The sequence below is a fragment of the Chlorocebus sabaeus genome, chromosome 12, assembly GCF_047675955.1.
Source record: "Chlorocebus sabaeus isolate Y175 chromosome 12, mChlSab1.0.hap1, whole genome shotgun sequence".
In the NCBI taxonomy this organism is placed as follows: Eukaryota; Metazoa; Chordata; class Mammalia; order Primates; family Cercopithecidae; genus Chlorocebus; species Chlorocebus sabaeus.
In genome coordinates this window covers 55889256-56414824 of record NC_132915.1, presented here as the reverse complement: position 1 = coordinate 56414824, position 525569 = coordinate 55889256, and the positions used below count along the sequence as shown (strand labels likewise).

The following is a 525569-nucleotide window of genomic DNA, read 5'->3' as shown; positions in this document are numbered from 1 at the left end:
GTGTGTGTTAACAACATATGTAAGCAATCTAAAATAAATTCAGAATTTTAAAAAACAGTATAATTGGGACCACATCTCATATCTGAAATCTCTTGTTTGGGAGAAGGGAGAAAGGTTATCCTGCAATTGATGCAGGAAAGTGTATCTTGGGAAGAGGTCGAATTTCTCCTAGTAAAAATTAGAGAAGGAGCTGCCAGGGTGTTGTGGACAGCTGTTACTTCAAGCCTGTGTCTTGTCACTCTCCTGGGTTTCCTCAGTAGTGTGGCTCTAGCTACTCTGGAGTTTTGTCTATCAATTCTTAGATTTTCATGGTTGTTAAGGGCTCAGGGTTATTTTGTGTTTGAAGCATTCTATAGTTATCAGGGACCTTAGAATGTTGAGGCTTACTAAAGGAAGGAAAGACTAATGCTTTAAATACATTTTTCTTGTGGACAGTGGAGAAGTATCAGTAGATAAGACTACATATGGTTCTGTGTAAGTGATATTCAGTTATTCTAACTTTCCAAATTGTCATTGCTTGGTAATGTGAATATTTTCTATAGAAAGCATGTCACGTTTGACACAAACAATTATGCACAAACAAGACCCTGTCCTACTGATGTATAGTCACATTAGTAATAAGGTGTAAATGTATTTTAATCAGTCGTGGGAATGAGCTAGACATTTGAAAAACTTAAACAGTGATAACCATTGGCTTCTCATTCTCCTTCTAGAACTGATCACTTGGTAAACTACCTCCTGTATTTAAAACTGGATTTGGAAAGGTTAATGTCTTTCTGATAGAAAGCTACTTCTCCAGCGTATTCTAGAATCTGAATTTCATCATGATTGTAATGATAAAACAAAACTTATTTTCTACTGACAGTCCTAGAAATAACTATGGAAACATTGGAAAGAATTAACAGAAAAATGAGTCAGTCAAGGCTGAGGTTGAAGAAGAGCGATCTCCAAATGAACTTCAGCACTTGAAGAACTGACTCAAAGCCCTGTGGCCTCCTTGAATGACACAGATGTGAGGCAAGATTTTCCTGAAAATAGCCTGCTCCCAGAGGAAAAGGGAATTGCACCATCAAAGAGCAAAGACAGCCTGGAAAGTATGTGATGGACCTCAAATGTCCAGAGACTGATCTTGAATATGATCCTTTCCTCAATTATTCTGCAGAGCTACTTGGGGCATCTAAGCAAAGCAGGATGAGGCTGATCAACAGCACTTCTGCCACTTGAAAACATCTGTGAGTGAAGATTGCCACATGTCCCAGGAGAGCCAAAGGCCTTCTGTTTCACCAATAAGAATGAAAACATCATCAAGAGTCTGAAGATGATCTTATAATAGATGTACCTCCAGTCATACCTACTTCTAAGAAATCTAAACTATTTAGAGGCTTCAAACATCATTATAAGGATAAATGGATACATATCACACCTCTGAAGGAGAAAAATCTTAAAATTAGTGGCACAAAAGAAGAAAAAAGATAAAAGCCAACTAACCACACAAATAGATGACAGTAACAAATTACAACTACTTACATTGCTCATGAACACATCACCAGGTATTAAAACTAATGTAAATTGATATCGTGTTAAGAGTGCCTAAGAAGGGAAAATTTGGGGATGAAAAAAATCATGACTGTATTTTAGAAGGAGGTTCATCTTCTGCACCTCTCAGTGGCAATGAAATAAAGTTGTAATCACAGTTACCCAAAGAGCAAAAAACATGTAAAAACAAATTATGATACTCAAAAAGAAGAAACTAGATGTTGGTATTCACCATGCCAGTTCCACATATCTTATTCAGATGACCTTGCAAAAGACAATGTGCCAAGAATGTAAGGTAATAATCAAGATCTCATTACTTTTGAAGACAGCAAATTAGCCAAATTTGATTCTGATCCAATCAAGTCTGATAAGGGGTATACTGAAGATGACACCCCCTGTCATTCTGATGACACTATGAAAGAATGTCTTTAAGTTTTTAATGAGTGAAAGTGAATCTCATAAGGAAAAGACTGCTAAACAGGTTAGCATTTTTTTTTATTCTTTTTTCCTTAAATCTAAGAGTTTTGCTTAAATACATATTTTATATATGTTCTAAATTCTATACAATATACATGTACATAACACACATATTCTAATAGTTTTGATCAATAATATATTGAAATGACAAGGCAATCTCACTGCAACCTCCACCTCCCAGGTTCAAGCAATTCTCCTTTTATAGGAATTCTTTTATAGGATTCTTTTATAGGAATCTACACGTGTAAAACTATTCAAATTCAATTTTTTGTGAATTTTTATTAAAATTTTTATTAAAAAATGTGTCCACTACTTTGTTGCTTAGATTCATATGGCTTTTTGAGAAACGTGCTAAATTTGCCTTTACTATGCTGAAAATGGATAATTCTTTTTTCCACTAGGCTTCAGAAAATGATGATATGTTATATTACAAAAACACTTCTGGACCAAAAAAGAGAATTGCACACTCTGGCAAATTTGATGTGAGTTATTTAGTTCCTCATCTCCACCCAGCTCAAAACTCTATTTAAAGTGCATACTTTTGTTATTTCCAGTTTTGTTATTCTAGGACTACTTATCCTTTTGTCCGCTAGGGGGCACTGTTTACTGGCAGTCAGTACATTGATTCCTGCTTGTCAGCATTTTCTTGTCCATTTCCCCACCCCACCCACAGATCTGATATTTTCATTAAAAGCAGGTATATTATCATTGTATAGCCTCTTAACCACAAATTTTAAAAGTTGATCCTCATTATTCACAGATTCCAAATTTGCGAATTCACCTACTCAATAAAATTGATTTATAACCTTAAAATCAAGACTTGCTGTGCTTATGAGATCATTCACAGACAATGGAAGTGGCAAAAAAATTTGAATTGCCTGACATGCACATTCCCAGTTAAGGCTGAAGAAGGTGACACAGCCTTCTTGTTTCAGCTCACACACTGTAAACAAATGTCCTTTTGCAGTCTGTTTAGTACCAGGTTTTTTGCATCTGTATGCTTTTTCTTGGTGATTTTGTGCTGAAAATTGCCCCTCATTGTAGTGCTGTCTAGTGCTCCTAAGCATAAAAAGAATGTGATGTGCCTTATAGAGAAAATATGTGCTAGATAAGCTTTGTTCAGGCATGAGTTTTAGTGCTGTTGGCCACAAGGGTATTAAATGAGATGTCTGTAAACATAACACATACATAAAGCAAGGTGATACATTGACCAAAAAAATAATTTATATATATATGTGTGTGTGTATATATATGTGTGTGTGTGTGTATATATATATATATGACCAGAGACTTACCTGAACCTAACCCCATATTTGTTTGTTTTAGGAGCAATGGATTCAATGTTCACTAATTCTGAGTTTGTGGTGACTTACAGAGTATAACTACCTGAAATAACAAGAATCGACTTTAGTTTTTCAAAATAATTTGAAACTTCTGTAATTTATAAGTGCTGAAGTTCTTTTATGACATATAAAAGATAAATTGAAAAAGCAGTTCAGTGAGTAGTATTCCTTTAACACTTTTGTGTTTAAAAAGTTATATTTAGGCCGGGCGTGATGGCTCATGCCTGTAATCCCAACACTTTGGGAGGCCGAAGTGGGTGGATCACGAGGTCAGGAGATCGAGATCCTCCTGGCCAACGTAGTGAAACCCCGTCTCTACCAAAAACACAAAAATTAGCTAGGCGAGGTGGTGCGTGCCTATAATCCCAGCTACTCGGGAGGCTGAGGCAGGAGAAGCGCTTGAACCAGGGAGGCGGAGCTTGCAGTGAGCCAGGATCGCACCACTGTACTCCAGCCTGGCAACAGAGTGAGATTCTGTCTCAAAAAAAAAAAAAAAAAAAAAAAAAAGATACTTAACAAACTTTCTGCATGGCAGAAAGAGTTTATACTTCCAAATCACAAATGAAAACCTGAATTTCAGTTCTTCATAGAATAGTTGGATGTCCTTGGGCAAGTTATTTAATTTTTCTGAGCTTCAGTTTCCTTATCCATGAAAGGAAAATTGAGTGCCTATCCCAAAGTCAAATATATAAGTACTTAATAAATGCTAGTTATCTTCCTCTTATTGCTTATAAAGTTTTTTGGTGGCTAACATTATTTCCCTTTAACTGCAAATGTTGTGGTGTTTAATTTATAAATTATAATTTATAAATTAAAATTTATAGTTTTAATTTTATTGTGCTATGTAAAAAAAAAAACCAGGTGTGATGGCGCATGCCTGTAGTCCCACCTACTTCCTACTCCCTGTTACCCCCTTGTATATAATTAGTTGTATATAAATAGTTGTATATAATTCTTGTATATAAATAGTTTTTGGCTTTGTAAATAACTGTTTCCTTAGAATTCTCACAAGTTGAAATAATTGGACTAAAGATAAAGAATTTTAAGATTTTTAAAACATGTTGCTGTATTGCCTTCCAGAAGGATTTTGACAATTCATAGTCCTCAGTGTTTTGGAGTTCTCTTCCCTTACCTATGATGCACATTATAATTTTTTGAAGCCTGCAAATCTGGTTAAAATTTTATTGCCTTATCATATATTACATTTCTTTAATTACTAGTGAAGCTAAACATTCTTTCACATGTTCCATTCTCTTATAAAAAATGTTGCTGTGGAGAAGTCTGATGCTTGCCTGCTATTTCACCCTCTGAGTCGCTTGATACTTTTGTCTGGTTATCCAAAGGATTCTTCCTTTAATTCTGAAGTCCAATAACTTTAGTAGATATGTCTTATTAGCTATTCTATTATTTCTGTCTACATACAAAGTATCACTTGTATGAAGTTTAATTTTTTAGTTCAAGAAAACTTTCTTAAATTATGTTTCAATAGTTGTTCAATTTTATTATTTGCTCATTTCTGAGGATACTCCAACTATGCACGCATTGGATCACATGTGGCATTACAAATGTAGTCCATTTACTGTGTGGCTGGCTGTAAGGCCCCCAACGAGCTTCTATGACAGAAGAAAGGCAAAATTATCAATCTTACCAATTTTTCATCATTTTCCTTTGTTTTATGTTGATGCCCTATAGGCTCCAACCAATAAAGAAATCATTAGACCACTCAGGGTACCAGTCCCACTGCTAACAAGCCCCACTGGAATCATTCGGGCCCAGCACAAGCAGTACAGATAAAGGCTGCCATAACGAGTGGGAAGGCTTTTATTGATGCCACTTCAGAACAGAAGAAAAATGCATCTACATGTCCAGTCTCTCAGACCCAAAGGAAAGGTTTGGAAAAAAGCTTTTTTTAAAAAAACTCACTTATTTAAGAAATGGGATTTTACTTCATTTTAAAAAATATTTCTTATAAAACCACATGTTACCAATTATAGTTGAGTCAGTGACACAGTTTTACATGAAATAGTATGATTGATATTTAAATATTTCGTCTACATCTGTTTTTTGAGACACAGTTTCACTCTGTGGTCCAGGCTGGAGTGCAGTGGTGCGATCTTGGCTCACTGCAACCTCTGCCTCCCAGGTTCAGGCCATTCTCCTGCCTCAGCCTCCTGAGTAGCTGGGCACAGGCACGTGCCATCACACCTGGCTAATTTTTTTTCTTTTTTTTTATTAGTAGAGACGGGGTTTTGCCACGTTAGCCAGGCTGGTCTCAACTCCTGACCTTAAAGTGATCCACCCGCCTCGGCCTCCCAAGTGCTGAGATTACAGGCATGAGCCACCACTGCCGGTCAGTACTTTGTTTATCTCTAAATGCTACACAATAGTAGTACTATTTTACAAGTTTTTTATCATTGCTTAATTATCTAAATTCATTCTTCTGAATTATACTGGAGTTGGTTATTGGGATTTTTTTGCATTTGAATGTTGTCTTCTTCCAGGTTGCATGTTTAAAACCTGTAAAGGAAGTGTTGTGAAATTTTGAATTAATGACTAAACTCTAATCATCTGAGGTTAATGTCATTAAAACTTATCTTTTTTTTTCTTGTTCATGAAAACTTATTAGAATATTCACTCAACGGACCTGCATCTGGATGTAGTTCTTTCAAGAGAAAACCCAACTGCAAAACCAACCAGATCGTTCATTCCTGTCAAAAGTATTGCTTCTCTTTCTGTATAGGCGTTATAAACTAAGTATGAACATGAGAATTGTATTTCATCATATCCTGCTTACATATAGAGTCCCTGGAAGAGTGGCTATATTTTTTTCTGAAGCTTTCAAATTCAGATAAATGCCAGACCCAATAGAGACAAATGTCCACATTTTTTTAGGTTACCGATGAATACAGTTATTTTCATTATGATGTAATTTGTGACTGTGTCACTCTTAGATGTTTTGTTGATCCTATCCTTGGAAGTAGTAGACATTGTTTTAGACTTAAAACATCTGTAGCTATGGTTAATTAAAACCTATTCAACATTTTTTAAAAGGAGAGTTTCAAGCTGTGTCCAGTGAGGGTGTGTATTTGTATATGTATATGAGACAGCGACAACTCTTTACTAAATAATGCCATCAGTGAGATGATGTTGTAGCCTTCTTTAAGTAATTCTCATTCTACTTGTGGTGCTGATTTTCCTCCCGTGTTTTCCAATTATTCTGTAGCAGAAAACCACCTGGCAGTTTTAAGGTTTTCTCCATCCCTAAAATGTCTTCGTACTACATGAAAACATTTACTGAGAAGTATAATGTTGGCTTGGTTTTATTTTTCCTCAAAAGTGAAGCAGATTAACTGATTTTAAAGTTCTCTGGCTCTTTTTATAAGTCCTTCAGAAGAAATGCTAAGAGTTTATAGCTGGGATCACTTTAATGTTAAGTATACTCAAGTCCTTCACAAATTTTAAGTCCAAGCATTTTTCTTAATGACGTGCTATCATTAAGACATTGGGATATATATTTGAAGGATGGCAACCTACACACTTTGCTATATTTGAATCAGGAGCAAATCCCAGTTTTAGGAATGTGGCTGTGGAACAGCAGTACAATTAGATGAGTGATCAGCTACCACTGTGTACATGCAGGTAGCAGCACAGACGTGGCAGTCTCACTTCTCCCTTTTGTGGGTGTAGGTAATTTTATACTTTGTGTTTATTCTACCTCTTCAACTTCATACTTGAAATTACTTTTCAATTTAATTTTGATATAACCGACCTAAGGTAGTTTTACTTCTTCCATATACTCAGTAGGAATATTAAACAGAAACATTTCTTCTTTTCTCTAATAACACTTATATATTTAACAAGAGGCCAAAATATAAGATGGCTTATCAGAAAAGACCTTCAGTAGCATCAGAATTCTCATCCAAAGTACCTGATGAAGTAAGACAACACTATGTCAACCTCTTTGTTGAGAAGTGTTTGGAAGTTTGTAAAACAGAGGGTGAGGCTGTTTACAAGGTTAGTATTATATAATTTATCTGAAGACACACACATTGAATAAAAAACTCATGGAGCACAACTAGCAAATAACTTTATTCATACTCTCTTCATGACATTTTCAAAACCAGGCCATGGGACTGGTTCAGTTCCTCTTGGGTGACTTTTATGGTCTTTTTCAGTTCCCAGAAGTCCCCTGGTTACTTCTAGGGGGTCTGGGCAGGGTGAGGACTGTCTGCTAGCCCCATCCTCTGCACAGGGGAGCCCCATGGCTCAGAAAACCTAACAAAGGAAGTGCGAGTACAGCAGTGGTAATAAGGGGTATGCTTGTCTTATTTCCTGATCCTAGGGGGAAAGCTTTAAGTCTTTCTTCATTAAGTATAATGATAACTGTGGTGTTTTTATATATAACCTTCATCAAGCTGAGACAATTCCTTTCCGTTCCTAGTTTGTTGAGTGCCTCATTGTGTTAGATTTTGTTAAATGCTTTTTTCTTCATCTATTGAGCTGTCATACAAGTATTATCCTTTATTCTATTAATGTAATACATTGCGTTGACTTTATGTTAAACTAACCTTACATTTATTTGATAGGTGGTCTTGGTCGTGGCATGTAATCCTTTTTTTATATGTTGCTAGGTTACATTTCCTAGTATTCCATTGAGGATTTTTGTGTCTATATCACAGATATTGTTTTGTAGCGTTTTTTGTTAGTGTCAATGACTTTTTAAAATTGCTATAAAATATACATAACATAAAATTACCATTCTAACCGTTTAAGTGTACCATTGAGTGGTATGATGTATATTCACAATGTTATGCAACTATCACCACTATCCATTTCCAGAGCTTTCTCATCATTTCAAACAGAAATTCTGTACCCATTAAATAACTCCCCAATCCTCTCTCCTTCCAGTCACTGGTAATCTCTATTCTACTTTATGTTTCTCTGAATTTTCTTTTCTTTTTTAGACAGAGTCTCACTTTGTCACCAGGCTGGAGTGCAGTGGCACAATCTCCACTCACTGTAACCTCCGCCTTCCAGGTTCAAGCAGTTCTCCTGCCTCAGCCTCCCAAGTAGCTGGGATTACAGGTGTGTGCCACCATGCCCAACCATGTTTCTATGAATTTTCTTATTCTATTTACCTCATGTAATTGAAATGATATACTATTTGTCCTTCTATGTCTGACTTCTTTCATTTAGCATAATGTTTTAAAGATTTATTCATGTTGTAGCATGTATTTGAATTTTATTTTTACGACTGAATAACATTTTACTGTATGTATAACCATACTTTTGTTATCCATTTTGTTCACTCATTAATGGATGGAGATTGTAGTTTTCTTTGCAGTAATAACTCTGTCTCTTTTTTGGTCTCAGGGTTATACTGACCTCACAGAATAAATTGGAAAGCATTCCCTCCTCTTTTATTTTTTGGTTTATAAGACAGCCTTCGCTTTCACTTCCTGCTTGTGCGGGGCCTCAAGGTCAGCCACTGGTGAATGAATAGGACTTTCTCTATTCCTAGGACTTAAATAGGATGCTTGTTAAACCCAGGATTATGTCAGAGCCTTTAAAAATCTCTAGGGTCATCTAGTTCTCCAAGACTTACTTTTAAATTCCAAGCCAAACTATTTTTTTTTAATTTATTTATTATTATTATACTTTAAGTTGTAGGGTACATGTGCACAACGTGCAGGTTTGCTACATATGTATACTTGTGCCATGTTGGTGTGCTGCACCCATCAACTCGTCATTTACATCAGGTATAACTCCCAATGCAATCCCTCCCCCCTCCCCCCTCCCCATGATAGGCCCCGGTGTGTGATGTTCCCCTTCCCGAGTCCAAGTGATCCCATTGTTCAGTTCCCACCTATGAGTGAGAACATGCGGTGTTTGGTTTTCTGTTCTTGTGATAGTTTGCTAAGAATGATGGTTTCCAGCTGCATCCATGTCCCTACAAAGGACACAAACTCATCCTTTTTTATGGCTGCATAGTATTCCATGGTGTATATGTGCCACATTTTCTTAATCCAATCTGTCACTGATGGACATTTGGGTTGATTCCAAGTCTTTGCTATTGTGAATAGTGCCACAATAAACATACGTGTGCATGTGTCTTTATAGCAGCATAATTTATAATCCTTTGGGTATATACCCAGTAATGGGATGGCTGGGTCATATGGTACATCTAGTTCTAGATCCTTGAGGAATCGCCATACTGTTTTCCATAATGGTTGAACTAGTTTACAATCCCACCAACAGTGTAAAAGTGTTCCTATTTCTCCACATCCTCTCCAGCACCTGTTGTTTCCTGACTTTTGAATGATTGCCATTCTAACTGGTGTGAGATGGTATCTCATTGTGGTTTTGATTTGCATTTCTCTGATGGCCAGTGATGATGAGCATTTTTTCATGTGTCTGTTGGCTGTATGAATGTCTTCTTTTGAGAAATGTCTGTTCATATCCTTTGCCCACTTTTTGATGGGGTTGTTTGTTTTTTTCTTGTAAATTTGTTTGAGTTCTTTGTAGGTTCTGGATATTAGCCCTTTTTCAGATGAGTAGATTGCAAAAATGTTCTCCCATTCTGTAGGTTGCCTGTTCACTCTGATGGTAGTTTCTTTTGCTGTGCAGAAGCTCTTTAGTTTAATGAGATCCCATTTGTCAATTTTGGCTTTTGTTGCCGTTGCTTTTGGTATTTTAGACATTAAGTTCTTGCCCATGCCTATGTCCTGAATGGTACTACCTAGGTTTTCCTCTAGGATTTTTATGGTATTAGGTCTAACATTTAAGTCTCTAATCCATCTTGAATTAATTTTCGTATAAGGAGTAAGGAAAGGATCCAGTTTCAGCTTTCTACTTATGGCTAGCCAATTTTCCCAGCACCATTTATTAAATAGGGAATCCTTTCCCCATTTCTTGTTTCTCTCAGGTTTGTCAAAGATCAGATGGCTGTAGATGTGTGGTATTATTTCTGAGGACTCTGTTCTGTTCCATTGGTCTATATCTCTGTTTTGGTACCAGTACCATGCTGTTTTGGTTACTATAGCCTTGTAGTATAGTTTGAAGTCAGGTAGCGTGATGCCTCCAGCTTTGTTCTTTTGACTTAGGATTGTCTTGGAGATGTGGGCTCTTTTTTGGTTCCATATGAACTTTAAAGCAGTTTTTTCCAATTCTGTGAAGAAGCTCATTGGTAGCTTGATGGGGATGGCATTGAATCTATAAATAACCTTGGGCAGTATGGCCATTTTCACGATATTGATTCTTCCTATCCATGAGCATGGTATGTTCTTCCATTTGTTTGTGTCCTCTTTTATTTCACTGAGCAGTGGTTTGTAGTTCTCCTTGAAGAGGTCCTTTACATCCCTTGTAAGTTGGATTCCTAGGTATTTTATTCTCTTTGAAGCAATTGTGAATAGAAGTTCATTCCTGATTTGCAAGCCAAACTATTGTTTGCCAAACTAAAACCATAGCCCTAGCTAGCTGTGATATTGCCAGGATATTGCTATTGTTTCAGTAGCACCCTGGCGATAGGGCTTTTTTCCCTCCGTACTCTGAACTCTGAGTCAAATCAAATATCCACAATACCCAAGGAACAGAGATTTTTCAGGGAACTGGTTTTTTGTTTAAATATTGATAGTGCTCTGGCAATAATGCTTTTAGTATGGTTCTAAAAAAGATATGTCTACTCTGTTGGCTGCCAGGCCGCCAGCCTTTCACAACCATGGTGCCACTAAGCTGGGAAGGGAAGGGAAGTAGGAATTACCTCACACTCAAATGTCACAGACCCCACTGTCTTACCAAGGTTCAGTAGTTTCTCTTAGACAATTTTCAGTTTGTTCTGTGGCTTTAGTTATTAGAATTCTGGAATGGTTGATTTTTAGTTTTGCCAATATTTTTATTGCTTTTGTGGGACAGTAAGTTCATGAAGGTTCTCACTCTACCATTCCAGAAGTCTGTGTCCTCTAGAATTCTGTACAGGTTAAAGAATAATGGCAAAACAAATAAAAAGGGAGGACATATGAGCCTCTGATGTGTTATTCATTTTCTTCCAGCTTTGTCTTTTTTTATCACTTGTCTTTTCTTCACTACTCTCTCTAACCTCCCATGGCCTTATCTCTGTGATGATTTAGCGTAATGAGAAGTCTTGGTGGCATTTGGGTACATGTAGGTTCAATTACCAGCTCTGTGACAATAAGCAAGATGTTTCCTTTGTTCAAGCCTAGTTTCCTCTTATAAATCAGTGATGACACCCATTCTCATACGGTCATAATGAAGATTAAATGAGAAAATATTTAATATGCTTAAAACAAACCTGCATAAACTAGGTATATAAATTAATATGATATTTAATATTTATTATACTCCCTTATTTCTTTCATATTTCATTCCTTTTTCCTTTTACTGACTCAATGACCCTTGGTATAAAAATAATAATTATGTAATGGTTTTAGGAAGGTAAATTTTATAGAAAAGGAAATGAATATCATGTCCTTCATTTGCTGTTTAATCCTAAGCAAATTAACCACTTTGAGCCTTAGTTTCTTTTAAATGGAAATAATAATATATGCCTCTGGTATATTTGGGGCTGGCTGTGAGAATCAAATGAATTGATGTATATTCTCGGCTTTGTATAGGCATTGCACTATATACCCTATACCAATAGACAGTAGCCTTTTGTCTATGAAGCAAGAGTGTCTGGTTCTTGGGTTGGATTCACAGAACTGTTTTTTTTCCTCTTCTTTTTTTGAGACGGAATCTCTCTCTGTTGTCCAGGCTGGCGTGCAGTGGCATGATCTCGGCTCACTGCAACCTCCACTTCCCAGGTTCAGGCGATTCTCCTGCCTCAGCCTACCGAGTAGCTGGGATTACAGGCACCCGCCACCACACTGGGCTAATTTTTGTATTTTTAGTAGAGAGGGGCTTCCACCATATTGGCCAGGCTAGTCTCGAACTCCTGGCCTCAAGTGATCCCACCTCGGCCTCCCAAAGTGCTAGGATTTCAGACGTGAGCCAACGCGCCCGGCCTATTTTTTTCTTCTTCTTCTTAAAAAACAAATACAAAATGTAAAATAAGTTGCTTTTCATTGGTGGTACCACTTTCCCCCACCCATTAAGTTGCATAAATATTTTGCCATATTCGTTATATTGCAAATGACATTTCTTGCTCATAGGCTTTTGACTTAATATTTCTTTTAATTATTCAATTTTTGACCTAGGCTAAAATAGAAAAAAAGGCCATATATGAAAGGTGTAGCAGTAGAAATATGTATGTGAACATAGCAGTAAATTCTCTTAAGAAGCTAAGAGATCAAAGTAGTTTATTTTTTTCAATTAATCAAGTGATAAGATAAAACCTATAATTAGTACCTGACCCTGAGTACTTTTTCTCATTAGTAGGGCTGAGAGGTGACAACGTGCTAGCAGCCCTTGCTCCCTCTCGGCGACTCCTCGGCCTTGGTGTCCGCTCTGGCCACTGCGCTGTGGGGGCCCCTCTCTGGGGTTGGCCAAGACCGGAGCTGGCTCCCTCTGCTCGCAGGGAGGTGTGGAGGGAGAGGCGCCGGCGGGAGCCGGGACTGTGTGCGGCGCTCGCTGACTGACCGGCGTGGGTTCCGGGTGGGGATGGCCTCGGTGGTCTCCACACTGGGTGCGGCCGGTACCTGCTGGGCTTGATTGGAGGCTGGGTCCTGTGCGTGGACTGACATTCCCTCTTCGCTGGGTCGTTGGCCACGATGGCGGGTCTCTGTTTCTTTCTCGTTTCCCCTCTTTTCCTCTTGGTTGTCTGGGACGAGCTGCCTCTGGGCTGGGTGCCACAGGGTCCCGCTGCGCGTGCCAGTGAGAGGTTAAGCTGGCTGGGCTTCTGGGACAGTGAGGATTTGAAGAACTTTTCTGTCTAGCTAAAGAATTGTAAATGCACCAATCAGCACTCTGTGTCTAACTGAAGGTTTGTAAATGCACCAATCAACACTCTGTGTCTAGCTAATCTGGTGGGGACTTGGATAACTTTTGTGTCTAGCTAAAGGATTTTAAACACACCAATCAGCACTCTGTGTCTAGCTAAAGGATTGTAAATGGACCAATCAGTACTCTGTCAAAATGGACCAATCAGCCCTCTGGAAAATGGACCTATCAGCAGGATGTGGGTGGGGCCAGATAAGGGAGTAAAAACAGGCCGCAGGCGCCAGCAGCAGCAACTCACTTGGGTCACGTTCCACACTGTGGAAGCTTTGTTGTTTTGCTTAAGTCTTGCTGCTGCTCACCCTGTGGGTGCATTTATGAGCTGTAGCACTCACCAGGAAGGTCTGCAGCTTTCCTCCTGAAGCCAGCGAGACCACAAACCCACCAGGAGGAACGAACAACTCTGGACTTGTCACTTTTATGAGCTGTAACACTCACGGTGAAGGTCTGCAGCTTCACTCCTGAAGTCAGTGACACCAGGGACCCACCGAAAGGAACGAACAACTCCAGACGTGCCTCCTTTATGAGCTGTAACACTCACTGTGAAGGTCTGCAGCTTCACTCCCAAAGTCAGTGAGACCATGAACCTACCAGAAGGAAGAAACTCCACGCACGACCGAACATCGGAAGGAACAAACTCCAGACACACCATCTTTCAGAACTGTAACACTGACCACGAGGGTCCGTGGCTTCATTCTTGAAGTCAGCGAGACCAAGAACCCACCAATTCCAGACACAGGGCCATCTTTAGCTTTTACCAAGGAATTTATGTTTAAAATAGTCTCTTTACTGGAATGTGTAGGTGGTACTTTGGGTTGAAAGTCAGCTAGATTTGAAGTTGGATGTATAAATATAACCTTACTGACAGAGGTTATCACTGAAATATTTAAACTTGTTTTCTGGTTATAAAAGTAACTCACTTGTATGTGGAATAGTATTTCTCAGCCTTGTTTTCATTATCATCCCTCTAAGAAATCTTTGCAGACATTATTTTTTCGATCACCTCCCTCTTCCCACTTTATAAAATTAAGTATGGGATAAGATTTTATTAGGTAAGGTTGAGTTTTGAAGAACCACACACCATCATAGTATTTAAGATTTTTTTCATCGTTCAAGAGTCAATTTTGCTCCCTTGTGGGCAGTATCAGTTCCATCAAGAAAGCATGGCATGAATTCAAATGATATAGAAAAACATAGAGGAAAAAGCAGCCAAGACAACTCTTTCACATTTCTTATTTAGACCCTTCTATGTATTATTACAGAGATGTATATAGTTTAAAAATTTTTAATGAATATGATAATTTTATATATACAGTGTGCCTAGCTATTTTCACTGAGTAAGGTATCATAGAGGCCTTGTCAGTTAATCTAGAATCTGTTAACATCTAGATCTATATCATGCTTTTTAATGGCTATGATATTCTATTATGTAGAATCTATACTACAGATATTCTTTTCTATAGAACTTATACTAAAGATACATAAGTTAGCCAGGCATAGTGGTGACCCAAACACATGTGGGTATTTAGAGTGCTTACATTTTTTCCTACATGACTTTTTCATATATGATTTTTTTACTCTGACTTTTGTAGGTGATTATTTCATATAGAAAAAAATGTTTTTCTGTCTATTCTGTGATAAATTTAAGTGTATCCTTTAACATTTTCCCCTACCTGATGATATGTATCTTAGCACAGATTCCTGTGCACAGAAGCAAGGGTCTGCATGTTTGAAATTGGTAAATGTTGCTAACTGCATCCAAAGAGTTCGCCCATTTATATTCCCCTTCGATAAAGCAGAAGTATATGTGGTTTTTCTCACACCTTGCCAAAGTTTATCATTTATCCTCTCTCAGAGTGCGATGGTGTAGAGCAAAAATGAAAATGAAGTTAGTCTTTTTTTATTTTCTTTTCTCTCTTTCCTTTTTTTTTTTTTTTTTTTTTTTTTGGAGAGACAGGGTCAGGCTCTGTTACCCAGGCTGGAGTGCAGGGGTTCAATCCTTCGCCTCCCAAAGTCAGGGGATCCTCCCACTCGGCCTGTTGAGCAGCTGGGACTACGAGCATATTCCATCACACTCAGCTACTTTTTGTATTTTTTGTAGAGATGGGGTTATACCACATTGTCCAGGCTGGTCTTGAGTGCCTGAGCTCAAGCAGTCCTCCCACGTAGACCTCCCAAGTGTTGGGATTACAGGCATAAACCATCAACAACTGGCCTGAAGTTAGTCTTTTTTAAAAAGTTTACTACTGGCAGAGTTAAAGTGGTTCTTTTTTTTTTCTTTCTCTCTTCTGCATCCCTCCTCCATCTCCCCCATTTTTTTATTGGTCTGTTCATCTGAAACAATCTTTGCCTATCACCTTTCTAATGTGCTGCAGATCCATTCCTGAGTTTATCACTTGTGTTTCAGCCTTATTTATGAAATATTATATAGATGTGATTTCGAAGTGTAATCAGTCTCTGATTTCTGGGTTTTGTCTGACTATTCCAGTCTCAAGAATATAAAAACAGTCTATGATTTTTGTGGCATTTCTTATGTATAGCACTTTAAATAGGGTTTTTTTTTGTTTGCTTGCTTGCTTGCTGGCTTGCTTGTTTTGAGACAGAGCCTGACTCTGTCACCCAGGCTGGAGTGCAGTGGTGTGATCTCAGCTCACTGCAGCTTACGCCTCCTGGATTCCTGCCTCAGGCTGTCAAGTAGCTGGGATTACAGGCGCGCACCACTATGCCCAACTAATTTTTTGTATCTTTAGTAGAGACGGGGTTTCACCATGTTGGCCAGGCTGGTCTCGGAACTCCTGACCTCAGGTGATCCGCCCGCCTTGGCCTCCCAAAGTGCTAGGATTATAGGCATGAGCCACCATGTGTGACCTCTTTGAATAGATTTAAATACATATGTTAATATATTCAGGGTCTGTTAGGTTAGTCTTTTCAGGTTAATCTAACTTTTCCCCCTTCTATTCATATTAAATATAGCACATAGAAATGGAATGTAGAGGTCTTGGTACCTATTTTAAATATTTCCCATGAAAATAGAAATGGTTTGCAAGTTGTTACAGTTGTGTAAATTACAATAAAACATATTGACTCAAATTTAGACATAGTCTATTATACAAAATGTGTTAATTTGAGCAAATATCAAGTCTTGACCTTTTTAATCATTCAGTAGATTTAACTTTTTTCCCAGCTTGGAATTTATTATGAAGATATTTGGACTCACATGTTGGATACTTGTTTTAAGATAAAAATAAATATTTTACCATGTTTATATCTTTTTAAATGTGCTATGTGTTTTTATGGAACAGACAAGAATAATTATTTTCAGAGAATTTCTTGTATCTTGTAATTGTGCCTAGAAGCGGTAATGACAAGACAACTGAATTTAGAAAGCAGGAACAGAAAAATAGGCCAGGCACCATGGCTCACGTCTGTAATCCCATCCCTCTGGGAGGCGAAATCAGGTGGATCACAAGGTCAAGAGATAGAGACCATCCTGGCCAGCATGGTAAAACCCCATCTCTACTGAAAATACAAAAATCAGCTGGGCATGGTGGCACGCACCTGTAGTCCCAGCCACTTGTGAGGCTGAGGCAGGAGAATTACTTGAACCTGGGATGCAGGTTGCAGTGAGCTGAGATCATGCCACTGCACTCCAGCCTGGCAACAGAGCGAGACCCTGTCTCAAAAAAAAGTAGGAAGAGAAAAATGGTAAGCTTACTGTAATAATAGTAATAAGCCCTGTAATTGTTACCTTAAGGGGAAAGTAAGCTTGGTATAGTACAAATATTAAATTATTGTGTTTGCAAAGGGTCAACTGCATACTATGCATTTTTTGTATCCTTTTAAAAAATTAGTATAAATACACCATGAAATACTGTGCAGCCATAAAAAGGAGTGAGTTCATGTCCTTTACAGGGACATGGATGAAGCTGGAAGCCGTCATTGTCAGCAAACTAACACAGGAACAGAAAACCAAGCACTGTGTATTCTGACTCATAAGTGGAAGTTGAACAATGAGAACACATGGACACAAGGGGAACATCACACGAGGGGGGCCTGTTGGGCTGGGGGGCAAGGGGACGGAGAGCATTAGGATAAATACCTAATGCATGAAGGGCTTGAAACCTAGATGACGGGTTGATAGGTGCAGCAACCCACCATGGCACATGTATACCTGTGTAACCAACATGCACGTTATGCACATACATCCCAGAAATTCAAGTAAAATTTTAAAAAATAGTATAAATAAGGGAAAAGAAATTTAAGCCCTATTTGGATTGAATTCTCAACTATTTTTGTTTTTTGATTAACATGTGTTAATTTATCTTTTTTTTTGGTTAACATATGTCCCGTCAGCAAGACCAGTGCTTCTCAAATGTCAAACTTTACATGTGTTGGAATTACCCGGGACTCTTGTTAAAATGCAGAATCTAGTTCGGTAGGTCTGGGAAGGACCTCAAACCCTTAATTTATAACAAGCTCCAAGGAGCAAGAAGCTACAGAAAAGGAGTTATTTGACTTTGTCTATATTTTGAATAAAACCAAATGGTAGTGCTTCTCCTCCAATAAAACCTTATTATATAAGAATGAAAACAAAATAGATGCCTTTTGAATCTCTTAATACTTCTCACAAAATAATTTTTCCTTTTGCCAAAGCATTTACCAAAGAGTATCTAGCAAATTCTGTTAGTTTTAAATAAGAAATTAGATAAAATTCTAAAAGAATCCATAAAAATGAGGGGCTCTTGGTCTGGGTTAATGATGTTGGAAATGGAACCTGGACTTTAACTCTTTTGCCATGAGAGACTTACCATGTTTTCCTTTATGGTCCTTGCTTATAAGCATTTGCAATATCCTTATCTGAATATTAAGAATAACAGCATGATTTGGAACCAGAAGGCCTGGGTTTGTGTGTCAGTTGTGCTGTGTAACCTTAGGCGTGTGTCTATTTTTCTGAGCCTCATTTTCCTCATCTGCAAAAATGAAATCAATACGGTTGCCTTTCTAAGTTGATGTAAAGTTTAAACGGCGGTGCTATGCTTAATATACGCTCTTACTGATATGATTCTTCCCTTCTCTCACCCAAAGCATATGATGTCACATGGTATACAGAATAATGTTGGTTTTGTTGGTGGTGTTGGATGATGGATAAGAAGACCTAGAATTATTTTAGGCCACTACCTTACTTAATATTAATCAGAACCCTAGCATTTCAGATCCAAAACGGTTAGTAAATTCTAACCTTACCACAACATAAAGAAAGATAATGCTATCTAAATTTTATGGAATAGCTTTTCTTTTTTCCTTAGTGCTCACGGGAATTATTCTCTGTAGACATCTTAAAGACTACTTGCTAACTGAGGAACAGCTACACAAAAATAACTACCCTAGGCCACACCCCAACAAACCAGGAAGTATTCTTTTAAACCCAGGCATGAAAAAAACTTGCAAATGATGGTAAGTAGATGGGGCCCACAATTACCCTTTGTGCATGCTAAGACTGAAATCTAGGGGGCCCAGTGTTCTGATATAGATATATATATATTTTTTATTTTAGTGGAAATGAGATTTTTTGGTCAGCATAGTTATACCACTGATGAAAACATTCTTGCATTGTATTTCATTTCCCTTTTCATTTCAATTATCTAAGTGCTTAATTTTATCTAAGTGATCTACTTTATTAAGTCCTCAAAACAACCATTTCAGGTCAATATTGTTATTCCCCTAATTACATGAATGAGGAAACTGATGTTCAGAGAAGTCAAATAACTTGTCAGAGGTCACAGAAAATGAGTGGGAGCGCCAGGATTCGAAGGCAAGCTGCCCAGCTCCTGAGTTCCTACTCTTGGTCGCTATTCATTTACATATACAATGCCATGTTTTGAAAACTATATAAATTCTCACTGTGAATTATACAAAGATTTATAATTCGTCTTATTTTGCATGTTCTCCAAATACTAGGCATAATTAGTTAATATGTTCATCCCCACTGAGAGAGAATGCTAAACATCACAGCTGTCAAACTTTAGGTTGATGATCAGAGTATGAAATGCAGTTATACAAATATTCTACAGTGACTAGAAAATATTTGTCATCTTCTGCATCTTTAGGACTTCTCCCTTGGGATTATCTTCACTATTAACTTTTCTCTTTTTATTTTTTTTCACAGCCCCTCAATGGAAGGCAATACACTTAGCAGGTAAGAATATGAGCTCTGAAGGGGGAGATCAGGCTTCCTAAAGGCTGTTTTCTCAGTGAAGTGTTATTCAAGGTCTAGATGCTGGATAAGTCATTTAACCCCTCCTACCGTCTGTTTTCTCATTCTGAATAATGAGGATAATGGTAACTACCCCATCAAGTTGTTGTAAGAATCTGTTAAAATAACGCATATAGACTGCTTGACACAGAGCCTGCCTCATAATCTAATCTCATCATGGATACTCAAATAAGAGTTGCTGTTATCACTATTATTATCACTATCAGAACCAGTCTGAGGTTTATTAATAAAACAAATATTCCTGAATGGGTCTAGTGAAAAACGCAGATATACTCTTAATAACTTAGCAAATGTACAGATTATTGTGGGAGACTCTTGAAGGGATAAAATCATAAGGAAGATGTGGCTTCTATTTCAGGGAGCTATTTTGTACCAGCGTAGGTGACTGATCAAGTTGGTTACAGTCAAGTTGCAACACTAAAACTATAATTGTCTGGCATTGGGCTGACTCTGGAGGTAGGTGGGGGTGGGGGTGAGGGGTGGGGCGCCTGTTTAAGCAGCAGCAGCCCCGGTGCAATAGGCAGGCCACTTGCAAATTCTCCCTTGAGTGATCCTGTAACTCCTCCTGTTACTCTGTAATCACACTGGGTATGTGCTTCCCACAGGATCAAGCACGCAAAGGCAAGTCTCCACATTGGCTCATCTACCTTGTCTCTCCCATCTCGTCTGGAAGAATCCCACTTCATGTTTTGCTTCAGCATCTAAGAAGATCTGTTGTCGATGTGGAAAAATATATAGTGTGACTCCCTCAGGTTGACACAGCAGGGTAGAAGAATGTCACTACCACGTTGGCCAAGTGTTGAATCATAAAGGTAAGTATTTGGTAGTTCTGTTTGGTTTGACAAGCCACTGCCACAGTTGTTCAGAAAAAAGTGGGATGAAGTATTAAGTTCAATATGTTTGTTCAGTACAGTTCAATAAAGAAAAAACTGCTTCAACTCTAAAACCTTTATTACAGATACCTACTTCTGACCCCACTTGTCTTACTCTTGCAGCTTCTTGGCTCAAGAAGCCTCAGGCTATGACAATTTTTCTGCTTTTTTTTTTTTTTTTTTTTTTTTTTTAAAGACCTCAAGTCAATCAGCTGCCTCCTGATGTTGCCCTTTCCACATGCCAGCATTGCGGTAGTTTTTGTTTGTTTGCTAATTGCTTCAGTTCCTTGCAGTTGACCTTGCCTAATACTTTACTGAAAAAAGAAAGCCTTTGGGAAATAATGCCCTGATCTTCCCTCTCAGTAGATTCACCAACATCTGCTCCTCTCTGGAGTCACGATGGAGGAAGCATCCCTGTTCCCATCACAGTTCCTCTCCATGTGCTCTGCATCCTGTCCTCCTGCACCTACTCAGGCACTCACCAGACTCCCCTTCTCTATAAGATCAGCATGTTCTCAACATACCATTCTGGTATCTCCCATTCGTTTTAGCAAACTAAACCTCCATGGTCCCAGGTCTCTTGCTGCATAGCTACTCTCATTTCTCCACCTGGTGCATTCACTTCATGCACAACGAAGAGTTGTCTATGCCAGCTGGCTTTACTCCCTCCACTTACCACTGAAGCTCACATCAGTGACCTCGAGGCTGCTGGATCTGAGTCACTTTACTCATCTTTTCAGTACTGTCCTACCTTATAGTATTCTCCTCTCTCTGCTTCTGTAACAACACCCACTTCTGCCTTTCTTCCTCCCTCTCTAGCTACTTCCTTTCAACCTCCTCTGCTGAATATTCTTCCTCACCAGCCTCTAGTGGCAGAAATTCTCAGAGATTGCTTCTGGGAGCCTTGTCTCCTCATCTACCCCTTCTCCCTAGATGAACGCATTCTTTCCCATGGCTTTCAACAGCCTCTAACTGCTGTTATCCCCTAAATGTGTATCTCTAAAGAAACATTTCCCCTGGACTCCCAGCTTTGCTGAATATCCATCTGCCTGCTTATGTGGGTTTCCCTCGGGCACTGCAGCATCACCTGCATGAAGATGAGCTCGTGATCCTCTCCCCACCCTGGGGTCATCTCCAGCATCCCAAATTCCCTATAGTCCACTTAGGTGTATTTGTTCCCCTGCTTAACCAAAAAACCTGGTGTCATCCTCACTGCCTCCTTTTTGCACACCCTTTCATCTGGACAGTGTGCGAGTCCCACTGTTCTATGTCAAAAGCATATCCCAAAACTGCTGTTTCACTGATCTGGCCCCTGCCGCCTCTCCACCCTTTCCCTTACTGTCTTTACACCACACTTTCTCCCACCTTTCTGGAGCCTTCTTGCCTGCCGCATCCTCAACTTTTCACATGGCTAGTTCCTTCTTAACCTGGAGGTCTCTGCTTAATTGTCACATCCTCAAGGACTTTTCCTGACTGTCCTTTCTAAATAGGGTGTCCCTCTTCTGCAGCACCCTGTCTCTTTCTTCCATAGCACTTAACTGTATTTTGTAATGAGTTAGTAATCTGTCCACCATCTTCAAAAAATGATAAGCTTCTGGAGGGACTGTCCAACATTTTTTCTCCCCATTTCCCCCCAGCACTTAGCATAGTTTCTGACACACCGGCCATCAATAAACATTTGGATGGGTGAACAGATAAATTATTTATGTAGATGTGGATGTAACTATGGATAATATTGTAATAAATCCTGTGAAAAAGCAAAGGAAAGGAAATAGAGGGGAAACACAGGAGGAAAGATACATGAATAAATAATGTCGTAAAGTAAATCAGACAAGTTAAATCCATCTTTAAAGCATGGAGGGCTTAGTTTGGGAAAGTGAAAGACTGTGAATTCCAAGAAGAATAAGGAGGAAAGATGCTAAGGAAGAATAATTGTAGCAAATAAACCAGTTGGGTTGGTGGGACCATACAGGATAATGAGCAGAACAGGGACTTTGGAGTCAGCAGAGCTGAGAGTTGAGACTGTTTTGCTGCTTACTTTCCTGGGCAAGTTACTTTTACACCCTGAGCTTTTCTTACCATGTTTGTAGAAAGGGCTTTGTATGGCAGTTTTTACTAGAAAAACTAGTGCAAAAACCCCTGGAGGCAGAGGGACTTGTTAGAGAGCAATTAAGAGAATATTACCTAGGGCCAGACGGAAGGGCTAAGGGTGGGTAAAGGTATGGATGAGTTGGATGATGGGAGTGGGGTAAGAAAAGAGATACAAAGGCTTGAGATTATTGCTGGGAAAAATGAACAAGGTGTCTGGCCAAGGATGCAAAAGCCAAAGGCATCAGTACTTGGAAGGTCCAACCAAGGTTGGAGCCAACATCTGTATTGTGGTCTCAGTCTGCATAACTGGGTGATTTTTCTTGAGTCAGATAAAAAAAACTTGGATACAGGAATGGAGAAGGTGGTAGTTGGAGCTAGTCATTCAGAAGGTTCTAGCAGAAAGAAAAGGTCAGAGAGTAAGAGTAGATGTTAAGAGGATGATTGAAGGATTGAAGTGGTTTGACTGTCAAACCAGTCAATGCAGGATAAAGTAAGGAAGCTAGCGGGGAGCTGATGGACCAGGGCAAATGACAAAAGGAGGGGAAGAAAGGTGTTCACAACATTAGCAATTATAATTCACTTTCAAGCATGGCCCCTGAGAACTCTGCTTATCGGAATAGATTTTTTTTCTATTACGTAATATCTTAAAAAGTAACTGAAGAAAGGTAACTTAATACTTGCACAGTAGAGTCCTTAAAGATCTTTGAGGGTCAAAGAGAATGCATGTTCATGAGAGTTAGTCACTCTGCCTTATAAAGCTTGTTTTGATTTTAATTTTTTTTTTGTTGGTTTACAGACCTCAGTGGCTTTGAATCTCGATACAGCTGTTGTGGAGGTTTCCTTGGATCTCCCCAGTGTCGGGTCGCCAAGGTAGGACTTGTCACCCTAAGTGCTGCCTGTTTCAGAAGCCAAGTTGTAGCCTCCAACACAGGCCTTGGTGATCGATAAGCATTTGAAAAAATTAACTAATTTTCAGTTGATGACATTTTATGAGCCTAGTTGTACTTAGAAAAAACAGTAATTGATTTGCCAATATTTGTTTCTGCTTCATGTTCATGACCAAAAAGAAAACCTAAAGGGCTTTGTGAAGACTTTTGTCAAGGTCCCACCTGCTGATGGTAATCAGTGTGTTTGCAGTAAGTTGTGAGGTGGTTTGTTGGTTTTATATTTTACTTTATTGTGGTTATTATGACTGAATGATTGTGTAGCAGTCTACCTGGCATAAGGGTTTCCAGGGCCTTATTCCTTGACACAGTGCTGCATTGGTTGTTCACAGATTTTCAGATGAAGCCATTAAAGCTGAGAAGAGTTAGTGAATTGGTTAAGTTCATGCACCTAGAGTGATGGAGCCCGGAACTGTCCTATGAGTGTCTTTTTATCAGTCAGATTTCTAAAATACATAAATAGTGGTAATTCTACTCATCAAATTGCTGAAATTATGCGAGTGAAAAACAATCAGCATAAAAGCTTTAATACTTTTGGCAAAATCATTTATAGAGACAGTAAAATCTTTGAAGGGACTTATGTTCCTTTACATAAGAATCAATGCTAAAAGTGGGGAAGACAGAATTTGGAATTACAAGACCTGGAAAGTTCTACAAGCTGTGACCTTCTGAGCAAGTCTCTTAGATGCTGTAAGCTGTAAATTATGGAGTCAGTAACAACTCCATAGTGACTATGAAAATCAGATATGCTAAAATATAGTAAAGTGCTTCGTACATGTCAAATGTATGAATAGTCATCTTTAACAACATTAAGTTTTTATTCCCCATTGTATATTTGGAAAGAAGATTTGTGGCATTTCCTTATACTAAAGGTAGAAGACAGTATTCCATTTTCCAGCTTAAGATCTTTTTATTATTGTTATACTTTAAATTCTGGGGTACATGTGCAGAACGTGCAGTTTTGTTACATAGGTATCCACGTGCCATGGTGGTTTGCTGCCCCCATCAACCTGTCACCTCCATGAAGTATTTCTCCTAATGTTATCCCTTCCCTAGCCCCCCACTGACCAAGCAGCCCCAATGTGTGTTTTTCCCCTCCCTATGTCCATGTGTTCTCATTGTTCAATTCCCACTTATGAGTGAGAACATGCGGTGTTTGGTTTTCTGTTCTTGTGATAGTTTGCTGAGAATGATGGTTTCCAGCTTCATCCATGTCCCTGCAAAGGATATGAACTCATCGTTTATTATGTCTGCATAGTATTCCATGGTATACATGTGCCACATTTTCTTTATCTAGTCTATCATTGATGGATATTTGGGTTGGTTCCAAGTCTTTGCTATTGTGAATAGTGCCACAACAAACATAAGTGTGCATGTGTTTTTATAGTAGAATGATTTATAATCCTTTGGGTATATAGCCAGTAATGGCTGGGGCAAATGGTATTTCTGGTTCTAGATCCTTGAGGAATTGCCACACTGTATTCCATAATGGTTGAACTAGTTTACACTCCCACCAACAGTGTAAAAGCATCCCTATTTCTCCACACCTTCTCTGGCATCTGTTGTTTCCTGACTTTTTTAATGATCACCATTCTAACTGGCGTGAGATGGTATGTCATTGTGGTTTTGATTTGCATTTCTTTAATGACCAGTGATGATGAGTGTTTTTTCATATGTCTGTTGACTGCATAAATGTCCTCTTTTGAGAAGTGTCTGTCCAGATCCTTTGCCCACTTTTTGATGGGGTTGTTGGTTTTTTTTCTTGTAAATTTGTTGAAGTTATTTGTAGATTCTGGATATTAGCCCTTTGTCAGATGGATAGATTGCAAAAATTTTCTCCATTCTGTAGGTTGCCTTTTCATGCTGATGATAGTTTCTTTGGCTGTGCAGAAGCTCTTTAATCAGATCCCATTTGTCAATTTTGGCTTTTGTTGCCATTGCTTTTGGTGCTTTTGTAGCCATTGCTTTTGGTGTTTTTGCAATGAAGTCTTTGCCCATGCCTATGTCCTCAATGGTACTGCCCAAGTTTTCTTCTAGGATTTTTATGGTCCTAGGTCTTACGTTTAAGTCTTTGATCCATCTGGAGCTGATTTTTGTATAAGGTGTAAGGAAGGGATCCAGTTTCAGTTTTCTGCATATGGCTAGTCAGTTTTCCCAATACCATTTATTTAATAGGGAATCTTTTCCCCATTGTTTGTTTGTGTCAGGTTTGTCAAAGAACAGATGGTTGTAGATGTGTGGTGTTATTCCTGAGGCCTCTGTCCTGTTCCATTGGTCTATATATCTGTTTTGGTACCAGTACCATGCTATTTTTGTTACTGTAGCCTTGTAGTATAGTTTGAAGTCAGGTAGCATGATGCCTCCAGCTTTGTTCTTCTTGCCCAGGATTGTCTTGGCTATACAGGCTCTTTTTTGGTTCCATATGAACTTTAAAGTAGTTTTTTCCAATTCTGTGAAGAAAGTCAGTGGTAGCTTGATGGGGATAGCATTGAATCTATGAATTACTTTGGGCAGATGGCCATTTTCATGATATTGAGTCTTCCTATTCATGAGCATGGAATGTTTTTCCATTTGTTTGTATCCTCTCTTATTTCCTTAGGCAGTGGTTTGTAGTTCTCCTTGAAGAGGTCCTTCACATCTCTTGTAAGTTGCATTCCTAGGTATTTTATTCTCTTTGTAGCAGTTGTGAATGGGAGTTCACTCATGATTTGGCTCTCTGTCTGTTCTTGGTGTATAGAAATGCTTGTGATTTTTGCACATTGATTTTCTATCCTGAGACTTTGCTGAAGTTGCGTATCAGCTTAAGGAGATTTTGGGCTGAGTCGATGGGGTTTTCTAAATACACAATCATGTCATCTGCAAACAGAGACAATTTGACTTCCTCTCTTCCTATTTGAATACACTTTATATATTTCTCTTGCCTGATTTCCCTGTCCAGAACTTTCAATACTGTGTTGAATAGGAGTGGTGAGAAAGGGCATCCTTGTCTTGTGCTGGTTTTTAAAGGGAATGCTTCCAGTTTTTGTTCTTTCAGTATGATATTGGCTGTGGGTTTGTCATAAATAGCTCTTATTATTTTGAAATATGTCCCATCAATACCTAGTTTATTAAGAGCTTTTTGCATGAAGGAGTCTTGAATTTTGTCGAAGGCCTTTTCTGCATCTATTGAGATAATCATGTGGTTATTGTCGTTGGTTCTGTTTATATGATGGATTACATTTTTTAATTTGCATATGTTGAACCAGTCTTCCATCCCAGGGATGAAGCCAACTTGATCATGGTGGATAAGCTTTTTAGTGTGCTGTTGGATTTGGTTTGCCAGCATTTTATTGATGTTCGTCAGGGATATTGGCCTGAAATTTTCTTTTTTTGTTGTGTCTCTGCCAGGTTTGGGTATCAGATGATGCTAGCCTCATAAAATGAGTTAGGGAGGATTCCTTCTTTTTCTGTTGTTTGGAATAGTTTCAGAAGGAATGGTACCAGCTCCTCTTTGTGCCTCTGGTAGAATCTGTCTGTGAATCCATCTGATCCTGGACATTTTTTGGTTTGTGGGCTGTAAATTACTTCCTCAATTTCAAAACTTGTTATTGGTCTATTCAGGGATTCGACTTCTTCCTGGTTTAGACTTGGGAGGGAGTATGTGTCCAGGAATGTATCCATTTCTTCTGTTTTTTTTCAGTTTATTTGCGTAGAGGTGTTTATAGTATTCTCTGATGGTAGTTTGTATTTCTGTAGGATCGGTGGTGATATCCCCTATGTCAACTTTTTTTTGTCTATTTGATTCTTCTCTCTTTTTTATTAGTCTGGCTAACGGTCTATTTTTTTATCTTTTCAAAAAACCATCTCTTGGATTCATTGAATTTTTTTGAAGGTTTTTTTGTGTCTCTGTCTCCTTCAGTTCTGCTCTGATCTTAGTTATTTCTTGTCTTCTGCTAGCTTCTGAATTTGTTTGCTGTTGCTTCTCTAGTTCTTTTAATTGTGATGTTAGGTTGTTGTTTTTAGATCTTTCCTGCTTGCTTTTGTGGGCATTTACTGCTATAAATTTCCCACTACACACTGCTTTAAATATGTCCCAGAGATTCTGGTATGTTGTATCTTTGTTCTCATTGGTTTCAAAGAACATCCTTATTTCTGCTTTCATTTCTTCATTTACCCAGTAGTCACTCAGGAGCAGGTTGTTCAGTTTCCATATAGTTGTGGGGTTTTGAGTGAGTTTCTTAATCCTGAATTCTAATTTGATTACTCTGTGGTCTGAGAGACTGTTTGTTATGATTTCCGTTCTTTTGCATTTGCTGAGGAATGTTTTACTTTCAATTATGTGGTAGATTTTAGAATAAGTGCAATGAGGTGCTGAGAAGAATTTATATTCTGTTGATTTGGCGTGGAGAGTTCTGTAGATGTCTATTAGGTACACTTGTTCCAGAGCTGAGTTCAAGTTCTCAATATGCTTGTTAATTTTCTGTCTTGTTGATATAATGTTGATAATGGGGAGTTAAAGTCTCGCACTATTATTACGTGGGAGTCTAAGTCTCTTTATAGATCTCTAAAAACTTGCTTTATGAATCTGGATGCTCCTGTATTGGGTGCATGTATATTTAGGATAGTTAACTCTTCTTGTTGCATTTATCCCTTTACTATTATGCAATGCCCTTCTTTGTTTCTTTTGATCTTTGTTGGTTTAAAGTCTGTTTTATCAGAGACTAGGATTGCAGTCCCTTTTTTCTGCTTTCCATTTGCTTGATAACTATTCCTCCATCCCTTTATTTTGAGCCTATGTGTGTCTTTGCATGTGAGATGGGTCTTCTGAATACAGCACACTGATGGGTCTTCACTCTTTATCTGATTTGCCAGTCTGTGTCTTTTAATTGTGGCATTTGGCCCATTTACATTTAAGGTTAATATTGTTATGTATTAATTTGATCCTGTTATTTTGATGCTAGCTGGTTATTTTTCCCGTTAGTTGATGTAGTTTCTTTATAACATCGGTGGTCTTTAGAATTTGGTATGCTTTTTCAGTGGCCGGTACCAGTTGTTTCTTTCCACGTTTAGTGCTTCCTTCAGGAGCTCTTGTAAGGCAGGCCTGGTGGTGGCAAAGTCTCTCAGCATTTGCTTGTCTGTAAAGGATTTTATTTCTCCTTCACTTATGAAGCTTAGTTTAGCTGGATATGAAATTCTGGGTTGAAAATTCTTCCCTTTAAGTATGTTGAATATTGGCCTCCACTCTCTTCTGGCTTGTAGGGTTTCTACAGAGAGATCCACTGTTAGTCTGATTGGCCTCCCTTTGTGGGTAACCCAACCTTTCTCCCTGGCTTCCCTTAACATTCTTTCTTTCATTTCAACCTTGCTGAATCTAACAATTATGTGTATTAGGGTTGTTCTTCCCAAGGAGTATCTTTGTTGTGTTGTCTCTGTATTTCCTCAGTTTGAATGTTGACTTGTCTTGCTAGGTTGAGGAAGTTCTCCTGGATAATATCCCCATGAGTGTTTTCCAACTTGTTTCCATTCCTCTCATCACTTTCAGGTATACCAATCAAACATACATTTGGTCTTTTCACGTAGTCCTATATTTCTTGGAGGCTTTGTTCGTTTCTATTCACTCTTTTTTCTCTAATCTTGTCTTCTTTATTTAATTGAGTTGATCTTCGAGCTTTGATATCCTTTCTTCTGTGTGGTCAATTCGGCTATTGATACTTGTGTATGCTTCACAAAGTTCTCATGCTGTGTTTTTTCAGCTCCATCAGGTCATTTATGTTCTTCTCTAAACTGGTTATTCTAGTTAGCAATACGTCTAACCTTTTTTCAAGGTTCTTAGCTTCTTTACATTGGGTTAGAACATGCTCCTTTAGCTCAGAGGAGTTTGTTATTACCCACAGTTTTGTTCCCTTGTTGGTGAGGAGTTGTGATTCTTTGGAAGAGAAGAGGCATTCTGGTTTTTGGAATTTTCAGCCTTTTGGCACTGGTTTCTCCCCATCTTTGTGGATTTATCTACCTTTGGCCTTTGATGTTGGTGACCTTTCAGATGGTGTCTCTGAGTGGACATCCTTTTTGTTGATGTTGATACTATTCCTTTCTGTTTGTTAGTTTTCCATCTAAAAATCTGGCCCCTCTGCTGGAGTTTGCTGGAGGTCCGCTCCAGACCCTGTTTGCCTGGGTATCACCAGACAAAACAGGGAAACCTCCTGAGTAGGGGGAAACTGCCTACTCAAGCCTCAGTAATGGTGGATGCCCCTCTCTCCACCAAGCTTGAGTATCCCAGGTCGACCTTAGACTGCTGTGCTGGCAGTGAGAATTTCAAGCCAGTGGATCTTAGCTTGCTGGACTCCATGGGGGTGGGACCCACCGAGCCAGACCACTTGGCTCCCTGGCTCCAGCCCCCTTTCCAGGTTAGTGAAAGGTTCTGTCTTGATGGCATTCCAGGTGCCACTGGGATTTAAAAAAAAAAACTCCAGCTAGCTCGGTGTCTGCCCAAATGGCCACCCAGTTTTTTGCTTGAAACCCAGGGCCCTGGTGGCGTAGGCACTGGAGGGAATCTCTGGGTCTGCCAGTTGCAAAGACTATGAGAAAAGCACAGTATCTCAGCTGGAGTGCACCATTCCTCCAGGTACAGTCTCTCATGGATTTCCTTGGCTAGGGGAAGGAAATCCCCCAACCCTTTGTACTTCCCAGGCGAGGCGATGCCCCACCCTGCTTCAGCTCACCCTCCGTGGGCTACACCCACTCTCCAACCAGTCGCATTGAGATGAACCGGATACCTCAGTTGGAAATGCAGAAATCACCCGCCTTCTGTGTCGATCTCGCTGGGAGCTGCAGACTGGAGCTGTTCCTGTTCAGCCATCTTGCCAGCCCTCCCATCTATTATACTCTTATTGGTTCATATTCTTCCATGAGTTTAATAGAATCTTTCCTGATTCCTTTTTTGGAACAAGTCAGGAAATAGGTAACTATTGATATTCATAATGGCAAAATGAGAGCTGAAGGGCTGACATTCGTTAAAAAACAAACAAACAAAAAAAAACCTTTGAATCTTAAAAACCTTCAAATGCATGTAATGCATTACGTTCTTTAGAAAATATCTTTTAAAAACCCATACACTCCATCTATGCTAACTTCTTCTTGATCTAAATGTCTTATTAACCATGTGTCATATTCCCTAACTAAGCCAAATAATGGAGCCAGGTATCTTTTGTTCCTTACAAAAGACAATATCACCATATAGTTTCAGTTTAAAATAGTTGTGCAGTATTTTTCTCCCTTAGCAGTAGCTGGGTTCTAAATATTTATTTAGTATGTGCTTTATGAAAGCCACTGGAGTGGTCACTTTCCTGCATGCATTTTCACTGGGTCCCTACTTTACAGAAGAACAGACTGAGACCAGAAGATTAAATAACTACCTGAAAATAACATATAGTAAGTAAATGGCATACCATAGCATAGTTCAAACCCAGGTTTTCTAGAATCTGCTTGAGGGCTCCATCTGTTCGACCATGCTACCCATATTTTGCCTTTAGGCTTTTCTTACTAGGAGACAGGATACTTAACAAATGGTATTGAATAAAATTCAGATTATGTAAAGATCAGAATTCAACAGGAGCTCTGAACTTGTAATAATATATTCTCCCCTCAGCCCTGCATTATGGAACCAAATTATAAATTTTCGTAGTTTACCAATGTAACCTAGTAGAGAGGTAGTTCATAGTCGTGCAAGTAAGATCTTTGTTTCATTCAGTTGTTTGTCACATTGGGTCAATAATGTATTCTAACTATAAGTGATAAAATTCATGGAGTTAAATTTTTATATGCTACTATATGTCATCTGGGGTAGGTTCTCTGGTGTGGTAGAAGATGACTTGAAGAACATTAAAATATCAACCTGGGATGTCCAAGCTATCTTGTTGAACCTGTTTAGTGCTGACACTGTACTAATCAGCCATCGCTTTGAACATAGTCTGTACTGTTAGGTAAAGAATTACAAGCCAACATATTTGTTTACAAAAATAAATTTATAAAACCACATGTGTTAAAAGAGTCATTATCATTATGTTATAAGTGATACTTGATTTGCACTGTTAACCAAGAATCGCTGTCTGTGCTGGTGATACAGCCTAACTACCACGAACCAGAAGCAGTGTCACACAGGCCACAGCATCTGGCTCATCAAGATCAGAAAGAATAGTCCCTCGTCAATTATGGTAAAACCCAAACCATTGTTTCGACAAACTTTCCTTAATAATCAAATAAACAAGACTAAGTTCATTAGCTGATTATTTTATTCACATACTTAGGGGTCCTTTTCCACATTAAATCAGGCAGGCTCAAAATTAAATGTTAGATTCATTTTCTTGGCATAATAGACTTGAAAACTTTTCCTTAATATACTCCAGGTTAAAATGTATGTATTTTGCTCTGTTCTAGACCTGGGCCAGTAAACTATGGCCCATGGGCTGGCCACCTGTTTTTCTAAGTATTGTTCTTGGAATAGAGCCATAATACCCACTCACTCACATATCTTGTATGGCTGCTTTCACACTTCAGTGATATTGTTGAGTAGTTGTGAAAGATCATGTGACTTGCAAGCTGAAAATATTAAATCTGGCACTTTTAGAAAAAGCTTGCCCACCCCATTGTGGAACAGTGCTATCCAAAATAACTTTCTATTCTACATTTGCACTATCCAATGTGGTAGACACTAGGCACATGTGGCTGTTGAGCACCTGAAAGATGTCTTATGTGACTGAGGAAATGCATTTCTAATTTTGTTTAATTTGAATTTGAATTTGAATTTCAACAGTCCCATAAAGCTTGTGGTTACTACATTGCACAATACAACTCTAGAACTTTGGGAGTCTTTAGCTGAATATTTGTCTCAGCTGCCCCTAGGACTAGCCTTCATGCAGGGAAGGGATAGCTCTTCTTCAGTGCAAAAATATGAGTAAAGGCCATTTAATTTTCATAGATGAATATCAGCCTTTTTCTTGATGAAGCTGGTATCCAAAGTATAGCATATTTATTTCAAAGAGTAGTGTTGTCTCTGCATGTGACAAATGAGACTGGAATGTGCTTGCATCTGGACCTTACCAAACTGAGAAAAGAGAGTTGGGGACATGAGTTTTCCGTAAGAAAAGAGGGGTATCCTCTTGTCCCCTCCAAAACATCATCTCCCAAACTGCACCTCTCACTGTGACTTTCCTATCCCTGATTTCTCAGGAACTGTTCTATCTCGCATGTCCCCCAGACCAGAACATTTCAAAACATCGTGTTTCCTCATTCCTTGGAATCTTTCTGTTTCTTCCACCCAGATGACTCATGGATTTTCATATTTTTCTCTATTTCCACCATCAACTTCTTTTAGAGTCATCTTCTTAGAGAAACTTCCCTTGTCCCCCAAGCTGAATTTTGTCTGTTCCAACCCCTATTTCACCTTCCCCCACTATTCAGAAAATCCCTGAGAGGTGGGACACTGTGCTAGGATGCCCCAAAGTGGCATCTGCTTCGGGAGTTCCCCACTCCCTCCTTCTCCCATGCAGCTTCCTCATCATTTCTCTTCTTGTGCTTTGTGCTCCCTACACACTACTCTGCAGGTGGGAACCAGTGCTGAGCATGATGGCTGGCACATTGAATAATCATTTAAAGTGTTATGTCAGGTAAGGCATAGTAGGTACTAAATTGTAAATTTCTGACTCCTCATTTCTTAGTCTTGAAATTACTCTTGTTCTCAGGCTAATCTTTAAATACTTCTTTCAAAGTAAAGTTCTCCTAATAAGGAATCCAAACTGGTACCTGACTTTCTGGGCTCTTAGATTATCTGACTCCTCTCCGTTCATATCTATTCTATCATATTTTCCACGTCACCAAACTTCAGTAAAAACATATTCAGCTTCTTCCATGTGTAATCCTGGGGGATTTGGAACTAGATGGGCCTGAGCTCTTGTGTGTGTGTGCCTTCTCCCCAGAGGCAGACAAGCAACCACAGAAATGCGATATGGCATGCACTGAATTGGGGTGTGCCCCTCTCAGCCAAGTCACAACGTGGGCAGAGTGCTTGTGAGAACCTCTCTGTCCTGATATTGCCCTCTGGTGGTTCCTCATGGTGGGAAAGTTTGGACTCTGAAGTCAGACTGCTTAGATTTGATTTCCTTCAGCTCTACTAAGTAAGTTTAGGCAAGTTTTTTAACCTCTCAAAATTTCAATTTCCTTGTCTATGAAGAGGGACAATAAAAATACCTATCTTATTAGGTTGCTCTGCAAAGTACAGCAGGATGATCTATACAGTATACTTAGTCCAGTAACTGACACATCACGACTGTTGCCTGGTCTTGTATCATAGTCCTTGTTCCTACATAGTTATCGCTGCTATCAGCATCCTTATTTTGGGGTTTTTACTTTTATTAGACAGTTAAAGGTTTTAAAAATTTTTATTTGATAGTTAATTGATACTTCTGTTGTGGATGTATCAGTTATGTTTCCTCATCAGCTAGGCTTGCCTCACGAAAGATCCCTTAGGAGTCTAATGGTTGATTACCTGCAGAGACTCATTCAGGACGATGGTAAGAGCCCATTTGCTCGTGACTAATGTCAAGACCCTCAGTCCGACTTGACTGAACAACAGTGAGGTTCATTGTAAAGGTTTACTGTCTAAGATGCCTAGGGTAGGAGACCAGGTTCTTTTCTGGGGGTTCTCTCCTCTGGTGGAGAATCCTAAAGCATCTGCCTGTTCTTATGTAAAAACCATTATATGCCATTGTCTGGTATAGTCCTGGATGTTCCTCATGAATCAGAACAGCAACCTCAATGAGAACAGTGGTCAGATCATTGTGCCTGGCCTTTGAATTCATGCACAGAACTTTTGTTGGTGTGGAGATCTAATTCCATTCTAAATTTTGCTGTATAGCTCTTTTCATATGTGCTTTTCATTAAAACAAATGAGGTTCTTTCTACAATTGATTGGGTCCAGGTTATCTCACCAAAAGAAAATTCGTGTGTGTGTGTGTGTGTGTGTGTGTGTGTGTGTGTGTGTGTATGTTGTATAGCTCAAATTCAGTCATGTGTGAACTTGATTTATACCAGGTTTGTATATCTTGCTGTCAATTTTTCTATTTCTGCTTTTTCTGACAAAATGTACCCAATGTTAAACAAGTTAATCAAGTACAACAAATCTAGCCACCACTTACCTGTTTGTGGCATTGCTATATGCACAGTTTCACCAGTGTCTGGCTTGGAATGGAGGATGCCTGTATATCCATGCATGCCCATATAGGCCCTTCCTGTGCGCAAACATTAGAGCAAGTTAATTTTAAGTATGTTAAAATTATATTGTACTGTTACGTTTCTAAAGATGCTTGAGATATGGATGTTCCTCTGATCATGTCATTCATTATACGAAATTATTTCATTCTATGATGAACTTACACTCCGCGCCAGAGAATCTTTTACATCCTTTGCTTTGTTAAGAATACTCATTTCAGAAAGAATTTCCACAACATTCTATTATAGAATCTGTAGGGCCTTCTGTTGAAAATAATCTTGAACCGTGGACATAATCTTTCAGTTAACAAATCTATTTAAAACAAAATCTTCTAAAAGTTAACAAAATATCATAGCTTTCTTAGGGTAAAACACAAATAAGGAAATGAAAACGATTCCACCATTTTAGAAGCATTAACTATATGACTTTTCTCACCCAATCTCAGATATCATTTATTATTCTCACTAGAACTATACAGCTTTATGTTTTGGGTAAATTTTATTTACTTTTTAAAACCATATAAACTTGTGCCTAAAGTTGTTCTTTTATTTAGAGAGATTCCTTTTTTTTTTTTTTTTTTTAAAGCATTCAACATTTCTGGCTTCTAGCCAGATGTCTTCCTTTAGTGATCCCTCCACTTTCTTCTCATACCTCCCTGGGAAGGAGATACACAGCTGAGGGTACCAATGTGCTAGCCAGTCACTGCAAGGTAGTGATAATGTGACAGAGGAAATGCTACCTAGAAAAAGAACAATGTTAATCTAGTACATTCATGTAAATCATTTATAAAGCAACCATCATTGGAGGTCATATTAAGTATTAATGATATTTCAATAGGTGACCAGTGTCAACTTTGTTATAAACATAAATTGAAGGCTTAATTTTGAGAAATATGTAGGTAACATCAGAGATTATGGTTATCTTATGTCTAACACTTTAAAAAATATTCTGTGCTATTTGGAGGTCACAATTCTAGTGAAAATGCAAAACCCTGCATCGAACTGGCCATTTGGAAGGTAAAAGAAGACGTGAAAGGAAAGAAGTAGTCACTTTGCCCAATAACATCTTTACTCTCTGCGTTGCTGTTTCGGTGACTCCTCTGGCCCCTACTACTGGTGGTAGTTTGGTCGATGATAGTATGGGGTTTCTGGACACACTCAAAGAGAAGAGGAGGAGGAAAAGTGCTGTTGAGGTTGACTTCTTACATTTTTAAAGGTTACATTTCCACAGTAATTTCTAAAATTGGGACTGGAGCCAGGGGAAGGGGATGAAGAGAAACAAAGTTGGTTTGAATTTTCAGCTCATCTTCAAAGTAGTGGAAGATGGTTTAGATTTGAAGCAATGAGTCTGACTTGCATGAGGATCATTTCTCAGGTTACCTACATTTCTTTCTCCTCTGAGATACCTGAAAGAATCATACTTCTTGAACTTAAAAACATCTTTACCTTTACCAACAACATTGTAACAGATTTCTTTAGCTCTCCTATCCATAAATAGAAGTTGAGATTTTTCCCCCCTCACAAAATATACGAAAGTAAATGTAAACTTTCCAGTGCACTCTATTGACATAAAGGTTTCGGTCATTTGACTATTGTGTAATGTGTTTTTATTGTAACTTGTGCAGTTACTTAATTTTTATTCATAACAACTCACTGATTATTTAAGGCAGTCTAATATGGATCTTCTAAACATAGTAAGTTCTAGTCTATATCCCCAATACCTGAATTGTCTAATCTCTTTAGGGGGTACTTCTTTCTTTATAGAGATAGAAATATATATATACACACACACATATATATATGTGTGTATATATATAGAAATATTTAGAGATACATATGTATATATAGAGAGAAATATATAAATATGGCAACAGGATCTGACTCTGTCACTCAGGCTGGAGTGCAGTGGCATGATCATAGCTCACTGCAGCCTCAAACTCCTGGACTCAAGTAATTCTCCCACCTCAGCTTCCCAAGTAGCTGGGACCACAGGTACACTTCACCATGCCCAGCTAGTTTTATTTTTTGTAGAGAAAGTCTTGCTATGTTGCCCAGGCTGTTCTCAAACTCCAGGACTCAGGTGATTCTCCTGCCTTGGTTTCCCAAAGTGCTGGGATTATAAGAATGAGCCACTGGGCCCAGCTTGGACCTATATTTTTAAACTGAAAAGTAAAAAATTGTATTTTTATGGTAAACAACATGATATTTTGATATACACATGTACACTGTAGAATAACTAAATTTATTTAACATGCACTACCTCACATATTTTTTTGTGGTGAGAACACTTAAAATATACTCTCCTAGCAATTTTCAAGTATACAATATATTGTTATTAACTGTAGTCACCATGATATATAATAGCTGTCCTAATGTTATTCTTTCAGTCTAACTGAAATTTTGTGTTCTTTGACCAACATCTCCAATGGCCCTCACCTCCAGTCTCTGGTAACCACCACTTTGTTTCTATGGTTTGACTGTGTTACACTTCTCATGTGCATGAGATCCTGCAGTATGCATCTTTTTTCTCCTGACTTACCTTACTTAATATAATGTCCTCCAACTTCATTCATGTCACAAATGACAGGATTTCCAGTTTTTTTTAAGACTGAATAGTATTCCATTGTGTATACTTTTAATTTATTGTGTATATTCCATTTTCTTTATCCATTCATTCACTGATGGACACCTAGGTTGATTCTATATCTTGGCTCTTGTGAATCATGCAGCGAACATGAGCGTATAGATACTTCTTTGATATACTGATGTAATATCCTTTGAATATATATCAAGTAATGTAATTGCTGGATCATATAGTAGTTCTATTTTTAACTTATTGAGAAACTGCCATTCTGTTTTCCATAATGGCTGTACTAATTTACATTCCCACCAACAGTGTGCAAGGATTCCCTTTTCTACACATCCTCATTAACACTTGTTACTTCTAGTAGTTTTAGAGTTTCCAGTCTTATGTTTAAGTCTTCCATCCATTTTGAGTTGATTTTTGTATGTGATGTGAGATGGGGGGTTAATTTCATTCTTCTGCATATGAATATCCAGTTTTCCTAGCACAATTTATTGAAGAAACTATTGTTTCCCCATTGTGTGTTCTTGGCATTTTGTTAAAAATTGACCACAAATGTGTAGATTTATTTCTGGACTCCCTGTGTTGCTCCATTGGTCCATATGTCTGTTTTTATGTCAGTACTATACTGTTTTGATGACTATAGCTTTGTAGTAGATATTGAAATCAAGTAGATGCCTCCAGATTTGTTCTCTTGGAATCAAGTCTGCTGAGAATGATGGTTTCCAGCTGCAACCATGTCCCTACAAAGGACACAAACTCATCCTTTTTTTGGCTGTATAGTATGCCATGGTGTATATGTGCCACATTTTCTTAATCCAGTGTGTCACTGATGGACATTTGGGTTGGTTCCAAGTCTTTGCTATTGTGAATAGTACTGCAATAAACATACGTGTGCATATGTCTTTATAGCAGCATGACTTATAATCCTTTGGGTATATACCCAGTAATGGGATGGCTGGGTCAAATGGTATTTCTAGTTCTAGATCCTTGAGGAATTGCCACACTGTTTTCCACAATGGTTGAACTAGTTTACAGTCCCACCAACAGTGTAAAAGTATTCCTATTTCTCCACATCCTCTCCAGAACCTGTTGTTTCCTGATTTTTTAATGATCACCATTCTAACTGGTGTGAGATGGTATCTCATTGTGGTTTTGATTTGCATTTCTCTGATGGCGAGTGATGATGAGCATTTTTTCATGTGTCTGTTGGCTGTATGAATGTCTTCTTTTGAGAAGTGTCTGTTTATATCCTTTGCCAACTTTTTGATGGGGTTGTTTGTTTTTTTCTTGTAAATTTGTTTGAGTTCTTTGTAGGTTCTGGATATTAGCCCTTTGTCAGATGAGTAGATTGCAAAAATTTTCTCCCATTCTGTAGGTTGCCTGTTCACTCTGATGGTAGTTTCTTTTGCTGTGCAGAAGCTCTTTAGTTTAATTAGATCCCATTTGTCAATTTTGGCTTTTGTTGCCGTTGCTTTTGGTATTTTAGACATTAAGTTCTTGCCCATGCCTATGTCCTGAATGGTATTACCTAGGTTTTCTTCTAGGGTTTTTATGGTATTAGGTCTAACATTTAAGTCTCTAATCCATCTTGAATTAATTTTCGTATAAGGAGTAAGGAAAGGATCCAGTTTCAGCTTTCCACTTATGGCTAGCCAATTTTCCCAGCACCATTTATTAAATAGGGAATCCTTTCCCCATTTCTTGTTTTTCTCAGGTTTGTCAAAGATCAGATGGCTGTAGATGTGTGGTATTATTTCTGAGGACTTTTTTCTGTTCCATTGGTCTATATCTCTGTTTTGGTACCAGTACCATGCTGTTTTGGTTACTGTAGCCTTGTAGTATAGTTTGAAGTCAGGTAGCGTGATGCCTCCAGCTTTGTTCTTTTGACATAGGATTGTCTTGGCAATGCGGGCTCTTTTTTGGTTCCATATGAACTTTAAAGCAGTTTTTTTCCAATTCTGTGAAGAAAGCCACTGGTAGCTTAATAGGGATGGCATTGAATCTGTAAATTACCTTGGGCAGTATGGCCATTTTCACAATATTGATTCTTCCTATCCATGAGCATGGTATGTTCTTCCATTTGTTTGTGTCCTCTTTTATTTCACTGAGCAGTGGTTTGTAGTTCTCCTTGAAGAGGTCCTTTACATCCCTTGTAAGTTGGATTCCTAGGTATTTTATTCTCTTTGAAGCTATTGTGAATGGACGTTCATTCATGATTTGGCTCTCTATTTGTCTGTTACTAGTGTATAAGAATGCTTGTGATTTTTGTACATTGATTTTGTATCCTGAGACTTTGCTGAAGTTGCTTATCAGCTTAAGGAGATTTTGGGCTGAGACAATGGGGTTTTCTAAATATACAATCATGTCATCCTCAAACAGACAATTTGACTTCTTCTTTTCCTAACTGAATACCCTTGATTTCTTTCTCTTGCCTGATTGCCCTAGCCAGAACTTCCAACACTATGTTGAATAGGAGTGGTGAGAGAGGGCATCCCTGTCTTGTGCCAGTTTTCAAAGGGAATGTTTCCAGTTTTTGCCCATTCAGTATGATATTGGCTGTAGGTTTGTCATAAATAGCTCTTATTATTTTGAGATACGTTCCATCAATACCAAATTTATTGATAGTTTTTAGCATGAAGGGCTGTTGAATTTTGTCAAAGGCGTTTTCTGCATCTATTGAGATAATCATGTGGTTACCTCATGAGATAATCATGTGGTTTTTGTCCTTGGTTCTGTTTATATGCTGGATTATGTTTATTGATTTGCATATGTTGAACCAGCCTCGCATGCCAGGGATGAAACCCACTTGATCATGGTGGATAAGCTTTTAGATGTGCTGCTGGATTCAGTTTGCCAGTATTTTATTGAGGATTTTTGCATTGATGTTCATCAGGGATATTGGTCTAAAATTCTCTTTTTTTGTTGTGTCTCTGCCAGGCTTTGGTATCAGGATGATGCTGGCCTCATAAAATGAGTTAGGGAGGATTCCCTCTTTTTCTATTGATTGGAATAGTTTCAGAAGGAATGGTACCAGCTCTTCCTTGTACCTCTGGTAGAATCCGGCTGTGAATCCATCTGGTCCTGGACTTTTTTTGCTTGGTAGGCTATTAATTATTGCCTCAATTTCAGAGCCTGCTATTGGTCTATTCAGGGATTCAATTTCTTCTTGGTTTACTCTTGGGAGAGTGTATGTGTCCAGGAATTTATCCATTTATCCTAGGTTTTCTAGTTTATTTACGTAGAGGTGTTTATAGTATTGTCTGATAGTAGTTTGTATTTCTGTGGGGTTGGTGGTGATATCCCCTTTATCATTTTTTATTGCGTCTATTTGATTCTTCTCTCTTTTCTTCTTTATTAGTCTTGTTAGTGGTCTATCAATTTTGTTGATCTTTTCAAAAAACCAGCTCCTGGATTCACTGATTTTTAGAGGATTTTTTGGTGTCTCTATCTCCTTCAGTTCTGCTCTGATCTTAGTTATTTCTTGCCTTCCGCTAGCTTTTGATTGTGTTTGCTCTTGCTTCTCTAGTTCTTTTAATTGTGATGTTAGGGTGTCAATTTTAGATCTTTCCTGCTTTCTCTTGTGGGCATTTGGTGCTATAAATTTCCCTTTACACACTGCTTTAAATGTGTCCCAGAGATTCTGGTATGTTGTATCTTTGTTCTCATTGGTTTCAAAGAACATCTTTATTGCTGCCTTCATTTCATTATGTACCCAGTAGATTCAGGAGCAGGTTGTTCAGTTTCCATGTAGTTGAGCGGTTTTGATTGAGTTTCTTAGTCCTGAATTCTAGTTTGATTGCACTGTGGTCTGAGAGACAGTTTGTTATAATTTCTGTTCTTTTACATTTGCTGAGAAGTGTTTTACTTCCAACTATGTGGTCGATTTTGGAATAAGTGCGATGTGGTGCTGAGAAGAATGTATATTCTGTTGATTTGGGGTGGAGAGTTTTGTAGATGTCTATTAGGTCCACTTGGTGCAGAGTTGGGTTCAATTCCTGGATATCCTTGTTAACTTTCTGTCTCGTTGATCTGTCTAATGTTGACAGTGGGGTGTTAAAGTCTCCCATTATTATTGTATGGGAGTCTAAGTCTCTTTGTAAGTCTCTAAAGACTTGCTTTATGAATCTGGGTACTCCTATATTGGGTGCATATATATTTAGGATAGTTAGCTCTTCCTGATGAATTGATCCCTTTACCATTATGTAATGGCCTTCTTTGTCTCTTTTGATCTTTGATGGTTTAAAGTCTGTTTTATCAGAGACTAGGATTGCAACCCCTGGTTTTTTTTTGTTTTCCATTTGCTTGGTAGATCTTCCTCCATCCCTTTATTTTGAGCCTATGTGTGTCTCTGCATGTGAGATGGGTCTCCTGAATATAGCAAACTGATGGGTCTTGACTCTTGATCCAATTTGCCAGTCTGTGTCTTTTAATTGGACCATTTAGTCCATTTACCTTTAAGGTTAATATTGTTATGTGTGAACTTGATCCTGTCATTATGATATTAACTGGTTAGTTTGCTCACTAGTTGATGCAGTTTCTTCCTAGCATCGATGGACTTTACATTTTGATATGTTTTGCAATGACTGGTACCTCTTGTTCCTTTCTATGTTTAGTGCTTCCTTCAGGATCTCTTGTAGGACAGGCCTGGTGGTGACAAAATCTCTAAGCATCTGCTTGTCTGTAAAGGATTTTATTTCTCCTTCACTTATGAAACTTAGTTTGGCTGGATATGAAATTCTAGGTTGAAAATTCTTTTCTTTAAGAACGTTGACTATCAGCCCCCACTGTCTTCTGGCTTGTAGAGTTTCTACCTTTCTATCTGGCTGCCCTTAACATTTTTTCCTTCATTTCAACTTTGGTGAATCTGACAATTATGTGTCTTAGAGTTGCTCTTCTCGAGGAGTATCTTTGTGGCATTCTCTGTATTTCCTGAATTTGAATGTTGGCCTGCTTTACTAGGTTGGGGAAGTTCTCCTGGTTGATATCCTGCAGAGTGTTTTCCAACTTGGTTCCATTTTCCCCGTCATGTTCAGGCACACCAATCAGACGTAGATTTGATCTTTTCACATAATCCCATATTTCTTGGAGGCTTTGTTAATTTCATTTTACTCTTTTTTCTTTACACTTCTCTTCTTGCTTCATTTCATTCATTTGATCTTCAATCGCTGATATTCTTTCTTCCAGTTGATGGAGTCGGTTACTGAAGTTTATGCATTTGTCTCATAGTTCTCGTGTTACGGTTTTTATCTCTATCAGTTCTTTTAAGGACATCTCTACAGTGTTTATTCTAGTTAGCCATTCATCAAATCTTTTTTCAAGGTTTTTAGTTTCTTTGCACTGGTTACGTAGTTCCTCCTTTAGCTCTGAGAAGTTTGATCAACTGAAGCCGCCTTCTCTCGACTTGTCAAAGTCATTCTCTGTCCAGCTTTGTTCCCTTGCTGGCAATGAGCTGCATTCCTTTGGAGGGGGAGATGTGCTCTGATTGTTTGAATTTCCAGTTTTTCTGCACTGCTTTTTCCCCATCTTTGTGGTTTTTTCTGCCTTTGACCCTTGGTAAAGCACAGTATTAGGGTGGGAGTTACCCAATTTTCCAGGTGTTGTGTGTCTCAATTTCCTTTGGCTAGGAAAAGGAATTCCCTTCCCCCTTGCGCTTCCCCAGTGAGGCGATACCTCACCCTGCTTCAGCTCTCGCTGCTTGGGCTGCACCCGTGGACCTGCGCCAACTGTCCGACATGCCCCAGTGAGATGAACCTGGTACCTCAGTTGAAAATGCAGAAATCATCCGTCTTCTGTGTCACTCATGCTGGGAGCTGGAGGCTGGAGCTGTTCCTATTCGGCCATCTTGGGCGCACCCCCCGAAAATTCTTTCATTTATTTGTGTCTTCTTTGATTTCTTTCATCGATGTTTTATAGTTTTCATTGTGCAGATCTTTTACCTTTTGGGTTAAACTTATTCCTACTTAGTTTTTAGTAACTATTATAAATGGAGTCTTCCTTATTTCTTTTTCAGATAGCTTGTTGTTAATAAATAGATATACTACTGGTTTTTGTAGGTTGATTTTTGTATCCTGCAGCTTTACTGAGTTTATACTAACAGGGTTTTTTGGTAGAGTTTTTTTCATTATATAAGATCATGTTGTCTGCAAACAGAGACAATTTAACTTCTTCCTTTCAGAACTGGATGCTTTTTCTTTCATTCTCTTGGCTTAATTGCTTTGGCTAGGACTCCCAGTATTAGGTTCAACAGAACTAGCAAGAGGTGGGTATCCTTTCCTTGTTCCTGATCTTAGAGGAAAAATTTTCAACTTTTCACCACTGAGTATAATGTTAGCTAGGGAATTGTCCTATATGGTGTTCACTGGGTTAAGATACATTCCTTTTTATACCAATTTTGTTGAGAATTTGTATCATGAAGAGATTTTGTTACATGGCTTTTCTACCTGTATTGAGATGATCATATGGTTTATGCACTTCTTTCTGTTAATGCCATGTGTCACATTTATTGATTTGCATATACTGACCCATCCTTGCAACCTAGGGATAAATCACACTTAATTATGGTGAATCATCCTTTTAATGTGCTGTTGAATTTGGTTTGCTAGTTTTTTGTTGAAGATTTTTGCATCTGTGTTCACCAGGGATATTAGCCTATAATTTTCTTTTCTTGTAGTGTCCTTATCTGGCTTTGGCATCATAAAATGAACTTGGAAGTTTTCCTTCCTTTTCAGTATTTTTTGAAAGAGTTTGGTAGGAATTGGTATTATTTCTTCCCTAAATGTTTGATAGAATTCACCAGTGAAGCCATCAGGTGCTAGGCTTTTCTTTCATGGGAGGTTTATTACTGACTCATAATCTCCTTACTGGTTATTTGTTTGCTCAGGTTTTCTATTTATTAATTATTCAGTCTTGGTAGGTGGTATGTATCTAGAAATCTGTTAGTTTCTTCTAAATTATTTGTTGGCATATAGTTGTTCATATTAGTCACTTATGATTTTTCTTATTTCTGTAATATTTCTATCTAGATCTATTAACATTTGCTTTATGTATTTAAGATGCTCTGACATTGGGTGCATACATATTTACAGTTACTTTATCTACTTGATAAATTGCTCTTTTTATTATTATATAATGACCTTGTTTGTCTTGTTACAGTTTTTGGCATAAAATCTATTTTATATAATATAAATATAGACACTCCTGTTCTCTTTTTGTTTCTATTTGCATGGAATACCTTTTTCTATCCTTACACTCTTATTCTATGTGTATCTTTAAAAGTGAAGTGAGTCTCTGTAGGCAGCAAATAATTGGGTCTTATTTTTTTATTCAGCCAATCTTTGTCTTTTGATTGGAGAATTTAACATTTACATTCAAGGTAATTATTGAAATGTAAGGGCTTACTATTGCCATTTTGTTAATTGTTTTCTGTTTGTTCTGTAGATCTTTTTCCTTAAGATGATTTTCTCTAGTGGTATGTGCTTTGATTTCTTACTTTTCTATCTTTTGTGTATCTTGTGTAGATTTCTGCTAGTGGTTACCAGGAGGCTTATATAAAATATCTTACAGTTATAATAGACTAAGCTGATAACAACTTAATTTTGATTGAATAAAGAAACTACACTTTTCTTCCACCCCCCCAACATTTTTTGATGTCACAATTTATTTTTATATTGCATATCCCTTAACAAATGATTGTAGCTATTATTTGTGATAGCTTTCCATTTTAACATTCATACTAAAGATAGTGATTTATACACCACAATTACAGTAGTATTCTGAATTTGTGTGATAGCTTTTACCAATGACTTTCATATTTTCATGCTATTAAATTAGCATCCTTTTCACTCAACTTGAACTCTCGTTAGCATTTCCTATAAGTCAGATGTAGTGGTAACGAAATCCCTCAACTTTTGTCTGGGAAAGCCTTTATTTCTTCATTTCTGAAGGACAGCCTTACCAGATACAGGATTCTTGGTTGACATTATTTTCTCTTCAGAACTTTGACTATATCATTCCACTCTCTCCTGGCCTATAACATTTCTGCTACGAAACTGGCTGCTAGCCTTATTGGAACTCTGTTATATATGTTAATCTTATTTTTCTTTGCTGCTTTCATGATCCTGTTTGCTTTTTGACAGTTTGATTATATCTTGCTGTAATATTATTTGGATTAAATCTGTTTGGAGACTTTTGACCTTCCTGTACCTAAATATTTATCTTTCCCCAGATTTGGAAAGTGTTATGCTATGTATTTCTTTAAATAAGCTTGCTTACCCCTTTCTGTCTCTTCTCCTTCTTGAACTCTTATAACTCAAACATGTGCTCTTCTGATGCTGTCTGAAATTCCATAGGCGTTCTTCATTATTTTTCATCCTTCCCCCCAACCCCATGACTACATATTTTCAAATCACATATTCAAATTCACAGATTCTTCTGCCGGATCAATTCTGTTGTTGATGTTGTCTATTGCTTTTTTCATTTCACTTATTTTTCAGCTCCAGAATGTTGGGGATTTTAAATATAATTTCAATGTTAAACTACTCATTTTGATTGTTTACTTTTTCCATGATTTTATTGAATCATTTCTCTGAATACTCTTGAAGTTTGCTGAGCTTTCTTAAAACAATTCTTTTGAATTCTTTATCAGACAGTTTGTATATTTCTTTGGGGTTAGCTACTAGATTATTGTGCTGTCTTGGTGGTGTTGTCTTTTTCTTTTTGTTTCTTGTTGCTTATGTTGATACCTGTGCATTTGGTGGAGTCACCTTTTGCAAAACTCATGGGCTAGTTTTGCTGTGGAAAGACCTTCCTCTCCATGGAATATAAGACCATTTGCTGACTGAGCTGCAGTAGTTCTGGCACCAGCTATGTCTGCAGAGGTTGGTGTTGACAAAGGTGGCAGGGCTCCTCAGTGGTCAACACTGTAGACGTCCACAGTGCCAGCAAGGGTTGTTGGGGTCTTCAGAGACAATGGCTGAGGAGATCCTCCTGATCTCTTTTCTCCCACTAGGAAAGTTATAGCTGAGAGGGTATGTCTTGGCACTGGGTCTGGTTAGTGGGCTGTCTTGCTGTAGTGACAATACCAGTATTTGAGTGGTACCTTTGGAACAGCCATGGAGCTGAGGCCTGAAGCATGAGAACATGTGGAGGGCCTGTTGCTATGAGATCTGGAGGTTAATGGCATTGGTGCCTGGGGCACAAGCAACCCTCCTACAGTAACAGTATGAAAGCCACAGATGCTTCTGGATCAGCTGGTAGAGCCAAGAATGGGAGCACAGACACACACAGTGTTAGAGAAGCTCCAGAGTCAGAGCAAGGCCTGGTTCTCTATGGTGGCTGAGCTGGTGGCTTGAGGCACAGGTACCCTGTCTGTCATGTTGGTAGTAGTTTTGAGCTACAAATGCTTGTGAAGTAGCCAGGGAACCAAGAATGGAAACACATGTGTACACAGAGTTAGCATGGCTCCAGGGTTAGGATGGAGCCTAGTTATCCATGCGGCTGAACTGGTATGCAGAGTATGGACTCTAGGGCCCAGAGTACAAACTAGCTCACTATGGCAGTCGCTCCAGTGTCCGAGACATGGGTGGGCCCAATGTAGCCACAGAGCCTGAGACTGGAGCTTGAGGGCTCTTATGAAGTGGCTGCAGCTCAAAGATTGAGGTATGTACAGGATTAGAAGAAATCGTGGTTCCTTTCTTAAAGTGGCTCAACAGCAGCCACTTCTAGGGGTAGGGGTTGTTAGGGATGTACATTTCATTTTCTAGGGTTCTCCAGTGGGAATGGCTATCTGATACCTCAGTGGCAGGAGATGCTGGTATCATCTGCAAAGCAGGTCACTGGTGACCACAGTAGTTCTGCTGTGTGGCTCATACCAAGGCCTCCACCTTTTTTGTTCCTAGACATCTCCTGGTGTATTAGGTATGCTGATCACAATCCTTTCTGTGTGGTTATTCTCCATTATTGTGCTCCACTGTATTGCTGCAGATCCTATAATGAGTCTTTGCAGTCCCTCTGGGTTGTTATGGTATGTGAATAGTTGTCTGTATTTATTTATTTATTTTGTGTGTGTAGGAAGATAAAGGCTGGCATCTCTTAGTCTGCCCTCTTGGCGATGACATGCTGGACCAATATTTCAGTGGCTTTTCCTTCGTGTTTCCATTTAGTTAAGTTCCATTTAGGTACTGTTATAAAGAGCAGCCTTTATTTTGCTCTGTGGCTTTGCTTGAATATGCTGTTGGGAATAAAGAGTGTTCTGGATGAATTCAGTTACCTAGTTGTAATTTCTACATACAAATATGTAAAGTTTGTGCAGCATGTAGAACTACAATATGTTTTAGATTTTACATTTAAGTCTTTAATCCATCTTGAGTTAATTTTTGTATAAGGTGTAAGGAAGGGATCCAGTTTCATTTTTCTGCATATGGCTAGCCAGTTTTGCTAACACCATTCATTAAATAGGGAATCCTATCCCCATTGCTTGTTTTTGTCAGGTTTGTCAAAGATCAGATGGTTGTAGATGTGTGGTGTTATTCCTGAGGCCTCTGTTCTGTTCCATTGGTCTATGTATCTGTTTTGGTACCAGTACCATGCTGTTTTGGTTACTGTAGCCTTGTAGTATAGTTTGAAGTCAGGTAGGGTGATACCTCCAATTTTGTTCTTTTTGCTTAGGATTGTCTTGGCTATGCAGGCTCTTTTTTGGTTCCATATAAAATTTAAAGTAGTTTTTTCCAATTCTGTGAAGAAAGTCAATGGTGGTTTGATGGGGATAGCATTTGTTTCTATCAGTTACCCTATAGTAAAATTGGTTTCATTACATAGCACTGCAGTTTCCATGAACCTATCGATGGCATTAAGTGAGGACTCTATTTAACATTGTAACACAATTAAAAAGAATTCCAATTCTAAGCCCTTGGTTCACACTGGAACACTCCCAAAGGTGTACTTCCTGTTGCAAGAAAAAGAACTAGGCAGTAGAACACTTCTAGGAGAATTTTCAATCTGGTGAGTTTCAGATTCCGTATCTAGTGGAGTATACTTGCCAACTACTCTATGTGCTAGGGATGGATAATTTAAAGCATTTTTCTTTAAAGTATAATAAGGACATGTGGCAATAGCTATGAGACACACTCCTGGATGAGACGTGAGTAGGCAAGACATTTATTCACTCATGATATATCAGTGCAAAGTGTGCCTACAGTATACAAGGTAAACTCACAACTCATCAAAACTAAAACTTTTTACAATGTGCAATACATATAGGGATATTAATTCAATATATAAATGTCACATGTCTCCCAAATGTCACCCAGGCTTTCTGTTATTTCTTAAAATATACAAGTCAATATTACCAGAGAAAAGGAAAAGAAAAAAAAATCCCATTATCTTAAACTTATGTAAGATTCTTAGGCATGTAAGGAATGAGATTTAAGTCTATTTTTAGATGTTAGCATTCTGGACTGACTTGCAGGCTGTGGAAACACAAGACAGTTGTCACATGACTAAATGAAATGGGACTGGCTGCTACAGGCGAGGGATAAAATTGAGAGAGAGGAATCTGAGATTTTTCAGTCTCTTAAATATTAACCTATGTCTTGTTAGAATTCATATATTTCTCTCACTTAACCTGTGCTATCAGGGTCATTGTTAGGTTTATTAACAATATTTTACTTTGACACAGCAAAACATTGAATAGCATTCAATATAAAGGTAAATATCAAAATATCTAGGACAATAATGAGTTATGCATTATACTAATTGTACTCACGCCTTCCTGTGAAGTCCACATTTTAAAAAAATATATTATTGCATATGAAACCACAAACAGGCATTCTGATTTCAGCACATTCTTACTCAAAACAGTATATACAGTCGTATTAGAGTCAGAGCATACTATACAGATCCATGCATGGGATCTATAGTGGTGAAGGTCCCAGGTGTACAGCACATATGTACACTTCTATATCACATCTCGTGGCAGAGGCATGCTTTCTCAGCAGGTGTCAAGGGTCTCCCATGCCAGTGAAAGGGAAACAGAGGGCATACAGATGTTCTGTCCTAGGCCGCTTCTTCAGCAGAACAGTCAATTCCTGCATAAGTAAACTTCTCATAAAGCGTGGTATTCACATAGGTCTGGAAGAATGAGAATGGTTCAGAGACATAGGCTGCTTTGATTCCACCTCTGCCAGCGGCAGTTACAGCAATACCTTGGTTTTCTTAGTTTGTTTCAACTCAAAATACTAAGCACTTGGGGGATACTTTCTGGCCTCAGTCCCTCTGTTGTATTTGATGACTTTCTTCCTAAAATGCATCCCCTTGCCTTCTGCAAGTAAGATTTCATACTGTATCCTCAGTTTCTGAGCTTGCCTTTCTCACAGTGTCTTATTGGTACCTCCTAATGTGTTTAGCTTCTCTCGGGTTCCTTCCCCTGTCTGAATCTCATCTTCACATCTCTCTGTGTGATCTCACCTGCATCTCTAGTTGAATTACCACTTGGGTTTTGACTATTTCTTTAAATTACATTTACTTTTCTTTTGACTCCCAGATCAATATAGCCAACTAACTTCTAGAAATTTTTATGGAATTCCTGACCCTCCTCATAGTAACCTGCCGGTCAAGCCCTGTTGTCTGCTTGCTGTGTCCTCAGTCAAGTCACCCACTTCTGAGTCTATTTCTTCATCTGTAAAATTAAAAGGTCAGGCTATATGACTAAAGTTCCTTCTAGCTCTAATAGGCTAATTCTGTATGTTATTCCAGTGTGTACATGACTATATCCTGTATAGAAATCTTATTTCCCCCCAAAATTGTAACTTCTTCCAAGTTGCGGGGGTAAGGGGATATCCTTTGTTTCTATAATACTTAGGGCCATGTCAAGAAGAACTTCTTCAATTGTTTCAGTGTTTTTTATGAACCACCCTGGGCACATCAGGAATTCCAATTAAAGATCTCCTGCCTGACTTTAATACTCACCTTTCGTTCCTCCAACATTCTGTTTAAGGACACCAATATCTGGGCAAATGACGGCCTCTCGTAAGGCTTCTCCCGCCAGCATTGTCTCATTAGATCAAACCTTCGAAAGCAAAGAATTAAAGGGTTAATTCTATAACTGTGCTTCAGTCCTGGGCATGGCAGGAAGAGAGAAAAGAGAATGAAGCCAACCAATGCATGGTTATAAAGCTTAACCAGCAGAAGACAAAAGTACAGCACCTGGGAAGTTTCTACTAGGCCTCCCACCTCCCTAAGCAAGTCCCATTTCATCTCCCCATAGATTTAGTTCCTACCCTGGGTACTGTTTCTGTAGGATCTTGGTCTCAGCTATTACAGTCATCTAGAAAGAACTGGGTATGTGTCTATAGAAGCATTTCCCTTAGAATGCTGCATCTTTCAAAATGTTAGTGTCTCTTAAAAGGCCCATGCTCAAACTTGTAAAATGCCACCCATTGTATCCCCCTTTAAGAGGGAGGACTTTTAGAAGCACTGTCATTAAAAACAAAGCCTGTTTAACCAGGTGCTATGGACTCAATGTTCATGCCACCCAAAAATCATGTGTTGAAACCATGTGATGGTGTTTGAAGGTAGGTTCTTTGGAAGGTGATTAGGTCATGAGGGTAGAACCCTCATGAATGGATTCGTGCCCTTACAGAAAAGGCCTCAAAGAGCCCTTTTGCTCCTTGTACCACATGAGGACACAGCAGAAAGGTGGCCATCTATGAACCAGGAAATGGCTCACGGCCACCAAATCTGCCAATGCTTTGATCTTGGATTTCCCAGCTTTCAGAACTGTGAGAAATACATCTCTGTTGTTTATAAGCCACCAAGTTTATGGTATTTTGTTACAGCAGTCAGAAATAACTAAGACAACAGGTTTAACACAAAGTTTCCAACTTAATTGACCACAGAACTCCTTTCCCCTTGTATCATGTATTTATATCTTGCACAACACGTGAACATAGTTTAGGAAACACTGACTTAAGACAGTGCTTTCTCAATTGTGCTCAGAACTCCTCGTGTGATTAAAATGCAGATCTCTGGAACCTGCCCTAGACTTATAGAATCAATGACTGACAGTGGGGATCAAGAGCCCACATGCTGAACAAATGACTCCGGGAAATCCTATGTGCATAGAAGGCTATCAACCATTGGTTTAGGGTGTCACAGATCCCAGAACAGCTTATACTTTAACATAAGTTTCTTAAAGACTAAAACATCTTCTCACCCCTTATGAAGTGAATCTCAAAAGGTAGAATTTTAGGGACTGTCTAGTGATGGTCCAACTATGTCCAGGTTTTTCCAGGATGGTATGTATGCTTCTTATTCCAGTGATATTATTAACACCCTCCTTCACTCTTAGAAGTAGCCCCATTTAGACAATAAATTATTTGTTCAACCTAGGGCCTTGTAGTCTTCAAACATGTCAGTTAGCTTCTACCACGGATAGTTCTGGGAATGGTGGTATCACTACAGGTCATTATATTTCCCCTTGGAATATATCTTACTTTTGAAAGTAATCTTAGCAGAAGCAAGGTTCTAGGCAAGAAAATGTGTCTTCACCTTTTAAAAATTTTTTTATTATAAGTTCTGTGATACATGTGGAGAATGTGCAGGTTTGTTACATCCGTATACAAGTGCCATGGTGGTTTGCTGCACCCATCAACCCGTCATCTACATTAGGTATTTCTCCTAAGCTGTCCTATCCCCCAACCTGCCGACAGGCCCCAGTGTGTGATGTTTCTTTCCCTGTGTCCATGTGTTCTCGCTGTTCAATTCCCACTTATGAGTGAGAACATGTAGAGTTTGGTTTTCTTTTCTTATGTTAGTTTCTAGCTTCATCCATGAAAAGGACATGAACTCATCCTTTCTTATGGCTGCATAATATTCCATGGTATATATGTACCACATTTTCTTTATCCAGTCTATCATTGAACAGTGCCACAATAAACCTACATGTGCATGTGTCTTTATAATAGAATGATTTATAATCCTTTGGGTATATACCCAGTAATGGGATTGCTGGGGCAAATGGTATTTCTGGTTTTAGATCCCTAAGGAATCGCCACACTGTCTTCCACAATGGTTGAACTAATTTACACTCCCACCAACAGTATAAAAGCGTTCCTATTTCTCCACATCCTCTCCAGCATCTGTTGTTTCCTGACTTTTTAATGATCGCCACTCTAACTGGTGTGAGATGGTATCTCATTGTGGTTTTGATTTGCATTTCTCTAATGACCAGTGATGATGAGCTTTTTTTCATATGTTGGCTGCATAAATGTCTTCTTTTGAGAAGTGTCTGTCCATATCCTTTGCCCACTTTTTGATGGGGTTGTTTTTTTCTTGTAAATTTGTTGAAGTTCTTTGTGGGTTCTGGATATTAGCCCTTTGTCAGAAGGATAGATTGCAAACATGTTCTCCCATTCTGTAGGTTGCCTGTTCATGCTGATGATAGTTTCTTTTGCTGTGCAGAAGCTTTTTAGTTTAATTAGATCCAATTTGTCAATTTTGGCTTTTGTTGCCATTGCTTTTGGTGTTTTAGTCATGAAGTCTTTTGCCTGTGCCTATGTCCTGAATGGTATTGCCTAGGTTTTCTTCTAGGGTTTTTATGAAGTCTTTTGCCTGTGCCTGTGTCCTGAATGGTATTGCCTAGCTTTTCCTCTAGGGTTTTTATGGTTTCAGATCTTACATTTAAGTCTTTAATCCATCTTGAGTTAATTTTTGTATAAGATGTAAGGAAGAGGTCCAGTTTCAGTTTTCTGCATATGGCTAGCCAGTTTTCCCAACATCATTTATTAAATAGGGAATCCTTTTCCCATTGTTTGTGTCAGGTTTGTCAAAGATCAGATGGTTGTAGATGTGTGGTGTTATTCCTGAGGCCTCTGTCCTGTTCCTTTGGTATCTCTGTTTTGGTACTAGTACCATGCTGTTTTGGTTATTGTAGCCTTCTAGTATAGTTTGAAGTCAGGTAGCATGATGCCTTCAGTTTTGTTCTTTTTGCTTAGGATCATCTTGGCTATGCAGGCTCTTTTTTGGTTCCACATGAAATTTAAAGTAGTTTTATCTAGTTTTATCTAATTCTGTGAAGAAAGTCAATGGTAGCTTGATGAGGATAGCACTGAATCTATAAATGACTTTGGGCAGTATGGCCATTTTCACAATATTGATTCTTTCTATCCATGAGCATGGTATGTTCTTCCATTTGTTTGTGTCTTCTTATTTCCTTGAGCAGTGGTTTGTAGTTCTCCTTGAAGAGGTCCTTCACATCCCTTTTAAGTTGTATTCCTGGGTATTTTATTCTCTTTGTAGCAGTTGTGAATGGGAGTTCACTCATGATTTGGCTGTTTGTTATTGGTATATAGGAATGCTTGTGATTTTTGCACATTGATTTTGTATCCTGAGACTTTGCTGAAGTTGCTTATCAGCTTAAAGAGATTTGGGGCTGAGACGATGGGGTTTTCTAAATCACCAGTCATGTCATCTGCAAACAGAGACAATTTGACTTCCTCTCTTTCTATTTGAATAACCTTATATCCTTCTCTTGCCTGACTGCCCTGTCCAGAACTTCCAATACTATGTTGATGAATAGGAGTGGTAAGGAAAGGCATCCTTGTCTTAGGCCAGTTTTCAAAGGGAATGCTCCAGCTTTTTCCCATTCAGTATGATATTGGCATAAATAGCTCTTATTTTGAGATACATTCCATCAATACCTAGTTTACTGAGAGTTTTTAGCCTGAGGGGGTGTTGAATTTCCTTGAAGGCTTTTTTGCATCTATTGAGATAATCGTGTAGTTTTTGTCATTGGTTCTGTTTAGATGATGGATTATGTTTATTGATTCACGTCTGTTGAACCAGCCTCGCACCCCAGGGATGAAGCCAACTTGATCATGGTGGACAAGCTTTTTGATGTGCTGCTGGATTTGGTTTGCCAATATTTTATTGAGGATTTTCACATCAATGTTCATCAGGGATATTGGCCTGAAATTTTCTTTTTTGTTGTGTGTCTGCCAGGTCTTTTGGGATCAGGATGATGCTGACCTCATAAAATGAGTTAGGAAAGATCCCTCTTTTTCTGTTGTTTGGAATAGTTTCAGAAGGGATGGTACCAGCTCCTCTTTGTACCTCTGGTAGAATTCAGCTGTGAATCCATCTGGTCCTGGACACTTTTTGGTTGGTAAGCTATTAATTACTGCCTCAATTTCAGAATTTTTATTGGTCTATTCAGGGATTCGACTTCTTCCTGGTTTAGACAAAGGAGGGGGTATGTGTCCAGGAATGTATCCATTTTTTCTAGTTTATTTGCATAGAGGTATTTATAGTATTCTCCTGGATTCATTGATGTTTTTGAAGGATATTTTGTGTCTCTGTCTCCTTCACTGCTGCTCTGATCTTAGTTATTTCCTGTCTTCTGCTAGCTTTTGAATTTGTTTGCTGTTGCTTCTCTAGTTCTTTTAATTGTGATGTTAGGGTGTCGATTTTAGGTTTTTCCTGCTTTCTCTTGTGGGCATTTAGTGCTATAAATGTCCCTCTACACACTGCTTTAAATGTGTCCCAGAGATTCTGGTATGTTTTTTCTTTGTTCTCACTGGTTTCAGAGACCATCTTTATTTCTGCCCTCATGTCGTTATTTACCCAGTAGTCATTCAGGAGCAGGTTGTTCAGTTTCCATGTAATTGTGCGGTTTTGAGTGAGTTTGTTAATCCTCAGTTCTAATTTGATTGCTCTGTGGTCAGAGAGACTGTTATGATTTCCGTTCTTTTGGATTTGCTGAGGAATGTTTTACTTCCAATTATGTGGTCAATTTTAGAGTAACTGCAATGAGTTGCTGAGAAGAAGGTATATTCTGTTGATTTGGGGTGGAGAGTTCTGTAGATGTCTATTAGGTCCACTTATTCCAGAGCTGAGTTCAAGTCCTGAATATCCTTGTTAATTTTCTGTCTTGTTGATCTGTCTAATATTGACAATGGGGAGTTAAAGTCTCCCAGTATTATGTGGCAGTCTAAGTCTCTTTGTAAGTCTCAAAGAACTTGCTTTATTAATCTGGGTGCTCCTGTATTGGGTACATATATATTTAGAATAGTTAGCTCTTCTTGTTGCATTGATCCCTTTACCATTATGTAATGGCCTTCTTTGTCTCTTTTGATCTTTGTTGGTTTAAAATCTGTTTTATCAGATGGCAACCCCTGTTTTTTTTGCTGGGTAAATATTCCTCCATCCCTTTATTCTGAGCCTATGTGTGTGTGTGCACATGAGATGGGTCTCCTGAATACAGCACACTGATGGGTCTTGACTCTTTATCCTATTTCCCAGTGTGTGTCTTTTAGTTGAGGGCATTCAGCCCATTTACATTTAAGGTTAATATTATTATGTGTGAATCTGATCCTGTCATTATGATGCTAGCTGGTTATTTTGCCTGTTAGTTGATGCAGTTTCTTTGTAGCATCAATGGTCTTTAGATTTTGGTATGTTTTTGCAGTGGCTGGTACCAGGTTTTCCTTTCCATGTTAGTGCTTCCTTCAGGAGCTCTTGTAAGGCAGGCCTGGTGGTGACAAAATCCCTTAGCATTTGCTTGTCTGTAAAGGATTTATTTCTCCTTCACTTATGAAGCTTAGTTTGGCTGGATATGAAATTCTGGGTTGAAAATTCTGCCCTTTAAGTATGTTGAATATGGCCTCCACTCTCCTCTGGCTTGTAGGGTTTCTACAGAGAGATCCACTGTTAGTCTGACGGGCTTCCCTTTGTGGGTAACCTGACCTTTCTCTGGCTGCACTTAACATGTTTTCTTTCATTTCAACCTTGATTAATCTGACGATTATGTGTCTTGGGGTTGTTCTTCTCCAGGAATATCTTTGTGGTGTTCTCTGTATTTCCTCAGTTTGAATGCTGACCAGTCTTACTAGGTTGGGGAAGTTCTCCTGGATAATATCCCGATGAGTGTTCTCCAACTTGGTTTTGTTCTCCCTGTCACTTTCAGGTGCACCAATCAAACGTAGGTTTGTTCTTTTCACATAGTCCCATATTTCTTGGAGGCTTTGGTCATTCCTTTTCATTTTTTTCTCTAATCTTGTCTTCATGCTTTATTTAAGTTTATCTTTAATATCTGATATCCTTTCTTCCACTGGATCCATTCAGCTACTGATACTGTGTATGCTTCACGAAGTATTCATGCTGTGTTTTTTAGCTCCATCAGGTCATTTATGTTCTTCTCTAAACTGGTTATTCCAGTTGCAATTTGTCTAACCTTGTATCAACGTTCTTAGCTTCCTTGCATTGGGTTAGAATATGCTCCTTTAGCTTGAAGGAGGTTGTTATTACCCACCTTCTGAAGCCTACTTCTGTCAATTTGTCAAACTCATTCTCCATTCAGTTTTGTTCCCTTGCTGGCGAGGAGTTGTGATCCTTTGGAGGAGAAGAGGCATTCTGGTTTTTGGAATTTTCAGCCTTTTTGCACTGGTTTCCCCCCATTTTTGTGGATTTATCTACCTATGATCTTCGGATGGGATTTTGGTGTGGAGGTCCTTTTTGTTCATGTTGATACTATTCTTTTCTGTTTGTTTTCCTTCTGACAGTCAGGCCCCTCTGCTGAAGGTCTGCTGGACTTGGCTAGAGGTCCACTCCAGACCCTGTCTGCCTGGGTATCACTAGCAGAGGCTGCAGAACAACAAAGATTGCTGCCTGTTCCTTCCTATGGAAGGTTTGTCCCAGAGGGGCACTTGCCAGCCAGTGCTCTCCTATATGAGGTGTCTTGTCAACCCCTGCTGGGCTGGGAGGTGTCTCCCAGTCAGGAGGCACAGGGGTCAGGGATCTACTTGAGGAGGCAGTTTGTCCCTTAGCAGAGCTCGAGTGCTGTGCTGGGAGATCTGGTGCTCTCTTCAGAGGTGGCAGGCAGGAACGTTTAAGTCTGCTGAAGCTATGCTAATAGCGGCCCCTACCACTAGTTACTTTGTCCCAGGGAGATGGGAGTTTTATCTATAAGCCCTTGACGGGTGCTGCTGCCTTTCTTTCAGAGATGCCCTGCCCGGGGAGCAGGAATCTAGAGAGGCAGTCTGGCTCCAGTGGCTTTGCAGAGCTTGGTGGGCTCTGTCCAGTTTGAACTTCCCTGGGGTTTTGTTTACACTGTGAGGGGAAAACAGCCTACTCAAGCTTCAGTAATGGGGATACCCCTCCCCCAACCAAGCTGGAGCATCCCAGGTTGACTTCATACTGCTGTGCTGGCAGCAAAGAATTTCAAGCCAGTGGATCTTAGCTGGGTGGGATCCACTGAGCTAGACCACTTGGCTCCCTGGCTTCAGCTCCCTTTCCAGGGGACAGAATGGTTCTGTCTCACTGGTGTTCCAGGTGCCACTGGGGCAAGGAAAAAAAGCTAAAAAAAAAAAAAAAACTCCTGCAGCTAGCTCAGTGTCTCCCTAAACGGTCACCCAGTTTTGTGCTTGTAACCCATGGCCCTGTTGGCATAGGCACCAGAGGGAATCTCCTTCTTCTGCAGGTTGCAAAGACTGTGGGAAAAGCTTAGTATCTGGGCTGGAATGTACCATTCCTCCTGGCACAGTCCCTCACATCTTCCCAGCCCAAAAATGTATCTTTCTTAATGAAAAACTTCACGAATTTATTTCAGGTTTTTCTGCATTTGTTGCCCTTCCTCATTTCAACCTTCCTGAGAGTCATTAAATGCCTCCTAAATTTCTATGCCTGTAAAGCTAATACTCCTTGTGTATTACATAACAGTATTAGTATTGGCAACCCCCCCCCCCACTTTTATTCACCTATTTGGGATCTCTGTGTATCGGTGTTTGTGTATACCAGTTGACTTTGTTAAAGTCAGCTGGCCCCAGAAACACACAAGGGGAAGGAAGGTAAGACAAAATAGCCCCAGGATGAGGCCTGACTTACACCTCATCATCACAGTTCAGGGGTTTCTCCAGTCTGTAGCCCTGGGGCAGCTTCTCATAGAGTTCTGCACAAGTCATCCCGCAGTAGGGTGTGCCTCCTGGAAGACAAACAGTGCCACTCTAAGTCCTCTCTGGCACGAAAAGCAATGCTTCCTGTCCAGGGATTCTAAAGCTAAGGGGCCAGGAGGAAGACATGGTATGTCACAGGAGAGTGAACATGCTGCATGCCTCCCTTGGCAAACCCACCACTCATCAAAAGTGGACTTACACTACAGAGTATGCCAAAGCATCATCATTGCTTCAGGGGAAGGAACCACCCCCGGCTTCCTCAATTCAGTGCCCGTTCTCTCCCTAAGTATCCCCACACAGAACACATCTATTATACCAATAATATTAACCTTTTTTTCTGATTGGAAGCCTATAGTTTTATAATTCATATTTTATCAATTATTGTCCAGTTTTAATTATAAAAGCAATGCATATTTATTGTAGAATTTTTTTTTTTAAGTTCTGAGATACATGTGCCATGGTGGTCTGCTGCACCTATTGACCCATCATCTAGGTTTTAAGCCCCACATGCATTAGGTATTTGTCCTTATTCTCTCCTTCCCCCCAACAGACCTTGGTGTGTGATGTTCCCCTCCCTGTGTCCATGTGTTCTCATTGTTCAGCTCCCACTTATGAGTGAGAACATGTGGTGTTTGGTTTTCTGTTCCTGTGTTAGTTTGCTGAGGAGGATGGTTTCCAGCTGCATCCATGTCCCTGCAAAGGACATGAACTAATTCTTTTTTATGTCTGTGTAGTATTCCATGGTGTATATGTGCCACATTAAAAACATGAAGAATAAAATTATTACCTTTCTGTGTAGGGCCTTCTAGTTTTTTTAAATATGCAATATTGATAAAACTAGGATCAGTATACATGAAATTGTTATATATTTTCTGGCATGTATATTTTAACATAGATACTCACCTAAGCTGACAATCTCCCATAGTAACACACCGTAGGACCATCTGCAGGAGGGACAAGTGTGAAACCAACAATCAGCAAACAGAGTCACCACTCATTTTCCTGCCCCCAAAGCCAGGGAGACCCACCCTTTCTGACAAAAAGAAATGTTACTTGTCTACATCCTAGGATAGGCCCTTGCACACAGTGTGGGTTTCTCTCCTCTCAGCTCAACGGAAGGGTTACAACAAAGAAATAGTGTTCACTTTGCCAGAGCCCCCAAATCACTTTAACTAGAGACTCCAAGGTGGTACTGTCCAAAACAGATGAAATTTGTTTTGGAGCTTGACAGATCTGAGTTAAATCCAATCTCTGCCATCCAATTATGTGACCTGGAAAAAGTGGCTGAACCTCTCGGGACCTCTTAGTATATTCTTACAAAAGTGGAGACAATAATCCCTGCCTCAAAGTTATGCAGAGAAACATAAAAAGCACCTTGCACACAGTGAGGACACAGCAATTGCCCACTCCCTCTTCATCCCCAGGCATCAGCAAAACCCCTTGGACAAGTCACCACCACCCTCGCAGCCTTGGTTTTTCATCCTGGAAATGGGGTGCAAGGCAAGATGACCTAAATCTCAAGCCAATCCTTCCTTCCACCGCCAGCCTCTGATGCATCACTGCAGGCTGCAAGCAGAGACGCCCCCGACTGTCTGGCCTTATTTTGTCCCCAGCAGCTATTCTGGATTGCTTCCTCTGATCTAGGTCTGGGAGAGGAGCCACAGGAAGGCCAGTATGTCCCTTCTTCCTGTTGAGTCCGAGAATTCACAACTTGAAGCACAATGCCGAATACACAACTTCAGTATGCAGAGTGAAATCCAAAACCTGCCACCAGTGATTCTGCACTCTGGAAACTGTCTACTCTGTGGCTTTATTCTGTTATTTTATTTCCTGGGTTTTTTGGTTACCTTTGTTCTCGAGAGGTACAGGACATTCCTGCTTCTTTTTAAAACCTCTGTCAACTATATATGTTTCTGGGAGGGAAAAAAAATCCCTTGGCAATAAGCAGCTTACTTACACATCACTGTTGGTTGTGTATACACTGTAATTCAGTGACTCGATGGCCATCCAGCGCACTGGGAGCCTTCCCTGGAGAGAACAAAGTGAGATGTCACTTAAGTGGGACAGGATCTTTATGAGGCTCTCAGCCTGCCTGAGCTGTGGCTCCACAAAGCCCATCGGGAACCTCATAGGCAGGGCAGACTCAGACATCATTGCTTTGTGTATGTCCCAGCTACATGTGTGTTCTCAAATTTCAAAACATGCAAATAGCGCAAGTCCTATTTATCTTCAGGGTTCAGCAGTTTTATATGAATTGAAGTGTGAGTGTGCACGCATGGTAGTCAGTCATTCCTTATTCACCTTATAGCCCTCAGAGGCACTCTAAGGTTTGAAAGACAGGCATAGACACTGAGTGAGAATTTAACTGTATTAATAATGTGGAAAAGGGAAATGGAGGCACTGGGGTACAGTGAAGAGAACAACTGTGCCTGGAGATGATGGAGGGAGATTCTCCAGAGGACGGAACATCCCAGCATGGTTCTGTAAGACGTTTAGGTGTCATTAGGTGGATGGGTGGATGGGAGAGGAAAGAGCATCTCTAGACAAGGGGAACAGTGTGCATATATAACAGTAGAGATTGAGATGATTTGTAGCTTACATAGCGTAGTTTCCGTTGGGTTTGGAGACACATACCAATACTCTGGATGCTGGTCCTGACTGCCTCCAGGCTGTCCCCATATCTTGGCTTACTGATCCCAGGCTAGGCAAAATGAAATGTGCCCGGATGTTGTAAAGCTTGACTTTAAAGTTTTATTCCTGGTTTCCTCAAAGTCTCTATGATCTGGGGCTCTCTTCCTATCTACTCATTCAAGAATCATAATGTTGGTCATCAAGAGGTTGATCCCTCCCTCCCAGAGATTTGTTCGAACTTGCTACACTGCATCCTTCTTGCAGGGAACTTGCTCCTCTCCAATCCTTCTTTCTTCCCCCTTCCCTCAACCTGGCCCTTTCCTCCCCAGCCCCAAGGTGCTAAAGAACACCTTTACCCTGTTTAGTCTATTGTAAGATCGAGTTGAGCCCTGATAGGTGCTCTCCCCTTGTAAATAACCCCAATATTGCAGAAATCACTGCACTTTATGAAATGCCAAGCAAACCCATGCTAGCCTTGGGGAGCTGAGGAGAGCATCCAAATAGAATGGGTAAGTTGTGGGGTTAACCTGTGTTATCCCTCCACTTTCTCACCCCGGGCACCCACATCCCCTAAGCGCTGGAGTAAAGCAGGGAAAAGGATTTCAGGAAGGAGATTTGAGGACACCAGGTGGTCAGGGAGGAGTTGGGAAAGCCGGAGTAGGTAGGTGACTGATGGATTCTGCTTCTTTAAGAAAACAAGTCCACCCCTGCTCCAGAGAAGCATCTGCCTTGAGTGGGTCTGAAAAGGTTAGGGAGAAAAGCATCACCTGGAAGCCAGGCCTCAGGGAGGCACACGTGGCTTCTGAAAGCGCTATGTTGATAAGCATGCGGGGCCCTCGAAGAGCCAAAGGGGCCCCACGTCACACCCTCATCAGAAAAGAGAGTGGAAAGATCCAAAATGATTATGTTCACTATGGTTGTAGCTATGTGAAAGGATGTATGCTGTGGAAGGCGATAAGCTAAAAATGAAAAAAAATATATATGCCAAGGTGGTGAATTATGGGTGATTTCCTTTCAAAATGTTCTTGAGTATTGTTTTATCTTCTCAGTAACTAAATAAGTGTGATGAAAAAAAAGGAAGCCTGGAATTGAGAATAAATGCAGGAACCTGAGCCTTGCTAAGAGACAATTTGGTGTGCCCACAAAAACAAAAAGACTGCCTATACCTCATGACAACTGGAGCCATCCCAGGAAAGCTGGGCCAAAGTAATGTTCATCAGACCTAAAAAAGGGAGAGCCATCCACCAGAGTAGATCTGCCAGACACATGGAAAGGCTGCAGGGCATGTCATCCCTGAGGCCCTGCGTTCTGCCCACCCAAGGAAAACAGAGGATGGTGACATTTCCTCCACACAGCTCTAACATGCAGGGATGTGGTACTTCTAGGACTACGTGATTCTAGACTGGGCACCAAAAGTAGAATGAGTATCTCTCTCCCTCTAAGACTGTGGTTAGGTTCTCCCGCAATCTTGTACTTAAAGATAAAATATTACTGTTTGGGAGAGTAGATTTTGGGCTTGAACAGTGACCACTGAAGTTTCAGTGAAGAGAGAAATCTTAGATGAGCCTGTAGAAGTTATGTTAATCTTTTTCCTTGCTACATTGGCTGTGCATGAAAGGGGATTGTGCAAGCTCCTCAGAGGTTTCTGAGTGAGATGCCTTGGGGTCTGAACTGGATAGAACCAAGACCCCAAACCACTAGGCTTTGAATATTCAATCACTTGGTCACACATGACAGTGCCTTCTTCATTAGTAATACAGACGCTGCAACCATGTTAGGAACGAACATTTAGAAAGAATGTTTCCCAGGGCACACAGTATCTACTGGGACACCCAGTCAGATGCTTTAGTCACCACAGAGCACCGACAGTCTCAGAAGCGACATCAGGAGAGCGGGGAGTACCTCGGAAAGGATGCGATCAGTGTCCATGTCCTGTACTTACCATTGTCTTTTTCACATACACCTCTTGACCTCGGGACAATCCAAAATCTGCTATTTTTGCCACATAGTTTTCACCAACTAAAATGTTTCTGGCAGCCAGATCCCTGTGGATAAACTGAGAGTTTTGAAAACATTATGTATTTTCAGCCTAATGAAAGCCCCAGGGCTGAAAACTTTGGGAAATAGGAAAGAAAACAATAGCATAAAAAAGGATTTTAAAAAGGCACAATCCAGTTCCCCTCCAAAATTCCCTGGCAATGGAATGGATTCTGCCAAATGACACACCACATCTTGGCAGAAGAATTTCAGAAAATGAACAAATAAAAAACACAGGTTGTTAAATCCTCCAGCTGTAATGTAGTGTGTGTCTGTTGCTGCACATGATTTAGAGGCAAACCAGGCTAAGAGAGCTTAAGGTACCTCACTACATCTTATGAAAATTGCGAAATTTTCATAATTATGAAAATTGCTAGATAAACATATTGTCAGTATTAATTTTTATTTAAATAGACGGACTATTCACAAAGAGATTAAAATGAGGGTGATTTTAAGGAGTTAAAGAACAGAGGTTGACAGACCCTACAAACGTTGAAACTGACTTTAGAGGGCACTCCAGAGGAAAGATATCCAAAGCGAGTTCCTCCAAACAAACCTGTTTTTGGCTCAGGTAGTCCATGCCCCGGGCCACGTCGGCAGCGAAGTGGAGGAGCTGCTGGGAGGACAGTGTGGACGCAGTGCTATTGGCAATAGCGAATGCTGGGTCTGTCTCCAGCACACGGCTCTTGCGCAGGAAGTCCAGAAGGTTTCCATGGGGCGCATACTCAATGGCTAGGTACAAGTAGCCTGTCGGGAAGGAAGAGAGCATTGACTCATCAGTGGCCCTGAACAGCTGTGACATTTAAGAGATGTGCTGTGGGAATTGCCTATAAACTCCATTTTGTCTAAACAAAACACATCTAGTAACACCACCGAGGGAGCACTGGGGGACAGGTGGAAGATAGGTGACATCCTCCTGCAATACTCAAAGGGGGCCAGGCTGGAACGCTTGGTTTTGCTCCTTCCCACTCCCTCTCCATTCCTTCCAAACGTGCACTCACACAGAGGGCTTCCTGAAATGCTTTTACCCAGGCAGTAATAACAGTAGATGAGTCAAAGCACTGTCTTCCAGATCTCAGACACGTTCTTCACATCACCTTTTCATCTGCATTCCATTTTGATCAAGGAGCTAATATGAGCCAGGCATGTTATTCCAGTCTGCCTCTAGCTATTCCTGAGCCTGTTATTATTTTTAAACAATTAAATATCCGTGTGGAAGGAGCCACAACAGGTAACTTTCTCTCCTGCCTTCTACTCCCCCTTAAAACCCATACTAAGTCACCATATTGCTGATTGGGTCTCTGGTCACCAGAAGTTAGTTTCAAAGATTGCATTTTGCTTCAAGAAACCAGAAAACTCAAGCTTTTAGGAAACAATAAAACAATAGTGCCTAGAAAAACCTATGGTTCATTGTCACTTTTTTGTTCCAAATCATTTTTCTTTTTTTTTTTTTTTTTAATAAAATGTTATTTGCCCAGTTTTGTTACTTTTGTTTTCTTGGAATTTTTAAAAAATAAATTATCCCCTTACAAAAATTTTTTTAAAGGGAATTTACTTTGCTAAAAACATTGACATTTATACCTAGTAAAATGTGAAGTTTTTTTTACTGTTTTTTTAAAGAATTTTTTGGGTAAACCATGGATTTAAAATGTTGTATGAATTAGAACTTGAAGCCCAGTGCAGTGGCTCACACTTGTAATCCTGGCACTCTGGGAGGCCACGGTAGACCGACTGCTTGAGGCCAGGAATTTGAGACCAGCCTGGGCAGTATACTGAGACCTAATCTCTACAAAAAATAAAAATAAAATAAAAATTAGACAAGCATGGTGGTGCATCCCTGTAGTCCTAGCTACTTGGGAGTACTCAGGCTGAAGTGGGAGGATTGCTTGAGCCCAGGGAAGAGGAGGTTGCAGTGGGCTGACATTGTGCTACTACACTGCAGACTGAGCAACAGAGTGAGACCCTGTCTCAAAAAAAGAAAGCTTGAAAGATATTCTAAGAAATTGAAATTCTAACAAAAAAAGAAATCTTCTAGTATTGAATCCTGTTGCACTATAATGAAAGTTAGACCTAAATTATGGTATACATGTGCTTTCTCACATTTTTACTGAATTATTCTAAAATAATTTTAATATCTATTAATAAAGATAAATTAAGGTAAATAATTTAGCATATATATATATATATATTTTTTTTTTTTTTTTTTTTTGAGACTGAGTCTCACTCTGTTGCCCAGGCTGAAGTGCAGTGGCGCTACCTAAGCTCTCTGCAACCTCTACCTCCCAGGTTTAAGCGATTCTCCTGCCTCAGCCTCCTGCGTAGCTGGGACTACAGGCATGCGCCACTATGCCCAGCTAATTTTTGTATTTTTAGTAGAGATGGAGTTTCACCATGTTGGTTGGCCAGGATGGTCTCAATATCTTGATGTCGTGATCTGCCCACCTCGGCCTTCCAAAGTGCTGAGATTACAGGCGTGAGCCACCCCGCCTGGCCTATATTAAAATTTTAAGAGCCAGCTAACTATGTGCTAATGTGACGACAAGGCAAAATTTTAAGGGATATAGTTTTGTTGTTGCGTTTTTTTTCCCCATTAAGGAAACTGCATTAATACTGTGGTTGGTTCTCTCCCAAAAGACCAGTTGCAACCAGATGGAGTAAACATAACCTCAAGATTTTACTATCCTCAGAATAAAACAAAAGATGAAACTTAGAACTGGATCACTTGGCCATTTCTCTTCTTATCTCCTCCTAGTGCAAAGTGCCTGGATCCCTTAATAGCCAGCATTCTCCTAGATCTGCAGTGAGGTCAACACACTAAAACTTCAGCACAGTCTTCTTTGTAGTTTTAGCCTTTTTCCGGAAAACTGGTTTAGTCTGTCCACCACAGCCACTTGGCTTCCTGTCATAACCCCACTTTCCCTGGGCATCCAGAGAATCCTTGCCCTTTTGTACTGTGTCATTTGTGGGGTTTGCACAGAAAGTCAGGCGGGTTTTAAGAACACTCACCATGTTTGTGGGAGTGGTGTCAGCAAGGACAGCAGGGTGTGTGGGGGGGTGTGTGTGTGTGTGTGTGTGTAACTTTCATTTATACTTCTGTGCCATGCTGATTACTGTTTTCAGGAAGTAGCTCAAAAAATAAATGTCATTACTTCATTATTTAACCTAAGGGACATGATCTGGCTTTCAGAATTACACCCTTATTGGATCATAGAATGATAAATTATTTGAAGCACCAGTATTTTTAGTTTAATAAATTGAGGAAATGGAAGTAGTCTCTTTTCTATTGTTGGTGTTTGTGCTGCAAAGTCAACAAGAGGCTGTCAAGTTTGTAAATAATTACTGCATGGAGCTTTTTATGGGAGCAAACTTTTCCATGAGAAATGAAGTTTAAGCAGAGATTCAGAACTACAAGGCCATGCAGCACGCAGAGGTAAACCCACAGATGATTTTTGTTGTTACCTACTCACTCACCACTAATTACACGCATTACAATAGAAAGTACTCAATAAACATTTGAATAACATAAATTTAACTTTAAATGCATGTGCAACACAGGATAGTTGTAAAGCTCCATTGTAATTGTACATGAAAGCATTCTGAATAAAAACAAAGCACTATCTCATGAAAGCTTCTTATAATTATTTTTAAAATCCAACTATCCTTAGTTTTCATATTATAGTAGATTGCTGGCATTCATGGCTTTTTAACATTCAGAATACCAATTCCCTCGGTTTCCAGGAAAAATGAAAAGGTAGGCAATTAAGAAGAAGTTGATGGTGAGGGTTCCCCTACTATACTTGAGTAGTAGTAGTAGTAGTGAAAACCTCTGGATGGCCAAGGATGGGGCAGGTAGGAGCCATGAATACCTTTGGGCAGTAATGGCTGAACCACACCAGAAGCTAAATAGTCCAGGCTCGGCACTTCCCTCCAAAAATAAGGCAAACCACAGCACAATCTATAAATGGGACTAGACAGACATTCAGATAGAAGATGCAACTTTAAAAAAAATAGGCAACATTCTTAAGATCATTATCTTTCCTTATATAAATATGGAATTTGTCTGTTTTCTAAAAACTCTGGCAGGAAAGACAGGAAAAGAGCATCTTACCTCGATGTTCACATGCTCCTAAGAGATTGATGATGTTTGGATGGTGTCCAAGTTTACAAAGAACTTCCAGTTCTCCTGCAAAGTCCCTGTGATCATCTTTGGAGGCATATTCTGGGAAGAAAGTCAAGGGTTGTGATTCTTATTTGTTACACCTTTTCAGAATCAGCTGTCCTGTCCTGCCCCCCCAAGAACCTTCAGGTGCCCTCAGTCACCATCAACTATATACAACCAAAGAGATTAGGCTAAAGTAGAGATTCTCAGCTTGGCACTATTGACACTGGGCTGATAATTCCTTTGCAGGGGCCTGTCCTGTGCATGGTAGGATGTTTTGCAGCCATCCTGGCCTCTACCAACTAGATGTCAATAGCCAATCAAAAATGTTTCCGGATATTGCCAAATGCCTATGGATGAGAACCACTACTCTAAAGTTTTCTTAAGCTCCCAGATCCTCAGGTAAATGACTTGGTAGAGGTGGAGCTGTACCATCTTTTAGATTTTAGTTCTTCCAACTAAATCTACCATCCAGAGACAATTGAGGAATACAACCAAAGTTTCCATGAAACATCACCAATAATGCATGCATCTTTATTCATTAATTGTAACTTATTTTTTACAAACCAGTCTCAATCTGGTTGATTGAGCTAAATAAATCAAATCCAAATGCTATCTTATGGAAGTTGCATGGGAATCAGGAAACTGAGTTCCATCTGCCTTTATTCTTTTTGCCTTGTCTCTCCACTAGCACTTTAACCAGAGGGAGAACCCACCAAGCACCAGAATGAAAAGAAGGCTATTGGTTGGTGCATAAACTGATCAGTCTTGAGTCGGGGACAATGAACTATTATTGTTTTTTAAAAAACCACATTGGGTGGCAAGGGTAGGAGTGGGGTGCTGGTGGCCATAAACATGGCTGCTCATGCTTAGAAACTGTGACAATCATCTCATGAGGGGCCAATGGTATTCATAAGTCAAGTGCTCTGTTCATACTACAGAAGCCTCACTGAGGGTCAATATCTTGGGAATTTTTTTTAAAGAAGTTCCTTATAGTGAGGTTGGCCACTTATTTCAGTAACTGCCCTTCTTTGGATGCACTGCTTTGCCTGCAGGATTTATCGGCCCTGAGGCCTTATTAAGCTATTTTCCCTCTTCACATGGGCACAAGACAGAAAATCAGGCTCACAATAAATCCCAATAAAAACTGCCTTCATAAGATTCTACACCCCTCTCCTCTCACTATCCTCACTGCTCCCCCAAACTCCCTGTGACTAAAGTAGCAAAACAGAAAAGGGATTTCTGGCTGTTTTGCAAGTAGTTTGTATTGTTTTTAAAGAAACATATTGCTGTTTCTAATCATAGATAACATTTTGTTTTGTTAGTCTTCTTAACAATGCAGAAAGCAGAGATGATTTAATAATATTTAGAGTTAATTCACAGACTCAATATTGTGGTCCAAAAGAAAACTCTGTCAGCATCCTTAAAGAGCTCTTAAGATGGAGCTGCACAATGATAATAGTTCATCACATTCTCTGCTTTAATGCACCACATTCCAAGCCTATGTTTTGCAAAATCAATAGTGTAGCCTCACAGTCAAGTCTTACACAAACTGCTCTTTCACACAGAAGAGAAGACAGCTAGCTAATTTGCCAGCTAACTAGTCATTCTGCTTTCTCTGAAGATATTTACTATCAAATATTATTAGATGGGTAGGTACCAAACAGTCTTGAGATGAACAAAGCTGGCAAAGATTTAGTTCTTATGACCTTAAATCAGTGGTTTTCTCTGCAAACTTGAGTGTACAGAGGAACCACAGAGAAAGCCACTTAAGAACACAGATTTTCATATGCTACCCAAGAAATTCAGGTGTGGTCAAACAAGGAGTAGAAGAAACCCAAGTGAATGCATTTCTAACAGTGTCCCCAGGAACTTATATACAGTTAACCTATGAAGACTGTGGTGTGCAAAATGTGGTCCCCAAACCCACAAGATAGCATCACTGGAAAACTAATGAAAAATGCAGATTCTGTGGCCCTGTGCTAGACTTACTGAGTCAGAAATTGTGGCGTAGGACCCAAGAGTTTGTTTTTTAAAACAAGCCTTCCAGGTGATTCTGATGCACACTCCATTTTGAGAAGCACTGCATTAAGAGAAACAACAATGCTCCCCAAAAGTTAGCTGTATATGACCAATAATCTATAGTATCACATCCCAGTGAATCAAGCAGTGATGTTTAAATGGCTCCTGCCTTTGTATTCATATCCTGACTATCACGGGCTCAAATTCAAAGGAAGCATAGTCTTCAGTTGCAAATAACAACTATGTCTGACACCATGCAAATTTTTTGTAAGACCATAGAGAAAAGAATCAGCAGGAAATCAAGTTTTCTCCACACCCTCATGCAATGCTGACTCTATCTGGTCAACCACTGACCTTTCATTCTCTTGATGGCAGCATCCATCCGTAACCCATCCTTCTTGATGCGCGCCTTAAGAACTTGGCCAAAATTGCCCTCCCCGATCACATCTTGAAATTTGATGTCATTCCAGTCAAGCACTGGGTAAATTGTAGGATCTGGGTTGTTTTTGACCTTCCTGTTTAGGGCCAGAGTTCCTGAGTTGAACTGCACAGCTGGTTCTTCCCTCTGGAAAAATAATTATTTCATCATTTTGTGTCAGGATTTTTCATAATTCTAAGGGGCATAATGTCTTCTGGTTGGCATCCATACCAGATGAAAAAAGAAAGGGTATATTTAATTCTAGACTGGAAAGGGAAATAGGTTTTCATCACACAGGCCTGCCCTGACAAACCAGCTGCCCACAGGGCTGCATGGGCACAATTCTGGGCCTCCCCAGAAAAGCTTGTTGATTAGCAATGTCTGTAAAGGGTAACAGAGGAAGGAGTAACAGTACATATGCCATGTGTTTGCCATTCTTGCATTAGTTGTACGTGAGTTCCGTACAGTGCTATGAAATGAGCAAGTGCTCAGTTCTGGTTTGGAAGCTAACTTGGAGAGCCTATATGGGGCAACCACAGGATGTGCCTCAGTGAGAGATTTCTTAGCATTATCTTGATCCTACTCTATTTTTAGTGCACACTCTTTCTCTCTTTTAGTAAAGCTTAGAATCTCTAAGTCCATTCTGGCCACAAGATGACTGAAGCTTAGAGCCAAACCCAACACAGTATCTCTTTCTCCTGAATTCAAATAGCTGCTGGTGCTACCATGAAAAAGGTATTTTGACAGGCTCCAGCACTCCCAACCCCCTTGCTGGCCCTTCCTCTCCAGTGACAGCCTGATTTGAGCCAGCTCTGGCATGGAGTCATATAGTGAAGTTCCTCTTGTCCTCCATGGAAGGGAACCTTGGGGACTCATGCACATGGGGTACACCTCATTTGAATCATTGCATTCAATGCATTATATACAGAATTGATAAAGTCTGGTTCAAATTAATTTTACAGGGCCTGAACCCATGAACTAGATAAATTTTCAGGCTTTAGTATACTGAAAGTACTCAAATAAGATGACTCTTGATAAAGTGTCATTTTATAGGCCTTTGCTATTGGTTAGAATTCCTAGATGGAAAAAAAAAAAAATGAGGCAGTAGCAAGTGCCAGGAACTCTGACTTCAGACTGAGGGTACACAGGAATGGAAGGCACACACAGGTATATATAATTCTTATACATATGAGGGGTCATAAGATTGCGGGACTTATTAGAAAGAAATGGGAACTAGAAATAGGCAAATGTGGGGAAAACTTGTCTAATATATCATCACCTATCTCACTGAGGTCTGGTTACCCTCTGTCCTTCCCTACCAAAAATGTTCAGTTCATTCTATTGCAACGTATCATCTCTGGGGACTTATTACTAGGATGACCATACGTCTCATTTCGCAGGCAGGGGCAGACCTAGTTTCCTGCATAATTTACTAAGAGCACCCTTTTCACTCTTAAAATTGTTCTGGTTTGGATAAGAAATTATAGAGTCATACTTTTTATCTCCCATTTCATAATGGAAGCCAAAGAGAAGACGAGACTTGCCTAAGGGAAATATTTACTTTATAAGTAAAGTTCCTGGTCCATATCTTTAAAGTGAAGGTTCTGCCTGCACTTGGACTTGCCCTTATTAAGTAGTAGGAAGATGAGACACTACCACGTTTTGGAAGGCTTGGGCCATTCTCCTTTGTACATTTGCCCTCTTCAATTGCAATATGATCAGAAAGGCCAACAGCACAGTCAGGCAGGTCATTCCAGCAGAGCCAAGGATGGCTATAAGCAGCATCTTCCCCCCTCCGAGGTCCGCTGGTGCTGTGCAGGAAGACAGAGGTGAAGCAGGTAGTTTAGTTTACGTAGAGAAACAGACCCACACCATAGGTGGGAGAAGACACAGTGTAATGGGAACTTAATAGCAGCCCTCACCCTGCCACCTAATTACTACATGACCTTGGGCTACTCATTTACATTCCAAAACTCAGTGGAGATGAGTCTGACTCACAGGGTTGTTACAAGATTAAAAAAAAATATATATGCAAAAGTGCTGTTACAATTAGCAATATGCTGATCATTAGTTGTCATTTGTTCAACTTTTATTTCCAAGTAGAATCCCAAACAGATGAACAATGTTGAATAATAGGGGGAAATACTAGAGGTATAACTTTGAGAGAGTGACTAAACCTGCCTAAACCTCAATTTCTGCACCTAGAAATGCTTTAAAGTTCAGTGATGCTAAGAGCTTAGAGTCTATCAGATATTTTGTTTTGTGTTTCTTGTTTCAAAGAGTTAATGAAGAAAACCTAATGATACCCAATAGAAGAAGAGAGGGAGGGAGGGAGGAAGACAGGAAAAGACAGAGGAAAAAACATTAAATTTAGGGCTCAGGCCAAAATAAACTATTAAAGACTATAGTCTAATCTCTCTACTTATTTCCCTTATTTAAATTTAAATAAAATTAAACTTGATATATTTTTATTAGTAATAGCACATAGAACATGATCCCATCTTCTTAAAAGTATCCCTCTCTTCTCATTTATCTTTTCCTCTATCTCTATATATGTACAGATACAGAGGTGTCTAGAATGGTGAGATACTTTTAGTTTTGTCTTGTTTTAAAATTTTTCTCTTGGTATTTTATGGATAGCTTGAATTTAGGAAGTTACATTTCACCAAAACACAGGTAATTACAAAAATGGGGCATTCACTAAGAGTGTGACCTGAAAACCATGATTTTCTCTATTTGGCAGACTTCATTCCTTGAACATTTCAAAAATGTTCCAAAGAATCAGCACTGTTAAAGTGACTTGTTTGATTTTGTTTCTTAAGGTCTAGGTAATCCTCCAAGAGAACCGAGAAGTTTTCAGATTTAGTTTCAGTATTTTCTGTAAAAATAGACTCTAATCCAAGTCATAAATTTTCAAAATTTGCCTCTAACGTGCCTCCATCCACATTCTCTGGCACACATTGTACACAACACAGACAGCCAGGAGGTGCCTCTGCACAGACTTGAAGTCAATCCTCCTGCTGCAGCTCCACCCACATGGGGCCCTTGTTCACTTAATTACACTCAGCAGACTTTATCAATCACAAACCATGGGCACAGTATGGCATCCTGAGAGGATCTCTATCTAGTTCAAAGCACATACTCTTTCTGGGGTTGGGCTTAGTGGTGGACATGGAGACCTAATAACCTGCATCAGTAAAGTAGAAGAAGACTCAGAATTGCACAGTGTCATCCAAGCTAAAAGAGGAGTGTTTGAGGAAGAATGAAACATGGTTCTTGGAGCCTCCTACGGGAGCTCTTGCACAGCCTGCCTTCTATAAGCAGTTCCCACATTCTTCTCCTCGGAATTAAAATTCATATTCCTTAGAGCTTTCTTCTTAGATTGCTGGATGGGGTATGCTGATAGACTGATATATTCTAAGGTTTAACAATAGAAAATGGACCAACAGGGATCCTTCTCAGAGGCATTTTGATATTAAGGACCTCTCTGTAAATGCCTGTCCATTCAACCACCGACCTTTCATAGGCTTTCATCTCACAGGCCTGTCCTGATAAACCAGCTGCCTATAGGGCTGCACAGTAATCCTACGTAAATACCTGTCCATTCAACCAACCTTCAGATTCTGGGAGGGTCACCAGTTCATGAGAAAAGGCTGGGTTGCTTGACCCTATGTTGTTCTCTGCAAAAACATCCACCTGGTAAGCTGTTTCAGGCTCTAGGCCCTTGAGCTGATACTGAGTGATGGTGGCATTCTTTATCTTCACATCAATGTGCTGGTCTTCATTCTTGCCTTGAACCTTGTAACGGATAGTAATAGAAGAAATAGAATAGCCATCCAATATTGTCCAAGAAATCACAGCCGAGGAGTGTGTGATGTTGGAAATCTTGATGTTTTCTGGTTGAGGAGGAAGAACTAGAAATTAAAAAGAAAAAAGATTCATTTAAGATATACTGCCATGTCTTAGATCATTATGCTTTTGAGATAGGGTTCACGCCCCCTCATCAACCATGAAAGGCAAACAAATGTTTCCTCAGATCGTATCCCAATCAATTGGTAGTGGCTACTGGACTCCATGCAGACTTGAAAGAGTGGCACAGTCAGGGAAATGGCAACACACATATCATCTATTTGTCATCTTGACACTAAATGAAGGCCTTAGAAATTGTTATTCCACAAACCTGTACTTACTATTCTTGATGCTGGGAAGAATGGAAAGCTTATGAGGGCTGGCATTTATATAGTGCTTACAATATGGCAGGCATTGATCTAGGCTCTTGTATATATTAACTCACTTCCTCTTCATAGCAGTCTTTCTGTAAGTGCTGAGGTCTGGACAGATTAAGTGACTTAGCCATGGTGACACTACTGTTAAGTAGAAGAAACAAGATTCAACTCCTGGCAGTCTGGCTCTGTAGTCCATAGTCTTAGTGTCATGTGGTCTGTCCTTGCTCTAAATTTATGGAGCAGCCGGCAGGTCAGTGTATACATGAGAAAATGTGCTAATAACTTTTAGTAGACCAAGTATTATAGGGATTTGGGGAAAAGTAGAATCACATTCCATTCAGGGACATGGGCAGGATGAGAAAGAGATGCCTTGAGGTTTTCCGCATGTGAAGATGACAGGCACCGCATCATCACTACATTCTCACTCAAACTCTAAAGGGCACAGGCTAGAAGGGAAGTTCATGACCCGATAAAGGCTAAGCCTATTTGATATGGGAAAAGAATGGATTTGAGCTCTTGTCCTTAATAGTAACTGAACTTACATTTATGAGGCTATTTACAATGTGCTTCCATATGCAGACACTCTCTTGACTTGTATAACCACACAGTACTGAGATTTTTATGATCCACATTTTAGAGATGAGAAAACTGAGACTTCAAAAATTTAAGGGTTTTGTACTCGTCCCAAAAGGTGAATAGTAGACGTAGGCTATTTCATTCCATACACCATTGTCTTTCCACATGAAAGTTACTGCTTATAAGCAAATTAGAACCTTTGAGAAGTATCTCAAGGTACATCCTTTCTATTTTAAATTTCTTCTTTTCATTATGTTGATTCCCGCTTGTTACTCTTTAGGGCACTATGGCAATTTATGAGAATTAGGTATTAGATTTAGAACCTGCCAAATCTAATTGTTATGTTCTATGTCTAGCAGGTGGTACAGTATCCAAAAATCACAATTAATCATCAGTATGTCTTAACTTTCTTTACATCCAGTACCAAGTATTTTGTATAGTTTTATAAAAATGTACAATAGTCTTTCTTCCCACAGGAGATTGAAGGGGTGATAGAAATACCAACATTTTCAGATTACTATCATCACATATTTATATTTGTATAGTTGTGGCTCAAAAAAATTTAACTTCATAAACCAGTGGTCTTCTAAGCCTGTCACAAAAAGTAGCAGTGTCTTTTAGATGATTGTTAGAAAAATAATGAATATAATTTTTGTGCCAACTAAAAATCATAAATTTGCATCTACCAACTTATCCATTTTATGCTTGAAAGGAGTCACTCTTAGGGATAGCTCAATAAACCTTTGATTTAAATTCAGTGGGTCTGGACCCAGCAATCTACATTTTAGTAGGTTCTCGGGGTGACTCTAAAATAGCTTCTAAAATGCTTTAGGAAACACTAATCAGACCTTAAACAATTTAGAAATGGGATATCACTACTAAAGAACCTCTAGAACCATAGTTGCTTTGAAGCAGTGGGTTGCCCATCCAAAGAGACAAGTGGAAGACATTTGTAGCATGGTTGGAGAAAAAACAAAAAAAATAGAAATAAAATGTGGATTAGAATCCTAATCCATCCCCATGCCGTACTAGTTCCATAACTTTGGGCAAGTCACTTACCCTCCTCTGTGCCTCAGGTTCCTCATCTGTTAAATGTGATAATCATTCTTACTCTACCTTCCTCAAAAAGTCACTGTAAGGGTCAAATCCTCCCCATGTAAATGTTTTCCAACAGGAAAATATAACACACATATATTATTTTTAACATATAATTGGGGTGATATGCCAAATCTAATTCACTCCACTTCTTACCCCTGGACAAGATGGAATTGCTAGGCTGGAAACCAACACAAACTTTGTAACTGGAAGTATTAATTTTACTTGTGAATATACATGATCAGCCAATGACAACACAGCATATTAACAAATATTTTCAGGTAAAAATGAGATGTTCTCATTCACATCCTCCTTCCTCAGATTTCCTGACCCCACAGGGATCAAATCCTACCCTGCCAATCTCACATCCCTACTACCACCACCAGCATTGACCCTCCATCAAACTTCATACAACCATCCAAGGCAAGTTGACTCCCAGTAACTATTAACTAGTTTTTGTTTAATCCTATAAATATGATACTGGTAGTGTGATTTTGAGAGTGTATCATTCTAATGAGGATGAAACTTGTATAGAATAGTGAGTGAGCACCTAAGACAATTTTGAAATAGGAAACAGTGATTTATCCCACAGTTACTGACATTTCACAAGTCTCTAGTTAATTTAGATATGGTAGAAATTGTACCGGAACAAACAGATCAATGGAAGAGAATAGAACACCCAGAGATAGATGCAAAATGAATATGAGAACCTGGCATATGATACAGAAAGCATCACAATTCACCATGAGGACTACTCAATACGTGGCATTGGGACTACTGACATGCCATATGTGAATAAATAAGGTTAAAATAAAAGTATTAAAATATACTGTACCCCAAAATAACAATCCTATATCTTAAAGACCTAAATACACAAAACAACACTAGAACTACTAGGAAAAACACACAGAATATATTTATGACCTTGGGATAGGGAATAATTCCAAAATGCAAAAAGTATAAATCATACAGGCAAATACTGACAGGTCCAATTGCATCAAAATGTCAAGTGTCTGCGGGTTAAAAGCCACCACAAACAAGGTTACAATAAAGGGAGTAGGAGAATATATTTGCAATACACGTAACAAAGTATTTAGATTACACAAATAATTTTTACCAGTCAGTAAGACGACCTATTCCAAATGAGCAAAGGATATCAATAAGTATATCAAAAAAGAGGACATCCAGATGAACAATTAACATAAAAAGATGCTCACCTTTGCTATCTATCAAGGAAATCAAAATTGAAATTAACAATGAGGTATCATATTTTGCTTTTGAGATATGCGAAAATAAAAAGGTGTGACACTATCGAGTGATGGAGGGAAAGAATATAGACACAGAGATGGGTATACGGAAAACGGCACTGCCATTCGCTCCTGAACATAGTACACACTGACTAACCACTTTAGAGGGAAATAGCCCATGAGTTCCACCACTGGACCTGTTCCCTAGAAAAACTCCCACACCTATCTATGTGCATGGAGACATGCATAAGAATGGGCATTGCATTTTGTTCATGATAGTAAAAAATGAAAAAACCTACATCTCCATCTAAAAGAGAGTGGATGAATGACAAGATACATTCATAAGATAGACTAGTATACAGAAGTTACAATGGCATGCATCAAAGCTAAATAAGTTAACATGGATAGATAAAATTCATAATGTTCATTCAAAAAATGAAGAATGATATGTATGCATGTGTATACTTTCAGAGGTATTAAAATTATAGAACACTGCACTTGGCACAGTGGCTCATGCCTGTAATTCCAGCACTTTGGGAGGCAAAGGCGGGAGGATTGCTTGAGCCCAGGAGTTCCAGACCAGCCTAAGCAACATAGGGAGATCCCTTCTCTACAAAAAAGATTTTGAAAATGAGTCAGGTGTGGTGGCGTGTGCCTGTGGTCCCAGCTACTCAGGAGGCTGAGGTGGGAGGATTGCTTGGGCCCAGGAAGCCAAGGCTGCAGAAGCCATAATGGCGCCACTGCTCCCCAGCCTGGGCAACAGAGCAAAAACTTTGTCTCAAAATATATATATATACGCAACATTAAATGGAAATAGACTTAACAAACCCATAATTTTGGTTGTCTCTTGGGAGAGGGGAATAGAAATGGAATAGAGGTGACAGTTGCAGGAGATATTGATACACCTGCAGTGGGTTATTACCCCTGTTAAGTCAACAACAAAATGCTGAAAGCAAATATGACAAAATGTTAACAGTTGTTAATTCTGGATGGTAGGAAGGTGATTGTTTGTCGTGTTACTGTTAGCATGATTCTGCACCTTGGAAATTTCACAGAATTAAAAAATTCATATGAAGAATCCCTAAACACTGGCAAAACAGTTCAGACTTTCATATGTCACTGATGCAATAAAAGAGTGGCTGGAGAAACACTGAGCCAGCTTCCACACCTGTTCCTGAGGAAGTGGAGAACCAGCTGCAAAGAGAGCCTCAGACTCTGGGAGCTGGCAAGGGACCACATAATCTCCCATGCAGGCCTGACCCTGCTTAGCTTCCAGGATCAATGAGATTCAGTGTGTTCAGAGTGGTAAGGCCACAGACCACATGATCCTGACTTAAGTGGTAGTTGTGTGGGGCCAAGAAATAGTTTATCTTTCCAAGGGTTCCAAATGCACACAGTTCTAATTTCAGTGAATCAAAATGAAACTCTCTGCTTAGTGATGAATAGACTTTCAAATACTACAAAGAAACCCAAGGAATTCCCATTAATTTTAAATGACCAATCTGAAATAGAAAAAAGCCTGAAATGCAAAATACTTTGAAAAAAAGTCATTTTTTTACTCTTAGATAAATCTTTTAACTTTTAAAATTACCTGTTTTCAAGGGGTTTCAAGCAAAGTTATTTGGTTTTTAAGATGAGGAAAGACCCATCTGGAATTAACTGACATCTGTGTACATGTAGATATATGATGATTCTTCAAAACTACCCCATAAATGGTTCAACAGGCCCTAGAAAACCTTCTTGTTACTAATTTACTAAATAAACAACTGCACACCAAGGGAAGGTAAATTTTAGCACAGCCCCGCCTGAATTATTGCAAATCCAAACATATGTTATATATTGCAAGTTATTAAAATGATTAGGTGGGGGGTGCTAATTAGCCTTCTCTCACAACCAACTTTCTTTCACAATTTCCAATAGACTTGAAGTGATGTTAGCTAAGTCTGAATGGCGGTAGCCCCTTATTGCTCAGATGAGGCTGGAGCAGCATGAATTACTTACTGTCGCTAAGGGTCCAAGCAGTGAGATCTTCACTCCATTCCCCCTGGGCCTTGGTGTTAACTCTAGCTCGGACCACGTACTGCTCCCTGGGATGTAAGTTGTTAAGTAGCACTGAAGTCAAGTTGCCTGGAACTTTAATATTCTGCTGATCACTTTTTTGCACAGACCTTCTCTCCACTTCAACATAAAAGTCATCTTCTGAGTTTGGAAATATTGGTTGCCAGGTCAAATTTAGAGTGGTCTGACTTTTAGGCAGGAGATTTAGACCTCTTGGAGGAGGGAGTCCTAGGAGAATCCAGAAAAATCATTATTTTTATAATACAGTTGATATAGTTTGGATGAATGTCCCCACCCAAATCTCATGTTGAAATGTAATCCCCAATGTTGGAGGTGGGGCCTGGTGGGAGGTGATTGGCTGATGAGGGTGACTTCCCATGAATGGTTTAGCACCATCCCCCTTGGTGCTGTCCTCCTGATACCGAGTGAGTTCTGATGAAAGCTGGTCATTTAAAAGTGTATAGCATGGCCCCCCTCACTCTTTTGCTCCTGCTTTCACCATGCAAAGTGCCTGCTCCCACCTTGCCTTCTGCCACGAGTAAAAGCTCCCTCAGGCCTCCCCAAAAGCAGATGCTTCCTATATAGCACGCAGAACCATGAGCCAATGGTTACTGTTTTTACTGTTTGGTTTGGTAAAAAGCCAAACCTCTTTTCTTCTAAATCACCCAGTCTCAATTATTTCTTTATAGCAATGCAAGTACAGACTAATACAAGGGTGGAGGCAATGACAGTGCTAAAGGGCACCTTTTAAGAGTAACCTTGGCTTCTAGAATAATATACAACTTCATAAGCTATCAAAGAAACACAAGCAAGTGGCCATATGATACTTTTTTTCCTACCAAAATGATTCATTACATTATTTATATTAGCAAACAATTGGAAGAAACCTAAACACTCAAAATAGGAAACTGCTTTAATAAATTATGATATAGCCATGCAGTGGAAAAATAGATAATTAGGAAAAGTATGAAAGCCCAATAAAGTCTTCAAGTGCATGTAGACATGATAAAAGTTATGTCTACAATGGTGAAGGATAGGAAGGAAACTGATAAAAATCAAAACAGTAGATTTGCCAAGGTTATGGGATTATGGGCGAGTATTTACCGTTTCTGTTACCATTTTGAGCAATACATTGTAAAGCAATTTGGGGGTTCCTTCCCCTTAGCAAGAATTTCAGAAATCATACAGCTGTGGTGGTAGGGCCAGGCCTATTCCTGCTCTGATCACATCAAGGTATCCGCCATGACTACGTGATGCCTGGCCATAATCACCCACAGGAGCCTGGGCTACCAAGACATCATTGAATAGAAATAATATGGGTTTTAAAATCAGAGAGACAGGAATACGCCACTTTACTTTTGCAACCTTGGACAAATCCATAATCTCTCCAAGTTCACCTGTAAAATAAAATTAAAATATCCATCTTCCAGACTCAGGAGTAATAAGTGAGACAATGGATGTGAAAATGCTTGGAAGATGTTAGAGGCTCTATTAACATTGGTTTCCTCCCTCCCTTCCTTCTTTCAAGATGTCCTACGTCACTGGACAAAGGAGGAAATAGTGTGTTTTCAGTTAGTAATAGTAAATTGATTTTTAAGTTCCGGATATAAAGTCCTTCCAAAACGTAGGATAGAGATCCTCTAATTCATGCATTCTCAGTAGGGACACAATCACCCCTATGGGGCAAAAAAGTCATTCTTGGTGTATGAGAAAATTTCAGATTACTACAATTGTTTACAAAGGACCATAATACAGAAACAGAAACAGAGTATATTTGTGGTATTAAAATTTCACAGGAGGCAGGATCTACTCGGATAAACGTACGTGAAACAGCTCACTGGGGATGAGCAATACTTTTTTTTTTTAAAGGTTGAGAAACACTGCTCTTACACTTGGTTCGAGGTGAGAAGGGTCTGTCTCCATCTACTGGGAATTAAGTCCCACCAGTCCGGTTCTGACTACCCTCAGACTAGTGAGAACCAGCAGCCAGGCATGCATTTGCTTGGCATTATGCAAAAGGTCTGATGGCCCTTTCTCTGTAACCTTTGCAAATGGAAAGAGGTGATGTCGTCTCCTCTTGTTAACCTCTGAAGTTTAACCTCCAAAATAGCCACCCAGAGTGGTTTAGGCAGGTTTGCAATGACAAGGGAGAATGGGGAGTTGATATTTTGGAGAATACATGTATACCTCCCAAGCCTGGTACAGAAGAGTAACCCAATAGTCATTTCCCCTTTTCCTTCCCTTTGGGAACATGATTACCCCATACTCCTCCCTGTCTGCCCCTTTCTGCAGTATGTTCAGAAAGTGTTCTCTTCCTTCCCCTCCCGGACTCCCTGGCCTTCACCACCTCAATCAATACACATCAACAGTGCAACTGCCAGATGAAATGAAAAACAAACATCAGCAAAATTCAAATGATGGGAAAAGAAGAACCTTCAATAATTCCCTTCCCGCCTATCCCTGAGAACTGCTTTGAAATATTCTGAGAGACCTCCTGGCTGGAACATATTCTGACGGCAGAAGACAGTACAGTGTGGGGCTGTGTTTTATGTTCTGTTCCATAAATACTTTCCATCTGAGTCAGTCTATGACCTTCCCCTTTTGACTCACCAACAGTGACTTGAGAGAGAATTAACTACCATTTGCCTTTTAGCGGTATCTTGATGACGTGTCAGGGATCCCTTGGGTCATGGTTGTAGAGGTCCCTTTTTCTGCTCTATATAGTTTCTGGGTTTATTTTCTATATTCACAACCTTGTGGGCCCCCAAGAAGCCATTTCTTACTTGTGTGTAACGCTTCTATAAGCCTCAGAGTAGCTTTTGAGTCCCATTTGGTTCTTTAAGGATGCTGCTAGTAAAATAAAAACTAGGTGGGTGGTGTGAAGAAAAGATGTTTCTGTTAAGGGTACACACACAATCTCTGCAGAAGAAAAGTGGATGTTCTTCCTAGTTTTTTCACTTGATCATAACACATCCTTCTACCTTTAGTAAATGGAGTAAAACACAGGCAAATCTGTGAACTGGGATAAGAAGCTGGTGCCTTTGGGATTCTAGGTAGAAATAATAACTGGAGAAACAAAAGGATATGGAGCCTGGACTGGGAGTGGTGGCCCATCCCTGTAATCCTAACACGTTGAGAGGCCGAGGCTGGGGGACTGCTTGAGGCAGGAGTTTAAGACCAGCCTGGGCAACACAGCAAGACCCCGTCTCTACAAAAAATTTTTTAAAGTAGCCAGATGTGGTGGTGTGCCTGTAGTCCCAGCTACTCAGGAGGCTGATGTGGGAGCATGACTTGAGCCCAGGAGATAGAGACTATAATGAGTGATGATCAAACCACTGTACTCCAGCCTGAGTGACAGAGCAAGATCCTGGCTCTAAAACACAAAGATATGAAGCCTGAAGATTTAGTATGGTGATGCATCTTACTGTTATTAAGTACTCTGAGTCTCTACTTTTCAATCTATAAAATAGGGAAGATAATTCTTACTTTCCTAGGTGATATAAATTAAATATATATGAAGTTGAAAGTATAAAGCACTGACCAAGAGATGGTAACAGAATGGTTATACACAGTGAACAATTCAAAGAACCAGAATGGAACCTTACAAAAGATCACTCCAGTATTTCAATGGAGGGTACCTGGGTAACAGAAAGCCGGAAGTCAGGTTAGCATCAAGGAGGCTTCACAAAGTTAACGCAATAGAAGGCCAATCAATACAAAACACCACTGATAAATCAAGAAATAATTTTACACATGTTATCTAGAACATGTGGACCCAGGACCAGCAGCATCAAGCATCACTTGGGAACCTACTAGAAATGCAAAATTATTGAACCTACTAGAAATGCAAAATTATTGAGGCCAGGGTTCATCCTCACCTTGAAACCATTGAATCAGAAACTCTGGGGATGAGGCCCAGAAAAACCCTTTTTTTTTTTTTTTTTTTTTTGAGACGGAGTCTTGCTCTGTCCCCCTGGCTGGAGTGCAGTGGTGCGATCTTGGCTCACTGCAAGCTCCGCCTCCCGGGTTCCTGCCATTCTCCTGCCTCAGCCTCCCAAGTAGCTGGGACTACAGGCGCCCACCACCGCGCCAGGCTAATTTTTTGTATTTTTAGTAGAGACGGGGTTTTACTGTGGTCTCGATCTCCTGACCTTGTGATCTGCCCACCTCGGCCTCCCAAAGTGCTGGGATTACAGGTGTGAGCCACCGTGCCCAGCCCAGAAATATCTTTTAACAAACTCTCTGAATGATTTTGATGGACACTTATGTTTGAGAACCACTGATTTAGAAAAGGGAGGTAAATATGATAAGAAACAGCTTAAGGAGATGAAAGTGGCTACCTATAGGAAGCAGGACTGGGAGGTGGAGGGTGGAGCAGGGGAATGTTCTTCAGATAAAAGCTTCTTATTCTATTTGATGTCGTGACTCTGCACATGAATTACTTTGAAAAATTAGAAATTATTTTTGAAAATAAATAAACTGGGACTTCTGAAATATGCCTGTGGCAAGAGCCTGGCCTGGGCCCTTAAGATGGAAACAGGAAGCCAGTGATAAAATGCAGGAGCTGAAGCTCAGCACAGTTGCTGCTGTGTAAATCCCAACTCCTAGGGGAGGCCCTGCCTTCCTGAAGGCTCATCTGCTTCCTTCTCTGTCCCTACAGAGTGCGGCAGACCTCCTCCCCCAGGGAGACAGACCAGGAGTCCAACCCAAATAAAGGAACAGTTTGGCTTGAAGTTGCTAGCCTTCCTGTCACTTTCCCACCCATTCAAAAGCAAACTCCTGCCACCTCCATCCCCACCCACCCACTCACCCACCACCACCCTTCCTGGTCTTCCTTCCTCTTTCCCCTTCCTCTCCCTCCCACCCAGCTCATGAATAAATGCGTGCTGGCTTCCACTGACCGATAGAAGCTGTTGTGAAGCGTCTCACAGGTCCAGGATGCCCTTCCCCACCCTCTCCACGACGGACCAGTTGCACGCAGAGTTCATATTCTGTTCGAGGTTCCAAATAGTTGAGTGTAACAATCTCATTTGTCACTGAGAAGAGAAAAAAGTCTAGTAAACTTAAGTTGGCATTCTCTTACATTCCTTAAGCCGGGGTTGTTGTTATTGTGATGTGAGCTAATTTTAGGTTTTCAAAACTATGTCTTAGTGAAGCAGAGAGGCAATTCCATCTTCAAGGCCTCATCCTTCCTAATATGAGGAAAATTAGGCTTTTGAAATGTTTCCAGGTTACAATGTACACATTCAAGTGTGTATTTCTGTGCCACTTACACATTTCTGCCCTGGTGCTTTTGTCTTTTCATTTGTAGAATAAAACCTCACAAATCTTCTACTATATGGAATACCAGATTTGGAGAATACTCAATTAGAATAAAATAATTTAATTGCTACTGTTTTCAAGTATGTTCACTGATTGCAATCAAGCTATCGAGAAAAAGATGCTTAGGAGGTTTGCTCAAAATGACCAGATAACTGATTTGTAATGGTCATACTATCGCAATGGAGCATTCTGAAGTCCTTGACAATAGTACCCATAAACAAATGGTATCTGCCTCTTTTCTCCTTACCTGTTTGCTTTAGTCAGCCTCTGTTTCTCAATGGATATTGTAAAGATAAATTTCTGCCTTACCATATGATAAATTCCTACTTGGTAAGAAAAAAACTGGGATGTGTTTAACAGTTCTTAGAAGACCACTTTGTCAATGTCCACTTGTAGAAAAAGGTGATGCATTATTACCACCATATGACAGCAAAAGACCTAGCCACTGATGTTGGAAACAGCAATTCAGCAAATCAGCCTGACATCCCTGGAATTCTGAATTTTGATAGAATCTACAATAGTACATGAAAGACTCAGTAATAATACCATTTTATCCGGTCTACCTGGGTCAGCTAGTGTTATTCAGCCCAAAACCCTCCTCCTCTTCTCTTTTTTTTTTTTTTCTGGAGTTTCCTTAATTACCTCCATATAGTGAATAGAGGGTCATTTTAAGGAAATCATAGGCATAGTAAGACAAAGGTATGGGTGGAGGAGGACATGCTGCCTACAAGCATGATAGTGGCAGGTCTTTTCATAGGATGGTCCAATGGAAGCAGCATGGTCACTGATAATGCTGCCTTTGCTTTTTAAAATTGTGATTTTACATTATCAAGCAACAAATATAATTGTAATTTGTGTTTCAAAATAAATTCAACTGTTTTCATGAACTTTTGGCATTTTGTCACATTTTGTTCAATTATTTTTTTCTTTCAGGAAGTTAGGGGAGGGGCCTGTAGCTCTCTTTGCCTGTCCTTGTCCTCCCCGCCGCCCGTTCCAGTCTGCCACAGCCCAAACTTTGCAGGTTCAAATTCCTTTAAAAATTTCTCTGTGTTGAGTCTGCAGGACAGGGCAAGACATGAAATGAGAAAAGGAATAAGCAACTCAATACAGCAGCAACAATCACCCCCAGGATTTAGGCAGATTAAGCCTCTCTGCCCTTCATAGCAGGCTCTGGACTTTCCTGCTACCCTATTCATGGTGTAAACAAGTGTCTTTCACAATGACCAGGCAAGACAGAATAACTAAAAACAGGACTGGAGATCCAGAAAGAAATATTGACATAGATATAACTCATGGTGTGAGCTGGTTCTGTGTTCCAGGGCACACAGTGACTTCCAGAAAGTTAGCCCCAGAGCTCAGAGGCCCCCTGCACTCTCTCTTGAATACTCTGAAATGGAATCCTCTACAACAGCCACCACCTTGGGGTAGAGGATTGAGGCAGGGAGAAGGGAATATCTAGATTTGGAGAGAAATATTTCTCCTAGTGCCACATCCCCAGCTGGCATCTATCCTGTCCAAAGCTTACCTTGAATATGTCGCCAAGCCTCATAGTGATTAACTGGTTTGTATAGAAGCTTCTTGGATTTGATTGGTCCATCCCCAAAGTAAGGCTCAGAGCTGATGTTGATGACAGCAAAGTTATGTCCAGTGTCAATCACGTTTGGGGCATTCAGGGGCTTTGGAAGAACTAAATACAATTTCAGAAGACAGATTAGTCCTTCGGCTTTGAGGTTTGATTGTTCTTAGGTGGAGGTAAAAGATGTGTTTTACATGTCCAACAAAGTCCTCTTAAAGTTTTCTGCCCAGACTCAGGGAGATCACCTGCTCTCTAAGCTCTCTGCTTTGCTTTTGCTTCCCCAACCCATTATCCTCAAAGTGCTTCCTTAAAATAAATGTGCCCCTTTACTCAAGACCCTTAATGGATTCTTATCACATGTAGGATAAAACCAAAAATTCATACCATGACCAGCCAGGCCTTGAGCGATTGAGACCCTGCCCACTCTCCAGCCTCCTCTTCCCCTCACCTAGTAACCTCCAATCCCACTGACCTTTCCCTTCATCCAACTAACAAAGCATGAACCTCCTGTCCTTAGATTCTTTGTGGATGCCACTCTCCTGCAAGGAATGCTTTACCTCCCATTATTCTCCCAGTTAATTCTTAGCTCTGATGTGCATATTTCAGAGGCGGCTATCGTAGAACCTGAATTAAGGTATTGTATGCTTTCACAGAACCTCTACTTTTCCTTCATGGCAATTTTTAGAGTTTATTACTCTTTGTAGTATGATTATTTGATTATTTGATATTGGTCTTCTAGATCATCATTCATATTCTCTCTCTCTCTCTCTCTCTCTCTCTCTCTCTCTCTCTCTCTCTCTCTCTCTATATATATATATATATATATATATGTATATCTCTTTCAGCCAAACAACACAAATTTATTATAGTTCTAGAAGTCAGAAGTCAGACATGGGTCTCGCTGTGCTAAAATTAAGGTGTTAGCAAGGTTGTGTTCCTTTCTGGAGGCTTAGGAGATAATCTGTTTCCTTGTTCTTTCTAGCTTCTAGAGACTGCCTGCATTCCTTGGCTCAAGGCTCCTTCCTACGCCTTCAAAGTCAACAACATCAGGCCTCTCTGATCCTTCTTTGACCACCACGTCTCTGACTATTGTCAGGAAAGTTTCTCTACTTTTAATGACTCAAGGGGTTGGAGTGGGTCCACTCAGATAATCTAAAACAATCTCCCCGTCTCAAAGACCACGTATTCTCAATGGGGATGACAGCGCCCCCAAAACAATGAAAATTGGTTCTTGGAGGATGCAAACATTTTAGATATTACAATGGGTTGAAGCCTGCCAAAGAGCCATACATAGTACATAAAGAGATATAAAGTACATATGTGATAATAAAATTTTATGGTGATGAGGGAGAGTTCTGGAATAAAATTTCTAAAAGAGCTCCTTAGTGGGATGATAATAAAAAGGTTATGAAATATCACACTACACTCTAAATTCCATTAGGGCAAAGACCATGTAGTTTGTTCACCAGCACCAACTAAGTGCTGAATTATTGTTTGTCAACTGAATTTCCAGTGAGCTCTGTAGTTCCCTTGGCCCAGCCTTCTTAGAAATGCATAACTGGTTTTGTTTTGCCTCCCCAAGAGTGTAATTATACAATGCAGAACCTTTCGGATTTCAGAGGACATTGCAACGTTCAGTAATTTTTCTTTTTCTTTCTGTCTCAATGCTTTGACTCACCTTCCTTAGAAATGACCTTCAAGTCTTTGCTCAAATATCTTCCGAGGAAGCCTTGACTACCCTATTTAAAATTACAGTCACCACTCCAACCCTGCCCCAGCATTCTCTACCCCCATTTCTGCTTTGTCTCCAAGACACTCAGCATTTTAGTGAACTGTACATTTTACTTATTTATTTGCTCACTGTTTATCTCCCTGTGGGAATGTAAGCTCCACGATGAGTTTTTTTTCCCCTTGTATTATTCACTGCTCTATTCCCAGTGCCTAGAACAGGGGCTGAAACATAATAGGCCTAAAGTAAATTCTGTTGACTAAGTGACGACTTAGGAAGTTGTCCAAGGTCAGGATAATAAAGCCAGTAAGAAGCAGTATCCCCTAACTGTGCCAGCATTAAGTTAGATAAGTCTGAGTACGCATTTCACTTAGGCTGGAAAGGAGGGCAGTGCTGTGAGTACATTGGTTCAAGTAATGCGTTCCTTGTATGACAACATAAGGCCACCCCTTTCTTTAAACCAGCAGATGCACATTTTATTACAGCCATTAATGCCAGTCTGTAATACTTTTACAAGGGCTTAAAAATCGCTACAAAGGCTTCCTCTTAGTAATATATCACTTTATTTTTTTGCCTTTTAATCATTTTTACTGAGATGGAACATACATATTGTAAAGTGCAAATATCTTAAGTGTATTTATCTCAAGGGACTTTACCTATGTGTACACCCATGTAACCACCACTCAGATTAAGATAGAGAATATTCCCAGCCCTCCAGAAGGCACCTGTGTGCCGATTTCCAGTCAATATCCTCTACCCAGAGGTAGCTACTATTCTGACTTCTGTGACTGAAGATTAGTATTGCCTGTTCTTTAGCTTTATATAAAATGGAATCATAAAGCATGTACTTTCTTTCACTGGTAATCAGGTTGGAAAGATTCATCCATACTGTTGCGGAAATTAATTCTTTTTTATTACTCTTTAATATTCTTCTGCATGATTTTATGGGCTAAATTGTTTCCGCCCCAAATCACACGTTAAAGTTTTAACCCCTGGTACCTCAGGATGTAACCGTATCTGGAGATAAGGCCTTTAAAGAAGTAATTAGTTTAAAATAAGTTTATTAGGGTGTGCCATAAACCAATATGACTGGTGTCCTTAGAAGAAGATTAAATTAGGACACAGGTAGAAAGGGAAGACCCTGTCCCTGAGTCCTAATTTAATCTCCTTGTGAAGATATAGGGAGACAATGGCCATCTACAAGCCAAGGAGAGAAGCCGCAGAAGAAATAAACTCTGTTGATGCCTTGATCTTGGACTTTTAGCCTCCAGAATTATAAGAAAATAAATTCCTGTTGCTTAAGCCACCCAGCCTGTAGTACTTTGTTACAGCAGCCCTAGCAAACTAATACATACGAATATACTACAATTTGTGATTAGTGTATCCTTTCTAATGTTGATGGACATTTGAGTTAATTTCAGTTTGGGGCTACTATGAATACAACTGCTCTGAACATTCTTGAAGATGTCTTTTTTAAACATAATACAGCCATTCTTTTGAGCATATACCTAGGAGTGGAATTGCTGGTTCACAGGGTAAGTAAATGTTTAGGTTTAGTACATGTTGCCAGTTTTCCAAAGTAATTGTACCAATCTGTACACTGGTGTTAAAGCCTAGTATCTGTTTTTTTAAATACTGTAATAAAAGATGCTGATTAAATTGATTAAATTCCCTAATGGCTATTTACATTTTATGGCTGCCAGTCAGTGTGACAGCAAAGAGACAGCAGTGACTTAGGACTGGAGACGCTTCTACACATTGATGTTGTGTGCTGTGTCTTTCACTACTAACTAAAAACTAGACCCAGTGACTCTTCTGTGTATTCACCACATGGTTTGTTTTGGATGTATGTCCATGGGTAGCAAACATTCCCAGAAGTTTAAAAGTAGGGTAATTTTTCTTGTCTGCATATCATTTCCTTTCTTCCAAGAACATGCAAGATGCAAGAAATGATTTTGATCATGTGAATGTTCTACCAAATAAAACAGATTTGGGCTTTTTCCTATAACCAAAAGTACTAATAAGAAGGATTCTGAGATGGTTCATATGGATTCTCAGGGCACAGAATCCAAATCTATGAGGGTTGCATTTATGCTACTGTTGTTACTGGCCTTTAAAACATAGATTATGTTCTGAGTATTTACAGCATTTCATTTATGGAAGTTACCTCTGGGATCTCCCAAGTGATTACTAGTGAAGTAATGAAAGGGGGCCAAATATAAATCAACTTTGGTCACCTCACAGTCTCCCCCCCTCTGTTACACAAGAGACTCAGAAAGCAAAATGGGCCAGAAGAGACAGTGCTGGGTTTGGAGTCAGGAGATCCAGGTTTAATACTAAGATGTGTGCTTACAATCTCTGCTACTGTATAAATTGACCCTTTGTATCTGTGGGTTCACATCTGTGGATCAGCCAACCGTGGATCAAAAATATTCAGAAAAAAAATTGTGTCTGAACATGTAGACTTTTTCTTGTCATTATTCTCTAAACAATACAGGATAGCAACTATTTACAGAGCATTTACAATGTATAAGAAATTACAAGTAATCTTAGCCTAGTGCCTTTCCTAGAATATATGCCAGAGAGCTGTTAGGTATTCTTGTCTCAACAGGTGCATAAGTAACTTGCGGATTTAAAATTCCTTGCTGTAGCTATGTACACCAGCCAAGTTAACGTGGACTTACCTCCATTTTAGTTCTTCCACTCAAGCCACAAATCTACATACAAACACTCAGATTAATTTGAATTTTGAAATACTAATTTATAGCAGGAAAAACGCTCATAGCCCTGAATGTGAAAAAGTATTCATGTTAATTATATAGCATAGGCTGGGCTTCTTATTAAGTGAGTAATCCTCAAAATAGGGATTCTCCAAATAATTCTCTACAATAATGAAAAGGAAGTCACACGACAATGCTAACCTTCTTGTGAAATATAATCACTACCAGATAATGTTGTGCCAGACACAATTCCAAGTATTTTATGTGTTTAACAAGGCTTCACAATAACCCTAAGAGGTACCTAAATTATGCTTCATTTACAAATAGAGAGAGACTCAAAAAGGTAAATTTATTTGGTCAAGGCCACCTACAAGATTATGAGCCGTTTGAGACAACGTCAAACCCGGGGCTGTGGGACTCCACAGTGCATACTCTTAATCTCTTCACTCTGGTTTCATGCATATAATGTTTTAAAGGCTTAGTATCCTGGAAATTACCTCCAAGGTATTTTAGTGGTCGCATACATTTCCGTCTAGAAGCAGCATCTTTTCCCAGCAATACAAAAACATAGTGCCTCAAGGATACAATCCCTTTTTCTGGAAAATGAACTTACCTTTAACAGAAATGTTGAAGGGCTTTTCCACCATCCCAGCCACTGTGTTCGCACTGCAGACCCAAACTCCTGAGTCAGGGGGGAGGATCCGGTGGATGGTGAATATGGCTACTGAGAAATGATCCGTATGGTTAAAGTCTTTTGGCTGGAAAGGTCAAATACAAAAAAATAAAAACTTCTAGGGAGGCATAAACACAAAGGTCCATAACACTGACCCCATCTCATTGTTTAATAAGAAGTTTCCTAGGAGAGATCAAGAAGCTAAATGTAATACTAATATAATCATTGGCTTATTTCCAAAGCTATTGTAGTAGCCCTGAAAGTTTATTTTGGATTGATGCCCTGTCAGATCCTGCTGTTGTATTTGTGTGTTTGGGAGTGTGGGGTAAACACTTACAAGCAAGACGCCTGAAGCATGATTTCTTTTAAACTACTCCTTGTAAGATTTGTTCCTTTCCTATCTAATGCAGAGATGGCTGTGTGGGAGGACAAAGTGACTTCCTAAGTGTTTGAGAGGCTATTAAGTGTGGAGTACTGGAAAAATCCAGGGTTCTGAAGACAGATGGACCTCTGCCATTTTTTTTTTTTTTTTTTTTACGAGATAACACAGTCTTGTTCTGTGGCTCACGCTGGAGTGCAGTTGAGTGATTATAGCTCACTGCAGCCTCAAACTCCTGGCCTTAAGTGATCCCCCCACCTCACCCAAGTAGCTGGGACTATAGGTAAATGCCATGTCCAGCTAATTTTTTTATTTTTTATTTTTTAAGAGATGGGGTCTTGCTATGTTGCCCACGTTGGTCTCAAATTCCTGGCCTAAAGTGCTCCTCCCACCTCAGACTCCCAAAACTCTGGGATTACAGGCATGAGTCACCATATCTGGCTTCTTTGCCATTTTTGACCAACTCCTTAGTTACTTAACTTCACCCAGCCAGTTCCCATTTCTGAGAAAAAAAAAAGAGAGAGAGAGACTAGGCAATGTTAAGTAAGAGGTTACATATAGTTATGGTCAACCTTACTACATAGTAGCCATTACTTTCATTAACTCATGAAAAAGCCAACAAGATTTTGGAAGCCATCAATTGGCTTCTTCTACCTGATGGGTTGTTTGAGTGGAATCAGGGACATTTGAAACGTGGACCCTGGTAATGGTACATTCTACATATTCTTCCCTCAGAAGGTCACTCATACCTGCCTCTGGTCAAGCTGATTTGGGTCATCTTTGATAGAAAAATAGGATAATAAGTATTTCTAAATTTTTAAATAAAAAAAAAATACATCAATATCCTAAGGATCACTTTCAACGTACGAGAAATTTGGGGGGGGGGCTCCCGTCTCTGCTGCATTTGGTATAGTTGGGAGAGAGATGGAAAGCATGTTCGAAAAGTAACGTGATCCTTTTAAACAAAAAAGAACTGCTGTGGTATTACCTAACCATTGGTGAGCATCCAGCAATGAGGGCAAAGGGAAGAGGTGGGGAGAAACCCAAGGAATGCATTCAGACCTAAGGGATCCTGTGGATTGTAGTTTCAGAACTGGGGAACTCTCCTCTTCTATGTTCCCCTAATTGCTGCTCCAAAGAGCATAATAGGAGTACATCGGTCATCAAAACTCCATGTCCTGGTTGCACCTGGTAGCAAGTAAATCTGCTGATTCATGGGCTGCAACACCACCTTACTCTTCTGGATATGAGTAGTTAGAGATATGGGGACACTGTGAGAGCAAAGCTTTCCACAGACTGACACGTACTTCTCCCCATACCAGCTGGACAATTCTGCAGAATGTGTGCCATCCTTGGCACTCAGCTCTGTCAGTTCCATGGGGGGCATATTCCCAAACTTGCACTGCAGTACTGGCCAACAGAGGAAATCAGTGAGGCTGCAGATGAGGCTGCAGTGAGTCAGTTCTGCCTCTCCAGGAATAGGGCATGTTATCAAAGCCAACAACATACTAGCCTAGGAGGATAAAAGCACTGAATGGTATCTATCGTTTAGCGGGGTAATGACTACACTGAAAGCATCTCATGGTTTAAGGAGGGCAGATTAAGAATGGCTCTTACATGGAGCACTGTCCCATCCGGCTTCACCAGGGTCATTTCTTCATTAGTAGGTAGCGGCCAGCCAGAAGCTTTGCAAATGGGATTAAATTTACCACTGTTTACTTCTATATGATCTGGCAAATCCACTATCTTTGGGGTCATCCTTGGTATGCCTGAAGGAAGAAAACAGCACTGTGAAATCTAATATTTAACAGAGCCAGCAGCAGTAGTAATAAAAATAGCTACTTTAGTAAGTCCTGCACTGGGCAAGAATTTTGCAAATATTTTATTGTTTTATCATCACATAAGACGCCTGTGATGTGGATGCTATTGTGATCTCCCATTTTATGGATGAGGAGACAGAGGCTCACAGCCCAGATTCAGACTCTCTTTATAAATCCAGAGTCCACACTCTTCACCACAAGGCTATGCTCCTTTCATGAACCAGGGAGGAAGAGTCTCAATATTAAAAAGATTATCATGGCCATATCTCCCCTAGACTTTGCTGTTCAGTCCCCCTCTTTCATTTTACTGAATGATTACAAAAATACAACAAAAAAACTAGTTCTTCTTCCACTCATCAAATAACCCCATGGTATTGCTGATCAACAGCATTGTCCTCAGTTTAGGTATGTGAGAGAGGTCTCATTCATTGGGAAGTCTGCAAATAGCAGATAAATAAGAGGAAAAGGTAAATAAAGTTGCTCACCAAAGAAGTACATCAAAGAAGTGGAATCTAACTTCCCCAAATCAGTATCTCCTCAACAGCCAAATCGAAAATGTTGCTGCCAATATTGAAAGAAGGAAAAATGTCTGTGGTGTCAATAAAGGTAATGGTGTCAGGATTTCTTGCCTAATATCTACATAGTAAAGAATGAATAACCCTGAAATACACCAATTTTATTCTGAACCATAGGGTCTTAGGGAACTGTGGACTATTTGTAATTGACTGTGAGACATGTTGGAAAATTGTCCAACACTATGTAGGCGATAGAGGTGCCCTCAGAGCAGCAGTAACTACAGACTGTTCCTTATCGGTGCTGGGAAGAGGTGGGGTCAATAATGATATTTTATACTGATATCCTGCTTCTCAGGCCTAAAATGAAATGGGTAAAGGTATGGAGGAGAAGGGAAAGAGGTCTAATACATACAAGGTTATTCCTTGATATATCTGTAAACTTGGAAAGATTATGGAAAATGTGCCAAATTTTTCAGCCTAAGTAGCTATTTGAATAGGAAATGAAAAACATGTTTTGACACTTTTAAAGCATTTCTTTCCTTCATCGTCCCCTTGTATTTTCCGAAGTTGGGTGGAGGTGAAGGTGGATGTGCTGGGCTAAAGTGGAATCTGGGAAGGGAGCTACTCTCTGAAAGCCCTAGTGACACCCTGGTTAACCTGTCTTAGATTCTCTCATCAGAATGCACTCCTTTTGCAGCATCAGCAGAAGGGAACAGACAGGAAGGAACAAAGTACAAAATTCAAATCCTTAAACTTGTTAGTTGCCCACGTTCCGTACAATCCCCTAGTAGCCCCATGGCATTTCCTTCCCTTTCTAACCACTCCCTGATTCCTGCCCTGTAGTAAAGTCCAGGCTTGGCAAAAGAAGAAAAAATATAAAGTTTAAGGACTTTGAGAAAACACTTGCTGGCATCCCACCCCCACTCCCAATAAATTTGGAAATTTGTTCTGATTTCCAAAAGTAACAGAAAAAAAGACTGTAGCCGTATTATTATGAGTGTAGATTTCACTGAGTATATGTTTATTTCAAAAGCATTTATATTTATATGATTAAAAAAGCAATATATATTTATGATTTAAGTTTGAAGATACATATGTCTGCTTCTTTTAATTTTAAAAAGTATATTCTAGGGCAGTGGATAGCAAACATTTTCTGTAAAGAGAGCAAATATAGTCAGCTTTGCAAGCTATGTTTTCTGCCCTTGTAGTACAAAAGCAGCCACAGACAACATACTATAAATGAACAGATGTGGCTGTGATCCAAAATTTTTTTCTTTATAATAACAGATGGTGAGAAATAAAAAGGAATGAAGTACTGATATATGCTACAATATAGATAAACCTCAAAAAAGGTGTGGCAAATGGAGCTAGTCACAAATGACGACATGCTATACGATCTTGTTTATGGCATATAAAATGTCAAGAACAGGCCATCTACAGAGATGGAAGATACAGCTGACCCTTGAATAATACAGGCTTGAACTGCACGGATCCACTGACATATGGATTTTTTTCAATAAATATATTGGAAAATTTTTGGAGATTTAGGATAATTTGAAAAAACAAACTGTGTAGCCTAGAAATATCAAAAAATTAAGAAAAAGGTATGTCATAAAGGCATAAAATATATAGAGATACTAGTCTGTGTGCTAATTGACTATGTTATCGGTAAGGCTTCTCGTCAACAGTAGGCTATCAGTAGTTAAGTCTTTGGGGAGTCAAAAGTTCTATGTAGATTTGCTACTGTGAGGAGGGTCAGTACCCCTAGCCCCCATGTTGTTTAAGGTCAACTGCAAATTAACGGTTGTCAGAAACTAGGAGGACTGGAGAATGGAAGTTTCTGCTAATGGGTACAAGGTTTCTTTTGGTATGATGAAGGTGTTGTAAAATTAGATTATTGCAATGATTGCACAGCTCTGTAAATATGCTAAAAACCATTGAATTGTACATTTTTAAAATGTGAACATTATAATATAAAAATTGTATCTCTATAAAGTTGTTTAAAAAAAGACAGTGGGCTGGATTTAGTCTGTGGGTTAAAGTTTGCTGACTCCTGCTGGAAAGTAATTTCTGAACTCGAATTACATAAAATTTCATTTTGAGCATAATCTTTTCTATTTGTTTTATTCTTTTTATTGCTTTAAAAATATCCCCTGTCTAAATCCATCCGAAATTGCTCTTTCTCTGTTACGCATGTCCAGGGAAATTGCTGGTCCTAAAGAAGGAAGCAGAAGAGGTAGAGCTCTCAGCTGGCCAGTCATCACTTAAGCTGCTACAAAGAGCACATGGTTTATGCCTAGTGCAAAGAGAAACAAAGCCTACTATTAGGGTCAGTAGAGAAGAATTAAAATGCTGTGCTTTAGAATTTAGGATAAATTATTCCCAACTTCTGGATGCAAACAAGAGAGGCTTGAGGATCTTAGGGTGCCGGCACAAGAATTATACCAGCAAAGCTCAGTTCAGACATGCTGAATATGGCCCTGACTACAGTGTTACCTTGCTTTACCTTCTCTCTCACACTGGAGTCCCTGCCGTCCTGGAGAGCAGAGACATCCTTGGAAGCGATCACACGTCTCCCCATTGCTGCAGCTGCACCTAAGCTTACAATCTGGCCCATAAAAACCATGGTGGCATGCTGTAAACAAAGACATCAAAAAACCGGTATTAATCCAGGGGAAGAGAGGAAACTAAGGCTGGAGGTGCTCAGTTTTACTTTTCTCTCTAAGTCATCAACTTTGTTGATTTGTGGAAGGTAGGGTATAATTTATCTGAATTACCAGGAACTTAAAAAGCTGGGGAGTTCTGCCTCCAAAAAAGTTGAATGAGCTCCTATCAGGCCAACTGTCCTGTAGATACAACTACATTTAGAAAATAACTTCCTGAAAGCACTTAAGAGTAGGATAGGAAGAAAAAAGATCTAGAAGATTCTGGAGGGGAACTGAAATTTGGAAGATGGGAATGATGTGTTTCCCAATTTTCAGCTTTTAGCCTAATTGTTAGGTACAGTTGACACCACGTATGGGAGCTAAAATTCCAAAGAAAACCTGCAGTCTACTGGTCTGATGAATCAGAGGACAGAGTCAGGAAAACCACAGCCACTGGAAAGAGAGGGAAAACCCAGAAAGAGAGTAAGAGAAAAGTCCCAGGTCTTTGGCTGATCCCTGATCCATGCATGCTCAATACAGACTTAAGCAGCCCAGCTAAAGATAAAAGAACTAAACTGAGTTTGACCTGATTCCTAACAGTGAGAGTTTGAGGTTTGAGTCCTACCAAGTTAATTGCCTGCTAAAACAAAACAAAATCAACATTCCTGAAAGGAATATATCATATTCCAGAGTCTCCACAATGTAACATTTTCAATGTTCAAGATACAATCGCAAGAAGAAATGGAGAATTAAGGCCCATTTTTTAAGGGAAAAGAAAATCAACAGAGACCAACTGTGATGACTCAGATGCTGGAACAGACAAGAATTTTAAAACAATTATAATAACTATGCTCAGTGAGGTAAAAGAAGATATGTTCATAACAAATGAAGCAATGAGAAACTTCAGCAGGGAAATAGAAAGTATTTTTAAAAAGCAAAAAAGAATTCTAAAACTGAAAAACAAATATTTGAAATCAAATAATCACTGTATGGACTTAGCAACAGAATGGAGATGACAAAAGAAAGAGTCAATAAACTTGAAGCAACATCAATAGATAGCCAATCTGAAGAAGAAAAGTAGGGAAAAGCTTGGAAAAAAATGATTATTAATCCTTAGGGACCCATGACACAAAATATCTAACACACATGTAATTGGAGGTCCAAGAAAGATCAGAGAGAAGGGGTTAGAAAAAATATTTGAAGAAATAATGGTTTAAATTATCCCAATTCGTTGAAATTTACACATTCAAAAATTTGTTAAGCCCTCAGCAGAATAAATATAAAGTAAACTATGCATAGGTACATCATAGTTAAACTGCTAAAAACTAAAAACCAAGATAATTTAAAATGTTAGTTTTTTAAGACTGTTTCTTTATAGTAGAATATTTAAGTCATTCAAATTATGTTTTGGTACTTGTAATAAGCTCCTGGGAGGACAGGGTAGAAGGATTATTTTCCCTTGGAGCTCACTAAACCTTCCAGGACAATTCTTAGAATTTGGTACATGGCAAATGGATTCTGTTAACTGAGTGTCCTTATTTTGGTCAACTGTAACATTACTAGAAGGCTTGTAACCAAAAATTAATGCAAAAGCTTGTCTTTTGGGGCACTGATGATTTGTTTTGATTTCGTATTTTATTCACCCAGCTAAAATGCAGTCTTTTTTCTTTTAGTATCAATCACAACAAAGTTTTCTACAAATTCAATACAATCACTATCAAAATTGCAATGGAATTTTTCAGAGATAGAAAAAACAATTCTAAAATGTATATTGAACCACAGAAGGCCTAGAATAGCCAAAGCAATATTGAGCAAGAAGAAAAATGCTAGAGACATCACATTACCTGATTTCAAAATATATTACAAAGCTATAGCAATAAAAACAGTATGGTACTGGCATAAAAACAGACATAGACCAACGGAACAGAGTTGACAGCCCAGAAATAAATTTACACATTTACAGTTAACAGATTCAACAAAAGTATGAAGAACACACAACAGGGAAAGGATAATCTCTTCAATAAATGATCCTGAGAAAACTAGATAACCACAAGCAGAAGAATAAAATTAGAACCTCATCCCATTATATTCAAAACTCAATACAAAATGGACTAAAGACACAACATAAGACCTGAAATTGTAAAACTACTAGAAGAAAACAGAGGGGAAAAGCTTCTTGATATTAATCTGGGCAATGATGTTTTTGGATATGACCACAAAAGCACAGACAACAAAAGCACAAATAGACAAATGTGATTGCATCAAACTAACAAGCTTCTGCACAGCAAAGGGATCAACAGAGTGAAGAAACAATGTATGGAACAAGACACTGTATTTCCAAAGTATACACCTGATAAGAGGTTAATATCCAGAATATACAAGGAACTCAAACAACTTAATAGCAAGAAAACAACCTGATTAAAAAATGGACAAAGGACCTGAATAGACATCACCTTTTTTTGTTTGTTTTGTTTTTTGAGATGGAGTTTCACTCTTGTTGCCCAGGCTGGAGCGCAATGGCATGACCTCGGCTCACTGCAACCTCCACTCCCAGGTTCAAGCAATTCTCCTGCCTCAGCCTCCCAAATAGCTGGGATTAAAGTCATGCACCACCATGCCTGGCTAATTTTGTATTTTTAGTAGAGACGGGGTTTCTCATTGTTGGTCAGGCTGGTCTCGAACTCCTGACCTCAGGTGATCCACCTGCCTTGGCCTCCCAAAGTGCTGGAATTACAGGTGTGAGCCACCGTGCCCAGTTGACATCTCTTAAAAGAAGACATACAAATGGCCAACAGGTATATGAAAAATACCCAACCTCACTGATCATCAGAGAAATGAAAATCAAAACCACAATGAGATATCACATCACGCCTGCTAGCATGGCAAGGATGTAGATAGTAGGGAACCCTTGTATGCTGTTGGTGGGAATGTAAATTGGCATAATCATTATGGAAAACAATATGGAAGTTCTTCAAAACACTCAAAATAGAACTACCGAGTGATCCAGCAATCCCATATCTGGTATATATCCAAGAGAAATGAAATCACTATCTCAAAGAGACATCTGTATTCTCATGTTCACTGCAGCATTACTTACAGTAACCAAAATATGGACTTGACCAAGTGTCCATCCATGGATGAATGGATAAAGAAAATGTGGTGTGTACACATATATAAAGGCATATTATTCAGCCTTCGAAAAGAAGGAAATCCTGTCATTTGCAACAACATGGATGAACCTGGAGTGCACTGTGCTAAGTGAAATAAGCCAGGCATAGAAAGGTCACTACTGCAAGATCTCTGCTATACATGGAATCTAAAAATGTCAAACTTATAGAAGCAGAGTAGCATAGTGGTTCCCAGGGACTGCAGGGTAGAGGAAATGGGGAGATGCTGGTCAAAGGGCAAAAACTTTTAATTACACAGGATAAGTAAGTTCTGGAGTTCTAATATATAGTGTGGTGGCTAAACTTAATATTACTGTATTGTATACTTGAAATTTGCTGAGCAATCTTATATGACAGATGATAACTGTGTGAGGTGATGGATATGTTAATTAGCTTAATAGTGATAATCATTTCACAATGTATACATATATCAAAATATCACATTTTGCACCCTAACTACATACAATTTTTATTTAGCAATTAGACCTTGATAAAGCTGGAAAAAAACTTAATCATAACTTCTTACTCAAAGCAGATGGTAGAAAGGTTGAGAACTATTAATAAGCATAAAGGAAATCTGACTACTGAAATCAAGTTTCTTTTGGGATGGCAGAAGATCTTAAAATATCATGAAGCCTTGATTTTTTTAGTTTCTAGAATACATTGTAACTTTCTTCCTGGAAAAGGGTTCTGAATGACTTTGAATGATCATGTATTTGCACAGTGGAATTCCCGTTCTCCTTATTGTCCCCACTATTTGCTTCAAAAATTTTTATTATTGCTTATTTTCTCAGATAGAAACCAGCCCTGATACATAAAACGTGCCAATGTACAATCTATTGTTGACTATTCTAAATCTTGGACTATTAAAGGAGACCATGTCCTTAAGTAGTTACTGTTAGAAATGTCTCCTTGCTTTCCTACTGCTTTTTGGATGGATTGAACAGGATAGTAACTGTTGAAAGGAGTCTGGAAGCATATTAGAACAGTTCTACTCATAAAATCTTGTTGATTTCTTGATCCAGGAATGGGCTAGAATGAGCTCATGAAATGTACTCTTATAAACCTGGGCCCAGAGACACATTCACTATGAAGCAGATGAAGTTTATGTTCTAGAGACTGCCTGCATGCACCCTTTCCTGGGTCCTAGCAAAGTGTTCGTAGTTTTGCATAAATTTTATTTTATTTTTTTAAAAAGAGGGATCCCCCTGCCTGGAGTCACCTTTTACCTTAAGATGCACACTTCGGAGGCCAGATGGGATTCCTGCACTGCTGTGGCTCATTCCATGTTCCAGGGAGGCAGACAGAGCATTAAGAGGGAACCGAATGAGGTCTTGCAGGTGGCTGAAGCTAACTTTTGTGTAACTCTCCTCTTTGTCCTCCTCCTCCAAGCCCCTGGAGCTGTGCTGTCCAGTACAGTTAGCCACATGTGGCTATGGAACCCTTAAAATATGGCTAGTCCAAATTGAAATTTCAAAGACTTACTATGAAAAAGGGAGTGTTAAATATCTCATTAATACTTTTTTCTATTGATTACATGTTGAACTGATAATATTTTTAACATATTGGGTTAAATAATAATCAAAATTATTTCACCTATTTCTCCTCATTTTTTTAATGTGGACACTAGAAAATTTTAAATTCTATATGTGGATGGCTTATATTTCTACTGAATTGCTCTACCCTGGAGCATTGTTATCAAGTTGCTGGGACCCCAGCGTAGCTACCATGAGTGCTGGATATGGGAAAAGCTGACTGTGAGATAAACACTGAAAAGCCTTTGAGCTCTGGCTAATTCACAATATTAATATACATTAAGGAGGTTCTGTCACATTTGTCTGCACGTTCATGTTGAGCTACCGTGTGACAGTAGATGTGAAACGCATACTGAAAAGTAGATGTCAGATGCACTCCACCGAGCCTGGTCAAACAGGAAAGCTTATTTTAGAAAGGGACTCTGAGTAGGTGAAGTTAGTACTGCTTGCATAAGGTCCACAGCAGGTAAGATTTTAACTTCTTCAATTTTTGAGCCCCAAATCCTGTCTGGATCTGACCGAAATGCTCTGATTTTGATTTTTTTTTTTTTTTTTTTTAAAGACGAGGTCTCACTCTGTTGCCCAGGCTGGAGTGCAGTGTGCAATCACAGCTCACTGCAGCTTCAAACTCCTGGGCTCAAGGGATCCTCCTGCCTCATCCTCCTGAATAACTGGGACAATAGGCACATGCTGCCATGCCTGGCTAAAGCTGTGATGTTATGATTCCCTGAAAAAAAAAAACAAGTCTTCTATAGTCTTCCTACTCAAAGCGTGGTCTGAAAACCAATAGCATCGGAACTACTTGGGAGCCTGTTCGAAGTGCAGAACCTCGGGCCGCAGTCCCTGCCTACCAAATCAGAATCCATGCTTTAGTAAGATCCCCAGATGATAGTTATGAGAAGTACTTTCTTTCTATGTGGTCCAGATTTTTATTGTGAAAATATAATTAACATTGGATGTAAACATCCATGATTCAAAATCCTGTCATCCAATAGTGGGTAACTAAGCAGTCCAGGTATATCCTATATTGTGATTTCCAGCAAACTAGATCTCCTTTGTATACCTGCTAGAACATTTTCTGTCCAAGGGTGTGATTGGTCCATACCTTCATTGCACTGCAGACCCTTCCAGCCTGTGGCACAGGAACACCCATAGGGGTCAGGGAGACAGAACACGTAAGACTTGCATCCATCTTGTCCACTGCACCTTTCTTTACAAGTTCTGCCAAATGTGTGCCGTTCACAAGCTTTGGGAGGAAAAGAAAAGATGATTCAGAGTCAAATATGCAACCCTTTGAAATACATAATTCTTTGGATTCATTTCTCCTGGTCTAGTGAATATGGGAAACAGTCAAATCTCAGCTGTGGCACAGTAGGATGAACACACTCTTATGGCCCATTTTACTGATAGTGAAACTGTCCCACAGAGAGGACATCAGGGACATCACTCACAATCATGCAGGTTTGTGCACTGCACAAACCTAGGGGGCAGCATTCGCATTGTAAACATCATAGATCTGTATATTTATTATAACTTTCCAGTGGTTGGCAATAAAGAGCCTTTAGGAAAAGGCACCTTTTTCTAATTCACGCACAGGTACCATCTGACCTAACAGAGGCCATTTAGCTTCCATTCCCATCTGTGTCCAGATCTAAAATTCTAGATCCAGCAACAATGGCTTTTTAAATCCACAGCTTACTTATCAAGTCTCTTGACTTACCCTTCTCACAAGTCCTTCCCATAAACCCAGGAGGGCAAATGCATTCCCCCGTATCTTCATGGCAGACACCATTGTTCACACAAACAGTACAGAGACGGTTACATTCAGGTCCCCACTTCTGAGCTTCACACCCTTTTGTTAAGGAAAACAAGGCTGTGGTGAGTACAGCACATCCACTCAACAAATCCTTACTGAGCACTTACTGTGTGTCAGTCATTTCAGTGGACAATGGTGAATGAAGATAAAATACAGGCTCTGCTCTCTAAAAGCTAATTGTCTAATATGGGAGACAGACATGTAAACAAGAAATTGTGATAGAAACAAAGACAAGGAGTACCTAACTCTGTCTGGTGGATGGAAGAGGGCATAAAGGAAGGCTTCCCAGAGGATATGGTGTGCAAGCTGAATCTGCAGGACCAACTAAGTAGCAAAGAAGATAAGGCTGGAGAGTGTGTTCCAGGCAAAGGCAAGGCATGGGAAGAGAACGTGGCCATGTCCACGGAGCTGCAGGTATGGTTATAGGCTGGCGCTGTGGTTTTCAAAGTGTGGTTTCTGACCAGTAGCATCCCCATCATCTGGGAATCTGTTAGAAATGCAAACCCCAGACCCCACCCAACCACGACCTACTGAATGAGAAATTCTAGAAGTGACCTAGTAATCTGTGTTTAACAATCCCTGCAGGTGATTCTGATGTACGCTAGAGTTTGAGAACCTCTGGCTTAGAGTATGTGGAGGAGGGATAAGGCTACAAAGAGAACGAGTAGCAGGAACTAGTAGCTTCCACCTATTTTTCAGCTGGAAAACCATATAAGAAGTGAAACAAGATAGGCAAAACCTAAAGTCCAAGGATGGTAAAATCCTTCTAGATTCAGATTTCCTGGCCACTTCTAACACTTGGTGATTTTTGATTGTTAATTAGGTCCTAGGATAGCTTCTAATATAAGGAAAACCCAGGGGGTTGGAATGACCCTTTGTGGTCAGGAATTTAGTTTCATTTCTCATCTGAAGGGAACTAGTGTCTTTGTCCTGTTGTTAGTCTCATGGTGGTAAGCTTGGGCCTGTGCCTACAGCTGATGGAACCTTATAATTTCTTTAGCAAGAACTCCTGGTTATCAGTATTTTCTCTACAGTAATCAAGAAGATTGCCAACACACATAATTTCTTACAGTCTTCCACTTAATAGATAAAGGTACAAAATGTCTAAAAACTAATATTTATATTCCTCAATACATAAAGGGAAAGAGGTTTTGTACAATTCGTGATTTCTTGAGAGCCAGACTGCAGGTTATTTACACATGTTGAAAACTAATGGTGGCAGGCAATGTAGATGGCAATGAGCTTCCTGTGACATTAAACTGTACCTAGCCCTGTACCTACCTACAGACCTATCCCAGCGTCACTTCCTCATCCCAGGAAGGAAGGAAGAATAAAGCTTTAGGGAATAATAGAGGTGATTTCCTGGGGATGGAGAGGTCAAGAAAAGAGTTTTTTGATAAGCAACAAGTATACAATTAGGCATCTATTTTCTTCAAAGGCCTTGTGATCTTGTATTTTAAGAAACGCTCCTTTCGAAAATCTTGCCAGAGAGCAAATCTACAGAAAAGAAAATCCTATGGTGATTTTTTAATAAAAAATCTTTAAGCACTGACTGTTTCTAAGTTTCAATTCATCCTGTAGAGATATTGATATGGTTTGCCTCTGTGTCCCCACCCAAATCTCATCTCCAATTGTAATCCCCACATGTTGAGGGAGGGACCTATTGGGAGGTGATTGGATCATGGGGGTGATTTCCCCCATGCTGTTCTCCTGTGAGAGAGTTCTCATGAGAGCTAATGGTTTTATTTTATTTTATTTTATTTTATTTGAAAAAGAGTCTGGCTCTGTTGCCCAGGCTGGAGTGCAGTGGCAAGATCTCGGCTCACTGCAACCTCTACCTCCCAGGTTCAAGCTATTCTCCTGTCTCAGCCTCCCAAGTAGCTGGGATTACAGATGTCCACCACCACGCCCAGCTAATTTTTTTTGTATTTTTAGTAGAGACCAGGTTTCACCATGTTGGCCAGGTTGGTTTTGAACTCCTAAGTGATCCACCCACCTCGGCCTCCAAAAGTGCTAGGATTACAGGCATGAACTACCATGCCCTGCCGAGCTACTGGTTTTAAAGTGTGGCATTTCCCCACTTTGCATGCACATGCTCGCTCTCTCTCCTGCCATCTTGTGAAGAAGGTGCTTGCTTCCCCTTTGTCTTCTGCCATGACTGTAAATTTTCTGAGGCCTCCCCAGCCGTGCAGAACTGAGTCAATTAAACCTCTTTTCTTCATAAATTACCCAGTCTCAGGTAGTTCTTTATAACGGTGTGAAAACTGACTAATACAGATACCCTACAGTTAAGAGAAGTGGACACATGCCTTCAACTTTATCTCATTTCTTCATAAACATCAAAGAACTCATACAGGGGAGAAATATTCTTAAATGGGATGATTGTGATCCAACTTAAACTTTCTTAGAATGATTTTAGATATTAGCTGTGCTTGTCAAATGGTTTCATTAAAATACTCCTAACCACAAAGGAGAATGAACACATACTCCTAGCAAACTCAAAAGAGACAGCTTGGATATCAAAATGTGTTAGAAATCTTTTGCTTTATCTTTAAAGCTCAGGTGAATTTCATACTCTAGTTTATAGGTTTGTTTTAGTATTAAAGTTTTTTTAAAGCTTTAAGCCTTTTACCACTGTGTTATTGTGATATGATAATATATATGTTACATATATAGTCTCTTACATTTTATATATACACACACACATATATACACATATATATGTATGTGTGTGTGTATATATACATATACACACACACACACATACACAAACACGTATAATATATATGTAGTCTCTTCCCTGGTTCCTGGCACAGAGTTCCTAAAACCCCTGGAATCTCTGGAGTGCTAAGAGTGCCTTTTGTATGCTAATGAGAGGACTGATGGCTGGTGGTCCCTAGATAGCTTCGGATGAGGGCTAGTCACCAGAAATACCAAGGCATGATTAGAGAGTTGTGATATTCAGCCTCACCCCCGAATCTCTAGGGAGGTACTAAAGGCTGCATATTGAATTGATCAATGGCCAATGATTTAATCAATTATGCCTACCTAATGAATCCGCCATAACAACCCAAAAGGACAGGGTTCAGAGAGCTTCCAGATCACTGAACACATGGAGGTTCCTGGAGGGTGAGGTACCTAGAGAGCACACGGACGCTCTGCACCCCTCCCCATACCCTGCCCTGTGCATCTCTTCCACTTGGCTGTTCGTCTTATCCTTTGTAATATTCTCTATAATAAGATGGTAAATGTGTTTCCTTGAGTTCTGTGAGCCCTCCTAGCAAATTAACGCAACCCAAGGGGGAGTCTCGCCTCCAGTTTATGATATAGGGTCAGTCAGAGACATAGGTCACAACCTGGGGCCTGCAACTGGCATCTAAAGTAGGGGCAGTTTTATAGGACTGAACACTTAACTAGTAGGGCCTGATGCTATTTCTAGGTAGAGTCAGAATTAAGTCAAACTGCAGGATACCCAGTTGATGTCTGCTAGAGAATTGGATAGGATGTAAGGAAAAATCCCTACGCATTGGTGTCAGAAGTGTTGTGTTCAGCGAGAGCAGAGATTAGGAAAAACGCTTTGATTTTCCTATCTCAAACAACTATATATCAACATGTATAGACAGTTTGACCTTCCTAGAAGATGTACCCCATTTACTCTCTGAGTACACCGGGTACATGGTGTTGTATCAGACTCCAGAGAAACTATCGAAATGAAATAAAGGCAAACTGCTTCCTTGCCACTCGGTCTCTCCTGAGTAGTGGAATAAAAGGGGATGTCACTTGCTTCTCCCAAGGCCACAGAAACTTCATGTAAAGGTAGCTGTGAGGCAAGCTATTAGAAGCTGAATATTGCAGTTTTGCTATCATCATAAATTATACGTTTTAAAGATTCATCTTACAAAAAGGCTGCTCTGACATTTAATAGAAGTCAAGCACAGTAGTCATCTAGGAGGAAACAGGTCCTGGGTACATGGAAAGATGCCTCTCGACTCAAGCCCAAATAGTCCTGCCTATAAAACACCTTGCTATATTTTATGTCCACAGAGGTGGCTAAGCATGGGGCATAAACTAGATGAACCACACTTCTCATACTTCTACCATTTTTCAATATGTATTTAGGTAATTATACATGTGCCTACTCCGATTGGGAATGACCCAAAGGACAGGGATTTATCTTAGATCCTGTATTCTCAACACAATTCTTGGCACAGATTTAAGATCAACACATTTTGGTAAACAAATAGGGGAACATAATGCAAAGCAAATGAATTGGAAATGCCAATCATTAGAGGAATGACAGAGAAGCCCAGGCATTTAGACCTGAAGACTTCAATATTTAATATTATGAAAATCTGATATAGCTGGGGAGAATTCAGGGCAAATCATTTTCTTTCTATTCATCAAGTTCCTGTAAAAATTACAGGAAAATGTAATGATGATACTTATGCCCCACTTCAATAGTTATAATGGAGAAAAAAAGTGTTTACTAGTTCTAACTCTTACATTTTTCAAAACTGAAAATAAAAATCACACTTAAGAGTTAAATGACCTGGGAAGTGTGGGATTTACAGGAGGCAATGTTTAAGTAGACTTTAGTCTAATCCAAGAGGTCCAACTCATCCCCCTAGAGCAGACACCTTTCAGTGAGACTGCTTTCCTCATTGTGATCCCCCTTTTTATATGGATGATTATGCTGTACAAATGTGAGCTTCTAGTGCCTGTCACTTGTAGTACGTGGATCCACCCTTGTCTGTAGCTCACTGGTCTAGGCTGATAGACATCTTATATATGTTAGGCCAATCTCATTATTTATCCTGGAAATTCAAAAATTGGAAGTGAAAGAAACATTGCTGAAGCTGAGTCATGGTAAAAGCAGCATCTTTGAGAGAAAGTCCTCTCCCCTACCTCCCCACACCCACCACAACTGAGCCTCAGCTCTTCCTTGAAGCTTATCTTTACTGGAACTTGCTTTATAGTGGGTTTTTTTTTTTTTTTTTTTTTTTTTTTTTTTTTTTTTGAGACAGGGTCTTGCTCTTTCATCCAGCCTGGCCCACTGCAGCCTTGACCTCCCGAGTTTGAACTATCCTCCTACCTCAACCTGCCAAATAGCTGGAACTACAGGCATGCATCACCATGCCTGGCTAATTTTTGTATTTTTTGTAGAGATGGGGTTTTGCCATGTTGCCCCAGGCTGGTCTCAAACTCTTGAGCTCAAAGGGCCTTTCAAAGTGCTGAGATTACAGGCATGAGCCACGATACCCGGCCACTTTTCAGCTTTCCCATCAATTTATTAAGAGCCCTTAGTGTCCTCCTCTTGTATGGTTTGGCTGTGTCCCTACCCAAATCTCATCTTGAATTGTAGTTCCCATAATCCCCATGTGTTGTGGGAGGAACCCAGTAGGAGGTAATTTAATCATGGGGGCAGTTGCCCTCATGCTGTTCCCATGATAGTGAGTGAGTTCTCATGAGATATGATGGTTTTATATGGTGCTTCCCCCTCTCCTTCACTCTCATTCTTCTCTCTCCTGCCACCATGCGACGAAGGATGTATTTGCTTCCTCTTTTGCCATGATTGTAAGTTTCCTGATGCCTCCCCAGCCATATTGAACTGTGAGTCAATTAAACCTCTTCCCTTAATAAATTACCCAGTCTCAGGTATGTCTTAATAAAGAGCATGTGAAAATTAGAAATGATTTGCCCTGAGAAAAGAAAATGATTTGCCCTGAATTTTCCCCAGCTATGTCAAGTATTTGTAATATTAAATATTTAATTCTTCAGGTCCAAATACCTGGGTTCCTCTGTCATTCCTCTGATGATTGCTACCTCTTATTCATTTGCTTTGCAGCATAAGAACAGACTAATACCACCTCCAACCAATCCCTGGTTTTTGCTTAAGAAGCCATAGTTCGTTTCTATTACCTGCAACTAAAAATCCTAACAACCTAACAACTACACCATCACAAATGGTGGCCTCTCCATCACTTACTCCGGACTATCAGCCTGGTGAAGGCCGAGGTGAAGAGGTTTCCTCCTATATACCTGGCCGAGTACACTCCAGCATCCTGGGGCTGAGCATGAGGCAGGTGTACTTCTAGAATATCAGGTACTTCATGCCGAGGCACTGAATGGATGAAGGAACCTAGTAAGAGGGAAGAGTGAAGAACAATAGGTCACACTGAAACATTCCTGTTTCCTTGTCTGGTTTCTCCACTTAATCAGCTTTCCCTGACGTGGTAAAGAAAATGTGCTCTCACATATTGGATGTGGGAGAAGAACGAAAAGGCTGAACTATTCAGTACTCTCCTAATAGTCAAGAAAGTCATAGTGATAAAACAGATAGGTTAGTCTGTGGGATCTACCACCAAACACATAAAGGTGGGAGTAGTCTAAGTTCTTACATTCTACAGGGAGAGGTGAACATAGTTGGCAGGCAAAGTTAGGTGAAAAATGAGAGGTAACCCTGTCAACTAACCAATTAACCAGGAGATATCTATAATCGCTACTCCAGTCTGGAAGTCCTATCCACTCACTCACTTCAGAATGATCCCCATCAATATTCCAGCTGGATCAGGCAACTGACACCGGGTGGTACCAAACCATAGCTAGGTTCTAGACACATTTGGATTACACAGTTGGACTGCCAGAACTGCTAACAATTGGCTTCCCATGTTTACTGTGGTAATTTTCTAAACCTTGCAATTAACAATGTCAGAATCAAAGAAACACATTTTATATGGCTGAAGCTGGGATCTCACATTATGATGGGGTTTTATTGTATGTACATCTACCATGTACATTCATATATATGAATTCCACTTTAATATTCTTAAGTAACCAAATATGTCACCTAAGAGGGCTTCTATCATACACAGAATTTGAAAGCTTGCATCATAGCTGCTTTGCTTCAAACATCTGCCCACAAGACCACAATAGGAAAATGATCCAATATGTTGTATGTTATCTGATATCTCACATCATAATGGGGAAAGCAATGAAACACATACTCACCATTTTTGTAAATCACTGCATCTTCTTCTTTAATCAATACCTTTTTGAAAGATATGTTCACATTATCTCCCTTGTCCACAGTCATAGTTAAAGTAGCTGGTAGGAAGGAAGCTTTTAAAAGAGAGAAAACAAATACCAAAAATGGGGTCACACATTTTCTCCAGGAGCAATTGAACTTTGAGACTCAGAAAATGAGGGCTGGCACTTGCTAGGTGTCAGATGGTTTTTGTAAAGTGAAAAACAGTGGTGGCTAATTTACACTCTGTAAGAGTGTAAATATATACAAACAATATGCCTATACACAATTTTTCTATTCAGCGGTTGGGGAGGTGAGGATTTTGTGTTGATTAGTTCAGAGTGAATATCCCTTATCTGAAATACTTAGGGCCAGAAGTGTTTCAGATTTTATTTTTCCATTTTGAAATATTTGCATTATGCCAGCTAAGGATCCCAAATCAGAAAATCTGAAATCCAGAATGCTCCATTGAACATTTCCTTTAAGCATCAAATTGGCACTCAAATATTTTTGGATCTTGAGGCATTTCAGATTTCAGATTTTTGGATTTGGAATACTCAACCTGTACCTATTATCAAACTAAGTCCTGATACTAACAACAAACTACATTAACTGTGAATCTGCCATCCTTTTCCAATCCCAACCAAGTTTTCTCAAAGTGGAAAAAAATATGAATGAAATCTGAGTTTCCCCAAAGTGAAAGAGAAAAAAACATTTGCCAAATGGCTTTTCCCCTGGCCCTTTTGTGTTGTTGTTGTTCCAAATAATTCTAATTCTAATTCTAATTTCCATGCATTTCTCAAATAAAATGAGCAAAATGCTGGACTTACCACTCATGGTGTAAATATTGGAAGATTGAAGAATAAAGACAAGGATAGAATCTAATATCTTGCCTTCTACCTTTTAATTATATATGTACGAACTGACATAGTTATGGAACTGGACAGTACTGAGATATAACTGGGAAAATTATTTTATATTTGACTTATAAAATCATAAGCCAAAGCTGGGCATGGTTGCTCATGCCTGTAATCCCAACCCTTTGGGACGCCAACATAGATCCCCTGAGGTCAGGAGTTCGAGACCAGCCTGGCCAACATGGCGAAATCCCGTCTCTACTAAAAATACAAAAATGAGCCAGGCGGGAGGTTGAGGCAGGAGAATTGCTTGAATCCGGGAGGTGGATGTTGCAGTGAGCCAAGATCATGCCACTGTATTCCAGCATGGGCAACAGAGCAAGACTCAGTCTCAAAAAAAAAAAAATCACAAGCCAATTGATTGCAAATTTCTGTCACTGTGTCAAGCTTGCCATGCAACATTGAATCCCTTGGCTTATTGGACAAGATATGTGAATAAAATCTTCTAACTTTCTTCCAGCAACAAAAGTTTCTGAATTCCTTTAACTTATATCATAATCTGCAGAAAGCCAAACTCTGTGAGATAAGGAGGTATTAGCTTTAGGCTTTAAGTTAAGCCAATGTTAACAATATAAGGCTCATCACTAAAAGAAGAGAAACAGTCTATCTAACTTTCCTCAACAGGAGGGCAAGAGAGAAGAGAAGGAAAAAAAGACATAAAATGAGAACCAAAGGACCAGAGAAAATCATGGTATGGAAAAGATAGAATAAAGTGGCAGAAGTTATGCCAAATATATATTAAAAGGCAGAAGCTCATATCAAATTCAGATCAGAAAATCTTAGATTCTAGAATCTTAATTCTAAAACACACACACACACATAAAACTGTGCGCTCTTTTCATGAAGTATACATTCAACATAATGGCACATAACATTGCAAATAAAGGGATGTAAAAATATATAGCACACTAACACTAACTAAATAAAACTAGTATTGCAACATTTATACAGAAAAAAATTATTATAAAGCTAAAAAACTGTTAGGGATAAAGATGGTCATTATGTAATGATAAAACAGAACCATCTACTGATAAAACCCTGTTAGATTTTATTCACATGTCATGTTCAGGAAAATATTGTAATCCTGAAATTATATATGCATCTAACAACAGAATTTCAAAGTTCATGAAACAAAAAGTGTCAGAATTAAAGAAACTGACAAATCCATAAGCACAGTGGAAACTTTCAGAAATTAATCAAAAAGACTGAAAATTACTAAGAAAATATTTAGAAGATTTTAATAATGCTATTAGAGATCTGTTGAATATTCATTAACCCCTTGCTCAGTTATTGAAATATACATTATTTACCAGAACATTACCTATTTATCCACAATGCACATCTCTGTTAATAACAAATTCTCTGACCAGAATGCACCTAAATTAGAAATTAATAGCAAAACATCCTGCCCCCCAAAGTAAGAATTCCTATAAAGATTCAGACCAGGACCAAGCCTTGGGATTGTACGGATCCTGCTGAGGACCTTGTGATGAACCAGCTGGTCGCTGTGCCCTCATTCTCACCTCATCTGTAGCTTTCAGATGGTGGTTTGAGAAAGACTAATCAAGTGTTTTGTGCACCACTGGCTAAGACAGCTACCCTGTGAGGGCAAAAGATGCCTCCAAACCATGCTCAGAAGGACCTGGGCTTTAGGTTTGTCTGCTTGCTTTCACTGGCTGTGGGCTGTGCCTGCTGACCCTAGTATGGGTGCCTTGCACAGACTCCCCTGGTGGTCAGGTATGTGAATGCCTTTGGTACAGATGATGACCTGGGGCAAACCCAGAGAGGGCCACGGGGTACATCATTCCAGCAGTGTGAGCGCTGGAATCAGACACATTCCTGGGCTTGGATCCACCCTCTGCCACCCTTTTTGAAAGAGTTGCTTCACCTCTGCAAATCTCAGTTTTCTCATGTGTAATTGAAAAGTAATAATACCTACCTTCAAAGGTTGTTAGTAATATTAAGTGATGTAGGCTAAGCCCTGAGGTGCTTAGAGGAGGTCAGTATCCTTCTAATATAAACAGCAACACTGCTGTGCTGACATTTCTGATATGAACCTGAGGGACACTTTTCTCCAGAGCACTAAAATGAACCAGCCATAAAGGAGGAGCAGACAGGGAACTGGACGGTGAGCGGGGCTGGCTTTGCGGGGCTTCTGCTCACATTGCCAAGTGCTTCATTTAGCCCTCCAAATGCATGCAGCTCTTGCTCTCCGTGGCATGCTCCTGGACTCCTATGAGAATTTTTTTCTGACCATTTCATGCTGCTGTTCCTGTCTATGTGGTTTGTTTATATTTTCTGCTCCTTTGTGTGAGAATTATTTAGCTGACCGTGGGACTTCTCACTCAGTATTGTGTTCTGAAAGGAACCAAGGTTCCCCAGTAGGCTCAACTCCAAGTAGCTTTCCCCCCACTACTCTGCGGCTCTTTATTATTTAGGACTGTGCTTTTTAAGCTCCTGTTTTCTTAGGGGCATTATCACACCAGAGTTTCACTGCTGTCCACAGTTTCCCTCTGCATGAATGTCTCCAGGCTGGCTGTTCTCTGCTGAGTACTAATGAAGGAAACCCAACATTCATGTTCTACTTTGGGCTTTCTGATGACACAGGAGCCTGGCTTGTATTCAGTACACATATATTGATGTCATGTGACTTGACTAGATCATAAAAACAATAAGCACATTTTAATAGCACCTACTATGGATCAAGCACTGTTATAAGCACTTTACACAAATTTAATTGTCAGCCTGGGGGCGGAGGCTCACGCTTCTAATCCCAAAACTTTGGGAGGCCAAGGTGGGATATCTTAAGGCCAGGAGTTTGAGACCAGCCTAGGCAACACAGTGAGACCTCCTCTCTACAAAAAAATGTTTAAAAATTAGCCAGGTATGGTGGCACCTGCCTGTAGTCCCAGCTGTTCAGGAGGATCACTTGAGCTTAAGAAATCAAGACTGTAGGCCAGGCATGGTGGATCAAGCCTGTAATTCCAGCACTTTGTGAGGCCAAGGTGGGCAGGTCACGAGGTCAGGAGATCAAGACCATCCTGGCTGGCTAACACAGTGAAACACCATCTCTACTAAAAATACAAAAAATTAGTCAGGCATGGTGGCGGGTGCCTGTAAGTCCCAGCTACTCGGGAGGCTGAGGCAGAAGAATGTCGTGAACCCAGGAGGCAGAGCTTGCAGTGAGCCGAGATTGCGCCACTGCACTCCAGCCTGGGTGACAGAGTGAGACTCTGTCAAAAAAAAAAAAAAAAAGAGAGAGAGAAATTAAGACTATAATGAGCTACTGCACCCCAGCCTGGGCAACAGAGTGAGACTCCAACTAAAAAAAATTACTTTTTACAATATCCCTATGAGATAGGTGCTACAATTATCCTAATTTTACAGATGAGGAAATTAAGGTACAGAGAATCTAGGTAACCTGTCCAAGATCACATAGCATATACATGGGAGAGCCAGGATTTGAACCAAGGAATCTGGCTCCGCATGCTTTCATAGATTATGTAATGTTAGCACTCAAAAGGCTTTAAGGTCCAACCACCTCATTCTATAAATGATATTGCCAAGGCCTAGGTTAGAAGATAACTTGCTTAAGATCATTTGGATGGGCTAATTCATGGGCAGAACTTAACTAAAAATATAATTCCTTATTCCATAAGGGCTGGAGAAGAAAGTAGGTGGTAGTAAAAGTTATACACAAGTGAAAACACAGATGAAAAACAAGTGAGCTCAATTTCAGTCATCTCCTTTCAGTTTACTTGTTGTATAAGTACCACAGGAAATAATGTAGTTTTATATCTGTGATTATTTTGTGCGATTTTACCACAATCCTGTGAAGACAGTATAGCTACAGTTTATCCATATGGGAGATGCAGTTGAGAAAGACTAAGTCCCTTACCTAAGGCCTGTCAACAGTGAATAAACGTGGAAGTTGAGACACAAACTCAAGACCTCCACCCCTAGTTCTCCAGACTTATCTTCTCCAGGTCCACATCCTTAGCTCTCAATTCCAGCCACTTTGAACTGTATTCATTTCCTTAGCCAGACCTCCTCACTCACATCCAAGTCATGAGTTTTCTTTCTTCTTTTCTCATCCTTTTCTCCTAAGCCTCGTCAGTTCCTACTCATTCATCAGTTTCCATTTAGGTATCTCCAGAGACCTCACACAACACCTGGAACACAGGTTAGACGCTCTCATAGCTACTCCCTAAATACCCCTGCATTTTTTCATTATAGCCCCACTCATGGTATATAACCCCTACTAGATTGAGTGTTCCAGGAGGGCAAGATCACATCTGGTTTGAAAGGTAGCACAGGGTGATGGTTAGAGCCAGGCTTCTAGAATCGGGCCTGACTTCACCTTCCCAGATCCAACACTCCATAACTAGTGAATGCACGTAAGTTACAATAGCTAAGCCTCATCTATTAGTGGGGTCTTAAAAGTCCTCATCTGATATATATTTGATAAAGACTAAGTTAGTAATACATATAAAGTTGCTAGGGGAATGTCAGGCATACAAAGGAAAATGTGTGGCACAAATAGAGGCTCAAGAATAATTGTAGTGGCCAGTCACAGTGGCTTACGCCTGTAATCCCAGCACTTTAGGAGGCCGAGGCAGGTGGATCACGAGGTCAGGAGATGGAGACCACCCTGGACAACATGGTGAAATCCCGTCTCTACTAAAAATACAAAAACAAGCTGGGCATGGTGGTGCACGCCTGTAGTCCCAGCTACTCGGGAGGCTGAGGCAGGAGAATTGCTTAAACCCAGGGGGCAGAGGTTGCAGTGAACCGACACCGCGCCACTGCACTCCAGCCTGGGTGACAGAGCAAGACTCCATCTAAAAAAAAAAAAAAAAAAAGAATTATGGAATGAAAGTATAAATGAACTAAACGGTTTCAGATTTTCTCATTTTCTTGATGCTTTTAACATATTCTTTTGTGTTATTTAGCTGCAAATGGCTCTCCTCGATCAACTTTATAAATCATGTTTGGGAAGTTTGATATTCTTAATATAAAGCTATTTCTCACATGAAGGTAGGAATAAAATAACCCTCTGTTTCTTCTAATGGATCAGTTTGCAACAGGTCTTTGGATCTAAAAATGTTTCAAACTTTATATATAATTTCCTACCCCCAAATGAAATCACCAGTGAGGTTTGAGTCAAACTGCTGTTGACTATTTTGGATGATGCCATTGATAAAAACCAGTTTGGCTGTTTGGGGTGTGTGAGCCAATTTAAGCTGTGTTTTGGCACATCTCAAATGGATTTTCCACTTCCTCCACAGATGTACGAGTCAGCAGCAAGCAGGAATATATTGATGTTTATTTTATCCTGCTGTGTCCCTAGGCAGGCATTTCTGAGTTTCCATGATGTTTTAATAACGAATTAATAGTGACATGAAAACATAGTTTTGGAGGTTTCTCCTGATTCACCATAAAGGATTTCACTTTCCTCAAACCAGATTTCCCCCATTGATGGTCAGCAAGAAAAACAGAACCCGTTCACCAGCCTGAGATGCTGTTATTGTTAAAATACAGGAGAGAACATACGTATTTTTCCATTTTGTGTAAAACTCCATAATATGTTAATGCATAGTAAAAATGTCTACAATTGAGTAGGAAAATTGTCTCACCAATTTATTACTCAAAGAAATGACAATAATCACAGTTGTTAAACATTTACTGTGAAGCAGATAATGTAACTGGTAAAAGTTAAGTGCCTTATTTAATTTTCAAATATGTGTGATAAAATCTCTATCCCTATTTTTTTTCACATGAGGAAAAATTATGACTTCAATTAAGTAACTTGTCCTGAGCCACACCACTCAGCTGCAGAGGTAGACTTGAACCCATATCTGTCTGGCTTCCACTCTCATGCCTCTACTCTGTGCCCTGCGTTGCTTTTTAGGGCTTCAGGTGGAATCGTTGTACTTTATAAAACAAGAGCTCAGAATCAAGGAGAGTTGTTAACATTAAGTGAGAATGTTATCGAAAGGTGGTGTAGTGGTAATAAATACTGGCTCTGAAGTCAGATCACTTGGCATCAAATGCTATTCCCACCATTTATAAGCTGCTATTATTCTTATTACTATGTACCTTATTCTGCAGCAATGTATTGCTTTACCTAAGCTTTTAAGGACACATTCGCTGTGCAAATCAATGCTTCTTGTCTATTCCAACTTATTTAAAACAAAACAGTTTTGTAGGTATTATTATACCCATTTCACAGATGATGAATAATTGAGACCAATAGAAGTTAAATAACATGCCAAAGGCCACACGGCTGGTGAGTGATGGAGAAAGAATTAAAACTCAGGTGAGTATAACTCTAAAAGCCATCTTCTCATTAGTGTTTCTCACTATCCAGGTCTGCCTTTGCCTCATTTAACTGAAATTAAGCCATTCTTTGCCTGTGGTTACCTAGACTCTCAGTTTGGGGGGATCATTACAGTGGGTTTTTAACTCGCAAGGTTCTGGTCCAGTTTGCTTTACATGTTCTTATTTATACATTGTCAAGGATGACCTCTGGACAGTGCAGCAAGGACACAGTGGCACTTCACATTTTGTTCCCACGAAAATGACTGGGGCATAATCTCAGATCATCTTCCTTTAGAATGTGGAAACATCAGCAGAAGAACATTAGTCTTTATTCAAGTCAAATCCAAAATGACACATGTGAAGAATAATAGAGCTGACTTTCAGCCATGATAGCTTTGGCACACCTCACATCCCTTTGTTCAACCTCTCTTCCCTCAGCGGAGAGCTGCATTCCTGGGAATTTCTGTTGTGCACTTTTCCCACTTGCCCTGCTGTCATTTAAAGGTGAACATTCTAGTTTTGCTAAGAAAACCCTTTCCTTCATTTGTAATGAATAGCAATTTTATTACTTTTGACCTTAAAATGAGTTTCCTGCCTTCAAATCTTTTCATTACTACCATTAGCAAATTCAAAGAAATATTTTCAGGTGGACCCTAATGAAAGGCTAACTCTAAACCCCTGCTACTCAAAGTGTGGTCCACGGTAGAGCAGATTCTCATCACCTGGGACATGTAGAAATGCAGAATCCCAGGACTCTCCCAAACAACCTATTAAATCAGAGTCTGCCTGTTTACAAGACCCACAGGTGATCTGTAAGCATGTTCAACTTTAAAAAGCATTGATCCAAAAAAAATACAGACTACAGGTGGTTACATTATAAAAGAAACAGTCAATCAGCAATGTGCAGAGGTGTGTTACTTAACTGGATCAGCTTTCTAAAAGTAAGGGCTGGTGCAGTGGCTCACACCTGTAATCCCAGCACTTTGAGAGGCCAAGGTGGGAGGATAGCTTGAAGCTGGTAGTTCAAGACCAGCCTGGGCAGCAAAGAGGACCCTATAGCTACAAAATTTTTTTTTAATTAGCCAGGCATGGTGGTGCATGACTGTAGTCCCGGCTACTTAGGAAGCTGAGGTGGGAGGATAGCATGAGCCCAGGAGGTCAAGGCTGCAGTAAAGTATGACTGTGCCACTGCACTCCAGCCCGGACAACGGCAAGACCCTGTCTTAAAACAAACAAACAAAATAAACCCTAAACAGCTCATAATGTGATTATTTCATGTAATGACAAGTCCTCGGTCCACAGCTCCTGTGGTTGTGATGATATTAATTTGGAAAAGACTCCTTCATTTTAGGAATCAGCAGTCCAGACAAAGTGGCTGATAGGGGAGAGGCTAGATCATTCCAGGCAGAACAAAGGGAGGTCACCTCAGCTGGCATTCTGTACCTTCCTCCCAGCAGACAGCATCAAGAGCACCAGAAGTCTACCTGCTTGTCCAGGCCTGGAACCTTAGAATACAATTAATTGTATTAAATAATGTTTGCAACACCCTCTCCTTCAACTGCCATCACATAGGTGGACTGGTCTAAAGATTTAGCTTAAGGCCCAGTTTTATTTTGAGAGAAAGACTTCATCACATCATTGCCTTGTGGGGTAGTAGAAAGCCTTAATAATCCTCCCTTAGAGGAGGCTTTCAAAATCCTCCTGCAAAATTCTGGTGTTTTCTGAGCTAGACCTGGGTACTCGACTGCTAAAATTAAATCATGGTCCTTTTCCAAGAATGGCAGCCTGCAAAGAGGACCCTAATTCTTCATTCCTCCCCGCATCCCTGACTCTTTTTCATTTCAACTTGTAGTGCCCTCTCACTCTGACACTAGGCTCAGCTACTTAACTGGCTTAGGTCGATACAATGAAGCAGAAGTGATAGTGTACAATTCTCAGCCTAGGTTGCAAGGAGCCTCATGTCTACATCTCATGTGCATGAGATGAGGCTCCTTGCAACCTAGGCTGAGAATTGTACACTATGACCTTATACTACCTTAGCCTGCTATAGTTTAAGGAACTAAGCAAAGTTGCCCCAGCCAAGGCCAGCCTACTAAACCTATAGCCAGGCAACACTATATATGTAAGGAATCCCAGCCAAGGTCAATACATCCATCTAATCAACACAGCTGACTTAGACTCACAAGTTATAAATGCTCATTATTGTATGCCACTGTGGTTTGTGGTTATGTTACACAGCATTATTGTGGCAATAGAAAATTGGTACACTGGCCGGGCACAGTGGCTCATGCCTGTAATCCCAGCACTTTGGGAGGCCACAGCAGGCAGATCACAAGGTCAACAGATCGAGATCATCCTGACCAACATGGTGAAACCCCGTCTCTACTAAAAATACAAAAAATTAGCTGGGCGTGGTGGTGCACACCTGTAGTCCCAGCTACCTGGGAGGCTGAGGCAGGAGAATCACTTGAACCCGGGAGGCGGAGGTTGCAGTGAGCTGAAATCATGCCACTACACTCTAGCCCAGTGACAGAGTGAGACTCTGTCTCAAAAAAAAAAAAAAAAGGAAAAAAGAAAATTGATATACCAAGTAACCAATTAAATTAAGTTACTGATGGATATTCCCCTTCTAAAATTCTTATTTATATTTAATCTTCTCCTGAAAATATTAACTTCCATTAAGGGTATTTAAGGACAAGCAAAGCAATGTATCACATGAAAAATCAAATAAGAAAGCTCAAAATAGTCAGTAGTTTGGCAATGAACACTTGTTTTCATTGCTATGATTTTCATATTACATACACGTAACAGAGTCATATATCCATAAGTACCATGATGCCCTTAGTAGAACATATGAAATATTTCATTTGATCTCACAGTATAGGCACAATATCTAGTTAAGGGGTTGGATTGCGTAGTTTCCTTTATCTCTAACATTCCACGTACCAGACACAGCAATGCATGGAAAGAGGCAGGCAAGATCATCAAGTTCTACACTCAGGTAGCACATGCCCTGCCCCTGAGGGAGCAGCTACCAAACAAAAGGTGTGTGTGTGCCTCAGTGGGCCTCACCTGCCCAAAACTTAGGGGCATGTTACCTTGTTGACGCATCTTCATGGTTCGTATCCTTATTGCCTCTCCTCGAACTCGCCCTTCACAGAAGTAAGCACCATTGATCTTACTAGCCTTTTCTCTCTTCCAAACAACTTTTTTAGCCCATTCTCTGGTCACATCTTGAGTAACTTCCAGTGGATCCTGGTGCTGGTTCATTAAGGCTTCAAAGTCCCTTCCTATGGTGATGGGCTCATGGGGGTGCCACCCAGAGGCAATGCAGGTGAGAGATGTTTCAGCATCAGATACAAGAGGTAGGGAATTGATCAAGATCAAGTCCATGGCACCTTCCACAGTTCCTAAAAGAGAGAGAATAATGTATGACTAAGGTTATTAACATGACCCCATAGGGTAAACTGGTGCTCACAAAGCCTTGTCTTAAAAAAGTTGTGTGAGTATTCTTTCTACAATGCTACTCTGACCATGTGCCTATCTTCCACTGGACAAAATCCAAAACTCTTTGCCAAGGCATCAAGACCCTTCATCAGTTAGATCCTGCTAACGTCCCCTGCCCCACTGCATACCCTAGTTGCAATGGACTACCCATTATTCCCCCAACAAGCCATGCACTAGACATAGTTGGGTATTCAGGAAATGTATGTTGTATTAAGATGAATTAATAATAATGATATTATAATCATTATTCATTATATTTAATTATTGTTATTAATTGATGCTAATGTGATACTGTCACAATAATAAAGTATTCTAAAGAAATATATCAACTACATAAACTTATGCCTTATAGATTCTCATTTTGAAAGAATTGCTCAATTCCACATTAAATACCTCAAGATAAATGACAAACGGTGACTAAGTGAAATCTGCATTTCCCTCAGGACCTCATTTACTCCATCAGGACTCTTGTAAAGATTAAATAAGATAAAATACATAACTTGCCAACCACTCTGTCTGTTATATATTGCATACTCGGTGATTATTATTTCATTTCTCTTTATTCTGTTCCCTGAACACTTCGTCCCAAACCTTACCCTCTCCCCAAATGTAGAAATAAAACCTTGCCCAAACTTTAAATTTTATGAATTTGTTCTGTAAATGAGGAAGTACACTTTTAAAAAGAAAATCCTCTCACGTTATTTTCTCACTATTTCTCTTTCTCTCTCCCCTCCCCGCTACTCCCACCACTGTTTTGATTTCTAAAGGTTCTAACATGAGCAGATAGAGTCTGTGCCTATTGTCTCCTCTTCAAATGTGGAAATATCAGGGATGGAAAATGTTCTCTAGCTCCAGTGATGGTTGGGTCTCAAGTCTGCATAAAACAATCAGGAGACTAGAAAGAGCAACTGAGTGATGAGGGCCCAACTAGAGTCTCAGAGACCTTTGTGTAGAAGTGATTCAAATAAGCGACATGTTATCTTATTGAATACCCATTAAATTCAACTCTGTGAGGTATGCACCATTATCTCAATTTTAAATATGAAGAGATGAAGGCTCAAAAGATTGAGCAGCTAGTTTGATTTTTCACAGCTATTGAAGGCAGAGCTGGGATTCAAATGCTCACTGGTCTTTCAGTCCTTGAATACAAGATGCTGTTTCCTACCTCAAAGCCTTTGCTGTTCCTTCTGCCTGGAATGCTTTTCTCCACTCTTGGCATAGCCACCTTCTGCTTGTCCTTTGGGTCTCAGCTTAAGTGCCACTTTGTCATAGAAGACTTCTCTACCTGCCTTATCTATAATACCTATACACTCTCATCCCATTGTCCTCTAATTTGGCCTCCTAGTTTATTCATAATGATTACCATAATTTGTGAATATTTTATTTATTGTCTCTCTAAATGGTAAACTCCAAATGTTCTGTATATGAACAGGAATTTAGGAATTGGTTTACATGGAATATTCTCCCTAATCTCAACATATAGAGGACTTAAGTGTTTGTTGGATGAGTGGATGGATGGATGGATGGATGGATGGATGGATGGATGGATGGATGGACAAATTTTATTTCAGATCTGCTTGATTCAAGTCCATCCATTTACTTGGCTGCCAATTCTAGAATAAGGTTAAAAATGAAAGTGTGGGCTGGGTGCAGTGGCTCACGCCTGTAATCCCAGCACTTTGGGAGGCTGAGACAGGCGGATCACCTGAGGTCAGGAGTTTGAGACCAGCCTGGTCAACATGGTGAAATCTTGTCTCTACCAAAAATACAAAAATTAGCTGGGTGTGGTGCTGGGTGCCTGTAATCCCAGCTACTCAGGAGGCTGAGACGGGAGAATCGCTTGAACCCATAGGCAGAGGTTCCAGTGCTGCACTCCAGCCGGGGCAACAAAGAGCAAAATTCTGTCTCAAAAAAACAAAAAAAACAAAGTACTCCCCCAAGTCTGAACTGACCTCTCCTTGCCCATATTTAACTGTTTTGACAGCTACTGAGTTTATAGGGGAAAAAAACATTACAATTTTTGCAAAATGCCAAAGAAAAGTGTTCAATGACTGCTGAGCGTTTCAGGCTATTATTCATTTACCAGAATTTCTGAGCACCTACTTATGTCAAGCATTGTACCTGATATAAAGTCCTCATACAATTTGTTTTTAATGGCAATTGCCAGTGTTTACTGTATTCAGTGATGTTTTGAGGATAATCTTGGTACAAATTAAACCTTTATGTGAATGATTAGGAAGAAAAATTTCAAAGTCAAGTCTTCATGTAAGCAGGAGTTACAGCTGCATTTTATTGTAATATTAACTCATTACATGGGATTGAGGGAGAAAATCTCCACTAGAATGAGTTCCCAAGCCTGGCCTTGAAGCATCCATTTTATTTCTAGCCTCACTGGTAACTTTTAAGATCTCAGGACAGAGAATACAGGTTAGGATAATAAAAATATTGAAAGAGAGGATGAGCTACAAAACCTAGCAGTGGAATTACAGCCTCCAAAAATAACACCAGCACGCACCTCCTCTTCCACGTACGTACCCAGGCCTGACTGAGTGAACACCACCTCATCTCTTACACTCACACATTCCAGGCATGTTCCAGAAAGGGTCATCAAGAGGAAGGAAACACTGTAATTCTTTCAACTCCAGTTCAATCCAGCCCCATTTCGGGGGCCAGTCGAGAGTCTTGCCAAAACCACAGGATCTGCTCAGAACTCACAGCACTGGCAGTGGCTGGGGTTTATTTAATAGCTTTAGGAAATAATAGAAAATGCAGTTGATTGGAAAAGACAACCATACTATGTGTAAACTGTTTCTAGGTATGGTTCTAGTTTCTTTTTCCTCTTGCTCCTTTCAGAGATCTCCCTTTACTTTCCGTGACAGAAAAGGAAATTGTGGCCTCTGGGAGTCTGGACTTGACTATACTTTGCTTCCCTTGTTCAGCGTGCCCGTTAACAAAGCCCTCTTCCACCAGCCAGCACTCTGTCCTTTGTAACACCATTTACAGTATCAGAAGGCTCTTCTATGTGAGCTTTGGGTATAAGAAGACATACCTACCAGCTTCCTAGGATGGATCTTGAAAATCACCTGCTTAGTTTTCTTAAAATGAGAATCTATAGCTGTATTTGCTAGTATCTGCCTAAAGAATTTCTAGAAGGTGACACAAAAAAATAAGAACAATGATGACCTACTGGGGGGAACTGGGTAGTTGGGGCACAATGGTAAAAGGAAGACTTTTCACTATACGTTTGTGTGTACTGGCTTTTGAACAATGTGGCTATTATTCGCACATAAAAATTAAATGTAAACAAAATGTTATGGCCCATTCCTTAAAAAGGGGCAGCTGGAGGCTGGGCACAGTGGCTCATGCCTGTAATCCCAGCACTTTGGGAGGCCGAGACAGGAGGATCACCTGAGGTCAGGGAGGGATAGCATTAGGAGAAATACCCACTGTAGATGACGGGTTGCTGGGTGCAGCAAACCACCATGGCACATGTATACCTATGTAACAAACCTGCACGTTCTGCACATGTATCCCAGAACTTAAAGTATAATAAAAATAAATAAATAAATAAATAAATAAATAAATGAGAGAGAGAGAGAAAAAGGGGCAGCTGGAAAAGAATCAAGAGCCATGAACATACATGTCCCTTTATGTCTCATCCTTCATCCCTATACCCACTCCAAATCTCAAATTACATCCAAATAATGCATTTTTCTCTTTCTCTCTTTTTTAAACTAATAATAGGAAATGTGATGTTATCTCACAATGCTGAAAAATAAAGGAGTTAAAACTTAATGCTGAAAAAAAATAAGTAGCCAAACTTAGCCTTTTAGAAAGAATAGAGCAGAGGCTCGACGACAATGAGTACAACTGTGGTCAGTGGCTTCTTGAAAGAGTTCTGCTGCGGACGCCATGAAAGGCATGGCTGCAACTGCATATCTGGTGCCACTCAAGAAATTTTCCATTAGGGACATTTCTTGAGAATCATTGTCAGAAGACAGATCCTATCTGGGCTCATGCCAATATCAATCTCTCTGCTTAATACCCTTTCTTACATTATAGCACTGTCCTCTCCGAATCATGCTGGGGACGGATAGTGAGTTGTTTCATCACAACCATATCTAAAGGGCTCTGATCAAATTCATTCATATTTTAATTCTTACTTCTATCATGAAGGCTAATAACTTGCTAAAACAAGATGAATATTTAATATCACACATCTAATATGTTTTAGAGATTAATGCTATTTTTCCTTAACAAAGATCTCTCAAACACTTTTTCTTTTTTTGAGATGGAGTCTCGCCCTGTCGCCCAGGTTGGCATACAATGGTGCGATCTCGGCTCACTGCAACCTCCACCTCCTGGGTTCAAACGAATCTCCTGCCTCAGCCTCTCGAGTAGCTGGGATTACAAGTGCCCACCACCATGCCCAGCTAATTTTTTTTTATTTTTAGTAGAGGTGGGGTTTCACCATGTTGGCCAGGCTGATCTCGAACTCCTGACCTCATGATCCGCCTGCCTCGGCCTCCCAAAGTGCTGGGATTACAGGTGTGAGCCACCACACCCAGCCTCAAACACTTTTTTTTTTCTTTTTTTTTTTTTTTGAGACGTAGTTTTGCTCTGTCGCCTGGGCTGGAGTGCAGTGGCCAGATCTCAGCTCACTGCAAGCTCTGCCTCCCGGGTTTACGCCATTCTCCTGCCTCAGCCTCCTGAGTAGCTGGGTACAGGTGCCCGCCACCTCGCCCGGCTAGTTTTTTGTATTTTTTAGTACAGACGGGGTTTCACTGTGTTAGCCAGGATGGTCTCGATCTCCTGACCTCGTGATCCGCCCGTCTCAGCCTCCCAAAGTGCTGGGATTACAGGCTTGAGCCACCGCGCCCGGCCAACACTTTTTCAATGTTTGCATAAAAGTGTATCCTTGTTTATAAGGAAATACTTAGCATTGTGGCATGACGTCTGCCAAGTTAATAACCAGGCATCACAATTGAAGCATAACAATATTCTAAAATATTTTGCTCACTGTATTTTCTGTGTGCTACATTGAACAGTATCTAATCTTTCTTAGTAGCGTCTTCTCACTAAATCTTATTATGGTGAACTCAATGTTGTTTAACTCTAGTTTTTATATTTACATTTTCTTGTATTCAATATTGCTATGAATAATGGGCCATTAACTAAGACATGGGAATATTTTTATTTAAAAATAGTTACAGAAATGATTGTGGGCCTGAATCAACACCCATATAATAGAATTTAATTATATTAGAAATTAGAGACAGAGCCATGTTAAATTGTGTTTAAAGGAACTATAATTTCTCATTTTCTAAAAAGGTGCTCCAGAAGTTTCTGAGAGTGGGAGAGGTGAAATCAACAGAATGGACTCCAGACCCACACCCTCACCCACTCCCAGTGAGCTGTTCAACTTTTTATTTTATTGTTTGGGGGGCTTCATATAAGATTTTATTTGAAAGAAAAAAATTTTCTTAATTAAAAACATAAAACCTCAAAGGTCATGAATTTTCATTTTTTCACAGAGGAAGGGGACGAAAGGTTAAACATATCAATGAAAATACACTCCACTGCAGCACAACAGGTAGATTTTTTTTTTCCACGTTCCAGTTCAGATACAGCTGCAGATAATGAAGTTCTGATTTACCCAGCTCCCTGATCTTTGAAGTGTTCACAAGCTAGGAGAAAATTTTAGGCAGGTTAAATTATTGCACCGCAGGCTTATTCCCTGTTGCTTCTTATTACCTCAGAATTGTAGTATTGGGTGGAATTCTGCTAATGTGTGTTTGGAATAATGCATCACATCTTCAGAATAACTAACTGCATGGTTTCTTGGAAATTTGGTATTAGCTATGTTTAAAATTTTTCAAAGGTGTTTCATGGTCATTTCATCTTTGTAACAGAAGTAGATATCTTAAAGTTCTAAATAGTTGAAATACCAATTACCACTTCCTTGGCCAAAGGCATTTCAGGAATCAGAGAATTGGCAATGAACTGAAAAGGTCTGAGTCAAAAGCATTTCTGGAATTAAGGCCGTGGCAATAAGCCGAAGAAGCAAAGACAACTCCCAAACTATCCAGGATATTTGGCGAAATTGTTTGGATTTTAGTTTAGGTTTATTTGTTTTTTGTTTTTGCTGTCCTGAAAAAGAAAAATTCTCTTCAGTTCAAAAAACACTCATTAAATTGTTTATATGTCCATTCATTCATTTACCAAGCAGGCTGATTGCATGCTCCCCCTGTGCCAAGTACTACACTTGGCGCTGGAGACACAGCAATGAATAAACAACCCTCTCGTAGCTTATAGGCAAATGTGGGAGACAGACATGGAAAATGAATCACATAAACACACAAATACAGATAGGTACTGAGAGAGAGAATTACAAGATGCTTATGAGACACCATAATGGTAAACTTTATCAGATTTAACTGTTTTGGAGGAGGGTTTGTGGACTTTTGGCCTAAAGAAAAGTTGGGGTTAGCCAGGCAAAGCAACAGAGAGCCAGGCAAAGCAAGATCAGAAAAATCTTCCCCAAAATGGTAATTACTGAGCAGTAGTTACTCATTTTTCAAAGATGAGGTTTTAGTAGGACTCACTTCTAGAATGTTCTTTCAGTATCTTAAAGTTGCTATTAATTTCTTTTTGTTGGGCCCTAAGAACTACCAGCACTATTCCTCTGTGTCAACCCTACATTAAAGTATTTTCAGTATCTTTTCAGCCTTCTCGTCTCCCCGAAGAAATCCAGTTCCCAGGCATGTTTCCAACACTTTAATCCTTTTTTATTCTCCGTCATCCTTTTGTGTATGTAGTAAGTCTCTGAGCAATAATTTCTTCCTCAAGATTCCTTCCAAGAAGATATTGGGCAGCTAACAAGAAAATACCAAAATGCACAAGACTGGAAATAACTAAAGGAAGTTGCTAACTTTTTATTGTATAGCTGGGAGTTCAGAGTTATCCAGGGGCATCCTGGATGTGACTGGGCTGTGACTGTCTAACAACAAACTCCTGTTCTCACCCAGGAGTTGTACCACACCAGTTTCCCCAAAGGCCATGCCCGTTTTCCAACCCTGCTTTCCAGCCAAATGGGACCCCTTGTCTGTCTGCTGGAGGGAATGGCATCCTCTCCCCACCTTCAAATGCCGGAAAGTTTCCATCTAGGCCAAATAACACATGTGTTAGTTAGAAGGAGGATCAGTCAGCTGGCAGGAAACTTTTTACTTCCAGGGAATAGACGGAGCATCCACACAATGAGACTTTATTGAACATTCATTTATATGTATACTCCATTCTGTGAGGCAGTGGGGGTGCAGGAAGTATGGTTCCATCAAATCAAGAATTGTTGACACCAGAAGAGGTTTTACAGATTGCTTGGTGCAAGCCTCACACTTTATTTTTTTGAGACAGTGTCTTGCTCTGTCACCCAGGCTGCAGTGCAGTGGCGCAGTCACGGCTCACTATAGCCTCGAACTCATGGGCTCAAGTTATCCTCCCACCTCAGCCTCCTGAATAGCCAGGACTACAGGCATGCAACACCCCTGCCCTCAGCTAATGTTTAAATTTTTTGTAGAGATGGGGTCTCACTGTGTTGCCTAGACTGGTCTCGAACCTCTGAGCTCAAGTGAAGCTCCTGCCTTGGCCTCCCAAAATTCTGGGATTACAGGCATAAGCCAACATGCCTGGCCAAGCCTTACACTTTATAACGGGCAATCTGAGGCCTATAGAAAAGAGACCTGTTGGTGATTGCACAAAGGGTAGTGGTAGAGCCAGTCCTCAAGTGCTGATTTCTCTCCAGCGCCCTTTCTGTCACCCCAGAGTAGCAGTGTTAACAACCAAGTCCTTAGTGTAAGGGAATTTGGAATGTATACACATCTGGCAGAAGGGCACCTGGAGAATCCTGGAGTTTGGTAGAAATGGGAAGAAGAGAAAAAAAGACTTTGAGGAGAGGTAGCTAAAAAGCTAGAACAGGTACAGGACAGAGAAATTGAGAATATCTAGAGAGGAGTTTTGGCCACCTTACAGATTCCCCTAAGGCTGGCAGTGTTGCTTCATAATCTTCCCTATTCACTTTGTCTCAAGAGTGGGATGCTCTCTAAATGCACCGTGTTTATCAGCACCAGGATACCTGGTATGGGAGAAATGCATCTTTGGAACCAGGTCACATTTTTCTGGGCTCTTCTCCTGATTCAATTACCTGCCAAGTTCCCATCTACCCTTATGCTGCTCAAAGGCGTGCATACCCACACCCACCACCAAGCGTATCTATCTTCTAAGACAGCACTGCACAAAACTCTTTGTGTCCTCAGTGCCCTGTTCTTCTGCTCCCAACAGAGAGGGCAATTTGACTGACTTGCCTGCACAAAGAGGAGAATAAGCAAGAATCGCTCAAAGTGACAATTCACTGAGAACTACTGGAGGAGCAAACCAAAGAAATGAGTGTATAATGGAAGAAATTCAGGATTATATTTGCTAAGAGGAGACTGACAAAAGAAGTCACCTAGCCTTCCTAGTAGGCCTGAGATTATACCATATAGAAAAGGAAGCTGACAATTGTTATTATATAATACATAATAAAAACAATTCTAAGTGCTTTACAAACATTGTCCACTTGAATTCTCTCACTATGGAATTCTCACACTATTGACGGAAAGCATTTACACTCAATTTCGTAGGTTAAAAACCCTGAAATTCAGGAATGTTTAAGGATATGCCCAAGGTCACATAAGTAGAAAGATAGGATTTGAACCTATGTCTCACTGATAACAAGTTCCATTACTACCTACCATGCTTTAGTCTACACACCATCTAAAAGTCAATTTTGCCCATCGCTGTTTCTCTAACAATGAGTGCAATGCCTGGTTCATAGTAGGTATTCCATAAATATTAATGAATGAATAAATAAATGAGTGAGTTATATTGGCCTTCAGTGAATGAATTCAGTCAATAAAAATTTACTTAATTATTACTATGGGCTGGGCTCTGTGTTGCTTTCTGTGGGTCAAGAAAATAATAAAAAAATAAAATACGGTTTCTGCCTTCAAAAAGCTTACATTCTGGCCATCCAATGTCATGAAGAAAAAACACTGACAGATTTGATCACAGAAAAGTCAAAACCTTCTATACAGCAAAGGATTACATAAATGAAGTTAAATGACCAAGTAGAAAAATCCTGTTACATGTAAAACTTAAGGAGTTAATATGTATAACATATAAAGAAATTTCATAAGTCAATGAACCAATAGCAATTCACAGAGAAGGAAACACAAATAGCCAATTGCAGTAGATTCAAGAAAAAAGTGGTCACAATATTTTGCATCTCACTCCATCAAGAAGTGATGTCTCTTTTTCCGTCTCTTGGATCTAGGCTTGGTCATGGGACTTCTTTTGATCAATGGAGCATTAGCCAATGTGGCATAAGCAGAGGCTTGAAAAGTGCTTGCCCACTAGGCTCTCCCACTGGGCTTGCACTCTCTTGCTGCTCTATGGAACCTTGAGGCCATTATGAGGAGAAGCCCAGACTAACTTGCTTGAGGATGAGAGACCAATCCAGCTTAAGCCAAAGAGTTTCCCAGATGACCTACAAAAGCATAAGTCATAATAAATGTTTGCTGTTTTATCATGTTTTGGATGCCTTGTTACTCATCAAAAGCCAATACACTCGTAATATGTGAAAAGTTGAAAAGATGTTTAACCTGACCACAACAGATCTCAAAATACAAACTAAAAAGACATCTCATTATTTGCCTATCAAATTGTCAAAGAATGGAGAGGGTCATAATATCTGGTGCTGGCTGTTAAACAGAAACATCTATATTGTTGATGGGCAGTGTAATTAGTAAAACATGCTTACAGGATGTGCTTGCAATATCTACAATAATTGAAAAGTTACATAAAAGCTAACCCTAATTCATCACTCATATATCAGGCACTACTCTAAGTTTGTTTCACATAATAACTCAATCCTCATAGCAATCTAGGGAGTAGGTACTATGACTGTTTCCATTTAACAGAAAAGGAGACTAAGACAAAAAGAGATTAAATACTTGGTGATTGTTACACAGCTAATTTGTAGCAGAGCCGAGACTGAAATTTAGGCAGACTGGTTCCACTCCATTCTTTCAACAATTAAACTATATTATAACATCTCACATCAAAAATGTCTAACAATCCAATAAGGCTGTTCTTTTCAACAAATAATATTGGAACAGTTGGATATCAATATGCCAAAAAAATGCCCTAACCTAAAACCACCCATGTATACAAAAATTCACTAAAAGTAAATCATGTAAAATGTTAAAATACAAAACTCTTGGTATATTGAAGAAAATCTTCATGACACTGGAGTTAGAAAGTGATTGTTAGCCATGACACCAAAAATTAGCTGTCACAGACACCATGAATAAAAAAGAAATTGATACACTGAATTTTATTAAAATTTAAAACTTTAGTCTGTGGAAGACATTGTTAAGAAAATAAAAAGACAAACTACAAACTGGGAGAAAATATTTGCAAATCACATATCTGGCAAATAACTTGCATCAAGAATGCATAAAAAACTCTCAAAACTCAACAGTAAGAAAACAACTCAATTTTCTTAAATGAGAAAAAGATTTGAGACACTTCACCAGAGAAAATGTATCAAATAAGCACACAAGAAGATGTTTAATATCATTAACCATTTTGGAAATGCTAAGTGAAACCACAGTGAGGCGCTGCCACAAACCTATTAGAACAGATCAAAAAACAAAAAAAAAAGAAAAGAAAAAAGAAAACCTGATAATACCCAGTGCTAGATAGAATGTGTAGCAATGGTAATTCTCATTTATTGATGGAAGTAATGTAAAATGGGTGGTATAGCCACTGTGGAAATTGGTTGAACAATTTCTTATAAAGTTAAACATACACTTACATATCACACAAAAATCCCACTTGTAGGCATTTACCCTTCAGAAATGAAAATGTATATTCATACAAAGAATGTTGGCCAGGTGCGGTGTCTTATGCCTATAATCCCAGCATTTTGGGAGGCCGAGGTGGGTGGATCACGAGATCAGGAGATCCAGACCTTCTGGCTAACACGGTGAAACCTGGTCTCTACTAAAAATACAAAAAATTAGCCAGATGTGGTGGCGGGCACCTGTAGTCCCAGCTACTCGGGAGGCTGAGGCAGGAAAATGGCATGAATCCAGGAGGTGGAGCTTGCAGTGAGCTGGAGCTTGCAGTGAGCCAAGATCGCGCCACTGTACTCTAGCCTCGGTGACAAACCGAGACTCCGTCCCCCACCACCCCCCCCCGCAAAAAAAAAAAAAAAAAGAAAGAATGTTTATAGCAGCTCTATTTATTCATAATCACCCCAAACTGGAAGCACCCAAATATCCTTCAGTGGATAAATGCATAAACAAGCTATAGTATATCCATGCTACTCAACAATGAAAAGAAAAAAACTATTGCTACTTGCAACAACATGGCATTATGCTGAGTGAAGAAGCTAAAATCATCTTCTACCTACGGTCTGACTACATTTATATGACATTCTAAGAAAGGCAGGCCTGTAGGGATGAGACCAGATGAGTGGCTGCCAAGGATTAGGGCTGGGAGAAATTTGACTATGAAGGGGCAGCACAAAAGATTTTTGGGGTGATGGTACTATTCTGTATTCTGATCGCTGTTCTTAGTGGCAGATACATGAGTGTATGTGTTAAAACTCATAGAGTTGTATACACACAAAAGCCAATTATACTGTAGATTAATTTTAACAATTATAATAAAAATGTATCTTTCATATTTACCAGGAAAAATATGCAAAGATATGGCAAGGATATTCGTTGCAGCATATAGCCACAAATTGTAAACAATATAAAGTTCATCAATAGAAGCATGTCTAAATAAATAATGGTACATACATATTATAGAGTATTATAAGTTTGTATGAGCCGTGAAATATAAAGCAAAGAAAACAAGATGTAGAACAGTATGATGACATCTAAGCCTAGAAGTCATACACCAACCTGGTAACAGTGATACCTGTTGCTGACCAAATTGCCAGGCACATGAGGGTTGAGGGAAGAAGCAGCATAGAAGATACTCACTTATTGTTTTGCATGCTTAGTTTTGTGTTTCATTTCTTCTGTAATTTTAAAATAAAGATTTTTATTTATAGGAAGGCACACACAACTAATCTAATGACACTGTTCTAATTAAATATTGACATGTTTGTCTCCTTCCTTAAACAGTGAGCTTTCCGTCTTCAATGCCCCAGCACCAAGCGCTGTGTTTGACAGACTACGTATTTTAAATATGTGTGAGTTGAATTGGAACAATCCTAGTAGTAACTGTAAGTAATGTATCTTAAACCCAGGCAACTATTTCGTGAATTACTAATTGCCTGGCATGGTTAACAGGACAGTGGAGTCATGAAGAACTTTGGTCTTGAAGTTCTTAGTTTCCTCATGTGTAAAACAGGGCAGTAGCTTCTTAATCACTGATTTCTGTGTAAAAGACTATTTGTATTATCATGGCACACAGCCAGTTTGATCAAGTAAATCTGTGTGAAATTATGGTCTGTGTCAGCCTCAGAGGAAGACTGTTTTTAAAGTCGTCTTGGAGCTAAGACACCCTTAGAAGGAAGGACAGCTCATGGCTTTGTGTCCTGCTGTGTCCCTACCCTCCCTCACACTTCAAACCCACATGGGCAGGAAACAGGCCAATCGAGAGCTAAGGAAGAGTTCCTGTGTTTCCTTCAAGAGTGCTTTGATTCTTGCCCCCTTTTTAACAGGGCTGACCTTACCAGGAGACCAGTTCTCCGCACGTGCAAGCAATTCTGGAAAAGCAGTTTCACAACCAGCCTGGCAGTGTGGTGGCAGCCATGGGGAGATCAGGGGGCTGTTTGGAGATGAGCATACGAAGTTGCTCCTTGGGCCTTTGCCAACTGAGTCTCAGGGAGACCACTCACTTAACCTAACCCAAAGAGCCCCATAGGTGTCTCTAAGCCCAAAAACCCCCACTCACATTTTCTTCATCTTTAAAAGTATGTGCACAGTTGATACTCTCTTCCTGGCAACACTGTCTTGTGGAATTCTCTTTGTTCAACCTGACAATGAAATATACTCTCCCAATATTTTGCTCAAAGAATTCTCTTTTCCCTTCCCTATATGTTGCTTCTCTTCCCTCTTGAACAGGACAGGAGCTCTATGTTCTGAAGCTTAATTCTCCAGCTCACTAAAGGGGACATATTCTTAGCTCAGTGCTGGAAGAGGGCTCAGGGGCCCTCCAGCCTTGTACCACTTAGTTTAGGAATTGCTTTAGTATAATTTTGGAATCGATTGTCTTCCAGGCCATATGTGAATTATTTCTGTGATTGTGTGCCACCTATTTGGGAAGTAGCTTGTCTGATCACATTCCCTCACTTCAATTTAAAAAAAATCCTGTGGGCTTCCAAACAACAGATACATTTGCCAGGTGGAATTATGTCTGTTTTTCCTCTATCAAACTGCAGGCCTAAATGTCTCAAGAGTCAGAGGCTTATGTGCATTCCTTAAGAGAGAGTTCTTGAGAAACTTTAGGTGTAAATGTATTAAGTGTAATCCCCATGGGCCCCTACCAGTCCCCATATTCATTCCAATGGCAGTAACATCATTCCAAACACATTCGGAGCTCTTCTTTACGAATCATCCGTAGCATCTTCACATGAGCTACACTCTTTATATATTATCCTTTTCCTTTTTTTTTTTTTTTTTTTTTTTTTTTGAGACAGAGTCTTGCTCTCTCTCTAGGCTGGAGTGCAGTGGCATGATCTCGGCTCACTGCAAGCTCTGCCTCCTGGGCTCAAGCAATTCTCCTGCCTCAGCCTCCCAAGTAGCTGGGACTACAGGCACGCACCACCATGCCCAGCTAATTTTTGTATTTTTAGTAGAGACAGGTTTTCACCATGTTGGCCAGGATGGTCTCGATCTCTTGACCTTGTGATCTGCCCACCTCAGCCTCCCAAAGTGCTGGGATTGCAGGCATGAGGCTCAGCGCCCAACCTCTTTTCCATTTTTTCATGAACTATACTCCCTGTCTGCATTGCCTTCCTACAACACTTCTCTTCTCTCCACATTCAACTGGCTAACTCCTGCTCAGCCTTCAAGACTTGGCTCATGCTTTTCTCTACCCTGGGAAACCTGCCAGATGCCACATGGAAGGGGTTATGTTTTACCGACTATATAAACTTGGTAGCCAGTAGGTATGGCAATATGATAGGCCATGATCCTATATACAGCGGCTGCCATGCATTTCGTCACACTAATGGCTTAGGAAAACAACTCCTCCTTTATCTTCCTATGTAAATAATGTAGATATATATATGTTGTTCTGGAAGCAAGGAGACAGAGCCTATCTGTGCAGTCACTTGAGGAAAAGCCGTGCAAAACATGAAAGCCAGAGAGGCAACTTCATTAAATGTTCAAATCAGATATTCTGGTCACGGGCTGGGTCTATTCTTAAGTCACATTTAGTACACAAATTTAAACATCATAGTGTATGAGTCTCACTTGCTAAAACCAGGCTGTTTCTCGGTTCTTCTCTTCATTCTGACAAGGTGTGCCCCTCTCTGACTGCTCTCCTCCCTTCTCCACTCAACCCTGGATCCATGATGGCTACCTATGTCCCACTGGGTTCAGGCAATGGAAAGTGCCAGCAGGACGCACAAGGGTGGAAGGACGGTGTGGTCAGGCTATTTATTTTCCCAGCTCCATCTCTGTTGAGCCATCTACAGAAGCCACAGTTCCGACCGACAACCCTCTCCTGCCAAAGCTCTCTCTAGGTTCAATCACTGCTCCCTTCCCTGGTGCTTTTAGGTATCCCTATGCTCATTTCAAGCAACACTCACAAACAGATAATGCCATGCTTCCTGTGGGTTGATAAAGAAATAGAAGCCCAGCTTTGTACAAGTTCCCTCAATCTTGAAGCACTCTCTTTGGGTACCTCCCTAGAGTGGCTATTTCTTTAAAGAGCAGTGTGTAAATCACTATTATCAAGTTTGCTAGTTATGTTTACAATAGCAGTGTTTCAATGACACATGAACAGTTACAAAAATCATTAACAATAGCTATCACTTACTAAGTAGCTACCACAGTTTAGTTACTTTACATGCATTGTTTTTAATGAGTTCTCATAACCACCATATGAAATAGACATTATACCTCCATACCACGGATGAGGAAACTGGCTTAGACAAAATAAGCAACAGCAATGACTAAAGGAGATCTCAAATGTAAAACATCCGGAACAGTGTTAGAATTCATCACTCTTCCTTTTTCCTAACAAAGCTGGGCACAGTAGCTTCTCCATATGCATTGTTTGACTGGGAACCCCTTTGCCTTAGTACTTTGATCATCTCAGTAGAAACACGAGTACTCTCTGGACCACATTAAGACTATGAATCTAAAATAGCAGATTTCTCTTGGATCTCATTTCCCATTCACCCTCCTTGCCAAAACTCAGCAAGTGGCTATGGCCTTAGCCCAGAAATTATGGCCTGACCAGTGCTACGGAAGTCCCCATTTCCGTTTTCACAGTGATCTCACCAACTTTCAGGACTTTGCTTAGCACCTGTTCCAAATCTAGGTCTCTAATTCCGTCTTCCCAACAATAAATGCATGTTATGAAAGTGCCTGCTGGACACCTAGATAGGTATCTCAAATGCAGCATGTCCAGTAACAACTTAGCATCTTCTCTCCTCTCAACCTTCACTCTTTCTCTCACTGGATCTTAAAGATTCACCTTCACAAGTACAGATGCTTAAAAACTCCAAGTTATTGTCAACAACTCTGTCACTGCTAATATCCAGTCCATTGTCTGTCCATTCTAGCTCTGCATTATCCCTCACATTCCTTTTCATAGCCTCATCATCTCACTTAAACTACTGCAAATTTTTACCTTTGGTCTTTTTAGCCCCAACTCCCTGCAAGCTTTCCTTTCCTGGACATTGCTGACATTATTTTTCCTGCCAAGGATGCCCTTCTGTGCATATATTTATCTGCTGAAGTCCAATCTCTTCCAAGATGCAGCTGAAATCTCAATGGTAATAGGGATTTATGCTCTGTTACTTTGCACAATTCAAAAAACAAAGTTTAAATGTGCAGACTGTTATAACTAAAAATCCAAACCCGTTACACCTGTTTCTTTTTTAATTAAAGAAAACAAAGGATTTTAAAACACACCAATGTTAGGTCATACTTAATTAACAGCATCATTTAATGGAAGTATATCCATTTAATTCTAAAGTCTGGACCTCAGATTTAAAATGTCATTTGACTAGTACCCTTGTCAGTCTCTTCCAACTTCCCAATAAAAACAAGAAAATATTTTTTAAAAATTGTAACTACAGTGCTAACCAAGTAGTCAATAGACTTATTGTCACATCTAGCAACCATAAAGGCCAATGGAATTAGACTGAAAACTGTATTTCATCAGTAAAGTATATTTTAAGTCAAAGTTCCTCTTGAAAATATCTACAGCAAAAAGTAACATAGATCTCAAATTTCATAGTAAATTAGCAAAGACTTGGAACGGAAAAGGATGAAAGTTACAGTATGCAGAGTTCCTCATTGACACATGAGTGTTCAAAATATGCTTTCACTATTTAATATTAGAAATACGGAAGTATAGGTTAAATAGTACTTTTGAAAAACTTGAAGGTGGTCATTAATAAAATAAAAAACAGGATGTATACATCAAAATGACTAGGGAAGATAAATGTAAAGAAAATATAAGCCAAATAAGCAAAAGAAAGAAAACAAAAACCAAAAAGGAAAAACAGGAAAGTGTAAAAAAAAAAAAAGTATAAAACAATATGTCAGAAGTTAAGATTGACTATCATTTATCATTTAAAGGTAAATGTTTAAAATGACCTATAGAAAGACAAATACTCTCAGACTGCAGAAGAAAATTAAATATTCCAAGATGATGCTTGTGGAACATTCACTTAGAACAAAAACCATAAAATCTTAAAAACAAAGAGATAGGCAAATAATTTAATGAATAAATTAAAAGAAAAAAGGACCAATAAAAGAATGAAGAAAGAAAAGAAAGCAAAAATAATACTAGTTTCAGACAAGGTAGAACTCAAGATTGAAGGCATAAAGTGGAACATAGTCTAATAGACATAATATAATAGTCTATTATATTATGTTGCTATAAAGTAAAATCCACAATGGAGGCATAATAGCTATGTATCTTTGTGCTCCAAATCATATAGGATCAAATATATAAAGGAAAAACTGTTAAAAGCAAAACAATGTAAGGAAAGCATAATAGTTTTGGAAGATAGCATCACACCACTCCAATTTTGACAGATAAAGTAGACTAAAAATCAAACATAGCATTTAAATAATTACAAAGACACGTATATCTTTATATAACACATATAAAAGACCTATATGTCTTTATAATTACATATATAGCCAGTGGAGCAACACATTCTATGGCAGTCAAGGTTACAAAGATCAGTGCAATTGTATATAGACAAAAGGACTCTTGGCAATCCTTTAAATAACCCATAAAGGAAAATGTGGATATATATCATTTATCCACCAATGAAATAGCTAGGTTTTCCTCCAGCACTAGAAGAGACCAATGGTTTTTTTTTTTTTTTTTTTTTTTTTTTTTTTTCTTTTCTGCTAATGTAAGTTTCACAGACAGATCCCTGTTTCTTAGGGTGAGAACCAGATAAAGTGGTGTTCAGGAACCGGACAGCATAAAAAGTATATATGCCTTCAGACATGGTGAGCCTATGAGAGACCACAAGAATTGGGACTGAGCTCAGTGTGGGGCATATGAAGTGAAGGGGCAAGTGAAATCACCTGCATTGTTTATATTATGTTTATTTTCTACATGTTTTAGATCAAGAATTATATAGTAGAATTTGCCTAACTTAAATAAGTTTGGTGTTGCTCAAAGGTGAAATTCAACCTGGACCAACCAATTACAATGGACACTGATCTGAGCACCAGGAAATGGATCTGAAAAACTCTGATGGGCTAGCGTTAACCCTTTCACTGCTGAATTATTGGGAAGTCTAGAGAGTCTAAGGTAGGGGGACTGGGGAAGCCAAGGTGGCAGGACGGGGGAACACAGGAGGCCCAAGCAGCAGTTATTTACCAAATCATACACAATTATTTCACTCTTTTAACAACTAATACAGACAAACTAGTAAACAACAGTGGAATATCAACCCTGTTGTTACTCCTGCTATGCTATACGTACACACATTCTCTCTCCCTCTCCCTGGCAACTCACTGAAGCCCAACAAAGGAAATTTTCCCTACAATATTCTCAAACCACAACAAAACAATCCCACACCACAACATAGTAAATCAAGCTTTACAATATATTGTTGAACAAAAAAAAAAAAAAAAGAAAGAAAACCAACTCTTTAAAAATCATAAAGCTGTCAGCCAGGTGTGGTGGCTCACGCCTGTAATCCCAGCACTTTGGGAGGCCAAGGTGGGCAGATCACCTAAGATTAGAAGTTCAAGACCAGCCTGGCCAACATGGTGAAACCCCGTCTCAACTAAAAATACAAAAATTAGCCCGGCATGGTGATGCACGCCTGTAATCCCAGCTACTAAGGGGGCTGAGGCAGGATCGCTTGAACCCAGGAGGCGGAGGTTGCAGTGAGCTGAGATTGCACCACTGCACTCCAGCCTGGGTGACAGAGTGAGACTCAGTCTCCAAAAAAAAAAAAAAAATTGTAAAGCTGTCTTCCAAATAATTATTAATTATCAGAAAAAAAAATCAAATGTAAAATGACATGATTTCAAGAAAATAAAAAATAAGAATCCTTTTTTTCTTTTTTGAGATGGAGTCTCACTCTGTTGCCCAGGCTGGAGTGCAGTGGCGTGATATTGGCTTACTGCAACCTCCATTTCCCGGGTTCACGCCATTCTCCTGCCTCAGCCTCCAGAGCAGCTGGGAGTACAGGCGCCTGCCACCATGCCCCAGTAATTTTTTTGTATTTTTAGTAGACACGGGGTTTCACTGTGTTAGCCAAGATGGTCTTGATCTGCTGACCTCGTGATCTGCCCGCCTCGGCCTCCCAAAGTGTTGGGATTACAGGCTTGAGTCACTGTGCCAGTCCAAGAATCCTACTTTTAAAACTGCTACAATTAATCTAAAACATTATATAGCCGTCCCTTGGTATACACAGGGGATTGGTTCCGGGGCCACTTGTGTACAACCATATTCACACATACTCAATTCCTGTAGTCCACTCTAGTAACCCGCATATACAAAAAGTGGGACCCATCTGTATATATGGGTTTCAGATCCTGTGAATACTGTATTTTCCATCTGTGGTTGAAAAAAGGCTGGGTGTAAGTGGGCCCATGAAACTCAAACTTGTCAAGTGTCAGCTGTAGTTTTAAATACTTTACTTATTACTGAATATAAATACATCAAGAACTCTGCTCAAGAAACAGTTTTAAAAGTGAGACGTGAAGCCAGCTGGACTTCCTGGGTGGAGTGGGGACTTGGAAAACTTTGCTGTCTAGCTAGAGGATTGTAAATGCATCAATCAGCACTCTGTAAAAACACACCAATCAGTGCTTTGTGTCTAGCTAAAGGATTCTAAATACACCAATCAGTACTCTGTAAAATGGCCCGATCAGCTCTCTGTAAAATGGACCAATCAGTAGCATGTAGGCGGGGCCAAATAAGGGAATAAAAGCTGGCTACCTGAGCCAGCAGCGGCAAGCCGCAGGGGTCCCCTTCCATGCTGTGGAAGGTTTATTCTTTGGCTCTTCACAATAAATCTCGCTGCTGCTCACTCTTTGGGTCCACACTACCTTTATGAGCTGTAACACTCACCACGAGGGTCTGTGGCTTCATTCCTAAAGCCAGCCAGATCATGAACCCACCGGGAGAAACAAACAACTCTGGACGTGCCACCTTTAAGAGCTGTACACTCACTGAGAAGGCCTGCGGCTTCACTCCTGAAGTCAGCGAGACCACGAACCCACCGCAAGGAAGAAACTCCAAACACATCTGAACATCTGAAGGAACAAACTCTGGACACACCATCTTTAAGAACTGTAACACTCACTGCGAGGGTCTGCTGCTTCATTGTTGAAGTCAGCGAGACCAAGAACCCACCGGAAGGAATAAATTCCATACACAAAAGAACTAATACAACCAGGAAAGGCAGAGAGAAAAAAATAAAGCTAACTAAAGAGAAAAATGAGAATTCTAAAAGATGGTCCTTGGTGTGGGTAGAATTCACGATAGTGAGCCTTTGAGATCTCTTTGTAACTAAAATTGAGAGTAAAACAAGAAGTAAAATAGCTCTTAAGAAGATGCTTTAATCATAGGAAGATTCTCAGCTAAGTTTAAAAATATACATAAAATGATTTTTATTAGGAAATATAAATTCCTAAAGTTGAACTCAAAAAGTAAAAAACCTAACTTATCTCACCAAAAAACCATAAGGCCAGCTGGTTTTGCTAGTGAGTTTATGTAATTTAAGAACTTTTAAAAATGTAGATATCTGTTCTTTTAAGCTAGTATAATTCTGTTACTTAACCTAAAATAGCTGAAAAAAGAAAACTACTCCTTATATTACATGTGAAAAATCAAAAATCCCAAATGAAATATTAGCAAATTATTTCATCAATCTATTAAATGATTTATCTTCTATAGATACTAGGGTTTATCCCCAGAAAGCAAGAATACTTTAGTAAATCACAGTTGTAATAGCACAATGTGAAGTGCATAGGGTCCATATGAAAATATCCATGAAGTTTTATCAAAGGATAAAGATTTAGGCTGGGCGCAGTGGCTCACACCCGTAACCCCAGCACTTTGGGAGGCTGAGGCGGACGGATCACAAGGTCAAGAGATCGAGACCATCCTGGCGAACATGGTGAAACCCCATCTCTACTAAAAATACAAAAAATTAGCTGGGCATGGCGGCGGGCACCTGTAGCCCCAGTTACTCAGGAGGCTGAGGCAGAAGAATCGCTTGAACCCAGGAGGCAGAGGTTGCAGTGAGGCAAGATCGCACCACTGCACTCCAGCCTGGGTGACAGAGCAAGACTCCATCTCAAAAAAAAAAAAAAGAAAAAGATTTAAAAACATGGAGAGATGTTTTATGCTCTTTAGTAGAAAGATAGAACATTGGAAAGATAATTCTTCCTCAATTCATTCATAAATTTAACATAATCCCAATCAAAATTCTAATGGATGGCACAAAAGGAAAGAGAAGAAAGGAGAATGGGCAAGCAATACCATGTGCAGCTGAAGGACTTGAACAGACAGGAGTGACTGAAGTTGTTTGCATTGCTTCTGTAGAAACTGCTTCTTTGTCTCCAATCGTCAGTTCAGTGTGTTGTACTCACAATACTCACAAATGTATGTCAGTCCCTATGTCTCTGTATTAATTATTGTGTCTGTATGTCCATCTATACCTGTGTGTCTGTCTGGGGGTGAAGAAATTGTTCCTATTCTTAGTTTTAATTGAGGTAGAAGGCTGAGCTGCACATCTGGGTTGACACAAATTTGAACGGAGAGGCACAAGAGTGAATGAATTAAAGTAAATTAAATTGAAGCCACAGCTCAATGTCAGAGGTAACTACAAGAGCGTAAGTAGGGACCAGCACAGTAGCTCACACCTGTAATCCTAGCACTTTGGGAGGCCAAGGCGGGTGGATCGCGAGGTCAGGAGTTCGAGACCTGGCTGGCCAACATGGTGAACCCCTGTCTCTATTAAAAATACAAAATTAGCCGGGCGCGGTGGCTCAAGCCTGTAATCCCAGCACTTTGGGAGGCCGAGATGGGCGGATCACGAGGTCAGGAGATCGAGACCATCCTGGCTAACACGGTGAAACCCCGTCTCTACTAAAAAATACAAAAAACTAGCCGGGCGAGGTGGCGGGCGCCTGTAGTCCCAGCTACTCGGGAGGCTGAGGCAGGAGAATGGCGTGAACCCGGGAGGCGGAGCTTGCAGTGAGCTGATATTCGGCCACTGCACTCCAGCCTGGGCGACAGAGCAAGACTCCGTCTCAAAAAAAAAAGAAAAAAAAATACAAAATTAGCTGGGTATGGTGGCATGTGCCTATGGTCCCAGCTACTTGGGAGGCTGAGGCAGAAGAATTGCTTGAACCCGGGATGGGAAGGTTGCAGTGAGCCAAGATTGTGCCCCTGCACTCCAACCTGGGTGACAGAGCAAGATTCCATCTCAAAACAAACAAACAAAAAAAGAACGTAACTGCCCTGTGAATTCACAGAGGAAAACCTTGTAGAGGGCATTTGATTTCCGCAGGGAAGGATATAAATTCAATCTTATCTAGAAAATATTAACAGTGGCTATCTCAGAATGATGGTATTGCACACACAGAACAAAAAGATAAACACTTTTAAAATTGAATCTTTTGGCAGGAATGCAAGTGACTTGGGCGCTGCACATTTTATCTTGGAATTTATATTAGCACCTTCACCATGGTGATGTTTTAAAGGCGTCCTCTCTGCTTCTAAGTGCCTGCGCAGTGCTATGCCTATCTCAGATCAGATTAAGGTGGAAGGCCAGGAAGCTTCACGGTCAGAGTCCAGGGATTTAAGCCATCCTGAGTTTGAATTCTAGATCTGCCACTTACAATTTAAGTTACTTAGCCTCTGTGCCTCAGATTGGTCATTTGTAAAATGAAGCTGGTGGTACTTACTTCTAAGCATTTCCCTGAGGATGCATCAATGTATACATACATATGAAAAAAAATTGTAAATTTTATGGAAGCTGTATTAAGAGTATGTGGCAATGGTAGAATACTCAATAAATGATTACAAAGACATGATAAAGGTGATGATGATTTGTGATTCCCTAAAATTGTGAGACTAATGAAGAGAAATAGGAATTTTTCCCCTGCAAAATAGTCACAACTAGACCCTCCTAAGGTGGCAACCTACTCTACAGAGCCCATCACAAGGAAAAGCGAATGTTTGTGGTGGCCTTTTTTATCTTATATATAGAGAAAATGAGGTCTAAGGGTGGGCTAATGAATATCAACCCGCTCAAAAGTAATACACTAAGACAAGAATCTTTTTTTTTTCTTTTGAGACAAAGTCTCACTCTGTCACTTGGGCTGGAGTACAGTGGCACAATCTCGGCTCACTACAACCTCCACCTCCTGGGTTCAAACGATTCTCCAGCCTCAGCCTCCCAAGTAGCTGGGATTACAGGCATGCACCACCACGCCCGGCTAATTTTTGTATTTTTAGTAGAGAGAGGGTTTCTCCATGTTGGGCAGGCTGGTCTTGAACACTTGACCTCAGATGATCCACCTACCTCAGCCTCCCAAAGTGCTGGTATTATAAAAGTTTATTACACACCCTTTTTCTTTCTTTTAAATCTAGTAACAGCCCAGAGAAGCAATACAAACATGGGCAAGAAATGAGCCAGAGCGGCATACATATTTCTGAAAACTCAGACCTATATTCCTCCTATGTCCTGGTATTCTGAGCACATTGCTAAGGTTTCTCTTCTCTTGATTAGATCTTTAAATGGACTTGACTTGTAGGAGGGGATCGTGAAAACAAGTTTTAGTTTATGGATAACTTAATGATGATATCTGACTCTTTCTAAGGATGATACATATATCATCTAGGGTTACACTGGAAAATGAAGTTTGCCATGTACTCTAGGAACTGAAGTCTAAGATCTCTAGATTCAGAATTTTAAAATATGACTTTTAATACTCCTAATGTTGGCTCATAAAAGAGAGAGAAACTAGGTTAAATTAATTTTAGTTCTTAGATTGTGTAATGTAGAATGTGTTCAAAGAAAACCAAAATTTTGCTGTGTTGTGTGACTGAAACTAAAACTTGGTTGCTGAGATTTGAGTGGTGAATTTCAAATTTTTAATGTCAACTTAGAAGGAAATAACTGTGCACACTCAATAGAGTCCCTAAACTCCTATAAATCCTTGAGTTTGTGGGCAGTACATCTCACAGAGTAAATGAGCTGATGTTAACTCTGTAATCCAAGTACATATAGTGTTAATATGAATACAATAACAGTTCATCTACCTAAAACTTTGCTTTCTAGCAAACATGCTTAACCATACCACTGACAAAAATCAACATCATAAAGTTTATGACTTAAAATGCATCCCCTCTACTAGAAGAGCCTGTCACTCAAACCTTCAATCTAAGCATTACCAGCCTCTACATATGAGCATGATTATCTGGTTTCCAGTCTACAGCCAATGGAAAATAGAAATCAACTTTCCATGTCTCATAGTTCAGTTTCAAACCTGTACTTCTAACTACTATTGGCTTGGCCAGTAACTCCTCATACAGGATGCCTATCCATCACTTTCAGCTCTGGGCTGTCTTTGTCAGAGTAAATCCTGCAACTTATGTTAGGGGTTCCCCAATGTGTTTTTATTTAAGCAGAGGCATCATTTTACCAAATTAATTATTATGTAGAAGACAATATGTTACCTAAAGAAAAGTATAATTACTCTGGTTGAAGTTGGGGTAAAATAGGGGTGAAGATCCCAGAGACGTCCAGGCATGGGCCTCGCCCTCACCATCCATGACAGCCCCACAGATATCTCCTTTGGAACTCCTCGAGCTCCATAAAGCAAGTATGAAAGCCACTAGCCTGCAATCTAATAGGAGATTTACAGAAAGATGAGGCATGCGCTAGCAATTGATCTGGATACAGATACTAAAAAGTAGCAATAAGTGGAGGACACTGGCTTTCAGGTTGGATGTATCATATGGTCACTGACATGACAAACGAGGCTATGTTGGAAGATTGTGGAGGGCATCAAAAGGCTGTAGTCTTCACCTAACTCAAATTCAGCCGACCGTGGCTCTTAAAGCTTATAAGGAAAATAGTAAAGCGAAAAGCAAAAGACAGACTCAGAAGCACATGATATTTTGAAAAATGCCTTTTTGATGCCAGAAATCCTTAGACCTTTCCAACTATTTCATGATCCTAAAAAATAAGCCATGACTTGTCCAGACTCTTTTCACTAACAAATATTGTATATATGACATTCTAATCCCATTTCTGATATTTACCCTCACACTTCTGCCCATTCCTTACTCCATCCTTCAGGGTTAAGTCTAAGTGATGAGAGGAGGTCCGGAGATAAGAAGGAAGTATTTGTTTCAGGCATTACTCAGTAACAATATGGCAGCTTCAGAAGACCTGGATTAGCTCTGGGACTCTACTATCCACGGGGTCTCTCTGGTTTATAGAGAATGATTCCATGGTTGAAACTGTTTTCCTCTTTTTTAGCTACCCCTACCATCATACAACAGAACATGTACAATTGTGTTTATGTTTAAAGATAATAATTACCAGATGTTTAAACCAAACAGCCAAACCTGTCTATCTCTCTGTCATCTCTCTATTTCTCTGTCTCTGTCTCCCTCCCTCTTGATAGCTACAGATATAGATTTCTTGTATCATTAAAGAAGCACTGTTGTTAACTCTGGTAACCTTACTTTTAAAAACATTTTTCTGTATGTCTACATTTTCCCACCTGAACTTAAACTATTTTTGTAATCAGAAAAACGTATATATTTTAAGGAAGCTAAAGCACACAAATGCCACAGTTTAAAATAATTCAGAGTTCTCATTTTACAGTTTTTATTCCAAAACTTTAAAAATTAACTGAATACTATGAAAGGAACGTTTCTCATGGTCTCTCCTTGTCTCATTTCAATAGGCCATCTGAATGCCTCAGTATCCCAATAAAAATATCCAGGGAAGACACTGTCTCTGGAATCTTTTTCCATAATAACACTGCATTAATTAATATATGATAGTCTTAGATATTTTACGTACTCAAAATAGCAGTCCTGATAAATATAGGTTCTTCTATAATTATTTTTATCCTGTTAAGTGGTACTGATTTAAGAATAAAAATCACACTTTGGGAAGCCAAGGCAGGCGAATCACCAGGTCAGGAGTTCGAGACCAGCCTGGCCAACATGGTGAAACCCCATCTCTACTAAAAATACAAACATTAGCCGGGAGTGGTGGCGCATGCCTGTGATCCCAGCTACTTGGGAGGCTGGGGCAGGAGAATCACCTGAACCCAGGAGGTGGAGGTTGCAGTAAGCTGAGATCACGTCACTGCACTCCAGCCTGGGTGACAGAGCGGGACTCCATCTCAAAAAAAAAAGAAAAAGAATAAAAGTCATCAAAGGGTGTCTCCAAAAACACAAAAATAATACAGAGGTCTTAGAACATTCCAAATATAAATTATTTAGAAATATATATCCTTATTGTGAAATGCTTTAAACACTAGATCCATTCTATCTAAATACAGTACAAAATGGTTAGAAAGGAACATTTTAACCCTTGCTAACATTTTGATGTATAACTTTCATTTCTTTCCCAGCCTATTTAGAGGGAGAAACTACAGAATCAAACATATATAGCTTTATCAAATTTCTTTTTTTTTTTTCTAAAGACAAAATCTCACTCTGTCACCCAGTCTGGACCTCCAGGGCTCAAGAGATCTCCTGCCTTAGCCTCCTGAGCAGCTGGGACTACAGGTATACACCACCACGCCTGGCCTTTTTTTTTTTTTTTTTTTTTTTTTAGACAGGGTCTCCTTATGTTACCAGGCTAGTCTCAAACTCCTAGGCTCAAACGATCCTCCCAGCGTGCAGGGATTACAGGCATGAGCCACCACGCCTGGCCAAATACTATTTCGTATTCGGAATTTTTACTTAATTTTATCATAACTTTTTTTTTTTTTTTTTTTTTTTGAGACAGGGTCTTGTCCTGTTGCACAGGCTGGAGTCCAGTGGCATGATCTTAGCTCACTGCAACCTCCACCTCCTGAGCTCAGGTGATCCAACCTCCTCAGCCTCCCAAGTAGCTGGAACTATAGGTATGCATCACCACGCCCACCTAATTTTTGTATTTTTAGTAGAAACAGGGTTTTACCATGTTGGCCAGGCCAGGCTGATCTCAAACTCCCGACCTCAAGTGATCTGCCGGCCTCAGCCTCCCAAAGTGTTGGCATTACAGGTGTGAGCCACCATGCCTGGCCTATCATAGTTTTTTAAAAGCTCTTGGTCTACGTTGCCAACTTTATTTCTAAAAAGGTGCAGTGTGTAAGAGAGTGAACATTTCACCAACCTCAGCCATGTATTACTGAGTCTTTTCACTTGTTTTTAATCTTTGCTAGTTCGACATGGAAAATTGGTATCTTGTTTTGATTTGATTTAAATTTGCTTTAAAGGGTAAACTTTTCACATGCTGATAAGCCATTTGTATTTCCTCCTTTTGTGAATTATTTGTTCCTCTCTTTTTCTTTTTCTTTTGATGTTTTTATTTTTTCTATCAATTTCAATGAGGTTTTTTGTTGTTGTTGTTGTTTTAAAGTACTTTGGCCGGGCGCAGTGACTCACACCTGTAATCCCTACACTTTGGGAGGCCAAGGCAGGCGAATCATGAGATCAAGAGTTCAAGACCAGCCTGACCAACATGGTGAAATTCCATCTCTACTAAAAATACAAAAATTAACCAGGTGTGGTGGTGCACACCTGTAATCCCAGCTACTCAGGAGGCTGAGGCAGGAGAATCGCTTAAACCCAGGAGGCGGAGGTTGCAATGAGAAAAAAAAAAAAAAAAAAGTACTTTAATCTTTTATTTACCATATTTCTTGCAAGTATTTTTCTCATTTTGTTCTTTGCCTTTTAATTTTGCTTATTCTTGAACTGACACTTTAAATGTTTACATAGCCAAGTGTATGGATTTTTAGTTTTGTGGTTTCTTCTATTGTTTTTTAAACTTAAAAAGTCCTCCTCCATATGAAAATTCAATACATATTCACTTCCATCTTCTCCCTTTGATGGCTTGAGTTTTTTACGTTTATGTTTTAATCCATTTTGAATTTATTTTGGTGTATGGTAAGAGATGGGTTTTTTAAACAACTCTTTCTTCCAAACAGAAACTTAATTTTCCTGTTATTTCTTTCTCCACTGATTTGTATGCTTTATAAGACATTTAAATATTACATAAACTCAGGTCTGGTTCTGGCCATTCATCTGTTGATCTGTGCATCCAAATTCTTGGAACTGTAACGCTGTTATTACAGTAGCATATTCTACCCTAAGATCCAGCAAAGCTATTCTCAAGACATTACTCTTCTTTTTCATAATTTTTTCAGCTATTCTTCCTGCTTATTCTGCAAGATAAAGTGTAAAATTATTTTGTTAAATTTCAAAACCAGTATCTTTAGGGGATTGGATAAGAGTCATTAGAAGGCAATGCTAAGAACTTATGTGAAACGAATTATGAAACTTTTTTGTGAAATATATAAGAAAACAATAATTAAAATTACCTATGAGTTTTATGGAAGAAAATATTATACTATGTCTCTTTCCCCAGGTCATACATTTAGTGGAAATCTATTCATTTATTGAATATCCAGTGTGGCCAGAGCCTGGGTTAGGGTCTTTAGAAACTGCAGAAACCATGGATCATGCGTTTAAGATGAGAAAATGCTTATTCTGTCAGGAATAACAGGCAGAGGCACTGATAGGGAGGGGCAACTCATCTGGGACCTTGTACTTCTTTATTGCTTGTGCCAAAATATGAAGGAAATATTTTATTGGGTGAATATTTGCATAAGCCACTTGGAAGGGGCTCAATGAAGGATGGAGTAAAAACTGAACGCCATGCTTGAGTAACAATACAGAGCTCCTGCTAAGATTTCCAGAGGAGACGGGCTTAGATAACTACCTGGTTTTTGTTTTGCCAAGTAGTACATGGAAGGGGGAAGTGGCATGGGAATGTGTGTGCAAAACTGGAATTTCCAGGAATGGTAGGGGCTGTGGAAGAGAAGCGAAAGAGTAGGCTGGGAACTGGAAAGGAAATTAGTCATAAGAACAGACAGATATCTACTTGTGCATGTATTAAGTTTTATTTTACACACTGTACAGCATAAATCATCTTTTCCTTTGACCTGCTAAAAATTTTATGTTACAAACGTAATCCATCACATAAACAGAATAAATGACAAAAACCACATGATTATCTCAATACATGCAGAAAAGGCCTTCGACAAAATTCAACACCCTTTCAGGCTAAAAACTCTCAATAAATTAGGTATTGATGGGACGTATCTCAAAATATTAAAAGCTATTTATGAGAAACCCACAGCCAATGTCATAATGAAGGGGCAAAAACTGCAAGTATTCCTTTTGAAAACCAGCAAAAGACAAGGATGCCCTCTCTCACCCCTCCTATTCAACACAGTGTTGGAAGTTCTGGCCAGGGCAATCAGACAAAAGAAAGAAATAAAGGGTATTCAATTAGGAAAGGAGGAAGTCAAATTGTCTCTGTCTGCAGATGAAATGACTGTATATTTAGAAAACCCCATCGTCTCAGCCCAAAATCTTCTTAAGCTGATAAGCAACTTCAGCAAAGTCTCAGGATACAAAATCAATGTGCAAAAATCACAAGCATTCTATATACCAATAACAGACAAACAGCCAAATCATGAGCAAACTCCCATTCACAATTGCTACAAAGAGAATAAAATACCTAGGAATTCAATTTACAAGGGATGTGAAGGACCTCTTCAAGGAGAACTACAAACCACTGCTCAATGAAACAAAAGAGGACACGAACAAAAAGAATTCCATGCTCATGGATAGGAAGAATCAATATTGTGAAAATGGCCATACTGCCCAAAGTAATTTATAGATTCAAAGCTATCCCCATCAAACTACCACTGACTTTCTTCATAGAATTGGAAAAAACTACTTTAAATTTCATATGGAACCAAAAAAGAGCCTGCATAGCCAAGACAATCCTAAGCAAAAAGAACAAAACTGGAGGCATCACACTACCTGACTTAAAACTATACTACAAGGCTACAGTAACCAAAACAGCATGGTATTACTACCAAAACAGATATATAGACCAATGGAACAGAACATAGGCCTCAGAAATAACACCACATATTTACAACCATCTGATCTTTGACAAACCTGACAAAAACAAGAAATGGAGAAAGGATTCCCTATTTAATAAATGGTGTTGGGAAAACTTGCTAGCCATATGCAGAAAGATGAAACTGGACCCCTTCCTTACACCTTATACAAAAATTAACTCAAGATGGATTAAAGATTTAAAGGTAAGACCTAAAACTATAAAAGCCCTAGAAGAAAACCTAGGCAATACCATTCAGGACATAGGCATGGGCAAAGACTTCATGACTAAAACACCAAAAGCAGTGGCAACAAAAGTCAAAATCAACAAATGGGATTTAATTAAACTAAAGAGCTTCTGCACAGCAAAAGAAACTATCAGAGTGAACAGGCAGCCTACAGAATGGGAGAAAAAATTTGCAATCTATCCATCTAACAAAGGGTTAATATCCAGAAACTACAAAGAACTTAAACAAATTTACAAGAAAAAAATCAAACAACCCCATCAGAAAGTGGGCAAAGGATATAAACAGACATTTCTCAAAAGAAGACATTTATGCAGCCAACAAACATATGAAAAAAAGCTCATCACCACTGGTCATTAGAGAAATGCAAATCAAAACCACAATGAGATACCATCTCACACCAGTTAGAATGGTGATCATTAAAAAGTCAGGAAACAACAGATGCTGGAGAAGATGTGGAGAAACAGGAACATTTTTACACTGTTGGTGGGAGTGTAAATTAGTTCAACAATTGTGGAAGTTCAACCAGTGTGGCGATTCCTCAAGGATCTAGAACTAGAAATACCATTTGACCCAGCAATCCCATTACTGGGTATACACCCTAAGGATTATAAATCATTCTATTATAAAGACACATGCACACACGTTTATTGCAGCACTATCAACAATAGCAAAGACTTGGAACCAACCCAAATGTCTATCAATGAGAGACTGGATAAAGAATATGTGGCACATATATACCATGGAATACTATGCAGCCACAAAAAAAGGATGAGTTTATGTCCTTTGCAGGGACGTGGATGAAGCTGGAAACCATCATTCTCAGCAAACTAACACAAGAACAGAAAACCAAACACTGCATGTTCTCACTCATAAATGGGAGTTGAACAATGATAACACAGGGACACGGGTGCGGGGGGCATCACACACTGGGGCCTGTCGGGGGTTTGGGGCTTGAGGGAGGCATAGCATTAGAAAAATACCTAATGTAGATGATGGGTTGATGGGTGCAGCAAATCACCATGGCACATGTATACTATGTATCAAAACTGCACATTCTGTTCATGTACCCCAGATCTTAAAGTATAATAATAAAAAAAGTTATGTTACTAGCTAACATCACAGAGTTGCATCTGTTTTATGTTGTTTTGGCATCTCTAAGTGTTGGCTCTTGCTTGTAATGGGTGTGGTTGAGGAGAGGCCTGCTTCGGGGAATCCAGTCAAATCTGGGTTACACTACACAGTGATAGAAGCCAAAATCCTCTGGCCCCAATCTGGGTAATCTGGCTGTGTTTAGCCACATATTTTAATTCCTCCGTGCTTCTATCACTACTGTCTCCTCTGTGTCAGAAATGTCCTTAAAAGTCTAATTTCAGGCCGGACGCGGTGGCTCAAGCCTATAATCCCAGCACTTTGGGAGGCCGAGATGGGCAGATCATGAGGTCAGGAGATCGAGACCATCCTGGCTAAAATGGTGAAACCCCGTCTTTACTAAAAAATACAAAAAAACTAGCAGGGCGAGGTGGCAGGCGCCTGTAGTCCCAGCTATTTGGGAGGTTGAGGCAGGAGAATGGCATAAACCCGGGAGGTGGAACTTTCAGTGAGCCGAGATCCGGCCACTGCACTCCAGCCTGGGCAACAGACTGAGACTCCATCTCAAAAAAAAAAAAGTCTAATTTCAGTTAGTGGAGCCTGATTGATTACCCTAGACTAGAGCAATTTCTCTCTGGTCTATGCTGTATTGCCCTGTATTTCTATGGAAACTTAATTGCAGTCTGAGTTGCACAGTCATTTTTATATACAGTCTATCCTCATCATTTACAGATTCTGTATCTGTGAATTTGTCTACTGGCTAGAATTTGTAACCTCAAAAGCACTTCCCCAGTCATTTGAACACATGCGCAGAGTCCCTGGATAAACACATTCCCAGCTGAAGCAGAACTTCTGCTCAGCCCTCATACTATAAACAAGTGTCCTTTTTGTGATATATTTAGTGCATTAGTTTTTACATTTTTGTGCTCTTTATTGCGACTTTCACCATTTACAATGGTCCCCAAGTCTAGTGCTGAAGTGCCGTCTACTTGTCTACTTCTTAAACATTGCAAAGCTGTGATGTGCCTTAGGAGAAAACATATGTGTTAGATAAGCTTTGTTCAGGCAGGAGTGCCTCTGGCTATGAATTCAATGTTAATGATTATCAGCCATGGAGATCAAATGGTTTGTCTTTACACCAAGACACACATAAAGCAGGGTTATGTATTAATGTGTTGACGAAAATGTCGTGACCAGAAGCTTGCAGTGACCCTAACCTTGTGTTCGTGGTTTATAGAACATAAGTACCATGAATAACAAGAATCTACTGCATGTCTAGCTGTGACCCCAACAAAAGCCTCCTTAGCTGCAAGTTTCTGTGTTTTTTTCTGTTTATATCTGGTGAATATCTGACCCAGTGTTGCGCACAGAGTAGAAGCTCAAAAAATATGTATAGAATAGAAATAGTTGGGAAGAAATGAGATGTGTTGAGAGAGGTGGAATGGAATGGAATAATATTTATACAGATTCTTGGAGGCAGGGTACTCTTAGGAGCAATTACCCTAGTAGCACAGGGAGATACAAAAAAAAAAAAAAAAAAAGATAGTTAATATTATATTGAATATTTGTTATAAACCTATATTTTGCTAAGCATTTGATGTGCTTCATGTCATGTAACCCTCATTGAAGGGTAATATTGTTATCCTCATGCTACAGAAAGGTGAAACAACCTGCCCAAAGTCACACAGCTGTCACATCGTTGGATGGAGCTCCAACCCAGATTTATCTGGCACCAGAGTCTGTGTTCTCAACTGCCTGGGCCTAAGGTAAAAAGATGGGCTTGGTAGGGTTATAAGCCATGAGTTTCATCAGAAAGATCTCTAGGAGAGAAAAAGGGGGCCTCTAATAGAAGCTAGTCTGAGTCACTGGCTCTCCTAGCCTGAAAAAGAAGACAGTGATGCAGTTAAAGGTGACTTTTTCCTGGCTGGCAACAGCACTGTCTTTTGTTTGATTCCAGAAGCAGCTGGCAGAACTCATGTATTACTCATGCTGCAATTATACTTACTGATGGGCTTCCATACTCTAGAGTTACTCAGTAGTCAGAGCTGTATCCAAGCCTGTTAGGTGATTACTACAGGCTTCTGAATGTGGCTGAGCTTCTGCAGCTGTTGTGTGTTTCTGGCTCTAGCTCCACATCTCTTGGCAGATGGTTTGTGTGAAAAGCACTGCTGACTCTGAGTGTGAGATGCACAGGGCTGAAGGGGTTGGGGAGACCAGGCAACACAATGCAAGCCCATTCTGGTTGGGTCTTGAGTTTGTGGCTATGATGTGCTTATGAGAGAGGAAAAAAGGGATTTATAAATGAGTGACTGCGGACTGTTCCGAAGGTCACTCCTTCAAGCCCTTCTGCTGGAAGAGAATCAGCTGACACTAGGCCAATTTCTGAAGTCAACCTTAACCCTCCTATAGCCACTCTGGTGGTAGAGACCCCATATGCACAGGTGTTGATGGTCAGATGGATAAAATTAGTGACAGTACTAATATTTACTTTGTGTTTTCTAAATTTAAGCATTGTTCTAAATGGTTTATAAGAACTACCTGAATTACTTGTTTCCCCCCTCCAAAAAAAACCCTCCAAAAAAAACCCTATCAGGCTGCATATTTTACAGATGAAGCCGAGTGAGCTGCACCACAGTACGAAGCTAGTAGTTGTTATAATAGGTTGAATTATTGGCCCCAACTCTTCGACCTTCCTCGCTTCCACATTCCTGCTTTGGCCTCGTTGTGGGCAGAGTGTATTTCCTGTCCCTTGACTTCGGGCACGTCACTTTGGGAGTGACAACATGCTAGTTCTGAGCCAAGGCCTTAAGAATCCCCACTTGTTTACTTGTTTCTACTTAGCCCTCTCGTGTTTTCCACATCACCAGTAAAACATGCCCTGAGTGATCCGCTGATCCAAGAAAGATGATATGTGTGCAGAGTCATCCAGGCAACCCACATACCTGCAGCAAGAAGCAGAGCTACCCCAGCTGCTGCAACCTGAAGCAGAGTTACTCAGCTGTGTTAAGCATAGATCAGCTGAACTTTGAATGAGCCAAAAACACGGGAGTAATCATAAATGTTGGTTTAGCCACTGAGTTTTGGGAGTAGTTTGTTACATGGCAACAACTAACCAATACAGTAGTAAGGCTGGGATGCAAACTCAGATTGTCTGACTACACTACGTGCATTAAGCTGTAATTTACATTGCCTTCCATGCTTTTTTAAAGTGAGGAAATTCACCAGGTGCGGTGGCTCACGCCACCCACCCAGCACTTTGGGAGGCCAAAGAGGGTGGATCAACTGAAGTCAGGAGTTCGAGACCAGCCTGACCAACATGGCGAAACCCCGTCTCTACTAAAAATATGAAAATTAGCTGGGCATGGTGGTGGGCACCTGTAATCCCAATTACTCAGGAGGGTGAGGCAGGAGAATCACTTGAACCTGAGAGGCAGAGGTTGCAGTGAGCCAAAATCATGCCATTGCACTTTTGCCTGGGCAACAGAGAGAGACTGTCTAAAAAAAAAAAAAAGAATAAATAAAGTAAAGAAATTTAACCTCTAGTGAGTTGACTGAATCTGAACAAAATGTTGACCTTTCTGGGCCTCCGTGTTGTCATCTGTAAAATGAGCAGGTTGAACTGATCCAGAATTTTTCAAAATGTAGAACATTAGCTCCACGTGATACTCAAAAACAACAAAGATTATGCAAGTGTCCTGGAACTGGTATTATGAGATTTCAGAAACACTGGGCTAGATAATCTTTTATGTCTCTGACAGTTCCAGTATTCTGTTACTCTAGGTAACAGTGTGTGGCATCTCCATGAAAACACCTACCCTCATTACACTGTATTTATGAAACTAAAATATTCCCTAATTCAGGTGATTTAGGGACCACATGCAGGGGAAGGAGAGTACCTGTGATGGAAGAGCTCTTTCCGTATTCCCTTTACATCCCTGCATATCCTTTTAGTACCTTGAGCCTATGATGGCAGAGAGAAGGACCTAACCCATTTTAGCAGCTCACCCTATAATTAAGCTTACAGAAAAGCACATGGAAATAGGAACCTACCAGGATGTGAGATATCTCTCAGAAAGGAATCTATGCTTACCCACCCCATCTCCCTTCTCACTTCCCACTTTCTCCTAAGCCCAAGTCCTGTCCATTCACTAAAAAAATGCTTTGCAATAGCACCTAGCTGCCAATGCTCTAGTCTCTCTTCCTAGCCTGCTCTTTCCTCCAATTTATTATTATTATTTTTTGAGACGGAGTCTCTGTCACCCAGGCTGGAGTGCAGTGGTACCATTCCAGCTCACTGCAACCGCTGCCTCCCAGGTTCAAGCAATTCTCCCGCCTCAGCCTCCCAGGTAGCTGGGACTACAGGGATGTGCCACCACGCCTGGCTAATTTTTTGTATTTTTAGTAGAGACAGGGTTTCACTGTATTAGCCAGGATGGTCTCGATCTCCTGACCTCATGATCCACCTGCCTTGGTCTCCCAAAGTGCTGGGATTACAGGCATGAGCCACTGCTCCCGGCCTCTTTCCTCCAATTTTTGATATAGTTGCAGCTCCTCCTTCCTTGGCTCATCCTTTCAGGATCGTCAGTCTCCTCTTCCTCTACCGGTATCACCCCTAGATGTAGGTTCCCAGACCTACCCTGTTGTCCTCCTCTTACCTCCAGACACGTCTCACTACCTCACACAGCTTCATCCTATACCCTAAAGGCTCCTATAAGTGTCTTCGTCCCTGACCATTTGGCTAATCTGAAACCAAATTACCTTTTCTCCAACCCATCTTCCCACCTTTAATCCTTGCCACCTTCTTCAATGTACCCATAATGTAGCCGCAAAGAACCACTGCATAAAAGTCTCTTAAACTTTTTATCCCAAATTTTCAGCTTTCCCCTCTGCCTAAAGTGCACCCCCTCCTCACTTCCACTACTGATCTTTTATAATCCTGTTCTCCCTTCTCAAATGTCACCCTCCTGGTGAGATCCCTGTTCTCTCTCAGAATTGCTCACTCCAGTTTCCATGCTTCCATCTGCCTTTATTAAGGCACAGTTTCTCACCCACCAGACTGCAACTGCTTGAGTTCAAGTCCCTCTCTTAACTATCTTTGGAACTCCAAAGCCTAGCAGATTCCTAGTATATAGAAAGGGTCCAGTAGATGCTAGCTTGAATGAATGAATAGAACTGATCAACCATTTCTCCACCGATGGGCATTGCCTACTGCTTAGCTGACTGACTGCTGGGCCTTTTGTGAGGGAAGCCCACTGTGCCCAAGGTCTTGTCTATAATTTTACTAACAAATATCTACTTTCCAGGTTTCCCGGGAGAAACAAAATTAGAATCCAAGACGGTCCTTTGAGACAAGTGGATCACCGTGAAACTCTGTTTCACTTTGTTTATGTCACTAGGATAGTATTAATTCCATGCCCAAATTGCTTTTATGTTATTTATTTGGACACACATGCACATACGCAGTTCTAAAAAGGACAGGATTCGAGCGGCTAACTCATCTGGTTATAGCAGTGTCTCCCAAACTGCATTCACTCATGGATCACTTTTGTGAATCTTACTGAGTCCACAAACCACCTGTGCAATTTTTCTATCAATCATTATCCTTAACTCACTTTTTTCTTATCCTCATAACGAAGACTAATCATGAAATCACATGACTGATATGATACATATGCACACATATATACATATATCTATAAACATATACAAATGTTTGTATATGCAAATAATTTGCATATTATATACAATATAAAAAATATGTTTATGGATATAAAAATAGATACATATATATTTATAAATACATTTATAAATAAAATTTTTTTTAATACTTTGTAGTCCCAAGTAGCTGGGACTACAAGCATGTACCACCATGCCTGGCTGATTTTTTTGTATTTTTGGTAGAGATGGGGTTTCGCGATGTTGGTCAGGCTGGTCTTGAACTCCTGACCTCTGTTGATCTGCTCGCCTCAGCCTCCCAAAGTATATTTTAAATTACAAATTTATATTTATGAATAAAATATATTTATATATTTATAAAATAAAATATATGTACATTTATATATAAAATATATTTATAAAATAAAATATATTTATAAAATAAAATAAATTTTTATTTATGAAATATATATACAAACTATCTTGCAGGCCAGCAGTAGTATATACCAATACACTTAGGGTAACCCAACTCAGAACATTTAATACAAAGCAAAGCTATTTTATTTATTTATTTATATTGAGACGGAGTTTCACTCTTGCCCAGGCTGGAGTGCAATGCCACAATCTTGGCTCACTGCAACCTCTGCCTCCTGCGTTCAAGTGATTCTCCTGCTTCAGCCTCCCAAGTAGCTGGGACTACAGTGTGCACCACCATGCCCAGCTAATTTTTTTGTATTTTTAGTAGAGATGGGGTTTCGTCATTTTGGTCAGGCTGGTCTTGAACTCCTGACCTCAGGTGATCTACTTGCCTCAGCCTCCCAAAGTGCTGGGATTACAGGCTTGAGCCACAGCACCTGGCCAGCAAAGCTATTTATTAAAGCATTTCTTTGTCAGCTAGTGTATCATGTCAGGTACTGGAAATATTGAAATGCCAAACAGTTCATAGCCCAGTGGGCAAAACCAACCAGTAAACTGTAAATTGTAATTAAGTTTTCTAAGTGGACAAAGGCAAGTACCAAGGTGCCTGTATCCGAAACCTCTTAGGCACCAATGCAAACCCTCCTCATCCCAGCTTTTGCTCTGGCTGCAAGGACCACTTCTGATCTTTGAGCAGGTGCAATCTCAAAGTAGCTCACGTAGAGCCCAGTCAAGTATATTTTACTTCCTCACCTGTGGTAACCTGCTAGGTTCTTAGATCTACATAACCCTTGAACAAATAAAGGGAATAGTGATAGATGAATGCCTCCCCTTTTCATTCTCAGATGCAGTTCTTTTTTTTTTTTTTTTTTTTTTTTTTTTTTGACAGAGTCTTGCTCTGTCGCCCAGGCTGGAGTGCAGTGGCACAATCTCGGCTCACTGCAAGCTCTGCCTCCCAGGTTCATGCCATTCTCCTGCCTCAGCCTCCCGAGTAGCTGGGACTACAGGCACCCGCCACCATGCCCGGCTAATTTTTTTGTATTTTTAGTAGAGACGGGGTTTCACTGTGTTAGCCAGGATAGTCTCGATCTCCTGACCTCATGATCTGCCCGCCTTGGCCTCCCAAAGTGCTGGGATTACAGGAGTGAGCCACCGCGCCCAGCCCCATTCGCAGATGAAGCTCTAAGTGTCATTTCATAAGGTTCCTCAGAAAGTCTGGAGCACCAGGCGTCTGTAGCTGCAGACAGCTTGATAATGCATCCTTGTAGAGTTTCATTCCCCTAGTCCCTCACTCTTGCTTGCTGGGATCATTATCCCACATAATCCACCTGCACATATGCCATGGCCTTCAGGCCATGTTTTTACCTCAGGCTAAGGCAGGGCCCTAATCCATGCAAGGAGGTTAAATAAGACTTCTTAGAAGATATAACACCTGAGCTAAACCTCTAATCATGAATAAGTAAAGCAGGTGAAGAAGAGGTGACAAGGGCATGCTGGAAAGAGGAAACAGCATACACAAAGGCACAAATGCTTGAATATGAATGTCTGGAAACTGCAAAGAGCCTGGTATGACTTGAGTACACTTCCATCATAGTATGCGGGACTGAGAACCACGAGAGGCTGGTGAGGTAGGCAAAGACTCTCTCCTGAAAAGCTACTGACCACAAGCAATGACGACCACCACCACCACCTTCTTTGATTCTGAAGTGGGAGCAATGATGAATAGGTGATGTTTAAATCAACCCCAGAAGATTATAACATACTTTCCAGATGCAAGGGGTATTGGACACAAAGTAGAATTGAGACTAAAAGCAGGTGGAATTAGAGGAAAGATGTGCTGAAATGGGGGCAGAGCTATTTCTCCCTCTCACACATGTGCATGCACACACACATGCACGTGCACACAGACACCAGGATGGGTCCAAAAATCCAACAAGCTTAGTCACAAGTGAGGCAGATTCCACTTGAAGTAAAAAAAAAGTCAAGAAATAGGAATCAATAGGTTTGGGATAAATGAGGTGGGAACCTTCAAATGGCAAATCATCCTAGAGCCTGTGATCAGTCAAGACCCAGAAATGAGAGGAAACTGGGGGCTGGCAAGAAAAAAGTTGGGAGCCCAATCTGGTTGAAAAACAGAATGGAATCTCCCCACCCAACTCTCTACATTTTTACAGAAGCCCAAGAACCCACAGGTCTAAGCCTCTCTAGCCTTGTCCCCACTATAAGGCCAGGCTTAGGGCACCAAGGGAAGCCAGGAGCCTTATCTGCATGGAATATGAGTTGCCTGCCCTCGTGGATGAAAATGTGCTTTGAAAGGACTAGCATAAGGTAACATACAAGATATCAGTTTCATTTATAAGCAAACCTTAATAACACCTGATTTTTATCGAGTGCTAACTATGCGCCGGCGCTGTTCTAAGTATTTTTAAGTTATTTTTTTTTAAAGTCTTCCCCAAAACCACATGAAGAAATGCTGTTAGCTTCATTTTCTAGGAACTAGCCTGAAGTGACGATGAAACACTAGTTGGAAGGCAGCACAGTGAAGTGTTTTAAAGAGCCCAGGATTCGCTTCAGGTCATTTTTCACTGTAACTCTTGTCTCCATCATTTCCTACTGAGACATGCGGTCAGTCAGGATGATTCACTTCCAAGGGACAGAAGCTAACTCAAAATAGCTCGAACAAATAAAAGAAACTGGCTCACAGCACTGGAAGAGGCAGGGCTGAGGTTTTGAAAATCCTCGGACCCAGGGCTCAAATGCTATCAGAGTGCCTGTCTTGGTTCCATGTTTTGTTATTGGCCTCATTCTCTCGTACTAAAGACGAGCTTATTTCAAGTGGTCGGCGAAGTTGGTAGCCCCAGGGATACAGTGAAGAAAGAGAGCCTTTTGTTTTCAAAGTGTTCGTAAATTCCCAGGGAAAGAGTCTAACTGGCCCTGCTGGGTTGTGCATCTTCTGTTTGAACCAACTGCTGCTGTTAGTTGGCTGGCACATTCTGTGACCAGTGATTGGCAGACCCATCAGAATCACCTAGAGGGAAAGCATGGCAGTTCTTGAACGTTTGGAATGTTAGACATCCAAAATAACGGATGGCCGCCGTTGTTGCTTTCCGTTGTTTTGCTGTTATTTTTTAAGATGGGGTCTCACTATGTCGCCCAGGCTGGAATGCTGTGGCATGATCACGACATTCATGCAGCCTCAAACCCCCCGGCTAAAGCGATCCATCTATCTCAGACTCCCGGGTTGCTGGGACCACAGGTGTGTGCCACCATAACCAGCCAATATTTTTATTATTTGTAGAGATGGGTCTCCCTATATTGCCCAGGCTGGTCTTGAACTCCTGGGCTCAAGCCATCTGCTTGCTCGGCTTGCCTCGGCCTCCGAAAGTGCTGGGATTACAAGCATGAGCCACCACACCTGGCCAGTCACTACATTTTAACCTTAAACCATCACTTAACCTTTGTGAACTTTGGTCTCCCTATTAAACAAACAATAATACCTATTGTGCAAAGTTGTTGTGAAATATTAAAAATCATATTTAACACTTGGCAATAGTCATTTTTGTTATTACTGGTACTCTTATTGTTTTGTGGTTGTTTCTGACACAGGGATCAGAATTTGAAGCCCATCCCAGATTCCCAGATGTCTAAAGCACTCCTGTCCCCAGGGTGGAGTCCCTTTTGGCTCTGCAGCCAGACGCCTTGCACAGCCCAGGCCCTGTGTGCCAAGGTTAAGCTGGTTCACCATCTGATGGCCACAGAGCAGTGAGTGCCTCCCCAGCCCCAGCAATGTCAATACTGCCTTCCTGACTCCGCCTATTGTATCTGGAGGAAAGTGGCTGAGCATTGTCTTCCAGTGCTCCCCCCAGGAAGCATGATATCACCCTTTAACAAAAGCGGGAAAGCTGACAGATCTGCTGAGATGGGTGTGACCAGCACATACACCTCACTGGTCAAGCCCTGGGCAAGGGACTGTGACAAGCAGAGAGCAAATGGCAGCCACCCACGATGCCCCTCAACCCCATGCCTGACTGGCTCCTTTGGCTAGTCCAAATGTTCTCCCTCTCTTTGCCACACCCATACCACGTGAGACATGAAACTACCAAGCAACGGGTATGCACTCCCTCTCATCAGCAGATGTGTTGAAAAGTGTCAGGACTCTGCCCGTCTGGCACATCCACGTCTTCACACCTGCTCCTGCAGCCTTTGGGAAGGATGATCAGATTCCTGAAGGAACAACAGGGGGCAATGGGGGTGGGGCTGGGGGAAGCGGTCATAGCTAGATCTAAAACTCATTCTGCACGTGTAATGCGAGTTAAGGAATTGTCTGGCCAGATGGGTAAGAATAGGGTTATCAGTTCAAAATTCCAAAAATAAGGGAGGCAACTTTAGACATTCCTTTCCTGAAAGCCAGGAGTAAAGCCAGCTGCTAACTTCCAGCTCTGGTTTGGTGATGCTGCTGGTGCAGCTGGCTCTCTGTAAAATAACACACCTGCAGGCTGGTGCTCCCCTGCCAGGCCTGGAGGCTATCACTCGGCTGCCCCTATCTTACTGTCGTCTTCTTCTTAAAATTCTCTTTCCAGCTAGGCGCAGTGGCTCACACCTGTAATCCCAGCACTTTGGGAGGCCGAGGCGGGCAGATCACAAGGTCAGGAGATCGAGACCATCCTGGCTAACACAGTGAAACCCTGTCTCTACAAAAATACAAAAAAATTAGCCAGGCATGGTGGTGGGCGCCTGTAGTCCCAGCTACGTGGTAGGCTTAGGCTGAGGCAGGAGAATGGTGTGAACCCAGGAGGCAGAGCTTGCAGTGAGCCGAGATCACGCCACTGCACTCCAGCCTGAGCAACAGAGCGAAATTCCATCTAAAAAAAAAAAAATTCTTTCCGTGGCTGCTACAGTAGCAATTCTCTAAAGTCTCAGGATAGGAAGGTCATTGGTTTTGCTTCTCCTGTCAGATCCTTACCTGTTCCTTCTTCATCAAATTTTTGGGTATATGCTCTTTCTCGTCCCTTCATTTCGATATTGAAATATATCCATGCCCGTGGCTTCACTTACCATATACCAAAGATTTCTACATCTCAATCTCCTGCCCAATCCCCTTCCTCTGAGCTTGAGATCTGGAGAGCCAAATTTTGATAAATATATTCCTTTACTGCCGGGCGTGGTGGCTCACGCCTGTAATCCCAGCACTTTGGGAGGCCAAGGCAGGTGGATCATGAGGTCAGGAGTTCGAGACAAGCCTGACTAAGATGGTGAAACCCCGTCTCTACTAAAAATACAAAAATTAGCCGGGTGCAGTGGCAGGTGCCTGTAATCCCAGCTACTCAGGAGGCTTCACTTGAACCTGGGAGGCAGAACTTGCAGTGAGCTGAGATTGTGCCACTGCACTCCAGCCTGGGCAACAGAACAAGACTCCATCTCAAAAAAAAAAAAAAAAAAAAAAAAAACCTTCCTTTACATGTACCCTCAAAATCAACATGAACAAATAATAATTTGCCTAGCCCAGCCCATCTCCAGCCAATTCCTTCTGCCATGTTTCCCAGCACACGGAATGGTGCCACCATTATCCCAATCAGAATGCTGGAGCAATGACTTATTCTCCTCCCTCCCTCTCAACCTTCCATATGCAACCAATCACTAATTCCTGCAGTTTCACCTCCTAACCCTCTCTCAGGCCCCCTGTTATCCTCACAGTCCTCTTGCCTGGAATGTTAGGAGGCCAAGTTGGTCTCAGCCTACGGTCTCTACCACGTTAATCCATCCTGAAAACTATTATTAGAGTGAATTTTTCAAGACTTAAATCTGATATATGACATGATGGAACAAACACGATGCTAAATTTCAACACGTACAGAATGAGTTACGAGCTACTTAAATGGCCTGTGAGGCCCTTCTTGATCTGACCCCAACTTTAATTCTCTACCTTCATCCTACATTACAGCTTCACTCAGCTTCCTCAAGCCTGCCCTACTATTTTATACGCACCCCCTTCGTATAGGTTGTTCCCTCTAATGGGAAGTCTTTTCTTCCCTTTTCCTTTTTATCTTGGTTTTAAAATCATTTGGCTATGAGCAACTGATAACTATAACTGGACATAACTTTTGGCAATATTCACGACTATTTAGGAGTTCTTGCAAAGAGAGAAAAATCAACCTACAAGTTGTTTTCAAAATACCACTCATTTTCTTTAGTTGACATTCCATGTTTTTATACATTTAATTAAATATTTATATTCAATTTGGTTTCGTTTGTTGTTTTTTTGAGACAGGGTCTCGCTCTGTTGCCTAGGCTGGAGGGCAGTGGTATGATCATGGCTCACTGCAGCCTTGACCTCCCAGGCTCCAGCAATCCTCCCACCTCAGCCTCCTGAGTAGCTGGGACTACATGCACGTGCCACCACGCCAGGCTAATTTTTGTATTTTTTGTAGAGACATGGGGTTTTGCCATGTTTCCCAGGCAGATCTGAAACTCCTAGGCTCAAGCGATTCGTCTGCCTCAGTCTCCCAAAATGCTAGGATTACAGGTGTGAGTCACTGCACCAGACCTTTACGCTCAATTCAGATGTTGCAATTTCATTTTGTATGATTGGACCCAATAAAAACTTTTATAGCCCTTGAAAAGCTCAGATTTTGTAAATACCTTTATTTGTTGTAATATCTCTATTAAATCATTTATCACAACATTTTACAATTCATCTGCCTGTATTCATTTTTCCCACTAAAATGTGACCTTAGCAAGGGGAAAAAATGATTCATCCTTATTTATATTCCTAGTTTTCAGGATAGTACATGGCTCAAAGGAAACCCTCAGTAAGTCTTTGTTTGTTGAAAGGATAGATGAGCGAATGAATGAATGAATGACTGGTACGCAATAACTCAATAAAGATCTTTTGAATAGAAAATACGCATATGTTATAGGTAATATTCAACAATTGTACAATACCTCATCTTAAGTAAGGCCCTGGTTAGACCCACTTTTATGAGTGTATCTTTTATGTTTCACGCCTAACAGAAGAAACTTTCTTTCAACTTTATTTACATCAAACGTTTAATATAAGCTAAACTTTTGAGAGTATCATTTACAAGAAATATAAAATGGATTAAGTTGGTACAAAAGTAATTGCAGTTTTTGTCACTACTTTTCACCAACCTAATATTTATTTATTTATTTATTTATTTATTTATTTATTTATTTTTGAGATGGAATCTTGCTCTGTCACTCAGGCTGGAGTGCAGTGGCACAATCTTGGCTCACTGCAACCTCCGCCTCCTGGGTTCAAGTTATTTTCCTGTCTCAGCCTTCTGAGTAGCTGGGATTACAGGCACGCGCCAGCACGCCCAGCTAACTCTTGTATATTTAGTAGAGAAGGGGTTTCACCATATTGGTCAGGGTGGTCTCAAACTCCTGACCTCGTGATCCGCCCATCTTGGCCTCCCAAAGTGCTAGGATTACAGGTGTGAGCCAACGTGCCTGGCCCAATGTAATATTATTTCGATATTACTGAGATCCTTTCTACAATGCTCTCTTTTCCTTTCAGGTCTGCTGTGAAGTACCAACATTTTCTTACTGTGACCATAAAACTCCATTCAACAAAAATTACTAAATATTAAATACATGTACTAATGAGAAAAGAAATAATATCTGTTGTGAGAGATTTAGAGGCTAATTGGGCTAAATCTGGCCGCCTAAAGCTCAAAGACACAATCTGCATGGTAAAGGAGCCTAAACTTAGGAGAAGAATATCAGGAGGAAGAGTTGGCCCAGGCAAATTGAGTTGAATTGTGTTTGCAGAGTAGATATGAAAGATGTCATTTCTAAATGGATGGAACAGCATGAACAAGAGCCAAGAGGAAAGAATGTGTAGATTGTGGAGATGGGCCTGGTTGAAGCAGACAAGATACAAACAGGGATAAATGGATAAGTGAGGGGATGGTAGATGGGTAGTTGGCAAAGTGTTTGGGTTTATTAAGTTGGAATTGGCCTGCACAAAATTTGAGAGATTGGATTATGCTGCGGTTTTGTAGGAGACAGCACCTATGAATGTTAATAATTCTCCTACATCCTGGGGCAGATCAGTCCAGTCTTGACTAGCACAGTAGTTCTCATGGTAACACTTCTCTTTTGATTACACTAGCTTCATTTATTATTTTATTTTATTGAGATGGAGTCTCGCTCTGTCACCAGCCTGGAGTGCAGTGGCGTGATCTCAGCTCACTGCAACCTCCACCTTCTGGGTTCAAGCTATTCTCCTGCCTCAGCCTCCCGAGTAGCTGGGACTACAGGCACACACCACCACACCTAGCTAATTTTTGTATTTTAGTAGAGATGGGGTTTCACCATGTTGGCCAGGATGGTCTTGATCTCTTGACCTCATGATCCACCTGCCTCGGCCTCCCAAAGTGCTGAATTACAGGCATGAGCCACTGCGTCTGGTTCCAAGCTTCATTTATTAAGAGCATTCTTACTGGCTAAGCATTTCACAGGCATTATCACATTTGATTCTCATCACAACCCTGGAAATGGGTATTTCATCCGTAAAAGATGAGAAAAATGTGGCTTAGAGAAATTAAATAACTTGCTTATGGCTATCCAATTTGGGCTTTGACTTCGTAATCCATGTTTCCTCCTTCAGTTTGCCTGCTATGTTTGCTGTTAAATTTCTCAGGTCTTCAGTGTTTCATGGATGTGCTCTAAGCAGTAGATTTAAGTGAAGTGATTACCATTTCTGATTTGGACTTTATATTTCTGCTAATGCAACACATTACAGTTTATACATTACCTTTTTAGCAAGCAGAGCATATGTTGGCTTCCATGAGTTTTGCATATCCCCAAAACCTAGGTGTCATTCACAAGAACTTTCAACAAACCGGGTCTCTCCCACATTAAATATACATAATTTATTTCTTAAACCCAAACACAGAACTTGACATTTGTCTATTTTGAAACAGTATCTTTTTGTTTTGGTTTTCCACCCTTCCAGCCTAGAACACTCTAAATCCTGATTCTGTGAGCTCACCAGTAAGCCATCTACAGAGAATAAGCAGGTGATACAATCACACAGATACCTTTTGGAGAGATAGAGGCTCAGGAGGCAAACTGATAATTTCAGAAGAATTTAGAGCCCACCCACCTAAATCCCCAGAGAACATCACGTAGTCCTTTGAGATGAACTTGGAAGACTCCTTCCCTCCTGGAGAGACGCCTTGGAAGAACTAGACTCTTCCAGGAAGCTCTCCCAGGGCAGGGCTGAAAGGGAAATGCTGAGACCTAACAATGAAGACAATGCTTGGAAGGGAGCATCTGTGAAAAAAGCAAGCTCCTCCTTCTGAGAATAATTCCAAAGGGTGTCTCTGATCCCAGCTTCCAGACCTCCACCCTTGATTACTCAGACCTGACACTAGCCTTCCGAGACCAGCCCTAACAAGGAGGTTTCATCTGGGAGCACTTCCCTGACCTTACAACTGTTTCCTCTGCCACTCCAGACAAGATGTCTGCTATCTCTGAATCCAGTTGTTATTTAAAATGTCAAGTGACAAGGCCGGGCGTGGTGGCTCACGCCTGTAATCCCAGCACTTTGGGAGGCCGAGGCGGGTGGATCACTTAGGGTCAGGAGTTCAAGACCAGCCTGGCCAACATGGTGAAACCCCGTCTCTATTAAAAATACAACAAATTAGTTGGGCATGGTGGTGGCAGGTGCCTGTAATCCCAGCTACTTGAGAGGCTGAGGCACAGAATCGCTTGAACCTGGGAGGCAGAGGTTGCAGTGAGCCGAGATCACTCCACTATACTCTAGCCTGAGCGACAGAGCGAGACTCTATCTCAAAAAAAAAAAAAAAAAAAAGTCAAGTGACACAGTAAAAGGGGTATGAAGGCATAAGACTAGAGACTTCCTATTAGATCTGTGTTGATCATGTAGAAGATACTATGATAAATCAGTGATTTTTTTGTTAGTTTTCTACGTATACAACTCTTTAAAGAGAGCAGCCTGGTTTGATGAGGATAGGAGAGTAGGGAAAAGCTAATATAATAGAAACTGTTTGAAACCTGAAGTTAGCAATGATTTTCAAGTCAGAAAGGAAAGCAACAGAATCTAGGAATATTTGTGAGGAGCTTCTGAGACCTACACACCTCCTGCAGCCATTTTATGGGCCAGCAACTCTGCCATCCAGAGCCACCTTCACTGAAAAAAAGTGGCATTTCTTTCTTCAGTCTGTTGGTTCAGAAAAGAGAAATGAGAAACAACCCACTGGACTAGAGAGATAAACCTATAAGCCATAAGCGCCTTGCCCCACTGCTGTAGTCTACCAGGAATTTGACTAGAGAAATGGGCTCCTATGGCTGTGGACATAATCTAGCTGGATTCTTCTCGTTGCAATTACTAAGCCTCGAGCAGTCAGGCTCATGGAGGCTTAGACTAGGAATGCAAGTTACAATCAAGACAACAGACCTACCTCAGAAACTAACCTTGCTAGTGTCACCCTTCCCAACAAGAATATGACCTACTTCCTCTCCTTGGTCCTCTCCCTTTTAAAGGCAGTGCTGTTTTTTTCAAGGATCTAAGGTCTAGACATGGAGCAACTATTTTGGCCACATGACCTTTTTGTTTGATGACAATTCTTCTAAGCCTGTATTGCACAGTGCTATAACATAGTTGCTTTAGGGGTAAAAACGTGAATGAAAACCGCTGTGTGTGTATTACTTAACCTACAAAGTACCTCAGAGAAACTCTAGACACCTGGGCTTCACATCACTATAATCCCTGGTATAGAATCAGTTTCAGATTTCATGTCACTGGTAATTAATGGCACTCAGAAAAAAAGAAAATCAAAAATGGAATCATGGTAATTATTTAAAAGTACATATTATTGGAGAAGTCAACATTATTTAAATAATTTCCATATAAATACTGAAGCCACCTAAAATCTTTAATTTTTAGCAACTTGTGTTACACATTCTTACTTTTAAAAATATTATTAAATTCTCAATATGTTGGTTGAGAGCTACAAAACAAATTGTATTCAACTCTGTTATTTAATTGGATTTTTTTTGAATATTTAAAATATTTCAAACATCTAGAAAATATAGCAGATACTTACGTACACTTGAATCAAATTCTATTAATATAGCCTATATCCATGAAGTTTAGTGAATTTTCCCAAATTTATCTCCAACATCAATTCAATTTTCATTATAATTAGAATGTTTTCAAACTGAAGGAAAGAGACTGATGGCAATGATAATGTATTTGGGATCTGTAGTTCGGGTTTGGATACTGCCTTCTGCCTATGTCACAGAGGCTGAGTGAGTACAGAGGCACACCACTATCTGGAGTATCTGAGCAATAAACACACTAAATCCAAACATACTGGCCAACCATTCCTCCACTCTACAACAGGCTTCTATACTCTCCTGTGTTAACGATCTTGGTAACTGCCTAAATTTTTGCTTCATTGAGCCAGTAAACCCTTTATGAATTACTAGATGGCAAACATTTTTAAAACTAAAACAAAAATTCTAATAGCCCCAATCTCCCTGACCCTAACTACAAGGGGAAAAAAAAGCCTACAATTTCATTAATTTGCTTAAAATAGGATGTAGATATAAAATCTTTTCACAGAAAAGCATTTTTGTTCTCTTTAAAACAGTGACAATCTATACACTGCCTTAATAGGGCCCCTGTATTTCTCAACATGAATTTCATTTTTTACTGAAGATTCTCTTTAAAGCAGGTAAAACCGGTTTGTTCTGTAAAAATTCAGTAAGAGAAACACTCCAGAATGAGGAGCAGGAAAATAATGCATGATAGTAAGGAGATCTCTTCAAATAAGATGATTTAATCGGTTCTCAACGAGTTTATAACACAGGGGCCAATCACCCAGAAGACAAACTCTAAGAAAATCAGTTCATGCCACAGAGACTTTGCATTTCAATCCTTCCACACATATTGACTGGAGACTCACAGAGAAATGGTGCCTTTGCTACAGCCACCCCTTGTTAATCAGCACTGATGAGATTTGGGGAGAGCACCAGAAGTCACTAACTCTGTTTTCAAAAATACTAATTTTTAAAAAATAAAGCCAAACCTTACCAGAAAGGAGCAAGCTGACTCCACAGAGAACTAAGCTGGCTAAAGAGTCCATGCTTCCCCAAATCTCTCCATCCAGTTTCCACAGATGTGCATGAGGTCCCAAGGATCCTTTCAAACACCCAGCGGTTTGTGACTTTCCATTCGCATCGTCCTACTACGTCTTGTTTACAAGTTAGAGACAAGAAGGAACAGCACAGAAGCAGGCTGTAACAGTCTCATTTCTGTCTGAGCACAGGGAGTTTTAAGTTCCTTTTTCCTGTTTCCTTTGTAGATTAGGATGGGAAAGGCTGTATCTTAAAGGCATTTGGTATCAGCAGGGCTGGGGGCACTCAAGCCCTATCCATCTCGCAATTCATCAAAACACTTATCTGTTGCTGTTGCTTCTGCTGCTGCTTTTGCTGCTGCTGTAGGGGTAGAGGAATTTTTGTTGGAAGTGTGGGTCCCGGTCAGCATTTTCAGAAACAATAGGGGTATCCTCTCATAGGCGGGAAACTTTGAGAATAACAAGCCCTCCACCTATGTATGGTATGCGATGATGACCAATCCTTCTCAGACTTCTAACAGCTCTCCCGGGGCTACTGGGATCTCTGACAGAAGAAGCTTTTGGGTGTGGGGAGCCGTTTTGGCTTTTGTTTTCTCATTTTAACCCACATGGTTTGAATTGGGAAAAGAAGGTTTCCGTGATGAGAAAATACAACCTGAAAGGCAATTAATTTCAGTGAGCACCGGTGAGGTCAATGCTCAACGTAGCCCCAAGAGACCAGAGTCCAAAATTGTTAGCCTGTTTTCTTTCACACAGATGGCCTGTTGGTTGGCCATTAGCCCAAAGATACCCATGTTGCTGGCTATAGCTTTAATTTTCATTAACAATTCATCTAAAGGTGATCAAATTTCTTGAAGAAGTTGGCATAGAAGGATTTTGGTAATGAGAAGGATTTCATAGTCATTGAGCAATAGTGTTTCAGAAGCAAATTATATATAACATTTAGAAACTAATCTGTGTAAAAACACAAACATACAGGATTAGATTGGGATAAAAATAGTGCTCATAAGAGCAAAGAGAGTACATGGGCCAAAATGAAAATAGCCATTGAATGTACAATATCTAAAATGAGATCAGAGACCCTACACTTATCCAGATGATAATTTCTCCACAATATGAATGGTGACATTAGATTAGAGAGTATACACTTTGCTCATCATCAACCTTCATGCCTGAGGAAATCATTCTCCTCCTCTTCCTACCCACCACAGGAAAAGGCAGATGCAGCTAGTCTTGACTAATTTCTGTCCCAGGTTTTATCACATCTATGATGATCTTAAGAACCAATTAATGTTTCCAGTTTGCAGGTGTGAAAAAGCCGAGGTTCTGTCTGCAAACAGACCTGGGTTCAAATACTGGCTTAGCCACATGTGTGGCTGAGACAAGTTACTTAGTCTTTTTGAGGCTCAGTTTCAACAGCTGTAAAATGGCAAAATACTTCCTTCCCAGATGTTTTGAGACGAATAAATGAAGCTTAAAAATATAAAACCATTTGGTACTACGCCTAGTTCATGGAAGGTTCTCATTAAATGTTAATAAATTTACTTTATTTCATCTTTCCATTCAGTCGCAATTTAAATTCCAAGAGCTTCTACTAAAAAGCTATTTTCTATTCCTATGAGATGACTTTAAGTTTGTCATCATGGAAAAAAAAAAAAAAAAAAAAACGAAAAACAGTGGGCCGGGCACGGTGGCTCACTCCTGTAATCCCAGCACTTTGGGAGGCTAAGGCAGGTGGATCACCTGAGGTCAGGAGTTTGAGACCATGAGACCAGCCTGGCCAACATGGCAAAACCCCATCTCTACTAAAAATACAAAAAATTAGCTGTGCGTGTTGGCGCGCACCTGTAGCCCCAGCTACTCTGCAGGCTGAGGCAGGAGAATTGTTTGAACCCAGGAGGCGGAGGTTGCAGTGAGTCAAGATTGTGCCGCTGCACTCCAGCCTGGGTGACAGAGCAAGACTCGGTCTTAAAAAAAGAAAGAAAGAAAGAAAGAAAGAAAAATGAAGTTCCACCAGGCTAAGTTACTTGCTCTGCTGTGAGTAGTAGAGGTAATATCTGAATCCTGAGCTCTGGACCTCCAATTTTTCCTTTGTTTCATAGTTCAAAAGTAGATCAAGAGTAATGTAGGACATCACAAACACCATCAGGGTATACCTAGACCTTACAGAAGTATGTGAAATGAAACTTTGACAGATAAGAATAGTTTGGTGACACTGAGAAGTGTGGTCAGTTCTTGGTGTGCTTCTGAAATAATAACTAATGGGTGCTCCATTAATTCATTTCAGGAAAATGAAAGGGGCCTCCTCATGAGTCAAGCTCATTCCATTTAATTTGATTTTTCCAGACATACTTACAGTAAAACCATAAAGAAAACCAAATCAAACAAGCAAACAAACAAGGCTCTTGGCTGATTCTTCATTTTCTATTTCCTGCTTTTTGCACTCAATACATGAAAAACACTATAGAAAACATTAAAAGTCTTTGAGACTAATTAACAAAGATACCAATAGATAACAAAATGGTTTTTCTGAAAGAGGTGGAAAATAACTTACATAATACTACTATATACTGGTATCACATGTCCAGAGGTCAACATCACAAACACGAAGCAAAAGCCTTGTATGCATATCCTTTGGCCCAGAAAACCAATTTTTTTTTTAAACGGAATCTCACTCTGTCACCTAGGCTGCAGTGCAGTGGCACGATCTCGGCTTACTGTAACCTCCGCCTCCCCAGTTCAAGCGATTCTCCTGCCTCAGCCTCCTGAGTAGCTGGAATTACAGGCATGCGCCACTGCACCTGGCAAATTTTTGTATTTTTTAGTAGAGATGGGGTTTCACCATATTGGTCAGGTTGGTCTTGAACTCCTGACCTCATGATCTGCCCTCTCTTGGCCTCCCAAAGTGCTGGGATTATAGCCGTAAACCACCGCGCCCCACCAGAAAATCCATTTTTATGATATACACCAAGCCAAAATCATATATGTGCCCCCAAATATGTGTATAAGGACATTATAGAAGCATAGTTGATAATAATCAAAGCCTAGAAACAATCAAAATAGTCAACAAAAGTGGAGTATTTATTAAAAATCATGGTATACAATGAAGTTCCAGACAAGTGTTTAAATACTGTGGTGAAATCAGATTGACACAAAAAGATGTAAAAATATTTATGGTATACTGTTGACTGGGAAAAAAAATAATTTAAACAGAATGAAATTTATATGCACTCAAATACACACCACAGATATACGACAAATATATATCAAAGTGTTAAAAGTGACTATTTCTGAGTTGTTGGAAAACATAATTTTTATTTTCTTTTTTATACTTTTCTATAATTTTAACATTTTTAGAAATAATGAACATATATGTAAAAATGAAGAAGACTGAGGGGATGTCCTTGAGACAGTTGACGCAGGGCAATAGGATGTATACTTTAAAACATCCACTGGCAAATAAGAAACAGAATCCAGGCTACCATATGACCCAGCAATCCCACTGCTGGGTATATACACCAAAGAAAGGAAATAAGTACATCAAAAATATATTTACACTCCCATATTTGCTGCTCCACTGTTTATAATAGCTAAGATATGGAAGCAACCTAAGTGTCCATCAATAGATGAATGCATAAAGAAAATGTGGAACATCTACACAGCAGAGTACTATTCAGCCATAAAAAAGAATGACATCCTGTCATTTGCAACAACATGGATAGAACTGGAGGTCATTATGTTAAGTGAAATAAGCCAGACACAGAAAGACAAACATCACATGTTCTCACTTATTTGCAGGATCTAAAAATCAAAACAACTGAACTCAGAGAGATAGAGAGTAGAAGGATGGTTACCAGAGACTGAGAAGTGTTGTGGGAGGGTAGGGGAGGTGGTGAGGATGGTTAATGGGGACAAAAAAAAGCTAGTTAGAAATAATGAATAACCCCTACTATTTGATAGCACAACGGGGTGACTATAGGCAATAATGACTTCATTGTACATTTTAAAATAATGTAATTGGATTGTTCATAACACAAAGGATAAATGCTCGAAGGGATGGATACCCCATTCTCCATGATGTGCTTATTTCACATTGCATGTCTGTATCAAAACATCTCATGTACCCCATAAATATATATATATCTACTATGTACCTAGAAACATTTTAAATTCATAAATTAGGAATATAGGATAATTTTAAAAAGAAACAGAATCCAGATACACAAAGTGTGGCCTCCAAGAAGTGACCAAGAAGATGGGGTGCCAGCCACCTACAGTACAGCCTGGACATTCTGTCTTTTGCTGGTCTGTGGGCACTGAGCCACCAGAGCCATCCCATCTGACTTCTTAAGGACATTAATGAACTTTTTTGTGAACCCGCTGTACATAACAGTGGCTAGCAGAAAAGGAAGGGTCAGGCCAGGTGCAGTGGCTCACGCCTATAATCCCAACACTTTGGGAGGTCGAGGTGGGTGGCTCACGAGGTCAGGAGTTCGAGACCAGCCTGACCAACAAGGCAAAACCCCATCTCTACTAAAAATACAAAAATTAGTCAGGCGTGGTGGTATGTGCCTGTAGTCCCAGCTACTCAGGAGGCTCAGGCAGGAGAATTGCTTGAACCTGGCAGGCAGAGGTTTCAGTGAGCTGAGATCACACCACTGCACTCCAGCCTGGGGGACGAAGTGAAACTCTGTCTCAAAAAAAAAAAAAAAAGGAAGGGTCACCAACAACTAAGTTTTGGCCTTCAGCCAGGACACCACAGTTAAAGTGACAACACCCACTCTGGTCTGGCTGTGGAAAATACCTGACCCTCTCCAAACCCCATTTACTCTAAACCCTCTCAGCTATTGCAGCATTTTTCTTTTACTTTTTCTTTTTTTAACATTGAAATGGCAAGGAATGTATTATTCACTGTAGGAAGAGACACAGAAATAGAAGATGTTGTCTCAGCTTTTGAAGCTCATAATTACAAAATCCCAGTGTGGTGGCACTGCATCAAAACAGGAAAAGTTAAATCACAAAATCAGGCATTGTGCTGTTGAATACCAAAGGGTGGTACAAGCAATAAAGTTCTAGTAGTTGTTTGCTTTTGTATCCTTTAGGCTAGAGAGCACCAATTCTCACACTTCTTTTTTTTTCTTTTCCTGGTATTTCCTAGACACAGGTGGCACCTTTCCAGATAGACTGTAAGCCCTTAGGGCAGGAGCTTTGTACTGTATTTCGAATGATCCTATGCCTTCTCTCAATGGTCTAAAAGAAGGAGTAACCTGGGTGTCTTTGCAACCATTGTGAGATCATGTGGCCACAGATAACATAGACTAGGTATAGATAGAATAGATAGAACACAGATAGAATAGGTATTTCCCTGTCTTGAAAAAAAAAAAAAAAAGCTTCAAAAATGATACAATAACATGAAAAGAAAAAGTAAACTCCTATTCCTCCTTCAAAATACAATTCAGGCCGGGCGCTGTGGTTCATGCCTGTAATCCCAGGACTTTGGGAGGCCAAGGTGGGCAGATCACTTGAGGTCAGGAGTTTGAAACCAGCCTGGCCAACATGGTGAAACCCCCGTCTCTACAAAAATACAAAAATTAGCTGGGTGTGGTGGTGCACGCCTATAATCCCAGCTGTTCAGGAGGCTGAGACCGGAGAATCGCTTGAACCCGGGAGGTGGAGGTTGCAGTGAGCCGAGATCGCGCCCCTGCACTCCAGCTTGAGGACAGAGTGAGACTCTGTCTCAAAAAAAAAAAAAAAAATTCAAATATCACCTAATTTATGAAACCTTCCTCTAGGTAGCTATCGATAGACACCTAACAAACCACCTCATAATGTAGCAGCTTAATATGACAATCATTTATGTTGCTCATGATTCTGTGGGTGAGAAGTTTGGGCTGCCCTGGACAGTTCCTCTGATCTCAGAGGACCTCCCTCATGTGTTCACAGTCAATTGTCAGCCATTAAGGTAGTGCAGCTTCAGGTATGGGCTGACTGCTTGTGTGGCAACCAGGCTGGCAAAGCTTTAACTCTCTCACCTTCCAGCAAACTAGCCTGACTTCTTAATGTGGCAGGCTCAGAAATCCAATAGAGTGGAAATAGACAAGTTCTCTTGAGGCCTCGACTTAGGATTAGCATATCATTACTACTGTATATTCTGTTGGCCAAATCAATTCATATCACTAAGACTGCATCTAGGGGCAGAAACATAAACTCCACCTTTTGATTTGAAGAATTATAAAGTCATAATGCAAACTGTGAAAATAAAATAAAATCAAGAATTTTGGTCATTTTCTTCAAAAAGGTTTGTTGGGATATAATTTATATATGGTAAAATTCACCACCTTTTCAGAAAATTGTGGTGAAAACATACATACCATAAAATTTACTATCTTAACTGGTTTTAATTGTACAGGTCAGTAGTGTTAACTATACTTATATTCTTGTACAACAGATCTCTAGAACGTTTTTGTCTCGAAAAACTGAAATGCTATATCCATTGAACAACTCCCCATTTCCCCTCCCTTCAACCACCACTCTACTTACCTCATACAAATGGAATCCTGCAGTATTTGTCTTTTTGTGACTAGCTTATTTCACTTTGCATAATGTCCTCAAGGTTCATCTAAGTTGTAGCATGTGACAAGACTTCTTTGTTTTTTAAGGCTGAATAATAGTCCATCATATGTATATACCACATTTTCTGCATCCATTCATCAGTCCATGGACATTCAGTTGCTTCTACCTCTTATGCTGCAAAGAACATGAGTATGCAAATATGTCTTCAAGATCCTGCTTTTAATTCTTTTGGATATCTACCCAGAACTGGGATTATGAGATTATATGGTAATTATATTTTTAATTTTTAAAGGAATTGCTATACTGTTTTCCATAGCAGCTACTCCATTCTGTGTCCCCACCAATAGTGCACCAGGGATCCAATTTCTCCGTATCCTCTTCAACACTGGCTGTTTTCGGGGTTTTTTGTTGTTGTTGTTGATGATAATGATGATGATGTTGTTTTTGGATAGTGGGAATCCTAATAGGTAGGAGGTGGAAATTCACTCCCTTTAAGTACACAATTCCGTAACTTTTGATAAATGCATACCTTGGTATAATAAGTGCTCCAATCACCCCAATATCTGTCACCCCAAAAGTTTTCTTAAATCTCATTGTAGTAAATCTCCTCTCCCAACGAACAGCCACAGGAAATCACTAATCTGCCTTCTATCCCTATAGTTCTGATTTTTTTCAGAATGTCATATAAAGGAATCATATACAATATAGCTTTTTAAATCTGGTTTCTTTCATTTGGCATAATTCATTTGATAAATTCATGTATTTGCATGTATGAGTAGCTTGTTCCTTTTTTGTTCCTGAAAAGTATGCCATTTTATGGACATACCACAGTTTGCTGATCTATTCACCAGTTTATTTATCTATTCACTATTTGGAATATTTTCAGTTTTGAGTGATTATGAATAAAGTCCCTTTAACTTTATTCATCTTTATAATTTAATGTTCAGAAATGCGCATACATATTTTTGTGTGAGCATGTTTTTCATTTCTCTTGGGTAAATACCTGGGGCTGAAATTAAGGAACTCCTAAACTTTTCTGTTGTGGTTGTGCCATTTTTTAATTCCCATCATGAACATATAAAAGTTCTGTAAGTCACCATAGTGTTTGCAGGAAAAAAACCTGACAAAAGAAAAACAGTTTTAGTTATCCTTCATCCTTGCTAGCTCTTGTTGTGGTCACTTTTTGTGTGTTTGTTTTTTAGTCATCCTAATAGGTGTGCAGAGAAATAAATCAGTGTGATTTTTAAATTTATATTTCCCTAATGACTAACAACATTGAGTATTTTCTCATGTTCTTTTTGTCATCCATTTATCTTCTTTGCCCATTGTTCAATTCAGTTGTTTCTTATTGTTGAGTCTTAAGAGTCTTTTATGTACTTTTGTCAAAATATGTGATTTGCAACCATTTTCTCTCAATCTGTGGCTTGTCCATTTTTTAACCCTGTCTTTTGCAGAGCAAACATTTTTAATTCGAAAGAAGTACAATTTATCCATTTGTTTCTTTAATAAATAGTGCTTCTATGTTATATGTAAGGAATCTTTGCCTAACACAAGGTCATAAAGATTATTTCTTATGCTTTGTTCTAAAGGTTTCATAATGTTAATACTTGGATAACATCCTTTTTGAGTTAATTTTTTGTGTAAGGTGTCAGGTATCAGTTGAGGTTTATTTTCCTGCATGTGTATGCCCAATCATTTCAGCACCATTTTTTGAAAAGACTATCCTTTCTCCATTGAATTTTCTTTTCACCTTTGTCAAAAATTACTTGGCCACAAAAGTGAGTACATTTCCAGACTCTCTGTTGTGTTCCATTTATCTATGTGTCTTTTTTTTTTTTTCTAAGAGACAAGGTCTTACTGTCACCCAGGCTGGAGTACAGTGGTGTTATCGAGGCTCACTGCAGAGTGATCCTCCCACCTCAGCCTCCCAAGTAACTGGGCTGCAGGCATGCACCACTATGCCCAGCTAATTTTTGTAAAGACAGGATCTCTTATATTGTCCACACTGGTCTCAAACTCCTGGCCTCAAGGTGATTCTGCTGCCTCGGCCTCCCAAAGTGCTTGGATTAAAGGCATGAGCCACTGCACCAGGCCTATGTGTCTATTCTTTTGTGAATACTATACTGTCTTGGATACTATAACGTTTTTGTGCTTTTGTTTTTGTTTTTTTTTTTTTGAGATGGAGTCTTGCTCTGTCACCCAGGCTAGAGTACAGTGGTGTGATCTTGGCTCACTGCAACCGCCAGCCCCAAGCTTAAGCGATTCTCCTGCCTCAGCCTCCCAAGTAGCTGGGATTACAGGCGTGTGCCACTATGCCTGGCTAATTTTTCTATTTTTAGCAGACACGAGGTTTCACCATGTTGGCCAGGCTGGTTTCGAACTCCTGACCTCAAATGATCCACCCACGTCGGCCTCCCAAAGTGCTGGGATTACAGGCATGAGCCACCGTGACCAGCCAGTTACTATAACTTTTATAGTAGGTATTGAAATCAGGTAATAAGAAGTCCTTTAACTTTGTTCAATTTCAAACTGTTTTTGGTTGTTATCGTTCTCTTGCATTCCTTTGCTTGCTTTGGACTTACTTTGCTCTTTATTTTCTAATTTTTTAAGATAGAAACTTATATCACTAATTTGAGACCTTTATTTTCTGTAAAATATATTTATGTAATGATACAAATTTTCCTCTAAGCACTGCTTTAGTTTCACCCTACAAATTTTGATATGTTGAACTTTCGTTTTTGTTTAATTCAAAATGTAATCTAGTTTCCCTTTAACCCATGAATTATTTAGAAATCTGTGTTACTTAGTTTCCAAAATCTGGGTGGATTTTTCAGATATCTTTTGGTAAATAATTTCTTTTTTTTTTTTTTTTTTTGAGACGGAGTCTGGCTCTGTCGCCAAGGCTGGAGTGCAGTGGTACAACCTTGGCTCACTGCAACCTCCACCTCCCAGGTTCAAGCAATGCTCTGACTCAGCCTCCCGAGTAGCTGGGATTACAAGTGTGCAACACCACGCCCGCCTAATTTTTTGTATTTTTAGTAGAGACAGCTTTTCACCATCTTGGCCAGGCTGGTCTTGAACTCCTGACCTCGTGATCCACCCGCCTCGGCCTCCCAAAGTGCTGGGATTACAGGCGTGAGTCACTGTGCCTGGCCAATAATTTCTAGTCTAATTTTTTTTTGTGATCAGAAAACATACTTTGCATGACTTCAGTTCTTTTAAATTTGTTAAAGTTTCTTTTATGACCCAGAATGTGGTCTATCTTGGTATGTGTTCCATATGCACTTGAAAATAATGTGTACTCTGCTGTTGTTGATGGACTGTTTTAAAAATTTCAATCAGGGCTGATGAGGCAGCTTGTACCTGTAACCCCAGCAGTTTGAGAGGTCAAGGAAGGAGGACTGCTTAAAGCCAAGAGTTCAAGACCAAATCTTGGCAACAAAGCAAGACCTTATCTCTACAGTTTTTAAAAATTAGCCTATCATGGTGGCACACACCTGTAGTCTCAGCTACTTGGGAGGCTGAGGCAGGAGGATTCCTTGAGCCCAAGAGTTTGAAGTTATAGTGAGCTATGTTCACACCACTGCATTCCAGCCTGGGCAACAGGTTGAGATCCTATCTCTAAAAAAGTAAAAAGTTTCAATTAGGTACAGTTGGTTCAGAGTGGTTTTGTTTTTTATTTGTTTGTTTCTCTTTTTTTATTTTACTTTAGGTTCTGGGATAAATGTGCAGAACTGCAGGTTTGTTACATAGGTATACATGTCAAGTCTTCTACATATCTCTACTGACTGCCTTTCTACTGTTTTTTTTTTAATCAGTTCTGAAAGCAGAGTAGTAAAGGTTCTGCCTATAATTATGAATTTATAGTTATTCTTTCAATTCTATCATTCTTCATGTATTTTGAAGTCATTTGTTAGGTTTATTCATATCTAGGATTTCACATTTGTTATGTACCTTGGTCAATTGAACTATTTATCTTTATTTAATATCCATATTTATCTCTGGTAATATTCCTTATTCTGAAGTCTACTTTGATATTAATTGTGGTAATTTTTGAAATTTTTCATAGCAGACATTATTTCTTCACAGTTACATTTTTATTCACCTTAGAAAAGGCCACATACAAGAAGGGGCTCTTGAGCTAGATATTGAAAGCTGAGGTGCTTCCCAGGTGAATCATGGCAGTGGGCAAGAAAGAGGTGGGACGGGCATTTTCTGAAAAATGCACCAGTAATCTGAACCAAACATTAAAGTATGAAATAATAAGTTATAGTAACTGGCTGGGCATGGTGGCTCACACCTGTAATCCCAGCACTTTGGGAGGCTGAGGCAGGGGGATCACAAGGTCAGGAGATCAACACCATCCTGGCCAACATGGTGAAACCCAATCTCTATTAAAAATACAAAAATTAGCTGGGCATGGTGGCACATGCCTGTAATCCTAGCTACTTGGGAGGCTGAGGCATGAGAACAGCTTGAACCACGGAGTCAGGGGTTGCAGTGAGTCGAGATCGCGCCACTGCACTCCAGCCTGGGGACAGAGAGAGACTCTGTCTCAAAAAAAAAAAAAGTATGAAATAATATACCATGTGTGTTTGTGTTGCTAAAAGGAGTATCTGAGACTGGGCAATCTATGAAGAAAAGAGGTTTAAATTTGGGCTCATGGTTCTGTAGGCTGTACGGGAAGCATGCTGGCATTTGCTTCTGGTGAGGGTCTCAGGAAGCTTGCAATCATGGCAGAAGGCAAGGGCAAGCCAACGTGTCACACAGTGAACTAGAGAGCAAAGAGAGAGAGGTGGATGTGCCAGTCTCCTTTAAACAACCAGATCTTGCATGAACTCATTATTGCACGGAGGGCACCAAGCCATTCATGAAGGATCTGTCCCACGACCAAAACATCTTGCAGCAGGGGATTACATTTCAACATGAGATTTGGAGAGGACAAATATCTAAACTCTATCATTCCACTGCTGGTCTCTCAAATCTCATGTCCTTCTCACATTGCAAAATACAATCATCCTTTCCCAATAGTCCTCAAAAGTCTTAACTCATTTCAGCATTAACTCTAAAGTCCAAATCTCATCTGAGACTCAAGGCACTTTCCTTCCACCTATGAGTCTGTAAAATCAAAACCAAGTTATTTTCTTCCAAGATGGTGGTATAGGCATAGTGCAAATGTTTCCATTCCAAAAGGTAAACATAGGCCAACAGAAAGAGCAACAGGCCCCACACGTCTGAAACCCGGCAGGGCAAACACTAAACCTTAAAGCTCCAACATAATTTCCTGTGATTCCAAGTCCTGCATCCAGGGCACACTGGTGCAAGGAATGGGCTCCCAAGGCCTTGGGCATCTCTACCCCTGTGGCTTTGTAGGCTGTGGCTGCTCTCACAGGTTGGAGTTGAAGGCCTGCAGCATTTCCAGGCTCAGGGTGCAAGCTACTGATGGCTCTACTATTCTGGGGTCTGGAGGGTGGTGGTCCTGTGCCACAGCTCCACTGGGCAGTGTCCCAGTGGGGAGTCTGTGTGGGGGATTTAACCCTACATTTCCCCTTGGTGCTTCCCTAGTAAAGGCTCTCTGTGGGGGCGCTGCCCCTGCAGCAGGCTTCTTCCTGGACATCCAGGCATTCCTACACATTCTTTGAAATCTAGGTGGGAGCTGCCAAGCTTCCTTCACTCTTGCGTTTCACACATCTGCAGGTTTAACACCACATGGAAGTCACCAAGGCTTACAGCTTGCACCCTCTGAAGCCACAGTTTGAGCTGTACCTGAAACCCTTTGAGTTCTGGCTGGAGTCAGAGCATCCAGGATACAGGGAACAGAGTCCCAAGGCCGTACGGGGCAGTAGCTTCCTGGGATTGACCTTTGAAACCATTCTTCCATTCTAGGCCTCTGGGTCTGTGATGGGAGGGACTTCCCTGAAGCTTTCTGAAATGTCTTTGAGGTCTTTTTCCCAATGTCTTAACTATTAGCACTTGACTCTCTTTTAGTCATGCAAATATCTCTGGCAAGAGGTTGCTCCAAAGCCCTCTTGAATTCCTCACCTGAAAATCCTCTTTCCTTTTCTACTACATGGCCAGGCTGCAAATTTTCCAAACTTTTATGCTCTGCTTCCTGTTTAAATATAAATTCCAACTTTAAGTCATTTCTTTGCTCCCATATCTGATCACAAGCTGTTAGAAGTAGCCATACCACTTCTTGAACACTTAGTTGCTTAGAAATACTTTCTGTCAGATATCCTAGGTCATCACTCTTAAGTTCAACCTTCCACTCACCCCTAGGGCATGGACACAGTGCAGCCAAGTTCTTTTCTAGGGCATAACATGGGTGATCTTCACTCTAATTCCCAATAACTTCCTCATTTCTATCTGAGACTTCATTAACCTGGTCTTCATATTTCTATTGGCATTTTAGTCACAACTTAAGTCTCTAAGAAGGTCCAAACTTCCTTCATTTTCCTGTCTTCTTCTGAGTTCTCTGGCTTCTAACATCTGCATATTACCCATTTCCAAAGCTGCTTCCACATTTTCAGTTATCTTTATAACAACACCTCATTCCTTAGTATCAATTTCCTGTGTTAGTCCATTTGCATTGCTATAAGGCAATATCTGAGACTTCGTAATATGTAAAGAAAAGAGGTTTAAATTTTGGCTCATGGTTCTTTGAGCTGTGCAGGCAGTGTGGTGCCAGCATCCACTTCTGGTGAGGGCCTCAGGAAACTTACAATCATGGCAGAAGGCAAAGCGGGAGTTAGTTGTGTCACATGGTGAGAGAGGGAGAAAGAGAGAGAGGTGGAGATGCTAGTCTCTTTTAAACAATAAGATCTCGTACTCATAACCGCAGGGAGGGCACCAAGCCGTTCATGAGGGAGCTGCCCCCATTACCCAAACACCTCCCACTAGGCCCACCCTCCAACATTGAGGATACATTTCTACACAGGCTTTGGAGGTGACAAACATTCAAACTATATCACGTAAGGGGAAACGTAAGCAATTGAGCAAGGATGAAATAAGAGTGAAAAAGGGTGTGGGCCAGAGACAAGGTGCTTTATACAAACTAGGTCTAGACTTGGTATTCCCTACCAAGGTCTGTAACAATTAGAAATAAAAGGTTTTTCTGTTTTTTTTGTTTTTTGAGACGGAGTCTCGCTCTGTCACCCAGGCTGGAGTGCAGTGGCACGATCTCGGTTCACTGCAAGCTCTGCCTCCCTGGTTCACACCATTCTCCTGCCTCAGCCTCCCGAGTAGCTGGGACTACAGGCACCCGCCACCATGCCCGGCTATTTTTTAGTATTTTTAGTAGAGACGGGGTTTCACTGTGTTAGCCAGGATGGTCTTGATCTCCTGACCTTGTGATCCGCCTGCCTCAGCCTCCCAAAGTGCTGGGATTACAGGTGTGAGCCACTGTGCCCAGCCGAAATAAAAGGTTTTAAATTAAGGAGTGTCATGATCAAATTTCTACTTTAGGAAGATTAGTCTGAGAGCAATAATATGTTAAATTGGTGGAGATTAAAGCCAGGAAAACATATGAGAGATGATTATTGCAATGTGGCATTTAAAGATCATGAAAGTCTGAAATAAGGCTACAGCAGCATCAGAGATGGAGAGAGTTACAAATGTTAAAGTGATGAAAATATTAACTTTAATGACTGTTAGAGGTTGCACAGAGGGAGGAGACTAGGACAAGTTCAAGGTTGCTGTTTTGTATAATTTGAGAAAACATCTAGCATAATTCCTGATAATGATAGCTGTTAATGTTATCATCATCGACTACAACTCACACATTTCACAGGTTAGAAAGCATCAACAACCTGTGGCCCCCATAGAAAAAGTGGAATCATACTCCTACTGGAGAAGCTACCATGCTTTATTGTAGAATAACTGTTTGCCCATCTCTCTCTCTCATTGTTAAACTGTGGACTCACCAAGGGCAGGAATCATGTCATATTTATCTCTGCATCTCCAGCAGCTACTTTTATAAATGTTTGTTGATTTGAAACATAAAATACGGAGCCTTTAAATGCTATTTAGTAGCCATTCCTGTTTGAAGAACTTTATTTTGGTATCTTGGAAAACCAAATAAAGGCAGCTCAGTTAGTTCCTACTTAAGCAGGACTTGTTCAATTCAGTGTTGCTAGCACTGATGGCTTAGAACTGAAAAGCTCTCTGAATAGAGGCTTTGTTTTGCACATAAGATTTACAATATCCCTGTGCATGTGTTCATAAATAACATTCAAGATATCCTGCCAGACCAGTCAGGAATACAGGCATGTTACTGTATAATAACAAAACACTCCTCTGACTTCTAAACACCACTCACAAAACTGCTAGAAACTCAGGTCCAAATCATTCCCTTTTGATTCCCTGGGGATAAAGTAATAGCTACTGAATTCCAGACCACATGGAAGTCCCCCACCCTTTGTGACTCAAGGCCTCCTCATCAGCTCTGTATTGTGACTCCTGGCATGGCTGCAGTCCCATACAGAAGCCATCCTGCCAGACTCTCCAGCTTTGCTGAAGCTGCCCTCCCTGTGCCCTCTGCACTCTATGCACCATAGCCTCCTCACTGTTCCTGGAACATTCCAAGCCCACAGCCCATGAACTCTTCCCCCTAAACCTCCAAGGGACTTTGTAATAGGTTCTCCTTTGACTTGAAAGCTCTTTCGGTTAATCACTTCAGTGAAGTGGGACACGGAGAACAAAATTAACCTGGAAAGAATGTTAGATTGTGTGTACCATCTTTTCACCCACAGCCTCCCTCTGAGATAGCAATCAGCCCTTCTCAGATATAGAAACAAACAAACAAACAAAAACAATTGTAATGAGGAATTTCACAAAGACAACTTAAAATAGAAACTTTCTTTTAAAGTAAGGAGCTATTTTTTTCTCTTGCATTTGGCAAAATACTCTAAGTTAGAGGCATGGAATCCATGCTGTACTTTTTTTTTTACACTGGAAAGTCCATATTGGAGTTGACCTCTAAAACTGGCATCCCAGTTCTCATTAAGTTAATGGTGTTAATTATTGATAATCTTCTGTCCTTCAACCTGGATTAATCTAGCTTAAATAAGGACAATCTGCAAGCAGGAAAAACTTATTTAATTACATGTATGTGTTTGGTTTAAAATACAGATACATATTAATACCACCTACACACCCATGCACAATATATAAACACATAGACAAACAATTCATGCTATGGCAGAATTAGCCAACCTGGCCTGTCTATAAGTCAATCAAAATGGAGTCTCTCCAAGTATAGTACAGAATATTGTTAGGAGATGAGGCCTTGGAATCAGAAAAGCAAATACAAATGCCTAAGTTCACCATTTCATTCCTAGCATGTTACACCAGAGATTTAAGCCTCAGCTTCCTCACCTCTAATGGTATTTTGAAAGTACTTACCTCACATTTGAGATAGTATGTGTACAATGTTTAGCACGGTGCCCGGGATACAGTATGTAAAAAATAAATATTACTATGTATTATTATTGTTAAAGCTTTAAAAATGAAGTTAATAGCCATCACTTGTATAAAGCTTATAATAATGTCCCAGTGATTAATTTAAAAGATGAAAACAATACAAGATATGTTCATATAACTTTAAGTGATCACAAGAGAGACAAACCATTATAAATAATACAAGTATGCTTCTGTGTTCATTTCTCTCCAAAAGTAACATTTCACTCAAGTATGACTTACGCTTTGATTACCCCTTTCAGAAAAATATGTGTTAAACCTTATTCTCCTTAAAAAAAATTCAAATAAAAAAACTCAACTTCACAGTGCAGATAGAAATGAAAATAAACTTCTAGTTTAGAGAGAATGAATTAATCATATGCACTAGCTACTTCTCTTTCTCAAAATTCATTAAAATGAAGTCCATGAAATTTTTAAGGATATAAGACCAACAAGACAAAGAAAATGAAACAGAAGACAGAAACCACAATATTTTGGAAGCTAGAAATTGCTAGACCAGAGTTAACTAATATAGCAGACACAGAAATGGTACTAAGTGATTGGTGGGGGAAAAGCAATCTACACTGCAGAACCTCTAAAAGAGCAATGAATTAGTGTCTACTTGTACATTTGGAATTGGGGATAAGGTGAAATTAAAATTAAGAGGAGTAGTTGAAAGTATGTTTAAGGCCAGGTGTGGTGGCTCACGCCTGTAATCCCAGCACTTTGGGAGGCCAAGGTGGGCGGATCATGAGGTTAAGAGATCGAGACCATCCTGGCCAACATGGTGAAACTCCGTCTCTACTAAAAACAGAAAAATTAGCTGGACGTGGTGGCATGCACCTGTAGTCCCAGCTATTTGGGAGGCTGAGGCAGGAGAATCGTTTGAACCTGGGAGGTGGAGGTTGCAGTGGGCGGAGATTGCACCACTGCACTCTAGCCTGGCAACAGAAGGAGACTCCATCTCAAAATAAATAAATAAATAAAAATAAAGTATGTTTTTAAAAAAACAGGCAAAATGTGATACCAGTTCATTTATACTAGAGTGGCTATAATGAAAAAGACAGTAACAAATCTTATATAGGATGTGGAGCAATGGAGACCTCATATGCTGCTGGTGGGAATGGAAATGGTGCAGCCACTTTGGAGACCAATAGTTCCTCAAATGATTAAGCACAGTGTTAGCATATGATTGAGCAATTCTACTCCTAGGTATATACCCAAGAGAAATGAAAACATGTCTACACAAAAATTTATTCAGTACATGATTTTTCAAAGCAGCATTATTCGTAATAGACAAAAAGAAGCTATACCCTCAAGCCATCAAATAATGAATGAATACATAAAATATGGTATATCCATACAATGGAGTATTTTTCGGCAATAAAAAAAAGAAGGACTGATTCATTCTATAACACACATGGAAACAGAGGCTAAGAGAAAGAATCCAGTCAGAAAAGACTGCCTAGTGTACGATTCCATTTCTATGAACTGTCCAGACTAGGAAAATCCATAGAACCAGAGAAGAGAGTAGTGGTTGCCTAGTCTGGGGTGGGGTGGAGGTGGGGAGTCAGTGAAGGATGGGGGCACTGGTTGCGAAGGATGACTTCTAAACGGCATGTGGTTTCTTCTTGGGATGATGAAAATGTTCCAAAATTGATGTGATGGTTGCACAACTCTGACTAAATATACAAAAACCATTAAATTATATACACTTTTTTAGATGGGGTCTTGTATTGCTGACCAGGCTGTTTTTGAACTCCTGGGCTCAAGTGATCCTCTTGCCTCAGACTCCCAAGTAGCTGGGATTTCAGGTGTGCACCACCATGCCCAGCTGAATTTTATACTTTAAATGGGTAAATTGTGTGCTATGTGAATGATATTTCAATCAAGCTATTCAAGAAGAGTGGGGGTCTTTTCTTTGGAGGGGGTAAAAGAGAGGTTCACTGGTCCACAGAGCATGGGCAGTAAGATTGGGCTGATTTAAACCTTGGGTCTTTGTCGCTCTGTTGGCTCCCAGAAAGCTGTCAAAAGTGTATCCTCTAGAGAGATCAGTGAATCTCTGGGGAACCTGACCAGCCCAAGTGAATAAATCTGAAGATGTTAAATGACTTCAACAAAGTCATTCCTCTAGTTTTGCTATTGTGGTGCTCACAGTCAACAAACTGAACTCATGCTCAGTCAGCTTTTTGGTGCCCCACATTTAAAGGGACAGCCAAGACAACCAGATTTTTAAAGTGAAGCCTCTAAAGCAGAGGTTCACAAAAATAGCCAGAAGAAAAGCAACCTGGAGGAAGCAGAGACTACTAAGAAGACGGAAATAACAAAAATTTTTAAAGGACTAATATTAACATCAGAAATATATGACCTGTTGCATGCATGAAATAAGAACAGGATGCTATTCTTAAAATATTCAAGTACATTCATACAATAGGATACTATTACGTGATAAAAAGGATGAGCTATCAAGTTATGCATAGATATGCATTAATTTTAACTGCATATTGCTAAATGCAAAAAGTCAGACTGAAAAGGTCACATCCTGAATCCTCCAATTATATGACATTCTGGAAAAGGCAAAACCATAGCAATAGTAAAAAAGACCAGTGGTTGCCCGGGATCTGAGGAGAGTGCTAAATAAGTAGACCACAGCAGATTTTCACGACAGTGATACTATTCTATATGATACTGTAATGACAGAGACACGACATTAAGACATTATGCATTTGTCGACTTAAAAAAAGTAAATCTTAATGCAAAATTTAAAAATTATTTAAAAGGCTAGAGGATCTCAGGACGGAATACAGAATGTGACAAAACAATCTAACTGTATTACAAATGCATGAAACAACCTCACTGAAGCGGGTGGGGAGAAAAAAAGGAAATGCCTTACTGGTTTTAAATCCCAGCATTCCAAACATTTAACCATGAAATTCTATTAATATTAGTGAAGTTAGCAAACTCTTTCATGTGACATCTCCAAGTAGATACTGAAATACTCAAAAAATGACAGTGTTAGTTACAAAATAGCACAAGAAAAACTTGCTTTCTAGATAGAGTATCCCTAATCTTGAGAACAAGTTAAGCAGTCCATTTTTAAAAATAATTTTCAGAAACTACCTGTTTATAAACAAGAAAGAAAAAGAGACATTTATGCCACAACACAGGTCAGGCACTTGCACATATGTTATCTCATTCAATCTTCCTCAACTTTGAAAGATAGCAATTTCTATTCCCATTTTACAAAATAAAATTTACATAAATAACGTCCAAGATCACAGAATATGTGGAAGATTTTCAGTGAGTGTTTACTGGAAATGAATAAAACAATAAATAATTTAAATACACGTCATGCATGTGAAACAAAGAGTATAAGGCTGGGCGCGGTGGCTCATGCCTGTAATCCCAGCACTTTGGGAGACCAAAGCGGGCAGATCATGAGGTCAGGAGATCGAGATCCTGGCTAATGTGGTGAAACCCCATCTCTACTAAAAATACAAAAAATTAGCCAGGCGTGGTGGCGGGCGGCTGTAGTTCCAGCACTTTGGGAGGCCGAGACGGGTGGATCACGAGGTCAGGAGATCGAGACCATCCTGGCTAACACGGTGAAACCCCGTCTCTACTAAAAAATACAAAAAACTAGCTGGGCGAGGTGGCGGGCGTCTGTAGTCCCAGCTACTCGGGAGGCTGAAGCAGGAGAATGGCGTGAACCTGGGAGGTTGAGCTTGCAGTGAGCCGAGATCGCGCCACGGCACTCCAGCCTGGGCAACTCAGTCTCAAAAAAAAAAAAAAAGTATCTTGTACATCGCTGAGCATGGAAATACATAATGAATTTAAATATTACCTATTTAGAAAGTTCAGTTATTGTTCAATGTTCACTGAAATTTTCATAAGAGGTTTCAGTGAGGGGGAAATATTTGAGTTGGCCTTTGAAGTATGGATAGAATATAAATAAATGGATGGTAGGGAGAAAGCTGAGGTGGAGGCAGCTACAGGCAAAGTCATGGGTGGGCAAGAACATGGCTGTGTAGAGTTAAGTGTATTAAAACACTTTCCTAGGAGTCTTTCAACTCTCTTTGTTTCCCCACATTATGTAGATGTTCTGCAGTGTCTGCTAATGTTATGGCTCTTGTTAATATTTAACTTTCTTTGATATAGTAACAAATATGGAAACATCATCAGATAAATCATTAAGACAAAGAATATAAGAACTAGGAGACCCTTAACATTTCCCAGGGCAACACACATGGTAAATGGCAGACTTGGGTGTGAACAGGTATTTCTGGTTTCCATGTTCTTTATTCTTTCTACCTACAAGGTTTGATTCCTCATTTACAAATGAGGAATGAAGTGTGGAGAACTTATATTACATAGGTTTGTTGCTGTTGTTGTTGTTTTGGTTTTGAGACAAGGTCTAGCTCTGTTGCCCAGGCTGGAGTGCAGTGGCTCAATCTCGGCTCACTGCAAACTCCGCCTCCTGGGCTCAAGCAATCCTCCTACCTCAGCCTCCTGAGGAGCTGGGACTAGAGGTGCATGCCACCACGCTCTGGCTAATTTTTGTAATTTTTGTGGAGATGGGGTTTCATCACATTACCCTTACTGGTCTCTTACCCCTGGGCTCAAGCGATCCACCCACCTCTGCCTCCCAAAGTGCTGGGATTACAGGCATGAGTCACTGCGCCTGGCCCGTAGTTTTTATTAAAGAGCAAATTCAGTAAGGATTTTGCATTCCAGTTTTTCTGGGAACACAGAATAACTGAATATATAATACAAATAGAACACAGATACCAGGCTCTGTCACACAGAAACAGAAGTCAAAAGCAGAGGAGTAGGTTAGGGAGGAAGATGAATCTATTTGGTTTGTGTAGAATTTGAGTTTCTGCTAGATAAGCTTTGGATTTCCAGAGCACCCTTCTCAGAAGATTCTTCAAATTATTGGGAAACCACTTGGAGTTCTGGCAGAAATAATAAACTATTTGTAGATGTGTCTGTTTATTCTAATTCCAAAGATTCCTTTTCTCCTCCAGTTAAGTGACCAAGTTGTGAATCGGCCCTTTGACAGTTAGGTATTATGTGTGTGTGCATTTTCTTAGCTTGATAGTTTAAATTACCCTGTAATCATTTGCCTCTTTGAAGGTTTGGGCTGAAAAGAAGGGATATGGCACTTCTTAGTCACTCCCATGCTGGAAGATATGCCTGGTCTCTACCTTCACCCACTTCTCTTCATTTCAGTGGAAACCTGATAAAGACCAGGCCCGCTGCTTGTCTAAACCTAGAGCTGATGAGAAAAGACAATCCCAATGTTACTGTAAAAGAATATTCTGTGTCCTGCCCCTGACTTTCCCTCGGAATTGAGGGAGAATCTCTCTTCCTTTTCATGAACACATTGCCCGCTTAATTTCAGTTAGGTTTTTTTAAAAAATAAAATAAAATAGAGTTTCTGCAGTCCTTTAAAAAGATGACAAATTTCTTAGAACAATAAATATTTGCCAGAATGCTCTTGTCTTAAGCATAATTGTGATTCAAGAAATAAGAAAATACAACTGATAAGAAACTCAGACAATATTCTCATTGCCTAAGTTTCTCGATGTGTTGAGAAAGAAAGCTAATAATACTTAGACAGATTTATGTTTTAAAAATGTATTTTCATGTTTTATGAAACATACGGGAGAGTTTTGTTCTTAAAATAATTTAAAATTTCATAGGTATTTTGTTTCATATTTCATTTTCATGGTGTCTTTTAAATTAGTTCATTTGGTCATGGATTAATCAGACTTTTTTCCTGCTGATCTGCAGGCTGGAGGTTTCACAGTTTTAAGCCTTTTGCATTTTGAATAGTTTCCTTTTAGCCAATTTGTTTTGCTTTTTTGCTTGTTTTTTTTGTTTGTTTTTTGAGACGTAGTCTCGCGGTGTCACCCAAGCTGGAGTGCAGTGGTGCAATCTCGGTTCACTGCAACCTCTGCCTCCCAGGTTCAAGCGATTTTCCTGCCTCAGCCTCCTGAGTAGCTGGGATTACAGGTGCCGCCACCAGGCCTGGCAAATTTTTGCATTTTTAGTAGAGACGGGGTTTCACCCTGTTGGTCAGGCTGGTCTCAAACTCCTGACCTCATGATCCGCCTGCCTTGGCCTCCCAAAGTGTTGGGATTACAGGCGTGAGCCACTGCACCCGGCCCAATTTTTACTTTTCTACCACATTTTAAAAGTAAATATGCAGATTAAGTATGTTAATATTTTTACTTATTTTATATCTACCATGTACAGGACTAATATTTCTTAATGGAAATTACTAATGAAGAAATTTTTAAAAACTAGCCTCTATTAGTGTTCTTGTCAACAGGAATGGCCTGATAAATATGTTTTAAGAAGTGCTTTTTTCATTCCAACTTGTAAATCATGGTATTTTATTCTGCTCCCTATAAAGATGTACTGTAAAAGTAGTGAACTGAGCAATTAACTCTGCTAAGACTTCTTACGTACTTGTTTAAGGACTTGATAGCATCATCGGTATATCACAAAAAGCCCTTGTTCTTGGAACTCTCTCCCCTTCCTCCACTCCCTACCACAGAAAAGTAGTGAAAAATGTTTAAGTGGTATTTATCAGCATGCTGCACACCACAAAGCATTTAGCCAAAAAGAAAAAGCAGCCAATGAGCTTGGAAGGAAAAGTGTGTAAGAGCCAAACAATTGTGTATTACTAAGATGATCAGACATCCTGTGTTAGGACAGCACTATTATGGAAAGGAAAGTCACTATTGATGAAAGTGAACTTGGAAAGATTTCTATTTCCGTATTCTTTCTTCTTCAAGCCTCCTGCCCCTGCTCCAATCCCCTACCGAATTCCACTTTCTAATAACAGTAATTTTAAAGGAGGGCATATCCCAATGGATTGCTTCTTTCTTTAGAACTTCCTTACCAGAAATTTATTGTTTTCTCTTTTTTAAAAGATGTTACATTTATTGCTACATAACCGTTGTACACAAGTGACATTTCCTATAAAAGTGACCTAAAGTGTTTTTATATTTCCTGCTGTTAATGGAAAAGATTCAACATCTATTAAAATGTAAAATGCACATGTCCTCCTCCAATCTAGTAATCCTACTCCTGTGAATCTATTCCAAAGAAGTAAACACATCAGTATATAAAGACATGTAAGGATATTTATTGTAGCAGTGTCTACATTGCCAAAAAATGGAAACAAAATCAACAATTGAGGGATTGCTGAATAGATAATGCTACCTCTAATCATGGAATATTGTGCTGCTGTCAAAAACAGGAATTCAAGTTATACCCAAATGATTTGGATGTATTTCCCCCAGGTAATGTTGGGTGAGAAAAGCAACCTGCTTTATAATATGACCCCATCTTTAAAATTATTTATTTTTAAAACCCTGTATTTGCAATATATGTAAATATATGTATGAATAGTTCTGCATCGAATTACATAAATCAAGAGAAAAAATGTAAGGATACATACTAGGCTGTAACAGGAATTATCATGGGAATGGGATGTAAGGAGGTTGAAGAAGGGAGATAGGAGATGAGATTTTTAAAAATTCACTATGAAAGCAGGTATATAATCACATTTATGTATTATCTAAAATTATATACAAAGTCTTAATAAAGATATGAACATTTTTAAAAACAAAAGGCTTAGGCAACAACACCTGAAATTTGTCCAAGTCTATAATAATTATCAATGGAAGCTAGAAATCAAAATAGGAAGTACATCATCTGAGGCTATTTGTTCTTATAGTGAAAAGGCATTCCTTAATACATTATAGCCATAATGCAATGTTTAAATGCCATTAAAATTTAAAATTGATGCATTGCCATTACATAATTTCTGAGAATATAAAATAACTTCCATTTAATAACACTAACTGCTACCATTTTTGAACACTTTGGTGTTGGGTACTGTGGAGATGCTTTAATACATTAGGTCATTTAATCTCTATGGCATGCTATGAGAGAGACATTATTTTTCTTACTTTGCTGAAAATTGTTGTTGAAATTGAGAATTAGAGAAGGTAGGTGATCTAAGGTTATCCAGCTAACAAGTAGAAGACCCAGGGTTAAAGCCCGATTGGTCTGACTGCAGAATCCATGCAATTAGCCACTATTCTACATGCACTCTCCCATTGTTCTGAAACCCAGATTTCCTCTGTTTTGTAACCTTTTCTTCTCTTGCAAAGGTTGTTGTGTGACATCTCAATCCTTGTAGCTGAGGTAAGCCTGACTGTGGGACTTATATGATGTGCAGTATATCTACAAAGAAGGAAACCCCATTAAAAAACCTCTATGACATGTGCTACTTAACTGTTTTGATCACTCTCAGAATCAGAATCTTGACTATCTAACACTGGGTATAAGTTTTTTAAGTTAGAATTTTATCACAGTAACAAAAATAATCATTTATTTACTCAACAAATATTTGTTGAATACCCGCCATGTGCAAAGCATTATTCTAGGGACTGTTGGGAATGATAGGTTCATCTTCCATTATATTCCAAAATATACTACAAACTATACAGGATTTATAGTAAGGTTATTGTTTAATTTTAACAAAACCTTAGTACTACTATCTAATTTGTGTTTAAATATCACCTTGATTAAAAATTTCAAATAACAAATAATACCTTGTATTAGGTTGGTACAAAAGTAACTGTTGTTTTTGCCATTAAAAGTAATTGCAAGAATCCCTTTAAATTTCTACAAAATGAAAAGATGAGGCTTAGACTAAGAGAAGATATCTGCAAAATAAAACTTCCAAAAGACAAATAATACAATAGAAAATGGGCAATAGATATGAAGAAGGTAATTCATAAAAGAAAGTCCAATTGTCATATGATCTCATTAGTCATCAGAGAAATCCCATTAAAGCAATAATTAGGAAAAATTTAAAGTTTGAAAATACTGAATCCAGGATTCATAGCTGGTGAGAGTGTAAGTCAGCACAACCTCTTTGGGAAGATCTAATTGAAAAAGTGCATTCCTTATGATCTTGCAATTCTATATCTAGGTAATGAAAGTTGTATAAAGTTGCACAAAAAGTCACCAGTGAGCTCAATGGGGCACTGTAGTAGAGAAAAACATAAAGCAACTAACTATCAATCTGTATGAAAATTGAAATAATAATGAGGTATTCACACAGTGGAACACAATACACAGTAATTAAAATGAAAAAAACAGGATCTATAAGAATCAACAGGGATAGCCTTCAATTAAGTAATGTTCAATGGAATAAAGAAGGTAGAGAATGATACCGTTTATGTAATTTTTTAAGGAGATAAAACGATTCCATATTCCACTTATAAACACATATATAGAATAAAAGTATAAAAATAGCCTGGAAGGATAAACACCAAATTTAAGGTGGTGATTAATTCTAGACTATGGGAATGAGGAGGAGAATAAAAAGGACATCACTGTATTTGTAATGTCCATTTCTGGTATCATATTTGTAATACCACTCACATGTAAACACAAATTATTAACAATTTGTAAACTCTAGGTAGTGAAAACACTGATGTTTGCTGTAAAATTATTTGTATTTACTGAATTTTCAATATTATTTAATAAAATCAAAGGTATTACTGTGATTGCTCTTGAAGAATGGATTGCAGAGAGGTGAGAGGTCAATTCAGGTCCAAGTATAACATGATGGTGGCTTGAACTAGCATTATAATAATGGAAATGGAAAAAAATGGACTGATCAAGTGATTTTCTGTAGGTAAAATTTTAGAAGATGCTGATGCACGGAATGTAAGGGGTAAAGGAGAGAAAGGAATGCAGGATATCTCTCAATTCTAAATCATTTTTCGTATACAGATTTATTTTCTACTTGGAGTCTGATCTTATAAATAGTTCCGCAGTTGAGTAAAAACATGGGGGATAGTATGAAACTACCTGTATAGTTCCATTAAAGGTCATTCAAAAAAAGTCACTTGGAGCAATTACTGGTTAATAACTTCAGGCATAAATACAAGAAAATTATACTTCCACATCTTGTTGAAAAGTGCTTTATCCACAAGTAATGCAAAGGGAACATACTAACAGGGCTTGGGTATAACTGGCCATATTTCTAGTTAACCATGCTTTTCTATTCCCTGGAGTTCAACCTTCTTTTCTGTTTGGCCAGAACATGGCATGTAGCCTAGAGGTGGATCACAGGGACAGAGGCTGGAGAATGGCAGTAATATTCATTTATGCCTTCTTTAGAAAGTGATTGTGAGAAACACCCATCCAAAACTCAAAGAATGGACTTGGAGACACAAAGAACAATGGAAGCAAGGCTTTGCATAGAGGTCTTGCAAGACTGGGTGTCTGGTAGGCAGGCACACCCAGGGCAGTTACAGCAGGTAATTTATCTCCTAGCATGCAAGTCCCTCCCCCAGTTCCTCACTGGTTGAGTACTATCAGGTTACAATCTTTCCGGACAAAGCCTAAGTTTTATTATTCCCCTTATAAGGTTATACCCCCCCACCCCCTTCCCCGCTTAAGTTTTGATTTCCCAATAACGGAACTTTCTTCCCTTTTATGGGCTGACCCCTCCTTTACAGTCTCTTCGCTTATCATGACTTTCCAGGTGCATGAGCTGTGTGGTTTTTTACATCCTTAGGCTGGCTGCCAGTACTTAGATTTATCATGCCTTGAAAATGGACCATTTAAAATGTTTTTTTTCACAGTGATTATCCCATAAAATTTGAGAAAACTGATGTGAAATGAAATGGCAGGCCTTGAAGAACCCCTGGAGGTTTTACCTGAATACCCGAGGAAAAAACATTTTACAGTAGTAAAGGGTTCATGAACCTGGAAGTTGGATTTATGAAGGGACACTTGATTTAGTTTTCCAGAATCAGCTAGTATTTGCATTTCCCACAGAAAACATATATTTATATAAAATTGTGTAATGTATTTATTTCCCATGTCTCCCATTAGAATGTAAATTCCAACTGGGTGGGAATTTTATTGGAATTAGAATGTAAATTCCAACCGGGTGGTCTTGGTCACTTCTTTTTTTTTTTTCTTTTTTGAGACGGAGTTTCACTCAGTCGCCCAAGCTGGAATGCAATGGCACGATCTCGGCTCACTGCCACCTCCACCTCCCGGATTCAAGTGATTCTCCTGCCTCAGCCTTCCAGGTAGCTGGAATTACAGGCATCCACCATCATGCCCAGCTAATTTTTGTATTTTTAGTAGACATGGGGTTTCACCATGTTGGCCAGGCTGGTCTTGAACTCCTGACCTCAGGTGACACACCATCTCGGCCTTCCAAAGTGCTGGGATTACAGGCGTGAGCCACAGCACCTGGCTGTGGTCACTTCTTTATTCAATAAGTTTTAGTTAAATGAATTTGATAAATGGAAAGTTTTACTTGCTGATAGGTTGTCTTTATAGTACAAATATATTTTGTTTTACCCATATGATGAACTTTGCATCGTTAGTGCTTCCTGTTATTGGCAATGGGATTATGATAAGTATGCGGATGAAAACTATAGCTGGTGGAAAACAATAACTGCAGAGGGTTGAGGCATATGTTGCGTTCATGCTCTGCAATGCTTGCTGTATTAGTTTTGTATCGCTGCTGTGATAAAATGCCACACATTCTGTGACTTAAAGCAGCACAAATTTATTATTTTACAGTTCTGGAAGTCAGAAGTCTGAAATGTGTCTTAGGGCAAAATCCATCTAGAGGCTCTAGGGAAAAATCTGTTTTAGAGACTGCTGCAATTCTTGGCTCACGCCCCCTTTCTCCGTCTTCAAAGAGCATCATTCCAACCTCTGCTTCTGTTGGCATAGTTCCTCTCTCTGACTCTGGCCCCTCTTATAAGGATATCTGTAATTATATTTTGCCAATCTGGATAATCCAGAATAATCTCTCCGTCTCAAGATCCTTACGTTAATCACATTTGTAGTCTGTCTTGCTGTGGAAGGTAACATATTTACAGGTTTTAGGGATTTGGATATGAACATTTTTTGAAGGAGGAAATGTTCACATCCAAATCCCTAGAACCTGCAAATATGTTATCTTCCATGGCTATCCTGGTCTACCATCGCCATTTAGAAATCTCACTTGCATTGAAATTTTCACTCTTTGCTCATCCACTACTGTTGCTTCAATGGCAAAAATACTGAAAAATTCTGAAAATTTAGAGGCACACAGCAGGGTTTCGCCCTGAATCAAAAAAATTCATTCCTATCTCGGCTGAGAAGTTCCTCATTATCTTGATAATAAATGTGAGGAAGGGAGAACATTATGTCTTTTATCGACTATTTTAAAAGATTGAAATATAAGTTATAAACAATAATTGTCAAGTTGTAAGGCAGTTTTGCACCTCACCTGGCGTTTCTTACCTTCTAAATATGCTGAAATTTTCTTTTCAGTTACATTCAAATGTGTGTTGTGCTTCAAAGCAGCAAACTCGGTAGGGCAGGCTTTTAATCACAAGGATGTTGCTTTTATTCTCAACATTTTTATAGCTTCTTTTTTTGAATTGTCTTTAGAGACAGTTCACTAGACACACAGGAAAACATGGCTCATTATTTTAAGGTCACAAGGTACTTTGCTTGCTCTGTCTTCTTCCCTTCCCCATTGTTTTAGTCCACTTAGCCTCATCTCCACTCCTTCCTCTGCTGATATTAGTGCCAGAGATCTGTGAGGTTGAGAGGAAGGCCTGGGGAGCCCAGAGTGTGGCTGGGAAGAGAGCAGGAAGAGCCTCACAAAGGGTTTACAAGGTAGCAAACTCTAATGTACATTTGTGTGATCCAGTTCATTTTACATACTAGTAATAAGTTGCTTGAGTATCAAAGTCATGTCATTAAAATAAATATGTACTGAGAACTGTATGTAATTTAACCTAAACTTTTATAAATTCCCAGTGTAAATATTATCTTGAATAAAAAGGTATACTCAAACAGACTTTTTGATGTATTGCTTTTTAACATGCGAGGTGGGATCAGTAAAGGAGAGACTGGAAAAATGTTGGAAATTTTCTGTACTGATTCTTCTCAAAGTATGTCTCAGTTCAGAGATTTTCTTAGAACAGCTCTATGATTTAAAGCTTTTCAACTTCAGTAATGAAAGTGTACTAGTTAGGTAGGTACATGGACAAATTTAAAACATTTTGATAACGGCATCATATGAAATATTTATACCATATAATATAGGCTACAAATGTTTTTGAATACTGGAGTTATTCAATGTAAACACAATTTACAAACCTTCTGATATTTTCAGTTTTTGAATTTACAGAATATTTGGCCAGACTCTTTCAGAGGCCCCATTCAGAAGAAAGTTTCTGAAATATTTGATATCTCTCTCTCTATATATATACATATACAGACATATAATATTTTCCTCACAAACCAATTAAGATTACTAGTCAATAAAATATATTTGTTTTATATATATAAGACATAGAATATTTTCTTCATAAACCAATTAAGATTACTATTTAATAAAATATGTCCATAACTGAAGAGTAAACAAATGAAGTGCAATGATAAATCCTATTTTAGGCTGTAATTTCACATAAGAAAATTGTTTTTTTCTTTTTCCTTACAGGACAGATTTCCTCTATTTAACAAAACTGCCTACATCCTAGTTAGTTGCTGCTCTCACTGTGTCTTTCAGAATAACCTATTTTGGTCTGAAAGTCATCAGAAAACTTGAAATAAGTGAACCATATAACAAGAGCTTATAGAAAAATAAAGAAACTGTATCAGGCCATTTTTCATTGCTATAAAGAAATACCTGGCCAGGCATGGTGGCTCACGCCTGTAATCCCAGCATTTTGGGAGGCCGAGGCAGGCGGATCATGAAGTCAGGAGATGTAGACCATCCTGGCTAACATGGTGAAACCCCATTTCTACTAAAAAAATATAAAAAGTTAGCCAGGTGTGGTGGCAGGCACCTGTAGTCCCAGCTACTCGGGAGGCTGAGGCAGCAGAATGGCGTGAACCCAGGAGTCGGAGCTCGCAGTGAGTCGAGATCACGCCACTGCACTCCAGCCTGGGCCACAGAGGAAGACTCCATCTCAAAAAAAAAAAAAAAAAAAAAAAAAAAAAAATCTGAGGGCCAAGTGCGGACGCTTATGCCTGTAATCCCAGCACTTTGGGACAAGGTCAAGAGTTTGAGACCAGTCTGGCCAACATGGTGAAACCTCGTCTCAATATATTAAGAATACAAAAATTAGAAGGGCATGCTGGCACATGCCTGTAATCCCAGCTACTTGGGAGGCTGAGGCAGGAGAATTGCTTGAACCCGGGAGGCGGTTGCAGTGAGCCGAGATCATGCCACTGCACTCTAGCCTGGGTGACAGAGCAAGACTGCATCTCAAAAAAAAAAAAAAAAAAAAAAAAAAAAAAATCTGAGTATCTGAGATGGGGTAATTTACAAAGAAAAAAGGTATAATTGGCTCACAGTTCTGCTGGTTTTACTGGAAGCATGGTGCTGCTCAGCATCTGGGAAAACCTCAGGAAACTTACAATCACAGTGGAAGGCAAAGGTGGAACAGGTACTTCACAAGGCAAAAGCTGGAGCAAGCAAGCGGGTAGGGGAGGGAGGTGCCAGATACTTTTAAATGACCAGGTCGTGTGAGATTTCAGAGGGAGAGCTCACTTATCACCAAGGGGATGGCCCAAGACATTTGCAAGGAATCTACCACTATGACCCAACTCTCTCTCACCACGCTCCACCTCCAACATTGGGGATTACAATTCAACATGAGATTTGGGCAGGGACACAAAGCCAAACCATGTCAAAAACAAACAAAAAATCTTGCTCTCTGGCTTCCTTTGATGGCTCATCCGCTTGCTATAATAAGAATAAAAAGCTCTAAATTCTAAATCCACACTATCCCACATGCGGCCAATCTCTGTATGTGAATATTAAGCACTTAAGTGTGCCTAGTGTGAACTGAAATGTGCTGCAGGTGTGAAATACACATTAGATCTCAAAGACTCAAAATGAAAGAAGAATGTAGGGGCAGTCAGCAAGATGGCTGACTAGAAGCAGCTAGTATGCATGGCTCTCATGGAGAGGAACAGAAAGGGCAAGTAAATACAACACCTTGAACTGAAACCTCCAGGTAATCGTACTGGCATTAATCAAGGAAACAACCCACAGAGAATGAAGAAAAGCAAGACAGGATAATGGTCACCTGGGGGCAACATGAAGACAGGGTATCCTCCTCTCCCCAGGGAAGTGGTAAGTGAATGAGTAACCCTGGGAAACCATGCTTCTCCCACAGATCTTTGCAACCCTTGCATCAGATCTCCTTGTGAACCCACTCCACCAGGGCCTTCTGTCTTCAGTCTGACAGACAGAGTTACATGGAATCTTGGCAAAGCAGCCACTCAGGCACGTGTTGAGACCCTGGAGGCTTAGATACTTGAGCTTTCTGGCAAAAGTAGCTGCAGCTCTGGCAAAGAGGGAGGTTAGACTCTTGTACGTACCCCTAAGAAAGAGGCTGAACACTGGGGGCTGAGCAGCAGTAGGCTGCAGGCCCCATTTTCATGGCACCTCACAAGATAAGACCTACTGGCTTGGAATTCCAGCCAGCTACCACTAGCAGCATTACACCTCCCTAAGAAGGAGTTTCCAGGGGGAGGGGTGGGCCACCATCTTTGCTATTCAGGTACCTTAGCTGTTTTAGCCTTCAGGCTTTGGAGAGTCTGAGCCAACCCGGGGCAGAAGGGGATCCCCCAGCACAGCACAGCTGCTCTACCAAAACGTGGACAGACTGCTGCTTTAACCGGGTGGCCAATTCCATTCCTCCCTACTGGGCAGGACCTCCTAACAGGGGCCTCCAGATACCCCCACCCAAGCTCTCTAGTGGACAGAGATCTGAATCCCCCCAGCACAGCACTCCCACAGGGTGGGGTGGGTGTATTAATCCATTTTCACACTGCTGATAAAGACATACCCAAGACTGAGCAATTCACAAAAGAAAGATGTTAAATTGGACACAGTTCCATGTGGCTGGGGAAGCCTCACAGTCATGGTGGAAGGCAAGGAAGAGCAAGTCACATCTTACATGGATGGCAGCAGGCAAAAAATGAGAGAGCTTGTGCAGGGGAAAGCCTCTTTTTAAAACCATCAGATCTCGTGAGACTTATTCACTGTCACAAGAAAAGCACAGGAAAGACCTGCCCCATGATTCAATTACCTCCCACCAGGTCCTTCCCACAACTTGTGGAAATTCAAGATGAGATGTGGGTGGGGACACAACCAAACCATATCAGCAAGCCACCATCTTTGCTGTTTGGGCAACTTAGCCATTCCAGCCTTTGGGCTTTGGAGTGTCTGAGGTGACTGGGGGCTGAAATGAACCCCCAGGATGGCATAACCACTCTACCAAAATGTGGCCAGATTGCTTTTTAAAGCAGGTGCTGATCCCGTTCCTCCTCACTGGGCAAGACCTCCCAATCAGGGTCTCCAGCCACTTCCTACAGGTGCCTTTGGGCTGATGAAAGGTCTGTACCTATCTGGGACAAAGCTCCCAGAGAGGACAGGCTGCCATCTCTGCTGTTTTACAGCCTTTGCTGGTGAGACCCCCAGGTTCTGGAAAATCTGAGGTGACTAGGGACTGGAGTAGGCCCCAAGCATACTGCAGCAGTCCTACAGAAAGTGGCCAGTCTGTTATGTAGGTGCCCATTCCCATATGTCCTCATCAGGCAGGTCCTCCAGGTCTGGGCCTCCAGCTCTCCCCTGCCACAGCTATCGAACCAGTACCAACTCAGCAACTCCCTGGCAGAGCCTCCAGGGCAACTGAAAGCCTCTCTGCCACTGCCTCTGCAGTGGAACTGCCCTTGCCACCGTTGGACTAATGAAGGAGCAAAGACCCTAAGTGCCTTATCCATACCTCCAAAAAGCTGCAGTTGACCCAAGGAGAGGAGACTAGTCTGTCTCCCATTGGTCCCACACACATCCCACAGCTCATCACCAGACAGGGAACACCTGGTTTGGGCCCTGTACAAACCCTCCATGTTGGGCTGACGGCATTGAATGATTGCTGACCTATATCACTCTAGGGTGGAGGCCTCAGGAGTCAAGCAAATTACCCTTGGCCACAACCACTACTAAGATCTCTTCCTCTTCTGCTTCTAAGCTGGGGAAGGAACATAAACACTGAGATCACCCCCAGACTGGCAGTGGGCAGCCCAGGAGTGCCAAGTCATGAACTATAACCAGCATTCAAGGGGGAGTGGAACCCACACTTTCAGAGCACTGAGAGGGAGCACAGCTGCAACTGTGAGGAAACATAGGGAAACCACACAACTGAGCAAGAGTCAACCAACTGACCAATAAGCCTAAGTGTCACCTACTGGATCACACCCCAAAGTTTCAATACCAAAAATACCTTATTAACATATTTTCCTCTGAAACCAAAGATAAGTGAGCTTCAAATAAAAAGCACAGCTACACAAAGCCTCAGCCCTCTGAAAACATCCAGAAAAGAAGTCTATTGGCTGTACTCTACACTGCAGTTAAAGGAACACCCACACACAGAGATGACAAAAAACCAATACAAGAACTCTGGTGACTCAGATGGCCAGGTTGTCACATATTATCCAAATGACCGAACCAGTTCTCCAAGAGTTCTTAACCAGGCCAAACTGGCTGAAATGACAGAAATAGAACTCAGAATATGGATAGGAACAAAGATCATTGAGATTCAGGAGGATGGCAAAACCCAATCCAAGGAAAACAAGAATCACAATAAAGTGATACAGGAGCTGAAGGACAAAATAGTTGGTATAAAAAAGAACATAATGGGTCTGACAGAGCTTAATAATACAACACAAGAATTTCCCAATGCAATCACAAGTACAAACAGCAGAATAAACCAAGCTAAGGAAAGAATCTCAGAACTTGAAGACCGGTTCTCTGAAATAAGACAGTCAGACAAAAATAAGGAAAATAGGATTAAAAAAGAAAGAACAAAACCTCTGAGAGGTATGGGATTATGTAAATAGGCAAAATCTATGAATCACGGGCGTCCCTGAAAGGGAGGGGGAGAAAGCAAACAACCTGGAGAATATATTTCAGGATATCATCCACGAAAACTTCCTCAACATTGCTAGAGAGGCCAATATTCAAATTCAGGAAATACAGAGAACTCCTGCAAGATTCTACACAAGAAGATCATCCCCCAGGAAAATCTGACATAATCATCAGATTTTCCAAGGTCAAAATGAAAGAAAAAATATTAAAGGCAACTGGAGAGAAAGGGCAGGTCACCTACAAACTGATTCCCATCAGGCTAACAGCAGACCTCTCAGCTGAAACCCTATAAGCCAGAAGAGACTTGGGACTATTTTCAACATTCTTAAAGAAAAAAAATTTCAACCAAGCATTTCATATCCAGCTGTATTAGTCCATTTTCATGCTGCTAGTAAAGACATACCCGAGACTAGGCAATTTCCAAAAAAAGAGGTTTAATGGACTCACAGTTCCACATGGCTGGGGAGGCCTCAGAATCATGGTGGAAGGTGGAAGGCATCTCACATGGTGGCAGACAAGAGAAGAGAGAGGAAAAAGTGAAAGCAAAAACCCCTTATAAAACCATCAGATCTGGTGAGACTTATTTACTACCACGAGAACAGTATGCAGGAAACTACCCCCATGATTCAATTATCTCCCACTGGGTCCCTCCCATAACTCATGAGAATTATGGGAGTATAATTCAAGATGAGATTTGGGTGGGGACACAGAGCCAAACCATATCATTCCACCCGGCTCCTCCCAAATCTCATGTCCTCACATTTCAAAACTAATCATACCTTCCCAACAGTCCCCCAAAGTCTTAACTCACTTCAGCATTAACTCAAAAGTCCACAGGCCAAAGTTTAAAGTTTAAAATTTACATATTTTGGCTGGACATAGTGGTTCATTCCTGTAATCCCAGCACTTTGGGAGGTCAAGGTGGGCAGATCACTTGAGGTCAGGAGCTCAAGACCAGTCTAGTCAACATGACAAAACTCCATCTCTACTAAAAATACAAAAAATTAGCTGAGTGTAGTGGCACTCACCTGTAATCTCAGCTACACGGGAGGCTGAGGCAGGAGAATCACTTGAACCTGGGAGGCAGAGGTTGCAGTGAGCCAAGATCGTGCCATTGCATTCCAGCCTGGGTGATAGAGACTCCATCTCAAAAAAAAAAAAAAAAAAAAAAATATATATATATATATATATATATATATATATATTTGGCTCACATTTGTAGCTCATATGGGACAGCACTATTCTAAATCATAAGGGCAATATTTTTTCCTGTACAATCAGATAGCTTCACTACCAAGTAGATTTGTTTAAATGAGTTGCAGTATATTTATGCATTAAAATATCTTTAATTCAAAATATTTTAAAAGCATTATCTATTTAATCAGCATCTCCTTCTGTAAGAGTAGTTATATCCCCTATGTTCCAAAGGCAGCACACAGAGATTTAAATGACTGACAATTGTAGAAGTTGTACAGGTGCTCTAAGTCTAGCTAGATTAAATTACAATGCCTTCAATTTTACATTTTTTCTTTTCTTTTCTTTTTTTTGAAACGCAGTCTCACTCTGTCACCAGGCTGGAGTGCAGGGGCATGATCTCAGCTCAATGCAACCTCCGCCTACTGGGTTCAAGTGATTGTCCTGCCTCAGCCTCCTGAGTAGCTGGCACTACAGGTGTGCGCCACCACGCCCAACTAATTTTTTAAATTTTTAGTAGAGACAGCATTTCACCATGTTGAGCAGGATGGTTTTGATCTCTTGACCTCGTGATCCACCCGCCTCAGCCTCCCAAAGTGTTGGGATCACAGGCGTGAGCCACCACGCCCAGCCTAATTTAACTTTTCTTTGTATACTTCCTTTAGAGAAGCAATGGTCATTTTATCTAAAAAACAAAACAGAAGGTTTGTCTAGAAAAAAGCAAATCATAGATCCTAGAAAAAAGGCTAACAAATGGGAGCTTAAATGATTAATCTCAACAGATTTTCCCTCAACCACAGTAAAAGACGAGAAAAACCTGAATCACTTGCTGCAGTTGGCAAAAGCGTTGTAACAGAAAAGCTATCGAAATTCTCACCAAATCCGGTAGTCCACCAAGAACTCTTTCTGAATTATGTTTACAGAAGGGCAAGTTGGTTGGTTTTCACCAATAAATGTCATCATCTCCCTCTTTTTCTCTCTCCATATATAGATATAGATATAGCCATCCATATATTCATATGTATGTGTCTATATTTCATATATATCCATTCATCCATCCATCACCAGAGAACTCAAACCTGGACTGTTTTTTAATAAGCTTCAAAACGTTCCCTTTTCCCACAGCTAAATTATACTCAAAGGTGAAAAGCTTTTCCTCTAAGAGATCAGGAACAAAATAAGGATGCTCACTCTCATCACGTATGTTCAACATAGTACTGGAAGTCCTAGCCAGAGTAATTAGGCAAAATAAAAATAAAAGGCATCCATATAGAAAAGGCAGAAATTCAAGAAGTGTCTCTGTTTACTGATGACATGACTTATATATAGAAGACCCTAATTATCTACAGTTAGTGACAAAATAGAAGCCTATGGAAAATAGTCACGATCAAATTTTCATTACATAGTTATCCCAATCACAAAGTCACTATCACAGTTTGCAATTAGCCTGAGAAATAGGGATCTTTGAGATGATTCCAATAGCCATGGGGTCCCATAATAACCCTGGAAATAGACCCAGGGAAACTGAATGACTTGCTCAAAATCCTCCAGCTAGCAGGTAACAGAGGTGCTTCAGATTCAAACTCCTGTGCCCTTTCATATGCTACATTCCCTTGATACAGTAGTCCCCGCTTAGCTTTGGTTTTGCTTTCCATGGTTTCAGTTACCCAAGATCAACTGCAGTGCAAAAACATTACATGGAAAATTTCAGAAATAAACAATTCACAGGTTTTACTTTGTGTACTGTTCTGAGTAGCATAATGAAATCTTACACCATCCCACTCCTTCCCACCCGGGACATGAATCATCCCTTTATCTAGTGTACCCATGCTGTAGACCTGGCTCTCTTGTTAGACACTTAAGTAGCCTCCTCAATTATCCAATTCACTGTCTTAATGACAGTGCTTGTGTTCAAACTGCCTTTGTTCTACTTAATAATGGCCCCCGGGGGCGGAGCAAGATGGCCGAATAGGAACAGCTCTAGTCTCCAACTCCCAGCGCGAGCGACACAGAAGACCGGTGATTTCTGCATTTTCAACTGAGGTACTGGGTTCATCTCACTGGGGAGTGCCAGACAATCCGTGCTGGTCAGCTGCTGCAGCCCGACCAGCGAGAGCTGAAGCAGGGCGAGGCATTGCCTCACCTGGAAAGCGCAAGGGGGAAGGGAATCCCTTTTCCTAGCCAGGGGAACTGAGACACACAACACCTGGAAAATCGGGTAACTCCCACCCCAATACTGTGCTTTAAGCAAACAGGCACACCAGGAGATCATATCCCACACCTGGCCGGGAGGGTCCCACACCCACGGAGCCTCCCTCATTGCTAGCACAGCAGTCTGTGATCTAACGGCAAGGCAGCAGCGAGGCTGGGGGAGGGGCGCCCGCCATTGCTGAGGCTTAAGTAGGTAAACAAAGCTGCTGGGAAGCTCAAACTGGGTGGAGCTCACAGCAGCTCAAGGAAACCTGCCTGTCTCTGTAGACTCCACCTCTGGGGACAGGGCACAGTAAACAATAACAAACGCAGCAGAAAGCTCTGCAGACGCAAACGACTCTGTCTGACAGCTTTGAAGAGAGCAGTGGATCTCCCAACACGGAGGTTGAGATCTGAGAAGGGACAGACTCCCTGCTCAAGTGGGTCCCTGACCCCCGAGTAGCCTAACTGGGAGACATCCCCCACTAGGGGCAGTCTGACACCCCACACCTCACAGGGTGGAGTACACCCCTGAGAGGAAGCTTCCAAAGCAAGAATCAGACAGGTACACTCGCTGTTCAGAAATATTCTATCTTCTGCAGCCTCTGCTGCTGATACCCAGGCAAACAGGGTCTGGAGTGGACCTCAAGCAATCTCCAACAGACCTACAGCTGAGGGTCCTGACTGTTAGAAGGAAAACTATCAAACAGGAAGGACACCTACACCAAAACCCCATCAGTACATCACCATCATCAAAGACCAGAGGCAGATAAACCACAAAGATGGGGAAAAAGCAGGGCAGAAAAGCTGGAAATTCAAAAAATAAGAGCACATCTCCCCCGGCAAAGGAGCGCAGCTCATCGCCAGCAACGGATCAAAGCTGGACGGAGAATGACTTCGACGAGATGAGAGAAGAAGGCTTCAGTCCATCAAATTTCTCAGAGCTAAAGGAGGAATTACGTACCCAGTGCAAAGAAACTAAAAATCTTGAAAAAAAAAGTGGAAGAATTGATGGCTAGAGTAATTAATGCAGAGAAGGTCATAAACAAAATGAAAGAGACGAAAACCATGACACGAGAAATACGTGACAAATGCACAAGCTTCAGTAACCAACTCGATCAACTGGAAGAAAGAATGTCAGCGATTGAGGATCAAATGAATGAAATGAAGCGAGAAGAGAAACCAAAAGAAAAAAGAAGAAAAAGAAATGAACAAAGCCTGCAAGAAGTATGGGATTATGTAAAAAGACCAAATCTACGTCTGATTGGGGTGCCTGAAAGTGAGGGGGAAAATGGAACCAAGTTGGAAAACACTCTTCAGGATATCATCCAGGAGAACTTCCCCAACCTAGTAGGGCAGGCCAACATTCAAATCCAGGAAATACAGAGAACGCCACAAAGATACTCCTCGAGAAGAGCAACTCCAAGACACATAATTGCCAGATTCACCAAAGTTGAAATGAAGGAAAAAATCTTAAGGGCAGCCAGAGAGAAAGGTCGGGTTACCCACAAAGGGAAGCCCATCAGACTAACAGCAGATCTCTCGGCAGGAACTCTCCAAGCCAGAAGAGAGTGGGGGCCAATATTCAACATTCTTAAAGAAAAGAATTTTAAACCCAGAATTTTATATCCAGCCAGACTAAGTTTCATAAGTGAAGGAGAAATAAAATCCTTTACAGATAAGCAAATGCTTAGAGATTTTGTCACCACTAGGCCTGCCTTACAAGAGACCCTGAAGGAAGCACTAAACATGGAAAGGAACAACTGGTACCAGCCATTGCAAAAACATGCCAAAATGTAAAGACCATCAAGGCTAGGAAGAAACTGCATCAACTAACGAGCAAAATAACCAGTTAATATCATAATGGCAGGATCAAGTTCACACATAACAATCTTAACCTTAAATGTAAATGGACTAAATGCTCCAATTAAAAGACACAGACTGGCAAACTGGATAAAGAGTCAAGACCCATCAGTCCGCTGTATTCAGGAGACCCATCTCACACGCAGAGACATACATAGGCTCAAAATAAAGGGATGGAGGAAGATTTACCAAGCAAATGGAGAACAAAAAAAAGCGGGGGTTGCAATACTAGTCTCTGATAAAACAGACTTTAAACCATCAAAGATCAAAAGAGACAAAGAAGGCCATTACATAATGGTAAAGGGATCAATTCAACAGGAAGAGCTAACTATCCTAAATATATATGCACCCAATACAGGAGCACCCAGATTCATAAAGCAAGTCCTTAGAGACTTACAAAGAGACTTAGACTCCCATACAATAATAATGGGAGACTTCAACACTCCACTGTCAACATTAGACAGATCAACGAGACAGAAAGTTAACAAGGATATCCAGGAATTGAACTCATCTCTGCAGCAAGCAGACCTAATAGACATCTATAGAACTCTCCACCCCAAATCAACAGAATATACATTCTTCTCAGCACCACATCGTACTTACTCCAAAATTGACCACGTAATTGGAAGTAAAGCACTCCTCAGCAAAAGTACAAGAACAGAAATTATAACAAACTGTCTCTCAGACCACAGTGCAATCAAACTAGAACTCAGGACTAAGAAACTCAATCAAAACCGCTCAACTACATGGAAACTGAACAACCTGCTCCTGAATGACTACTGGGTACATAACGAAATGAAGGCAGAAATAAAGATGTTCTTTGAAACCAATGAGAACAAAGATACAACATACCAGAATCTCTGGGACACATTTAAAGCAGTGTGTAGAGGGAAATTTATAGCACTAAATGCCCACAAGAGAAAGCAGGAAAGATCTAAAATTGACACTCTAACATCACAATTAAAAGAACTAGAGAAGCAAGAGCAAACACATTCGAAAGCTAGCAGAAGGCAAGAAATAACTAAGATCAGAGCAGAACTGAAGGAGATAGAGACACAAAAAACCCTCCAAAAAATCAATCAATCCAGGAGTTGGTTTTTTGAAAAGATCAACAAAATTGACAGACCACTAGCAAGACTAATAAAGAAGAAAAGAGAGAAGAATCAAATTGATGCAATTAAAAATGATAAAGGGGATATCACCACCGACCCCACAGAAATACAAACTACCATCAGAGAATACTATAAACACCTCTATGCAAATAAACTGGAAAATCTAGAAGAAATGAATAATTTCCTGGACACTTACACTCTTCCAAGACTAAACCAGGAAGAAGTTGAATCCCTGAATAGACCAATAGTAGGCTCTGAAATTGAGGCAATAATTAATAGCCTACCAACCAAAAAAAGTCCAGGACCAGATGGATTCACAGCTGAATTCTACCAGAGGTACAAGGAGGAGTTGGTACCATTCCTTCTGAAACTATTCCAATCAATAGAAAAAGAGGGAATCCTCCCTAACTCATTTTATGAGGCCAACATCATCCTGATACCAAAGCCTGGCAGAGACACAACAAAAAAAGAGAATTTCAGGCCAATATCCCTGATGAACATCGATGCAAAAATCCTCAATAAAATACTGGCAAACCGGATTCAGCAACACATCAAAAAGCTTATCCACCATGATCAAGTGGGCTTCATCCCTGGGATGCAAGGCTGGTTTAACATTCGCAAATCAATAAACATAATCCAGCATATAAACAGAACCAAAGACAAGAACCACATCATTATCTCAATAGATGCAGAAAAGGCTTTTGACAAAATTCAACAGCCCTTCATGCTAAAAACGCTCAATAAATTTGGTATTGATGGAACGTACCTCAAAATAATAAGAGCTATTTATGACAAACCCACAGCCAATATCATACTGAATGGGCAAAAACTGGAAAAATTCCCTTTGAAAACTGGCACAAGACAGGGATGCCCTCTCTCACCACTCCTATTCAACATAGTGTTGGAAGTTCTGGCTAGGGCAATCAGGCAAGAGAAAGAAATCAAGGGGATTCAGTTAGGAAAAGAAGAAGTCAAATTGTCCCTGTTTGCAGATGACATGATTGTATACTTAGAAAACCCCATTGTCTCAGCCCAAAATCTCCTTAAGCTGATAAGCAACTTCAGCAAAGTCTCAGGATACAAAATTAATGTGCAAAAATCACAAGCATTCTTATACACCAGTAACAGACAAACAGAGAGCCAAATCAGGAATGAACTTCCATTCACAATTGCTTCAAAGAGAATAAAATACCTAGGAATCCAACTTACAAGGGATGTAAAGGACCTCTTCAAGGAGAACTACAAACCACTGCTCAGTGAAATAAAAGAGGACACAAACAAATGGAAGAACATACCATGCTCATGGATAGGAAGAATCAATATTGTGAAAATGGCCATACTGCCCAAGGTAATTTATAGATTCAATGCCATCCCCATGAAGCTACCAATGAGCTTCTTCACAGAATTGGAAAAAACTGCTTTAAAGTTCATATGGAACCAAAAAAGAGCCCGCATCTCCAAGACAATCCTAAGTCAAAAGAACAAAGCTGGAGGCATCACGCTACCTGACTTCAAACTATACTACAAGGCTACAGTAACCAAAACAGCATGGTACTCGTACCAAAACAGAGATATAGACCAATGGAACAGAACAGAGTCCTCAGAAATAATACCACACATCTACAGCCATCTGATCTTTGACAAACCTGAGAGAAACAAGAAATGGGGAAAGGATTCCCTATTTAATAAATGGTGCTGGGAAAATTGGCTAGCCATAAGTAGAAAGCTGAAACTGGATCCTTTCCTTACTCCTTATATGAAAATTAATTCAAGATGGATTAGAGACTTAAATGTTAGACCTAATACCATAAAAATCCTAGAGGAAAACCTAGGTAGTACCATTCAGGACATAGGCATGGGCAAAGACTTCATGTCTAAAACACCAAAAGCAACGGCAGCAAAAGCCAAAATTGACAAATGGGATCTCATTAAACTAAAGAGCTTCTGCACAGCAAAAGAAACTACCATCAGAGTGAACAGGCAACCTACAGAATGGGAGAAAATTTTTGCAATCTACTCATCTGACAAAGGGCTAATATCCAGAACCTACAAAGAACTCAAACAAATTTACAAGAAAAAAACAAACAACCCCATCAAAAAGTGGGCAAAGGATATGAACAGACATTTCTCAAAAGAAGACATTCATACAGCCAACAGACACATGAAAAAATGCTCATCATCACTGGCCATCAGAGAAATGCAAATCAAAACCACAATGAGATACCATCTCACACCAGTTAGAATGGCGATCATTCAAAAGTCAGGAAACAACAGGTGCTGGAGAGGATGTGGAGAAATAGGAACACTTTTACACTGTTGGTGGGATTGTAAACTAGTTCAATCATTATGGAAAACAGTATGGCGATTCCTCAAGGATCTAGAACTAGATGTACCATATGACCCAGCCATCCCATTACTGGGTATATACCCAAAGGATTATAAATTATGCTGCTATAAAGACACATGCACACGTATGTTTATTGCAGCACTATTCACAATAGCAAAGACTTGGAATCAACCCAAATGTCCATCAGTGACAGATTGGATTAAGAAAATGTGGCACATATACACCATGGAATACTATGCAGCCATAAAAAAGGATGAGTTTGTGTCCTTTGTAGGGACATGGATGCAGCTGGAAACCATCATTCTTAGCAAACTATCACAAGAACAGAAAACCAAACACCGCATGTTCTCACTCATAGGTGGGAACTGAACAATGAGATCACTTGGACTCGGGAAGGGGAACATCACACACCGGGGCCTATCATGGGGAGAGGGGAGGGGGGAGGGATTGCATTGGGAGTTATACCTGATGTAAATGACGAGTTGATGGGTGCAGCACACCAACATGGCACAAGTATACATATGTAACAAACCTGCACGTTGTGCACATGTACCCTACAACTTAAAGTATAATAATAATAAATTAAAAAAAAAAAAATAATGGCCCCTAAACACAAGAGTATTGATGCTGGCAATTCAGATATGCCAAAGAAAAGCCATAAAGTGTTTCCTTTAAGTGAAACGGTGAAAGTTCTTGATTTAAAGAAAAAAAAATTGTATGCTTATATCTACTGTTATGAATCTTCTATGCATGAAATTGTGAAAAAGAAAAGAAATTCATGGTAGTTTTGCTGTCACACCTCATACTGCAAAAGTTATGGCCACAGTGTGTAATAAGTGCTTAGTTAAGATGAAAGACGCTGAAAATCTCTAATAATCTGATTTTAAAATGGGCAAAAGATCTAAATAGACATTTCTCAAAAGAAGGCATAAAAAGAGCCAACGAGTATATGAAAAAATGCTCAACATCAGAGAAATGCAAATCAAAGCTACAATGAGATATCATCTCACCCCAGTTAAAATTTATCCAAAATACAGGCAATAACAAATGCTGGAGAGGATGTGAAGAAATGTGAACCCTCATGCACTGTTGGTGGGAATGTAAATTAGTAGAGCCACTATGGAGAACAGTATGGAAGTCCCACAAAAAAAACTAAAAATAGAAGTACCATATGATACAGCAACCCCATTGCTAGGTAATACCCCCCAAAAATGAAATCAGTGTATCAAAGAGGGATCTGCATGCCCATGTTTACTGCAGCACTATTAACAATAGCCAAGATTTGGAAGCAACCTAAGTGTCCATTAACAGATGAATGGATAAAAAAAAAATGTGGTACTTATACACAATGGAATACTATTCAGCCATAAAATAGAATGAAATCCTGTCATTTGCAACAACATGGATGGAACCAGAGGTCATTATATTAAGTGAAATAAGCAAGGCACAGAAAGATAAACTTTGCATGTTCTCACTCATTTGTGGTAGCTAAAAATTAAAACAACTGAACTCATGGAAATAAAAGTAGGATGATGATTACCATAGGTTGGGAAGGGCAGTGAGGGGAGCAGGGTGGTAAATGGGGAAGGTTGATGGATACAAAATATGGTCAAAAAGAATGAATAAGATCTACTATTTGTTAGAACAACAGAGTGACTATAGTCAATAATAACTTAATTGTACATTTATTTTTACATTTTTTATTTTTTATTTTTATTTTTGAGATGGCATCTTGCTCTGTCACCCAGGCTGAAGTGTAGTGGTGTGATCTTGGCTCGCTGCAACCTCCGCCTCCCAGTTTCAAGTGATTCTCCTGCTTCAGCCTCCCAAGTAGCTGGGATTACAATGGCCTGCCACCACACCTTGTTAATTTTTTTGTATTTTTAGTAGAGACGGGGTTTCACCATGCTGGCCAGGCTGGTCTATATCTCCTGATCTCGTAATCTGCCCATCTTGGCCTCCCAAAGTGCTGGGATTACAGGCGTGAGCCACCACGCCCGGCCCTGATAAACTCTTTTTAACAATTCTTTTCATCAACAAGCTTAGCAGGTATTGATGCCACATCTCTTAATTCCTGAGACAATTAAGAGCTATGGCATCAATATCTGCTATGCTTGTGATTACTGGAGATGTGGACGGCAGTGAACTGTGAGGTCATGAAGTATTGTTGGAATTAAATATTTGACAAATCAAAGTGTGTGGTTAGGCAAACCCACATTAGATATTCAACCTATGTTCAATGAAAAGGTTCTGGACAGAATTTTAAGGTAAATTTTTTAGAGCCTTTTTTGGTTTGGTTTCTGCTGAAGTGGGGCACTTTAGACATAATAACAGTGGCAAGTGATTTTGTAAGAGGCTTGCTTACCTTATTACCTGACACTCTTCAACTAACTGTTTCTTGAGGTCTTTATGAACACCTCTTAGCTAATTGGCTACCTCAACTGTGACTTAGGAAAAGGAAACAATGCAGCTGGACTTTTACAGCTTTTATCCCCTTCTCTGACTTCGGTATTTCTGGCAGGAGAAGGAAGTGAACCAAGGAATGACTTGAAGGGGAGAGGCTCCCACAAAGATAGGACCAGTTTATAGTAAATGTGCATTTGGCCTTCCGATAAAGGCCATTATAATGGTAAGAGCTCCAGTACACTGCAGGGATGCAGGCTTCATACATCTATCTACTGTTGGCACTTTTGTTATTTCCTCCCAAAAGGATTCTTGCTTTTCTCTATAGGTTACATAGGAAGTTGAAAAAGCTGGAAAAGCAATTTTCTTTTCCTCTCCTTCTTAACCATTTCCCCTGATCCTCAGACACAAGGTCCCAGCTTTGTCCTTGGCAGGGAGGGACAGGGTTGGGGCTGGCCAAACTCTGAGGCAGCACTCTCCTCCCCTCCAGTAAACTAAAGTGATTTCATTTTAACAAGAAGCTAATTAAAGACCCAGAAATGCTTTTAACAATGAACTATATTTTCCTTTAGTAAAAAAAAAATCAGATTGAGCTTATGGACTTGAACAAATATTTTCACCTTCATGTCAGTCTGGACTTCCTCTATTAGAGTGAGCTTATCTACTGAAAATGATAACAAAGAGAATGAGATAATATTTCAGTTTGGTTAGTTAGCTCAGCTATTGTCTTCTAATCTTAAATGGCCCATTTAACAATAGTTCTCTCTTCACCCTCTGCCAAAAGTAATTTTAATTGATTAAGTCTGCCTTTCTTACATGGTATTACCATACTGCTATCAGGTTAAGAATACTGTTTTACAAAATATTTTGAAATAAAACAATTTTGAAAACCTCATTTTAGTTTTTTTCTCTTGTAGAAAGCTTTCTGTAGTGTGCCTGAGCCTTTTTTTAGGTACTAGACAACTCAACTTCTGACTCATGCTTTCTCCAAACCCTCTTGTATATTGGACTCCCCAATACATAAATGAGTATGTCTTTTCTATCCTGTGACATACTTTTTTTTTTCTGAGATGGAGTCTCGCTCTGTCACCCAGGCTGGAGGGCAGTGGTGCGATCTCGGCTCATTGCAAGCTCCGCCTCCTGGGTTCATGCCATTCTCCTGCCTCAGACTCCTGAGTAGCTGGGACTACAGGCCTGGCTAATTTTTTGTATTTTTAGTAGAGATGGGGTTTCACTGTGTTAGCCAGGATGGTCTCGATCTCCTGACCTCGTGATCCGCCTGCCTCGGCCTCCCAAAGTGCTGGGATTAGAAGGGTGAGCCACTGCGCCCAGCCGACATGCTTGTTCTTTATGTGCAACCACTTGACTTGCAGGAGGATACAATGAACAAACAATACAGCCTTCGTTACTGAGTAGATTATTCCTACACAGGTTATTCCTATTTCTCTTAAAGTTATGCAGTCAGGTTTTCAGAGCAGCAATTCATTATGATACATTATGAGGAAAAATATTGAGGCAGCAAAGTATGATCTAATATATTCTAAAAATTTGCTTTCGATGTATATTACAAAGCTATAATGAATATTTTTAAAGGGATTTTTAAGAATCAGACTTTTTTGTAATTTTTGATACAAAAACATATCCTGCAAATTAAAATATAGCTTCTAATTGCAGTAATGTGGCAGTTTTTTTTAAGTAAAACAAATGAGGTAGTGCACTGTCAGCCTGGATAACACCAGTGTTGGTGACAATGCAGGGAAACAATCACTTGTGCACACTACTAATAATGACACCTTTCCCAGGATGATTTGTGTCAGACGTCTTGGGTTCTGCATACTCTTTGAACCAATCTTATGAGTTAAGCATTATTATTCCATTTGTAGATGAAAAAACTGGAATTCTGAGACTAACTTTCCAAGGTCTTATAACAAATTAGTGGTGAAGCTGGGATTCACATTTCCAGCTATCTGATCTAAAACTTACACGTAACCTCTATATCATAAATCTCATTCGATAATGTAGGATTTGTTTTTGAAAGTTTTGCACAATGAAATAATATGCAACAATTTAACATGTTGTACAAGAGTATATAATGACATGGAAAAATGTGTGCTAAATTATAAATAGCAAATGTAAAATTAAAAACAATATAATTTTAAAGGTGCATAAATACACAAATAAAACAGATATGTGTGACATAAATATGGACGCATATCTAAAAAGACTAGTGAGATCACAGGTAACTTATTTTCTTCATTTTATTTATCTGTCTTCCTAAATTATCTACCTTTGTATTAAAAATTGTCTTTTTAAAAATGTTTTTCAATTATCAAACAGTAAACCTGCAATTTTAAGACATAATCTACTTTTATTTTAAAACGTATATAAAAATGAGACACAATATCAATTTAAAAATAGATTACTACAATTCTCTAGTGGTCCATCTTTATTTCTTCTTACTTTAAGTCTAAACATTATAATTTCTCTAAGGTTGTTTACACTGCAATTGTATAGCAAAAGGAAAGAAATCTAGAGAAACTGAGCAAGGGGACAGCAAAAACCCCTGGAGCTACTACTAACCGGCCTTTCATCTCTGGTGTGAGTATCATGACTCCATGCTGTAATCCTCCAAGCATGCACTGAATTTTGTACCTTAAAATGAGACTACAGTATTGTCCAAATGAGGGACTCCACAGGAAAAAGAATATCAAGAACTCATGTTTATTTACTGATAAAGGATAAGGATGGGAAAAACAAAGACTTGCTAACTTTCCCATGTTGATCTTCACTAGTAGAACTGCTCAGCATGTTTGTTCAGTCTGCAGCTTCTTTCCACGTGACTTACAAGGTGTTATTTTAGCATGAATGGAACCCCCTGAGTAATGTGACTGACTCAGGAAGAGCCAGTTCATGCAGCTATTAGCCTCCAGTTCTATCCCAGTAAAGAGAATATTCTTGTTGGACTTGTGGAAAGGCTCTGAGAGGAAGGAAGAGACATTAGTGAGAATTTCCCTCAGATAAAACATGTTTTAATTTAAAGAAATCCTGCTCAATTATTCCCCCTTCCACCAATATTATATATGAATAATTTAGGATGGAAATTGAAAGCCTTGCTTTTTGTCAAGAAATTTTCTTCCTCCCAAATTTCCCATTGTTATAATGCAAACACATATATTTAATGGACAGGCCAATTCTCCTCCTACTTTCTTTCTGCATAAAGATTGGTTCAGTTCTCCTTAGCGTCAAGGACTGAAGAGTTTTTACTACATCCTTTTCACGAGTTAAAGTAGTAACTGTATATAGTACTTTATTTGAATTTTATTGCATTTCTAAGTATTATATGTACATCATAGACAATTTTGAAAATACCAAAAAGACCAAGGAAGATTACAATCACCCATAATCCCACTACTCAGATAAAAACCCTTATTACTAATAGTAAAAATTACTAAGTAGGTTATTAGTTTAAAAGGGTACAGTAAAATGTCAAGAACACTTAAGTAGAAATTAAAAAAAAAAAAACTAAGGAAAAAGTAAAGGCATTTAAATTTGCTTTCAAATGAGGAAAACAAAGATTACCCATCCACAAACACGTATTCCAGATTCCCTTCCTACTTGGAAGTATCCATTAAGTACAGTCAATGTGATTAAGAGACCGTAGTAGTCAGTTCTCTTGCCTAAATTCTATGCTCAATCATACCTCTGGTTGTTACTGTATAAAAGACAAACATTTTTCAGCAGTCACGTATATTCATAAAGGCTCCTAATCACCAAATTACAGTAATATTTTATGAGTGAACGAAGGCCTGGGCAAACTGTCACCAAACTCTATTACTTGTTTCATCTACTGAATTTAAGATTTCACTCTCTTTAACTGCTAAGAGAGTTTTTTTCCCTTGTGAAATTTAATAAGCACTTTCTGCTACCAATTTCCAATAGAAAACTCCACAGAATCACAGCATAAAACATCTGAGGGTGGCTAAAAAGAGACATACCCAGGGGTTATCCGAAAAAGGCCAAAGAGCCACCCAAAGGACTTGAGTAGATGAAATTATTTTAGTGTATGAAGTCTATTTGGTGTACAAAGTCTATTTCTTGGAATGACACATCTCATGTGACCTAGGCTCTGTGAAAGTAAGGGTTTTGTGGACAACTATCTCTGGGAAATGCTTTACAGTATATATTCTTCTTGAGCTTATTATACATTAGCATATTAAGGGTTATAAGCAGTTAAGAAAAAATAAAATAATTCACCTTTGTTTCAGACAATGTTTCCCAAACTTCTTTGCCCATGAATCCTTTGGAGGCATAACACTATTAATAACGAGATGCTCATGATTTGTGGAACACATTTTATGAATGCCACCTTAATGAATAGATTGTCCAGGATCTTCAGCCATATTAGTAATCCAGAGTTAAGTGAGCTCAACAATGCTCACTCCTTTATTTAAATGTGTATAAACTGAATTTGAATAAGTTACCATTATAAACATTTATTTTTAAAAATCAACATATATGAGTAAATTTTAAGGTATGTAAATAATATCTCAAGCTTTTTTTTTTTTTAAGAAATCAATGTGTTGTTTCAGAAATACTGAAAAGTAGAGTTACTTAGTGAACATGATATCAGAGCAAAAATAGGATAGTTTTAAGTAATATTTTATGCTGGCCAACGTGACTCATTCCTGCACAGTAAGAGAAGATGTCTTCCAGACTCTATGCCTCTCTCCCAATCCTACCTCTTCTAGCTTTTTTTCCCAAATATTCTGGCTAATGCTTATAAATTAATCTACTTAAGTCCTCCTAATAGTATAAGAGAGTAAACTCATACTGCAGGGTGGCAATGAACAGCAGTAGCCATAGTCCCAAACAGCCCACTGTAAATGTAGTTTTTAAACTAATGTTCTTCCAAGAATATATATGAAAAAATATTTCAAGAATTGCAAAGATTAAAAGTTTCTAATTCCAAATCTTTAGGTATAACTGGAATATAAAGAATATGTGTTATATATTTATCTGTGACGTTATATGGTCTAAAACACATCAAGTATAACCTATTTGAGAAGTAAAGTTCAAAGCTAAAAATCTCCCTTCTGATCTTACAATTTTTTTCCAGAAGTAAAAATTGACAATGTTGATATAGGTGCTAAATCAGAATCATACTCCATGCATCCGTCCTAGAGTTGACACAAGAAAAGCTTATCTCATTTGTTGCCATAGATGGATTATACCAGCTAAATAAATTTCAATGGTCACTTTTAGTTTCTTTATCTCTTGGTTCAAATACAAGTATCATAAAAAGAAAAGAAGATGATATTTTTTAACATGCAAACCATTTACTGAACTATTGACTATTTTAAAATATCATTTTTAAAAGAGGCCACAAAAATTATAACATTCAGGAATTTTAGGTAAACTCCAAAGGTAAGCTTTTTTTTTTTTTTTGTAGTCAACTTGTACCAAGTTTAGCAGCAAGAGGATACTTCCTTAGAGACTTTCAGTTGACTTAAACTCAGTTTCCGCTAGTGCTATGTAAAGCATCCACGATGGTTTTATTGTATTCTGCAATCTGCTTCGTCACATTTTTCATAATTGGCCGGTAATCACTCTCTTGACTCTTGGTTGCTATGACTAATTACATGAATTAAGGGGGAAAACAATGTCAATAAAAATCGAATTGTGGCTGAGAAAAGAACTAAATACTGATATTTTTCATATTCAAGATGCTACAAAAAAGCACAATAAGAATACTTTAAAATACAGTACATTATTTTAACAGATTAAGTATCAATTAAAACCTAAAATGCCAAGTTAAACTTATTGCAAAAAATTCATATACAATATAAACACTTTTTAATACTTAATATGTTACGCATTTTTAATCTAACTCTGGTCTTAGAACAACCTAACATTCAATGAACTAGTTCCCATATTCAAACATACATACACACATACACATACCATGTTCTCTAGGGTACCACAAATAATATAAGGCAAATTTCTAGACTTCACTCTGCTCCAAAATCACCTACTTTATGTTGCACAAAACTCCACTGCTAGACTTAGAGCATACTGTGAACAAGTCTTCTATTTTTAAACTAAGTTGCACTAACACTGACAACAGAGCACCGAAAACACTTTATCTGGAGGTAAGTTGGGGTCCAGGCTGCTTCTGAGCTGAAGTTCAGCACCACCCTAGGGGAGAAGCTATGCTGCCACTGAGTCAGGATCTAGTTCTCCAGGCAGACACCCTTGAATGGGTCAAAGAAGGGAATAGGAAACAACTTTTAAGGAAATATTTGTTACAACTCCACAATACATGTTCTCAACAGCTGCTTACTGCCTCCTATAATCAAACTAAAAGTAAACAGTAAGATGAGACATAAGTATCATCTTTGTAGACATAAAATGGAGTTGAATTAACTGAAACAAGGATGAGCTTGGAAGTCAAACTTCTCAGGATCTTACTTAGTCTACCTCCCTTTGCTGCCCAGATATTCAAGGTAGAACATTATAAACAAGCAACTATATATTGTATACATATATATGTTTTACTATATGGTTATATATAATTCTCCCAACAACACTGAGAAGGAAATATTAACTATATTTTAGAGATTTCAGAGATGATACAATTCTGGGGCCAAGAGCAGTGGCTCATGACTCGAATCCCAGCACTTGAGCAGGCCGAGGAGGCATTGAGCCTAGGAGTTTGAGACCAGCCTGGCTAAGTTGGTGAGACTCCCGTCTCTAAACAAAAAAGAAATTCTTGCCATGTTTATCAGAAGATTTACTGATAATGTTTACCTTTACCCAAGCCCTGTGATCCTGGAAAACTGAATCTTAAGAGATGATACAGTTCTGGCTTGAACAGATTAAATTGTACAAAGTTTGTAACTTATAAGCAGTAGAGTTAACATTTAAAATTGGATCTCCTGACTCCAAAATCTGGGCAGTTAATCACTATGCTACATTAAGTCTTTGTACTCCTTTTTTGGCAATTCCTAAAATCTGCTATTACTTTAGAATGCACGCACGCGCGCGCGCACACACACACACACCCCTCTTAACTACTGTAGAATTGAAACAGTCATATTCATTTAATTTAGCTCAGTGTTTTGTACATACTTGGTATTTAATAAGTATGTGTTGAACTAAATTTGAATCTTTAAAAAAATTCCTAGAAAAAAATAACTAACTCAGTCAACTTCATTTTTAGCTTTTTTTTTTTTTTTTTTTTTTTTTGAAATGGAGTCTTGCTCTGTTGCTCAGGCTGGATGGCATGATCTTGGCTCACTGCAAGCTCCGCCTCCCAGGTTCATGCCATTCTCCTGCCTCAGGCTCCCGAGCAGCAGGGATTACAGGCACCTGCCACTACCCCCGGCTAATTTTTTTGTATTTTTAGTAGAGATGGGGTTTCACCGTGTTAGCTAGGGTGGTCTCGATCTCCTGACCTTGTGGTCCACCCCCTTCAGCCTCCCAAAGTGCTGGGATTATAAGCATGAGCCACCGTGCCCGGCCCCATTTTCAGCTTTTTAAAGGATACATTCTTTCATCACAAAATTATTTTGCTCATGGTGTTGCCACTTTCTTTCCAAATTTGTAAGCTAAAAACATAAAAGAAAAATATTAACTAGTATCCATATTTAAAACAATTATATGTCTTTCTAAGAGGATAAGACAAAAAAAAATCACTCCAACTTTAAATCTTATCAACTTGCATTTTATTGAGATAAAGCCATGGTGGAAAAAAAGATTAAATAATAGTAAATACATTAATACAGTGATGAATTCTATAACATGTTTTACCCTATATATTTATTTTAATTATAAAATATTTTAAATGTTTATTATACCAAGAAGCACGCCAACTAAAAGACAATTTATGATTTTCCTTTCCCTAAAAAAACTTTTAAAAGAAAAATGGGACACGATGGGAATCTCTTCTTGAAATCTGGAAGTCTAATGCCACAAATATAATATATATTCAAACACTGTCAAAGGTTCAGCCATATAGGAGAAACTTCCTTATTTCCAGGGCTAAATTTCCTGTCTAATTCCACAAGCTGTGATAAGAGCAGAGCTGCAGTGTGAAGATTATAAGAGAGCTGGTAAAAAGCTGGCACTGTTACAATAATTTCTGCATCAACAGGAAGCTAATGTGGATATTATATTGATGGTTGCTTCCTCAGAAGACAATTTTACTGTTATAGAATTAAATTGTTTTTCTGATTTAATTAACCTCGTAACTCTGGGTTATGGTCTTTCTTTTTTAAGATGCACATAGTTTTTTCCAAAGCAAAGGACCATTTGAAAATTGAAATGCTAAAATAATGTTCCGTCTGGACATTTCAAAGAAGTAATGATTAGTTTAAAAATACAATAATTGAAGCAGCAGTGGAAATGTTTCCTTCTACCCTCATGTTAAAATAATTTTCAGGGCGCAAATTAAGCCTTGATGTAGCATCCATCTCATTGTTTCCTCCAAAGAGATAAATCTAGATATTAGAATGAATCATAGCTCATTAATTATGTGAACTGTATGTGCTGTGAGCTGGTATTACTAAATCACATCAATCTCTCCCAGACAGGACCTTGAAGTTAAGATGGACTTAAGGAAGCAGTCAGCAGTTTCTGGCAGTAAATCTCTAATAACCTTCAGCAAAGTCAAGTACCAGACTTTTTGTCATTGTTTAATACAAACAGGTGGCCTTCTTATAATGCATCAGACCTGTTAAGTGCTACAGGAATGGTATAAAAGCAACGCTATGTCAGATGGTCAAATTCCTTTTACATTATACCTCTATATTATTGACTTTCCTTTAAACCTCCAAGGATATCATGAAACAAAAATTCATTTTGAAAATCTGTTTTTCCCTAACTTATTTAAATAATCTGTTACATAAAATTCTTCATAGATGCCAAAAGCCAGTTTTCAAGAAAATAGTTGTGAAAGACAGGAAGATCAGGATTTGATTTAATCAGTTGGGATTCACAAAAGATGACAAATAACACAGAGAAGGATTCAAAATTGTGGCTTATGTTGTGATTTCCAGTTATCACTACATGGAGTTAAGAATACAATTAGCACTTAATATAGGGATAAACAAGGTAACCACTGACTGGCTCTAAGAAATGGTGTTTGTCAAATGTTTTCCATCTTAAATCATCTATTCAGTGAATGAGGAGGGCTAATATTCCATAAGAAGTATCAGTATTTTTTTCTAAGAACCACTGAAGACAATGGCCTCACAAACTTTATCTTGTTTCTTCCCCAGCACTCATCCTCACTCTAAACAACCTGAGAAAATTTTGTCACTTATAAGTCTATATCTAGGTTTGTATATGAAGTAGAACAGAATAACTGGTAAATTTGAATTATGTAAACTAGTGATTTCTAACCTTTTAGTAGTTGTAGTAAGCTTTCATGAGATTCTACCCTTTTCAAAAAGAATGTAAGGTATATTTTGTTTTCAAATAGTACATCCATACAATGAAATAGCCTAACGCTATAGAAATGTCACCAAAGGCTGGGTGTGGTGGCTCACACCTGTAATCCTAGCACTTTGGGAGGCCGAAGCAGGCAGATCACCTGAGGTCAGGAGTTCGAGACCAGCCTGGCCAACACAGTGAAACCCTGTCTCTACTAAAAATACAAAAAAAATTGTCAGGCGTGGTGGCAGGCACCTGTAATCCCAGCTACTTGGGAGGCTGAGGCAGGAAAAATCGCTTGAACCCAGGAGGCGGAGGTTGCAGTGAGCCAAGATTGCACCATTGCACTCCAGCCTGGGTGACAAGAGCAAAATTCCATCTCAAAAAGAAAAAAAAAGCTGAGCACAGTGGCTCAGGCCTGCAATCCCAGCACTTTGGGAGGCTGAGGCAGGAGGACTGCTTGAGGCCACAAGTTCAAGACTAGCCAGGACAATACAGCAAGACCCTGTCTCTATAAAAAATAACAAAAATTAGCTGGGCATGGTGGTCTGTGCCTGTAGTCCTAGCTACTTGGGTGGCTGAGGCAGGAGGATTGGTTGAGTCCAGCAGCTCAAGGTTGCAGTGAGTTACAATTATGTCACTACATTCCACCCTGGGCAACAGAGTGAGACTCTGTTTAAAAAAAAAAAAAAAAAAAAAAAAAAAAAGGCTGAAAAAAGTTAAGAAAATGTTGAAAGACTGTATGAATAGCATGATTTCACTTTTTGTAAAAACAATATGGATGTATGTAAGGACAAAAAGACTACAAGGACAGAGCACTAAAATGTTAACAAAATGGTTGTACCTAGGTAGTGGAAAATCAAATGACATCGTTTTTATTTTTCTCTATCATGATCACATAACTATACAAAGAAAAGGGGGGAATTTTTTTTTTTTTTTTTTTGGAGACAGAGTCTCGTTGTCCCCCAGGCTGGAGTGCGGTGGCGCCATCTCAGCTCACTGCAACCTCTGCCTCTCAGGTTCAAGTCACTCCTCTGCCTCAGCCTCCAGAGTAGCTGGTACTATAGGTGCCCGCCACCACTCTCGGCTAATTTTTTGTATTTTTAGTAGAGATGGGGTTTCATCGTGTTAGCCAGGATGGTCTCTATCTCCTGACCTCGTGATCCACCCATCTCGGCCTCCTAAAGTGCTAAGATTACAGGCGTGAGCCACTGCGCCTGGCCAAAGAGCGAATTTTTAATGCATTTAGCATTTTAAACCATGTGTGCAAATTTCTAGCATAGACTAATTAGATATGAGAATGATCAATCTTTTTCAGACCATAGTTGTTGACTTTGTATATGACACATAATGCTTCATTCAATCATTCAACAAATAATTGCTGAGCACCTACTATGTGCCAACCAACAGCACAGTGCAAGGAATAAACGAGATAGACGTTGTCTCTGTCCAGTCTCAGCTCTCAATCTAGACCTCACACACTGTTCAAGTAGTTATCAGCAAGATGAGTGGTATGAAAAGGGGGCTGTAGGTTTATATATCTATGCATCCTATGTAAATAATTGGAGACATGAATTAAGAAGTTCAAGGATACCTGGATTGCTCTTTATAGCATTATTTCAATGGTTTTAAAACTAGAAATTACCTAAATATCCAATGAAAGGGAATTGGTTCAATATATTATGCTACATCCATGTACTGGAATATCATTAAGCTATTAATATTTTTTAAAAGTCAATATATATATTGACAAGGGAAAGTACTTATGATGTACAGTTAATCGTGAAAAACAAACTCCTAAATGATATGTACAATATGGTACAATTTCTATAAATGCTTAGAAATAAATGTGTACCTAAGTGTATGCATAAATATGTGTATACACATATCTATCTATCTATCTATCTATCTCTCTATCTACCTATCTATCCATTGACTAAAAGAACCCACACTACAGCAACAATAAGCATTCTCTCTTCTGGGTGATGGGGTACTAGTCATTAGAATTTATTTTATTTGTGATTTTTATGGATTTTTAGCTTCTGCATTAGTAATGTTTCACTTTCAAGATTTTTAAAAGATACTATCCCATATATCTTAATAGCTGTGCCAAAGACAGTATCTAACAGAGTTAGCTTTCAATATAGGTTTATAGAAGGTAAGAAAGCAGGAATCCATTCATTCTGAATGAAGACTATGCAGAATCAGGCTGTCTTAAAAGTCAGAAAATATAGAAGGTGTATAAAGCAAATTTTAAAATAAAAAAAGATTGTTTTGGGGTGAAAATATAGACTAAGAGAATTTCAAAGTCATTTAAAACATTTTTTACCTGAGAATGTGTCTCATTTTCTTGCAATTGTGTTTTTAATGCCTCATGTTCTATGTTTAGCTTCTCCATTATTTTCTTAAAGGCATTTCTGCGGGTTGATAAGATCATTCTCTCCTGATGTAATTTCTAGAAAGATCCAAATAGAAGTGACAGGTTATAGAAAATATGTGGTGAGCCAGCATAAAGCATATTTAACTTAATTTCAATAACTATATTCTGGTAAAATTATATCAAGGCTATAACTACTCTAAAACCTCTTTGTAAAAATATCCTTTGAACTATAAGCTATGTTAACATTATCTGTATTAATAACTCTATTAATGCTGTCATTATCTCTCCTGACCCTACCAAATTAAGTCTAAATTAATGTAAATACCAATGGAAAGCCACTGACAAGTTTCAGGTAGGATAGAGTCATAATCTAATCTGCATTTAACAAAGCTCATATTCGCTGAAATGCTCTGTATTAAGTAGCAGCTTATACCTTGCTTTTCAATTTTTGCTTTTCTTTAAAACTTTAAGTCACTCTAAATTCCAACTACATATGTAAACATTTTTATTTTTTCTCAGCTTATACATATAAAATAATCAACTTAAAATAACAAATCCTATTATACCACAAATCCTAATATACCACAAATATATTACATTTGATCAAGAAAAAAACAATCTGAATTGTAATTCTGTAAGACTTAGTTAACGTTTACCTTTTTCTTTTCTTCACCTGATGATTTTAAAGCTGGCAAATCATTATATGTCTCCAGATCAGTTGTCATTTGCTTAATTTTGCTTTTTAGAGAATGCTGTTCTTCAGTCATCTTACTTTCTAGAAGCTCCATTTTCTGCAGATCCAACTGCAGACGTTGACTGTCTGAAACATAAGAATTTAAGGTGATAATTAATCAAAATTTTATTCCTTTCAACAGAAGGAAATGTAATGCAACTATTAAAAATCATGTTTTACAAGAATATCTGTAAAAGAAATATATGTTCACTGTAATAAGTGAGATAATATAAATTAAGAAAAAAAAATACTCATCCCCTCAGTAACCAATTTCAGGTAACCAATATATTAGGGAATCAAGTTAACCTGATGCATATTAGCCACAACTGTCTCCATGCTAACAAACATGTAAGTTTTTTTCTTGCTTAGTAATACAATCTATATTATGAGATAAAGACACATTACTTTTAATAGGAGCATGACATAGACAGTTATGTAGGGAAAAAACCAAGTTAAATAACATTATATATATATTTGAGCACAATTTTATAATTGCACATATAATCAACTCTTACTATCTGGCAGTTATGTCTACGAAGTTATTATGAACAATGAGTTAGCAAATATTGAACTATTGATCCTAAGGGAAATACAGGGTTAAGTTCCTGTGAGCCTTTAGTCACATTTTAGTCAATTAGCCAATATATGATCTTGCCTTATGTGTGTTTCTGTTTAAAGACATCTTACTATAGGTTGTAGATTCACTAACACTGACCTCACAGCCAACAGCACTGTAACTTATGCCTGAATTAAGTTTACCTATCACACGTTTTCTCCATAAGCCACATCACAGCCTTTGTGCTTAGGAACACTTAGCACATCAGCACTTTGTTTGGGGCCATTTTAAATGGCATGATCACCAACAGAAAGCACAAAAATGCAAAAAACATGACACTAAATATATTGCAAAAAGGAAACCTGTTTATAGTATGAGAGCTGATATAAGAAGGCAGAGTGTTGCCTTTTTCAACTTCTGTTGGCAATGTGCATGTCAGACTGTTGAAATTTTTCACAAGTCTGCCCATGTCCACAAATGATCACGAAAATGCTCCAAGTATTTATTTGGGAGATACAAAGTATAGAAGGCAAATTCACATGTTTGTTAGTATGGAGACAGTTGTGGCTAATATACATCAGGTTAACTTGATTCCCTAATGAAATCTATGAATAATGAGGATAGCTGTGTGTGTCTCATTCTTCCATTGAAAAACACCAAGCATCTACTATGTGCCAGGTGCTGAGGATATAACAGAAATCAACAGAGACATGGTTTTCACTCAGGGAGCTGTATTTTAGAGGTAGAAGCTGACAATTAAATAAATATTTACAATAAACTGGATAAATAAGAAAATAGTAGTACAGGGTGCCATAAAAGCATGTAGCAGGGATCAAGAGAGCTCTCTAAAGATATGTCTTTCAATTAAAGGCTTAAGGTTTATAAATATCACACAAAGAGGAAGGTAAAAGTGTTCCAGCAAAAACAATCAGCATGTGCAAAGTCTAGAGGTAAGAAAGTCTAGTACCTTTGGGCCGGTAACAGAAGTTCAGCATACTGAATAGTAAATGAATATGAATGAATTTGAAGAGTAAAAAACAATGCTTCAAAAGTCACTGATTAAAGAGACTGTTACCCAACCAAAAATTTTAAAGTTTGTGTAATTAAGCCAGGATTTCTTGAATGTTTCCTTTCACCCCTTTAAGAGTTTTAAAAGTCAACCATAGTGACATACACTATTTAAAAATATATATGTATATGTACACATAAATATAAATATCTATATAGCAAGACTTAAATGTTGTTGCAAAGAGTTTTGTTTTGTTGGATTCTTACCTCTACCAGGGTTAGAAATAGTTATGAGAACCAAAGAGCTGAACAAGTGACTAAGGCTTATGCTATTTTAATGCTCTAAATAGGAACTGTTTTTAGCCTGTAGATACTTTGACTATTTGGAGTAAACACTGATATAAATCTAATTGCAAGTTTAATTTGAATATATACCAGGGAAATACACTTAAGAATCATACAAATTGATTTTTCTTGATAAAAGGAGAAAATGGTTGGTATAGGGTAAAGTTTATCTTCCTTTAACAACAGGTCCCCAGTGAAAAGCTAAATGCTACTCCAAGGGAAGAGACAGGAAGAGGATGCAGTCTAGTTCCTTCTGATATGCTGTGAAGTTGCAAAGTTTACCAAGCAGTGTGTACACAGTAGCAAAATCTCAGAAGGAACCACTTTGACCTGGGGAAGTGTTTCTAAGATAGTCTGTCATCAGCACATTTGTTTACTCTCTGGAGTTTCCTTTCAAAAAATATAAATAAAAACTATTGCTGATAAATCCCTTGCCTCTTTGCCCATGCAGTACATCAGCGTTTCTCAACCTTTTTCTTACATTATTGACTCCCTAAGAAGCCGTTTACAGACTTATTTCCCCCAATCACCTCCCTCCCCTATATATATATATATTTTTTTTTTTTGGAGACGGAGTCTCGCTCTGTCGCCCAGGCTGGAGTGCAGTGGCGCGATCTCGGCTCACTGCAACCTCCGTCTCCCGGGTTCACACCATTCTCCTGCCTCAGCCTCCCGAGTAGCTGGGACTACAGGCACCCGCCACCACGCCCGGCTAATTTTTTTTGTATTTTAGTAGAGACAGGGTTTCACCCTGTTAGCCAGGATGGTCTAGATCTCCTGACCTCGTGATCCGCCCGTCTCAGCCTCCCAAAGTGCTGGGAATACAGGCGTGAGCCACTGCGCCTGGCTTCCCCTGAAATTTTTACATCACCGATGTAGTGTGTAGCCCTTTAGGCACAGTGACCTGTGAAGGGCCATTATAATATCTAAGTTTTCTTCACCCTTCCCCCAAGAAGCGATTGCTCCATTAAAAAAAAATAAAAATAATAAAACACAGAGTACACTAAATCCATTATATCTGAAAGGCAAACAAGAATATTACAAACCTCTCGTGGTGCTTTCAAGATACAAAAAATTTATTGAGTTGGAGGATGGTTTTAGGGAAAGAAAGAAAGAAAAAATTACATGGTTGGTTGAAGTTAAAATGAAAACAATGTAGTAAATGACACTATAGTCATTATCAATGACTTTAACCTTTACTAAGAAAAATCTCCAGCAAAATCTTCATCATAGTATTAAACTGGATTTTTATCTCCATTGAAGCCAGTTTTCTTTTTTTTTTTTTCACTGTACATCTCTGGAGAACACATATGACTCCTTTTTTTTTTCTTTTTTGAGATAGAGTTTCGCTCTGCCGCCCAGGCTGGAGTGCAATGGCATGATCTTGGCTCACTGCAACCTCCACCTCCTGGCTCCAAGTGATTCTTCTGCCTCAGCCTCCTGAGTAGCTGGGATTACAGGCATGTGCCACCACACCCAGCTAATTTTGTATTTTTAGTAGTGATGGGGTTTCACCATGTTGGTCAACCAGGTCTTGAACTTGTGACCTCTGATGATTTGCCCACCTCGGCCTCCCAAAGTGCTGGGATTACAGGCATGAGCCACCTCGCCCGGCCTATAATGACTAGCTGTTAAAAGGAACTATAAACACAAAGTATAAAATGTGGAATGAATACAAAGTCTTGATTATTGAATTTGTTTCCTGGTATTGATTTTTGCCTTTTAAAAAATGTACATTTCTTGACAGCTGTTACAGAAGATAGCTTAAAGGGGGAAAAACTTGTTGAATTTACATTGACCTTAGATAAATGAAAAACTTGGGCATGAAGATCTAAAATACAAAACAGGTTTTCTAGATGAAATAATAAAACTATAAAATTATTTAGTTTATAGGAAAGAGAAAATATTTTAAAATATTCATATATGTCCAAGAGAAATGAAAATAGGATCATGAAGAAATATTTACACACCCATGTTCACTGCAGCATTATTCACAATAGCCAAAAGGTGGAAGCAATCTAAATGTCTATAGATAGACTTTAAAAGAGGATATATACATGCAATAGAATTGTTATTGAACCTTAAAAAAGAAAATCCTTCTTTGCTACAACATGGATGAACCTTGAGGACATTATGCCAAGTGAACTAAGCCAGTCCCCAAAGGACAAATACTGTATGACTTCATTTATACGAGGTAATTTAAAGTAGTCAGACTCATAGAAACCGAAGTAGAATGGTGGTCTCCAGGGGTCAGGGGATAAGGAAATATGGAGTTGTTGTTCAGGAGGTATAGTGTTTTAGTTCTGCAAGATGAAAAAGTTCTAGGGATTTGTTGCACAACAATGTGCATATAGTTAACATTACTGTATTGTACACTTCAAAATGGTTAAGATGATAAATTTCGTTGTGTTTTTTTACAATAAAAATAAACTCACAGTCAAACCAATAGTAGTTATATATCAAGAATGTAATTCCTCCAGTTACTTGGCATATAGACATACAAATAAAACTATGGTAAACTCAACAAATCTGGATGTAAAATAGGCTTAAATATAGCAATTATATACCTATATAACCACTATTAATGCAATTAATAGCATTCAGTATGCATTTATAGGTCCATAATCCCTTATCTAAAACTCTTGTATTTCAGAATGCAGAATTCTTTGTATTTTAGAAAAGTAATATAGCACATATACTAATAATTACATAACAGCAGGGTCTGAGATAATACCTTGTTATCAAGCACACGAATATTTCTACAGCAAAAAGCATAGTCACACTAGGTAGGACAATTAAAAACTATAAATAGCCTCATGTCAGTTCAGGTCAGGTCAGGTTTTGCTGCCAATATCTTTTTAGATTTTGGGAATCCAGATAAAGGTATTATGGATTGGGAATCCAGATAAAGGTATTATGGATCATTATTTCATTTCAAAAATCCTTCAACATTCTTAAGTTAGCAAATATTAATTAGGTTTTCATTTCTCGTTATCTCACTAACTGTAGTAATTCCAGGTAGACAAAAACATAGCTAATTCAAAGCTGCCACACACCAGCATGAAGAATACCCATAGAAGCCATTAGTTCATAAACCAAAGATCCCATCAAATTTTTACATGGCTTTATCCTAGTCTCTTTAACCTCAACTTTATTTGTATCTAATCTCCACCTGCACCATCCCAATGGCAGCCAGTAGCCACATGTGATTTTTGAGCACTTTTAAGTATGTCTAGTCCAAGCCAGGTGTAGTGGCTTATGCCTGTAATCCCAACACTTTGGGAAGCCGAGGTGGGCAGATGGCTTGAGCCCAGGAGTTGAGACCAGCCTGGAAAACATGGTGAAACCCCATCTCTATTAAAAATACAAAATATTAGCTAGGCATGCTGGTGTGTGCCTGTTGTCCCAGGTAGTTGGGAGGCTGAGGTGAGAGAGGCACCTGAGCCCAGGAAGTAAAGGCTGCAGTGAGCTATGATCACACCACTTCACTCCAGCCTGGGCAATGAGAGTGAGACCCTGTCTTATAAATAAATACATACATAAATAAATAAGGCTAGTCCTAATTGAAATGTCATGAAAATAAAATATCTTTTTGATCATTTTTATATAGTTTACATGTTGAAATAATATCTTGGCTATACCAGTTTAAATAAAATATATTATTAAAATTAATCTGTCTCTTTTTACTTTTTCAACATGGCTACTAGAAAACTTTAATTATATAAATATAATATATATTGGCATTACATTTATCTTGGACAATGCTGCTCTAGTCCTATGCTAGTAAGCATGACTTAAACTAATTAAAATTAAACATCATCTCTTCTTAACTATCCAAGATTGGGCTGGATATGTCCCCTATGTACTTCCATTGCTCCTTATATTTACTTCTATCAGAGCATTATTTCACTGTATCATAACTGTCACTCCACGAGGTTGAAAGTTTCTTGAGGAAACAGATTAGATTTTTGTAAGCCTCTTATACTGACAAAGATTCAATCTTTGACCAAACTAACTAGGCTCCTCTGAGCTCTCTTCTCAACTAGGCCTCAACCTCTGCCTATAAAAATTCCACTCTCAGCACAAATGATTTCATGCACCACCTTCCACCCACATTAGAAGATTTAAACAAACAGTTTCTAACAGCTCAAGTCTGCATCCCTAGGATGACCCTATCCCCACTTTAAAGTGCCTGCCAGACAAAGCTTAAGGCTGCCAAAAGAATGTACTATTTATTCTAGCCCATATTGGTCAACAGGCCCGACTACCCTTTCTTAGAGCATCCAGTTGTGAATCTTTCCTCTGTACCTTTAAGATGTATATGTGTGTTAGTCTATTTGCACTGCTATAAAGGAATACCTGAGACTGGGTAATTTATTTAAAAAAAATAAGTTTATTTGGCTCATGGTTCTACAGGCTGTACATGAAACATGGTGCCAGCAACTGCTTCTGGTGAGGGCCTCAGGAAGCTTATAATCATGACAGAAGGGCACCAGATATCAGGGGAAACCTACCCCCGATACTCAACGTAGGTTCCTTTCTATTTCCTTAAGTGTCGGCCGGTCTGAGAAATAAAGGGAAAGAGTACAAAAGAGGGAAATTTTAAAGCTGGGTGTCCATGGGAGATATCACAGAAGGGGAGCCTGCATGTTACAAGGCAAGAGAGAGAGGGAGGAGGTGCCAGGCTCTTTTAAACAACCAGATCTCGCCTGAACTCACAAAAAACATACCCATTACCGCAAGGATGACACTGAGCCATTCATGAGAGATCCGCCCCCATGACCCAAACATCTCCCAGTAGGCCCACCTCCAACACTGGAGGTCACATTTCAACATAAAATTTGGAGGGGACAAAAAGTCCAAACCATATCTATATGTACCTCCCACAACTCAGGAGTATTTTTCTCTAAAAGCCATTCCATTAAAATGTAATTATCAGGAAAGTTAGGGCCTCTATCTGCTAGTCTGTGTATCAGCATAGAATCCTAACTTGATACTTGCTAGCTAACAGACACAGCTGGCCTAATCAGCATGTATACTGATGAATTCTGTAATTTTTCTTTTCCCTTACCACTCCCTCATTCTCCCTTTAAAACACTCAATCACCTCTGTACTAATCAAAGTTGATTTCAATTCATGCTGGACCCTCCTTGCTTACTGCCACACTGTATTACTGACTAAAATCTGTCCTTAGCACTTTAACTTGCATCCAGCTTTGTTTATCTTTAACGATACCCAGAATTATATAGCACAGGCTTGAAATAAGTATTCAATAAACGTTGTTAAATCAGTGACAATATACAATATAATACTAGCCAGCTGATGAAAAAAGCCACACATAATTCTGGGGCAATAGGCAATCATAAATTATAGCCTCAGTCAATGAGGCTTTAAAAAAATCAAGGAGAATAACACTGATATATTTTTAAGAAAAAAAGAATATTAAAATCTAGGTTGTTTTCTCACCTGAAGTCAAATTCCGAGCTGTACTTTGTGATTTCTGCACTTCAGTAGATTTAAAATTGAGGTCATCCTGCATCATCTTTAGCTCTTGATTGGTGATAGAGGATATCTGTTTCATACGATTTATATTCTGCATTTGCAGAGAAATAAAAATACAAAAAAATCCACTGATTTAACTCTCAATAAAACCCTTGGAAAACACTGTCAAAGGATGAGATGTTTGGATCAGGTATTTGTTTTTGAAATACACCATTCAAGTTATATGTTGTATAGAAAATGAGATTCAAAATTGGATTTTCTCAATAAAGACAGACTATAAATTCAAAATTGTGGGTTTTTTTTTTCATTTCCTTTATTTCACTGTAGAAAAAAATTCAACTACACTATTTTAGAAACTGGTTGTAGTCTTAAAACACTAAGAATATTGAAAAGAGACCACGCATTTCATAATAGATGCCCAATAAACATTTTCTGATAATTTGAGATACTCATTACGTATACATGCAAGAAAAGAATCCTTTTTATTTACAATAAAATTTACAGTATAAAAACATAAACACTTTCTAACATGTCTAGGTTTTGAAATTATCTGTGCAAATGTTACTTTCAAAAGTTCAGATTAACAATGGAAGAAGATCATAATAATTATTCTCAATTAGGGCTTCATTTACTGCTGAATATTGATATTATACATATCATCCTTTTTCTCTATCGCCCTAATTACGTGACATTTTGCTAGAGTGATAAAAAAGTTAATAGCTGAAATAAATAGTAACAAGTAAGGGAATTTTAAGGAAGCAGTTAAATGAGAAGACATAATAGTGAGTCATTTTATTTTTTGAGTTGTGTTTAGAAAGTTAATCACAGCAAAAATAAAGGGGACACCAAGACAGGCACAGGGTACTCACTCGACTACAGTGCTCCAAGAGTGAAACAATGTTGGCTTCTATCTGTGCCTTTCGTTCCAGTTCCTGATTCTTTGTTTCCTCAAAAGTCTCAATAAAAGCTGACAATTGGAAACCATAAGAGAGGTTACTGTTGATAGAGTTAACACTATATAAACTCTGATTTGTAGGTCTTAAGAGTGCTTTTTAGAAAGTTGTTTTTTTTTTTTTTTTTTTTTTTTTTTTGAGACGGAGTCTCATTCTGTCATGAGGCTGGAGTGCAGTGGTGCGATCTCAGCTCACTGCAACCTCTGCCTCCCGGTTCAAGGGATTCTCCTGCCTCAGTCTCCCGAGTAGCTGGGACTACAGGCCTGTGCCACCACACCCAGCTAATTTTTGTATTTTTACTAGAGACAGGGTTTCACCATGTTGGCCAGGATGATCTGGATCTCTTGACCACGTGATCCACCTGCCTGGCCCAATTTTTAGAAATTTTAAGCTACCACTGTTTAATTTGTTATTAACCCAAAGGTAATCATTCAATAAGAACTTTACATACTTACAAACTGCCTAAATCCTGTGACCTTGATATAAATCGGAAAGTTATAAATATGGGCTCAAAAGAAATAGCTGATAAAATGACAATCAGAAGAAATTTGCTTTTATAAAGATCTCCTTTGATATATCAATAATTATTAACACCCTGGCTACTAACTTTATTTCTATAATTTTCATTGCTGAATACCTATTTTATCTGAAAATGAGTATTTTATTTATAATGCTGGATTCATTTCAACTAAATGAATTTAATAATTTATTCAGATTGTAAATAAATATTCTAGGAAATGATCTTTTTATTTGTTTAACATAGAACCAGTTCTTATTTACATTTTCGAGTATTTCTATGGGGCATCTAAAAAATAGAAACTTTCAGTCAAAAATAATTTTATTGTTAGCATGAAATAAACATCAACAGCTTGCCTTCTGTAATGGATTTCCATTCTACTTTTTTCTTATATTTAGTATATTTTTAAAGTGAAACAGTCTTCAACAAAACATTTTTTATTGGAGTATGGTGGTAGAGGACCACAATCAATATTTTTTATAAAACTGAATTTTCTTTAATGTTCTGCTTCAGCATTCATACAGGTCTTATGTGTGAATATCCTGCTTTTATAATCTGTTGATTTTTGTAATCTGTCGATTAGTGGCCATATGAGATTTTTATATATACACAAAAGCATAAATGAACATTGTCTTTCAGGGGTTATTTTTTAAGGAAAACAAACCATAATTAATATGTGGAAAGAAATCTGAACTAGGTGACCTTCTATTTTAAGATTCTGTAGTATAGGAATTCTTTCCATTAATTCAGTAAACATTCATTAAATGAACATTTATTGACACTTAAGTGCCAGATACCATACTAGGTAGTATCTAGTAATTTCTAATATTGTGGTGTCATGACACATTGTTCCTTGATTTTACACCTTTCTCCCTTACCAAAAGACTCAAAAAAATTTTTTTGAGATAATTTTTGGTATTTACTGATATTTTAAAGAAAACTTGGTACACTGTAAAATAAGAGCTGACAATTACTCTTTTATAGCATGCCTCCATGAAGGTAACTATTGACATCAGACCTAGATGAAACTCTAGTATTTTGTTAGAATTCAGATTCTAGCAAAATGATAACTTAAAACGAAACCAGTAATAGATAATACATGCCAATTTAAAAAAAAATTGTAAGTGTATAACAAGTTTAAGTGAAAACCAATTTATAAAATCAGGCTGAGATTATTTTTAAGTGAATTAGAACTGTAACAAAAAGTGACTAAAATTACAGCTGGTGATAGAACAGAGTGACAATATCTGATGTGAGGGCTAATAAACAAGTATTATGGAAAGCTAAATATAAAAGTGAAAGATACTAAAGGTGAATATAGTGAAGCATGTAAAAGAGAACATTCAATCAATAAATGGTCTATAGCAGCAGTCCCCAACCATTTTGGCACCAGGGACCGTGGAAGACAATTTTTCTATGGACCAGGGCTGGGGGGCAGATGCGGGTGATGGTTTGGGGATGAAACTGTTTTACTTCAGATCATCAGGAGTTAGTTAGATTCTCAAAAGGAGAGTGCAACCTAGATCCCTCACATGCGATAGGGTTCACACTCATATGAGAATCTAATGCTGCTGCTGATCTAACAGGAGGCAGAGCTCAGACGGTAATGCTCGCTTGCCAGTGGCTCACTTCCTAGTGTGTGGCCTGGTTCCTACAGGTCTGCAGCCTGGGGGTTGGGGACCCCAGTCTATAAGCTTTCTCTATACAGACTACGAATGTAAGTACTAGCTTTAGAATCTAGCCCCAATGTATAGACATTCATCACATATCTTTTTAGAATTTTCTACCCATCTCTAAATTATGCTAGAAACTATTCTTCAAGGCAAAATGCTTTGAATGTCCACACTTCTGCATTTATTAGCCATTGTATCTGCCCAAAATGAGGTCTCTGATTTGGTATAAATGAACAGCAATCTGAAAATATTATATTTTTATATCTACAAGAATATCACTTACTGTCCATATTTTCCTCCCTTTTTTTTAGCTCCTTGTATTTCTGGTTCATTTCACCTATGAGAGATATAAAATACAACATTAATTTCAAAAATTCCACATACAGTGCTCTAAATTAAAAACATCTTTTTAGTTCTCTCTATGCCGTTACTCATTGACTATTCAATGTGTTCCATTAGGTGAAATTCTTTTACAATGACTTATGTATAGAGACTTTTAAAGTAGATATATGCATGTACCTTGAATATGTGGAACAAACAATATGATTGGAAATAACTTAAAGGCTTTCCATTCCCAACCTGGGGCTATTCACCCTATACATGAACACTATGGGTGCTGAGAAACGTAAGTTCCCAAGAAAGTCCATTCCATCTTTGAAAGATCACCAGCAAGATAGCAGAGTAACTTCACTCACAGAGTTTATACTCTAAAGATTTAACAATTAATTAAAATTATAAGGTACTAAGTGCTATCATAGGAAAAATAAAAGATGCTATAGGAGCACACAGCAAAGGCAACTAACCTAGGTCAGGGTTACAGAGAAAGTTTCCCTAAACAAGTAATATTTAAGTTGCATTATAAAGAATAGTAGGAGTTACCTGGTCAAAATACAGAAACTGCAAATGTCAAAGCATTACCAGTAAAAAGTTTCAAAGTGAGGATGAATATGGTAGCATAAAGAACTGAGGGAGTGGTATGGCGGAGGCAGAGAATGAAGTGAAAAAGTGGCACAAAGATGAGGTAGATTACAAAGCACCTTATAAGATCCACATTAAAGAGTTTGGACTTTCTCCTAAGGACAATTACTAAAGAATTTTAACCAGGGAGAAGAAATAATCCGTTTGCAATTTTGAAAAATATTTCCAGTCTAGAGAATAAAAGAGAAGTAAGATTGGAGGCAATAAAACCAGTTAGAAAGTTGTCACAATAATCTGGGTGAAAGATGAAAGCTGCCTGGAGTAGAGTGGTGGTAATTAGGATGGAAGGTAGTGAATTATTTTTTGTGACATTTAAGAGCCACAGTGAATGGATTTTGATGAGGGTTAAACAGGGAGGAATCAAGGATGCTTCCCAGGCTTCTGGCTTGGGCATCTGAGAAGATGGTAGTATGATTAACCTAAATGGGGAAAAAGTTGAGAAAGAGTTGCTTACAGCAGTTTTGCACATGTAGAGTTTAACAAACATGAAAAGCAGGTCTAAAGGTACAAAAATCCAAGGCCTAGAAAAATGAATGAATTCTGCCATTTTAGCCTCACAGAGGGACCCATTAGTAGGAGTGGATCATGATTATTTTATGACAATAGGATTTCACTGTAACAAAAACTGAGCCTTGAAGGAACATGGCAGCTGCCATCTGTAGAGAAAGCAGACAGCGACACGAACCTCCATCTGTGCATATACTTGCTTGGTGTTAAGTGAATTATGAGAACACAAGGGTGATGGCAAAGTCAGAGACATGGATTAGCAAACAGCTTTTCTGCCTTCTGGTCTGAAAAGTTTTCTGAAATTCATTGACGACAATCCTGATACTGAGAAAATCTTATGTCAAGGCCTCCAAAATATTACTGGTAGTAAAAAGCTGCAAGTGAAAGCTAATGTTTAAGGACAGTAAATACCTAATGTCACAAATTCCTAGCCAGGCTACACCTAGCACCAACGGGAAACCCTGGATCCACTCAGATAAAGCTCTAGATGGATTAGCAACTTTACTGAACTACTACTCAGGTCAAATGATCAACCATGGTCTCAAAATACACTAATGCACCCTGATTAACTGTGAAGAAGAGGCCAGAGGTAATCTGTTATTAACTAAACAAACTTTGTCTGTATATGTGTGTGTGTGTGTGTGTGTGTATGTATACACATTCGCAAAATATACTACAGACAGGGTTTTGAGTGGGAAACCGAAAGAGTTGGAGTTTGTAGCATACATGATCTGGGATACCCTTATAGGAGGAAGATGTGCATATAAATATCATTGCACATGTGAAGTGGCAGAAAAGCTACTATCTACTGAATGTGCCATGGCCCATGTTTCTAAGAAAGTCCTAGTTTCTTGTTCTGGCTATTTAAGTTCCACTCTTGGCAGACTGGTCAGGCATTAAGGGATTAGGAGGGAGGCCTGGATCCTAGACTTTACAAGGATTTAACCATCATCTTATCTTTCTTCTTTTAATCTTGAGAGAATTCCTACACATGATAGTTCCAGTTTCTCATCTTGCTTTTAGACCCCAACACACTGCAATGAGGCTTTTCCTCCTCCTATTCCAATGAAATTGTTCTCAGTGAGATTATACGACTGCTTAATGATCAAATCCAAAGGGCAGTCAGTTATCTTACTCTGCAATATTTGACACTATTGATACAACCTTTCGACTTTATTTGCTTTCCTTTATGTTTTGTTTTTGCTTTTGGGGGGGACGGGGGGCTTCTCTGGCTTTTCTTACTCTCAGATCATTATTTTTCTGTCTTCTCTTCATGGGTCTGCTTCCTTCTTCATTTACATTCTAGAGTTCTGTTCTTAATGAACTTCTAACGCTATATCCATGGCAATTTCATACATTCTTGTGGTTTAAGAACTCTCAAATTTAATATATTGTCTGATTTTTAGATTCTTTAATCTAAATGCTTACTATATATATTTATTTGGAAGCCCTTTCAGGAAATCCTAACTCAGTATATTCATAATTAAACTCATAGTCTTCCCCCTCTTTATTCCCTATTACATTTGGCTGTCCTCACCATCCATTTATCATTCAAGTCAGAAACCTGAGAGGAGACTCCTCCCTCCTTCTCTCCTCAAAGTCATCCTCCTAGTTGCCAACAGATTGAGCTGGAAGACATAACTGGTTAACGTTTACAGCTGCACAGCTGGCCAGCTGGATTAGATGGGACAGAGCTCCCACACATCTCAGCAGATTCCCAAGCTTCACAAAACTTTCTCCAATATCACTATTGCTAAGAAAGAGAGTGGTCAGAGCATTAGTGAACTTCTCTATTTTGTGATTTCTCAGTGGAGGATTAGTATTTGAGTTGCCCATAAAGGCAATGTAAATGTAGGCAGTCCTAAGGTAGGGTAAAACATAATGGTCATTAGCAAATCTATCCTTAGATTCAGTATCACAGGACAGGACAAGACTGTAGATAGACGGAAGCAAGTCAGTGTATCACAATGAAGGTACAAGCAGTTAAGCAGAAGGCTCTAATGTAGTAGAATCAACAATGAGGAGACCAAGGGAGAGGGAAAGGGACACAATGGTAAAAGGAAGGTAATTTTGGAGATATCCTTTAATTCTAAGCATTTGATGTCAGCATAGTTCTATACTCGTTTATTTATTTCAGATAAATTTACTGATTATCTACTGTGTGCCACATACTGTAATAGGTGTTGGGATATCAAACTGAGTAAGATAGTTTCCATCCTATTCTCAAAGGGCTTACACTCATTAGGTGTATAAAAACAAAAATGCATAATGCAACATAAGTGCTCTAACAGGTATGTATGAAGTGCTGTGGTAACCAGATGCGTGAAAAGAGTTCAGGAGGATTTTTCACAGGAATTATACTGGCAAGGTACTTTATCAGGTAACATGGGGATTAAAGAAAAAAGTAAAATATTTTCCTTTGAAGAATTTATACTCTAATAAGACAAGTATACAAAAATGTATACTATAAATTCAGGCTTTTTCATCCCCCAAGTAGGAAAGAAGAAATGACTATGGGCTGTTAAAAAAAGACTAGGGCTACTGTAGAACCGACACCATTGCTTTTTGATAGTCTCTGCTATAGCCAGCAGTGGAGAAAGGGAGTTGTGCTCTTCTTGCACTGCCAAAAGTCTCAGCACCACCAAAACTATCTCTGTCCTCACTGCAAGGAAGTTCACCCCACACTTTTACTTCTCTGGCATCAAATGACATTCTCCTGACTCAGCTTTATAGGTTTTTATACTCGGAGAAGTAGTTCTGCCCCTAAGGTCTGGTTACCATTTTCCAAATAGGTGGCTATCCCAATCTTCTCTCCTGATCAATACACAACAAAGCATGTACTAGTAACTCTCCAGATCTCAAGGCCCCCAACTCAGCAAAGCCTACTGATTTTAGAGTTGAAAGGTCAACAGAAAACAAAATCAGGGAGATGGGGCAAGAAAAAAAAACTCCACAGGACTTCTGCACATCCAGATTGTTTCTTAGCACTTGAAATACTTCTGAAGCAGGCAAAGTCTCCCAGTACCCTTCCTTCTTCTTTTTTTTTTCTTTTGAGACAGGGTCTCACTCTGTCACCCAGGCTGTAGTGCAATGGTGCAATCTTGGCTCACTGCAACCTCTGCCTCCCAGGTTCAAGTGATTCTCCCACCTCAGCCTCCCAGGCAGCTGGGGCTTCAGGCACGTGACAGCACACCCAGCTAATTTTTGTTTTTAGTAGAGACACGGTTTCACCATGTTGGCCAGGATGGTCTCGAACTTCTGACCTCAAGTGATCCACCCACCTCAGCCTCCCAGAGTGTTGGGATTACAGGCGTGAGCGACCCCACCTGGCCTCAATATCTTCTATGTGGCATAGTTTCTATCCCTATTACCATTCTGGTCACTCTACTATGAATGAGCTCTAGTTTTTCTCTAACCCTTTTAACATACTATGCCAATAAACTTAAAATTCCAAGAAGACCGTCACTTTCCATAGTCTATATAACCACTTTTTGTTATGCAATCTAGGATTTCAGCTGTTTTCAAGGCTGTATCACATTAATTCATACTATCTAAACCCCTTCTAACATTTTCACGTATTTTAGTGAGCCAGAACACTTTCTCCTCCCTGACTCCTGTTTCAATTTGAATTAGTTGTGGTGGCCTATAAAATTCCATCCTTTTGCATTCAGTCTCTCTCTCCCATCTACTTTTCACATACCATTATTACAGTAAGCAGCAAAATAGTATACAAAACACAGTCATTCCGTGGTATCTGACGGGGAATGGTTTCAGTACCCCAATCCCCTCTGTAGATACCAAAACCTAAGGATGTTCAAGTCTGTTACATAAAATGGCATAGTATTTGCATATAACCTATATATACCCTCCTGCTATATACTTTAAGTCATCCCCAGATTACTTATGATAACTAATATATTGTAAATGGTTGTTACACTATGTTGTTTAGGAAATAATAACAAGGAAAAAAAGTCTGTACATGTTCAGTAAAGATGCAACCATTGTCACAAACTACACGGTACACATCAGCAACAATGTAACATTTTTTGTTTTATTTTCATTTTAAAAATAGAAATGGGGTCTTACTATGTTGCCCAGGCTGATTTCGAACTCCTGATCTCAAGCAATCCTCCTGCCTCAGCCTCCTACAGTGTTGGAATTACAGGCATGAGCCACCATGCCCAGTCACATTTTCTATCAACACTTGCAGATGACTTTCATTTAATGGCCTGAAAGAGTACATTAACATGCATCAAAACTCTGGCTTTTCTGGCTGAGCACTGTGGCTCACAACTATGATCCCAATACTTTGGGAGGCCAAGAGGACTGCTTGAGGCTGGGAGTTTTAGATGAGCCTGGGCAAAATAGTGAGGCCTGTCTTTACAAAAAATTTTTAAATTAAAAAACACACACACACACACACAAACCCTAGCTTTTCTCTCTTGATAACCCTCATTTGATGATTATGACCATTATAATTTCTATTTGGTGCTCATGGTGCCCATATGGTGAGGTGATGAGATGCACAGCACTGTAGGTAAGTGGTGAGACATGAGGCTAACTTGAACCTTCTAATAGGACGTCGGAAAGATCACTTATGCTGGAAGAATCTTCAAGCGTTTAAGGTCAAGGCTTCATAATACAGATGGCTTTAGTTAGGAACGCTGTTCTAGGAAGCTGTTTCTCCTTTTTCCTTGAATCATCAAACAACTCTTGCAGTGGTTGTAGGCATGTTTGCTATCCCTCAGGTGACATGGAGGCTTTGTTCCATTGAAGGATCATATCCTTTAACACTTGCACCTGTTGAAAAACTGATGCAAAGTTTTCAAGTATCCAAATTGATGACTGTGTTTCCTCTAAATCTGTATCACTGTCATCATCTCCTGTAGAGAATTTCAGCAGAACCTTGAGTTCCTTGCTGGTAAGGGTTTCTCTATGCTCTTCTATGTGTTCCTTGAAGTCACCCTTGATCATGTCAGAGAAGCATTCCCCATCAACTTCCTTTGCAACATTCAAGATATTCCTGGGCCAGGTGCGGTGGCTCATGCCTGTAATCCCAGCACTTTGGGAGGTCAAGACAGGCAGATCACGAGGTCAGGAGTTCGAGACCAGCCTGGGCAATATGGTGAAACCCCGTCTCTACTAAAAATACAAAAATTAGCTGGGCGTGGTGGCATGTGCCTGTAATCCCAGCTACTCAGGAGGCTGAGGCAAGAGAATTGCTTGAACTCGGGAGACGGAAGTTGCAGTGAGCCAAGACCGTGCCACTGCACTGCAGCCTGGGTGACAGAGTGAGACTCCAACTCAAAAAAACAAAAACAAAAAGAACCATATTACTGACTTCTGCATCAATAATGGGGAAGCTCCTGAAATCACTGACTATGTCATTCCATAATGACTTCCAACATGCATTGACTGTCTTGGGCTTTGGGGCATCTACAGCCTCTGTAAAAAGCACAACTACATTTGCAATTGTGAAGCTCTTCCATAAATCCATGACACTGTAGTCAAGGTTAGCATCAAGGACAGCACAAATCCTCCCGAAGATGAGGTGGATGTACGTCACTTAATGCACTTGCTGATGCCTTGATCAAATGGCTAAAACAGTGAAGTTGCATTTGCTTTAGGAGGCAAGAACATCACTGCAACATTGTTATTAGTGAAGTAGAGGGATCAGGGATGGCCACTAGTAATGTCAATTATGAGGATGACCTTGAATGGCACCCTGTTCTCTTCCAGGTATTTCTTCATTTTAGGAATAAAAACGAATTCCAGGAACAAGATGGCCATCACCCAAGCCTTCCTATTGTGTTGCCGGAACGCAGGCAGGCAATTTTTGATTTTGTTTTTAAGGGCCCAGAGACTGTTTGGTACACAAGACCTGGCTTGACCATGTGACCTGTTGTGTTGCCACATAGCACCAGAGTAAGATGATCTTTCCAGGCTTTGAACCCCAGAGCCTGCTTGACACTCTTAAGGATTTAGGTATTAGGCCTCTTCTTCCAGAACAAGTCTGTTTCAACACAACTGAAGACTTGCTATGAAAGGTATCCTTTGTCTTCTGAGTTTCTTGAGCTCTTGTGGGAATGCTAATACTGCCTGGCCATCAGCTAATGCTGATTCTCCTGTGATCTTTAAGTTCTTGAGGCTGTAGTACTTTCCACAGCTAACTAGTCATCCCTTACTATCCTTCAATTCCTTCCTCTCACTCTCTTCAATTTCCTCACAGGAATGCTCACAAAGGTTAAATGCTTTTTCATACATAATTTTGCCATCAACAGGGACATGCTTTTGTGATACTTTGTCTTCTCATATATTTGATGTTTTCTTCATCTCTGTAAGCAATTTTTTTTTTTTTTTTTTTTGAGATGGCTTTCACTTTTGTCGCCCAGGCTGGAGTGCAATGGCACAATCTTGGCTCACTACAACCTCTGCCTCCCGGGTTCAATCAATTGTCCTGTCTCAGCCTCTCTACTAGCTGGGATTACAGGCGCCCACCACCACGCTCGACTAATTTTTGTACTTTTTAGTAATGACAGGGTTTCACCATTTTGGTCAGGCTGGTCCTGAATCCTGACATCAGGTAATCCACCCACCTCGGCCTCCCAAAGTGCTGGGATTACAGGCGTGAGCCACCGTGCCTGGCCAGTCTCTCCAAGCATTTTATCATGAATCACAGCAACAATTTTTTTGCCATTGTAGGGGCAGCACTAACACTTCCACAAATGTCAGCTTCCTTCTGTTTTATTGTGCCACTTTGGTAAATCACACGCCACTTTTCAAAAGATCTAAGATTTTTAGTTTCTTGTTGAGAGACGGCACTTTACAGTCTCTCTTAGTCTGTAAGGGATTTCTTTCACCATATAACTGATTTTTAGGAGTCTTTTTTTTCAAAGAAGCAAAGAGTGAACACAAGTAGCCAATGAACAAATTGCCAGATGAACAGTACTCAAACAATGGGTGCTAGAGAGAGACTGGGGATCTGTGAAACAATGGGAGGCTATAGCAGGGTATTCTTCAGTTCATTCATATGGATTCCGCATAGTGCTTATTAGCACATGGCAGGTTCAAACTTGCTTTTTGAAACTTTCTGTATTTTTTTTCAATTATTTTCCATCCATAGTTGGTTGAATCTGCAGATGAAGAACTCGTGGATACAGAGAATTGACTGTATTACTAAATTGCTATGGTAAAATGAGTATATATAAGCTTAATGTTTTAAACTAACCTTGGCATTAGGTTTCACCCAATTTTCTAAATACACATTCTCTGGGAAATACAGTTGACCCTCGAACAACACAAGTTTGAACTGGGTGGGTCTACTTATATGCAGATTTTCTTCTGCCTCTGCTATCCCTGAGATAGCAAGACCACTCTTCCTCCTCTTTCTCAGTCTACTCAATGTGAAGACAATGAGAATGAAGACCTTTATAATGATCTACTTCCATTTCATAACTGGGAAATAATAAAAATCTTTATAATTCTCTTAATAACATTTTCTTTTCTCTAGCTTACTTTATTGTAATACAGTATATAATACATACAAAATATGTGTTAACTGTTCATGTTATTGGTAAGGCTTTCAGCCAACAGTAGACTATTAATAATTTTTTATGGATCAAAAGCTATACATGGATTTTTGACTGCATGGTACACTCAGCACTCCTAATCCCAACGCTGTCTTGAAGGGTCAACTCTCTCTCTATATATATATAAAATATATAATAAAAATATATTATATATCTTATTTTAATATATATTTAATAAATATTTATGTTATTTAAAATATATTTACATATAATATATAATAAATATATTAATATATAAATATAATATATAATATATATTTTATGTATATATTTATATATTAGTATATTCATAATGTATAAAATATATTTCTATATAATATAAATATATAATATATATTTATAAATCTATATATTACATATTTATTTATTAATATATAATTATACATTAATTACATATTAATAAATAAATATATAATATATGGTATTTATGTATTATTATCTATATATTAATATATATTTATATATTATATGATAATATATAATATATAAATATATTTATAATATATTTATATAACATATTTTATATATTTTTTATATAAACATAAATTATAATATATTATATAAAATGTAAATATAAAATTAATATAAATATATTATATTAAAATATGTTTATATTAATATATCAAATATTAAATATTAATATATGTATTTAATATATAAATTATATATAATTATATAAATTTAATATATAAATATATACTTAATATATATTTAATGTATATTATGCAATTTTTTTGGGTTTTTTTGAGACACAGTCTGGCTCTGTTGCCCAGGCTGGAGTGCAGTGGCATGATCTCGGCTCACTGCAAGCTCTGCCTCCCAGGTTCACACCATTCTCCTGCCTCAGGCTCCCGAGCAGTTGGGACTCTAGGCGCCCACCAACACACCCAGCTAATTTTTTGTACTTTTAGTAGAGACGGGGTTTCACCATGTTAGCCAGGATGGTCTTGATCTCCTGACCTCTGATCTGCCAGCCTCGGCCTCCCGAAGTGCTGGGATTATAGGCACGAACCACCGTGCCCGGCCAGGGTCATCTGTATTTTAAATTTGGGCAGAAAAGTTTCCTTACAGCTATGAAAACAAGGTCAGATAATTATTTCTAAAGACAGGAGGCACTTTAAAAACTGTAATTGTGATTTTTATATATTGTATAAATTGTATAATTTTTATTAATTATCTAATTATGTAAAACAAAAGGACTATGTGAAGTTTGTTCCAACAGAGTACTGTATATAAAATCATATAGTATAATTGGCAGTAGTTGGCATATACTAAACATAAGGTCCTTAATCATTTTCAAAAGTAGTGGTTATCAAACTTTAACATGAATCAGAATCACAAGGAGGACTTACTGAAACACAAATTGCTGGGCTCTCTCCTTAGGGTTTCAAATTCAATAAGTCTGGGGTACTGAATTTGCATTTCTAACAAGTTTCAGATGGTGACGATGATCCTGGTGTAGTCATAATACCACCATTTTAATGAAAGATTCAAAGTATAGTTTAAACAATTTCTAGATTGAACAAAAATAATTCATTCTTCTTCAGCAGATATATGTTGGAAAACCACAGAATAGCAATGGATAGATGCCATTTGAAATACCAGATACCAGAAGATAAACCACTTCGAAATTCAATAAATTTTGTACATCCTGAAGGAAATACTGATGGGAAAATACTTTCTAAAGTATGCTTTGGGAAAATAACTGCGGTAATGTTATTCAATTTTCCTTTTATAAATTAACAGCATTGATAAGTCACTAATTAATATTTATGAGTATATTTTAAATTGATTGCTATTATGAATGTGTTTTGTGTTTATATATTTACTATTTATGTTATTGGTAAGGCTTCTAGCCAACAGTAGACTATTAATAATTAAGTTTTTTTAATTATCTAATCTAATTTTCACAATAACCCTAAGAGGTAGGTACTGTAATTACCTCCATTTTAAAGAAAAAAACTAAGATAAAATAAGATTAAATAGCATAAATAGCATGTCCAAGATCAAACAGCACAGCCTGAATTTGAATCCAGGCATTCCAGTAACAGGACACGTGCTTTTAAATAAAATGATTCTGACGGGGCATAGTGGCTCACAACTGTAATCCCAACACTTTGGGAGGTCAAGGCGGGCAGATCACCTGAGGTCAGGAGTTCAAGACCAGCCTGACCAACATGGAGAAACCCGTCTCTACCAAAAACACAAAAAATTATCCGGGCATGGTGGTGCATGCCTGTAATCCCAGCTACTTGGGAGGCTGAGGTAGGAGAATTGTTTGAACCTGGGAGGTGGAGATTGTGGTGAGACAAGATCACGCCATTGCACTCTAGCCTGGGCAACAAGACAGAAACTCCGTCTCAAAAAATAAATAAACAATAAATACATAAATAAATAGAATTATTGTCTTTAACATTTTTTATTTTACCTTCCATAACTAAAGAAAAAATGGTCCTAACCTAAGCTTTAAAACTCTGGGTATGAAAAAGTATACTACAGACAAACCAAAGTATTGTATTTTGTTATTTTACTACTTTTGAATGACACATATAAATTATGCAGAAAGTTACCATGAATTCATTCAGAATTTAGGACAGTAATTCAATATTCTTATAGCACTTTGTGTATATTTCTATTATGATGTATTTACCACATTGTAGCAACTAGTTATTTGTATGTACTATGGTATATTAATAATCACATATTTGGTTTTACAATCAACTCCACATTTAGGAAAATACTTGAATCTGGAAATTAATCATTTTTGGTGAGTAATAATGCCCAATAATCCCTCCTGGAGAGACATATGACAGTGACTGTACTTTGTTAACTCTATTTATTAATCCTACTGTGTATATATTAATAGATGCTCAGAAAATTAGCCCCATCTTGTGGATCACAGTAGTACTACAAATTCAGGCCTAACAGTCAAAACTTTGGAACTGTCAGTGATGTGTACATTATCTTGACTGACAAAAACTAAAAATCGTATAGCTAGCATTGGTGAGGAACCACTTTCACATACTGCTTTTAGTTGTATAACATAATATAAGCTTTTTTGGGAAGAAATTTTTGGGAAGAAACCAGTTGTAAATATAAATAATATTCTATTCAAAATTTCACTTCTAGAAATTTATTCTGTAGAAATAAATAGACGAGTTAATAAACATGAATGTACTACAGTAGCACTGTTCTTGGGAGTAAAAAGTTATAAACAGCCTAAATATCAATGTGGATACAATGAATCCTATGTAACAACAATCATGGGGGTAGTTAATGGTTGTCAGAAGTGCTTAATATGTGTACCAGGCACCTTTTTTTCTTCTCTCTCTCTTTTTTTTTTTTTTTTTTTTTTGGAGACACGGTCTCACTTTGTTATCCAGGCTGGAGTGCAGTGGTGTGATTTCGGTTGGAGTGATTTCGGCTCACTGTGGCCTCGACCTCCCAGGTTCAAGTAATCCTCCTGCCTTAGCTAATAGCTGGGACTACAAGTAGTTGGGACTATAAGCCAAGCAAACATCACCACGCCTAGCTAATTTTTGTATTTTTTTGTAGAGACAGGTTTTCACCCTGTTGCCTAGGCTGATCTCTAACTTCTGAGCTCAAGCAATCCACCCCCTCCCAAAGTGCTAGGATTAAAGGCATGAGCCACCACACCTGGACCAAGAACCATTCTTAAGTCTGACTTTAGAGCCCTAACATTGACCACTATGCTATACCATTTCCCAGAATGAAGTATATATCCTCACAGGGAAGAATGTGTATTATACAGTTAAATGAAAAGACTCAGGCTCAGAAGAATTGTATATTAGTATTAGTCCATTTAAAAATATGTTTGTAAATGTATTTAAAAAGTCTAAAAGCCTAAACATCAAACCATAAACCATGATTTCTCTGAAGACTTGGATGAGGAGAAAGGAGATGACGTTTTACTTTATATACTTTTCCACTGCTTGCATTTTTCATGTTAAATACATGTCAGATTCATATTTAAAATTACAATTTTAAAAAATTAGCTAATCTGAATCTTCAAAATAATTTTAGTAGTTTAAGGACTTTTTTTTCCCTTTTTTTTTTTTTTTTTTTTTTTGAGATGGAGTCTTGCTCTGTCGCCCAGGCTAGAGTGCAGTGGTGTGATCTTGGCTCACTGCAACCTCTGCCTCCCAGGTTCAAGCGATTCTCCTACCTCAGGCTCCTGAGTAGCTCGGATTACAGGTGCATGCCACCACGCTCAGCTAATTTTTGTATTTTTAGTAGAGATGGGGTTTCACCATGTTGGTCAGGCTGGTCTTGAACTCCTGACCTCGTGATCCACCCGCCTCGGCCTCCCAAAGTGCTGGGATTACAGGTGTGAGCCACTGTTCCTGGCCAGGACATTTTTTTTAAAGCTGGAAAGGATGACCTCATATAAGCTGAGGCTAATTGCCCAGTTAATGAAAGCATGAGGATGGTCATTTAAGGCAAACACACACAAAATTTTTTTTAAAAAATCAGTAAAATGATGTACCTTCAAGGTGCTTAAACTCTCAGAAATTCTAGGTAAGTAAGGTTTACAATTGTCATTTCTTGGTATGAATGGCAGGTTGAACATGCACATCTAATTTTGATCCTTCCCCAAACCCCACTAAAACTATAGTAAAAAGAATTTTTAAAGGTATAAACCCCCAGCATATAGAAATAGGAGAAAATAGCAATAACATTTTGGAAGCTGAAAGCAGATGGACAACTGGTAACTGACCTAGCAGAGCTGAGAAAGTCTAAATCTAAGCCAGTATTGGGTAAAGCTGAGAACTATCCTGATTTCAAAAGGCTCAGTATTTTTGCATAGAAAACTGATCACCTTTTTGTGATTTGTGAAAGACTTTGACATGTCTTATAATAGTAATGCTGTTCTTTATAGAATTTATTTAATGTAAGGGAATACACTAGTAAAGAGTAAAACCAACCAGGCACAGTGGCTCACATCTGTAATCCCAACACTTTGGGAGGCCAAGGCAGAAGGACTGCTAGAGCCAAGCACATTGAGATCAGCCTGGGCAACAGAGCAAAGCCCTGTCTCTACAAAAAAAGGTTTTTAACAATTAGCTGGGCATGGTGGCATGCACCTGTACTCCTAGCTACTCAGGAGTTTATTTTACTTTATTTTATTTTATTTTATTTATTTTATTTAGCTAAGGTGAGGGGATCACTTGAGCCCAGGAGTTTGAGGCTGCAGTGAGCTATGATGTCACACCACTGTACTCCAGCTGGGGTGACAGAAAGACCCCATCTCATTAAAAAAAAGAAAAAAGAAAAAAGAGTAAAGTAAGGGCCTGATTTCAGCTAAGTAGATGAAGACACCATTTACTCTGAAGGACTTCAATGTAAGATATAAACTCTCAAGTATTAATTTGTAGTAAGAATAAAAGAATTTCTTAACAGATTCCTTAACAAAAACAAGCTGAGCACAGTAACATGAGCCTGTAATCCCGGCTACTTGGAAGGCTGAGGCAGGAGGACTGCTTGGGCCCAGGAGTTCGAGGCCACAGTGAGCTATGATCATGCCTGTAAATAGTCACTGCACTCTAGCCTGGCCAACACAGCAAGATTCATCTCTATTAAAAAAAAAATTACTTGGCTATATGTTAGAAGTAAGCCTTGAGGATAAAAACATCCTTATTTAAAATAGTATCCAATGTTGAGTGAAAATATAAGCTGCTATTGTCCACTTGGTATGTTCTGCTTTACTCAGAAGAACAATACTTTTTCTATTACTTTCCCTTGCTTGTACAGAACCCATATTTTAGAAAGCAAAAATTAAGCAAACATGAAATTGTTGGCACTTCAACTGAGAAAGGAGAAATCAGGATGGGTTCAGGTTTTTTGGAAAGTAGCATGACACCTGCCAATAACACTCCACCTTACTAATGATGTAGAGCTTGTAGCCAAATTCTGACCATATGACTTTCATTAGAGCTTTTTCTCATTGCTTCTAGTTAGCACACACAGACACAAATTCCTTCCCTGCTAAAATATAGAACAGTGTACCCCCTTTTTTTTCCTTCGAGACGGAGTCTTGCTCTATCACCCAGGCTGGAGTACAGTGGCATGACCTTGGCTCAATGCAATCTCCACCTCTCGCGTTCAAGCAATTCTCCTTCCTCAGCCTCCCAAGTAGCTGAGATTACAGGCATGTGCCACTAGGCCCAGCTAATATTTTTGTATTTTCAGTAGAGATAGGGTTTCGCCATGTTCATCAGGCTGGTCTTGAACTCCTGACCTCAGGTGATCCACCCGTCTTGGTTTCCCAAAGTGCTGGGATTAGAGGCATGAGCCACTGCGCCCAGCCAAACAGTGTACATATTTAAACCCAAATAAATTTGGAACCATTATAACAAAATTACCTGACCCATCAATAAAGAAACACTATATGGGTGCTGCCTAGCAAATATTTAATATCACAGAATCAAGTCTCCTAGTAGTTTTAAAAAGATAATAATATCTAATTATAAAAAACATTTCTATTATGAGATTATTTTATTTTTAAAAATCACTTATAAGACCAAGGAACAATTTGACAGCAAAGAAGTCCTTCTAGAATTAGTCAAAAGTCTAAGAGTGGGCTCAAGTGTGTTATTGGTCAAACGTCTAAGTATTTTCTTTGCTTTATTCCACACTGCCACAGAAAAAAAGTCTAAAAGGCTAAACATCACACTGTAAACCATAATGACCTCTGAAGACTTGTATGAGTGTGAGGAGAAAGGAGATGACTTTTTACTTTATATTCATACATTTTATACTGCTTGAATTTTTCACATTATAAACAAACCAGATTCATACATAAAAATCATCATTTAAAACAAATTAATCAGAACCTTTAAAATTACTAATTTAGGGAAAATTTTTTAAAACTCAGCATCATAGGGACAATAAAGATTTTCATAAAGTAGCCCAATAACTGTTAACTGATTTTATTTAGTTAATTTTGAAACATAATTATTCAATGTAGCTTTTGAAAAATTATAACATTAAGGACTTACCAAAATGAATAAATATGATATACTTGAGAAAGTTGTAAGATGACAAGGTCAGCATTAATACCTAGCAGAGAACACAACTGTACCTAACTCAGTTTCTAAGGATCTTTGAATTTAGAATGAATTATATAAATATTTTAAAGTTTATTTGAAAACTGAAAGATTGCGTTACTTAAGCCAGATAACATCATTTATGGTTTATGTGCTTTCCTAACCAGAAACCCTACAAGGCAAAAGGTGGTCTGGTTGGATTATACACAGATGCTGTTCACACAAGAAGCCAGATGGCATCTAAGAAATGAATAAAATGAGCCAAAGAGGGAATAAAGCCAGGGGGCAGAACTAAGGATGAACTAGACAGACAACGCAATTTGATTATTATTGCTATCCTAATGAACACAGCATCTATAATTGTGAGTCAGGGTAAGAATGTCCATATAAATAAGTATCCACCACTTTACTGGAAAACATAATCCAAGGTAGGAATGCTCTGGAAAGTAATAAAGCCTTTGCAGTCAAGCTGTCTCTGGGGAACAATGCATACCTACATCATAAAACTAGAGAGCCAAAGAAGTAGGTAGAGCTCAATTTTTACCTTTAGTTCATTCTGAAATTCTTTTTCTGCTAAAATGTGATTTAGTTCATTTCACAAACATCTGATGAGCATGTATTTTCCCACACATTATGTTGATGAAAGAGGTTACCAAAGTACGTAAGACACAGTCCCTGTCCTTGAGGACTTAGCCAAAGAGGGAAGACAAACACATAAATAGATAACTGTAATATTACGTGGTCAATCCAGTGATATGTTTATACATAGTGTGCTCTGAAAACATGGAGAAAGTTCGCTCACTTAGCATAGCCTAGAAACAAATCAGGGAAGGAAAACAAAGTTATGCTGGATAAATGGATACCTGAGCTATATCTTAAAGGATGAGAATTTGGTCAGATAAAAAACAGGAGAAAGAACCCTCAAGACAAGGGGGTGGACATGGTGGCTCACAACTATAATCTCAGCACTTGGGAGGCTAAGGCAGGAGGTTCACGTGAGCCTAAGAATTTGAGACCTGCCTTGGCAACATGAGACCCTGTCTCTAAAAACAGTAATAATAATAATAATAAAAATCAGGCAGGGTGGAGCTTACCTGTAGTCCCACATTCAGAAGGCTGAGGTGGGAGAATAATTTGATTCCGGGAGGTCAAGGCTGCAAAGAGCCACGACTGCATCACTGCACTCCAGCCTGGGCAAGAGCGAGGCTCTGTTAAAAAAAAAAAAAAAAAAAAAAAAAAGAGAGACACTTTGGGAGGCCGAGGCCGAGGTGGGCGGATCACAAGGTCAGGAATTCAAGACCAGCCAGCCTGGCCAACATGGTGAAACCCCGTCTCTACTAAAAATACAAAAATTAGCCAGGTATGGTGGCATGTGCCTATAATCCTAGATACTGAGGAGGCTGGGGTAGGAGAATTGCTTGAACCCAGGAGGAAATTGCAGTGAGCCAAGATCGCACTACTGCACTCTAGCCTGGGCGACAGAGTGAGACCCCGTGTCAAAAAAAAAAAAAAACAAAAAACACGGAACAAATAGTAAGAGCAAAACATTGGGGCATGAAACAGTTTGATATATGGCAAAGGTGTGAGACATAGGGTACTACAAGCAGATTATTATTAGAATTTAAGGATAGAGATGAGGGGTGGGAGAGGAGGTTGACGATGCACAGGCCATATCACAGACGGACTAGAATGACATGCAAGAATTCTTACATTTTATGCTGTATATCATGGGGAACCAGTGTTAAGCAGCACAATGACACAGAATAACATTTTATATACATCACTCTGACAGCATTTGTCGGGGAAGAATCTGAGAGGAGGCAAGACTGGAAGTGAGGAGACCAGTTAGGGAGGCTATTGCTAACTTGTTCAGGCAAGAAATAACGAGCTCTTGAACTGACAAGTAATCTTATAACAAGTAATCTTATAACAAAAACCTCCTGTACTAATGTATCAATAATCTAGGATGACCACAGTGTAGCAGAACAAAAAACAAACGCATAAATAAACATATATGTACATAATATAAATGCATATAATTACATATTACATAGATTCATATACATTATAAATGCCACTGTTACACTGCATTAGATTATTTTCCACATTAATAAAAAAGAACAAAGGTTAGAAAATAAAAAGGAAAATAGAAGTAAAAATTAAAAGCCTTCTATTTGTCTTAAAACTAACAATTAATAATAAATTGTTACCCCCAAAATGCATTATTTTAGTGGAAAGAAATTAAATGTTAGAAATTTAGACTTAGGAAAAGGAAAATTCTTTAGAATGTGTCCTATAAGCATCTAAAATCAAGAACATTATCAGATTTCTCAGAATGATTTTGAATATATTAATATAGAAAACCTAGAAACTAGATCTACATAAATCAAAAGCAATGAAATGATTTAATAAAGAAAATAACATGATTAAAAAATGCAAAATTGTGTTTGGGTAGGAGGAATATATCTCTTAGGTAAGAGATCTATGGTACAACATGGTGATTATGGTTAACAATAACAGTATATTCTTCAAGATTGTTAAGAGAGTGAATTTTGAACGTTCTCACTACCAAAAATAAGTATGTGAAGTAATGCATATGGTAATTAGCCCAATTTAGGCATTCCACAATGCATACATATTTTAAGACATACTATATACAATAAATATATATGATTTTTATTTGTCAATGAAAATAAATAAATGTTTTAAAAAAGAAAATGACATGACTCTAGTCTTAACAATGTACTGTTAGCCTACCTCACCTGGTATGCCATTTAGCAATCATAAATCGCAGTAACATAGGATCATTATATTAATTTTGCAGATGAGAAAAATGAAGCTTGGGCAAGTTTATTTACCTAATACTGGGACTTATTTTCAAGTCTGTCTGCCTTTAGATACCTTATTTAAAGCCAGTAGTAGCCATGTGTAAATTCAACTGTGTAAGTATTTTATAAGAATATTTTAAATTTGCAATATGGCACTTCATATCAGAAAGTCAAGTTGAAGCTTAGGCAATAGAACTAAAGCCTTGGGGTCAGAGAGACCTTGGTTTAAAAATAGAATTAACTCTTTACTAGCTGGAGGAATTTGACTAAATTATATAACTTCTCTGAGCCTCATTATGTAAAAAATAGGTTAACGAGGCTTTAAAAAATTCTTGCAAGACTAAAAAGTGCTTAGCCAGGTAAGTAATTAATCAGTAGTGGCTAATGCTATTCATAAATCAAGAAAAAGTATAAAAAACATAAAAATTGAAGTTAAAAATTAATTTAGGAATAGACAGCCAGATGTGCTGGCTCACGCCTGTAATCCCAGCACCTTGGGAGGCTGAGGTGTGAGGATCACTTGAGCTCAGGAGTTTGAGACCAGCCTGGGCAACATAGCGAGACCTCATCTCTATTAAAAATTTAAAACTTAGCTGGATGTAGTGGCAGACGTTATGTATTTCCAGCTACTCAGGAGGCTGAGACAGGAGGATCACTTGAACCCAAAAGTCTGAGGTTGCAGTGAGCTGTGATTGAGCCACTGCACTGCTATGAATGTTTCCTTAGCCATAACAAGAATACATGTACACGTGCACACTGTTTATACCATACCTAACTCATAAGAATATACAGTCAATTCTTGATAATCCAAGAGCATATTAACTGGTTTTCATTTAAACTATGATTAAAATGCTATGGGGAATCTACTTTTATCTTTCTTATTAGGGAGAAGCTTGTTAGGAAATTGATGCTCAACCTCCTCCTTTAACCATATATAAAAATGTAGCCCCCAAACCCAAACTCCCACCACAGTATTTCTACATAGTCAAACCCCAAGCTCCCTCAGGTGTTCTGGTCTCTGCATTGGTTCTTCAAACTCCACTCCTGGGGAAAGTTGGGGAGGATAAAGTTGCTACTTCTTTACTACTTGCTACTTCCTTGCTACTTCATTACTAGGCCTGGGTGGGGAATTAATTCTGTCTGGATTATTTGTATGGTATTTGTGATTTGATTTTCATCCCCTCTAATGCTACCAGTTACCGCCATTAATAGTTGACTATATTATTATTAATTAATTAATTCTGTCTGGATTATTTGTGTGGTATTTGTGATTTGATTTTCATCCCCTCTAATGCTACCAGTTACTGCCATTAATAGTTGACTGTATTATTATTAATAAATTATTTATTTATTGAGACCGAGTTTCACTCTTGTTGTCAGGCTGGAGTGCAGTGGTGCGATCTCGACTCAACGCAACCTCCGCCTCCCAGGTTCAAGCAATTCTCCTGCCTCAGCCTTCCTGAGTAGCTGGGATTACAGGCCTGCACCACCACACCCAGCTAAATTTTGTATTTTTAGTAGAGACGGGGTTTCTCCATGCTGGTCAGGCTGGTCTCAAATTCCCGGCCTCAGATGATCCGCCGGCCTCAGATGATCCGCCCGCCTCAGCCTCCCAAAGAGCTGGGATTACAGGCGTGAGCCACTGCACCCGGCCGACTATTTTGTTTACAGTAAACTGTTGACTATTACTAGGAAGGAAGTATAAGTTAGGAGGAAGTATAACAACTTTAAACATTTCACTTCTGTTTTTGTAAAAACAAAACTGCTTGGCAAAGATAAATAAATTTTATGCAATCATTTTAACTCGTAAGTGGTCAGTTTAAATCACTGCTTTAATATTACTCATATAGTATGCATTTTAGTAGTTAAAGTTAGCAATATCATAGAGAATTAAATAATACATCCCAGGTAGTTAAACAGTCTCTGAGACATCGATAATACTATATCAATACTGCTAAACATCTGTTAATCTACATTATAAAAATACCAGAAGCATTACCTTGGTGTTCCTCTAAATCCATATCAAGTTGTCTAATTTCTTCATTAAACTGATTTATCTTTTCTTTTATATCTGTTAACCTGTTGAAAATATTTTTAATGAATTTATGAAGGAAATGTAGACATTCAATAAAAACACTTGATGGGGAGGTCAGATGTCTTTTCCAAGTTGCATAAACAATATCTAAAAATAATATGTCTTATTCTAAGGACAATACTATAATTGATTATGACATTAGGATATCTTTTCCAAGTTGCATAAATATAGAAAAATAGCATATCCTATTATGAGGACAATACTATACATTTAGAGAGGAAGAATCTTGTCTAGATCTTTTTTTTTTTTTTTCTTTGAGACGGGGTCTCGCTCTGCCACCAGGCTGGAGTGCAGTGGTGTGATCTTGGCTCTCTGCAACCTCTGCCTCCCGGGATCAAGCGATTCTCCTGCCTCAGCCTCCCAAATAGCTGGGCCTACAGGCACGCGCCTCCATGCCCAGCTAATTTTTGTATTTTTAGTAGAGATGGGGTAGAGACAGGGTTTCACCATGCTGGCCATGATGGTCTCGATCTCTTAACCTCGTGATCCACCTGCCTCAGCCTCCCAAAGTGCTGGGATTACAGGTGTGAGACACCGCACCCAGCCTAGATCTTTTTTAATGATTCATATTTGGAGCCTAAGTATATTCTGAGAACACCAGGTTGCCTGACTTAAACAGCACACCCCTTCCCAACTCTCCTTTGAGTTTGATTTGCAGTATTAAGAAAACGAAAAATATTTAACAATACTCTTTTGGTAGGTTTCTACAAGCCAAATTAAGTTGGAAAATTAGTCTCAAAAATGAGAAAATAAGGGAAAACCTATCACTGGCAGAAGATTATATGGGTTGTTTTAACATAAAGCAGTTATACTTACTATAAAGCTACCATAACAAAAACAATGTGTTATAGGCATAGGGATAGACATATATATCAATGAACTAAAATTGTGAGTCCAGAAATAAGACCATATATCTATAGTCAACTGATTTTTGGCAAGGGTGCTAAGATAATTAAATGATGGAAGAAGAGTATTTTCAATAAATGGTGCTGGGAAAAGTACATATGTAGAAGCTAAGGAATAAAATTGGACTCCTACCTCACATCGTACACAGAATTAACTTGAAATTGATCAAAGATCTAAACGTTAGAACTAAATTACCAAACTCTTAGAAGAAAACATAGACATAGTCTTCATGGCCTTGGATTTGGCATTGGTTTCTTAGATATGACACTAAAAGCAAGAGCAACAAAAGAAAAATAGAAAAACTGGACATAATCAAAATTGGAAACTTTTATGCTTCCAAGGACACCAAGAAAATGAAAAGATAATTCATAGAACAAGGGAAAATTTTTACAAATCATGTATCTGATGAGACCTCTATCTAGCATATATAAAGAAATGTTACAACTCAGTAATGAAACAATCTAGTTTAAAAAATGAGCAAAGGAACTAAACATTTCCCCAAAGAATATGGCCAATAAGCATATGAAAGGAACTTCAACATCATTAGCCATCAAACAAATACAAATCAAAACCACAGTAAGACACCGCTTCACATCCATTAGGGATGGCTATAATAGAAAAAGAGGTAATAACAAGTGAGCATGTGAAAAAAACTGGAACCCTCACATACTGCTCATATGCTGCTCATATTACATTACATAGAAATGTAAAATAGTACCAATTCTTTGAAAGTCTGATAGAATTCAGCTGTGGCTCCATCTGGTCCTGGACTTTATGTTGGTAATTATTATTATTATTATTATTTATTATTATTATTTTTTTACCATTTCAATCTCACTGCTTGTTAATGGTCTGTTCAGAGTTTCTATTTCTTCCTACTTTAATCCAGGAGGATTGTATATTTCTCCAGGAATCTACCCATCTCCTCTAAGTTTTCTAGTTTGTGCATGTAAAGATGCTGATTATAAGTTTGAACGGTCTTTTGTATTTCTGTGGTATTGGTTGTAGTATCTCCCATTTTGTTTCTAATTGAGCTTATTTGGATCTTTTCTCTTCTTTTCTTGATTAATCTTGCTATTGGTCTATTAATTTTGCTTATTTTTTCAAAGAACCAGCTTTTTACTTCATTTATCTTTCATATTTTTTGTTTCAGTTCAATTTAGTTCTGCTCTGATGTTTGTTATTTCTTTTCTTTTGGTGGGTTTGGGTTTGGTTTGTGCTTGTTTCTCTAGTTTCTTGAGGTATGACGTTAGATTGTCTATTTGTGTTCTTTCAGACTTTTTGATGTAGGCACTTAATGCTCTGAATGTTCCTCCTAGCACTGCTTTTGCTGTATCCCAGAGGTTTTGCTAGGTTGTGTCACTACTATTGTTCAGTTCAAAGAATTTTTAAATTTCTGTCTTGATTTCATTGTTGACCTAAAAAATCATTCAGGAGCAAATTATTTAATTTCCATGTATCTGCATGGTTTTTACGGTTCCTTCCGGAGTTGATTTCCAATTTTATTCCATTGTGGTCTAAGAATACTTGATATAATTTTGATTTTCTTAAATTTTGAGACTTATTTTGTGTGGCCTATCGTATGGTCTGTCTTGGAGAATGTCCCATGTGCTGATGAACAGAATGTATATTCTGCAGTTGTTGGGTAGAAGGGTCTATAAATATCTGCTGAGTCCATTTATTTGTTTTAGGGTATAGTTTAAATCCATTGTTTCTTTGCTGACTTTCTGTCTTGATGACCTGTCTAGTGCTGTCAATGGAGTATTGAAGTCCCCCACTATTATTGTATTGCCATCTATCTCATTTGTTAGGTCTAGTGGTAATTATTTTTTCCATTTAGGAGCTCTAGTGTTAGGTGCATATAGATTTAGTATTGTGAATTTTCCTGTTCGATTAGTCCTTTTATCATTACAGACTGTCCCTCTTTGTCTTTTTCGATTGTTGTTAAAGTCTGTTTTGTCTAATATAAGAATAGCTACTCCTACTTGCTTTTGCATGGAATATCTTTTTCCACCCTTTTACCTTAAGTTTACATGAGACTTTATGTATTAGGTGAGTCTCCTGAAGATGGGAGGTACTTGGTTGGTAAATTCTTATCCATTCCACTATTCTGTATCTTTTAAGCGGAGCATTTGGGCTCTTTACATTCAACGTTAGTATTGAGATATGTGGTACTGTTCTATTCACTGTGATAGTTATTGCCTGAATACCTTGGTTTTTCATTTCCATTGTGTTGTTTTATAGGCCCTGTGAGATTTATGATTTAAGGAGTTTCTACTTTGGTGTATTTTGAGGTTTTGTTTCAAGATTTAGAATTCCCTTTAACTGTTCTTGTAGTGCTGCCTTGGTAGTGGTGAATTCTCTCAGCATTTGTCTGAAAATGACTTTATCTTTGCTTCACTTATGAAGCTTAGTTTCAGTGGATACAAAATTCTTGGCTGATAATTATTTTGTTTAAGGAGTCTAAAGGTAGACCCCAATTCCTTCTAGCTTGTAGGGTTTCTGCTAAGAAATCTGCTATTGATCTGATAGGTTTTCCTCTATAGGTTACCTGATGCTTTTGCCTCCTAGCTCTTAAGATTCTTTCCTTTGTCTTGACTTCAGATAACCTTATGACTATGCCTAGGTGATTACCTTTTTGTGATGCATTTCCCAGGTGTATTCTTTGAAATTCTTTCTTTCCTTTTTTTTTTTTTTTTTTTGTAGATGGAGTCTCGCTCTGTTGCCCAGGATGGAATGCAGTGGCGCAATCTTAGCTCATTGCAACCTCTGCCTCTCAGGTTCAAGTGATTTTTCTGCCTTAGCCTCCCAAGTAGCTGGGACTACAGGTGCACGCCACCATGCCCAGCAAATTTTTGTATTTTTAGTAGAGACAGGGTTTTACCTTATTGGCCAGCCTGGTCTTGAACTCCTGACCTCATGTTCTGCTCACCTCGGCCTCCCAAAGCGCTGGGATTACAGGTGTGAGCCACCACGCTCAGCTGCGACATTCTTGTATTTGGATATCTACATCTCTAGCAAAGCCAGGGAAGTTTTCCTTGATTATTCCCTCAAATACATTTTCCAGACTTACAGATTTGTCTTCTTCCTCAGGAACACCAATTATTCTTAGGTTTGAACATTTAACAGAATCTCAAACTTTTTGGAGGCTTTGTGCTTTTTTTTTTTAATACTTTTTTTGTCTTTGATGGATTGCGTTATTTTGAAAGCCTTGTCTTAAGAGCTCTGAAGTTCTTTCTTCTACTTGTTTGATTCTATTGTTGAAACTTTCCATTGTATTTTGCATTTCTCTAAGTGTGTCTCTCATGTCCAGCAGTTGTGAGGGCCCCATTTTTTTTTTATTTATGCTACATATTTCTCTGGATATTTTTTTCATGCATATCCTATATTTTGAATTTCTTTAAGTTGGTTTTCACCTTTCTCTGCTGGCTCCTTGAGTAACTTAATAACTGATCTTCTGAATTCTTTATCTGTCAATTCACAGATTTCTTCTTGGTTTGGATCCATTGCTGGTGCTAGTGTGATCTTCTGGAGATGTTACAGAACCTTGTTTTGTCATATTACCAGAATTGTTTTACTGGTTCCTTCTCATTTGGGTAGACTATGACAGAAGAAAGATCTGGGACTCAAGGGTTGCTGTTCAGATTCGTTTGTCCCATGAAGTGATCCCTTGATGTGGTGCTCTCTCTCTCCCTTCCCCTAGAGATGGGGCTTCCTGAGAGCCAGATGTGGTGATTATTATTGCTGTTCTGGGTCTAGCCACCCACCAGAGCTACCGGGCTCTGGGCTTGCACTGGGAAGGGTCTGCAAAGAGTCCTGTGAGGTGATCTGTCTTTAGGGTCTCAACCGTGGATACCAGCACCTGCTCTGGTGGAGGTAGCTGAAGAGTGAAGTGGATTCTGTGAGAGTTCTTGGTTGTAGTTTTGTTTAGTGCACTGGTTTTCCTGAATGCCGGTCATGCTGGCAGTAAAACTGTCACGTGAACAGACTCAGGGCCTCTGGTTAGTGTGGATGTTATAGACAGTGGAATTAGCTGTTGTTTTCTCCTTCCCTTGGAGAAGGATTGTTCTGTTATGAATTGCTGTAATGGTTTGTGTTGGTTGGCCTCTAGCTAGGAGGTGGCACTTTCAAGAGGGCATCAGCTGCAGTAGTATGGGGGGACACAAGCTTGCCCTAAGGTCACCTGAACAAATATTTGGGTTTCTCAGGTGATTGGTGGGGCCATAGACCTACCACAAGTTTATGTCTTTTGTCTTTGGCTACAAGCAGGGTAGAGAAAGACCAACAGGTGAGGGCAGGGTTAGGTGTGTCTCAGCTCAGACTCTCCTTGGATGGGGCTGGCTGTGGCCAATGTGGGTGATGGAGAGGGTGGTTTCAGACCAAGGAAGTTATGTTCCAAGGGGGATATGGCAGCCTCTGCTGCTGATCTTACTGAAACTATTCCAAAAGATAGAGAAAGAGGGAATCTTCCCTAAATCATTCTATGAAGCCAGTATCACCCTAATACCAAAACCAGGAATGAACATAACTAACAAACAAACAAACAAAAAAATACACTATGGACCAATATCCCTGATGAATTTAGAGGCAAAAATCCTCAAAAAAAATTAGCTAACCAAATCCAGCAGCATATGAAAAAGATTCACTATGATCAAATGGGTTTTATAGCAGAGATGCAGGGATGCTTAAACATATACAAGTCAATAAATGTGATATACCAATTAAACAGAATTAAAAACAAAACTCATACAATCATCTCAATAGATGCAGAAAAAGCATTTGACAAAATCCAGCATCCTTTTATGATTACATATCTTAAGGTAATAAAAACTATCTATGACAAACCCACAGCCAACATTATACTGAACAGAGAAAAGTTGAAAGCATTCCCCCTGAGAACTGGAACAAGACAAGGATGCCCACTGTCACCACTTCTATTCAACACAGGACTAGAAGTCCTAGCTAGAGCAATCAGAAAAAAGAAATGAATAAAGGGCACCTACATCAGTAAAGAGGAGGTCAAACTGTCGCTGTTTGCTAATGATATGATCATATAACTAAGAAACCCTAAAGACTCATCCAGAAAACTCCTAGATCTTATAAATAAATTCAGTAAAGTTTCAGGACACAAAATCAATGTACACAAATCAGTATCACTGCTATATACCAACAGCAACAAAGCTGACAAAGAAATAAAGAACTCGATTGGGCGCGGTGGCTCACGCCTGTAATCTCAGCACTTTGGGAGGCCAAGGTGGGTGGATCACAAGGTCAGAAGGCGGAGACCATCCTGGCTAACAAGGTGAAACCCCGTCTTTACTAAAAATACAAAAAAGTAGCTGGGAGTGGTGGGACGCACCTGTAGTCACAGCTACTCGGCAGGCTGAGGCAGGAGAATCGCTTGAACCTGGGAGGCAGAGGTTGCAGTGAGCCAAGATTGCACTATTACACTCCAGCCTGGGCAACAGAGCAAGACTCTGTATCAAAAAAGAAAAAAACAAAAAAAAGAAAAAAAGAAAAAAAAGAAAAAAAAGAAATCAAGAACTCAACTCCTTTCACAACAGCTGTGAAAATAAAATAAAATAAAATAAAATAATAAAATAAAATAAAATAAAATACAACACAACACAATACTTAGGAATATGCCTAACCCAAAAGGTGAAAGACCTCTAAAAGGAAAACTACAAAACACTGCTGAAAGAAATCACAGATGACACAAACAAATAGAAACATATTCCATACTCATGGATTTCCTTGAAGAGAGAGGTCTTTCACCTTTTGGGTCTTTCACCTTTTGGGTTAGGCATATTCCTAAGTCTTGTCTTTGTCTTTGTCCTGTCCTGTCCTGTCCTGTCTTGTCTTGTCTTGATGGTCATATTGTGAAAATGACCATACTGCCAAAAGCAATCTACAAGTTCAATGCAATTCCCATTTTACCATCATCATTCTTCACAGAACTAGAAAAGAAACAATCCTAAAATTCACATGGAACCAAAAGTGAGCCTGCACAGCCAAAGCAAGACTAAGCAAAAAGAACAAACCTGGAGACATCACATTACCCAACTTCAAACTACACTATAAGGACTATAAGGTCACCAAAACAGTATTGTATTGGCATAAAAATAGGTACATGGACCAATGGCACAGAATAGAGAACCCAGAAACAAAGCCAAATACTGACAGTCAGTTGATCTTCGAAAAAGCAAACAAAAACATAAAGTGAGGAAAGGACACCCTCTTCAACAAATGGTGCTGGGATAACTGGCGAGCCACAAGTAGGAGAATGAAACTGGATCCTCATCTCTCACCTTACATAAAAATCAACTCAAGGTGGATCAGAAACTTAAATCTAAGACCTGAAACCGTAAAAATTCTAGAAGATAACATCAGAAAAACTCTTCTAGACATCGGCATAGGCAAACACTTCATGAACTGAAAGAACCTAAAAGCAAATGCAACAAAAACAAAGATAAATAGATGGGACTTAATTAAACTAAAAAACTTCTGCACCAACAAAAGAAATAATCAGCAGAGTTAATAGACAACCCACACAGTGGGAGAAAACATTCATAAACTATGCATCTGACAAAGGAATAATATCCAGAATCTACAACAAACTCAAACAAATCAGCAAGAAAAAAAAAACATAAAAAAGTGAAAAGTGAGCTAAAGACATGAATAGACGACTCTCCAAAGAAGATACACAAATTGTCAACAATCATATGAAAAAATGCTCAACATCATTAATTATCAGGGAAATGCAAATCAAAACCACAACGCAATACCAGCTTACTCCTGCAAGAATGGCCACAATTTAAAAATTTAACAAAAATAGATGTTGGAGTGGATGTGGTGAAAAAGGAACACGTTTACACTGCTTGTGGAAATATAAAGTAGTACAACCAGTATGGAAAACACTATGGCGATTCCTTAAAGAATTAAAAGTAGATCTACCATTTGATCCAGCAATCCCACTACTAGGTCCCTATGCAGAGGAAATAGAAGTCATTATATGAAAAGACACTTGCACATGCATGTTGATAACAGCACAATTTGCAACTGGAAAAAAGGGAAACCGCCAAAAGGCCAATAACCAACAAGTGGATAAAGAAAATGTGGTATGTATAGGTGTGTGTAGATATATATTTACACATATATATACTACTCAGCCATAAAAAGGATCAAAATAATGGCATTCACAGCAACCGAGATGGAGTTGGAGACAGTTATTCTAAGTGAAGAAACTCAGGAATGGAAAACCAAACATCGTATGTTCTCATTTATAAGTGGGAGCTAAGCAGCCAGGCGCGGTGGCTCACGCCTGTAATCCCAGCACTTTGGGAGGCAGAGGCGAGTGGATCATGAGGTCAGGAGATCGAGACCATCCTGGCTAACATGGTGAAACCCCGTTTCTACTAAAAATACAAAAAAATAGCCAGGCATGGTGGCGGGCACCTGTAGTCCCAGCTACTTGGGAGGCTGAGGCAGGAGAATGGCGTGAACGCGGGAGGTGGAGCTTGCGGTGAGCTGAGATCGCACCACTGCACTCCAGCCTGGGCGACAGAGCGAGACTCTGTCTAAATAAATAAATAAATAAATAAATAAATAAATAAATAAATGGCAGCTAAGCTATGAGGACACAAAGGCATAAGAATGATACAATGAACTTTGGGAACTTGGTGGGAAGAGTGAGAGGTGGGTGAGGGATAAAAGACTACACAGTGGGTAGAGTGGACACTGCTTGGGTAATGGATGCATCAAACTCTCAGAAATCACTGCTAAAGAACTTATCCATGTAACCAAATACCACCTGTTCCCCAAAAACTATTGAAATAAAAAAGATAAAATAAAGCTGCTTTAAACGTTCCTAAAAAAAAATCTTCTCTCAGCCATAATAATATAGAAATTTGCTTAAAGTTACAAATTAACAGAAAAAAAAACATTTTTCTTACTACCTTAGCCAGTACTGCAAGACTTAACATGGGCTGCAATTCAGCTCATATTAGAGACTGTGATTCCAAAATTTAATTTCATAAGTCGTAATCAGTGACAAAAACATTACAATAGAATATGAGAAACATTAAAAGGCAATTTCATCATTGTTGACTACTTATTAGTTTACAACTTAGTTGATTAAAATTAAAACAATCTTAGCTGGGTACGGTGCCATGTGCCTGTTGTCCCAGCTACTCAGGAGGCTGAGGCATGAGAATCCCTTGAACCCAGGATGTGGAGGCTGCAGTGAGCCAAGATTGCACCACTGCATTCCAGCCTGGGCAACAAACCGGGACTCTGTCTCAGAAGAAAAAAGAAAAGAAAGAAAGTTAAAACAATTGGTATGCTTTCTGGTGACTGGTGGTAAAATGATTGTTTTACAAACTTTAAATAAATATATTCAAATAGAAATAAATGAAATGTAAAATGGTAAAGTTGTTTTGAAAAACAATCTGGCAGTTCTTCAAAAAGTTAAACATAGTCATGAGTCAGCAATTCCACTCCTAGGTATATATACAAGAGAAGTGAAAACATATGTCCACACAAAAACTTGTACATGGATGTTCATAGGAGCATGATTCATAACAATAAAAAAATGGTAACAGCCCATACATCCATCAATTTATAAATGAATAAACAGAATATGGTATATCCATAAAATGGAATACTATTTGGAAATAAAAATTAATAAAATACTAAGCATGTATCAGTATTAATAAAAATTAATAAAATACTGAGCATGTATTAGTATTGTATTAATTTTTATTTCCAAATAATATTCCATTAGTCTTAGTTTTCAAGGCTCATCTATGAGCTTTGGAACAGAATAGAGAACCCTGAAATAAAGCCAAATACTGATAGTCAGCTGATCTTCAAGAAAGCAAGGCTCACTGTGTTAAGTGAAAGCATCCTGCCACACAGAAGCACATATTGAATGATTCCATTTGTATGAAATGTCCAGAATAGGCATGGCTAGAGCTGGGAGAGGCATAAGGGAGGTGATGGTTAAAGGGTGTAGGGTTTTATCGGGCTGACTGAATAGTTCTAAAGTTGACTGGGGGCCTGGCACACTGGCTCACAGCTGTAACCTCAGCTCTTTGGGAAGCTGAGATGGGAGGATCGCTTGAAGCCAGGAGCTGGAGACTAGCCTGGGCAACATAGTAACATCTTGACTCTACTAAAAATAAAAATAAATTAGCCAGATATGGTGGCATGTGCCTGTAGCCCTAGCTCCTTGGGAGGTTTGAGCCCAGGAGTTTCAGGTTGCAATGAGCTATGATCATGCCACTTGCACTCCAGTCTGGGCAGCAGAGTGAGACCTGGTCTCAAAAAGATAAAAATAAATAAAAATTGAAAAATAAAGGTGATTTAGGTGATGGCTGCACACTTCTGTGAATATACTAAAAAGCTTTAAATTGTTTACTTTAAATATGTCTATTATATGGTATAAAGTATATCTTAATAAAGATATTTATAAAAAACAATTATACTATGCAATGGCTCTTAAACTCTCAAAGAAATATTTAAAGCTATAAGAAAAATTGAAAGAATGAAAGCCACTCCTGTACCTTTAGAATGTAATTTTTAAAGTGAGAAATGGATGTAAAATGTCCTAGTATAAAGGTACTTACTGTCTTTCCATGCTGGCTATTTCCTGATTATCATCTTTAACCTACAAAGGCATAAAAAGAAAGTAGTATTTTAAAAAATAACTCATTGTAAGGCTATCTTAAAGACAATTTCCTTCTAGAGTGCATTGTACTAAAGTGTCAAATCTAGTCTCCTTCTTGAAATCTATTTTTTAGACTTCAACCTTTGAAGTTAAAGGGAACAGCACCAAGGAACCATTCACAGATTCCATCCTTTTTCCTCAAAGTAAGGGTAGTAACTGATATACTCATAGCTACCCCCCAGGCACCATCAGGTTAGCACATCTTCAGGCCTGGATAAGTTGATATAAACAACTAGGATTTCTGAGAGTCTCCCTCACTTTCCCACAGGTAGGGTTTTGCTAGATTGAGCAAGTCCAGTTAAATTTGAATTTCAGATAAGTAGTGAATATCTTTGAGGGGATATATATACCATGTAATATTTGGATTATTTGTATCATTCATAAGCAATGAATACTTTTTCTAAATAGATATATGTGTCTGAAAGATTATTCATTGCTTATCTGAAATTGAAATTTAAGTAGCTATTCTATATTTTATGTGGTACGTGTACCTCAAGATCACTCCTCCCCATCCTTCAATGATTTATTTCCAAGGAACTACACAGGTTCTAGATTTAATACCCTTCTGGAATGATTCTAATAATTAAATAGTCCCTGAATTGATACCTAAATTTCTTCTAAATGCAATGGGCTTGATCTAAGTCTAGGGGCAAGGGAGTCCCTGACTGGAGCTGTGCCCAAATATAGATGAAGTTCTCCTAAGGCCCTTATAGTTAGGGTGTGTCACGATAAACAACATGCTAATTATAATTTGGAGCTAAACTACATCTACCCTTGAGGTAGTAAGAAAGCTACTAAATATATGTTACATGTGTCATGACTTTAGGACATATGATAATTTCACAGGACATTTTAACTCCATTCTCTTCATGGAGGCACCGATAATAACAACCACAAAAAGTCATTAGCCTTGGGATACTCCATTTTCTAAATACAAGGCCCAAAACAAAAAGGAAACATATCTTCCAAAAGATTATCTAAATATTTAATGACCAATAAAGAAGAGTTTCAAGTATTCCTAATAAGGAAAAGTTAGCTTCACCTACGACAGTATGAAATACTTAAGAAAATCTAGACTGGGTGCCTATAATCCCAACACTTGGAGAGACTGAAATTGGAGGATTGCTTGAGGCCAGGAGCTTGAGACCAGCCTAGGCAACATAGTAAAACCCCATCACTACAAAAAAATAAAAATAAAAAATTAGTGTGTTGGCACATGCCTATAGTCCCAGTTACTCAGGAGGCTGAGGTGGAGGATCGCTTGAGCCCAGCAGATCAGGGCTACAGTGAGCTATGATTGCACCACTGTGCTCCAGCCTGGGTTACAGAGCGAGACCCTATATCCAAAAAAAAAAAAAAAAAAAGAAGAAGAAGAAGAAGAAAATCTAGATTAAAAAGTCATTTCTTCACATAAACTATTTTTAGACAATAAACTTACTAGCTTTTGGTTGCATTAATATCCCTTAAATAAAACAAATCAATACATGTACCAAAACCAGACATCTTAAAATAAGTATGTTTCTTTTGCCCACCTGCTTAAGTAATTTCTCTCTTTCTTCCATTGGAGATCCTATGCTTTTGTCTTCTGCAATCATTTGATCTCGATGGGACTCCAACTCATAAAGCTTTTCATGCAGCAATACAGCCTCCTGTTTCACCTGGGAGTGAGCTATTTCCTAAAGGAAAATAAGAAGGGAAATTTTTAATTTGTATTTTATCAATAATTATTATCAAATAGGTTTCAGGTAGTAAGAATAGGGAGTAAACTACCAGCATCTTTAAATACAGACAGCAAATATCATTAGTACTCAATAATGCTACAAAGCACATTCCTAAACTGGAAGAATAAAAATAAATCCTGTATATTTTAATAAGCTATTTTCAATCTAAGATTCACAAGAAGTTGATAGCCTTAGTTTATTTTATTTTCTACATATAAGACCTGAATAAATATAGGACAACTCTACCAACGGGAGGATAAAGACAATGTCAAAACATATGTGCAACTTTAAACACAATGTCTGATTCAAAGTCCACAGAAGTGATCTTTGGAGAGAAGATATTTTTCCCTAAATAGGTCATAACATATATTTTTCCACAATTTTGTGAGTTGAATTGTGTCTGCTCAAAAGGTAAGCTGGAGTCTTAACGACATACACCTGTCAATTTGACCTTTATTTTAAAATAGGCTCTTTGCATATTTAGTCAAGTTAAGATAAGGTCATTAGGGGTGGGCCCTAATGCAATATGATAGTGCACTTTATAAGAAGAGTACAAACGCAACAGAGACACACAGGGAGAATACCATGGTATGACTCAGGCAAAGACTGAGGTGATGCAGCTGCAAGTCAAGCAACATCAAGGGCTAATGGATACTACCACAAGCTAGGAGGAGGCAGAGCAAGATTCTTTCTAGAGTCTCAGAGGAAGCATGGCTCTGCTGACACCTTGATTTCAGACTTCCAGGCTCTGGAACTGTGAGAAAATTTGTTTGTTTTAAGCCACCCAGTTTGTGATATTCTATTACAGCAGCACTAGGAAATTAACACATAACAGTTATTGTGTACTCACCACTATCCTACCTTTCACAAAGAAAAAAATAAGGACGTGACAAAAATGTTATTAGATTAAAAAAAAAAAAAAGCTAGGAATGGTGGTGGTGATGATTAAAATGACATTTGAAACTCTTGTTTACTGAGCATCTGTTCTGTGCCAGGCACTATGCTGCATGTTATTTATATGTTATCTCTACTATCCAAAGTGATACTCTACAAGGTAGTACTATCATCTCCATTTTACAGATGAGAAAACTAAGGACCTGAAACGTAAATAACTTTTCAAAGTTAACAAAGACGTAAGAGTTAACAGTGACATTTGAAAACAGACCTACAGCATGAACAAAACAAAATTCTTAAGAGGCAAGACCTCTTCTCTCTCTCTCTCTTTATTTTTTTTCTTTTCTGAGACAGAGTTTCACTCTTTCACCCAGGCTGGGGTGCAGTGGTGCGATCTTGGCTCACTGCAACCTTCGCCTCCCAGTTTCAAGCGATTCTCCTGCCTCAGCCTCCCAAGTAGCTGGGATTACAGGTGCCCGCCACCACACCCAGCTAATATTTATTTATTTATTTATTTATTTATTTATATTTGAGACAGAGTCTTGCTCAGTCACCCAGGCTGGAGTGCAGTGGTGTGATCTCAGCTCAATGCAAGCTCCATCTCCCGGGTTCACGCCATTCTCCTGCCTCAGCCTCCCAAGTAGCTGGGACTACAGGTGCCTACCACCATGCCCAGCTAACTTTTTGTGCATTTTTAGAAGAGATAGGGTTTCATCACGTTGGCCAGGGTAGTCTCAAAACTCCTGACCTCGTGATCCGCCCACCTCAGCCTCCCAAAGTGCTGGGATTACAGGTGTGAGCCACCACGCCCGGCCGACCTCTTCTCTTTTAAAAGTATGAAAGAAGGAACCTCCAAAAAAGGAACAAGTAGACAAGAGAATTTTTCAAAGTCCATAAGCAATGGATTATATATACAGTTCAAGTAATAGATTAGACATCAGATAAGATAAAGGCATGCTAAAAAATACATATAGAGGAAATGCAGATATTTTATGCTATCCTTTCTCATAGTCTCTTCTCCTTTTTGCCTAACGATCCTATAGACTTGTTTGAATTGCATCTTGATAAAACTGTTCTGGAAGACTTAAGCTCATGTTAATTCTTCACCTGATTTTTTTCCATTCTTGTGAACTGAATAAGCATGACCTAATACATTGTACAGCAGTGAACATAAAGTATTCAATAAATACTAGTTGATTGACCACTGTCTGACACATATTTTCTTGAAGAACAAGTCCTAAATAAATAAATAAAAGAAATCTGGGCTGGGCATGGTGGCTCACGCCTGTAATCTCAGCACTTTGGGAGGCTGAAGTGGGTGGATCACGAGGTCAGGAGTTCAAGACCAGCCTGGCCAACATGGTGAAACCCCATCTCTAATAAAAATACAAAAATTAGCCGGGCATGGTGATGCACGCTGTAATCCCAGCTACTCAGGAGGCTGAGACAGGAGAATTGCTTGAACTCAGGAGGCGGAAGTTGCAGTGAGCCAAGATCGTGTCACTGCACTCCAGCCTGGGCAACGGAGCAAGACTCTGTCTCAAAAAAAAGTTTTTTAAAAAGAAAGAAATCTGGCAAAAGGTAAATAGAATTAGTGACTTATGTTATCTTAATTTGCAAACATTGTGTATCTTTAAAACTCTAGTTAGTGTAGGCATAAATGTACTGACATCAGAGAAGAATGGCATCAGTACAAAAAGTAAATCTAAGGTTATAGCTTATCTTCTTCCTATGGAAATTAAACTCACCAACTGAATTAAGACTTGACTCTCACAAACCCACTCCAAGAAAGATTAGTGACGAATTCTACAAGCTGGTTGTATTAATACTAAATGTGGTCCTTCTTTCTTTAAGCGTATTTCCATCACCAGAGATCCAAGGAAATAAAAATTAAGTGTATTTATAGATGGACAATCAGACACAGAAAACTACCTTCCTATTTTTTTTTCTTTTTTTTGAGACAGAGTCTCACTCTGTCGCCCAGGCTGGAGTGCAGTGGCGTCATCTTGGCTCTCTGTAAGCTCTCCCTTCTGGGTTCATGCCATTCTTCTGCCTCAGCCTCCCAAGTAGCTGTCACTACAGGCACCTGTCACCATACCGGGCTAATTTTTTGTATTTTAGTAGAGACAGGGTTTCACCATGTTAGCCAGGATGGTCTCGATCTCCAGACCTCATGATCTGCCTACCTCGGCCTCCCAAAGTGCTGGGATTACAGGCGTGAGCCACCACACCTAGCCAACTACCTCACTATTTTTAATTAAATAACTTTTGCAATAGCAAATTCTCAAAAGAATTAATTACAAAATATTCATTTCTTTTACAAGCTAGGGTGTCAGCAATCCATCAATCTACAACAGTTCCTAATACTATCATCATGTCATCCACCTGAATCCACAGGGAATCAGGAAAGGGAGGCAAGATTTGAGGTACAGTCAGTATACCGAAATGCCAAAAATATGAAAAAGGAGTTCAAAGAAAAAGAAATTCATTGGCCAAAAATGATACAAACAGATACTCAGCTTTATGCATAAATGAATGAAAGTTCAAATAAGGTAGTAATTTTTACCTATCAAACTAGCTAAAATTGGAAAAGTCAGATAATATTTGCTGTCAGTGAATGCAGGGGAAATAAGCATTCACATACATTACATCTAGAAGTAAAAGTTGGAACAACCTTTTTGAAGGCAGTTTGGCAATCTTACAACATTTTTAAAGTGTACACCTTTTGATCCATTGTGAGAATTCAATCTTATGATATACTAATACAACTTTGCATAAAATGTATGCTTTCGCCAAGTATTGTTTATAATCCCAGAAAACTATAAACAACCTGTTCATTTACAAGGCTGTGTTATAATTATACAACATAATACAACGTAGCAATTTAAAATAATGAGGAGGTTCTCTAAGAACTGATATAAATAGACACTGAAGATATAATGTTAGGGTGAAAAAAAAGCTGCAGATAGCATAGCAAGTATGAACCCCACTTGAGGTTTTTCACAACTGTAAAACCAAGATGGGATTTAGGACTCTTGTGGGGATTATATGAAGATGATGCTGATATAAGTTTACAGCTCAAAAAAGTATACAGTAAGCACTTGATAAACGTCTTTCCAGTAGTTCCATCTGGAAAGAAGGACACAAAACAGACATTTTTATGTTAATCTTGTTCAACTATTTTTAAACCATAAGCACATTTTGTTTTGTGAGTTAAAATGTTTTAAATAAACAAATAAGAAAACAAATGGAAGTTTTTACATCCTTAAAGAGATGAACTCATGTCTCTCCCTCTTTGTTTTTAGTCTCTTGGGTATGTGTCTTTAAATTGCCATTAGAGGCTGAGCACAATGCCTCAGGCCTGTAATCCCAGCACAATGGGAAGCCAAGGTAGGCGCATTGCTTGAGGCCAGGAGCTGTAGACCAGCCATAATGATACCCTGTCTTTACAAAAAGTAAAATAAAAATTAGCCAGGTGTGGTGGTTCCTGCCTGAAGTTCTAGCTACTTGGGAAGCTGAGGAGGGAGGATCGCTTGAGCTCAAGAGCTTGAATTTACAGTGAGCTACGATCATGTCACTGCACTCCAGCCTGAGTGACAAAGACCCTGTCTCTAAAAAAAAAAAATTTTAATTGTTATTGGATTTTGCATGTCCTAGGTTGGGCAGAATGATTTGTTTTATACATAGTAGGTACTCAATAACTGAATCTAATTTCTTACCATACTAGGATCTTTGTGGGTCCAGAATAGGAAGAAAAAGTATTAAACTCCTATTAGTAAACTGCCAGATCAATATGTACTTGAATTAGTTTACTTGGCTGAATTAACTTTTTTAACTGAGTAGTATGAGAACCCTTATTTGATTTTACACTTACTGCTTCCATGCTCTCTTTTTTCATGTTCTGTGAATCCAATTGTTGTTGAAGTGTATCTAATTCCTAAGTGGAAAAAAAAAGCAAACATAAATCCAAATTACATTAAGAATAATTTGTAGTAGTAGGGGGAGGGAGCTTGGAAAAAAAAATTTGTTTCTCTATTTCTCAACATTTCAAATACAGATGTGACAAAGTAAATTTTCTAAATATCTTCACTGGCATCTTGCATTTTGACTAGAATTTATTAACACTTCATTATTTATATTTTTCCCATCTTCTTTTATTATTCTTAAAACCTTGCTGTGTGTGCCTTCAAAAAAAAACCAAAAAAAAAACCTCATGAGTTTCTCAAAAGTAGCTAGACCTTAGACCTTTTCACAGTGAATCATCACTATGTTCTGAGACATCAAGTATCAGAAGATTTCAAATCATGTCATTGTTTAAGGTTATTATTTAAAATATTGATGTTTAATCATGTTTTCATATCTTTTGCCTAATTTCTCTATACTATACACACACACACACACACATACATACACACACAACACATGCACACACACATACACATATATGTAAATATAAATATGGTTCACTCCTAGGATAAGATCCTTAAATTGTTTACTCATTCATTATCCCATACAAGATTAACTATATTTTGGAACCATTTTGGCATTTCTATCATACTCTTTCTTTTCTCTTTCTGAGACAGAGTCTCACTCTGTTGCCCAGACTGGAGTGCAGTGGCATGATCTTGGCTCACTGCAACCTCCACCTCCCAGGTTCAAGCAATTACCTGCCTCAGCCTCCCACGTAGCTGGGAATACAGCCGCCTGCCACCACACCTGGCTAATTTTTGTATTTTTAGTAGAGATGGGGTTTCACCATCTTGGCTAGGCCATACTCTTTCTTCAATGCTTCATTGTATCTTAGAAATCTTGTCTAAAATAAAAAGGTTACTAAATTGTCAGCAAAGGAATATCTCAGAAACTAAAACTATAATCATTATTGGCATTTATGGGGCCTAATTCTTTGCTTAATCTTTATTAAGGGCCATCTGGGCATGAAAGGGCACCATCATGACTGAGCATTGAGAGGATTCTCAATATCCCCTAAGCAGGGATTTAAATTGCTTATTTAATATTACACGTTCTCACTCATCTGTAGGAGCTTAAAAAAGTGGATCTCGGCCAGGCACAGTGGCTCACACCTGTAATCCCAGCACTTTGGGAGGCCGAGGCAGGCGGATCATGAGGTCAGGAGATCGAGACCATCCTGGCTAACACAGTGAAACCCTGTCTCTACTAAAAATACATTAAAAATTGGCCAGGCATGGTAGCGGGCACCTGCGGTCCCAGCTACTCAGGAGGCTGAGGCAGAAGAATGGCGTGAACCCGGGAGGCAGAGCTTGCAGTGAGTCGAGATCGCACAACTGTACCCCAGCCTGGGTGACAGAGTGAAACTCCATCTCAACAACAAAAAAAAAAAAAAAGGGAGGGAGGTAGTAGAATGATGGTTACCAGAGGCTGAGAAGTTGGTGCCCAGCTGGGGGCATGGGGCGGTGGAGGGGGAGAGAAGGAATAAATTATCATGTTTGATAGAACAGTAGGGTGGCTATAGTTATCAATAATTAATTGTATGTTTCAAAATAGCTAGAAAAGGACATTTAAAATGTTTCCAGCATAAGGCCGGGCACAGTGGCTCATGCCTGTAATCCTAGCACTTTGGGAGGCTGAGAAGGGCAGATCATGAGGTCAGGAGATCGAGACCATACTAGGTAAGACGGCGAAACCCTGTCTCTACTAAAAAAATACAAAAAAATCAGCCAGGTGTGGTGGCAGGCACCTATAGTCCCAGCTACTCGGGAGGCTGAGGCAGGAGAGTGGCATGAACCCAGGAGGCGGAGCTTGCAGTGAGTCGAGATCACGCCACTGCACTCCAGCCTGGGAGACATCAAGACTCCGTCTCAAAAAAATTAAAAAAAAAAAGTTTCCAGCACAAAAAAAATCCTAAATGTTTGAGGTAATGAATATCCTGATTATCCTGATTTGATCATTATACATTGCACACATGCATGGAACTATCACATGTACCCCATAAATATGTACAATTGTTGTGTATCAATAAAAAATTAATTTTTAAAAATGGATATTTAAGCAATATAATTACAGGACAATAGCCACTCAAATCATAATGCTAACAGTTAAAAAGTTTAGCTGTTTATTATGCAGGAAGGAAAAGGAAAGTAAATAGCTATATGGAGCTGGTCTATGAGGACTTCTTTTTTTCTTTTTCTTTTCTTTTTTTTTGAGATAGAGTCTCGCTCTGTCACCCAGGCTGAAGTGCACTGGCGTGATCTCAGCTCACTGCATCCTCCACCTATGAGGCCTTTTAATGTTTGCATTAAAAGTCTATAACTGCAAGTATTTATAGACTTTTTAATTTATAGACAAGTATTTTTATAAATGCAAGTATTTTCATGTGTCTTTATGAAATGCAAAATGAATAAATAGAAGTGAACAAAAAATAATAAGAGTAAAAGCTGGGTCATCAAGCAGCATACAAAAACGAAGTTTTCTAAATAAATGCTTCTGAAATGTGAATGTCCGTTTGAATCAGCTGGGGACCTTGTTAAAAAGAAAACTGATCTCAAAGTCTAGTCAAGCTCTCAGGGGATGTTGACACTGCTAATATTCAAACTATACTGTTAGTAGCAAGACTGATACATGCTTGGCACAGAGTAATAATTCATATTACCTGTAACAGTTTCTCATTTGTGGCTTTCATCTCTAGGTACTTGACTTGGTTTTCAAGAGACATATTTTTGATAATGTCATCTGCTGCTTGTTTTTCCTGTTCAATTTCTTCTTCTACGCTTCTCATTTGTTTTTCTTTCCTAAAATCAAAAGCACGTAATATTCCTGATACTGTACTGAGGAAAAAGTATCCAATTATTTTATACAAGTCACAGTCCTAATTTAATAGGATACTTAAAGATATTCAACCATAGTGTGTGACTGAAAAGTCTTTATATTTGTACTAAAAAAATGCTATTTGACCTATATAAAATTTGGCCCCATTAGCACAAACTTATTTGGCATCTTTCTCTTCTCCATCCCCAAATTCCTCTATTTCCTTACTCTCCATTTTACTTTACTAAGAAATCACAAAGATTATCAAAGAAAATCTTTAATGACTTATATATATGAGGATGCATTTATACTTTTTTAAAGTTATACCTTCAAAAGACAAATAAGAGACTGGGCTCGGTGGCTCACGTCTGTAATCCCAGCACTTTGGGAGGCCAAGGCAGGTGGATCACCTGAGGTCTGGGGGTCGAGACCAGCCTGGCCAACATGCCGAAACCCGATCTCTACTAAAAGTACAAAAATTAGCCGGGCCTGGTGGCGGGCGCCTGTAATCCCAGCTACCTGGGAGGCTGAGGCAGGAGAATTGCTTGAATCCAGTGGGCAGAGGTTGCAGTGAGCTGAGATCGCGTCACTTCACTCTAGCCTGGGCAAAAGGGCAAAACTCCGTCTCAAAAAAAAAAAAAAAAAAAAGACAAGTAAGAAGTTTTAGAATTGTGGTTTTCAAACATCCTTCAGTATAAATTTTTTTGACCAAATTAAATATTGTATAGAAGTTTGCCATGTAAATCATCCAGTGCAGCTCTGACAGAACTAGGAGAAGAGAGGCCTGCAGTGCAGTTTGATTTTTTTAAAGTTATGGCTTTAGATTAATAATATGCTTTGCTTAAATTCTCTTTTACTTACTGCTTTAGTTAACATTGCTGTTTCACAAATTATTGATATTTTTTAGCACTGTAAAATATTAAGCTCATTTCTCTAAAAACACAACAAACATTACAAATATAATTACACAAAAGTAGTAATAGTGAAATTAATTAGAAGCAATAACCATTTTTATCATGTAGTCAAAAGAATACCAATGACATGCCACTTGTTGCCTAGGCAAGGTCAATTATTGATAGGGTAGAGAAAAATTATGAAAAAAGAATAGGTAAGATGCCACTTATCTAAATACTTTCAAGATTTACATTTTATAAAAAGCTGGATTGAACATACATTTTCAGTCCCAAGATCATTAATTTCTATTTTGGGTTTCAAAATCTGATTAACCTATCACTATTTACTCTCTTTCGCTCATAGATGTCAACTTCTACAGTTGTCACAATCACCAGCTAAGCCTGTGGATCCACAAATCCCCTATACACCTTCTACACATTCATATCCTACTACTACAATAAACAACCTAAACTCAGAAATTTCCCTACCAAAAAAAAATCTAAAATAACCAAATAAAAGATGAACATAATAAAACAGACAACCTGGAATTTCAATTTATTTTTGTGTCACTATTGGAGAAGATGTGGTATCTTCACTTGAAGCTTCAATTATAACAATTACAACAGTATAACAAATGTGTTTCCTGCTGCTACAATTTGTATAGGTATATGAGCTCACAGAATTTGAAAGAGGAAAATATCTATTTCAATCTCTTTGTTTCATAGATTAAGGATACTGAAGCCCAGTGGAATTAATCTTTTGGAAGGAATTCATTCTAAACTTGATTACTGACCACCAACAACGTTTCTTCCTACAATGTAGGAAGAAGAACTAATGTTATAAAGTATTCCATTTTACAGAGGAGAAATTACAGCATAAGAAAGGTAACTGACTTTCTCAAGGCCATATGATGTCCAGGTGTCAGGTCTTTTTGATGCTTTGAGTACTTTGCTCCTGTTATAAGTTGGCAGTAAAACCACTGATGATGGTGTCATAAAAATAAGTAAACAAAAAAGTTGAAACTCAATAGAATACAAAACTTGGTAATATCTTTACAATTTGAATCCCTCCCTCCCTCCTTTCTTTTCTTTTTCTTTTCCTCTTCCTTTCTTTTCCCCTTCCCTTCCCTCCCCTCCCTTCTTCCTCTTCCCCCTCCTCTCTCTTCTTTCTCTTTCTCTTTCTCTCTCTCTCTCTCTCCCTCCCTCCCTCCCCCTATTTCTATCTTTCTTTCTTGACAGGGTATCACTTGTCACCCAGACTGGAGTGTGGTAGCACAATCATGGCTCACTGCATGCTCAAACTCAAGCCATCCCCCCACCTCAGCCACCCAAGTAACTGGGACTAAAGGCACACAACGCTATGCCCTGCTAATGTTTTTACTTTTTATTTTGAATAGAGACAAGGTCTTGCTAAGTTGGCCAGGCTGGTCTCAAATTCCTGAGTTCAAATTATTCTCTCACCTTAGGTTCCCAAAGTGCTGGGATTACAGGCATCAGTCACTGCATCTGACCTCAATTTGAATCCTTCTAAGCATAAAATGCCATCAGGACAAACATAAATTAATTTAGCAACAGTATATCTTTCAAAAGTATGCATTTTCAATATTGTAAACTCTAAATCAGTAAGTAAAATTGTTAACATTTTACTAAAAGAAACACAAAAGTAGGCCGGATACAGTGGCTCACACCTGTAATCCCAGCACTTTGGGAGGCTGAGGCAGGTGGACCACCTGAGGTCAGGAGTTTGAGACCAGCCTGGCCAACATGACGAAACCGCATCTCTACTAAAGGTATAAAAATTAGCCAGGAGCAATGCTGGGTACCTGTAATCCCAGCTACTCAGGAGGCTGAGGCAGGGAGAACTGCTTGAACCCAGGAGGCAGAGGTTGCATTGAGCCAGGATCATGCCACTGCACTCCAGCCTGGGTGACAGAGCGAGACTAAGAAAGAAAGAAAAGAAAGAAAAGAAAGAAAAGAAAAGAAAAGAAAAGAAAAGAAAAGAAAAGAAAAGAAAGACAGAAAGAAAGAAAGAAAGACAGAAAGAAAGACAGAAAGAAAGACAGAAAGAAAGACATAAAGACAGAAAGACAGACAGAAAGAAAGACATAAAGACAGACAGACAGAAAGACAGAAAGAAAGACAGAAAGAAAGACAGAAAGACAGAAAGACAGAAAGAAAGACATAAAGACAGACAGACAGAAAGACAGAAAGAAAGACAGAAAGAAAGAAAGACAGAACGACAGAAAGACAGAAAGACAGAAAGAAAGAAAGAAAGAAAGAAAGAAAGGAAGAAAGAAAGAAAGAAAGAAAGAAAGAAAGAAAGAAAGAAAGAAAGAAAGACAGAAAGACAGAAAGACAAAGGTTAGGCAAACAGTCTTACTTGTTACACTAAAAAAAGGAAAAGACAACTTTAAGAAATTATTCTTCTAGTCAATGTTTTGCTAAGGAAGTCTAGTTTTTTTTTTTTTTAAGTCACCTGTTCACTGGGTACAAAGGTTAAAACAAAGTGAAATGTAATCATACGATATATTTTTTTAATGCTGTTGAAGAAACAGAGTAATTTCCTTTAGCACACCAGTCTTAGAGACAAAAGAAAAAAGGTAAGCTCTATATATTTATAGCTTTGGTTATTGTTGTATTTTTAAAAAAATCACATTTAAGTTTGTTAAGTCTGTACAACAATCTTTGCCTTTAAGAAGTGATGAAAAATAAGAAAATGTGATTATATTTTCACACGGTCTACCTCAAAAATACTATATACCTGGGACATGGCCAAAGGGTCTTTCCTAAATAAAGTTAGAATACAATACTAAGTAATTGTTTTTGGGGAGGGGGGAAGGCTTCATCTAGCCAATCAAATTTAGAAGATTTTTTATTTTAAAATACGTTAATCACAGAGCATTCTGAAGCGACATTAGTCTAAAAGCCTATTTGCAAGATAAAAAAAAAAAGACTGGCCATAAGTTGATAATTATTGAAGGAGGGTGATAACTATTCTCCTTACTTAGGTTTTTTTCCTTGAAATTTTCCATTACAAAAGGTTTTAAATTTGAAAAAAATCTACACAATAAATAAGGAAACGAAGTTAATTGTGTATTATTAACATCATACTCTAAAGACATTGAATTCTGGCATAAATATCTAAAATATTTAATGGAAAAACTACATTTAGATTTTATTTAACAAAACCAAAATAATTGGAGCATCTCTTTATTTCATAGCATACAATAATCATATAAAATAAATAACTTAAGAAACATGTACTTGAAACTTTATTAAGAACAATGCTTCTTTTTCAGTATCTACCATTTCCTTTGAGTAAAGCTCTTTTTTTGTTCCAGTAACGTAGATCATACGCTAGGTAAAAATGCACGTAATTTTGTGAAATAACAAAAGAAACTGATATTCCATTTTCTATTCCAGTTTTCTATTTTATATTAGTTCCTAAGTAATCACTATATGAAACTCAACTATCATTTCAAAAAAAATCCAAATTAGAAAATATTCCAAAAGGAGAAATAAAGCAGCAATAACTGACTTCCTTTAAAACCAACTGTTGAAATAGGCTAAACTGATTCATGGATAATTTCTGCATTATCTACTTGGCTAGCTATTTTGCCTATATGATTTTTCTTTTTTTAAGACACCCAATAATGCTAGCAAATGCTTTGTCTGGGGATTTGAATAGTGTCATGAAAATCAACATTCGCCCCCTCTTACAATCTTTCTCCTCTCAAAAGGCACACAAATGTGAAAACTCTCACGCATAGTATGGATCAATCAATGTATTTCACAGCTTCAGACCTAACAATGCTTTAGATTTGTTGAACGCTTTCTTGTACAGAATCTACCTTGAGCTGAGTATACGCTGCTTCTAAGATCTACCAAATGGAAAAGAAAATCCTTTTCTAATCCTTATGATTTTTTTCTTTTGGCACACTTGAGAAAACAATTATTAGCATTAAATAGCAGATACAGATAATAAATATAAAACTATACTCTGTCTCCATTTCCACATAAGCTCACAGTCATGCCTTGCCTCTATTACTTTGTTCACCTGCTTCTATTTCATATCAACTTTTAACTTAAATCTAGTTAGTTTTCTTTGTAGCCTATTCACTTTCTTTCACTCTCCCCATCCTATTTGTTTCTGGAAAAAAATAGCACTTCCCTTAACTCACCTCTCCTCAGTCACCTCTGCATCCTACCAGAGACATCAGTAAGAATGTCACCTATCATTGAGAAATAGTGAAACAAGTCATTGAAGAAGCTGAACACCTATTCCTAGGAATCATTAAACACAGGTAAACTACCTTTTGTAAATGATTTAGGCAGCCCTCTTTTGTGGGCAATCATCTTGAATAAGTGATAGCTTAAATGCACTTCTGGCTCTAAAGGGCATTCTATTATGATCTACATCCAAATTTTATAAAATATAAGACGCAGAGTACAGCTTTCTCTAACAAACTTGATTTAACTATGGAAGGAGAGAAGGTAGAAGGGGAATAAGCATAAATGGATCAACAAATCAAAGGGAATGAGGAAGTTGACTAGAACAGATTAGCACTATAATAGCAGTAAATTCCTTATTGCTAAGGAGGCGAGAGACTTTAGTATGCTGCATGGATTCTTGCTTACTCTGATTAGTTTTTCTTTTTTTTTTCTGAAACAGTCTCACTGTCACCCAGGCTGGAGTGCAGTGGCACGATCATAGCTCACTGCAACTTCTGCCTCCCGGGTTCAAGCAATTCTGCTGCCTCAGCCTCCCAAGTAGCTGGGATTACAGGCACCCACCACTGCACCCGGCTAATTTTTGTATTTGTAGTAGAGATGGGGTTTCACCATGTTGGCCAGGCTGGTCTCAAACTCCTGACCTCAGGTGATCTGCTCGCCTCGGCCTCCCAAAGTGCTGGGATTACAGGCGTGAGCCACTGTGCCCGGCCTACTCTGATTAGTTCTTCTATTACCTGCTATAATGAAACAAACTTTCCTTAAAAAAATCGTAAGTAACTAATTGTAACAAATGCTGTAAGAATGCTCAAAAGACTAAATTTCTGAACATCCTTAAGGATGACAGAATATATTTATATATTTTCGAATGGATAATTTGTTTGCAAAAGGGTTTCTAAAATTGACTTTAAGAAAACAGAGATAAAGAACAAGAAACATCAAGGTCATGAATAAAATGACTAAAAAAGTAACTATTTGGCAAGAAGAGTACAGTCCAATAAATGTCGATTTCTAGGCAAAGCTGAAACCTTAAATGCACCCATTAACTTTAAATTGTGTTCAAAACCTGATTAACATGAAAATAAAAGGTAAAAAGGGATATAAACTCACAAGGACAAACAGAATGGAACAGGAGTCAATAGCAATGAAACCTAGAAACCAGAAACCTAATAGCTGAGTGGAAATTGACTAGGAAAACAAAAATTTCCCAAGTCAGCAATGAGAAAAGCTGAGAGTCACTTGAATTGCACTGCAGAAACTCTAAATAGCCCAGAAAGTGGCAGCACCAGGTATTCTGAAAGTAGAGGAGAGGCTAATTCCTCTCTGTCTGTCTAGCCAGATAATGTTCCTTCTCTACACAAGCAGATTAGAGGATCCCCCACGCCACCAGAATAAAACAAAGGGAATTTGGGCAATGGACACAAGTGAGTGCAAAGGCATTGTTGAGATTAAGTTATAGTTTCCAAACTAAATATTGATATAAATCCAGCTTTTTTATCACTTAGCACTCAGAATGCTGGCTACCAGGCCATTATCTCTTTGGGCAGTAAATCAGAAGAGTCATTTTGTGGATAATGACATTCCCCAAGAAAACAGTCCAGCAGTTACACTCTGTGGTCAAGTCTAGAAACAATGAGACCCACACAAATGCATTTTCCTATCAGCTTTTTAGTTTCCCAATCTCACACATAAACCCTAAATAAAATATTAACAGACTAAGAAGAAGGCCTCCAATATAAAGGACACTGCCCAAAGATAACTGGAAAAATACAATCTAAGGATATAGAGGCTATTCAAAGAAAAGGAAATAACAAAAGGCACAATGATAAACAAGAAAATATAATATATTCATGCAACAGAATACTAATAAAGAAAATATTCTGAAACAAAAAAGCTCTTAGAATTAAAAAAGATGGCAAAAAATTAATAGAAGAATGTGAAGATAAAATTGAGGATGTCTCCCAGAAAGGAAAGCAAAAAACACACTGAGATAAAATGTAGGACAGTAAAGGTTTTAAAATCATTCCAGGAGGTCCAACACCCAACTGAGGAAATTCTAGAAAAAAAAAAGTGAAATTTTATTTTAAAAAATAAAGAAAATTATATCATCAATGAGATAATTCAGAAAATTTCCCAAAACTGAGTGACATAGCTTCTAGATGGAAAAGACTGACCAAGTACCCAGTTTAATAAATGAAAACAGGCCGGGTGTGGTGGCTCATGCCTGTAATCCCAGCACTTTGGGAGGCCGAGGTGGTGGATCACGAGGTCAGGAGATCGAGACCATCCTAGCTAACATGGTAAAACCCTGTCTCTACTAAACATACAAAAAAATTAGCCGGGTGTGGTGGCGGGAAAGACACAGGATAATGAATACAGTATTGATTTTAAAAGTTTTGATAAATAATTAGAATGACATGGTATATTTCTTAACAGTAATACTAGAAACTCAAAGACAATAGGGTAATACCATCAACATTTTGAGGGAAAATTACTTCTTACCTAGAATTCTATCTCTAGCCAAAATATCTTTCCAAGTCTAAAAAGTTTTCCCTCCTATCCACGTTCTCTAGAAGCTACTGAGGAAGCTCCATTGAAGAAAGGCAATAAACCAGACAGGGTGTTCTAGAAAATAAGTACCCAGTAACAAAGGCAAAAGGTAGACTCTTTGATGAGGTTGGAAGTAAACAGTTGTGCAGAAGGCCTAGTGATCAGCTAGCTCCTCCAGATTAGAGCATGGTAGCAGGCTCTGGGAGGGAGTTTTTAAGCTGATAAAACAGGTTAAATACTTAATATCCATAAACAAATGACAGATATGGTAGGGGAGAGTTTGGTCATAACAAGAAAACTAAGCACATGAAAAAACAGTACAATTAGTTTGGAGGAAACAAAAAGGGTGCAGCAACAGAAAAGTGATCCTGTTACATGGCTTAGCCAATAACAGCTTTTTATTGACTGAGTTCAATCATTCATGATAGTACAAACACTGAATACTCATCCAACCAAAATTACAAGTAACTATGTTAGGAGATAAAGACATAGGAAGTATATATTTGATGTGTTGGAGATGAAGGGAGGGGGTATTTGAAAGAGAGCTGAAGGGGCTATCAATTCCAAAATGGTGGCCAAGAAGCAAGCTGGCTTCACTCCCCTCTACAGAAAACCAAAACAAATATACAGACCTGAGATAATTACCAGCAATATACCAGAATTCAAATGTGAAGATGAGACAGTTCTAGGGCCACAGAGAAGTGAACAAACTTTGAGCAGATAGTAAGAGAATTGGACTTCCATATCCACAATGCCCCTCCCCCATTCAACCTAGCACAAAGCATGTGGGAAAATTTCCCCCAAATTACAGTTTCTACCCACCATCTTGTATTCCCTGGCAGGAGACTTGCCCCTGCTTTAACCCATGGGAAACATCTCAAGTGCCTGGAGACAGAAATATTCCTGAGGACATGTAGAGACAAAGAGGAGAGACAGGATTACCATCCCCAGATCTGGAAACTCTGCTCTGTAACTCAGCCAAAGCGACACCAAATCAGAGTAGCTGTTCAACAGCACCACTTTGTAGGAGGTTGGCTCCACAGGTCTCTAGTGTGGGAAGGCTGGCTGGGCATGAACCTCTAGCCACCATTCCCACACTACCAGGATATCCCCTGGAACCTCCCCCATTCAGGAAGAGCAGTGCTCTGGTCATTTACCAGAGCCAAGGTGAAGCTGGGCTTAAGGTGCCATCTAAAGCTGAAAAGGAGGCAGCAACCTAGTGGTAAAAGATCCTCTAAGCAAATATATTCAATAAAAAACAAAATAAGCCACACAGAGAATATTGGAATAAACAACTAATCTGACAATGCAATGACACATATATATATATCTACAAGAAATAACAGTCAACAGGCCAGGTGGGGTGGCTCACACCTATAATCCCAGCACTTTGGGAGGCCAAGACAGGCAGATCACTTGAGGTCAGGAGTTTGTGACGAGTCCAACCAACATGGAGAAAAAATACTAAAAATACAAAATACGTCTCTACTAAAAATACAAAATTAGCCAGGTGTGGTGGTGCATGCCTGTAATCCCAGCTACTTGGGAGGCTGAGGCAGGAGAATCACTTGAACCCAGGAGGCAGAGGTTGCAAAGAGTCGAGATTGCGCCATTGCACTCCAGCCTGGGCAACAAGAGTGAAACTCTGCCTCAAAAAAAAAAAAAAAAAAAAAAAGACACAGCAAACAGGGAACCATGATGTGTTGGTCTATTTTTCATTGCTATAAAGGAATACCTGACACTGGATAATTTATAAAGAAAAGAAGTTTATTTGGCTCACAGTTCCACAAGTTGCAAAAGCATGGCACCAATATCTACTCAGTTTCTGGTGAGGCCTCAGGAAGCTCTTAGTCACAGTGGAAGGCGAAGATGGAGCAGGTGTGTCACATGGCAGAGAGAGGGAGTAAGAACAAGAGGAGGAGGTACCAGGCTCCTTTAAACAGCCAGTCAGTAGCTTCCAGTCAGCACTATGCCTTTTAATTGGAGAATTAAGTCTATTTACATTGCCTTTACTGTTGGATCCTACAAAATATTTAAAGAAGAACTAATACCAATTCTACTCAAACTCTTCAAACAAAATTAAAGAGAAGGGAATATTTCCAAACTTATTCTACAAGATCAGCATGACCCGGACACCAAAACTAGACAAGGGCACAACAAAAATGAAAACTACAGTCCAATATCCCAGAAGAACACAGATGCAAAAACTCTCAACTAAATAACAGCAAATCAAATTCAACAATACTTTAAAAAGATTATTCACCGTACCAAGTGAGATTCATTCCAGAGATGCAAAGATAGTTCAACATATGCAAATCAATAAGCATGACAATATGGTTTGGATATTTGTCCCCATCCAAATCTCATGTTGAACTGTAATCCCCAGTGTGGGAGATGAAGCCTGGTGGGAGGTGTTTGGATAATGAGGGCGGATCCCTCATGAATGGCTTGGGCCATCCCCTTGGTGATAAGTGAGAACTTGCTCTGAGTTCACAAGAGATTTGGTTGTTTAAAAGTGTGTGGCACCTCCTTTCCCACTCTCTCCTCCTTGCTCTGATTTCATCATGTGATGTGCTGGCTCCCCTTTCACCTTCTGCCACAACTGTAAGCTTCCTGAGGCCTCCCCAAAAAATGAACTGCACCATGCTTCCTGTATAGCCTGTAGAACTGCGAGTCAATTAAATCTCTTTTCTTATAAATTACCCAGTCTCTAATATTTCACTATAGCAGTGCAAGAACAGCCTAATACACATGGTAAGCTGGGCACAGTGATATGTGCCTGTAATCCCAGCTTCTCAGGAGGCTGAGGTGGAAGGAACACTTGAGTCCAGGAGTTTCCAACCACCCTGGACAGCAAAGCAAGACTCTACCTTAAATAATTATTATTATAAAATAAAATAAACATGATACGTCACATTAATAAAACCAAGAACAAAAACCATACAATTATTTTAATGAATGCTGAAAACACAGTTGAAAAATTCAACATCCCTTTATGATAAAATTCTCATTAAACTGGGCACACAAAGAACATACTTCAAGATAACAAATGCCATATATGACAAACCCACAGCTAACACCATTCTGAATGGGGATAAATTGAAGGCCTTTCTTGTAGATGTGGAACAATACAAGGATGCCTACTTTCACCACTTTTACTCAACACAGTACTAGAAGTCCTGGCCAGAGCAATTAGGCAAGATAGAGAAATAAAAGGCATCCAAATTGCAAAAGAAGAAGTCAAATTAGACTTGTTTGCAGATGACATGCTTTTTTTTTTTTTTTTTTTTTTTTTTGAGACAGAGTCTCACTCTGTCGCCCAGGCTGGAGTGCAGTGGCGTGATCTCGGCTCACTGCAACCTCCACCTCCCAGGTTCAAGCGAGTCTCCTGCCTCAGCCTCCTGAGTGGCTGGGATTATAGGTGTCCACCATCATACCCAGCTAATTTTTGTATTTTTGGTAGAGACGGGGTTTCACCATGTTAGTCAGGCTGGTCTCAAACTCCTGACCTCGTGATCCAACCACCTCAGCCTCCCAAAGTGCTGGGATTACAGGCATGAGCCATCACACCTGGCAGACATGATCTTATACTTTAAAAAAATTTTTTTAAAAACCACCCTAAATACGCCACAAAAAAATCTGTAAAAACTGATAACTGAATTCAGTAAAGTTGCAAGATACAAAATCATCATATAAAAATTGGTAGAATTTACATATGCCAACAGTGAAGAATCTGAAAAAGAAATCAAGAAAGCAAGCCTGTTTACAATAGCTACAAAGACTATAAAATACCTTGCAATCAATTTAACCAAAGAAGTGAAAGATCTACATAACAAAAACTATAAAACACTGATGAAACAAACTGAAGAGGATACCAAAAAATGGAAATATAATCCATGTTCATGGAGTTGAAGAACATTGCTAAAATATCAATACTAACCAAAGCAATTTACTGATTCAATGCAATTCCTATCAAAATACAGTGACGCTCTTCATAGAAGTAGAAAAAAAATCCTAAAACTCATACGGAACCATGAAAGATCCCAAAAAGCCAAACAACCCTCAGCAAAAAGGAACAAAGCTGGAGGCATCACACTACCTGACTTCAAAATTTTCTACAAAGCTATAGTAACCAAATCAGCATGGCACTGGCATAAAGACAGATCCATAGACCAATGGGATGGAATAGAGAACTCAGATATAAACACACGCATTTACACCAACTCATCTTCAACAAAGGTGCCAAGAACATACAATGGAGAAATAATAGTTGTTTCAATGAATGGTGCTGGAAAAACTGAATAACTACATACGGAAGAACGAAACCAGACCCCTATCTCTTGCCATATCCAGCAATAAAAATGAATTAAAGACTTAAATCTAAGTAAAACCTCAAACTATAAAACTGTTGCAAGAAAACATTGAGGAATTGCTCTAGAACACTGGTCTGGACAAAGGTTTTTTTGTATCTGTAAGGCCTCAAAAGCACAGGAAACCAAAGCAAAAATGTACAAATGGGGTTTCGTCAAGCAAAAAACCTTTTGTACAGCAAAGAAAACGGTCAACAAAGTGAAGAGACAACCTACAGAATGAGAGAAAATATTTGCAAACCACCCATCTAACAAGGGGTTAATAATCAGAAGATATAAGCAGCTCAAACACCTCACTAGCCAAAAACAAACCAATAAAAAACAAATAATCCAAGTAAACATGGCAAAAGAACTGAATAGACATTTCTCAAAAAACATACAAAAGGCAAACAAGTATGTGGAAAAAATGCTCAACATCAGTAATCATTCAGGGAAATGCAAATCAAAACTACAATGAGATATAATCTCACCCCCAAAAAGGTAGCTTCTATCAATAAGACAGGCAATAACGGATGCTGATGAGGATGTGGAGAAAGGGGAACCCTCATACACTCTTGGGAATGTAAATTAGTATAGCCACTCTGGAGAACACTATGAAGGTTCCTCAAAAAATTAAAAATATAACACATTTATATTTGATTCAGTAATTCCACTGGATATACATTTTAAAAAAAGAGATGATTATATTAAAGAGATAGCTGCACTCCCACGTTTATTGCAGGACTATTCACAAGAGCAAAACTATGGAATCAACCTAAGTGCCCATCAACAGATGAATAGATTAAAAAAATGTAGCATATATATACAAGGGACTATTATTCAGCCATAAAAAAAATGAAATCCTGTCATTTGCGGCAACATAAATGCAACCAGAGGTCATTATGTTAAGTGAATTAAGCCAAGCACAGAAAGACAAATATTGCACATTCTCACCTGCATGTGGGAGCTAAAAAAGTGGATCTCATACAGATTAAGAGTAGACTGGTGGTTACCAGAGGCTGGGAAGGGTGGTGGGGAGGGAGGAATGCAGAGAAGTTCATTAATGCATACGAACATACAGTTTACTTAAAAAAGAAGGCCTAGTGTTAGATCAGTAGGGTAATTATAGTTTACAATGATGTTTTTCCTTCAACTTTTATTTTTAAGTTCCAGGGTACATGTGCAGGTTTGTTAGATAGGTAAATGTGTGCCATGGTGGTTTGCTGCACAGATCAACCCGTCACCTAGGTATTAAGCCCAGCACCCATTAACTATTCTCTGATGCTCTCCCTCTCCTCTAATTTACTGTACATTTAAAAACAGCTAAAAGAGAATTTGAATGTTTCCAGTATAAAAAAAAGAAAAATATTTAACATGATGGATACTCCAAGTACATTAATTTGATTTTTTAAAATTATATGAATGCACTACATTATCACATGTACCCCAAAACTATGTATATCTATTATGCCTCAATAAAATTTTTAAAAATTACCATGGGGGGGAAAAAGAGTGCTAAAGATTCTCATCTCCCACAGTTTTAAGTCAAGGTTAATACCAATAGATAATGCCTAAAATTGAAAAAATCCAGACCATCAATATAAGCATATACTTATGCATAAATATATATTTTCCTGAATTTCTTTTGTGCACTTATATATTAAATTTTTAAAGTTTACAACCACTTAAATTGCTTTAAAGCTCCTTTCATCATATCTAGAAACTAATCAGACACCCTTAAAGATATTAATTCTCCCTAAAAAGAAAAAATAAAAATAAGTCTCTCATTCTTCAAAGGGGCTTTCTAGTTTGTTAAGATCAGAGTCCAAGGATGGTGAATGGCCGTGCACTTGTTTCACATTTTATGTATTTCGAGAAAAAGTAGATTTGAAAGGCCAGGATAAGTGGCTCATATCTATAATCCCTGCACTTTTCAAGGCTACGTCACTGGCTGGGGTGAAATGGCTCGCACCTAGGAGTTTGAGATCAGGCTGAGTAACACACGGTGACGCCATCTCTCCAAAAATTTTAAAAATTAGCCAGGCATGGTAGCACATGCCTGTGTTTCAGCTACTTAGGAAGCTGAGTTGGGAGGACTGCTTAAGCCTGGGAGATCAAGGCTGCAGTGAGCTGTGACCATGCCACCAGGTCTGGGTGACAGAGTGAGACCCTGTCTGAGCCAAAAAAAAAAAAAAAAAAAAGAATAAACAGATTCAAAAGGGCAAAAAATAAAAATGTCCTTAAAATCTCTAAAATTCTAGTTTACCATCAAAATAAAAATACTCTCTTTTCTATCAGGTCTGCAACATGAAAGTCACAGGCATCACAATCCTCTTTTGGCCTCTCTCCATGGTATTATTATCAGACAAAATCCAGTCTTCTAAAAGAGTAAGTTTTTACAATCAAAATAGTAAAAATATTTTCAAAGGTACATTTTCTGTATATTTAGTAAAATATCAAAGAGCAATAAGAAAGCAAAGAAAATCTGACCTACTAAAATTGTTTACTTAGCTGTGTATATCCAAATTCCAATTTGACAAAAGCAGCCTTCATTTTTAAAAACTGAGTTCTTTAAAAGTTGATTAAAGGGAGCGATCTGAAAATTTTCACTATAAAATCAGAAATTAGTTTCAAGACTAAAATCTTGTTTAAAATGTAGGAAACTCTTTTTTAAAAAATCACGTATTTATGAGGGAAACTGCTATTGAATTATTATTGGTGAAAAAATCTAACTGCAAAAACAGTAATAAACAAGAACTATTCTTAGTTCTATTTATTCTTAGTTTACTATTCAGTAAAAACCAGAACTATTTCTTTCTTTCCATCTATATCCACATAAAGGAAGTATTTCAGATTGTGTGGCTCTTTAAATTCAATACACGGCTCCATTTCTGATATAAGATAAATATTTCCTTTTAAAACACCAAACTTTGAACTGTTAAACCCAGAGAGCTATATATTGACATTTATTGATTGCTTTTGAGACGGAGACTCGCTCTGTCGCCCAGGCTGGAGTATAATGGCATGATCTCAGCTTACTGCAACCTCTGCTTCCTGGGTTCAAGCAATTTTCATGCCTCAGCCTCCCAAGCAGCTGGGATTACAGGTGCTTGCCACCATGCCTGGCTGGTTTTTTTTTTTGTTTTTTTTTTTTTTTTTTTTTTTTTTTGTATTTTTAGTAGAGACAGGGTTTCACCATGTTGGACAGGCTGGTCTTGAACTCCTGACCTCAGATGACCTGCCTACCTTGGCCTCCCAAAGTGCTGGGATTACAGGCATGAGCCACCATGCCCAGCCTATTTATTAATTATTTAACAGCCCTAGGTATAATGTTGTTAGCTCTGCTGATTTTAAAAACACATATAGTTTAAAATAATTTCCTCACTATAAAGCAATCGTGCACACTGGAATATCAAATGTTAACAGAATTATTATTTACCATATATTTCCACATATGTAAATGGGAATATACCAATAGCATTACTTTCTGTAATGATCATGTAATAACAGTTGGAAAATACCCATATAACAAATTGGAATCTCTTTGTTCAATTGTATGTATCAGAATATCCTTAATTTTTAGTATTTCATCCCAGAAAAGAAAAAGATTTGCTCTACTATAACACCAAAGATTAGATAGTAGGTTTTTTTTCCCAAAGTAATTTCCTTCTAATGTCTAAGTGCTGAAATATGAAATTTGAGGAAATTCTATTGATACTTTTTCTGATTAATGCATTTCTTTTTTTTTTCTTTTTCTAGGAAGTCCAATGTAATTTCACTGAAAAAAATTATTCCTTGATTCCAGCAGATATCAAGAAAGATGTTACTATACTTGATCTCAGTTATAACCAAATTACTCTTAATGGTACAGACACAAGAGTTCTACAAACATACATTTTACTCACAGAGCTCTACTTGATTGAGAACAATGTTACTGTCTTACATAGTAACAGTTTTGATAACCTCTCCAGTCTAGAAATTTTAAATATCTGTAGAAACTCCATCTATGTAATTCAACAGGGTGCATTTTTAGGCTTAAATAAACTAAAACAGTTACATCTCTGCCAAAACAAAATAGAACAACTGAATACTGATATATTTGTGCCTCTAAGAGACCTAAAACTTCTGAATCTGCAAGGCAATTTGATTAGCTATTTGGATGTACCACCACTATTTCATCTGGAATTAATAACTTTATATGGAAACCTATGGAACTGCTCTTGCAGTCTATTTAATTTGCAGAACTGGTTGAACACATCAAATGTGACATTAGGTAAGCTATCATAATTAAGCAAAACCAACATGTGATTAACTCAATGTTCCACCACAGAAAAATTTCTCATATCATGTTTTAAAGAAAAGGAAGCAGTCAGGCGCAGTGGCTCACACCTGTAATCGCATCACTTTGGGAGGCCAAGGCAGGCGGATCACCTGAGGTCATGAGTTCGAGACCAGCCTGGCCAACATGGTGAAACCCCATCCCTACTGAAAATACAAAAATTAGCTGGGTGCGGTGGCACATGCCTGTAGTACCAGGTACTCAAGAGGCTGAGGCAGGAGAATCGCTTGAACCTGGGAGGCGACATTGCAGTGAGCCAAGATCGTGTCACTGCATTCTAGCCTGGACAACAGAGTGAGACTCTGTCTCAGAAAACAGAAAAAAAAGGAAACAATTTCTGTTTAAGCAAAACAGGAAGAAACACTAAAAAGTAACAGCTGCATAGATGTTCTCCTTTCCTATTACCAGGGGGAAAAATTCAGAATTTTTTTTTTTTTTTTGAGACAGAGTTTTGTTCTTGTTGCCCAGGCTAGAGTGCATTGGTGTGATCTCAGCTCACCACAACCTCCACCTCCCAGGTTCAAGCAATTCTCCTGCCTCAGCCTCCTGAGTAGCTGGGATTACAGTCATGCGCCACCATGCCTGGCTAATTTTTTGTATTTTTAGTAAAGATGGGATTCCTCCATGTTTGTCAGGCTGATCTCGAACTCCCGACCTCAGGCGCTCCACCCGCCTTGGCCTCCCAAAGTGCTGGGATTACAGGTGTGAGCCTCCATGCCCAGCCAGAAATGTAAATATTCTATATATGTAAGATGATAACGTCACTTCGTGTATTGTTAGCAAAGTCAATATGTAAGAGTAATTTTTTAATAGTGCTTCCTAGACTAAATGAAAACAAGTGACCTATTTTAACTGCAAATACTGTGCCTGAGATCCAGATTGTAACCATGTAACCACAATATTAATAATACAATCTACGCTAATACAGATAAACTAAATAATAAACAGATACTGCATTTAAGCTGTATTTATAAAATAATAAACAGAAATGTGCATTATCCTTTCACTGTGTTACTAGACAAATACAACAGGAATTTCTTATAATGCCTTTAAGAATGACAGATATGTCAAAAATTCTAGATAAAACTTATAAAATGTTGTTAACGGTTATTTTTCTCTATTCTAAATCTTATTATTTCTGATTTACTAGAAAATGAGAACATCACCATGTGTAGCTACCCCAACAGCCTGAAGAGCTACAATATTAAAACAGTACCTCCTAAGGCTGAATGCCACTCAAAACTTCCTTCACCAGTAACTGAAGATCTTTATATTCATTTTCAGCCCATCAGCAATTTAACATTTAATAGCTCTTTGAACAACTTAACAAGAAATTCAGGTAATGTATCAGTTCTTAATATTAACACTGCTGAATGTATCATACTAAATAAACTGAGGTAGTTATCTTTATTTTAAATTTCTATAAAAATATAAAAGAAAGATTCCTCATCCAACTAAAGATTTACAAAATATTGGTCTTCCAAACTAGGTTCTGCTAGTTACAAGCCAAATGCCATTGTGCAAATTATTTAACTTCTCTGAGCCTTTGTTTTAACTAGTCTAGTCACAAATCTCAACGAGTATAATCAATAATGGTCTTAGGTAAAAAGGTAACAAAATGGCAATAGCTGTTTTGAAAAAAGAGAATTCTTCCACCACACAAAATTTGTCTAAAGAAAACTACAATGTATGTTTATTTCTAATACCAATATTGAGGAGAATTAGGATATATAATTATGATTATTTTGCCAACTTAACAAATTTTCTTTCTCTCTTCTCTCTCGGTATTCCATTAAAGAACATACACCTCTTGGAAAAAGCTGGGCTTTTCTCGTTGGTGTTGTTGTCACTGCACTGACAACTTCACTTCTCATTTTTATTGCTATCAAATGCCCAATATGGTACAATATTCTGCTTAGTTATAATCATCATCGCCTGGAAGAGCATGAAGCAGAAACCTATGAAGATGGTTTTACTGGAAATCCAAGTTCTCTTTCACAGATACCAGAAACAAACTCTGAAGAAACTACAGTAATATTTGAACAATTACATTCATTTGTGGTAGACGATGATGGATTTATTGAAGACAAATATATAGATATCCATGAATTACGTGAAGAAAATTAATTTCTTTCAAAGTTTGCTTTTTAAACAAAGTTATCAGCTCACTCACAGTTTAGATATGGAGATTTTGCTATGTGATATACTAAAATACAGCTAGCAGACATTCATATTAATGACAACATACATGAATATCATAAAATTATGTTCTTTGCATTGTATTGAGCAAGCAGGTCCAAACACAGTAACTGACACTCCCTGGTAGCTGACAGTTACATAGTTTACATTACCAGCACTCCTATTCTTAGCAGTGTTTGGGTGACCATACAGACTAGTAAAAAGGCCTAAATTATTCATTAATTAGAATGAATGGATTCTCATATTAACACAGATATTTGACATAATATGTATTAAATTATACTAAAGTTTCAATCAGTAAAGAAATAAAAGTTTGGGATTTATTAATATACGGTAAGTCAAAGTGAGGAACAGATAGCTTAAATAATACAACAAGATTGATTTTATGCTCACAGAAGAAATTCATAGAGTTGGAAAATATTTTTTCAAAATGCTTCCTGAAATAGCATAATAAATTTCCTTAAAATTTTATAGCAATTTAAAGCACAAGCACAATGTTCAGGCATAATCCCTAATAAGTCACTACTGATTCTGGTTATAAAGAAAGGCTGTCACCATAATGCAGGATCACTACAGTTGAACATCACAGTGGCTTACAAAGTGGGCATCACAATAATCCATAAATCTTGTTTTAAAAATACATATTTCTACCTCTCTCTGGGAGATTTTTATTCAAATTGGTCTGTGCTGGGACTGAGGAATCTTCATGTGGTCCATGGACAGCTGTTTCTATCTATTCATAGATACAGCAATGTTTCCCAAATTGTTTTCCCAAAATACTAATTTCCAGAGAGACATTCACAAGTATTTACAGGGAAGAAAAAGGTACATAGTCAAATTACTATAGGAAAAACTAGGTTTAAACAAAGTGAAACAAGATTCTTTTTATTTATTTATTTATTTTTTTGAGACAGAACGTGGCACTGCCGCCAGCCTGGAGTGCAGTGGTGCGATCTTGGCTCACTGCAACCTCTGCTTCCTGGGTTCAAGCGATTCTTCTGACTCAGCCTCCCGAGTAGCTGGGAGTACAGGTGCACGCCACCATGCCTGGCTAATTTCTGTATTTTTAGTAGAGATGGGGTTTCACCATATTGGGCAGGCTGGTCTCCAACTCATTATCTCGTGATCTGCCCACCTAGACCTCCTAAAGTGCTGGGATTACAGGCATGGACCACTGTGCCTGGCCAAGATTCTTTACAATAGGATTTATGAAAAACTTTACTAAGCTAAATTTATGGCTCTCTGATTATTCGAGAGCAAAGTATTAAAAATTTCCCAAACTTACTTGACAACAAAACCCATTCTTTGAGTTACATCTACTAAGAGCTCGTAGTTCAATAACAATCCAAAGAACATAGTTTGGAAAGCATTGGCCTATAGACTGTAATAGGAAGGGTCTAAAGAGAATTATTTGCCAATTCCTTATAATCAATTAGCTACAATCATAATTAAAAATTTATCAATGCAAACAGTACATTAAAAACTGTAGCACAATCTATAATTTTTACCTTCATATGAAGAGAAATTAAGAATTTATGTCTTTTACAAATAAGTATACCTCTGAAACAATGAAATATATTTATGGGTGAAATAATATTTCTGGTATTTTCTTCATTATAACACATGGAATGGAACAGTGGCCAGAGTATGGATAGAGCAAGGTCAAATATGAGCTGAAGAAGCTGGGGGCTGAGTACATAAGGATATAATATGCTCTTTTTGTGTATGTTGTGTATGGTATAGTATGCTATTTCTGTGTATGTTCAAATTGTTTATGTATACAATAAAGTTTTACAAATTTGTATGTACTTGACAATTCCTTAGAAAAAAGAAACTAAAATAAAATAGATCTATGTCATAATCTACAGAATAGTCATTTTAAAAGTTACGGCCAGACACAGTGGCTCACACCTGTAATCCCAGCACTTTGGAAGGCCGAGGCAGGTGGATCATGAGGTCAAGAGATTGAGACCATCCTGGCCAACATGGTGAAACCCCAGCTTACTGCAACCTCTGCCTCCTGGGTTCAAACGATTCTTCTGACTCATCCTTCCAAGTAGCTGGGTGTACAGACGCACACCACCACATCTGGCTAATTTCTGTATTTTTAGTAGAGACAGCATTTTACCCTGTCTGGGTGAGGTGGCAGGTGAGGTGGCAGGTGCCTGTAATCCCAGATACTCAGGAGGCTGAGGCATGAGAATCACCTGAACCCGGGAGGCGGAGGTTGCAGTGAGCTGAGATTGCGCCACTGCACTCCAGCTTGGGCAACAGAGCAAGACTCCGTCTCAAAAAAAAAAAAAAAAAAATTAAAAACAACAAAAAAAGTTACATACTTAGTAAATTCAATGCAAATGTCTACTGAGAGAAAATAAAAACTATCTAGGATGATATACCTGTAAAATAGAAGAACTTACTAATTTATAATATAGATTTTCTTGTGTTTACAGAAACATGTTCTCAACAAAGGATATAAGTATACTATGGCTAATGTTTCTTTATATATCAATTATACTTTGTTTTAAATCTCAATTATGAGGCAATTATAGAAACATAAAATATCTTTTTCTAAATAATGTACCACTCTGCCAAATTATTTCCTAATTATAAGATGCAAATATTTATATTTGAGAAATGTAGAAAAATGAAATATAACTACAAATGAGTAAAGACTACACTTTTATATTCAAGAGCCTCTATTGAATATGGGGTATTCAATAAACAGCTGACTAAACAAAGAAAAATAAATGGGTATAAAATTATAATTACATATATTTTTATAGGACAACTGATCTTGACTAATACCAAACTGGAAAGTACAGGATTAGAAGAGAATCATTAGTTCAAACAAGCCCGTGAAACTGAATTAAAGCCAGGTGTCTTACATATTGTTGTAGTATTATATTGAGGCTGTTTATTATAACCAACTTTTTATGGACGTGTTTTCCATAATAAGCCACATGGTCAGACCACACTAAATGGTTGTACTGAAAGAGAAAAGAATGAAAACAGAAGCTTTTTACACCTGCCTTCTCAAGGTATGGCATTTCTTGTTCACTCTGAATGTATAGATTCAAGATAGATCTTGGTGTTATTGAGATGTTGGCCATCTGGTTAACACAAGAAATAAATCTATTCTACTGCTGTATATAAAAGTAAACTTCATCAAATTGTCCCTGTTTGCAGCTGACATGATTGTATATTTAGAAAACCCCATCATCTCAGCCCAAAATCTTCTTAAGCTGATAAGCAACTTCAGCAAAGTCTCAGGATACAAAATCAATGTGCAAAAATCACAAGCATTCTTATACACCAGTAACAGACAGAGAGTCAAATCATGAGTGAACTCCCATTCACAATTGCTTCAAAGAGAATAAAATACCTAGGAATCCAACTTACAAGGGATGTGAAGGACCTCTTCAAGGAGAACTACAAACCACTGCTCAATGAAAGAAAAGAGGACACAAACAAATGGAAGAACATGCCATGCTCATGAATAGGAAGAATCAATATTGTGAAAATGGCCATATTGCCCAAGGTAATTTATAAATTCAATGCCATCCCCATCAAGTCACAATGACTTTCTTCACAGAATTGGAAAAAACTACTGTAAGGTTCATATGGAAACAAAAAAGAGCCCACATTGCCAAGACAATCCTAAGCCAAAAGAACAAAGCTGGAGGCATCATGCTACCTGACTTTAAACTATACTACAAGGCTACAGTAACCAAAACAGCATGGTTCTGGTACCAAAACAGAGATATAGACCAATGGAACAGAACAGAGCCCTCAGAAATAATACCACACATCTACAACCATCTGATCTTTGACAAACCTGACAAAAACAAGAAATGGGGAAGGGATTCCCTATTTAATAAATGGTGCTGGGAAAACTGGCTAGCCATATGTAGAAAGCTGAAACTGGATCCCTTCCTTACATCTTATATAAAAATTAATTCAAGATGGATTAAAGACTTAAATGTGAGACCTAAAACCATAAAAACCCTAGAAGAAAACCTAGGCAATACCATTCAGGACATAGGCATGGGCAAAACACCAAAAGCAACGGCAACAAAAGCCGAAACTGACAAATGGGATCCAATTAAACTACAGAGCTTCTGCACAGCAAAAGAAACTACCATCAGAGTGAACAGGCAATCTACAGAACAGGAGAAAACTTTTACTATCTACCCATCTGACAAAGGGCTAATATCCAGAATCTACAAAGAACTTAAACAAATTTACAAGAAAAAAATCAAACAATCCCATCACAAAGTGAGCAAGGGATATGAGCAGACACTTCTCAAAAGAAGACATTTATGCAGCCAACAGACACATGAAGAAATGCTCATCATCACTCACCATCAGAGAAATGTAAATCAAAACCACAATGAGATACCATGTCACAACAGCTAGACTGGCAATCATTAAAAAGTCAGAAAACAACAGATGCTGGTGAGGATGTGGAGAAATAGGAACACTTTTACACTGCTGGTGGGACTGCAAACTAGTTCAACCATTGTGGAAGACAGTGTGGCAATTCCTCAAGGATCTAGAACTAGAAATACCATTTAACCCAGCAATCCCATTACTGGGTATACACCCAAAGGAATATAAATCATGCTGCTATAAAGGCACATGCACACGTATATTTGTTGTGGCACTATTCACAATAGCAAAGACTTGGAACCAACCCAAATGCGCATCAATGATAGACTGGACTAAGAAAATGCGGCACATATACACCAGGGAATACTATGCAGCTATAAAAAAGGATGAGTTCATATCCTTTGTAGGGACATGGATGAAGCTGGAAACCATCATTCTGAGCAAACTATCGCAAGGACAGAAAACCAAACACTGCATGTTCTCACTCATAGGTGGGAACTGAACAATGAAAACACTTAGACACAGGTTGGGGAATATCACACACTGGGGCCTGTCGTGGAGTGGGTGGAGCGGGGAGGGACAGCATTAGGAGATATACCTAATGTAAATGACGAGTCAGTGGGTGCAGCACACCAACATGGCACATGTATACATATGTAACAAATCTGCACACTGTGCACATGTACCCTAGAACTTAAAAGTGTAATTTAAAAAAAGAAAGCAAACTTCATAACAATAATTTTTGTTTTGTTTTTTTGTTTTTTTGTTTTTTTGTTTTTTTTGAGACAGAGTCTTGCTCTGTCGCCCAGGCTGGAGTGTAGTGTCATAATCTCAGCTCACTGCAACCTCCGCCTCCCAGGTTCAAGTGATTCTCATGCCTCAGCCTCCTGAGTAGCTGGGATTACAGGCACCTGCCACCTCACCCAGCTACTTTTTGTATTTTTAGTAGAGACAGGGTTTTGCCATGTTGGTCAGGCTGGTCTTGAACCCCTGACCCGAGGTGATCCACCTGCCTTGGCCTCCCAAAGTGCTGGGATTACAGGCATGAGCCAATGCGGCTGGCCAATTTTTGTTCTTAATTTCAATTTCTGCTTAAAATAGACAAGAGAACCAATTTCATTCAGCCTCAACTACAAATTACAGCTAGAGTTGTAAATGGTTTGGATGCATCTTCAGGACACATTACCATGTTTGAAGATTTTCCGTAATCAAAAAAACCAAATAGATATAAAAATCTATGACATTCTTAAATTTTTGCTCTTGAAATTATGTTGTTAGATGAAATATCTGTAAAATATGTAAATATAATTTTAAAACCTGACGTCATATTTTGTAACTTTGAGATAAATGATGAAATAAATGAGAACTTAAACGTTCTAAACTCTTTAAAGCCTTTAGGGGATTACAGCTTATATATTTCCTTTTTTTTTTTTTTTTTTTTTGAGACAGAGTCTTGCTCTGTCGCCAGGCTGGAGTGCAGTGGCGTGATCTCAGCTCACTGCAACCTCTGCCTCCCGGGTTCAAGCGATTCTCCTGCCTCAGCCTCCCGACTAGCTGGGACTACAGGCACGTGCCACCACATCCAGCTGATTTCTGTACCTTTTGGAGAGAAGTGGTTTCACCATGTTGGCTAGGATGGTCTTGATCTCCTGACCTCATGATCCACCTGCCTTGGCCTCCCAAAGTGCTGGGATTACAGGTGTGAGCTGCCACACCTGGCCTATAGCTTACATATTTCTTATTCTTTGAAGTACCTAAGAGAGTATCTTATATATAGTAAACGACAAATATTTGCTTAATGGATTAAAACCAGGATAACAATAACAACAACAACAAAAAAGGAACGTTTTCAAGAGCTTGGTTACCATGAACAAAATTTTCCTTGTAAAAGGAAAAAGACTGCTAGTGTTTTGAGTTTTTAAGACATCACTTTACAGCAGCATCAAATGATAGACGGTGGCCAGGTACAACGGCTCATGCCTATAATCCCAACACTTGAGGAGGCCAAGGTAGGAGGATTGCTTGAGACCAGGAGTTTGAGACTAGCCTGAGCAATGTAACAAGACCCCATCTCCACAAGAAACAAAAAATTAGCTGGGCATAGTAGCATGCACCTGTAGTCTCAGCTACTTGGAGGGCTGAGGCAAGATGACTTGAACCCAGGAGTTCAAGGTTGCAGTAAGCCATGAGTATGCCACTTCAATTCAGTGTGGGCAACACAGCAAGACTCTATTAAAAAAAAAAGACAGTGGAAAAGAGAGTCTTCTTTTTAATCAATAGAAGAATTACATTTATCTTTCAGTGTTTTATCAGTATGTTTTAACATCTATTAATCATCAAATATTTACTGTTTTATGCAGAGATAACAAGAGAATGTATTTGGTGTTACTGAATTTTGGTTACTGAATATGGTAATTTGGGTTTATTATTGTCCTTGCTCTCAAAGAGACTAAAATATTAATAAATATCTGAGAGAGAATGTGCTTGTGTGTGTATTTACACAACACAGCTCATGGTCTGTATTTGTGTTGCCTTAGAATAAAAAAATCAAGAATAAAATTTGCGTTGGTTCTAAATTAACTATTCTTCACCAACTTTTTGACCTTAGAACGAACTTAGAACCAACACAAGTTTTATTCTTGAATAATTCAGAATTTTATCTGAGTATGCCTAGTTAACAACCTGTGCATACCCAGCCTAAAATATGAACCCATCCCAAACAACTGATAAAACACATAAAGAAGTTAACTATATCACATTTATTATTAACTTTGTAGGCATTACCCCCACTGCCACAACATTTTATTTCCAGCATTAGGTGGTATTTAATCTCTTTTTTTTTTTTTTTTTTTGAGACAGAGTCTTGCCCCGTTGCCCAGGCTGGAGTGCAGTGGCGCGATCTCGGCTCACTGCACACTCTGCCTCCCGGGTTCAAGCAATTCTCCTGCCCCGACCTCCCAAGTAGCTGAGATTACAGGCGCCCACCACTACACCCAGCTAATTTTGTATTTTTAGTAGAGACGGGGTTTCACCGTATTGGTCAGGCTGGTCTTGAACTCCTGACCTCATGATCCACCTGCCTCAGCCTCCCAAAGTGCTGGGATTACAGGCGTGAGCCACCACGCCCTGCTGGTATTTAGTCTTTAGTCAAGTTATATTTGAATATACACATATAATCTATATATATGACATAGATTGTTAACATAACTGTTAAATATCAATGCTAAAGAAATAATGTAAATAGCTTCCTAATGAACAATGTGTCTTTCAGTAGATTGGGGCTGACACACCGCAATTCAAATTAGTTAAAAGCCTAGGTTAAAACTAAAAATAGTAGATATAAAGATGTTCTTATCCATCATAAGTTTTCAGCTCCTAGCAGCATAAATCCTATTTATGTAAGTTATTTAGTAATATTCTTTATACAGAATTTAGCTATTTAATGGTATATGAAGATAACAGATACATAAGCAACAAAATTTGTGTTGTAAATATTTTTAAATGAAAAAGGCAACAGGGAAATTGTTAGGAAAATTTACAAGGAAATAACTGAATCACAATTTAAACTACCCAATAAAGCTCACTTATGAATCTGATTTTTAAATTAGCTATACTTACGCTTGTCTTTCAGTAAATATGACATCCATACTTTGTGTTTCTCGATCATTTTGAGCTTTAAGCTGAATAAACAGTTAACATATAAGTTAGTAATAAATACTAAACCAAATTTTTTCTTTGTAGGTTATTTTGGTTACGAACTAAATGAGAAATTATTATAATCATCCCAGCGCCACATAAAAAGTTTAAGAAAAAAAATACAGCTATTGTCTCATTTAACAAACAATACCAGATTTTTAAAAAGTCTTAAGAAGTATTATAATCTCATACCAAAAATATTCATTGTACTTCAGTGATCTGTCAAATTCAACGTGAATTCAATTTATGTAAACAGCATTTAAAGAATGTATTGAATGTTCAATAAATATTTGATTAGTAGTATGTTAAATTTAGAACCACCACAAGTTTTATTCCTGAACCATTCAGGATCTGAGTATAGCTAATTAACTACCTGTGCATAACCAGCCTAGAAAATGGATCCCCCATCCCAAACAACCAACAAAACACATAAGGTTTTTACTTTTTACATCTGGCATTGAAATTCTTTTTTTTGAGATGGAATCTTGCTCTGTCACCCAAGCTGGAATGCAGTGGCATGATCTCAGCGCACTACAACCTCCACCTCCCGGGTTCAAGGGGGTCTCCTGCCTCAGCCTCCTGAGTAGCTGGGATTACAGGCGCGCATCACCACACCCGGCTAACTTTTGTATTTTTAGTAAAGACGAGGTTTCACTATGTTGGCCACGCTGGTCTCGAACTTCGGACCTAGTGATCCTCCTGCCTCCACCTCCCAAAGTGCTGGGATTACAGCCATGAGCCACCACACCCAGCTGAAATACAATTCTTAATTAGAGAATTCTCCTGTGTTCTAAAGGTAAAAGTAACTAAACTATCATAGTTTTAGAACCCCAAATTTAGAAGAGGCATTTTATAAATCCTATGTCTTCATAGAATAGTCTTTATTCACGTAAATAAATTACAAATCATATAAATCATAAATTGTATGTTATTTTCATCCAAATGCTTATAATCAAAATAAGCTAGCTATCAACATATTTTATTGTTTTCTACCAAGTAATCTAAGAACATTGAACACAAATTTGTTTTTGTTTTATTTTACATTCAGGGGTACATGTGCAGATTTGTTACATGGATATATTATATAATGGTAAGGTTTGGGCTTCTAGTGAACCCATCACCCAAATAATGAACACTGTACCCGCTAGGTAATTTTTCCACCCTTATTGCCCTCCTACCATCCCCCTTTTTGGAGTCCCCAGTGATATGTCCATGTTAAATACAAATTCTCATTTACCAATCAAAAATTAATATTATGTCTGGAGTCATATCTATTCATTTTTATCCACTGGTGACAAAAACTATGTAAAGTTATCATTTGTCACACTGAGTATTAATCAACATTTGTGCATAAACTAAGCCAGAAATATTGAGAACTAATATATACAAGGAAATGCAGATGGCACTCCCTAACTAATGTTGCATGTGACACCAGTTCAAACACAGTAGACAGTCACTAAACATCCACTTAGGGGCCGGGTGCGGTGTCTCATGCCTGTAATCCCAGCAATTTGGGAGGCCAAGGCGGGTGGATCGTGAGGTCAGGAGATCGAGACCATCCTGGCTAACACGGTGAAACTCCATCTCTACTAAAAATACCAAAATTAGCCGGGTGTGGTGGCAGGCGCCTGTAGTCCCAGCTACTTGGGAGGCTGAGGTAGGAGAATGGCGTGAACCTGGGAGGCGGAGCTTGCAGTGAGCCGAGATCCTGCCACTGCACTCCAGCCTGGGCGACAGACTGAGACTCTGTCTCAAGAAAAAAAAAAAAGAAAAATCCACTTAGGAAAGCCAACCAACAGGAAGAAAATTTAAAAGAGCAACTAAGGGAGCTCAATGAATACATAATAGCGGTATTTACAATTAAGAATAATATTCATCTCTATAGCACTTAAGGTTTTATCAAACTTTTTCTAGATATAAATGTTTTGCTTTGTAGGATATGACTTACACAGATCAATTTGCTTATATTTATAAATTTTCTTACCATATTGTAATCATTCATTACTTCTTCCATTTCAGTGTTGGTATTAAGTTTATCTACCAACTAAAAACAAAAATACAAACAAACACCATTCTGTTAGTCTTTACACATGTTCTCTATAATTAATAATATAGGTATTCAGTCTTACAAATAATGAGTAGTAACTTAAGTATTAAGACTTTTAAATATGTTCTGTTTTAAGATAAAAACAAATATTGAGCTAAGTAAGCATGTATTAGGTACCTTGCCAATAAACAAACTACATTTTTAACATGGATAAATGAGCAGTAATAAACTACTCTTCCTGCACATTATACCTTGTAGACCCCTTTGCCTGCTCTGAAAAGATGGCTGAGCTTATAAATAAGGGTCTGGAAAAGACAAAAGTTTTCGAAAGATCTATCACTCTCTTTTCCCCTGCCAATGCCCCCAAGGAGAGAGGAGTGTTAGCAGATTTACAAATTTACACTAGCAAAAATGTAAAAAGATGTTCTTTATCATCTAATAATTTTAAAAAATCAACAGGGCTTGCACAGATAGAAAAGTAGTAAGCCTACTTCAAAAAATTAGGCAAGGATATCAGTTGCCAACATAGGGTATTTACCTAGTGTCAAACACTATTCCATATATATTAACTCACTTAATTTTTACAGTTACTCTGTGAAGTAGATATGATTGTACACATTTTACAGAAAAACAAAATTAGGAAGTGATACAGCCAGAATGTGAACAGAAGGTCTACTAAAAACAAACAATTTGGGTATAATGTATATCACATTTTTCACTTATAAGTGCTAATAAGACCTAACATTTATTGAGTGCTAACTATATGTCAGATACCCAGCTAACTGCTCTGTATCAGATATTAGTTCATTAAATCTATAAATAGCATATTTTACACACTAGTATTTCTATATGAATATGTCTAATTTGTTCCAGCATAACTAAAACTCCCTTTCATCTAATGTCATTTCATAACTTATAAAAACGATTTTTCTCGGCCCGGCATGGTGGCTCACGCCTGTAATCCCAGCACTTTGAGAGGCCGGGCAGGGCAGATCACGAGGTCAGGAGTTTGAGACCAGCCTGGCCAACACGGTGAAACCCCATCTCTACTAAAAATACAAAAATTAGCCGGGCGCCTGTAATCCCAGCTACTCGGGAGCGTGCCCGTAATCCCAGCTACTTGGGAAGCTGAAGCAGGAGAACCACTTGAACCCAGGAGGCAGAGGTTACAGTGAACCGAGATCACGCCACTGCACTCCAGCCTAGCAACAAACCGAGACTCCGTCTCAAAAAAAAAACAACAAAAGAAAAGCAACTATTTTTCTCATATTTAAAACAGAACATCATTTACTAAAGAAAATCCCACTGAATAACGGGCTCTACAAAATGTCTGTGATGAATTGTATAGTCCAGCAAATTTAAGAATTACAAGAGGGCTGGGTTCAATGGCTCATGCTTATAATCCCAGCACTTTGGGAAGCTGAAGCAGGAGGGTCACTTGAGCCCAGCAGTTCGAGATCATCCTGAGCAACATAGCAAGACCCCATCTCTCCAAAAAATATAAAAATTAGCCAGGCATGGTGGCATGCACCTGTAGTCCCAGCTACTTGGGAGGCTGATGCAGGAAGATCACTTGTGCCCAGGAGTTCGAGGCTGCAGTGAACTATAATCATGCTACTGCACTTCAGCCAGGGCAACAGAGCAAGACCCTATCTCTAAAAAAATTAAAAAATAAAAATAGTCCAGGTACAATGACTTAAGCCTGTAATCCCAACACTCTGGGAGACCAAGGCAGGCAGATAGATCACTTGAGCCCAGGAGTTTGAGACGAGTATGGGCAACATGGCCAAACCTCATCTCAATAAAAAATACAAAAAAATTAGCCTGGTGTGTTGGCATGTGCCTGCAGTCCCAGCTGTTTGGGAGGCTGAGGTGGGAGAATCAATTGAGCTCAGAAAGTCTAGGCTGCAGCGAGCCATGATTGAGCCACTGCATTCCAGCTCAGGCGACAAAGCAAGACTGTCTCAAAAAAAAGCCCAAAAAACAAAACAAAACAAAAAACAAACAAACAAAACCCATCACCACCACTAATAATAACAACAAAAACAAAAATAAAAAGTTATACTACAATCAGCAAAATTTTTTGATAAGCACAAGGTAACAATATCAAGTAGGTATATCATAACTTATCCTAACCATTATGATAGAATGTTTATTTCTTGTAACACTATTTCTTAATAAGTGAGATAAAAATTTGTCTTTTTCATTAAATCCAGACACCACTGCTGCTAAAGCAACTAAAAAGTTAGAAAAAAGAAAATTCTGACACTAGAAATTTCCATGGGGCCAATATTACCCAAGGATTGAGCCGTTATCAATACTGCCAGAGGGACTGTTTCTTCTGAAAGTCCACAGGTAGAAGCACCTTTGGTAGAACTATATTTATGTTATATACTCTATTTTGACAGAATGTACACAATATTTCAAGTAAAACATAGAGATGGTGGCAATTTGTATGTTAAATAATTAAATTTAAAAATTTTCAAAATGACAACACTCAATAAAAGTTTAACTTTTCAGCTTTTTGAGGAATCGCCACACTGCTTTCACAGTGGTTGAACTAATTTACACTCTCACCAACAGTTTATAAGCATTCCCTTTTCTCTGCAACTTCATCAGCATGTGTTATTTTTGACTTTTTAGTCATAGCCATTCTGACTGGCGTGAGATGGTATCTCATTACTCTTTTGATCTGCATTTCCCTAATGATCAGTGATGATGAGCTTCTTTTCATATGCTTGTTGGCTGTATGTTTGTCTTCTTTCAAAAAGTATCTGTGCATGCCCTTTGCCTACTAATGTATTTTTAAAGCAGTAGTAAAAACTAATGAAAATATTAACAGTAAATTCTCTTAGAAAAGAAAAAATACCATGTTGTAGTCTGCTAGTTGTCCTTGAAACTCTTTTATTTCAACAGCTAAAGTCTCAGCCCTGCAAGCATAAAATAAATATTCATAAATATATACATAAGAAAATGAACATTACAAACAGTATGGATAGTTACAAATTTAGTATTGTTTAACTACAAAACACTGAATGAATACTACATACTTATTACTCACCTCTTTTCATACGACAAATATACTGAATTCTCTTGATTGTACATTTCTATTTCCTTCTGAAGTTTATTAACTTCTGTTGTAAGTTCACTTATTTTACTTCTATTAGAAAAGAAATAAAAAGGTCGTCAATACTTTCAATCCAGAAAACTCTAGTTAAGCAAAATTTAAACTTTTCAGTAATATGTAACAATAATATAAATAGTTTTGTGAAATTCACTAAAAGAACACAAAAAGTTTAGGTGGCTTATTTCATTATGAATGAGGTATATCCCAGCTGGGTGTGGTGGCTCATGCCTGTAATCCCAGCACTTTGGGAGGCCAAGGTAGGCGGATCACTTGAGGTCAGGAGTTCGAGACAAGCCTGAAACCCCATCTCTACTCAAAATACAAAATTTAGCTGAATGTGGTGGCACATGCCTGTAGTCCCAGCTACTAGGGAGGCTGAGGCAGGAGAATAGCTTAAACCTGGGAGGTGGAGACTGCAGTGAGCCGAGATCGTGCCACTGCACTCCAGCCTGGGAGACAGAGCGAGACTCTGTCTCAAAAAAAAAAAAAAAGAATGAGGTATATCCCATCCTATTCTACTCAACTGATGAGAAACTGACATAGATTCATTAAGAAAGATGAAATAGAACCAGAATGAAAGCCTGGTCAAACTAGTACATGCCATAGGCAAATGTAGGTGCTTAACTGTCATCATCACAGCTGCTGCTACCCTCTAGAGCACAGTTTATCAACGGTAGCACTAATGACATTCTGGGTCGGTGATTAGTACTTCGTGTTGAGAGCTATCTTGTACACTGTACGATGTTTACCAGCATCCTGGATCTGAACATCAGTAGCACTTCCTCCAACCTCATTCGTGACAATCAGAAACATGTATAGAAATTGCCAAATGTTCCCTGGGGGCAAAATCACCACCAGTTGAGAACCACTGCTCTACAGCCAATTACACAAATAGCTAGAACTATTCTTTGATGTGGAGGCACAAATCCTGGGGGAGAAAGGCAATGCAATCATTAGGAATAACTATATTTCCTTTCCTTCTTTTGATTAAAAAGTGGCTGAATATCAGAGATACTAAACAACTGATGGCCTTACTATCTTTCTTACTTCTCTTAGCTTTGAGAACAGATGGGGGAAAACCATGCTTTTCTTTATTGCCTTCTAGGAGTTTGAGACTCAAAAGGATCCACGTACTGAGAAATAAAACAGGGCTTTCAGAGCATGATGGGAGGATGGATTAAACAAAAGAGAAATAAAAGAGAAAGAAGATACAAATAATATGCCAAGAAGAAAATAAGGTAAAACGGGAAGATGGAGATAGGACAGTAGAACAGGTAACTGGAAAAATAGTAAGATTAAGAAGAAGTCATTGATTTAGAGATGCATCCCCAGAGACATACCCAGAGACATATAACAAAAGTTTATGAGGCCGAGTGCGGCGGCTCACACCTGTAATCCCAGAACTTTGAAAGGTGTAGGTGGCCAGGCTCGGGTGTGGTGGCGGGTGCCTGTAGTCCCAGCTACTTGGGAGCCTGAGGCAGGAGAATGAGCCAAGATCGTGCCACCTCACTCCAGCCTGGGCGACAGAGCGAGACTCCATGTCAAAAAAAAAAAAAAAGCAAGGCATAGGCAGGTGGATTACCCGAGGTCAGGAGTTCAAGACTAGCCTGGCCAAAATGGTGAAACCCCCATCTCTACTAAAAATACAAAAATTAGACCAGGTGCAGTGCTCATGCCTGTAATCCCAGCACTCTGGGCAGCCAAGGCGGGCGGATCACCTGAGGCTGGGAGTTCGAGACCAGCCTGACCAACATGGAGAAACCCCATCTCTACTAAAAATACAAAATTAGCTGGGCATGGTGGCGCACACCTGTAATGCCAGCTACTCGGGAGGCTGAGGCAGCAGAATCACTTAAACCCCGGAGGCAGAGGTTGCAGTGACCAGAGATCATGCCATCGCACTCCAGCCTGGGCAACAAGAGCAAAACTCTGTCTAAAAAAAAAAAAAATTAGCCAAGTGTGGTGGCAGGCACCTGTAATCCCAGCTACTCGCAGATTACAGGCACGAGGCTGAGGCAGGAGAATCACTTGAATCCAGGGGGCAGAAGTTGCAGTGAGGTGAGATCCCATCATTGCACTCCAGCCTGGCGACAAAAGCAAAACTCCATCTCAAAAAAAAAAAACAAAAAACAAAAAAAAGCTTACGAATTAGTTAAAATTAGACCATATTCATAGCAACTGACCAAATATATACTTACGTAAGACTCTGCACTGATTAACGTAACATAAATAAGTATACACATTTTTCCTTTCTTATTAGATGTAGTCGGTAACATTTTAACGATATAAGTAACACATTTCAGATTAATTACTGAAAAAAACATAGAAGATTATTCTTGGCCAGGTGCGGTGGCTCATGCCTATAATTTCAGCTCTTTGGGAGGCCGAGGCAGGTGGATCACCTGAGGTCAGGAGTTCAAGACCAGCCTGGCAAATATGGTGAAACCCCATCTCTACTAAAAAATACAAAAGTTAGCCGGGCATGGTGGTACATGCCTGTAGTCTCAGCTATTCAAGAGGCTGAAGCAGGAGAATAGCTTAAACCTGGAAGGCAGAGGTTGCAGTGAGCTGAGATCACACCACTGCACTCCAGTCTGGGTGACAGAGTGAGACTTTGTCTCAAAAAAAAAAAGAAAAAGAAAAAGAAAAAAAAATTACTCTTGGATATCATCAGATGAAAAAAGTGAACTTTAAAAATGCTACAAGGGGTCAGGCACAGTGGCTCATGCCTGTAATCCCAGCACTTCAGAAGGACGAGATGGGTGGATCATTTGAGGTCAGGAGTCCGAGACCAGCCTGGCTGACATGGTGAAACGCCACCTCTACTAAAAACACACACAAAAAATTGGGTGGGTGTGGTGGCACACGCCTGTAATCGCAGCTACTCGGGAAGCTGAGGCAGGAGAATTGCTTAAACCCAGGAGACAGAGGTTGCAGTGAGCCAAGATCACGCCACTGCACTCCAGTCTGAGTCACAGAGCAAGACTCTGTCTCAAAAAAAAAAAAAAAAAAAAAAAAAATACTATGAGGCCAGGTGTGGTGGTAGTTCATGCCTATAATCCCAGCACTTTGGGAAGCCAAGCAGGAGGATCCCTTGAACCCAGGAGTTCAAGGTTGCAGTGAGCTGTGATCATGCCACTGCACTCCAGCCCGGGCAACAGAGTGGGGCTCTGTCTCTAAAATATAAACAAAATAAAATAAGTATGCTATGGTTTGAATGTTTGTGTCTCTCTAAAATTCATATCAAAATTTAATCTCTAATGCAATAGTATTAAGAGGTAGGGACTTTAGGAAGTTGAAATCAGGCCATGACAGCTCTGCCCTCATGGATGGGATCAGTGCCTTATAAAAGGGTTGAAGGAAACTAGCTAGGTATCTTTTGCCCTTCCACTCTTCTGCCATGAGGACACCTTGATGGCACCATCTTTGAGAAACAGATGCCCACCAAACATTGAAGCTGCTGGTACCTTGCTCTTGGACTTCCACGTCTCCAAAACAGTAAGAAATAAATTCCTGTAAGTTACCCAATCTCAGGTATTTTATTATAGCAGCACAAACAAACTGAGAGAAAATATAGTTCAGGTACACATGCAAATTCATAAAATTATAAATCTCAGGCTAATTATACTATCACATTTATTTTACAGCCTAGCCAAATTAACCAGAAATTGTTAGAATACCAAATAATTATTAGAAATCAATAGACACCTAATAAATCCTAACAAGTGCCATAGCTAAAACTTCATATTAAAGTTACATACTCTATTTTGACAGAAGGTACACAATATTTCAAGTAAAACATATGGATGAAAAGACATGCTTAACATACCTAAGAAGCCCAAGATAATAAGATTTGTCTAAAATTTGCCTCTGGGGACCTAAAAAAAATGTTTTAAGTGTTAGTGTTCAGTCTGAAATGCCACCAAAATAGCAAATCCAAAGCACAATCAGAATTACACTCCACAATTCTCAAGACAGTCTTCATAAATGCTCCAATGAATCAAGAAGAATCACTGAATCTGAAAAGAGAATTAGTATCTTAGAATCATGACATAAAGGAGGCTTCAATTAAAACTACGAAGATGGGACTAGAGGTGGGGCTGTTAAGACAGTAGACTCTACAGAACAGGCCAATGGAATGAAAATTGAGTCTAAGGGAATCTAGAACAGAGCTGTCCAAAGTAACTTTCTGCAGTGACAGAAATATTCTAAATTAAAACTGTCCAATAAAGTGGACAGCGAGACTGCAGAGCACTTAAAATTTGGCTGGTGCTACTGGGGAACTAATTTAAATTTCTGACTACTGGCTGTCATACTGGACATTGCAGACATTCCTCAGTATGAGAAAGTGACTATTATTTTTTATCATTCGTCTCAGAGACTTTTGTAGAAATGGTCTTACATTTCAGTAGAACTAAGAAAGTATTCTTGGTTAAATGTCTCAAACCTGGTAAGAGATGAAGTACCCTGCAACGTATGAGAGGTAAAACTAGGTGTATTAACTATAAGGTCTACGCTGAGAAGTAAAGGTAATATCTTATTACACTGGCAAATGGGGCACTAGAGGAGGTAAGAATGAAAGTCACAGTAGATAGTCGTGTGGAGTGGTAATGTTCCGAATTCTCTCATAAAAGGCTTTGAAGTATACTGGTAGAAACTAACAATCCTAAATTATATCGGTTCTGTTCTGAAGGATAAATTAATACAGAAATAAACATTTGATAAATTTACTGCAGAATTTTAATATGTTTCTACCCTTGATGTTTTAAAATAATATTAAACATATAAATATTTTTGTGCATCCACTTTCAAAAGGCTAATTAAATGACTACGTAATTTTGAAATATTTTTTCATGGTACTGATAATCATTAAGCAAACATTTCTAAATAATCAATTCATTTTTAATATTTAGTGATTTAAATGTTATTAGAATGTAGATGAAAAAACTTAAGTCTCTTGAAAGGGATGATATACTATATTATAGAAAGTAGCATGTATGATATGTTATAATTAATTTTGTACTAGCAGCATATCTTCATTCCTGATAAATCATCTGTCAAAAATATAGAAAACAAACTCTGAAACAGCTCACCACAGGCTACTGACCACTGCCTATGATAAAAAGAAAAAAAAAAAATAAGGAGTTTACCATATTTTGGTTTATATATATCACAGTTCTAAATTTTAAACTATAATATATAATGTATTATTATGCTTCTCTAAAGACATATGCAGAGGCATGAGAGATTTAATATAAATCTATGTGTTAGCCTCATTTCCTTACGTAAGTATTAGAACAGATACTAATCATCAGAAAAAAAATTTCTTGATCCACTTCTCATAAATACACAAGTATTTTAAGTGTCATTTTAATACAGAAACTATTCAAACTATTTCAGAGTATTTTATAGTACTAAAAATCTAATTTTCAATCTTGAACTTTTCTCCAAGATTATTTCAAAGTTCTTCAAGTTGTACTACAGCTCCATGTCAGAAAAATGAAGACTGAAATAGCTCATATCTGTATATAGCTTTCTAATTCAAACTGTATTTTCATATTCATTCTGTTGTTTAACCCTCACAATAATTTTGTGATTCAAAGAATAACAATTATATGCCATAATTCTGACTACATGCCATAATTGCATGTAATAATTCTTACATGCTATAATCCTGATTTAATAAAATGGCATGGTAATACTTACTGTTCAAAATTATTCAACTTTTACAGTTTTTTAATTGTTCACAATTATTTATTTCTTACAAAACACAGGCCCAAGTGTGATACTTATCTTAAAATAGGTACCTTTCATCCCAGTTTTCATTCCAGTCAAACCTTGTTGTGTTACAGGGCGATCGGCAACTTTGATTTGAGAAGACAGAACTCCACCAGTCCCTATGGGACCACCACGAGAACCTGGTCTTGCTGTCCCAGGTGGCATCTAAATGACAAACAAGATTTCATTTTTAGTAAACTGGAGAAAACACTGTACTCGTAAAACTGCAAAGACAATTTTTTTAAAAACCAAAATTCTACTTGATTTGTAAAAATTTCCTTATTTTTTAAATGTCTGAATTATTAAATACTGTTATTCAATTTATTAACATATTTCTTTAACATTTAACATTCTGTGACTATTTAAAAATACATTTCATGAAAATTTTAAATTCTATATGTAGACATTATTTATAATACGTCAAAACTGGAAAGGAGCTAAATGTCCACAGTAGAAAATGGTTAAATAAGTTGCAGTATATAAAAAGGGCAGTTTAAGTTGAGTGTGGTGGCTCACGCCTGTAATCTGAGCATTTTGGGAGGCCAAGGCAGGTGGATCACGTGAGGTCAGGAGTTCAAAACCAGCCTGGCCAATATGGCAAAACCCCATTGCTACTAAAAATACAAAAGTTATCCAGGTGTGGTGGCACATGTCTGTAATCCCAGCTACTTGAGAGGCTGAGCCATGAGAATCGCTTGAATCTGGGAGGGCGAGGCTGCAGTGAGCCGAGATCATGCCACTGCACTCTAGCTTGGGCAACAGAGTGAGACTCAGTCTCAAAATAAGTAAATAAAATAAAAATTAAAAGGCAGTTTACAAGATAGTATTTATAACTCCGTTTTTGTTTGTTTCAGAGACAAGGGCTCACTATGTTACTCAGCCTGGTCTTGAACTACTGGCCTAAAAAGATCCTTCTGCCTCAGCTCTCCAAGTAGCTGGGATTACAGGTGTGAGTCACTGTGCCTAGTTCACAACTCTAGTTTTTTTAAAAAAAAAAAAAAAGGCTGGAAGTTTGGGCATGGTGGCATGTACCAACAGTCTCAGCTACTTGGTAGTCTGAGATGAGAGGATTGTTTAAAACCCAGGAGTTCGACGCCAGCCTAAAGAACACAAAGAGACCGTCTTTTAAAAAAAATAAAGAATAAAGATAAAAATAAAAAATTTTAAAAACTATATGAAAAAATAGTAATGATGATGATCTATAATTATATTATAGTTGATTTTTATTTTCTCCTTTATATAATTTGGCATTTTCAGCCTTATTACAATGAGTATATATTACCTTTAAAAATCAGGAAAAAATAAGAAAACTTTAATCTTGTAAAAACAAATGGATATAAATGCATCCTAAGATGACCATGTAAGTACTAAAGGGCTTACATTATTAAACAAGCATTCATATTATTACTCAGTGTGATTCTCTACTTCAGGTATGAAAAATCCAACATAACATTATATGACCTCAGGAAAGGCCAAAAGACTTCCTTTATGTCAGTTCATATAATACATACAGGCATGAGAAGATATAAAAGACGTGAGATATGGCAAGGTTTCTCTTCAAACAGCCTGCTGAGCTACTTATTCTCTAATTCCAAGTACCTCCTGCCTTTCTTCTCTTTTGTCCTTCTTTCTGATTTTACTACATGCCTAGGCATGCCACAGCCCCAGCTCACATTCCTTTCCTTATTTGAGAAAAGATTGGCTCTCTAGTCCTCTGTAGATGACCCCTTCCTCCTCTCCCCTCTCTCCCATCATGCACCCACCTTATCTAAGAAAGTTTAAATGTTTAGCCAATCGGGTCTAGTTTAGATTGTGCAGTCCGATCCCAGCCAATGGGGAAAGGACACCGGGGCAGGAGTACCATTAGTAATAAAAGCTTCTACTCTCCTTTCTTCAGTGTGCTCTTGTGGCAACTAGCTCCACGAGAAGCACCCTACTGCGCAGAAGTAAATCTGCTTTGCTGAGAAATCCTTTGTTTGAGTGCTCGTCTTTCTTTACAACTTCAAATTTTATTTCTAACAATTCTGGGGGCTTGTCTGGGATTCCCATTCTCCTTCAAGAAGGCGTCTTCAGTCACCCCACCCAGGAGAAGACGTGTCCTACCATCCCGTTGCAGTGGCCTCAGGGACAGGAGATTGAGATCCACCCATTCTGATGAACAAATCCAAGCTCTCAGCAACGGGGAAAGGAGAGGCTTACAACAGCGTGGCGACCAAGTAACTCCGTGCACAGACCAACGTGAAAAACGGTGCAAGACTAACAAAGTATTTCCTTGGTGGTCAGGGTATCTCGGAGGTTAAAAGTGTGTGTAGATGATGTTAACACTACTGCTGTGTGGATTGAGTGGGTCCTATCTGCAGTTCCTCATATGGCTTAGGGCGGATCTTGCCATTTCCCAAGAGGAGAGCGGCCAGAGTAGACAAAGCGAAAGAAGGGTGCAAGGAGCCTCCAACAGGTGGGGCTAAAGGACAGGCAAGAAATTTCTAATAATAGGGATTGAGCCTTAACAATGCCTCTGGAAATTGACAGGCAAGAAAATCTCTAATATGAGGGACTGAGCCTCAGAGCCTCAGTGAGCTTCTGAAAGGAGGGAGGGCAAGAAATCGCTAGTAGGAGAGGTTGAGCACCCCCAATAGAAGCTCCGGGGAAAGGCCTATTTGAGTTAGACACCATCCCAAACCTCTGAGATGGAAAATGTTTCAAGTAAGAAAGGAAAAATAAAGAGCCAAGCGAGTGATGAATTTCCTCCTGATAGTCCCTTGGGACTTATGTTAAACTATTGGAAAGGTAATGAAAGAACTAAACATAAAAGAAAGCAGCAAATGATAAAATATTGTTGTTTTATTTGGACTCGAGGGCCCATCCTCAAACCCTCAGTTTTCAAGCCAAAATTTGGTTCCAGTGAAGAGTGGATTTGTCAGCTCTTAATCGAACATGTTAATGACAAAAGCCCTGTCTCCCAAAAAGAAACAGACTACGCTCTTTGTTGGAGGCAAGAACCTGTCCTCCTCTACCCTTTAAAAACCAGAAGTAATAAGCCAGAAACCAACTCCTCTAACAGAGAAAGAGTCCCTGTTCCTAAACAACCCACACCCACCAACACATGGGATCCTCAGGATCATCTTCCTCCGCTCAGTTCCCCTGACCCTCCCCCTCAGGCAGCTGCTGCGGCCTCAGGTCCCATTCCAGATCCTTCCCCTGCTCATGTTATTCCTCCTCCTTATAACCCTAACTCTTAGGAATTATCATCCCATGAGCTTGTCCCCTTCCAGCCTATTAAGTACCCCTCCCTGAAAGGACTTCGACGTGAGAGATAACAGTGTAAATTTCTAAATTTAATTTCCCATTTCCCTCCAGACCTAAGGAGTCAGCCCTGACTCTCTTCCCCTTAAAAGAGGTGCCACAAGGAGGGGGAGCCATTGGATTTGTAAATATTCCCTTGACTAGTTCAGAGGTGCGAAGTTTGAAAAAAGAGCTTCAGTTGCTGTTGGATGACCTTTATGGGGTGGCTGATCAAGTTGATCAATTCTTAGGACCTCAGTTATACACCTGGGTTAAGTTAATGTCCATCCGAGGCATCCTCTTTTTGGAGGAGAAAAGAAGCATAACTGTAGGGCTGCTAAGGCAATTTGGAAATGTGAACACTCTCCTGGTCAAAATGTCCCTACTGCGGACCAAAAATTTCCCACCCAAGACCTCAGGTGGGACAATAATAATGCAGCTCACCAGGAAAACATGCAAGATCTAGGGAAATGAAAATAAAAGGAATTGGGGAATCAATACTCCGAACTCAAAACCTCTCTAAAGCATTTGATATACAACAACAAAAAAAAGATGAGGGGCCTATAAAATCCTTAGACAGGCTAAAGGAGCAAACGAAACAGTATACAGGCCTAAATTTGGAAGATCCCCTTGGGCAGGGAATGTTTAAGCTCCATTTTGTCACCAAGAATTGACCAGATATTTCAAAAAAGTTACAAAAATTAGAAAATTGGGAAGACTGACCGCTAAGTAAACTTCTTAGGAAAGCTCAAAAAGTGTATGTAAGGAGAGACAAAGAAAAGCAAAAACAAAGAGCAAAACTTATGCTATCCACCTTTCAACAGGTGGCTCCAAACCCATACACTTCTAAACAAGGCTTCCAGGGGGCCAAGAACTATAAAAGGTCCAAACTCCTGTGCAAAGGAACCAAGCCTCCAATTAGAGGACATGGGCCTTCATTTCCTAGGCCCTCTAAAGAGTGTCGGGGAGCAAAGTCAAAGAATCCCAGAATTGAAAGGGAGGAAGGACAAGATACATGTTACAAATGTGGAAGAATAGGCCACTTCAAGAGAAAATGTCCTAAATTAAAAAGGGAAAAAGAAGTCTTTCCACCTTGAAAGTCTTGAAAGAAGACTTTCAAGGAAGAGTAGGGGAGTCAGGGGCTCTGTCTCTTTTACTTTGAGTCCCACCAGGAGCTCTTGATAAATTTAGAGGTGGGACCTAAATGTGAACTTATCACCTTTTTAATCGATTCCAGAGTGTCTCACTCCTCTGTTTGTCTCACTCCATCTAATCTTGCTGGCTTTTCAGAAGAACTTTAAGTCTCTTGGGTAAAAGGAGAAGGATTTAAGGCCAAAATCTTAGAAAATACAAAAGCCAAATATCAAGATCGATTAACTCATATTCAATTTTTGTTGATCCCTGCGGTGGTAACTAATCTATTAGAAAAAGACTTAATGCTAAAATTAGGCATAGGCCTTCAAGTTGGCCCTAAGGGATTCCTCACCTCATTAAATCTACTCACCACCATGGATGAAAAATACATTCATCCTGATATCTGGTCAAGAGAAGGGAATCAAGAAAAACTTCGAGTTCCCCCAATACACATCAAACTAAAAACTCCTGGGGAAATAGTAGGAGAAAGCAATACGCCACTCCCTTCGAAGGCAGGATAGGGTTAAAGCCTGTAATTGAGAGTCTCATTCAAGATGGACTCCTTAAACCCTGTACGTCTCCCTATAATACCCCAATCCTGCCTGTCAAGAAATCAGACGGGTCAAACTGATTGGTACAAGACCTCAGAGCTATTAACCAGATAGTCCAGACCACTCAACCCATTGTCCCCAACCCTTACACCGTTCTCAGCCAAATTCCTTATGATCATCAGTGAGTAATAGATTTGAAGGATGCTTTCTGGGCATGCCCCTTGGCTGAGGATAGCCGAGACATATTTGCTTCTGAGTGAGAAGATCCCCATTCAGGGCAAAAACAACAATATCGATGGACAGTCTTACTCCAAGGGTTTACAGACTCCCCTAACCTCTTTGGTCAAATTCTAGAACGAGTATTGGAAAAGTTGTTGTCCCAAAGCAAATATGCCTGCTTCAGTATGTGGATGATAGTCTCATATCTGGTGAAGATATAAAAAAAAGTGAGTGACTTCTCTACACATATTCTTAACCACCAACAGTTTAAGGGATTACGGGTCTCAAAAGTGAAGCTTCAACATGCAGTTAAATATTTAAGCCAACTAATAAGTGCAGGTAAGCAAAAATAGGGCCGAAATGGGTTGAGTGAATTGTGTCCTTAACCCTGCCTCAAACTAAGCAAGAACTAAAAAATTTTTAGGATTAATTGGATATTGCCATTTATAGATTGACTCATACTCACTAAAAAGTAAACTTTTATATGAAAAACTCACCCAGTGGAAGCCTGACTGTCTCTTGTGGACTTCTGCTAAAATCCATCAGATTAAAGAGCTGAAAGAGATGCTCATAATTGCCCCTGTTCTAGCCCTGCCTTCCCTAGAAAAGCCATTTCACCTTTTTGTTAACGTGAATAATGGGTTAGCTTTAGGAGTGCTTACCCAAGAGCACAGAGGCAACCGGCAGCCCATGGCCTTCCTGTCAAAAGTTTTAGACCCAGTTACCTGTGGATGGCCTCAATGCATCCAGTCAAATGCAGCTAGAGCAGTACAGGTTGAAGAAAGTAAAAAGTTAACCTTTGGAGGAAAATTGACAGTAAGCACGCCCCACCAAGTTAGAACTATCTTAAACCAAAAAACAGAGAGGCATATTGTTAGAATGTCTAAAGTCAATGTGAAGGAAAGAATTTTAAAATTAGTAAAAGTATCTAGTCACCTATAAAGACAATCCTATCAGAATAAAAGCAGACCTTTCAGTGGAAATTTTAAAAATGAAAAATAAAAAAGAGAATCGGATGTCATTTTCGAAGTACTAAGAAAAAAAACAAAAAAAACAAAACAAAAAAACTGTCAACCACAAATTTTATATCCTGAAAGAATAAGATTCATAAATGAAGGAGAAATAAAGTATTTGCAAGACAAGCAAACACTGAGGGAATGTGTCACCACTAGGCCAGTCCTACAGTAAATGCTCAAAGGGGTCTTCAACATAAAAATTAAAGATGGATATACAGTATCACAAAAACACATAAAAATATTAAACTCACAGTTCTTATAAAACAATCACAAAGGAGGAGGACAAAATAATCAAATGCCAACATGAAAGAATTTCATCAAAACATAAAGATAAAAAGACAGAGAAAAAGAAACAAATAATTTATACAACTTAAAAACAACTAACAAAATAACAGGAAGAAAGCTTCATATATCATTATTAACTGTGAATATAATGTAAATGAACTGAATTATTCAATTAAAAGATACATATTAGCAGAAGATTTTAAAATAGCAACAACAACAACATAATCCAACTATATCCTGCCTATGAGAAACATATCTAGTCCTAAAAGACACACATAGGCTAAAAATAAAAGAGTGGGAAAAGGTATTTCACACTATCAAAAGCAAGCAGGAGTAGCTATACATACATAAGATTAAAAAGACTTCAAATCAAAAAAAGAAGATCATTATATAATGATAAAGGAACCAATTCAGCAAGAGATACAACAATCCTAAATATATATGTATCTTCTCTGACCATAATGGAATAAAACTACAAATTGATAACAAGAGGAATTTTGAAAACTATACCAACAAATAGAAATATGTTCCTGAATGACCAGTGGGTCAAAGAGATTAAAAAGGAAATTTGTTTAAACTCTTGAAACAAATTACAATGGAAATACAACATATCCAAATCTTATGTGATATGGTAAAAGCAGTACTAAGAGGAAAGTTTATGCCTTTAAGTGCCTACATTAAAAAAGTAGAAAAACTTAAAATAAACCACCTAATAATGCATATTAAAAAATCAGATAAGCATGAGCAAACCAAACATAAAATTCATATCAGAAATTAATAAAGATCACAGTAGAAATAAATGAAACTGAAACAAAAAAATATAAAAGATCAACGAAACACAAAGTCAGTGTTTTGAAAAGATAAACAAAATCAACAAACTCTTAGCCAGGCTAACTAATGAAAAAAAGAGGGAAGACTCAAATAAATATAATCAGAAATGAAAAAAAAAAAAAGACACTACATTTGATAACACAGAAACTCAAAGAATCATTAGAGGCCACTATGAGCAACTATATGCCAATAAGTTGGAAAATCTGGAAGAAATGAACAAATGACTAAACACATACAACCAACAGAGACTGAACCATAAAGAAATCCAAAACCTGAACAGACCAATAACAAATAATGAGATCCAAGCCATAATAAAAAGTCTCCCGGCTGGGTATGGTGGCTCACGCCTGTAATCCCAGCACTTTGGGAGTCCAAGGTGGGTGGATCACGAGGTCAGGAGTTCAAGACCAGCCTGACCAACATGGTGAAACCCCGTCTCTACTAAAAATACAAAAATTAGCTGGGTGTGGTGGCGCACGCCTGTAATCCCAGCTACTCAGGAGGCTGAGGCGGGAGAATAGCTTGAACCCAGGAGGCGGAGGTTGCAGTGAGCAGAGATCACATCACTGTGCTCCAGCTTGGGCGACAGTGAAATTCTGTCTCAAAACAATTTTTAAAAAGTCTCCCAGCAAAGAAAAGCTCAGGACCTGATGGCTTCACTGCTGAGTTCCACCAAACATTTAAAAAAGGACTAATACCAATCCTACTAAAACTATTCTGAAAAATAGAAGATGAGAAAATACTTTCAAACTCATTCTACGAGACCAGTACTACCCTGATTAAAAAAAAAAAACAGACAAGACATATGAAGAAAAAAGAAAACTAGAGGCCAATATCCCTGATGAACAGTAATGCAAAAATCCTCAACAAAGTACCAGCAAACTGAATTAAACAACACATTAAAAAGATCATTTGTCGTGACCAACTGGTATTTACCCCAGGTATGTAAAGATAGTTCAATATATGCAAATCAATCAATGTGATAGATCATAACCTCGGACTGAAGGACAAAAACCTTCCATTGATATTGTAAAAGTATTTGATGACATTTAACATCTCCTGATGATAAAAATCCTCAAAAAAACAGGTATACAAGGAACATATCTAAATACAACAAAAGCTATATATGACAGATCCACAGTTAATATCCTATGGAATGAGGAAAAACTGAAAGCCTTTCCTCTAAGATCTAGAATACAACAAGGATGCCCACTTTCACCACTGTTATTCAACATAGTACTGGAATTATTGGCTAGAGCAATCAGACAATAAAAAAAAATAAAGGGCATCCAAACTGGAAAGGAAGAAGTCAAATTAACTCTGTGTGCAGATGATATGATCTTATATTTGGAAAAATCTGAAGACTCCACCAAAAAAACTATTTGAACTGAAAAATAGTAAATTCAGTAAAATTCAGAAAAATTGCAGGATACAAAAATCAACAGCATTTCTATATACTAACAGTGAACAATATGAAAAAAAAATCAAGAAAGTAGTCCCATTTACAATAGCTACAAATAAAATAAAACACATAGGAATTAACCCAAGAAGTGAAAGATCTCTACAATGAAAACTATAAAACACTGATGCAAGGAACTGAAAAGAACACCAAAAAATAGAAAGATATTCCATGTTCATGGAATGGAAGAATCAATATTGTCAAAATATCCAGAATATCCAAATTAATCTACAAATTCAATGCAATCCTTGTAAAAATATCAATGACATTCTTCTCAAAAATAGAAAGAAAAAAAAAAGGCCAGGCGCGGTGGCTCATGCCTGATATCCCAGCACTTTGGGAGGCCAAGGCGGGTAGATTACGAGGTCAGGAAATCAAGACCATTCTGGCTAACATGGTGAAACCCCGTCTCTACTAAAAATAAAAAAAAAATTAGCCAGGCGTGATGGTGGGCGCCTGTAGTCCCAGTTACTCCGGAGGCTGAGGCAGGAGAATGGCTTGAACCCGGAAGGCGGAGCTTGCAGTGAGCCGAGACTGCACCACTGCACTTGAGCCTCGATGACAGAGGAAGACTCTGTCTCAGAAACAAACAAACAAACAAAAAAAGTCTAAAATTTATATAGAATCATAAAAGATCTAGGACAGCCAAAACCATTCTGAATTAAAAAAAAAAAAAAAAAAAGCATACTGGCATAAAAACAGAATAGAGAACTCAGAAATAAATTCATATACCTACCGGAACACATTTTTGACAAAGATGCAAGGAACATACACTGAGGAAATGCCAATTTCTTCAATAAATGGTACGGGAGAACAGGATCTCCATAGGCAAAAGAATGAAACTAGAACCATATCTCTCACCATATATAAGAATCAAATCAAAATGGATTAAAGACTTAAATTAAAACCTCAAACTATGAAACTACTAAAAGAAAACATGGGGGAAATTATCCAGAACATTGGTCTAAGAAAAGGTTTTTTTGAGTAATATCACACAAGCAAAGGAAACCAAAGCAAAAATAAACAAATAGAATCACATCAAGTTAAAAAACACCTGCACAGCAAAGGAAACAATCAACAAAGTGAAGGGACAACCAACAGAATAGGAGAAAATATATGAAAACTATCCATCTGACAAGAAATCAATAAACAGAATATATAAGGAACTCAACTCACTAGCAAAAAATCTAATAATACAATTAAAAAATGGGCAAAACGTCTGAATAGACAACTTCTCAAAAGAAGATACACAAATGTCAAACAGGTATATGAAAAGGTGCTCAACATCACTGATCATCAGAGAAATACAAATCAAAACTACAATGAGATATCATCTCACCCCAGTTAAAATGACTTTTTTCCAAAAGAAAGGCAATAGCAAATGCTGACAAATATATAGAGAAAAGAGACCCTTTGTACAGTGTTGGTGGGAATGTAAGTTAGTATAACCACTATGGAGAACAGTATGAAGTTCTTCAAAAAGTAAAAATAGATCTATCATATGATCCAGCAATCCCACTGCAAAAGGAAAGAAATCACTATTTCAAAAAGATACCTGCATTCCTATGTTTATCACACAACTTTTCCACAACAGCAAATATATGAAAAAAAACCTAAGTGTCCATCAACGGAGATGGAGGGTTATGTAAAGAAACTGTGGTCGCACACACACACATACACACACACACATATATACACATATACACACATATATATATATACACACATACTATGAAACACTACTCGGCCATAATAAAGAATGAAATCATGTCTTTTGCAACAATATGGACGGAACCAGAGGCCATGATCCTAAGTGAAACAACCCAGAAAGAGAAAGTCAAATACCGCATGTTGTCACTTACAAGTGGGAGTTAAACAATGGGTACATATGGACATACAGAGTGAGACAATAGACTCTGAAGATTACAAAAGATGGGTGGGAGGAAGGTGAGTGTTGCTAAATTACCTATTTGGTACAGTGTTCACTATTCAGGTGATGGGTACACTAAAAGCCCACACTTCACCATTACACAATATATGCATGTAAGACATCTGCATAAATATATACAAATTTTAAAAATTTTACAAATAAACAAATAAAGTGCCTGGCAAATAGTAGCTGGCCAATAAATGTCAGATTCTTTTTATAAATATTTAATTATCAATTTTTACTGGAATAAAAGAAAAAGATACCCTTACTATCCTATGTATGAAGATTTTAGAAAAATTATGTCGGTCTAAGTTGATGACGATGTCCTAATATTATTACCTGAAACTCTAGAAAAAAATCTGAAAACTTTAGGAAAATCTGACTTTAACAAAATCATTCCCTTCAAAAATGCTGCTTTTCTTATGAGTTAACCATAGGACCCATCATTATCTGTAGTTTGCAGTTAGCCTACTGTAGGAGCTTGACTATTGGCCCTCTGCAAGTTCTCAGTTAGGTGAAATTACCTGTGTGAACATCAGATAAATTTGTGGACATTTCTGTCTATTCATTTATTTTCATTTCATTTCTATGTATGTATAAATGTATGTTTCTATGTTAAATTGATACAACACTGCTTTTAAACTTTCGTTAAAGTATATTATTTTTTGAAATATCTTGAAAGTAGTTTGTAATGACTATCTAATAGCCTATTATAGGGATATACATATCATTATTTGTTTAAGATTCACCTGTTGTAGGGTCTTTTAGGTTGTTTCCCAATTTTTTTTTTAATTATTTATTCAGATTTAATTTCTCTTGCATTCTCAAAGAAGCCAAGGAAATTCAGGTATGCATATCTGTTTGATTTTACAGAATAGACTGAGGTATAAGGCAAGAATTAACTATCTTTTAATGTCTTGAGTTCTTTATTTCATGTGTGTTATTGCTAATTTGCTCACAATTTTAAGCAAATACTTTTCCCACTGCTGTAATTAAGTCACAATTAACAAAATGGAATGGATTTCCCAATCTGAATAAAAAACAAGACTTTTACTCCTAAACTATATAAACACACTATGTGTGACTACTGCCATTCACAAACTTGGATGCTGAAGTTCATTCAACCATCTGTTAAAAGGAACATTTGAACAATTCCAATAGGAAACAAAGATAAATCTCCAAGTCATCCAATACAACAGAAACCCAAAACTGAGAATGCTGACTGCTCTCTTCAAAGAGTGAAGAATGGGCCTCATGTCACACAAGGCAGTGGAAGCTAATGGATGGGGCCCTGGAAGGTGCATTGGCCCAGACCCCCTCCCACTGGCCCTGGCGCAACGCGTGCTCGGACTCACTCTTCCCCGTCTCTCAAAGCCCATTCATGCAGGGGTGAGTAGGAAAAGTGAGGTCCTCCACTGATCTTTAGCATATGGTACAGGACTTTCACATAGCTGGTTTCAACAAGGGCCCTTGGACCCCACAGGAACTCGTAGCATGCAGGATCACTGCCGGGCACCTGCCAGTACTCCAGGTAGTTTTCTTGCACAAAATCTTGGGTTAGCAGCTTCCTGGAATCCGCGAAGATACTGTGCTCCCTCCCCTCAAACACCTCCAACACACTCAGCTCCTCCCAGATTTTCTCCTCAGGGGCGCAGTCACCCTCTTTTGCGATGGCCAGGAGGATTATCAGGAGGCCTGTCTTGGGCATGATCTGATTGTCACCCAGCAGGCCATCGTAGGAGAGGCCCAGGCAGGTGACAAAGATGTACAAGTGGCCAATTGGGTCCACTTCCATCAGCTCGATGCCAAAGACCAGCTGCAAGGAATCAGAGGCTTTGCTGAAGATCAAGGAAAGAAGTACTGGCAATTTCTCATGACACTCTCCAGCATTTCTGCCTTTGTGACTGGCTCCCTGGCTCGATACTTAAGGAGCAGAAAATGAACCAACTCAGCCACTTTCCTACTGAGTGCTGCTTGGAAGCTGGACTCCAGGTCAGGAAAGGCGCTCGGCCCCTCCTCTTCTTGGTTGCTGCAGTCCTCATCAGATTGGCTCCAGAGAGTGTAGCTGATGGTAGTGGGAAGGGTGGAGGCTCCTGAGGACTCTGGGGAGGACCCAGTGACTCAGCAGCAGGCACCTCCCCCCGGGTGACTTCTACTACAGTAGAAGAGGAGGAGGGAGTCTCCTGCTCCTCAGTAGCAGGAGCCTGCGCACCCACCAGGCCCAGGGCCTCTTCTCGGGCTTCAAGGCGTTCTTCAGGCTTGTAGTGTTGACTCCTCTGCTCAAAAGGCATGCTGACTCTGGTCAGGGCACCAGGTGGGAGTGTGGGCAGGAGCTGGGCAATGGAAACCCACAGGCAGATCTTCTCCTTCCGTGCTCCCCCGGGGGCCTCTGGTCCTCCTTGTCAGCCTGTCCCCTCAGAACCTTGCCTCCTCACCCAGCCTAGGCCTGCTTCCCTCCACCAACATCAGGCCGTTGCCTATTTCCCAATTTTTACATTATAATGATAATGAAAATGTAATAATTATCTTTACAGGATATCCTGCTTAGAATATCAACCCATAAACTTCATCTAACTTTTCCTCATATGCTGTTTCTCTTATTGATTCACTATTTATGACACACTCTCCTATATTAAGTTCTTTAACATTCACTAGAGTTTATTTCCAGGTACTGTGGCAATCAGAATATTGTTTCACTCATTGTCTATCATATATTTTACGTTAGAGTATTGTACTTTTTCTTATTTTTGTATTATTCTAGATGAGTTTTATAATAGTTTTATAATATTACCCCAGCCTCAAAAGAAATGTCATGAAATTTTGATTGGACATAAGGCTTGTAGTCTTAATACAGAAAGAGCACTTAAAAATTAGCAGAGTTGGTTGGGCACGGTGGCTCACGCCTGTAATCCTAGCACTTTGAGAGGCCAAGGTGGAAGGATCACAAGATTAGAAGATCGAGACCATCCTGACTAACACGGTGAAACACTGTCTCTACTAAAAATACAAAAAATTAGCCAGGCGTGGTGGCAGGTGCCCATAGTCCCAGTTACCTGGGAGGCTGAGGCAGGAGGATGGCGTGAACCCAGGAGGTAGAACTTAAAGTGAGCCAAGATCATGCCACTGCACTCCAGCCTGGGCGACAGAGCAAGACTCTTGTCTCAAAAAAAAGTAAAGTTTACTTTTTGAGATTCTGATCCTATATATGGTATACATATTATAAATGTTTTTACCAGGTGTCATTTCTCTTTTAATTTTTATGGTGTTTTATTTTTCATAAATTCAGATATATAATAAAAATGCTTTCCTTTTCAGTACTTGTTATTTCTGTCATTTTTAGAAAAGCCTAGTCCATATCAAGTGTATACAAAATACTTGCCAGCATTTTCCTCTACTACATTTATGGTTTCATTTTTGAAATACCAAGTTTCTAAACTATGTAAAATCCTGACAAAAGGTATAAGAGAGGATTAAAAATACTTTCAAACAAATGGTTTAATAATTATTGAAATGTTCTATTGAATACTCCATGTTTTGCCAACTAATCTGAAATACCACATTAATCATTAACTAAATTCTTATATGCTTGATTCTATTTCTGGTCTATTCATTTCATTTTATTCTGGCCCCAATACACTATTCAACTAAAATTATTGCAGCTTTAAATTGAGTATCTGCAGGAGCAGGCATCTTCTTCCCAGAGCGTCTTTCAAACATTCTTCCACATTTACATTTCCAGATGCTTTCCAAAAAAAAACCCAAACATGTTTGATAATATGCTTATGAAATAAAGAAACAACAAAGTAGAATCTCTTATTACAAAGGGGATTTCCAACTTCTACCACAATATATGCACAAGCATTCAACAGATTTTTTGGGGTGGAAAGTCAAAAACTCACCAACTGGGGTGCAGTGGCATGATCTTAGTTCACTGAAGCCCCAGTCTCCTGGACTCAAGTGGTCCTCCCACCTTGGCCTCCCAAAGTAAATAGATTTGTTTCAAACTTACTGCAGTTGCCACTCGAATATTTCCTGATAGGGGTCGTATCCCAGAAGGAGGCCTTCCTGTTAATCCAACTCCACCTCTTGAAACAGGGCGAGCTGCTGAAGATTTGTGATTGCTGGCCATTGTTTCTTTACTTTAATCACTGTTTGGAAGCAATAAACAGTTCAATCCTTTGATGTCTTCTCTAGCAAGACAATAATGACCCATCATACACTTACATTTAATTCACAATTGTTCTTGCAAGCTGCCATTCTGTGTACCACTACAAGGTTAACTTTGCTCAAATTTGACATTGTGCTCCATTTAGAACTATGAGATTATTTCTTGCAACATTCCTTCCTCATCTTTCTATTATCTTACCAAAATGCAAGCCCCTGTAATTATCTATTTCTTTAGTATTCTCATCCTATACTCTGGTAAGTTTTCTCTCCTGTCACAGCCAACATCTTTCTTTGCTCTTAATCTTTTCTCTGCATTTTCTGGTCCACAATTAACTCTCTTATATTCTGAATCTTGTTACAAATACTTTCTATTTTCTTAACTTTAACAGAATCTTGGATTCCACTGAGAGTAACACTTTCAGTAGTCCATTTGGTTCAGCTTCCTGTCCTCTTTTAAAGCAAAGGAGGTGGCACTTTTCTTGCTTCTGAATGTCACTTTCAAAATATTCTTCCATACCTTTAAAAAAATAAACAAGAGGCCAGGCGCAGTGGCTCACACCTGTAATCCCAGCACTTTGGGAGGCCGAGGAAGGTGGATCACGAGGTCAAGAGATCAAGACCACCCTGGCTAACACAGTGAAACCCTGTCTCTACTAAAAATACAAAAAATTAGCTGGGCGTAGTGGTGGGTGCCTGTAGTCCCAGCTACTCGGGAGGCTGAGGCAGGAGAATGGTGTGAACCCAGAAGATGGAGTTTGCAGTGAGCTGAGATTGCACTACTGCACTCCAGCCTGGGTGACAGAGCGAGACTCCATCCCTGAAAAAAAAAAAATTTTTTTTAAAATAAACAAGATTCACTTCCTCTGAGGATCAATGAATGCAACAATATTGCCTTGATCTTTCCTGGTTGCTGGTAATTAGTGACTTCCTAATCTCTCCTCTTTCTTTACTAAAGTCTTTTGTACCTAGTTCACAGCTTCTCTATTCCAATCTCACCATCAGCCTGGATGACTTCCATTTGGATACTAGATCCAATACCTAACATTGCAGCTTCACAGTTCCCTGATCTCAACTTTAGCAATGATCTTAACTCCATTTCAGTCATTCATAGCCACGGCAATACATGGAGCTTGTCATCATCTGGAATTGCTTCATCTCAAACATCTTAATTGAAATACTCTATTCTTAGGTCTTCTCTCCTTCTACCCTTTTCTCATCTTCATTCCTGCTACACCTGCCTTTAAACCATTTCCTTAATTCACTCATTTTCTCCCAGTTTATCAGCCCTCTCCTTTATTCATCAGAATATAATATTATTTAAAATTGTCTCATAATTTAGAGTAGTAGTTTTCAAATTGTTGGTCACATCCATTAGTGAGTTCTGAAAACAATTTTGCAGGTTATGACCAAGATACTAAAATGTGAAATAAAATTTAAACAAAAAGAGTTCACTGAACATACGAAGGGTAAACATTGTTTCAGTAAATTTTTGTTTCAGCTATATTTACATAGATTTACACATATGTGTTTACTAGGCTACAATATAAAAATGTATGTCCTATTGTAGGTCATATAAAATAGTTATGAAGATACTTATCTAGAGAGAGAATATGGAGAAAAAGAGAATAGTGCCCAAGATTGTCCTGAGGAACATCAATACATACAGATCACACAGAAGAGGAAAATCTAGTATGAGAGAATGAAAATTAAGGCCCAGAAAGCAAAGAAAAAAACCAGGAGTGTATGTCAGAGATGCCAAGAGAAGGCAGGAACAAGCCATGCCATTTACAGTTGGAAATTCAAGTAAGATGAAAACTGAAATATCCAATGGAGTCCCCATCCAAGAAGTCACTAGTGATACCCTGACAAGGGTGGTTAAGAACTCTCCTCCTTCTCTCATGAAATTAGTGTCTCATGAGCACCATCAAATAATTTGTATCCTGGAACTCTTCTCCACCCATCTGGCAAAATCAGAAACCCTTCTCCACATCCAACCTGAAGTGCTGAACATTGCTGGTGGAAATCATACAACTGTACAGACTGGGGTACTGCAAAGTGATAGTCACAAATCTTAGTTGGACCCTCATTTCAGAAAGTGTTTAGCCTTGTTAAGATACTTCTCTACTTGATAATTCTCATCCTTAACTACTTTTCGATCTCTGTTCCTGCCACTCTTAGCAGATGACTCATTTAAGAAAATTACAACTTGAACTCCATCACCTTTGGGGCACATAAACTTCTCTACATCCATTCTGCCCTCCTATCTCAACAGCCATTCCTTCTGTCATTCAAGATCAATCTCTACTCTGATTTACCCTTGATCCTACCTTCTTTGTGGCATTACGCTCACTGCTACCAATATCTTTAAACTTTCTCCTTTCCTTCAGTCTGTTACCATGTTCAATTCTTTTCTACCTTCAAAGACTTATTTCTTGACCCTGCAACCACCTCTATCTAACTGTCCCATATATCCTTCCCTTATGCAGCCAAATTCTTATGAATAGTTTATATCCGGCCAGGCGCAGTGGCTCACGCCTGTAATCCTAGCTCTTTGGGAAGCTGAGGCTGGTGGATCATGAAGTCAGGAGATCGAGACCATCCTGGCTAACACGGTGAAACATCATCTCTACTAAAAAATACAAAAAATTAGCCGGGTATGGTGGCAAGCACCTGTAGTCCCAGCTAATCGGGAGGCTGAGGCAGGAGAATGGTGTGAACCTGGGAGGCGGAGCTTGCAGTCAGCCGAGATCGAGCCACTGTACTCCAGCCTGGGCAACAGAGCAAGACTCCGTCTCAAAAAAAAAAAAAAAAAAAGAATAGCTTATATCCACCATTTTCTACTGCTTTGTTTCCACTATCTCCTGGATTGCTACTGTTTGATTCAAATGACCATTGCCAATACTGCCAGTGATGTAAATGTCATCCTACTTTACTGGTATCCACATTTATATGAAACATCTCCATGACACTTCCCTCTCTTCTGGTTCTTCTTTCTGTCTCCTTGAGACAGAAATGCTTATATAGAGCATCTTCTAAGATACCATCCACCATCTTTTTCTTCTCTCTCTCTAAACTCTCCTTGGCCCACTTATCCACACTCAGGGTTTTAACAATTAATAACTGATTCCACACAATTTCATATGTCCAGCCCTTATTTTAGCACTCAGTTTGTGGTGTTTATATCCAAATAATAGTATCTCCACTTAGACGTCTAAATATTTCAAAATAAACATACATAATCCAAACTCATTATCAGCTCTGCAAAATCTGTCCTTCCTCTTGGTATCACCTCCTAGTCACAGAAGTCAGAAACTTAGTCCCTGATATCTCCCTCTCCCTCACTTCCCATGGCTGATCACATAGTTCTACTGAGTTTGTTTTGTTTAGTTCTACTGATTTTGTTAATAAGTGTTTAACAGGTACTTTACTCTCTATTCCTACAGCACTGGCCAATTCAGGGCATTACTGACTCAAGTGGACTATTATACCAGCCTCTTAAGTGGTCCCCTTGCCTAACACACATTTTGCCTGTTACTTTCTCAGGGAATCCTTCCATGACCAGTCCATAACTGGTCTTGGAATCTTCGTCTTCTTCAAATTCAGTGTATAGACCTGTTCTATGTGCTACCATGCATCCTGTGTATTTCTTAATTCCAGAAGCTATCACACCACTTGAAATGATCCGCTTAAGTATTTCTTGCCCTTTATGGCAAGAGCTGAATCTTAATCATCTTTATATCCCCAACATCTGTCTCAGTGACAAGCAAAAACGTTGTTCTCTTTTGTACCTTTTAAATTTCCTCCTACATAAAGGTATTGCCAATTACAAAAATTTACTAAATTGTTAAAAAGCAAACAAAGCGTGTGTTGGACTAAAATGATTTCTCTGTTTCTACACTGTATGTCCAGTACTACTTTTCTGACTTTTCTTAGCATTATTCATAATCAGTCCTTGGATTGCTTCTATTCTTTCTACAATCATGCATCTTTGTAACTCCAACTATGTGCCTGGCTCACTAACCAATGTCTACAGTTCTGCCCTTTTTCAACTGGGCACCAATTTTGAGTTTTCAATTGTTTATCTGAAATTTCCAGTCAGATCTCTCATTTGAATATGTTCACACCAATCTTCCTGACCCCACTAGCTCCCTGATTCTAATTCCTTGCCATTTTGAACTCTATGTAGAAAGCAAAAGAATTTCAAATGGAAAAAGTAATTTCATGAAATGACTGAAAAGAAAGACAGGGTGTATGATCAAAATGGTTTTTCCACAAGTAAACGAGTACAATAAACATCTCTTTCCAGTGGAAAAGATATTACTGTAGGTTTCCTGTTAACTTTGAGAAAATGTACAACATACAGAAATTTCACCCAATTTTCTTTTCCACCGCTTTACTGTCGCAAAACAAAACAAAACAAAACAAAAAAACAAAAAACAAGCTTACCATTATATTATTACCAGTCGGATTAAGAGGGGGGCATTAGCAACAAATATACCACTAACTCCGGGGTTATTCAATCAAAGAGTCACACAATTTCCAGTTATTCACACAATCAGAGAGGCAGCCTGGCCTTTCGATCCAGAAAAATTAGCGATACAAACTAGTGCTGACAAAGTTAGCAGCTGCATAATCTTGCCACCTTACTTAGCACCTCAGGATTTCATCTTCTGTAAAACAGAAGGGTGACAATAAGCTCTACCTTGCAGAGCTGTTGTGAAGATAAGTATTAAATTTAAAACATCTGGCATCTAATTATTATTCTGTCATTATCCTCCCTAAGTCAACCGTTCTCACACGTGAAAAAGTGGAAAGTTGCTAACTGCCCGCACTGTGATCAACAGACAGAAATAAATCCCTTCCACTGTAACAGGTAGAAATCTATTTCTTTGACTAAAATCCTTTAGCCCATCGTGGTCCTTCCCTCCGCTCTGTGCTTGGCGGGTCTCCTGCGGGGAGTGGGGTAGTAGGGGGGCGGGTTGGGCTGTTGGAGGAGGTCTGTTCTCACCCTTCGCCCGACTAGAATTGGTACATGCCTGGCCCGACAGTAACAGCTAAGACCCAGAGTTAGAATTTGTTTTGTTTGGAGCGGATCAGCATCTCCAAGGCAAGAGAACAGACATGGGAGGGAGGGAGGAAGAGATGGGACCCGGGGTTTCTCACCTCCGCCGGCGCGGAAAGGGGGCGGTCGCCCGACTCGCGTGTGCCCTATAACTTCTTTCTGAGGCCCACGCGCAGTTTTCCTCGGCTCTCAGGCCTACCCACTAGCGGCCGTGCGCCGCAGCGTATCCCGGCAACGGGGGCGGGATAGCGGAGCCTCCTCATCCTGCGTGACCAATCCTCCGCCTCAGCCGCTGGTTACACGCGGAGCTCTCGCGAGAATGGAGGACTGATGTTTGTTTCTTCACCACTCTTCAGAGATTTTTGGAAGAAGTGGGAAAGAGCGGGGCGGCCGGAAAACGTTTTATGTGAACGTTTGCTTTTCTTGATAATCAGAGCAACCTCTGTGTGCCTCACCTGAAGTAACTCTAGCGAGTTTTGCTATGTCCCTATGTAACCTCACGTCGGCTAACGTGTAACAGGTTACATTTGAAGTTATTACGTGGTAGGCAGCACTGTGCAATTTTCTAAATTCCTAATTAGTGGTAGTTTTCCTCCCTATTAGGACTGCATAGCGTACACAATGCATCATGACGTATGGATGCGATTCTGGCACCAACTGTTCTGTTCCTCATTTCACCAGAAGCTTTGTGTCTTTAAGCTTCCTTTCATTAGAATTTGGATCCAAGTTTGTGGGGAAGACTGAATTCAATGGAAAGTGTGTGTGTGTATTTTTTTTTTTTAAGAACTACTTCATCTCAAATCCCACTTCTCTAATAAAATAACTTTTACTGTATGTTTCCTTCCAATCTTCATAGATAGAGCTTAAATGTGATTGCATATGTATTGGGATTTTCACATTATTTTACACATATTTCCAACTTGCCTGCCCTCAAGGAGTTAAAAATCAGTACAAAATGAGATTATGTCATGTGGCTGAATTCCCTCTTAGTTTGTGAAACATTTTCATATAATTATCTCATTAGAGCCCACCCTATTTGCAGTGGCCATTTGTCATCCTTTTGGCAGAGTTTCTCCCTTACCTTGTCCCCAAACACCCTTACAGGAACTGGAAGTGACAGATACTGGCTTTCCTAGTCTTCCTTATTACTGGGACATGAGTATTATTGTTTGCTAGACTCTCCAATCTAATTTGGTGGACCCAACTCAAACTTGAATGACAACCAGAAGCAGGACTTCAGAGAGTCTGTTGAAGTAAGGGTGACAGCCACAGTAACTACATCGTTTCCAAGACTGCAAAGTTCTATCACCAGCAACCAGCGTCCAGCATCAGTGTGTTGGTGCAGGCTGCAGTGTTGGTACCCAGAGGCTTTATTGGGAGGAGAACCTCTAGCTTGTTTCTTCAGCTTCTGGGAGAGTCTGTGAGCTGCTTGATGTCCTTTAATAAATTCATTTTCAGCTTTTATATCATTTATAGATGATTTCTGTTTCTTGCACTTAAGGACCCTGACAGATATTAACAATTGAAATTGGCAGAACAGATACTATTATCCAAGTTTTAAAGAGATTAAATAATACGCTTAAGCTCATTTGGGTAATAAGTATTGATCCCCGTCCCCGTATCTTTTTCATGATGAAAAAGGAATAGAGAATAGGAATACATATCACTTATTCGCCTCTGAGCTTCCTGAGAGTAGGCACCATATCTTATTTGACTTTGGATCATTATGTATTAGGTTCTGTTGCTTTTAAGGTTATATCAAATTGTAATTAGGTTATATCAAGTTATAATTTGGTTAGTAATCAGGTTATGTCAAATTGTAAGTTTATTGTAAGACTACTTGTGTATCAAATTCCTTTCTGTCTCTAGTCCTTTTCACTGCAATTCTCTCTTCCTGGAATCTTTGTCCCTCTACTTTTCACTGTTCATCATTCAAGTCTTAACCCAAATGTCTTTTATTAGAGAGGTCTTCTTCTCTGACAGTCCATACTAGATTAGTGCTCCAACTCCTTCTGGTCTCCCACTTCATTATATGTCCTCAGTGCACCCTGTACTATTCCTGTTAGAAGGTAAACTTTGGAACATTAAAATTTTAAAGAGCTTGTTTGAACAGACAGCAATTCATGAATTGGGCAGCTCCAAATCATAAGTGGTTTGGGGCTCCTCTAGAGGTATCTGAAAGCTTTCAGAGAGTAAATGCAGAGCATAGCAAAGAAATTATTTGATTGGTTAAAGTTTGAGCAGTTGCCTTATTTTGACTGTTCTTGTGGCAAGTTCAAGACAATATAACTGATGACTAGTTGGCCACTTGTGATTCCATTTTAAGTTTGTTTCCCTATGTAGGAACTCAGTGCATTAAAGCGACTTCAGTCTAATGACCTCCAATTTCATTATTTTAACACTACATATCACTCATTATAACTTGCAGTTATATATTTACTTTTGTTGTCAAAGATAACAAACCCTGACAGTAAGGACACATTTTTATCCATAATTTACTACTGCAATAGGGAAAATAGTCCAATGTGAAAGGAATTCAACCTTGATTTATACAGCAGTGATTGGATGTTTTAAAGGGAGAATGACAGAGTAGGGAAGGGGGCAAGTGGGTACTCAGTAGAGTCAGGGGCAATAAGACCCAATGAAGAGGATACCACGTGGTACTGAATATGGCCAGTCATGCTTATGTAGCCCAGGGTGCACAGAAGAAAAACGTTAACAAAATAACTCAAAAATGTCTTTGTAGGATGTGTGTAGGTTTTTTAAGAAAATAAACTTTTTGGCCAGGTGTGGTGGCTCATGCCTCTAATCCCAACACTTTGGGAGGCCAAGGCAGGATGGTCACTGAGGCCAGGAGTTCAAGACCAGCCTGGGCAACATAGTGACACACCCCCCTACAGAAAATGAAAACAAAAATGAATTTGAAAAAAGAAAAGAAACTTTGAGGAGTGATATCATTAAGTTATTCTACTATAAAATAGAGAAAAGTTAGTGAACTTACTAGTGAATAGGTACATCAACTAAGATTTTGGATACACTGGTAGGAGTGTCTATTGAAAGAAGATGGCTATAGACATCCAAATGCACATGTCCTTTGACCTAGTAACTCCACTTCCAAGAAGTCAGCACATATTCACACTGAATTCATACATATAAATGACATATGCTCATTGTCCAAGGTTATTTCTTTGAGCAGTGCATGTTACAGAGAAAGAATAGGAAAAAAATCAAACAACACTGAATTAATAATGCTACAGTCATAAAATCACATGAAATTTGGCCATCTATAAAAAACGATGCCCCTTGTATACTGATATTGCAGAGGCTGACTACGAACCCCAGAGCTGGTATAAAAATATTTTGGCCAGGCGCGGTGGCTCATGCCTGTGATACTAGCACTTTGGGAGGCCAAGGCGGGTGGATCATGAGGTCAGGAGATTGAGACCATCCTGGCTAACATGGTTAAACCCCGTCTCTACTAAAAATACAAAAAATTAGCCAGACGTGGTGGCAGGTGCCGGTAGTCCCAGCTACTCAGAAGGCTGAGGCAGGAGAATGGCATGAACCTGGTAGGTGGAGCTTGCAGTGAGCCAAGATTGTGCCAGAGAGTTCCTTATCTGACTAAAAGCAAAATTTCTGGGGAATGATGCTACCATAAATCCCCTAACTTATGGCCTTGAAGAAGCTGGAAACACCACTCCTAACCATATAGATGAACACAGACTTTCTTACTTGTTCTCCTAAAAGTCAGTGTTTCTATTTTTCCCTGTAAAAGCTGTTTCTCCCCCACCATTTTCCCTACTTAGTTATGTAAGCCTTAAAGTTTAACCATTTGACTAGCCAGCTGCTGCTTTTGTTGGCTGTTTTATGCATAAGAAATTGATATTTTTCTCCTGTTAGTCTGTCTTTTGTCAGTTTAACTCGTAGGCCCTTGAATAGTGAACATGACAGGGTAGAGGAAAAGTTTTCTTCTTCCCATACAATATGGAAAGTTTTCCAAGATATATAAACTAAGGTGAATAAGTATTCAATGCTAACATTTTCTTGCATCTGTATAAACAATCTTTGGGAACAACACATGAAACTGAGAAGCCTCCAGAGAGAAAAACTGGGTGGTTAGGGTTTGAAAATGTGCATCCTTTACATCTTTTGAATTTTAGACCAAGGAATGCATTATTAATACTTTTTAAAAATAAACTTTTGGCCAGGCACAATGGCTCACACCTGTAATCTCAGCACTTTGGGAGGCCAAGGCGAGTGGATCACCTGAGGTCAGGAGTTCGAGACCAGCCTGGCCAACATGGTGAAACATGTCTCTACTAAAAATACAAAAATTAGCTGGGTGTGGTGACAGCTACCTGTAATCCCAGCTACGCAGGAGGCTGAAGCAGGAGAATTGCTTGAACCCGAGAGGCAGAGGTTGCAGTGAGCCAAGATTGCGCCACTGCACTCTAGCTTGACGACAAGAGTAAGACTTCATCTCAAAAAAAAAAAAGTTAAAAAAATAAACTTTCAATAAGGGGACAATAAAAATCATAATGAATATTCACGTTAGCCATCTTTCAATGAATTATGTAATTATCTAGACAATATTTCAAAGCATATGAAAAGAAAGGATAAAGTGTCCTTAAATGTTTAACAAAAAACATATTAAAAGCCAAGAAAAAAGCTTACTAAATGTATTAGCACTAGAAGAATGTTTTTCTCCTTTTTGGGCACCAAAAACTTGAAAACAGCAATTATCTTTTGGGATATTGAAATGTATTAGCTTTGAAACATTTTCTATAATGTTCTACAGGACCGGCAAGACAAATGTGATTTAGAAGCTGATAACCATCCTTAAAGATGAAGTTCATATTTCACTGTTTTTTTTTGTTTTTTGTTTTTTGTTTTTTTTGAGACAGAGTCTTGCTCTGTCGCCCAGGTTGGAGTGGAGTGGCACTATCTCAGCTCACTGCAACCTCTGCCTCCCAGGTTCAAGCGATTCTCTTGCCTTAGGCTCCTGAGTAACTGGGACTACAGGTGCATGCCGCCATGCCCAGCTAATTTTTTGTATTTTTAGTAGAGACAAAGTTTCACTGTGTTAGCCAGGATGGTCTCAATCTCCTGACCTCGTGATCCACCTGCCTCGGCCTCCCAAGTTGTAGGATTACAGGCGGAGCCACCTCGCCCAGAATAATTAGCTTGCTTTTCTATAGAGCCTCCTGCTCTGGAGTCATGTAACCAGAGGTCACAAGACTTGTAACTTCCCCAACTACTCCTACAGATAACATTACTATTGTGAAACCTAATTAACTGGTCTTTGAGATATTTTTCAAATTTAGCATTTTGGCAGACCAACAGACACAACCTGGACCTGTGAACCCCACTCGTCAGAAATGACTCAGGTTCAGGAAGATAGTTCTGACACTCCTGTGATTCATCCTTGACCCAACCAATTAGCATTTCCCATTTCCTAGCCTCCTGCCCACCAACTGATCCTTTAAAAACCTAGCCTCTACATTCTTGGAGGTGGATTTGAGAAATATCTCCCATCCTCCTCGCTCGGCTGGTCCTGTGATTATTCATCTTTCCCTGCTGCAACATTTGTAGTTCTCAGTGCATTGGTTTTTTGGAAGGCAGCAGGTAAGAACACAGTTGGGCAATTACAGCATGAGGCGAAAACTTTTATAAAGGGTTGGTGGAAGCAAGACCAAGAAAATATACTCACTTGATTGGTTAAAGTAGAAAGTCCATAGTTAGAGGTTTGTCTGTTTCTGTTAGTTAAGCTTAAGTTTCATTTTACTGTTTACATTGAGTTGGGCTCCAGAGCTGGAGCTATCTCAACCTAATGGCCTCCAAATTAACATTTTTTAAACGAGGCAAATTCTTCATGTGTGAAATAGGAATAATAATACTATCTATCTTGCAGGGTTATTGTGAGAACTAAATGAGAGACTGTGAAAATTGGTAAACTGAATACTATACAAAGTTGAAAAACATTTCCTGTTATATAGGAGGCAGTAAACTAGATGGTTAAGATTCATGTAAAATAAAAGGTCTTGATAATAATAAAATGTAGTCCGGTAGAAAAGACAGACATAAAAGAATATAGTAGAATGCAGTAAATACTATATTGACAACAAATAAAACTGCATTGGTTCCCCAGAGGAACTAGAAGAAACCAGAAGATAAACTGGTGTTGAACTATGACAGATGGAGAAAGTGGAATTCTAAGTTAAAAAAAAAATGCAGGTACAAAGAGCATAGAGACATGGACAGCATACAGTATAATGTGTTCAGGGAATGGTGACAAATTCGAAATGGCTAGAATAAGAGAGATAACAGAGGGAGATGAATCAAGTAAAACAGATTAGGGAGATTGTGTGAAAGGCCCTATGTAATGCTGTACTTAAGAATGGAAAGCCAGCCGGGCATGGTGGTTCACGCCTGTAATCCAGTACTTTGGAAGGCAGAGGCCGACAGATTACGAGGTCAAGAGATTGAGACTAGCCTGGCCAACATGGTGAAACTTCGTTTCTACCAAAAATACAAAATTTAGCTGGGGGTGGTGGCGTGCTCCTGTAGTCCCAGCTACTCGGGAGGCTGAGGCAGGAGAATCGCTTGAACCCGGGAGGCAGAGGTTGCAGTGAGCCCAGATAGCGCCACCGCACTCAGCCTGGCAACAGAGCAACACTCCGTCTCAAACAAACAAACAAAACAAACAAAAAACAACAACAACAAAAAATGGAAAGCCATCAGAGGTCGTCAAGCAGATAAAAAACAATAAAGCGTGTATTTCACAAATACATTTTAATGTGTAGGATTGGCTGGAGAGAACGGGTAGAAAGGCTAAAGAAAAGTTGAAATAATTTAAGTAAGACTAATTGGTAGAGATTTCTAACAGATAGCTAGAAATACAGATCTAGAGTTTGAAAGACAATATGGGAATACAGCTTTAGAAATAAGCAAAGTAGTAAATAATCCACCCAGGGAGGGGATATGGTAGCAAAGAAGTATCAAAAGGCAACATTTCAAGAATGATCTCCCAAACCAGGAGAAAAGTGATTCCAAACCTAGAGTGGGAGTTTTAGGAGGGGAGAAATCAGAAAAGTGTGAATTGGGCTTAGCAATTTAGAAAGGTTTGTAGAAAAGTGTAGTTGGATGCGAGAGAATAGCGGATGGGAGGGAAACAAAGTAAAGAGGTCATGTTGACCCTGGTACTCAGTAAGATCTGATAATCACCAGCAAGTAGCACCACGGGTGGGTGGGCGGGGGGCTTGTTAACAATACGTATCTCGGCTCTAACCCAGACCTACTGAATCAGAATCTACTTTTTAACAAGTCGCCAGAAAAAAGTAGTTATACCTTTAAAAAATTGACTTGGACCACTGTATTTGTTTGTAAATTTGACAATAGGGGGTAGGAGATTCGGATAACTTGAAACGGAGGAATAGTTCAGTGATTAATAGTTCCCAATTTGGCCTCAAGCTTTCTCGTTTTAATTGAAAAGCACAGTTAACTTGTAAAAACCTCGAGATTATCAGGGAAAAGAGGTGAGGATGACCTTAGAGTAGACACCAAACAATCTCAGCCATTCCGCCAAGCCCAGCGCGAAGAACTCAGGCTTAAAATATCCGGATTCGGCGCGCTGGACGTCCACGCCAACTGGCGCGGCATTATGGGAGTTGTAGTCCCGGCCCGCGTCCCGAATTACGACAAACGGTTGGGCCCGGAGTCGGAAGAGATCTGGGTTTGGGAAGGATCCCCGGGTCGGGCGTCCTGGTGGCAGGGCGGGGCTCTTTCTCTCTTCCTCGGCGGGGAGTCTCGAGCCCAGGAGTAAAGCGAGCTCAGCTCCACATCGCCGTCAGCTGTCGGGACGCACACACTCTGCGTCATGGAGGGCTGAGGCCGATGATGAATTCCGGTGTGCCTGTCAGGCTTGCTGTGTCACTCGGCCCGCTCGGCGCGCCCCTTCCCAGCCGCCCTCCATACCGGCTCTCGGGCTCTTCCGGTCTCCGGCCGCCACTTACCTACAGGCCCTTCTCCTGCCGCGACCCGGCGCTCTCCGAGTCGCCCCTACGGACTGGATTTGCGCAGTACCCGGGCACCGGGCGCCCGACAGACACTGGCCATGACGAGCGGCGCCACCAGGTACCGGCTGAGTTGCTCGCTCCGGGGCCACGAGCTGGACGTACGGGGCCTGGTGTGCTGCCCCTTTCCGCCGGGGGCCTTTGTGTCCGTGTCCCGAGACCGCACCACCCGCCTCTGGGCCCCAGACAGGTGAGCCCTGGGAGTTGCCCCCAGGTTGCCCCCGGCTGTGTTGCACGCTTCCCGGAGAGTGGAAAGAGAGTGACCCTTCCCTGTCAATCCTGCTGTCTCTCTCTCCCCCCAGTCTTCCCTCTGCTCTCTGCTCCCTTCCAATTCTCAGACTACTGAAACTCTGTGTAAGAAACCATCGAGATTTAAGTGGAAAGAGCACCGGTTTGGGGGACCAAAGACCAGCCTTGTTGTGCTAACTTGACCGCAGACCAGTCTCCTACCTTTTGGGCCTTCAGTTTTTGGACGATGATCTCCCAGGTTTCTTTTAGACTTGAAAATTTACTGATTCCAATTGCACCCTCTGAAGTGAAGTAATTTGAAGACGTCTGACATGTCCCTTTTTTTTATTTTCGAAGAAGATGCTCTGTAGTCTTCTCTAAAATTTAATTTTTGAAGACTTTAGTTCTCAAAAATTGTATTGCTGAATCCTCTTCTCGTCCAGGTTAGAATTTTAGTCTGTGGTCTGTGCTGGTCTTGAGGGAGTGAAACCTCTTGGATGTTTTGTTCTGTGCATGTGTTGTTTCTTGAGGAGAAGGAGCATTCATTACCTTCAAAGGATTTGTCAGAAGGGTTCACGAACCAAAAAAAAAAAAAAGATTAGGAATCAGTCCTGATTGAGTTCACGGGCTCAGCCCTGATTTGGCTGGTTGTAGCAGGATATTTAAGAATTAGAAGACAGATTTCAGTTCACAGAAAGAAGAATTGAGGTTATTTTGTTATTTAGTAGCTCTCCCACTGTTAGGAATTTCAGAATTTGAGTCACCATCCATAAATTCAGTTGATAACTATTGAGTGCCTCCTGTTTGTTTGGGATACTGGAGAGGAATAAAGACAGACAAGTTGCCAGTTTTTCTGGAGCTTTCTTACAGTCTGATGGGGAAGATACATTAAAAAACAAGCCAATAGATAATTAAAAACTGACATATGAAGAAAACATACAGTTAATAATTAGGTGGAGAGATATTAAAGGAAGCCTCTCTGAGGAGTTGTTTGTTTAAAGCTGACATTTGAAGCATGAGATGGATGGAGCTGGTCGTGGAAGAGCAAATGGGGAGGGTTGAATTGGAAGAGCATTCCAGACAGCGGGAGGAGCAAACAGGAGGAATTTAGCTGTGAGCTGAGGGCAGGTCTTTGAGGCTGGCAAGAGCCAGGTTATGGAGTTTGCAAATGGAAGCCTTCAAATAGTTTCAAGCAGGGAACAACATAATCTGATTTCCGTGTTGAGAAGTTTCTGCTAGCTGATGATAGAGAATAGATTGGGAAGGGATAAGTGTAGAAGTAGGTTTGTTTGGAGGCTTTTGAAGTAGTATAGTCAACACAAGATGGTCCGCTAGACTAGGTATAGTATAGAGCAAATTCCTGTATTGAATTGAATGAGATGATCTCTAAAAATCTCTTCTAACTCTAAAATTCTATAATATCCAAAACTACTTAGTAACACTAATATTTAACTTCTTGTTTGAGTTATTAAGTTTTTAACCTTTAAAATGGAATCCAGTAGAAGCATAAGCCCAGTAGAATGTAACCATTGCAGTAAGGAGTATAGTCAAGGATGCCTGATTTAATAGTGGAATCCTGTCATTAAACTTTTGGGACTACTAGTTTGACAAGAGTTTAATCACTGGAGTGGTTGTACTTACCAGGAACTTGAAGAACTTTGGGCTGAACTGATTCTCTATTTGAAAAGTGATTTTGTTTTTCATTGAACTATTGATTTCTTTTTTTTTTTTTTTTGAGGCAGAGTTTTGTTCTTGTTGCCCAGGCTGGAGTACAGTGGCACGATTTTGGCTCACTGCAACCTCTGCCTCCGGGGCTCAAGCGATTCTCCTGCCTCAGCCTCCCAAGTAGCTGGGATTACAGGCTTGTGCCACCACGCCCAGCTGATTTTGTATTTTTAGTAGAGCTGGGATTTCTCCATGTTGGTCAGGCTGGTCTTGAACTCCCGACCTCAGATGATCTGCCCACCTTGGCCTCCCAGTGTTGGGATTACAGGTGTGACCCACCATGCCTGGCCGAACTCATGATTTTTTTGTTTTTGTTTTTCAAAATTCATTCCTGTATGTATTTATCTAACACTGATGAAGAACTTGCATTTTGCCAGTTACAGTGTTAGTGTGTAGTGAGATAAGATTATCTAGTCTCTCATATCCAGCTGGTTAGGTTAGCAAACTTGTCCATCCTGTGGCCCATGGATGACTTTGACAGTGACCCAACACAAATTCATAAACTGTCTTAGAACATTATGAGGCTTTTTTTGTGATTTTTTTAAATGCTCATCAGCTATTGTAATTATTAGTGTATTTTATGCGTGGCCAAAGACAATTTTTCTTGCAACGTGGCCCAGGAAAGTCAAAAGATTGGATACCCCAGGGTTAGAGTGTTTTATAGTCATTAGGTGACTAAGTTCCTATTGATGCCAACTAAAGTGTCTCAACCACACCTTTAGTGTTGTAGAAGTGTCCTCAAGTCTGACATATTGACAATTTTTATTTCATGATACGTGTCTTCTCTTTTGTGTTGCTGTAGCAGAGTACTACAGACTGGGTAAGTTATAAAGAAAAGAAATTTATTTTTCATAGTTCTGAATGCTGGGAAGTCCAGTATCAAGGTATCGGCATCTTGAGAGGTCCTCTTTGCTGCTGCATCATCCCATGGTGGAAGGGCGAGAGAGCACACAGCAAGAGGCATGGGGGGACAAACTTGCTTTTATAACAAAGCCACTCTCTAAGCAATAATGACATTAATCCATTCATGGGGGCAGAACCCTCCTGATCGAATCACCTCTTAAAGGTCCTACTTCTCAACATGGTTGCATTAAAGATTAAGTTTCCAGCACATGAACTTTGGGAGACACATTCAGGCCATAATAGAATATGTGTGTCATTTTGTTTTTTTTGAGACAGGGTCTCACTTTGTTGCCCAGGGTGGAGTACAATGGTATGATCACTGCTCACTGCAGCCTCAATCTTCTGGGCTCAAACAATCCTCCCACCACCTCAGCCTCTTAAGTAACTGGGACTACAGGCGAGAACCACCATGCCTGGCTAACTTTTATTTATTTTTGTAGAGATGGGGGTCTTACTAGATTGCCGAGGATGGTCTCAAACTCCTGGGCTTATAGCAATCCTCCTGCCTCAGCCTCCCAAAGTGTTGGAATTAAAGGTATGAGCCAGCACTCCCAGCTCATAACAGCATATTAATAAAGTTAATGAAATACTATAAATGTTTGGAGCCAAGTAGTAAATGAAATTTGCTTTCCCATGTAGCCAAGTGGTAAATGAAATTTACCACTGTAAATTTGAATCAGTACCACTGATTGAACTTCAGATTCGTTGTTCGTTACCAAATTGCCTCTTACTGAATCTGACCTGGTCTGTCTACCTCTAATACAAATGAAATTTACCACTGCTTTCCATATATGTTGTTGCTAAGGTTCATGTGGAGATGGACTGGGAATAATGGGGGAAGTTAGTTCTAGGGAGGTGGAAATAGTTCTGTTTTAGAGTAGACTGAACCAGGTACCTAGTCTTTCACAAAAGCCCTTTGAAAACCCAGAAAGTCTCTGGACCTTCTGAACACCTTTCAGAATGGAGACATATCTGTTAGTTGGGCATTGAACTAAGCCAGCAACATGCCATTGTTTCAGACTACTTCAGACCTCTATAAGCTAGCTTCAAGCTGAATTACATTTCCCAAGTCTGTCTGTCATTGACTTCTGGGTAGGGAGAGATGAGTGAGATAAGACTTCAGCAACTTTGCCTTTATATTGCCTTGCCTTTTGAAAAACGACCCGTATTTGAAGGCACGTCTTCAGATACAGGATCTGATTATATTAATCTATATTAATAGATTTTTTAAGGTGTAATCTATTAGTTCCTATTGTAGAATATGAGAATTTAGCTCTCTTTCTGCCTGCCACTCACCCCATCACATATCCATCTTTTCTGTGCTCTGACTCTTACAATTTAAGCTGTGGAATAATCTGTAACTCTTCCTCAACAATTTTATGATCTCCATGTGGCTAATAATTGTTTTATTTTGGTTTTCATTTGCTTAGCTTTCTATGTATTTATCACTGATTCAACTTCAAATTCTTTGTTCGTTACCAAATCACCTCTTAAGGCATTTAGATACATTGGATATTTTACAATTTCGTCTTCCTGACAGTGCAAACTTTATGACCTGGTCTGTCTACCTCTGATGCACAACTAATCCTGGGGTTTCCCTTCATTGTTGTTTACAAAATAACTTTTTTGAACCTCGTGTGTTGGATTTTTACTGTCAGTATCCTTTAGCTTTCTCTTTGTTGGTTTCTTCCTTGTTGCTTTATTGGAACATAACCTCTAGGAGCTTCCTGAAACATAGTGCATCAGTAATAAATGTTTTAAGACCTTGCAAGTCTGAAAGTGGTTTTATTTTGCCTTGCTACTGGAACGATTATTTGAATGGTTGTAGCATTCTAATTTTAAAATAATTTTCTTTCAGAATTGTGATGGAATCCATTTTATTTCATCTTTTAGTGTTACTGTTGAGAAGTCTGAAACCATTCCGATTTTTGAACTATTTTTTTTCTTTCTGGAAGGCAGTCTACTTCTATCCATTGTTCCAGGCCATTGGTGGGCCCTTTTACTATGAAAACTCATGTCCCTAAAGTCTGGGAAATGTTCTTCAATTAATTCCAATTAATTCTTTGGCTGCTTTCTCTTTATTTTTTCTGTCTTCTTTTTTCTGAAACTATTTTTATTCAGATACTGAACTTGCTTTCTAACTTTCTCTTTTTTTTTTTTCTTGTCTATAATCTCTAGCAGGTTGCCTTGACTTTTTGTGAAATTATGTCCTGTTTCATGATTGCAATGTCTTACACCTCTAAGGCTGATAGTGACAATTTTAAAAAATGTTTTAATTTATTTTCTCCTTAGTGGTCTGTTTTCCTCCAGATTGGTTTTTTTCTTGTCTCTGTTTGTTTTGATCACTGTATTTCATGCTGGAGGCTTTCCCCAGATGTCTGGTAATCTTTATTGTGTGCTCAGCCTTATGGGTAGAGAATTAAGAAGCTCCTGGGAGATCTGTGCTCCTGAATGGGGCTTGTTGGTTGTGAGTTTTACTGTTGAGTTATCTGGTAGGACCATTATATTGGGCTGATCTGCTGCCTGGAGGATGAGGGTGTGGTTTCCAGGGTTTTGTTTTGGTGGTCTTGGGCTCCAGTTCTTCACACTCCAAGACTCAACTATCCTTATGTGCCCCCATTCAAAGATTTTCACCTTTTTAAAGAAAAAGCTTCAGACTTTCGCTGAGTGCTAGCAGGACAGTTGTCTGGCTGGGTTGTCTAGCTGCCTGCCCACCCCTCCCCCCCTTTTTTTTGTCTTAATATCTAAAGTATTTTTTTAAATCAATTTAAGAAGTACTTAATGCTAACCATGTAAAACATTATGCTAGGGACTTGGGAAGATACAAAGAACCTAATCTGGATTCTGCCATTAAGAACTTCACAGACCACTATGGAAGATGCACACAAACATCTATGCTTTGAAGTGCTAAGGGATACACATAGCAGGTAGATTTACTGGTTTACATAATACAGGTTTTAAAACATGTTCTTTTGACTTCCTCTGGACTTATTGATAAAATAGTTTCAAAAGCATATTAAAAAACAAAAACAACACCCACTAAAATGAAGTGAACAAGTTGAAATTGGTTACTACTAGATACCTTTCTTTGAAGACTTTAGATTCTGAAGACTTTCGATTAGTCTTTCTTATCTTAGTTCCTGCCTCTTTGTCCTCATTTCTAGAGTTATATAGTGCTATTAATTCTTTTCCTGCATTTTTTTATTGTGAGAAAATACACATAACATAAAATTTACCATCTTAACCATTTTAAAGTGTACAGTTCGATGGTATTAAGTATATTCATAATGTGTAACCATCACCACCATCCATCTTTTAACTCTTTTTTTCCCTTTATACTGAAACCGTGTACCTGTTTAAGCAATAACTCCTCATTCTCTCCACCCCCAGACCCTGGCAACCACCATTCTACTTTATGTCTCTGTGATTTTGACAGCTCTAAGTTCCACATATAAGTGGGATCATACAGTATTTGTCTTTTTATAACTGGCTTATTTCATTTAGCATAATGTCCTCAAGGTTCTTCCATGTTGTAGCATATGTCAGAATTTCCCTCCTTTTTAAGGCTGAATAAAATTTCATGTTTATACCTCATTTTGTTTATTTATTCATCCATTGATGGACACTTAGGTTGATGTCACATTTTAGCTATTGTGAATAATGCTACTTTGAATATGGTTATACACATATCTCTTTAAGATCCTGCTTTCATTTCCATTGGGAACATACCCAGAAATGGAATTGCTGGATCATATGGTAATTTTATTTTTAATTTTTCTAGGCATTGCCGTATTTTTTCTGTAGCAGGTGTCTTTGTTTTCACATAGCATATTCTGTATGTCTGTTAGTTCTAGTTGATTTATTTTGTTAAGTCCTCTTTTTCCTTACATGTTTTCTGTCTGATTATTCTATCCATTATTGAGATTGGGATTTTGAAGTCTTCAACTATTATTGTAGAACTATATATCACTTCAATTATGTCAGTTTTTGTTTTATATATTATGTGCATAAATGTTTATAATTGTTATATCTTCTTCCTGCACTGAACTTTTTATTAATATATAATATCCTTCTTTGTCTCTTTCTTTTTTTGATTTAAGGTCAACTTTATCTGATATTAATATAGCTACTCCTACTTTCTTTTGTTTGCTATTTTCATGGAATATCCTGTTTCATCCTATCACTTTCAGTATATTTGTGTCTTTGGATCTAAAGTGAGTCTCTTATAAAGAGCACCAAGTTGGATTATGTTTTTTAAAATGGTTTCTGCCAATCTCTGTCTTTTGACTGTAGAGTTTAATTCATTTACATTGAAAGTAATTACTGATACCATTTTGCTGTCTGTTTTCTATATGCCTTAAAGTTTTTTTTGTCCTTCATCTCCTGCATTACTGTCTTCTTTTGTGTTTAGTTGATTGATTGATTGATTGATTTTATTTTATTTCATTTTTGAGATGGAGTCTCGCTCTGTGGCCCAGGCTGGAGTGCAGTGGCGCAATCTTGGCTCATTGCAGGCTCCACCTCCCGGGTTCACGCCACTCTGCTGCATCAGCCTCCCGAGTAGCTGGTACTACAGGCCCCTGCCGCTACGCCTGGCTGATTTTTTGTATTTTTAGTAGAGACGGGGTTTCACCATGTTAGCCAGGATGGTCTCAATCTCCTGACCTCGTAATCTGCCTACCTCAGCCTCCCAAAGTGCTGGTATTACAGGCGTGAGCTACTGTGCCCGGCCGGGCATCAGCCTTTTAAATCCCCTTGAAAGTCACTTCAGCTCAAGAGGTAGAGGCTTGTATCAGTGTGGGGAGGTGCAACAACAGTGGCTGCCTGCCTCTTTGTTGTTGCTCTATGATCAAAGCAGGCAATCAGTGATCAGAGAACAGATCTCTGATATTTGGAGAACAGGATCCTTTTTGCCAACCCTAGTTCCTACAACTGTGAGCAAGGTTCTCCGGGAACAGATGCATGGCTGCCTGCCATGGGGCTAGAAGGGTAAGGTATGGGTAACTGCTACTGTGCCAAGAGCAGGCATTGATCAAAATTAACCTCAATTTACAATCCAAGACTTCCCCTGGAAGTTGCAAGCTTTCAATTCACTGCAGAGTTTCATAATAGTTACATTAGACAGATTCTGCCAGTACCATTGTTGTCTAGGTGGGAAGACAGATACCTGGTGCTTCGGACTCTGCCGACTTCCCAGAATATTCTGTAGTTCTTAAGCCCTTTGTTGGTAAATTGGTTCTTCGGTTGTCCTGCTGTCTGCTAGGACTCAGGTCTCCTTTGGCCCTTACTACTTTTCTGTAGGCTTTAAATATTCAAATTGTGTTCATGTCTTTTTTTTCTTTTTTCATTCTCCTTGGCCTTGTGGGTTTAAGCTTTATTAAAAAACGTAACTATTTATTGTTTTTAGTGGGATTTGGGAAGGAAGTGAAAATAGATGAGTTTGTTTAGTCTTTATCTGGAAGTCTTGTCTCTTTTTTTTTATTTGTTTTGAGATGGAGTCTCGCTCTGTCTCCCAGGCTGGAGTGCAGTGGCATGATCTCGGCTCACTGCAAGCTCCACCTCCCGGGTTCACGCAATTCTCCTGCTTCAGCTTCCCGAGTAGCTGGGGCTACAGGCACCCACCACTGCGCCCGGCTAATTTTTTTGTATTTTTTAATAGAAACTGGGTTACACCGTGGTCTCCATCTCCTGACCTCGTGATCCACCCACCTCGGCCTCCCAAAGTGCTGGGATTACAGGCGTGAGCACCACGCCCGGCCTATCTGGGAGTCTTGTCTCTTTATGTGCACTTGTCTTATCTTCTTCAACTAGACTGCAAACTCTTTTATTTAGCTGAGTTAGGGATATAATTCTTTTTATCCCTCTCAGCAGCTAATTTATTGCTTTCCACACAGAAATCATAATCTGCTGGTTGAACTTGTTAAGTAAGGCAGTGATGCTAAGTGATTGATACAGATAACAAATTGGTAATCATTTTAATCCCAGGGCAATTATTAATGTACTGTGTTCCTTGATACACATAATTACATATAACATTATATATTATATAATATACTGTAGCCATTTACATATTTCTGTATTAGGTGGGTTTTTTTAAAATTGTTTTAGCTTATCAGCTATCATTAGTGTTAGTATATTTCATGCGTGGCTTAAGACAATTCTTCAGTGTGGCCCAGGGAAGCCAAAAGATTTGACACCCACCCATGTTCTAGCTATGTAGAAACACATACTGTACCATACTACTGGGCACTAAGTCAATGCTTCGTAATGTGAAAAAGTCGTCACTATATTTAGGTCTTCTTAATAATACATTTCATTATCTTAATTGCACGTATGTTTCATTTAGCCAGGGATTTCTTAGGGTAACAGTCACTAATTACCTGGAGATTGAGAAAAAATTCAGTTATGATTATTTGTTGCCCTTTCTTTTTCCCTGGTTCTCTATTTCAATGTATTCTTATCAATGAAACACTAAACAAACTTCTCTTAATCTAATGTAATTCTCTATAGTAGTTCATGGGAATTATGTAAGGTTCAGTTTAAAACAATGGATTCTTAAGATAGTATGCACTCTAAAGTTTGGTCTAGACACTAAATGAAAGTGAGTGCTTTGGCAGTTTGTGTCCTAGGCTAAGTCAGGGTACAGATATATATCTATTAATTATCTTGTCTTTCCAGTCCAAACAGGGGCTTTACAGAAATGCACTGTATGAGTGGCCATTCCAATTTTGTATCTTGTGTATGCATCATACCCTCAAGTGACATCTACCCTCATGGCCTAATTGCCACTGGTGGAAATGACCACAATATATGCATTTTCTCACTGGACAGTCCAATGCCACTTTATATTCTAAAAGGCCACAAAAATACTGGTGAGTATAATAATACTTCGGTATTTTTCTATTTGAAGAAGTTTTATCCCTTTGAAAGTAAAATTTACATATCCATTTTCTCAAGTTTTTATTATATTTTGTTTTACCTATAGGTGTGGCTTGGTAATGGAAACCCTTTTGGGCTATCTTAGTTTTGTAAATTCTGTTAAAAATTTGTTGTGATCAGTAAAGGTTGATACGCTTATATATGTAAAAAGTAATCTGTTCAGTTATTGGCTGGGGACGGTGGCTCACACCTATAATCTCAGCACTTTGAGAGAGTGAGATAGATTACTTGAGGCCAGGAGTTCAGGACCAGCCTGGGAAACGTGGCGAAACCCCATCTCTAATAAAAATACAAAATTTATCCAGGCGTGGTGGTGCACACCAGTAATCCTAGCTGCTCTGGAGGCTGAAGCATGAGAATGGCTACAACCCAGCAGGCAGAGGTTACAATGAGCCAAGATCCTGCCACTGCACTCCAGCCTGGGTGACAGAGTGGAGGTTGTCTCAAAAAAAAAGTAAAGTGTTCAGTAATAAAAGAGGCTGTATAATTTGAATATACTTCATGACTTTGGTTTTTAACTATTTTATGCAATGAATGCTTTTATTCAGGAAAACTAAAAGTATTTAATAAAAGACCCAGCCAGAAGCAGTGTGTTTAGGGCTGTGATATTATTGAAGAGTATTTAATACATTTGAATGTTATTTTCTGTGATTTGTATGTATTTCTGATTCTGTGATAGTTCTGTATTTCTGTGTGGCTTAACAGTTCTTTATTGTAGAATGACATGCTTAATTGGTGCACTAAGTATACTTTTTTTAAATATAAATGAAATAGTTTGGAACATTTTTCATAAACACTTTAAACTTAATTCCTTTAAAGAATTTGTATAATGTGCCAGGCACCATGACTCATACATGTAATCCCAACACTTAGGGAGACTAAGACGGGAGGATTGCTAGAGGCAGTTTGAGACCAGCCTGAGCAACATAGGAAGACTCTATCTCTACAAAAAAATTAAAAAATTAGCTGGACATGGTGGTGAATGCTTGTAGTCCCAGCTACTCAGGAAGTTGAGGTGAGAAAATCACTTTAGCCCAGGAGTTGGAGGCTGCAGCGCCACTGCACTCCAGCCTGGGTGATAAGAGTGAGACCCTGTCTCTAAAAACAAAAATAATTTTTTTTTTTTTTTTTTTTTTGAGACAGAGCCTTGCTCTGTCGCCCAGGCTGGAGTGCAGTGGCGTGATCTCGGCTCACTGCAAGCTCTGCCTCCCAGGTTCATGCCATTCTCCTTCCTCAGCCTCCCAAGTAGCTGGGACTACAGGTGCCTGCCACCATGCGCGGCTAATTTTTTTGTATTTTTAGTAGAGACGGGGTTTCACCATGTTAGCCAGGATGATCTCGATCTCCTGACCTCGTGATCTGCCCACCTTGGCCTCGCAAAGTGCTGGGATTACAGGCATGAGCCACCGCACCCAGCCAACAAAAATAATTTTTTATTTTTAATAATTTTTTAATTTTAATATTAATTTATTTTGAGACAGTCTCCATCTGTCACCAGGCTGGAGTGCAGTAATGTGATCTCGGGTCACTACAGCCTCTGCCTCCCAGGTTGAAGCGATTCTCCTGCCTCAGCCTCCAGAGTAGCTGGCATTACAGGCACCCACCACCACGCCCAGCTCAGCTCATTTTTGTGTTTTATTGTTTTGTTTTGTTTTGTTTTGTTTTTAGACAGTCTCGCATGGTCACCAGGCTGGAGTGCAGTGGCGTGATCTCGGCTCACTGCAACCTCTGCCTCCCGGGTTCAGGCAATTCTGCCTCAGCCTCCCGAGTAGCTGGGACAACAGGAACCCACCACCACACCCAGCTAATTTTTGTATTTTTAGTAAAGACAGGGTTTTACCATGTTGGCCAGGATGGTGTCGATCTCTTGACCTTGTGATCTGCCCGCCTTGACCTCCCAAAGTGCTGGGATTACAGGCGTGAGCCATCAAGCCCGGCCTATTTTTGTGTTTTTAGATAGGGGTGGGATTTCACCATGTTGGCCAGGCTGGTCTCGAACTCCTGACCTCAGGTGATCCACCCGCCTCAGTCTCCCAAAGTACTGGGATTACAGGCATAAGCCACTGTGCCCAACCAAAACAGAAAGAATTTTTAAATGTTTGTGTTCATATGTGTGTGTTTGAGAAATCTTGAATACAGAGTGATACAGATTTTTAAAATTTTATTATGGAAATCGAATGTACACAAAAGTAGAGGTATCTTATTTTTGTTTCATCTTCCCCTCCTTCTGCTACATCATTTAAAAATTTCTGATATTCTATTATTTCGTTTATAAATACATCCTTCATTATGTGGCTCTAAAATAGGGGATGGCAAACTTTTTCTGTAAAGGATCAGATAGTAAATACATTTTAGGCTTTTCAGGCCATATGGTTGCTATCATAACTGCTCAGCTCTGCAGTTGCAGTGCACAGCAGCTATAGACAATAAATAAACAAATGAGCATGTCTGTGTTTCAATAACTCTTCATTTGTGAACACTGAAATTTGAATTTCATAGAATTTTCACATATTAGAAGATTGCCTTTTATTCTTTTTATCTAAATTACTTAAATATGTAAAAACCATTCTTAGGTTGTTAGGTGTACAAATACAGGTGGCTCACTGGCATTAGTTTGCTGACCCTTCTAAAAGATAAAGACACTCTCATCCTCTAAAAGGAAAGAATAACCACAATATTATTATCACACCTAAAACAAAACAAAAACTAATCTATTGTCAACTATCAAAATGAATGTTCAAATTTACCCAGTTGTGTCATAAATGTTTTTTACAGTTTATTTGAATTCTGACCCAAATAAGGTCCACATCTTTTTTTTTTTTTTTTTTGACAGGGGAGATGGAGTCTCACTCTTTTGTCCAGGCTGGAGCACAGTGGCGTAATCTCGGCTCACTGCAACCTCCACCTCCCGGGTTCAAGTGATTCTCCTGTCTCAGCCTCCCAATTAGCTGGAATTACAGGTGCCCACCACCAGGCCTGGCTAAGTTTTTTGTAGTTTTAGTAGAGACGGGTTTCGCCATGTTGTCCAGGCTGGTCTCAGACTCCTGACCTCTGGTGATCCATGTTGTCCAGGCTGATCTCTAACTCCTAACCTCTGGTGATCTGTCTGCCTCAGCCTCCCAAAGTGCTGGGATTACACGCATGAGCCACCGTGCCCAGCCCTACATCTTTCAATCGTCAGTTTCTTTCTTTTTTCCTTGTTGTTTGAAACCAGATTATTTTAGTTGTAGAATTTCCCACAGTCTCAATTTTACTGGTTAAAGCCTTGCTGTTCCCTTTAATGTGTTCTTCAGTCACCTATATTTCTTGTAAGCTGTTAGATAGATCTAGTAGCTTTATCAGGTTCAGAGTCAAGTTTCTGGCAACAGTATATGTGGTATTCTGTATTTTCTGTTGTAATACATCAGGAAGCACACAATATCTTTTCGTGATAATTAAGATTGATCAGTGGAGCCGAGCGCAGTGGCTCGCGCCTGTAATCCCAGCACTTTGGGAGGCCGAGGCGGGTGGATCACAGGGTCAGGAGATCGAGGCCAAAACCCCGCCTCTACTAACAATACAAAAAATTAGCCGGGCGTGGTGGTGGGTGCCTGTAGTCCCAGCTACTTCAGAGGCAGAGGCAGGAGAATGGCGTGAACCTGGGAGGCGGCGCTTGCATTGAGCGGAGATTGTGCCACTGCACTCCAGCCTGGGCGACAGAGTGAGACTCTGTCTCAAAAAAAAAATTAATTAAATAAATAAATAAAAGATTGATCAGTGGGTTCAAGTATTGTATCATTCATTCATTATAAAGTTCCCATTAGCCTTTCACATAATGGTAATTTTTAGCAGCTACTGATAATCATTTCCTAGATTCGATATTTTATTAAGATTAACAAAATGATTATACTGTAATTCTAATATTATTTCTGCATTTAATCACCAACACTTTTCTTTATAGATCTTTCCACATCAACTCTGGTTACCATGTGGAACTTTTATAGAGAAAAGACAGAATAAGTGCTTGCCTTGACCCTTCTCCTAAATTATTTACTGATTTTCAGAAGGAGTTGTTTACTGACTATCTTTTTTTTCTTTTCATTTCTCAAATTGTTTCATATCTGGCCATTAGAAACCTCTTCAAATTGACTCCTATGACCTTTTAATAAGACCTTCAGTAGTCTTCCCTGCTTTCTAATATTAAGAATGTTCTAGGTTCAATTTGCACATTTCTTGCTCTAGACCTCAAACCAGCACTTTTGCCAGGAAGTCCTGTTTGTTTTTTTTCTTTTAATGGGAAATGGTATTTTATTCAATTATTTTATACTGATTTGTGGAAGAATGTAAAGAGCACCCAAGTTACAACTATTAAGATCTCAGGCTGGGCACGGTGGTGCACGCCTGTAATCACAGCACTTTGGGAGGCCGAGGCAGGTGGATCACCTGAGGTCAGAAGTTCACGACCAGCCTGACTAACATGGTGAACTCCGTCTCTACTAAATACAAAAAAATTAGCTGGGCGTGGTGACGCATGCCTGTAATCCTAGCTACTTGGGAGGTTGAGACAGGAGAATCACTTGTGCCTGGGAGGCAGAGGTTGCAGTGAGCCAAGATCGTGCCATTGCACTACAGCCTGGGCAACAAGAGCAAAACTCCATCTCAAAAAATAAAAAAAAAGATCTCAGTGACGTAACATATGAGTATTTCTCATTAACCCTGCATGTTCAACATGGATTAATAAAGGGACTCTGTTCATCAGATTTTCTCAGGGACTCAGACTGATGGGGCTTTCTCTCCACACGTGCGGTAGTTGTTGCAGCAGTCAAAGGGCAACATGGTTAATAAGGCACTGGCTGTCTGGGCGCGGTGGCTCACGCCTGTAATCCCAGCACTTTGGGAGACCAAGGTGGGTGGAACACAAGGTCACAAGATCGGGACCAGCCTGACGAACATGGTGAAACCCCGCCTCTACTAAAAATACAAAAATTAGCCGGGTGTGGTGGCGGGCACCTGTAATCCCAGCTACTTGGGAGGCTGAGGCAGGAGAATTGCTTGAACCCAGGAAGTGGAGGTTGCAGTGAGCCAAGATCACACCACAGTAGTCCAGCCTGGTGACGGAGTGAGACTCCACCTCAAAAAAATAAAGAAAAAAAAGGCACCAGCTTTTAAAAGCATGTGCCTTCCTTGAATGTCACAGTAGTGGATAATTTTTAAAAATCAATTTTAAAAAACACCAAAAACGTGTCTGACTGAAAGTGTCAGCTACCATTTCTGACATTTCTGTTAAAGCTGGAAAGTGTGTTGACTAATGCAAGTATCATGACTGTGCCTTAACTTCAAATGGAGGAGGAAAATACCATCCTCCCATGCGTCCAAGAAGGGAGAGTTACCACAGCATGCTTTCTGGTCATCAATTATTCAGCGTCATCAGACAATCCAAAAGTCTCCTCTGAGTGATGCTAAGTATTCTAAACATCAGGGAGGATATGCTTATAAGTAAGCTGTCACCCATACCCAGTATACAATTATGGAAAAGGAATAGGATCATCAGAGCAAACCCTCTCATTCAGAAGAGGAAGCAGTGCGGGACAACAGTTTTTAATCTAGAGTCATTCTGAAATCCAAATAAGTGGCTGTCTCAAGGATCCTGAACTCAGGGTAGAGAGAGTTTTGTGATTGCTTCCTTCTGGTCTAGGAAAAAGGTTTCCCAATCCATTGTTCTTTATGGCTGTGCTTCGACCCCCCAGGATATTCTTCTTTGTAAGATAATTTTTTTTTCTTTTTTCTTTTGAGAGAGGGTCTCACTTTGTTGCCCATACCAAAAGGCAGTGCTGCAACAGCTCACTGCAGCCTTGACTTCCCAGGCTCAAGCGGTTCTCTTACTAGGACGACAGGTGCGTGCCACCATGCCTGACTAATTTTAAAATTTTTTTTAGAGACGGTGTCTCACTATATTGCCCAGGCTGGTCTCAAACTCCTGAGCTCAATCCAAAATGCTAGGATTACAGGCATGAGCCACTTCACCTGGCTAATTTTTCTTTCTTTTTGTTTTAAAGACAAGATCTTGCTGTGTAACCCAGGCTGAAGTGCAGTGGTATGTGATCACAGTTAACTGCAACCTCTGTGAACTGGGCTCAAGCAGTCCTCCCACCTCAGCCTTCCAAGTGGCTGGGACCACAGGCGCATACCACCACTCTCAGCTAGTTTTTTGTACTTTTGGTAGAGATGGGGTCTCGCCACATTGCTTAGGCTGGTATCGAACTCCTGAGCTCAAGCAGTTCGCCTGCCTTGGCCTCCGAGAGTGCTGGAATTACAGGTGTGAGTCACCATGCCTGGTATAATTTTTCGTATTTGTAATTTTTAGCCTGCATACTTTTATATCAAAAAAGACATTTAATTAACCATTTCATTACTGTTGGACTTTGAGCTTGGCTCCAGGTTTTATGGTCATTTTAATGAAAGCAATGTTAAATATATATATAAACAGTGTTTCGAAATCATTTACATTATCTCCCTATTATGATTTGTTAAAGCTGGAAGGATTGTGTATTTCACTTAAGTTCTGCTCCCTCATTTTACAGACAAGGAATCTGATTTTGAGTAGTATTTCTGCAGTTACGTGACTTGTAAGTGCACAGATAGGCCTTGCACCTAGGCAGTCTGGCACCAGAGTCTGCTCTTGACCACTGTACTCTTGTGTGTCTCTGCTGAATTAAGCCTTAGTTAGCTAAGACACCGCCACTTCAAAGAGTGTTTTTAAAATTGGAATGCTTTAGTAACTTTCAATGTTGAGCATTTTTCTATATGAAAATGTGTTATCCAATGATGTTTTTTCCTTAGTTTGTAGTCTATCATCTGGAAAATTTGGGACATTACTTAGTGGTTCATGGGACACCACTGCTAAAGTCTGGCTGAATGACAAGTGCATGATGACCTTGCAGGTACAGTAGTTCTGTGTAAATATTCTAAAGAATAATTAAATTGAATGATTCTGTGGCAACTTAAATTGATACCCATTTTACTCACAGGGTCATACAGCTGCAGTGTGGGCGGTAAAGATCTTACCTGAACAGGGCTTAATGTTGACTGGATCAGCAGACAAGACTATTAAACTGTGGAAGGCTGGAAGATGTGAGAGGACTTTTGCAGGTAAGATCAGGGTAGACAAGTTTTATAATATCATTGCTTTTTATTTGCTCAGATATTTTTTCTCAGAAGTTTAAAAGCATTTGAAAATATTTGAAAACATTAGTATATTTAAGCTACTAATTTGAGTTAATGTAATTTTTCTGATGAGTTAATATCTAATACCTTTAAAAAAGATATAATGAGACCTCTCATAAAACAGCCAGGTGTAGACTGATAAATAGCTGTCTGATAAGCTATATATAATATGTGTATGTGCTCTGCATATATGTATGTAATTTTTGGTACATAGTTATATTCTTGTTTGTCATTTTAATACTTTTAGCCTGAAACTTCTAAACATAAGCCTTATTGATGGTTAGTCAGCAGTGTTATCTTCATATATGGAAGAAAGCATTATTAATGTCTTTATATTGAAGCACATTGTTTATAATGGATTTCAGGCTTTGTTTATGTTGTGGTTTATGGTGAGTATTCTTTTTAAGCCCCAGCTATTAAATAATGCCAATACTGATGCATCTGCTGTCTAATAGTAATATCACTGATTTATTTGTAGAGTACTTAAATTTTTACTGTGAATTTTAATTGGTGTTGTTTTTCCTCTCTTTTTGAATTTTTTCCTTAAGAGTTGGTAACTACCCTAGATAATATGCAAGAGGTCCCTTTGTACAGATAAAAGTGTCTTTTGGCTGGGTGTGGTGACTCACACCTGTAATCCCAGCCCTTTGGGAGGCTGAGGTGGGTGGATCACTTGGGACCAGGAGTTCGAGACCAGCCTCGGCAACATGGTGAAACCCTGTCTCTATTAAAAATACAAAAAAGGCTGTGCACGGTGGATCACAAGGTCAAGAGATCAAGACCATCCTGGCCAACATGGTGAAACCCTGTCTCTACTAAAAATACAACTGGGCGTGGTGGTGCGCGCCTGTAATCCCAGCTACTCGGGAGGCTGAGGCAGGAGAACTGCTTGAACCCAGGAGGTGGAGGTTATAGTGAGCCGAGATTGTGCCACTATACTCCAGCCTGGCGATGGAGCAAGACTCTGTCTCAAAAAAATAAAATAAATATAAATAAAAATACAAAACAATTAGCCAGGCATGGTAATGCACGCCTGTAATCCCAGCTATTCGGGAGGCTGAGGCACAAGAATCTCTTGAACCCTGGAGGCAGAGGTTGCAGTGAGCAGAGATAGCTCCATTGCACTCCACCATGGGTAACAAAGTGAGACTCTGTCTCACAAAAGCAAGAAAGAGAAACAAAAAAAGTATCTTTTGATGGAAAGTGGATGATGACTAAACATCCTTCTATTTCTGCTTCAATATATATTATATATATGTATCAATCATTATTAATCTATGATAGCTAATCTAAGTCAACAAATACTGAACATAGGAAATCTGACTTCTGATCTCCTTCACAAGCTTCAGAGAATGTTTTGTTCTTAAATTTATGGGCTATTCTTTGTTTTATATTTCTGTTATGTTTGAATATTATGTATTTTATAAGTTACTCTTGTTAATGGGGAAGAAAAATTAAAAATGAATTATCAGGTGGAAATGAATTGTTGGGATCAAAATACTATTTCTAGAGGTTTTTGGAGAAGACAGGATGAATATAAAATAACTTCCCAAGACTGATGATAAAAAAATATTGCTAAACCTTAAATACAAATTTTGGTTACCAGGCTTTCAACAGAAAATAAGATTTCTCCAACTTGAAAATTAATTTTTACTACTCACTGATAATGTTTTATAATGTTTGTAAAATATATAGAGCCATCAGCCAAATTATCTGTTTTATTGATATGCATTATTGTTTTTTAATGCAGGGCATGAAGACTGTGTAAGAGGTTTGGCAATTTTGAGTGAAACAGAATTTCTTTCCTGTGCAAATGATGCTAGTATTAGAAGGTGGCAAATCACTGGCGAGTGTCTTGAAGTATATTATGGACATACAAATTATATTTATAGCATATCCGTTTTTCCAAATTGTAGAGGTAAGGTTATATTATGTATTTAATGTTTTGTATTGAGCATTCCATCCCATTTGTGAGATGGAAGGAGGAGGGTTGATTACTGTCTGTGGGGACTTGTATAATTTAGTAAATTTATTTCGTAAGTATCTTTCTCCTGTTTACAAAGAAGAAAATTGTATGGCAATCTTTGTATTAATTCAGATTACATTGTTGTGTTGTAAAAAGTTCTTGGGTATCTGAAGAAAGACTTTGTAAGATGTGACATGAATAAAAAATGTGATTTTGAAGTTGTATATGTTGTAGGTGACAAAACATATGAAATTTAAAGCTGTAATTTTAAAACTCTTTGGGTTTCAGAAAGTGTATCCAGAAAGATGGTATGTATAAATGTACTTAATTTTATTTATTCAAACTAATACTTCCTATATTCATTAATTTTAGACTTTGTGACAACAGCAGAGGACAGATCTCTGAGAATCTGGAAACATGGGGAATGTGCTCAAACCATCCGACTTCCAGCTCAGTCTATATGGTGCTGCTGTGTGCTCGACAATGGTGACATTGTGGTTGGTGCGAGGTATTTATATCCTAGTCAGTCATTAAATGTTATGTGTCTAGGCCTTCAGTAGGCACTAGAGTGTACAGAGATAAGCCATGAGGAATTTCAGGTGTCTTGGGAAGACTATATGGACACTTCAATTACTAAACAAAACAGTAGTAGATTTTATAGCTTTCACACTAAGTGATCATGATGTACCGGTATTGTACTGCAATTGTGCAGTCAAGATATTGACTACAAAAGAAGTTTGAGAAGGTAGAGATTGGTGTGGGAAAACTTTCTGTAGAAGAAGTTTGAATTGGATTTTGGAAGATTATGAGTAAGAAAAGGTACGCGAATTTTTGTCAAAGCTAAGAGTATAAGTTTCCTTCGTGAGAATGAATGCAGCATGCCTAGGAAGTGAAGGAAAATGGTGGAGTACTGATGCTGGGATAATAGGTACAATGGGGCTTAACTGTGGAGAACCTTTAGTGCTTTCATGCCAGGCATTTTTTAGATTCATTGCTTGGGGTTAAAGGGTTGTGGTTCTTGTGCAAGAAATAGAATTGAAGCAGAACTTACGAATTATTAAATGTGTAGATTGGATTTAACTACTGGTGACAATGGACAGGAAAGTATATTAGAAAGCAAATACAGTAGGAGTGTGAAGTTATAAGACATTGGCCCCACAATGCTAATGGGTAGGAAATAAATAAATGAGATAATCCAGAAGGAAAACAGTCAGAAAAAGGATGAAAGAAAAGGATAAAGCTTCAAACTGTTGGTGATTGGAAGTCCCCATTAATAAAAATGGAGAAGTGGGAGAATTGGTTGGGTACAGAAGGTGATGACAGTGGCCTTAGACTTCCTGAGGTCTGCAGTGGTGGTGAGCCACACTCATGCCAGTGGATCGTGGTCATTTGAACTGGAGCCTAGTATAAGAACTGAGGCTAAGATAAAGATTTCGTAAAGCTTCCAAAAGCAAACCATAGAACACCATTCTCTGAGAGAAGAAATATAGGGGAAGAACAGAAGACTAAGAACTGAGTTTTATGATACACCATTAGTAGAGAAAAAGAAGCTAGTAGGTTAAACAAAACAAAGCAATTCAAATGTTGAAATTTCTGGGAGACAGAAAAGGAAAGATTTTGGAGGGAGATTGTCATCAGTGTCAAAAAGTGTTTGAGGAGTCAAGGAATGGTAAGTTTGGAAAGCATTTGGATTTGGTTTGAAAGATGTTGTTAGTGACTTTTGGCATCAATCACATTTTGAATAGAAAATGATAGGAAAAAAGGCAAATAAGAGGAAATAAAGGGTTGGAGGAGATGGATGAAGGACCGTAGACTACTCTATAATGCTACTGTAGCATTGAAAGCAATAAGAAGGCCAGCTGCTGTGGCTCACACTTGTAATCCCAGCACTTTGGGAGGTCAGGGGGGAGGATCGCTTGAGCTCAAGAGTTCGAGACTATCCTGGGTGAGCTCCCGAGACCCTGTCTCCACAAAGAAAATTACTTAATTAGCTGGGCGTGGTGGCATGCATCTGTAGTCCCAGCTGCTCAGGAGGCTGAGGTGGGAGGATTGCTTGGGCCTGGGAATTTGGGGTTGCAGTGAGCTGTGGTTGCCGCCACTGCACTCCAGCCTAGGTGACAGTGGGACCCTGTCTCAAAAAAAAAAAAAAAAGAAAAAGAAGGTGACAGTTATAAGGGATAGAGGGTCTAATAAAGTGAGTGTTTTATTTTTTGGCTGGGACAGGGGGTGATTTATAGGCTTGGTTTTTTTCCCCCCAAGCATATTTGAAGTTGAATAAAAACCAATAGAAAGAGTGATACACATGTTTGTGGATGATTAAGTTAGAAACAGGTTTCCTGTAGAATGGGCTAGGATGAATACAACTGAAAGTGTCTAATTTGCTTCTCCTATTTCAAAATTTAGAATTAAGAAATCATGGAGATGAAGTAATTTTTCTGAGAAAAGAGGTTAAGGATGGCCATCTAATCCAAACATTAGGCCATTTTTTTTTCCCCTTGATTGAAGTTACATTGCTAGTTACTGGCATAGTAAAGGAAGACCATATTTTTCTACTGAACATCTGCTAATTTTAAGCCCTACGTTGGGTCTTTGAGCCCTTTATAAACTAAACTAGCCCACTACCCTTCTCTATATGGTAATAACTATTTAATATTGACTTTAAAACTACATACTATAGCTCTAGATTTTTACAATGGTAAATATTTAACTTGGAATTGGGACTTGTATAAAATACGTATTTCTCTGTTCTTTGTCAATAATTTCTCTATTAAATAGTTGACATAATAGTAGTATGTGCTGAAGTCAGCACAGTGCTATAATCAGCAATTAATACATGCTAATGTTTCTCCTTCACAAATACAGATGATTTTTACTATGGATCATTCAGGTGTGATAATGTTAATGTATTATGGCAATGACTTTTAAAATCAGTTTATTTTTCCTTACAGTGATGGCATTATTAGAGTGTTTACAGAATCAGAAGATCGAACAGCAAGTGCTGAAGAAATCAAGGCTTTTGAAAAAGAGCTGTCTCATGCAACCATTGATTCTAAAACTGGCGATTTAGGGGACATCAATGCTGAGCAACTTCCTGGGAGGGAACATCTTAATGAACCTGGTAAGTATTTTATTGTACCTAGTAGGAAAAATTCACCATATTTGGCTTTTGGAATAATTAAGAGAAGAAAAATAAATGTTGTTTTGCTCGTGTTTTAGTGTTACTCTTATTGCTAGATGCTGATTTTTGAGAATTTCTACTATTATATATAATCACTATGAGAAACCATGTTCTTGCCTCTGTCTCACAGTAGACTTCGAATTAAGCTTCTCATAAACAGGAATTAAAAAATAAATCTCCCAAGACTTAGACCATTTACAGTAGGCATTCAAAAGGCACTCATTTAATACTTTTTGGTTGATTGGATTCTCTAAGAGGGGTTGTACAAACTGAATATTAAAACGAGTTTAAATACATAATTAGCCAGGTGTGACAGCATGTTCCTATAGTCCCAGCTACTCGGGAGGCTGAAGTGGGAGGATGATTGAGCCCAGAAGGTCGAGGCTGAGCTGAGACCACACTATTGCACTCCAGCACAGGTAACAGAGTGTGACTGTGTCTCAAAAAAAAAAAAAAAAGAGTTTAAATCAAGCATTGTCTGTGTAATGAGTTGGGAATCATTTGAGTTCGAAATCAGAAGACAGTAGTCATCTCAAATGAAATCTTGTGTTGGATGTATCTCTTGACTGCATAATTATACCAGTGCTTCTAAAAGCTTGATTCATGGACCTCTGGGGATTCTGAGATCCTTTCAGGATGTCCATGAGGTCAAAACTAATTTTTGTAATTTTGTACATTGTGTTAATGTTTGCACTTATGGTACAAAAACAGTGGTGGGTGAAACCATTGGTTCATTAGTATGTAAATCAGGGCAGGGGCATTAAGCCATTCTGGTAATGTTCTATTTGCATGCAGTTGTAGTTTTTTTAAAAAAAAACAAAAAACGGTTTGCCATTAAGCATGTCCTTGATGAGGCATTAACATTAAGAATTATAAATTTTATCACATTTTTTTTTTTTTTTTTTTTTTTTTTGAGACGGAGTCTCGCTCTGTCGCCCAGGCTGGAGTGCAGTGGCGCAATCTCGGCTCACTGCAAGCTCCGCCTCCCGGGTTCACGCCATTCTCCTACCTCAGCCTCCCGAGTAGCTGGGACTACAGGCGCCCGCCACTGTGCCCGGCTAATTTTTTCTATTTTTAGTAGAGACGGGGTTTCACCATGATCTCGATCTCCTGACCTTGTGATCCGCCCGCCTCGGCCTCCCAAAGTGCTGGGATTACAGGCGTGAGCCACCGCGCCCGGCCTAATTTTATTACATTTTGACACGTCTTTTTAAATATTCTGGGTGAGAAAACATAAAGTAGACATAAAATAAATCAAAATACTACAGTGTCTCAAAGAAAAGAACTTGTGCCGTCATTTGAGTTGCAGGCTAAACTGCCAGTTTTTTCATGGAATGCTATTTTTATTTGAAAGAATGACTATGGCTATTTAGGCTTTGGTATTTGGTAGGCTTTTTTGGAAAATGAACAAAGTGAGCATGTTCTCTCAAGGAAAATAACTGACAATATATGTTGCCAAAGCTAAAATTCAAGTGTTTGAGTGAAAATTGAAATTTGGGAAAAATGTATCTCCACCAGGAACTTAGTAGCTTCCCATTTGTATTGATACCAGTGATAATATTAACAAATGCCGTTTTTTAATGTGGAATAATAAACTACATAAATATGCAGAAGATCTGCGTAAGTCATTGGACCATTATTTTCCGTATGACTAGTATCTCATACCAACTCAGACATGGGTAAAAGAGCCATTCAAAGTGCAAGATGGCCGGGCACGGTGGCTTATGCCTGTAATCCCAGCACTTTGGGAGGCCGAGGTGGGCGGATCATGAGGTCAGGAGATTGAGACTATCCTGGCCAACATGGTGAAACCCTGTCTCTACTAAAAATATAAAAACAAAATTAGCCGGGTGTGGTGGCAGGCGCCTGTAGTCCCAGCTACTTGGGAGGCTGAGGTGGGAGAATGGCATGAACCCAGGAGGCAGAGATTGCAGTGAGCTGAGATCGCGCCACTGCACTCCAGCCTGGGTGACAGAGCAAGACTCGGTCTCAAAAGAAAAAAAAAAAGTGCAAGATAGACCAGTGGATTTTAGTATAATAGAGCATGAAAAATTCATTGATGCTGTTTCAGATTGTACACTATAACCTTTAAAAAACTAATATTTCTGGCCTATCCACATTTTCTGAAAAGATTCGTCTTCTCTTTTTCAAGTCCCTCTGTGTATTAGGCTGGATTTTCTTTATGTGGTCAACCGAAATAACAAATTGAAACAGATTAAGATGGAGTAAGAGGGGAGATTAAAGTATGATGGACTAGGCCAGAAGCGGCATATATCACCCACCCAGATTCCACTGACCATTACTCAGTAATGTGACATTATGTGACTGCCCGATGGCACGGGGGCTAGATAATGTAGTCTCTGGCTAGACAACTATAGCTGTATCCAATGGAAGAAGAGCGTGATTCTTTGGAGGATGGATAGCTGTCTCTGCCACTGAAGGCCTTGTTGAGAACGTGACATTTGTGTAAAGTCATTAAAGAGGCAAAGGAGCAAATACTGCCAATATCTGTGTAAAGAGTATCATAGGCAGAATAAACAGCCAGTGCAAAGGCTCTGTGGCTGAAATTGGCAGATGAGGGGACAGGGGGAATAGTAGAAAGTAAGATCATATAGGGTAGTAGGGACAATTTATATTTGGTCTTGTACACTACTCAAGAGTTTAGGCTTTTACCAAGTTAGATTAGAAGCATTGATGGGTTTCAAGCAGAAGAGTGTCAGGACTTAGTTAAACTTTTGAAAAAATTCCTGAGGTTGCTGGGTGGAATATACACTGTCAGGGGCCAAGAGCACAGGTAAGAGGCCATTGAATCAACCCAACTGAGAAATGATGGTGGCTTGGACCAAGGGATGATGATGGAGATGTTAAGGAGACAGTTTTCTGGATATAAAGAATGAACTGGGCCGGGCGTGGTGGCTCAAGCCTATAATCCCAGCATTTTGGGAGGCCGAGATGTGCAGATCACGAGGTCAGGATATCGAGACCATCCTGGCTAACACAGTGAAACCCCATTTCTACTGAAAAAAATACAAAATACTAGCCGGGCAAGGTGGCAGGCACCTGTAGTCCCAGCTACTTGGAAGGCTGAGGCTGGAGAATGGGGTGAACCCGGGAAATGGAGCTTCAGTAAGCTGAGATCTGGCCACTGCACTCCAGCCTGGGCGACAGAGTGAGACTCCGTCTCAGAAAAAAAAAAAAGACTGAGCTGATAGAAGTAGCTGAAGCGGGTGCTGAGAAGTAGCTGAAGGAGCTATGCGGTTGAGAGAAAGGTATCAGACTTTCCTACTTTTCAGCTTGAGCCACTGGATTAATGGAGAGCCATTTATGGAGTGAAATGTGTTAGGAAGATACATTCACTAATAAAACTTGTTTTATTTTTGATGGGCCAGTTGCTTCCTAGTGGAATCACATTTTGTTAACCTTCCTTTGACTAATAATATTTCCTTTTAACTGTTATTTTTTTTTGGCCACTTTCTAGTAAAATTACATTTTTAAATATTTAATACAATTTTATTTTAAAACAAAATCCATATTCTCTTATGTGTAAATTTTAATGTTGAGAATTTTCTATCTAAATGTTTTTCAATTTTACACTGCCATTCTACCTTTGATTCTTAAAATTTTTATTTTAAGGTACTAGAGAAGGACAGACTCGTCTAATCAGAGATGGGGAGAAAGTCGAAGCCTATCAGTGGAGTGTTAGTGAAGGGAGGTGGATAAAAATTGGTGATGTTGTTGGCTCATCTGGTGCTAATCAGCAAACATCTGGAAAAGTTTTATATGAAGGGAAAGTATGTTGACTTCTACTTTCTAATTACTGTTATCTTAAATCATTAAGCAAATTAAAGGTTTCCTTTGCCCCATAGTGATAAAATTTTCTTTGTTTTGACATTTAAAAATACATTACTGTGGGATAATAATCTTTTTTTTTTCCTTTTCTTGAAATAGATATTTTAAAAGTATCTTTCCATGTAGTGAGAGCTGCATTTGATAGACAAATTAGCAATTGTCTGTCACTTAGTAGTTTCTATACAAAAGCTGTTCCCAACCATTTTGTATCGGGAGCTTCTGTGCCACCTTTCATCTAATACCTCATGCCTGGCTATATTTAACTTGACAAGACATGAGGGACCCTGCAGGGCAGTGCTTAAAATGCCGGCATGTTTTGGTGAGTAGGGCATAGTAACAGCTGATAATTTTGACCTTGGTATCAACTAGTTGGAAACTCTCCTTTGGCTCTAGAATTAATATGTAGTTGTAATCCATCCTTCATCCTCACCCCCATCCCCTAATGAAATACTAATTTTGCATCACATGCAGATGGGGGCTATTAATCTTTATCTGCCAAAAAGGAAGATTTTAGCACCGTACTTTGGAGAAAATTTAAGTACTATAATTATTAAAATAAAGAACACATCTGTGTTATCTTGTATGTCATTAATATATGTGAACAGATAAATTAATAAACATGTGTCTCCTTTTTATATTCCTACTTTAGGAATTTGATTATGTTTTCTCAATTGATGTCAATGAAGGTGGACCATCATATAAATTGCCATATAATACCAGTGATGATCCCTGGTTAACTGCATACAACTTCTTACAGAAGAATGATTTGAATCCTATGTTTCTGGATCAAGTGGCTAAATTTATTATTGATAACACAAAAGGTCAAATGTTGGGACTTGGGAATCCCAGCTTTTCAGATCCATTTACAGGTAAGTTAGTGTTTATATTGAGTCTTACATATTTCCATTAGTGTTGATTGATACTTTTGATGTTTTCAAACACTCATGTGATTAGCTTTTTCAATAAATACCAACATCTACAGCAAGGTTTTACTCCACATTCGTATGTTTAAGCCTCAAATAATGTAGTAATTCTGTATTTTACAGAAATAATAGTAAATTGTTGTCTTTCAAAAATACAATCATACTGTAATGGAATTTCAGCTATTTGAAACAAAAACAAACTTGTAAGTTCTTTTATATAGTGTTTCTTTTAAAAAATTATATTTTGGCAAAATTTAGTAAATAATTCTTTTTTCACGTGAGGCTAAATTGGTCAGTCATGCATCAAATCTAAAGGTGAACCCTGTGGGTAGTTTTGGTTTATATGTGATATATATTCTACAAGTTCATTTTAAGTTAGTTATTTGTAACATCGTATACAATATCTCAGATGTTATAAATGCAGTTAGGTGCTCGTAACAGTCTGTAAATTGTAATGCTGGTGGTACTAGTCCAAATTCTGGCTCCTAAGAAGTGGAATCTAATCCTAGTAATATTAATGTGAGTTCTGGAGGCTGGTATAAGAGGAAATAAAATGCCTCCTCCAAATAACATTTTGAGATAGGCACTTGACTGTTAATGTTTTCCTCTCATCATTTCTGACTCACATTTTTCATGTGCTAATGCTCTTCCTTGTTTAAAAGGACCTCGTATTGTATTCCTGTCTCAAATCCATATGTAGATCCACCTTTTCTTCCCTGAAAGCTCCTCCACATTCCCAAATTATCTCTTCTCCTTCTACTTCAAAATTTCATTGCCCATTCATATAATAAAACTAATGTTTCCTGCATCTTGATTTAAATAGAATTATCAGGTCAGGTGCGATGGCTCATGCCAGCACTTTGGGAGGCCGAGGCAGGCAGATCACAAGGTCAGGAGTGCAAGACCAGTCTGGCCAACATAGTGAAACCCCATCTCTACTAAAAAGAAATACAAAAAATTAGCCAGATGTGGTGGATATGTGCCTGTAATCCTAGCTCCTTGGGAGACTGAGGCAGGAGAATCACGTGAACCTGGGAGGCAGAGGTGGCAGTGAGCTGAGATTGCGCCATTGCACTCCAGCCTGGGTGACAGTGCAAGATTCCGTCTGAAAAAAATTAAAAATTAAAAAAAATATATCAAAGTAACTCACTACTGAATTACAGATGATTTGATCCTCCAAATACTTGCACTTAAAAAGAAAATAAGTGCTAGTGTCTGGATATTTTTGTTGTTGGAATTTTAGACTATAGTTCAAAAGAGTGAACACAGATTGTAGTACTGTGTAAGCTATTTTGCATGTGGGATACAGGAAAGGAATTAAAGCAGCTGACTTTGTCTGGAAACCTAGGAAGCACTTGGCTTGTTTTGCCCTTCTAAGACTCTTAACTTTATAAGCATCCTTACTTTTTTTTTGTTTTTGTGGACAACCTGATTATTTCCCTAGAGGTACTAACAAAACATAGGCACATATGCCACACATTCGTAAATGTATAAATGGAAATCGCTTTCCTTTGTAGTTTTCATCCCCTTTCTAATTCTCTTCTCCAGTGGGTTGTAAGCTTCAGTGGATATTAGCAATTTTGTTCCCTACTGGATCCCCAGCACTGAGTCCATTGTTTGACACATGAATTAATGAACCTGGAGCTCTAAAAGATTAACATTTAGTGCCTGTGGTTTTGATAACAACAACAGCAGGAATTCTTGTGAGTTTGTATAGGAACAGAGACAGGAATTGATTGTATGTATATATATTTAGGTCAGATATCACCTGCAATTCTCTTTTCATATTTGAATTAAGCTTTAATATTTAAGTGCTGGGGCTAAGATATAATAAAACATTAAAGTTAAGAAAACAAAACTTGGATATTCATTAAAATTTCAGTTTTTTCCCAGCTATAAGACTTCGAACTATAGTTTCTGTCATTCTATCATGTGAAAGTTTTGCTCTTCTGTTTTTGTCCAAATGTAGGTTCTTCTAAAACAAGCATTGTGCTGTTTGAAAAATTCAGAACTTTGGTGCACTTCTGCCTTTTCTTTGTTTTGCATGCACAGGTGGTGGTCGGTATGTTCCGGGCTCTTCAGGATCTTCTAACACACTACCCACAGCAGATCCTTTTACAGGTGGGATGCAGTTTTGATTCATGTATCTTTCTTCACTAAATGTATAGCATCTTGCATTACATGGCTTTACACCTTGGAGATGTCATCCAGTAACTGATAATTCCCTTACCTGTATTTTCAATTTTGATGGATCTCCTTTTCTTTAACTTCTGATTTTTGCTTTTTCCTGGAGTAGTTGTGTAGATTTCCCCATGAATTTTAAATAGCATATCATTTGAACTCATTGTTTTCTCCAGGGGTCCTTCCCACCAGGAGAGCAGTGTAGTTAAGAACATAGGTTTTAGAGTCAGACAAACCTTGGTTCAAAATTGGGCTCTACCACTTACTTGCTGTGAGAAGTTGGCAAGTTACCTAACCTGTCTGAGCCTATTTTTTTTATCTGTGAAATTAGATAATAGGGGAACCCACCAACCAAGACACAGCATGAGTGCTATCACTGGCGAGATGCTACCAATCACGAGCAGAGAAGGAGCCATGTGAGTCCCTGATATTGGATGGAGCAGTACAATCAAGAAGTCTCCCCAGGCATATTTTGACTTAACATGGAAGGAGACATTCCACCCAGCTACCCAGGAATAGTCTTCCTAATCTAAGTTATTAATGTCCTTCTTGAAGCCCTTGAAGTGTTGGTGTATCTCTTCAAAGTGAATTTATTTACCAAGGTATGCATGCCTCAGCGTCAACACTACTGGAAAAAGTTGCCAGAGTTGGACTTTAAGGCAGCTGAAGAAGTCTTTATTTTCAGAATGGCTTTTGATATCTTATATGATGCTGTTGTTGGATCTTCAGACAGAGTTCCTCGACAGTATACTCGGTTTGGGAAGAGATCATAGCCTTTAGGTATCCACAGGCCTTGCAGATTAGTACTGTGAGCTATAAAAATCACAATCTGCAGTCCTCTCTAAGTCAGAGATTGGACAAACATACAATGTTAAGTCAGTGTCATGAAGTTGTGGATTGCTGTCAGTGAGCTTCCTTTTTCCTGTGAATGTTTTTGTGGCCCAGATGCAAATGGTTGTACCATGTGCATTGATAACCAGTAAATGAAAATAATTAACTATTGCACTAAATGCTGTGATGGTACAGTGGCTGTTAAGGAAGTCTTTGATAACATATGTGATTTCAAATGGTAGTAAGGATCTGAAGAGTAGATAAGATGGCTTTCTCTTTATCAGCAGTTCAGAAACAGTGGTGCCCTGAAACTTAATACCAAGTGAGAATCCAAATCACTTTGGTGGCCTTTTTTTCTGGAACAGAAAGAACATACCAAGCTTCAACTAATACCAGCAAAATCAAGAAAACTCCGGGGGCCATTATAACCAGAGTATATCTCACTGTTCCATAATGTCAGTAACTCAGAAGATGCAGTGATTATGCAGATATGCAAGATAGCATACACAATGTCCAAGAGAATTAGGGTATCATTAGGATAACTGAATACCTTTCATATAAATATATAACAGCCTCTACCATATTGAGGTATGAAAATAAAATGGCATAATATGTGTAAGTGTTAAGCAAAATGCCTGTCATATATTTAAGCCATCAGTGTATGTTAGCCATTGTTGATGATGATGTTTTCCCAACTTTGTCAGTGGCACTGGGGCCAAAAGATTTCCCTGTCTGGCTACAACTTAAAGTTAATCTTAATTCTTCTTTCTTCCCCATACTAATTTATGCTGTCCTTAAACTGCTAATGTTTATTAGAATGATCTGGGAAGCTTGTTTAAATTACTTATCCCAGGGATCTACGGCCAAGAGATTCTGATTCAATAGATTAGTGAGGAGGTTAAAACTAAAACTATTCATGATCTGATCTCTCACCAAAGGATTCTAATTAAATAAATGATCTTGGTGGTAGTTTGATCTTAGATTTTTTTTTTTTCGAGTCAAGAGTTTTGCTCTTGTTGCCCGGGCTGGAGTGCAATGGTGCAATCTCAGCTCACCACAACCTCTGCCTTGCATGTTTAAGCAATTCTCCTGCCTCAGACTCCCGAATAGCCAGGATTACAGGCATGCGCCACCATGTCTGGCTAATTTTGTACGTTTAGTAGAGACAGGGTTTCTCCATGTTGGGCAGGCTGGTCTCGAACTCCTGACCTCAGGTGATCCGCCCGCCTTGGCCTCCCAAAGTGCTGGGTTTACAGGTGTGAGCCACCATGCCCAGCGATCTTAAAGTTCCCCAAGTGTTTCTAAAGTGGAGCCAGTTTGGAGTACCCCTGGGTTATGGGTGGACTCTGGGAATCTGTGTATTGAAACTGTGATTCATTCAGGTGGTCAGAAAACCATATTTAGAAAAGTGTGAAACTGTACTTTACCTCTTAAGAGCTTAATGCCTTGGGCAAGTTATTCAGCCTTCTGCTTCTAAAATATTGTGAATTATAATGGTATCTATAGAATACTATAATGAATATATGCATAGAAGATGATTAGCTGGCATATGGTTAAATTTCAACAAATCCATTTATTCTGTGTTTCTCATTATTTTAATTAATCTTACTCTTTTTCTGGTTTTGCTTTTTTAAGTTTTGTTTGGCTTTTCTGTATGTGTTGCACCGATTATAACGACTCCTGGAGTGTAAATTGAGAGAGGCTAGAACAGTAGCTCGTTTTTCTTCTTCCCATAAAGGCTGATCCAGTATTCTGAATATCTCCAAATCCTGCTGATTCTCTCTATATACTTACTTTTTATGTTTCCTTCTTTCTATTTTCAATAGGACAGCCACAAGTATTATCTATAATAAAATGTGACTGGGCTGTTGTCATAGTATCTCTAGCTTACCTGAGTCTTTTCCAATTGTCTTATGTGCTAGTTAGTCCCACCCCTTTACTTCAATAGAATAGCATTCACATTTCTTTCTGGAAACTTTTATTTCTCTCCAATCCATTTACATTTTTGTAATTTACTAAACTTCTACAATTATAATATATAAGGCATGTAATGTTTGGTTTGTAGCTAACATTTATTGGGCACTTATGACATGCCCAGGCACTGTTCTCAGCATTTTTCTGTATTTATGGCATATTTATTATGTATAGTATGACACCATTGTGAATTCTGCTTAATAATGGAAATAAGCAAAGGAGAGTTTGAACTTTATAATTTGCAGTCACCTTTGCTTACTAGGAGTATTATTGTATTGTAGGTGCTGGTCGTTATGTACCAGGTTCTACAAGTATGGGAACTACCATGGCCGGAGTTGATCCGTTTACAGGTACATACTTTTTGTTTCTTTTTCCTTTTTTTAGATTTTAAAAATTCACTGGAACTTTTATTTAATGAAAAGAGTAAGAAAATTTGTGTCATTTTCTTGGCTGAGAACTTTTTGTGTAGTAAATCAAGACCAAACTTGTCTGGCTTTTCGAGTTTTCTCAGAATTGTCTCATTACTACGTATTAGAATCATCTGGGGAGCTTTCCAAACGTACTTCAGCCTTATCCCCAGAGATGCTTACTTGGTCTAATTCTGCTGTGAGTTAGGGACTTGGCAAAGGGTAGTTTTATAATCTTCCAGTGTGATTCTAATATGCATCTAGGAACGGAAACTACTGTTTTACTGTAGTAAGTCTGCTTTCCTCGCTACTATTACAAAGTCTATGTTTATTCTCATCTCTTCATTCTTACTTAATGTGTTGAGAATGTTATTCACTGGATTATACATTGGTCTCTTTAAGAAGACTCAGGAAAGAATTTGCTTCCGTGATTTAGGCCTGGAATAGCTATCATTCTTCTGAGCAACTAATTGTTTTTTAATCCTTAGTTATCTAGTCTACAGTCTGATATACCTAATTTGTTCATTGAATATGTGCTGGTATGTTTTCCTCTGTATTGGCTGCCAGTAAAACAGCGCTAAATTTGTGGTTCATCTCTTTCAAGTTTGACAGATATCTTGGCATTTTTTTTTTCTACTTAATTTTTATATTCTTCGTAATTTATATGAGAGAAATTGAGTAACATATATGTTATTCAGCATTAAAATAAACACCCATAAACCTACCACTCAATAACTAACCTAGCCCGTGTTTTTATTTTTTATTACTTTTGAGATGGGATCTTGTTTTGTTGCCTGGGCTGGGCTCAAACTCCTGGGCTCACATGATCCTCGCACCTGAGCCTCCTGGGTAGTTGGGTTTACATGCGTATGCTACCATGTCCATCACTTGGCATGTGATTTTGTAAGCTGTTTTTTAATTGCATAAGTAACATTGGTTAGCAATACTGACGTATAACATAGTAACTCTAATTAAGATTATGGATTCTGGAGTGAGAATCTAAATTCAAATCTCAACTCTACTACTTTTTATCTGCTTGACCTTGAACAATTTATTTGATGTGTCTGTGCTTTTGTTTTTCTCATTTGCAAAGTTGAGGTAATATCTACTTCCTAGAATTAAGAGCTTAAAATTATAAAATTTATGTAAATAACTTTTTACCAAATTAATGCTTAGTAATTGTTAGCTGTACTTGTTAACAAAAGTTAACAGTGCTCCCTCCCATTTTCCAGAAGTTAGTTTTTAACAGTATGGTGTGTATATTGGAACTTTATATACCTTAGTACAAGCTAATGTCACCTCTTGCCTAGAATAATGAAATAACTTCCAAATTGGTCTCTCCATGATCCATATTGCAGACAGTGATCATTTTATTGTTTACTCTTATGTTTATGCACCTCCCTTGATTAAAAAACTCTTCAGTGGCTTCCCAGTGAATATTTTTCTTTTGCCTTGCCTCACATTCCTCTCTGCCTTTCCTCTGTCCAGCCATACTGACCGGTGTCAGTTTCTTGAGCATGTAATACTGTTTTCTACCTCCAGAGCTTTGAACTCACTGTTTTCTTTTGACATACTTATGTATTGCCCTTTGCCTTGTCATTTAGACCACAAATTATTGGCTGTTTTTCTGCCTTTTCTTTTTTACTTAATTGTGTAATACAGTATTAGATAAGCTCAGTGAAACTTTTCTGAACACCCACATATGTCCTTTGCTAGATCACCTACTCTTATCTTTCATTGCATCCTGAACTTTTCCATCAGGGAACTTTTCATTATACATATTTGGATGATATTTGATTAATATTTGCATTCTTAACACAACTGCTAGACCATAATGACCAAGAATGCAGGCAGTGTGTGTATAGCTCATTTTTATGTCAAGAAAAATTTATTCTTTATAAACAGAATTAATTTTATACACCAGTCTCACTAAGTGTTTCATCTTTACCTTCATCCCTTTCTATTCCTGATATACTCAGAATATTAAAATAAATCTTTTATTCATATTTTTGCACAATACCTTAAATGTACGTTAGAACAAAATAGGGTTTACGTTGATTCAGATTTGAAATTTGAGATGTAAATTAGATTTAAATTATACTTAATTGAAGTCACTTTATTCATTGAATATTGATGAATTTTCATCATGTGCCAGTTCATGATCAGATACTGAGTTTCTGTTAATATAATAGAGACTTAAGATGTGAAAAAAAGTGTAAAAGACTAGGACTTGGATAGGCCTGGTGGCTCATGCCTGTAAAAAAAAAAAAAAAAAATCAGTCATGCCTCCATGATGGAGCTTTCATAAAAATCCCAAAGGTGGGCAGGTATGGTGGCTCACGCCTGTAATCTCAGCACTTTGGGAGGCCAAGGCAGGTGGATGACGAGGTCAGGAGTTCAAGACCAGCCTGGCCAATATGGTGAAACCCTGTCTCTACTAAAAATACAAAAATTAGCCAGGTGTGGTGGTACATGCCTGTAATCCCAGCTATTCTGGAGGCTGAGGCAGGAGAATTGCTTGAACCCAGGAGGTGGAGGTTGCAGTGAGCCGATATTACGCCACTGTACTCCAGCCTGGGCAACAGAGCGACACTCTGTCTCAAAAAAAAAAAAAAAAAAAAAGGCTAGGACTCCTCAACAAACCACCATGGCACGCATTTACCTATGTAACAAACTTGCACGTCCTGCACATGTACCCCAAAACTTAATAAAATAATTAAAAAAAAAAAAGACTAGGACTCCTGTCCTTCAGGGATTTATAACTTGGGAATTTATAAAGATGATGCAGCAAAAGATTAGAGCAAATGATAATGCCTACTACATCATTTGGAATAAACAATAAAAGACATAAGGGAGAGATCAGCATGCCTTAGAGAAGATGAGAATGGAAAGTTTCATATAATTATATGGTATTCTTTGACATTTTTTAAAATGTATAATTTAGATTGAATCTTAGGCCAGGCTTGGTGGCTCACACCTGTAATCCAAGCACTTTGGGAGGCTGAGGTGGGAGGATCGCTTGAGCCCAGAAGGTCAAGGCTGTAGTGAGCTGTAATTGCACCACTGCACTGTTATCTCAGAAAGAAAAAAAAGAAGTAGAAAATATTGTTCTACATTTGTAGAACAGATACAAATGATCTTGTAGAAAGATCTTGTTCTACATTTACGCTTCCATTCCCCAAACCAAAAAATATTATATCGATAAATATAAATTAACCAAAATATTGTGGATATTTTTCCCCTTGAGGTTCTTTGTTTAGTGCATACACTGAATAGTTGCATATCTCAATAATTGTCAAAACTAAGTCATATAGTTAGTAAAATCTCATTTTTGATCACTACTTATGGTTATCATCATCTTCTATTCTTTAAATAGGGAATAGTGCCTACCGATCAGCTGCATCTAAAACAATGAATATTTATTTCCCTAAAAAAGAGGCTGTCACATTTGACCAAGCAAACCCTACACAAATATTAGGTAAGTCTCTTTAATTAATTTTTTCACATATTCACAGACTGTTTGAGATGTCATCAAGGTTGTTTCTCTTCCCAACATGTGTCAGGAATTGGGTACTTAATATGAATAGAGATTTCTATTGCGGTATTAAACAACTATGTCTGCCACAAATATACAATCTGGTAAAGGATCCATAATACTTTATAAGAAGCCTTACACAAATGTAAAGTAAGTAATTTATGATGACTTTAATAATAAAAATTTAAAGGTAGAAAATGTAAATTCTACCCACCCAGGTTCTTAATGTTTTTTTTAAAAAATTAATGAACATCAATGAGTCAAGCATTTGAAAAATAAAGATCTTATCTTTAAAAAATTAGTGGACCTCAGAAATAATACAAGTTCATTTTCTTTTTTTTTTTTTTTTTTTTTTTTTTTTTTGAGACGGAGTCTCGCTCTGTCGCCCAGGCTGGAGTGCAGTGGCCGGATCTCAGCTCACTGCAAGCTCCGCCTTCCAGGTTTACGCCACTCTCCTGCCTCAGCCTCCCGAGTAGCTGGGACTACATTAGCTGGGACTACAGGCGCCCGCCACCTCGCCTGGCTAGTTTTTTTTTGTAGTTTTTAGTAGAGACGGGGTTTCACCCTGTTAGCCAGGATGGTCTTGATCTCCTGACCTCGTGATCCGCCCGTCTCGGCCTCCAAAAGTGCTGGGATTACAGGCTTGAGCCACCGCGCCCAGCCACAAGTTCATTTTCTTTTTTTTTTTTTTTTTTTTTGAGACGGAGTCTCGCTCTGTCGCCCAGGCTGGAGCACAGTGACCGGATCTCAGCTCACTGCAAGCTCCACCTCCCGGGTTTACACCATTCTCCTGCCTCAGCCTCCCGAGTAGCTGGGACTACAGGCGCCCACCACCTCGCCCGGCTAGTTTTTTGTATTTTTTTAGTAGAGACGGGGTTTCACCGTGTTAGCCAGGATGGTCTCGATCTCCCGACCTCATGATCCGCCCGTCTCGGCCTCCCAAAGTGCTGGGATTACAGGCTTGAGCCACCGCGCCCGGCCCACAAGTTCATTTTCAATTGCCCATTAGAAATGAATCTGCTGGCCTGGTGCAGTGGTTCATGCCTGTAATCCCAGCATTTTGGGAGGCCAAGGTGGGCGAACTGCCTGAGGTCAGGAATTCAAGACTAGCCTGGCTAACATGGTGAAACCCTATCTCTACTAAAAATACAAAAATTAGCTGGACGTGGAGGTGGGCGCCTGTAATCACAGCTACACTGGCACGAGAATCACCTGAACCTGGGAGGTGGCGCAGTTGCAGTGAGCCCGAGATCGTGCCACTACACTCCAGCTTGGGCAACAGAGCAAGACTCCGTCTCAAGAAAAAAAAAAAAGAAATGAATCTGCTTTAGCGACTTTGATTGCTTTTTCTGTTTGTGTTCCTCAAAACAAAATAACAGTGTTTTGTTGTTGTTGTTTTGGACTAAGGGTACTGTTAGCTTGTTCGCCACAAAGATTATGATGAGAATTAATTGGGATAACATAACATAACATACTTACCAGAGTATAAGGCAGGGTCAGTATTGTAAAAATTTATAAAAATCACTCAATATTTTCTTAATTGCTTTATTTTGAATAATGTAGTATATGCACACTTTTAGATGTTTTTTAAAAACTCGTGAAAATCTAACAGGTATCTTGATATTTGCATTCCTTAATAAACTTGATTTTTGTTTATTAGAGTTAAAGTTGTTAATACCTGAGATTAGTGAAACAGGCCCTAGTTTCCATTTATAATTGATTTCAACGGTGTAAATTTGGATAATTTACCTTTATTATCGGAATTTGGACTTTTTTATTCTTGAGATAAAGATTTTTAAAGAAACACAGTAACTCAAAGTCATAAAAAGGATACTGATACTAAAGATACATGTGAAGGATTTGAAGGAAATTGTTTCATGAAATGTGAACATGGGAAGAAAGGGCAGTATGTCCATTAAATAAATTTTTAAAATAATGTGATGTCAGATATGCATATGGAACTAAGTCATAAATTAAATGTTATCAGTAGGCATTTAACTCTTTGACTATTTCATTGACAACTGTAGAAGTTGACATAAATTGGCTAAAAAGTTGTTATAAATTTTCTCATGGAGAAACTAGGTTATTGACTTATATTTGAATATATATTACACATATTTCTTTGAAAGTCATTCAAAATGGAGGCTGGACGTGGTGACTCATGCCTGTAATCCCAGCAGTTTGGGAGTTCAGGGCAGGCGGGTTGCTTGAGGTCAGGAGTTGGTCACCATGTTGGTCAGCCTGGCCAACATAGTGAAACCCCAACTCTACTAAGAATGCAAAAATTAACTGGTGTGGTGGTTCATGCTGGTAGTCCCACCTACTTGGGAGGCGGGAGCAGGAAGATCGCTTGAATCCCGATGGCAGAGGTTGCAGTGAGCCAAGATCAAGCCACTGCACTCCAGCCTGGGCAACAGAGTGAGATTCCGTCTCAAAACAACAACAACAAAAAAAACAGGGCTGGGTGTGATGGCTCACGCCTGTAATCTCAGCACTTCGGGAGTCTGAGGAGGGTGGATCATTAGGTCAGGAGATCGAGACCGTCCTGGCTAACACGGTGAAACCCTGTCTCCACTAAAAACACAAAAAATTAGCTGGGCGTGGTGGCAGGCGCCTGTAATCCCAGCTACTTGGGAAACCGAGGCAGGAGAATTGCTTGAACCCAGGAGGTGGAGCTTGCAGTGAGCCGAGATCACACCACTGCACTCCAGCCTGGGTGACTGAGCAACACTCCGTCTCAAAGAAAAAAAAAAGATAACGCTCACAAGCCTTATCCTTACTTTGTGGTTTTTGATGATTGTGATAATTGCTGAGAAACATCTTAAATCCCCATGGTGTACACTAGAGTACTTTTATTGAAAGTCTTGACATTTATATATTATCTGGCCAATTACAGTTAGGGAATTTTGAAAGCTTGGTTTTGGGTTTTAGGTAAACTGAAGGAACTTAATGGAACTGCACCTGAAGAGAAGAAGTTAACTGAGGATGACTTGATACTACTTGAGAAGATACTGTCTCTAATATGTAACAGTTCTTCAGAAAAACCCACAGTCCAGCAACTTCAGATTTTGTGGAAAGCTATTAACTGGCCTGAAGGTAAATAAACACTCTTCAAAAATATAACCAGAAAGCAAGAAATTTTACCTTCATTTCTATCAATATTACTGGTATTTGTAGATTAAATAAAAGTTAACTTGGGTAGTTCTAGTTCACTATGGAAAATCTTCACGAAAAGGGTTCACTACACTACTGGAATTGATAATCTTGTTTTCGTTACATGCCTTATGAGAATCTGAAGGTAATATAATGATCCCCATATATGCACCAGTTTGTTTACTGTTTCAGAGCATTTGTGGATTCCCTGCCAGGCATCCAAGATACTCTTAGTGACCTGTTAACCCTAGGCTATAAACATGCACTATAAGTTTGGTGGTTTTTTCCCCAATTATGTCAGTTAAATCTTTTTTGATTCCCAAAGAGTCCTTGCCCGTTTTTTGTTTTTGTTTTTGTTTTTTTCATGCCATTGATTTATTGCAGAAAAAGCCTTTTTTTTTTTTTCAATAAAATGTCCCATATTATGGATTTTGCTAATGTGTTCCTCCATCTCTGTATTTATTGCTAGTGGCAAAATTAGATTCTGGTTCAGTAGGAGTTTTTTTTAGGTAAAATTCTTTATAAATGATGATGCATACTACTTTTATATTATGGAGCACATAATGTTGGATTTTCTCACCTTTGGTGATGCTAAGATTACTTTGTGCATTCATTCAGATGGCATCTACCCAAGTCCTTGATTATAAAGCTCCCACCAACCTATAAGCATCCTATCACTTGTTAACTGGAATTCTTAAGAACTTTCTGGCTGGGCTCGGTGGCCCACGCCTGTAATCCCAGCACTTTGGGAGGCCAAGGTGGGTGGATTACCTGAGGTCAGGAGTTTGAGACCAACCTGACCAATATGATGACACCTCGTCTCTACTAAAAATACAAAAATTAGCCAGATGTGGCGACATGCACCTGTAATCCCAGCTACTTGGGAGGCTGAGACAGGAGAATTGCTTGAACCCGGGAGGTGGAGGTTGCAGCAAGCCAAGATCACGCCATTGCAATCCAGCCTGGGCAACAAGAGTGAAACTCTGTCTCAAAAAAAAAAAAGAATTTCCTGTTTAGTTGTTCGGTCTTCAGAAGTTTTAAAAGCAAGGTCTGTGCCCTGTTCTTTCCATTCATTTTTGAATACTCACAGTGTGTAGGGTATTTGATAACCTGAGAGAGTTACCTTATTTTAAAGTGAATATGATCTTATAATAATTACTCTAGTTTATATAAAATTATGAAAAATTAATAAAAGTTTCAGAAATATATGCATTTTTTAAAAGCTGACACATGATTTTTCACATTTTCTAAAATGGTTAATTTTGTAGTGGGAACATAAAATCCTTGATAGTCAAAAGAAATTTTCTTTATTTTCATAAGCATTAATGACTTTTTTTTTTGATAGATATTGTCTTTCCTGCACTTGACATTCTTCGGTTGTCAATTAAACACCCCAGTGTGAATGAGAACTTCTGCAATGAAAAGGAAGGGACTCAGTTCAGCAGTCATCTTATCAATCTTCTGAACCCTAAAGGAAAGCCAGCAAACCAGCTGCTTGCTCTCAGGACTTTTTGCAATTGTTTTATTGGCCAGGCAGGACAAAAACTCATGATGTCCCAGAGGGAATCACTGATGTCCCATGCAATAGAACTGAAATCAGGGAGCAATAAGAACATTCACATTGCTCTGGCTACATTGGCCCTGAACTATTCTGTTTGTTTTCATAAAGACCATAACATTGAAGGGAAAGCTCAATGTTTGTCACTAATTAGCACAATCTTGGAAGTAGTACAAGACTTAGAAGCCACTTTTAGACTTCTTGTGGCTCTTGGAACACTTATCAGTGATGATTCAAATGCTGTACAATTAGCCAAGTCTTTAGGTGTTGATTCTCAAATAAAAAAGTATTCCTCAGTATCAGAACCAGCTAAAGTAAGTGAATGCTGTAGATTTATCCTAAATTTGCTGTAGCAGTGGGGAAGGGGGACGGATATTTTTAATTGATTAGTGTTTTTTTCCTCACATTTGACATGACTGATAACAGATGATTAAAAAAGAGAATACTGTGGATTAAGTAAAATTTTACATCTTGTAAAGTGGTGGGGAGGGGAAACAAAGAAATAAAATTTTTGCACTGCTGAATTGTGAGATTTTCCTGTGTAATTTGGGTAGGTTTTCAAGAGTATGAAAACAAATTTAAAAAGAGCTATAATCAGCAACAACACAATGACAATGACATCTTCCCCTTACCTTAGCCACTAAGGAGAAGATAAGGGCTGTTACTCATATAATTTGCTTTTATTATGTATACCAAACTGTTAATTGTTGTCAATTATCTTTTATTTAACTTCTCCATCTTCATTGCCAGATTTTTCAAACAGCACTGATACATTTCAAGGTCTTGTTTTAGGGTAACTATTTTAAAAATTTTTTAATTATATTAAATTTATAAAATAATTTATAAATTATTCATATATTAAAACAATATAAGATAATTTCTTGATTTGTCAGTTATAAATCCTAAAATATATTTGTTAAATGGCTTATTTTTAGATGAAGAAAAAGCCAGTAGGTAAACTATGTTAGTCATGTATCAGTGCAGACAGACGAGGTCTCAATTTAACTCCAGGCTTAGATCCGGTTTCTTTTGCCCTTCACTGTTTGAGGTAATTTCATTTTTCATTCTAGTTCTGATATTTGACTGTTTATTTTTGTCATTTTCCATTATTTCAAAGGGAGTTTGGAACATGTTGAATTTTATCAAGTGATTACATAAACAAGAGTACGTCAAACTGTGTTATTTGAAAGTCTAGAACCTGTCATGTGAAATTACTATTTTTGAGCCCTCTATGTTGTCCAGGCAGTATAGTAGACACACTGATATTTAATCCTTAAAACCCTTTTAAATGAGGGCCAGTATTATCCCTGCTTTCAGAAGTAGACATAATAGGATGAATCATGTAAGAGAGAAAAAAAAAGTGAAGCCAAGAGGGAGTTAACTACTCAAAGTACATACCATGCTATACTTTCTAGAGAGGAGGTCACAGATGTGTGTGAACATCCTAGCAATTAACACAAAGAAGAAACCATCACATTAATTACACAATTAATTGTGTCTGAGGTAACCCAATTTCCTGAGAGAGGCATAACTATTCTATTTTCAAAAGTGGGGAAGATCTTTTCATAAAGAAGACATTGCCAAATACAGTGAGCAACATTCTCAATATTCATGGTATAAAAAACCATGAATTTCCTGACTTAATGCCAAATTACAGCCTTAGAAGAATAATTATTCCCCAAATGGGCAAGAAAAGGTTCTAATTGTCTAGAATAATCTAAGTAAAAACTTCTGGAATATCAAAAGGAAATGAGTAAAATGTAAATAGAAGGGTATATGTACTTTGCTGAGTATTAATTTGCAACTTCCTGGTGTGTACCTGGACTTTAAATATTCTGTTCACTGGCTCAGTTACATAACCTATACTTTTCTTATTGTTGATTGGGTTTAGGTGGTTATGTCAAAGTTAAATGGCAAAATTAGGAATTTAACCCAAGTCTGACTGGTTCCTTTACAATACACTGCTTTCTTGTTAATAAGTCCAGTCTAGCATTCAGTTAATAAGTACAAATAATTTATTTGCAATATTTAGGAAAAGTAGGCCGGGCACGGTGGCTCAAGCCTGTAATCCCAGCACTTTGGGAGGCCGAGACGGGCGGATCACGAGGTCAGGAGATCGAGACCATCCTGGCTAACACGGTGAAACCCCGTCTCTACTAAAAAAATACAAAAAAAAAAAAAAAAAAACTAGCCGGGCGACGTGGCGGGCGCCTGTAGTCCCAGCTACTCCGGAGGCTGAGGCAGGAGAATGGCGTAAACCCGGGAGGCGGAGCTTGCAGTGAGCTGAGATCCGGCCACTGCAGTCCAGCCCGGGCTACAGAGCAAGACTCCGTCTCAAAAAAAAAAAAAAAAAAAAATATTTAGGAAAGTAGGTACTTTTGAATAATGATAAGAAATAGTCTTGGTTAAGATTATGAGTTCCCTTTTCAAAATGTAAGGAGCAGCAGAATGTAAACACTGCTTCCTATTACTGTGCAAGTTTTTTTATATCAACTTTTATTTTACTATTTAATGTTTGTTGTGGAGATTACAAAATATAACTTAGCAAAAGGAAGCAATCTCACTTGAAGGATACGTTAAATAATATGATATTTTCTTTTTTAGTTAAACTTTCCTATGATTCTATTAATGTTTTTTCTGAATACAAAAGTAATAAACATTTACTGAGTAAAACATACACACATACACCCCAAATAAAAATTGCCTGTAAGGCCACTATCTAGAGAAAACTATTCGTAACATCTTGTGGCATAGTGACTATGTATGTAAATGTGTTTTATTTTATTAAAAAAGCATTGTATCATACATACTCTTTGATAACCTGATTTTTAAACTTATATTTGGTACCAAGAGCTCCACATTAATAAATATAATATTCTATCATATGGATAATACCCATTTCTTACTAACTGGCACTGTTTCCAATTTTCAGCTATCAAGCAAAGATATGACAAATCTCACAAGAGTCTTACTAGTTCCCTAAGAACATTGTATACATGGAATTGGTAGATCAAGATAGTGTGCATTTTTTTTTTTTTTTTTTTTTTTTTTTGAGACGGAGTCTCGCTCTGTCGCCCAGGCTGGAGTGCAGTGGCGCAATCTCGGCTCACTACAAGCTCCGCCTCCCGGGTTCACGCCATTCTCCTACCTCAGCCTCCCCAGTAGCTGGGACTACAGGCGCCCGCCACTGTGCCCGGCTAATTTTTTTTCTATTTTTTTAGTAGAGACGGGGTTTCACCATGGTCTCGATCTCCTGACCTTGTGATCCGCCCGCCTCGGCCTCCCAAAGTGGATAGTGTGCATTTTTTAGACTATTTACATTGCCATCTCACCTCTAGTGGTACAACTCTTGGAATTAATGTACTTCATATTGCATTTGAAACCCCGTTGCCTACAAAAGAGTTAAGTTATTATTGTCTCCATTTCATAACTATTACCTTCTTTCTGGCATTAGGTTCCTTTAGATGAGTATGTTACTATTTATATGACTAGCTGAATTTATAACTAAATAGCAATGCAATGAAATTTATTATCTACCTCATAATCTTCTTAAGTGATGGAAGCATAGGTAAAAATGGATTCTTTACAGAGATAATTCTGAGGATAAGAGTGGGAGGTAGGTTCCTTAGCAGTTACCACTTTGTATGTTATGGTTATTTTATTAGGAAATGATAAAATGCATAAAAGACCATTTGTGATGTATCATCCTTCCTGAAAGTCTTAGATAAATTCCAGACTTTTAAAGTGTTATTCAATCTATTTTTTTAAAAACTATTCTAATCGCTAATGCATTATTTTCTGTAGAAATTATATGCAGTATAGTTGTGATTATAAATAGTTTTGAAGACTTTAATAGCATTTTTTCATGCGTTTTCCTTCAATTTTTTAATAAAAATATTCATACATAAAAATTTAAAGAGGCTGGGTGCAGTGGCTCACACTTGTAATCCCAGCATTTTGGGAGGCCGAGGTGGAAGCATCGTTTGAACCCAGAGTTCAAGACCAGCCTGGGCAACAGAGAGAGATCGCATCTCTACAAAAAAATTAAAAATTAGCCAGACATGATGTTGTGTGTCTGTAATCCCAGCTACTCAGAAGGCTGAGGTGGGAGGATCACTTGAGCCTGGGAGGTCACGGTTGCAGTGAGCCATGATAGTGTCACTGCACTGCAGCCTGGGTGTTGACAGAGCAAGACTTTGTCTCAAAACAAACCAAAAAATTGAAAGAAAAGTACAGTGAACATTCATGGACTTGTTAACTAGATTCCACAGTTATTAACATTTTGCCAGATTTGCTTCATCTCCATAGTTTATACTTTCTTTTGAAATTACTTAAATGCTTATCAACTGGATACTTCATTATGCATCTTATAAGAATTAGGGCATTCTTAAGAACGTAATTTGTCACCGATAATATCACACTTAAGGAAATTAGTAATTTCATAATATCTAATATCTAGTCCATATTTCAAATTTCCTCATTGCTCTAAGAATGCCTTTTATAACTTCTGCTTTAAAAAGATCTAAATAATCAAGGTTTGTGTATTGTATGTATTAATAGTTAGTTATATGCTTCTTTGACTTCTTAATCTAGAATAGTCTTTCATATTTTAAAACTATCATTGACTTTTTGAAATTTTTAGGGCACTCCAGCATGTGAAGCACCTCACATTTTGTGTTTGTAAAATATTTTTCTACAAGACTTTGATATTGGTTATCTATTGCTGCTTAATAAATTACCCCAAAACTTGGTGGGTTAAAATAGCACACATTATCTCAAATGTCCTGTGGTTCAGGAATCCTAACACGGCTTAGGTGGATCCTCTTGAGGCTGTAAAGTATCAGCCAAAGCTAGTGTCTCATCAAAAGGCTCCACTGAGGAAGGTTTCATTTTCAAGCTCATATCGTTGGTGTTTAGTTCTTTAGGGGTTGGACTGAGGACCTCAATTCCTAGGTAGCTGTTGGCCAGAGACTGCCCTCTCTGATTTTTGCTATATGGGCCTCCCCAGTGTGGCAAGTTGCTTCATCAAAGCCAACAAGGGGGAGTCTGCTGGCAGGACCAAAGTTGGAATCTTTATAATCTAATCACAGAAGTGACATCTCAACATCAAGGTATTGTATTGGTTGGAAGTTAATCAAGGGGAGTGGATTATGCAAGGCAGTGAATACCATTAGGGGAGGGATCACTTGGGGGCTATCTTGGAGTCGGCCTGCACCACCTATTTCCTATAAATTGAAAGTCGTTTCCATTGAGATTAAAACTGTTTGTAGGAATACTTTACAGGTGATATGTACTTGTTATTTTGACTTGATTATATCATATTTGAGCTTCCTTAAGGGGTAAAATAGTCTTTAGAATAAGGTGGGTAATGGAAGCTGTAAACAGGAGAAAGTTGCCTAAAGCCCTTTTGTAAAGTAGATAGTCTGATGTTGGTCCTAGGCCTAAAATGAGATGTTGGGGCTTGAAACCTGACCTTGGAATTCCTGGACATGTGATAACTCAGAAAAATAAAATGTTCAAATGGCTGTGATCATCAGATTTCAAGGTATATAGCAACATTTACCACAACAGTTTGCAACGATTTAAACCAAATAACAATGCAAAAAACAACTAGACAGCCTGCATTAATCACTTATTCTTTTCTAGTTGTATATGCATAGTTTATCCTCATGAGGTAGGTGTTACACAGGTGAAGAAACTGAAAGAAGTCAAATCTGTATAAGTCAGTAGTAACTAAACAATGGAGAAGATAGCAGTATTTAATCAATGATGTTGCCAAAACTGGATATCAATATGAAGAAAAATATCAATTTGTAGTAGCCTCTTTATCAAAATAGCAACTACAGTGGCTACTGGTGCCATATAAGCATGACATGGATCAAAAGAAAGTGGTTTTAAGCCATTGAATGACATTTTTTTCCTTCCTGTGTCCTCAAAGGAACTAATACATTCAATAAATGTTCACTTATTTCTGTATTATTTAAAATTTTCAGTAGTAATAGCAATCAAAGGTGCAGTATAAAATAGTGAAGGAGCACTGACTTTGGCGTTCAGAAGTCATACATTCCAATAGCATTTCCACCACTTAGTAATGAATTAAGGCAAGTTGCTTAACCTTAGCCTTAGTTTAGTCATCTGTACAGTGGGACTTCATATGACAGATGAATAATTGAAGATTCATGTAAAAGCCTAGCAAAATGATGGCCACATAAATGTTTAGCAAGCATTTCTTCCAAAGACACTACAAGGCTACCATGTTCTTTAACAATAATTGCCTTTACAAAAACAAACAAAAGGGGGGAAAAAGTAATTAAGTTTTATTTCTACTGGGGAAAAAATGCCCATGGGGTGGGGGGTAATCCTGAAGGATATTTATAAAGTTGTTTAGAACTCAAAATCCTTACACTTCTTTTAAACTTCTTATAATGCCCCAGGACCCAGCAAGAAAGTGTTCTGCTGGACTGTAAAAATCACATATATGCATACTACAACCCTAGCAGTGGTCTCAAGATTTCTTGTAAGACTTCTGTGTATCGTATAGTGACAATATCCAACCAGTTTTGAAGACTACTTACTACTAACAGAGAAATACAGGGAAAGGGTCTCTTTTAGACAGAGTGCATATCGGTTAACTATAGCCACAGTAATAGTGTGCAACAACCAACAACAAAAATAATAGTTTTTATTTAGCTCAGGAGTTTCAAGCTTCGGGTAGTATGGTCCTGGCTGGGCTCATTCATGTTTCTACAGGTTGTCTGAGGACTCACCTCCAGGCTGGGCTTGTCTGGGTAACTTAGTTGAGGCAGCTGTGCTCTACTTGTTTCTTATCTTCTGGGACCAGTGGGCCACTTTGGGTATATAATTTTCATGATGATGGTGGAAGCACAAGTCAGTCATCCTAATTGCACAAACTTTTTTGAGACTCCACTTGCTGCACATCTGCTAACATCCATTTGGCCAAAGTAAGTTAGATGGCTGAGCAGAAGGGTAGGGAATTATGTCTCTTGCCTGTAGCAGAAGAGCACTGCCAAATTACATTGCAAGCTGTGGATATAGGGAGAAGTGAAGAACTGGGGTCATTAATGCAATTTGCTACAAGTATGATAGAAAAAGAAGCTCTGTGTGGGTCCTGAAATTATCAGTTTAGAATTTTGACAAATATTTGCATCCCTAGCTTGTTCCAGGCAATGTATTAGGTGTTGAGACTACAAAAAAATGTATATGCATAGTTCCTGGGAACTAACAGTATACTGGAGAAGAAACTGAGCAAGCGCCTGCAGTAAAGAGTTCTGGACACTCTAGGGAGAACAGTGGGTTACAAAAAAAGAAGTTAATTTTAGGAGGATTGAGAATGGAAGTGATGTGGAAATGTTTTAAATAAGTTATACTTAAAATGAATCTTAGATGCAGTAAGTATATGTGGGTTTGTTGAACAGGCCTGAAGAGTATATTTCTAGGAAAGGCTGAAGAGAAAAATGCTGTCAGATCATGGAAGGTCTTACATGTACTATTAGGACTTCAGGTTGCAAGCAACAGAAATCAACTCAGATCAGGCAGAGCGCTGTGGCTCATGCCTGTAATCCCAGCAATTTGGGAGGCCGAGGCGGGGGATCATTTGAGGTCAGGAGTTCAAGACCAGCCTGACTGATATGGTGAAACCCTCTAAATTAGCCAGGCATGGTGGTGCACGCCTGTAGTCCCAGCTACTCAGGAGGCTGAGACGAGAATGGCTTGAACCCAGGAGGTGGAGGTGGCAGTGAGTCGAGATCGCGCCATTGCACTCCAGCCTGGGTAACAGAGTGAGGCTGTCTGAAAAAACAAAAACAAAAAACTTAACTCAGATCAGCTTAATGGGGGGAAAAAAAAGAATTACATTGGCTCACTGATGGAAAATAATAGTATCAGGATTTTTTTTGCTTATTTCCTCAAGTGCTTTTGTTGGCCTCATTTTCTTAGAATTGTCACAAGACAGAGAACACGACAACGAGCAGCTAGGAGACAGTTTCCTTATAGTAGACTAATGAAATTAAATAGTGACTTAGTGTGAAAGAGCAAATTTCTCACCTAATATCTCTTTATAAAATCCCAGAGAAGAACTGATTGACCCCGGCATTAATGCATGCCTATCCCTGGCAATCATTGTGATCAATGCTCAATGCATTGCTGAAATTGGTGTGTAAGAACCAATCTCTGTCCACCCTCCCATATATACTTGTTCTGGGCAGAAGAGCAGTCTGCATTTGTTTGCAGAGCTTTAAGTCCATAGCAATGTTTAGTGCTGAGCCTCTTAAGCATATTAAGTTGAACCATATGAAGCTGTCAATATTCAACCACATTTTCCTTTTTTTTTTCTCTCTCTCTCTGCTGCTTGAATCAACATTCAACCATTTTAAACCTGTAAAAAGCCAGTTTCATATGGTTCAACCTAAAGAGACATCTCTCTAAGTCAGGCTTGTGATGTCTCTATGGCATGTTCCTAGCATAAATCAAAGTCCTTCCCCTATCTTCCATTCAGCAGAACCCCATATAGAAAGCAGTTTGTACCTGTGGTTCCAAAGCCCACTTGACTGTCAACTTCTCAGTAGCAGCTAAGTCCCTACAGCTATATCTCTCTGCCATGCGATGTAAGAGCATTGCAAACCTCCTCCCGACCTCATTTATTAAAAGACTAGTTTCTAGCCATTAATTTTACTCATTCTGTCCCCCATACTGGAGTGCAGTGGTGCATTCACAGCTCACAGCAGCCTCAGTCTCCCCAGGCCTCAGGTAATCCTTCCACTTCAGCTTCCTGAGTAGCTGGGACTACAGGCATGTGCCACCATGCCTGGCTAATTTTTTTTTCTTTTCTTTTCTTTTTTTTTTGTATTTTTTTGTAGAGATGGTGTTTTGCCATGTTGCTCAGGCTGTTCTTGAACTCCTGGGTTCAAGGGATCCACCCAACTCAGCCTCCTAAAGTGCTAGTATTACAGATTGGGCCACTGTATCCAGCCTTTACCAAATTTTTAATAAGGACAGTGGGATATTCGGAATAAAGAAGCAAATAAGGCCAGGCGCAGTGGCTCACGCCTGTAATCCTAGCACTTTGGGAGGCTGAGGCGGGCAGATCACAAGGTCAGGAGTTCTAGAACAGCTTGGCCAACATGGTGAAACCCCATCTCTACTAAGACTACAAAAATTAGCTGGGCGTGGTGGTGGGTGCCTGTAATCCCGGCTACTCGGGAGGCTGGGGCAGGAGAATCACTTGAATCTGAGGCTACAGTGAGCTGAGGTCGCACCATTGCACTCCAGCCTAAGCGACAGGGCGAGATTCTGTCTCAAAAAAAAAGAAAAAAAAAAAAAGCAGCAGCAAATAAAACAAAGTCCTTGCTTTCAAAGAGCTTACATTCAAGTGGAAGGAGACAGATAAATATATGTGTGGTAGTGTTTAAGGGTGCTGAAGAAAAATGGTAAGAAGAATGCAGAGTGCCATAGTGAGTGAGGACAGAAGCACTTCCTATTGTGTATTTTCTTATTGTTTCCTCTCACGAAAAATATGCTTATGAAGGCATGCATTTTGTCTATTTTCTCCCCTTCTCTATCGCCAGAGGTAGAACAATGCTTTTGTGTCCTAGAACAAGTGTGTGAGAGGACAAAGACTGTGATTCATCTGCCAAGTTCATAAATACTGTACAGCAATCTAGTGAGGAGTGCCTTGCCTTCTTGGTCTACCTGAAGAAATATGAACACCGTCTGTCAGGTAGCTGTAGATCAAAGTGGAAACCCGGAAGCTTCTCAATTAATTTTGTAAGAGAGCAATTTGCAGCCAGAAATTAATAAAGAACTAGCTCTATCCAGGCTACACATAACATTGTAGGTCTGTATTAGCTAGCTCAAGCTGCCATAACAAAATGCCACAAACTGGGTGGCTTAAACAGAAATTTATTTTCTCAGTTCTGGAGGCTAAAGGTCCAAGATCAGCATGTTATCAAGGTTGGTTTCTGGTGAGGCTTCTCTTCCCGGCTTGTAGATGGCTACCTTCTCACTGTGTCTTCACATGGCCTTTCCTCTGTGCGTGGTGAGAAGACAGGGCAGTCTGTTCTTTTCTTTAGAGGCGTGGTCTTGCTATGTTGTTCAGGGTGGAGTACAGTGGCTGTTCACAGTTGTGACCTCATTACTAATCAGCATGGGAGGTTTTGTTTTGTTTTTTGAGATGGAGTCTTGCTCTGTTGCTCAGGCTGGAGTGCAGTGGCACCATCTCGGCTCACTGCAACCTCCACCTCCAGAGTTCAAGCAATTTCTGGCTAATTTTTGTATTTTTAGTAGATATGGGGTTTCACCATGTTGGCCAGGCTGGTCTCGAACTCTTGACCTCAGGGGATCTGCCTGCCTCGGCCTCCCAAAGTGCTATAATTATAGGTGTGAGCCACCATGCCTAGCCTAGCATGGGAGTTTTTACCTGTTCCATTTTGGGCCTGGTCCAGTTCACCCCACTTAGGCAACCTGGTGGCTTCCACTCCCAGAAGGTCACCATATTGATGCTGAACTAAGTGCAGACACCTGATCAGTACAGCACACCACAGCCCGGAATTTCTGGCCTCAAGCAATCCTCCCCAGTTTGCCTCCTGAGTAGCTTGCACTGCTGGCATGCACCACTGTACCAGGCTCTTTTTTTTTTTGAGATGGAGTCTCACTCTGTCACCCAGGCTGGAGTGCTGGAGTGCAGTGGTGCGATCTTGGTTCATTGCAAGCTCTGCCTCCCGGGTTCACGCCATTCTCCTGCCTCAGCCTCCCAAGTAGCTGGGATACAGGTGCCCGCCACCACGCCGGGCTAATTTTGTATTTTTGGTAGAGATGGGGTTTCACCGTGTTGGCCAGGATGGTCTCCATCTCCCTTGTGATCTGCCCGCCTCAGCCTCCCAAAGTGCTGGGATTACAGGCATGAGCCACCGTCACTGGCCCAGGCTCTTCTTTTAGTAAGGACACCAGTTAGATTAGGGATCCACCCTTATGACCTCATTTAACCTTAATTACCTCCTTAATGACCCTATCTCCAAATTCAGTCACATTGAGGTTAGGGTTTAGGGATTCAACATACGAATTTTGTGGGTGATGTTATAGGACCATCAGGTTCTATTAACCACTACATGGTACCAGACCAATACATGGAAACAGCAGGAGTTGCAGCAGAGAAATAGTTTAATAATGGTATGGCAGCCAAGGGAGAAGAAGATGGGAGGGAACCTCAAATCACCTCCCCAGTAAGTTTTGGACAGGGGTTTTTAAGGAAATTTTGGTAGGTAGGGGGCTGAGGAGCTAGGGGTTGCTGATTGGTTAGGGCATGGGGGATGTAATCATAAGAAGGTAGAAAGTATTCTTGTGCTGAGTTCGTTTCTTAGAAGGGGTCTTCAGACGGAGTAGCATCAGTGACCTCACTGATATGGTTCCAATGACTGGAGGAGTCCTTTGTCTCACGCTGGTTTAAATAAAATGATACAGACAAAAGTGGAGTGGTTTTAAGGAGTGGAGAATTTAATATGCAAGAAATAAGAGGCTCCCTCATACACAGCCAGAGGGAAGAGGGCTCCAAGCCAAAAGAGGGAATCCCGGGTGCAGCAAGCAACAGCCAATTATGAGGCTGGAGGAGGTGGTGACAAATCTGCATATAACCCAGGGAATTGGTTTGACCAGGTATGTCATTCACATAGCCTGCAAAAAAAGTGGCCCTCCCACCCTAGTCTTTTAATATGCAAATGCAGGGTGCCATGATGTTCTACACATGTAGGGGTATGTGGGGATGGTCATATTGCTAGGCACTGGGGACAGGAAGAAGATGGGAATCGCCATATTGAGTAAACCAAGTTTCTAATGGCCTGCATTTGCATATCAAAGCTTGCCAGTCCAGCTTTCTTGCTAGACAAGGAACATTTCTGGAGCTGCTTTAAAAGGAAAAAAACTTCCCAAAGACCGCTTTTCCTCTCTATCTACCTAAAATAATTTCTTAACTCCTATAACACCATTGGAGTACAGAATCTGGGAAATATCTCAAAATGGGAAACTTGAGATTTCTTAACCGAGTCAAAGATACTATCTATAAAGCAATAAGCAGCTATAAGGAAGTGGGCTATAGGAAAAGTTTGTTAATGTTTAGCTATGCGTCTACTCAAAACCTTATCTTTTGTTAAAAATCTCGCAATTTGGCAGGGCATGGTTGCTCACACCTGTAATCCCAGCACTTTCGGAGGCTGAGGAGGGTGGATCACCTGAGGTCGGAGTTCGAGACCAGCCTGACCAACATGGAGAAACCCTGTCTCTACTAAAAATACAAACTTAGCCTGGCGTGGTGGCACATGGCTGTAGTCCCAGCTACTTAGGAGGCTGAGGCAGGAGAATCGCTTGAACACTGGAGGCGGAGGTTGCTGTGAGCCGGGATCGCGCATTGTACTCCAGCCTGGGCAACAAGAGTGAAACTCAGTCTCAAAAAAAAAAAAAAATTCTAGCAATTTAGTTTTATTAAAATTATGAGGATGGTTTCAGGGACACAATTCGTAACAGGTTTATAAATGTAACATGTTATTAATTTTATGTATTTTTCCCATCTGTGAACACAACACTCAATCCTTTCAGATATGACTCTTAATGAGTGTGATACTTAATGGAACCCCTGGGAACACACTGGGCTCAGTCCCAGCATTTACCTTAGAAGACCAATTTAAGAGTGGGGCCTGGGGGAAGACAGTTTTCCTAGGGCTGGAAGTATTCCTAGTTATTAACCCTAGGCTGATTTGCTTTAGGCACTTAAGTAGTTGCTGAATGACTGAGACAAATAGGAGACAAAGTGAAGGGAAGCTTCTTTAATTGCTTCGTACCCCAGGGAAAGGCACAGAATTACTACCACCCAGCTAGTTTTGCCCCAGGCTCTACGTTTTTCCCTCAGTGGCTAAAGGCCCCTGCTGAAACGGCAAAGACCTCGGTTCACTTTTTAGGTGTTCTAGCTCCCTTTCCTCAAAATCTGCCTTCTGTTTAGATTACATCCATCCATAAAATCTCATAAAGCTTTGACCCATTTTCAATTTTAAAAATGAACTCAAGCTCTCTACTTGTTCATGTTAGACTTTACGCAAGAAATACATAATTTGCCCAGGTAATGACGAAAAAGAGATGCAACAACTTTTCCCTAGGTTCTCTTTATTGTTACAGCGTTGTTAATATCTTAAGATTTGGAGGTAAACGGAAATGGAGAATCAGCAACTATACTTCAACCTTACTGTAAATTGACAAACACTAACACTAAAAAGTTTCGAACGTAAAAGGACATAAGTTCCACCTTCTATGCTTTGTGGAGGTATAAAAATAAAACAAAACAAAACAAACTGACTAGACAGGCTACCCGCTACACACTCCAACCGACCTCAGCGACCGGAGGAGGAAGCGCAACTGGTTCTAGCAACCCTTCCGCCACCCTGGCCCATAACGCTTCACCACGTTCTGTGTCACGGACGGAAGTGACGCATAACCTGCGACGCCAGTGCCTGCCGCCCACTGCCGCGGGAGTCGGGTTTCGGTCACACCAGGCAGCGGACTTTCCTCCGATGGTTGCAGCAGAGGGATCATGACGGGGAAAAAGTCCTCCCGGGAGAAACGGCGCAAACGTAGCAGTCAGGAGGCTGCTGCGGCGCTCGCGGCCCCGGACATCGTACCCGCCTTGGCCAGCGGCGGCAGTGGAAGCACTAGCGGCTGCGGGAGCGTCGGGGGCTGCGGGAGCGTCAGCTGCTGTGGGAACGCCAGCTTTAGTGGAAGTGTCACCGGCGGTGGGAGCGGCGGCAGCTGCTGGGGCGGGAGCAGCGTGGAGCGTAGTGAGCGCCGGAAGCGAAGGAGTACCGACTCTTCCAGCGTCTCGGGCTCCCTGCAGCAGGTGCGTGCGCGCCCCTCTGGCCGCTTCCCGGAGCTGCTGCTTTTTTGGAAGAAGTCGGGCTACCAGAGGGATGGGGCGCCGGCTGGAGCTCACTGCTAGCGCGGCGATCCCAAGGTCGTCCGTGCTTGAGGTTCATGTTCCTACCTAAGTCCTGGTGAGCCCCACACTCCCATCCGTGTCTTGAATCATGAACGTCAAGTTTCTGGATTTCCTGATCATCTCTTTTTTTTTTTTTTTTTAATACTCTTGGCTCCTTCCACTCCTATGGTTTCAGTCTCCCAGAAGAATATGAGTTGGAAGCTAGCCTTCATTTCCCTTGCAAGCCAAACAGTTCTCCCTTCGTCTTCATCTTTTCATAGATGTGGTTAACTCCACATTACTGATGAGAAAATTGAGGCCCAAGGAAGTTAAGAAACTTTACCCACAGTCACAGAGTTTGTTAATAGCTCCTAGGTTTGAATCCAAATATCTGACTACAAAGGCCATGTTCTTTATACGCCATCAATCTACCAAGAGAACGTCGTTTAAAAAAAGTTCGTAATTTGTTTCAAAACAATGTAATTTAAATTCATTCAATGCAGAAATAAAGGGAAAGCGTTAAGTCCTTCTTGCCCCTCCATTAATATTTTGGTACGCGGCCTCTTTTAATCACTCCTCGTCAGATATGTGTGTTTAAGTTGCTACATTTAAGCTGTGTTGTATTCCCGCTGTTGAGTACCTGCATTGTTGTGATAGGCTTCTTTATATACGTGGTTTGTTATTTTTAGTGACTGCCTGGTATTTTATTATATTTTTTTGGTATTTAAATTTGCAGGGTTTTTTTGTATTGTGACTACAATACGAACACCTTTATGTATATATCTTATACAAGAGTTATGTTGGGAGAGAGTGTCAGCACTGAAGTTCCTGGGTCAAAGTTTGTGCTGTTAAAAACTTGGTGAATGCCGCCAAATGCTTTCCAAATGAGACTTTACAGATTTATAGTGCAAACAGTACATATATAAGAATACCTATTTCTGAAATTCTTAACTAGCTTTTGATAACCATTCTTTTAAAAAATTGCCAGACTAATGGGTCAAATTAATATTGTTTGTTTTAATTTTTATTTTCCTGATTAGTGAGATTGAACATTTTAATATTTTTATTTGCCATTTGATTCCTTCTCGTGTAATTTTCTGTACATATCCTCTGCTCATTTTTCTCTTTCGTAGAGTACAGTTTCTCTTTATGTAGAGATTTTATCAGGTGGTTTTCTGGTATTCTGTTGGGATGATCACGTACTTTTTCTCCTTTAATCAGATAATGTAATTTATTGATAAGTTAGTTGATGTTGAACAGTCTTTGGAGTCTTGGGACAAGTTCTGTTTGGTTTGTTGTACTTGGCTGGAAATCAGTGTTTTTACTTTTATGTATGTGTTTCTAAATTAGATCAGTCTGTAGTTTTTATTTTTGTAATGGATTGAATTAGGAAGCTTTGTGTTTTTTTGGTGTGTTCCAGAATGGTTTATATTTTCTTCTCAAATCAGAAGTATCTGGGTCTAGTGGAGTTTTTTAGGGTGATTTTTTAAAACACTCTTTAAAAAAATTATTTAATATAGATCTATTCAGTTTTCCCACCCCTTCTAGATTCAGTGTTGCATATCACCATTCTTATTTTAAATAGTTTCCTTTTTGTTTTTTTTTGTTTTGTTTTTTTTGAGATGGAGTCTCACTGTGTCCCCAGGCTGGAGTGCAGTGAGTGGCACCATCTCAGCCCACTGCAACCTCCGCCTCCCGGGTTCAGGTAATTCTCCTGGCTTAGTCTCCTGAGTAGCTGGGATTACAGGTGCCCGCCACCATGCCCAGCTAATTTTTGTATTTTTAACAGAGGTGGGGTTTCACCATCTTGGCCAGGCTGGTCTCGAACTCCTGACCTCAGGTGATCCACCCATCTCAGCCTCCCAGAGTGCTGGGATTACAGGCGTGAGCCACCGCACCTGGCCAGTTTCCCTAGTTCTAACACTCCGTTGTAATGGGGAGACCAACAACATTGGTCAGTTGAATATTGAAAACATTTGCGTACAGAACTAAACCCATCTTCTAATGAAAAATTAATGTATTTGTGAAGAAAAAGTCATTACATATTAGGCTTGTAGATAACATTTCAAACTTTAGAGAGTGCCATTATATCTGTTGTGTATTGAGTTCCTTATTTTATTTTTTTAATTTTTGTTTTTATTTTTATTTTTTGAGACGGAGTCTTGCTCTGTCGCCCAGGCTGGAGTGCAGTGGCGCTCTCAGCTCACTGTAAGCACCGCCTCTCCGGTTCACGCCATTCTCCTGCCTCAGCCTCACCAGTAGCTGGGACTACAGGCGCCCGCCACCTCGCCCGGCTTATGTTTTTGTATTTTTAGTCGAGACGGGGTTTCACCGTGTTAGCTAGGATGGTCTAGATCTCCTGACATCGTGATCTGCCCGTTTCGGCCTCCCAAAGTGCTGGGATTACAGGCATGAGCCACCCTGCTCCACTGAGTTCCCTATTTTTTGGGGAAGAACTTTATTGAAATATAGTTGACATACCATACAACTCACCCATTTCACATGTACAGTTAAGTGATTTTGCATATATTCATAGAATTGTACAACCATCACTACAGTCAATTTTTTTGTTTTTGTTTTTGTTTTTTTGAGATAGAGTTTCCCTCTTGTTTCCCAGGCTGGAATGCAGTGGTGCCATCTCGGCTCACTGCAATCTCAGACTGCTGGGTTCAAGCAGTTCTCCTGCCTCAGCCTCCCGAGTGGCTGGGATTACAGGCACCCACCACCTGCCCGGCTAATTTTTCTGTTTTTATTAGAGACGGGGTTTCACCATGTTGGCCAGGCTGGTCTTGAACTCCTGACCTCAGGTGATCTGCTCGCCTCGGCCTCCCAAAGTGCTGGGATTACAGGCTGAGTCATCGTGCCCTGCCTAGTCAGTTTTAAAATATTTTCATCACTCCAGAAAGCAACCTTATGTGTAACTTTTAGCTTATATAATATGTGGTGTTTTGTGTCTGGCATCTTTTACTTAGCATAATATTTTCAAGATTCATCCATGTTGTAGCACATAGGGTTCATTCCTTTGTATCACAGATTCATGCCTTTTTATGGCTGCTATATCACGTTTTGTTTTGTTTTTGTATAGCTGTACATATGTAGCACATATGTGTAGGTACCGCTATACAACATGTCATTTTTCCATTTATCACTTGATGGACATTTGTGTTGTTTCTGCTTTTTGGCTATTATGAGTCATGCTGTTAAGAACAAGTAAAGTTTTTGTGTAGACATATCATTACATTTCTCTTGGGTATATATCTAGGAATGAAAATGCTGGGTCATACGGTAACTTTTTGAGGTACTGCCAAATTAGCTTCCAAAGTAGCTGCACAATTTTATATTCCTGCTAACAGTGTATGAGGATTCCAGTTTCTTTACATTAATTCATTGTAAGCTGTTAGAACAAGTGCTGATTCTTTTACTTTTTCAGTCTAATTATCATAGTGTTCTTTAAAATTGACCTATTTTAAAACTGCTTTGTAAACAACTATCTGACCTCTGTGGTCAGGGAAGATTTTCCAGAGGAGGTGACTGTTGAATTGTCCGAAGTATCTGAATTTGTTAATCTTGTGAATATAGTGTGATAGAGAAAGGAAGGAGGAAAGACTGTCATAGGAAAATGGTACGTCAAAGCCCTGCCTGTATGAGCTGAAGGAAGGAGAATAGGTTACAGTCGAGTAATTCAAAGAAGATTGTGTCCTAAACACAAAGAATGAGCATGAAGGCCAGGTAGGCCATATTACCTTAAGAGCAATGGGAATTCATTGAAGGGTTTGAAACAAGAAGGATGAGTACATATACATTTTATAAAATCCATTCTGCTAACAGTGTCCAAAACAAAGAGACCTCAGATTAGATGCAGGGAGTCCCATTCAATGGCTATTGGTGTAACCTAGGCAAAAAATTTTGGTAGTTTGGAACAGAACTACGGCAGTAGATTTGAAGAGACTGGATAGAGTAGGGAGACAGAAAGTAAAATGGATGGAAATATCTTAAATTACTGAAATTACTTGGTTACTTTGATTATGATTATGTAAGTTTTAAAAATGATGATAGCTCCTGGTAAGTATGTTACTTTTCTGTATATTTGTGATTTGTGACATTTTTACTTCGATTTATTTATATGAATTTAAGTACAATGATTATGCATACATAGAGCTTTTGGGTGAATGGCCTTTTAGGGGAAAATCCTAATTCTTCAAAAGTCTAAAACTTTAAGAAATTATTCAATATTTAGTATACTTTTGTTTGTGTATCCTAAGTATCTCTTCCCTTTATAGCTACTCCTTGAGTTAATTGCAGTATGGAGAGGAAAATCAAAGAATATTAAACAAATATTCTCTCCTATGGTTTTAGATAAATGTGCAAAGAATTTGGGAATTTTTGATGAAGAAGAATTTATTAAATGAAAATGTATGATGTCATGTACATATTCTTTATATTTTAAATAGTATTGTTTAATGGTTCTTTATTCTTTTAACTTTAGGAAACCAAATATATTTTGCCAACTTTGGAAAAAGAATTATTCTTGGCAGAGCACAGTGACCTTGAAGAAGGTGGACTGGACCTGACTGTGTCATTGAAACCAGTTAGTTTCTATATATCAGACAAAAAAGAAATGCTTCAGCAGTGCTTCTGTATTATAGGAGAGAAGAAGTTACAGAAGATGCTTCCTGATGTGTTAAAGGTACTTCATTACACATCACACTAGATACATACATAGAAATACAACGTTCTTTGTCACAATTGTTTGTTTTACTTAATGCGTTTTTTTTGTTTGTTTTTTTTGAGACAGAGTCTTGCTCTGTCGCCCAGGCTGGAGTGCAGTGGCATGATCTCGGCCCACTGCAATCTCTGCCTCCCGGGTTCAAGCAATTCTCTTGCCTCAGCCTCCTGAGTAGCTGGGATTACAGGCACGCACCACCACGCCCAGCTAATTTTTGGATTTTTAATGGAGACGGGGTTTCACCATGTTGGCCAGGCTGGTCTTGAACTCCTGACCTAGTGATCCTCCCACCTTGGCCTCCCAAAGTGTTGGGATTACAGATGTGAGCCACCGTGCCTGGCCTTAATGCAGTTTTTAATTGGATGTTTGCATCTAAAACAAGCTACTTGAAAAGATTTTGTAAAATAAACAACCATAAACAGCCTTGTATATTTAAACATTTGCCAAGATAAAATGTTTAGGCAAGAAATTTATTGACCCTGTGGAGATAATTCTGTTAAATGCAGGGAATGATGGTAACTAAACTGGACATATAATCTTTCTGGTGCTTTAAGAAATAATGTCACAATATGCTGCTGTGTAACAACAAACAGTAATGGTTGATAATAGTTTATATTTCATTAGATTCACAAGTATTTTTATTTGATTATTTTTGAAAATTATTTAGGGAAATATTTGTTGTTCTAGTTTTACAATTGTAGAAATTGACCTTGGACACTCAAGCCGGAGATCATATATCTAAAGATACAAGACTTTAATATTTTAAACCTTTAGAATAATTACTTAACATAAATAGATTCTTAAGAATAGCTGGGAAACTGTCTCACTCTTTAGTTTGTTCTTTGATAATAAATACAGCTTTATGCATTCCCATCAAATCTACAGTGTTCACATATTAACTGGCAGTTTTTCAGATTTCATCCCAGGAGAAGATGTGAATCTACTTGAGGCTTTAATTTATTTTATTGTAAGATTTTGCTAACTTAAATTTTTATGATTGAAATTTTCCAGTTTACATTGGGGCTGTGTTACATAAATGCATTTTTTAAAATGTCATTTCCTTTAGAACTGTTCAATAGAAGAAATTAAAAAACTATGCCAGGAACAGTTAGAGCTCCTGTCTGAAAAAAAAATTTTGAAGATTCTTGAGGGTAAGAATACATATTTTTACATTCTGGCAACTTATTAATTAATACTATATTCAGCATAAATCCTGAGGTATTCTTTCTCCTACTTGGATATTTAATTTCGTTATTGGGTTATCATTGAAGAGTATTTTTACTTCTATTTGTACTAAAAAATATAGTTTACATATCAGAAAAGCATTTCAAGAATAGACAATATATCATTTTTCCAAATAAAGTATATATAGGTAAGAGTATAATAAAATGAAATTTTAAAAAGTACCAAAAATCTGTAAAAAAATTAATTATTGGAAAGGCAAAGAATTTCCCTTAAAATCTTTTTAATTTTCTGCTTTAGATTTTTTGTAGTGTTTAGTTACCTATTGCATACTGTTTACTCTCTAGTAAGACCCAGATGTAGAGTTAGAATACTTCCATGCAATTTACCAATATTTGTTTGTCTGCCTGTAGTATGACTACTCTTTGTGATACTCACACCTCTAGAATTTTGGATTTTCAGGCATGTTTTTTTTCCTTTTGGAACTTTGCAAGGATTTTAGCTTTAACATGACAGAAGAAACAAAAATTGGAGCCTTTTAGTTTCCAGAGAGATTGCTTCATTTTTAAATGTAAAATTGATGGCATTTTGTAACTCTGGAAATAGATACATATTTATATATGTAGTGTGTAAGTGTATATACACATTTTCTTGTCTGTATACATTTATATAATAGATAAAAAGAAGGCAATGAGGCTGGGCGCGATGGCTTACGCCTGTAATCCCAGCACTTTGGGAGGCTGAGGCGGGCGGATCACAAGGTCAGGAGTTTGAGACCAGCCTGGCCAACATAGTGAAACCCCGTCTCTACTAAAAATATAAAAATTAGCCGGGCGTGGTGGCGGGCGCCTGTAGTCCCAGCTACTCGGGAGGCTGAGGCAGGAGAATTGCTTGAACCCAGGAGGTGGAGTTCGCAGTGAGCCGAGGTCACGCCACTGCACACCAGCCCTGGTGACAGTGCAAGACTCCATCTTAAAAAACAAAACAAAAAAAAAGAAGTCAATGAGAAATGCCTAAGGAATTGAAAAAATTATTTTAAATACAAGCAATTAAAAATTTAAATTTTGACCCAGTATAAAGTTATTTAATCTGCATAACTTTTAAAGATTATACTTTTTAATGTAATGATTACATCATTTTAGCGTTTTTGTAAGTGTGCTTTCAATAGTTTCTTTCATTTATAAGGTGACAATGGAATGGATTCTGATATGGAAGAGGAAGCAGATGATGGTTCTAAGATGGGATGTGATTTAGTCAGTCAGTAAGTTTAAAAACTTTCATTTTTATTTCAAAATGTCTTTGTTATTCCTTTGGTGATTTCTTATGTCAAAGATGTGATTGTTTTTCTGTGTTTTATTTATAAAATCATTCAGTGGTATAGAAAGATTTGTCTACTTGTAATGATTGGTCCTTTTGCTATATATGAGGATGGAGTGAACTACTTTCAGGATTAAGATAGTTTTTTAAAACTACTCTACATAGATATAGAACAATAGCAGTGCCAACCTAAAGCAGAATCACTCTTACTTGGATTTTGAATATACTCTTCATGATCCTCACTATTTATTTATTAAGCACTTACTCTACCAGGTACTACATTAAACAGCATAGAACACTTGATCTCATGAAATTCATCTATGTATCTATTAATATTAGTCAATAATAGCCTCATTTCACAGATGAGATAGTTATGTTCATGTAAGTCTACATATTTTACCTATAAATATGTATTATTTGATTATTGGGATGATTAAAAAAATACCCATTTTGGGGTGCTGACTAATCAAGAAGCTACATGCTAATTATTAGTTTTTTCTTCATTAGTGCACATCAAACTTTCATCTTTTAATTTGAGCATCTATTGATGCTATTTGCTTAAAATAATTATTTTGGTAGTTTCCAAAGAATGACTTGTTCTTTGCAAAGCTTAGCATTTTTCCTGAAGAATATAAAAGACTTGTGCTAGATCAGAAAAAGATAAAGTATAAAAGAAAAATAAATACTTGTGTCACAGACAGAAATACACGTAAGAAGAGGTTACCAGGGGCAGTAGCATAGAGAAGTACATAGTTAACCAGAAATGCAGAATTTTTTTCATTTCTAAAAGAATGCTATTGGGTAGGAGTATTATAGGGTAATTTATATGAAAACATAGAGTAAGCCGGACATGGTGGCTCACGCCTGTAATCCCAGCACTTTGGGAGGCTGAGGCAGGCAAATCACTTGAGGTCGGGAGTTGAAGACCAGCTTGGCCAAGATGGTGAAACCCCGTCTCTAATAAAATACAAAAAAATTAGCTGGGCATGGTGGCACGCGCCTGTAATCCCAGCTACTCTGGAGGCTGAGGCAGAGAACTGCTTAAAAACCTGGAGGGGCGGAGGTTGCAGTGAGCTGAGATCGTGCCACTGCACTCCAGCCTGGGTGACAGAGCGAGACTCCGTCTCAAAAAAAGAAAACATAGAGTAGAAAGTGTACACATTTTTAACGTCTTACTGTTGGCGTTCCTGCAAAATACTTAGCTTTAAATCATTTATATAGTATACTAATTTAGTTCAGCTAGTTTAAGCATTTACAAGGCCTGTTAACTTTTTAATATTTTAAAGTTCCTTAAATTATCTAAATTAATCACTTTGTTTGTTTTTAAAAAATTTCTTTCCCCCAATCCCCACATTGATCAACATTTTGTTTCTTGATGCTACTTATAGAGAATCCTAAATTGAGCTTCTGCTTGATTATATTTATTTTTCCTCTTTAAAAATCTATTATTTTTTTCCAGTTTTTGAGGTGCCATTAGGCTTAAGTGCTTTACTTCTTCATGCCTGAGCATTAGTGTTACGTTTTCAACTGTTAGAAGCCATTTAATGGTGTATTAGTTTGTTTTCATGTTGCTGATAAAGACATACCCAAGACGGGGTAATATATAAAGAAAAAGAGATTAATGGACTCATAGTTCCACATGGCTGGGGATGCCTCATAATCATGGTGGAAGGTGAAAGGTGCTTCATACATGGTGGCGGCAAGAGAGAATGAGGGAACCACTGTAAAAGATCTGATGGTTATAAAACCACCCCCATGATTCAATTATCTCCCACTGGTTCCCTTCCACAACATGTAAGAATTTTGGGAGCTATAATTCCAGATGAGATTTGGGTGGAGACACAGCCAAACCATATAATTCTGCCCCGGCCCCTCCCAGATCTCGTGTCCTCACATTTGAAAACCAATCATGCCTTTCCAACATTCCCCCAAAGTCTTAACTCATTTCAGCATTAACTCAAAAGTCTACAGTCCAAAGGCTCATCTGAAACAAGGCAAGTCCCTTCCGCCTATGAGCCTGTAAAATCAAAAGCAAGTTAGTTACTTCCTAAATATAATGGGGATACAGGCATTGGGTAAATACACCCTTTCCAAATGGGATAAATTGGCCAAATTGAAGGGGCTACAGGCCCCATGCAAGTCTGAAATCCAGCAAGACAGTCAAATCTTAAAAGCTCCAAAATGATCTCTTTTGACTACATGTCTCACATCCAGGTCACACTGATGCAAATGGTAGGTTTCCATGGTCTTGGGAAGCTACGCCCTTGTGGCTTTGCAGGGTACGGGCTACCTCCTAACTGCTTTCACATGCTGGTGTTGAGTGTCTGAGGTTTTTCCAGGTGCACAGTGCAGGTTGTCAGTGAATATACCATTCCGGGATTTGGAGGATGGTGGCCCTCTTCTCCCAGCTCCACTAGGCAGTGCCCCAATGAAGACTCTGTGTAAGGCTTCAACCCCACATTTCCCTTCTGCACTGCCCTAGCAGAGGTTCTCTATAAGAGCCCTGCCCCTGCAGCTAACTTCTGCCTGGACATCTAGGTGTTTCCATACATCCTCTGAAATCTATATGGAGGTTCCCAAACCTCCTGCAGGTGCACATTTCTTGACTTCTGTGCACCTGCAGGCTCAACACCACATGGAAGCTGCCAAGGCTTGGAGCTTGTGCCCTCTGAAGCACCAAGTCCCCAAGCCTGGCCCATGAAACTATTTTTCCCTCCTAAGCCTCCAGGCCTGTGATGGGAGGGGCTGCTGTGAAGACCTCTGACATTTTCCTCATTGTCTTGGCGATTAACACTCGGCTGCTTGTTATTTATGCAAATTTCTGCAGCCGGCTTGATTTTCTCCTCTGAAAATGGGTTTGTCTTTGGCTTTGGAGGCTGCAAATTTTCTGAACTTTTATGCTCTGTTTCCCTTTTAAAACCAAATGCTTTTAATAACACCCACATACGTCTTGAATACTTTGCTGCTTAGAAATTTCTTCCACTGGATACCCTAAATCATCTCCCTCAAGTTCAAAGTTCCACAAATCTCTAGCTCAAGGATAAAATGCTGCCAGTCTGCTAAAATATAGCAAGAGTCACCTTTACCCCAGCTCCCAACAAGTTTCTCATCTCCATCTGAAACCACCACACCCTGGATTTCCTTGTCCGTATCATTATCGGCATTTGGTCAAAGCCATTCAACAAGTCTCTAGGAAGTTCCAGACTTTCCCACATTTTCCTGTCTTCTGGCCCTCCAAACTGTTCTAACCTCTGCCTGTTACCCAGTTCCACATTTTTGTGTATCTGTAAAGCAGTACCCCACTCTTCTGGTACCAATTTACTGTATTAGTCTGTTTTCACACTGCTAATAAAGACATACCTGAGACTGGGTAATTTATAAGGAAAAAGAAGTTTACTGGGCTCACAGTTCCATATGGCTGGGGAGGCCTCACAGTCATGGTGGAAGGCAAAAGGCACTTCTTATATGGCGGCAGCAAGAGAGAATGAGGGAACCAAGTGAACCATCAGATCTTGTGAGACTTACTCACTACCACAGTATGGGAGAAACTGCCCCCATGATTCAATCGTCTCCCACCAGTTTCCTCCTACAATATGTGGGAATTACGGGAACTACAATTCAAGATAAAACTTGGGTGAGGACATAGCCAAACTATACCAAGTGGAGATAGCCAATTATAGTGGCTATTTAACTTTTTTAAACGATTACAGCAATGGCTGTGCATGGTGGTTCACACCTGTGATCCCAGCACTTTGTGAGAACAGGTTGAGAGGATCACTTGAGGCTAGGAGTTTGAGACCAACCTGGGCAACATAGTGAGACCCTGTCTCTACAAAAAATTAAATTAGATGGGGTCTTGCTATGTTACCCAGGTTGATGTTAAACTCCTGGCCTCAAGCCGTCCTCCCACCTCAGCATCCCAAAGCATGGGTGACTCCATTTTGATTTTTAGTCAAGGTTTTTTCTAAAGTTATGGAATAGGATTTAAGGTTTAAAGATGACAGAGAAGGCTTGGCACACTTGCTTATGCCTGTAATCCCAGCACTTTGGGAGACCAAGGTGGGTGGATGACTCGAGGTCAGGAGTTTGAGACCAGCCTGGCCAACGTGATGAAACCCGGTCTCCACTAAAAATACAAAAATTAGCCAGGCCTGGTGATGCGCGCCTGTAATCCCAGCTACTTGGGAGGCTGAGGCAGGACAGTCACTTGAACCCGGGAAATGGAGGCTGCAGTGAGCCAAGATCCCCCCCACTGCACTCCTGGGTGACAGAGCAAAACTCCCATCTTAAAAATAAAGATGACAGGTTTTCACAACTTCTCCTGTTCTGCTGACCCACTGTGACTCTACAAGGCTGGTGCCGTCTCTAGCTTACTGAACTCTAGGTGAAGGAAAAGGGGACTATGTAAGGAGGTTGCTATATGGTGGCTCCTACAAAGCAGACTGCACATTAACTGGTGGCAAAGCACCCAGGAAGCAACTGACTACAAAGCCTGCATACGAGAGTGCACCCTCTCCTGGAGTGGTGAAGAAACCTCATTGTTACAGGCCTGGTACTGTGGCACTCCATGAAATCAGTTGTTTCTGGAAGTCTGCTGAACTTCTGAATCACAAACTTCCCTTCCACAGTCTGGCTTGAGAAATTGCTCAGGACTTCAAATCAGACCAGTGTTTGCAGAGCACAACAGCTATTGGTGCTTTGTAGGAGGCAAGTGAGGCCTATCTGGTTGACCTTTTTGAAGACACCAACCTGTGTGCTATCCATGCCAAATGTATAACAATTATGCCAAAAGATACCCAGTCAGCATGGAGAACGTCCTTTTAAGAAGCCACTGTGATGGGAAACATTTCATTCTCTAAAAGAGAAACCCCTCACAATTTTTTTCCTGTTATTGGTAGTTTTGAGCTTAGATTTTTTTTTTGCCATAGAGTCAAAAGGTACCTGTATTAGTCGGGGTTCTCTGGAGGGACAGAACTAATAGGATATATGTATGTGTGAAAGGGAGTTTATTAAGGAGAATTGAGTCACATGATGACAAGGTAAAGTTCCATGATAGACTGTCTGCAGGTTGAGGAGCATGGAAGCCAATGGTGGATCAGTCCAAGTCCCAAAACCTCAAAAGTAGGGAAGCCAACAGTGTAGCCCTCAGTCTGTGGCCAAAGGCCGAGAGCCCCTGGCAAACACTGGCATAAGTCCAAGAATCCAAAAACTGAAGAACCTGGAGTCTGATGTTCAAGGGCATCCAGCACGGGAGAAAGATGAAGGCCGGAAGACTCAGCAAGTCTACTCTTACATCTTTTCCCGTCTGCTTTATTCTAGCTGTGCTGGCTGCTGATTACATGGTGCCCACCGATTGAGGGTGGGTCTGCCTCTCCCAGTCCACTGACTCAAATGTTAATCTCCTTTGGCAACATCCTCACAGACCCAGGAACAATACTTTGCATCCTTCAATCCAATCAAGTTGACACTTAATATTAACCGTCACAGTACCTAAGTATATGATTGTTAGTGAAAAAATAGGGGATAGAAATCAAGTATTTCCAGTTTTTCCATTTTTATTTGTGTGTGAATTTTTAACATAAATTCAGGGACATAAAGCATTAATGCAAGTCAGAATATTTCAGTAAACAAGTTTCAGTGGTTCAACTTTATAATAATTATAAATCTGTTAAAATTTTCTGGGAAAAAATGACATCATAAACAGCAGTTTTGCCCTTTTTAGAATTTACTACAAAGCAATAACAAAAACAGAAATAGATAGACATTATCTTGGATGAAATGAGATATCCTTAACTTCAAATCACTTTGAGGAACTATTCTTAAATGCGGTGATTTTCAAATAATGTTGTGGAAAGATACCTGTGGAAAACTTCCATGTGTACAAATCTCAAAGATTCAGTGTATGTTTCTCCTAAGTCAGAGGAAGTGTTTCAGGGAAGAAGGAAACTTTAATGTTGCTCCTTTTTTCTTTGACTAGTAGCCATGTAGTAGTGTATCTGTTTCTCCAGAGTAAGATGGATGTTGGTTGCTGGTAAGATTTTGGCTCTTTGGGAATCTTGGCAAAGATAATAACTACAAAGGTGTTTACTTTGGGGTGGATAGGTACTTGCTGATTTGCATCGAAGATCCTAGAGGAAAGTGTTGGATTTTTTTTTTTAGACAGTGTCTCACTCTGTCCCCCAAGCTGGAGTATAGTGTGCAGTCTTGGCTCACTGAAACCTCTCTCTCCCACGCTCAAGCGATCCTCCCACCTTGGCCTCCCAAACTGCTGGGACTAGAGACTTAAGCCACCATGCCTGGCCAAAGTGGTGGATCTTGAGGAAAACTTGGTTTACTGAGGTCTGAGAACTGTGGGGAAATGGAGGAAGATGGGGAATGGGAAAGGGAAAGTTAACATATATCTTGCGTGAATATGCCTGGTTACTTTCATTTTATAAGTCGAAGATAGAATTGGATGCACCAGCTGTTTCCTGTCTCTGAGTCTGGGAGAACCTGAAAACAACTGGGGAGTAGATATCTCAAAGAATAGTGGTTTACTTCTTCATTGTGGATCTGTGGAGGGAGAGACTGCTTTGCTTTCTGCCAGTTTCAGAGTAGCTGCTAAACCTGAGTCCCAAGGAATTGACCATAATGACATGCATAAACACATGCATGAATACATATATAACATCTTTAAAGGATCTTGATATCTGGAGATAAGATTACTTGAAAGAAACAAAGCACATGCCACGCTAAATTAAACTGTTAGAGGAATGAACACTTGCAGGGAATAAAATGAGCTCTTATGGAAAATCAAGTGCAGCACAAATAATTATTCTTGGGCTGAAAAATATGATTTTTTTAAACTAAATTCTGTAAGTTAATCAGAGTAGGGGATCGTTACTGTTAAGTCCTGAATTAGATGCCTGAAAGAATGGATCACAAAGCAAAAATATAAAAGATGGAAATCATAAGAGAAAATAATCAAGTAAGTTAGAAGACTTTAGCATCCTCATGTATAATAAATAGGAATCCTAGAAAGAGAAAATGAAACATAGAAAGAAGAGGTAAATACTAAATCATTAAGGAATTATTAAATAGTAATTCAATAATATAGGAATTTTTTCCTATGTGATAAATATAGGAAAATATAACAAATATAGGAAATATACTTAATAAATATAGGAAAATTTTTCTGACCTGAAAAACAAATTTTAGTCTTCAAATTTAAAGTGCTCACTGAGTTCTAGGCAGGATTGCAGGGAAAAAATAACATGGAAGCAGTTTTTTTTTTATAAAGTGAAAAATTTAACAGCCTTCCAGTCAACATACCACATCAAAGAAGGAAAAAGATCAGATTTTTCATCTGCAATACCGGAAACTGTAATAAGATAATGGGGTAACATGTTCATACAACTGAAATTGCAACCCTTGCTTCTATACTTGGTTAAGTTATCATTCTTCTGTTGGGTGAAAGAAGGATGCAGTTAGGCAGGAATGCAGAGTTATATACCCTTGTACTTATCTGAGGAAAACACAGTCATGTGACAATAATGGGGAGTTGTACTCAGAGATGTGTAGTTAGGTGATTTGTTGTGTAAACATCATAGACTACACTTACACAAACCTAGATGTTACAGGTTCAGTATCCTTTATTGGAAATGCTTGGGGCTGGAAGTGTTTTGGATCTCAGATTTTTTTTCCAGATTTTGGAGTATTTGCATATACATACTGTTATCTTGGGGATGGACCCAAGTCTAAACATGAAATTCATTTATGTTTCATATACATCTTATATATATAGCCTGAAGGTAATTTTACACAATATTTATTTATTAAACAAATTATTTTAGAGGCAGGTCTCGCTCTTTTGCCCATGCTGGAGTGTAGGTGCAATCATAGCTCACTGTAGCCTCAAACTCCTGAGCTCAAGTGGACCGCCTCAGCTTCCTAAGCAGCTGGGACTATAGGCGTGTGCTACCGTCCCTGGCTTACTTTTAAATTTTTTGTAGAGACAGGGTCTCACTATGTTACCCAGGCTGGTCTTGAACTCCCAACCTCAAGTGATCTTCCCACCTTGGACTCCCAAAGTGCTAGGATTACAGACATGAGCCACTGCACCTAGCCAATGTTATAAAATATTTTTAGTTTTTTTTTTTTTTTTGAGATGGAGACTTGCTCTGTCCCCAGGCTGGAGTGCAGTGGCAAGATCTCGGCTCACTGCAAGCTCCGCCTCCCAGATTCATGCCATTCTCCAGCCTCAGCCTCCCGAGTAGCTGGGACTTCAGGTGCCCACCACCATGCCCAGCTAATTGTATTTTTAGTAGAGACGGGATTTCACCATGTTACCCAGCATGGTCTCAATCTCCTGACCTTGTGATCTGCCCACCTCAGCCTCCCAAAGTGATGGGATTACAGGCGTGAGCCACCGCTCCTGACCAAATATTTTTAATGCTTTTGTGCACCTGTCACAAGAGGTCAGGTGTGGAATTTCCCACTTGTGGCATTATGTTGGTGCTCAAAAAAATTCATATTTTGGAGCATTTTGGATTTTGGATTTTCAGATTAGGGATGCTTAAACTGTAGCCTACTACATACCTAGGCCATGTGATATAGCCTGTTATTCCTAGACTCCAAACCTGTACAACAGGTTATTGTAGTGAATACTGTAGACAGTTGTGGTACAGTGGTATTTGTGTATCCAAATATTGTCTAAACATAGAATAGGTACAATAAATGATACACCTGCACAGGGCACTTACCAATACAGACCATTTATATAGAAAGTTTTAAGGAATCTCAAAAAAAAAAAAAAAAAAACCCTTTAGAATGCATATATGATAGAATAATGACCTCCCCCTCAACCAAGAGATATCCAGATTTTAATTCCCAGAATCTGTGAATATGTACTTTTAAAAGACAAAAGAGACTTTGCTGATGTGATTAATTAAGGATCTTGAGATGGGAAAACTCTTCTGGATTATCAAGATGAGACCAGTATAATCATGAGGATCCTTATATGAGGGAGATAAAACAGTTAAAGCCAAGAGATGCTGGGCTGGGCGCGGTGGCTCACACCTGTAATCCCAGCACTTTGGGAGGCCAAGGCGGGTGGATCACAAGGTCAGGAGATCGAGACCATGCTGGCTAATATGGTGAAACTCTGTCTCTACTGAAAAACAAAAAATTAGCCAGGCATGGTAGTGGGCACCTGTAGTCGCAGCTACTTGGGAGACTGAGGCTGGAGAATGGCGTGAACCCGGGAGGCGGAGCTTGTAGTGAGCTGAGATCGCGCCACTGCACTCCAGTGCTGGGCCACAGCATAAGACTCCATCTCAAAAAAAAAAAAAAAAGGCAAGAGATGCTGGAAGCAGAGATTAAAATGATGTGCTTTGAAGATGGAGGAAAGATCCACAAGCCAGGGAATGTAGGCTGCCTTTTAGAAGCTGGAAAAGACAGGAAGGAAATAGATTTTTCCCTGGATCCTCTGCAAGAAATTACCTGCAACTTAATTCTAGTTAAGACTTATTTTGGACTTACAACCTTCAGAACTGTATGAGGATAAATATATGTTCTTTTAAGCCACTCAACTTGTGATAGTATGTTAGAGTGGCAATAGAAAACTAATACAATGTATTTGATTAAAATCTGGACAATAAGCAAAGTTATAGATTGGTTGCCTAGAACAATAGGGTCATTTTCTATGACCTAAGCAATGTTTTAAAATTTTTGAAATTGTTTCCAACATTCCAAGTGAGATCGCACCACAATCTGGATTTCTTAGTTGCTCAAAAAAAAATCAGATCAAGCAACTTTCTGGGTGTGCCAAAAATTAGAGCTGAGTGCTGCAGTTCTTTATATGACATTGTATTTCAGTGCACTGCCTACTACTTCATTTGCCTGAATGTTTAATATACAAAATGTTTATAAAATGAGACTCTGATTGAAGGGGAAAATACATAAAGGACAAAAGTTGGCTTTAGAAACAATCATATCAATTTGTCAGCTTCTTATCAACTGAGACATACAACTTTTTTAATGAAGAAAAATAATTTCAAATATGTCTAGATTAAAGCACTCTGTGTTATTAAAATACATGAAAAAATTTGGTGTTTTCTTTTAATGGGCGACCTATGCTTTTTTATTATAGTGTTTTTTGTTTCTGTTTTTGTTTTTTGAGATAGGGTCTCGGTCTGTTGCCCAGGCTGGAGTGCAGTGGTGTGATCTCAGCTCATTGCAACCTCCACCTCCCAGATTCAAGCAGTTCTCCCACCTTAGCCTTCCAAGTCGCTGGGATTACAGGTGCATGCTACCACGCCTGGCTAAGTTTTGTATTTTTTAGTAGAGTTGGGGTTTTACCATGTTGCCCAGACTGGTGTTGAACCCCTGACTTCAAGTGATCCACCCGCCTTGGCTTCCCAAAGTGTCTTTTATTATAGTTTTAATTAGAAAGGACATAACATCAATAGAATCGTCTAAGAAGCTGTGATGTGACATCTTTCAGTATGAGGTGTACATATATGTGTGTATATGTATGGTATTTAATGTAACCTACGTGTGTTAGTTTTCTTGTAACACATTAAAGATTTTAAGATACAGAATTATGCACAAGTGTTTTGAATAAGCTTTAAAGATTCTAAATTTATCTTTACAGTTTATCTTCTCATACTGCCAGCTTTATATATTCAAATTCTATTTCTCCTCTAAGGTCAGCTTTCAAATGTATTTTTTTTTCCAGATTTTTCTTTCTATTGCTGTTTTAAAGATTATTTCCCTACTTTTACCATACCTTAAGATAGCTCCTTTTTACTACCAATAGTAACAAGAAAGCAGTAGCCATAAGACATTTTTGATAGTGTGCTAGTTTGAAATTTGAAATTAATAATGAGTGTTACAACAGTTTTAATGGAGATGAAGATTAGGTACTGTGGAGATACAAAATCCATAGTTTCTAAATACCTTCATTTTTTTTTTTTTTTTTTTTTTTTTTTTTTTGAGACGGAGTCTTGCTCTGTTGCCCGGGCTGGAGTGCAATGGCCGGAACTCAGCTCACTGCAACCTCTGCCTCCCGGGTTTACGCCATTCTCCTGCCTCAGCCTCCTAAGTGACTGGGACTACAGGCGCCCGCCACCTCGCCCGGCTAGTTTTTTTGTATTTTTAGTAGAGACAGGGTTTCACCGTGTTAGCCAGGTTGGTCTCGATCTCCTGACCTCGTGATCCGCCCGTCTCGGCCTCCCAAAGTGCTGGGATTACAGGCTTGAGCCACCGCGCCCGGCCAATACCTTCATTTTTTAATGAATTTAGAAAATTGATTTCATGGAGGTAGTAAATAGAATAGTGGATACCAGAGGTTGGGGTGGGTACGGGGAGAGGTTGGGTGAAGAAGGTTAGTTCAGTGAATATAAAAATACAGTTAGATAAAAGGAATAAGTTCTGGTGTTCAGTGGCACAATAGGCTACTAAACTGTCGTTAACAATAATTTATTGTTTATTTTGAAATAGGTACAAGAGAAAACTTTAGAATGTTCCCAGCACAAGGAAATGTTAAGTGTTTGAGGTGATGGATATTCCAGTTATGCAGATGTCATCATTATTCATTGTATGCTTGTATTTGAAATACCACGTATACTCCATTAATATGTACAACCATTAGGTATCTGTAAAAAAAAAATTTTTTTTTTTTGAGATGGAGTCTCGCTCTGTTGCCTAGGCTGGAGTGCAGTGGCGAGATCTCAGCTCACTGCAAGCTCCACCTCCCAGTTTCACGCCATTCTCCTGCCTCAATCTCCCGAGCAGCTGGGACTACAGGCACCCGCCACCACGCCCAGCTAATTTTTTGTATTTTTGGTAGAGACGGAGTTTCACCATGTTAGCCCGGATGGTCTTGATCTCCTGACCTCGTGATCCACCTGCCTCGGCCTCCCAAAGTGCTGGGATTACAGGCGTGAGCCACGGTGCCTGGCCCAGGTATCTGTAAAATTTTTCAAAGAGTGAAAAAAGGCAAGGAATGGTATTGTCACCTTAGGGAAAAGAAAATGAGCAAATTTGTATTTTATTTCAGGTTGTCTAAAAACTTTAGCATGTATAGTTTTGTAGTGTTTTAAAACTATTAGGAATTGTGACAACATCTGTAAAACTTACAGATTAAGACAACATTGCTTAACATAGCAGCAATTTTAAGTAAATAGGTAGTATGGAGTCTTGGAATTAGAGTGTTGTCTCTGATCGGAAATGGGCTGGAAAAAAAGCTTTATTCTAGTTAAAATAGCAGTAAAAATGAGAACAGGTATTAGTTTGGCCTGTAATATTAGATGATTATGTTCTAAAGAATGTGCTTATAATGAAATTTAAGTCTTGAATAGCACAATAAAATAATTAGGATTGAGGTTTTATATATAAGGAATAAAAGTGTAAATACTGTAGGGAAATCTTAGCAAGTTTTAAAATTGCTTTTTCTAAATATCTTTATTAATTTTAAATGAATGTGCTTTTATTGAGTGATTTTGAGGGAGATATCAGTGAAAATCATGCTGCATTTTCCTACAGATGATAAACAGTGTTGAGATAGTATCATAGTTGTAGAAGACAAATAAATTTTTTAAATCTTAAGTTCTCAAAATAAGTTATAACACAAAGTAGGTACTTTTTCTTTTTGAGGCAGCTGCTCTCTTGTCACCCAGGCTAGAGTGCATTGGCTCAATCACGGGTCACTGCTGAAGTAATAAGTGATCCTCCTACCTCAGCTTCCTGAGTAGTTGGGACCACAGGCATAAGCCATGACAACCAGCTAATTTTTAAAGTTTTTGTAGAGACCCTGTGTTGCCCAGGCTAGTCTCAAACTCTTTGGCTCAAGGGATCCTTCTGCCTCAGCCACCCAAAGTGCTAGGATTATAGGAATGAGCCACTGCACCCAACCAAAGTAGGTTCTATATGAGTGTTTTGGAGCTATTGTTTCTAGCCACTACTGCTTTCTTAGCAGAGGATGGGCGTGTTTTAAATTAGTTACCAAATTTTAATTTGAAATTGTTGACTTAAAAAAGATGCTGCTAAATAGGCCTTACATTTAGGCAATATGTATAAATGGAACCATTTTATTTCTAATGAGAATATTTAAATATCTACTATATTCCTTAGGGAATTGTTCGTAATGTGAGTAAGTCTTTGATGATAATTATTTTAGGGCATGGTGGCTTATGCCTGTAATCTGAGCACTTTGGGAGGCTGAGGTGGGAGGATTGCGTGAGCCCAGGACACTGAGGCTACAATGAGCTTTGATTGTGCCACTGCCCTCCAGCCTGGGCAACAGATTGACACTCTGTCTAAAAATATATACATTATATGTATATCTATCTGTTTAAAATCTCCATTTAAGTTGCCTGTTTTATAAATCTGAAATATGAGTGCTTTTGTTTAAAATAGAATACATGTATATTCTTAAAATATAAATTGATCAAAAAGCAAGTTGGTGTCATGTAATTACTAGTTACTACTTAAAGTGTACTGATTACTGATTATACTAGATTTTAGTACATTGTAACAGTTATGTTTCTTACGTAGTCTGCAACGTACTGCACCCTTCAAAACAGGGGTTTCCTGCATACTGCCATTTATGGTCAGGGTAGGTATTTAGAGAAGACAGAATGAAAGAAAGTACGTAAATGTACGAGGTTTAATGACTGCTTTTGCAGTAAGATATTTATTCTTGAAAAATACTGGCTATTCCTTTGGCTTGATCAGTTGTCTTATTGAGAGCAGTAACTAGAGTTACCTCTATAACCACTCTTCTATTGCTGAACCCTAGCAGTGATATGTGGTAAAATGCTTGCTGTTTGTTAGTTTAATAAATTTTCATGAGTGTATAGAGTTACATAGCCTATCCACTTACATAGCCCAGTTGAAAGCCAGAGATTAAAAGCTGCATTAGATTTTTTATTTATTTATTTTTGAGGTGAAGTCTGGCTCTGTTGCCCAGGCAGGAGTGCAGTGGCATGATCTTGGCTCACTGGAACCTCCACCTCCCAGGTTCAAGTGATTCTCCTGCCTCAGCCTCCCAGGTAGCTGGGATTACAGGCACCCACCGCCATGCCCAGCTAATTTTTGTATTGTAGTAGAGATGGGGTTTCACCATGTTGGCCAAGCTGGTCTTGAACTCCTGACCTTAGGTGATCCACCCATCCCGGCCTCCCAAAGTGCTGGGATTACAGGTGTGAGCCACCATGCCCGGACTGCATTACTTTTTCTACCGAGCTATTATAACACAGCTACTCACCATCTTTTGTTTTTTTGTTTTGTTTTGTTTTGTTTTGTTTTGTTTTTTTTAAGACAGAGTTTTGCCCTGTCATCTAGGCTGGAGTGCAGTGACGTGATCTTGGTTCACTGCAGCCTCTGCCTCCCTGGTTCAAGCGATTATCCTGCCTCAGCCTCCTGAGTAGCTGGGATTACAGGCATGCATCACTGTGCCTGGCTGATCTTTGTATTTTAGTAGAGACAGGGTTTCACCATGTTGGCCAGGCTCGTCTCTTAATTCCTGACCTCATGTGGTCTCCCCTCCTCTGCCTCCCAAAGTGTTAAGATTACAGGCGTGAGCCACTGCGCCCAGTCTCTTTTATTTTTAATAAGGGAAAAACATCCATGTCCTTTTTGATGAGTTGGAGCCATCCAGTAGGTTCAGCTCATGTCATTAGAATACTACGAATTTGAATTGTTTCAATTTAGGTGACATATATTCCCTGAATATGTATGTATAAAATAGCTTTCAGAGGGGCAAGGTGTTCAGCCAAATGATAACCTCTCTCAGTAAGTGTCAGCAAAACTGAACTCGTTGGGAATAAAAGAGTTCTTCATAAACCACTATTAATAAACTTCAATGCAATAAAGTATTTGAGTAAAATTTACCATGCTTTATAGAACTGCATTAATGGGCAGCATAAATCTGCAGTACATACCTAAGGAAATACTTTTATCAAAAATATAGACCTGAGGCTGGGCACAATGGCTCACACCTGTACAGCACTTTAGGAGGCCAAGGTGGGAGGATCACCTGAGGTCAGGAGTTTGAGACCAGCCCAGCTAACATGGTGAAACCTGGTCTCTTCTAAAAATAGAAAAATTAGCTGGGTGTGGTGGCGCTTGCCAGTAGTCCCAGCTACTTGGGAGGCTGAGGCAGGGGGATCACCTGAACCGGGGAGGCAGAGGTTGCAGTGAACTGAGATCGCGCCATTGCACTACTCCAACCTGGACAACAGAGAGACTCCCTCTCAGGGAAAAAAAAAAAAAAATATATATATATATATATATATATATATATATATATATGTGTGTGTGTATATGTGTGTGTATGTATACATATGTGTGTGTGTGTCTATATACACACCCCTGAGATCTAGGCCTCTTGGGAATTATCCAATTGGGAAATTGACCTGTGATTCAGACAACTCAGATAACCACTCTGGAATGTATCAGTTGTCATGTACCAGTTACTTATTTGCTTAACTCTATCACAGAGAAATTTTAATGTACAAAAAAGAAAAGACAGCAGTACGATGAACCCTTGCATACTTATCACTCATTATGTCCCTTCCATATGACTTTAAACACCCTCCTCCCAGTTTTTCTAATCTGATTACTTTGAAGCAAATCTTGATATAGTTACTTTTAAATAGGAAACAGGCACCTTTCCAGAATCTATAGAACTTTTCCTTAGAATGGGAGAGCATGAGCTTGCCAGAAGCCCCAGATGGGATCTTCATTTCAGTCAGGTGGTATGCTTGGCAAATGTTTCCCTGTGGGGAACTCTGAGGGACTTGGGAAGCATTGTTACCTGTTTTTGTAGCTGCTTCTGGGTAAAAAAATAAAAAATAAAAAATAAAAGCTATTCCATTACAGAAACCTAACTTTTAAACTGTATCTATTGTCATTTTTCCATCAGTCAATTTACTGCCTCATCCTGCTGCTCAAGCACTGGGTTAGATGATTAGCAGGTATTTTTCCTTTTTTCTACTCTTTCTCTATCACCTTTTTTTAAAATTGAAGTTTCTCTTAATCACTTAACTGATTTGTTTTATTAATTGTTCATTTCATTTGAAAAATAAATTCACTAATGTTCACAGTGTCCTAAATTGGTTGTTAATGACTACTCTCTAATAATGCCCATGTACCTGTCCCATCATTTAAACTGTTTGCTTACCAAGAGTTACTCATCTCTGTTTCCAAGGCAATTTATAATTGTGTAATTTAAATATGTAAACAGGTTAACTATTAATAAGAAAAGATTAATTGATTAAATTGTTTTGAGTTTGAGAAAATTCGAGTTTCTAAAAAGTTGCACTCAATTAGTTGTAGGGAAACAGAATATCTGGAGGGGCATTGTATAAATATATGGGTTTTTTTTCACGTTCGGATTTTTTCATTTTAACTAAGCCAAAACTAGAAATGTCAACAATGGTTTATGTGAGTAGGATGATATGGAACTCTATTCCATGGATTTGTATTAAAGGTAAGGCCGTGGCCCCATATCCAAATTGGTGAATTAAAGATATTTTTAATTTTAAGTTAATAAAAAATGCTCAAAATTACATATTTAACTTTAAAAAAAGTGTTTCCTATGTTAATAAGTTTTTTTTTTTGTGAAAGTAACATTTTCTGTCTGAGTTAAATAAAAGGAATTTCACTGTATTAGGTTTTATTTTGGTTTATTTTATGGTTCATTTTTTATTACCTTTTATTATGAAAAATATCAAGCATATAGAAAAGTAGAAAGAATGGTATAATCAACTCCCATATACCTGTCATCTAGATCTAACAGTTATTACAGTTTTCCATGTTTGCTTCATCTATTTTCTTGTAGTATTTTTAGTATATTGCAGATGTTTTAAATCTAATTTTTTAATTTTAATATTTGCCTATACAGTCATATCTTTGTAACACTTAATGTAATTAGCAATAATTCTCTAATATGGGATATTTATTTCATATTCAGATTTTCCCAGATGTTCCCTAAAGGTCTTTTACATGTGGTTTCTTTGAAGCAGAGTACAAGCAAGAGTACACATTGCATTTAGTTGTTCTCCCTTTTTTTTTTTTTTTTTTTTGAGACAGAGTCTCTCTGGTCACCCAGGCTGGAGTGCAGTGGCGCGATCTTGGCTCACTGCAAGCTCCGCCTCCTGGGTTCACGCCATTCTCCTGCTTCAGCCTCCAGAATAGCTGGGACTACAGGCGCCTGCCACCACGCCCGGCTAATTTTTTGTATTTTTGGTAGAGACAGGGTTTCACTGTGTTAGTCAGGATGGTCTCGATCTCCTGACCTCGTGATCCACCCGTCTCAGCCTGCCAAAGTGCTAGGATTACAGGCGTGAACCACCACGCCCGGCTGTTCTCTCTCTTAAGTCTCTTTTAATGTACAACTGTATCCACCTTCCTGTTGTCTCTTGTTTGCTTTTTTATTAATAAATGATCTTGTTGAAGAAAGTAGGTAAGTTGTCCTGTACTCCTGTTGGCTTTATCTGATTGTATCTTCATGGTGTTATTTGACTTGTTCCTGTATCCTCTGATTTTTCTTGTAAGCTGGGATTTATTAACTTTTTAAAATTATAAGTGTGTTAGTTTCCTATTGCTGCTATAACAAATTACCACAAACTTAGTGGTTTAAAGCAACACATATTTATTCTCTCATAGTTCTGGAGATCAGAAGTGAAAATCAGTTTTTCTGGGCTAAAGTCAAGGTGTCAGCAGGGCTGGTTATTTCTGGAAGCTCTGAGGGGAGAATTCATTTTCTTGCCCTTTTCAGCTTCCAGTTGCTGCTTATATTCTCTGTATTGTGGCCCCTTCCTTCATCTTCAGAGCATAACATCATTCTCTGCTTCCAGGGTGATACTGCCATTTCTTCTGACTTCTCTTACATCCTTATAAAATGATTACTGTGACCACATTGGGCTCGCCAGAGTAATGCAAGATAATCTCCCCATTTCAAGATCCTTAATCACAATCACAAAGTCCTTTTTTGCCATATAAGGTAACATTCACAGGTTTCGGGGAATTAGAATGTGGGCATATTTGGGGGACTGTTATTCAGCCTAGCATAATAAGGAAGGAATAGTATGAAGTTGAAGATAACTCCTGTTGACTTTCAAATAAAAGCAAAGTTGTGTGTACATATATAATAGATAAATAGATAAATTCAAATAGTACACAAGTTTAAAATGAAGATAAAAACCTTTCTGTTTCACCTTCTGATCTCACCCCATCCTCCTCCCATACTTGTTCTTTCTCCTAAGCAGTACTATACTTCTAAAACTTTTTTGTGTCAGGGACCCTTGGAAGTCTAGTGAAGCCTATAGATTCTTTTTCAAAATGATATTTGCTCTTTTTTTTTTTTTTAATTCATGGATTAAAACAATTAGAAAGGAAATTAATAATAAAATAGTTAATATTAAAATATTTTGCAATATGGTAATATACTTATGAACATTAATAAGATCTAGCAGCAGTTCTAATAACTTTCATAATTTTAAAGTACAGAATAAGTATAAACAGTATTTTGGATGTGTGCAACAACTATATGATGTGAAAATATGTGTGATTTCTAATGGTGACAGAATCACAGATACTAATACCTAGAAAAAATGGATTCTAGTGAAAATACAGATGTAATTTTTCCCCATCTGGGGTAGGCTAAAGAAAATCCCCCCACATAGCCACATCTTAATCCCTAGAATCTGTGAATGTTAGTTTATATAGCAAAAGGGACTGCAGATATGATTAAGTGGGATGGTGAGTTGGGAAGATATTCCTGTATTGTTTTGGTGGGCTCTAAATGCAATCACTTGCATGTATCGTTATATCCAGTGTCCTTATATGAGGGAAACAGAAGGGGATTTGACAGTCTTTGAGAAGACTATATGATAACAGCATAAGGAAACAGAGTCAGAGATGTTGGCTTTGGAGATAGAAGAAAGGGCCTTAAAGCCTGTGAAACAGTGTCTTCTATAGAGCGGTGATCCCCAACCTATTTGGCACCAGGAACTGGTTTCATGGAAGAAAATTTTTCCACCAGGGAATATGAGGGGAGGATGACATCTGTTCCACCCCAGATTATCAGGCATTAGATTCTCATAAGGAGCTTGCAACCAAGATCCCTTGCATGTGCATTTCACAATAGGGTTCGCACTCCTATGAGAATCTAATGCTGAGGTGGGGCTCAGGCCGTAATGCTTGCTTGCCCACCACCACTCACTCACTTCCTGTGCAGCCCGGTTCCTAACAGGCCATGGATTGATACCAGTCTGCAGCCCAGGGGTTGGGGACCCCTGCTGTAGAGCATCTGGAGGGATTGTGGCCCTGCCAATGTATTGATTTTGGGTAATTTGTAGGGATTTTGGGCTTCTGGACTCCAGAATTGGGAAAGAATAGATTTTTGTTGTCTTTCAGTCAGCAAGCTGTGGTAGTTTATTACAAAATTCATAGGAAACAAATACACTAGGCAAATTCACAAATCTTCTGAATTCAAGCCATACACCTGGCAGTAAGGAGATGGAGATGGTCCAAGATTCCAAGTTAAGGTCCCGAGCTTCAAAGGTAACCACTGTTAACCTTTTCTTGTGTGTCCTCTTATTCAGAAATGTTATACCAGAGTGAGTGTTTGTCTTCATGTATTGTCAGTTTCTTAACAACTTATTTGAAATATAAACCCATACACATAATACAAAGATTTTAAAAGGATATAGTGAGAGTAAGTCTCTCCTTTTGCCATTCCCTATTCTTTCTTCCTATAGGCAATCACAGTAAACCAGTTTTTGGGTATTCTCCCAGAGGTATTCTGTACATTTACATATATATGTATATATTTTCTTCTCACACAAATGGTAACATATTGTACAAACTATTCTGTACCTTTTACCATTATTTCTTCCATATAAGGATGTCTTTCTCTTGGACTTTGTCCTACCCAGTACATATACTTAGGCCTATTTACTATTCCATTGTTTGGTACAGCAGAACATAAACAGTCTCTTATTAGACATTTAAACATTTTGTTAGTGGCCATTTAAAGTTATTTACTGGCCACATGTGGTGGCTCACACTTGTAATCCCAGCACTTTGAGAGGCTGAGGTGGGCGGATCACTTGAAGTCAGGAGTTTGAGACTAGCCTGGCCAACATGGTGAAATCCCGTCTCTACTCAAAGTACAAAAATTAACCGGTCATGGTGGTATGCGCCTGTAATCCCAGCTACTCGGGTGGCTGAGGCAGGAGAATTACTGGAACCTGGGAGGCGGAGGTTGCAGTGAGCTGAGATCGCGCCACTGCACTCCAGCTTGGGCGACAGAGCAAGACTATCTCTGAATAAATAAATAAATAAAATTAAAGTTATTTACTGTCTTTTGTTAGTACTACGAAACCTTCCTAGGCCTCAATTTTCTCATCTGGAAAATAGAATCCTACCTCACAGGGTTGTTATGATGATTAAATGAGAAAATGATTGAAAGTCTTTAGAATTAGTACTTGCCCACATGGTAAGCATTGGAAAAAAATGTTACTGTATTTGTTTTGGAATTTTTACTTGGAATCTGTAACAATGACTATTCTACTTTATACCGATGAGTACTGGGGATTTCCCCTCCATTCCTCTTATGCTACACAAACCTAAAGAAACCAATACATTTGTTGTTTTTTGTTTGTTTGTTTGTTTGTTTGAGACAGAGTTTCTCTCATTGCCCAGGCTGGAGTACAATGGCGCGATCTTGGCTCACCACAACCTCTGCCTCCTGGGTTCAAGTGATTCTCCTGCCTCAACCTCCTTGAGTACCTGGGATTACAGGCATGTGCCACCACGCCTGGCTAATTTTGTGTTTTTAGTAGAGACGGGGTTTCTCCATTTGGTCAGGCTGGTCTCAAACTCCTGACCTCAGGTGATCTGCCCGCCTCGGCCTCACAAAGTGCTGGGATTACAGGCATGAGCCACTGTCCCCAGCCAAATTTCTTGTGGTTTTTAATCTTTACTATTGCTTAAAAAATTCATTGGTATGTGTCTGTTTTTTTCATTTATTACAAAAATCATTTAGGAGAAAACAGATTTGAATGTATAAAAGGATTTTTCTCACAATTGAGATCAATTTGTTATATTGACATTATTTTCTATAAATTCAGTTCTCTTAGACACAGAGCTGACTGCTTTTGGGTTGGTAAAGGATCATAAATTGGTTATCTAGACACCACTTAATGTTCTCATATCCTTTGTAAATTGTATTAGGCTATATAATATGTAGAATGTTTGACATAACATAAGTTTATTCAAAATAACAGTTTTTCAGAAAATCTTTACAGAAAGTATTACTAATCACTGGCAATATTGTGACCTAAAATGCTAGATAGCATTCCACATTTTAAAACCTGCATGTTTGCACCTTTAAATGTCCATACAAAGTGATCTAATGCTGATTTTTGAAATTAGAAAAGACATTAACAGTAATATAGGGATAGAGCAAAGAGGAGATACTATACTCACCTCTTTGATTCCCTTTAGTCACTTTAAAATAAAACAGAGCCCCCTATTTAGGAAATTGCCTATTCACAAAATCTTGGAGTCGTAGGGTGGGGGACAGTTTATATACAATGAAGCCTTAGAGAATCACGGGTCAGAAAAAGCACTGGGGTGTGGTAACTGATCCTTTGATTTATATTATTTGAACAGAGGAAATGAAGATAAGGTTTCCTTCAGTGGGTGTAGGATTAAATTTTGCTGTCTGAGGAAGGGGCTTGATGAGAGACACAACAGAGATGTGAGTTGATTTATTTGGCATTATTTTACATTTGAGCAAGAAATTTATACCCACCACCCACATTTAGAAATATAGGAGTTCATATGTGTGGTTGATCTTTATTAAGTTCCACAGATCTCCCCAGTGTATTACTCTGATTTTAAAAAAAATCATTGAACTGTAAGAAAGGATGGACAGTGGATAGCTTGTGGAGGTAAAATAAAGTAAGTTATACTGATGTTGGTTTCAGAACTTAAATCTCAGTCATAAGTATAGGGCTCTCGTGATTCAAGGCTGAGCTTGTAAATTAAGCTGCTTTAAAGGAGTGTTGGAGATAGGAGAAGTGAATTAGAAATATAAAAACAGAGCTGGGTGAGGTGGCTCATCATACCTGTAATCTCAGCACTTTGGGAGGCCAAGGAGTTCAAGAACAGCTTGGGCAACAGGGCAAAATACCACCTTTACTTAAAAAATTAGCCGGGCATGGTGGTGCACATCTGTAGCCCTAGCTACTTGGGAGGCTGAGGTAGGAAGATTTCTTGAGCACAGGAAGTCAAGGCTACAATGGGCTGTGATCACTGCACTCCAGCCTCCTGGAAGACGGGGCAACAACTTGTCTCAAAAAAGAAAACAGGCTTTTTAATTTAAACAGAAAGGAGCACAAAGATAATTGCAAAATTCATAACCAAAACTGGTTTTGGCAATGTGTTCCCACGCTCTCCCCATTCCTCTTTTTCCAGTTGTTTATAAAATTCTTCCTTAAAGTGTTTGATAGAAATATTTGAATGTCATTTAAATATAAATTGGAATTGCTTTAGTTTTCCTGATTCTGGCACCTAGTATGTCTTACCACCTGAGAAGGGACAAAATTTTTATTTTCTTAAAAGTAGAAATAAAAAGACAGGTACACATAATTTTCTTACAATTTAAGACATTTCCTTTTTGTAAATATCTTGCCTTTTATGCCATTTATTGGAGATCTTTAAATTGTATTAGAGAATTTTATATTTTAGTCATAAAGTACATCTTGTAAAAATTGCTAGTATAGATTTTAAATTTTCAAACTATTGAAAACTTTCTGGGATTTTTTTTTTTTCCTTTTTCTTCAGGTAATACTGACAGCATCTAACTTCACTTTTCTGCCACAGGGTGGTGTACAATACTTACTGTCTGAAATTCTGTTTGGTGACTTCAACAGCCTAATAGAACCCAACTTAAAATAGAATGTTGTAGAAGTTCACTTTGGGCACTAAAATAAATTGTTGTATGAGAGAAGATAGAGATATAGAGGGGTCCAATTTTTATTTAAAGGGGCTCTAAGGGGCTTTCATAGGGAAGGCAGTTATATTGAGTTATTAAAACATTTGGAAACACTTTCAGACTTATTACAATGTTGCAAGAATAAGAATAGTACAAGAAATATCCATATACCCTTTATCAGGATTTACTTACTGATCTTCTATCTCATTTGCATACTATTTATATATGTATATTTTTTAATGAAACATTGGAAGCTAAGTTATATACATCATGACACTTTTCTCTATATGTTACATTGTGTTTTTCCAAGAGAGAGATACTCTTTTAACTGTAACATGGTATCAACTTGAGTAAATTTAACATTGATACAATACTTTTATCCAGTTCCCCATCAGTATTTCAGTGTGTCTTTTGACTCAGTAATGACCTTCATAACAATTTCCCTACCAGTTCAGCAGTCTCAGGTCAGTTATAACATTTAATTGTCTTGGCTCTTTAGCAACCCTTGAACCTGGAATAGATCCACAGCCTTTGTATTTTGTAACAATGACATTCAACTTTCCTTAACAGAACATTACTTATTTCCATTTTGAGTTTGTCTGGTGATTCTTCATAATACAGGTTTATGTATTCTCAGCCAGAATATTATATAAATGATATATCTTCCTCAGAGTATTACATATATCCATCCTCCTCTTACTGGTGATGTTACATTATATTTTGAAGTCTTTTTTTTTTTTTTTTTTTTTTTGTAAATTTAGATGTGTATGTTTAGAAGAATAATTAAATGCAGTTCTAGGATGTGTAAAAGCAAACATTTTTCTCTCAAGAAACATACTTAGACTAATGCTCCCAGTAGGTAAAATCTAATTTGACTGGAAAGTTTGAGGTAGCACATTTTAACTTTAAACCTTGCAAAGCTCTTAATGTAGTATACTGGCATTTAATCTGTCGCTGGATTGCCAAGGAAAATTGTTGATACCCTCCTTGGGACCTGCCAGTCATTCTGGTGAATGAATAAAATCTGAGTAGGTGAAGTTGGAGAGAAGTGTAAAACACTGAGATATCCCAATTATAAATTTCTGATGTCATAATTAACAGCAAAGCCAAATAATTTTGTATTCTCTGAGTTTGGGCTTTATTAGTGCAGTTTTAATACAAAACAAACATATAAGTGCCAGAGGTGCTGACTGTAAAGAATATTGTAAACTTCTCAAAGAAATGATCACAAGTCTTTTTTAATCCTTTGGTTATTTGACGGATTTGTTACTGTTAATGAATAGACACAATTTTGTGAACAGGAAGATTTCCTAAATATTGCTGGTATGTTATCCTTAGGATGTGTATAAAAATTCTTAGAAGGTGATAGAGATGCCTATTTTGAAGAAAATGGTCACATAGCTTATTTGAATATTTATAATTTCTTGACCTTTTTGCTGAAAAGTATATTAAGATGGTATAATGCTAAGAAAGCACATTGTTTTGCAGCTGTATTCCAGAACATAGTGAATCGAAACTTTTTTACATGATCTTACATTTAATCCTTTTACTTTGATTACATACGTATATTACATATAAAATATGTATTTTCCACATACTGTAGACATCAAAGCATTTGAGGTATGAAATTAAATGAATATAAAGTAATTTGAATGCCAAATGCTCGTTAAATTTAACAATTGAACTTGAAAAATTATTGGTTACTGCTGTGAGTTGTGATTCCTCCTATCAGCTACCCTGCAGAGTACTGGAAGGGAGAAAAAATTACTTCCATATTCCTTTCAGGTTTGCTCCTTGATTTTACAAAGAAGTGTACTGCTTAAATTGCTAGTAGTTTGTAGCTGCTGCTTCTGACACTTGAATACATGTTTCTGAGTTTCCAGAGTACACTGAATAACACCCTGGGAGCTTAGAAGAATTTAGCCTGTCTTCCCTAGTGCCTAACTTAATTCTGGGAACCTGGGTAGTAAATATTATGTGATTGAATATAGTTTTAAAAGTTGATCTTATTTTCATTTCCCAGGCAAGACATCTGTATAGATTCTGCTTCATCCATGAGAGAGAATAAGCAACCTGAAGGTTTGGAATTAAAACAAGGTATGAATCAAGTACTTGATTATTATATAAAATTTACCTGAAGAATAGAATCATTTTACCAATAATAAATTTTCAGTGTCTAACTCACCGCATTTTACAGATAGAGAAAGAGAGCAATTTATTTGGTCAAAAATCAGAAGTGTAAAGAATATATCCTTTACTTCATGATTCTTTTAGCTACTGGAGTGACTATATTTTGTGATATATAGTTGGTTACAGAAGCCACCAGAAAATGTTTTATCATCTTGAATAGTTTTATTTCAGTAATTTATTTTATTTTATTTTATTTATTTATTTTTGAGATGGAGTCTCGGCCTGTCGCCCAGGCTGGAGTGCAGTGGCACGATCTCGGCTCACTGCAAGCTCCACCTCCCAAGTTCACACCATTCTCCTGCCTCAGCCTCCCAAGTAGCTGGGACTACAGGTGCCTGCCACCACGCCTGGCTAATTTTTTGTATTTTTAGTAGAGATGGGGTTTCACCGTCTTAGCCAGGATGGTCTAGATCTCCTGACCTTGTGATCCACCCGCCTCGGCCTCCCAAAGTGCTGGGATTACAGGTGTGAGCCACCGCGCCCGGCCTATTTCAGTAATTTATATATCATCAGCTACAAGACATTGGAGATACGTTAACTGGGTAGCTTTGGGTTGTATGTGGAAAAAAAAAAAAAAAAGTAAGTTTTATAGGATAACGTTTTTCCCCCTGAGGTATTTTGTCCTTGTTTACTTACTTTCTTCCTTATTTATTGCTTTCTTTAAATCAGTTTTTGTCATTACCAGCTAGCAGAAATAAAGTGGTAATTTTAATTTATTCAAGCCAAGTACATTAGTAGGGCTAATCTTTTAAACGCCTTTTTTGCTTCTTTTTTTATCTTTAGTAGGAAGAATTGAAAGTAAAATAAGTTTTTATTAGTTACTCAAATGCCAGCTCACATTTGTTTCTGATAAAATTAATTCAGAGCAGTAAAAATTTATTGCAGCCAAGAAGATTAGGTTATCTATCATGTAATCACCTAATCTTTGATGGCTTAGAATAGTTTCTCTAAAATATGAGTCATATGAACGTATTTAGTAGAGAAAAACAAGTCGCTATTTAGGCAGAATTTTTAAAAAAACTGGTCTTTTATTAATGCTTTATTTAAAAAGTGGAAAAAAAGGTTAGATAGTGAATTTAGTGATTTGTTCATTTTATATAGAGAGAGCAAAATCTAGATTTTCTGTATTTCTGATTTATTTACTGTAGGATTTATGAATATTTGATTGTTCCGAAAGTTCCCACTGCTTTTCAAAAGTCCTGTTGTGATAACCTCATATATAGCCAGACAAAATTACGTGTTTGTACTCTGACTTCTTCTGAGCACCCCCATAAACTCAGATTCATAATTTAATTGACATTTATTTGTCATATATAAATAGATGCTAAACACGTATTATTTTATATAATATAATCATAATCATATTATCTTACACCTCATGTATAATTAGATTACATCTCATGTATCATTAGACTACACTGCTACTGTTTCTTCTTTGTTTCTGCTCTTTGTATCAGATGAACAGGCAGTATAGAGGATATGCTGTTAGATCATCTGAGGAGAAGAGAATGTTCTATAAAGGATAAGAAAAGCTAGTGGAGACCACAGATTAGCCATTGTTACCTTATAAGAGAAGATGTTTTTCTTTTCCCATGTTCACACACTCAGAGTTCTTTAGAACTCCCTTCCTAGTGTCAACAGCCTGATTTGCTGTGATTTCTTATGAGAACTTCAGTCATGTGAATAACCAGTCATGAAGGTGCAGAGAGGGAGAGAAGAAGACCTCCGACGAGCCAGATTTCAAAAGCCCAGGCCTTTTATGCTTAGGAGCCTGCACCACACTCAGGTCCTCATTGCGGTATGAGACATTAAGAACACATCAAGCAGAGTTGAGAAGACGTAAGATCAAAGTGTAACAGTACCATTGTACAATACAGTTCATGCTCATGTTGTGACTAAACCTATAGGAAATAGTTAAATTAAGTTTTAACCTTTTTTTTTTTTTTTTTTTTTTGAGACAGAGTCTTGCTCTGTTGCCCAGGCTGGAGTGCAGTGGTGCAATCTCGGCCCACTGCAAGCTCTGCCTCCCGGGTTCATGCCATTCTTATGCCTCAGCCTCCCGAGTAGCTGGGACTACAGGCGCCCGCCACCACATCCAGCTAATTTTTTTAATTATTATTATTTTTAGTAGAGATGGGGTTTCACTGTGTTGGCCAGGAGGGTCTCGATCTCCTGACCTCGTGATTCGCCCACCTCGGCCTCCCAAAGTGCTGGGATTACAGGCATGAGCCACTGCGACCGGCCAGTTTTAACCTTTTTAAGAAAAGCAGGGGCCGGGCGCGGTGGCTCAAGCCTGTAATCCCAGCACTTTGGGAGGCCGAGATGGGCGGATCACGAGGTCAGGAGATCGAGACCATCCTGGCTAACATGGTGAAACCCCGTCTCTACTAAAAATACAAAAAACTAGCCGGGCACAGTGGCGGGCGCCTGTAGTCCCAGCTACTCGGGAGGCTGAGGCAGGAGAATGGCGTGAACCCGGGAGGCGGAGCTTGCAGTGAGCTGAGATCTGGCCACTGCACTCCAGCCTGGGCGACAGAGCGAGACTCTGTCTCAAAAAAAAAAAGAAAAGAAAAGCAGGGAATTAAAATCTTTTGGAAGAGTATCTGCAAAATGATTAAAATATAAAATGTTTTATTTCATAATGGATAAACATAAGTTACTTAGAATATTTATTTATGGAGAACATCTTCCATATAAATATTAGTATAGCTGAAATCTGAACTAGATAGTAACTTGCTTGAAGTTACCAAACAAGCTGAGAGGTATATCAAGAAATAGACATCCTGATAGGCTCAATAAAGATTATTCCCTTTTTTCTAATGCACTAATATTTTCTATTTGTAACGTGCATAATCTGCAACATCTAATATCTCTAACTTTTCTTGCCTAGCTAGCTATTTTTGTTCACAGTGAGCTCAATAAAAGCAGAATATAAGCTCCTTGTGACTGCATTGTCATTTTAATGGCTTGACCAATTGAGAAAATTCACTGAAGCTTATTTAGTACAAAAGTAACCTTTTGTTCAGTAGACCAAAATATAAAGCAGCATTGAATTTTCTTTTTGTTCTTTCAGAATAAAATAAATCATATCGTGACCTATTAATGGTATATAAGTTATTTAAATTACATTATCAGTAGAGCATTTAAAATACTGAAGTATTACTTGAATAATACACAAGTATTAATTATACATTAAGTTGAAATTGGCATTTTCTTGTCTAGTGCTGGTTTCATTTGTCTTTGTTGCTAGAAAATATTTTTGAAACCGGCAGTGCTGAAGATGAGTATCAGATTTTACACTAACTTCCACTGCACTTTAATAATGGACTAATAAAAGGAACTACCTTTACAATGAAAATGTTATTTAAATGTAAATATAATCTGTTGGTTCAATGATTGGAACTGTAGTAAAACAGAAACTCTTCTGTTAGAAATTCTTTCTTTCTCTCTTTCTTTTTATTTTTTTTGCCCTGTCGCCTAGGCTGGAGTGCAGTGGTGTGATTTCAGCTCGCTGTAACCTCCACCTCCTGGGTTCAAGCAATTTTCTTGCCTCAGCCTCCCAAGTAGTGGGAATACGGGTGCCCACTACCATGCCTGGCTAATTTTTGTATTTTTAGTAGAGATGGGGTTTCACCATGTTGGCCAGGCTGGTCCCGAACTCCCTACCTCAGGTGATCCACCCACCGTGGCCTTCCAATGTGCTGGCATTACAGGCATGAGCCACCGTACCCGGCCAGAAATTATTTCTTAAATAATTTCAGTCAGATTGCAGTTGTATAAGAAACATCAGTTATAGTTTTTACTCATTAGCACAGCTATAGCACGTTTGTAGGTACACATGTGCATGCACATGTACCTGTGCAAGCTCACATGTGCAAGTTTGAGATCTTATGTTAATTTCCTGGAGGATTTCAGAGATTGCTGCTTTTCAAATAATGGTGGCTTATATAAATTTTCTGAATTGGTCAGTTGTGCTATAGTTAAAAACTTTGTTGAAGGTATTTCATTTGTAGAAAATACTTTAAAAATATCAAATATCTGCTAATGTTAAGTTTACTGCAGACATTCAGCAATGGTAAAATATTGGTCTGTATTTAAATTGTTGCTTTAAAGTTTACAATTGGAGAAGTATGTCGTTTTGTGAACTGTTTTACTTTGTAAATTCAAAAATTCAGTTCTTATGGTTTGTATTTTTTCTTGGAGGTTTTCATGAGAAAAATTTTAAAACTGAGAAATAGCTTTGTTAAGTTAGATTGAAGAGTTGAGGTTTATAGTTGTTGCTGTAAAATATTTGAAGTGACTATTAAATGGAAACGTGATTAGATTTTTTCTATATGGCCTTGGAGAAGAAAAAAAATAGAACCAATAAATAGCATTATCATTAGACGAAATTTTTTGGTCTAACGCAGTGGACTGCCTTCTAAGATGTTTCTGATGCTGAAGGTTTTGGACACAGGCCACATATATAGCCATGTGGTGGTGCTGTTGTAGAGGATTCAAGCAATGGTTGGCTGTTTGGCCTTGGTCTTCAAGTTCCTTTCTAGCTGTCAGGTTTGGTTAAGACCAGTGCCTCGTGCATTGTTTGTGCTTAGGAAGAATGGTTAATAACTGTTTTCCTAAATTGTTTAATGGAAGCAATGTGAAATATCCCCTTTTTTTTGTTATCTCTACATTTTTTATTCTATCGGAAGAAAAGAAAATGTATTTGATTTAGTCTTTGATCTGTTTAATGGTTCCTTAAAATATATTCATTTGAATACAGTCATTAAAATAAATAATATAATTAAATGGTGTATAAAATGATCAAAGTCAATGAAGATATTTACTACATCTTATTTTGAATATTTGTACATTAACTGTCTCGTGAGAATCTTTTCCTTAAAGACATGCAAGCACAAAATATGCACACAGAGTTTTGCTTTAAATAGGTTCAAACCCTTCTCCCTTTTAAAAAAATTATTGGCCAGGCTCATACCCACAATCCCAGCGTTTTAAGAGGCCGTGGAGGGAGAATCGCTTCAACCCAGGAAGAAGGTCGAAGCTGCAGTGAGCCATGATTGCACCACAAAGATTTCAGTATTTTGAGAGAAATGTTTTAAGTACTCATTTTACACATTCTGTCCTGTGATGTGTATCACAGGATCTTAGACATACTCCTAAGGCATCTACTTTGGAGGTCACATAGTGTAAACCTTCAATCATTATTGGGACACTGGGTTCTTTTTAGTCATTACGCTCTTACTCAGTTCATTAGGGAAAGCACCTCTTTACCAAAGTGCTCCTACCAAAGGAAAGACAGTAAATACTAGGCTTGAATCCAGATTTGGTTACCAGTTTCAGAACTCTTTACACACAGCACATCATAGTCTATGATTTAATTTGCAGTTTTGGCTGCCACATCGTATAGTTGATACATGATGAACTTACACTTTATTTTTTATTAAAAGGCTTTTTTTTTTTGATAGCAGCTTTAGGTTTACAGAAAAAGTGAACAGGAAGTACACGGAGTTCCCATATACCTGCTTACCAACTCTTCCCCAAGTGAACCAATTTGTACATTATTATTAACCAAGTCCATAATTTATGATTAGGACTTACCCTTTGTGTTGTACATTCTATTGAGTTTTGATAATTTTATAATGACATCAATCCACTATTACAATGTACAGAATATTGGCCGGGCGCGGTGGCTTAAGCTTGTAATCCCAGCACTTTGGGAGGCCGAGACGGGCGGATCACGAGGTCAAGAGATCGAGACCATCCTGGCGAACACGGTGAAACCCCGTCTCTACTAAAAAATACAAAAAAACTAGCCGGGCGAGGTGGCGGGCGCCTGTAGTCCCAGCTACTCGGGAGGCTGAGGCAGGAGAATGGCGTAAACCCGGGAGGCGGAGCTTGCAGTGAGCTGAGATCCGGCCACTGCACTCCAGCCTGGGCGACAGAGCCAGACTCCATCTCAAAAAAAAAAAAAAAAACAACAATGTACAGAATATTTTCACTGCCTTAAAAATCTTCTGTGTTCTACCTGTTTATCCTGCCCTCTCTCTCTCCCTCAACCCCTGACAGCCACTGATTGTTTTACAATCCCTATAGTTTTGCTTTTCCTGGAATCTCTGTAGTTTTGAATCATACAGTGTGTAGCCTTTTCAGGTTGGTTTCTGTCACTGAGTATTTGAAGTTTCTCCATGTCTTTGTGTGGCTTGATAGCACATTTTGTTTTATTGCTGAATTTCCATTGCATGATGTACAGCAGTTTATCCATTCACCCATGACATCTTGGTTGCTTCCAAGTTTTGGCAATTTTGAATAAAATAGTGTGCAGGTTTTTGCGTGGACATAACTTTGCAACCCATTTGGATAAATACCATGTTTAGTTTTGTAAGAAATTGCTTAACTGTATTCCAAAGTGTACCATTTTGTATTCCCACTGATGATGAATGAGAGTTCCCATTGCTCCACATTCTCATCAGCATTTGGTAGTGTCAGTGTTTTGGATTTTGGTCATTCTAATAGGCGTATAAGTAATCTCTTGTTTTCTTTTGCAATTCCCTAATGATATATGATGTTGAACATCTTTCATTCACCTAATTGCCATTTTGTGTATTTGGTGAGTTGCCTTTTCAGATCATTTGTGCATTTTAAAAACTGGGTTGTTTTCGTATTGTTGTTTTAAGAGCTCTCTGTGTATTTTGGATACCTGTGCTTTGTCACATATGTTTTACAAATATTTTCTCTGAATCTGTAGCTTGTCTTTTTGTTCTCTTACTAGTTATTCATATGTAATACACAGACTCTAGGTGTATGTTTGGTGCATACTGTATTTATTCAAGTGAGACTTTGTAAATATATCATTTAAGGGACGCACAAGAAGAAGATACATTCGGCTGAACCCAGCATCCTAATTTGTGAAGCTTCGGTGGTTATTTTGAATCTGTTAAGTTCTGGAAAATCGTATAGAATGTTTTAAGTGCATAGGTTTTGGAAACTTACTTGGGTTTGATTTTGTTTTGCTACTTTAGCTATGTGAACCCAGGGCAAGTTACTTAAACTCTCTGTTCCTCAGCTTCCTCATTTATAAAATAAGGATAGTAAATATGAGTGCCTGTTTCATTATATAGGTGTAAGGATTGAATGAATTAATACACACAAAATGCTTTAGAGCAGTGCTTAGTACATATTAAGTGCTCAAAAGGATCAGCCCTAGTAATTATTTCTGTTATTGTTGTCATTATTGTTTTCTGTCTCATCACCTCAGTATCAACCTGGCAGTTTCTAATTGGTAAAAGGGTCTCTATATATTGAATAATAACATGCCTTTATGTAACTTGTATTCATTGGTTTCTCTGTGCCCTTTGGTTTGAAGAAAATGAGTTTAATACATCTTCTAAATAATAGCTCTTAAAATTTTGAAGTTCACCCCTTCATCCAACAAACTTACTGTTTTGTTCTAGGCACTAAGGATAGAAAGATAAATATGTCCTGATCTGGAAAGAACTTGTCTAATAAAGGAAAACAGATATGTAAATAAATTTTTTTTCATATCCACCTGTATCTGAACCTATATACTCCCCTTATCTCCTGTTAAAACGGATGAACTCTTTGTGCTGCCAAGACCAGCCCCTCTGTTTGAGTCCTGATCCTGCTACCTTTTGGTACCTGCAAATACTTCATTTCTCTACCTAATTAATGTCCCCCTCTGTGGTGAATTACTGCCAGCAGCCATTTCACTCGTCATTGCTCAGTTCTCATCTTGACCCATCAGCGGCATATGACAGCATTGGTTATTTTCTCTTTCTTGACACTGGCTTTCCTGGCTTTTTCTGACTTCTAAAGGATGAGTGCCCCAGGACTGACTTTTTTCTACCCTGTCTAACTGATGATCTTATGTAGTTTCAAGACTGGCAGCTACTAATTTATTTCTACAATTCTGACTTCTAACACTTGTGTATCCAGTTTACTTATTAAATGTCCAGTAAGCATCTTAATGTGTACCTGAATAAATTCTAGATCCCTTTCTGACTCCCTACCCACCCAAAAAACAAGAAACATAAGAACTACAATACCTTGCTGCTTCTACCATCTATCCCTGTCTTAATAAATAGCAGTTACATTCTTCTCAGTGTCCAGGCCAAGAACCTTGGAATCATTCTTCAGTCCTTTCCTTCATCTCCATCCTGATCCCCCTGTTTCTATCCGTGCTCATGGGAGTCTCTTTCACACAGCAGTCTGATTATTTTGTAATGTATGAATGGTCATGTCAATGTTCTTATCAAAGCCTTCTAATAGCTTCCCACCTCTACACAAAATCCATAGTCCATCTTTCCTTTGGCCAGTACAGCCTTAACATGATGTGACCTGTTACTCTCTGCCTTGCTGTCTCTGCTCCTACCTCATTGCTTTCTTCTAGCACTCTAAACACTCTTGTGTCAGGGGCTTTGCTTTTGCTGTTCCTTCTGCCTGCCTGCTTCCTCCTCAGATAACCATATGGGTCTTCCATGCATCATTTAGATTCCTGATCAAATGTTACCTGATCTGTCTAAACTAGTTGATACTAATTTTTTTTTTTCCCCAGAGCTCATAAACCTTCTAATAAACCTAGAATTTCATTGGGAATTGATGTCAGGTTTACTGTACTACAGTCTTATAGAAGTCACCTTTTGAAAACCAGGACTGTGTTGATCTAACACATGTCTAGTTCACAGCCTATCAGTTGTGACTGCAAGTTTTAATACCTGTGTTCCAATATATCAAATCTGAGATCTAAACTTATTTACACCAGTAGTGTACTCTTATTTATGTCAAACTACTGTTTTTAAGATTATTTCCATATCTATGAAGCCTTCCCTTCCCTAACCTACTTCTGCTCACCTCCCCTCTTCTCTCAATACCCTTTTTATTTGTTTGTTTTTGAGACAGAGCCTCTCTCTGTCACCCACGCTGGAGTGCAGTGGTGTGATCTCAGCTCACTGCAACCTCCGCCTCCCGGGTTCAAGCAATTCTCCTGCCTCCTCCTGAGTAGCTGGGATTACAGGTGCACACCACCATGCCCAGCTAATTTTTGTATTTTTAATAGAGATAGGGTTTCACCATGTTGGCTAGGCTGGTCTCAAACTCCTGACCTCAAGTGATCCATCTCTCTTGGCCTCCCAAAGTGCTGGATTATGGGCATGAGCCCTGGGAGACTGAGATGGGAGGATTGCTTCAGCCCAGGAGGCAGAGGTTGCAGTGAGCCATGATTGCGCCACTGCACTGCAGCTTGGGTGACAGAGTGAGACCCTGTCTCAAAAAAATTTAATTTAAAAATAATTTTACATTATCTAAATTAAGAATCAAGTCTCTAGTGTCTCTTTCTGAGCTTATATTTAAACAAGCAAAAGCAGTGCCACAAGAAACATGGTAGTTTGTGAAGTAGACGGTGAGTTCGAGCACACTTTCCTAGGATGGGTAGATTGTGGAGCACTGAGATGTTACTAACAAAGTATTTGAGTGTGATGCCCTTTTGAATGAGTATAAGTTCCAAGAAATCTCGAGGGGGAAAAGTTGCTTGCTTCCAAACTCCAGTGCTTGGAAATTGAGACAACTATTCTGCCTTCATTTTTCCCTTTTAGGTATTTTCATTTTTGATATCAAACTTTTATTCTTTCAGAACCCTGTATTAGTGGTAGGAGAAATGATAAATGCTATTTTAAACAATTTTTTATTTACTTTCAGATTACTCGACAAAAGATTATAGTCAGGACTTGCTTATGTCAGCCTGTTATTGTGCCCCAGTGCAAGACCAAAAATATCCACTTATCTGATCCATTGTAAAAGACAAGCAGGGAGTCCGTATTGTGCTTTTTTTCCTAGAATGGTGATGTCTTCAGAGACAATAATTTTGGATACTGCCTTTTTTTATATATTCCCACTTGTGCATTTTATTCTGTCAGGCTCACATAACTCTGTACTGAGCTTACATCTAGCATTTTACTTGTGCCCATTTTTGGAGTTTCCTCTTCTGTTAATATCACCTAGTAGATTTTACCCATTCTTAAAGACCCGTCTCATGTCATGTATCTATGAATGTCTCCCTGATTTTTGCCTGTTGCCTTGTATACTCTGAAATTCTGTTATATTTTATATTGCATAATTTGGTATGTTAAAGTATAATGCCATACATTAAGCAAAATGTGAAGGCAAAACCTGTGTCTTAATCATGCCACAAATATTTTGTCACTCTGACATTTTGCAAGACCTACTTCTGAGGCCTTTACAGCACCATCATGGCATGTGTAAAAGGTACTTAGTAAATATTTATTTGATTCTTGGAATAATCTCTGAAGGGGATAGTTAATGGATTTGTGAGTCTTAAAAGTCAAGTTTACAGGCTGGTGGATATTCATGTTATTTGGAAGTTCAGTGACGGTTCAACAGAATACTAGACAGGTTTTCTCTACTAAATCATTTGCATTTTTTCTTTGTCTTTAGAAATCAGTTATGCCACGATTAAATTTAATAAATGATAGTCAACCTAATGCCCTTAAATCTAAATCAGTAGTTTAATGCACTACACAGAAAAAAAAAAAAAAAAAAGCCAAGTTCTCCATAACACAGTGTTGCTGAATGCCTTCATAGGTTTCATCTGTTCATTATAACTGCATCATAGATGCCAAAACTTTTTACACATCTGAAATAATTTAGTATATGTTAAGTGACTTGTACAATAGAACATGGCAAATTATTGGAGGAACTTTATACTTCAAGTCTTTTCAGTATTTCCTAATTTTCATCATTCCAGTAGAGTCAGTAACTCATTTTTTTTTTTTTTTTTTTTTTTTTTTTTTGAGACGGAGTCTCTCTCTGTCGCCCAGGCTGGAGTGCTGTGGCGCAATCTCGGCTCACTGCAAGCTCCGCCTCCCGGGTTCACGCCGTTCTCCTGCCTCAGCCTCCCGAGTAGCTGGGACTACAGGCGCCCGCCACTGCGCCCGGCTAATTTTTTCTATTTTTAGTAGAGACGGGGTTTCACCATGGTCTCGATCTCCTGACCTTGTGATCCGCCCGCCTCGGCCTCCCAAAGTGCTGGGATTACAGGCGTGAGCCACCGCGCCCGGCCCAGTAACTCATTTTTTAAAGCATCTTCTGCAAACTTATTAATACATTTCCAAAGATAATTTACTCTCGTTTTTGGTATTAGGGAATTACAGGGTTTTCCCTATCAATCATGATCCTCAAATAGAAGAGGTAAAACTTGTACATTCTTTCTAAAGAATTAACTTCATCCCCAAGTAACTCATTCAGAGATCTCAAAATTTTGGGGAGTAGTCATGTTCTGTCTCTCTAATCCCCACTCTGCCCACATACATGTGTGTATGTGTGTAAGAGAGAGTTTTCAGGAAGAAGTGAGGTAAATTATTTCTACTCCTTCAAATAAAGTATAGTCAGTAGTAAGAAACATAACAGGTAATGTGATACCTATTTCAATAAAGCATTAACATAAGTTTTCACAAAGTTTTGTTCAAAAATTGTTTTACTAGCTGGGCGTGGTGGCTCACGGCCTATAGCCCCAGCACTTTGGGAGGCCGAGGCGGGCGGATCACGAGGTCAGAGATCAAGACCATCCTGGCTAACACGGTGAAACCCTGTCGCTAGTAAAAATGCAAAATATTAGCCGGTGTGTTGGCGGGCGCCTGTAGTCCCAGCTACATTGGGAGGCTGAGACAGGAGAATGGCGTGAACCTGGTAGACGGAGCTTGTGGTGAGCTGAGATCACGCCACTACACTCCAGCCTGGGCGACAGAGCGAGACTCCATCTCAAAAAATTGTTTTACTATTAGAAGTAATCATATAACATGGTTTGTGGTAAAATGTCAAAAATACGTTTGTGAACTAAAGAGGTGTTTGGGTTCTACAAAGGCACTGCTAGTACTTTAAGCCCACTTAATTTAAGCTTTTTAAAAAATACCTAAAGGAAAAAAAGGAAATAAAAACAGTTTTGATGTATGCATAATGTTAAACTAACATTATTGAAATCCACCAAGAAAAATAAAAGACAGTTGGGTCTGAGGTAAAATATAAAAAATGCCAATAAAAATAAGAAGAATAAAAATTCATACTATTAACTAGAGACATAATAATCAAAGTGGCACAGGAAAGAGAGCAAGTAAAAACTTAGATCTAAGTTACTGATGTTATAGAGCAGCAAAAGAACTAAAGTTAACTTTAAACAATACACAAAGAAACAAGAAGATATGATACATTCCTTACATTGACTGTGCTCCTTCACTAAGATGGGTAACCCCTGAAATACTACATACCATTTAGGGCACTTGAGAGAAAAACAGTACAAATGAAGAAATGGAGCAAATAGCTTATGGGAAAGGAGTAAAGTAGTTTAAGAGCTTGGCTAGGCAAGGCAATAGTTATAGGAAGACAAAAGACGTAAAAGATTTCTCAGGGGAAAAAAGGGCCTTATCATGCATTCAATCCCTTATGGTTGACTCTCTGGCTAGCTACTCACCAATGTACCTTTGTCGTATTACACTGTCATCTAGCCTGTATACTTTCACTGTTTCTCTTTTGTTTCCTGCTAACTTCAGTCCTACCAACTTGATTCAAGTCTCAGTCAAACTCTGCACCCAAGTACTAAAGATTTTTAAAATAAACTAATCCATTTAAACTTCGTGTCTAGGCAGCAAAATGAATCAATCACTGCTCAGATTCATCACTGACACATAAATAAATGGAATAATTTTTCAGAGGAATATATGTTTATGTTATTCAGTGAGGCATAGTTGTGAATATGGGATAAAACCATAAAGGCAAAATATTTGGCAGCTAAATAGAACAGCCAACACTGTGTAAACATTTTATTAGCAAGGAGAAAAAATAAACAATGTAAGACCCAATCACTCTAAAAGTAATAGACTCCTAATGTAAATAAAAAGGAGTGTGCCACATAATATAAAAAACTAAAATGTAGTACCACTGTTTTTATTATCTATAACGAACCTCAATGCGTGAGAGCTGTGAGATTCTCTAAATTAGATAAAAGAAAATACTGTGTGGCATAGGTTTGCTTTCTGTTAAAATAAAAGTTTTAAATAGAATATCCAATGAAAGTAAACAAACATATAAGAGGTTTTGTTTTTGTTTTTGTTTTTGTTTTTGAGACAAGAGTCTCGCTCTGTTGCCCAGGCTGGAGTGCAGTGGCACAATCTTGGCTCACTGCAAGCTCCGCCTCCTGGGTTCTTGCCATTCTCCTGCCTCAGCCTCCCAAGTAGCTGGTACTACAGGCGCCCGCCACCACTCCCAGCTAATTTTTTTGGTATTTTTTAGTAGAGACGGGGTTTCACTGTGTTAGCCAGAATGGTCTCAGTCTCCTGACCTCTTGATCCGCCCATCTAGGCGTCCCAAAGTGCTGAGATTACAGGTGTGAGCCACTGCGCCTGGCCACATATAAGAACTATTAATCACATCACAAACATATTGAGGTATAAAAATAAAGGGAACTTTTAAATTATGCTAACATATTTAAACCTTGATAGGACTTACGAATATTCTAGTTGATAATAATTCAGCTTATCAGAAACAGTTCTTATGCATAAGGTGAAAGTATATCTAGTGTTTTGAGTGATACGCTTGTGAAACCTCTTGACAGTGAATTATTAAATTAAGCCAAGGCAAACTGTTTATTAGTTTGCCTAATAAACAGGCAAACTGTTTAGATACTGGTATGAATTTCCGCTAAAGACAGCAAATTGAACATATGTATCTACTTCCCATCCCTACCAAGAACCCACTGAAGTGACGGAAGAGAGATATTAATAACATAAGTTGTAAGTTAACTGATGACAGAACTAACAGCAGTCCTTCCAAAGTAAACCACAAAATGGGGAATAAACAAAGGGAAAAAACCCAACAGATTTAGCTAAATGTTAATATTTCTGAGAAAAAAATGCCACAAATAAACTTGTAAGACAGGAAAACTACAAAAAAATAACAAATTTGTTTTTAAAAAGGGCAAATATAAGAATATATAGAATCTAGGTATTGTTAAGAAACAGAAGCATGGGCAAAGGGTAGAAACAAGTCAGATATTTCACAAAACTGGAAATACAGAAGGCAATACACATGTGGAAAAGAAAGCTCAACCTACTTTCTAATCAGATAAATGTAAATTAAAATATTACTTTTTACTTACTAGTAAAAATGAAGATTTTTATCTGTCTATAAAAAAGGCTAGTACATTGCTAAGGTTAAAAAAATATGACCAAGTTATATTGTTAAGTCAAAAAAGTAAGCCAGAGTGATAATTATGTTTTTGTTAAGTACTCTAAATTATTAACAGTGATTACTTCTGGGAAGGGGAATAAAAGAAGAAGAAAAATTGGCCGCACAGTGGCTCACTCCTGTAATCCCAGCACTTTGGGAGTCTGAGGCAGGCAGATCACCTGAGATCGGGAGTTCGAGACCAGACTGACCAACATGGAGAAACCCTGTCTCTACTAAAAATAGAAAATTTTTATTTTTAGTGGTGGTGCATGCCCGTAATCCCAGCTACTCAGGAGGCTGAGGCAGGAGAATTGCTTGAACCTGAGAGGTGGAGGTTGTGGTCAGCCGAAATTGCACCATTACACTCCAGCCTGGGTAACAGGAGCAAAACTCTGTCTCCAAAAAAAAAAAAAGAAAAATGAATTTTCCCGTTTTGCTCTGTCAACCAACATGTATTTCTTCAACCTTTTAGAAGAATGAACTGTAAAAAGCATTAAAAGAAAAAATGAATTTATAGTATAACAAAAAAAGATATAATGTAAAGACAAGAAATGTTATGGTTTTCACAAAATGTAAGTAGACAGGATCAAATTGACAAAAGAAGGGAAAATCACAACCAAAGACACCATAGGTAAGTGTAACTCTTTTTTTTTTGTTTTGTTTTGTTTTGAGATGGAGTCTCGCTTTGTCACCCAGGCTAGGGTGCAGTGGCACAATCTTGGCTCACTGCAATCTCTGCCTCCTGGTTCAGGCAGTTCTCTGCCTCAGCCTCCCGAGTAGCTGGGATTACAGGCACCTGCCAGCACACTCTGCTAATTTTTGTATTTTTAGTAGAGATGGGGTTTCACGATCTTGGCCAGGCAAGTCTTGAACTCCTGACCTTGTGATCTACCCGCCTCGGCCTCCCAAAGTTCTGGGATTACAGGCGTGAGCCACGGTGCCTGGCCGATAAGTGTAACTCTTTCTTAGAGAGTCTTGGAAGCGAGGAAGAATTGGCTGTGGAACAAACAACATGGCAATTAAAATTAAATTCATTTTGAATAATTAAGCCAACTGAACTCCTCCTCCTTTCCCTACATCCAAGCACTCTACTCTGAGAGGCCTACCCCTATCCACTTTACATCAAAAAAAAAGATCTGTTACAGAAATAAACAACTGCTGAAAAGCCAGCTACCAGAAAAACATATACAAATGAAGGACCAAGATAAACAAAAGAAATAAAATCCAGGGATCAGAAGATAATCTTTTGAAGAAAGGGGAAGAAGACAGTCCATTTAATATCCTTATTAGAGAGACTAATGCGGACACTGCAGCCATAAAACAGGGTGCAATGAAAACAAGCCAGAGACCAAGAATTGTTAGAATTTAAAAATACAGATATCGGCCAGGCGTGGTGGCTCACACCTGTAATCCCAGCACTTTGGGAGGCCAAGGCGGGTGGATCACGAGGTCAGGAGTTCGAGATCAGCCTGACCAACATGGGGAAATCCTGTCTCTATTAAAAATACAAAAAGTAACCAAGTGTGGTGGCGCGCACCTGTAATCCCAGCTACTCAGGAGGCTGAGGCAGGAGAATCGCTTGAACCCTGGAGGTGGAGGTTGCAGTGAGCAGAGATTGCGCCACTGCCTTCCAACCTGGGCGACCGAAAAAAGCAAATATTCAGCATTTGCTGGGAGATAATGTTAAGGAAATATCTCAAAATCCAGGAAAAAATATTTTTAAATGTGCAATAAAAGTTAAGAGATGAAGATGAACAACTCATGAAGTCCAACAGGAACTGAGTATAATTCAACTAATATTACTGAGCACCTACTGTGTACAAGACACTGTTTTAAGCACCAAGGAAACAGCAGTGAACAACAAAAATCTCTGCCCTACATTGGAGTAGTAGAGAGAGTAAAAATACATAAAAATGTCAGGTGCAATGAAGAAAAATAAAACAGGATAAGAAGATAGTAGTAGGATGACACTTTCACAGAGAGTGATCACCGTGATCTGATAAGGTACCATTTGAGCAGGGACTTGATAAAGTGTCAGAGTAAATCAGAAAGCAAGAAAGTAGACAGTGGAAAGGGAAAATAAAGAAATAATCTGGATAAAATTTGATAGAAGGTGAAGAAGGCCTTCACCCTGAAAGGGCTTGCCAAGTGTAGAACATCAAACCTAAGACACATCCTGTGAAATAGAATTCAAGGATAAAAAAAAATTCCTGAAAGTTTCCACAGGAAGAAAACTAGATTACAAACAAAAGGATTACAATGGTTAGGTTTAGGGAATCAAGAGTATTCTCATCAGCCACTATAGACAATACCCAATCCCAGTGGATACTGACATGATCACAAAAAGAAAAGCAATTATATATTATGTACTGGAAGTATACAACGTCACTTCTAAATATTCTTACCAGAAAATTGAACCTGAGTCTGATGAAGCCTCTGAATCAACTACCAGTTTACTTCTTCTCCACCCCCTCATTATATTATTCAGCTCTTCATTCATTATCTCGCAACAACCTCTAGTCTGAAAAACAAGTCACATTTTTCAAAAATTTGTCTTTTAAAATATTTTATACAGCCTATAGTTTCTTATTCAGAATCAGTGACTACACACTCTAAATTTTAGGTAAAGCCTGGTAGACACTAAAATTAATTTTTTGAGGCTGTGAACAACTTAACACTTCTTTTCTTTTCTTTTCTTTTTTTTTTGAGACGAAGTTTCACCGTCGTTGCCCGGGCTGTAGTGCAATGGCATGATCTTGGCTCACCACAACCTCCGTCTCCTGGGTTCAAGTGATTCTCCTGCCTCAACCTCCCGAGTAGCTGGGATTACAGGCATGCGCCACTGCGCCTGGCTAATTTTGTATTTTTAGTAGAGACGGGGTTTCTCCATGTTGGTCAGGCTGGTCTCAAACTCCCAACCTCAGGTGATCTACCCACCTCGGCCTCCGAAAGTGCTGGGATTACAAGCATGAGGCACCGCAACCGGCCTTATTTTCTTAAATCTGTTTTAGTCTCAAGTTAGAATACTTGTATAAAATATTGCTTCTTAAAAGGTTATATTCAATTTTCTGTAGTTTTTTTTTTTTTTTTTTTTTTTTGCTATTTGGAAATATTTGTTGCTTTGTGGACATATATAAAATGTTCTTTGCCATCAAATGATAATCTTTTTTTTGCAAGTTCTATTTATGGACACAAAAATGATTTTTTGTTTTATTTTCCACTTTAATTTTGGAATGGGGGTGGTTTTTGAATTATAAGCATGTAGGAGGATTACTGAAGGTCAGTAAATCATCTATTATAAAACCGATGGAGTATAATTGTTTATGTCCTTCCTGTACAGTCTGTTATGAGAATTTACCATCTATCAATCTATGTTTTGTAAAGAAGCTTTCCCTACTGTAAGGAAAGCACTATCAAAGCTTTCTTATAGTAGGGAGAGCTAACATTTTGGGGATCATGACTTTTTTAAAAAAAAAATTCAATATTTAAAAGATAAATTAATTGGGGATATAAGTGAGTACTCAAAGTTGCAAATGATGTCTGGAATTGAGTAGTATTCAATGCCAAGAACAAGGTGGTGGAGAGCCATAATCTGTTATAGAAGTTTTATAACAAACGCATTTTTTTAAATTATGGTGTACTAACTTTGTTAATTAAAATCCTCGTCATTAAAACACATTTTACCTTGGAAAATGGCCTTAGGCATTCTTCTTTAATTTATTGATTTGGAACACAGTGTTTGAAAAAGCATATGAAAAGATTGGGATAGTTGCAATGCACATGTTGTACTGCTTGCTGATACTTTTTCTTTTTTGTAGTTTATAAAGCAAAGTATTTTAAACACCTTCTAGAATGAAATTTTACTACTTGAATAATAAGCCATATCCTATCCAGAGGATTTCCAGTGTCAGCTTTCATTTTGTAGTGCAGAAGCTTTACTGTGATATAAAATGTTATGACATTTTAATTAGGAAAATAGATCATGGGCACTCCATATGATGGAATACATTTCTTAATGTTCCCATGTTCTAAATTAGAATGAAAAATACATTTGAATTCACATTGCATTAGATCTGCTTTGAAGGTTGAGGAGTCAGGGGAAAAGAGGGTGGCATGGGGATTATGGAATGTGTTTGGGACTCCATAGTGGGAGGTGGGATCAAAGCAGTTTTTAAAGTATAAACAGTAAGGAAATTTTGACCCATGGTATTTAGGTTAACATGGATCTTTCTCCTTTTTTTGTTACAGGAAAAGGGGAAGATAGTGATGTACTCAGTATAAATGCAGATGCTTATGACAGCGACATAGAAGGCCCATGCAACGAAGAAGCAGCTGCTCCCGAGGCACCAGAAAGTACAGTCCAAAGTGAAGCTGGTCAGATAGATGACCTGGAGAAAGACATCGAGAAAAGTGTGAATGAGATTCTAGGACTGGCAGAGTCTAGCCCAAACGAACCCAAAGCAGCCACTCTGGCTGTTCCTCCACCAGAAGATGTTCAACCTTCTGCACAGCAACTGGAGCTGCTAGAACTTGAGATGAGGGCAAGAGCGATTAAGGCCCTAATGAAAGCTGGTGATATAAAAAAGCCAGCGTAGGTATTTAACTTGAGTTTGAATTTTAGGTATGTTTGAACAAAGCCACATCATTTAATTTTGTATCTAAAATTTATTTGGGGTCTTATATGTTATTTCTCATGTAACCCTTATTAGGTCAACTTATTTTAGCCCTAAAATACCTGTGGCTGTTTCTTTTTATTTTTTATTTTTTATTTTTTTGACTACTTTTATGTTATAAATGTGTGCTAGTGTTTTATGAATTCATGGCAGTATAGCTGGATAGCCTGGATACTTTGTTAGATGAGTATTAGCTGTGTCTGCAAATCTTAAAAGCAAAGAGTCATGGTAGTTCTTTCTTTATTTTTAAATGTTTGGGCACCAAACCTAAAAGCAAAAGATTGACCAAGCATGTTTCTGTTAAGTCTACTTATATTTTACAATATAATATTAAATTATTGCTTTAAATTTGTTAACAATTTGAGAAATTTAGTTTTGCTTATATGCACTTTTTAAATATACACTATTTTGAAGATTCCTTATGTAGATGCAAATTTCCTAGTTAAAACTGAGTAACAGAGATCTGAAATGACTGAGAAAAACTTTTTTATTAAAGGAAGGAATTAATTTAAGGCAATGTTTAACAATGTGGAACTAATTGCCCATGTTTAATTATAGCAGACAAGCCATTCTAACAGGTATTCGATACCACTGGATGCGTTATTCTAGATTTTTTTCTTTAATAAAAATGGAACAAGTTTTCATTTACATTCCAAGCTGTCAGGAAATGGAGAATATTTTATTATCTAGGATTTTATCTGATGTAGTTGCTTAAAGATCTGATGTGCTATAATTTCATGAATCAGAAATAATAAAATGCTGTCATTCTGGATCTGAAGACTTTTGATACTTTTTCAAAAGCAAAATTGATTTCAGGAACCTTTGATAAGTTGTTATAATTAATCTAATTTTGTATAGTTTTTGTAAATAAATTACCATCCTTCCACAATTATGGATGCTTTTATCCTCCCATCACTAATTGCAGTTGTTTGATACCAAAATAAATTTACATAGAGATCCTTAACTTAAAATAAATTAATTTTTTCAAAAAACATAAATCTCGAACTGTTGTTTCTATATTTGATAACAAATACAGTGTATTTTATTTATCAGCCGTGGTCTACTGATACTATATGAGGTTTTTCCTTATATATAAAAGTTGCAGGGATTGTATTTTATTCGCTGCTTTATGTTAATTTTAAAGGGTTTTTAAATGGAAATAGAGGACATTTATGAAACGTTGGAATTGCAGTTACAAATTCTTTTTGTTGTTGTTGTTGTTCCTGAACTTGCCTTGGAATAATTCTACCATTTTTTCCCCTCCGTAAATATTTCTAATAAAGCATAGAAGAAGCCTAATGATTTTAAATGCTTCTCTTAGACTGGTAAACAGATTTGAGTTATGAGTTTCATTGCTATTACTTCAAGACAAAAAGATATTGATATAATTTTTCTATTTCAACTTAAAGTAATAGTTAATATGCTAAAGTAGTACAGAATAAACTTTATTGCTGCTTACTACTTACAAAATACTGTAGATGGCATCTGTGTGATTAAACATATAAGAGTAAAAAAGGTCTGAGGGCTTTGTAGATGATTAAAGTCTCCACCTTCGTGAAGCATTGTGTGTCTGTTCCACTCTATGCAGAATGATTTACAGGACATTTGACTGGAGTGGATATGTGTGAGGTAGAATGAACAGAACAAATTAGAGTCTACTTAATTTCCTACCTTGGAAAATCAATTTTTTATCTTCTTCTTCTTTTAAAATGTTGAAATACTTGAGAGCTTTTTGAAAACGAATGGCTTTAGAGAATGGGAATGTTTGCTTTAGAAATACCTAAGTAATGGGAAAATACCATGTATCTATCTGATGCTGCCATTTAAATAATGAGCTCAGAGGTATTTATTGAATGCCTATAAGGTTCTCAGTCTTACTCAAATCTTAAACCTAGAGGCCAGGTGCGGTGGCTCACGCCTGTAATCCCAGCACTTTGGGAGGCCAAGGCGGGCGGATCATGAGGTCAGGAGATCAAGACCATCCTGGCTAACGTGGTGAAACCCCGTCTCTACTAAAAATACAAAAAAGTAATTAGCCAGGTGAGGTGGCAGGCACCTGTAGTCCCAGCTACTCGGGAGGCTGAGGCAGGAGAATGGTGTGAACCCGGGAGATGAGCTTGCAGTGAGCCGAGATCGCGCCACTGCTCTCCAGCCTGGGCGACAGAGTGAGACTCTGTCTCAAAAAAAAAAAAAAAAAATCTTAAACTTAGAGATGTTACAATATAGATTTTTATCATGTAGTCGACTGGTTAATAAAGACATGGGTGCTGCTTGTTTTTATGCCCAATTCCTTCCTTTTGTTAAGGTGAGAAACATTTTTAGGCAATATTTAATTAGTAATTAAAACAAAAAAATTGGCAGCTGAATTTGTATTCACTGTCAAGCAATCCCAATATTTGATGAAGAACTTGACTTAAATCCTTTTTATTTTTATTTTTTTAGAGACGAGGTTTTTGCTGTGTTGCCCAGGCTGGCCTCAAGTTCCTATGCTCAGGCTATCTCTCCCATGTTAGCGTCCTGAGTAGCTGGGACCACAGGCACTCACCACAGAACCTGGCCCCTCAAATCTTGAATGCTGGGTGGCAACTGATAATAAGTCTTCTGTGTTAATGAGCAGATACCTCAAACTAAGCTTTGGTTCACATTTAGATGTTCCTACTAATCCACACAGATATATCCTAAAAGTCTATCAACAGGTTACCAGTAACATTTCAATTATGAAAAATCACTCGAAATCCACACACCTTTTTGTTGAACACTATTCATTCCTCAAGTTAATCAGGCAATATGTTATTTCCTTATAAATCTTTTGGCCAAAACTTATTTTCAGCAAAATGTGAGATCTTAGGATTTGTTACCTGATTAAAGGTATTCTGAACCATTTGGACAGTAATACAAATTGTAATAAAATCACCATTTTTCAATGCCATTTTCAAGGTAGATAAAGCAGAGGTGAACCTGTAATTTGGGCCAAATATTTGGGCAGCCTAAAAACTTTAAAAATTCTCAGTTCTAGTCCATCATAAAAAACAGGAAGAGGTCAGTTATGGATACTTTCCTTGATTGTATCTGCTTAATTCTTTAAAAGGCCAATATATTTTAACTTAAAACTTCATCTTTAGATGTGTTTATATTTTCTTTATATTCTTCAAATAAAACAGTGAAGTATATCAATAGGTACTCATCATAGTCAACATATTGACATATTTGATATTTAATAATTATTTTTAAATGCTTTGTGATACAATGAAAAGAATGTGAGAGTTAAGAGCAGAAGGGTCTGATTCTGCCTAACCAGCTGTGTTATCTAGGCAAGTAACTGTAAAATGAGGGAAATAAATTGTAGCCAATATGTAAGATTTATTTCAGCTATAATAGTCTGTGATTCCAATACAGAACACTGTCAACTTTGCCAAACTTACAGAACTCTTTTGAGTTCAAGTATTTCTCATCTCCCTTCCTTTCCCCACCTAATTCAAAATGAAGGCATTTGTTTAGTCTCTCTTGTCTCTCACTGTTGCTGGATGTGAACAATCTAGTTTTTTTTTTTTCTTTTACCTGTCCAGTCTTAAGTGTCAAGATTGCTTGATAAGTATTAATATATACTATGTAGAGTTACTCACTGCGGTCCACAAATGTAGCTATTTAGCTGTTACCTGTAATATTTATCTCTGTATTTTTAAATAACATTATGCCTTTTTTTATATTTCAGTTTTAGATTTTTATCAGGTGGCCTATTTTGGGATTTGAAGATTAAGCTGTAATTCCTCTGCCTCTCCTCTAAGCACATATCTTCCTGTCTCATTTTCACAGTAGAGTGCAGTTACATCACACTTTCTGGTTAAGTTAGCATTCAATATGTATACTATTTTGATTCTAAATACTATTCACAACTGGAATGTGTGGTATCTGTAATTATATTTCCTCTTTTGGTCCAATTTTTGGCTTGAGTTTTTTGGAATTAATAATACTGCCTTATTGTTTTATTTGCTAAGTGGTCTATATAGCAGAAGACTGGTAGTATATAGTATTTTAAAACTTCCCAGAACGAAATGATGTGAATTTACACCCAGGCTGTCCTCCTGAAATGTAAATCTCTTCTCAGTAGGTTCAAACACGTCATATAATCCATCGCTTTTTTCTTTAAAGATATTCCTTCTGGAGCTCTCTGTACTATTCTAATCTGGATTGGTTGCTCTTCACCTCTGTTATGTTGGATCCCCCATTTCCTGAATTCTCTCTCTTTTGGTGGCATACCTCTTCCGACGGCTTCCTGTGAAAGACTGCATGCACAATAAGTTATTCTGATTCATTAGTGTGACCCAGCATGGCTCAGTTTGCCTACATACTTGATCGAAACTTTCTGTGAATAATAATGTTTACATGCCAGAAATCATTGTCGTGTATTTTACAGTATTGCACCAGTGCCTTCTTTTTTTAATTTTATTTTATTTTATTTTATTTATTATTATTATTATACTTTAAGTTCTAGGGTACATGTACATAACGTGCAGGTTTGTTACATATGTATACTTGTGCCATGTTGGTGTGCTGCACCCATCAACTCGTCAGCACCCATCAACTCGTCATTTACATCAGGTATAACTCTCAATGCAATCCTTCCCCCACCCCCCCCCCATGATAGGCCCCGGTGTGTGATGTTCCCCTTCCCGAGTCCAAGTGATCTCATTGTTCAGTTCCCACCTATGAGTGAGAACATGCGGTGTTTGGTTTTCTGTTCTTGTGATAGTTTGCTAAGAATGATGGTTTCCAGCTGCATCCATGTCCCTACAAAGGACACAAACTCATCCTTTTTTATGGCTGCATAGTATTCCATGGTGTATATGTGACACATTTTCTTAATCCAGTCTGTCACTGATGGACATTTGGGTTGATTCCAAGTCTTTGCTATTGTAAATAGTGCCGCAATAAACATACGTGTGCATGTATCTTTATAGCAGCATGATTTATAATCCTTTGGGTATATACCCAGTAATGGGATGGCTGGGTCATATGGTACATGTAGTTCTAGATCCTTGAGGAATCGCCATACTGTTTTCCATAATGGTTGAACTAGTTTACAGTCCCACCAACAGTGTAAAAGTGTTCCTATTTCTCCACATCCTCTCCAGCACCTGTTGTTTCCTGATTTTTTAATGATCGCCATTCTAACTGGTGTGAGATGGTATCTCATTGTGGTTTTGATTTGCATTTCTCTGATGGCCAGTGATGATGAGCATTTTTTCATGTGTCTGTTGGCTGTATGCATGTCTTCTTTTGAGAAATGTCTGTTCATATCCTTTGCCCACTTTTTGATGGGTTTGTTTGTTTTTTTCTTGTAAATTTGTTTGAGTTCTTTCTAGGTTCTGGATATTAGCCCTTTGTCAGATGAGTAGATTGCAAAAATGTTCTCCCATTCTGTAGGTTGCCTGTTCACTCTGATGGTAGTTTCACCAGTGCCTTCTAACTTCCATTAAATTTGAAAATGTATTGGTCATTCTGATTCTTGATACTTAATGTGTGTCCTGTTTCTCTTTGGAAGCTGTCAGAATCTAACCTCTATCCCCAATATTCTGAAAGTTTTTGATAATATGTCAGGATATGGATCTTTTTTTATCTGTTGAATTACTCATTTAATGTTAATGAGTTAATCATGAACCTTTGCATGATCTTTTTCTCACTTGCCGTTGTTCTTTCATCTGGGAGGCTCCCTGTCTTGCAGGAGGATGTCTTCAGTGGAGAAACTCATGTCATTCAGTTCTGGGAAGTTTTAAAATACTGCTTGAAAAGTTCCTTCCCTCTATGTTTTGTAGTGTTTATTCTAGAACTCTTTATTCAGATATTGATATCTAGGCCTGATTCTTTTTTCTTATTGTTTCTATTTTTCATCTTTTCTACTTTCCTTTATATTTTCTCAATTTTCTCTTCTGGTTCTTCCAATGATTTTTTTTTAAACTTCAAACATATGTTTAATATCCCAAAGATGTTGTTATTTTGTATTCTCTGAATATTCCTTCTTTAAAAGAGCACTAAAATTTTGTGTCTGTAGGGCGGTGGCTCCTGCTTGGCATCCTGGTATTGACCCTGCATGTATCCTGATCGGCCATGCAGGCGGAGCCTGAACCTCAGACTGAACTGTCTTGGTGGAACACACCCTGTGATCCTCCCAGGAGCATAGCCAGACAGTTTTGTGAGAGCCTTTGCACGATCTTTTTCTCATTTGCCATTCTTTCATCTAGGAGGCTCCCTGTGTTGCAGGAGGATGCCTTCAGGCAATTTTCTCATCTCCCTCCGTGTTTTCTTTGAGACATGGGACTTTCTACTCCCTCTTGCCCCCACCTCCTCCTCACCAGGGGCACAGCTGCAGGCTATAAAATTGCTTAGTGGCAGCATGGCATTAGCTCTGCAGCAACAGGGTGTCCCTCACTCCTGTTGTGTTGTTGTCTGGTCCCTTTGTGTTGATGTCCCTGCACAAGGTCAGGACCTTGGAAGTTTGGCACCTTTGACTGATTTTTCACTGTCTATGTAAATAATAAGCTATCTGAATCTAAAAAGAGCTCATTGTTTTTTGTTTTTTGTTTTTTTTTCTGGCTAAGTCTGTCAGGACATGCTAGGCCCTTGCCCTTGGCCTTGTGCTTGATGGTTTCATGGATGTAATATTTACTTCTCTGAGGGTGTTAATTTTAGTGGTTGTTTTCAAGTTTTCGTCTGCTTCCTGTCTGCTGTTTTCTTTCAAGTTAATTTTTTCTTGTGCTCTCTGTGATGTTTTCTCAAATTTCCTTAAATCTTTGATGATGTGCTGCTTTTATTTTCTTATTTTTTATTGAGACAGGGTCTCACTCTGTCACCCATGCTGGAGTGCAGTGGTTGATTCATGGCTCACTGGAACCTTGACTTCTCCCACTCAGGTGATCCACCCACCTCAGCCTCCCAAGTAGCTGGAACTACAGGCATGTGCCACCACGCCTGGCCAATTTTTGCGTGTTTGTTTGTTTTATAGAGATGAAGTTTAGCTATGTTGCCCAGGCTGGTCTGGAACTCCTGGCCTCAAGCAATCCACCTGCCTTCCCAGGTGTTGGGTTTATAGGAATAAGCCACTGCACCCGGCCATAGCTGCTTTTATATGTAAGAGTAAGACACTAAAAAGCTGATTTATAAGAGGAAGGCACTAAAAAGCTGATTGGAAGTTCTGTGTTTATGGATGAAGCTCCTTAATTGGAAGAATTTTCTCTTGGGCTTACTGAAGATACCCACAGATCACTATGTAGACTTTTACTTAATCTCCCTGTTTTCAGTGCAATTAACTCTCCTTGGTACACCTGAGTTTAGAATCACTTACTTCAACTTGGGTCTTCTGTGAAGATGGTGAATTGTTGCCTGTTTGTGAGGAGACTGACTTTCATGTTTTGCTCCTTGCACTCTGTCTTAGAAGAACCTAGAATCAGTACTGAGCCTTACTTTGGTTTGTGTTTAGAACCAAGTTCTTAGGTTTGAAACTGCCTTTGCAAAAATATTAACAGCGAGAAAATTATGACAATGAAATAAGTCTGACCTAACTAACCTCATCTTGCTTCTAACCTCCAAGCTGTCCTTGTTCATTCCTGAGCTGTGTGCTTAAGTAACTTTGGGAGGAACTTAGTTTATAATTTAACTTTGAAACAAAGATGAATAACAGCCCTTTCCTGAAACGAACCTTGCCTGGAGACCAGACTGCCTTTGTAGGACTAACAAATCAGCCACAAGATTAGAAATTATGGTTTAGGAGTCATGCATGCAGCTAGAGGCCATCAGATTCTAAACCTTCCCAATTGCTCCTAGGGATAACATCACTATTACAAAACCTAAGATTGGTGCTCAAGAGATTTTTCAGACCCTGCACTCAATAGATCAGCTGGTGCCATCCAGATTGACAAACTAGCTCATCTGGTCCCGTGGTCCTGACCCAGAAATTGACTTAACGCAAAAGGACAGCTTTGACTCCCTGTGATTTTATCTCTGACCCAACCAATCAACTCTCCCTGCTTCCTGGCTCCCTACCTGTCAAATTATCCTTAAAAATCCTGTCTCCAAATTTTCGGGGAGATTGATTAGAGTAATAACTCCACCTCCTGCTTGGCATGGCCAGCCTCATGTCAATTAAACTCTTTGTGTACTGTAATGCTGTGGATTGGTTTTGTTTATGCAGTGAAAGAACCTATCAGGTGGTTACAGTTTCATCTCTTCACAGGCCCCTAGGTTGAAACCTTCTTCATCTGCTAAATCATTTCCATTCACTTATTTGTCTCCAGCTTCCAAAATTTTCTTGACTCATCTCTGTCATTTCTTCCACTATCTAAATAGGGTAATTCTTTTAATATCTTGAACTTTCAGTGGACTTTCATGAGGGAGCAATGGTAAAAGTGATGTTTAGTATACCATGTTTAAGCAGCTGTTACTTTTTAAAAATCTATTTTTGCTTTTGTCAATCCTAATTTTTATTTTTTGCTAAATCCAAGTTTAGTGAAATTAATGTAGAATCTTAATAGATTACAAGGGCAAAGGATGTGAGAAAGAATACACAAGAATGACAGCAAATAAAATCAGTGATATGTGAGGCTGTCAATGACACTGTTCCTTATAGGTGGCCATGTTTCTTCTTTCTTTCTTTTCAGTAAGTTTTACTAGAATATGTCTTGGTATTGATCGTTTAGTATTGACATAATCAGATATGCAATGTACTCTTTCATTATGTAATTTCACATTTTTTGAAAAAAATTTCAAGTACATTTCCTTGAATTATTATTGTAGCATTTGTTCTTGGTTCGGTTTTCTTTTGGATTTTCCATTATTTGCATTTTATCTTCTTTGCCTCTCTTCAACATATGTCACTTTCTTAAATCATTTGGTTTTCTTCCTTTTGAGTTTAAAATTTTTGCCTTTTCACTTGCTTCTCTTCAGGCTTTGTCTACTGTGTTTATTCACTCCTGTGTTCCTCCTAGTTTAGTGTTCAGTTCTGAAATTTTTTTCTTTCATTTCTATTTCTTTCCTGAATTCCATCATTTCATATCTAATGCTGATTTATGTTGCTATGCCTTTTATCATTTTCATAACTTTTATCTCATTTTAAAATACAAGTAATAATTTTAATATGTGTACTTTTGTCTGTAGCAATGTTATTCTGCTCCTATTCTCTTTTTTATTTTTAACAACATTGCCTGGGATTTGACCTTAATATTTTTGTTTCTCATTTTTATGTGAAGCTTGTTTTCCTGAACTTTTAGAAGGAACTTGGCACAGGTTAGCTTTTCTACCTTTATGCTCCTTTGTCTGTTTTTGTTCTCTAATGTTCAAAAATATGGTGGCTTGCTTTCTGAGATTTATCAACTCAGTTCCCCTCCCCTACTTTTAACTGGGCTTCATTCCATCCTGGTGATTTTCTCTATATGGCTCAGCTCAAATATTGTGTGTGGAATTTATTCCTTCCGGTGGGTTCTTGGTCTCGCTGACTTCAGGAATGAAACCGCGGACCCTCGTGGTGAGTGTTACAGTTCTTAAAGATGGTGTGTCCAGAGTTTGTTCCTTCCAGATGTTCAGATGTGTCGAGTTTCTTCCTTCTGGTGGGTTTGTGGTCTTGCTGACTTCAGGAGTGAAGCTGCAGACCTTCGCAGTGAGTGTTACAGCTCTTAAAGGTGGTGTGTCCGGAGTTGTTTGCGCCTCCTGGTGGGTTCGTGGTCTTGCTGACCTCAGGAGTGAAGCTGCAGACTGTCACAGTGAGTGTCACAGCTCATAAAGGTAGTGCAGACCCAAAGAGTGAGCAGCAGCAAGATTTATTGAGAAGAGCAAAAGAACAAAGCTTCCACAGCATGAAAGGCGACCCGAGCAGGTTGCCACTGCTGGCTTGGGTGGCCAGCTTTTATGCCCTTATTTGGCCCTGCCCACATCCTGCTGATTGGTCAGTTTTACAGAGCACTGATTGGTCCATTTTACAGAGTGCTGATTGGTCCGTTTACAAACTTTTAGCTAGACACAGAGCGCTGATTGGGCTATTTTTACAGAGTGCTGATTGGTGCATTTACAATCCTTTAGCTAGACACAGAGTGCTGACTGGTGTGTTTTTACAGAGTGCCGATTGGTGCATTTACAAACCTTTAGCTAGAACAGAGTGCTGATTGGTGCGTTTTTACAGAGTAGTGATTGGTGCGTTTACAAACCTTTAGCTAGACACAGAGCACTGATTGGTGCATTTCCAAACCTTTAACTAGACAGAAAAGTTCTCCAAGTTCCCAATCGACCCAGAAACCCAACTGGATTCACCTCTCAATCCCCCCTCTAAACAGGATACCCCAACTGCTGTTGGGAATTGGGCGATGACTGCTCTAGCTACTTCCTGCTGGATGGGGTGAAGAAGGGGCCCTGCAGTTGTAGTGTCCTCCAGAGGGGAGCTCTTTAGGCCAGTGAAAAAGTCAGCGGGTCAGTCCAGGGGTCCTCAGTAGAAGTTGTTGAGCTCATTTGGGGTTTCATTTGTAAGACCATCTGCAGCTTGATGGCCTAGATTCTAGAGGAAACAAATGTAACAAGGAGGTTAAAAATACAGGGCCCAAAGGCGAGTAATAGCAAGGTGGCTGCCACAGGACTTAGAAAGGGGAGAAGCCATGTTGCCCAATTCCAGAGGTTGGTATGAGTTTGAAAGGCATTGTCTGATTTCAGAAGCCTTTTCCTGTAAATGTCGGTGGCATCTCGTACAATCCCTGACTGTTTAATGTAAAAACAACACTCTTCCCCTGAGAAGGTGACAAGTCCTCCTTTCTCAGCAATGAGGAGGTCTAAGCCTTGGCAGTTTTGGAGAGTCATTCCTGCCAAAGAGTCTATTTGGGATTGTAGTTACTATCTTTACTGGATAGATTTTGTTATTTCTTGCAAATCCTTTGAGAGTGTGTGGTAGTAGGATAATGCATGTTACACTGTTAACTTTTAGCAAACTTTACTTTAGTTGAAAACCTTGTAAGTTGGGGATTTTAATTTTTCTTTGCTATTAATAAAACCTCATTCATTCCATATTAACTTAGAATTGGTATAGATGGCTCCTTCCTGATTCTGTAAGTACTTTAAGATTTGGCTGAGTGCAAACTGTTTGAGCAGATCGATTATTAGGCAATTTTCCTAAATGCTTATCACTCACTGAATATCCATTGTGTCTTTTTCCCTTAATCGCCTGGGAGGAACCATCTATCATCCTGTCCTGAAGGGAGTTCCTCCTAGATCTGGTGGGACCTTTGTATGGTAATTAATTAAGATTTAGATTCCCTGTTAGGAAACCTGCTGGATTTTTGATACGAAGACTATGGGTTGTCAGGGCCCCAGTGCTTTCAGGCTATGCCCTTGTTTACACTGACGACAAGGTGGTATTGGAGTGTCATAGGGTTATAGAGAAGACCTTCAATTATCAATTATAGGTTTTAAATATATCCTAGCTTTTAAAGGAATAAGGTACACTGTTTTTTCTTTACTACTCCTATCTTTTTCTCTCACTTTGACTTCTTTGTCTGTCTCTCTCTTTCTCTCTGACTCCGTCTTTGTCTCTTCCTTTCTCTGCCTCTCTTTGACTCCTTCTTTGTCTCTGTCTCTTTCTCTCTCTCTTTGACTTTCTGTCTCTCTCTGACTCCCTCTTTGTCTCTTCCTCTCTCTCTCTCTTACTTTCTGTCTCTTTCTCTCTTTCCTTTCTGCTGGTCTTTCCCTGCCTCTGCCAGCCACTTATGCAGCTGTTCTCCTCTCTGCTCCCCTTTTTGATGGCTTCAGCAGTGTAAGACTGACACCTCCTTGGATTTTTGCACTGCATGCAATAACTCCATGATTTCCTTCTGGTATTTAATGGGGGTTCCCCCAGAGGTTAGGAACTCCCTTTCTTTCCATATTGCAGCTTGGGCATGTAGGATTTGATAAGCATACTTGCGATCTGTATACACATTTACTCTTCTTCCCTTTCCCAGTTCTAAGACTCAGGTTAGTGCTACTATTTCTGCTAACTGGATGCCGGTTCCTGGGGGAAGAGGCTTACTTTCAAGTATGGTTATATCACTAACTATGGCATAACCTGCCCTTCACATCCCCACTCTCCACAAACGACCCTCCATCGGCATATAGGTTAAGGTCAGGATTAGCCAAGGGGACTTCCAAGAGATCATCTCAGGTGGCATAAGTCTGGACTACAACCTGTTGGTAGCCATGCTCGACCAGCTCCCCATCCTCTGGGAGAAAAGTAGCAGGGTTGAGGGCAGCACACATATGCACCTGAAGCACTGGTCTCTCAAGGAGTAGCACCTGGTATCTAAGCAGGCTGTTGTCTGATAGCCATAAACTTCCTTTGGCACCTAGTATGCCATTTCCATCATGAGTAGTCCAGACAGTGAGATCCTTTCCTTGTATTATTTTGATAGCCTCTGACACTAAGACAGCCACTGCCACAACTACCCATAAACAGTGAGGCCAGCCTTTTGCTACTGTATCAATTTCCTTGCTTAGGTATGCCACTGGTTGTGGGGTTGTCCCACGAGTCTGAGTAAGGACTCCAAAAGCTATCCCTGCTCTCTCTGTGACATATAAAGAGAAGTTTTGTCCTGTGGGAAGGCTTAAAGTTGGAGCTTGTACTAGGGCCTGCATTAAGATTTTGAAGGTTGTTTCAGCCTCTGGTTCCCATTCTACTAGATGAGTATTTGCCCTCTGGGTCTCCTTGATTAGAGTATAGAGGGGCCTGGCTAACTCGCTGTATCCGGGGATCCATAGTCGGCAAAAGCCAGTGATTCCAAGGAACCCCCGCAACTGTTTTAATATCTTAGGGCGAGGATAAGCCAGTGTAGGCTGTATTCATTCCTTGCTGAGGGCCCTGGTCCCTCTGGCTAAGATTAGACCTAGATATTTGACTTGCTGTAGGCAAAGCTGGGCCTTCATCCTAGATGCCTTGTACCCTTGATTAGCTAGAAAATTCAAGAGATCTAGAGTAGCCTACTGGCATGAGGCTTCTGAACTGGTAGCCAAAAGTAAATCATCCACATACTGAAGGACTGGACTTGAGAAGTGGCCTAGATCTTGGGCCAGTGCCTGACCAAACAGATGAGGGCTATCCCAAAACCCTTGGGGCAACATTGTCCACGTAAATTGGGACGTGTGGTCTGCGGGATCCTCAAAGGCAAAGAGAAACTGGGAGTCAGAGTGCAGGGGAATATGGAAGAAGGCCTTTTTGAGGTCCAAGACAGTGAAGCATTCTGCTTCCTCTGGTATTTGAGAGAGCAGGGTATAGGCGTTTGGTACAACTGGATATAGAGGAATTACTGCCTCATTGATGAGTCTAAGATCTTGCACTAGTCTCCACTGACCATTTGGTTTTTATAATCCTAGAATTGGGGTGCTGCAGGGACTGCTGCATTTCCTTACTAAGCCTTGAGCTTTTAAATGTTTAACAATATCCTGTAATCCTTTATGAGCTTCAGGTCTTAAGGGATATTGCCTTTGATAAGGAAAAGTGGTGGGATCTTTTAGCCTGATTTGGACTGGGCAGGCATTTTTTGCCCTTCCAAATTGTCCTTCCAATGCCCAGACTTCAGGGTTGATTCCCTCCTCAAGTAGGGGACAACAAATGGGTAACTTTTTCCCCATATTCATGTAGATAATAGCTCCAGCTTTGGCTAACATATCCCTCCCTAATAAGGGTGTGGGACTTTCAGGCATAACAAGAAAAGCATGTGAAAAGAGCCAAGTCTCCCAGTTACAACTGAGGAGGTGGAAGAAATACCTGGATTGAGGCTGTCCCAGGATTCCTCGGATGGTAACGGACCTTGAGGACAGTCATCCAAGACAGGAGGTTAACACTGAGAAAGCCACACCAGTGTCCAGGAGGAAGTCAATTTCTTGGCCCTCAATGTTTAACATACCTGGGACTCAGTGAGGGTGATGACATGAGCTGGTGCTTGCCCCAGGCACCTTCAGTCCTGTTGTTGGATCATCTGGTTGGGGGCTTCTGACCCAGAGAACCTTTGCCCTCTGGGGCAGTGTGCCTTCCAGTGATTGCCTCAGCACAGGGGACATGGATGAGGGGGCAGCTTGTTTCTCATTGGACCATATTTTTTAAAGGGTCCTTGTAAACCACACTGATAACAAGCCCTACCTGGGTGATTGGCCTGCTCCGTTTTCTGTCCTCTCTGAAGGTTTGTCTGTCTGAGGGCCATATCTAAGGCTGCGGCCTTTCTCCGATCTTGCTTTTCCTTTTGGGCCTGTTCCTCTTGGTCCCTATTATAGAACACCAAGGTTGCAAGGTTTAAAAATGCCTCCAGATTTTGTTCAGGGCCCAGGGCTCGCTTTTGGAGCTTTCTCCTGGTATCTGCGGCTGATTGGGTAATAAAGTTATCTTTTAGGATCAATTGACCCTGGAGGGAGTCGGGTCACAGGGAGTATATTTCCTTAAGGCCTCCCGTAGCCACTAGAGGAAGGCAGAAGGATTTTCTATATCACAACTAGTTCTTTCTCCGCAGTGTGGAATTCTTTCTAGAAGGGAGACCTGGCTGGTCAGTTTCTGGAGTTCTTAGGGGCTACACTGTTCCAGCTCCATTCAGACCTTATTATTCCTTGCATTCTTATTAGAGATAAAACCTATCCTAATGGGCTTTCCTTCGCTTTCACAGAAAGGCTGATATTATGAAGGTTTTATGACTTGTTAGTGGTCTGCTCTATTAATAAATAATAATTTATATTATGGAGTTCATGAGAATATCATAGGAATATGGTCTTAACTTATGATGGTTCAACTTAGAATTTTTTGATTTTATATTGGTGCAAAAGCAACACATTCAGTAGAAACTGTGTTTTGAATACCCATATAACTATTCTATTTTTTACTTTCAGTACAGAATTTACTAAATTACATGAGATATTCAACATTTGTATTATAAAATAGGCTTTGTGTTAGATGATTATGCTCAATTGCAGGCTAACGTAAGTGTTCTGAGCATGTTTAAAGTAGTCAGGGCTAAGCTATGATGTTTGGCAGGTTACATGTATTAAATACATTTTTGGCCAGGTGCAGTGGCTCATGCCTATAATCCCAGCACTTTGGGAGACCAAGGCAGGTGGATCATCTGAGGTCAGGAGTTCTCTACCAGCCTGGCCAACATGGTGAAACCCCGTCTCTACTAAAACATATACAAAAATTAGCTGGTCGTGGTGATGGGCGCCTGTAATCCCAGCTACTCAGGAGGCTGAGGCAGGAGAATTGTTTGAAACCCGGAGGGAGAGGTTGCAGTGAGCCGAGATCACAACACTGCACTCCAGCCTGAGCAACAAGAGTGAAACTCCATCTCAAAAAAAAAAATAAATAAAAAGTATTAAATGTGTTTTGACTTTTGCTATTTCAACTTATGATGGGTTTATTAGGACATAACCCCATTGGAAGTGGAGGAGCTTCTATACTTAGCTTGAAATGTTTTGGTTTTTCTTTCTATTGCTCTGCCTGTTTTATGTGGGGATTTAAAGAGATTCAAAAACTCTACTTTTGCTTCCCAGGATACAACTATGTTTTCATTTTAAAATATGTATTCAATTTTCTTTGTATACAAATTATAATGCAGTATTTTATGTCAAGGAGAACTAATTTATGTAAAATATATTACTGAATATTTACAAAGTCAAAATTATTTTGTTAATTTTGATGTCTTTCAAGTTATTTTTTTTTAATTTTAAAATCAAATCTTGTTTGTTATTTGACAGAAGCAATTGTTAGCCTGAAGGTAAAACAAGTTAGCACTGCTTCTTATTAGCAAAGGAATTTAGTTGTGTTAGGTATATTGTTATAACAGATAGTTATTGTCAGTTGAAAAACCTGTTTTATCATAAAATTGAGTCATTTATATAAAAATAAAATGGTACAACATCATAGATTTAAAAGGATCAAAATTTAATATTGTTTTAATTATTTAAAGGAGAAGAATAGAAGTTAATGTGTCACTTTTGAAAGATAACTTGCTTCCTTTGAACAATTCATATTTGTTCATTACTCTTCTATTTTAGCATTATCCTTTCTGCTTGTGACTTTTTTCTTTTTTTCAAATTCCAGGAAAGAACTGGAAGTTTTGGTAACTGATTTTTTTTTACCCCCTAAATACATTCGACATTGGATTTTTGTTTTTTAAGAGATAGGGTCTTGCTCTGTTGCCCAGGCTGCAGTGCTCACTGTGATATGGACAGGAAGCAGGGAAATACTGGGTAGAAGAGGGTGGTCCCAGCGAGGGCCACACCCTTAAGCCTGGGACCGTGGCCCCAAAGTGAGAACATGCATTCCTATTTTCCAGCTCGAATGTTGCTTTTTGGCCTTCCCCACACCCCATCCTATACCCATAAAAACCCTAGGGTCCACTGGCAGAGGGGCAGGGTGGCAGAATGGAGAGGCAGAGGAGGAGAGAAGAGAAGCAGCAGCCAGATGTCAGAGAGAAGCAGCTTGACTTCAGTGGGACAGCTTGACAGTGGGACTTCAGAAGAGTTTGGCCAGGGAGAGCTGAACTCCAGGGGAAGGCTACATTCCCATTCCATCCCCTTTCCAGCTCCCCACCTCGCTGAGAGCCACTTCCACTGCTCAATAAAATCCTCCACATTCACCACCCTTCAGTTCATTTGTGTGACCTGATTCTTCCTGGATGCCAGACGAGAACTTGGGTACAAGAGGGTGGGTGCAAAAGACTGTCACCCGGACCCTTCATTGAGCTGTTTAACATTTATGCTGTCCATGGATGGCAAAACTAAAAGAGCACACTCTTTTAGTAATACATGCCCTCTGGAGGTCCAGGTGCATCACGGGTACCCCCACAGACAGTGCCATGGGGCCACACGAGTTCTACTGCCGGCATCCAGAAGCACTTGTACCGGCCCCTGCACCCACTGAGCTGCATGCTCCCCTTCCTCTGAGGGGTTGAGAGCTGTGGGCTGAGTAAACTCGTCAACCCCAAAGGGGGTTAAGGGAACTATCCCATTTCAACTGCAGCCTCTAACTTCTTGGCTTAAGTGATCCTTCCACCTCAGCCTCCCAAATAGCTAGGACTATAGGCAGGCACCACCACACCCTGCTGATTTTAAACTTTTTGTAGAGATGGGGTCTTCCTATGTTGCCCAGGCTGAACTCTTGGCCTCAAGCAATCCTCTTATCTTGGCCTCCCAAAGTGCTAGGATTACAGGCTTGAGCCATCATGCCTGGTCTGACATAGGATTTTTAATAAGATTGTGTCTTTAGTGTGATATTTTAAAAATCACCAAATTGCCCAGGCACAGTGGCTCAAGCCTGTAATCCCAGAACTCTGGGAGGCCAATGCGGGCGGATCATGAGATCAGGAGATTGAGACCATCCTAGCTAACACGGTGAAACCCCATCTCTACTAAAAATACAAAAAATAGCCGAGCGAGGTGGTGAGTGCCTGTAGTCCCAGCTACTCGGGAGGCTGAGGCAGGAGAATGGCGTGAACCTGGGAGGCAGACCTTGCAGTGAGCTGAGATGGCGCCACTGCACTATAGCCTGGGCGACAGTGCAAGACTCCACCTCAAAAAAAAAAAAAAAAATCACCAAATTAATGGAAATGTGGTATTATTGCCTATCGTGTTTATCAGTCTGTTATAGTCACAAGAAATCTAAAAATCAACCAAACAAAAAATTTCTCTGCTGTAAAGAGATTCAGAAGCATCAGTAAACATTATTATGTAAAGATTTTTCTCTCTATTCATGAAAGAGATAACTTGACGTAGTTGATAGCTGTAAAACAGTTGTTTTGATATTAAATACTTGTATAATAGGTTTTCCGTGGGATTGTTCTGTTAGTAAACGTGGAAGAAGAGAATATAAAACCAAGAACACTAACATATAAAATCAAAATACGATCATGAAGTCTTCTGGCTTATGCATGATTATATAACCCCCCATGTTTATTTCCACAACAAATCTGCAGTATGTAGAAAAAGCAAAAGTGTTAATTAAGCTACCTTATTTACAGCCAAATTTCAATGTTAAAATTCTACAATTTGGGGGGCGAGGTTTCATGTTTTATACTTCTTGCTATTCACCTTAAAATATGTAACATAATACTTATTCTAAAGCCTGTAAAATGGTTTCTGCTGTGTACTAGTTTATCAAGCTGCTGCTATAGTCATAGGAGAAAGAGCCAAAGACTGTAACTGTAAATACCACATGGTTGTGAAAATATGGAGGACAACCAATAACTAATTATCTTTGGGTTTTTTTTAAGTACTTTTTTTTTGGGGTTTTCTTTTGGAGACGGAGTTTCACTCTTGTTGCCCAGGTTAGAGTGCAATGGCACAATCTCAGCTCACTGCAACCTCCGCCTCCTGGGTTCAAGTGATTCTCCTGCCTCAGCCACCTGAGTAGCTGGGATTACAGGCATGTGCCACCACTCCTGGCTAATTTTTTGTATTTTTAGTAGAAATGGGATTGTTCCATGTTGGTCAGGCTGGTCTCGAATTCCTGACCTCAGGTGATCCACTTGCCTCAGCCTCCCAAAGTGCTGGGATTACAGGCGTGAGCCACCATGCCCGGCCAAGTACGTGTTTATATAATCAACTACTCTCTTTAAATATACCTTATGGTGTCATCTTTTCCCATCTAATCTGTAGTTGGAAAATCTTTGTCAGAATTAGAAAATCTCTTTTGTCAGGATGTGAATTTCAACCAATTTGGCAAAAATCATTCTTATATAACTTATGGCTTTCCAAGTTGAGTAAATGAAATCAATCTTCCCAGTTTTAGAACATATTTACATCAACATAAAACTATAAGAACTGGTTTTCATGTCTCTGCCTGTAAATTAATATCAGTTGAATTTTCAAAAGCTTTTAGTGAAGGATAGGCATTTCATTGAAGGTTATTTTTGAATCCTCAAAATTAACTTTGTTAAGTGCATTGATGTGGAATTCAGGAACTCTTAAATAGTAGCTCCTCCTGAGAGTATTTAAATTTGTGAGGCATCAAGGAGTGTGGTGCATACCAGCAGTCCCAGCTACATGGGAGGTTGACGTGGGAGGATCACTTGAGCCTGGGAGGTCGAGGCTGCAGTGAGCCATGATGGTGCCACTGCAACCCAGCCTGGGTAACAAGAGTGAGACCCTATCTAAAAAGAAAAAAAAATGACAGTCTCTATATTCTAGAGTTGTATGTTAACTATGGTTGCTCATTCTTCAAGCTCAGAGGATGTTGCTGGTGTGGGAGAGAGTGCTGGGAGATGTGCAGAGGAAGTACATGCAACAGGGAGAAATGACGTCTGGCAATGAAAGAAGTGACAGAGCTATAGTTACATGGTTCTTGAACCCTATTTAGTGCAAGGGCAAATAACACACTCAGGAGTTTTTGCTTGCTTTAAATATCACAGTACAATATGATAACTGCTGTTTCTAATGATGAGTCAGTCTGCAAGAAATGGGGTTCATGTGCAATTGTGTGCAAATAAGCTTTGCCAAAACAGATATTTTGGTGTAGGAAGACTATATGGGCAGCTTCTGTTCTTGACTTACTGGTTAAAGGAGGCATTATCTTTAGGCAACTATTTGAAAACACACTGTTATATCCACTTAACATTTACTTTGAGTCCTGGTTGTAGTCAAACTCTAAATTTGCTGGAAATGCTAGAAATGGTGTAATTTCTGTTCACTGAAACAATAGAATAAAGGAAATGGACTTGTGCACTCTGTGGTAGATTGCCACTTAATGTCATTTGAAGCATAAGATATGTTGATTACTGAAAGCTGAAATTAGCCCCACAACTAGTAGGCTGTGTTTGACACTTTAAAGGTATACACTTGATGAAGAACATAACTAGGGATAACAGGCTTTTATGCTTGGCAGAGGTAGGCGTCACATTTTGTTAACATACATTGCTTAATATTACTCTCTTGACAGATTCCCCAAATGCAATTTTTTTTTTCCCATGGCAATATGAGCCACTATGTCTGTGAGTCAATATGGACAAGATTTTTTTTTTATAGTTGATTGCCATTGAATGATGAAAACCTTGTGGTATTATCAAAGTGAAATATCATACACTTTGGGTGTAACAAGTATGGGTTTTGTAACATGTCAAAGAGTTCAATTACACTATCATTAAGAAATTGAAGCCAGGTGCGGTGGTTCATGCCTGTAATCCCAGCACTTTGGGAGGCCGAGGTGGGCGGATCACAAGATCAGGAGATCGAGACCATCCTGGCTAACACGGTGAAACCCTGTCTCTATTTAAAATACAAAAAGTTAGCCGGGCGAGGTGGCGGGCGCCTATGGTCCCAGCTACTCGGGAGGCTGAGGCAGGAGAATGGAGTGAACCCGGGAGGCGGAGGTTTCAGTGAGCTGAGATTGCACCATTGCACTCCAGCCTGGGCGACAAAGCAAGACTCGTCTCAAAAAAAAAAAAAAAAAAAAAAAAGAAATTGAACTTTTTATTAGCTGCGAGTCTGCTGTCTCAGTCTTCCTCACAATTCTGTGCAGAATTGCAATGAAAATTCTCTCCAAGTGCCTTGTTTAAAATTTTTGTGTTTGTGTATTATCTTGAGAGGTCCAAAATTATATTTTCACAATGATCCCTGTAAACATTTAAACTTAACTAGTAAAAGCAATGAATATGTTCAATAAACAAACAATATGTCAGTAAAATAATAGAAACATAATAAATTAATTTAAAAAAAAATGTTTTAAATTTGTGTCTCTTTTTAAAAGATGGGGTGGAAGAGAAGAGTGATCTTTAGATTTTTATATTTAACTGAACTAACAGCATGTACTGACAAGTAATAGAAAACAGGGCCGAGTGCAGTGTCTCACGTCTGTAACACCAACACTTTGGGAGGCCGAGATGGGCGGATCACCTGAGGTCAGGAATTCGAGAGCAGCCTGGCCAACATGGCAAAACTCCCTCTCTACAAAAAATACAAAAACTAGCTGGGCATGGTGGGACGTGCTTGCAATCCCAGCTACTTGGGAGGCTAAGGCAGGAGAATTGCTTGAACCCAGCAGGCAGAGGTTGCAATGAGCCAAGATCACGCTACTGCACTCCAGCCTGGGCAACAGAGCAAGACTCTATCTCAAAAAAAAAAAAAAAAAAAAAAGTAATACATAACAGAGATTCAAAGTGACTACATAAATTGGTTTCCACTCATCTTTTGCTTTTCATTGCTACCAGCTAAGAGACAGCTTCTCTTTTCAGCCTATAGGAAGAATATTTGGTAATGTAACAATCCTGTTTCTATTCCTGCAGTGGGAGCTCTGTTACCTTGTGCAGGAGTTGCATTTTAAAGTATTTAAACACAATAATTAAGTCTACATTTGGTTGCTCATTTACCTAAAACTTTGTGAAGTTATAAGTGCTCAGTGTTTCTGGTGCTTTACAATATTTCTGGTAGAATTGTTTCCTTCCTAATTTTTCTTTGACCCATGGGTTACTTAGAAATATGTTTTGTTTTTTTTTTTTTTTGGTTTGTTTGTTTGTTTTTTGAGATGGAGTCTCGCTCTGTCGCCCAGGCTGGAGTGCAGTGGCACGATCTCGGCTCACTGCAAGCTCCACCTCCCAGGTTCATGCCATTCTCCTGCCTCAGCCTCCCAAATAGCTGGGACTACAGGTGCCCGCCACCACACCCAACTAATTTCTTGTATTTTTAGTAGAGACGGAGTTTCATCATGTTAGCCAGGATGGTCTCAATCTCCTGACCTCGTGATCTGCCCGTCTCAGCCTCCCAAAGTGCTGGGATTACAGGTGTGAGCCACTGTGCCTGGCCAGAAGTATGTTTCTTAGTTTCCTAATAGTTGGAGATTTTTCTAAGGATCTTCTGTTACTGATTTTTTATTTAATTCCATTGTAGTCAGGAAATATTTTGTTTGACTTGAATCTTTTAAAATTTATTGAGATTTGTTATTATGGCCTAAAATATAGTCTATGTTGGTAAACATTCCATGAACACTTAAAAAAAAGACACATTCTGGGCCGGGCGCAGTGGCTCACGCCTGTCATCCCAGCATTTTAGGAGGCTGAGGCGGGCGGATCACAAGGTCAGGAGATCGAGATCTTCCTGGCTAACATGGTGAAACCCTGCCTGTACTAAAAATACAAAAAATTAGCTGAGCGTGGTGGCGGGCACCTGAAGTCCTAGCTACTCGGGAGGCTGAGGCAGGAGAATGGCGTGAACCCAGGAGGCAGAGGTTGCAGTGAGCTGAGATTGCGCCACTGCACTCCAGCCTGGGTGCCAGGGCAAGACTCCATCTCAGAAAAAAAAAAAAGAAAGACATATTCTGGTATTGTCAGGTAGAGTGTTATATAAACCTCAGTTAAGTCAATTTGGTTGATAGTTGTTGAAATCTTTATATATTCTTATTTTCTGTTTATGTCTTCTGAACTTATTGAAAGAAAGCATACTTTCTGTTGATGCATAACAAATTACCTCAAATTGGGCTTCAAAGAGCACACATTTATTATCTCAGCTCCTATGAATCAGGAATTGGGATGGTTTAACTGAGTCCTCTGCTCAGAGTCTCAGAAGATGGCAATCAGGGTGTCAGCTGAGTTCGCTCTTGTTGCCGAGGCTAGAGTGCAACGGCATGATCTTGGCTCACTGCAGCCTCTGCCTCCTGGATTCAAGCAATTCTCCTGCCTCAGCTTCCCAAGTAGCTGAGATTACAGTCACCCACCACCACACCTGGCTAATTTTTTGTATTTTAGTAGACACAGGGTTTGGTCATGTTGGCCAGGCTGGCCTGGAACTCCTGGCCTCAAGTGATTCACCCACCTTGACGTCCCAAAGTGCTGGGATTACAGGCATGAGCCACAGTATCTGGCCTTATTTTTTATCTTTTTTTTGGGGGGGATGATCTCACCCTGTTGCCCAGGCTGTATAGTGGTATGATCTTGTCTCACTACAGCCTCCACCTCCTGGGTGCAAGCAATTATCCCACCTCCCAAGTAGATGGAACTGCAGGTGTGCACCACCACACTCGGCTAATTTTTGTATTTTTGTAGAGATGAGGTTTTGCCATATTACCCAGGCTGGTCTCTAATGCCTGACCTCAAGCTATTCACCCACCTCAGCCTTTAAAAGTGCTGAAATTACAGGTGTGAGCCACTGTGCCCAGCCAACTACTACTTTCTTTTGATTAATGTTAGTACCTTTTGATTAGTGTTTTGCTTTCTGTTGATTAGTGTTAGTATGGTATATACATTTTCTAACCTTTATTTTAACTCTATTTGTGTCTTATGTAGATGATCCCCAACCATGGTTCAACTTATGAATTTTTGACTTTGCTATGATGTTAAACTGTTGCAATTTTGACATATTATACAGTATTCAATAAATTACATGAAATATTCAACACTTTATTATAAAATAAGCTTTGTGTTAGATGATTTTCCCAACTATAGGCTAAGGTAAGTGTTCTGACCATGCTTAAGGAGGTCTAGGCTAAAGTATGATGTTTGGTATGTTAGGTGTATTGAATGCATTTTTTACATATAATATCCTCAACTTACAATGGGTTTAGCAGGGCATAGCCCCATGGTAAATTGAGGAGTATCTGTATTTAAATTAAGTTTCTTGTAGGTGGCATATGGTTGGGTCTTCTCTTTTGTAAACTAATATTAGTCTCTACCGTTTAATTAGGATATTTTGGCAATTTATATTTTTAAATTTTTCTTTACCTATTAAAAATAAATAGTATTTGTACATCGTATATCATTTGTAACACTCTCTCTAGATATATTCCACAATGTATTTCTAACATTTATTTTGACAGCTTTGTTAATATGTCATTCACATAGCATAAAGTTTACCCTTTAAAAATACATAGTTCAGTGGTTTTTACAGAGTTATGCACCCATCAATACTAATTCCAAAACATTTTCATCACCACAAAATCATCGTCATCATACCGGTTAGCAGATACCTGCCAGGCCCAACTTCCCCAGCCCATGGCAGCCACTAATATACTTTTTGTCTGTCTGGATTTGCCTATTCAGGATATTTCATATAAATTGAATCACACAGTAAGTACCATTTTTTTCTGGCTTCTTTATTTTCATCCTTCATCCATGTTATCACACTTCATTCCTTTTAATGGTCAAATAATTCTCCTTTTATACAGATATACTATGTTTTATTTTTCATTCATGAGATGGCTGATCATTGTGTTTTCACTTTTTGGTTCTTATGAATAATGCTGCTACAAACATTCATGTCCAAATTTTTGTGTAGACACATGTTTTTATTTCTCTTAGAAATTTACCTAAAAGTGGAACTATAAGTCATATGCTAACTGTGTGTTTAACTTTTTGAGAAACGGGAAAACTGCTTTCCAATGAGCTGCACCATTTGACATTCTCACCAGCAATGTATCAAGATTCAAGTTTCCTTGCCAACACTTGTTATTGTGTGCCTTTTTTCATCTGATACTTTAAAGATGTTGCTCCACTGTGTTTCCGTTAAGGTATCTCTTTCATCATTGTTTTTCTGTATATAACATGACTTTTTATAGGACTTTATCACCAGTTTTGAACAATTTGATTGCAATGTGACCATGTTTCTTGTGATTGGGGGTTAATTGGAATTCTTGGATTTGTGAGTTTATCATTTTTAACACATTTGGAAAGTTTTTGGCCGTCATTTCTGCAAATATTTTTCTATTGCCCTGTTCTTCCTTTGGGGACTCTAATTATATATATATACACACACACACACATATATACACACATATATATAGTATTTAATCTTTCTTCATATGTGTATACATAGTATGTACATTTTTTATATATATATAATGTACTTAAAGTTTTTACCATAGTTCAATGATGTTCTGTTTATTTTTTTTTAAATTATCTTTTCTCTCTGTCTTTTAAGCTCACTAATCTTTTATTCTGCAATTAATACCATCCTTGGCATTAATCCCACCTAATACATTTCTCATGATACATTGTAATTGTTTCATTTTAATAAGGTTGATATGCTTTTTTTTTTTTTTTTTTTTTTTTTTTGAGATGAAGTCTCGCTCTTGTCCCCCAGGCTGGAGTGCAATGGCATGATCTTGGCTCACGGCAACCTCTGCCTCCCGGGTTCAAGCGATTCTCCTGCCTCAGCCTCCTAAGTAGCTGGTATTACAGGCACCTGCCACCATGCCCGACTAATTTTTGTGTTTTTAGTAGAGACGGGGTTTCACCATGTTGGCCAGGCTGGTCTTGAACTCCTGACCTCAGGCGATCCGCCCACCTCAGCCTCCCAAAGTGCTGGGATTACAGGCGTGAGCCACCACGCCCAGCCTGATATGCATTTTTATATCTTTCATGCTTTAACTTTTTGAGCATATAGAAAACAGTTATAATAACTGCTTTTTAAAAGTCTTTGTCTCCTAATTTTAGCAACTCTGTTAGTTCTGGGTTAGTTTCAATTAATTAGTTTTTCTCTATGATGGATCTTATATTGCTGTTTTTTTACAGATCTGGCAATTTTAATTGAATGTCACACATTGTGGATTTTAGTTTGTTGGGTGCTGGATGTTTTTATTCCTATAGTCCTAAGCTTTTTTACTGAGATACAGTTAAGTTGCTTGTAAATAGTTTGATTCTTTCCATTCTTGCATTTAAGATTTATTAAGCAGGACTGCTATGTGCTCATCTAGGGCGAATTGTCCCCTACTACTGATAAAATACCCTTCCTTGTCCTTAACTCGGCACCGTTTTTAGGACTCACAAGGCGTTCCACTGTCTTCTGGGCTTCATAGATTCTGATAACAAGTCCATGGCATTTGAATTGTTGTTCCTTTGTATGTAATGTGTCATTTTTCTTTGGCTAACTTCAAAATTTTTCTTTTGTGTTTTGTTTTAAGTAGTTTCACCGTGATGTGCCTTGTCATGGTTTTCTTTGTATTTAATCTTTCTTCATATGTGTATACACAGTATATATATTCTTTCTTCTTCTTCAGGACCCTGGTTGATTGTATATTAGGCCGTTTGATATTGTCACACAGATCCCTGAAGCTTTTTTTAAGATCATTTTCCTCTCATGTTCAGATTGGATTATTTGCATTACTCTATCTTCAAGTATGCTAATTCATTTTTGTTTTATCTCAATTCTGCTATTAAGCCCATAAAGCAATTAAAAAATTTTTGATATTATTGTGTTTTTTCAAATAACATCTCCATTTGGTGTTTTTCAAATAACATATCCATTGGTGTTTTACATATAAGATTTATATTTATATATTATATAAAATTTATATCTATACACATAAATTTACATATATAAATTTATAGACATGTATATAAAATATATATAATATATATTTGGAGACAGGGTCGTGCTCTGTCACCAAAGCTGGAGTATAGTGGTGTGATCATGGCTCACTGCAGCCCCAAACTTCCGGATCCAAGCGATGCTCTTGCCTCAGCCTCCTCAGTAGCTAGGACTACAAGTGCATGCCACTGTGCCCAGCTAATGTATTGATTTTTTTGTAGAGATGTGGCCTCACTATGTTGCCCAGGCTCATCTTGAACTCCTGAGCTCAAGCAGTTTTCCTGCCTTGGTCTCCTAAAGTGTTATGATTACAGGCATGAGCCACTGTGCCTAGCCTAAAACATATTTTCTTTGTCTGTGCTAAAATATTTATCTCTTCATTCATCTGGACATTATTTACTTTTACTTCATTGAATGTAGTCATAATAAATACTTTAACGTCTTTGATAATTCCAATATCTGGGTTATCTCAGTTTGCCCTTCATAGATTGTCTTCTCTCTTTTGAATAAATCAAATTTCACATTTTCTTGGGTGTACATTTTTGGGGCACTTTTGGATTCTTTTGAATAAATATCGTGATTATTATGTTGTGGAGACCCTGAATTCTATTATATTCCTTTATGTAATAGAATGTGATTTATTTTCTTATATTCCTCTGCATAGTTTTGGCATTTTTGCTTCAACAGGCAGCTAGCTTGATTAGGCTCAAATTTCAAACTGTAACTGAGGGCAGCTCAAATATCAGTTTAGTTCCTCTAGCCTTAAAAACAAGTTGCTTTGACTCTGCTCTACATATTTCATGCATGGTTTAGGTCAGTCAAAGACTTGGGAAGAGTTTACACATAGAGTATGTGAGCCCTTTCCCTACTTCTCTTCTTTCTAGAATTACTCCTCTCAGTTTACGGAGTCTGTGACTTCCCCTAGCTCTGTCCTCATCATCATCAGCCAGGAAGTTGTCATGTTTTCTATGGGAACTCAGCCACCCTGAACCACATTATACTCATAGACTATTCTCAAGCCGAAGCCACAAATGGTAAGAAACTCATACTGTATTAATTCCCTTGTCTAAATTTTTACTCTACTCCAAAGTCTGCTTACTCTCCAGAGCCTTTGGATACTTGTTTCTTATATTTTAGCCAGAGTTTGTATATTTTTTACATTCATGAGAGGATCAGTCTGTTAGAAGGTTACTCCACTATAACAGAGGTAGAACTCCTTTTTTTGTTTGGTTGTTTGGTTTTTTTGGAGACGGAGTCTCACTCTGTTGCCCAGGGGCACAATCTTGGTTCACTGTAACCTCTGCCTCCTGGGTTCAAGTGATTCTCTGCCTCAGCCTCCCAAGTAGCTGAGATTACAGGCACACACCATCATACCCAGCTAATTTTTGTATTTTTAGGAGATGGGGTTTCACCATGTTGGCCAGGCTGGTCTCAAACTCTTGGCCTCAAGTGATCGACACACCTCAACCTCCCAAAGTGCTGGAATTACAGGCGTGAGCCACTACATCTGGCACAGAGGTAGAGCTCTTTATATCTGTGTTACCCAACGTTTAGTTTCCACTTAAGTGAGAACATGCAATATTTGGTTTTCTGTTTCTGTGATAATTTGCTTAGGAAAATAGCCTCCAGTTTCATCCATGTTGTTGCAAAGGACATGATTTACTCTTTTATGGCTGTGTAGTATTCCATGGTATATATGTACCACATTTTCTTTATCCAATCCACCATTGATGGTCAACTAAATTGACACCCTGTCTTTGCTATTGTGAATAGTGCTGTAATGAACAAACAAGGGCATGTGTATTTTTGGTAGAACAATTTATTTTATTTGGGTAATACCTAGTAATGAGATTTCTGGGTGTTCTAATTTTAGTTCTTTGAGATGGCAGTTCTAATTTTAGTTCTTTGAGACATCTCCAAACTGCTTTTCACAGTGGCTGAACTAATTTACATTCCCATCAACAGTGTACAAGTGTTCCCTTTTCTCCACAGCCCTGTCAACATTGTTATTTTTTGACTTTTTAGTAATAGCCATTCTGACTGGTGTGACATGGTATCTTATTTTGGTTTTTATTTGCATTTCTCTGATGATTAGTGATATTGAGCATTTTTTTAATGTTTGTTGGACACTTGTATGTCTTCTTTTGAGAAGTGTCCGTTCACATCCTTTGCCCACTTTTTAATGTGGTTGTTTGTTTCTTGCTGGTTTAAGTTCCTTATAGATTCTGGGTATTAGACCTTTGTCAGATGCATCATTAGTGAATATTTTCATTCATTTTTTTATGTTGTCTTTTTACTCTGTTGATAGTTTCTTTTGCTGTGCAGGAGCTCTTTAGTTTAATTAAGTCACACTTGTCCATTTTTGTTTTTATTGCAATTTCTTTTGAGGACTTGGACATAAATTCTTTGTTAAAGATGGTGTCTGGAGGAATATTTCCTAGGGTTTTTCTAGATTTTTATAGTTTGAGGTCTTATATCTAAGTTTTTAATTCATCTTGCGTTAGTTTTTGTGTATGGTTATAACCAGGTAGGGGTCCAGTTTCATTCTTCTGCATATGGTTAGCCAGTTTTCTCAACACCATTTATTGAATAGGGTGTTCTTTCCCCATTGCTTATTTTTATTGATTTTGTTGAAGATCAGTTGGTTGTAGATATGCTGCTTTATTTCTGGGTTCCTTTATTCTGTTCCATTGGTCTATTTATCTTTTTTTGTACCAGTACCATGCTGTTTTGATTACTGTAGCCTTGTAGTATAGTTTGAAGTCTTGTAATGTGATGCCTCCAGCATATTCTTTAATATGCTGAAAACACATATGCAGAACACATATGCAGAAAAGTGTATAAAACTATAAATACCTTAAAGAATTAATGTAAATTAAACAGATATATAACTACCATCTCAATTAAGAAATAGAATATTATCAGCCTTCCAGGAACTATGGGAGTTTTTGGTTTTTGTTTGTTTCTTCAGTTTGTTTGTTTGGTTTGTTTTTCAAGAATGAGAACAATTTGATTATATTTATAGACATGAAGAAGATAACTGATGACTCAAATTCCTGAAAGAGGGAAGAAATAGCAAGGTTTTTAACCTTATTAGTCATTAGAGCAGTCCTATAAAACACAATAAAGTGTGATTAAACTGCCATCAGGATTGCTAAAAATTAAACCATGAGCAACTCATGCTCTTGTACACTGCTGGTAGGAGTATAAAGAGTACAACTATTTTGGAAAACTGTTTAGCAGTAACTTCTAAAGCTGAACAAACATATATCCTATGGCTTAACATTTTCACTCCTCGGTATGTACCTGTTAGAAATATGCTTATATTACCCAAGAAGAGATATATAAAAATGTTCATAGTCAAAGTAGTTTTAATGCTAAAATTTAGAAACAACCCAAATGTCCATTGGTAGCAGAATGAATAATGAATTTTTGTTCTATTCATATAATGGAATGTTATATATCAGTGAGTATGAACAAACTGTTACATGCAGTATGAAGGAATCTCACAAATGTAATGTTTAATGAAAGAAGCTAGACATGGTTGGGGAGTGAGGAGGACTTCTGGGTCCTGATAATGTTCTATTTCATTGTAGATGATCGTTACGCCAGGACATTCTTTTGTAAAAATCCATTGAATATTATAATTTATTGGCTTATCTGTATTAAACTTTAATAAAAACTCAACTTATTCCTTAAAAAAAGTCCTCCTACTGTGTTTTTGTCTTACTCTTGTAGCAACAATAAGCTACATTCTCTGCATATCAAAACACATTTATTTTTCCTATAGCTCTACATTTAGTGAGATATCAGATTTCTTTTTATTTTATTTATTTATTTATTTATTTATTTATTTATTTATTTGAGACAGGGTGAGATATCAGATTTCTTATGATTGGAATCTTTAAATTTTAAACTTAGTTCTCATGGGCATATTCTGTACATTCTATAACTGTACCAGAGACAATATATATCTCTGCTGAATTCAGTTTCCACATTGGAATTATTTTAAGATATTATTTGTGTGTGGCTAAACAGTTCAGAATCTTTTATATACAGATAGTTTCAAGACTTTGCAGAAGGAGGTTGTGAATTATTATGACACTGTAATTCTTAAAGGAATAATGCTTTTTAAAGTCAGTAGAGAATTTAGAAGTAGAATTGCTGTACAAGATTTGGGGAACATTTGAACCTCATTATAGAAAATACTTTGATTCAATGGCTTCAGAAAACAGGCTGTATTAGTTATTTATTTGTGTGTAACTAATTATTCCAGAACTTTGTATCTTAAAACAACAAACATTTATTAACCTCACAACTTCCCTGAGTCTAGAATTTGGAAATAGCTTAACTAGATCCTCTGGCTCTGGATTTCTCACAAGGATGCAATTGAGATATCAGTGGGGCTGCTGACCCAACTGATGGCTAGGCCTGAGGTAGGATCTACTTCCAAGGTGACTCATCTGATTTTTGGCAGGATTCAGTTCCTTGTGGTTGTTAGACTGAAGACCTTAGTTACTCACTGGCCATCAGCCTTCCTCAATTTCTTGCCATGTAGGCCTCCCCATAGGGAAGTTTATAGCCTGGCACATGACTTCCATTAAAGAAAGCAAGAGGGCAAGAAAGGAAAGCAAGACAGGAGCCAGAGTATTTTTGTGATATCTGTCATTTTTAAGTGAGTTCCCAGGTCCAGACAATATTCAAAGGAGGAGGTTGTACAAGGACATAAATATCAAAAGGTGCAGGTCATTGGCAGCCATCTTAGACACAATCTATCACATTGCCCTTTGGCTATAAATAGCCAAGATGATAATATCTGTAACTGGGTTGGAGTGCACATCAGAGTGTTTACAATAAAGATTTTCTTTTGGCTGGTTTATTCTGACTTCTGTTCTTTAGGGTATTTCTCTAATTTCAATAAATTTGGGTCAAAACATACTCTTTGGATACCTTAAGACTTGTCTTTCCACCTGTTTACTCTAAGTTTTCCTCTATTCTCTGCCCTACATGGCAAAAAACTGTCTTTCCATTTAGTTTCTATGATACAGTGTTTGATTCTAGAGGTGTACTCGTTTCTGTGTTTGAAGAAGTAGAGAAGTAAAAAATTACTTGATTTATCCATATGCGGTTCTCATGTGAGAAGATCCTTGCCTAGGTAAGAGCGTTAGCAGAACTGTCAACTGTCTCATTTCTTTTAACTGTGTGAGTTGATTGAGGTTGTCATTTTTTTTTTTTTTCCTATTTCCTACAAGTAGATAATTGAAGCTTCTAGTAAATTAAAAAAAAACTCTTTAAGGCCTTTTTCATTTACAACAGCATACTGTATTATCATCTGTTTTTCTTAGTATTGTAGGTAATGAATTTTAAAAATAATTTAAATGATGCTAGCTTTAGGCTCTTTTTAAACAGCAAAGAAAAATTATTGGGGAATAAATGTGTAAGTCTGTGAATAACTGTTTTCTGGTTGTAAAATAATGTTTATTTGTTTAACATTTAAATAATACAAAGACAGATGGTTAATAATTCCTATCTGCAACCATAAAAGTAAAATAAGTTTATTTAATTTTTTAAAAAATCAAATGGGCATGTGAGCATTTAATCTGTTGCTATCTTTCCATTGGGAACAAAGTAAAAATAGTAGAAAAATATTTAGAAACAATTTCTCAGTCATAGAACATAGTTTCTTATTTTGTTCTCATTGGTACCTCTCTTTCTTGTTGGAAATACTGAAGTATTGAAATACTTCTTTTCTGCAGAAGGTGGTTCTCCCTTTTACCCAGGAATAGATTTTGTGGTAAATCATTGAGTCAGCAGCTATTTTGACTCTAACTGAAAGAGATAAAGTTCCTAAGAATTTATTATATATGTTTCTTGCCACTGAGTGAGCAAGAAAAATACATACCCATCAGTGCTGACTGGTTGGTAATTTCTGAAACACGATGCCACAGCTCTTCATAAATAACACGGTAACAGAATTACAGAGAATTTGGCAGAGATCAATCTCTAGATGGATGAGTTAGTCTGTAAACAAATAGCTACTCGTCTTCTTTTAAGAATGCTGTATGTGTTTTCTAATCCAGATCCTTGGGTTTCAGTGAGTCCCTAGAAATCAAGAAATTTTTACAGATTAATGGATCAGCAACTGAGCATTGGTATATGGACATACCTTGTATTATTAGTGGGGAATAAGGAGAGCTCTCACCTCTATCCCATGTCACTTCTAGAAACTCTACTCTTTAACTTGAAATTTACCATGACTGTTTAGTGAGTTGAATTTAACCCTGATGTCACGGGATGAGAAAGGAGTGTAAGTTTATCAGTGATCTGTGAAACCCTGTCAATAAAATATTTGTGTCTTAAATGTAAGGGTGTATTGTAAAATATAAGTAAATAAAAGTATTTATGTGGCTTAGTTGTTTTATTTGTGGCATATTCATTAAGCTGTGTTGTGCAATGTCTTTGTTATATTTATTTGTTAATTAACTTGTATTAATTTTATGCAAGGGGCTTGCATAACTTTGATAGCCAAAGACATTTCCGGGCCTTGCCATGTTTCTCTAGAAAATGTGCCACAGGGAGTATAAACTTGTAGCTGTTTGATAGGTATTGATATGGTTTGGCTCTGTGTCCCCACCCAAATCCCATGTTGAACTGTAATCCCCACTTGTTGAAAGTGGGGCCTGGTGGGAGGTGATTGCATCACGGGGGTGGTTTTGAATGGTTTAGCATCAGCCCCCTAATGCTGTTTTGTGATAGAGTTCTCACAAGATCTGATGAGATCTGATGGTTTAAAAGTATGTGGCAGTTCCGTACTCACTCTCTCTTTCCTGCTGCCATGGTAAGATGTGCTTGCTTCCCCTTTGCCTTCCACCAAGATTGTAAGTTTCCTGAGGCCTCCTAGCTATGCTTCCTGTTAAGCCTGTGGAACCGTGAGTCAATTAAACCACTTTCTTTCATAAGTTACCCAGTCTCAGGTAGCTCTTTATAGCAGTGTGAAAACGGACTAATACAGATATATTGCCTGATATTTCTGGTTTCCCTCTTTGAAGCCTGCCAACATTCCCACCTCTATAAATGAACAAGCAGACGATCTAAAATCAAGTGAATATGACTTGAACTTTCACGTGAGATATAAATCCAAACAATCCCTTTTCCATTTCTGCAGACAAGAAATGAGGTGGCAGGAGATGCCTTGAAATGGTCTGTGAGGCACCTCCAGTATTTTGGCAGGTGGAGTCAGGGAGGGTGGTTACAGATTTGAAAACAGTTAAAAATTATGACACATTTTTAATAGTCTGCATATAGTGTTTGCTTCATTTGCAATGCTTTTATACCTTTTATACATTTGGACAAACAGGTTTTTGTTTTGTTTTGTTTTTTGTTTTGACAATTTTTGTTTCAGTATGTCACTTGGGAGGGCAAAATTGCTGAATGGGGAATGTTAACTACTTTGGGGTAGATAACCTTAGACAAAATTGTGAATTAAGTCAAATGTCTTTGTGGCAATCCACTGCCTCCTTTGAAGTATCCTTCCTGCCAAAGGGGCTTGTGCTATCAATACTGCCCTAGCCACAGACAGGAAAGAAACCTTCATTCACACAGAGACAGTAGGGACTTAATATGTTACTCACACCATCAACAGTGGCATTTTAAGAGAGAACCAAGGGAAACAGCAATGCTTAGCAATAAAAGTAATTATTATTATTATTATTATTATTATTATTATTATGTTACCTACTGTGTGTCAGGCACTGTGCCCAGGACTTTGTATGTGTTATCGTCACTCATTAAGACAGCCTTATGAAGAATGATTATTATCCTCATGTCGGAGATGCCATGCCCACAATAATACAAGAGAATAGCAGAGCCAACTTTCATCTGTGTGATGCCAAAGTCAGTGCTCTTTCCTTTGCACGGTGATTTTACTAAGATTTTGAGCATCAAAGTAGGACATAACTTTAGGGTAGGGACCCTCCTTAACTTCTTCAAATTATGGAGAGGCAAAGTTCATTCTGTAATCAGAGGCTCTTTCACACACCAGGCAAATGTTTTCCTTGGCCTGATGCAGTGAATACATTAAAATGTGTGAGAGAGCTATGAGTCAATGATAGAATACCAAAAATAACAACAACAAGTAAAACAAAAGTTTGAAGTGATGGGAGGTTCCTCTGGCCACTGGAATAGCACCTGGGAAACAGCAGGGTCCATGAACCATTGATCCCTTTGCTCTGTTTGTACCAGAATGCCATTAGTGACCTTCTGTGTGTGTTAGGGGACAAGGACTGGTATCTTCTTACTTGAGTAGCTGCAAGAAGTAAGAGCATTATTAATCATTGATAGTGGTACTATATTTTCCAGTGCGCTCCAATAGCCTAGTATACAACAATCATATATTTTCCATGAGAAAGTTCTCATTCAGTTGAGAAGTAAAGCAAAGAGGGCAGGAAATTGGTAGTGGTACATGGGTCTCTTTTTTTATGTGAGGAGGAGCAGGTTTCTCATCTATCATCTCCAAATGATACTAAGGCCTACTTTGAGAGCTGTGTTAAAAAGGATCCTGAGACTCAGCTTAAAACACCATGATCTAATTAATGATGCCTCTGCAAATAGCAGGAAGGGGTAGAGTTTTCCATATCTTATTAGATCATGAAAATACATTCCAGGCCGGGCACTGTGGCTCACGCCTGTAATCCCAGCACTTTGGGAGGCTAAGGCGGGTGGATCACGAGGTCAGGAGTTCAAGACCATCCTGGCCAACATGGTGAAACCCCGTCTCTACTAAAAACACAAAAATTTACTGGGCATGATGGTGCGTATCTGTAATCCCAGCTACTCAGGAGGCTGAGGCAGGAGAATTGCTTGAACCTGGGAGGTGGAGTTTGCAGTGAGCCGAGATCAAGCCACTGCACTCCAGCCTGGGTGACAGAGCAAGACTCTGTCTCAAAAAAAAAACAAAAAAAACAAAAACAAAAACAAAACAGAAAAAAGAAAAGAGAAAATACATTCCAGAAAGACCCTCAGATATCAGGTAGTTTTCTTAGAACATAACCAAATATTAATTCTGCCCTGGTGTCAGACTGCTTGAGTTCTAATCCTGGCTCTGCCACCTTTGTGAACTTTGGCTTCAAGTTTCTCTGTGCCTCAGTTTCCTCCTCTATAAAATGAGGAATAACAATAGTATTTACTTCAATGAGTTGTTAGTTTAAATAAGTTGATATGTGTCAAGTTCATAGAAACGTGCCCCTGGCATATTATATGTATTCAATAAATGTTAGTTATGATTAACAAAAAATAGTTTTGAGTACTTTTTATATATAGGCAGATTCTGGGTTTTGTGTAACCCATTCTAGGAGTCAGCCTTGCCCTAAATGGTGGCTCATGCCTGTAATTCCAGCTACTTAAGAGGCTGAGGCAGGAGGATTGCTTGAGGCCAGGAGTACCAGACTAGAAGTCAGTCTCCCTCCTCTCTCTCTCTTTCTCTCTTTATATATGAAACTTTTCTTGAAGCTGTGTATAAAAGTTCGACCAACTGCTCTTTTCCATTGATACTGGAACCAGACAGAAGCTGAGATTGTATTAGTGGGCATTTAAGTAAGAATTTAGAACTTTCTGCATTATATCAGTTACTCCTGTCTGTAATGCCAGATGAGAAACTTTTTCAGCAACTTTTTTTCTTATCATCTTTGGAAAGGTTTGTGGTAGCGTGTTAGCTTTGTAGAGCCAGCCAGCTTCCAATCTGGGTTCCTCCACTGCTATCTATAATGAGTTTAGACAAAACTACTTAAAATTACCTAGTCTTAATTTTCTAAATTGTAAAGTAGGGTTAATAATATTCACCTGTAAGGGTTGTTGTGCATTTAAATGCAATAATATAAAAAGTACTTGGTATGGAAACACTAAATAAAAATTACTTCTCTTGCTATCTTTTTAGAAGATATTTTAAAGTAGTTAAAAGGAAACGAACAAGATCATTGATTGCCAAACTTAGTTATGAACTGAAATTATATGAGGACCTTTCAAAGAATATGGAACTGGCTGGGGACAGTGGCTCATGCCTCTAATCTCAGCACTTTGGGAGGCTGAGGCGAGCAGATCACCTGAGGTAGGGAGTTCAAGACCAGCCTGACCAACATGGAGAAACCCCACCTCTACTAAAAATATAAAATTAGCTTGGCATGGTGGCGCATGCCTGTAATCTCAGCTGCTCAGGAGGCTGAGGCAGGAGAATCGCTTGAACCCGGGAGGCGGAGGTTGTAGTGAGCCGAGATCGCACCACTGCACTCCAGCCTTTGCAATAAGAGGGAAACTCCGTCTCAAAAAGAAAAAAAGAACATGGAACTGCTGATTCAGAATCTCCAAAGTGTAGCCTACAAACCTGTATTTTTTAGAAAACTCTCATAATTCTGATACCCAACTAAATTAAGCTTAGTTTATTTGTGGATTTATTAATAATAATTATATTATTATTAAATTAAATATTATTATTTAATAATAAATTATGGATTAGTAAATCCATAAGTATACAACATGGATCCTTGGGATTCTATTTTATTAACTCCCATTATCAGTTTAAAATCAATTTAGTTAGATGATTAACATTTTACCAGTGTTAGAATCACCTATACTTAACTTTAGGAATATCTTTGGTTATGGGGTAGGTTGTAGAAGATATTTGCATTGCTTTTATCACATCTCACACCATTTCTAAAAGTACTGAAATAGCTTGATTAAGAAATATATGTAGCCAGGCATGGTGGCTCATGCCTGTAATCCCAGCACTTTGGGAGGCTGAGGCAGGCAGATCACTTGAGCCCAGGAGTTTGAGACCAGCCTGGGCAACATAGCAAGACCTTGTCTCTAAAAAAAAAAAAAAGAAAAAAAAAAAAGAAATATATGTGACTGAGCACAGTGGCATGCACCCGTATTCTCAGATACTTCAGGGGCTTAAGTTGGAGGATCACTTGAGACCAGGAGTTTGAGTCCAGCCTGGACAACATAGCAAGACCCTGTCTTCCTAAAAAAAAAAAAAAAAGAAGAAAGGAAAAAAAAGGAGAGAACTATATGTGATAAAGTTCATTCCACAAATATTTAATACCTACTACATCCTACCTACTATGTGCCAAACACAGTATTAGGTGCTTCTAACTATTAAACAGGCAAAAAACATCTTGGTTTTGTGGAGCTTAGTATATTTAAACTTGTTGGAGTGTTTCTAAGAACTGAACAAGTAGGCCTTCATTGTGGTTATAATTTGAAACTTAATAAATGGGCAACATAGAGAGACCTTGGAAGGTTAATAGCAAGGAAGTTTACTACCATACGTATTACACTTAATATTTATTTTTTATTTTCTTCTAACATTTTGTTATGAAAATTTTTGAGCATATAGCAAAGTTTTACATTTTACCAGTGTTAGAATCACCTATACGTAACTTTAGGAATATTTTTTCGTTATGGGCTAGGTTGTAGAAGATATTTGCATTGCTTCTTTTCACAGTAGACCCCCACATACTAGATTCTATGATTATCATTTTACTATACTTGCTTTACTATGTATTTATCCATTCATTAATCCATCTTATGATTTGTGAAGTATATCAAAGTGAATTGAAGACACTAGCACACTTCCCCTAAATACTTCAGATACTTATTATTAACTAGACTTTAATATTTGTTTACAATTTTCTTTTGATTGAAATGCACCACCTTAAGTATATTTATTGTTTCTTGTTTTGTTTTTTTTTGATACAGAGTCTCGCTCTGTTGTTCAGGCTGGGGTGCAGTGAGACGATCATGGCTCACTGCAGCCTTGACCTCATGGCTCACTGCAGCCTTGACCTTTCAGGCTCAAGAGATTCTCCCGCCTCAGCCTCCTGAGTAGCTAGAACTACAGGCATGCACCACCACACCGGCTAATTTTTTCATTTTTTATAGAGAGGGGATCTCCCTATATTGCCCAGGCTGGTCTCAGACTTCTGGGCTCAAGCAATCCTCCTGCCTCAGCCTTCCAAAGTGATGGGGTTATAGAGTGAGACACTGTACCCAGCCCTGAGTTTTAAGGAATAGCCACACATGTGTAACCTATCAAGATATAGAATACAGTAAGTTTTCTCATTCTCCTTTTCAGGATATCCCTCCTACAACTCCAGAGGCAACCTTTGTTCTGAAGTTTTTCCATTCTAGATTAGTCTTGCATATTCTAACATTATGTAAATGAACTCATAAGATATACAGGTACATACTTTTGTGTAAGACTTCTTTCACACTGCATGATGTTTGTGAGATTTATCCATGTTGTCTCATGTATCAGTTATTTGTTCTTTTGTGTTGTTCATCTCATTGCTTACCACAGTTTATCTGTTCTCTTATTGATGAACACAGATTGTTTCTAGTTTTTGGCCATATGATAAAAGTGACTATGAGTATTCTTGCACAAGTCTTTTTGTGAATGTATTTTTCTTTCTTTCTTTCTTTTTGAGATGGAGTCTTCTCTGTAGCCCAGGCTAGAGTGCAGTGTGATCTCAGCTCACGGCAACCTCTACCTCCCAGGTTCAAGTGATACACCTGCCTCAGTCTCCTGAGTAGCTGGGATTACAGGCATATGCCACCATGCCCAGCTAATTTTTGTATTTTTAGTAGAAATAGGGTTTCACCATGTTGACCAGGCTGGTTTCGAACTCCTGACCTCAGGTGATCTACCGGTCTCAGTCTCCCAAAGTGCTGGGATTAGAGGTGTGACCTCCACGCCTGGCCCTGTGAATGTACTTTTCATTTAGATTGGGTAAATAGCTACAGGTGGAACTGCTGGTCACGTGATAGGTATATGTTTCCTTTTTGGAGAAACTGCCTGACCTATTCCCAGTGTGGTTGCATCATTTTACCTTTCCATCCAAACTGCTGTTGCATGCACTCTGTTCCCCGGCCCACATGTGATGGTGTCAGTCTCCCTAACTATAGCCATGCTGGGGATGTGTGTACTGGTGTCTCTTTGTGGTTTTAATTTGCATTTTCTTGATGATGCATGACACTGAGCACTTTTTCGTGGGCTTATTGACCACTTGTGTGTATATATATATTTGAGTGTGTATGTAATTTGAGTGTGTATGTAATTTGACTCTTTAAATCTTTGGCTTATGTTTAATTGAGTTGTTTATATTTCTATTGTTGAGTGGTCACAGTTCTTTGTATATCCTAGGTACCAGTCCTTTGTCAGATTAAGGTTTTACAAATGTTTTTTCCAAGTCTATGACTTGGCTCTTCCTTTTTCTTAATGGTGTCTTCGGGTGAGTAGAAGTTTTTAAATTCTAATGAAGTAAAATTTATCTCTTTTTTCCTTTATGGTTACTGCTTTTGTGAGCTAGGAAATGTTGGCTACCCGTAAGTCATGAGCATATTCTCTTGCGTTCTCCTCTGAAATTTCTAGAGTTTGAGCATTTATGTTTAAAATATTTTTCCCTTTTCACGAATATTTATAATTTTTGAGAATAAATTTTCTAAATGATGTAAAATAATACCCAGTTAAAATTATTTTTATATACACACAAATAAATGAAGTTTAATCAGTTTATGAGAATCTCGTTATGTCTTTCCTGTGAAAATATGTCCAAATATGAAATTACTGAAAAGGTAAAACCATCTTGCATATTCGTCTTTTGTTTTCGTGCATATAGTTTAAGAATAATAAAGGATTCTCTGATTAAAGAACAACCTTCACTTTAAGAGGTGTTATAAATACACATTTGTTCCGGTGAAAGAAAATGGACACCCTATTAGCCAGGCATGGTGGCAGATGCCTATAATCCCAGCTACTCAAGAGGCTGAGGCAGGAGAATTGCTTGAACCTGGGAGGCGGAGGTTGCTGTGAGCTGAGATTACACCACCGCACTCCAGCCTAGATGACAAACAAAGACTCCATCTGTGGAAAAAAAAAAAAAGACAAGCAAAATGGATACTCTGTGCATTTATATATAATGGTGAGTGGCAGGGAGAGAGGAGTAGCACCTAGTCCTGTGCTTCAGTCTCCTGGCACAGAGAATTTGGGAGGAGAGTGAGAGTAGAAACTGCACCCTCCTGGGTTACCTTACTTCTCGTGTTCCCGGTTGTCCTCACACTTGTCTTCTGTCTCACACCTCCAGATCTGATCGTCAGATGACTGGCGACAGTCTTTCTGGCAAAGGTTGTAGTCTGTGTTCCTTTACACAGCTGTTACATCTTAGAGGAATCTGACCCACCGGTAAATATGATCAGGGCATCTGATATTCTATCCAACGGAGGGCAGTGGCTCATTTAGACTCTCACATAACATTTGCTCTGAAATGGATTTTCTGAAAATTTCCACTTAAGTAACTGTGGATTAACTTTTAGTGAAGCCAACATAGCTGAAGCTAAGCAGAGCGTATAACCCCAGACTATTGGGCAGCTGCACTTTGTCACGGTTCCGCCTTAATTCGCTGCGTAGTTCTTCCTTTGAAGTATGCAACCAGATTCTAAATTATTCACCTTTTAATGTCTGGAAAATGCTTAAAGAATTTGGCCATTTATTTACTTTATTTGAGCAATACACCCAGGTAGGGTAAGAATATATTTGCCAAAGCAAAGTATACTTCTCTAAAAGATTAGTATATTCAAAATGTCTTCCCAACTTAGACAAGCCATAGAATGTTAGTGATAGTGTTTTTATGCAATCCTATCAGAGACAACATTCCAAGTTGTGATGACTCCCCTAAAAGATTTTTTTTATGAACTTAAAAAAGTTTCTAATATAAAGGTTATATTATCAACAAATGCTAGTTTGAAAGAACCAAATAGGATTTTGAAGATTATCCTTCTTTAACAATGCCTTAAATTTTTATCTCCTTATCCATTCCTCATTGCTTTCTTTCTCAAGACATTATGGTTTATTGTGTCTCCACTAGGTACCTCGCATGTGATTTACACAGTGAATGGCCCTGCTTTCGGAGCAAGTTAATGATATAATATTCCCATTTATATTCAGAACAGTCAACACTTTCTAGCTTTCAGAATAATAAAAGCACCTGCATTTAATATACATGGAAGAATGGGAAGGCAAATAGCAGATAAGGCACAATCAGGTAAGTGTAATCAGATAAAATATCACAGTATTATAGTAGATCAGCATCTGGTAATGACTTGAATTTTGAAAGACTGATGAACAGCTTGGCCTAAAGCAGCCAGGCATACCTCATTCAGAGCAACTCTTCCCAGAGCTGATTGCTCCTCTCATGTGTTTTCTGGCAGATTAAGCAGGTAGGGTTTCTTATTTTAACTCTTCTAGAACTGCATTGTGCCACTGGAAAAACATTAGCAATGTTTCTTTTGAGCCCAGATTGGAAACAAAAACAAATGACATATCTAAAAGTAAAATCTTGCATCTTCTAGCAGTTATCTCGAGTTGATCCCAATCAATTTTATTAAAAAACACATCTCGCAGTTGTAGACAGAGCTTTCATTTCCATGTCTGTACTTGCCTGCATGGCACTGACATTTTATTCTTTTTTTTTTTTTTTTTTTGTAATAGCCAAGGAAAACGGTTAGGTTATTAGAAACTGATTTCTCTCTGAGAGATTCTTTCATTCTTGACCACTGGCAGCTGGTAGACCTAACTGTGTATCTCAGCATTGATAAGCCCTAATGTAACAGAATCGTATGGTGCCAAAGAGAAAGTTTCAAATTTGCAAACGTCAAAACTGAACAAACTGGTTTGTCAAGTGGAATTAGCGGTTTCCTTTTTCTTTTAAGTTATTCTTTGTTGCAGGCAAATGATCTCTTCAAATACCTCACTTCAGCTTACCAGGTGCTACAGTGACATGGGGAGTGCAAGGTACAAGGCCTGAAGAGGGCCCAGGTGCAGAAGGGCTGCAGCAGATAAATGTCCAGCCCATGGTTGGCCCCAGTGTCGGCCTCTCCATCAGCAGGGCTCCAGCTTTTTCACAGGATCAGGAAGTGTCCTTGCTCTTATCTGCTACAACTGGAGTAGGATGTCATGTGCAGAAAATTGATTGATAGCTCCGTCTTCTGAGAGGCTCTGTGTTCACTCTTTTGTTACTCAAATCATGTGCTTTTGTTTGCTGTTCTGAGGGTGGCAGGCCTGGGTACTGGCCAAGTGGTGTTTAATGGAACTTTCATAAATATTAGTATGAAGAAGATGAAATAACTGTCCATTTCATTTAGAACAACTCTGTTTTTGTAGAAATGATTCTTCTCAAAATATCTCTGCCTTTCCACCTGTCTTAGCTTGGGCTATAATAACAAAATACCATAGACTGGGTAGCTTAAACAACAGTTTATGTTCTCTCAGTTCTGGAAGCTAGAAGTATGAGATCAGGGTGCCAGCATGATTGGGTTCGGGTGAGAACTCTCTTCCTGGTTTGCAAGACAGCTGTCATCTCACTGTATGCTCATATGACCTCTTCTTTGTGTGCACAAGTGCAGGGACAGAAAGAGTGAGCAAGCTCTTTGTTGTCTCTTCTTTTTTTTTTTGAGACAGAGTCTTGCTCTGTCGCCAGGCTGGAATGAAGTGGTGTGATCTCAGCTCCCTGCAACCTCCGCCTCCCAGGTTCAAGTGATTCTCCTGCCTCAGCCTCCCGAGTAGCTGGGACTACAGGCATGTGCCACCATGACCAGCTAATGTTTGTATTTTTAGTAGAGACTGGGTTTCACCATGTTGGCCAGGATGGTCTTGATCTCTTAACCTTGTGATCTACCCACCTTGACCTCCCAAAGTGCTGGGATTACAGGTGCGAGTCGCCATGCCTGGCCTGTTGTCCCTTCTTACAATGATACTAATCCCATCATGTGAGCCCAACCCTCATGACCTCACCTAAACCTCATTGCTTCCCAAAGGCCTTGCCTCGAAATACCATCACACTGGGGGTTAGGACTTCAACAAATAAATTTGCGTTTTAGGGTTGGGACAAAATTGAGTCCAAAGAACCACCCAATTGTATTATTATTAGCAAAGTTAGTAGAAGTAAGACAAAGAGCCACTGTCTATTCAGAAAGGTTGACATGAAAAATAACTATTAAGGTACTAGGCTTAGTACCTGGATAATGAAATAATGTGTACAACACCACCTGTGACATGAGTTTACCTGCATAACAAACCTGCACATGTACCCTTGAACCTAAAATAAAAGTTAAAAAATAACAATTTAAAAAAGGAATATAGTAGTTCAGTCCATAATGGAGCAAATTTCAATTGACTGGAAGTCTTGATAGCCAAATTGTTCATTCCTTCTTCTCACACATACCCATATCCATACTCAAACATTGCTGCCACACCCACTTTAGGTTTTAGAGGAAGAGGGCAATCACAAAAGAAAGTGTTTGTGTTAGGAATTAAATGAAAAAATAATAGCCCTCAGGATATTTAAGGCATCAATAGTTTCTTGTACTTTCTATTATGTTTTCTATCCTTGCAGTAACATGGACTGATCACTGATTTCAGAATGATGAATTAACCCACAAGGGAGCTTCGACCACCAAAGAAACTTTTAGTTATATTCTGAATATCAAGGTTGGAAAAACAACTGATTCTCGAAAGTTTCTAATGACAGGAGTAGAAAGCAAGAAGGAATTTGTGGAGAAACATGAGTCAATTACAAAACCCTGTTTCTGGAGCATTTTGTTTTATATAATGTTTTCTTTCAATAATTCATTATCATATGCTTTGGGAGGTGGGCTGAGATTTACATTTCACAATAGAAAAACTGAACTTCTTCAGGTCATGAGATGAGATCTGGATTATCAATTTAGACAGTTTGCAAAATATGAAAATTGAAAATTCCTCCTCCTACAGTTTTTTCTTTCATTTTGTTTTGTTGTTGGTTTTAGTTGTAGCCTAGGAGGAACAACCAAAGAAGTCTGTTGTTACTATTTTAACTTGTCATCTTGTGAGTGTGGGCCGTGAAGAGCAATGCTGGCCATGTTAAAAGAGACATGTATCGAGCAATACTGAAATCAAGAAGAAACAGAGTAGGAAATGTCAAAGAAATTGAAATGATACTTAAAAACTCTCTTCATCCAAAAACCAGAAACAAACGAAAAAGCCTGAGGGTTTTATAGGTCATTTCTACCAAACTGAACAATGTGGGTGTGTGTTGGGGGGTGGTCGGCCAGGGGGGTGGTGAGTATGTGTGTGCATATGTGTGTGTATATTACACATTGTTCAGAAAATGGAAAAAGAGTGAAGATTCTCAATTCATTCTAAAATCAGAGTAAGACTAGTTAAAAGAAAAATTAGGCCCATTTCAATTATAAATAGATTTTTTAAAATCTTAAGTAAAATATTAGCTTAATGAATCTAATAGTGTGCTTTCTTTAAAAATGTGTTGTAATCAGGTAGATTTCATTCCAAGAATGTAACATCAGAAAGTCTGTCAACATACTTCATTAATAGAGTAAAAGAGATGATTCTTATGAATATATCTATTCAAAAAGTTTTTTTTCTTTTTTTGCTAAACATTATCACCTATTTATGACTAAAGAATAAATAACTCTTAGGAAACTAAAAAAAAAAAAGTGCTGCAAATGTCCTCAGAGATTGGTGGCCTGAGAAGTTGGTCTTGGGCCTTGCTGGCTCTAACACAGACCTGAAAAAATTTTCTTAAGTTAAAAAAAAAAAAAGCAGAAATATATTACTTTAATGCCAGCTTTAACAATCTACTTATTTCTTAGCTAAACTCTCTAGATATTTATCAGAAAATTTTGTCATTATGTGATGGGGCATGACAATTGTTCAGTAAATTATTGTTATAAAAACATTATAAAAATACATACATAAGTAGATTTCTAAGGAACAAGTGTGCTTAGCTGGAGATGAAAAATTGTTAAATATCAAAAATGATTAGTGGAGAAAAACCCTCTGAAAAAAATAGTAACTTGGCTAAATAATGAGTGCTATGATTAACATATTCTACAAATCTATCAATACTATGGCTCGGCATGTCCTTGTTCCTTGCCAAAATTAATAATGACAGATACCAAGATCCTATTAATATTTTAATAGTCTAATAGGCACAGGCAAGCATGCAGCAGAGAAGAATGTAAATCAGTGGTCAGGACTGCCAGATCACATCAAGAGAGTTTACCAGGTGGGTGAGTCTTCCTAACGCTTTCTTAACCCTTTCCTGGATTAATTCTCATCCCAGCACCCAATTACAGAAAGTATACTAATTTTGAACAGAAGGGTGTGCAAGTACAAGGCAAAACTCACAGAGTATTTAGGATTCTTTATGCTTACTATGTATTTTAAGAAATCCAAATGTGGGGCTGGGCACGGTGGCTCACACCTGTAATCCCAGCACTTTGGGAGCCAAGGTGGATGGATCACTTGAGGTCGGCAGTTCGAGACCAGCCTGACCAACATGGAGAAACCCCGTCTCTCCTAAAAATAAAAAATTAGCACGGCGTGATGGTGCATGCCTGTAATCCCAGCTACTGGAGAGGCTGAGGCAGGAGAATCACTTGAACCTGGGAGGGGACGGAGGTTGCGGTGAGCCAAGATTGAGCCATTGCACTCCAGCCTGGGCAACAAGAGTGAAACTCTGTCTCAAAAAACAAACAAACAAATAAAAAAACAAATGTTCATGTCAGTGTGTATCTTTAAATGCTCTGCTGTCTGAAAAATAGTAGAACTTTTTATAAAGAACATGTATCTGGGAATTTGAAGAAACAGGTTTTCTCTGATTCTAGCACTGGTAGTCTCCTTGTTGTAACCATTAATCTCCAAATTCATCCTTCATAGAAATGACATAATGTGTATAGACTATTATGAGACAATGGAAAGAATCAAACTGAATGAAAGAAGGAAAAAAGGAAAGAAGGGAAGAAAAACATTACTATTATTAGTAAGGTAATTAGAGTGGCACCCAGCACTATGTAGGCCCTCAGAAGTGTTAGTTTCCTGCTCATTTTTGCTTCTGAGAATCCCATTTTCTCAAGAGACTTTGCTTGACTTTCCTGTGGGGCACACGAGGTATGCTGCAGCTCTCATAAAATGATCTTCAGAGTAGAGTTGAGTTGGAGTTGTAGATATATCAGTAGTTCTCTCTTGTACCAACATGTCCATACTATTGATACCTGTAGGGTTGTTCCTTAGTGAAGGAGGATCTGCTTCTTGGCGACTATTCATCTGTGCCTTATCTTTTGATGATTTTAAAGGATCATTTGTTGGAGACCACACAGAACCAGAGTGATCACACCACAAAGGCCAAGTATTTTTCAACTGAAATTTCAGATTTAAATACAACTGTTCTCCAGGGCAAGAGAGTGGGGAAAGCCAGTGGGAAAAAGACATGATTCTAGAAAAAAGGGAACAAAAAGAATTTTTGCCAAGAAGCCAAAATCTGTATGCTCACCCCAGGACAAACACCCCTAAATATAGGTTTTGTAGCAGCTGCTGGAATCTGCACGAGACCAGAATTTGTTCTGTTCCTGGAGGCTTCTTATGCTTCAGTCAGTGATTACTCATTTTTAATTACCTGATTATAGTTAGAGCTCACAGACAAGAAATGAATTTTTTCTCTCCCCCTTTTAAAAAATATTTTCTTACAATTTAAAAGAGCCTAGTTTTTCCTTTGTTTTTGACTCTTTTGCAAGCTTGCCTGACTAGGATTTTTCTCTTCACAAACCGTACCCAACTTCCATACTGTTACACTTGCTGTCTTTTCTGTCAGTTCTCAAAGTTTCAGTCCTCACAAGCTTTCACGAAGCTTTTGCATCAGGCACATATTATTGGAACTGGCTACCTTCTTGTCCTGCTATTTATTGGTCAACTAACTACTCTTCCTCAGAGTCTGCTCCACTGTTCTCTTTCAGTGAAGATTTTTTTTTTTCCTTCTCTCCCCTTTAAGTCCAATGAGCTGTATTCTTTTTATTTATTTTATTTTATTTTTTATTTTTATTTATTTATTTATTTTTAAGACAGAGTCTTACTATGTTACCCAGGCTGGAGTGCAGTGGTGCCATCTTGGTTCATTGCAGCCTCAACCTCCTAGGCTCAAGCAATCCTCCCACCTCAGCCTCTTGAGTAGCTGGGACTACAGGTACACGCTAATCTTTACATTTTCTGTACAGATGGGGTCTTGCCATGTTACCCAGGCTGACCTTGAGCTCCTGGGCTCAAATGATCTGCCCATCTCAGCCTCCCAAAATGCCAGGACTATTGGAGTGAGCCACTGCACCCAGCCTGAGCTCCATTCTCTTTAACTCCGTGTCACGTTGAATATTACAAAGTGTATAATATTCTTCACTGTATTGCAGGCTTCTTGACAACAGGGTCTATGCCATTTGTTTTTATGTGCCTGACACATAGTAGGTGATGATGGGATATTTGCAGAACAAATGTTCAATGCATTCTCTTTTGTTATATGCAACAAAATAATTTAAAGTCAGTAAGGAGCGTTTGATATGAAAGATATTGATGAAAAGAATAAGTGCTTATATTTTACTGTATGCTTTAAGACATAGAGAGCTTTGTTTGTTTAACAAATGTGGGTAAAAATGATTGATGTGGTGATGACAATGGGACATCCATCTTGGAGGCAGCATAATGAGGCACAAGAGCACTGGTTTCAGGGTAAGCCAGAATTCTAGGCATAGCTGTGCCATAAACCTTGCCATGGTACCCAGGGCCTTCCCCTTTCGGAAGTTTGTTTTCTCATCTTGTAGTATGGAGAGACAGGATGAGATCATCTTACTTAAATTTCAGTTCATTTAAGCTCTGAAACTGTATCATCTATCATAGCTCCAAGTAGGGAAGTCCTCTCACTGCCAACAAGCCCCAACCCCTCAGCCACATAAAACGTACCCAGACAGTCCTTGTACCCTAAATCCTTTCCTCCTTTCATGCTTATCTCCCTCTTCCTCTGATCCTGTAGGTTTTGCCTTGAAGCTGCAGAGTAGTTTGACCTCAGTTTTCCCTACAGGTTGGTTTTATTTACCTCCTCACTGCCTGCCTGGGATCACTGCATGCCCCTCATACAAGTCTTAGCCCCTCTCCGGCCAACCTGTAACTCCAACTGGCCTTGATAAGATTTGAATTCCTCATTATACTTTGCCCTATTTTCATTTTGTGTGTGTGTGAAAGCTATATTGCCATAAAAATCTGCAGGAATTTGATCATCAGCTCTGTTTTCTATTTTCTCAGAACTCTTCCCGCCTTTAATATGATAATAGTAAAAAGTACTGTTTTGAGTGTTTACTATGTGCCAAATATTGTGATGCCAAGATGGTTGTCCATCATCCACCTACTATTACCACATCAACCACATCTCTAAGGACTTACATCTCTAATCCTTGTACCATTCCTGAAGGGTGGACATATCAATTTTTGAGATGGAGAGAGAAAAAACAGATTGTAAGATTGTTTAAATAACTTGCCGAGAGTGTCTGACTCCAAAGCCAATGCTGTTTCCAAAGCTAACGTGACACTGTCTTGCTACATTTCAGCATATGTAGCTCTAGATCAATTTTTTGTTGTTTTATGTCAGCATTTTGTTTCAGAAACAGTATCATAGTACCAATAAGAAAAACCACACTTTAAAGATATATCAACTTGCTGTTTGACTTTTATTTATTTATGCTTCTACTCTTTGTTTATATTCATACATATTTTAAAGAGTATGATTCTAATGTAGATTTGGTCTTTATTCTAAAAATAACAACTCTATAAGCTTTTTCTTTGTTGTCCTCCTCCTTTTTGTTGTTTTAATGGCTGCATAATTTCCATCAGGTTGGTTTAATCACAGTTTCATTTTTTTGTTTTTTGGGGTTTTTTCTTGTTTTTTTGAGATGGAGTTTCTCTCGTCACCCAGGCTGGAGTGCAATGATGCAATCTCAGCCCACTGCAACCTCCGCCTCCCAGGTTCAAGAGATTCTCCTGCCTCAGTCTCCTGAGTATTTGGGATTACAGGCACCCGCCACCACACCCAGCTAAGTTTTGTATTTTTAGTAGAGACGGTGTTTCACCACGTTGGCCAGGCTGGTCTCGAACTCCTGACCTCAGGTGACCCACCTGCCTCAGCCTCCCAAAATGCTGGAATTACAGGTGTGAGCCACCACGCCCAGCCGGTTTTTCATATTTTTAAATAAATATTTGCTACTGTAAAACATTTAGATTATTTCCATTTTTTACTGAGATAAATTAGGTTATAGTAGTGATATTTATGCACTTTAAAAAGATTAATGGTTAATATTTTGGCTTTTAAGTAACTTTTTAATTGTGGAAATATTGAAATATTCTCAAGAGACTGGAAGGAAACTATATGTACCTGTAACTCAGTTTCGACAATGATCAACATTTTCCCATCTTGTTTCATTGAATCCCCCACTTTTTTTGGAAAACATTAAAGAAAATTTCAAATTTCTTGAAATTGCACTTGTAAATACTTCAGAATAGATTTGTAATGGATAAGGACTTTCTCCTAAAGTCATCTCATAATCTATGATCTCCCTGTACTCTCTAGGTTCAAATTTCCTGATCATCACAAGACCTTTTTCACATGTGGTTTGTGTAAATTAGGATCTAAATATGGTCCACACATTGCAGTCAGCTGTTATGTCATTAAAGTTTCATTCATTCTAAAGAGCACACACACCCCCACACAAATATTTTTTAATGCCATGACTTGTGGAAGAAACCATGTCATAAGTCCTTGCAGAATGTTCCACATTCTGAGGTTGATTGTTTCCTCAAGGTATTGTTTAACTTGTTTCTCTAGCTACTGTGTTTTGTTAATAATTGGTAGTTAGATGTTGTCTTGGTCCATTTTGTGTTACTACAAAGGAATACTTGAGGCTGGATATTGATAAAGAAAATAAATTAACTTAGCTCACAGTTCTGCTGGCTGAAGTGTTCAAGATTAGGCATCTGGTGAGGGCTTCAGGCTGCTGCCCCTCATGGCTGAAGGGAAAGGGCAGCTGGCCTGTGCAGAGATCACATGGCGAGAGAGGAAGCAAGAGAGCCAGACTCTTTTTAACAACCAGTTCTTGCAGGAACTAATAGAGTGAGAATTCACTACTCCCTGTACCCACGGAGGGCATTAATTTATTCATAAGAGTTCCACCCCAATGACCCAAACCCCTCCCATTGAGCCCCACCTCCAACACTGGGTATCAAATTTCAACATGACATTTGTTGGGGCCAAACAAATCATATCTCAACTATAGCAGATATAAAAGGCTTGACAGGATTGTGTTCAATTTTAAAGAAAGAATACTTTGTAAGTAGGATCCTTTTCATTTTGGGATCAAATTTAGTATTCTTCTCAGAACACTTTACCAGATCATAAGCTTCTTTCCTGTTCTGCAAGAAAGCCTCTTTTCTAGGCAATTTCCTCAAACTAAAAGCCCATGTTTTGTTAGATCCATGTAACTGGATCCCTACTGATATAAGCTTCTGCTTTTGGATCCTGGACCCAGTGTTAACATTAACCAATTTTCTTCTAGCCACATCAACCTTATCAGAAGACTAGGAATTGCCTGAAATAATTTTGAAAGCTATTGGAGGCCCAAGGAAAAAAAACCTGGATTTGGAAGAGGAATAATTGAGATTGAGGAAGGATGCCTCAACCTTAGACATTGAATATTCTGGTTCATAGGCTGGGTTCAAGTGGATGGGACATGGCCAATTTGTTGCTGCCCTAACAGGTCAGTGAAGGGCTAAGATACACATCTGTTTTCTGTCTCTATACTCTTTGAGCTTAGGGTAGTTTAAGTGAGGGTCCTCTTTTCAGAGTGTTAATGTGGACAGCCATTATAAAGCAGTAAACTCTAATGAGTCTGGTTCCTCATAATGATTCCTTGGGCACAATATGGGAGCCATGGCTGGAGCAGGGGACTAGCGAGTTTTCCTATCTCCCCGCAACACATTCCTCTGAGTATTTCAGATGTGGTGTTTAAGGCATCTCTTCAGGGCCACATAATGCCAAGAGTCCTACAAAATGGAGCAAAGGAATATCCAAGATGAGAGACTCCTAGAATTGTCCAGGAATCAGGAGAGAGTGATTCTTCTCTTTTCTTTCTGGTCTCAGGAAAGTGAAAAGCATATGTGGCTTCCCCTTTAAGTAACTGGGCAAATTTACATCTTCCATATCCTGGTTTGCCTGGCCATTCCAACCCACTGCATCTTCACACACTACTGGTAAAGTCCTAGCACTACTGGCCAAGAAGACACGGGTCCCCTTCTTCTCTGTCATCCCTGAAATTGGAAATGCTAGATCAAGGTGCTACTACACTTTTCAAATATATGCCAGGGGCAGTTACAATATTGTGTTAATAGGAACATGGATGGAGATGGCTCATGACAATAGCTTCAGAGAGAGAAGGGCTGTGAAGTGCTTTATTTAACAAGGTGGCCTTTCTTTTGGGACTAAATTCAAGTACCTGAATTTTTCTCTTTTATTAGGCTGTGGAATGGAAACTTTGAATTTTGACTTTAAGTTGTAGGAATATAGAGACTTTGCTCATTCTTTTAACATCTGGTTGCTCATTTGCTTTATTCATTATCATTGTATGCTATAGGGAATATCACTGGAAGGTCAGCCACAGAAATTGAGAATCTGAAAATGGAAAAAAGGACTCAACATTAGGTTACCTAATTCTATGAGTCCTTGTTTAAAATTATTTATGGCAACTTGATCTTTGCCCAGTTTAAGCTTAAGTATTAACCATTTTGTTCTTCTTTATTTCTCTTATGAAATAGGTGTGCCATTTATTAACTATTGCTTAGAATCCTTGTTACTCTTCTGTATTTTCCTAATTGTCCCCACGTATGTCTCTTTGGATATAGTAAGCAATTCTTTTTCTTTCGTATTTAACTTTTAAAATACATATAAGTTTTACAATTGACATTCTGGTAAACTATACTATTTTTAGCATTTGTTTTTGGCCATTTGATTATTGATACTTTTTTGATAGTTCTATAATGTGTATGTAGTGAGTGTAGGTAATGTGTGTGCAAGGAGTAATGTGAGTGCAATCAGTAATGTGTTATTAGTTTTAATGCTAAAGTGTTATATAGTGTTAAGTATTAGTATTAACTAATATTAGTATTAGTTTACTAATAGAGCATTAGTAAACTATCATAAATGAGGAGAGAGAAGAGTATCATATTTCTTTTGGTTTTGGACAAGTCATATAAGGAAGAGAGTGAAATTGAAAGGAGACTATTTCTTCAGGTTTCAGTTTATACAAATAGTTAGTTTTAAAAATCCTTTAGGCCGGGCATGGTGGCTCACACCTGTACCCAGCACTTTGTGAGGCCGAGATGGGCGCATCACGAGGTCAGGAGTTCAAGACCAGCCTGATCAACATGGTGAAACCCTGTCTCTACTAAAAGTACAAAAATTAGCCAGGCATGGTAGCATGCACCTGTAATCCCAGCTACTAAGGAAGCTGAGGCAGGAGAATTGCTTGAACCTGGGAGGTGGAGGTTGCAGTGAGCCGAGATCACGCCTCTGCACTCCAGCCTGGGCGACAGAGCAAGACTGCTTCCCAAAAAAAAAAAAGAAAAAAATTCCTTTAAATGTTCTTGCTCAGTATTTCTTAGGGGTAGCAAGACCTAGGCTAGAAAGTATAGTGTTTTATTAAACTCTAGTAATTTGTCAGTCAAGTACACCCAATAGAAGACAATAATATTAATATCATGACTCTTAGAGTAAATCATAGTATTTCAGGGTAAAAATCACCAAAGAAATCACACTATTTGATACTCTTACCTCATGCATGACTAAATTGAAGTTTTTCTAGATCAAATGGTTACTTAGTTGCTGAATCTAGTTAAGTTTTCTCCCCAGTCTCTGTGATTTGTTTAAATGTAACAAACACTGAGTGGGAGTGGCACACATTTACCTGAGGAACTATTAACCCAATTTTCCTTTACATTTTTTAACCTTCTGTCATGGATTATTTTTCATTTTTTTTTTTTTTTTTTTTTGAGACGGAGTCTCGCTCTGCCGCCCAGGCTGGAGTGCAGTGGCCGGATCTCAGCTCACTGCAAGCTCCGCCTCCCGGGTTCGCGCCATTCTCCTGCCTCAGCCTCAGGAGTAGCTGGGACTACAGGCGCCCGCCACCTCGCCCGGCTAGTTTTTTGTATTTTTTAGTAGAGACGGGGTTTCACCGTATCAGCCAGGATGGTCTCGATCTCCTGACCTCGTGATCCGCCCGTCTCGGCCTCCCAAAGTGCTGGGATTACAGGCTTGAACCACTGCGCCCGGCCTATTTTTCGTTTTGTAATAAATCTTAGTTCGATCTTCCACATTGGCGCTTAATACTATTATTGTATAAATACTAAAAAATCAGCGTGTGAAGATCCTACAGTACAATGCTAGGCTGTGAATCCTTTTGCTGTGCATTCTGAAACATGCCTTCTGAAATGCACGGCAAAAGCTGACTAACTCCATTGTGTTGTTTTATCTGAGTTTTCATTGGTGTCTAGTGTGTGTGTGTGTGTGTGTGTGTACCAATGCAAGGAAGACACAAAGGAGTCAAATAGTAAATGAAAAAGGCTGGTTATTATTTCCAAGATCAGTCAAAAGCCTTTGTCCTCAGACTCTTAAAATGGAAAACAGAAAAAAGTTGGCTCCTAAAACAGGATCAGTTTCTGACCTGAGATCTGTACAGACATAGCTCTTCGCTAGAAGAGGAAAGGATACTTTCCTCTCTTCCGTGTGCTTATCTTTCTCCTTTCTGTGTTTTCCATTTATTGAATTCTCATCTTCTGGAGATTTACCTTTGGAAAGAAACTTGTGTAATTCATGGACACCATTTTTTCTTTGTCTTGTCATGCTAATTTGCTGCCTCCTAGTCTTTCCCCGTGAATGTATGCAATTTATAAGCTGGGTCATTGTTATGTGCTACCTAGCAGTGTTCAGTCCATATCCACTTCCTCCTATTGCATAGGCCATTTTGGCTTTTAAGCAAACAAGGGAGTAAATTTCTCTGTATATGGATGAAGTTAAAATAAAGAAGCTTGACTATCAGACATGAATCAAATGTGCTGTACAGACTAATCCATTATTTGAGTATATCTGGGACTACGTGTATTAATCTTAATCATGTTTACTCTTTTAAAATATCAACAGTTAAAAATTGCACATCTTATTATTAAAAATGGCTTTGGAGCTGAGATGTAATCTCCTAAATGAAGGAATAAAAATAAGACCAGGATAAGCTAGCTAACCATTTTTCTTCCTAAAAACTTGAAATAAATGGAGATCAGGAATGTTAGACATCGTTCAATAAATCAGAGGTCTTATGACATTTCTAATATTTTATTAACAAAATTTTGATTTGATTTATCTATTTAAAATAACTAGCAAGGTATTCTCTAAGTGCTGAAACATAAATTACAAACACGAAGCCTTGATTTATGTTAATAGTGGATAATATGTGGGACATGGCAAGTGAGCACAGATTTTGTAATATTCCCTGAGTTGGGGTTCGGAATTAGAGAAAATTGCTGAAGAAGGTGCTGCCTTAGGCTCCATTTGTTGATGTATAGATGATGGGTCTTCTAAGAAATGATATAATCCTGATGATGTGAACTTTCACTCTATTCCAGATACTTTCAGATTTTAGTGACAGTTCTGGGTGCTTTCACGTCTCCAGGATGGATCAGAAACAGCCAGCTCTCTAGAAGGATAGCATAGAAGTTAAAAAAAAAAAAAAAAAAAAAAGGAGGGTCTGCCTATGTAAATATTGGATCTCACTGAGCTCTTCCAGTAATGTTTTCATTTTTTCCATATCTTGGACCCTAAATGACACCTACAGCCAATTCCCAGTTCTATGTCATCCAAAATATTCCTTTTCTATTATCTACCTGGGCTGCTGAGCTTTACTGGAGAGAAATCACATGGTTAGGCAACTTGGCACTGCTCCACATTTTTCTTTTCCAGCCTCAGGAACTTTGGTTTGGTTTGCTTCATGCACCTACCTCCCTGTTCTCTGCATGGCTGTCCCCTTCTGATCTTTTGAGTCTCACCTTAAACGTATATAACTGCCTCAGGGAACCCTCCTTGGATCTCCCTTTGTAAGCAGGTTTCCCCTCATTCAGTGCCCTGTTCATTTATTTCATGATACTTTGCACTCTTTCTAATTCTTTACTCAATGCTTGCCTGACTTATTGTTTGTCTCCATAACTAATTTCTTGCGCATAGGGACAGCATCTGCTTGAATAGTTCCTGTAGTACTGTGCTTTCTGGCACACAGTAAGCACTCGGGAAAAATGTTTTATATAAATAAATAAATTGGGAGATTGCATTTGAGAAAGAAAAGCATTCCCTTATTTTTAAAAAAAGTATTAAAAACGCTGCTGCAGGTGAATGTTGCCATAGGCCCAAGAGATATTCTGATAGATGTCAGAGTGCATCACCTTCCAAATAAACATACGTGTTGGACAGACTCTTGCTTTCCTAATTATGAACTCGTAGCAGCTGCTGACCATTTGTAACAGTGGTTTGCGGCCGGGCGCGGGGACTCACACCTGTAATCCCAGCACTTTGGGTGGCCGAGGCAGGCGGATCGAGAGGTCAGAAGATGGAGACCATCCTGTCGAACATGGTGAAACCCGGTCTCTACTAAAAATACAAAAAATTAGCCGGGCGTGGTGGCGGGCGCCTGTAGTCCCAGCTACTTGGGAGGCTGAGGCAGGAGAATGGCGTGAACCCAAAAGGTGAGGTTGCGTGAGCGGAGATCGCACCATTGCATTCCACACTGGATGACAGAGCGAGACTCTGTCTCAAACAAAACAAAACAAAACAAAACCAAAAAACAAAACAGTGGTTTGCAACTTCTTTTTGTCTACAGGTAACACACAGGCTGATGCTCTGTTGACATGTTCCACCTCAGCACACCCAGGGTTGTGTGTGACTGTTCCTGCGCCTCTTTCTTCTCTACTCAATAAATACTGCGATGTGGTGAATGAGTGAGTGTCTGTAAGGCTGTTGAACAGATCACTGTAAGTCTGTTCTAATTTATATTGAAAATGAAAAGATAAAATAGTTATAATTTTCAGGTTTTCTTAGTAGTAATAAATTACCTGCTACACACTTCACTGCTCATCAGGATACATCAGTGTCATCACATGTGGATTTTTCTTTTCTTTTTTTAACTTTTATTTTAGGTTCACGGGTACATGTGAAAGTTTGTTACATAGGTAAACTTGTGTCATAGGGGTTCGTTGTACAGATTATTTCATCTCCCAGGTATTAAGCCCAGTACACATTAGTTATCTTTTCTGCTCCTCTCCCTCCTCCCACCCTCCCCGGTCAAGTAGACCCCAGTGTCTGTCATTTCCTTCTTTGTGCTCATAAGTTCTCATTATGTAGCTCCCACTTATAAGGGAGAATGTGGTATTTGGTTTTTTGTTCCTGCATTAGTTTGCTAAGGATAATGGCCTCCGCTTCATCCATTTTCCCACAAAAGACATGATCTCATTCTTTTTTATAGCTGTGTAGTATTCCATGGTGTATATGTACCACATTTTCTTTATCCAGTCTGTCACTGATGGGCATTTAGGTTGATTCCATGTCTTTGCTATCGTGAATAGTGCCGCAATGAACATTCGCAAGCATGTGTCTCTATGGTAGAATGATTTATATTCCTCAGGCTATGTACCCAGAAATGGAATTGTTGGGTTGAATGGTAGTTCTGCTTTTAGCTCTTTGAGGAATCATCATACTGCTTTCCACAATGGTTGAACTAATTTACACTCCCACCAACAGAGTGTAAGTGTTCCTTTTTCTCTGCAACCTTGCCAGTATCTGTTATATTTTCACTTTTTAATAATAGCCATAGTGACTGGTGTGAGATGGTATCTCTGTGGTTTTAATTTGCGTTTCTCTAATGATCAGTGATATTGAGTTTTTTTTCATATGTTAGTTGACTGCATGTATGTCTTCTTTTGAAAGTATCTGTTGGCTGGGCATGGTGGCTCACGCCTGTAATCCCACACTTTGGGAGGCTGAAGCGAGCAGATTACCTGAGGTCAGGAGTTCAAGACCAGCCTAGCCAACATGGTGAAACCCTGTCTCTACTAAAAAATATATAAAAATTAGCTGGGCGTGGTGGCACATGCCTATAAACACAGCTACTCTCGAGGCTGAGGCAGGAGAATTGCTTGAGCCCGGGAGAGGGAGGTTGCGGTGAGCCGACATAATGCTACTGCACTCTAGCCTGGCTGACAGAGCAAGACTCTGTCTCAAAAAAAAAAAAAAAAAAAAAAAGAAAGAAAGTGTCTGTTTATGTCCTTTGCCTACTTTTTAATGGAGTCGTTTTTTTTTTGTTGTTGTAAATTTGTTTAAGTTCCCTATAGATGCTGGATATTAGGCCTTTGTCAGATGCATAGTTTGCAAATATTTTCTCCCATTCGGTAGGTTGTCTGTTTACTCTGTTGATAGTTTCTTTTGCTGTGCAGAAGCTCTTTTGTTTAATTAGATCCTACTTGTCAATTTTTGCTTCTGTTGTGATTGCTTTTGTGTTTTTGTTATGAAATCTTTGCCTGTTTCTATGTCCAGGATGGTATTGCCTAGGTTGTCTTCCAGGATTTTTATAGTTTTGGATTTTACATTTAAGTCTTGAATCCATCGTGAGTTTATTTTTGTATATGGGCTAAGGAAAGGGTCCAGTTTTAATCTTCTGTATGTGGCTAGCCAGTTATCCCAGCACCATTGATTGAATGGGGAGTCTTTTTCCCATTGCTTGTTTTTGTCAGCTTTGTCAAAGATCAGATGGCCATAGGTGTGTGGCCAAATCCTACTATGCTTTTTCCCATGCATATGTGCATACAATAAAGTTTAACTTACAAATTAGGCACAGTGAGAGATTAACAGCAATAATTAATAATAAAATAAAACAATTATAACAATATGCCACCATCACCACTCTTGCACTTTGGCATCATTATAAAAAACAGTAAGGGTAACTTGAACACAAACAAGCACTGTGACACTATGACCGGCAATATGATAACTCTGGGGTACTAAGTGTAACCGGCAATATGATAACTCTGGGGTACTAACTCACTGTACTAAGTGGCTGGTGAGCAAGTAGTGTCTAGGGTGTGGACAAGTTGGACAAAGGGATGATTCATGTCCAGGGCAGGACAGAATGGGATGTCATGAGACTTCATCATATTACTCAGAATGTTTGCAGATTTGAAACTTATGAATTGTTTATTTTTAGAACTTTTCAGATTTGAAACTTATGAATTGTTTATTTTTAGAATTTTTCATTTAATATTTTTATTATTTATTTAATTATTTAATATTTTCAGACCACAGATGACTGTAGGTAGCTGAAACTGGGGGAAGCAAAACCATGAATAAGGGGGATGGCTGTATTCTCTTACTGACACATGCAAATAAACATACGCCGCATACATTTTAGGATCATTTTTAATCATGTAACAAACCATCAATATTACCCTATGTTATTTTAGTGTTTGAAAACACTTATAATATGTACATAATTTTTATCACATGAATATACTTTAACATGACCAGATTATTGAATGTTTCCCATTTTTTTATCTTAAAAATGATACTTAAAAATGATTTTTAGTGCACATGAACTTGGAGCAATTTTCATACTTTTATGGGTTGATCATAAGAAAGAATGTGTAATGTGAATATTCATGAATTTCCTTTTATTATATTTTTTAAAATTCAAAAGCAACACATTTAAACTCTACTGAAATCTCTAAAACTGAACATGAAAATCTCCCTCTGTTCTGGTAGGTTTACTTCCCTGAGGAAAACAGAGTGTTGTGAGGTCTCTGGCTTTAACCTGTGCCTGTGCATTGGAAATTATTAGGAGTGCTTCCAGCAACTGTGTAAAAATGCAGCTTCAACCCTGAGCTATTCATAAGTGTTTGAAGTTCCAGTGAATTCTCAGGAAGAATATTATAGGCCCATTATCTTTTGATTTGTGGCTGGAGTGGTATTGCTTAGGTGTTTCCTATAGTTATGGTGGATTTTTTTTTTTTTTTTTTAGAATTTTGCTGCTCCTTTGTCACTTAGAAGTCAGTTTCATTACCAGGTAACAGGCATCAACACCAGGGAAAAAGGACCCTTGATTGTCCCTGCCTTCCAGAATAGATAATTCATCCTGTTCTCAGGACACTGAGCCCTGTCGGGCAAAGCTCTGGCACTATTATAATCCTCTGACACTGTTGTTCACCGTGAGGCAGCATCAGGGCAACATCTTGGGACCGCTAACTCCCAAAAGCCACAAGCCGCAGTGACTGGACATTGTGAGCTGACTGTTGATGTAAGGGCTTACTACTACTAAGGAACAGCTTGTGGAGAGTAGTGTCTCTGGAGTTAGGGCTGGTCTTAAATCCTGAATTTCTGTCTTTTTTTTTTTTTGAGATGGAGTCTCACTCTGTTGCCCAGGCTGGAGTGCAATGGCGTGATCTTGGCTCACTGCAAGCTCCGCCTCCTGTGTTCACGCCATTCTCCTGCCTCAGCCTCCTGAGTGTGCACCTGGGATTATAGGTGCACACTACCACACCTGGCTAATTTTTTGTATTTTTAGTAGAGACGGAGTTTCACTATGTTGGCCAGACTGGTTGCGAACTGACCTTGTGATCTGCTCACCTTGGCCTTCCAAAGTGCTGGGATTACAGGTGTGAGCCACCATGCCCGGCCAAATCCTGAATTTCATACCTACTAGGAACTCTTTGACTTTAAACGAGTAACTGAACCCCCTGAGTCTAAGCTTTTTTATCTGTAAAATGAAATTTTTATACAGGCTATTGTATAATTTGAATGAAATCTGAAAATGTCTGGTACAGGGCCTGGCACATAGTGCACCATTCGATCAAAGTTTGTTAAATGAAGAGATGGATGAATCACCTACCTAGCTGGTTGAACATCTTATTTTTAAAACAGGAGGTGTGGCCATTTGTGATAGAAAGAATAATAAATATAAATGAATTAAATGGCAACTTCATTTCTTCCTCAAGGTTGCAGACAACAGAAACTAACTCTAGCTAGCTAACATAAAAGGAATTTATTGACAGGACACCCAGGTTTTGAAACCTAAGTTAAAACAACCAGTTTTTGGATGACCAAGCTTAGACAGCTCCAGGGACCTCAGAAGCAGAACGTAATGTACCTCTTTTTTTTCTTTCCCCCCCTCCAGGGACAAGGTCTTGTTCTGTTGCTCAGCCTGAAGTATAGTGGCATGATTATAGCTCATTGTAACCTTGAACTCTGGGGCTCAAGTGATCCTCCCATGTCAGCCTCCTGAGTAGTTGGGACTACAGATATGCACAACCACACCTGACTATTTTTTTTAAAAGACGGGATCTCACTATGTTGCTCAGGCTGGTCTTGAACTCCTGGCCTCAAGTAATCCTCTTGCCTAGGCCTCCCAAAACACTGAAATTTATAGGCATGAGCCACTACACCCAGCCAGACCTTTTCTCCGGAACACTGACATCTTTGTTTCTCATCTTTAGTGACCTGCCATTAGATGGCTCTGCTCTGGTCAGGAAGGCAGGGACATATAGTACAAATGTGGTGGCTGGTGGCCCCTCCTCTATGTCTGGGGCAATTCACAGGACAAAGGGGATGTTGGGAGCTGATAAAATTGTAAGGCTTTATTGAGGTCTAATTAACATACAATAAACTACACATATTTAGAATCTACAATTTGTTATATTTTACATGTATATTCACACCCAGGAAACAATCATCATGAGGAAGATAATAATGAATATGCCATCATCCCTGACAGCTTCCTTGTGCCCCTTTGTATTCCCTCCCTCTCAACCCTCTACAGCTGTTCTGCCTCTCCCGAGGCATCTGCTGATCTGCTTCTGTCACTGTCAATGCATTTGTATTTTCCAGAATGTTATAGAAATGAAATCATACAATAGGTACCCTTTCTTGTCCGACTTTTTTCACTCAGCATAATTATCCTGAGAGTCATTCATGTTGTAGTATGTCTCAGTACTTCATTCCTTTTAAAGGATGAATAATATTCCATTTTATGGCTATGCCACAATTTATTTGTCCTGTCTATTTACTTGCAGATGGACATTTGGATTGTTTCTAGTTTGGGGCTATTACCAATAAAGCTGCTGTGAACCTTCATATACAACTTTTTTTTTTTTTTTTTTTTTTGACATATGGTTTCATTTCTCTTGGGTAAAAACCTAGGAGTAGAATAACTAGGTCATGTTGTAGATGTACATTTAACTTGTTCAGAAACTGCAAAGCAGTTTTCCAAAGTGGTTATACCATTTTATATTTCCACCAGCAATGTATGAGAGCTCCAGTTATTCCATATCCTCACCCACACTTGGTATGCACACAGAATTTATTTTTTATTTTATTTTATTTTATTTTTTTTGAGATGGGGTCTCACTTTGTCACCCATGCTGGAGTACAGTGGTGCGATCTCGGCTCACTGCAACCTCTGCCTCTTGGATTCAAGCAATTCTCCTGCCTCAGCCTCCTGAGTACCTGGGACTACAGGTGCGTGCCACCATGCCTGGCCAATTTTTTTGTGTTTTTAGTAGGAACGGGGTGTCACCATGCTGGCCAGGCTGGTCTTGAACTCCTGACTTTGTGATCCACCCGCCTCAGCCTCCCAAAGTGCTGGGATTACAGGTGTGAGCCACTGTGCCCAGTCGCAGAATTTATTTTAAAACCTCTGAAAACTCAATACTAAGAAGACCAACAATCTAATGTTTAAAAATGGGTAAAAGCATTGAACAGAGGATTCACCAAAAAAGATAAACCCACAGCAAATAAGAACATGAAAAGATATTCAAAATCATTAGCTCTCAGACAAATGAAAATTAAAATCCAATCACATGCTCATTCACATGGCTAAAAGTTTTTAAAAAGCTAGTAATTTTATATGATTATTATGACCATTTTATAGATGAGAAAATTAAGCCTGGGGTTGTTAAGTAACTTGACAAAAGTAGAATTAGAATTTGAACCTCGGTGGGCTTAACCTTTATGCTGTGCAAGCAATGGTCTTTTGAAGGAGGCTTAAAAAGCCAAAGCTGGAAACAGGGGAACTCATTTATTACTTAGGAATACAATTTCCACTTCCTCTCCTGATAGGTTAGGCTACTACCAGTCACAATGGATATTACGAAACTTCTATGCAAATTTTGGCATCCATTTTTCCCAACAGGGTAAAATTCATATTTTTCTGATGTCTAGGTTTGTCTAGATGCCTCTTGAGGGATGTATTCAAAGCATGGAAAACCCACCAAGGTTTCATTGGCGCCACAAAGATATACTTATGTTTAACCATAAGGATTAGTAATTAAAGTTTTTTTTGGATCAGACATCTGAGTTTTTACCACAGCTCTACTATTTCTTCACTGTGTAACACCTGAGCAAATTACTAGACACTTTGAGCTTCGATTTCTTCATCTGCAAACTAGGAATAATGCTACTGATCTAACAGTGTTTTAAGGGTTAGAGGATGCGTATAGTTTACCACAATGTCCTGCACTTGATAAACTCAAAACATTGATGCTACGTTGTCACAAGTACTAATATATAACCACACTAAGAACAGGTATGTTAAGCTTTGCACTCAGTACAAAATCTTAAAACACTAATTAATTACTAGCTGACATCTTGCTTCCCTCTGAGGACTTGCTCTCTCCTTTAAAAAATGCTAATCTGAGGACAGATGATGGCATTTAATTCTGTACGAATTATTAAGAAGTAAGTGAAATATTTATCCTTTAGTTGTAACTGTTAGAAATATTCTTTGAAGGGAATATCTATGACTGCTGTTGAGGCACGGCAGCTGAGTATCTGCATGGAGTTTTAGAGTTCAGTTATCAGATATGCAGGAATCACATGGCATAAAGAAATCAAAGTCAACATAATAAAGAGCTCTATAGAGCGCTGTTACTCTGCTAAGATAACTAAAGCCCGGCTGCAGTTCTGCACGGCTATAGACCTTATCAGGCACTCACACTTGGTACACTGCCTGTATCTTTTACTTGCTCTAACACCACCGGCTGTTTCTTCTGGGCCCCTGGAAGTGCTACTTCAGCTGCCAATGATGTATTTTTCTCTGTCCTATTAGTTTTTTTTTTTCCTGAAATATGATCAATATTTTCAGTCAGTACTTGGGGACTATAGTGAAGTTTCCTCTAAGCACTTAGATGTAAGATCATGAGGAGAGACAAGCCAATTTCTCTACTGGATGCCTCCAGCAACTTTCAAATAGTCCAGTAATGAGCTGGCCCTGCAGAGAGAGGCAAGAATTCTACTGGTTGGCACTAATGCTGATATGCAAGCTTCTCAGAAGACTGGCACTGAGAGTAGAATGATTTTTTGCACTGGCAAGGCTGTGCCTTGTTTCAGACCAACTGTGTCAGATGATCTCTGTCAACTCCCAGTTATAAGTATATGAGGAGGCAGGGCATTGGAGGTCTCTCTCCTGCAGCACAATTTAAATGGTCTCTAGCAGTGCCAGCTTAAAGAAGAGATCCCCACCTTAAAGCAGGGCATTGTGAGAGACTAGGGGGTACCTCTATTCTGTTCCTTGAGCCCAAATGTGGACATATGTCTTCTTTGTATGTCATTATAGTGTTTGACCGTATCTGTTTTACAACAGAAAAGCAATAATTGCTCTTTCATAATTTAACTTAAAAACAAGCACTTAACACTTTAGAGTAGTGTTACCTAAATTTAACTCCATGGCCTGTAAGACACCCATAAGCCATCCATCAATTCATTTTTTAAAATGTGGTAAAATGGCCGGGCGCGGTGGCTCAAGCCTGTAATCCCAGCACTTTGGGAGGCCAAGACGGGCGGATCACGAGGTCAGGAGATCGAGACCATCCTGGCTAACATGGTGAAACCCCGTCTCTACTAAAAAATACAAAAAATTAGCCGGGCGAGGTGGCGGTCGCCTGTAGTCCTAGCTACTCGGGAGGCTGAGGCAGGAGAATAGCGTAAACCCAGGAGGCAGAGCTTGCAGTGATCTGAGATCCGGCCACTGCACTCCAGCCTGGGCGGCAGAGCGAGACTCCGTCTCAAAAAAAAAAAAAAAAAAAAAAATTGTGGTAAAATACACATAACATAAAATATATCATCTTTGCCATTTTTAAGGGGACAATTCCTAAGAACATTCACATTGTTGTGCAACCATGACCATTCTTCACATTCAGAATGTTTTTTATCTTGCTAAACTGAAACTCTGTACCCATTAAACAATAACTCCCCATGCCCCCTTGTCTACAGATGCTATCAATCATCATTATATTTTCTGTCTCTATGAATTTGACTTCCCAAGATACCTCATGTAAGTGGAGTCATACTGTATTTTTCTTCTTGTTCTATTTGTTCTTAAGGTATGTGGATAGAATCAGAAGTTAGCCAGTGAACTTCCTAGTACCCTTGGCAAGGATACCCATGTTGAGAGTTGGTAGAATCCTGCTATTAATCTTGATGCCATTAAACATTTGCATATCTGACTCCCTTTTCTCTGATTTCATGTTTACAAAGCAACCTGCTGATTATGGTATGACTTTCTACAGTAGATAGAATTACTTTCCTCCCAAGCATCCATTCTGTCCCATTTAAATTATCTACAAGGGGTCTTCAAAAAAAATTCATAGAAAATGTGTATTATGAAGAAACTGTGCATTGATTTCAGTTTCTTTTTTGTACCAAAATAAACTAATACTAACTTGTTATAACATGTCTGAAAAGGGTTTAGTTTGAGGCCCTAAGGATAAGACATCAGCTTGAAAACAGCCACTATCAGAGTAACATACATTCTGCTAAAATTGAAGCAAGAATAAACATTAATGTATGGTGAAACTAGGGTAGGAGAATGGTGAAATAACTGATGCTTTACAAAAAGTTTATGGGGACAATACACTAAAGAAATCAGCAGTTGACAAAAAAAAAATGGATAACTCATTTTAAGAAGGGACAAGATGATGTTGAAGATGAGGCCGGCAGTGGCAAGTCATCCACTTCAATTTGTGAGCAAAAAACTAACCTTGTTCATGTCCTAATTGAAGAGGACTGATGATTAACAGCAGAAACAATAGCCAACACTACAGATATCTCAATTGGTTCAGTTTTTATAATACTGACTGGAAAATAAAAGTTGAGCAAACTTTCCACTTGATGGGTGCCAAGACCATTGTGCCCGGATAAGCTGAAGACAAGAGCAGAGTGTTCAATGGAATCAAGATCCTGAAGCATTTCTTTGAAGACTTTTAACAGGAGATGACACATAGCTTTACCAGTATGATCCTAAAGACAAAGCACAATCAAAGCAATGGCTACCAAGAGGTGGAAGTGGTCCAGTCAAAGCAGAAGCAGACCAATGAAGAGCAAGAGTCATGGGAACAGTTTTCTGGAGATGTTCAAGGCATTACAATTGTTGACTTTTTGGAGAACCAAAGAATGATAACGTCTGTTTACTATCAAAGTGTTTTGAGAAAGCCAAGACTTTAGCAGAAAAATGCCTGGAAAAGCTTCACCAGAGTTCTTCACCACAACAATGCTCCTGCTCATTCCTCTCATCAAATAAGAGAATTTGGGGAGAGTTTCAATGGGAAATCATTAGGCATCCACTTTATGGTCCTGACTTGGCTCCTTCTGACTTCTTTTTGTTTTCTAATCTCAAAAAATCTTCAAAGGGCATCCATTTTTCTTCAACTAGTAATGTAAAAAAAGACTACATTAGGCTGGGCATGATGGCTCGCACCTGTAATCCCAGCATTTTGGGAGTCTGAGGCAGGTGGATCGCTTGAGGTCAGGAGTTCAAGCCAAGACCAGCCTGGCCAACGTGGCAAAATCCCATCTCTACTAAAGTACAAAAATTAGCCGGGTGTGGTGGTGTATTCCTGTAGTCCCAGCTACTCAGGAGGCTGAGGCAGGAGAATCACTTGAACCCTGGAGGTGGAGGTTGCAGTGAGCTGAGATCATACCACTGTACTCCAGCCTGGGTGACAGAGTGAGTCTCCATCTAAAAAAAAAAAAAAATACTACATTGACATGGCTAAATTTTTAGGACCCCAGGTCTTTAGGGATGGACTAAATGGCTAGTATATCACTGCCTACAAAAGTGTATTGGTATTGCCATCCCTTAACTCTGGAGATCCTCCAGAAGCCAGTTTTCATAAACCCATACTCTTTATCACAGTGATTGATTCAGAGATGGACAGTGACTCAGGCCTAAACCAGTCCTCTGGCTATAGGGATTAGTTCATGGGCAGGTATTTTACTACAAAAGTCCAATCAAAGTGAGATTTAAGTCTTTATTTGTTGGGTGGGCAGAAAGAAGCTTTCCTTCTTTTACTGAAGTTAAATAAATAAAATGCATATTATCTTCTTGTTGCTGATAACTATTTTGCAGCCATGAAAAGAAGTAGTTTAGGAAGATGCCAAGATGATAAAAAATAGAGCTAATATGTGGAAATAAATTTAACCCTTGGTGATTGTTTTAAACTGCTGGATCAAGTCTTGCCTGAAGCACTTTCTACTACATGCCTTTTCAGTTATACAAGTAATTAAATTATCTTTATTGTCTAAACAAATTTGAGGTGGGTTTTCTATTACTTGCTTTTAAGTACATTCTAACTGACTATCCATGAAGAGTTGTCTATAGAGTCAGAAAACAATGGTTTTCAAAGGAGCCAGAATAGAGAAAGTCTATGTCACCCTTGTTTTCTATTGGACTTTATATATTCTGGCCCCTGTGATACTAATTTCTCATTGTAGTAGTCTGATCTTACACATTAGTTTGTTTAGCTTGTATAATGTGAGATATGGATTCATTCTCAAGATCCTGAGAAAATCCCATTTCGAAGTTTGTCCTTTGGGGAACCATGATCTACTCTCAAGGCAACGAATATCATCCTGTGGAGGCATTCTGGGAGAAGACCTTGGTGAGCATACTGGTCTGCCTTGAAAGCTCTCCTAAAACTTGCATTTCCTTTTCTTCCCCTTGAGTTTCTAGAATCACTGGAAAGTCTTCTGTACATCAGTGAGTGCTCCCAAATAGTAGCCAGTGCTACCTGGTCTCTGACACTTGGCCTCACAATCATGGGAGCCTCCTCCGTGGGTGCTGCCACTTTTTCTGGCTAGCAAAAGGTAGCCGAGTCCTTCCTTCAAAGGTATGAATTCTTTGTTTGTGGTCATAGCAGAAGTGAAATCATCTAGCACGATGCCTAGCATATAGTGCATTGACTCTGAATCTGAGGGGCCCCTCTTGTTCTGTCATTGGCAAAAACCTGCAGGAGGTTGAAAGATCCCAAGTGCAGTAGAGGCTCAAACTTTTCCTGATCTTGTGTAGCCATTCTTTTAACTTATCCAGAGGCCTTTGGTGAGACCTCTCTGGTGGTATAGTTGTGTGTACTCAGTGTTTCCCTGTTCCTACTTCCCTTTAAAAAAATCTGTGCATTGGCTGAGCGTGGTGGCTCATGCCTGTAATCCCAGCACTTTGGGAGGCCGAGGTGGGGGTGGATCACCTGAGGTCAGGAGTTCAAGACCAGCCTGGCCAACATGATGAAATCCCACCACTACTAAAAATACAAAAAAAAAAAAAAAATTAGCTGGGCGTGGTGGCAGGTGCCTGTAATCCCAGCTACTTGGGAGGCTGAGGCAGGAGAATCATTTGAACCTGGGAGGCGAAGGTTGCAGTGAGCTGAGATCATGCTATTGCACTCCAGCCTGGGCAATGGAGTGAGACTGTCTCAAAAAAAAAGAAAAAAAAAATCTGTGTATCATTCCTCTTTCCTCTGCAGGCCCTGAGTAAAAATATGTTATACACAGAATAGAAACAACACATTAACAGTAGGGTTGTTCCCACATGGTGTACTTATGAAGCATTTCTTTCTAGAAGGACTCAATATTTTTTTAAAAAACAAAAGCAAACAAAAGATTGTAATTATACCGAAAACCTGAGTGTTTATTGTTTTTATTTTTACCTTAGAATTTTTGGGCTCCTTAAGTGCAGGGGAAGTCGTAGACGAAATTATGTTTAGTTATCCCTTGGGAAATGTTCGTGGACACACATTCCATCAATTGTGGCTAAATGCAGAACTATTTGCCCTGTCAGCATCAAGATGTACTTGGGATTCCAGTCCATAAACATTTAAATGCAGTCATTCTAAACCTATTGTGGCCCTGACTTACATTTTCTCCTTTTCAGTGATGGGACCATGTATTAACAAAGTATGCTGTCTGTGTGAACCGGTTGAATGGAGTGCCCTGAAAACCTTTAATAAATTATAGGTGAATTTATGGGTTCTGTTCAGGGTCAGGGTAGGCTGGCTGAGTTGAAATGAAATGAGACTTATTTATCTGGAAGGTCCAGTGGATCCTAGGTTCATGAGTGGAAGCTACTTTTTTTAACCTTATAGATTGCCTGCTCTCCATAGACAACTGTTTCTAGCATTGAATAATCCCATCACATTAAAGTGACATGTTGTCTAATTGGTCACTTAGGAAAACTTCCTCAGTGTAACTCAGTTTACTATCGGCAAAATCATAGCAGTGAGAGAACTCTCAAAGCCAACCCCACACTTGAAACAGGAAAGCATCAAAGCAATCCAAAATTGATGGGCTGCCTTTATCTGCTTAGTACCTCTAAGAACACATATTCCACATCTTCTCTTGTGAGCTAGTGTTTCACAGCATTTTCCACCTCCTCTGCTCTTATTAGGAGGAGAAGATGATTGTGGATGAAATGTCAGAGCTTCTGCTGAGCTTGGCCACTTTTAGAGATGTTGTCAGTTTATCAATCCATTGTGACTTTTTATACTCATTTATAAATAAATCTTTTGTGAGCTGCATTCATGAGAAAAATGTGAAGATGAGTAAGAGTGAGATTCTAAAATAAAGAGCAGTGTTTCCTTACTTGGGGCCAAAGTGTTAGCAGAAGTGGAGGTGTTTGGAAATTATTGCTGACTAATCGGGGTTCTTAATGGAAAGTTCATAAACCCTGAAGGTTACGTATATGGAATATTGTATACAGAAGGGGAAAGAACAGTTCCACCTCCCACTAGGACCTAATTAGGTCCACATGGACCTAATTCCTAATTGAATGATGATGATGTGCATTGTACCTCTCCTTCCTTTGACATGGAATTTCTCTTCCAGCTCTCTTTTTGGTATGGTTGATTCCTAACATGAATACAAGTTGTCAGCCTTTAGGTGGCTGCTGCTGAAGCTGGGTACATAACTAGTCACACCATTTGGCTAATGACTAATGTTTCTGAAGAAAAACAAAAAAACGTTGTATTAAAAAAAAGTTTCCATGTCTTATTTTCGTCTTCCAGAAGATCACTGAGATGGCTAAAGTTTATATGTTGTTTGTGTACTGGAAGAGCTTCTGGTACACAGTGCAAAGGATGAGGAAAGACAGTAAAGAAGAAAAGATAATGAGCTAACTCCTCTTTGTTGGCAAAAACAATACTGCTGCTTTGCTGCTTCAAAAGGTTTGTATGAAGATACCATTTACCTAGAAGCCCGTGTGCTTTCTGGTGAGTTTCCTTGAAGGTTCTGCTCTGTGTGAAGCTAAAGGCCAGCAAAAGCACAGTCTCCACTGCACTGGATGGGATTGTCTCTGCTTCCTGTGGAGTCAAGTTATGAAATGAATGTGGACATTTGTCAAAGTGTATCTTTACACTGAAAGCAATTTGATGCAAGGGTGCAGCATTGCTTTTAAGAGACTGCTGAGAATATATCACACAGGGAATGGCCTCCTTATAGAAGTGCTAGAAAGTCATTTTCAAAGAGATGAAGATGCACAGTGGCCCTTCTTCCTAGAGTGCCCTTCTCTTACTTGGCCATCTGTAAAATCCTAATCACCTTTCAGGAAACCTCAAGTGTTTTTGACCTCTCTTTCCTATGTAGAATTGTCCCTCCTCTGTATCTCTAATATTTGCTACTTAGTTTGTTAATTTCTTGCCTGTTGATAATACTTTTCATACTAAAACAAATATCTATTGCTTTACTGTAAGTCAGGAATTGTGCTAAGTGTTTTAAGGGTAAACTCTCTTATAACCTGCCTAGCATTTTCTCCATTTTACAGATGAGGAAATAAGGTAAAAATATGAAAAAGAATTAGTGTCTAGCATAGAGAAAAATGCAAAATAAATTATTAGAAGTAATTAATTTTGTATGTTTATATATTGACCTAATGTCTTTTTGAGGTAAGGGCAGAGGTCTATTCATCTGTGTAGTCATAGCACTGATAGAGTGCCTAAGGTCTAATAGCTGCTCGATATATCTTGATGAAAGATGCGATTGATTGACCAGTTTGTCCGAATCTTCCTAAGAGTTTAGAGTACAGCAAAAGTGATTCAGATTAGACAGAAAGCAGAGCTTTAGGCTGGGTGAGGTGGCTCACACCTGAAATCCCAGCACTTTGGAAGACCAAGCCTAGGGGATTACTTGAGTTCAGCCTTGGCAACATAGCAAGACTCCACCTCTACAAAAAATAAAAAAAAAATTAGCCAGGTGTGGTAGAAGGCACCTGTAGTCCTAGCTACTCAGGAGGCTGAGGCAGGAGGATCACTTGAGCACAGAAGTTGGAAGTTACAGTGAGCTATGATTACGTACTGCAGCCTGGGTGACACAGCAAGACTCAGTCTCTAAGAAAAAAAAAAGTAGAACTTTCTATATCTTATAAAGTATTTTTCTAATCATAAACATAATAGAAGTCCATTAGAGAAAATTAGGAGAATACAGAATATATACTTTTCATAGTCTATCACCCTGAGATAATAATGTTCCTTTCAATCTTTTCTGTGTGCATTTTTAGTCTGAGATCATAATATATATGCAGCTTATATTTTGCTTTTGTGCAATTTCAATATTAGAAATATTTTCCCATACCATCAAAAATTTTTGTCAGCTTTACTTCTAATTCGGTATATAGGTAAATACATTCATCATGTAAATTTCCTTATCCATTCCCTCTATGTTGAATATTTTGGAAGATTATAATTTTTCCCATAGGTAACACTGTAATGAACATTTTGGGGCATATGAAGTCTTTGTGCACATCTTTGATAATAACTATTGGTATAGGAATTCCTAAAAATGGACTAGTGGTCAGTGGGTATCAACATTTTTAGACTTGATACATGTTGTCAGTTTGCACCTAAGAGAGGTTAAATCAGTTTACATACACAATAGCTGAGCACACTTACCAACACTATTATTACCTTTTACGTCTCTACTAATTTGATCCACTGAAAAAGACTTGAACCAGACTCAAAAGGCTACATACTGTATTATTCTACTTCTGTGACATTCTGAAAAAGGGAAAACTATAGGGGAAAAAATTGGATGAGAGTCTAGGCATGAGGGAAGAAATTTACAGCAAAGATGTCCAAGGAAACTTTTTGCGGGTTATGGAAATGTCCTATATCTTGATTTTGATGGTAGATTCATTACTGTACATATTTATCAGAACTCACTGAACTATAAACTTGAAGAGTAAATTTTACTCTATATGAATTATACATCAATAAACTTGGTTTTTTGTTTGTTTGTTTGTTTGTTTTTTTGAGACAGAGTCTTGCTCTGTCACTCAGGCTGGAGTGCAGTGGCGTGATAAACTTGTTTTTTTTTTTTCTAAATGACATTACATTGTGGTTTTAAGTTACATTTCTTTTGCTTTCTAGTAAAACTAGAAAGCAATGAACAGTTGTCTATAGAGTCCGAAAACAATGGTTTTCAAAGGAACCAGAATACAGAAAGTCTATGTAACCCTTGTTTTCTATTGGACTTTATATATTCTGGCCCCTTTGATACTAATTTCTCATTGTGAAAAAATGTAGTGGTATTCTGATCTTATACATTAGTTAACTATTTTATTAACCATTAATATTTCTTCACATTTTATTAATCATTAATATTTCTTCTTTAGAGAATTGTCTTTTCATCCCATTGCGTACCTGTCTACTGAGTCTGCAAATTTATCTTACTAATTTGGGTTGACCTTTGAATATTGCCTGCCATACTTAAAAAATGTATTTTTCTAAATCTATTTTAATTTTATTCATGACCTTTTTTTTATATTTATTTGATCAAGCTAAATTAATTGCCATTTACTTCAAGGGTTTATTTAATTTTTAAAGGAGACCTAGATGATAGTAACCTTTGAAACACTGAATTTACTGAAATGTTTCAGGAAATTCTACTTCAGTTTTTCTTGGAAATCTACCAGGTTTGGTGTGGGTAGACTTTGCAAATCATAAAAAGAAAACGATCCCTCTACGCATGAGTGTAGTTGTTGCCTTCCTGAAAGATGCTCATCGGGTACATCCTCTCATCTGATCTTACTGGCACCACTGGGCTGAGTGGATCTAAGCTCATAGCTGTAGACTGACACCATTCTTTTCCACAGTGGCAACGGCAATAACAGTTTAAACACAGTGCCTTGCAAAGTGATATATATTTAACAGAAATGGGATACAACATTGATCAATGGAAAACCTCATTTAATATTTCCCTCTGCTGTCTGGCTTTTGGTAGTTCTATTTTGTCTTAATTTACTCCATGTGGGATTGAGGAGAAAAAATATGACTTCACTTGTACATTTTAGTAAATATTTATTGAACACTTACGATGTGCCTGGTGGTTTCTAGGTACTAGACACACAATGATTGTATTAGTCCATTCTTGCATTGCTACAAAGAAATACCCAAGCCTGGGTAATTTGTAAATAGAAGAGATTTAGTTGGCTCACAGTTCCACAGACTGTACAGGAAGCATGATTCTGGTCTCTGCTTGGCTTCTGGGGAGGTCTCAGGAAACTTAAAATCATGGTGGAAGGCAAAGGGGAAGTAGGCTCATCTTACATGGCTGGAGCAGAAGGAAAAGAGATAGGAAGGAGGTGCCATCATTTTCAAACAACCAGATCTCATGATATCTCATCGACTCACTATCATGAGAACAGCACTGAGGGGATGATGCTTAACCATTTGTGAAGGATCCACCTCCATGGACCCAATCACTTCCCAGCAGGACCCACTTCCAACACTGGGGATTACTATCAAACGTGAGATTTTGGTGGGGACACAGATCCATGGTGAATAAGATAGCCTTAGATAACTGCCCTCATAGAACTAACCGGCAAGTTATGTAGATAGGCAATTAATATATATCAAACAATGGCATAAAACAGTTGGAAATTATGATAAGTGCTCTGGAAGGAACAAAGAAGATGTTGCTCCCCTGACACAAGTAGGGATGTGAAGAGTGACAGGATACCCCCTCTTCTCACTTCAGTGTGAGAAGTTTTGTTTGGCTTCAGTCTTCCAATAAACTTTTACTTTCAGGAAGACTTCAGCAGAAGAAAAAAGTCTGCAAACCAGTGCCTTATAGAATTATATACAAATGTGAGAAGCTGAATGATCTCCGGCAAGGCCAGGTTTCTTCCTCTGTGAAATATAAAGGTTATCTCTCCTAGGAATTGCTGTGAGAATTAGCAAAAATAAATGTATAAGAGGTCAATGAGCTACTGGCCCAAGACTCTGGAGGCCAATAGCCCAGGTTCAAATTCTGGCTTCTCCACTTATTAGCTGCTGCTGTCTCAGGTAAGTCATTTGTTCTTTTGGTGTTTCAGTTTCCTCATCTAGAAAATAAGGATAATAATAGTGTCTACCTCTTAGGGTTTGTTTGAGAATTCAATTTTTAAATAGTGCTTGGTGTGTGGCAGGTGTTCAGTTAAGGTTAACTTCTATCATTGTCATCATATTATTATTATCATCATTGGAATCACTGGTTATGGGTCCTAATACAAGCAAGAGCAAATCCTCTCAGGTTCTGTAACTGTGTAATCAGATTATCCTGAAACAGCTAGAACCCTGGCTCTGGAAATATGAGGAATAGGTATGTGGCAAAAAGCAAGGATGTGAGCAGCACAGTGGCTATAGTCTTTCTGTGTAAAAGGGGTCAGGGATTTCATCTCAGTTGCAACTCCATTTCCCTTTCCTGCTTTACTGGGGAGAATGACCTTGAAGGACGGAGAACTATACTCTGAGTAGATAGAACAGCCTTGGCTACAGCCCAGCTCCGCCCCCCAGGCACAGAGGAGAGCCCTCTGATGTCTCTTGAGTGATTTAGCTGTATTGCCTATTGTCTCTCTCTCCAAATTGCCTTCAGGATGAATGTCCCAGCCAGAACCCATAGAGAGGACACCAGCTTCCCAAGTACCTCACAGATGCGGATGCTCTTTCCTTGTATTAAACATCCCTCAAAGTGACCATTAATGGAGGCTGTATTTTGCACCTTATGAAGAGGAAACCACACTGCATTAGAAGTTCTGCACTCTGGCTTAGGCAGTGAATTAGATAAGGGATACAGGCTGGGGTGCTTTCCTACTGGGCATAATACCCAATTTATTTTCATTTACATTAATTTCTCTACATCACTGACTGCATGAGGCATGAAACTGTTAAATGCAAGCAATTCCCAATTGCTTGACACAAATAGAAATGTTTAATGAATAATAATAAAAAAGGAGCCTATAGATGAAACCATATGCAAAATCGTGAGACCGTGTTAATCAACCTTTTCCATTGCATAGGACTTGACAAACTTTCCCTCTCTCCCACTCTCCGTCCCTCCCTCCCTCC

At 38.8% G+C, this 525569-nt stretch overlaps 5 protein-coding genes and 1 pseudogene across 15 annotated transcripts; 3 read left to right on the top strand and 3 right to left on the bottom strand.

Moving 5' to 3' along the window:
* Positions 1–48454: 48454 nt before the first annotated feature.
* On the bottom strand, positions 48455–204970 carry TEK (TEK receptor tyrosine kinase). 5 transcript variants are annotated; one of them, XM_073021697.1, is made up of 24 exons: positions 204363–204970; positions 198263–198422; positions 119985–120296; positions 109633–109743; positions 108611–108763; positions 102529–102660; positions 101914–102054; positions 95968–96096; positions 92744–92895; positions 90688–90832; positions 85575–85736; positions 83629–83763; positions 78671–78955; positions 73140–73439; positions 71182–71336; positions 69462–69672; positions 67035–67145; positions 63483–63673; positions 62832–62945; positions 60216–60286; positions 59162–59202; positions 58191–58287; positions 50280–50379; positions 48455–49442 (listed from the first exon to the last, which is right to left on the bottom strand). In XM_073021697.1, the coding sequence occupies exons 3-24, from the start codon at positions 120277–120279 to the stop codon at positions 49368–49370; spliced, it is 3306 nt and encodes a 1101-aa protein (XP_072877798.1). In that variant the 5' UTR covers positions 120280–120296; positions 198263–198422; positions 204363–204970; the 3' UTR covers positions 48455–49367. The 5 variants fall into 5 exon arrangements, with proteins under 5 accessions (XP_072877798.1, XP_072877799.1, XP_072877796.1 ...); XM_073021698.1 differs by lacking the exon at positions 198263–198422; XM_073021695.1 differs by lacking the exons at positions 198263–198422; positions 204363–204970 and adding an exon at positions 169837–170535.
* Positions 204971–217726: 12756 nt separating this feature from the next.
* IFT74 (intraflagellar transport 74) lies at positions 217727–336974 on the bottom strand. Of its 5 annotated transcripts, XR_012094820.1 has the most exons (22): positions 336853–336974; positions 331532–331670; positions 316845–316980; positions 314867–314915; positions 310972–311070; positions 310780–310840; positions 307848–307907; positions 305786–305847; positions 279064–279202; positions 276310–276372; positions 271353–271496; positions 269720–269760; positions 259092–259171; positions 255359–255472; positions 238407–238460; positions 235850–235947; positions 234945–235071; positions 227493–227656; positions 226786–226911; positions 222571–222631; positions 218604–220655; positions 217727–218001 (listed from the first exon to the last, which is right to left on the bottom strand). XR_012094820.1 is itself a non-coding variant. In XM_073021691.1 (21 exons), the coding sequence occupies exons 2-21, from the start codon at positions 331649–331651 to the stop codon at positions 220537–220539; spliced, it is 1917 nt and encodes a 638-aa protein (XP_072877792.1). In that variant the 5' UTR covers positions 331652–331670; positions 336853–336974; the 3' UTR covers positions 217727–220536. The 5 variants fall into 5 exon arrangements, 4 of the variants coding, with proteins under 4 accessions (XP_072877792.1, XP_072877793.1, XP_072877794.1 ...); XM_073021691.1 differs by having other exon boundaries at positions 217727–220655; XM_073021692.1 differs by lacking the exon at positions 336853–336974 and adding an exon at positions 336136–336332 and having other exon boundaries at positions 217727–220655.
* On the top strand, positions 293548–297848 carry LRRC19 (leucine rich repeat containing 19). The gene is made up of 4 exons (XM_073022190.1): positions 293548–293628; positions 295000–295513; positions 296730–296918; positions 297378–297848. The coding sequence occupies exons 1-4, from the start codon at positions 293548–293550 to the stop codon at positions 297704–297706; spliced, it is 1113 nt and encodes a 370-aa protein (XP_072878291.1). The 3' UTR covers positions 297707–297848.
* LOC140713074 (melanoma-associated antigen 3-like) lies at positions 328419–331351 on the bottom strand (annotated as a pseudogene).
* A 7462-nt stretch (positions 336975–344436) lies between the features above and the next one.
* Positions 344437–385900, top strand: PLAA (phospholipase A2 activating protein). 2 transcript variants are annotated; one of them, XM_073021689.1, is made up of 14 exons: positions 344438–345013; positions 354358–354551; positions 361438–361538; positions 361626–361746; positions 363572–363739; positions 364160–364295; positions 366736–366905; positions 370599–370756; positions 371464–371683; positions 373790–373858; positions 377005–377073; positions 380507–380608; positions 383597–383761; positions 385164–385900. In XM_073021689.1, the coding sequence occupies exons 1-14, from the start codon at positions 344865–344867 to the stop codon at positions 385727–385729; spliced, it is 2388 nt and encodes a 795-aa protein (XP_072877790.1). In that variant the 5' UTR covers positions 344438–344864; the 3' UTR covers positions 385730–385900. The 2 variants fall into 2 exon arrangements, with proteins under 2 accessions (XP_072877791.1, XP_072877790.1); XM_073021690.1 differs by lacking the exon at positions 377005–377073 and having other exon boundaries at positions 344437–345013.
* A 12925-nt stretch (positions 385901–398825) lies between these two features.
* CAAP1 (caspase activity and apoptosis inhibitor 1) lies at positions 398826–451975 on the top strand. 2 transcript variants are annotated; one of them, XM_073021687.1, is made up of 6 exons: positions 398826–399267; positions 403832–404032; positions 405138–405222; positions 406439–406514; positions 431587–431660; positions 450252–451975. In XM_073021687.1, the coding sequence occupies exons 1-6, from the start codon at positions 398965–398967 to the stop codon at positions 450596–450598; spliced, it is 1086 nt and encodes a 361-aa protein (XP_072877788.1). In that variant the 5' UTR covers positions 398826–398964; the 3' UTR covers positions 450599–451975. The 2 variants fall into 2 exon arrangements, with proteins under 2 accessions (XP_072877788.1, XP_072877789.1); XM_073021688.1 differs by having other exon boundaries at positions 398863–399421.
* The last annotated feature ends 73594 nt before the right edge of the window (positions 451976–525569 follow it).

What these genes read in the sequence shown, in the direction of transcription:
- IFT74 (XM_073021691.1), bottom strand. Translation starts at nt 331,651, where the DNA reads ATGGCCAGCAATCACAAATCTTCAGCAGCTCGCCCTGTTTCAAGAGGT. An exon ending in TATTATCTTGGGCTTCTTAG is followed by an intron (nt 311,071 to 314,866) that starts GTATGTTAAGCA and finishes CTTTTCTAATAG; the next exon opens with AAGTAAAATAAGTGAACTTA. An exon ending in TATTTGTCGTATGAAAAGAG is followed by an intron (nt 310,841 to 310,971) that starts GTGAGTAATAAG and finishes TTATGCTTGCAG; the next exon opens with GGCTGAGACTTTAGCTGTTG.
- LRRC19 (XM_073022190.1), top strand. Translation starts at nt 293,548, where the DNA reads ATGAAAGTCACAGGCATCACAATCCTCTTTTGGCCTCTCTCCATGGTA. An exon ending in AAATCCAGTCTTCTAAAAGA is followed by an intron (nt 293,629 to 294,999) that starts GTAAGTTTTTAC and finishes TTCTTTTTCTAG; the next exon opens with GAAGTCCAATGTAATTTCAC. An exon ending in CAACTTAACAAGAAATTCAG is followed by an intron (nt 296,919 to 297,377) that starts GTAATGTATCAG and finishes ATTCCATTAAAG; the next exon opens with AACATACACCTCTTGGAAAA.
- PLAA (XM_073021689.1), top strand. Translation starts at nt 344,865, where the DNA reads ATGACGAGCGGCGCCACCAGGTACCGGCTGAGTTGCTCGCTCCGGGGC. An exon ending in ATGTGAGAGGACTTTTGCAG is followed by an intron (nt 361,747 to 363,571) that starts GTAAGATCAGGG and finishes TTTTTAATGCAG; the next exon opens with GGCATGAAGACTGTGTAAGA. An exon ending in GACATTGTGGTTGGTGCGAG is followed by an intron (nt 364,296 to 366,735) that starts GTATTTATATCC and finishes TTTTCCTTACAG; the next exon opens with TGATGGCATTATTAGAGTGT.
- TEK (XM_073021695.1), bottom strand. Translation starts at nt 169,888, where the DNA reads ATGGACTCTTTAGCCAGCTTAGTTCTCTGTGGAGTCAGCTTGCTCCTT. An exon ending in TACACAACCAACAGTGATGT is followed by an intron (nt 59,203 to 60,215) that starts GTAAGTAAGCTG and finishes TCCCTCCTGCAG; the next exon opens with ATGGTCCTACGGTGTGTTAC. An exon ending in ATGGGAGATTGTCAGCTTAG is followed by an intron (nt 58,288 to 59,161) that starts GTGAGTATCTAT and finishes TTTGTCTTCCAG; the next exon opens with GAGGCACACCCTACTGCGGG.
- CAAP1 (XM_073021687.1), top strand. Translation starts at nt 398,965, where the DNA reads ATGACGGGGAAAAAGTCCTCCCGGGAGAAACGGCGCAAACGTAGCAGT. An exon ending in TCTCGGGCTCCCTGCAGCAG is followed by an intron (nt 399,268 to 403,831) that starts GTGCGTGCGCGC and finishes TTTTAACTTTAG; the next exon opens with GAAACCAAATATATTTTGCC. An exon ending in TGCTTCCTGATGTGTTAAAG is followed by an intron (nt 404,033 to 405,137) that starts GTACTTCATTAC and finishes CATTTCCTTTAG; the next exon opens with AACTGTTCAATAGAAGAAAT.